The sequence below is a fragment of the Meleagris gallopavo genome, chromosome 1, assembly GCF_905368555.1.
Source record: "Meleagris gallopavo chromosome 1, MGAL_WU_HG_1.1, whole genome shotgun sequence".
Lineage (NCBI taxonomy): Eukaryota > Metazoa > Chordata > Aves > Galliformes > Phasianidae > Meleagris > Meleagris gallopavo.
Window position 1 is genome coordinate 109839582 of NC_139404.1, and position 563327 is coordinate 110402908.

General features: G+C 39.2%; 7 protein-coding genes, 5 long non-coding RNA genes, 1 other non-coding gene and 1 pseudogene across 23 annotated transcripts; 6 read left to right on the forward strand and 8 right to left on the reverse strand.

Moving 5' to 3' along the window:
• Positions 1–109318: 109318 nt before the first annotated feature.
• LOC116216228 (U1 spliceosomal RNA) lies at positions 109319–109480 on the reverse strand. Its single transcript, XR_004158683.1, has one exon. It is a non-coding gene; the product is annotated as a U1 spliceosomal RNA (small nuclear RNA).
• A 16867-nt stretch (positions 109481–126347) lies between these two features.
• Positions 126348–321010, forward strand: CASK (calcium/calmodulin dependent serine protein kinase). 6 transcript variants are annotated; one of them, XM_085209583.1, is made up of 26 exons: positions 126348–126481; positions 183108–183220; positions 205181–205286; positions 213740–213817; positions 216614–216686; positions 238430–238532; positions 248544–248719; positions 250306–250428; positions 252160–252243; positions 256347–256446; positions 268844–268965; positions 281222–281299; positions 282617–282697; positions 287400–287588; positions 288083–288161; positions 291031–291116; positions 292224–292292; positions 298142–298210; positions 299562–299597; positions 302565–302761; positions 303986–304101; positions 308455–308535; positions 308630–308710; positions 311953–312155; positions 314367–314450; positions 319563–321010. In XM_085209583.1, the coding sequence occupies exons 1-26, from the start codon at positions 126423–126425 to the stop codon at positions 319737–319739; spliced, it is 2763 nt and encodes a 920-aa protein (XP_085065709.1). In that variant the 5' UTR covers positions 126348–126422; the 3' UTR covers positions 319740–321010. The 6 variants fall into 6 exon arrangements, with proteins under 6 accessions (XP_085065709.1, XP_085065732.1, XP_085065717.1 ...); XM_085209606.1 differs by lacking the exon at positions 308455–308535; XM_085209591.1 differs by lacking the exon at positions 299562–299597.
• LOC146545562 (uncharacterized) lies at positions 137503–153859 on the forward strand (annotated as a pseudogene).
• Positions 196355–201315, reverse strand: LOC146545563 (uncharacterized). Its single transcript, XR_014879794.1, has 3 exons — positions 201139–201315; positions 200562–200757; positions 196355–199375 (listed from the first exon to the last, which is right to left on the reverse strand). It is a non-coding gene; the product is annotated as an uncharacterized LOC146545563 (long non-coding RNA).
• On the reverse strand, positions 220934–224210 carry GPR82 (G protein-coupled receptor 82). Its single transcript, XM_010724577.4, has 2 exons — positions 223862–224210; positions 220934–222614 (listed from the first exon to the last, which is right to left on the reverse strand). Exon 2 carries the CDS (start codon positions 222579–222581, stop codon positions 221547–221549), a length of 1035 nt encoding a protein of 344 aa, XP_010722879.1. The 5' UTR covers positions 222582–222614; positions 223862–224210; the 3' UTR covers positions 220934–221546.
• On the reverse strand, positions 232599–235723 carry GPR34 (G protein-coupled receptor 34). The gene is made up of 2 exons (XM_003202990.5): positions 235570–235723; positions 232599–234348 (listed from the first exon to the last, which is right to left on the reverse strand). The coding sequence occupies exon 2, from the start codon at positions 234323–234325 to the stop codon at positions 233180–233182; it is 1146 nt and encodes a 381-aa protein (XP_003203038.3). The 5' UTR covers positions 234326–234348; positions 235570–235723; the 3' UTR covers positions 232599–233179.
• Positions 321011–329672: 8662 nt separating the features above from the next.
• On the forward strand, positions 329673–333463 carry LOC116217490 (uncharacterized). Its single transcript, XR_004162093.2, has 3 exons — positions 329673–329897; positions 332677–332831; positions 333388–333463. It is a non-coding gene; the product is annotated as an uncharacterized LOC116217490 (long non-coding RNA).
• Positions 333464–333540: 77 nt separating this feature from the next.
• NYX (nyctalopin) lies at positions 333541–342189 on the reverse strand. Of its 2 annotated transcripts, XM_085209635.1 has the most exons (3): positions 339543–342189; positions 339105–339418; positions 333541–334983 (listed from the first exon to the last, which is right to left on the reverse strand). In XM_085209635.1, exons 2-3 carry the CDS (start codon positions 339124–339126, stop codon positions 333584–333586), a joined length of 1422 nt encoding a protein of 473 aa, XP_085065761.1. In that variant the 5' UTR covers positions 339127–339418; positions 339543–342189; the 3' UTR covers positions 333541–333583. The 2 variants fall into 2 exon arrangements, with proteins under 2 accessions (XP_085065761.1, XP_085065771.1); XM_085209645.1 differs by having other exon boundaries at positions 339105–342189.
• Positions 342190–360963: 18774 nt separating this feature from the next.
• On the reverse strand, positions 360964–376140 carry DDX3X (DEAD-box helicase 3 X-linked). 2 transcript variants are annotated; one of them, XM_019621452.3, is made up of 17 exons: positions 375962–376140; positions 373553–373610; positions 372487–372537; positions 368490–368613; positions 367243–367383; positions 367052–367151; positions 366354–366489; positions 365860–365945; positions 365198–365296; positions 364963–365123; positions 364628–364772; positions 364391–364535; positions 363888–364069; positions 363682–363799; positions 362584–362740; positions 361654–361781; positions 360964–361302 (listed from the first exon to the last, which is right to left on the reverse strand). In XM_019621452.3, the coding sequence occupies exons 1-17, from the start codon at positions 376004–376006 to the stop codon at positions 361220–361222; spliced, it is 1959 nt and encodes a 652-aa protein (XP_019476997.1). In that variant the 5' UTR covers positions 376007–376140; the 3' UTR covers positions 360964–361219. The 2 variants fall into 2 exon arrangements, with proteins under 2 accessions (XP_019476997.1, XP_010723017.1); XM_010724715.3 differs by having other exon boundaries at positions 361654–361778; positions 375962–376139.
• A 10699-nt stretch (positions 376141–386839) lies between these two features.
• On the forward strand, positions 386840–398341 carry LOC104914628 (uncharacterized). 2 transcript variants are annotated; one of them, XR_796084.4, is made up of 3 exons: positions 386840–387005; positions 390668–391219; positions 392628–398341. It is a non-coding gene; the product is annotated as an uncharacterized LOC104914628 (long non-coding RNA). The 2 variants fall into 2 exon arrangements; XR_014879798.1 differs by lacking the exon at positions 386840–387005 and adding an exon at positions 387035–388809.
• A 4330-nt stretch (positions 398342–402671) lies between these two features.
• Positions 402672–405897, forward strand: RPL8 (ribosomal protein L8). The gene is made up of 6 exons (XM_003203013.5): positions 402672–402812; positions 403003–403146; positions 403879–404020; positions 404454–404672; positions 405338–405453; positions 405698–405897. The coding sequence occupies exons 2-6, from the start codon at positions 403009–403011 to the stop codon at positions 405854–405856; spliced, it is 774 nt and encodes a 257-aa protein (XP_003203061.1). The 5' UTR covers positions 402672–402812; positions 403003–403008; the 3' UTR covers positions 405857–405897.
• Positions 405898–414289: 8392 nt separating this feature from the next.
• USP9X (ubiquitin specific peptidase 9 X-linked) lies at positions 414290–512651 on the reverse strand. 3 transcript variants are annotated; one of them, XM_085209735.1, is made up of 45 exons: positions 512513–512651; positions 487180–487433; positions 485739–485884; positions 485362–485441; positions 478949–479061; positions 477944–478162; positions 476724–476839; positions 476231–476482; positions 476016–476154; positions 474654–474806; positions 469385–469489; positions 468823–469029; positions 467813–467949; positions 464167–464300; positions 459550–459637; positions 457683–458025; positions 456026–456121; positions 454609–454820; positions 452895–453135; positions 452540–452689; positions 452298–452418; positions 451776–451906; positions 451280–451558; positions 448971–449096; positions 446651–446776; positions 443240–443406; positions 438531–438639; positions 438146–438292; positions 437868–438014; positions 436743–436950; positions 434644–434864; positions 434068–434258; positions 433442–433615; positions 432210–432351; positions 431284–432034; positions 430682–430805; positions 429250–429475; positions 428556–428685; positions 425336–425521; positions 423489–423709; positions 421508–421596; positions 418743–418899; positions 418141–418353; positions 417582–417677; positions 414290–416149 (listed from the first exon to the last, which is right to left on the reverse strand). In XM_085209735.1, exons 2-45 carry the CDS (start codon positions 487273–487275, stop codon positions 416015–416017), a joined length of 7644 nt encoding a protein of 2547 aa, XP_085065861.1. In that variant the 5' UTR covers positions 487276–487433; positions 512513–512651; the 3' UTR covers positions 414290–416014. The 3 variants fall into 3 exon arrangements, with proteins under 3 accessions (XP_085065861.1, XP_085065850.1, XP_085065866.1); XM_085209724.1 differs by having other exon boundaries at positions 436728–436950; XM_085209740.1 differs by lacking the exon at positions 418141–418353 and having other exon boundaries at positions 436728–436950.
• Positions 424838–428560, forward strand: LOC146545564 (uncharacterized). The gene is made up of 3 exons (XR_014879802.1): positions 424838–424960; positions 425801–425924; positions 428208–428560. It is a non-coding gene; the product is annotated as an uncharacterized LOC146545564 (long non-coding RNA).
• Positions 512652–528603: 15952 nt separating the features above from the next.
• LOC104914641 (uncharacterized) lies at positions 528604–534112 on the reverse strand. The gene is made up of 3 exons (XR_004162096.2): positions 533333–534112; positions 530522–530686; positions 528604–529969 (listed from the first exon to the last, which is right to left on the reverse strand). It is a non-coding gene; the product is annotated as an uncharacterized LOC104914641 (long non-coding RNA).
• Positions 534113–563327: the final 29215 nt, after the last annotated feature.

Here is a 563327-nt window from a genome sequence, read left to right on the forward strand (position 1 = left end):
AAAGATTTGGAACTCTACTTTCTCCTCTTTTGGGTTAGTTTTTAGTCAAGTTATTAAATGTGTAGACTTTGAAAAACGATCTTTGTTCACTTTGGGGTTTAAATAGGAACATTGTATAATATATATAAGGAAATATATACAAAATGTATGCAGAAATCTGTAATTTTATAAAAAGTATTCATCTTTAATGCAGTTCCGCATTATTTCTACTGTTTTTCAGAATGTCTGGTAATTTCTACAATGACATCTCTTTCAAAAGCGACTGATCCCTCCTCGCCCCTCTGTCGTTATTTTATTTGATTCTTGAGTCCAGTGTTCTCTTACTGCTTTTATTAGAGCCCTTGGGAGTTTTGCTATCTCCTTGTTTCTCATTTTAATGAGAAAAAATCAGGCTCATTTTGTTGAAAGCTAAACTAGAAGCTATTTCCAATGGGATATTTTTTGCCCAGTAGTTTCTATACCTGGGCACAGGAACAAGTAGGGAGTACTTCTCACTGGTGAGTACATGTGACAAAACCTATTAAAAACAACAGATATATCTAAAGCAGCACGTTTTTTTCATTGTTGCTTTCTCTGCAACAGTGAGGCCTATTGGTCAGACTGACAACTCAAGTGAACGTAAGACTTTATTGCCCTTCTAGCAACGAAGAAGGTCAGGGAAGGTGCAATTGGGGCCAGCAGTTCAGATGCAGATATCCTCTGCTCTACTTGAGAATTATTCAGAAGAGCAACACAGACAGAACTGGGGAAAAGCAGAACAACATGTACAAGACAACCACGAAGAACAGAGGAAGGTGCTATGTTAGTGAGGTGGAGGCAAGAGAGAGTCTTGCTTTCCCTGTGGAAGAAAGCACACTCAACTTGAAATATCTCAACTTCTTAAGAGTGGCATTCATCAAATCTTCAAAAGGACCTTAAAGATCATCTAGTTCCAACCTGTCTGCCATAGTCAAGGACACTGTCCAGTAGATCAGGTTGACCAAAGCCCCATCCAACCGGGCCTTGAATGCCTCTAGGGATGGTGTATCCACAACTATTCTTTGGCAACCTGTTACAGAGCCTTACCACACACACTCACATTCACACCAATTTCTTCGTTATACATAATTTAAATCTACTCTCTTCTAATTCAGTACTGTTACGTTTTGTCCTGTAACTATATGGTAAAGAATCCCTCTCCATCTTTCTTGTAGGCCTCCTTTGCACATTGGAAGACTGCTACAAGATTCCTCCATCTTTTCTCCAGGCTGAATAACCTCAGCTCAGTCATCACAAGAGAGGTGTTTCAGCCCTCTGATCATCCTTGTGGCCCTCCTCTGGACCCACTCCAGCAGGCCCATGTTCTTCTTGTGCTGGAGGCCCCAGAGATGGATGCAGCACTACAGGTCGGTTCTCATGGGAATAAAACAGAGGGAGACAAACACCTCTCCTGAATTGTTGGTCACATTCCTATTGATGCATCTCAGGATGTGTCTCAACCCATGTTGGCTTTCTGAGCTACAAGCACACATTACAGGATTGTGCTGAGATTCTCATCAACCAACACTCTCAAGTTCTTCGCCTCAGGACTGTTCTTAATCCGTTCTCTGCCCAGCCTTTATTTTTGCATGGGGTTGCCCCAATCTGTCTGCAGGACCTTTCTCCTCACCTTGCTGAATTTAATGAGGTTCATGTGGTCACACCTCTCAAGCTTCTCAAGGTCTCTCTGGATGGCATCGCTTACCTCTGAAGCGTCACTTGTACCACTCAGCTTGCTGTCATCTCCAGACTTCCTGAGGATATACTCAGTCTCACTATGTTGTTAATAAAGTTTTTAAACAGTACTGATCCTGATACAGATCCCTGGTGGATACCACTCCTCACTGGTCTTCAGCTGTACTTTTGAGTTGTTGATTGCAACTCTATGGATGGATATCCAGTCAATAGGTTATATGCAGCACAGTGCCAAATTAAACATTTGTGTTGCAGATATACTAAATCCATTGAACTATTACATGGAGGGGTTGTGAACTACTAATATCAAAAACAAAGTTATATGTTTGTAATGTTAGATAAATGCATATTTTGAATGTGGTTTTCATACGTCATAATGAAGGCCAAAAGTAAACAAGTTGGCCATTTCCATCTCTGTGGAAGACAATGAAGGGCAACAGTTATGTGCTCTGAGGTAGTCCTCGCATAAGGCTTTTCTCTTCACAGATGCTCAGAGAGTTCTTTTCTCCGCTTAAACAACAACAAAAAAATCTCAATGCATCCCTGTTCCATCAGGAACAACTTGCAGAGTTCCTGAGAGGCTGTTAGAGCTGGCCAGGAGTCCATGACTCCTCTAGCTCTCCTCACACAACAGCAGCTGCCACTCTGATAGTCCTGAGAGGTTTTCTGGGTAGGCCCTGCAATCCCAGAAGCAGATCCCTGAGAATCTAGATCTCATAGCAGAATCCCAAAACTGCTGTTCCTGCTCATTTGCTTTTTACTCTACTGATCAAAGTAAATTAGGCTTTATGATATGGCATTACTGTCTGTGTAGAGCAAGAGCTGTCTGCCTCAGTCATCCCTCTGAAGCTTGGAATTACTCTTCTCCAAACACAGAATAGATTTATGGCCTTTTGATGGAGACAAGTTCAGACTAAGCACAGAGCTTGCAGAAGGACAAAACAGGACAATCTGAAGTAACAAACCTACACGCTGCTTACAGTCTAGCCAGCAGGCGAAGGCAAAGGACAAAGCATAGTCTCCAATTTGTAGACTGCTGACTGTAAAAGAATTGAGCTGGCTGATCTGCGTAAAGGGCTCATAAAGGATAGGAAACCAGTGACGAACAGTTTGAAACAGCCAGCAAGAAACCTTTTTCATTTCTGTTGTTTGTGTGTTGTTTTTTCATAATACCAAAGACTGCCAATTTGACAGTCTTAAACTACACACATATGTTTAGACAATGTATTATACATATGGATGAATATTAAAGGCTACTGTGGGACTTATCTCTCTAGTTTCATCTCACAGTTGGCAGTTCTCTACTATTAAAAAAAAAAAAAAGCAAAAGCAAAAATTGTGGCTTACTAGTTGAGGGAGAGTAGTAGATATTGTAGATACTGAGACTTCAGCAGGGCTTCTAACACTGACTCCCATAAGATCCTCATAGAGAAGCTGCTAAAGTAGGGGCTCAGTGAGGAGATGGGGACTGAAAAACGGATGAACTACTCACACCAGAGGGTGATGATCAGTGGCACAAAGTTTAGTTGGCAGTCAGTAACAAGTGAGACACACCAGGGGACAACACAGGGTCCAGACCTGTTTGGTATCTTTAGTAATCATTTGTTTGAAGAAAGTATTCTAAGCAAGTTTGCAGATGACACAAAATTGGAAGGAGTGACTGATCAGCCAGAGGGTTGTGCTGCTATCCAGAGGCATTTGAACAGGCTGGAGAAAGAGTCTAAAAGGAATCTCTTGAAGTTGAACAAGGGGAAGTTGACAGTCCTGCAGGTGCAGGGAAACACCAGCAGGCACAAGGCTGAAGGCACCATTCTGGAAAGCAGCTTGGCAGAAAAGGACCTAGGAGTCTTGGTGAATACCAAGTTGAGTCAGCAATGTGCCCTGGTAGCAAAGAGAGCTCACAATATCTTGGACTGCATTAAGCAAAGCACTGCCATCAGGTGAGCGAAGGTGTTTCTCTCTATTCAGCCACGGTGAAGCCACCCCTAGAGTGCTGGTTCCAGTTCTGTGCTCCCCAGTACAAGAGAGACATGGACAGACATACTGGAGAGAGGCCCAGGGATTGGCTACAAAGGACCAGATGACCAGATGATATCCCTTTCAACATCAGCCATTTTTTGAAAATTTTCTGAGCCTAGATTTTGATTGAGAATGTTTTGATAAAACTCATTTTTCAATAGGTGATTTCCCTTTTGGTTTTTATGAAAAATAAATTAAAAAAATAAAATAAAATAAAAGATCTTCAGGAGTTTTCCCAATTTGCAAGACTAATTCCTATAAAAGCATACTTGAAAGTTAAATGATCCATAATTTTCAGATTGCCAGTCCTTGAAAAACTTTCATAATTTCAGTTTTCTTTCCCCATTCTGTGCAGAGGAAAAAAAATCTCAAAACCTCCTCTGGGATAAAACAAATAATTTCCTTCCCACTCCCTATCATCAAGTCCCCAAGTGAAATACTGGTACCAACAGAATCAACAGAAGATTACTACTCACAATTGCCTTAGGCAAGGAAATATCCTTACGGATTTTTTTATGTACTCCATTTTAAGTATAAAGAATTTATTTTACACTGATAGAATCTTTCAAAGCAGTGAGCTTTCTGAAGCTCAGTCTCTGTGAAGTTGCTAACCTTTTTAATTAATGCCATGAAGGCATTCAAATCTCTTTTGTACAATGCAGTGAATTTAAATAGGTTTTTTTTTTTTTTAAATCTCGTTCACTTGTTCCTATGAATTATTTGCAGATGGTCCTGCCAAAACTGTAAGTTTTTATATCCACAAAGCCTGCCTTTTGCACTTTCAGATGGGACAAAGTTTCTCCTATCTACGTTGTCAATGCGATAGGATGTGACTCTACATATTTTGAAACCTAGGAAAACCTAAGTCAAATTCAATACTGTATTGAAAGTATAATAGGTGATACATATTGGAGTGAATTTTCTGATGCTGAAAGATTCAAATTTGTTTCTGGCATGCAATACGTAATACGGATGTGTGAGATAATACAGCATTAGTTTTCTCGTCGTAAGACTTTGTAAGATCATAAAGCATTTTAGCAAAGTGGTGTTTAGCTCTGCACCTTTGATCACTAGGGAAGGATTGGTAAGACAGAAACAACTGCTTGTGACGGGTTCAGAGAGCATGACTCAGAAAGATTTGCCTAAGGTGGCTTTTGGCTTAGAGAATAAAGAGACTGTGTGAGGTAAAGAAGCCCTACAAGAAAGAGGGCAACAAACTGATGCAGTAGGCTGTTTATGATAGCATCTAATTTGTGAACAGACAAACTTGCAGACAGACTGCTTGTTAAAAAAAAAAAAAAAAAGGAGAGGTTATATTGCAAAACAAGTATTCAAAGGCAGGATGTGTTAAAAGAGTGCTTGCAGGATGGCTAGACACACTTTTCTAAGAGAAGAGGTCAGAAAGGTGATGTCACTAATGGGATTCTGAACAATGTCAAGGTGTCTTTACAGGAGCTTTACAGGAACAGGCTTTAGTGGACCATATGGTCTTCTCCTGCCCTCAAACACTCCTTTGTAATCTGAAATAAAGACATATTTTTAACCCTAATATGAGTAATTTCCCTTCTGAGTATGAAATTAGGCTTTTCTGTCAGTACATGTAACATCTTAGAATGAAGAAGTCTTGTGATAGTTAAGAAACAGAAAGTATCTGCCACAGCACAGAGTACAGAAAGTCTCCTGTACATCTGCAGTCTCATCTCAGAGCTTCACCCAGAAGCAGGACTTGTAAGGGTCCTGATATTCAGAACTGGCTGACAAAGAGACTTTTTACTACCCAGTTCAGCCTCTGGAGAACAAGGCGCCCGCCACCAGGAAACTTCCTGCCTTATCAAGTCTGGAGTTCTTAGTTTAAGCCCATGCATACACATTCCTTTAGAAGCCCAAGGCAGCACTAGAAACCATGTATCTCTCACAATTATAATGTGTAATCCACCCACGGGCTCAGCTAGCAATGACTTACAATCTCAGTGTGCTTTTGGTGTCTCAGTTCTTTGTACAGATTTGCAAGGACCCCAGTACAATTGTCAGCACTGTTATCAGAGGCAGTGTATTCACTTGCTTTGGCAATGTTGTCCTCATTTTTCATAATGAACATCCATCTGTTCCAGTGCAAGATTGACATTAATGTTCTTTATCTGCATCCTTCTGAAAGCTACCGATGATACTTTGTTGCCTCATACACAATGATCTGATGAAGAAACTCTTTAAGACCATGGACATAGTTGGAACTTTACAGTTCTGATGTGTCACATTCATGAAGCAATACCAATTGCAAAGATGTAACATCACGTTCTTTGTCTTGTTTAGTTATTGTCTCTCTCTTGCAGATCTCTGTTTCCTCAGTCTCTCATGTTAAAATCGTTGCAAGTTTTCACTTGAAAATGTTTCTCTTAGCAATAGATCATACTTCAGTGGTCTCATTATACCATTAAGCAGTGCTTTAGTAATTGTTTAGTGTTCAAATCTTTCACCATTTTCAGGAGACATTTTGTTATTTGAACAGCATTTCTACCAAGATGTTGGACCTGATTACCAGGAATTAGGATTTAAATGTCTAATTCTAAATTCTATCACAAATTCCTTAGTGGAGGAAGGATAGTCTGCTTTCAGAGGCTATGATATTAGCTTCCTTTAAAACACCCCAGGAGAAATAGGTTTGAAATACATCAACTCCAGGTTAGTTCTGTCAAAGAGATCAGAATCAATTCCTAAATAAGTAACAAATACAAGCTAATATATTCATTTGTTATATCAGAGTCACAGCCCAACATTCTTTGCCTTTCCGGAAAGCAGTCTCCCAAGGAAGAGATGAACTTCTGCTAGTCATGAGCATTAGAGAAGTGCTGATGCCTGTGAACTGCTCTGACAATAGCAGATGCAGATTCCACGTGAAAGGGAGGAGGAAGAAAAAGATCCAGCAGGATAGTGGAAAAGCTGCTTTTGTCTTCAGTATGCATCATGCCTTCTTGCAATCACTTTGTGGATAATTCTAGCATCTACCAACTGGAGAGTGTCCTACCTTGAACAATCAGTCACTCTGAAGAACATATTGGGACTGCTCTTTCAGTAGAAGATCCTCAGTTTATTCTGCATATGTATTCTTTGAGTCTATTTCTTTTTTCCTATATACTGCAGATACTGTAGAGATCAAGTACTGCTGATCACTTTAAAAGAGACAGCTGTGAGATCACCCTGACCTTTGTGTAAAACCATAGCAACCACAAAAACTTTCATGTCAATAAACTATAACAATAGCATATGTCATTTTAAGACCAGATCTCAGTAATTTTAAGAATGTAAGTCCAATAAGTCAATGTGAAATTGAAAATCTGGAGTGAACTAAAGGGAAAAGGGATCAGACCCTCAGGGAGCAGAGCCCTCCTTCAGGGAGCAAAGGAGCCATTTCTCAGTGTGACTGTTCTTATATAGAGAGGATGACAACAGGAAACAAACAGTATTAGATGTCATGATATCTTCCACAGTCTGCAGGCACTCTGAGTAGCACCTTTGAAATGAGAACTCCTCCATCTGCCACCTCGGAGTGTTAAAGCAAGGCTGACCTGTAACATCTCTCCTTTAACAATACCTTCACTATAGTTTCTTACCAGGAAAATAATCTGCAGGCTTCAACAATCTATCCAGATATACTATGTGACTACTAAATTATGGAAAGTAAGCCTGGCTCTTTTTCTCTACAGAGCATGTGGGAACCCTCAACATTTCAGAGGAAAAGATTCCTTCCCTAATCTGCAGCTAAATCAACAACAGCAGAACTCTATCAGATAAAAGATAGTAAACAGCATCCAGTGTCTTTCTAGCTTCCTCTAGAAAATACATCAGCAGCCTATCAGCCCCACAGCTCATACTTTTGACCTATATTCTACAGTTCTCATCCTTTGTCCAGGGAGCAAACAAAAACATTCACTTTTCCCTGTATTTGTCACATTAGACTAAAGAAAACCAGCTGCTGCCAAGTAGGATGCCCATTTCAATTCAATGAAAGTAGAATGAGGGAGGCTAATTAAAAAATGATTTGATCACCTTTTGATGATCTAACATCCATGATCCTGTCTAGATAGTTAATCAAGCTAAATATTAAATCTTTAGTCAGGATGCAAAACCTCCTTTAAAAATTTACAACTCCAGCAAGAGGTGATGTTGACTCATTTGATTGGGGTCAAAGTGCATTATCCTGTACCACGGAAGCCAAAGAAAGGAAGAGAGGAATGGATTCGTTCCATGTCCATTGCATAATAATTCATGGACTTCTGTAACTTCAATGATTTCCTTACACTATCTCAATGATCTTCAAATTGAAAGTCCTCTTGTCTCTGTTGCCTCTTGGGATATTTTATACTGTAGAAAAAAAGCAGAAATATGTTGCAGATGATAATGACAAACCTACATTCTCACCACACTCGGTGTGCCTCAACATAGACACCTTTCTGAATTTCTAAGCCTTCCAGACTTAGCTATCTAGAGTAAAAGAGAATTATCCTACTCTCCATAGTGTTGATGTGATCTTCTCTGATCTCAAAATCATAGAATCATAGAATGGCCCAGGTTGAAAAGGACCACAAAGATCATCCAGTTTCAACCCCCTGCTATGTGCAGGGTCACCAACCACCAGACCAGGCTGCCCAGAGCCACATCCAGCCTGGCCTTGAATGCCTCCAGGCATGGGGCATTCACAGCCTCCTTGGGTAACCCGTTCCTGTGCTTCAGCACCCTTTAAGTGAAGAACTTCCTCCTAATATCTAACCTAAACCTTCCCTGTCTCAGTTTAAAACCATTCCCTGTTGTCCTATCACTATCTACTCTCGTAAACAGCCATTACCTTACTCGCTTATATGCTCTCTTCAAATATTGGAATTCAAATATCTCCATCACATCACCTTCTAGTAAATCAGAGGAAACTCTGTGGGCATGCATCCCACTTTCCTGGATTCAGATGCAGATTCATAGGCTTGCTTACAAATGCACACATGCTAGTACCTGAACAGTACAGAAAGGTCAAATTAACCATTTTTGGCACTCCTGGTAAACATTATTTTAGAGTCTGGTAAACATGCACAGTCAGGAAATTCGTGTTCAGAACATACATACTAAAAAATGTATCATTCTTCAGTATTCAAGAGGATAAGTTTGTCTTTGTGGGGGAAAAAAAAAAAAAAAGTTTAAATCATTAGCATTTTCTCTAGTTCAGATTCAGAAGCTTATGTTCCACTTAGCTCTCTCTTTTTTTGTTCCCTGCTGGTGGTTCCAGGTTTTCAAAAACACCAAGAAACAGTTCAAGGCATTCAAGCTTTGGGCCTCTAACAGAAAGGTAATCGTTGTCCATACTGCCTGTTGTGCAGTGACAGGCCCAAGGAAAGGCATGGAGCTGCGTGAGGGGAGGGGCAGCTGGGGGTTAGGAGAAGGGTTTGCACCAGAGGGCGGTGGGTATGGAAGGGGCTGCCCAGGGCTGTGTGCTTCTGGAGTTTGAGAAACATTTGGATAAGTCCCTCAGAAATATGGTTTGGATTTTGCTTGCAGCCAAGAATTAGATTAGATGATCCTTGCAAGTCTCTTCCAACTCAGGATATTCTAAGATTTTATGAAATGTCAAATTTTTCTCTTTCTCCTCCTTGGCTTGTTAGGGACATCTTGTTCACCCTGACGCTCTATTGCAGTTGTTGGCACCACAGACACATACCTTTCAACCCGTGAACCCAAATCAGACCCATGCTGGTACTCAGAGCACCTCGATCCTTTCCTTTTCTCATATCCAGTTCTGTTGCATTCTGTTATGTGTCCCATATCCCTGTAGGAAGCAACTCCTTTATTCTGCAAGGTGCTGCAAAGAGTCCTTCTATTGACTCACTGGGTGGGCATCCTCCAGTCCATTGAGACAAGGTTTTCTGGCATAGCCTGGGAGGCTGTTATCAAATAGTGTTATTGTGCTCTTTTCTCTATTGTAGTTTCTATGGAAATAAATAGGAGGCATTACTTTTGGAGCAACCTGCTTATGTTAAGATCTACTTTATGTTTTTTAAACTACTCGAAAGACTCACACAGATCTCTACCTTTCAGAGCTCAGTTTTGTACCAGCCTTGGTGGAGTATCCATTCTCATACCTGGAGTTACTTGATGATAAGCTCAATAAACCAAGTAAAGATATTTGATGTTGCTCTTCAGACTCCTAGGACACCTTCTGGTCTGTCTGTAGATGTTTACTGCATCCTTTGATCCTAAGCTCTGTCCCACTAAAGTTTGCTTTTCTGTGATAGCCTGAAAATTACCATTTGCTGGAAACTGAACTCCTTTCTCGGTATCACAGAAGATGACAGGAACCTTCTTTAAAGTGGAAGGCAACACTTAATCTTCATAGTAAACATAAGGACATAATCAAAAGAGTTATATTGACTTTATCATCTTATTTGCTGAGTCTTGTCCTTTATCTAGTCAATATTTGTAGTGAGTAAGCCTGTCTTTCTCTAAGTTTATCTAAAGGTTTTCCAGACCAATTAAATTTTATGAGTCTTAAACATATGACACATTTTCTTCACAAGTTTTCCAGAATTTTCTGGAATGTTCTATAGTATACATTAACATCAGGCAAGAGAAAATAATCCCCTTTTAACACCAAGTCAGGCTCTGAATATTAAGGTGCTAATAGATTCATAAACCATTTAGCCATGAAAAAGTACATACCATGTAGAATCCACTATCTTGAAAAAAATCATTTTTCATGATGAAGATTTCTTCATAGCTTTCTAGTATCTCAATTTCAAAAACACAGCAATGAAAAAGGAAAAATTAAATCAAAAATGATGTTTTCGTGTAACTCATTGAAACTTTATTACTGATCGTGTTCCACATGGTGAGAACATCCTATATTGCACAGAACTCAGTCAACTATGTAGTTGTGTATACCATGTATACTATTGCACACACAAACATTATATAATTCATAATGAAGTATATATGTGATATGAATAATATTTAGATTTATTACTTTGATATGTACTTATTGCGCATTTAAAGTAATATTAGTTATTTGTTGTTTTGTACACATCTGAGATGTACAAAAAATACAGTAAGGTAGTAAATTGCTGATAATGAATGCCATAGAATAAAGACCCAGAGATCTTCTTAAAACAAACTTAATCATTTACATATCATAAGGGGAACCTTCACCAAAAGCAATGACAGATTTGATGCATTGGAAAATAAGTTATTCGCCACCTACAGATGAGAAAACCTATGGAAAACTAAGTAGCTCTAGAAGTCGTACTAGCAACATCATTGGGAGAAAATATTAAGGTCAAGAAACAGATTTTGAAGGAGATGTGTAACATGTTTTATTCAAACAGCTGCTGTTAGAAATTGTGTTCAAGCTTTTGAGCACACAAGCCATACCTCAAGAGCAGCCTAACAACAGGCATTACAGGCCGAATTACAATTTCTTGGAGAAATATTTGCTGTGAAGGAAGAAAGGAATATCACAAGTTCAGCCATTCATGGTAATGTAGCTGATGTAGGATCTTTGAAGTTTGTAAACAAGCCCCATATGGTTTTTTTCATTGATTACAGGAATTTCACATCATGCTGCTGTGACTCCCCTCCAGAATATATCTTTCCTAATTAGCTTGTGCATGCCTTTAAACTACATGTTATACGGGCTATTAAACAGAGGAAAGGCAAATTAACAATGAATCAATTTCTTCCACCAATCATTTCCCATGGCCAAGATAGTTACAGAGAGTACCTGCTAATGCAGGTGCACGTGATAGGATCTGTGATGGAGCAGGTACTTCTGGTCAGTGCTTCTTCACAGTCCTGCAACCCTAATCTTCTGCTGCCCCATATAAACTGTGTAAATTCTCCACCCCCATGTCTGAATGCATGCTCAGTAAAGTCAATTATCTGAACTGTTCTGTTTCCTTGCCTCCTGCTTATACCTACCAAAAGCAGTCCTTGGAGAGGCACATAATAGGTCTCAGTGAAGTTGGGGCAGAATTGGATGGAATTACGAAAGGAGTAGCTTCTCTCTCATACAGACACACATATTCCTCTTAGTCCCATGCGCTCTCTTGAAGAAGGCAAAATGGGATCCCCTTAACTCTCCCTGATTTTGATTGTTCACAACAAAAATTAAGTCAAAGGCACAAAATGTGTATGTTTCGAAACTGAAGCCCGCTGCATCATCTCAGTCCCAGCTAACTGTGTGTTGCCACCGAATACACAGCAGGCTATGTAGAAATCCTGGGGAAGAAAAGCATCTGAAACAATGTATTGTGTATCAAAAACATCCCTATTCGAAACAACCAGAAAACCTTCTTATTTCTGTTTGGTAATCAAAAAGCTTGCAGAGGCAAGGCTCCTTAAACTGATGTAAATCACCATGCAGTTTCCATAGCAAGAAGAGTATTTCCATGCACTTGCTCTGTTGTAAAGCACTTCTTACTGGTATTAGAAAGCAACAAAACTAATCAAGTCTCCTCATCCTAACACCTTGGGAAAAAAAATAGTTTAAAAAACTGAATAAATAAATATTCAGTTCCAGTATTTGCCATGCCTTTTCAAGGACGTTCATTCTCATGCGATCACTCATTTTCAACTCTTGTTCACAACTCCCTTACCCTTTCTCTCTCCTACTCTTGGAACAGGAGGGAACTCTTTATGCAGAAGGCCAATCCTTGTTTGCAGTGGCTCTTTCATGAAAGTTTTCATCCATCTGGGCGGGCATGGAGAGGCATATTTCCTGCAGTTGCTCATCCCTGTGACTCAGCTTGAAGACTGAATGCCCATACTCTGGAGTTTTGATCCTAGTCATCAGCCTCACAGAAGGAAGTTGGGTTCCTTATAATAGTTGGGTAACGTTTGTAATTTCTTAGCTCCAGTGCTCAGGTTTTGGTTTTCAGTGATGTGTTGCTTTTCCCACACTTTACTGGTCTCCTGGGTTTCACATAGGCAGTCACCAAGATGGCAAGTACAATAGCAGCCTCCTGAGTGTTCTCAGCCCATATGCCAAAAATATAATGGTTTTTCTTTTTGTTTTTTAATAAAATTGTCTGGATGGTGGCTGTAGGTATTTGATGGGCTTGATGTATGCTCCACATCTCCATATAGGAAGATTATGATGCTAATAAAATGATTATTTGAATAGCACTTTAGGATTTAAAAGGAGCAACTTCATACACATGTACATGAGTCCAGACCTGGAGCTATTAGATCCAATTAAAGCATTCTGCATTTAGGCATGCATTACAGCTAGCGCTCAGGAGAAATAGATGCATTTGTATTTTCAGTCTGATTATAAAATTGAATCACTGTTTGCCTCCAGCTTAACCCCCTTACAGCTGAGTGGCTGTAAAAAAAATAAAAACTACAGATAAATCTAATACACTAAATCTCTTCTTTGAAGAGGCTAACTAAATTAGATGGGGCAATTTTCTGTCTCTTGCATCTTTCTGCTTTGTAGTTCTATGCACTGCTGAGTGTTCCAGAGGAATCAGAGCTCTGGTACCCTCCACCTGCCCCATAAGACTGGAAACAAGAGCACTCATCCCTATCTAAGATCTAGGCAGCAAGGGACATCTCTGCAGCCCCAGTTGCCATCATGGACAGCACAGCAACAGTCAGATTGGATGGGGCCCTGGGCAGCCTAGTATTAAATGTGGAGATTGGTGGGCTGCCTGTGGCAGGAGGGTTGGAGATTCATGATCCTTGAGTCCCTTCCAACCCTGTGATTCTGTGATTCTATGATTCTGTGATCATTCTGTTAAGAAAGGAATACAGTATCATTAAAAAAGTGGCATTTGATATATGGCATTTTATATGCATTTTATATATCCAGAGTGTGTCAGGAGCAGTCACTGAGATGATCTCTTTCCACAGGAGTTGTCTATGATCTACCAGCAAATTGTTACAGTGTTGGAAGAGGTAGAAGGGAACAATTGAGGCATCACATCAATTGGGGAAATTAATAATTAATTACCACGAGAGACTTTACCTGGGCTTCCACTTACACTTACACCCTCTGTCATGGCCCATTTAAGCTGAGTTTTGAGTATTCACTCTGAGAGTTTACATAAGAACTTTGTTGAATAAGCGTACTCCAGCTCAGCCATACCTGTGTCTGCCTGGCTTCATCTAAGGCACTGATTTCACAAATTGATGTTGGGCCTCCCTTGTCTTTCTGGACCTGGATCTGACCTGTGGATTAACTTCCTGGTTTGATCTTGGACCTCATGCCTTACCACCATGAGCTTGCCTGGTGATCTACACACTTGTTTGAACCTGTCTGTGATCTCTGGTCCTGCACCTGATCCTACACTAGGGTTGGTTGGATGAGCTTCGTCTGTTGAGGTTTTGCTGACTCCACGCAAATCCCTGTGGCTTTTGGGAACCAGGGAGCTGCTGGCCTTTGCTGCACACTAACATCATCACTTCTTGAAGCAGAGTTTCAGTACTTCCTTGGCTAGTAAAAAAGGAATGGAATTGCTTTTGGGGCTGAATGAAGTCAAGCAGAAGCTTCAGCTAAGGAGAATTAAAAAATCACAGATCAGAACTAAAGAAGGGAATGCTGCCAAGTGTGGAAATCATCTACAAGCTTCCCAGGATCTTGACTGAATGACTTAACCCCTTTAACAATAAATATACAAGTCAGACTTCTTCAGCTTCATTCCTCAAAAATGGAAAGTATGTGTTGCTTGCTACCTATACGCTTTCAGAGGGTCTCTCCTTACTCTTAAACTGGCCAGCACTCAAATGAATAAGGCAGTGATATTAGACAGTTGGAGCCCCTTGGTGTATGTTAATCCTATTAGTCAGAATGATAAAATTTTTAGCTTTTGGCACTGACTGATACATTCAGTTTTATTTGTGGAAGGAGTGGATGTGCAAACGTAGGCACATAGTGTGATGATTTACCATTTAGCTGTTTGCCAGACTGATGGTACAGCTAACAGGACTTCTTTCTTGGTGCATCCTTGCTGCATTCTGGAAAGGCCAAGGACAGAGTGTGTAGCCTTTGCTTACTTAGTGCTCCTGGATCCTGTTCACCAGGTCTCTGAAGAGGAAAGAAATGCTTGTCTGGAGCACTTAGGGCACAATGTAACATGACAATAAATCTAGAGTTTTCTTGTACTTAAAGAGAAAGTGAAAACAGGAATTGCCAATGACACATGAGAAAGGAATGGAAGTTTAGGCCTGCATGAAGATAGCCTTGGGACCTTCCAAACACCCATCCAGGAAAAAAAAAAACAGCACAGAGCTATCTTCAAGCTTGTACCTCTGATTTCCCAGCTGTGGGGAGAAGGACCAAAGTTCATTTTGGGAAACTGTGGTGATACAGGATTGGGTTGGAACCAAGGAGCCTCCAAAACAGGATATTGTGATACTCAGGTACCCAGTTTAGAGGATATGAAGGTGCAGGCAGCATGCAGGCACTGCGAGAAGCTGACATCCAGGCATTAAATGGAAAAAGATTTGGAGGCCTTTTTAAACTAAGGAAGCTTTGCAGGATTATCAATCAAACACATTGCAATATAGCACAGACAGACTTATTGGGATATTTAAATATTGACTGGTCAGTTCTTGCACTTGTGCTAGGATTCTGTTTGCTGCTAATAATATGAAAGGTTACATGGAGAAATACACTGACTTTGAATTGCTTGGTAATCTGAAGATTTGCTGTTTTGTCAATGCATTGATTTGAATGTAAATTGCTCATAGCTTTGTGTCTTTACTAGAGGTGCAGTATTTAGAACAGAAATATCCATCTTTTCACTAAATATTGTCAGTTCATTTAAGGGGCATTGGGTTGGTTTTTATCCTTTCTTAATGTGTTGCATAAATTGTTCAGTACTTGGGGTTATTAAGTGGCCATTTTTAAGTATTTTTAAATCTATATTAAAGCATGGCTCAGGTTGATAATGCTTGATTTTTCAAAGGTACCAAGGTCACAAAAATCCCATTAACTTCAAAGGCATTTAAGAGTTCTCAGCACTTCTGAAAATCTGGTCATCCTGAGTGTCCATAACCATATTTTAATCAGCTATTTAAGCCTTTGTGGTCAGTGCGCACGTCGTCTTATCCTGCTCCCAGAGAGATCACTTACAGATGTTTCCATATTCTCTATTTCAGAGTCAAGAGGTGTATTATAACACGATAGCCCTCCCTCTTTCTCACTAATATATCAATGTTATGCAGAATAGGAAAAACATCTTCAATGTTGAGATTTCCTGAAGGCTCTGCTGCCACAGAAGATGCATTTTTTCTCTGGTGTGGATAAGCTTGTCTCTCTGGTTCCTCCCTTGTGTTCCCAGGCACACCGTAGACATCTGTCCAAAAACAGCACTACAGCAGCAAGCACTAGAATACAAATAGAAGATGCAGCAAAATCTCCCAGACAAGGGATGTTGTGGGATGCGTGGTAATGTTAAAGATTCCTGCAGGAGGATGCAGCATTCAAGTTCCCCAGTATGCCTCGTGGGACTTGTTCCATCCACACTCCACCTCAGATCAAGGCAAGTAACTCAGTTGTGCATACCTATTACATGCTCATCTCTATTCTGTTAAGCAAAACAGATGAGTGAATGAATCTCTCCCAGCATGTGCAGAGGAACGCTGTCCTCAGTTCTCACAGGCTTCTCAGCTCAAGAGCCTCAGTTCAAACTCTAGCTTAGTCAACAAGACAGTCCCTGTAGCATTTGACGTCCACAGATATGCAGTGGTATGGAACAAAGTAAGGGGTCGCTTTCCTTGACAGAGTCTACCACAATAATCAGTGCAATTGTTCTCCCTTATATTAGTGTGGGTGCAGAATCCCAGTGTTAATCTCTCATTATAAATAGGGGGTTTGATTTCCAGAAACCTGTCCCTTCTTAGCTTCCCCAGACTGAATCCCTGATAGGGTGCATTTCCTATATGTCAATATTGAATGCAAAGACATTACTCACAAGTTGAAAAAAGAATCGTGACAATATCTTTACCAACATCTTTTAGTAGACAGTGACATTGACATAGATCTAAGCTCAAATTACCTGAAGCAGTTTTCACCAGGAGACAATATGTATTTCTAAATTGCCTATAACATACTAAATAATGAAACAGCAACCTAAGGAAGGAGAGGAAAAAAAAGAGAGAGCGGGAGAGACACAGAGAGAGAGAAATCCAACAGTTTCTCTCTCATAAAGTGTAACCAACAAGTGCCAGACAGGGTTTTGGTCTGATATGGAGAAAGCTGATCTACAGGATTCCCAGACACTCCTCTGCAGAGGAGTGAAACTTCGCCTTTTTAACATTCCGTTAACAGGTAAGTTCAGCACTACACTGAAAATGTTCAAATGGTAGTTAAGCCACAGCTAATTTATAAAGTGGCTTTGTGCAGTCCTGCACTAAGATCAACTTTTTGAAAATATCAGCAGCGGTACTCTGGACTGTAGTTTCTCACCCAGGAGGGAAGGGCGTTTTCCCTGGAAAGCATCATGCTGCTTGGGCTGCAGACAGATGGCATACCCAGGAGCCTCCTGGGCACACAGATGTGAAGCTGTTAGAGAATCTGGGTGTGAAAGACTCCTTACAGAATGACCTAGAAAATTAGGCAAATAATGTAAAGCACTTGTTGGCCCAACTAAGTATCCTTTGACTTCCTTGCCATCAGCTAGGTCTGTGCAAGGTGTGTCTACGCTTATTCACTGAAGGAGGGAGAAAGAAAGCATTAATTAAAATTAACTCAGACTCACTTTAAATTCAACTCATAGAACTAGAGTGCAGTCCTAAGTTGGAAGCCCAGAATCAGCATTTGTGACACAAAATCAAGGAGATTTATTTACCATGAGGTGTAGAAACGATGCCATGCTCTTGCTTTTTACTTCTGTCTATCGATCTTGAATGGCTTGAGCCTCCTCAGTCCAGTAAACGATCAAGCAGTGGCTCATTTTCTGTAGGCCTGTAGCTATATATAGTAGCATTCTCAATATCACATGAGGGTTTTTTTTAAGCAGCATTTGAAGAAATTCATGAGTCACCAGATGATTCCTTTTGAACAATCAGAGTTTTTATTCACTAGTAATGTAAAGGTATGGTCAAAGCTCATAAAATACACTCAAAAGAAATTATCTGCAAAGAGAATAAAACACCTCTGCTATACGTTTCCTTGACTGTCTTTTTCTTTACATACTTCAAAACAAAGGGTTTTTTTCATACATGTTCTATTTTTTGTGTCTCTATGTCTGATGGGCTTCTTAACTGAGGTTTGCCTCTTTACAGAGAGAGATTGACAACATGGCTGATTTGGGCTTGAACTCCAAACTCCCACGATTCTTCATGGTGTGGTAGAGGCGAAGGCTTGATTCATGTCTATCCTCATAAGCACTTTCTAATGTTTGCTAGCACACTGCATTTTTAGCTGTTAATCATGTTGTTTTCATACTACATTCCTCTCCCCCAGAATTCCCAGCATTGGTCTCTTATTATATTTGCTTAAAAAATCAACTATATATATATATATAAATATATTTGTCTCCTAAGTCAAGAAGACCACAAGTGGGAGTAGTACTGCAACCATTAATGGAGTAATGGGGCAGTATTATCATTTATGCTTTCACTGTGCCAGGAAGAACAAGCTGTGGTTTACAGATTTCACAATCTTGCTTTGTCAGACAGACAGACTGCTATGTAAAATACTTCACAAAATCCTGAAAGGACCTTAAAGTCAGATCCAGTTTAAATTTCAGCTAGATGAGCCATCTGGAAAAATCAAAGATTAAAAAAAAGGAAGAGGAGGAAAAAACACTGCCAAACTATTTCTTCTTAAATTGTGTCAGTTTGATTTCTGGCAGACACAGGTTGAGTTTATTATTGCATTTTCTAATACCCCCAAGCTTTGGGACATTTCTTTTTGCAATTTTGCTGAATTTATCATCACATTATTAGCTCAGCCTGCTTAACAGCCTGTGTTTGGGAGGCAGCTGGTACTGCTTTTGAGAGATGCCCCCATCCCACATATTTACAAACATTCTCAAGCCACTGCAGCCTTCCATTTTCTTTTCCTTTTTCTTTTTTCTTTTCCTTTCCCTTTCTCCTTTTCTTTTTCTTTTTCACTGCAATCATAAATGCATAATATTTGTTGGTTTGAACAAACATCCTCTCCAAGATAAAAAGGGGTGGAGGACAATATCTGGCCCCTTCGAGGTCTGACAGACTGTTGCCATTGACCTCAGTGAGGCCAGAATTTTAGTCTGAGTTTTTCTACAAAACGAGCTTCTGTGCCAAATCTTTCATATGGACATTTCAGAGAATGATCAAAGAAGATGCTGTTTTCTCTGAAAAGATGATGCTTTCTCTGCCAAAACATAGATATGGTAGAGGAGGGGACCCCAATTCCAGAACTGACTGAAGCACAGATCAAAAAAGCAGAGTTATTAGTGCTGATCAGCAGTGGAGCCACCAGGCAATCAGAGCCTAGGGCAAGCACAGCATTGCAATCCTCCGCTAACCTGACAGCCTCCAGCCATCCCTACACACCACCCCTTTCTCCCTCTCTACCCAGGGAAGATCTGACCTGCTGCAGTTTTGATAGGATCACAGAAAGAGGGCCACAGCTAGCCATCATCTTGATGGCCTTGGCCATGAGGCACTGACCTTTTCTACACTTCAGTGGTTATTGACTTCAGTATAGCTACTGAACGACATTTAAAAAAAAAACCAACAAGAAATATTAAATACTAAGCACACACATATTAATCCAGAAAGTAACTCTGGAAAATTGCAAACTTTAACCACCCTCCAAAGACTAGGAGATTTTGAGTTAGCTTCATTCCATCTTCAGCTCTACTCCAATAAACCCTGATGATGTTTCTGCAAAGCACAGCCACAAGCCAGTGAACCAAACCAGTCAAGTACATTAAATGAGCAGCAATAACTACCATTAGAGAACACGTAGGTGTTAAACAACAAACACCACTGAACCCAGAAATAGCTTTTGTCCTATTTGCTGTATCTCATGCACACAAAGAAGTATCTGCTTATTTGTTGCGTGGCTTATCTGCTGCTTCATTTTGTCTTTATAGAGGATTATAAACAAACTCTCAGCTTTAGCTCAGTGAAAAGAATAAAATCTGATTATCTCCTTTAGTCACCATTTTCAGCCTTCACCATCACAGTCAGAAGACTCAGAAGTTTCACAACAGTGCACCTGCTTATGACAGTACATTTCAGATTAATAGTCTGGCGCTAAGAAAAATGTACCACAGATTAAATGTTCTTCTCAGTGTATGCAATATGTTGGATCTGGTATTCTGTGGTTTGTTAGATATTTAAAACTGCTGTTTTCATTTGTCATGTTTGGTTGTTAAACTATTTTCTGATCAATCTGACTCCACTTTACTAATTTAGTTAGGAAGGTTCCTCTTCACATTCCCCTGCCAGTGTCTTTGCAGTTTGAAGCTAACTCTTCCAAAGATCTCTTTTACAGCTCTAAAGTACCTCATGCAAAGTCTTCCGATCACCATGTAACACAGTGTCTGGCTCTAGCACCTCTCTGCAGTTAGAATTACAGATGGCCTTTCCCTAGTCACTCTTCGTAGAACATTCTTCCCATTAATCTTACAACAAAGGATGACCTCATGCAGTGCACTCAAAATGACCCGACTGCTCTTCTGCAAAGAATGGATTCTGGTGAATAGGCAGCAAGGAGGGATGTAAAAGAATGATTTCCACCGTCTCTTTTAACACTAGAGAGGGAGCCAAGTGAAATTTGCAGGTAGCAGGTTCAAGTAGAAAACCACATCTGGTAGCTCAAATAACTAAGTCTCTTTTCGTGGGACAATGAGAATGCTGAAAAATTACATGAAGAAGATATATTCATGAGGAAAATAAATCCATGAAGAAGTGTTAAGTTGTTCTGTCCAGCAAGTGAACTGCTACCCTGAGTATACCAATTTTAAGAAAAGGAACAGAAGCCCACACTAATAGTAAGTTGTCCTTCCAATTAATCTTGCTAGGTATTAGAGAAAAAAATACCCAGTTATATTCTTGATTTAACAGTATTTCTTGTAGTTCTGTGAAAGAGGTAAAAAAGCATGGAATTTGCATGATTATATATATCTGCTGTAGTAATAGCTTAGGAGACTGCTAGCATTAGTTTCTTGCATTTTTATAACCTCTCACTGATAATTTTAATTTCCTTTTTATTATATTTATTCAATAATTTTTACATTCACTTTTAATTGTATCTTTTATTGCACAAGACTGGGATCAAATTTAGATGAACTGCTTTAAAAGGGAAGGATGATAAATTCTGGTATATGGCTTGAACATAAATGTGAACAGCGTTCCTTTCATATAGAAAGTTCCTGCTTGAAAAGTCTATAAAATGCTGAGAGAGTCCCTTCTCAAGATGATCAGACTGGAAGTGCTTGTTAGAGTCAGCAATAAGGAGCAAGAGTGGGAGCTAATGAGAGAAGACCCATTAGACCATCCCACCACTCGTTTCAGCCAATTCACCTTGACTGCTCAGGCTCTTTACATTTGGCCCTGCTCTTCTGTGAGAAAAGCAAAACTCAGGACAAATTCCTTTTTTTTTTTTTTTTTTTTAACCAGATGGGTAGCAAGCACCTTCAAATATGACTATTTTTTTTCTGTGGTATGCTGATAAAGACATGCTGCCCATGTCCAGCAAAGTTAGCCTCCAGTCAAACTTCTTCACGGGCCAACATAGATGCTCTGTGTCCCCATGGCATGTTGGTCTTCTTCCACAAAGAAGGTTAAGAAGGTTCCCCCTCTTTGCACACAAGCTGTGAGCACTGAGCTCACCAGGACACACAAGTCAGCCTCATCCTTCACTGCATGGCAGCACAGTGGCATGTCTTTGCCTGTGCACAGTAATGTACCCAACATCACACATGGTCTATAGAGATTTGATGCTTGGTAGCATGCAGGATGTAAACTGCAATTTCACAGCCCCAGGAGCTCTTCCAAGTTTCATGACTGACTAGGAGTCTTATTAATTAAACATGCTTCATGTTATTACAGCTCTTGTATCAATTAGGCCCTGAATTGGTGCCCTGCTATACAGAGCGACAATGCCGTTGTCCTTTGAATCTTACAGTGGTGTTATGACTTATTAGTTTGGTTGTTTAATCCAGATTTTCAAACATGTGGTTAATAAAAACTGAAGGCTTCCATTATGTAGCTATAGCACCAGCCATATTTATAAATTTAATTACTTCTCATGGGCTTGTACTAATTATATAACTTCAGTTTTATTTAAATGCTTATGAAACCTTTTGATTCAGAAGAGGAAAAAAAAGGAAGAACTTTATATTCAGATCAGTAATGCATCAGACTCCCAATTTGACCAGCACTCTCACTTGCCCACTTTGAAATTAGCATCTTTTCACTTTCAGCTTTACCCAAATTCATCTGCTGGGCATTTCATGTTTCTTTCTCTCCAGGAGAAGTAATGTGTTGGAGTTACAATTTTTGATATCATTAATACAAAAATAGCATCAGTTTCAGCTGAATATAGGAATCTGAATAAAAAGAAAAATACATTTATTATTGTATAGACTTACACAATTAAAATTCCACAAGGCTCCTAGGCTCTATGTAAGAGTAGATCTGTAGACTTGATCTGCTACTTTCTCCCTGAATTTATGATGCTTTTTCTGTTTAGGAAGATTATAATTTATTTTCCGTTGAATTTCTTCTCAATATCTTTCTGTGCCACCACAGTCAAGTCAAGGCTTTTTCTGTGTGAGGTAGGAGAGGCATAGAAGGCAGTACTCATAAAAGCTGTAGTGGATTTGAAGGACCCTTGGGAGTCACACACCAACAAACTTTTCTGAGTGAACTGAGCAGGGAAGAGTCAAAGCCAAATAATTAACTCTGAAGCTCTTCCTCATCTGGAAGGTTACACAGTGCTAATGCAGGAGAGCACACTATGTGGTGACAGCATGCATCCAGGGACAATAAAGAAACATAAACAGACAAAGAATGTCTGAAAGGTGTTGCCATAGGGGCAGTCTGTGCTGTCTGCCAGCCAGCTAGAAGAGATGAGGGGGGAAGGTCTCTTCTTTGCCCTTCAAAACATTATACATTTGCGCCAGTAGGGAAAGAAATGGACAAAACATATCTCTTCAGTGACACTACTCCTGAAGTGGGGAGCACCTCAGTGTGGGAGAGGAGCTCTTCTTGGAGAGAGTAGCAGGGAGATACCCAGCAGGACACCTTCTTTCACTGCCAGGGGAGGCTGGAAGACTACACACAATCAGACTGGAATTGGGGTGCTTATTAATCATTTTAGGTAGCACACAAAATGTTGTCCTTTTAGGAGGCGCAGAAAATGCCACCCTTGTAATGGCCAGGATAATCATAGAATCAAAGAATTATAGAATTTGGAAGGTTTGGAAGGGACCTTTAAGATCATCTGGTTCCAACCCCACCTGCTGTAGGCAGGGACACCTCCCTCTAGACCAGGTTGCTCAAAGCCTCATCCAGCCTGGCCTTGAAGGCTTCCAGAGAGAGGCGTCCACAACCTCTCTGGGCAACCTGTTCCAGTGTCTCACCGCCCTCACAGTGAAGAATTTCTTCCTAACATCTAGTCTAAATCTACCCTCTTCCAGTTTAAAACCATTTCCCCTTGTCCTGTCACTATATGCCCTTCTAAAAAGTCCCTCCCCAGCTTTCCTGTAGGCCCCCTTCAGGTACTGGGAGGCTGCTATGGGGTTCCCCCAGGGCCTTCTCTTCTCTAGGCTGAAAAGTCCCAACTAACCTCTGCTCTTTCAGATGCCCATGCCCATAGGAGGTGACATACACAAAATCCCTTGCATAATGACTGTGGCAGCCTCAGAGGGACACGATGGAATCATGTGATCATCTATCTGGGATGAACACCAGGTCTAAGTAATAGAAAAGATCTTCAAGGCCTCAAGAGATAGGCAAGTCCAATGCTCATTCGCCACTGCAAATCCAGGGATCCTCTGAAAGCATTCAGCAGACCATCTTGCACAGGGCTGTTATAGCTCATCAATTTATAACAAGTAAAAATAATGTGAAAATCTGAGCATCCATTAATTACTTTTCCATCATCTGTTCATTTGGTGTGGGCCTGTGCACCTATTATTTGGCTGGTTTGCTTGCTTAGTTGTTGTTCCCATGAGGTGCAGGTGGAGAAATCCTGGTCCAGTCTGGCTGCCTATTGCCTCTTCAAGCTAGAGCCAGCTGTACCTATGCAATCCCCGACAGCTGTTTTTCAACAGAACCAAAAAATCCTGCTGGGAGGAACAGTGAGGGGTCTCACATTGGAGGACTCATTATTTTCCTGTTTATTAGATGAGTTTTGTTTGTTATTTTGGAAGGTGAGTGGAAGGATCCCATTGTTCAACAAAGTACTCCTGGTACAACAACCAGGAGATGTTAATTTAAAGAAATAAAAGGATGACATTTGCCTGCCACACAGAAATAAAAAAAGACAATTTCACATCTGGATGATTGACTCCAATTTACAACAATCTTGTAACAATAATCATTTCAATAATGTGGCTTGCCAAGGGTTTTAGGGCAGCTAACTGAATTATAGCAAATCTTTACAATTACAACATTTATAATGAATGCAGCTAGAGAAGCCTCAGCAGCCTTCCCTTTTCATTTACTGCTGATTACTCACTCAAGGAGGATCCCACCCTTCAGCAAAGAGCAGCAAAGCAACACACAGACCACTCTAGCCTCCTGCAGCCTCTAGAAGAAGAGGATGTGGAATGGGAGGGCACTGGTGATGCATATAGTCTCCCAGTGCTCATCCTAATCATTTTGCTGAGGACTGTTTGGATCTTCGTATTCCTGTGTCATCTTATTTTCTTTGCTAACTTTGAAGCTTCTCTATGCAGTCAGTGAAGAGGAAGCTGATTTGCGCAATGCTTAATGGTGAAGCAGCTCTTCTAGTGTCAGGAGACAAGGTTCAGATGGCCTGTAATTATGGGGAAGACATATTTGGGGTTGTTTTGTAGCATAAAAACACCGAATGGAATGGTCAGGCCTGCCATCTCCTATCATTCTGTGATAATGGGTTCCATTATGGAAATACACAACAGTTTCCATTCTACTTTCCATTCTACTTCCTACGCTCTTGCACAGCACTTTTCTAAAGGGCAGTTCCCTCCCTTGCAGGATCCAGACTTCATCCTCAGGACTGGAAAAGAGCAGCTGTTGCACGTTCATAGACACTGCATTTCAGAGAGCATGAGTCCACCCACAGTATTTGCATCACATGAGATTCAGACAGCTCATTCTTCCTATCTCCATCATGCTAACGAGCTGGATAGTCCATGTGCCTGTTGTGAGTTCAGTCCTTCACTGTGAAAGAGTGGCCAGCCCTGGCCTGCAATTCTCATCCAAGCTGCTCACCAAGGATCTTCTGAGCATGCAGACAAGATCCAATATGGAAATTACCAAACTAAGTATTTATGTCTACTGTGAAGAGTTAAACATTGTGAAACTCAGTACAGCATGCAAAGCAAGCTCCTCAGTAGGCACCTCAAAATCTGCTCAGACAATGTACCAGAAGGTACATTTTTCTTGGTACCTTGCAGCAGTCCTAGATATCTATTACAGGTACATGAACTAGCTTGGCTGAAAATGGGCAATATGGCATTACTTTAGCACTAAACCACACTTCTTGTATACATATGGAGGACAAATGTTAATGTGGACTTGTGCAAACAACTAGCAAGGACAAGAGTTTGTAGAGCTTCAGATTCACTACATAAAACCATACCCACTACATAAAACCATAATCTTTTTGCTTGGTTCAACATGTAACAGTTTCAGCAGCAGCCTGTAAGCAGACATATTCTCAACTGGTTTTCCTCATCAACATCATATCAATAGGAGGTTTTCATACCAATGACAGTGATGTGTGACTGAGTTTAAGACTTCTAAACTGTCAGTTGTCATCCCATATATAAATAAGCAGTAATCAAAGCAAGCTACAACCTAAGCAGCTTTTAGGGAAGTATTATTGTACTAGGTCATCTCTGCACATAAGTGTTTTAAAGCACAAGTTTCCTCCTTTTGAAGTCAACAGGGTTTTTGTAACATCAGTGGAGAACCATTTTTTTTCATCACTAACAACGGAAGTCAATGGTTCAAAAATTTCTGGTGTGCCAAGCCAAGCATTTATCCTGCTGATAAACAGTTTTCACTCTTTCTTTGTATTCCTTTATTTCCTGACTTCATCTGACAGCTGCCTCCCATTCAGACACCAAGCATTTCCCAGGTAAAGGGACATCTGAGTTTGGGAAGTACCCGGAGAAGTATTAATGGTAATGGTAAGGATTCATATATTTCCAAAGGAGATACAGAAGGACTTGGCAGATTTTAACAAAGTGAAGAAATTATTCTCAGGAGAAGAGCTAAAAGATATGAGTGCCCTTACCTCACTCTTCAGGACGTGCTTCATCATTTTGCAATATTGATCATTGTAAGTCTGGGCTATCTTCTCTGCTTCTCTGGTTTCTTTGCCAGCAGGAGTTATAACTAATTCAGTCAAGCAAACCAAAAGCCCACCTTAAAACTTCAATTTCTGCCCTCATGACTTAACTCTCATCATTCTTGGCAGACAGCTTTCCTCATAGTCTGCAGACAAAAGCTTGGTTTTCTTAATGCCAGTTCAATGAGCCAAGGTAGTTCTGTATTGTGCAGATGTACAGCACCTTTGACAGAGAGAACAAAAAGCTTCCTCACATTAGTGTGTGTTGTACAAACATAGGAAGAAACAGGAATACTTCTCCGACAAAATTAGCAGGTTTTTTTTTTTTTTTAATTATTATTATTCAAATATGAGTTTGCTTTTAAATCTCCAGCTCCAGGTATATTTCTTCCACAGCACGGCCCACATTCAGGATATTGAATGTATAGCCATACATATAACTGAATGTAACACTGTGCTGAACGAAGAGGAGAGTCAGCCAGGACGTGCTACTGAATCTCCTGGGTGGTGCTGTAATTGACTTCTGATCTTTGTTAAATGCAGCAGCACTCAGATCACTGCTTGTGCTCCTGAGCTTAGCAAACTACTAGTGGATTGTTTTCTTAGACCCATCACAGAAGCAATGAGGAAGCCATGTAAGCTTTGGCTGAAGCCCATCTCCCATTCTCCCCTGTGGTTCATGCACATTTTAAAAAGAACATAGACCCTACATGGGGCATGCTCTCAGAAGCAGAATTGATGTTAGGCACTGTGCTAGTCACAAAAATACTTTATTTTACTGCTTCGGTGTGGAGAACACCACAGCCACCACATAGATGATCTATATGTTTATGACACCATTAGGAAAAATCAAAACTTCAGTTCTAAAAGCATTGTTCTAAAAGTCTTGTTCTTTCCCCTCTCCTTATTAAGAAAAACTGTATCTTTTCAACATTTCTGTTAACAGAAATGAGACTTCATGTTCACATGGGCAGAAACCTCACCAGGTTTTGCATGCCAGCAAACTCTCAGCAAGTTGAAGAAAGCCAAACTCATTTGTTTCAAGAATTTAATATATGCATCCAAATCTGAAAGACACTTTTCACTGATGGGGACATCGGCTGTGAACAAGGCTGTGCTATAAATCCCTGATGAAGCATAAAGGGCTTGCAGTGTAGAGGCAGGGGTTGGCTCAACTCTCCTTACAATAGCAAATTGAGAGAGTAGAAAGTCAGAGTCCCTGATCTCTTTTTAAAAAACAGGGTATGTGAATATCATAGCTATATCATAGCATGGAGATTAAAGCAAGCCAGGAACCAACACCAGAGGATCCAGGGGATAAAAAACAAAGTTAGGGCAAGAACTTGTTAATGGTGTGCCTTGGTTGATGATTTTGATTTAGAAACCAGCAGCTAATGTTTTTTGTTGAACTGCTTTTTTATTTAATTACACATGGTTTTGTGATTGAGCTGTGACAATCTAGCAGGGAAAAGAGAGAAAAAATTATACTGCCCTATGGCTTTGGGTGTTGGCTCTTGTCAGCCCTCATGGATGCTCAGTCAAAGCAACTGCAACAGGCTGTATTTTTAGATCAGTGAGGCTTCGATCTCTGAAAAGCAAGACAGTTGTTTCCAACTAGCATCTGCTTTGTCCCAACCCATTACTCCAATACTTTGACTCACATTTATGTCAAAAAGACTTGAAATATTCCAGCGAATAATTGTCTTCATTCTTTTGATGGATTCTCCTTCTTTTCACTAGAAAAATGTGTCAGTTGACAGATAGGGTAGGAAAGAGACTCAAAGTCAATAAGAAAAAGAAGTATCAACTTTTAAATGATGCCATCAAGTTACAAGCCTTGTCACTTTGATCTCCTCTCCTGAATGCTTGCTTTGGCAGCACAATCCCTCACACAGCTGGCTAAGAAGTAGCTATGGTAGCTACACACAGATCACTTAAAGAATTTTTGCCTCCCAACATTGACAAAGTTACCTATTTGCTCAGTAAGCTCAGAAGAAAGGTCTAAATATGACCAAACTACATGCAAAAGGACCTTTGCACATGTCACAAAGGGCTTTTTACTCAGCAGGCTCTATTTTTCAATAGCAGGAGTATTTTAACACAAGAAACACATTCAAATCTCCTATAAATGAGTAAGAGCACTCCAGGATGGAAGCTAATTAAACACGTCAACTATCACTAACCTAGTATCCCAGCTTTTCTACATGCATTTTTCTGTCCAACACTGAAAAAAAACTTGGAGAAAATATAAAAGTATTGTTTGTTCTTCTGTCAGAGAAAATCATCATCTACAAATCATGATTTATTTTTAAATAGAATTCATCTACTAACTTGCATATTCAGCCAATTTTGAAAAATTTTATACCACTTGGTAATCTCTTTTTTTCTGTAAGAGCAATACTCAAGGAATCAGTCTCCCAGTATTCAGGTTCAAAATATTCTCCTGTCCGTTCTGTCCTCAAATTACAATATTTGCTTATGAACAAAACCACTGAAAACAGAGAAAAGCAGAGAGAAATTCCTGAAAAGTTTCTCATTTATCTAGTGCAATGGAAGGTACTAAAGTATTAGACTTTATCACATATTCCATTAAAAAAACAAACAAACAAACAAACAAAAAATAAACAGGTTCTACTGTAATGAAGCTGATTAGCTTTTCTCCCTTCTACTTCTTAAGAAGTCATATTCAAAGTCTTCCTGGAACATTTAGCTGTGCATGTCCCTGTTCATTGCAGGGGAGTTGGTCTAGGTGACCTTTAAAGACCCCTTCCAACTCTAAGGATTATCTGATTCTATGATTCTATGAACATGTTGGCAATTTGTTGTACTATTTTGGTTGACCCACCAGAAGTTTGTGTCTCCCAAGCTACTGATGCTGAGCTGCCCATTTGTGTACTCCTGCAGACATGGGCTCTCCAGCTTTCTAACTTGAGCCCTTCTCAAACCTCCAGGACCCTGATCTCTGTATCTTCAGGGATTGGAAATGAATAATTAAATTACATAACCAAATGCTATACAATCAGTGTAAAAAAAAATCAAATATATGTTATGGAGACTGAGAGACAGATATCCTAGCATGGCTGCTGAAACTCTGGGGATGAGAGTGCATTGGCATTCAGTACCAGTAGCTCCCTCTTTGAAGCTGTTGGTTAAGACTCTCATTGCAGATGTCAGTTGTGACAGACAGCAAAACAGTTGACCTCTACAGCTCTAAATTCTGTAGCTGATCACAGAGAAGTTGAATAGACGATGACTTTTGGACACAACAGCTTGGGCTGAATTTAAGGCCATAAGGCAGACTTGAGAATGTTTTCCATTACCAAAACCATGGGATTTGTTGAAAAATACATTGGCAATAAAAGGCAGACTAATAACAGCATTTTAGCTTTGTCTTTTTCATTTTGAAGCATTTAGAGTAATCTCTAATGCTATGCCAGAGGAGGATATGCTTGTAACAGTCTAGTGAAATGAAAAGTGTTGTTATGATTAACTCAAAATTTCTTTTACAGAGTTTACAAGATAAATGTGCTATTGTGACTTACAGTTCAGGAATATATTTCATACACTGGGGATCCAGGAGCTGTTTTAAAGGTAGTGTTGAAGGTGGTTTCCTGTAAGCCAAATAAATGCAACATAATAAAGTTGCTTTAAATAAAATAGCACAAACTAGCCAAATCAACATTAAGAATTGACTAATGATTTTATCCCATGTAGCTGACACCTCTGCCTAAGACTCCAAAAGACACAACACGGAGTCATACTTATGCCTTTTGTAAATTAGCCTTATGTTTATCCATGGAAGTAATTCTAATACCAGAGTAAGGAGGATGATTAAAAGAATAAATTTTTTAAATATCAAAGCAATTGGCAACCTTGTGAGATTTCCAGGAAGTCAGTTGAAACAGGCAGCAGCTATAAATAGGAATCTGTCAACAGGCATCTTTGGGAGATCATTTATCATATTCACAACTATCAGCAGGAGTGAAAATCTTGTTACTCTTCACTGTTTACAAAATGCAAGACAAAGGTTTAGGATGAAATCCAGCAGCTATAAGAATACTTTTCTTACACATGCTCATAAGTTATTCCCTCTGTATGTTTTAAGTGAGGCACAGGTGATGGTGTTTCATAGCTGGAGAGCACATAAAATTCTCCAAAATACAGCCATAAATCCTCAATGTCTTTGATAGATGGGCATCTGTCACAGGCTGGGGCCATAAAATAGTAAATACGGAAAATAAACACACCCTTAGAGGAAGATGCACATCATCTTCTCATGGAAGCCAATGGGATCAGCTTCCAGGAGAAGCAAACTCAACCAAGATCTGGGATACTTGGTAAGGTAACAGGAACAAAAGCCACAAGCTAAGTAGATTAGGTATCTTGACTGATTGCACAAGGAGCGATTGCTCTCAAATAGACATTCAGGTTAGCATAACCACATTTCAATTTCAGAAACTGGTGGCAAACAGACAAAGTTGCACATACCTTATCCAAAGAGAATATATTGTTTTAGACATGTTTTTAATAGAAAGTACTTGTACAAATCTGTGAGGAGTTTAAGGTTTTTAAATGTAAGAAAACGATTTAACAGACATTAAATTAAAAAAAAAAAATGCAGATTCCTGAAAATTAAGGGTTTTTTTTCTCTTACATACATGAAGGTTCACTGGATAAATGAGCAAGAATGAGAAGCTGATGGTGGCTTTAAGAAAACACATTTAATACATTAACATATATGAAAAATCAAGTAACAGTTGTCATTTTGCCAAAGCAAAGCACACGCTCTGTTGTCTGAGTAGAAAGGCAGTGGCTATGCAACAACATTCAACCCTCTGCTGCCAGCAATGTGCTGACTTCTTTGTGCTGTTCTTGCAGAGTCTGGGGGTGGCTTCACTTTTATTTCTGGGAGAAAAAAATAAAAGAGCACCTCACAGAAACAAGAAAGAATTTAGGATTTCTGCTAAACAATGCCAACTCTGCCCCTGAGGTGAGGAAAACTATGGCAATGGTAGGCAGGAGAAATTATATAGGTGACACTGTTAAAGGATGTTGCTCTTTAATTGTCTGCTGTAGGCAAATATTATCTTTTTTTTTTATATTCTTCATTCTGCTTCTCCCCCGCAAATCTGATGCTAGTATAAGGCTTCATTTTTCAACTATTAAGAAGCTGGTAATGTTATAAAAACCTTGCATCTGGTAGAGCAATGCCAAATTAACAGCCTAACAACTGATCAAATTTATTTCTATGTAAAGGGAGAAAATCTACTTTGATATCAGTGACACCGCATTAGGTTAAACTTGGAAAAGATCAGTCACACTCAGGCTTACTGTTGAGGATAAAGCCTTTTCCTTTCCTGTTCATTCATCTTCAGACTGAGGCTGTATTAATTTTTGAGAACCATAGAGCATGAAGACAAGAATACACGTGAAATTCCACCAGTTTGATTGAAAGGTGAATTTTAAGTCAATGCAGTCAAGCAACAGCAAGATATAAAAGACATTTCTAGAAACATATTTCTAAGTCGTTTAGATGGATTTAAGAGTGGTTGGCACTGATTTAGCTTACAAGGCAATCAGTTTGCACACCTGTTACAAAGGTTTGTCCTCAGCCAGAGGTTACTGTCATTCAGCTGGGATGCAAGAATTAAGTCAGCTGCCCACACACAGTCCTTTAAGCACAAAGGGGCAACAGCTTTGCAGAGAAGTTAGGTCAGTTGACATAGCTTGCAGTAATCCATTTTTCCTCTGAAATACAAATATCTATGCAGGTTTTGGGGCTGGTTGACCAAATCAAATATAAATTGAATTAAGTTTTGGCTGAGGGGAGGCCTGATGGTGGCTGCAGCTCCTCACAGGGAGCGGAGGGGTAGCACTGAGCTCTGCTCTGTGTGACAGTGATGGGGCCCTAGCAAATGGCATGGAGCTGTGTCAGGGGAGGGGCAGCTGGGGGTTAGGGAAAGGGTCTGCACCAGAGAGCGGTGGGCATGGAACGGGCTGCCCAGGGCACACTCTCGGACATATGGTCTGGTTGATGGGTGGTCCAGTGTGGAGCCTGGAGTTAGCCTCGATGATCCTTGTGGGTCTTTTCCAACACAGGAAATTCTACAGTTCCTATGTGAGAGCATTGGACAACTTGTAGACATGGTCTTTAGAGCCCTGAGTATGATGGACCCCCATGCTCCCCTTAATGTGCAGCCTGATACTTCTCCAGGCCTCAGAGGGAAGTCTTGGCAGGGTTGTACTTTTAGTGCGCACCTATAACTCCTTCTCTACAGCTACATTTTTCCCATTTTGTGCTTAACATTAGAGCTTCACTTACACACTGAGTTCCAGCATGTGGGAATATCTCATTCATCATATATCCCAGCATTTGGTTCCCTGATGTTTTTCTTCAAGCTCCTCCTTTTCAGCTTATAACTGCTGGAGATCAGCATTATTTCACATCCTCATTCTGGCCTCCAATTTTCTCGTCACAGCAACATTTTCAGTGCAGCACTGTCCAGGAACAGCTGCCAACATTCCTTCAGGAGCCTCTTTTCTCACAGTCTGGCTTCCAGGTGGCTGCAGGTGTGCTCCAGATTTTCAGTTTCTATGTATCAGTGCTGATAGATGGCCACAAACTTCCTGGGGGTTCCCAGCATTCAGGTGTGCTCCTCATGTGAGATTACCTGTCAGGCAGGGTTCTCTGTAGTTCACGCTAGCCATAAGAACATAGAAAATAAAGATAGTTTTAGATTAGGGATTCCAGGAAGCACAGTTCCCCTTTATTTAAATTTCAGGGAACTCAGTCCCAGCAATGGCACAGAGCTATAGCACTAAGTCAGTCTGGCTTTTCCTGCAAGACCTTCCCTGTTCCTATCTGTCAGATATTTGAGGAAACCCTCTGTAAAGCACACCCAGCCCTGCTACATCAGGAGGTATGCTGGCTAGATCTGATACCCATGCAGGGACCCCAGTCTTGTGCTTGCAGCTGGGTGCTTGCAGTTGGTCACCACGGGAGCAGACAGGCTTTTAGGATCATCATTTCCTTGTCAGTGGGATAGCTTGCTAGTCAGCCTGAAGTCCTGAAAACTAAAGCAGTGTCTGTTAAGTAAGAATGAGTTTAATAAAACTGTCTTGGAACAAATTTATAAAAATGAAAAGGAAACTATCTCTCTGTTAACTGCATCCTGGCTTGGCTCCAGTTGCTGTTCCCTTTATTTCATCCAGCTGTAAGTGCTGTCAGGACCTGTTGCAGCTCCAAGAGCTGCAGCCAGAGCCTTAAGAGTCTGAAGGTCCTGAGCTGTTATGTTGAACTCAAACACCATAATGGCTTGCCAGCTTCTCAAGCAAGGCACAAAATAGAATCCTGACTTGGGGATGCCCCCATTACTACAGACCCATTCTCACTTTGTGAGTTGTCCAAGCACAATCACTCCTTAAAGGGTTACTTGCAATTGGTAAGCTCAGTCTGTAATTTAGAGAGTAATTTAAAACAGGCAGCCTGTGGGATTGCTATCTCCTACACTCTGTCTTCATAAATGTTGATATCCCCTGGCCACAGATATCATTATTCATGTGGCTGGTGAACATCAGGCTTTCCTGAACTGGAACACATAGAAAAACAACCAGACTAGTCCTCATTTTGCCCAAAAGCAGCCCGTGTTCTTACTATGAATGAAAAGTTCATGGTATATGAGCAGCATGAGCAACCAGCTCAAGCTAAACATCTCCTCAGAGTATTTTTTCTATGAGCCAGCACAGCACAGTATCCAGTGCACAAGAGTGCAGGTGCAAAGGAGGCATCTTGTAGCACACAGTCTTCCTCCGGGGAGAGGGGGAAAGGGAGTGGGGCTGCTCTTTTTGGCAGCAGCCTACAGTTAGATCTGCTTAACCACCTACATTGTGCTTACAGTCTTACAAACTAAAAACTACTTATTTTCTATGTAAGTGCATATAAAATCTACTCCTTTATGCAAGCACATAAAATGAAAATCATATGCTGGGCAAACAAAGGATGTGACTAGCAAGAAACAAATAGTTGGGGTTGAGGGGCAAGATTCTAACCCACCTGCCCAAGTCCTAGAATCATAGAATCACCAAAGTTGGATAAAACCTCCAAGATCATCCGGTCCAACTGTCTACCTACCACCAATGTTTCTCCACTAAACATGTCCCTTAGTACCACATCTAAATATTTACTGAACACCTTCACAGATGGTGACGCCACCATCTCCCTGGGCAGCCTGTTCCAGTGCCTCACTACTCTTTTGGAGAATAAATTCTCCCTAATATTCAATCTGAACCTCCTCTAGTGCAACTTGAGTTTATTCCCTCTCATCCTAACACTGCAACATAGAGGCCAGCCCCACTCACTATAACCTCCTTTCAGGTGATTGTAGAGAGCAATAAGGTCTCCCCTGAGCCTCCTCTTTTTCAGATTGAACAATCTCAGTTCCTTCAGCTGCTTCCTATAAGACTTGTGCTCCAGACTCCTCATCATCTTTGTTGCCCTTCTCTGGTCATGCTCCAGGGCTTCACTGTCTTTCTTGTAGTGAGAGGCCTCAATGTCTTTCTTATGGTCCTGTTGTGCTGGGCCTGAACATCTTCACTGCTGAGTCCAGGGAGTTGTGGCATGTCATCACTAAGGGTCTGCAAATATTTAGCATGCATACAGGCTAGACATTCATTTATATTCTATACCAAATGTTGAGTAGGGCAATTTCATATCTCTTTTGAGGCTCATCCTCTCTCTGCCACACCAGGACATCACATCAATGTGCAACACATCAGAAACCTGCGTAACAACCATGGTCTCCCAAGGCCTGCTCCAAATGCAGCTAGAAGAAAGATTCAAATGCACTTTGTATGACAGGCTTGTAAACTCACTCATGGCAGTGGTTACAACATTTAATAAAGTATAGGCATGATCTCCTTTACCTGACTTCAATATTTTTGTTTGCTTTTGGTGAAGACAGTGAGAACTTTCTCATGGTGATGTTCCGTTATCTCCATTACAGGATTTGATAAGGAGCAAATGGTAAATGTCCCTTGCATCTTTATTTACCTACCAGCTGAAACTTAGCTTGATACTTTCGGACTTCTACTTTTAAAAGCATGTTGCTTGACTGTTTCATCAATTTAGATAAGCTGGAAAATGCAGCAAGGACACACACCAGCCTTCTGGTAATGAATTTGTTTCAAGATGCTTGATGATATATGGAAAGCAGCAGCTAAATCTAGCAATGACATATGCTGAAAGCTACTGCTAGTGATGAAGACCTGCACTCATGACTGTATATCAAGTTTAAAAGTAGGCCAGAGATGTGCTGGGGAGACAGTGAGTAAAACGTCAGCATTTTACTTTAAGAACCATGATTTGAGTGGAAGATGTTGTCTTAATAAAATATGCTTTGTACCTACTCTTAGTAAATCACAGAGCAATTGACAGTCTATATAGGCAAGGAAGGCTGGAGCTCAGCTTGCAAGGAATTACTTGTCACTACAGATTTGAGGTTATTGGCAGACAGCCCATGTTGCCATTTAGTCCTCATAGCAAACATGTTATAAAAAATATTTTCCATACAGACAGACACACTGTAGCCACTGAGACTCCAGAGAGCTGCCATAGAAGCCCTACTACCCTCTGGATGCTCTGGTTTGATTTCCAGGTAATATAAATCAAAACAGAAATTGCAGTTTCATCTTTGCCAAAAAATTATTAGGTGTCTACACAGCAAATAACAAAGAGCAGGGGAATAGTTCACAAGGAATGAGGTTAAGCACTTTGCTGTTTCTTCTCCCACGAGCTACAAACTTGCCCTCCTCTTGGCGGAACAGGAGCATTTCTGACAAAATGCCACACTTGGATCTCTCCAGGGCCTTATGCTTTTGTCACGGGCACAACCACAATACCTGCATCCCAGCTTAAGCACAGGGACTAGGCAAAAGTGTGGAATTACATAATTAAGATTTAGTACTGCCATCTTAAAGCCCATTAAATCTTTGTAATAACCAGTGACCTGTCCCATTCCCAGAATGGCATCTTTGTTCCTTATGGCTGCTTTTGCGTGTTCTGGTCTACATCTAAGAAATCATATGTTTAGAAAAAGTTGATGAATTGGGAATGTAAGTGCACTCTGACAAAACTCCTTTACCCACGGTAGGCCTGGAAGTAAAAAATAAGTAAACACAAATGCAATCTAAACACAGGAAAAACATAAACACTTAGGAGACCGAATAGCAGTGAGTGAACTCCATCTATCCTCAAATCCATCACTGCTTGTGAACTGCTAATTCTTCTTTTTTTTTTTTTTTTTTTTTTTTTTTTTTTTTTTTCCAAGCAATCTGTAGAGATGGCCTAAATCATTGGGCCAAACAGGCACAAGGATGGGGTGGGTGTTTGTGTGACTGGCAATTGATCTGTCAAAGTCAAGAAGCAAGACATCCAGGAGGGCACAACTCTGTTGCCTCTCACACTCCTAGAATTTACTGAGAATAGGAATTATGGAGTCTTTGTCAGAATAATATCTTCACTGTAATGGGGGAAATGGTAGTCAGAAATTTTTGATACCTATGACATTTGCTTATACATGATTGCATATACATATACATGATTGTCCTTCTCCCTCTTGGAATTTAGATAAGAATATCCTCATATTTAAATGCCTAAAATAAACAAAAAACTTCCCAGGGAAAAAAAAAAAAAAAAAAAAAAAAAAAAAAACGCATGAATTTACTCATTAATATATCTTCTTTACCTTTCTTCTCAGAGAGTGGGATTTTTCTACGACCTACACAGATATGCTCACCTACAAGATATTTTTAGCAATGTATTGTGACTGCATGTTAGTCTCACTTTAGAGAGTCCCTTAGGCTATTGCTTTTTTGCAGGATCAAAAAATAGAATTTCTGGGTGACTAATTGATGCAAATTATACTGAAGTAGCTGGTAATTTTCTTGCTTTAAATTAGCACCAATTTCAATGCAAAAGCAATTTTTTAGAAGGGAAGAACTAAGTAAAAAACCACTGTTTATTGTATTTTTGGCTAGACTGAGTCCACTAGTGCCTTAGCTTTTTCTTTTAAATTCAAAAATTTGAAGACCCTTGCTATACATTCACTGTGCCATTGTCTAGTTGGATCTAGTTTGAAACTGCAAGTGGACATTGCACAGCTGCAATGACTGTGGTGGTGTCTGTACTCAGGATGGGGGATATGAGGGGAGAAAGGAAGGAGACAAAGCGTTATATTACAGAAGGCAAACATTTCAGCATTCAGCTCTAAAACTAGTCTGAACTGCCTTCTCTACTTTTGTTTTTTCATGTGTCATCAGAAAAAGATCTAGAAAATGTTGTTTTATCTTGAAAAATTCTCTTCAATCTTTGCTTACCCAAAGACTTTTCCTTTGAAGTTTACACACTGCATGCCAATCTGTGAGTATCTTCTAATCTAATGTTAACAGGAGAAAAAAACTGATCTTAAAAAAATGGATAATCTCATAGCTGTAACTTCTTCTTCATCAAACCCTTATTGTCCTACTTACTCTATTAGTTCTTTAATCTCAGTAATAGACTCATGCCAAAGATAAAATTTTAAGAGCTTTGGAGCAGGGATCACAGTATTTTCCTGAAGCTAGAACATGATTACAACATTCAAAGTTGTGATACATTAATAAAAATAAATTAATCTTCTATAACACAAGAAATATCTTGAAACATCTCTATTAACTCCACTGGGATTATATGAACTGCTCAAATGCTCAAAAAAGTATTGTGCTATAATTTATGCTACTGTGCTAAGGAGACTAGACCTGGTAGCAGCCTGCTTATCTATCTGTGAATAGGTCAAGGATTAAATATTATCAGTGTATTAATAGACTTGCCTGGAGAGAACAAGAAGAGTAAATGCATCATCAGTAAAGGCAACTCTCTTAGAATAAAAAAATGTTGAATTTCTAAAGCCTATTGCAAAGTACGTTGAGTGCTCTCAGCTCTCAGCATTGCATAACTCTGGGAAAAAAGAAGCATAGATCTCCAGAGAATCCTCAGGTGAAATTATAGTGTGAGTTGTGAAAACAAGGAGTCCACGAAAAGCCCATTCTGCAGGTGAGTCTACAGGCAGTGGGCTGAAGCATCTTTGTTCTGTGAGAGGGTAGCAGTGAGTGCCCATGTGACTAGAAAGGCAAAAGGGAGGGTAAGATAGAAGTCATTTCTATAGTCTACTTGCTTCTAGAATGTTTCTGGGTTTTGGTGGTGATAAATTAAACAGGGAAGCTCAGAGAAGGCCCTGTGGGAGGATTTCCACCAAAGTTGCATGGCCATTGATATCTCTGTGGCTTAAGAAATGATTTATATTGTACTATTTAGCCTTCCATGCTTTGTCACCCAGGAATGAAGGCAGCTCCAGCAAGTCACTGCCTGGTATCTGTTGACTGCACAGCACAGCACAGGAGGTTAACACCTGCAACCACCTTTGTTTGCATTCCAGATCCTAGGGGATGACTATGGTCAAAGCTTACTAAAGTTGCTGCTTTGTTCACCCCCTTTTATGTGTGACAACAACCTGTGCTTTCTTTTACAACTATATCATAAATTGATTAATTGCTGCAATCAGCTAAACATGGAGAGTAGGGGGATGGGTTAAGATTCAGGCATGCTGATCAGACACATGGCATTATATCTACACAAATCCTCATGTCTTGCTCACCAGGTACAAATAGGTATTTAGAAGCTAAGCTTTATTCCACACAGAAAAAATACTTGTTTAATCTGAATAGTGTCGCTTAATGCTGACACCAGAAAGTCAGAAACCTGCACATCAGCAAGTTTCTTTTGTAATCTCTTGAGGTTCTACTTCAGCTGTTCTCTGCCCAGCTTGAATGTCTATTTGTCCCATCACAAATGATTGCTGATTTACTGTCAAGGGTAAAATTACCTACTCTAAATCTCTGGTAATTACCTAACTTACAAAAAATGATGATGAAAAAGGCTAGTTGGGTTGTTGGAGGTTTTTTTGTTCCTCCAGGATTTTACTGGGCTAATATCCCTCCATCCTAAATTGAGGCTAAGGCAAATTATATCAAGTAAAGCTGCATTAGTATAATGCTAAGAATTTGAACTGAGGTTGTGAAAGGAAGAAATTCACTGGTAAATCTGTAATTCCCACCTAGCAGCCTTTCCTTACCACATTCTGTAAGAATAGAGACTTTACACAATAAAAATGCACTGTCCATAGACTGAAGACCCATGAGCTATATCAATACAGAATATTGAAGTGTCATGGCCTATTCTTAAATCCTGAAATAATTCAGGTTCATCTCTGGTAGCACTCTGCCAGACAATGTTCACTTCTGCCAGACAATGTTCACTCCTGATCCAGAAGCAGCACAGAGCTGTGGCTGCTTCCATTCAGCAACATAGACATGGCCACTCAACCCATGGGAGAAGAAAATGCAGCAGCATGGGAGCAAGTGGTGCCACTTGACATCCCTCAGTGTGAAAGAACTTGCTCCTGTCTGCTTTACTTTCTAGAATAAACATATCTATTTAATATTGCCCAAGACAATACTTCATTTTTTGCACCAAATTTCACTTTCCTCCCTTCTGTTCTTTTCTACTTTGGATCGAGTCACATCTTCAGTGCACTCTTCTATTCTCCTTGTTAGGTCAAGAAACTTAACCGAGTCTAACTGTGCTCAGATCAAGCACAGTTCCTCAAGGGAAAAGTACAATCTTTTAAAATTAAATGTAGGATTATGATGAAGGATTTGATTAACACAATCAATTAACACAAGTCTTCCTGCATGGAGTGAGACCTACCGCACCCATGGAAAACTCTGATTAAGTTAGTCCTTTTATCGTGGATGAACATACAGATGACCTATAGCAGTTCCTTTTTGTATGTCAGCCCCTGCCTGTCAGCTGCTTTCTGTAGCACAACATTTCGGCTACATAAAAATACAGTGATAACACCTAAAATTGATGCCAGTCCCAGAGTAATTCACAGGGTTGGCCATATGTATCTCTGTGAACTATGAATTGTGAACTGACTGAATTAGGAAATACCATGAGTACACATGTTCATAGAGCAAGTCTGTTCAAAAGGATTAAAGGGAGGAGAAAGCCAGGTAAACACTCTTTTATGAAAACTTATAAAGGTATCAAAGGGGGATGCGGTTGTTTTTCTGCTCCTTTTGTTTGAACAAAATGTGTTTGGCATCTATATTGCATGCGTTGGTTTGTTTGACGGTTGTCTGCCATATGGCTCTCCTCTTTTTTTCCTGACTGCAGGATCCATGTTCTCTGAGCAGCATAAATCAGAATGACAGGTAAACTAACAAGACTTTTGTCAAAAATATATGCACTGATAGTGTTTTAAGATGTAGAGTGTGTACTTTGTGGTTTGAAGAAAGACAAATTTCCACCCTTTTCATTGCATTTCTGTGCTCCATCCCAGCGTGGCAAACACTATTCTGCACCCAGGTCCAGGTTTCAGGTTTTTTACTCCCTTTCCTTCCAAAATGTTGTTCTTTTAGACACATGTCCAAAACCTCAACATTCTACTCCACATGAAAAAAGACTGTGCGGTGTTCACCAAAATCATACTCCTTCCTTCCCAGGTGATGTTGGTTGTTTGTTTTTATCTGTGCCATTTCCCTCAAAATAAGCCAATTTTGCTATTGCAGCCATTCCTCCTTAAGACAACAGCTTAAAATATTTACCTTAATGAAATCTGAACACCTGCCTTCAAGAACCTCAGTGCTTTATCTGAAGGAGATGCCCTTCAGTCAGACCAATGGGAATTGTTCTGTTTCTAGTCATTTTTATCATCCAGATTCTCCCTTAAATAAAATGCTCTTCATCAGTATATCACCAGGTCTTGAGAAGGCTTACAAAAGGCCTCTGAAAAGAAACTAGAGCATAACATCTGGAGGCTGCAGGGTCTGTTGTGCCCAGTCTCCTCCCTGGGCTGGAGGCAGCTGTGCAATGTGCTGACTCAGACCTACCATGCTTTCAAACAAATAAAATATGACTAAAAAATGCTAAAGTCAGTGTTCATCTATAATTAAAATTTGCCAGCTATATCTAAATGAGTTCAAAATACTGTTTCCACAAAACTCTATTTCTATAAGCTGTGATTTTTTTTCCAGCCAAAGAATGGTTTTAATAAACCATTTAATAAAAGGATAAAATTATTTGTCACAGTACTTCTTACAAAAGAAAATGATTAAATTGCTTCAGTACCTGACATGATGCTTTTGACTTCTGAGAAGTTCTTCCTGCACGTCTGACATTGGATGATTTCCCTGCTGTATATAGACCATGGGGACCAATCTTCTAAGCCCAGCACAGCTCCATTACAATAAAAACTCTTCCCAACAGCCACTCTGCTCGTAGGGCTGCACAGTGACAGTGGCCACCCAGCACAGAAGGTTTGCTTCATGGGCTGTACATAGCATCAGTGCAGCAATCAAAAACCAGATTTCAAGCAGAAAAATATTTCTGGGGAGATTCCAAAGAGGCTGCTGGTTACTATGCAAGGCAACAAATAGGCCTCAACGGTGTGACTGTCCTAGCCAGATGGTTTGTTGGGCATGTTCTGTAAAACTATTGGACTTCCTATTGACCTCCAGCAATACAAATCATTTTCTCTGTTTCATCGTGTTTACCATGTGCTAAATAGCATCAGAAGCACCAAAATGATTACAGAGGGAATCTCTATACTATTGGTCTCACTTTATTGGATGAAAATCCCAATATAAACATTTTCTTATGTGTCCGTGAATCTGTGTTAAGAATATGGCTTTGGAGGAATAAAAATTATAATTCTGTTTTCTTTCAAGTGTGACAGACTTTTCTATAATTATTCTTACTGCTCAATACCGACCCAAAACTCAGGCCAGAGAAAAATATCAAGAGACTGGCCCATATGGTAAACATTTGCAGTTATGCTGGGCATTAAATGGATGGATGAGCAGATGAAAAAAGGATAGCTGCAGATCCTGACGCTGAAGAAGGCATAAAGCATGCCCTCTGAGTTGAGAGGAGGGAGAAACACTACAACATGGGTGACTTGGGAGTGGGAGGCAAGGGCTGAAGTGGTACTTTCTCATCTACTTTTTGTTGTTTTGATGAAGAAGAGGGATCTAAGGGAGTGTATGTGCAAGGAGGCAGGGCATCTGTGTGGAAGAGCCAGATCCTAGCTCTCTCTCCCCCATGGAGCAAGCCAGTAGGTTTTGAAGACACAAAAATGCTCCTGGGAGCCAAGTAGGCTTTCAGCTTCAGCTTCTCGACAACTAGCTACTCTAGTGGCCTTCCTAGCCTCCCCAGCTCCTGATTTGCTCCTTTATCCTCACACAGACTCCCTTTGCCAGTTGTGAGATACCCACCCATTCTTATGAAACCATCACCATATTTGCTTATATGATGGCTTGTAAAGATAACATAATGGAATAACAAATTCCCCTCTCCTATCATCTTTGTTTTTCTGATGTTAAATCATATGGTGAGTTGTAGCAGTGCACAATTTACCCTTTTAGGATGTGAATCACAATCAAAGTAATTCAGTCCCTGAGCTCTGGTTACAGTGGGACCATTGCAGTGCTTGGCACCCAGCCCATGAATGTTGATGCATCTGAATCTCCCACATGTGCTTCCTCTATAAAACTACGTATTTCTACACTCCGTCCAGAAGTCATATATTATTTACATCATCAGTATTGCAAACATACCAGAAGTGCACTAAAGTTTTCTCTGGAGTTCAGCTGTCTTTTCATGTTCCCCAAGCCTTAAAGTACATTAAACATCCCTGCTTTGTCTTCTATTTCCACTTTACCAATAACACAGCCTCTTTATACAGAACAGTTCTCTGCAAGCAGGTGAAGGTTTGTTTACTCACGTAATGCAGGACAGCTTGTAAGCTAATAATTATGATTTTTAAAAAGCAGCTGTAATGGCAGTGAAAAACAACAGAAGGGACTGTGTAACAGTATTTCCTTTTCTGAGCATTTGGATGGGCCCACCTAGAAGTGAAGAACTGATAAAAAGGTGTGACCACAGGGAAGGAAAGCTGAAACTGACTGTGCACTATGGCAGCTGGTAGGAGAAGTAGGGAGGAAGAAGAGGAGAGGAAGGAAGATCACCTCACAGTATTCCCACCTGCACATTTGGGCTGCAAACTGACCCTCCTGGAGCCACCTGGAGCCCTGGGAAATCACTTGCGTGTCTTTCTAAGTCTTTGCTCTCAATTGGGTCCTTTGTTGCTTCAGATATTGATCTGCTTTCAAGCTATGCTGGGCAAACATAAGTGGAAAAATATCATTTGGGAGAAGAGTGGAATATTGCAGAAAGTAACATTTCTAGAGAGCGCATTAGAAACAGATGTTCCACTCAAAAGTATTTGTGGTCAGGGACTATGCTGAGAAACTAACTGCTATAAAGGGAAAAGCACGGAATTGCAGCACAATGGATACAAGAAAAAGTTACGGCAAGAGGGGGAGCGGGAGGAGGTAGGGGAGGGAAAGGAAAAAAAAAAAAAAAGACTGAAGAAGGATATATTGGGTGTCTTGCAATGACAGCTGTATTTGCAAGTTAGTTTCCAAGTCAGAAAAGGGCTGTATCCAGCTCCCATCTTTTCCACAAATGTGCTGCTGGACTTTGACCAAACCATGCAGGCTTCTGCTTAGTGTTGACAAAGAACTTTAGGGTATTGCCACAGTGAGGGTTTTATTTTCCTCTCTCACTGTGCCTTAGTCATAGGGGTGGAGGTAGCCCAGGCATGGTCAGCTGTGGGGTGGCTGGCAGAGAGTTGGGCAGAGCCATCTCCACAGGGCGCTGTACAGGGCATGAGAAGGAGGAGGAATGCAGTTCTCAGTCCCTCAAGTTCCTTCCCAGACCATCAGACTCTTCCCAATTTGAGGACTCCTTGCAAATGGAGGTTGGGCTGCTTCTCTGCCATTCTGAGGAGATATAGGGGATGAATTCACTGATATGCTTAGGTCACCCGCATAGCATGGTGATATAAGAGATGGAAAAACACACGAATAGAAATGTACAAATACAGCAGCCAAAAATGGTAATGGCAGAAGAGCACAGTGAAATAACAGCCATACTGTCCTCATACAGATGTTCACCTGGCTCGATCCCCTGAGTGTGGTGAAATAAAGCCTATGAGAAATGATGCAGACACTGAGTAGTCCCTCCCTGCTTCCAACTTCTCTGGTCATCAGAGATAGAATGACTTCTGAGCAGGAGAGGACCTCATTCTGGACATCATTTTGAACAGAAGCCCCATCCTCTCTGAATTTACCCCCATTAGATTTTGTCTATTCATTATTTTGGTCTCTAATATCCAATGGCTGAGTTACACAACTTTGCCACATGCTGGGTGATGAAGTGCTCCTTTTTTAAACGCCCAACTGATTATTTCATTAGCCCTTATTCCTACGTTGTCAGGAATGATAATTAATCTCTTTCCTCAACTACTTATTACTCTTCATGCTGTTATCAGGCTTCATCTCTTCCTCAAGCTGAAAATACTTGGCATACTTCACCTTTGCTCACACAAAAGCCTTCCATTCAGTGAGCCTGCTTATTCCTTTATCTGGTCCACATCCAGTTCTCCAGCTGTGGTGATGAGGTCACTGCAATACTATTCTGGGTGCAGATACACCATGAATTTTTAGAGCTTTTTCTTGGCTGTTTTCTCCCTGTTCTTCTCATAGTACTTCCTAATAATCTTTTTGACCACCACTGAGCAGTGAACTGATTTTCACAGGGACTTATCAGTAATGACTCCCAAATCTCTTTCCTGAACACCAGAAACTAATTTAGAAACTGTCAGTCCATATGTACTGCGAGGGTGCTTTTTTCCCTTATGCATCACTTTGCATTTATTGATATTGAATTTCTTCTGCCATTTGATTGCCCAATCACTAAGCATTGTGAGATCCTTCTGCAAAGGTGAAAATGAAAAAATTGATGGTGAAATCTGTCCAATGTCATGTTAAGCATATTTGTAATTTCATGGGAAGAAAAGTCTATATCTGAAGCATACTACTCAGGGAAAAACATACCTCTGACTGCCAGAAAGTCATTGGAAGTTCGTCTTGTAGAGGATCTGATTTCTAGAAAAAAAATTCTTCATTTAAAGATGGCTCAGAGAGGTGTAGTTTTCCAGTTCAAACATCAGGTTTAAAAGATCTGTGATGTGAGAAAAGCTGGAGATTTTGCCATCAGGCGGTCAGCATCTGCTTGTTGTCTCAGAGGGACAAACTATGCCTCTGCAATTCAGGGTGTATTGGCATCCCCATCAGGACAGCTACATCCTGACAACACCAGGTCTGATAAGACTGAATTTGCACTTTTCAGTGTGCTAACAATCTGATGTAGGGAGCACCGTATGTTTCGTGGCTGGCATCCCCTCCTATGTAGGTGGCTGCTGCTCACATACAGCATTCCCCTGAAAATAGATGTTGGTGATTATTTTCATTAATAGCATTCTGTAATAGTATGTGAGCCAGCTGCACAGGCAGTCCACACCTTCAAGCAGTCAACTGTGTCACCAGAAGTCACTACCCACTTGCATAAGGAGGAAAATATTCTCTCTGTGCAGCAAGAGAACTAAAGAGAACTTGTTACCACTATAACAAGTGATTTTAAGAGGCAAAGCAAACCTGACACCTGTATGTGGGTACCAAGAAGTAACGTTTGGGCTATGGATCTCCCTTGGAAAAAGCTGGGATGGAAAAGATCTGTGAGAGATTTCATGCCATCTCCTGTCCATCTTGGGCAAAATCATAGAATCATTAATGCTGGAAAAGGCCCCTAAGATCATCTAATCTGACTGCCAGCCCACCCTTACCATGCCCACGTCCCTCAGTGCCACATCCACATGGTTCTTCAACACCTCCAGGAATGGTGACTCCACCAACCTCCCTGGGCAGCCTGTGCCACTGCCTCACCATTTTTTCTGAGAAGAAATGTTTCCTGATATACAAACTGAATCTCTCCTAGTGCAAAACAGACAAGTCCAGTTGCCTTGACTTCAGGAAATTTAATTAAGCAAATGCAGAGTTGTGCTTCGCACACACAGTCTTATATCCTTATAAAATGTGACTTTGCTGCAGCCAGTATCATCACAATTCTGAAATCCCATGTGGAGCACTTTCCATGGAACTACATGCAATTACTTATCCAGGTCTTCTTTTGCTGCTGCAGAATGCAAGAGCACTGCCTTCAGCAGGAACAGTAGCAGGCATATACCAGGGAAGAGAAAAAAATGTGAATTAAATGCCACTTAATCTCACATAATCATATTTCCATCCCTCCTTGCCCATTGGAAAAAAAAAAAAAAAAAAAAAAATTAGGAAAAAAATAAACTACCTGAAAAGGAAAACCATCAAGTTTCAAAGTCAAGCTAACTACTATTATCAATTTCACGACTTCCTGCCTTGCTTATCTCCTTTTAATTAACCTACTTCTGACCTGGACCGTGTGTTTGCCTGGCACACACAGTCCTGTTTTGCAGTTGCTATCAGTTAAATAAAAGAATTTGTAGTACTGTTTGTGATCGGTGCCACTGGTACTGCATGTTTCCTGCAGCTAAGCTGAGGGTGCACACGAGTGAGGAGAGGGAGCAGATGTGGAACCAGAGAAATGCAGTGGGGAGGGGGTGGTATTACCAAAAATACTATGGATTGAAGAGGTTGATGAAAACAAAGTGGCTGATCAGCTTTCTGTCTCCCTGTTTGTATAGCTCAGATGTCTGGACACAATCCTGAAGCCAAAGGGAGCACAATCAGCAGTACTTCTATTTGTTCTTATCTTCTAAAGCACAGATTTGAAATCCTCTTGTGCACAGCAACAAACAAGCCATTGCCGGGTAACAATAAACTTGCTTCCTAAACTTCGTCCATTCCTCGATTAAAAATCAGAAAATAAATCTGATAAAATTCTTGAACTCCAAGTAACACCTACTGGTCTCAAATGTTTGTTGTGCAAAATGCAGCATCCCACAGAAATATGTAGCTTGAACTGCCAAAGATTTTATCTCTGATGATTTTAGTAACAATTTGATGGTGGCCTGCACAACAAAAAGAGAGGAGTTAATCCACTTAGCCGACAAATCCCATCTTCCTGAAAGCACAGAGGATTGGGTTAAGGCAAAACTGAGCTTGAACAGTTCCCCTTCCAATGCAGTAAATTACAACAAAAATGCTGTATAAATAGAAGAGTTGAAAGGTGGAAGGAAAACTGGATTCTGATGCAAGAAACCAAACAGGAATGGGGAGGATGAAATGCCTAAATCTAGACAAGAGGTTTGCTTTAGAAATTCTTATAGAAGTAAAAACCTTGTTAACAGAGGAAGGTTTAGATAAACAAAAAGATAATTTCAAACCTGACTCCTCCCTAATTCTTTTCTTTTTTGTGTTCTAATAATTAATAAAAATGGTGGCTATTCAGTACAGGAACTCTATAGCAATATGAACTAAACACAGTCAACTATGAACAACTGCAGCAGTGATTCAGGAAGAGAAAAAAAAAAAAAGATTAAAAAAAGGCAATTTAGAAAAAAGACCTCCATGGAAGGTAACTCGACTGAAAGAAGCCTCCCGCTCTAGAAAAGAGTGATCCCAAGCAGCTTCTGAGGTGATGCTTTTGCACTGTTCCTCTTCTGTCATAGCTCTGTTGAAATACATTGTAGTCCCAAGCAGAGATTATCTGAGATTCTGTTGCCATCCTGTCACTTATTGTCAGATGACAAATGCTGGCAAGTCTTCATCTTTTCCCTTGTGGCTGCTAAAAATGTTTTCCAGAGTTTCTCTGCCAGGTTGTACAGTACATTGCCCCATCTCTCAGCCCACAGTGAGGCTGGGCACGTAGCCTTGCAGGCACTCTCACAGGCACCTATACAGTGCATCTACGAATGTATACATGTATACGCACATCTGGCCACATGGGACAGGCACACCAACCACTCACACAAATAAACACACAGTGATCCCATAATGTCTAATCCTAAAGGGATGTTTCCCTGCATCTCATTGTGTCCTACAACCCTAGGTATGCAAGATGCTTCAGAGATGGGTCAAGGGGGAAGAATTTAAAACTAAAAGAGGGGAGATTTAGGTTAGATATTAGGGGTAAATTCTTTTCTTAAAGAGCACTGATGCCCTGACCCAAACTGCCCAGAGAAGCTGTGGTGCCCCATCCCTGGAGGTGCTCAAGGCCAGGTTGGATGGGGCCCTGGGCAGCCTGAGTTGGTGGGGGGGCAGCCCTGCCCACAGCAGAGGTTGGGGTAGGTGGGCTGTGAGGTCCCTTCCAACCCCAGCCAGTTTTTCTCAGATCTGAAAGATAACAAATATAAGTTCCCAAGAGCAGACTTGGAAGACACCATACAGCACCACTAAAGATCTTTTAATCAAGCACTTCCCTCCAGCACTGGTCATTTGCTTCTCAGAGTACTCTTTTGTCTCTATCTCTTTTAGGAAGAAATTTCTGCTTATTGTCTTTTCCTGACCCACATTAGCCCCTGCCTGAAATGGGCAAAACATCTGTGAGAACTAATAAATTTGTTGCAAAAAAAAGAGCTTAAAAACTACTGGGAGTGTTACATCCAAACAGTGTGTTTAGAAACATTTCACTTCAGAAAATGACACTATTTCTCTCTCAATAAACAGACAAATAAACAAACAAACAAATAAATAAAATCTGATGCATGAAAGCTTAAAAGGATTAAACAGTCCCAAAATGATGTTGAAAAAACCTCTTTTTAGTACCAAAAAAAAAAAAAAAGTTGTTTCACAAAAGGATCCTTAGAAATACATTTTTTTTGTCTCAGCATTGTACAAGTGCTTTTCCGTTCTCTTATTCAATTGCTATTCTGAAAAAGCTAATATTCACCTCTCTCTTCCATAGCACAAATTCAAAGCAGGAGTACCTCTGCCTTCCCAGACAATACTGCACTCTTCCCTAAAAAGAATTTCTTTTAAAGCTGAATTGTCACGAGCATGAAATCTATAAATAGACAGTGAGGAAGGTGACTTGGGACAGCTGTGAGATGTATAAAGGGCGATTTCCCTACTCCATGAGAATAGCAAAATTGGTTTCAATTTATTTCAGTTGCAAACACTCACAGCCATGAATCCAGATGTCTGTAATTTTCCAGAAAAGGAGCTGGAAAACCTCCTTCAACAACAGGGAGACAGGACTTCTTGGAGATGGTTGTGCATCCCTGCCTGGGGCAGTCAACTGAGATCAGAATGGAGAAGGGTGGGGAGAAGACCAGCCAGGAGCACAGAACAGTACTCCTAGCCCTTGCTCAAATCATGAGAGTTGCAGCACAAACCCTCTGTCACAACCAGTGCCAGAATTAGCCATTTTAATAGATAACAAAGGTCAAGACATGCATCTTGATGGAATTACCTTCCTACAACCAGCACAAAAGGTACTTCAGGTCAAAATATAGAAAGCAGAAGGAAAGCATTGCTGCCACCGTGGTAGATATATCTTTATCACTGGGTTATTTGATAATTCTGTTTGAATACCCAGGTGTTCAAACCCAGGAAAGTGACAGATTTTGGGGGACCTGATAAACAAAAAGCTGGACATATGCCAGCAGTGTGTGCTTGTAGCCCAGAAGGCCAACAGTATTCTGAAATGCAGCAAAATAGGGGCAGCTACCAGGGAGAGGGAGGGGATTGTGATAGGACAAGGGGGGATGGTTTTAAACTAAAAGAAAGAAAATTTAGGTCAGATGTTAGGCAGAAATTCTTTCCCCAGAGGGTGGTGAGGCGCTGGCACAGCTGCCCAGAGAAGCTGTGATGCCCCATCCCTGGAGGCACTCAAGGCCAGATTGGATGGGGCCCTGGGCAGCCTGAGCTGGGCTTTGAGGTCCCTCCAACTCAAACCTGTGATTCTATATACCTCCACGATTCTAAATCAAACCCCCCCACTTACTGTCAGCTGCAAAAGGAGGTTTAATTTATATACATAAAGAGCTTCCACTCAGACATCATATCCTCACTGTAATTCCAAATAAACATCATTTAAAATTGCAGCTAACGAGACTTTATGTTAAAAGCCTGATGAGTAATCCATCACTTCACCTGTCTTCCCAAATTATGCATGTTTAGCCAAATAAAGTATTAACGTTCTACATTTTACATACAGCACTGCTGGATAAAATAATCCACTGTGACAAATGTTTCCAGAGGGAGGAAACAAAAAAAGACATGTAAACTGCTAAGAAAGCTGATGTAATGCACAAGAAGTTCTCGGAGATTTCCCAGGCAGAAGGCTGAGCTTTCTGAACACCTTGCTCATATTTTGTGAACGCATTCCTGAAGTGCATGAATTACTGAATTACATTACTGTTCATTTGTGGCAAAAAGTGGCAGTAAGGGCCTCTGAAGTGTCCTCTGCACCCTTTCCTATTATAGTGGTTTTCACACCACACTGAAAGAAGTGGCCAGAGAGGAGAGGAGAGGAACGTGGATAGAGCTGGAAACTGTGCTCCCACGAGAAGTATGGCGTGGAGCTGAAATAAGCTGCCTCATGTAACTGCAGCTTCTCACAAAAGCAGCCTGAGAATAAGCAGAACAACTGATTCAGAACAGACCAGCAGCGAGCACATTAAAAAGCAATGCCAGCTTGCGAAATACAACCAGAATAGCACTGAACGCTGTGACACAGTCAGGGAAACAGGCTCATTACCTAACGCATATGTTTGGAAACTGTTTCAGTAGATTTTCTGGTGATAGGTACAGTTTGTTCCTCCGACTCATTTAGCTAGGTATTTTCACTGATAAAGGAAACACATAAACCAGTTGGAGCAAAATGGTGACAAATTAGGCTGAAACTGTCACCAGACCTGTGAGGTCCTCCTGAAGTACTGAATTTGACAGTCTGCTTGCCCACTGAAGACCCAAAATGATCGTTGACTTGAGAAGTATTTTTCATATGCTTCAACAACACGTCTTGCACTTCTGTCACCTTATATTTACATATGAAATCTAAAAGCCTGTGAGAAACTATTTACAAGTGCCTGACAGCAAGGCACCAAGGGAAAAAGGGAGTTTGCTGAGGCTCCTTGGGCAGGCTGTGCTTTTGTAAGTCTGCCTTAGCCCTGGTTATGCCTTTTGCTTCCTGCCATGATTCAAGAGCCCATGCTCCATTGATTTTCCTCCAATGGTACCACCCATCCGTGTCCTTCAGTAATCTCTGTCACTGTCTTGCTAAGGTGTCTGCAGGCAGTGCCTCAGGGTCTGCCATGCTCTGACTGCTCCTCGCTTCAACCTGGTGGACATGATGGACATTAACTTCTTACAGGCAAACTCTTTAGCTGACCACTGGGAGCTCAGTGTTAAAAAGTCTGGTAAAACATCAATCTATGGAAAGTCAATGTACTCCGCATCCATTTTTCCAGTTTATTCCGACACTGGTTATTGTGCCAGGTCTAGTGATTTTGAAGTTCAACTTTTAGTTTCAAAGTCATCTAGAGCTTATGAATAAGCAGTTTCTCTTTTTGTATTTCAGTGCTTTTGATGAATTTTTCTCCATTCATTTATTCAAGCCCCAGATAGGATTTCAGCATCTTGCAGCAAGTAGTTCTGCTTTTCAGGTACAGGTTGGAAAGACTACTGCTTTTCATCTGTTGCTCCCCACCTTTTGCACTAAAGAAACAATGTCTTCTGGGAAGCTATGAGAGTCTCCATTCCACTTCTCCATACCACTTATAAATCTACACTTATCAAAACTCAGTTGGTCCCCTCCCTTCCAGGTCAGAGAGTCACCATTGGGCTCACATTGGACAGCCCCCCCCACCCCCCCATAAAGCAGAAGTGACAGCTGTCCCTGAGGAGCAGGGTCATGGAGCAAGGTGCTGTGCCCTGCTCTCCTCTGCCTTGTGCATCTGGAGCTAATCAGGCACTCTTTCAGACACCCAGAGGTCCCTGACGCATTGCCAGAAGAAGTCAGTAGGTGGTCACCGGGTCCTTGCCCAAGGTCTACACATTTCAGTGGACAGTGATGGTGGCAGCCATTTCCCAACCAGACCCTACCAAAACTTCAGTCTTCCTCAGACATGTTTGTTTTGACTGCTCCGAAGTTTCCTCTCCCTTTAATAGATGGCAAATACGTTAACCAACACAAACAGGGAGGCATACCATCAGGTGGAGGGACAAAACAGATGGCACATGAGTCACTCCCATTTGCGAAGTCAGTGATGAAAAGCATTCTTTCTTTAGCATCCCACTGGATTCTGACAACTGAAGAGCTTCACTTGGTTCCCGACAACATTCCAGGTGAGAAAAGCATACAGTCTCAAATCCTTTCTTTGTACATCAAAATTGGTTCAGGAGAGGGCTTGGGACTGTGGCAAGCCCCACATAAAAGTGCTGCTTAGCAATCACTAGCTCCCACGGAATGATAGGTTGGAGCTGAATGATGCCTCAAAGACTCCAATTGCCGTGCTCTTCCCCTTGGCCACGAGCTCTCAGTACTCCTTTTGTATATTAAGCTTCCTTGTCAGCTTTTTCCACCTGCTTTGCTATTTGCTTTTAATTCCCTGTGCCTTGCAGCACTAGGCATGTTCTCTGCTTTCTTTTTTCTTCTTTTTTTCCCCTCCCACCATCCTTCGTTAGGTAATGGATTTTTTATGCTAATCCACATCACTGAAATATCATGAATGGCACAAGTAGGAGTAGAAGGCATTGGTTATGTTCTTTCCAGGAAAGATCCTCGGCCTATTGAAAATAATGATTATTTACACTGTATAAATTGGATTTCTGCCATGAACAATATTAGAAAGAAAAGGCAGTGAGCAGTATTACTCTGCTGCTGAGTGTTCATTGCATTAAAACAAAAATAAACATAATATCAGATAGCTACCACCTGGAAACTACATTATGTATTTGGGTGACAATACAGTCCCAATCTGCAAACACATTTACACATGATTACTTTTACACATTGCAAGAAATGTCCTTGGAATTCAGTGAGTGTAGCATTAATAGCTTTTACTCATGTTTGCAGATGACAGTCTTGACTGATGAGAATTAGCAAAGGTAATGATTATGAAAAAATGAGCTCAATTAATTTTCCCATAATTTGAGGAGGGGGTTTAGTTGTAAGCAAAGACATTCAATCAATTACTATGTTATTATATTATGTCCAAATTTAGCATTCTCTAGATAACAAAAGAACTTTCAGTTCATACCTAGCAGGGATTTGCTATTTCAAAAAACAAACAAAAAAAAAAAAAATCAAAAAAACCATAGAACAGTCAAAAATTAAAATTTGGATTTCAAAGCAAAATTGCAGTTATTGTGAATAAACATATTTCACAGTGATTTTTAAATGTGATGCCTGCCAAAGTCCAGACATGTACAGAGAGACTTTCTGATTTTGTTCTTCTTTCCTTTCTGCACTGACACAGTAAAATAGATAATATCCAAACTGTTTTCATTGAATTGCCTTCAATGATGTTGAAATTCCCTCATCTTCAAGAAAGAAAAATGAAACAATCCCTCCTTTGTGTCACTTCTTAAGCAGTGGAAAAGTTTGTCAAAGTTTCAATAGCAACCAGCAGGAGAAACACTCAAAAAATGTGAAGAAAAAAAAAGAAAAAAAAAAGCTGCCTGTGTGGGCGGGGGTGCCTGCTCAGCTCTCCTTTTACAGTCCCCAGTTGCAAACCAATATTTGACACTGTTAAAATGTCAAAGCAGTCAGCAATTGCTGTTTTTTAAGTTTACAAAAATTTCTTTGGAGTAACTATGTAGTGTAAGGGCAACATTCAGGTAAATCCTGACTTCGGGGATTCCGATTCTTTGCATTGGAGCACTGATAATAATGAGGATCAGAAAACAAACAAACAAACAGTGCTTCCAGAATGTTCTAAGCAGCTTTAATAAAGAAAAATGCCTTTACCTGAATTTCATAAATGCAAATACTCATCAAATTGCACAAGCTCCACAGTTTGTCTTATAGTGACTGCAAATGAGAGAACATTACTGACTCAAGCAGCTCTCAGTGGAGGACGTTTGAGATGGAGAAATACTTTTTTTTTTTTTAAAGCGATCGCTAATTCTGTGTGCCCCCATCTTTCCCCATTTCATGTGTGGGATTTTGCAGGGATCTGATTTTCACACATTGTGCAAGCTTAGGCCGTTTGAATGTGTTTCATGTTCAGAGTCTTCCACCAGCATATTTCTTGGCATATGCAGTGTATGGAAACCACACTGTACGTTTGTCATGCATGCATGCAGATACTACATACCAACAGACAGAATGAAGGGAAAAAAAACCCACAAGAATTCAGTATGTTAATAAGAAATAGTATAAATGTAGTCTCGATAAATAAATAAATAAATAAATAACCCATGCCATTTCTTTATTTCTAGTGATGCAATCCAGCTCTTCATCTCCACAAAGCGGTATTTTCATGCCAACTTTGCTCTGGTAAATTGGCTTTGATCCTTGTCTGTGTTACCCTCTGGTGCACACAAATACAGTAGCTGGTTTCTATTGTGATCACAGTTCTCCACTGTGAGCGGAAGGGATTCATGGCCTCTGAGGCCTGGGCTGCTGCCAGGCCACGGATCTGTTGCCAGGAGCTTTGTGAGCTCTGTGTGGCCACCTTAGTGTCCTGCACTCACATCAGCAGGCTCAGGCTAGGCTCATCGCAGAACATCACTACAACTGCTGGATCTGAGGAAGGTTTTTCCATGTGAAAATCCATGGTGCAGGAATAGAATTTTACCTGGATGGCTTACACATAGGTAACTACCAGTGCAGCTCTACCCTAAGACCATCAGGAGTCTCTGCAGGACCCTGGCACAGACAGACAACTTTAATATACTTGTTCCAGTATTTGCAACTAAGGCATTAATCTGTGGTTAAGACTGAACATATTGATATCAGCTATATGATCTTTTCCCTAGACCACAAAAAAAAAGAAGTGTGACCACATGGTGAACATCTGCACTGCCTCTTTTGATGACTTTTCCTTCTAGATTCTTGAATGGGAAAAACTTGGTATTCATATCTTCATTTGCATTTCCTCCATATAACCTATGTATTAAGGAACCATGAGTTGCCACGTTACTCATTTTTTTCCATGGAGAATGATTTTAGACAATAAACCTTACCTCATCAGTAAGCATGAGAAGAATATTTGGACTTGGGCTGTTAGTAGATACACCCTGGGACAAAGATACAGCTCAGCATGATTGATTCATGAACACATCTCTGTGTTTTGCCTCCTCACTCTATCACATCCTAGCTGCCCTAAATCACCATAATTAGCCCGTGACTGGAACACTTCTTAGCCCACATCTGCATAGCATCCTTTGGTTTCCAAGTTCCTCCCATGGTTCTGAGACAGCATTTTCTTGAAAAGAAGCTCTGGTTATGGACACCACCCTACTTTCCAGCTGACATCCCCTCTTGGATGTGTTTCATGTGGCCCCATGGTAACAGCTAGGTTTGTCCATACACAAATCCCCTGATCGCCCTCAGCAGTGAGGTCAGAGAGGTTTAAAGTTCACATAAATTTCAGATGCAAAAGATTCATTTATTATTCAACAAACGCCTCTCATTGATAGGCTAATGCAGCATTCAGTTTACATATCCAATTCTTGTATTAGCTCTACAGTTCATTTTCAGTGTGGATCCATATCAAACATTTTAACTTGGAAAAAAAGTCTGTTATTATCAGGATTTATTTCATTCTCTTTAGCTATGCAACGTGATGCAATAGGGAACAGATCAAAGGATCGCTGAACTCAGGACAAGACTATTACTGATTTAAACCACCTGGTAAAAATATTTCCTTCAGTCCAAGGATTGCATCCCACAGATTGCTATAAAATAATAAAAATGTACAGCCTACAGGAACACAATGAAATGTAACAGCAAACTCAAGCTGTTGAATGAACAGTATAGCCAACAGCTCCCAGAATGCTTCGTTGATTAGTCAACACCAATGCAGAAAAGCTTCATGTGGATTATTTATGGTTCACATAAAGATCAGATTATTATAACATTTTCCTATTCAGTCAGAGATAATAAAACACATACTCCAAATCAATATTTATTATTTTAGTTTTCCTTCCTCCCTGCTGTTAAGCTTGACATCCTTCTCCTCCCCATTTATAGCCTGCCATTGTTAACTGAACCCCTTCACAACCTCTGAGATAAGTATCTGTAAGAGATCCATATATCACGATAGTAATAAACCAGTCCCTTGAGACACATTTAAACACAATTGAATATTGTCAAGCTCTGAAGACAAGTTGTTCCCTGAGGAGCAAAACTACTGAACCTTGATTTCCTGCTCTTCAACATGCCCCGCTTTCCTATTCCCCTCCAAACAATCCTTCTCTGCTTCCAATACTGTAAGTTCACCACATGTCCCCTAAGCCATTTTGTAGTATCCTTCATATCCTTCTGACATCTTGCCTTGCAGTAACTCCAGCAGCCTTCACATCTCCCAGGCTTTCTGTTGATCCCACTTGTTTCTCCTTAATGCCCATCTTGCCACTGGGGCAGGAGACAACCAACACAAGGTCAAGGATGGAAATACACATTGGAGAGTTTGTCAGTCAGAAGGTGCCTGCCACCTATACAATTAGGGGCTGCCAAAAATGACACAGAGCACAAAGTTGTCCAGACAAGTCATGAAGACAACCTCTGTCATTTGCTCACCCTGATGGGCTTTGTTCAAAACTTGAATGATAAATCAGGATTGCTAAAAACACTACTTTTACATATACAATTTCCTTGATCAAAAAGAAGGAAAAGAATACAGAAATTATTTGGAGTATAGGAAAAGTCTAAGAATTAGACATCTAAGCCAAACAAGGCTGCAGTATGCACAGTTTCTTGTACAGCTCCTATGAACAAAGTTTAGCTGCCTAAATCTTACTGATTTATACTCTTTAGGCAAATATTGAACTAATATCGTGATTCACGTCCCTAGTCATTCTCCAAATCAGCACTGTGTTCCTTCCACTGTGTTTTAGATTTGTGCAACAGAATGTTACTGCTTGATCCAAAACATGTTTTATGACTTGCTTCCTTTTCCTTTGGAGTAGTAGCAGAGGTTTTGGCAAGCCTGACTCCTTTTCAAAGGCTATCAGAACTAAAGCATCAGCTTCTAATTTTTCTTTTTTCTTGGAGGAAAGTTGGAGGGTGGGAGGAGAACTCATATTATATCTCTCTGTGAGTCAAAAGTAGTGTCCTATAGGCATACTCTGGCCCTGTCCTTTCTTTCACAACAGAATTTTCACCTTTGAGTTTTAGCATTCTGAAGGAAAAAGTGAGACGATAACCTTAAAGTGACTTTGGTACCTATTGATCATTTTCCCTAGTTAACTCCATAATTTATATGCTAACAGCATGTTCAAGACTGCCATTCAGATGCCTTCTAGCCTCCAGATGAGCACTGAAATTTTCTTGGGACACCTCTGCACATAGCAGTGCCTCAAATCAGCCAGGGTTCCGACTGCAGTCAGGGCTCCTGTGTCCTGAAATGCAGACTGGTCTCACCACCCAAATCCACGACAGCAACCCAGCCTGGAGAACGATGGCTTTCTGCCACCCCAGGAGGGCCACAGCCTCTGAATCGCATCATCTGATACACAAATAGATCTGCTTTAGCTTACTTTCTACTTCCATCTTGATCAGAAGAGGTGTTCTTTATGGGTCAGCATTCCCAGTGCACAGCCATTTACCTTCATGAGGAGGTTCTTCCATGCCTTCACACAGGATTATGTTTAAGGTTGCCCAGAGTTCATAATCCTGCACTGTCATCATTTCATTTTAGCTTTTGGGCTGGGGGATACATAGAGTGTGTGCATACTCATTAGCAAAATAAGGGATGGAGGAAGAAAAAAGACTGAACCAGATCAAAGCTTGCCTGCTCTGCAGCTTTCCTCAGTAAATCTCCATTATGCAGAAAGAGACAGTCCTTAGTCATCTGCATCTCCTATCATGGTATTAGTGTATGGCACATGTTTATCTATTTATTTATTTATTTAAAGAGCAAACTACAAGCTGCATGCATTTGTCTGTCACTTCCTCTTTGTTAAGAAAATACACTTACCTTACCAAGAAGAGAAAAAGAAGAAACTGCACTTTACTTGACAATGCATTTGAACAGTGAATGTCCCCCACTGCGCTACAAGGAGTTTTTAAGTAATTTTTCCAGTTACTGAAAATCCTATAAATTTCTTTCTTTACCTTTCAATACAAACAAATCCAAGCCTCATGCTCTGCAAGAACAAAATGTGAGAACACATATTGTGCAGACACATTGTACAATACTGCTAACATCTGTTGCTGTAATAAAAGAGAACAGCATTTTAAGCAATAATAGAAATTATAAAAAAATGTTGAAAATGTGATTCTTCATTGATTTTATTGTAACAGGCAACCTCCCGTAACACACCTGAGATGTAAAAGGCCATTCCTTATCTTTCAGTACTGGAGTTCTGGCATTCTGAGCTCAGCAACAATCCTTATCTTCATCTTCAGACTTTCACTATCCTTTATCTTTATGTGTTTTAGAAATAGATTAAATTACTATCATAGAAGTATGCCTTTTTTTTTTTTTTTTTTAGTGATAATACAGTACTGCCTCAAAGCTAGATAATACTTGTTGCTGATGCAGGCCAGTAGGCTTTTATTCTTTTATATCAGATTTGAGGAAAAAAACACATTTTTTTATCTATTGCATGAATAGGTTGACTAGGTTTGTCGGAATAAAACAACAGCACTTGGATTAACAACTAAAAGATGTAAAAAGTCCTCACAGGCATTTGTTAAGACTGATAGTGGATATTTTCCTGGATTGGGATCATATTAGAATTTTGCACTACTATTCCATTAGTTGTCACTCAAAATGCACGTCAATATGCCTAGAAAGCAAATTTGCATTCTCAATTTCTCATTCAATCTAAATTCAGAAATTGATATGTTCAGTCATTGTTCATGGAATATAATGTCCCATTGGTCTGAATTACAAATAACAGCTATAAAAATTTTTGTCCTGCAGAATTTGCAGTTTACCAAATGAGTACTCTTACAAATGATGAAATAATGCAAGCAACAATATTTTTTCCTGTTAATTGCATTTTACCAACAAAATATCACCATGTTTCTAATGAGAATTTTCTAAATTATCATCACTATCATTCAAAAATAATGAAAAGAAAACAAAAAAAAAAAAAACCCTCTGATAATCAAAGACCATCATTAGCCCAGAAAGGTGAACTTGGCAGTCAGTTAGCTCTGCCTGGATTTAAGCTGACTCATTTCAGATGCCCCATTTTTCAAATGGAATGAGCTCAGTTACCAAGGGATAATAGACTCTTCATTGAAAACATTCTCAAATTCTCCCACCTGGGAGTTCTAAATGAATTCATACACAGTTTGTACTTCATATATATATCAGCCAATGTGCATTATTCAACAAGAATGAAAAGCAATTTTCCAATGTCTGAGAGTTAAGAAGACTTAACGTGTCAATTTTTCTAACTCAGTACTTTACAATACAATCCCACTGCTGTATAAATCACTGATAAATAATAACCTCTTTGATAGTATCTTCACCTTCTATTAACCAAAATGTTCTTAACTTTAAATTGCAAAATTAGATAAAGAACTATTGCTCTGTTGTGTATTACATGCACTGTTCATCACTATTATTCAAAGAAAACAATAGGATTCAACCTGTAGGCTGACTGTTAGAGAATTTTCATCAACCTCTATACTGCACAATTTCAATGGGAAGCAGAAGCAGATGAAGGTCTACAGATAAAGTTTAATTTAAAAGAAAATCCAGATACAAGTACAACCTTATTAGGCTAATAATTTGGAAAATAAGTTACTATTTAGAAGCGTAAATCAGTGGTAAGTATCTTTTTATACTATTACTGTTTACATTTCTATTACTGTTAGTAAATCTACATTTATTTCACATATGCTAACTATATATAGTGTGGGTATATTTGCAACAAATTGTGCTAAAAATGCCATGTGCCAACCTAGCAAAAATAAGGCAAATAACACAACTTCAACAACTCAAGTGCACAGTGAGTCTCTCAAATAGGCCTCTCACAAAAAAGCAATGGATAAAGATAGTGTTTTCAGGTCTCCTCAAAGACCAGCAAATTCTTTGACTATAGAGGTGATAGAATATTTATTCACAACCTAGAGTGAGAATCATCAGCCATGGTCACTGTCTTGGAGGACAAATTACAACAATGCTTTCTAATGGTAATTTTCCCTATAGAGCTCATCTAAGTAATGGTTTGCTAATAGAGATAATATGCCAAATGGCAGCACTCTTTCATTTGGCAGTTTTGGGTTTCTTTTTCAATTTTAAAATGTAGAATTCTAAAGAAAATTTTAACATATGTAAGAAAGTATCACATAAAATTTGTTGCTTACTTATATACACCAAAAAAAATTCTTTTGATTCCTACTCATTATTTTTTCCTTTTTTACCAGTGAAATTATTCTGAGTTCAATCTTGCTCTTCATAATTCGTCTTTCAATTTGTGTCTCCAGCTTTGTAGCTGCTGTATTTTTTTCATCTTGGGTCACTATTAAGGCACACTGAGTCCCTGCTTTGGCAGAAAAGAGCACAACAGTATTTCATTTCATATTCATATTTCACGGCCACTGTGGATGTCTATACTTGTTGACTGTATTCTATTTGGCATAATTTATTCAGCCATTCAATGTTAAGATCAGGCACAGTAGCACACCCATTGCCAAGATTATTTCCAAACTCGTGTTTCAAAGAGTAATCTTGGAGTACTCCAGCAAAATCTTTGTATGGCAAAAGTTAACTAGAATCCATTTCATCCCATTTGTCACAACAAAGTTGCTAACAGTGGTAGTTGGTACCTGTTGCAAATTCAGGGACTGACTCAAGAATTCCTACAATTTTTGAAAGTTCAAATGGAAGCTACTATGTTTGCCCAAGCTCAGCAAAATTCTGCTAAAATTCTGCTACCTTTGCAAGGGTTTGAAGTTCCTAGAATTCCTCTGTCTTAAAAAATAGAAATATTATTATTCCCATAGAATACAGAAAATCCATGCTTTGTACATGGAAATTTCAAGGTAATATAAATATATACTCCATTATTCCAAGTGAATCTTTCCCTGGTTTAAATTCCAGTTTTCTAGTAAACTGGCAAGAACTCAGATGGACTCAGGAAAGATCACTGTTTTTCAGCAGTGATTATGACTGCTTTTAACCATTATTTGAGGACTGAAGGACAAGCAAAATAACATTTGCATCTGCCTTCTCATTATGCAATTTCAGAACCTGAGTTCCTTGCAGTGGTTGCAAGGTTGCAGCTTCAAGTAGAGATAAGTGCCCATGCTCTAGAGAATTATGTCATATAATTTATCCTCATAATACATCTTTGACTAAGAAGTGGAGGGGATACTCATTCAATTTTTCTCCACTGATGTGTCTTGCAAACAGTATCTACAAACTGTATACCTAAATGGATGTGCTACTGCATTTCTCACAAGCTTGAGTGCTTCTGGCATTACGCATTTTTAAGATGGTGCTAGCAGCCAGCTTTCTAGTTGGTAGATCTGTCTTGCACAACAATTTATCCTACAAAGTTCAGATAATTGTGATACTGGAGGAATTTAAACATCACAATCAGTTTTCTCTGTACCACTAATTCCAACATGAAGTCAGTGACAGAGATATAGGAATCACAAAATGCACTTTGTTTTCATTTTCAGCACCTTTTAGATGTCTGAGTTATACTTTAAATGAATATGTGACATAAAAAATGAGTAATTGTAAGGGACTTAATAAAAATTATCTTGGCAGATGTTATCAAAAACATTATTGATGCATTTAAGCATCTCATCCAAGTGGGCAACATCTTAAGTGCTTCATCTCTAACTTTATCAAGCTTGACAACACGGGTATTATGCTATCCCTTCATCAGTCATTGGATAGAGCCTCAAGTTATGGTGCCAAATTCTACACATATTCCTCAGAAACATGCCTCTTGGAAACATTTTCCAGCAGTAAACAGAAGATTGCAACTGTCTTTGAAGTCATCAACCTAGGAATGTTTCCATGTAGCTTGTGCAGTCATGTATGATGCATGTGTTGGATCAAAAACATTTACATTGGCAGCTCCCATATTTCCAGTTACTGAGACCTTGTCTATTGCAAGGGAAACAGCAGAGGGCAGGTAGTTTGCACAGCAGTGGCTTCCCAAAACATCTATCCAAACTGCTATGCCTTGTACAGCTGAATTGCTTTTGATTATGATAGCAAAAAAAGTGTACATGTCAAGTGATGTGTGTGTACTGCAGTGCACTGTATGAACTGCATCCCCAGTGTGCTCTGCCATGATGAAAGTTCAATTGCCACAAACATAAAGCAAGGGAGGCTGATGAGGGACAGATAGACAGTATAATGTGGAGAAACCTTGACTGCTCAACCATTGCAAAGGGAGTACCTAGACCTGGCTGCCACAAGGGCTATCAGCAGAGGATTTCCCTGGCACAGTCCAGGTGCTGGAAGAGTCTATGGGAGGTGCTATCACCAAATGTCCTTGCAGACAGAGCAAGGTGCAGGGATATTATCAAAATGTATGTGAGAATGAGTGCAGTAGCCGGAGTCAGACTGTGGGCAGAGGGCTTGTGTGTTTGGAATGGCAGCAGCTGAAGGTACCAATACATACATATATATATCATACTTGGATTGGATGTGCAAGTGCATGTCCATCTTGGGAATACCAATCCCAAGTCAGTGCATTTATGTTTAATTCACTAGCAAATGTCAAACAACATCTGTTGATAAGTAGAACATGGGGTCTGGGAAGCAGCTAGGATGGAGACCTAGATCAGGCAGAGGCTGGATGCCAGAGACAGAGCTTTGGGATCCAAGTACTGGAATGACCATGGGTCTGGATAAGCTCTCAGAGAGATCGATATATGTATGCATACCTAAGAGGAAGGCTGAGTGCCAGCAATTGGATTGGAGTAGCAGATACACCTCTACCACAGGAATGTCTTGCTCCCCAAGTTAGCAGTCAGAAAGAAATCAATGGCAGAGAGGCAGAGGCTGGACAGAGAACAGGATGCTGCAGTGAGCTCACATCTACCCATTCCCGGTCATCAGGCTGGAGCACAGCATCTAGCAGCGCAAGACCAAGGAGGCTGTAGGGAGGTGAGTCAGCAAGCCTGCATACACAGGGCTGTCCAGGTCCAGGTCACGAAGAGCACAACCTCAGCCTATGCAAACCTTCTTGTTCCAGTTACGCCACATTCACAGATTTGCATGTATGCATAGCCCAGAATCTGGTACTGATTTCTTAATAAAATAGACTTTCACAGGTGATGACAAAGATGCAGATAGCCTAAGTCTTTAAGAGCAGCTGATGTAAGAAGCTGACACAAGGAACCAGAAAACAATTCCCCTTACAATGCATTGAGTCAGGGTAGTTTCAGGCTGTGGCAAGCAGCCTTGCTGAAGGCATTGCCCCTCCGCACCTCTGCAGGTTGAGACACAGGACTCTCCCAGAAGCACCACAAGCTGCAAAATGGAACCAAGGGAGGAAGAATCACTTTATTTAATAATTGGCCTCCTTCCAAAACTACAATCTGATGGAAGGACTCTGCTTCTAACTCAAGAGAAAAGAATCATAGAATCATAGAATACCCTGAGTTACAAGGGACACACAAGGACCATCAAGTCCAACTTCAAACTGCACACATGACCACCAAAATCAAACCCTATGTCTGAGAGCACTGTCCAGATGCTCCCAGAACTCCGGCACTGGTGGCCGTGCCCATAGCCCTGGGCAGCCCGTTCCATGCCCACCGCCCTGTGGTGCAGCCCCTTTCCCTGACCCCCAGCTGCCCCTCCCCTGACACAGCTCCATGCCGTTCCCTCGGGCCCTGTCGCTGTCACACAGAGCAGAGCTCAGCGCTGCCCCTCCGCTCCCTGTGAGGAGCTGCAGCCGCCATCAGGCCTCCCCTCAGCTCCTCTGCTCTGCGCTGAGCACAGCGAGGGGCCTCAGGCACTCCTAAATCTTTCAGATTCTAACAGCTCTGACCTCTGTATTAGAGCACATTACAGTGTCCAACGCACATCTAAGCAACCTCAAGTCTAGGCATTAAAAAAAACCTTAAACTGTACAAATATAATGAAGGATGCTAGGCTTTGAACTTCCAATTACGAGGACTCAGGAGACAACAGGGCTGTGGAAGAAACATGCAATTTGTAATTGATTTGATTTATTAGCTTCTTTTTCTGTTCCACGAATATCTACAGACCTGCTGCAACTGTTCCATGCATTTTTTTTTATTCAAATGAGTTTGGTTAACACTGTTCCAAATTTTTGACAAAGTGAATTGATCATAAACAATCAAAATCTGAGTTGTGCCACTTAGCTGCAATTTGTTGGGGAATAATAAATCGTTTAACAGACCAGCAAAGCACTTACACGCAGAGGTTGATTTCTACATCTATTTGTCTTTTCAGCTTGGAAATTGACTCTCGCCCAATATTCACTCCAGTCTAACCATTGTTTGTATAGGCACAGCACGCAGAGTAGTACTGAAATTTTTAAGCATGTTCGCTCAGGCTGAATTCATTTGAAAACTCAGCGGCTGCTTGTGTACTTTTAATTGCATACTAAGAACTGGTAATGCAAGCAATAGAACAAAATCCAAAGAGAGAAGTCAGGCAGGCCATAAAAATTACTCTCCTTGTTCCAGCTCCAATAGACTAGATCAGGGCTGGCCCTGAGGGGATAAAAATTAAAAATAAAAAAGAATAGAAGAAGAAAAACAGAAAAACTGTTCTCATTTATCCAACTTTTGAAGTCTCACCCAGGGAGACTTCTTTGCTTCACTCCCACTTTGTGCAGACCACTACTGAGTAAGTAGAACCATTTTCTTCCTCCAGAAAATGAGAATACTCTACTTGAGGATGGCAGAGGGAAGTTCTGCAGCAGAGATTTCTCTGAAACTCACTGCAATGTGTGCCTTTTTATTCCTGGAGACCTGCTGCAGAGGAGAAGAGCAGTCAGGCTCCCTTACATATAATATTCCCCTTTCCTTCTGTCCTGTGTCAAATGGAGGTTGAAAGGGGAATTTTTTTCCCTCAGGGTTCCTTAGGGTACGTGCTTCTTGTTCTCAAGAGCACTGTGTTCTATGGAGTCAGGGTAGGCGGAGGATTTCTGTCCTAACATACCAGAAGCAAAGAGAAAGGGGTCCCCAGGTCTCCTCTCTACCTTAGGGTAGAGAGATAAATGGTGACTTACATCCAAATACAAAACTTCCTCTTTGAATTAGCTTTTTCTAATCCCAGCTTATCTCCCCAAAACGGTCTTCATTTTTAAAATCAATTTCTACCCGATCAGACAGCTAAAATAGCTTCTTACAGTAGGTGTCTCTAGTCAATGACTGATTTGCATTAAGAAAGATATGACAGCCAAGTGTGAGCAGGGAAGAATGATAGTTTAATTTTAGAAAAACTCCACATTCATCTGAGAAATGATTACTAAGCACTGTGTATATTCATACATAAATTATTTCTAAAAATGTGCACAGATATTGAAGTGCTAAATATTTTCTTGCAGTGGGAACAGGAAAACTCTGATCAGACACCCTACATGGCTTAGGAAATCCTGGGGCAGTGGCCTTGTGGGGGATGGAAGCAGTCATTGAGAGAAGGTTCCTTTGCTTAGGATGCACAGACATGGCCCCGTCCTCTCGTTTGGGAGCAGCAAGCAGAAATGATTATGGAAATAAATAGTCACACTCCCAAGCAGGCTGGCTGTAACTTTTGCAGTGCCAAGAGCAGCTTCAGGGAGCACGACATGGCCGTCACGGGGATGTGCCAGAGCGCCAGGTGCCAGCTCCTGAAATATGTCCCACAGCTTGTCAGCAGAGCTCTGTCATCTCTATCCAGAAAAAGACTAATTGTGGGCTGAGGTTGGCACTGACATATCACCATTTGCTGAAATAAAGATTTGGATTCGTTGCTGACGTTTGGCTTTATTTTCTATAGGTATCTGAACTTTCCTATGGAAAGCTCTTTTAACTGTCTTTTCATGGTCCAAGATGGGAAAAAGGAGTCTGAAATGTCCACACTCTGTCAGGGCCAGTATGCAAGCACAGGGCTTGTGTTCAGAGGTGCCAAGGACCTGGCTGCACACTAAATTGGAAGCTCAGAGCCATGAGTGAAGAGGGAGAACAAGTCCAGAGGTTAGCAAGGTGTGTGAAGAGGCAGAAAGATATTAAGGTCAAAGCAGGACAACTAGAGCATGTATTTTTTTATGTATCTCATTTTTCTGTGTCAAGAGGAGGATGTGTACATGCTGTTTATCCCACCATAACACACTCTGGATAATCAAACATCAGTCACTGGCTGTTACTTGTATTATATTAGCTAAATTTTACAGAAACTTTCCTCCAAGTAGGGAATAACTCCATACATCACTGCTCAGATTTGACAGAAACATTAAAGGCAATGTGTACTTGGATATATTGGTCCCAATTCATAGGAAGCAGAGGTCAGAAGATGTAACCAATTGTTAAGATTACTGCTTATGAAAAAGTTAATTTTATGGCCTTGTAATGAAGATCTTACTATCTTACGTAAAGATCTGTCTCAAACAATCTAAACCTGTGTTATCTGACATTTTAATTAGCTCATCTCATTGCCTTGGAAACATCCTGTCTTCATGCATTATAAGTCCTGGAGCATTTGACACTCTAATGAACAAGACCGTTTTAGAAAGACAGAAAACTTTCATCAGTGTTGACTTCATTGCTGTACATAGAACTCCACTATTTGACATATTCATTCTGCACACTGCCTAACTCCTCCTACATATAATAGGAAGATCCATCTTGACTTCATTCTGAAGAAGAAGGTTATTGTATAAGCGAACTACATTGCAAACAGGACCAGATCTTTTTAGGGACTTCGCTTCCTAGGAGACAATACAGAACACAAAATTGACTTTCCAGGGTGCTCCTATGAACACCAACTGAATGACCACAAGTACTCTCACGTGAGTTTCTCAATGGGCTTTGTACCCAACAGCAAAGCAATTTTTTTCATGTACAAACTGGTCCAAAGTCTGAAAGACAATGATAATCTCAGCAGACTTTAAAGAGAGGAGATATCTCCAGCTTTATAAGCACCTACTAATCTTCACCCTTCAGTAAAGTCTCCTTCACAGTCTCAGAAAGAATGTGGGAAAAGCAAAATGCCAAAAATCTGCCTTTTTTTTTTTTACATAATTGATGATATTTTCAATGACTACTCACTGTCACAGCAGAGATACCAACCCTTGTTGCCCACTGCTGATGTGTTATTAAAAAGTCAGTTGTTATTGTGTACTGACCTGGACCAAACTCCAGAGCAATGTGTTTCCATGATCTCAGTATGAGTCAAGTATGCCAATCATCCCTTTGCAAACATAGCACTGTCGGTGTTAGGGATTTCTTTGTCTGATGAAAGTAATCTAGCCCATTGGAAATTACACCATTGTTGTATGACACTGAACCATTTCAGTGCCCTCAAAAGTGCTTTGAAACTATGCAGAACTCAGGCATTTTCCACTCAGGAAAATAAAATAAGTTGTTTTATTCTGCCTCAGAGTAAGCAAATACTGTCAATTTTAAGGAATGTAATTTAAACAGCAGTTACACACAGATGTGCTTGTACATACACATACACAGCGGGGTCAAAATACTGTAACAACACATTTCAATAATGAAAGGATCATGTTGGCTTACACTGAAAGATGTATCTTTAATTTATAGTTACACATTCTGAATAGTAAAGAAAAAAGATTATTAGAAATTTTATTCCTCACCTGAGCATATAGAAACAAGCCAAAACTAGCTCAAGTCTAAGATCCACAATGAGTCTCACAATGAATCACAATGAAGTCTTGTCAGCAGAGGTAGACCAGTACTCCTTAGCAATTGATGGAAGTAGAGTCAGAGAGCATCTTCCTTACCCCTTGCAGGACTGCCTGCAGCCACAGAGAGGACATTTCTAACGTCCTTACTGGAAATATAACACATTCCCAGCTATAGTTCGAATTCTGATGGCCAGGAACAAGCAAGCCAAACACCCTCATATTGCATTACCAAGTCCCCAGCAGCATGGCAGTTTCACTTGGGCTACCCACTTACACAGTGCGTGGGCTACAAATCTAGTCCTGAACACTGTTTGTGAGCACCCCCTTAAATGATTGTCATTGTTGAACAAATCTTTCTTCTCTAGGCACATCTGAGCAAAGCTACGTATTTTTCCAGGGCATGGTGACATTCTGCTATTTGTATGTGACTCCTGGAGCCAGACCTGCAGGAGTCCCCACTGTGAGCATGAATGGCACCCGGTTGCATGGCAGCTGGGAAGAGAGCAGTGCTGCTCTCTCAATTACCCAGCTAAAACTCAAATATTTACTCCCAAGCTGAGCTGAGTTGCAGCTACTCTATACCAGCTGGTTATACCATTGTGCAAAGAAAGGAGGGAAATGGATTTCTTCCTGTTTTCCTTACTGGTCAAAAGATTAAAAGCAATATAGAGGTGTTGGTCCCTAGGTATCATCTGATTAATATCCTGTTAGCGAGCTGGCAAATCTCCAGATTCACTTCTTAAATGACAATGAGACTATTCCGTGAGCTTGAATGGACTTTATTAGCATAGCACAAATAATTCAGCACTTAGAACCCAAAGAGACTATAAGTAAATCTAGACATGTGCTGCTTATCACAGTTCCTTTTTGCTTTCCTTCTGGGTAGGCACATCATATATTTCACTGCTGCCGTCAGGTCAGAAGAGCCTAACTTTTATATGAAATGCATAGCAAGCCAAAAAGCCCAGAAACTCAAGAAATTCCTCTCTCCTCACAGCATCTAGAAATTTGTCCCTACTGCTTCTTGGTAAGGTAAGATGAGACACCAAGAAGTCTTTTCCGGAGAAGCTGTGGTGCCCCATTCCTGGAGGCACTCAAGGCCAGGTTGGATGGGGCTCTGGGCAGCCTGAGCTGGTGAGGGATAGCTCTGCTCATGGCAGGGGTTGGGGCTGGATCTTTAAGATCCTTTCCAATCCAAACCATTCTATGATATGATCCCCTCCTTATTAGCTGGGACTTCTTCAGCTGAAGGCTGCCAGCATACCTCCTCCCTTGCCTGACTCTTCCACCTCATTTTACGTTAGTAACCACTCTGAATTCTTCTCCTTTGCTCTTCCAGATGTTTATGGCCAAGTTCACTTTAGAAACCAGCAGTATGAGGCTGGAGTTAGCTGTCCTAAAGGTATGTGAGATCACTTCATTCATCCAAGGTTATTCATGTGTTTAGAAGCACAAGTATAACATGCATATCTTTTGCCTACTGTCTGTATCAGCTGCTGGTGTCAGCGGGGATTCTAAATGAGATAACTCCTCACTGTCACCTCAAGCAGCAGTTGGTCCCCAAATAGTGCTCCCTGAGGGACCAATATGTCATAGAAGAAGATAAACGTTCTGAGGACGCTCACTAAAAATACCATGTGTTAATTCCCCAATTAAAAGTCTCAGGAGGAGAATAATGAGTGATCTGTTAGTAATTCTGTATGTTCACAGTTGTCTGATATTCCACATCTGGGAGCTAACTGCCCTTAGGTAGGAGCTAATTAGCCCTGGTTACCATAGTGCCTCACGGTCCTTAATGTATGTACCCTCACTCCTGCTCTTTAAAGCAAATAAGGACAGATTTCAATTTGACAGAGTGGTAGCTGAGTCTTTGAGAAGGCAGAGAGCTTATTTTACAGCATTACATTCTGCGAATTACAGGTTGAGGAAGAAATCAGTTTCCAGCAAGATCTATCTTGTAAGGCCCTATCTGGAGTACTGTGTTCATTGACCCCTAGCGCAAGCAAGATGAGTCCACAGGAGACCATAAAAATGCTTAGGGCTGGAGCACCTCTCTTATGGAGACAGGTTGAGGGATCTGGGCTTGTGCAGCCTGGAGAAAAGAGGGCTCTGGGGACACCTCATTGCAGCCTTCTAGAATGTGAGGGGAGCTTACAAGCAGGACTTTTTGTGTGGGCAGATAGTGATATGACACGGGGAATGTATTTAAACTAAAAGAGGGGAGATTTAGGTCAGATGTTAGGAGGAAATTCTTTCCCCAGAAGGCAGTGATGCCCCAGGCTGCCCAGAGAAGCTGTGGTGCCCCATCCCTGGAGGTGCTCAAGGCCAGGTTGGATGGGGCCCTGGGCAGCCTGAGCTGGAGGGGGGCAGCTCTGCCCATGGCAGGGATTGGGGTGGATGGGCTTTGAGTCCCTTCCAGCCCAAATCATTCTGTGATTCTGTGCTTCAGTCTGCACAGAGGAGACTGGCCACAGAGAAAGGTACTTCTTTGGGTCACATCTGCTTATTTCCAAGGACAGTGAAAGTGCTGTCACAGCCCAACAACATGCAGATTCTCTGGCTGGACCCTTTCAGCCAGCTCTGTACCCAAAATGTCTGTTGTCAGAGCCTTTCCTAGAGTGACAATCCAGTGATTCTTCTGTCTGCTCAGCTTTGCATTACTGCAGGAGTCCTACCATCTCCAAGTACCCAGGCACTCAGGACTCATTACCTCTCCCTCCAGGGCTTTCTCTTTTACTCTCACAGCCCAGTGTAATATAGCTTTTGCAGGAGCATAAGAACTCATTCTTATGGCTTTGGAGGCTTGGTGCCACCAGGGAGCTCTATTACTTGTAAGGCTTATCTTCAACAAAGCGTTCACCACTCACCCCCTAAAATGTAGCCAGGCTGTAACAGCACTGAGAAACTTAAGGTTTGTGGGCTTTTCTTTTCATATGCTGTCCTAGCATTGATTTCAATGGGAGCTGGGTGCCTAATCTGCTTATGCATTTCTGAAAATCCTATTAAGTGCCTCTTAACTTTTTTAGGTGCCTAAATATACTCTTCTTAATTTGGCTGGAAAGGAGGTTTGCATTCATCGTCAAGGTCTCCAGCACACATGACTCAGGAGGAGCCACCTCATCTCCTCCAGGTGCCCAAATGGCAGCTAAGCTACCGTGGAGATGCTGCGACAGTGTGAATGTGTCAATTAAGTTGTGAATGCTGCTCATGCTGTTTTCTCCGGGTCTTGTTATGACCTAGAAAAGCCCACTTGGCCTTTGCTGCTTATTTCTGTCTGTGCTAATTCTGCCTGCTAATCACAGTGCTCACAACAACCCCACAGTGTGCAAGATCTGGCCTGTGAGCATCCGTCAGCAACTCCCGTGTTCTCAGGGCTTCCCCTGCAAAGTGTCAGCTTGAACTTGCCACACAGCACATCCATGCTTCAGTCCCCTGCCTGTAATGTGGTGGTAATGGCAGTGGCCCTGTGCAATCCTTACGGATTAATTAATTACCATTTGCACAGGATGTTGACAGTTAAATTGTACTACTGATAAATCACTGGTATGGAAGGGAGTGAATGAACTCCCATATGAAATTCTGAGCACGGTACAATTTGCTGATACATACGAGTAGGGAGACAACCCAAATCCAGAAAAAAAGGGTAAGGGTGAAGATTTTGCTCATTTTCCCATTGCTTCTGTCCCAACAGGATTACATTTGTTCCTGGCAGAAGTGATGAGAATATTCCCACCTTGGGTCTGACGGACTTGTAAGGAAGATCCCCAAGCTTAATGGCCTCAGGGAGCAAATATTAACTAACAAACAGAGAGCTGGATGGGGTCTCTTTCTTGGGAGAGGAGCAGAGATTCCCTCAACGCCACTTGGAAAAAAGAACTTGCATGAGGCCTAAAGCCAGAATATAACCTAATTAGGGCAGAAAGGGTGATTAGCTGTTTATTTTGAAGATGTTCAAGCCATGCATTCACATCGTGCACTGCCCTGAGAGAATAAGGATGCTGTTTATAGTCCCAGATCTAAGGGATCAGCAGAGTTTATTTTCTCTTACAAATGAAGGCCTGTTGTACTCACATTCTTTCAAATGAGATCGGGTCTGTTTATTGTCACTCATCTGCAGGAAATGGGAATTTTTAAGTCTATTATTCTAAATCATGGAAAGCAGTTTGTATTACTTAACCCCAGAGAAAGGCAAATTAGCCACAGCCTTCACACGCTACCTCAAAATATTTAATATTCATACCATTAAGTGGCAAATGAATTTACAAAAACCCAGAGTGTAAATTCTTCTTCTTGAGCCTTGCCCAGAAAGCATAAGAAACTTGGTCACACCTCCCAGATGACCAGTATGGGGTATCTCTGTGTGGGATATGGAGCTGGTCAAGTCTACCCTTTGACCAGCAGGCACCGCTTGGTACTGATGCTGAGCCAAAGGGTTTGACATAATATTTGAAAGCTCACTGCCTCTCAACTGTACTGAATTAGCTGCTGATTTTTGAGGCCATCTGGGAGTGTGGTACTGGAGAAGGAAAATGCTGGTTGAAGAGTAGTGCCATGAAAAACCCTACATGCAGTGTCCATTCTTATCAACGACAAGACGAAGATGTCTTCACAATACTCACTGCACACCCTGCCAAAACCTACAATGGGATCCTACTTCAGTGTTTTCAAATATTTGATCTAGTTGGCTTCATATTTAATTAAATAACAGTCCTCTTTTGCTGAAGGTTATTAACACGATTTGTTTGCACACTTTGATCTTTTATTTTTAATTCTCTCTCGAGTTCAGGAAGCCTTTGGTAAGATTTTTTGCTGATAAAAGTGTTCAAGTTATAGCAAATGGACTATGAAGTGACAATATGTCATAGAGAGGGTTTTAATTCCTTTGAAGTTAACATTTTTAATGGTCAATTAAGTTATATTAATTGCATCTTCCTTATTTTAAACTTAAATCCAGGCTGTTTTCCAACTACTTGAACTTAAAAACTCTACAGAACTGAGACAACTGCAATCACTGTGAATGTAAATTTTATATGTTGACTATTTCTGTACTGGTGCACGAATGCAACACACATCAAATACTGTGATGAAGACAGAAATTACTTGCAACCAATTATAAAGATATGGAGGAGCAGAAGGTACAGTGTGTTACATATGTTATGGAGCTGCCAGAAAAGGCTACTTAGGGATGTACAATAATAATTTAGTTTGTTGATCATCATAATCTCATGCTGGTCGTAACTGTCTGGCTGTTATTTTATGCTTCCCCAGCCTGTTTACTGAATCCATTCGCTGGTTTTCATATTTGCTTATCATTCACAAATTGTTTGAGGCAAAGTGAATTTTGCTGTTTGTCTTTAAAGAAGTGCTTCATGGTACATTTGGATCTGAGAGACAGGGTATCTGAGGAGCAGAGGCAAGCAAAGTGTGCTCTTAGAGCAGCACAGAGGGTTATGAGCTTTATTCAACATACACACACTCACACGGGAATCCATTTTAGATAATCCCAGTAAGTGGCAAACAGAAACTCCCTAAGCAAGTGCACTATTACTTACCGACCCTTGAGAGATGGTGAACAATCGGAAAGGAGAGAGAAGGAACGTGGTGGCGGTGGATTCAATAGGCAGTGCCAGCAGTGCATCCTCTGCTTCAAGGTGCTCTTTTCCTCTCTCACCCACCACAGCCTCTCTCCTGCTTTTATTCTCCCCAGGGTCTGCAGGTTTTTTTCCACTTGCACACCGTACTCATGTGACCGATGTGTGATAAAGAGCCCAAGTGGAACACCTGCTTGCAAAACAAGTCTTTGCAAAAACAAGATAAACTACCAAGGTCAGCCCTCTCTACAAAACAATTTGTGGCTGTAGCCACAAATACCAGTTAAAACTGTCAGAATACTTTGTTCCATCCCAGGATCATTCTTTAGTCAGAGGCCTTTAGGTCTCTGACACAAGAAGGGGATGGGAACCTCTGCTCACCAAAAATAATTTCCAAATCCCTCATGGATGCAGCAAAAATTCTTCTCCAGGAAAAACAAACTCAGTTGAACTCTAGCTAAATTAACTGATATCCCTCATGATCTGCCAATTTTCATGATGGATTATGTGGAAGCTTTATGAAGTTCAAAAATAGCACTGTGCTCCTCCCTCCTCCCTGTCTGAGGGTCTGCCTGCTATCAGAAGATTGATCAGCCACAGGCAGAACTTCCCCACTACAATGAACATAATCCTCCAGTTCACTGGTTTAAGTGAATCTTGAAGGATTACTTTTCAGTGTAATGAGGGGTTAGATGCTTCCCAAGATAGCTGGATGGCCTTCGTGAGTTTTTAATATAAGCCAGTACACAAGACGTTACAGCACTATAGTCTTGTCACTTAGATATTTTTCACTTTTCTCATAAAAAAAGACCTCCTCGTTCCTGGGAGCTGCTTTCTCAAACAGATCACAGAGAAAAGAGCTCTTAAGTAGTGGAAGTTTCTCTTGTTTGTTTGCTTTTTTCCAAATAACATCAATTGCTTTCTTCTTAAAAAAAAAAAAAAAAAAAAAAAGTGTTCCACAATCAAACATTCCCCATGATTGCTGGTGTGATTAAAGGTACCAAGGTATCATTTTCTCCGCAGGGTTTTCTTAGAGTGAAGAAGTGGCATTCTACAACTCATTTGCATGACATATCCATGCATCGTGATGGTACTCTCTTACCTTCTCTCCATGTTTGAACAGTAAGAGAATTCATTCCGTAGCAGGCATCAGAAGAATTTTCACTGTCCAAACTCACTTCAAGGTGAGTCCTACCTAGTTTCCTTGCTCTCAAGTTCTCCAGGGCCAGCCACCGCTTTGTGTGGCACCCATGCTAGCAAAAATGAACAGTCATGGAAATAGGAGAGCAACTACCCAAGTTCTTGATAGCTGCATCTTCTGACATGGGAATGCCCTAATCCTGTCCCCTGCAAGGCCTCAAACAGCCACTGCTTTTGGAAAAGCTGAGGACAAGCAGTCCCCCGTCACCAAAAGCAGCTCCCCCATCCCCACCAACCACGTTCTGGGAGAAGGCCACGATGGAATGGCATCAGCATTCTGATCTCCTCCTCAAGTGATAATCTGCCTTTCACCTAAAGGATGAAAACAGGTGTTGGTTTATTTTAACCTGTAAAATATTTTTCCTGTAAAATATTGGCTGCCTCTGGTGTCCCTTTTACATGTCATCAGGGAGTCCAACACAGTGTTCTAATCAGACACTTGATGTGAGCCTTTTTTTCATAGGAAAAAAAAAAAAAAAAAAAAAAAGGTAGCTGGTAGCTGATTAGCTGCTTTCTTCTCCTGCAAGACCTGACCCATGAGGATAAGCATCACAAGGATTCCTAATGTCTACCTGAGATTATTAATTTCTAGCCTCACTCAAATCAGATACATCTCTATGGAATTTTCCTGTAGGCTTTTTGTGACATTTTGGAAAAATCCATGGGAGTATAGATTATTTCCCTCAATGCCCATAGGAATCTATGTTAATTTGGCTAACAAAGCTGCTTGGATTTGAAAACAAATTAAACCATCCAGTCATTTATAAAATGCCCAAAAGAGATGGAAAAATAAAGCGCCTTTTTACCATTTATTTCTGTAAGAGAGAATGTAACATTCTTCACTCCAGAGATTTCCCAATCCCTACTTCCATCTTCTGTGTTTTATCTTCACTCCTCAGATTCACATCTTGAGGATCAAAATGAACCAATTTGATGGGAAGAGGTGACAATGGCAAGAGGGCACACTGTCAAGCAAGCACCAAGTCCTGCCATAGGCACATTCAGGATGAAATGCTTACCACCATCGGATGGCCTGTCCAGAGGCTGCTAGGGAAGAGTGCTCTGCATGCACATCCCCCCACAGCTCTGATATCGACAGCACGGCAGGAATCCCAAAGTCTCCTTATAACTGATGGCAGTCTAACTAAGATAGCATAGGAGTCTATGCTGCTGTTCATCCCAGCCAAAAATAAAGGCTTAAAAGCGGGCCTTTCTCTCCAGTGACTTAGACTTCTTGCTCACATGAAAGTACTCACACTTGAAAAAATGAATCCCCACCATTTCTCAAGGCTGCTTTCATTTTCCCGGTTATTCCTTCCTTTCTTTGCACTTCAGCTGCCAAAGAGGAGAGGTGATGCTCAATCTCTGGTTTGCAGGAGCAGTCCCTTCCATGACCACGGAAGCAAATTTTTATCACAGAATCATAGAATCATGGAATAATGAAGATTGGAAAGATCACTAAGATCATATAGTCCAACCAGCAGCCCATGACACCATGCCCACTGCCCATGTCCCTCAGTGCCACTTCCATACTGTTCTTTAACTCCTCCAGGGTCAGTGACTCCACCACCTCCCTGGGCAGCCTGTGCCACTGCCTCACTGTTCTTTCTGAGAAGAAATGTTTCCTAATACCCAACCTGAATTTCCCCTGGCACAGCTTCCCTGGATGACCACCTCCCTGGTCCTGCTGGGATGAAAGGAGGAAGAAGCCATGCCTGTTGGCATCAGGATGTGCTTTCAGAGTCCAATGGTCTTCTTACACAGAGGCTTAAGAAATTCACCTGAGGGGAAATACTTTGCTATATTTTATCTGCAAAGAAAATTCTCTAGCTCTGCGTCGTGGAAGTACCTGACAATGAAATCTGACCAGCAAAGTTGATCCAGACCTGCTAGCTTTTCAGAAAGGGGCAGAAGTATATTTGATGCAACATTCATCTATTTGCACTTTGAAAATCCAGTTCCTAGGGAGTTACTTTCTCATTCTGTTTTATTAGTTTTCGCTGTCTCCCAAGACCTATGCAGTTCAGCTCCATGGTAACTCAGGAACTTGCTCAGTTGCCTTACATATTGATGTATACAAGGAAAGTGCAGAACAAACACAGTGTTTGAGCATCCCTAAGATATATTTAAAATGTCTAAGAAGTATGGCAAAGCAAGATTTATAGAAGATATAGAATAGTGCTGCCTTGTCTTGAGATCTTATCAGTTGTTTCTTAGGAAGTTCTACAAAGCCACTCCCGGCTTTACAACAACTAGGGTTGTGCTAAACTTTTGCCCATATTATTAAGCATCATGCATTTTACAGCAGTACACAGCAGCCCAAAAGGAGATCCTAAGGTCCTCTGGCCGGTGAGTACTGTACAGAGAAAAGGAGGCATCACAGAATTGTAGTAGCTGGAATGGACCTCTAGAGATCACAGAGTCCACCGCCCCTGCAAAGCAGGTTCCCTACAGTCGGCTGCACAGGTAGGCATTCCTGGTCCTACAGAGGTCACAAAAGCCAAACAAAAACAAAACAAAACAATACAAAGATGGTTAAAGGGAAGAAGAAAACAGAGGAAAACGGACTTGCTCCACAGTGATGAGCTGAAGTCAGACCCCAAGCTCTCATCCTGGTGCCCAGACACTGGCAAGCACCGTACATAACATAAACTACTCAGTAACTCAGTGTATTTCTTTTTGGGATACATGATGGGATGTAGACAATATAGTGCTTAGCACAAGCTGTCATTATGGAAGTGTTGTGAGGATTCATCAGTTAATGCCACAAGGACATGGTGTAGAGCACCTAAAACCATGACAGACTTCCGCTGCTTCTCAGTGTTGTTAGCTCAAAATATCATTGGGATTAATTTACTTAATCCCTCAGCGAAAATGACAGGAAAAGTAGGAGAGACTATTAAAAAAGATATTCTCCCCTGTATTTTAGAACAGGAAATGAAGTGAAGCTGCACGTTACCCTTTTAATATCTGCTTAAGTATGGCATGCAAACTTCTGAAGAGTAGAAAAGGTATCAGCTTCTGCTCTTTAGGATGCACTGAGAGTCCTCCATGCTTTGAGAAGGGAGAGAGAAAAATCTCCCAGCGCAATAGCAGGAGGCTGAACTCTTGCAACAACATCTTCTGAGATCTTCTGACCTGGTTAATTTTCATACAACAGGCCTACTGTGAAAAGCCTACCTCTGAAAATTGCTAATGAGGAATCAACATTATCATGACACAGTAACTGTTGTGCCAGAAAGATTTCCACCTTCTGTCATTTGGATTTTAATGAACCCCTCATGTGTCTCAGTGCAAAGCAACTCATACCACAAACAAGTTTAACAGTTGTCTTTTAACTTATAGGATAAGCCCTCACAGAAGCACGTCTCCCTAAGGCAGCTGGCAAAACAGATGAGGTGAAGTACCTAACATCCAAACAGTGAGAATAAACACCAAAGAGCTTCTGAGGCCCATGAAAGCATTTTAATTGAAAATACCTACATCTGCCTCCAAGCGCAAAACCTCTTCCAGTAGTGCTAAAGGATCAGCAATTTGTCAGGAAATAAAAGACCATCGTGGCTGGCCATGCTACTGAACACAGTAAACACAGTGTCCCAGCTCCCACTGCTAGCAGAGGTCAGGCAAAAGGAGACGTCTGCCGCTGGTTTCAGGTGACCATCTTCATTTGGCAGTTTCAGAGATCCCAGGCAAGCTACATCTTTATCCTATTCTGACACTTCGGGGTTATTTAGGATCAGTTTTAACCCACAGTATGCAACTTCCTGGTATACATTTATGTATAATCCCAACGTAATTCCTGAAGTGGAAACAAAGTGAAAATGTTTGTCTCTTAATTGTGTTTTAAAGTCTGTATGGACCTCTAAGATGAAATTCTTTGGGTTTGCTGTTACTGTTCTGTATTGTGTTTGTTGTTGTTTTCATTTTTAAGTATCAGAAGACAGTAAAAAGAAACAGGATTTCACAATCAACAGGATTAAAAGAAGAGAAATTCACCCGAATGTGTATATTATATACTTACACAAAATGTATAACTATACCTACTAATACAGAAAATAAGTTTAGTCAGGGTCCAGACCCTGATGAAGGAAAAGGTACTTTACTTCAGGAGACATCTGTTTTCTTCTATTAAGTAGGAAACTAATTTTTAATTAGATATAGCTTACATAAAATGTTTGGCATTATTTAAAGCATTTTGAATTCTGCTTCTTGTTTTAGCTACCTGACTCATCAATATTTTGGTTTTGTAGCTAAAGAGAGCTACATTATGCAAAGGTGAAAATAAACAGTCATCTGATCTGTAAGTAAATAATTATATGGTAACGGTAGTGATCCATTATTTAAGGTTCCAAAACAATTTTCCCTTCAAACTCAATTTCATTAGAACACTTCAACACTTTCTCTGCACTACTCCACGGTTTGTTCCCAGTCAGAGGAAAATATTTGGAAGTGGTGGGTTTTTAGGAGGAGCTGCTTTTACAGAACATAAAATTAGCAATTTCTAGCACTTTGTACCAAAAGTTTTGGCTACGTGTAGTTCATAAAATAGGCAAAAACAAACAGTTTTCCCACTGGCCATGCTGGCAATGAAGACAGGCAATAATTTTTTTTGCCAAGAGGGAGGATTTGTTACTAAGGTGATTTCTGCCCTTGGTTTTACCATATGAGAATTTTGGGAAAGGATATATCTACTGTACTATTTCTAATTCCATCATACTTTGATGGCTAGAGATACATTATATATATCTGGGGACTTAAATGAATCAAATGTACATAGAAGTCTCCTATCTCTGTCCTTGTATCTCTCTAATGGAAAGTGAAGTCTTCAGCCTCCAACCATCACCCTGTAAACCGCCTCTAGCCTTTCCCATTCTATGAATATTCTTGGCAGATGTTGGCAATGAGTGCACTCAATCAGTCTTTCAAATTCTGCTCCTTTTTTGGGAAAGGAACTTGATATAAATTATATTTGGTACCCTCTACTAATTCATTCATTCTCCTTCAAATGATCTCCTGATCCCATGTGTGAATTCAGGTAAAAAAGCCTTCCCTTTAAACATTAAGAATCCAGGACTTGGTTTCATTTTGATTCAGAACAGAGCTAAAATACACAAACCTTTTCCTCCTCAAAACTCACAATCTCTTGCCTGATGCTCTTTGATTAAAATGGATGCATTAAGTCTACGTCATATGTTGTCATTAAAATGACATTTCTAACCCAGAAGTTGCGTTAATACAAAAGCTATAACTGTCTATCATGGTGAAAATATTTGAATTATATATTGTTTTGTTGTCTTTTATTTAAACTGAACAGCACAGTCTTGTGAAACATTTCTGTATCAATTAAATGACATACTTTCCTCTGGAAAAAAATCCATTAGGACATCAGTCTTTTTCCACACTATTTATGGAAGCATCAGATCATCTTGTTCCCGTATCTGCTTTTCCTGGGGTTTCTCTGCAGTTCAGACAAGAGCATTTCACAGATAGCACCAATCAGTTCTTTACTGTGCAAATAAATTTGAGGTTTCTCTACATCAAATCATAGGCATGAGAGATTCAAGATCAGGTCTTGGATTCCAACTGAGAGAGCATTTTAAGTGTGCTTAACTTTGTTGTTAATGTGTATTTAAATGCTTCTCTGGTCTGGAGTTGTTATCAGTTTAGACCACAAATTAAACTCATTGAACAGTAAATTTCTGTAAAAATACCATCATGCAAAAAGCAAATATACACACTCTGGAGTGTCATTTCTTATGACAGTTAATTAGGAACTTCAGCTGATGGATAGTGAGCACGTATGGACACGTGGGTAAAACGAAGGATGTTGTAGACTTTGCACTGCCTGCTTTCTGGATTTTCAATTCTAGTTTCACCATTATTAAGCAGTCTCATTGTTTTGAAGAGCAATAAATGTTCACAATTAAATCTGCTTTGCACTTATCTTGTTTGGGAAGTTCTTTATGGACCACAGTTTTTCTTCAGAAATCTCCTGTGCAAATAGTGTTACCTGCAAGGTGAAATTATGGTTAGTGAGTAAACCAAATATATGTGCAAATAAATACATGACCTTCACTGAATAACTTATTTCTGAATAGTTTTGGGCTTATCCATAGATTTGACCTTCTGCCGGCACAGAACCATAATTCATTACCTCAGTAACACAATGGCGAATGAATAAGAGCATAGTCTCCTTTTTTTTTTGCTGCAGATTGTAGAGTGACATTTAACTAGAAGGCCACAGCATGAGATCACAGTTCTGGCAAAGATCTAAAGATCCTATTCTTTGAAATCAGTGATTGCCAACTTTGAGGTTTGCTTTATAACAGCATTTTTCGGACTTCATTTCTCCTGTGCCAAGCAGAATATTAAGGAGATATTATTTCCACCTGTATTAACTCAAAGGATGAATGTTTCCTTCAAATTTCTACCTCTATATGTTATCCTGGGTTCATTTCAGCATACTCAAGATATCTAACTGAAACATCTCTTTCAGAAACTCACCTCCCAAGACATGTCCTTCAAAACTCACTGTAGTCACAAACTCTCCTCTCTGTCTGCAGACACCTGTTTTCAGCCTGTGACCTGCACCTGTGAACTAATTCTCAAGGAGTTTTTGAAAGATAAATGGGAAGAACAATTCCATAGCCAGTGGCTGAAATTCACTGTTGAAGTGTTCCACCTCGCATTGGCAAGTTGAATGGAAATGCCAGCCACAAAGGCCTGGGAAGACTTTACCTGATCACAGTCATTCTGATGGCTGAACACATGCATTTTGTTGTGGCTTTAATGAGTTATTAGCCAATTCTGGGCACTCTGAAGACCAGAATAGTTCAGCAGTCCTTAGTGAAATAGTGGCCTTTCTAGAGATACCTTCTAAGCAAAACTCTCATCACAATCAATTGCATCTAGTTACTCAGAAACATCCACATGGCTTGTGTCTTGTAAGTAGGGTAAATCAAATAATAAAAATCATGAATACTTACATTTTGCTTCTGCTGAATTCCTCAAATAACTGCAAAGCTATTTACAAAATGAAGATGGAGAAAGGTGAAGACATTTAGAAATAGCTCTCAAGCCAACGTGGGCAGAAACAAGCTGGCAGGTGGCAGATAAATTAAATTATGATTGTATATTGTAGTGTTGCATCATTAAAATACAAACAATTTTAAGCTTAAGGGTTATGCATTTGACCTTAATTTTTCTTTGACATCTAAAACTTCCAGAAAATGATGGCAGAAAATGAAATTAAAGACAACGTAGTAAAGAAGTTCTATTTTTATTACAGCATAATAAAAATTGAAATACACCTTAGGCTGAAAAGCAGAAGTGCAATCAGTCTTCTAGTATGCAGGTAAAAATAAATACTTGTTACTTTGTGCTTGAAAGGAAAAATAATTGTGTGAAGAAACACACATTACCTGTTATCTGATGAATTCAGATAGCTATATTTTCAGAGGTATCTATGTTTTTTATGTGAATCTTGTCATTAAGGGAAAATCCTTACTTCTAAGCAAAAGCTGGCCAAGAAGCAAGTGAAATCACTGGCCTTCTGATCATCCATACCAGTAAACTACTAGGTCATGCCTTGCAGGCTCTGTTGTGTATTGCTTCTATCTATTTCCAGCACAGATCCGCTGCTAAAGGACTAGCTCCAAACATTATAAATACAGGCTGTTCCACAGAACTACACTGGGTGCTTCTTTGGTTTTCATTTACTAAACAATACAGACACAACACAGGCAACTTGCCTTTACTTGCCTCAGTGATGTGCCCTCAATTCTCTACTATAGCATCACATTACACCTTTGCTGTAGTGTTTTTTTAAGGACACATCAAGGAGTTTTCTTTAAAAAGCATTCAGAACTTAAGCTTGCAGGCTTTGCTAACCCAGCTAACCCAGTAAAGATCACACAGTGTAAGAGTGCTGTTAGACTCAGTGTGGGTATGAATTCTGAAGGTGTGGTTAATTTTGTTTGGGAAAGAAGAGACTCAGAAAAGCTTAAAGTGGTTTTTGTTCTGTTTTGTTCTGTCCTATTTTGTTGTAAGCAAATGAAACTACAATAGCAACTAACTCCAACTAGCATCAAGAATGGAATGTCTTCAGCCCATTTCCTAGGCTGCACCATGCCACCCTTTAACTAACATGGTTTGAAAAGAGAAGATTTTTCTCTCTGGCATCTAGAAAGCTGGCTTCTTTCTCAATGAAATTCTGTACATCTGAATACAAAGATCATTTTAATATAGTTTCAGATATGAGGCTTCAGTATTAAACATTACCAAGGTATTTTATCTCTGCATCTGACAAACAAGGAATATTAGAAAAGATCAAGCGGAGTATCTGAGCAGCAGAAGGGACTAGAAAGTTCATTAAATAAAAAGTCAACAGAAATTTAACTCCTAGCCCCAAAAGGTAGTAGGAAATTACTTGCATTTGTATTCCAGAAGGATTTTTCTCCAAATTTCTCTCCAGGTTAAGAAAAACAGACTTGGAAACAGTGCCTTCTAAACCAAACTGAAAAAAAGATTTATATCCTTTTGCCGAAGTATTAGTTCTCAGTGGATATGTATGTATTCAATATTTTCTATAATATTACATAGTTTGCTGTTGCCAGAGTCTGTTCAGCTTCTCTAAATATTTTTTGCTTAAGGATATTTCCATTGATGTGAAAACCTGAGCCGTGCAGCTTTCCAGGCTACAAATTCATGAGTGACAGTCAGACATGACCGGAATTTCTCTCTCTCTTCAGCACACCTGGTAAGCAGAAATATGGGCACAGTGTCTTAAGTATAAGTAGGGCGTGTGGATGTTAAAGTGTCATTTCAAAGACTACCAGCAAGTAGTACTACAATGGAATTTGTAAGTAGTTAAAAAAAAAAAAAAAAACACAAAATTTGGATGAGAAAATGAATTAATTTATTTTCAGCCAGTGAATGTGACACATTAAGAGGCCAGCAAAGCCAAGTTCATGAAATAGGATTCCTCTAGATGGAACTCTTGAATTTGAGAGATGACAGTCGTGTAACAAATGCATGGAAACATTCAGTAAAGATGGAGTGCCACTTAGGAAATTATTCTCTTCCTCAGCCGATTATTTCTCCCACTGAAACACCTTCTCACAGGAAAATGGGCTTATCTCACCTACTCAGCCCATGGCACAATGAAACATGGCTCTTATGTGTAGAAGACTTGAATTTAAAGGACATGAATAATATAGTAAAATAAATAAAATGATGACTACAGTAGAGGTTTTGACAGGAGCAGAGTGTAGTCCCTTCTAGAATAGGATTAAAGTTCTAATCAAGAATTTTAGATTTTACTCAGCTCTTGTTACTAAACTTCCTACAACATTTGCAAACCTGCTGGATTAGAAATAGGGGTTTTTTAAAAACTTTTTACAATCTTTCAATCCTTCTGTAACCAAAACATCTCCATAAAAAAACTTGAGAAGTAAAAGGGCAACAGAAAAACAAGTTGACTTAAACATAATCTGTGCAAAATACTATCAACTACAGACACAACAATAGAAGAGACATAATATTACTCTGCAGTTTTATCAGCAGCATCAAAAACAAATATGATTCCTTCAAAAATAATTGCTAAAAATACGTGGAAGAAAAAGAAAACATATATTTCCACATTGCTAAGTGGTATTCTTCAGCTTCTGAAAAACACAGAGACACCAGCAGAAATACCTGGGCACCACCAATGTATTCAAAGAGAGCACAGAAGCAGATGCTAAGATGACAAAGAGCTTTGCAGGATAAGACACTGGAGTCAAAGAACTTGCATGGCAAAATATAATGTGGGCCAATGGCTCCTCGCTACTCGTACTGAAGAGCCAGGTATTGTCTAGGTCTCAGGCCCTAGAACCCTCCATCAGCACTGCAGCAAAACTAACCCTCATAACTGAGGTATCTACTGTTAAGCACAGCACATGGTATGGAAATAAGAGAGACACACTGGAAAGCAATGCGATACCAGGCATTAAATCTTGACTTCTACTGGTAATTGTGCAGTTCTTTCCATTGTTAGCTTCTTGTCTTGACTGCTTAAAAATGCTTTTCTTGGGGCTATCTTTGAAACATATTGAGAAATCTCAAGAAGGCAGAAAGCATAACATGCATGCCCTACCGTGGTACACACAAGCATGCACTGTACTCTCACAGCTATCTGCATTCTGCTGGCTGTTCTTAGAGGCACCGGTTACGCTCTTAAACTTGTACTGCATGTGTAACACTTCTATTTTCCAAACATCACTTTTCCCATTGAATCTCTCACAGCAAGAGTGATGCTTTGCTTTGTTGTTTCTCTGACTTTCCAGCACTGCACCTGCAGATGCCAGTAGCCAGACATCCTCTATGCATGGTCCCTGCTCCCTGAGCTGCTTTTCCCCCTCTTTGCGGGGAGGTAAAAAGGATCCCAACTCCTGCAGTCAGTGATGCTCAATGTAACTACTGGTACTGCTGCTGGTGAGCATGATCACAGACTCTGTCTTGCGTCTTGGCACAGCAATTGGTTTCAGTGCCAGCACAGCCTGCATCTGAACCACAATGTGGGGTGGGCCCTGGGTGAAACAGGTCTGGCCCTGGGTGCTCACTGGGTGCACCACGCCTGCAAGACCCACAAGCCCTCACTGCCATCCCACCAGCAGTACCAGATGACGGGAGTGGTGATAGTTTTCCTGAAGATGTTTTGTAATTGCAATGTGTGCCTCATATACAGCAGTCAGAGGCCACAGTTAGGGGGAAGAGCTATAAATCTATGAATAAGTAATGGAGGTTGGGCTATGAAATCCATAAATTAACACTGGAGCAATTCTCTTGGTGACAGCATTAACACCAGCACAGCATTCAGCTGTTTATCACTGTGAAATGGCTCCTGCTTCCTGCCACAAAGGCAATGCAGAGCTTGCTTGGACTCCTGTGTACTTTTCTTGCATTCACCTCTGGCTATAAATAATTCATCACAGAGATTGTACAGTTGGGATATTGGGCCTCACTAATGCTTGCTTAAATGATATGATACCTCCTCATCTAATACTGACCACTCTGGTCACTCAGTCGGCCTTCATCCTCACTACATATCTGTGAAGTGCTGGAGAATAAAAGGCACGAGGAGCCACCTCAAGTCCAACTCTGCTCTCACAGAGAGAGCCCACACTTGCACATCAGGGAGCCCAAGATTTGAGCAATATCATGTACACTTGAGACTATCCATGGAAGTGTTCAAGAAACATAGAGATGTGTGCATATTTTTTTGGGCAGTATTTGCGGTAGGTGAATGGTTGGACTAAATGATCTCAGAGGTCTTTTCTAACCTTAATGATTCTGTGATTCTGTTCTATATGTCTGTGAAGGGATTTATTGGTCTCAGAGAATGCCATGGGCCTCTCCTGGCTGTTAAACAAGGACTAATTCAAATCTACAGAAGCCCTTCCAAACATCCTTTTCAGGAACTAACTTAAACACTCTTAAACACAGAAGCGCTCAGCCACAATGCCCTAACCACACTGTGCAAGCTCAGAAGGTGCTGATACCAGACCTGTTGGGGAGTTTCCACCACATCCTGCCGGCACTGATGGAGTCACATCTAAAGTGGTAGTCACTATCTCACAGCCTCCCCTAGCTCACAGCCTCACAGCCAGAAGCTGCTCATTGTGGCAATGGCTCCAAGCCTGTTCCCAACCCCTCTCTCCCAGGGACAATACACATTTAATCTCACACAACTGCCCAGCTTGGCACAAGGGATTTCCGCAGGTTTTCCTGCCAAGGACAGGTCCAAGCACAGCATGGAGCAGAGGCCCTTGCACAGCTCTTGGATCATAGAATCATAGAATCATTAACATTGGAAAAGACCACTAAATCAACTAGTCCAACCATCCACCTACTGCCAATGAACCATGTCCCTCAGTGCCACGTGCACACGGTTCTTGAACACTTCCATGGATGGTGACTCTACCACCTCCCTGGGCAGCCTGTGCCACTGCCTCAATGCTATTTTGGAGAAGTTTTTCCTGATATCCAACCTGAACTTATTCCCCAGCACCTCCAAATTACAGCTTCTCTCCATCTATATTTATCTGTCCCTTGTGCATTTTATAGTACTTATCCTGATTATTGTGGAAATATCACACACTTTGCAGTTAGACACTTTGTTCCTGCGTCAAGGATGCTCTCAAGTTCATGTTGCTAGTAGCATTGGTTTCTCTTCATGGCATAGATCCTTAAGTGCAGTAGTTACACATTACTTGAGCAGCACATATTTCTTCCTAAAATAACACAGGTGTCTCTATAGACCTTCACTAGGCCTTTGATGCACTCCAGGCATCCTGCTTTTCAGTCTGTTATTCAGGAACACAACTAAAATAATTGGGCTTTCGTACTTTCTAAGTCTTCACTTTTTTTTTCCTGACTTCTAACAGGGTGAGTGGTCAGGTGAGATACAGAGCTCAGAGGAAGCTGAAAGAAAAGAGAATACATCAGTATGCTAGGAATTAAGCTAGCTCTTGTTGCTTGCCTCCAGAGAGGTGTGTGAAGCCTGCAGAGCAGTTGATCATAGATGATAGTACAATTCTGAAAATGAGAAGAAGGTGAATGAATGGAAAAAATAAGCCAAAGGACACAAAGAAGTATAGTGCTCCTGAAGCAGAATTTCATTCTCCTGAAAAAAACAGGCAAAATCCCTGGAGATTCCTACCTTGAGAATACTAGCAGGGAAATCCACATCTATGGCAGGTGTGAAACGAAGATCATTCCAGCTCCTTCACTGGATGCTGCCTGGGCTCAGACAGATGCATCCTGGAAGGATGCATAAGGTGCCCAGAGATGAGCCACTGAGACTTCAGTGGTGTCCAAGTGGAGCACTTCCTGTCTTCTTCCAAAATTCCTGTTGCTCACACTGCACAAGTTAATCTGCATCAAATCTTTGCTACAAAATTAATTAATTCTCTTGTCAGGGATATTTGAGTAAAAGTGAGAGGCTATAGGGCAGACCACTCAGAACACATGCATGCTCAGCGTGGTGCCTTTGGCCTGCTCCAGTCCTCCAAGGGTACACTAGCAAGGCCCTCATCCAGCCATAGCCTCCAGTATCCAGATACTGTGCTGCTGAAATATGGTGAGAGCAGGCTGCAAACCAACCTTCCTGTTTGCTTCCAGATTTTCTGCTTATACGTGGCACATGCACACTGTTTGAGGTCAAGGTCTAGGGAAGATGGGAACCTGCTCCTTTGATGGTACTACATTTATGCATGTGTATTTGTAGGTGGGAAAAGCTACTCTGGAAAATCACAGATATCCTGAACTTGTGGTATGACATTTGTTAGGGCCCAGGAATGTCCTCCATGTGGGCAATGGGGTCCCAGGATAGGAGGAAGAAATATATCTTGTGATACGGACATTCTCATCATGTTTTTTCACTGCGACCAGGGCTTAAGCATCTTGAGGTTAAATGTTTATTAACTAAATAGAATAAAATCATTATATATGCTTTTAAATGAGGTCAACATTTGAAGTATTATAACCTAAAGAGACAAATAAAAATATTAAAGAATAAAAACACAAAATATCCAGTAAACAATATCCGGGGTCTGAAATAGGATGTGCTGGTTGTAAGCAAATTGCATTGTGTAGCTGCACCAAACTCTCCATGCAAGTAGCCATGGGATATGCTCCCTACATAGTAAACTTCAGAAGAACATTTTTGCAGTATCTACACTTGCAAGCCAATGGTAAGGGCAGCAGCCTAGACTTACCCTGAAGTGACCTTGTATGCTACCCAAATGAAATTAGTAGGGTTGAACAGGTTTTTAAACCAGGAGAACAGAACGTCTGGTTCTAGCTGTCAAAATGGCAAACTAAATCTAATGATCCAGTTTTGCCCTTCTCTGTAAGATAATCGAAGTGAGGAACTCATTTTGCTAAAGTCAGATTCGTTGGGTCTGGGGACCTTGGTGAGGCGATAGAACGATTCCTTGAGCAAAGATCTGAAGTAGAAAATGCTCCGTCCTAAAAAAAATAAGAGATAATGACTCTAGAGACGGAGATTTGTTACATTAGGTGTAAATCAGATGTGATATTAAATCCATATGGTAAAGGTTAACGTGTAAGAAATATTGCATATTGATTGCAGCGCTTTAGAATTGGCCCATTTTTCATTAGCATTTTTTGGCTTTGCTATAGGCACCAGAAATGATACAGAATGCCTAAGAATTACCTGCAGCTATAATGATAGTGCAAGTTTGACAAAGATAATAATGCTTTCCTTATTCTTGTAGTAATAGTAAACAGCAGAGATCCCTAATAGCAGCATCAATTCCATCTCACAAGCAAAGAAAAATTAACACAAGTGAAAGAAACCGTGCAGATCTCCCAATAAAACCATGAAGTTGGTAGTAAAATGATCCAGCAGCAAAGGAAAAAGCAAAATCAATAGCAAAAAAAATGTGTTAATTAGTACCTTCTCCATTCTGCAGGATATATATCAGGCTTCAGTGCTTGCAAAAACAGGAAAGCTTACGGTATCAAGGCAGCAGTCACTGAAACTCATCTCTCTATGACTGAGCAATTGTCCCCGATGGCCACAAATTAAATAGTGGGAGACAGAGCTGATAACATTTTTTTTTCCCTGAGGACAGAAACAGATTGTGAAATCAGACATTTCCCTGGCACTGCTCTTGACAGAACTGTGACACCCCACTTCCCCCTTATCTCTGTACAGTAACATCCCAAACTCTGCAAAATACATCCCCGATGAGCAGCCCAGACCTGGCTGAGGCACCATACATTCCCAGGCCTGCGGTGGGACTGCTGCTGGCTGGGCTTCCAACTGCTCTCAGCTTTTTGACATCAATGCCTCTACAGCCAGGAGCAGTGGCCCCCAGCTCTGGGAATTATTGCACTGCATTGTCCTCAGGCTCATACAGAAATGTCTCTGCTGATTTATGTCTGATTTGTGTTTTGCAGGCATGCCTGTTCACATGCCTGGAAATAGGACTATGATGGCAAAGCACACATAGGAAGGAAACACAGCATGGCTCAGGCCAGAAGGCTCCATCTGGCTCAACCCCTGCTTCAGCAGGGACACCCAGAGCAGAGTGCCCAGGACCACATCCTGGTGGCTTTTGAAGATCTCCAAGGAGGAGACTGCACAGGCTCTCTGGGCAGCCTGTGTCAGCGCTCTGTGATCTGCACAGTGCAGAAGTGCTTCCTGCTATTTAGAAGTTACGAGTGAGAGAAACCATAACCTGCAGGTCCACCTGACCTGGACTTGTGCACAATGCTGTTAGCTGAATCCATGCACGAAACCAAAATCCAGTTGGCATTCAACAGGTAGTTCAAATGAGGATTTAAGCCACAGCACAACAGTGATCTTTGTTTTGTTCTTTATGTCTCTGCCAGCAACTCCAGTCAGACTTATTTTTACTTTATCCTGCTCCTGAACAATGCAGTTTTTATAAAACTGTTACATCCCAAGCTCTTTCCTTGGAGCTGGAAGAAAGTTTGCATCTGTGCTGCTGTCTGTCCATCAGCACTGAATTTTGCCCGTTGTTTTGTGTTTTTTTTTTTTAACATTTTGATCACTGTGTGTCCTGAAGCCCCTCCATATCTCCCTGGACACCTTTCATTTGTACCACACTCATAACACAGTGCCATCAGCCAGAGATGAAGTTATTTTGGCAAGTCATCCAAAATGTCTTCTCCTCACAAAAATCATTTTATCTAGCAGTCCCTCTTCTGTGAGCACACCACTCCAATTAATGGAGGTTAATTGTGTATGACAAACAACCATTCATTGTATTCATCAAACTAATGAGGTTTCCTTTTTAGAGAATTTATTACTTGAAAAATACAATTTTGTTCACTCGGCTTTTAAATGCAGCAATGACGTGCACTTGAATTTGGGGAACTCGTTCATTCCAAGAGAAAATTACAAACTGTTCTTCAAAGAAAATGAGTATTTATCCATTTGTTGAAATTTTAGATTTCTCTGAGCAAAAGAACAATGCAGCTACTTTCAAAGACATTAATTTACTAAGTGTTTTGTAGCGTGGAGGTGATACTGCTATTGCACCCACTTGTTACAATGATTACACCGTTTTTGTAAAAAGTATCCTAAGAAAGATCCCAAGAAAGCAATCTCTCTTCTCAAATCACCCTCAGTTTGCCATCATAGCACTAAAATTTAACTACTTTAAACAGCAAAGTGCTGTAAAACCAGTGGTGAGTACTTGTCAAGTTTCTTCTTAAAGTTTTCACAGTGAAAGTAAGTTGACTGATTAAACACTGTCCATTGAAATTAAGAGACTTACAGAACCACAAAATCGTTTGAGTTAGAAGGAACCTTTAAAGGCCATCTAGTCCAACTCTCTGCAATGAACAGGGACACCTACAGTTACATCAGGTTGCTCGGAGTCCCATCTATCCTGACCTTGAGTGTCTCCAGGGTCAAAACATCCACCTCCTCTTTGGGAAACCTGTGCCAGTGCCTCACCACTTCCAGCCAATCTAAATGCCCCCTCTTTCACTCTGAAACCATTTCCCCCTGTCCTATAGCAACAAACCCTGCTAAACAGTCTGTCGTCTTCTTTCTTACAGCCCCCTTTTAGATACTGACAGGCCATTCTCAGGTCTCCTTGGAGCCTTCTCTTCCTCAGCCTGAACAGCCCCAGCTCTTTCAGCTTGTCCTCACAGGATAGCTGTTCCATGCCTTGTGGTCCTCCTCTGCATGCTCTCCAACAGGTCCACTTCTCTCCTATACTAAGTGCTCCCCATCTGCTTGCACAAATGTTTGTGCTGATTGTTGTCTATTTATTGTCTGCCAATACTCCCATTACTCAGGCTCTGTCTACGCAGGTATTATGCAAAGGCCTATAAAGACATTTCATCCCAGCAAATCAGTAGTTAAAAAATAAAAAAGAAAATGAAAACACATTGGGAATAACTTTAACTCTTATGCACATGTTTTTATGGCATTTTCCTGTTTAGATTGCACTTGGTCTCACATCCAGGTCAAACTGTACATTGTAGGTAAAATGCTCTAAGAAGTGAGGTTGTCCACAAGCATGTGAATGGAGCCCTCTGACAGCAGTCATAATTTTCTAAAGATATGTTAAACTTACATGATGTCTTATGAGGGAATTACTGTATTACTTAGAGCAGTTTCAACCTGCTGATAAAAGGAGGTGTATACAGCATCATGAAGGGAGAGAAATGGGAAATATAATGAGAAGTTCCAGCAGAAGACAGATAAAAGGCCTCAGATCCTCCACTATGCCCACAAACATTTCGAATCACTTCTACAGGGCCAGAATCACTTTTCCAAATAGTATGTCTTCAGCTTTTCAAAGGGTTTGTCTTTAAGAGATTATAACAGAGAATAGAGGGGTAAAGAATGGTAAATGAACCTTTATAAGAGCATCTTTTTTAAAGTCAGCAGTCACTTTTATCTGCAGGTTAATTTCTCACTTCAGCTGTATGTGAAGAAAAGATCACCAATAGCACAGGCATAAGTTATGAAAATATTTTACTCCATCTAATAAATTGAATGAGAAGTATTCAGAAACACATTTTGACTGAAGAAAGCAAATACTATATTCAACTTAATCATTTTACTCCAGCAAAAACAACTATGGCCTTATTCATCCTCTTTAATGTCTTCATTTCTCACATTTAGCTCCTTACCTGTGAATAGACAGAAGAGCCAGAATGGGCAGATGCACTCTGTCAATTGAATGATACCATGGCACTTTTACCATGAAAGAAAAGTTCCAATGTGCTGTTCCAGACTATTCTGTTGCAGAATTAGCTCTTAATAGGATTCACTTCTCCCAGTTCCCTTCCTCAAAGACTGCCAAATAGTCACATATGCAGCCAGTCATTAACACACACATTACTCCATCAGAACTTGCATTAACAGATTACATCCTGAGGTACTACTTCCACACTGGGTAGTTTCTCAAAGCTGGCACTTCTGAACCAAACCTTTGTCAAGCACCTTGAATGTGAAGTACCTCCTGGGTGGGTGGGATTGTGAGCATTTTATTAAGGTAAATTAAACAGCAAGAGTAGGAGAGATGTAAAATGTTCCCCAAATAGAAATATTCAGTAGAAGCAAATAAAAAAAATGCTAAAAAGAAAAAAGGAGAACTCGCAATCTCACTTGATGAGGTGATACTGCTTTAATCAGTAAATTGCAATCTTATTTCAGTACTGAAGATTGTAGTTATGAAGAGCATGAGAACAAACTGAATCATCTAACACTTCTTTAAAATGCTGCAACACCGGCAGGCTTATTGTAATATAATAGAGTAGCAGAGCAATTATACTGAGATTAATATTTATAGAACATAATCAGGTTTTCCTTATTTAAAATATTATTCAATAATTTACAGTTCTGGAAAGCATCTTCAAAGCTGAGCTATAGTTTGATATCAGTCTATGTTGAGAAGCACCAAAATCCCGACAGCAACTGGAATGACACTCACTGCCTCTCAGAGACCATGTGTGGAGCAGTCTGCCCAAATCCCACACTTCAGCAGTGAGGATTCTCCTTTCTGCTCTTAAGGTATAAAGTTGTTTTGAAAGGAGTTTGTAATACTGTCTGGGCAAGAAGCACGTGTAATCAACAGAGGTCAGACGATAGAGAGATTCTCACCAAGAGAAGGCAGAGGGGGATATTTTTTCACAGACAGCCCAAGAAGTTGTGATACTGACATGCTGACAATCCCTCTAAGGAAAATTAAGTGTGAATCTTCAGGGTGACAGGTCAGTGACACAAGGACACAGAGACACAAGGCTCCAGGTTCATTTCATTTTGAATGGCAAACTCTCTCAAACGGGACCTATCCCTTACTGTGTGCTTTTACTGTACAAAGTCCAACAATGACATGTCTGGGCCAAGATTCTATGGGATACTCCCCCATGAATTCTGTGTAATAATGAATATTATTTCTGGAATGTAGTTAGTACTAGCTTCAGACTTTAAATGTGAGAAAGATATATGCCATGATTTCTTTACCTGAGTCAAAACAAGAACAAAATCTGTGTGACAGAAGAGACATGGAGTTACAAAGCAGTAAATCCCTTACACTCACATTATACTGGATCAATGTCTTCTTTCTATCCACAGGGATTTATAGTATTATAAGGTGTTATTTGTTTGTATTGGCAATTCTTTGTTCCAAATCTTCTGCTCTAATGAGCCCTGATTCAAATTTCAAAATATACGTATTTAATACTATAACCAAGGTATTATTTTGCCTTATAAACATGTGGGAGAGTTCTCTGGTCTCCCTGTCTTCAGGGTATGTCTTGCTTATAGGCACTGCAGACCTGCTACCTGAATCTGCAGCATTCAGCACCTAGTTTCTCTGGTATTAGTAGAATCACAGAATCATAGAATCATTTGAGTTGGAAGGGGCTCTTAAAGGTCATCTGGTCCAACTCCCCTGCAATGAACAGAGACATTTACAGCTATATCAGGTTCCTCAGAGCCCCATCAAGCCTGACCTTCAGTGTCCTTAGGGACAGAGCATCCATCACCTCTCTGGGCAACCTGTGCCAGTGCCTCACCACCCTTATTGTAAAAAACTTGTTCCTTTTGTCCGATCTCCCCTCTTTTAGTTTGAAGCCATTTCCCCTTGTCCTATCACCATAGACCCTGGTAAAGAGTCTGTCCCCTTCTTTCTTACAGCCTCCTTTAGATACTGAGAGACTGCTCTCAGGTCTCTCCAGAGCTTTCTCTTCTCCAGGCTGAACAGTCCCACTCTTTCAGCCTGTCCTCATAGGAGAGGTGTTCCATCCCTTGGATCATTTTTGAGGCCCTCCTTTGGACACACTCCAACAGGTCCACATCTCTTCTGTACTGAGTGCTCCCCATCTGGACACAGTGCTCCAAGTGAGTCCTCACCAGCACAGAGTAGAGGGACAGGTTCACCTCCTTCACCCTGCTGGCCACGCATCTCTGGATGAAGTCCAGAATATGTTTGGCTTTCTGGGCTGCGAGGTCACATTGCTGGCTCAGGTCCAGCTTCCCATCCACCAGGTAAAGATTCACAGACCATGCACCTGGGACAATTCATCCTCCCACAGCACCCAAAAGCCCATGGGAGCCCAGGTTCAGCAGCTCTGCCCTCTGACTAACCTGAGGAAAAACATCAAGCCTCTCCTCCCTGGGCATGGTCTGTGGCAGCAGCAGAGTAGAAAGTAGCCCAGCCTATTCATTGTGAATAACAACAGGCTGCAGCAAACACACAAATGGAAAAAAACAGAATATTTGATGTTGGATGAATTAAGCACTTTGCATATACATCCTCTGGTTGCAGGAAATGTGAGTTTTCACATCTCAACAAACACACAGCTTTCTGCATCCCTTTCTTGGTGTTCAAATTGTAATAAGGCCAAATTTCTTCCTTGTTCATTCATACCATCTGATGAGTTCTTGGCAGTAGCTACCAGCACTGGACTTGATGTCATTTCACTAATGGGGACAACTTGCTGTATTGGTTCAAAACAGAGCAAAAAAATACTCTAGATTTCATTTTAGAACAGAATACAGCATCTACCTTCTAATTCCCTTGTACAATCTCTGTCAACTGCTCAGTGGTTTTGTGAAATCCTTGAAATAAAAGAGCATTTCCCTCTGGTGACTTCACCCAGACACATTGCTCTGCCAAGCTGATTGGGGTTCTGCTGGAAAACATTTTTGCCGTCTGCCTTTCCAAAACCAGCAGCCAACTATGTCAATCCCATTTTGTGTATGGCACAAGTAGAACCTGAACACTCTCAATGTCATTTTTTTAAATTTCCTCCCGTCAAGCAGTACCTTATTTCTCTTTACATTCATGGCTTTGCTGATAATCTAGTAATTTGCAGAAGTACATTTTTCATACCTTTAGCAAAGAGATTCTCATAAAAGTATTACCATAAGTGAATAATGCTAAAGTATGCTTCTAAGCATAAGTCTGAATTGAAAATAAAGAGTTTATTTGATATTTGCAGGTTTTTTAGTCATATTTTTGGTAAATATTCATTCAAAATTGGGAGGTTTTGTTTGTTTGTTTATTGTTCCTCTACATGGTGCAACTAATGCATTAGTGGCCATGGTGGTGATGGGTTGATGGTTGGATCAGATGATCTTAATGGTCTGTTCCAACCTAATGATTCTATGATTCTATGAATTGTCAGTTCATGTGAAGGCACAGACATTTTTATAAAAGACAAGCACATAGTAATCTAATTACAGGTAAAAATAAATGGGATTCAAATGGTTATTTCAGCATCAGAAATAATAAAGAACAAATGGATGACAACATCATTTTTACCACATGCAAAGGAATAAAAATATAGCTTGCACTCACCTCTGCTGGCATAGTAACCCATATTTCACATATATTGTGAGTTTGGTTATTTAAACAAACTGCCGGATTTCTCCACTTTATGGCAGCTAGTTTGAAAAGAGAAAGTTCCTACTGTAATTTTCCTATGGGTGAAACTAGAGAAGAAATGGTAATTCTCTTGTCAGCAAAGGGACTGATCTGTGCCCAGATCAGTGATTCGGTAATAGACCTCAGCACTTACTCACATACATCGCTTGGCGCACTTTTTAATTTTTAGATTTAATTCTTTTCCTTCTTTATTGTTTTGTTGAGTTTTTTTTTTTCCTGTCTGAAAGGATTCACATTTTGCATGTGAAGCTGGAGGGTACCTCAGCTGAAGGATGTTTGTTTAGCAGCTCAGTTGGAAGATACATACAAACGTAGACCCATAACAAAAGATCAACTCTTTGTGCCTTGTTGGAAGTAGTGCAAACTTCCACACACCTCTGGTTTTTGACTTGCATCTTGAAGAGAAATTGCCTGCAGTGCCTGATGCTCTTTTGCACACATAATAAAGATGTATGAGGATGCAGAACCGAGAAAGGCCTGAACTTTATTTCTTCATATGAGGTATATGATGTAGGCAAGAAAAACAGCACTCCATGGAAATTCTGTGCAGAAGAAGTCTGTGTCTGCTCACAGTGGCTGTTTTCTTTCTTCCCTCCATTGTCACTGCTCAGTGATGAGTTTTCTTTAAAAGTGCAAGACAGGATGGATTTGCAAAATTCTTTTCCTGTGTATGACATACTTTATAGACAGTACTTTTGGCAGGGAGCAGCTCCTGTGTACTCCAAGGCTTCCTTTTCTCCTTTCTTTGGGAATTTTTAATTTTAACATGAGAATACTGGCTATTCCAAGCATGAGAAAATTACACGGTGTCAGTCCTGGATATGATACAGAACGAATTTTTATGGAAAAGATTGCAGGCAAGTTAATGCATGCTGTCAGTCTGAATTCACTGTTGCCAGGCATTCACACCCCTTATCTAAATTGTATTAATTTTTGACTGTCCACACTGCCACCTTGGCAGATGACTGGCTTCATATAATAAAGTTCTCTTCTCATTAAAAGCACTATGGAAGTATCTTTAAGTAAATATACAAGTCACATGACAAGAAGATGGTGTTTTTCCAGCAGCCTTCATTCTGCACATTGCTGGCAGGTTTGTTCACTATGTTCCACTTCAAGTAATGCAGCAGCAACCACAAGGCCATGCAGGCATTTAATCTGTGAGTGTTGAGGGCACACAGCTTCCAGCTGTGAGCTCTGCACACATTCTCAGTTATCTGCTTCCACTACAAAGAGCTGCCATCTGAGACTCCTCAAAATCTAAGCTAGATTCATTATCAAGAACAGTGCTTTTTGACACTAAATAAAACAAACTCTTCGCTTTATTGAATTACATGAAATACTGCGCAACAGAAAAAAGAAGAATGATAATGGCTTTAAAACATATTCTTGTCTCATCTGAAAACAACTACCAGGAGCAGACAAAAACTTCCAAACTATGGCATGTAAAAGTGCCCTCTGTCCAATGTATAATCTACAATAATAATGTATGTATCTACATACAATGTGTATATATATACATTATACTGTACTAGTATATATACTATACTAATGTATATATATCATCTCTCTTAGCACATGCAAGAGTGTCAAGGCCAGCAGGAGAGAAGGGGCAACAAGAACCAGTGTGAAGAAAGGAAACAGTGCTATGAAGTTAAGAGTCAAAGACAGACTGTATGTACTCTCACCCAATGAGAATTGAGAAATACCTTTTGCTATTTAGTATGTTTTAATGACGCACAATGACACATTCATAGAATCATAGAACAGCCCGGGTTGAAAAGGACCTCAAAGATCATCCAGTTTCAACCCCCCAGCTATGTGCAGGGTCACCAACCACCAGACCAGGCTGCCCAGAGCCACATCCAGCCTGGCCTTGAATGCCTCCAGAGATGGGGCATTCACAACCTCCTCAGGCAACCTGTTCCAGTGCGTTACCACCCTCTGTGTGAAAAACTTCCTCCTAATATCTAGCCTAAACCTCTCTTACCTTAGTTTTAAACCATTCACCCTTCTCCTATCACTATCAACCCATGTAAACAGCCGTTCCCCTTCCCCATCCCTTCAAGTATTGGAAGGCCACAATCAGGTCTCCCTGGGGCCTTCTCTTCTCCAAGCTAAACAAGCCCAATTCCCTCAGCCTTTCTTCATAAACATACATGAAAATGCAAACCATCTTCTCCAGTGGTGTCTTCCAGACAAAGACAAAGGTGCTTTCTTTGACTTTGCCATCAAAGTTGTGATTGTTCACCTCGTTAGGCTCACACATAAATATGGAAAGCAATCATTTTTGTGAAATGTGCTCAGTGAGGTGATGTAAGAAGAAGTAATTAAAAATAAAAACATAGTGAATAATAGAAATGCTCCTGACACCAAATCTTAGATAAATTTTGGTCCACAAAAGCACCCTACTGGAAGCATTGCTGTGCAGCTACAAGAAGAGAGCTACAGCCCTTGGTTTTGCTTCACAGTCCCGGGGGTATAGGTAAAAATAGACTTTTCAGAGGGAGCCAGGACAGGAAAGCTCTGAGGATAAGGAACGAAGCTACCTTCACCTCTTCCCTTTTGCAATGTTACAGTAATTTGTTCCTGCTGTTATCCTAAGGATGTGTCTATTGCCACTGTATGGTCCTTGACACAGCACAGTTTGAAAAAAGACACTGCAGTTACCAGAGGGAAAAGATAGCGAGTAATGAAGCAAAAGGATAGTCCTTGCAACCCATATACGTCCTTGTGCTTTATCTGCAGTATTTCTGGAACATCCAAGAACTTAGTGCTTTTATGTTACTTGAAAATAAAATAGAAATGTATATAAACACACAGGAAACGTTCCTGGAAAGATAGAGAGCTGCTAATAAATGGGCCTTGAATTAAGTGACAAAGCCACAGTAGGAGGAAGGCCTGTGGCAGTGCTGCAGCCGCTACTGTACAGCAGCACAGACCTTACTCTGTGCTAATTGCTTCTTGGGTGGGTTTTGGCAGCCTGGGCTGAACTTGGAGCTGCTACCACTGAGCTGCAGGCAGCTCTGAGATGTAATTTAAGACTTGCTGGAGCATCCTTCCAGTTCAGTGCTACAATGGCACTGACCTCAGTGCACTGTTTGGGCAAGGCTGAATAATTACAGGAAGCATGTAATATTCTGTATTCTATATATTCTATATTCCATATTCCATATCCTATTTTCGTAATTGCTTCTAACATCACTTTCTAAATGGTTAGGCACAGACTGCATCAGAAATCACCAGCACACTGGCATAGAGGAGTTCCTGATATGGGATGTGATACAGGGTGTGCTAATGATGCTGGGAAGCAAGAATTCCTCAGACACACAGCATGTCTGTAGGTACTGCCTGTGAACGCAGCTCTTCTTTTGTCCTGAGATGTTAAACAGTGATATACTCAACAGCTCACTTTTCCACTGTATTGTTTTTATGGTCCTTAAAGGTCTGAATATGCCTTTCCATCTTTCCGGCAGTGCTTTTTCTTTATTGCTTGCATGAGCTGTTCCATTTCATTATCCACTGGCATAGTAAATCTCGCTTGTTTTGACAGGGGCTGTTCTGTTACAATTACCTGCTGCCACTGTGGTTCAAGCAGAGGTGCTGCCAGCTGGACAGAGCTGTAAAGCAACACGAGCAAATTCTCTAATGTTCAAGTTTTTGAAAATACAGGAAGCAATTATCTTTTTCCATATTTAGAAGAGTGCTTGTATTGCAATGAGACACTGCTAGCCTGAGGTTGAGGGCAGATGGAGCCCTGAAGCTTCCAAAACTTCAGAGTTTGAATGTTTGACACTTTCCTTTTAAAACCACTTTTAAAACCCCTTTTAAAATCTCTTCATCTCATCTGGAAAATTCATAACATATAAGAATATGTGATGTTCAACCACAAAATAACATGGGGATAAACCGTACAAAACTTTTCAAGAGCAACATTCCACATCGCCAATACAAGGGGGGACTAAAAGTTCAAACACACATCACAGGCTGTAGAATTCACAGAATATCTGTGGTGCCTGATATGCTGAGCACCTCTTCATCTCAGTAGGAATCAGGAAGGAAGAGAAATCAGGACTTAGTCAAACTATGAGTCTCGATCCAAACACACAGAGAAGAAAGGGGAAGAACACAGGAGATGACAGTCATCTGCCAAACCACCAACAGGTGGACAAGGAGCTCCCTCACGTATTTGCACACTTGCTAGAGGAACACTCTGTGGCTGATGGTGGCTGCCCATCTGTCCTGCCAGAGGAAAGATTTAGGTCATATGGGCCATCTCGCATCTCCCTGGAGATTTGTTTGCACACTGTAATTATGGAAAAAAATTGATATAGCCTCATTTTAAGAAATTGACAAATACAGTGTAATATTTCAGAAAGCTATTTGGCTCATTTGGAAGCCCTCATAACTCCAAAACACACCGCCATTATGTGGCATTTCAGCCAGAAAAAAATATATATATGTGGGGCACTGCTCAAAATCAATAAAAGATCATCAAACAAACCAGAAAATGAATTTGAATTTCTTCACAGAAACTTGTCTATGTTCGGTCTGGTATTGAAAGAGGCTGCCCAGGGAGGTGGTGGAGTCACTGTTCCTGGAGGTGTTGAAGAACCGTGTGGATGTGGCACTGAGGGACATGGGCAGTGGGCATGGTGGGGATGAATTGGTGGTTGCACTCAGTGATCTTCATGTTTTTTTTCCAACCTTAATGATTCTATGGTTCTGTGATTATACCAGACTTCGTAACTAGACACACAGCTTCTACAATGGATAAGTACAGACAGACAGCCAAGGCCACGCAGGAGAGGCCACGCTCTTGCATGTGAGACAGTAGATTTGGAAAGGAAATTCAACTACAACACAATAACTAGAGCTGAAAAAAATTTAATATATTTGGCATAGCATTTTTTTGACAAACTTATCTTGTTTTCATAAATTATCTTGTTTTCATAAATTATCTTGTTTTCATAAATTATCCTTATCCAACTAAGCTCCTAGGGAGTAAGAATGTTTTTTGACTTTATTTGTAACTAGTTTCTAGTGAGTTAGTAGGTCTAGAAATAACCACTAGTGGTTGGAAAAAAAAAAAATCAAAGAAAATTAACTCTTAATAGCTTATTCCCTCTAAAAGGTTATTTGTGGATCATAACTGCAGCATCCTTTTTGCAGACACTACAATACAAATAGAAACATTTTCCTTCTCCAAAGACATTTCTGCTTCATAGAATCCTAGAGAAATTCCTGTAATTTTCCAATTATTACAGTTACAAAACACCTTGCTCTTGAAGATTATTATTAGATCCACCAGTTTTCTCTTCCATCTATATACTCCTAACAATAAAGCTGTTTTTGTATCCTCTCACAAACTTTCAAATTAAACTCCTACATGCTTTCCTGCTTCACAATTGGGTGCTTTGGGACACCACTACCGTTCGCTCATTTAAGAGCATAACCATTATTCACATAAGGGAGAAATGCTTTGTCTTCAAACAGTAAACTCCACCTTATAAAACAAATTTTTATTATGCTCAATATTTAGTTTAAGCATTCAGTGCCACACAATGCAATCTGAGACACATTCAATTTAATGAACGAAATGATTTCCAGAAAGGAAAAGTGAAATTTCCACGAGAAGTATGGGGTAATCTTGTGTTAATTAAAATGTTTTTGATGGTTCTTCTGTAGAAGATACATCACTAACTGCCCCTTGCATCACTGACAAGTGAATACGGCTAACTGTTCTCAGGAGTAGTATATAATTGCCACTTTAGACAGGACAAATAATTGCTCAGGCAGAAAAAAAATAGCAAACTGTTCATTCTACAGACTTTAAACTAAACTACCGCTTTTTTCAATCTAGAGAGATGTCTTTTAGCTTCTCACATATGGAATGTATGGAGCAATAATGAGAAATGAGACGTAAGCATGAAGAGGCAACTAAATCCATATCTCCTAAAGGCAATTAAAGTACCTATGGGTACTAATTGCCAGCATGCCTTTAGCAGTGTTCTAGTGACACTCCATAGTTAGCAGATTCAGTGATAACCAGTGCTACCTCTTTGAAAGGTACAGAGTATGTTCCAGCCCAAAGTTACCAACCCACTTAGGTGTCCTTACAGGGCAGCAAGATTGTACAGGGGCAGACCAAACCTTTCTGCTTCCCTAGCACCACGTGCTTGTTAACTGTAGTCAGTAATTGGCCTAAAATATTTAGACGGATTTTTTATCTAATACTTTCATGATGATAGTAATCTTCATAGAGCAGGCTACAATTTCCAAATGTATACATGCAATAACTGTCAACACTGCAGCAGCTGCTGCCCTTCCAGAGGGATTGATGCATGTGGTGGAGGGAAAGGTTTTAGAAAGAAGGCTCAGTCCTTTTCCTTCCACATCTCTTTCTTGGAGCTAAGAGACGTGCACCAAACAGGTCAGCATGGGTCTCCATGGTTCAGAGACTGAACTCAATTATCTGGTGGTAAGGATGAGAGATTAAGTTAAGGAGCCACATAGGTAATCCAATCACTATGCAGATTAGATCTGATCTGAATAAAGACTCCATTTATACAATAAAAACCACAACCAAAATCTTAGGCACTCCACTATGAACCTTTTCTTTTCAGTGTATACCTGTGATCCAGAAATCCAAGTCCCCAAGCTCGGGTCCTGTCTGAAGATCTTTGGAGAATAAATATTTCTGATGGCTGATGGACCTTGTCTGATTCCTAACGTGAGCAACATCCATAACCCCAAGTTCACAAAGGTCAGAGCAATGCTAGACTGCTAAAAGGAGTAGGGTAATGAAAGCAACAACAAAAAATCCACAAAATTGTAGCACTCAGCATACGCCAAAGATAAAAAATGGATCTTCTATTGTAAAAGAAGAGCTCTCATTAAAATTTTCCTCTTTTTGTTTCTAATACTTATTAGATGGAATATAGGAAGTTACACAAAGGTCTTTGTAAATCAAATGGTGCTGCGTTTATGAGAGCTTATGATGCAGTGATGTCATTTTAATAATAATAAAAATGATTATTGTTTTACTTTGGAAAATTTTATATCTCAGTGTAAATTTGTAACTCTATAAGTAAATCTCTTTCCAAGAATGCAATTTGGTTTTCAAAAGAAATTACCAATTATTTTAGAATTTGAATCAGTTGCAGCTGAAATATTTGCAGTTTTTAAGTGCATGACTGTACACAGGATTTAATTTCATATGAGTATGTATCATAGGGAAACAATGCTCTACAGCCTCTTTTGTCTCTTTGGACTGCACTTTTAGGTATGGCTCCCTGCACCCCCATCCAGGTAAAACCATGTAATCAAATCATTATACCAGGAGGGGTCTAGGTTCCCAACAAAGTTGACAATGTCATCCCAAAATTAATTTGCCATCAAAACAATTCTTTTTGCATGAAACATAGCATTATTAATTAATTTCCCTGAAAGATTAAACATATCTGGGAAAGTGCATTCACATTGGTGTCTAATAGACATACATCTCCTTGCCCTGGCTTAACGTCTATCACTTGAGCTCCAGGTGATCCTCCTTCCACTCACCTCTAAATTAACAATCCACAAGATGGATATTAGTTTCTGTTTCCTTATTGGTTTCTGTTTCTTCCTCCTGTGATGAAAATTTGTGATCTTTAAGTATTCTCTTTGATATTAGCCTTGGGAAGGATAAGCACTCCAAGCCTGAATGAAGTCTGGCATGTGGGATTCTTTCCTCAGTCTGATACCTTTCCCATTGTTTCATCTCTGGTGTGATTTTCCTTTACTGTTCTCTTCTGATTTAGCCCCTGAAATTAGGTAGGTTAATGGTAAATAAATAACTTGCAAGGCTTCCAATATTGTAAAGATACTGTAAATATTAATTGCACTTTCCTCACTCTCCTCATCATTATTTCTTCATACAATAGCATACACATAAAACGTCACCAAACACACTAGACAAGGAAATCTCCAAATTTTGCAGATAAATGAGAAAAATAAAAACACTACCAACTTCCATAATTTCTACAAGCTTTCAGTACTGCCAGGAATAGATTTGGAGATGATGTCACAATACATACATCACAAATATCCTAGTAAGCAAGGCTTGTAGCAATCTTCCTATCAAATAGCCAGACAGCATACAGATACGAATATCTTTTTGACAGTATTTGGGCTGGAGGAAGAAAACAACATTTTTTCTCATGCTTATCAAAAAGCAATTGGATTTTTAAGCACAAGGTTTCACCCACAAGGGTTTATTTGGGAGGTTTGATTCGTTCAGCTATTGCCACTGATACAAACAATTTATTCTGTGCATATTTCAGATTTTGTCTTTTCTCACTGTGAAATTAGATAGCCTAATATGAAATTTTAAATGATATGTTTTTATTTCTATTTAAACAGGGTCTCCCAATGAAGTAACCTGTAGTGCAGTTATGAAAAAAATTATTTCAGAAATGGCAATTCTCGGTTGAATTGATCTGCTCCCTGTATAGTCTGAGACATCAAGTGTTAGCCTTTACTACTTTTTGCTTTCGCAAGTACTGCGTACACCTTTGGGAGACTAAACTGGAGTGTCTTTATGAATCATTAGACTTTCAGAATTGCAAGAAAATATTAAGTGTATCCTAAATTCAAAATTCCTGCTGCTCATCATTCATAAGCTACAGGGAACACACTCCTAATTTGCAGGATGTGTTTGCTAAGCTGGCATCTGACAAAGCAATATGTTTGACATAAAAATGAAGAGGAGCCCTCTGGTCACAGATTTTACAGTCTTCTGTCAGTTCAGATCTGCAGTGTCCTAGCAGTCATTTTGACCAGAGATTTCTTAAATATACACCAAGTTGATAGTGTCCATCAGTTTGGATCACAAGAGCCAGACTAACAAATTACTAACCCACAAGTTGAATCATAGACTCTGCTAGTAGTGACTCCATCACCTCCCCTGGGCAGCCTGCTCCAGTGCCTTATTACTCTTCTGAGAAAAAATGCTTCCTAACATCCAACATGAACCTCCCCTGGCGTAACTTGAGGCCATTCCCTCTCATCCTATCTCCATTACATGGGAGAAGAGACCAACCCTCACCTCACCAAAAACTCCTTTCAAGTTGTAGAGGTAATTATAGAGAGTGATAAGGTCTCCTCTGAGCCTCTTCTCCAGTCTGAACAATCCCAGCACCCTTAGCTGCACTCCCTAAGACTAGACTTGTGCTCCAGGCCCTTCACTGCCTTTCTCTGGACACGCTCCGGGGCCTCAATGTCTTTCTTGTAGTGAAGGGCCCAAAACTGAATACAGCACTCAAGGTGCTGCCTCACCAGAGCTGAGTACAGGGAGACGATCACCTCCCTGATCCTGCTAGATGCACTATTTCTCATACAAGCCAGGATGCCACTGGCCTTCTTGGCCACCTGGGCACACTGCTGGCTCATGTTCAGTCAAGCGGCAACCAACACCCCCAGATCCTTTCCCTCCACGCAGAACTGTGAACTGAATCTCCCAAACCCCTCTTGAATCAACTGGACCTCTGGGAGGAGAAAGTCAGTATAGCCAAATAGAAAATCCTCCCTCCAGACTTGGAGATGATGCTGTGCTCCATAATGGACCTGGTTTAGTCAGAGCAGGTAAGTATCATTCTCTAATCACTGTAATGTAAATACTTTGTGGCATCACCTTAGAATCACTCCTGAGAGAAAGGTAAAGGATTCAGGAAAACAAACTGGACAGTTCTTCCTACACTCTCATGCCAGATGACTGTCTAATCACCTTGGCCTGTGACCTCTTGTAGCATTTATCTCTACTGCTAACTAGCTGAACTAGACCACAACTATCCAAGCTGAACTGCAGGTAGAAATGTAATTGCAAACACCCTGCTGCCACCTTGAAAAAATTCATAAACTGTATGTTGGTGCACTTCTAGGCCTCCAGCCAGTGCCTCACTAACAATGCTTCTTATGTTTAGAAACTACTCTCTTTTAATAGCCAAGTTAAGGTTGTATATATTACTCCTATAGCTTTCATTCTGTGACTTTTTAATGACTTGCCTGTTAAAATCTATAGACTTTAAATGCAACAAAGCCGTAGCTTACCAAAAAAAAAAAAAAAAAAGAATCCCAAAAGCCCTACTATTGTTACATTGTAATGGATGAGTCAAAAAGAGTGATATGTCTTCGAAAAGATTTCTCAAAAGGAAATGAGAAAACTCTGGAAACTTGAGCTGCCCATTAAATATAAGTCCCAGTATTGGAAGCCCAGTTTATCAGGAGAGACACTCACATAGTTTCATGCAGACTGCAAGGTAAACTGAACAGTAAAAGAAATGAGAACAAGTAGGTATTAGAAGAAAGTAAGAAATGAGTTAAAGGTCAGAATGTGACATGCAGAATAAGATGTGAACATTGTATAGAAAGGATTTTAAAGTTCAAAGTTGTACCTTTGGTCAGTGCTGACTGGGCTTTTGGCAGAGGTAGAGTGCACTTACCCAATGCAGCTCCATCATATAGAGTAGCAAATGGCTACAGATAATCATACTTGCGCTTTCTCTTCTTCCTAGCATGTCTTGCTTTACATTTTTCAGGGGAAAAGAAAATCCTGGATATAAAGTTGAACTGAAGAGTTAGAGCCACTTAAATGCAAGGTCTTAAAGTAATAGTTAATCTGTGTTTTAAACTCAGTATTGTTTCTCACTATTAGAAAAATATAAATGCCAGCACACAGCATGGTCCCTACAAATGGCTCTCCATGGATCAATATATGACCCTGTTATGCCAGAAACTAGCCCTCTTAACAGAGGCAACACAATTCCTTTTAACAGGGTGTTTAAATTATGTGGAGGGAAGGTTTCCATAACAACCAGATTAGGAAAGTTGTGTTATTTATACGTGGTTACACTGAGTTAGAGGCAGCCACTTCTGTGTGATGGCACAACCTGAGGTGCTGCTAGCTTGCACATTACTAAGAGTACACAAGTTGCCACATCAGTCCCCTTAGTTATGTACTTTACATGTCCAGCATTCCCAGCATGTGACTCTTTCTAATAGGAGTGTGTGCCAAAAAAGGTTTTCAAATTGAACCATATAATTGACTTCCTCTCATGGTCTGTACTGTTTAACCATCACTTTTGCTCAGATTACGTCACAAAAGTGAATGTTGTTTTCTAGGATACTTTTTTCCTTTATGTCACTTTGGACTGAGCCCATCAAAATATAAAATCAGCTGATGAGACACAGACCATGAGAGTTTTTAGTTTGTAAACATTCACACTATTAGGCAAATCGAAAGGACAAACTCAGCATCCTGAGAGGACTAGACCATGAGCTTCAAAGATCTCATGTGCTTTTGTTTGGGATGGGAAAGCTACTCATTTAAATAGAACACAGAATCACAGAATCATGGGGGTTGGAAGGGAACTCAAGACATCACCAAGTCCAACTCCCTGCTAAAGCAGGTACCCTACAATAGGTCACACAGGTAGGCATCTAGCTGAGTCTTGAATATCACCATGGAAGGAGACTCCATAACCTCTCTGAGCAACCTGTTCCAGTACTCAATCATCCTTACATAAAGAAGTTCTTCTGCATGTCAGTAAGGAACTTCCTACGTTCAAGTTTTAGGCTATTACTCTCTGTCCCATTGCTACACAACAGCGAGAAGAACCTGACCTTCCACGTCCCTTTAGATATTTATAAACATTTATCAGATCTCCTCTCAGTCTTCTTTTCCCCAAGCTGAACAGGTACAAGTTACTCAGTTTTTCCTCACATGAGAGATGCTTCAGGCCCTTAAATATCTTTATGGCCTTCTACTGGACTCCTTCTAGGAGATCCCTGACTTTTTTGAACAGAAAGACAGAGTATTCTAAATGTGGCCTCACCAGGGCAGAGTAGAGGGGAAGAATCACCTCTCTCAACCTACTGGCCATGCTCTTTTTCATGCACTCCAGGATACCATTGGCCTTCTTGGCCACAAGAGCACACTGCTGGCTCAAGGCCAACCTGTTGTCCACCAAGACATCCAGGTCCTTCTCTGCAGAGCTCCTCTCCAGCGGGTCAGCCCCTAACCTGTACTGACACGTGGTTATTCCTCCCCAGGTGCCAGACTCTACACTTGCTCCTGTTAAACCTCATCACGTTCCTGTCTGCCTAACTCTCCAGTCTGTCCAGGTCTTATTGAATGGCATCACAGTCTTCAGGTGTGTCAGCCACTCCTCTCAGCTTTGTATCATCAGCAAACTTTCTGAGAGTGGACTCTGTCCCTTCATCCAGGTCGCTGATGAAGATGTTTAACAAGACTGGACACAGCACCAATTCCTGGGGAACACCACTAGTTACAGGCCTAAAAATTCAATCACAGAATCATAGAATCATAGAATGATTTGGGTAGGAAGGGACCTTTAAGATCATTTAGTTGCAACCCCCTGCTGCAGGCAGGGACACCTCCCACAGACCAGGTTGCTCAAAGCCTCATCCAGCCTGGCCTTGAAGGCTTCCAGGGAGGAGCATCCACAACCTCCCTGGGCAACCTGTTCCAGTGTCTCACCACCTTCACAGTAAAGAACGTCTTCCTAATATCTAGTCTAAATCTACCCTCTTCCAGTTAAAAGCTATTTCCCCTCATCCTATCGCTACATGCCCTTATAAAAAGTCTCTCCCTAGCTTTCCTGTAGGTCCCCTTCACATACTGGAAGGCCATCTCACAAGGCACTATGGCTTGATTTATAAAAGCTCGTTGCCCCACCCCAGTGACTTTTATTATCATTTCAAAATCCAGAAAAACATAAATGCCTATAAATGCATATTAGACACTTGCTGAGTGAAGATGTAGGATCCCAAATAACTATAACATGTTAGCCAAATTACAGATTTGAGAACTATTCACATGTGTGGTTGTAGAAGAGAAGTGTGGATGGAGAAATTCAGAATGGAACACTACTGTGGAGACAGTAAAGAGTGCGAATGCAGTCCCTCACTACCACAAATTACACAGTCAAGTTTCCCACATTTAGAGAAATAACAGGGGTCAGCACACCCGGAGTGCAAGGGATGATCCTCGCCCTGGGAGAGCCACCTGCCTAATCATGGTGTCTACCTTGCCAGGTAAGAACACAGAGGAGTCTCTGTGTTCCTGTGCTACAAAACCTATCATTTTTTAAGTTATTAGTAAATGCAAATATTTCTGAGCTCTAGTTTGTTCAGACAGTCATGGTGTGAGTGCAACAGCAGAACCACATTGTTCTGATCCTTGTTCTGATGTTTAGATGACAACTGAGAATTTCTGGTTTTAATAAAACGGCCATAGCTGTGTTTCCTTTCATTTATAAATAACTTTACTAGGGTATATTTATCCTGGTGTGAAAAACAGGTCATGTGCTCTTCAACATGTATGAAGGAACCTCTCCATGCCTATATGTTTTCTGTTTCCTACTGATTAAGACTAAGACTAACTATAAAAGTATTCAATATAAACTGTGTTGAAATATCAACACATAAGGATAAGTATGTTGCCTAAACCAATGATTATGTTCTATTTTACACACTCCCTATGAAATAAACTTTCTGATTCAACAAAATGAAGGATCTGATTATCCAAATACATGGGTGACAATCTGTTGGGTTTGTTTCTATTGTCTATACCCTCATGATCTTGATTCCTCTAATTAGCACCTTCAACTTCCAAATGGGTAGACCATCTAATCTACCATCTAATCTATGATCATGTCAGCAGCTACTGTCCATCCCAGATGCTGTAGTCAAGGAAGACAAAATCCTCTTCCTTGTGCGAAGATGAAATACCTTGTCCCTCTCCTTATTTTAATGCTTCTTTTTTTTAAGTCTCTGAACTGTGTTCCTTTTTACTATATTCATCTTCATTCCTGTTCTTTTCAGAACATTCTTTTGGAATGTATGATTGCTTTTACAATATAATTACAAATATAAGAACCTTCTATTGTACACTTCTACAGTTGTCTATGCACTACTTTTCTAGCTACTCCTAGTTTCAAATTTATGGAGAAAATTTTCCATGTCACTCTTTCCATTGGTTTCTAAATTCTTTTCTGCTATTCGTTCTTTTTCATATAATAACCAGAGCTAAAATTTTCCAAATGAATTTACCACAGATTTATTTAGCATATAAATCCATACCTTCTTCCATGCCACTCCTAGATTTGCAATTAAGTATTCACTCAAAACTTCATTTTTACTGATTAACTTTGAGCTCTGACATCTGTATAAGCAGTTCAGGCAAATCTTCCAAAATGTGATATCCAGCATCCAGCACCATTTTCATCTGATGCTAGGTGATCTAGCTTAGTTGCCCCAGTAGAGCTCTTCAGTCTCTTCCTGTGTTAAGCACCCCAAATAATTTGGTCATATTTCAAATGTTCTCACCTTACTGCTCATTCTTTTACAGACTCTGAATTATTTTAATCACTGAATACCTGTACTCAGCCTCAGGACAATCCCAATGTTCTCTGCCCAGTAAAAACAGCCTCCTTGTGTAATATTTCCTTATCTGTCTCACTATGTTTCTGTAATAACTTTCTCTTTCTCCACGACAAATAGCTTTTTTCACAGGTTCTTACAGATAACTTCTTCAGAAACATTTTTTTATTCATCTTTGCGGAAAATCTTGCATTTTCTATAATGCAAAAAAACTGTTTTTTTTCTATCATAGTATGGCCACTTAGGTGTCTCACACCTATTCATAATTATTTAATCCAATTTACCCAGCAGTGAAGCAAAGCTCACAAGGGCTGTAATCTCAAGATTGTCCAGAGCACTTACAATCTGTTCAGCTGTCTAATACCTTTGCAGTGTCTCATTTCACATTTGCACCGTGCTCCCCTTGAATAAAAGACAGCCTAGTGATGCAAGCAGAAGACTTGGAGTCAGCACTGGATTCTTGCTCCGGCTCTTTCCACTACTGGCAGTATAATCTTAAGTAAGTTTTCCAGTCTTTCTGAATTTCCCTCCTTTCTTAAACGCAGATGGTACTTAGCAATGTCACAGGAGTAGAATCAACAGTTCTCTGTCTGAGTGCAGATTTCTAGGGGTTTGTTAGGTGTCTCAATCAGAGTATTAGAAGTCTGGGTACATAAGTACAGAGCGGGCAGGATGCCCTCCTCCCCTCTATGTTTCTGAATACCCCATCATCTTTCCAATGTTTTCCTTTCTGGACTGGACAGAGAACGCTCTGTGAGAAATGAGCAGAGACTGGTTCTGCAGGGATAGAAAGTCGGGTTTCAGACTGTCTGCATATGGGAGCAGACACATCTGGAAAAGCTACACATGAATTTTTATGAAGCTTGATTATTAACATTTTGTAAAATGCTTTGAGATCTTTGGAAGGAAAATTTTACCACCTGCTAAGTATTAGTCTTCTATAAATATTTCCAAGCAGGGCACAGTTGCCAAATGTTTTGGTTCGAGTTTAACCATTCTAGTGCTGGGCCAGGATAATTCAAATCTTGCTGAACAAATGTCTTATACTACCAATTTTTTTCTGATTTCTGTCTCAGTGTCCACCATTTCCTGCCCTAAGCTGTCTTTTAAATGGTCCTTGTAAACATAGGTATAAACACTTTTTTGTCAAAAGTGTATCTTCTTTCTCAAAGCCAGAACTATACAGTCATAATACTAACACACTGGTATGCTGCAGATATTAGTTTCAAGGTCTTTACATTCATAATAGTTGCACTGAGTGGCATGGTTTAGGGCAGTCACAGCTATGGTTGAACTAGATTATCTTACTGGTCTTTCCAACCTTACTGATGGACCTATGATCCCATGATTCTATGGTAACATAATTACTGAATCTGGATTTGTTCCTGTATTGTCAATTTAACACTATACTGTTTTTCAGCTTCATAAAATATTACATAGCAACCTAACTGCAGAAAATCAGAGACACATTACACAATTTGAATTTTGAATTTGTCTACTCAGTCAGTAGTTTGTAACAAAGCTCAGAGCAATAATTCTATTGGGTAAATTGTGGTTATAACTTTTTGACAGCTTCATTTAAAATATTAGTGGCTGGCACCAAAATTTGTGAAGCAATTTAGTCCCATTCAAATTGATGTAAGATCGATATGTAAATACAAGTGAAAGACAGAGCTGTAAAAATGTAGAACTATTACTATATGAATACACATGTATTTAAATTCATATTTAAATAAATACATTGCAAAGGCACCAGCCAATGCCAGTCAGTTGTCCTACAGTGTAGGATGGCTTTGATCTCCATGGTCCATATACATATTTCCTTATTTCAGTAAAACCCCTGACTTTCTTTCAGCCAAAGAAACATCTGAATGGCCGAGAACAAAGTTTTTCTCTCCTTTTCCACATGTTGGCACTTGAATCAAAAAATATTATTCTGATCTTGTGCTATATTTGCCTAGGACACATTTTTTCCTTCTTTCAATATGTCGTGTTAAGGAATGAATTTGTTTGAAAGACTAAAAATTTTTTGGTAATTCGTGCTAAATTCCTGGCAACAATCTGTCAAACTATAAAGATCTCGATGGGTCGCTTTTCCATAAGTGCACTAAGAAGAAAGGGGTAAAAGATACACAGAATTGGGTTAGGGAGCACTGCTATCTTCATGTTGCATGTCCCATCCATTTGATCTGTAGTTCTATTCCATAGGCTTGCCAATGTGAAACAAGAAACAGCAGCATAGAAGCAACTATTCAGAGCAAGCTATGAGTTGAATCTGGTAGGGCGCTCCCTCGCTAGTGACTTTCCTGTCAGCTTCTCCTTGGAGGAAGGTCTTTTTTTTTTTTTTTTTTTACTGAAGGAGTTGAAAATGAGCCAGGTACGCTTGCTGAGAGTACTCCTTTGGTATCACCATACAAAAGGCTGATTCAGTTAAATAGATGAAACAAAAGTTTTGTCAGATGCTTAAACATGTACGTAATCTTAAATTTGAGATATTCCAACCTCAGAAAATAAATTATTTTCTGATTATTGTGATCTTTCAGTGTATAGCACGATTGAATTTCGTGTGCTTAAGATTTTGTGGGAGCAAGGCTTTTTCTGTGCTATCTCTCCTGCTCAAAATGTTTTTCAAAATATTTTGTCTATCCATCAGTAGAAGAATGACAAAGATACTTAAAATTAACTGTCAGTCAAAGAAAGAGAAAGGAGAAGATTAAATTTTTAGTCAAGAATTAAGTTTAATCAATTTTTTTTTATAAGATAAATTTAAAGAGTGATCTTCATGAGCAATGTTCAGCTGTACTTATGGCTACTGTGCCATTCAGGCAACACAAAAAATCAAAGCATAATAGAGTAAAAGGTGAAATGAAAAATCAGAAAAGTGCATAACATAGTATCTAAGAAACAGAGCAAATGATGCTACCAGCTTCCTCTTGTTTGAAGTGAGATGTTGAAAGAAAACAAACAGCAGAAGTTCTTTTGAAAATCTTATGACTTTAAACATAATTCTAGTAAAACAAGGGTATGCTAAGTAACAGCATAAGTGTCTGCTGAGGCTAACAGGTCTGCTGAGACCTATTTCATTTTCACTTTTCCATTTAAGATGGAATTCCCTATAGTGCTGAAATGAATTTTATTACGATTTAATACAATTTTTTGCCTGCCCACAGAAAATTATTTCTGTAAACACTTTCAAAACTGGGGAACATGTTTCAGAGAAGAGTGATCATTACGAGTGCAATCCATAAACTTCAAAGTATGAGATATGAGAACACTTTCTGCTCGTTGCTGACAGTATCAGCTGTAGGGCTCTTCACTGTGGCGGATTGAAGCTTCCAGGTGCTCTGGAAAACAAGCAATAGCTGCTACAGAGAGCCAGGTTAAGCCATGGTGGTCAGCAAGAAATCAATCAGGGAATGAATCAGATTTCACTCAAAGTTCTTGGCTCTGTGTGCTTTCAGAACAAAGCCCAAGACCAAAATGAAATGAACTAAGGATATAACTGCATCAAAGACTGCAACAGATAGTACAAATATCTGAGCCAAATTTAATTTGGCAACCTTTAAGCATAGTAAATCAACCAGTGCGGAGCTTCAAGCCATCACATGCAACTAGTTTAGCACATGTGCACACTCTCTGAAATTTGGCCATAGCTGCTTTAGTTTATCAGGTGCAAATTAAGGCATATAATCTTGCAACTGGGACATGCTGGGTGCTTAGGGACAAACAGATATGCATTCTCATTCCATCAATCCTGGTGGAAGCTCGTGTATCCAGTTGAAGTTATCTGGGTGGCTTCAGCAATTGAAATAATTAGTCTTCATTAATCCACCTCATTTTCCATAATAGGTTAGGAAACGAGGGAGGTTGGTATTATCATATAGGCAAATTTGTGCCTGGCCTAGCTGCCAGAACCAGCTTTCTAAGACTGTCATCCTAGAAAAGAAAGGACACAACAAGGTGTTTGAGGAACTGGTGTCAACCCTACTGACAACACTTTCGAGAAAATGAAGGAGTCGAAGAGGCCTATGAAAGTAGTCACAAAACTTGAGCTGTCTGTCCCTGATTGAAGAAGGGCAGTGGCAGGAGTGCTCTGCAAAGGGGCAAGCTACTGCTGCACAGCTATCAGCAAAATGCTAGTGTGCTTTGAAAGAGAAAACATAGAGGCAGTGGACCCAGCAGATAGAAAATTTTAAATGAAACCTACATGTCAGCCACAGGGATCTGGGAAAGAGTACTTTAGTGTAAATGGGGACAGTTGGCTACAGATAAGGGATTTGCAAGGTAGGCATAAACCTAGAAAAGTTTTGGTGGTTTGAAGACATGCCTTCCAGAAGATTTAACAACAGAGTAATGGCTCAACATCCAGGTTTACGTTTTTCTATGAAACAGGAAGATAAAAACTGTTCTAACAAAAAAGTTGTTTAAAACTGTAATGACAACTATTTATATACTGCACCCAGTACATTATATTGCCTTTAATGATTATCACTGTAGAACTGGGGGAACCTGTTAGTATCAGATTGATACTTGAGACAGACATGAGAGCAGTGATTTTTAAGATGTTATTGAAAAATGATAAAATTGACAGAGTAAACTCATTTAGGGATTGAAATTCTAAGCAGGTGACTAGAGATTTGCCCTGATCCTAAATTATAATGATATTAAGGAAGTGGTTAGACTTGTCATGTGGTACAACAAACATTTATTCCCAATGCAAAGGAGAAACAAATCTGCATGTCTTGGCTGGAAACAAAAAATAGATAGTCAACAGTCTCTTAACCCTCGATATGCACTTATATTCTCATTTTCCTGAGATAGTGGTGCTCAAAAACACAACAGCTTAGAAAGATTACATCCCAAGCTTGATTTGATATGGTGGGCCAGGTATACCTGATGTAGTAGTAGCTGACATTTATCAGGATTGTTTTCAACTGTTGGTTCTGTCTGAAATACTAAATTTAGTCATATAACTGTGAACTCCCTTACCTTCAGACTCTGAAGGCTAGCAGAAAATATGATAACGAATATATAGAAATGGATGCCAATTCTGACCCATACTTAGCACTGTTAAATAGCAGAGCGGTAACACAGCTTGTCACCTGCTGGTGCTCTATTAAGAACTCTTGTCAAAGTCATGGCAACCAGCAGATACACTGCAAAATAGACAAAGGCAGGGAAATTAAAAGGAAAACAATCTAGAGACCTAGGATCTATCACCATTTCATAAAAACAAACAAACAACTGTGAAGAATATCTAGAACGAAAAGAAATGATTGCAAAAAGCAGTACTGTCACATGAATTATGGTGTGGTCAGATGAAGCTGACACACCAGGTGGACATATGACAGGACTAAGTGACACTTTCTCTAAAGGAGAACTACCAACATAACCTGTCTGAGAAATGCTGACAGCCAACAGCTGCAGCAGGTTGAGATGGATTGGTTTCAAGACAAGGTACAACTAGATCTAACAGACCTGCTGCTACCTGACAATGAAGATATTGATACTCTGGGAGAGATTTCCAATTCCACAAATCAATGTGGAGTATCTTGGAGGCTAACTGAACATGCGTTTGTTCATTATGTTAAATTAAGTTAGTATCTGAAGTTCCCTATTATGTTAATGTTCAATTTCAGAATGCAGAGTGAAATTGCAGAGAAGTACATCTTTAAGAGGTTCTGGATTGAACCTGTTTTTAAATACAAGCTTGGAAAGTGCAAAGCTCTTCTTAAAAGAACATTCCCTGAGTGAGGCAGATCCCTGTGAAATTCCTTGGTTCCTGCTCATCACAGAACAACCCAGACATGTGATAGAGAGATCTTTTTCACTTCTGAGAAAGATGGAAGCCAGATCACAAAATAAACAAAACAAAACAAAAAACCCTTTTCCATCACTTTTTAAAAAGCTACTCATTTTCTCTGTTCTAGTATATTTTACTACTCTAATGGAAAAGTTTCCAGTATCCTCTCTGAAAGATCATATGCAAACTAGCTGAACTTTTCAGAAGGGAAATCTAAGAACTTTCCTGGAGCTCACTGCTTCCCCAGTGCACCAGAGAGCACATAATACCTCCTGTCCCAAGCCCAGCTGACCATCCGATCTTGGCAGCAATAGTGTCAAACAGCCACTCCAACAGAGGTGTTTGATTTATTTGGCTGGCAAAGCACTGGCTGTAGCTACAGCAGAGACAACACTGTGTTTCCCTATATGTATTCCTTTGTTGATGTATGTGCCCCTCACATTTTTGAGTTGTTATTCTTCTGCCTGAAGACAAGTACTCCATGCCACATTTGCTCTGTGATTATCTTCACACCTCCAACCAAAGGCACAAAAGAACAAATAATACAACCACCATTCTACCCAGGAATATGAGTCAGAGCTTTTCCACTCATAGAATGACTTACCCATTGTTCTGTCATTTACTGTAAATAAGTACTGCAGAGTTAGTAGATATCAGTGCTTAGATAGAATTTGTTTTTAGATAGCATCTCCTTCCTTTGAAAGCAAGAAAATACACTTAATATTTTTGCTCTTATTTGAAAGAATCAGTTGTTATGACTGTACTCAACATTCCTGTCTAAAAACTGCCTTTTATTCAAGGCCAGAATACCTTAGCATGAGCATACCCAAGCCCTGTGGGTCCAGAGCACGTAATGAACAACATGTAATTTGTAAAGAGAACCTAAACAGTAAGGGAGACAAATAGTGACAGCATGGTAAGGACATCAGTGTGTTTTCCTGTTCTGTACTGGCCCTGAAGATGCTTCGCTGTTCCTGAGCCCCAGCCTCAAACAGCACAGACATGGATGTCACCAACAGTGATGGCCTTAATTAGCCTAAAAAAAATTCACTCTAAGTGAGTAATTCAGACTCTGAGTGACAGGCAACACAACTAGCTGTTCACGAGGCTGGGGAAGACAAGAGATGTTAACTTATATACCTCTTTACCCATCATCAGAGCTCTAATTTTCCTTAAGTTCCTTTTGAAGAGGTGAATACACCCATCTAGAGTCCCTCTCTATGGTGATCAAAGCATAAATTATACAGTTTTGTAAAAAAAAAGCATAACCCTTGGCTCTTTCCCTCACTGAAAACATAATGACTCCCAAAGCTTTGTATTCATTAATTTACAGTAAAAATACAAAATTGAGAATTTAGATCTCCTAGACACTGTTATTTCAGGTGTGCTAAAGACACCACCAGCATCAGACAGAACTTCTGATTAGAAGTCATCATATGTAAAACACATAATAAGAAGGAGTAGGTATTCATTGTGACAGCAGTTCTTTAGAAAGCATTTACACATTTCTATGATCCTCGTTTTTTCTCTGCTTCTATGACAACACATGGATCTTACACTGATGGAGGAGCAGAGATGTGTTTGATGTTGCTGTACATTTGAAGCTCAGAGGAAACTCGGGGCAAAGTCTTTTCTCCAGATGAGCACCGACAGCCAAAAAACCCGAAGCTGATCATACTGGACTCATGTATAAACGTGGATAAACAATGAGCAAAGCATCACCAGGGACAACATTTTACTATAAGGTAATAGCAATTTGTTCACCTGTATGTCAGGCTCCGAACATCAGGATCATTGTTCCATTTTTTCCCACCTTCTGTTACATTCTCTATTAACATTTCAGTAGTTGAATCAAACAGGAGAGCAGTTCTAATAATAATTTCACACACAGCACACGAATACCTTTTGACATAGAAAAAGCATTTTATCTTTGTGAAAGTACTTTCTCCTCCCAAACAAAAAGGCCCCAAACTACACATAAAAATCTCTGATGATACTTAAACCACATGTAGCAGATCATCAGGGGAGTATGGCTCAAATTTCTCTAAAATCGTGAAACTCTTCTGCCCGTAATGGAAGAGTTCAAAGAGATGCCATGTGCTGGATTTAGAGAGGTATCACAGAGCTTGGCTTGTTTTAGTTTCTTTGGTTTTGCTAAACATTTCACTATGAGCTTTAAGCTATAGCCCAGATGTTCTTGGTTCTCAGCACAATATTGTTGCAGTAGGTGCTTTCCCAGGTGAGAATGCTCAGGTTGGGTTTGCTCAGCAAGCTGCTGGAATTGTGCTGACAACTTGAGCCATAGGGAAATAGGGATACTTCTCCACTGTTTTTTTCCGTCTGTCAAACCTGAACAGAATTTCATGGGACACAGAAAGTGCACAGCTTTGCCCTCCAGGACTTTTCTCTGCTAAATTTCAAAGATCTGTTGTAAAATGATCTGTGAATTGTATTTCTACAGAGAAAGATTCGCAAGAAACTTTTTGAATTGCAACTTGGTCTGTCCAAATCAGGAAGTCGTCACTAACTCTTTTCATTACAGGTGGTTTTGTTCTTGAAAGAGCCTGTATGTTTGTGAGTGAATAATCACACAGTGTTGTAACATTTCAGCAAAAGAAAGCATAGGAAAAAGAGAAGCATGTGGGAAGTAGCTAAGTGACCAGGCAGAACAGTGATTGCTCTCTTCTGTGCAGCTGTACCCCACATAAAAAGAATGCAGGCAGAGAGAACCAGAAGAAAATGGAAAAAAAAAGATGGAAGATGAGGAAAATGGAACACTTGGCAAATAACTATTTACAGAATTAGTGTTCTTTTCTAAAGTATAAAATGTGGTAAGCTTGGCTTACCCTGAGGCTATAGGATAAGAAGTAAAGCTCTAACAATGTCTTAGAAGTCTTCAACTGTAAGACTTGTCAGCTGCTGGATTGTATTACGGCACATTAATAGAAATAGTGATTTGGGGAATGCAGTGAGAAAAAAAAATAGGCATCTCAAATCTAATAAATAGGGTTTGGAAAAGAAAATGCTGGCAGAATGAGGACAAAATAAAGGAGAAAGCTGGGAATGAAAAATGAAACACAGAGAAGAAACTAAAAGGCTGGGAATTTATATAAGAAATGCCCTAATGGGTTCATCCAGCTGTACTTACCCGGCAAGAGACAGACTGAGATCAATAACAAAGTCTTTCTTACTGGATAAGACTTATTCTTCGCATTCGAGGTATGCTGACTTGCATTTCCCCAAATGCTGAGAAGTTGACCGCAGAATTTGTAATGAATGACTGCATTTACACCTTTAAAACACAGGGCAAACAGGGCAGTGGTAGCTGGAGATACAGATTAGGAAACACATGAAAGCCTAATCACTGTTTGCACTCATTTCCCCTTCCACAGCCTCAGCACCTGTTTTGTGCTGTTTAGAGGCTGGAAGGGCTGGAACAGCTCAAACCTACACTCTGGGTGCATCAAAGTTTTGTATGGTGGCAAAATGACGCATCCTGCCTTGTTTTTTGCCTGTCCTGATGTTGTTGTCTAGTATTTCAGCGACTTTTACCAGCTGTCACTGCACCCTGCAGCAATGGCTTCAGAGAACTGTCAGGGTGACTCTGAGGGTTCTTCCTGGAGCTGTAACTGCCAGTTCCAAATTCAGCATCATGCACAGATGCCATACATTAGGATCTCCTTTAGATGCAGATTCCTTTCTTCTTACCAACACCAAGGATCCTATGGGCTCTCTCCTTCATGAGGCCCTTCTGGAGTTCTATTAGGAGGCATGTGTAAGCCTAAAGAGCTTAATATGTTGTACACAGTGTAGTAGGAGGGTGAGAAATGCAAGAGAGAAGAAAAGATGGTAGGAAAATATTAGGTTTTATTATTATTATTTATTTCCATGTTAGTATGTGGCATTCTGAGATTGTCTGCATGATGTGATTCGAACTCATTTATCAGTGAATAGGTGCACGACTCTAGCATATAGTCTCAAGTTACTGTTTGTTATAATAATGCAAAGATAGAAAGCATTTTGACTTGCTTCTATTACTTGTTTTTATCCCCTGTATACCCTGTAAGAACTTTTTAATTTCAAAAAGTTGCTGTAAAAGGATCAGGAGATTTCCTTCATAATTCATATTACTTAATCCACACCTGCCAATAAGAAAAGGCTGCAACTCTAGAGAAAAAAAAAAATAAGCGTGTGTCCTTAAGCTCTCCAGTAATCCAATCAAGATTGTTCACAGGTACACAGTATACAATGAATAGAAAAATGGAATGGCAAGGAACAGCTAAAAAAGAGACCCTCTTAAAGAAGGTTTTATGTCATTTCAAAGTTTTTCCCTCTCTTTTGATGTTGCCAGTTGCTCTTACATGCATCTGTTTCACCACTAGAAATTGATTTTGAAGGGTGACTATGAGCATCTATGGTAGTATCAGACATATTCACCTTTGACTATTGTACTATCATCAGTAGGACTACTGTCATTTATAGTCAATTATGAGTATAGTCTAATTATAGATAAGGAACATGACTTACCGTTCCTTGACTAAGATCTGCCTGATTACTTGATCTGGCATTTTCTCTCAGCTGGGTCAATAAAGGTGCAGTGTTCATCATGTCTGAAAGCCAGTGAAAAAGAATGCCCCATTCTAAAAAAAAAAATGTTAGTTCATAGCTAGTTGCCTGAGGAAATGATGTTTATGCTCTGCCATGTTCACATACAAGTACACACATTTGTATCTCTTCCAAGAAGTTTTGAACCTGGGGACCAATTTCAATTGGAACTAGATGAGGACAAGGTACAGTGGAAAGCTCGAACTGTTTCTTGAAGATCCGGGGCTGCTGAAAAGATAGCTCTGATTACATCTTCAGTACAGAAGGAAAGGAACGAAAATTCCCTTCTCCTTAAACAGTGAAGAGTTCACACTGTGGAGGAACTTTAAAAAAAAATGCAGTTGGAGATTGATCTTCATAGACAAACAAAATTCACCTACTTTCATGTGAAACCCACACTCTTTCATTCAGGTGTGCAAATGCTGTTCTGTGTGCTACACCTGAGTTTTGCAAATGCAGAGTGCTCTGGCACATGTGAGATTTCTAAGCTGATTTAATTATAGAGTGCTGTAAGAAGTTTTCCAGACTTCTTCAATGTTGGCTAATGACTTTACAGTCATTAGCACAGTACTTTTGGAAAATACTTTTTTACAGTGATTCAAACTGTACAAGTCTGTCTTGATCCAAACATCGCTTCTTTTTACTGCAACCAAAATACATTTTTATTGCCTCAAATACGGACTATTTTCAGATCATAGAATTCGCACACCTTAACAACACAGTACAGGTTGTCAGAAATCTGGTAGGCTTCTAACATTCTGTTTTATGACCTAAGAACAGTTCATACTCATCTTCTGCATCAGTATTATCCTCCAGTTCAGAATGTGACTGACAAGCAGCCCAAAATGCAGTGGACTGTGGAGGGCTACTGGGATGTGCAAAACATTTCCTTCCTTCACATAGGCAGTGTCACTTTTTCTTCTTACAAAGTCCTTTTCCTACCCCTGAAACAGCTGATGATCTAAACTGTTTTCCGACCAACAATAATCCTTACAAATGAATCATTCCAGGTCACAAGTGTAAATATTTCTCTGTTTGTATTTCGGATATTATTTTGTTATGAGATCTTAGACATGCCAATTTCAAAATTCAAACTATAACTTTTAAATTAAACCCAGAATTTACCAAGGAGATGTATTGAACATATGGGTGAAAATTAATAATGCCTGCCTGTGAAAGACTACTTCCAGACTTGTGGATGAAATTCATCCTCACAAACATATCTGCATATATATTGCTTGATGGTCATGCTGTTGGGAATTGGCTGCTGATAAACTTGGCAAACTAATGCTCATATTTTTTCAAGCTCATTCAATCTGAACATGAGATTAGTCACAGCATAGTTCTCAAAAGTTTTAGCAATTTCTGACTTATGGGTATTCTCTCTGCTTCTGTTTGTTCTGTGTACAACTTTTGATAATGCAGATCTGCATATAGATCCTAGTTCAGACAAATTCTTCTTGTGCAACATAAATGGATGGCAACATCCATTTCACTCCTCCTTGCACTGAATGTGGACAACAGACACATCTGTAAGCTTTGGTGTATGCTTCTTGCCAGCGTAAGCAATGAATGCTATAGCTGTTGAAAGAAGTGTCTGAACTTTATTCTAGTATGTGGGGAAAAAAAAGAAAAAAAGGAAGGGAAGGAAGGAAGGAAGGAAGGAAGGAAGGAAGGAAGGAAGGAAGGAAGGAAGGAAGGAAGGAAGGAAGGAAGGAAGGAAGGAAGGAAGGAAGGAAGGAAGGAAGGAAGGAAGGAAGGAAGGAAGGAAGGAAGGAATTGGAAGTTAGGCCCATCAGATAAAAAAAGAAACTACTATGCTCCATCCTGGAAGGTAGGAGGACCCTGTAAGCAGGCTTGATGCTAGAGAATGAAGCACTTCTCCTAAAGAAAGTTAATTTTTTGTTCATTGACTTCCAAGAAACTGTTTTCTCCTGATGGCAGCTTAAACTCATTCTCTTCTCCATGTTCACTAAGACTGATTGTTAGCAGAAAAATTGTTTACATGCAGGCATCCCCAAACCACAGCCAACTGCTTTCCGAATTTCTCAAAGTGTTTGTTCTATAAGAATATTTCAGTGCAAAGCTGCCCATGTATTATGCTCTGTATTCCTTGGTTTTGGTTTCATCTGCCACATCCAGGTCTGATGTCCAGCACCTGGGGAGTGAGGGAGGTGAGACACCTGTGAAGTGACGCTGCTAGAATGGGGAAATCATTTGCCTCAGTGATGGAATGGATCTGGTACAGTCATTTTTCTTCCTTGTGTGTTTTTGTATCAGTTTTTCCTGCTAGCTTCTAATGATGAATCTGCGTATTATCTGATGACAGTTAATTTTCCATACATAGGTGAGTACTCACCCACATTCGGAAACTTATTACTGAGAGGCCTGAGTGGTACTCAGCCTGCTCATCTCACAAAAGGAAAAAAAAATGGCTGCTCAGGTTACCCTGTGTGAAATTTATAGAACTGCAGAACCATAGAATATCCTGAGCTGGAAGGAAGCCACAAGAATCATCAAGTCCAACTACAAGCTCCACACAGGACCACCCAAAATCAAACCCTATGTCTGAGAGCACTGTCCAGATGCTCCCAGAACTCCGGCACTGGTGGCCGTGCCCACAGCCCTGGGCAGCCCGTTCCATGCCCACTGCCCTGTGGTGCAGCCCCTTTCCCTGACCCCCAGCTGCCCCTCCCCTGACACAGCTCCATGCCGTTCCCTCGGGCCCTGTCGCTGTCACACAGAGCAGAGCTCAGCGCTGCCCCTCCGCTCCCTGTGAGGAGCTGCAGCCGCCATCAGGCCTCCCCTCAGCTCCTCTGCTCTGGGCTGAGCACACTCATGGAACAGACAATCTAACCGTGTTGGCTTTTTATTGGCATTCCAAAGTGATGCTGTTTTAATGTTTTTAAACGCTTGTATGGCATAGAACATAACCTCATAGGAACATCTCTCACCTTACACGTTACCACTGTGCAGATTATAGGTTTAATTATTTTTGACAGTTTTCTTCATTTTATTCTTTTCAATTTGTATGGAGATAGGAACAGGACATTCTTGACAAAGTGTCCTCAGCTGCATTTTAAAGCAAACTTTTAAACTATTTCATCAGACAATTCTGTTTTGATAGGCTCTTCTTCTTTTTTTCCTGTGTGTAAGGAACAACTGTGTAACTTACCTTTATGTTGATGAGTTTTAAGAAGTTGCATGTGTGCGATACTACTACAGCAGAAATGAGGGTTGCTCCATAAGTAATGCCTCCTATTTTATTATGTTGGCACACGTCAGAGGCAGATGTTGGTGGTATGGCAGGAGATGTCAAACCCTCCCGCCAACATTCTGTTCCATGTTGTTGTCATATGACAGATAGCAGCAGAGGGGCAGTCCTGACACAGTGGCATCTGATGTGGAAGAGCATATGAAACAAAGGTGTGTCACTGAATTCCTCCTGCAGAAAAAATGGCACCTACTGACATTCATTGATGCTGAATGTTGATGGAGACCAAGCAGTGGATGTGAGCACAGTGAGGTGGTGGCTGGTGCGTTTCAGCAGTGGTGACAGCAACAGTGGGGCACCTCTGCAGATTGTTACAAGAGTGGCATGCAGGCTCATGTCCGTGGTTGTTGAAAATGCATAGCTAGTGGTGAGTGTTGAAAAACAGTGTTTTGTAGCTGAGAATTTGCTCTATAAAGTAGTGCCATTGTGCTCTTGGTATCTGTAGTAGTTTCCATGCAAATAAATAAGAGACATGACCTTTGCAGAAACCTACATACTTTGGAAACTGCAACAGTTCCCAGCTAATTCCTACAGGACACAACACTCTTCCACAAGGCTTCTAACTCAAAGCTCAAAAAGCACACCCATGCGACTCGCAGATATCTTCTGCGGGTACTTTTTTGTGAGTGTAATGTAAAAAGCACAGAATGGAACCTGGCAGGTTAAGCACTCCATGTTGTGACATTCATGGGATGTCTCAGACATTCCTTTGAGTGGTTTTACGATGAAACGACCAGTCACCTGCCCAAGTGGATGCGCATCAGAGCACTCTCGGAAGGCTCCTTTAATTGGCTGCGGGAGTGCTGTTTCACCAGCAACAAAGCTGTTTCAAAAACCGCTCCAGATACAACAGCCCCTCAAAGCCAACATCCTGCTAGGAGAAAATTCGCTCTACCCGTTCCCGGACAAAGCTGCGGAGCTTGGGCAGAGGGACCGTCACCGCAGGCAGGGCTGCAGGCACCAGACGGCAGCGTGCAGCTGACTGAGAAGAAAAACCCCTCCCGCGTCTGCCCACGCAACGCCCGGCGGAGCCGCGGGACGCTCCCAACACCTGCACTCGACTCAGCCCGCCCCGCCGCTGGCGCTCGCAGCCACCCCGCGGAGCCCCCTCCCCGCACCATGACGTCATCGCACGCCGCGCCTGCGCACCGCGCGCCGACCGACCCTCCCCGACCCCTCGGCGGGGGAGGGGGCGTGGCCCCGCGCGCGGCGCGGGCGGGGAGGAAGGGAGCGGAAACCAACGCGGGCCCCCCGCGTGCGTGCGTGTGTGTGTGTGTGCGTGCCGCGCCTGCTCGGCCGCGCGCGCGCACCCGGGGCGCCCGCCCCCGCCACGGCCTTTGCGTGACGGCCGCGGGGAGCGCGCGCGAGCGCCCCCGCCCTCCCGTGCGGCCAGCGCCTATCGCGGCCGCCGCCGCCGCCTCTCCTCCTCGCGGCTGGGAGCGGAACCGACGGCCGCGCCGGCGCCTCCCCGCCCCTCCCCCTCCTACTATTATCCTCCCGCACGGTGCGCGCTCCCCTAGCCACCCCTTTTCTCCCCCCCCACCTCCCCGGTGCCTCGGGAGCGCGCCCGCTCGGCGAGGGAGGGATCGAGCCGGCGCTGCCGCCCGCCGCTGCCGCCTATCCCCTCCATGGAGCTCGCGCCGCCCCATTGAGCCGGAGCCGCCCGCCGCTGCCGCCCGGGAGTAACCGGGGGAGGGAGGGGGGGTGGGGGGAGGAAGGTGGGGTCGCGGGGTGCGTGACACACGCGGCGGCCCAAGAAGCGGAGAGCCCCGGCGGTGGTTGCGGTTGTTGGCGCTGAGCGGCGGGGGAGCGCGCCGCGCGGCAGGGAGCGCGCCCGCGGCCCCCCCGCTTCCTTCTCCTCCTCCTCCTCCTTCTCCTCCTCCTCCCCCCGCAACCGGGGCCGCCGCCTGACGGGCGGACCATGGCCGACGACGACGTGCTGTTCGAGGACGTGTACGAGCTGTGCGAGGTGATCGGCAAGTGAGTCCCGCGGGGAGGGGGAGGGGGGGAGAAAAGGAGAAGGGAGGGGGAGAGCAGAGCCCCCCAACCCCAGCGCGGGGATGCTGTGCTCGGCACCCACCTGAGTCGCGGTGCGGGCGGCCCCGGCGCGCTGCCCGCCGCTCTGAGCTTGGGGATGGGGGGGTTGGGGGGAGGGGGGGAAAGCAGCCCCGGTGCTTCCTCAGCCACCATGATTGCCGCCCGCCCGGCCGCCGCGCAGCCTGGTGCTGCCCAGCCCTCCTGTTCTCCTCCCCGTCCCCGGCACACCCATCGGTGGTTGCCTACTGGGGAAGGATCGCTGTGGATCCACCTATCGCTCGGGTGGCCGCGCCAGAGGTGTTGGCTCTCCCCGAGCCTTGGCGCACAATGAGCGGCGTGCTGCTGGCGGTGCCCCTGGCACCCCGTGCTCGCGCGGATCTCTGCCTTCCCTCCGCTCTCCGGCGGTGCGTGAGGCTGGGGGAGAACTTGGCTTCTCCGGTCTCCTTATGCAACTGTTACTGCGTGCTCGTGTCAAACCTCGGAGGTCGCTCGGCGTTCCCCGTCTGCCTGTTTTGGGCCACGCTCCTGTAGGCTGCACGGAGATGACAGCTCTGTGCGTTACCACACCAAGAAAACGCAGAGCATCCCCCAAATCAGATGGCGCTGAACGGGAGCTGAACTCCCCGCTCTGTATTTTCGTGACTGCCCGGTTTCAAAATCCTTTTCTGTTTATTCGTTGTGTTCCACACGCCTCCTATGGTTGTGCTTGGGTTGCGTGAAAGATGTAGCAGTGTTGCTGCTTCCTAATTGTCTGTGTGTGTCTGACTGAGCAGCTGAGATTGCTGTGGGAGCCTTAGCGTGGCACTGCTCTGGGTGCCTGCAGCTCTTTCTTCCTGAGGATGAATTCTGCAAGAGCGGCGTTCCCTGTGTTTTGATTATAAACAAAGAGTTTATCCGCATGTATTTTCTCTCCCACCCCCCAGCAGCGTGCTTCTCAGTTTCTATCTGCTGCTGCCCGCTTTCAGAGCTCAGGCTAAAAATATTCTGGAATTAATCTTTCCTGAGGATTATACTAAAATGCTTGTCTTGGACTTAGCAGGTTATTTTGTTGTCAGCTGAAGTTTCAGCACTCTGCTCTGTCATTTCACATAGTATTACCACCTTTCCCTGGCCACAAACAACTTTTAAAAATAGGAAGCTTAGATGGCCTTGCTTGCTGTCATAAGCTGAAAGCTCTTGTCGGTTGTTCATGGGGAGCTTACGTAGCCGAGAAACAAAACTGTGATGAAACGTGTTTTGAAGGTGATTTTTGGCATGCTCCTTTCACAAGTGGTTTTATGCTAACCGCTGCAGTTCACACACTGCTTTCTCAGAGCTGGGTACCGTTAGAAAGAAGGTGAAGTGCTTCTGCTTGACAGGACTGCGCGTGCTTTTAGAGAATGGCTCATTCACAGCCACCCAGATGTTGGTGCAGCTCCGATGACTTTTGGTGTTGTGTTATGAGAATTTTGAAGGGAGCCAACATTCAAAACCTGTGAATTGTGAAGCTTCTTTAGCTGATAGCTGAGATTTAATTGTTCTGGATGTGTTATGATGTAACTTGATCTAACAGATAAATGTGGGGTTGTAGGAGCACGATGCTGCCAAGAGCACTGTAATAGAACAGGGTGGATCACTGAAGATAGCAGTGGTGGTGGGAAGGGGTTTGTATGCGGATGTTGTGTCTCTCCTCTAAACTGCACAGTTTTGTTCAGTTGTATAAGTAGCATTCCTGTTTCTTTGCAGTGCTACTCAGGTGAATTCTGAGGAATTGGGGATGCAGCATCTTTATTTAGCTTTCAGATTTTTGATAGCACCTCGCTCATCTTTAGGCAACCTGGGGAAAGCCTCTGTAAATCTGCTTTGAATTGCTATGTATGCATCTGGCTAAACGTCTTTCAGTGAACCATCAACTAAACGTCTGCACCTTCCTGTGATTTATTATTGATTGATTGAGTAATCTGGTTCTTGCAAATAGCACATCCGGCCCTGATTTGTGTTTTAGGTTCATGAAATATTAAAGTGTATGATTTATCTTGCCTAAATGGGTAGTTACCACTGTCATTTGAAATAGTAAAAGGTATTTCCAGAAAGGATGTGGGAAAGAGATTTTGAACTGTAAAATAACTGAATATTTTGTCTGACTTTGTAAGAGAAAATCTCAAAGTTCCCATACAGTCCTCTATGGGAGTTTACTTGCTGGCAGTATGTGGTCCTATTTGTTGAAGCTTATTCTGAACTTTTGAATAAACTTTAAACAATTTTAAATGCGATAAACTGATAAGACTTATTTTGTATAAACACAATGATAATAGCTTTTTGCTGGAGTGTGGAACAGTAGCTGTAGCAGTGTATGAAAGAATTGATCAGGATGACAGAGTGATGAATCGTTTATTATGTGCCATTTAATGTGTTTGAGTTCTGCAAGCATGCATTTTTCATTCTGAATAGATAGAGGATAAAAGAAAAGCCAGGAGGGATTGGGAGAATTTCTAATCCATGTTTCCTTTAGAAAAAAATTTGAGGGCAATTTTCATTTGCATATCCTTCCAGTATTCCAATTTCTTTGCTGAATGCTGTGGAGAGATAAAAATTGAGTAATAAATCCAATGTCTTGTTAAACTTTTTTAAAGTGGCATCTGTGACGCTAGTGTTAGTCATGTGGTTTTACTTTACCAAATGTGTGATCTTCTGGGTTGCTGTCTTATTTTCAGAGTTGGCTGGCACAAGCATGCTTCAGTGCAAGAAGTCACTGGGGGCTTCTAGCTTGGCCTTCAAAAACACAGTAGTATATCTGGGCATAAAAGACACAAGCCTGCCTTGTTTATTTTTTATTCAAACCTGCTTCCAGTTAGCTTTGAAGGGATTTTCCCTGTGTGTTGATGAGAAGTACATAAGCTAAAATATTTAAGGCTTCCATTGTGTTGATCAGAGCATGCATTTGATTAACAGGCTGCAGATAGTGGTGACAGGTGTACTTCTTTATTTTTCATTGAAATTTGCATTCAGAGTACATTGAGTGGTTCTCAAAACTCCGTGTTGCTGTAGGGCTGAAACAACTGTTTGGGTTTATAACAGGAGCTCTGTGTAAATGTAACAGAAGCCTTCATTACTCTGAAGAGAATGCCTGTCTTTAAGCTAGAACAGACAAAGTTGATATTGAACTTAGAAGTCCAAAACATGACTTTTATGACAGATACCTTCTTCTGCGAGGACTTTATCTCACATTAATGGTTTTGCTTTCTGCGCCTATTAAGACTCATGTTGATTAATGTTAGCTTTAGAGGGGTACTGTAAAAACTGTCTGATCTGCCTAATAGTAGGATTAGGATTGTGTGTTCCTCCAATACAGGTTCCTACCTTTATATGTATCTCCAAATTTTGAAGTTAGAAATACAATGTGATAATGTTGATAAGAGTTTCTGTTGAAGTGTGCATTGGTCACAGTTTAAATCCTTAGTCTTCATCTTGATAGTCACGTGAATTAGTTTTTTTGTCTAGCACAAGTGGGCTGTAAATTTGTACAGTTATTGTGTATAGTAGTGGTGCAGTTGCTGGCATTTTTAGTACCAAAAATAATGTGATAGTCGGTGCTGCTGTAGTTTCAGGATGTTCTCTGCAATATGACTAGGTTCAAGTTAGCTGTACTCTGCATTGCATGCTCAGGATTTCAGTTTTTCATCCCTCCCTCTTCTGTGCTGGGCTTCTCTGCTTGGGCTCTTCTCTCTGGTGAGGAGGAGTTTGAGTATCTACAGCCTGAAGGAGTTCCTCTCTTCTCCATAGTGACAGTGCCAGAATATGGATGATATAAGGGAAGGGAGGATGGGATGACGATGTATTGAGGCAAGTGGTGGGATTTTTATACAAGATTTTTATTTTTTTTTGCATTAAAGTATGGAGGCCTGTTTCCCATTCTAATAGGATGGAAGTAGGGTGGTTGTGGTTCCATCCTGAGCTGTTATCTTGAAACGGACATGCTTTAAACTTGTATCCCAGTCAGAATGATTAAGAGAGGAGAGATCTCATGTACTCCGTGTCCAAGAAATGGAAGTATGGTGACAGTAAAACTCTCTAGAATGATTCTCATTGCTTCAGTGATGTAGTACATCAGTATTGCCTCTGTTTTCTCTGCATGGCAGTGAGAACAATACTTTTGTCTCAAATGTGCTTTTTCTCTAGTGCACTGTTGAGGTTTTGCATCTTGTGTAAAACCAATGGATGTAACTGCTGAGTTTAATTTTGACAAAGCAAAGGAAAACATGAAACAATTGCAGTGTGTTCTCACTGTTCAGAAAGGAGGGAGAAAGAGGGGAACTTTTCAGGGATATGGAACGCTGTCTGATTTAGCTTTTTAATTCCTTAGTGCTGTTTGATGGAGTGGTGGCATTGATGGACAAGGGAAAGGCGACCGATGTCATTTACCTGGATTTGAGCAAGGCCTTTGACATGGCTCCCCAAATGGAGGGATGTGGATTTGATGGGTGGTCCACTTGATGGATAGGAAATTGGTTGAAAGGCCGCAGACAGAGGGTGGTCATCAATGGCTCTCTGTCCAGGTGGAGGCCGGTAACGAGCAGCGTCCCCCAGGGGTCTGTCTTGGGACTGGTGCTCTTTAACATCTTTATCAATGACATCGACAGCAGAATCAACTGCACCCTCAGCAAGTTTGCTGATGACACCAAGCTGAGTGGTGCAGTTGACAAGGTGGAAGGAAGGGATGCCATTCAGGGGGACCTCGACAGGATGGAAAGGTGGACCCGGGTGAACCTAATGAGGTTCAACACAGCGAAGTGCAGGGTTTTGCTCTTGGGCCGGAGGAATCCCAGGCATCCATGCAGACTGGAAGGAGCGGTCCTTGAGAGCAGCCCTGTGGAGAAGGACCTGGGGGTCCTGATGGATGAAAAACTTAACAAGAGCCAGCAGTGTGCTCTCGCAGCGTGGAAAGCAAATGGTATCCTGGGCTCCATCAGAAGAGGGGTGGCCAGCAGGGACAGGGAGGTGATTGTCTCTTTCTACTCTGCTCTTGTGAGGCCCCATCTGGAGTACTGTGTCCAGGTCTGGAGCCCCCAGTACAAGAAAGACAGAGAGCTGTCAAAGAGGGTCCAGAGGAGAGCCGCAAAGATGATCAGGGGACTGGAGCACCTCCCATATGAAGACAGGCTGAGGGAGCTGGGCTTGTTCAGCCTGGAGAAGAGAAGGCTGTGGGGAGACCTCATTGCAGCCTTTCAGTACCTAAAGGGAGCCTAAAAACAGGAGGGGAGTCAACCCTTTGGAAGGGTAGATAACAGCAGGACAAGGGGAAATGGTTTTAAGTTGAGGGAGGGAAGATTTAGGTTGGATGTCAGGGGGAAGTTCTTTACTATGAGTGGTGAGGTGCTGGAACAGGCTGCACAGAGAGGCTGTGGATGCCCCGTCCCTGGAGGTGTTCAAGGCCAGGTTGGATGGGGCCCTGGGCAGCCTGGTCTTGTATTAAATGGAGAGGTTGGTGGCCCTACATGTGGCAAGGGGGTTGGAGATTGATAATCCTTGAGATCTCTTTCAATCCTGGCCATTCTGTGTTTCTGTTTGATATACTGGTGTTCTAATATATGTCCAGCTGTTTTCTGTGTTAAAGTGTTGAAGATGAACAGGTTATAATGAATGTGTGGTTTAAGTGTGAAGTTATAATGTATATTGCTCTAGAAAACTAGCGTATACAGTTGCTGGACTATCTACTTACCTAAGTTATTGTGCTACAGATTTTAACTGTAATACTGACCTGGTTCTGCTTATGAAAGTCTATCCAACCGTAGCTGAACACAAGGTGGAATTAAAATATGTGGTTGTGGAGTTAAACATTTGAATTGATACTCTCTTGTCCATTTTTTGGTGTTGTTTTGATAAGCAGCTTCTTTCCTCACATGCATCCTTATGATGTAGACAAGACAGCTGTGATGACTGGGAAGTAGAGTTGTTTTTAGGAGGGGAATTTCATCTAGGAAAATACACTGAGATTGCGCAGGGCCTTTGCAGATGTTTTTGTGCTTTAACACCCAAGAGAGGGAATGTAGGAGCAGCGGAGCAACAGCATGCAGAATAGTCCTGAGTAATTTTAGGCAGTGAGTTAGTTGACGTAAGACTTGCTGGCTACCAAAATTCTGGAGAAGCTGTCTTGGAGAAGTTGTGGGACAAGAAACTGTATTGATTTGGAGATCTGCTCAGTTAATTGCTTGATCTTTTTATTAGCATAGCTCTGTTGCCTTCTAGAATGGGGCCTAGGCTTTAGGATCCTAGCAATCCTTGACTGTCATTTCATTAAAATGCAATGCTTCATTTTAATGAGTGATAGAGAAATACTACGAGTGGAAAAATCTGTATTTTATGTCAACAGCCACTTATGTACTTAGTCCTTTGTTTGATACACTGGCCTTTTTATGTAGATGTCATGACAATGAATGGCAATTGAGCAGTATTAACTGCTTATTATGTATTAACTGGTTATTACATTGTGGTGTATTCAAAGATCACTTTTCAGAAGGCTGTAGTCATATTAAATGTGTCATCTAAGGAATGGTGACTTCAGAATTGAAAGGGGTTAGTGTTAAAACTAGGTATTTCATGCCAAATTATGTAATTAATTTTAAAAAATAAATCTTAGGAATTCTCCTAAGAGGGAATCTCCTAATAAACAGTGTGAAGATGTGTATATATAGGACGTATAGTGTTGCATGGCTAAAGTTCATAGCCCTAGTAATTTCAGAAGTTGGACTGATCTCTTAAGATACTGTACCAGTCAGCTAATATAGCCACCTACAGAACCCCAAGTAACACTTTATTTTTCTTTGTGTTTATCAGGTAATATATAAGAAAATACTTCCGTAAGGACACCCTAAGCATGGGACAGGAAAGCCTTTCTTTCAAAGTAGTTGTAAACTGAAATGTGTTTCAGAGTGTCAGATCACTAACTTGTTGTAATAAGCTTCTGCTGTATTTGCTTGCAAAGCATTGTTTCCAGTGGTATCCCATTCTGTCTCCCCTGTCAAAAACAGGAATGCACAGCAGGTTTGTCGTGATAGTGTTACCACTGTTCAGGCCCCATTTTTATCCACAACTTCAGTTTTTATAATAAACATGGCTAAATGAGGTTTGAAATAATTGTTGGAGCTTGACAGTGAAGATGTTTGGATTATAATAAGGGTTTAGCTTTTTTTTTCCTTCAATTTATACAAGAAGCAGATGTATCCTTTCAGAGAAACAGCTAGAAAACCATTGCAGAATCAATGTAGGACTGAGAGAATCAAGGACTACTTCCTAATATAGTTTCAAATGACAGAGATGACCCCCAGTTTGTTAAGATATGCCTTGTTCTTTTGCTTTCACATCTTTGTGCTGGAGTAGGGTAGGAAGGTGTAGCTAGTGATTTACTACACACCTCCTGTCTTTTACTGCAGTGTTCAAGGTACAGTAGGACTGTACTTTTTTTTCCAGGCAGAGGACCTTCAGTATTTTTGTCATCAATGCTTTGTCAGTTTTGTATTTTGACTCAGTCTTTTCAGAAACTAGTAGTTGAAATTTCACTATGTGAAGACATTTGATACATGGTTCTTACAGACTCGGAACAGTCGCTGTATGCACCTTAAGTTCTAAAGAAATCAGAATTGTAAATAGCATTTGGTTAGTTTTTCACATGGCTCCTGCATCTGTTTCTTTGGCTTTTTGATGGCATGTTAACTGAAGGTAATCCAGTTTCCTTTTGACTACCATCCCTCTATTCTTTGAATAGTGTGCCTGTAGGCAATTGCTCCTCACTTTTAACGTTGAGAAAATTTCTAAGGCTATTTGAATTAATAAAACTCTAAAGAGTTTGCCTCCTAACAAAATGTTCAGAAGTGAAATATCAGGTACCTATTCTGGTTTAAAAGGTGTTCTGTGTTTCAGTTCAGTATTTTAGGAAGCACTTAGAGCTAAGCTGAAAAACTGCTTGTCTCGTCAGTTCTAATGTAGCTGAGATTGAGTAACTCTTGTCGTTTTAAAGTGTGTCTTCCAAGGGAACATGTGGTTCTTCATTGTTAATTCATGGTTAATGGTTCTTCATGTGGTTAATTCAGAACTTTGTTTAAACTCACTGTTGCCAGGATTTGGAAGGTAGTTCACATTTGGAAATTTTTGACCCAAAGAGCTCTAGAGGTAAAGAAAAAAACTGTGTTGTGAGGCTGAGGTTTCTCAAGTGCAGTGGCTTTTAAGATATTCATTGAGTACCTTCATATGTGAAATCTGGCTTTAGTCATGTATCTTCTTATGTGGATGTGTAAAGTATCCATTTTTATTTTGTGCCTTCAGGATTTAGGATGGGCTCTGTCAGTATTTAAGCTGTTGTAATGATGAGGGGAAAAAATGCTTTTACAAAGGTGGTGCCCAGTTGATAACATTCTGTCATCACATTTGGATGTTGTAGCTAAAAAGAATGTAGGTTATCCTATCATTTTCATCCTCCTCTAAGATAATTCTGCAAATTGAACTGTTAGCTGCCTTCTTATCTTGGGATGATTTTTTTTGTTTGTTTGTTTTGGCCTCAAATGTTGTTCCCTATTCTGAATGGAGGGGAATAGTTCTACACAGCAGAAAAGCACTTACTTGTTTCAGTGATCCTTGCAAGTGTATATGTGAAGAACCATTATCTCTCTCCCCCACAACATTGATAAGGGAAAGATGATACAGAAGGTGGGAGTGAGGATAGCTTAGGAAGAAGACAGAAATGTAGGGAGTGCTATCTTTCAGAGATAGAATCTCTCCTGAATTGGTACTGATCTGACCTAGTAACTTTTCTTGGAATGGAGGTTTGCCAGGGATAAATTCGAATCCAACAGAATCAGATAGGAAGAGTTTGGATGGCTTTATAGCAAACATCTTTGGGCCCCTGGGTGAGGCATTGTAGGAGTATGTGAGTGCAATTTCTCTGATGCGAGTTGGATTAAGTTTCTTGTTGCTGGAAGTCTTGCTCGTCTCATGTGCTTCCATTCCCTGCTGCATGATCCCCTCTTCCTCTGTGCCAGCTTTAGCACCCATCTGATCTGTATAAGCCAGGTGTACTATGAAGTTGGGTCACTTGTTGGGTGAGTTATTTTTCTGTTGGCTTTACTGGTTCAAACTGAGCCACAGTGCAGTAGCTCAAGGTAGAAGATGTAGGAACAGGTGTGCAGCATTCCTCCCTTCCCCCTACCCTTGACAACAGTGAACTATTAAGTTAGGCCATATCATTAAATACTTCACTGTACATCTGATATTTTTATGTTTTGAATACTTGCATTAACTCCTTGATGCATATTAGCTTATGGTATGGGTGGTTTTACAGATGCTCTTCAAGTGTTGTGTTTTGTTGTGTCCTTCAGGACTGCAGTATTAGCAGTTAAAGACATAACTTGCACTCTGAATCCTAAGTGTGCTTAGTGTTTGTAATTCCTTTTAATTTTATAAAAAACCAAACCTGTTGTTTCTGGTTCTGATGTGCTTATGTTTGAGAGTACTCATAACACGGGTAGGAAAAATCAAGGAATTTAAAACTAAGTTTTCTTGGCCTACCTTTTTTCAGATTTGCTTTTGCTGTAAAACTAAATTTAAAATATATTGTATTGAACAAAAACTTGGTCTGATTAAAATACTTGCCTGCAAGAGAGGGAATTCTGTGTTAGGACATCTAGATCAAATTTAGATTGAAAAGTATCAACTTCTGCTTACAGAAGACATTGTTTTCCCTTCTTTGTACCCCAAACTTTATTGTGTTCCTGCAAGCATCCTCATTCCAAAGCTTTGGTGCTTATAGAAATGAAAGCAACAAAAGGGGCTTTGAAAACTGAAGGTCAGGCAGAGTTGTTCTGCTCAGTTACAGCTATTAGATTGTTTTGCTTTTTCCTTCTTGGAAGGAATGGTTATCTTTTGGCTGGATTTCAGGGCTGTTCAGCTCTTAAGGTTCAACTGTCTTTAAAAGCATAAAGTAAACAGGGTGCTTAAAAATGTCAGGAGCCTTTTCTCTAATCTCAGATCTCAAGTGTGTCAGGTTTTTTATCAGTTGCAGGCACTTCTGATTGGAAAGTATTCAATACCTCCTAGCTGCCATTGAGACAGAGTACTTTCTGAACTCTTGCAGATATATTTTCTTTTTCAGTTTCTTAATTTCTTACTTGCTTGAAGTTTTCAGAGATGTTAATTGTTGCTCTGCCCATTAGGAATGTTTTGAAGTAGATTGTTGGCTGTAAAGTTGGCTTCCACGTGTTATGTTCAAAATACAGTTCTCTTAGAGTAGGAACTGGGAATCAGATTTCTTCCCTTTTTTGCCTAGTGAGCGTGATCATGATGGATGTTCCTTTTCCTTTCTCAGTGATCTGGTGAATTTAAAATTATTCCATGGTAAGTCATCTGGGAGTGCTGATAATGTCTTTGTCTCCCACATCTTCTAGCCTGGCGAATGCTTCTTCAGGCACTGTGTTCTAGGGAAGGATTTTTCAGTGGTGCAGTCTGGTTGGAGGCCCATAGCTGGCAGTGTTCCCCGGGGATCGGTACTGGGCCTGGTCTTGTTCAATATCTTCATCTATTACTTGAAATGAAGGGATAGAGTGCACCCTCAGCAAGTTTGCTGATGTTAGAAAGCTGTGGGCCAGGCTGGAGGGTTGGGCAGAGTGCAACCTTATGAGGAAAGGCTGAGAGAGCTGGGATTTTTCTGCTTGGAGAAGGCTGAGAGGGAATCTTATAAGTGCTTATAAGTACCTAAAGGGTGGGAGGCAAGCTGTTGGGGCCAGGCTCCCTTCAGTGGTGTTCAGTGATGGAGCAAAGGGCAATGGGCACAGACTGGAATGCAGGAAGTTCCACGTGAACTTGAGCAAGAAGCTGTTTACTGTGCGGATGGCAGAGCACTGGAACAGGCTGCCTTGTGGAGGCTCCTTCTCTGGGGATATTTAAAACCTGTCTGGACTCTTTCCTGTGTAACCTAGTAGGTAACCGAGTAGGGAACCTGCTTTAGCAGAAGGGTGGAGCAGGAGGGTCCAACCCCTAGGATTCTGTGATTCTTTGACTCAAATGTGTGCCTCTCAATTTCGAAGTAATTTTCTAACTGTTTTTGATATGCTTTTTAATATGCTTGGCTCCTTATGTCTTAGAATTAAATGGCAAACTCAGATGTGTGGAGTTCAGCAGAGAGGTGAGATCAGGAAACTTCTGTGATTCTTTTCCTGCATATTTGTTGTTTTTTAAGAATAGATCTTAATTTCCTATATTGCTTACATGATTTTCAGAAGCTTCAGATCTTGCAGAAAGCTTTGAGTTCAGAACTCTCTTCCTGATGCTGAACTTCCAGTCTGTCAGTAGTTGTTACTGTTGCAAAGCCAAGGAAAAACACAGTTATACCTCCCTGCACTGTGGTTCAGATACATTACATGGCTGGAGCATTCAGAAATCAGTGGTGACTTCTGGGATTATTGATGCGTTGTAGACTTAAGTGTGAATATTTTTGTCAAAGCTATTTAAAAATGCATTTTCTATTACTTGCTAAAAACTGCTCTATGATGTTTCGTTTAAGGAGAGAGAAGGAAATCCTTACTGTAGCATATAACTGTACTTTCTAATGGATTTTCCAATTTTTTGTCACTGGAAAAAAAAAAAAAAAAAGAGTAACCTAAAATATTTACTGTCTAAACAAGGCTGTAAGAATTATTCAGAACTTTTGTTTTTCATTTAACTTCTTCTCTTCCCCTCATTGGTAGCTTGAGACTTTGCTGCCATCTCTAGTTTCTTGAGGAAATTCATCTTGACTGCTCTTCACTCCTACATTTTGATCAGTACTTGTAAAGTAAGAAACTTAAGCCAGTTTTCATGAGTGACCACTGTTGGAAGAGATTTTTTTTTTTTTTCCTTTAGAAAATTTGAAGGAGTTTCTTTCTCTTAAGAGAAATATCTTGTGCTCTTCCTTGCCTTCTCTTTGTATACAGTAGTAGTTACTGAACAAAATTTTAGCTCTTTTTCTCTAATGATGCCTGCTAAAAATTCTTAAGTCTTAATCCTGTTCTATACCTTAACTTTTTAATTGTAATTTATTTTCTGTATTTTTACTTTGCTTTCGGACATGAACATACTATCTAGTGCTGCTTTTAAATGTAGTTTTATTTTAAAAGCCTGATTTGTTCTTCTTTCCTCTTCTCCTTTGAGTGCCTTCAGAATATTTGGGAGACAGAGACTGTGTGAAACAGAATTTTACTTCCAATTTGAGTGTCATTATACCTTAATGTTTTAACAGTGTCTCTGCCTGTTTTCATTTGTTCAGCAATTCATTTTTTTATTACAAAACTCCTTGTTAGCTGTTAAGGGTTCTTTCAGTTTGTTGGCTTGTTTGTTTTCCCTCTACTTTACCTTCTATCTCTTCACATCAACCCTTTTATGTTATTTCAATGTATGTGCTGGGAGACACTGAGATCCTGTTTAGTTTTTTTCAGACCTGCTGGCTTCCTAGCAGACTGTAGGATGTCTGCCAATCAGAATGTTGCTCCCATGGAAACGGCAGTTTGCTGCAAAACTGAACTGGAAACTTAGCTTCAATTTTAAATTTCTTGCCTCAAGACTAAAAAGAAATGTCCCTGGTCCTTGTGGTTAGAAGGAACACTGACAATTTGGAACAGATTTTAAAGAATTGCAAATACTTACTGGAATGCTGTAATAGAAGTACTACCTTAGCATGTAGCTAAATCACACTGGGGAAGTGAGCCTTCTGCTAAGAAAGCCAGAGGACACTTGAAAAGATGAAATTATACAGCTGAAGATACTCTGTAATGGTGTATTCTTCATTGCTGCTCTTCTTTTCCTTTACTGTCATCATTGTTTGTTCGTCATGTCTTTCTTCCTTTTATCTTGTCTTCAGTGTTTGCCCGTTGCAGCCTGTTCATGGTGTAGCTAGGCCAGTGAGGGTAAATATGAGCAAGGTATGAATTCCAGAACCTATCAACAACTTTTCATGCTGATTAGTCTAACATCTTTATTGCTTCCTACCCTTCCTGAAAGACTGATAGATTCCTTTCTGTGTGTTCATGCAGCAGCATCCTTTCTCATCCAGCCAGTTAATAGCAGTCATCTGCTCTTGTTATTCCATGCAATAAGTTAGTTGAATGCAATTCGTTGGTAATTACCTCAAGTGATCATTCTCTGCTAGCTGAAAACAAATTATTAAATGCAAAATCTAGAAAAACAAAACCCCAAAGCTGCCTATTTGTCTGTTAATCATTTCCTCTGTAAAAAGTAAAGGTGTCAGGAAGTGAATGAAAGAACTTCAGTTTTCAAAGCAAAATGAGTTTGATGGACTGCTTTCATGGCAGTCATCTTTTTATAAGTTTGCTTAACTGCACTTAGATATGTGGGTTATTGTCTGTTGTTTTCCCTTCCTCTTTATCTAGTGAGAATGTATCAAGCTGTAGCCCAATATGTAGTTTATGAGCATGTTGTATACAGTAAGTACAAACTTACTTCAGTCTTTCCTATAGACTGTGAATATCAATAGAAAAAAATAATCTTTTTCACATTATTCAACTTCATCTAATTGCTGTGGATTTGGGGATATATGGGGACATGAAAAAAAGAAAGTTTTTGTTTTTCCTTTCTGCTACTTTTACTAAGCTGCTGCTGTTCTGCAAATTAACTCTTGAGATCTCAGGAATGGAAACTTGCATGCCTACTGTCTGCGTTCAAGGTCCTCTTGCTTCCAGAAATGCAAACCTGCAAGGGGAAAGAAAGTTGTATCTCCAAAATCTGAAAAAGTAGCATGTTTTCTGTGGTGTTGTATGTGTTCAGAGGAAAAGCTTTACAATAAGCTCATTTGAAGGACTGTGATACTGCCCTGTTAGTAAATCAGCTTAAATGCTATTTGGAAATGTGTTGTTTATAAACTATAACAAAGTAGGCTGCTCTTTAAAGATGTGCAAAAATCTTTTAAACAGCATTCTTTGGAGCGCTTCAGAAGTGCTAAGTCAGAATTCGCATTTGGCCAAGTGCTAATTAAGTGTTTTTCTTCTTCGGCGTTAAGACCCTAAAAAGCATGCAGAAGTTTATGTTCTTGTCTGCTTTAATGGATATGAGCTAAAATGTTACGGTCATTTTATTGCTCAGGAGAGAACTGGCATACTTAATGCATACAATGGGAATGAGAAAATGGTTAGATATGATATAATTTGAAAGCCTTTTATTTTCTTTATGGGTATATATTGATTATTTCTTTTTACTTTTAAATATTTTTAATTGTTTCAGGTGTTTTTTTATGTTCTCCCTGGTCCTATTTTTCTCATTAAAGTATAATTTGTCAGAAAGGAGTGTGGCTTAGTATTAGCAGGCTAGTAATTAGTAATGTAGGCATGCCAATATTTATGGTGGTGTTTTTGACTGTTGGCTGATGTGGTTTTTGTGTGTTTTTTTTGTTTGTTTGTTTTTGTTTTTAATATGAATTTAGTGCCATTCAGAATGAACTGAAGAAATAATGCTCTGCTTCCTAATATTAAGTTGGGAATGAGTTGCTCATTCAAATTGAGTAGCACGTTCTCCTCCATCAGTTAAAATGGGTTTAAGATGTTTATTTCCAGTTTACTTCTTGTCACAGTCAGGGTTTTGGGTATTATGAACTTGGACATGCTTTTGAGAGATTGGATGTGTTGATGACAGATGGAATACAACTGACCAGAAGGGGCAAGAATCTTCTGGGAAGTAAGCTAGCTGGACTGATCACCAGACCTTTAAACTAGATTTGATGGGGGAAGGGAAGGATTTTTAAGTAACAGAGAATGTTTGAGGAATGCTGTCACTTTATGAAGCAGCAGGGATAAACCTCAGATTTTTACAAAGGATCTTAGAAGCACTCATTGACAAAGGTTATTTGGCCAGTGTTCCTGGAGGAACAGGAAATTATGGTGCAATTAGAAAACTCTGATTTAATTGCTATTACAGAAATGTAGTGGGACAGGTAGCATGGCTGGAGCATAATGATCAAGGACTATGAAGAGAAAATTTTCACTCTGGTGCTGGCATGGCACCAGAGAAGTGGTAGATGTTCCATCCCTTGACGTGCTCAAGGCCATCAGGCTGGATGGAGCCCTGGGCAACGTTATCTGGCACCTCATTTAGTAGTTGGTAACCCTGCCTGTGGCATGGGGCCTGGAAGTAGATGATCCTAAGGGTCCCTTCTAACTTCTTTGATGTTATGATTCTGTGACAGAGTCTAGAGTAGTAGAACATGCTAGCATTAAAACTTTGCAGTTGTCATAAAAGCAGTTTATTTAAATTACAGTCCATGTCAGTCACATAAATAGTTTATAATGTTTATAGAGCGTATGAAAATATTACATTGTGTGAAATGGCCGTTATTTCCTTATGAAGAAAGTTCACAGCAAATAGTGGAAGATGTTCAAAATTCATTAATGATGCAGATCAAATTGATTCAGCTTTTTCAGAAAAGTATTGCAAGTAATTATTTCTACAGATCTTTATAGTTTTAGTGACATACATTTATATATAATGAACTTTAAAAATGAAATTGTCAGCCAGTGTTCCTTCAGATGTCTTCCTTCTATCTTGTGGTTTATTTGTCACTTCTTGTCATCATTTAACTGTTTTGCACCTTTACTAGACCAAAAAGAATAGAATTAAAAATTGGGATTAAAAGGAGTTTCATCTCTCCTTCCTTCCCACCCTTCCCTCTTTTAAGTTTTCCACATTCTTCAGGGCTTCTGGCCAGTTTTGCAAGTACAGTGCAATTATTCCTAAAACCTTCATTTTAACTTGGATGGAAATCAGGGAGCACTGTGTGAACAGACATGTATCTTCATTTAAACGCTTAATCCAGAAAAACAGTTGATAACAAAGAAAATTGTGCTTTTCTTTTTTTAGAAGGAAAGAGCAGATGATAACTTTTTTTTTTTCTCCCCAACCTCTCAGAGATTCATTTTCTACTTCTCAGTAGAATATGTGGTTGTGATATGACATGCTTTGGAGCTGGAATATACTGATGTGGGAAGGGAGTCACAGCGTTGGCTCCTTTTCAGTGAGGCTACCTTATTGATGTGCAGAATGTGTGTGATGTATGGATTCTGGTTTGTCATAGAGGAGTGTCATATAGTAAATGAATTAATCTGCCCCTCGAGTGTCCCATGTGCAGAATTTCATGAGAATCAGGCAATTGTCTTCCCTGAGTGATCAAAAAAAAAAATCAAGAAAGAGATGGGGAAGGTAAAAAAAAAAAAAAAAAAAAAAAGTAGGAGTTCGCTAGCAAGTTTGGATATGCATATTTTTAAAAAACTTGTTTTAATTTGGCATAATCTTCCTTTGGTTTTACTTGAACCACATTCAGACTCTGCATAATGAAGCAATGTTTTAAAGCTTTATTACAGACAGATTCTTGCGGCAAGGACAAGTCTGTAAGTGTGGAGTTTTTCTAGCCAAATGAAGGGAATCCTTTTTTCTACAGCAGGCAACGAGCAGTCAAGATGGAAATAGAGAATTTTGGAAGTGTGTGTCAGCCATTTAAAAATAAAAATAAGAGAAGTAGGAGGAACATGTAACTACCTTAGACATACGGTTGAACTATGACATCCCTGACCTACAGAAAATTACTTCCATATATTAGAGCGCTTTCTTCATGGAGTATGTGATTTGATTTTGGCCATAATAGGAGCTGGTTTTGGCTGTAGCAGTTGGTGTTGAGTAAGATTTCCATAATAAATGGGGAGACTGTTTATTCTGGGGGGGTAGAAATGCCCTTGGCTGAGAGGAGGTAGTGTTTATTCTCCATTCACGGTCTTCAGAGAGCAGAAAATCAGCAAGATCTAAATCTGAGATACGCAGAGGACTATTTTATTTCTTTCAATTGCACGTAACTTAAAAGTAAGAGAGAGAGGAGATTTTGTTCGATTTGTAGTGTGCATTTGTGCTAAGAATAAGAAAATGAAATTTTCATTAGTTTCTTTTGCAGGGGCTACCTTGCGTTCTAGTTCTAGATCTACCAGCTGCTTTTTAAGAGAATGAAGAGAGAAAAAGAAGATGATAATATGACCATCTTTCTGCCCATTTCTTATGAGTATACCACTGCATATTCACGTAGCCGTAAATTAGACTTTTTTTTTTACAAGGTAGACTAGATTTAGAATGGATGCTTTGACTAAGTGACTGAAGAAAACTTTACTGAGCTGCAGCAAGATCCTTGTTCTTATCAGTACATTAAGTTCTAAAATATGGTCTAAGCTTACCCAAGAGTATTTTGCAGTAAGCTGATAGCTGTCTGAGGGGAAAAAGTGTTTTTTCATTTGTTTATTTTTAAAGCATGTACATAGCATAATTTTTGCATGTTGGGAGCGTTTTGTACAGGCTGCCTGCCATTAAATCCTGCCTTTCGGCATTCAACCTTACTCCAGCTGTGAATGTTCGTGTAGTGTAGCCTTTCAACTTTTTTGAATTTTTGCAGCTGTAATGAAGTTACATCTTTGCAAAAGGCAGTTTCAGATTTGTCATTCATTACCATGTCTGAAAAAGGTTTTTACCACTCATCAAGAACTCAAAGTCAAGACTGAGCCTGTCTGTTTTCAAACTTGAGACTGGTAGATGGATTTACTGCAGCATCTGCAAACCTTTTTTATTCAAAATGCAACAGGATTTTAAGTTTTCTATGAATTTAAGTCAATTTCTGGGACTTCTTTTTTTTTTTTCACTCAACCTTCTCCGAAAGTCTCAACAGAGATTAAAGACTGTCAGACACCTGATATCTTGATATCAAAAATGGTACCTATATTCAGAGAACATGCATGAAATATTCTAATGCTGTTGTTTGACTAAGGTATGTAACTTCCTTTTTTTCTTTTTTTTTTTTTTGTTATTAGTTACTACTCTCATTGTGCCGATGAGTTTTATCTTAATCAGTATTCTTCGTTGCTGCCTTAAAATGAAGAAAATGATTGTTTTCTCCAAAATAGCTTTAGTGTAGACTTCTTTTGAGAGAGAAACTTACATCTCTTATGCTATAAACAGGTTATATTGCGTTAAAAGCAAGTTAAAAGTTTGAACTTTTATTTTGTAACTTAGTGAAGGGATTGTTATGTGTGGTTTAATGACGTTGAGCCCATCACAGAACTTTTGTCCCAATTACAGTAGATATGCAGTTTATAAGGTTCAGCTTGGTGACGGGGGTGAGGATATCCAAATTAATATTTCTGAAATGCCATTTTATTTTATTTTATTTTTTACCCACAGAATTACCTTTAGTTATGCAATGTACTTCCTGAAATCATCGGTTAGTTCCAGTCACTGCTTGAATACAACTGTTGAGGAAAAATGTACATCTGTGCATTAAGCAGAATTGGTTTAGGGCTACATTTAGTTACATTCAGGCCAAGGATTTTATTCAAATTCTACTTGTAGATCCTCAGTTTTAGACTGTTGTTCACTTCTTTACCCAACAATGCAAAGGTACAGTGCTACAAGTAGTGGGAAATTTAGGTTATATTCTTTCCTCAGAAGGGAACTGCAGTGTAAGAGTTGGAGCTTCTAATACTACTTATACATCTTACAGCATTTTATGGGAAAGTATGAGAGCTGCCACCAGCATGTATAAGGTTAATACATTGGAAAAGTAAGATTTCTAAATTCTTTTAATAAATTTAAATTAATAACTGTTTTGTTCTTTGTGTGTATTTGGTAAGAGAAGTACTTCAAATCTTAGAAATTCTGTAAGAGACTGTGGAAACTTAGCTATTTTGTTTAAAAAAAAAATCCAAAAAAAAGCCAAAAACAAACAAAAAAAACCCCTAAATTCTAGTTTAAAAGAAATACATAACTTTTCAGGCTTACTTTTTTCTTTTTGTTTCTGGCAGGATGGAATCAGGAATTGCTGAAATCCTAGCCAAGTAGATTTTAGCATGTTGCAGCAAGTGTGTTTGCAGTTGCTGCAGGATGAGAAAGAGAAGAACAGAAGTTGGAATTGGAAGCTACTGAGAAAGATTCCGGCCAGGACTGAACGTGGTAGGAGGAGAAGAGGAAGAGAATGAGTAGGCTGATAGGAAGAAAGGAATATGGAATTGTGGTTGATGGATGAAATTGGATAGTCAACCAGATAAGGACAATTTGTGATTGCCAGCCTGCAAGGACAGAGAAAACAGGTTGAGAGGCAAAGAAAGGAGCAAGTGGAAATAACTTTATGGGTTAATGATGGTGTACTAAAAGTTGAAAGGAAGAACATCCCAGCTGAGCTGAAGGTTGTGGAAAAGAAACAGATGGTACCTGAAAAGGTCTGGGGGAGGAGGAATAGAAGTGAGATGAGAATCGTGAAAGGCACGGTTAGGATTAGCATGGGAATAGTTGAACATGAGAGAGACCATTTTTTCAGAGTTGATGTGGGCAGAAAGGTGTGTAGATTGGTTCCCAAGTGGGAATGAAACGCTGGCAAGGTTGCTGCTGTGAGTTCTTTATCCAGTATTCTGTTGCTGTTAAGTGGAATGCTTTTTAAGTGAATTTATTACAGAATCAGAGAATTGTAGAGGTTGAAAGGGACCTCTAGAGGTCATCAAGTCCAACCCTACTGCAAAGCAGGCTCCCTTCAGCAGGCTGCACAGCTAGGCGTCCAGGCAGATCTTGAATATCTCCACAGAAGGAGAATCCACAACCTCCCTGGGCAGCCTGTTCCAGTGCTCTGTCACCTCACTGTGAAGAAGTTCCTTCATATATTGGTGCGGAACTTCTTATGCTCACATTTATGGCTGTTTCTCTTTGTCCTGTCCCCGCAGACTGCTGAAAAGTGGTTGGCCGTGTCTCTTTGACTCTTTGACTTAATATATTTATAAACATTTCTTCACTTACATGTAGTTTAGCCACACATGGAGATTATATGTTGAACTAAATAATTAACAAAAACATTGAGTTCAGACACTGTACTGAGCTGAATGATAGCTGTGGGTGGTAACTTGGTGTTTTTCAGCCATCTCCAGTTATATTTTCTCCAGTTATATATTTCTTAATACTGTGTTTAAACTGATAAAATTACTCTTCCTACATCTCCATTCTCAGTTTTCCTTCCCCCTCGTTCCCAGTGCTTATGGCACAGCTCATTTCGTTTTAACTGATCTACTTTAATTTAAATGTTTCAGATACAATATCTTTGCTAACTCGCTCAGTCAGAGTAAAGCAGGTTAGGGAACAACTGAATGAAAAGCCAAGGTGGGGGATGAGAGTGTGCTGAAACTCTGACAGCTAACTCTGAACTCCTTCTATGATCTAATGACCTGTCTGGTAGATGAGAGAAAGGCTATTGATGTAGTCTACCTAGACTTCAGCAAGGTCTTTGACACTGTCTCCCATAATATTCTCCTGCAGAAGCCTGTGGCTTAGACGGGTATGCTCTTGGCTGGATAAGGAACTGGCTGGATGGTCGGGCCCAGAGTGGTAGTGAATGGAGCTAAATCCAGCTGGAGACTGGTCATGAGTGGTGTTCCCCAGGGTCGGTGCTGGAGCCTGTCCTCTTCAGTATCTTTATTGACAGCCTGGATGAGGGCACTGAGTGCACCCTCAGTAAGTTTGTGGATGACACCAAGTTGGCTGGAAGTGTCGATCTGCCTGGAAGTAGCGAGGCCCTACGGAGGGATCTGGACAGGCTGGATCACTGAGCTGTAGACAATGGGATGAGGTTCAACAAGGCCAAATGCCGGGTCCTGCACTTTGTCCACAACAACCCCAGGCAGCACCACAGGCTTGGGGCGGAGTGGCTGGAAGACTGCGTTGAGGAAATGGACCTGGGGGTATTGATTGATGCTCGGCTGAACATGAGCCAGCACTGTGCCGGGATGGCCAAGAAGGCCAATGGCATCCTGACTTGTATCGGAAACGGTGTTGCCAGCAGGAACAGGAAAGTGATTGTCCCCCTGTACTCAGCTCTGGTGAGACCGCACCTCCAGTACTGTGTCAGTTTTGGGCCCCTCACTTCAAGAAAGACATTGAGATACTGGAGCGGGTTCAAAGAAGGGCAACAAAGCTGGTGAGGGGTCTGGAACACAGGCCTTATGAGGAGGGTCTGAAGGAGCTGGAATTGTTCAGTCTGGAGAACAGGAGGCTCAGAGGAGACCTTATTGCTCTCTATAACTACCTGAAGGGAGGTTGTAGTGAGCTGGGGGTTGGCTTCTTCTCTCGTGTAACCGATGATAGGACTAGAGGGAATGGCTTCAAGCTGCACCAGGGGAGATTTAGGCTGGACGTTAGGAAATACTACTTTTCTGAAAGAGTCAGGCACTGGATTGGACTGACAGGGGGAGGTGGCAGAGTCACTGATCCTGGAGGTGTTCAAGGAACATTTGGACTTTGTGTTGAGGGACATGGTATAGTGAGAGCTACTGGTGATAGGTAGATGGTTGGACTGGATGATCTTTTAGGTCTTTTCCAACTTCGGTGATTCTGTGAAAAAGTTGTAACTAGATTTAATAACTCTGTACTAACTTGAATACTCTGATACTGCATATACATGTCTTACTACAATTGTATTGTGAATACATATAAATTCACTACTTGGTAAAGAAGTTATTGGTGCCCCATCCCTGGGGGATTTCAAGTCCAGGTTGTTTGGGACCCTGGACATCCTGATCTGATGGGTGGCTCATTGGTGGATCATTGTTACTATGCCTTCCAACCCAAGTCATTCTGTGATTTTATTTTTTATACAAACTCCATAATGCAATGCTAAGGTTGCACAGATTTTTGTCAGTAAATAGTATTAATATATTTATCTGATGGTATGGCCTAGCTTAAATATGCTTTCTGGGTGGATTTTGGTGACTTGCTCCCAGTTGACGGAAGTATTGTTTTCATATTGCAGAGAATAGAAACTTTTTAACTTCTGATAGGCTTTTTATATCTTGAAGACACGACAGACTGATTTTTAGGCCTCCTAAAGGTGAATGCTTCATATGCACTGTTAACATGATTCTGAGTCACGTGGATATCTTTCAGCTAGATTCTGTTATCTCTGGCTTTCTTCTGAAGAAGTTAGGCTTTCCTGAGATTCTTTGTATTTTGTTTTTTGTTAATGTTTCCATCTAATGCATATATGTTACTGGTTTAAACAAAACATACTGTTTTGCAGATTTAAAGTTAGCCAGGAAATGCAAGTGTGAATCTTTCCACCTTTCCAGTGATACACAGATACACTATCTAGACTTGAATGAGTTTTATAGAAATCAGCTTATGGTTGTGGAGTAAAAACCAATTATTTGCTGTATAACATTATATCCTTGAGAAAGGGTAGGATTGTACAAGGTTGACTGGAGGTAGAATTTGGCCTGCAGAGCTGCTGGTGTTGATGGCACATTGCTAACAAAGAGCACTGAGAATCATAGAGTATCCTGAGTTGGAGGGGTGGACAAGTATCATGAAGTCCAACTTACAGCTCCATGCAGGACTACCCAAAAGTCAAACCATGTTTCTGAAAGCACTGTCCTAGTATATTTACAAGTATTTACAAGTATAAGCCTGGAAATTGCCTACTACTTAAATGCTACTGGAGTTGCCATTCCCGCCAGTGTTTAAGAGGCGTCTGGATGAGGAGCTGTGAGATATGGTTTAGTAGCTTGTGGTAGCAGTGGTAATGAGAAGGCAGTTGGACTAGATGATCTTATAGGTTGTTTCCAACCTTGTGATTCTATGATTCTATGATTTTCTATAAAAATAACCTTCTGTATAAATATAAAAAATAAAAATAAAAAATTAGCCATCACACATTTTTTTTTTTTTATACCAGCTTAGAAGAAATCAAACATTGTGATTTTTACATGTCCTTCTTTAAAGATGCAAAAATACTGTAATACCACTCTGCTTTCCATATGTCTGCCGCATTCTGTAATGATCTTAATATCACTGAAAAAGAAGGTTCCAGTGTATGGATATAGTCAGAGGATGTTTTTTTATGTCAAGCAGGCAGTTGTTTATATTCAGCTAACAATTGGAACTAGTGCTCTGTTCCTCCTCCCCAGCAACTTTTTCTGTCTTTTACGCTGCTAGAAAGAAGCAGGTGGTTGTCAACTCTGTCTCAGACTAATAAGGCTGGCAGTGTTTAATGTATTATAGTATATAGTATTGCTGCATTAAAAATTTTCTTGCTGCTGACTTGTTTGAACGTCTGAACATTTATGTGTGAGAGAAATGAAGAATGTATCCCTTTGTTGCAGTGGTAGTTTTCTTTCCCACATGGTGACCCATCAGTCCATCAGTAGATGGACAAATAAAATCTATGTTCCGTTGTTCATTTGGCAAAACAAACAAAAACAACTCACTAAAGACTCAAGTCAGTGAGATTCGGGAATGAATGAGTTATTTATGCTGTGTATGCTCATTACATACGTTCTGTTAGTCTACTGCACATGAAGTAAAATGGATTTCATAGAATATTTTGGATTACAGGACTCTTGGGAAATCTTCCATCAGATCTGCTCAAAGCAGATTGCGTAGGGTTGTTCTTTCGAGTTGGATCCAGAGGAGAATAGAGAACCATAATCTCCCTAGGCAGTCTGTTCTAGTGCTTAATTATTTTCCTAGCCTAAAAATACTACGTTCATGTGAAACCTTGTTGTTTCTATTTATGATTACTATGGCATGTTCTTCCAGCAAAGACCCTGGCTCTATCTTCTCAATAAGCTACTAGGTGTTGAAAAATTACTGCTAGGCACTTCAGTAAGCATTCTCTTCTCTAAACTATGTGATCTCATTTTATCAACTTTCCTTGTAGGCCAAATATTTGAAATTTCATCTGATGCTAGATATTTGTCCATTACCTTCAACAAGCTTTGGTCGTTACTTGCAGTTGCCACATCTCCATCTTTTTTTCTATGAAAAATGTCTTTGTAGCTTTGGGGAGAGCACTAGATATTGTCCACTTACACTTCAGTAAAGCTTTTGACATGTCCTATAAAATTATCATAGACAAACTGATAAAGTATGGACTGGTGAGCAGACGGGGAGGTGGGCTTGAAAATTGGTTGAACGGTTTAGTCCAGAGTGGTGATTAGAAGTGCAGTCTAGCTGAGGGACAGTCTAGTGGTAAACTTGAGGGGTCAGTGCTGGCTGCAGTCCTGTATGGCATCCTCATTGATGAGCTAGGTGATGAGGCAGAGTGTGCCCTCAGCAAGTCTGCAGATAACGCAGAAGTGTGTGGAGTGGCTGATAGGCCAAAACATTGTGCTGCCATCCAGAGGGATCTGGACAAGCTGGAGAAATGGGAAGACGGGAACCTCATGAAGTTCAGCAAGGGGAATGCAAAATCCTGCATGTGGGGAGGAACACTGGGTGTCAACATGTGCTGGTGGCTGCTCAGCTGGAAAGCAGCTTAGCAGAGGAGGAAATTGAATGTGAGCCAGCAATATGCCATCGTGGCATAGAATACTGTCTTTGGCTACATCAGTCAAGGTGTTAGCAGGAGGTAGAGAGTAGTGATTCTTCCCATCTATTCAGTCCTAGCGATGCCATCCATGTAGTGCTGGGTCCACTTCTGTGCTCCGCAGTAGAAAAGAGACATGATGCTTCTAGAGAGAGGCTAGTGATGGGCCACAAAGATGAAGAAGGGTCTGGTGTGTCTCTCCTTTGAGAAAAGACTGTGGGAGCTGGGCCTGCAGGACTGAGGTTGGATCAGGCCCTGGGCTACCTGATGTAGCTATAGTTGTTCCTGTTCATTGCAGGGGAGTTGGACTAGATGATTTTTAAAGGTCCCTTCCAACTCTCAGAATTCTATGATTCTATGGCTGTTCAGCCTGGAGAAGAGAAAACTCTGAAAGATCTTGCTAATGAGTGCAAATATTTATAGGGAGGGTGTAAAGAAGATAGAGCTAGGGCTTTTTCAGTGGTGTCCAGCGGCAATGGGCACAAACTCAGACATAATAGACTCCATCTGGCCATCTGGAAGCACTTATTTACTTATGACAAAGCATAAGCAGAGGTTGTCCAGAGACATTGTGGTGTCTCTTCCTTGGAGGTCTTGAAAAGTTGCAAGGGATGGACCTGAGCAACCTGCTTTGGGTGTCCCTGCTGGAGCGGAGGCTGGAGCAGATGACCTCTATGAGTCCCTTCTAACCTCACCTATCTTATAGTTTTGTGAAGATGATTTTGAGAAATAATGTATGGTCTTTCTCATTTTCACTAGAAGCTCACTGCCAGTTTCTTCATCAGCAGGCCAAAGAATTGGATTTTCAGTTTGAGGCAAGCCACATTTTCCAAGTCACAGCTACTTTTAATGTAGCTGAGAGAGGAAATAGCCTACTTATAAAAATTCTAGAGATGAGTTTCACATCTTTACATTCTTAGTTTTACTGTGATTAAGTTTGGCTGTAACATACGTAGGTCGCTCTGAAAGTAATGCCTCCTATTTATTTCTATGGAAACAACATATGAAGAGTACGATAACATGGTCTGCTAGAGCAAATTCTCATCTAAAACTGTTTTTCAACTTAGTCACCACCATTAGCTATGCATCTTTGCCAGCAGTGAACAAGAGCTGCATGCTGTGCTCATAAAGATCTGCGTGGCCATCCAGAACGTGGCTCGTCTTTCACCTCGCTGTTGTAACTGCTGAAATGCACCACCCACAGCTTCAGTGTGCTCACTTCTACTGTTTGGTCTCCATAAACATTCAGCAAGCACTGATGAATGTCAGTTGGTGCTGTTTTTCTGCGTGGAGAAATTCATTGACACAGCTTCACTTCATACACACTTCCATGTCAGAATGTCCCTCTGCTGCCATCTTTCTCATGGCAACAAAATGTAACAAAATATTGGTAAGAAGGTTCAACTTCTGCTGCCCTACCACCACTGTCTGCCTCTGATGTTGTGGGTGAAGAGGCATTACTTTTGAAGCAGCCCTTGCTTCAAAAAACTTGCCTTTAAGTTTTGTCGTCTTAAACTGAATTTGTTTTCTGTTAAGTACTGAGGGTTATCAGACAGCATTCCAGGCCTCATATCCTTTTAGAAGTGAAAATAAATATTCCGAAACACTTTGGAAAAAATTGTGAATTACTCATTTATGCCTCGTTCCCCATATATTTATGAATATGCTTTCTCCCACAGTGTGGTGCTATTGCATTTAGTTCTGTAAAGCTAGTAACATAATGAATACAAAAAATTCTTTAAAAGGATGTAAGATAATAGTGCTGCATCTGGGACGGATGTATTTTTTCCCTACTGAATGCAACACTCAAATTTAGTTTGTTGTAATAGAAGCAGTCAGCACTGACAAGGCTTGAATGGCGTAATGTGCCTAATTATTGTTGTAAACCTAATTGTTGTTTCAGTGGCTTCACAACCTCTTGTCTTACTTTGTAAAGAAAAGCAAGAGGTGGAATGTTTTCTTCTGCATTTGTCACAGAGCAAATGAGCACGAGTGTTCCTGATATGGTTTCTACGTGAACTTCTATATAGGAAAGGGAATGTAAATAGGTAAAACACCTGGCTACTGTAGTTCTTTTTTTTTTTTCCATTTCAGACTCAGTTAAATTAATCTGGACAGTTGACTGTGTCATGAGATCATCTTTATTAACCCAGAAAGGGTTAGTATATATCCCGTAAAAGCTTAATTTAAAACTTTTATTTATTTTAATTGTGAAGTTGATTTTGCCTTTTTTCACTCACAAATGTTTGTGGAATTGAAGCAGAAGTCTTAAACCTCTGGGATGTTATATTGAGACAGGGTAAACACAAATCATCATTAATCCGGCTAAATGTGTCCAGTTGGTTCCAGCTCGTGAATGGGTATCAGCTCTGGTGCTTTTTCATTTTTTTTATTCAAGCTGTTGTGTTTCCTGGGAGGAAGTTGTTCCATAATTCTTTGATTTAAACTAATGTGGCCGTGAGTCATGCTACTAAGCCTGTCTTTCCTTTACAAATGGCATTCTCTCCAACTATCTTCCTTGTGCCTCCTTCCAACTGCATTCACCGAGTTCAGGTTCTTTTCTTTTTTTAATCTTTTCATTCCATTCTTATTTTCTTCCCCCCATGTTGTATCTTTTTGCCTGCAATGACACCTGTGCAGCAGTCATGTTTACTCTTCTCTTTTTTTAGCCACCTGTATCTGTGATTTTAAGTCTCTCTTCTGTTCTGGAGATCCAGTGCCAAAGACCAAAATTAGCTTATTTAAATCTAGTTACAAAAAGGTATTAGTTCTTGAATTTGTCTTACTGACTCAGGACTCATATACAGGGTTTTACTGAAGGTGATGTAATGAATTCCTTATTTGCTGTGATTGTTTGCTCTGTTTGAATTCATGGCATCCCTTAATGTAATGTGCTCTATACTTATTAAAGGTGTGAAGGGCTTCAAGGGTGGTGTTGGCAGCAAACTTAACAGGGTGTTGCTTAAGCTTTAAAAATGTTTTGAACAAACTGAGGCTCATGCAGTTATTTTAAGTTATTGATCTTAAATAAAGAAATCTTCAAGTAACTGTTAAATAGGCTAATAAGATTTATCTGGCCTTCACCATGTTTCTGCTATAAATAGATCTAAAGCCAGTTCTTGGCAGCAGGCTGCTTAACAGGCTTGTGTGTGACTTTACAGCTACAGCTGTGTGTGTCTGGGAGACCCACCTGGAGAATAAGCTCCATTTTTAAATGGGCCTTTTTTATTTTTTTCAATGGTGAAAGTAAGTAACAAGTAAAATTCAGGGTACAAATAAGATAACTGGAAAGAATGTCCTTAACGTTTGCTACAGTACAGCGGGAGATCAGATAAAATGTGTACGTATGGAGACAGAGAGTGAATTTCAAAATCAAGACGGTGTGACACTTTTCTCTCACTTAAATGTCTGGTAGGCATTTGGTGAATGATTAAGTCTTTAAGGAAATATGTATAGATTCATTTCTGAATCAGCTGAGAATTGAGTATACGTGTGTATACAAAAGAATTCTAGTGTATCAAAACTGTTCTGTATTATTCACTATTCAAAAAACATATATATATATGCATTTGAGATGACATACTGTACATGTTTATGCAAAGCAACATGTCTTGTTTTTCTGCACAGTACAGTGACAAATAGAGGGCGGAATTTCATGAGAGGCAGAGCAGCTTTTTGATGAACAGTGCCAAGATTTCTGCTTGTTTAACTACCAGCAGTATTGAAATCTACCAGTTACATACTGTCTGCAAGCTGTTTTTGCTTTGGTACCTGTTACTGGAATTAGTTGTAGTAGCCACTTGCTTACAAGTACTGATATATTAGAACATTATGCATGTTTCTCCTTTTCAACCCAATCATGGTTACTAATCACATAGTTTCAATTTCAAAATTACTGAAACTAACAGCTGGAAAACTAATGGCATCTAATGTTAGTGAGCTGAAAAATGACTAGTATGGCAGCATGTAATAACTTGAAAGAACTGTTTTTTATCTCTGTTGTGCGTATTTTCACTGAGCTTAAGGAGATGGCTATAGTCTATATGCCAGCCAATACGAAATTGAATGAAGAAATGAGTTTCAGTAATGTTTGGAGAGACCATTATTTGGGTGTTTTATTTTTCTTTTGGCCTTAGATAAGTGAATGTGATGATTTCACACTGACAGCTAGCTAATCTTCACTATGCTGTTCTCTTGCTCCAGCTCCTCAAAGGTAGAGGGGGAGAAAATGTGATGGAAAAAAGGTTCACAGGTTGAGATAAGGACAAGGGAGATCACTCACCAATTACTGTCAAAGGCAAAACAGACTGTACGTAAGGAGTTAATATAATTTCCTAGCTATTACTAGCAGCCTAGAGCAGTGAAAAACTAAAAGCAAACTAAGAATACCTCCTTTCTCATCTACCCTCTTCTACCTCTTTCCGGGGTGGTATGGGGGAATGGGGAGTCAGATCTGTGGCCAGTCCATACTGCTTTCTCTCTGCCTGTCCCCCACATGGGTCCTTCTCATGGGATACCATCCTTCCCTAACTGATCCATGTGGGCTCCTGAGAGGCTGCAGCTCTCCCAGCACTGCCCCAGCATGGCTCTGTACCACTGGGCCCTTCAAGCACTGCTCCACATGGTTCCCCGTGGGTGGCAGCTCCCCCAGCCTTCCTGCCCCCCCATAAGCTGCAGCTCTGGTCCAGGCTGCTCCTACAAGGTCTCTCCATGGGCTGTTCCTCCTTCAGGCCTCATCCATTGCTGCCCTGTGGACTCCCCCATGGTTGCATCTGGAGATCTGCATGGTGCTCATGGGCTGTACTGGGATGGCCTGCTCCTCCATGGACCTCTTCTGAAGTACAAGAGGCTTCTGCTGTGTTCCAGGAGCATCTCCTGCAGTGGCCTTGGTGCCTGCAGGGCTACTTCTCTCTCATTTCTCATTCCTCTCTCCCAGCTTCTGTTGCACAGCAGTTTCTCCCTTCCTTAAATCTACTCTCCCAGAGCACACCCAGCATCACTCATGTCTCAGCTCAGGCAGCGGTGGGTCCCTTTTGGAGCAGTTCTGCTCTGATATGGATTACTGCTGGGCTCTGCTCACAGAGGCCACCCCTGCTACCAAAACCTTGCCTCGTAAGCCCAGTACAGTGAGAAATAAAAATTCAAGTTTCTCAGACTTGGCTCTCCCTTGATAGCAGCATGCACAGTATTCTAGAGTTACATTATGTAGTATGTCCTCTATATGCACCTAAATATAATCAGTAGCGTATTTCATGCTGTTTTTTCTGGAAAATGTCTGATAAGAATTTGTTGGAAGACTTGTCTTAGGACATTAGAAAGGGAAAAAAAATGTTTATCACTGCTTCCTTGTACTGTCACAGAAATTGCATGTACCTGAAGTTGAACCTTGTTAGGTATTTCATTAGGCTTGAACTTTTCTAAGAAACAGAATTTTGTTGTTTGCTTTCTGGGTTTCCCCAAAACTGATGTATTTTTCTTATGCGTTTTGTATTGAGTAGCTGTATTCCTTGCTTGTGGAAGCTCTACAGTGTTTCCAGTAATGAAATAACACTGACTAAAATGGTGACTATAAGGAATATTTGTAGAATATAGTTGTATTTAGTTTTAAATAATAGGATCACCAAGGTTGGAAAAGACCTTTAAGATCATCCAGTCCAGCTGTCCACCTATCACCCATAGTTCTCACTGAACCACGTGCCTACACAATTCTTAACCACTTCCAGGGACTGTGACTCCACCACCTCCTTGGACAGCCCATTCCAGTGCCTTATTTATCTTAAACTACTGTGAATACTTCAAGGAGCTTCATTTTGTCATGGCCCGTAGGAGTAGCGTATTGTTTTCTGTTAAATATACAGACTGTGATTATCTAAATTCCTCTTCTAGAGCTGTGTGCAAATCATTTAACATGTCAGTGCCACTGACTGGTGACTAAAATTGGACCAGAGTAGAGTGCCCAATTTAGTTTCATTTGATGTAATCATTCCTGTCTATGAAATTGTGAGTGTTAATGTGAGGAATTTAATTTTGCTTTTGTTGGAAAGCTATTGGTTGCCCAGAATTTCTGCAAGTTGTAACAAGTGTTTTGGCCTACACATCATGTATGATTAGAGAATTTAATGTTTGAAAAACTGCTTCTTCATGCTAAAATATTGTGATATGTTCTAACAAAATTGGCATGCAATCAGTAAAATGCTTGTTGTTATGAGATTACATTTAACTCTGCTATCAGACCCAATAGAGCTTTTTTAAACCTGTGAAAGCAGGGCTATGTAACTTCTGCCTACAAACACTAATCTTTCATAGATGTTATCATCTAAGCATATTATAGTATTGTTACAAATATTTGTTCAGTTTCCTTAATATCAGTAACAATAGGGCTACCATTCAACTTAGATATACAGGCACTTAGTAGATTGTGCTACTTCAGGATCATAACTTGCTTTACTCCCACTGTTAAAATAATTTTAAGTAATTAGGTAATAATTTTGAGTAAATTGGTTTGCCCCCTGTTCAAATAGAATTCTGTATGGTCTTTTCTAAATACATAGGAACAAATAAAACATACGTAAAGCTTATTTACAGATAACTTGTATACTGGAAATATTAAACCTTCATTCTATGAGTTTCATCATTTTCACTAAAAACTATGCTGTGCTGGTGCTTGTGCTTATGCTTATGAGTAAGATGAGAAGTATTATGTCTAGCAAACTTGAAATACTGATTTTACTAAAACAAGGTCATGTTTAATATTTCCAGCATTTTAACGTTACTATGTTACTAGTATTGTCTGTAAATATCAGCATAAGGTTGATTACCTATTCAGTACATTACCCTGGTTCTTTTGTGAGAATTGGTAACAGTAGATTGCTGTTTGCTTTGGAGACAGGATTGAGCTTTATGCTGACTTTCTTGGTTTACTGGACTGTATTTGAGTCAAATCCCAGCTGAAACATCTGCTCTACTGGTAGATTCTTACAGGTCCTGATGCAGACAGGGAAAAAAAGCAGATTAATTCTATAACTCGAAAAGCTATCTCTAGGACCAAAACTTAGGCAAGCTTCTGTAGTATATAGCTAAACAAATCCCACTAACTTTCTCATGTCATTTTTTTTTGAAATTTCTTTTTGTACTGGTTGCCATTATAATGCCATTATTCACTAACAGTGAGAGTACAGTGAGCCAGTAAAAGAAAAAAGTAGAAATGATGTTATATCTACTTCTGATACAGTGGAGTATCTGGTACAGTGAATGCAAGTACATTTCATACAACTTGCATGCATTCTGCCCTCTAGATCGTCAAACTATACGTACTGTGTTTTAGGGCATCTATCTGTAATCTTTAATAAATACTTATCAGATACATTCAGATATGAAATCCAGTTGTTTCAATTGCATAATTGTTAACTTTGTCCATGACTCGGTTTCGGATTGTTCCCACTGCCTCTCAGAAGAGCACTTCTGTAGAGCCGGCTGGCTGTAAGCAGTGCAGATATGAGCCAGGTGCTATTGCTTAGCCTTGACTCCTGGAATTGGTCTTTGATTCTCTTACTTGACTGTGAAGATATTAGCTGCACAGTTCAAAGGTCTATTGCTGACTCCTTACCTCTGAATGTACCGAATTATAAGCTGTAAGAAATGTTCTAATTAGTGCTTGCAATTACAAATGTAGTGTTTCTAACTGTGTAGTAGAGCTGTAACAAGTAGGTATGGATATTTTAAACAGGTTTTTTTATTATTATTTTTTTCCATATAATCTGAACTACAGAATAGTGTGATTGCAGAGGGAGATGGTAGAAAGCCAGTCAGAATTAATTAAAAAAATTGTAACAAAAAAGAACATGTACAGAAGCTGGAGTAGAGGAAAGCAGGTATGATTTCTCGAGGTCTGGTAGCAGTGGAAGCATGAAAGAGTGCAACAGTACTACCAAATGCAGATTAAACGGTGCTTCTCTAGGTAGAGGAGCCTGGAAGACTTTTGCAAAAGCACTTAAATGTTACAGTGAACATAGTGTAGCCCCTATGAATTCTCTGGAAAAAAAGAGAAAACTGGGAAATGAACTAGGTGATGTAAATAAATATGAGGTAGTACACATTGACTTCTCCAATCATTTATTTAAATTAATTAATCAATGGAAACTGTTTAGTATTTGTGTTTTTATTACATATTACAATTTTTCATTTGTCTGATCTTTCTTTTCTTATTTTGGTGGCGGTAGTGGGGATTTTGTTGTGTTGTTGTTATTGTTATTTGTTTGTATTTTTGAGGGGGAATAAGGGAGTGTTTTGTTTTCCAAATGTCTGCCTCAAAGTAGTATAACTTAGTATTTTCAAGACACAGCGGTATGTAATGTACTTTAGCTTCTAATGTTTGAGAGAAGAGAATGACTCATACACATGTTTTTATTAGAAGTGTGTGAGCAATACAACTTCTTTGGACTTCCTCAAAACATTTTTTTTTAAGACTCCAAGATTTATCGGTCTAATGTATGAAAATCAGTATGCACTTCCTTGAAAACCAATGTGCAAGAAGCATACATCACTGTAGATCTTTCTATTTGTAGTGTAAGTTGTTTACATGATGATGTATTTTGCTGTATTTCCAATGTGATTTTTAGAGATGATTAGATTTTTTCCTTTTTTTTAATCAGAAGACTTAGAATGTGAGCGTCTGTGTCATTTTGAGTGCTCTTTTGATTTAAGTCTCCTAATCATCCAACTGTAATGTGTTTTAATGCATTTCACATGGTAGAGTGATCTTGAAATGTGAGAACTGATCTCTTCTTGAATGAAACTGAACTGAGAAGTGAGCTCTGAAGCTGTGTATAATGCCCTCCAGCAACTTGCTTAATGGATATTTAGTCCATGGGACCAAAGTAGAGCTATTTCAGAGCAAAACTTCTAAAGACACTTCAAACATGAAGATCTAGGTTCCCAATATTCTTTCACTCTACCATTCTATTCCAATTGCACTCTGCCTTTTGCTAATGTAGTCTTGGGTGCATAATTTGGAAGGATTTTTTGACAGTGGAAGTGTTGCAGAATGTTCAGCTTGTCCTATAATTTGACAAATGGTTTTATCCCTTGGGTTGTCCTTCTTTTCTGGTTGGATATCTGTGGGATGAAACTACCAATATTGATTTACTGAAACATTTTAGAGCACGTGATTGCAGTGGTAATAAAGTATGTGGGTTGTAGGGCTGGGTAGTAGTTTGATTGCTTTAGTTACCTGAATACTAACATTTAAAGATAAGCAGCTATTGCTGTTCTGAATAGAACAGGTGAGGGCAAGGATAGATAGCTTCTACCGCTATTACCCTTACTGTACCTCTGGTTTCCAAGTAGGAAAAATACATGGGTTGGACTTGGTTAGCTTGGACTGATTGAAAACTAACTCATCATATTTTGGTTGTATATCAAATTGTAAGAGGAAAGACAAATTTGTGTGTTATCTTGCGTTACTAGTTTGTTCTATAACTGAAGTGAAACTGCTGTGTGGAGCATGTTTGTTTAGGGCAGGGGGGAGAGTTCAACACGTAGCAATCTTACATGGAGGCAATGCGACTGCACTCCGGGTTCTTTGTATTACAGTGGGTTAGATTTATAGGCTGTGCTGGGCACTGTAGGTTAGCTGCTGCTAACTTCTGAAGCGTAGTGTGTTAATGAAAGCGAGGAATCTTCAGGCAGCTTTTAAAAATAAACCAATATATATAGCTAGTGTGCTGAAGGCCAGATCTGACAGTAAGGACAGGTTTCCTTTGGCCCTGGGAAATGCTGGCACAGATGGCCCATCCCAGGGATATTACAAGTGGTTCTAGTGATATTTTGGCTTAGCTGCAGTATCTTGTACTTTTTGTTCAACATTCTGGCACGTGTATCTGGGAATGAAAGTGCATGTGGTCACTTCTGCATAAACATATTGGTCCATTTTTACTAATCTTAAGCAAAAAATTTCAAATGGATTCTCATTTTCCTGGGATTTTAGAGTTGACATAGCTCAGTGCTCTGTCATGAGCTAGCCAAACTACACATTCAGAAAGAATTTTATTCTGCTTACTTTGAAGTTCATCTTGGCAAGCAGAAATGCAGCAACTTTTACCTGGGAAGTTAGCATCTGGAAAACTCGGTCAGGACAGTAGTTTACTGTGATTCTTCCAGGGAAGCTGTTCTGTGCTTCTTTGTGTGTGCACAGAACTGAATTGTGCCAGGATGACAGATAATGTTGAAGACACTCCAGAACATGAGAGAAGAGCTTTTGATTTGTGTTGTTCTAGCTGTTGGCTGAGATGTGTTGAGGTCTACATAAACCTGATTACAAACACAAATCATAGAATCACAGAATGGCCTGGGTTGAAAAGGACCACAATGATCATCTAGTTTCAACCCCACTGCTATGTACAGAGTCACCAACCACCAGACCAGGCTGCCCAGAGCCAGACCTTGAATGGGACATCTATAACCTCCTTGGGCAACCTGTTCCAATGCATCACGACCCTCTGTGTGGAAAAACTTCCCACCAGTATCCCATTACATGCTGTTGCCATGTGACAGATGGCAGCAGAGGGGCAGTCTGACACAATGGAGTCTGACACAATGGCATCTGACTTGGAAGTATGTATGAAGCAAAGATGGGTCACTGAATTCCTCCATGCAGAAAAAGCGGCATTCACTGTCATTCATTGATGCTTGCAGAGATGCTTCTGGAGACCAAGCAGTGGATGTGAGCACACTGAGGCAATGGGTGGTGCATTTCAGCAGTGATGACAGCGGCAGTGGGTCACCTCCGCTGGTGCAGATTTGCTATGTTCTTGAAGGCCATGCAGATTGTTATGAGCACTGCCTGCAGGCTTATGTTCATCACTGGCATAGCTAATGATAGTGATTATTTTTAAAAACTGTTTTGTAGCAGTGAATTTGCTCTGTCAGTGTTATTGTGTTCTTTATATTTGTTGTAGTTTCCATAGACTAAAAAGGAAGCATTGCTTTCAGAGTGGCCTGCTGTATGGGAATTGCTGAATCACAACCTGAACCTCTGATTGATCACCTGAGGTGAGCAATGAGTCAGCCACGGGAGCACAGATGAAGGCAATTCACCTGTGCTGCCGGAAGGGCCGGAATCTGGCTGCACCTCTCCTAGACCCATTTAAGAGTTGACTACCAGTAGGGAAGGATCTCTTCTGGAGATCCCCCCTCTGGAGTTTTGCAGCGAACCCAGGATGCGGGTAAGCTTTCTATCTATTCTCTTTTTGTTGTTATAATCTGCTTTGTCAAACTCTCTTTTTTTATTTCCTAATTATAACATCTTTATATTCGTTGACTATACACCTACATATATTGTAATGTTACTGGTCTCTTTTTCTACCAATTTCCTTTAATTTTTGATAATGAGACATTACATAAGTGATTGGAGATTGATCTGAATTAAATAAGAACTTGGAGTCAGTTTAACCCTCAGTATGTACAGAATGTTCAATTAGCTCAGACATTTTGGTACATAAATCCATATAATAAAGTATTTATGTTAAAATAGTTAAATATTCAGGTCAGGGAATACATAAAGAAACTGAACATACCGGTCCTGATGGGGCCCACCCGCAAGTGGTGTGGGAGGTGGCTGATGTCACCTCACAGGTGCAAGGCCACTCTTGTTGATCTTTGATTACAGCATTTATGGAATCTGTTTCCATGAATGCAGAGAAAATCAGGAGCAGACAGCATGGATTCACCAAGCAACCTTTGATACCTTGATAAAACTGTAAGATGAAATGACTAGCCTGATAGATAAAGGAGAGAGCGGTGGATGTTGTCTCTCCAGTAAAGCTTTTGATATCATCTCCCATAAGATCACTGTAGTCAAGCTGAGGAAGTACAAGCTGGCTGAGCAAACATGAGATGGACTGAAAACTGTCTAAACAGTTTGATCCAGAGTGTAATTGTGAGGGCATCCCTGGGCAGCACTCTTAATACAAGAGAGACATGCAGCTGCTAGAGAGAGTCCAGCAGAGGGCCACAAAGGTGATGGTGGGGAGCAGTGCATCTCTCCTTAAAGGAAAAGCTGTGAGAGCTGGGACTTTTCAGCCCAGAGAAGGTAGGATTTATGAGGAATCTCATCAGTGTCTGTCAGTGCTTGAAGGAACAGTACAAAAAGCATGGAGACACTTTTCAGTAATGCCCAGTGTCAGGACAAAAAGTAATGGTTGCAAACAGGAGGTTCCCTCTGAGTGAAAGGAAGTGATTTCTTTTCTTCTTTTTTATCTCCTCTGAGGGTGTCTGAACACTGACACAATGGAGGTCTCTCTTTGGAGATCTTTAAAAACCATCCTGATATGGTCCTGGGCAACCTCCCCTTGGTGTCTCTGCTTGAGCAGGGTTGGGTCTGATGACCTCCAGAGATCCCCTCTGACCTCAACCATTCTGTAACTGAAATACATGAAAAGCCAGACTTGTTTTGTAAATGTAATTATTCAGATGCTTTATTTAAACCAATTTTTGTTATGAGAATCTTTTGCCCTTTAATGTGGACAAGCAGTGAAGTTATGCTTTTTATATCTTTGTTTTAAATTTATTTAAGCAAGAACTGCTTCTGAATTAGTTAATCCTATCAGTAACTGGAAATGAATTGAAATTTAACTCTTACATTTAAGGACAGTTCTTTGTTACACATTTTTTTCACTAGATACATTTCTTATCCCTTTCACTGCTGAGACCATACACTGCCAGTGCTAATGTGAAGCACCTGAGAGCAATACGTGCAAAGTACAGAATTTTGTCATTTGATGAATAGCTGTATAATGGTTCAACTTAAAGAAACCAGCAAGCTGTAGTCTGGATGGCAGCTGTAAAAAATGAAAATTGGCACAATATATTTTTAGACTTGTTAAATATCACAGTATCAAATAATGCGTAAGTATTGCATTATCAGTTTTGCTAACAACATATTCAGAAATAACCTTTTTGTTGTAATTTCTGGATAGCTAATTGGCTAAATGTGCTCTGTCTGTTAATTGTTTTATTAATATTTAAGCTATGCTGACTAATTCTCAGCAGTGCTTGCAAAGAGCTACATGTTAGTAATGGAAGGGAGATAGTTGTAGAGGCAAGGAGGTGCTAAAAGCTGCAGATTCATGCTGAACCTGGAACTTATTTAAAAAGTCTTTTTACAAAAATCTCATGTATGAAAATAAACTTCTTGCTGGTAAACTGGTTCAGTTTTTCTGTCTTAAAACACCAGAAGCAACAGAGATGACTGACATCCTGCAGAGAGGAAATGGGTATTTTGTAAGTGTTAATCTTGTTTGAACTTGATGATAATTGTTTGAACTATGTAGATTTACAGCTTTGTCAGTTGTTTTGTTGTTTTGTGTTGTTTTTTTAACCTTGTTGCTTACAGAACTGTGAACAAAATGCACTAGTCAGAGACAGTTGGTGGAGAAGGAGAACAGTCATGTGCTAGATGACTATGCCCATGACTGTGGCCCATGGCCAGCCTTAATCTCCCAGCATGTTCGTACCTTGAGGAGATACTATTGTCCTTTTGCAGTACCACTGTATGAGAATAAGTTGAAGGGCTATCAGATCTAACGTATAGGCATCGATTTAGTATGGCCAGCAGTTGATTTTTAAATAGCCTATTCTGTGTTTGGAAGAACAGTCGTAGAAGAGGTCTAGAGGTTTCTGACAGCTACCAGTAGAATCACAGAATCTTGAGTTGGAAGGGACCTTTAAAGGGCACGTAGTCCAACTCCCACAGCAATGAACAGTGACACCTACAGCTACATCAGGTTGCTCAGAGCCCCATCCAGTCTGACCCTGAGTGTCTCCAGGTACGTGGCATTCACCACCTTTCTGAGCAACCTGTGCCAGTGCCTCACACCTGTATTGTAAAAAAAAAAAAAAGAACTTCTTCCTTGTATTCAGTCTAAAATCTCCCCTGTTCTACTTTACAGCCGTTTCTCCATGTCCTATCACCACAGACCCTGCTAAAGAATCTATGGCCTACAGCTCCCATTTAGGTATTGAAGGGCTGCTCTCAATCTCCCCAGAGTCTTTTCTTTTGGGCTGAACAGCCCCAGCTCTCTTAGCCTGAACTCGTAGGGGAGGTGTTCCATCCATTAGATCATTTTTGTGGCCCTCCTCTGGATGCGCTCCAACAGGTCCACATCTCTCCCGTATTAAGGACTTCCCATCTGGATGCTGTGCTCCAGGTGAGGTCTCAGCAGCACAGAGTAGAGAGGCAGAGGCAAGATCACCTTCCCCTCCCTGCTGGCCATGCTTCTTTTGATGCAGCCTAGGATTCAGTTGGTTTCTTGACTGTGAGGGCACACTGCTGGCTCATGTCCAGCTTGCCATCCATCTACCCCCAGGTCCTTTTTGCCAGATATATGTAACAGCTCCTGCTATATTCTGTACAATGTTCTGTCTAGTTGCTCTTGGGAAATAAAGTTACTGGGAAAGCAACCTGTCTTGAAAGACTTTTGTTTGGATAGTGTATGTTTTGGTTTTTTTTTTGTGCCTTGCACTGAATTTTGTAGACTATTTATCTTGGTTATCCAGTTGCAGTTGTAATGTTTAATGAAATGGTTTGGCCTATGTTGATCTTATGATACAGAGATAGATACCATGTTTAAGGTAAGCAGTCACTTGAAATCTGAAAATAGTGCATTTCCAGGAACTGTAGTCAATTGCCTGTGATACTTTTTTGAGTGTTAGTTATGAAGAACTTTTTAATGATGCCACAAGTATATAGAATATATTGGAAAAAATATACTAAAACTGCAGCTCTTGCCTATAGTAAGTGCCTCCTTAAATAGGGTAAAAATAGTCAGCTACTGAAGGAACTTTGTCTACAGCTTTCTAGAGAATATAGTAATTTTGTGTTCTATGAGGTGAATAACAGAACAGTTCGAGTTCTGTCAACCTTCAGGACATACAGAGGACAAGAATTTTAAGAGCTTGCTGTGAAGTTCTCCTAATACTGAGTAGGCTCGAGGAGATTGTAATGTGTTGCGGAATAGACAGCTCTGTTTGTTTTCAAAGCTTTCAACATGATGTGCAAAACATAATAAGAGTAGAAAGTTCTGAGACAAGGAGCATCATCCACTGGTATTTTGTGAAAAGCACAAGAACTAGCTTTTTCTCTGCTGGCAAATCTCATAGGGATGCTTAAATTCTGAAAGAGAAACTCCAGAAACTACTGTTCTCTCACCCTAGAGTTGTCTTATTTGGTCTCAGTAGAGCAATTGGGCACTTAAATCAGTCATATTATGGTATTGCTTTAAAATATTCTTTTTTAAGAGGTATACAACAAATTGTGTGAATTCTGCTGTGTAATTTTGTTAGATAACAAACTTAAATAGCTCTGTATTTCACTCTTGCTCCTTGTGAAGGATCAAGAGATAAAAGAGCAGTGTCCCCTTGCAGATTTCTTCCAAAGGTTTGCCTGGAAAGAGGGAACATGAAAACCAAGGTATCATTGCATACCTGTAGTGTTCTGGTGTGAATAAGCAGGGATATCAATATAAAAACTGGTTTTCAAGTATTTGACATATCTTTGCTGAAAGACTTTCAGAAATGAGAATTCTGTACTAAGGTAATTATTACTTTTTGAGTCTTGCTTATCGACTTAAATAACTGTCAGCTGTTGAAAATAGTCTGTGTTCTATATGTATTCTGCAGTTTCATTTCCAGTCTTTTTAGAGGAATGTGGTGGTGTTGTTGTTTTAACTTAGATTCAGTACATGGTATTCATAGATAAATATCTGATGCACAACAAAATATGAAAATGCTTGTATAGGTGCTTTGTAGTCAAGAGCACTTCTCTGTCTTTTAGCAAACTAAGATCTGTGACTCATAAATTTTGCTCAGGTACAAAGTGGATTAAATTGTGTGATCAGCAATTTCATTGCAGATGTATATACTTCTGATTATTTTCATATGCAGTGTCAGTTTTTAAATCAGTGGGGCTTGTTGTCTTGGTTTCAACTGGGACATCAGTTAATAGCACACCGATGTTTGGTTGTTGCTGAGAAATGGGAGTGTGCCCAGGGCCAGGCTTGATGGGGCAGAGCTGCCGCCAGTCATGGCATGGGGCAGGGGGATGGGTGGAACTGGAACAGATGCCTGGATTAGAGCAGGGGTTATTCCATACCACGTGGCACCATGGGGAAGTCAGCTTTACAGCTTTGGGGGTTGGGTGGGGGCAGACTGCTGCTCAGGGGTTGCTGGGGGTTGGTTGATGGGTGATGAGACCTTGCGCTGTCAAGATACATATTTTTCTGTTTTCATTTTCCTCCTCTGTCATAGTAAAGGGTTCTCATCTCACTTCATGAGTTCTACTTTGTTTCCAATTCTCTCTATCATTCCATCTGGGAGGGATGAGTGAATGGCTGTGTGGTGCTGAGCTGCTGAAGGGTTAAATCACAACAAACGGTTTCACCTCATTGTCAACCCAGTATGCCAGATGTTTTTGTTCTGGTGTGCTGCAATAATGAAAATATGTAATTTCAATGTCACAGCAACATACACCTTAGGCATCTGCATTTTATGAAAGAGTGTATACAGCTTATATCTTTCATATTATAATTTTTATATAAAATGATCATTTTATTAAGCTTAAACTTATTTCGTTCTGAAGATAATTTGGTAACTTTCTGTTGTGTTCTTGAGTTAATTTTGCATACTTGGACTATGCAGAAAAAGAAGTCCAGTAGAATTAACTGGAGAAGGATATCCTGAGAACTACTTAATGATGGTTCAGTAATTCAGTTTCAGATGCACTTAATTTTCAGAGAGGAAAATTAGGTTTCAAAAGTCTTTGCAGAAGATTTGACTTAAACGTATTATTTGAAATTGGTTTGGCATAGCGCATTTTTAACTGTGTGTGTATGCATGTATCTAGATAGATAGATCTATGTAAAATTGATAATGTACTTACGTATCTCAGCTGAATGGGAAGGGCTAGATTCAGCTTGATATCCTTGAAAGTGTTGTTGTTTTGAATAAGTATTTCAACTCATGTATCGTGTTTGCCTGGGTATTGGGAATAGCAATTCTTCATATTATGCAGTAATCACTGCCCTAAATATGTTCTCATGCACTGTGCATTGTTCATTTCAATGCAGAACTTAGTTTAGTATTATCAATTAATAAAGTTTCAATCTGCAATGATGTTTCTGAGCTTTAATGAATCTATAATTTTTTAATAAGAATTATTGTATATGGCGGAGACATGAACATAAGATGGAAGATAAAATATTCAGCTGAGAAATAAGCAAAACTCTTTCTGACATATATGAACAAGCGTATGTTGCATCTTGATGACTAAATAGAAAGCAACCTGATTAAAATTCTGGTCTAGTTAGTGCATTGTAAGATGTCAAAGCCACTTTCTGACATTAGTTTTTACTTCTTTGCTCTGCATTTGTCATCATTCTTTGACTTTTATACTTAGCCAGATGTGCTAGTAAGCTACAAAAAGTTTATCTCCTGCTGTCGGCTGTGCGAGGACTGTGATTCCACTTTTGGTCTAGCTCTGTCCTTTCAGGATACTGAGTTTCACCATCTTGTGGTTGCTGCGGCAAAAGATGCTCTCAATGTTAATGAGGTCTTCTTTGTTTGTAACCATAAGGCTTCAACAGACTATCTGTCCTCACTGATTCCTTGATTACCTGTGTTAGGAAGTTATAATCGCTATACTACTTCTGGACAGCACACACCCCGCTGTTTTGTCTCACCAGCAAATATTGGGGTATTTATTGTACACGGTGAGGACCAGGGTCTGCAAACATGATGCTTCTTCCAGTTGTCTGGAAGAATATTCTCTACTTTTTCCTGACCAGGCAGTATGTAACAGGCACCCACCAGAATGCTGCCCATCTTGGTTGCATGTTAATCCTGAGCTGTAAGGACTCACCTGTCTTTCATCTATCCCAAGGCAGAACTCCATACATAAAGGTCAACTCCCTTGGTCATGGCCTGACCTTCCTAATGAGCTTGTACCCATCCTTTGCAGCACTTTAGTTGAGTGAGCCAGCCTGCTGCACCTTTATGAACCAAGTGAGGCTCTGAAGTGTGGCAGACCTCTAACTCTTCATGTTTATTTACTGTGTGGTGTGAGTTGTTGTACAGACACTTCAGACAGGCACCTAGTTGTTGTGATTCCCTAGAAACAGCATGAGAACCATTAGTTGTACAACTCCTTACTCAATATGATTTAAAACTTGTAGACAAGTTTTTGAGGGGAATAAATATAAGCTTTCATTAAAACTTTGGCTGTTGTTTTATTTTTATTTTCACTTATACATGTTTCACACAAAGTATTGAGCATCAGGTATTTTCATACTTCAACATCTTTACAAGTAGGGCTTTTATTTGAAAACCCTGCTAAATTGAAGATGCTTTTTCGGGTTGAGCATACCTTATGTATTCTCTGTGATATACAGCACTTTCCTTATTTTTCTCTCTGAATTATTTTGACTAGAGAAGCATGAAGGAAAAAAATGAAGAAAAAAAAGTATGGTCATTTGGTTTTCTTTTTCCATTTTACTGAACAGTATAGTGCTCTGCTAGGATTCTGTAGCACATGGTCATGTCCAAAAACAATTGGTAGTTTTAAATACTAGTTTTGTTTAAATGTGTAACCGCACTGTTTGAATACTGTAGATGTTACAACTCTGTGAGTGTGTGTCATTCAAACCATAGTACTGGCTACATTCTCTGTTTTTGATTGCTTTTTGAAAAGACTGAAATAGGTGTGCATATACATTCCTCTTCCACATGTATATTGCCTAGAACAAAGCTGAAAGCTGCGTTTCTACTGCTGGGTCTCTTCTGGTGACAGCAATAGCTTGTGGCAGCCAGGCAAGCTAAACTTTGACTTGGGAATCCTTCAGAGAGGCAGCAGCAACTTTCTTACTGAACAGTCTCCTAATCCTTTCTTTATGGCTTCTGCCAGTGTCAGTGGATTTGTATTTTTTTTTTCTATTACTGTCAATTTTCTTAGGACCACCAATGCACAAGTGGTTTGATGCTTTGAGATAGCAATGTAAGAAATTACTTTTATCCTGCGATCCAAAGCATGGACCACTGCAGTTGAATTGACTTTTAGGTCAGTGTGAATTTAGAAGGGCATAATTTAATGAACCCTTAGACTTTTTGCTTGTTGGTGTGATGATAGGTAATAAACTGAGATGTACTCATGGACCCAAGCTGTTTCTCATCTACCCTGTTTCACTGTTCAGTCCTTGAAAAAATAAGTGAAGGGCAGCTGAAAACTGTTGAAATGCAAGACTCTCTTCCTGGAGTGAATAGTGAGTTCAATTTCTTATCCTTGGCAGTGTCCCAAAGGTCAAATAATCACTTGCAGGAGTGTGGGAATTTTCGTAATATATGTACTTTCAGTGATTATGTAGAATTGCACTCAGTGCTCTGATTCCTGCTAATTTCACAGTTCCGTGAATACTTTGTTTTTTAAAAGCAATACTAAAAATCTTGTCCTCTGACGATGGGTTGTTAGCATCCCTATGAAGATCATATCAGTGCTGGGTCTAAACATTAGTACAGCTGAGTCTCTGAACAAGCTTGGAAATTGATGCAGATGACTTTTCCTTTGTAATGAAAAAAAGAAGTAAATTAAATGTGATTTTAAATCATGTGTTTAGATTTGGCTTCCTCTGGAAGGTTGTGAACAGTTCTGTTAAGTGTTTATTAAATAGAAAAATAATCCTGTGACTTTTTTAAAAAAAGAAATTATGAAAGGATGATATATTACATTTTGTGGGCATATTAGTAATTGTTTTGTTAGTGATTATAGTTAATATAGAAATAATTGTGTTGTAGTTAATGAAATATTTTGTATAGTCTTTAAATGACAAGATTCTGCTAAGGATTAATATAGAAATTAGCATGTGAAGATAACTGAGTTTAGAATTCGTGGAATATATATATATATATAGGTTGCTCTGAAATATAGGTTGCCTCCTTTTTATTTCAACAACAACAGATACAAAGAGAACAATAACACACTTTTGATACAGAAAATTCTTAGGTGCAAGTGTGTCTCAGCAGTCACCACTATAAACTATGCATATTTGCCAGCAATGAACAAGAGTCTACATGCCACACTTGTCAAAATCTGCATGGCTTGTCTTTCATGTCACTGCCATGTCTCCCCTGCTGAAATGCGTCACCCGTTGCCTCACTGTGCTCACATTTACTTGGTTTGGTCTCCATAAATGTTCAGCAAGTGTCAGTGAATGTCAGTGCATGCAATTTTACCCCCATGCAGGAATTCATTGACACACCTGTGTTTCAGCTGCACTTACACATCAGATGCCACTGTGTCAGACTGTCCCTCTGCTGCCATCCGTCACATAGCAACTAAACGTGATGGGATATTGGCATATCCAGTTGGCATTGGATAAGGTTCAACCTCTTCTGCCAACATCCGCATTTGGCATTGAAGGCCAACATAATAAAATTGGGGGCATTACTTTTGGAGCAGCCCTTGTACTTTCATAGCTACGTCTAGGTTGGTGAAATATTCTAAGAAGAGAAAAAAGGATCTTCAAACAGTAGTTCATATGTGTGAAATATACAGAAACACATTTACTAAGAACTATTGTCCAGAAACCTAACAAATCCAGATGGAAGGGGAGAACTACATTTTCTCATCTGCTCTGTGTCGGATTTTTCATTCCAGTACATTGTTGAAAGCTTTGCATTTCAAGAGATGAGAGTTCATTTATTTCTCCCCTGAAGAGAGAAATCAACAACATTCTATAAATCTCATAACCAGGAAGTTTTTTCCCAATATTCAGGTGAATATTCTTAATAAATCCCGTTAATCCTTCTATAATTTAAAATGTTATGTATCACTCTGATTGGTGATTTTAGTCATAAATCAGATTTCTGAAATATTGGAAGTCTTCCAACATGTTTAAAAGAAAACCTCGAATATTTGTTTTCCTTCATTTCACATATAGTCTTGATGACAACTTATGAAATTTAAAGATAATCTGCATGCTTCTGAGACACACAAGACAGACTTTCTTTTCAGGGTGCTTTTTTGTACACATTTGTCCTAACAGATGAATGTGTTTGGCAATTCAAGGGCCAAACTAAAGTGGGAGGAGGGAATGGGAATTTGTATGTGGATCAAAATTCTTAGGATAATTTCCTGCCACTGATTAGTATCACGCGAAAGAACTTTCTCTCTTAGAAACCTGATTTCTCTCATTGACCTCAATAACTTCTATTTATTGGTTCCAAAGTGTCTTGTGAGTTGATATGCATACAGAAATAACTTTGAAGTCACCATTTTTAAGGGATGGCTTGCCTATACAGAGATAACTTCTTTTTAAGTAGTTTTGATTGAACTTACTTTCAAAGTACTGGTTAGATTCAGGAATTCTTCTGTAGGTTTCTAGTATCTGCGTGTTTAAAAACATGTTTTGTGTGCTGATTGTTTATAAACAACTGAAGAGAAGAATTCATATTTACTAAGTGGCCGTATGATTTAGGTGTGGGGAAAGAAGCAAGTGCAGGATATACCAAACAGTTTTTACAGCAGAGAAGGAAACATCATATGCCACATGCAAGCTTTTGCCAAGACCTCATTTGGAATATTAAGTTCTGATTGCTTCTGTTAAGAACAATTAGAACTGGAACAGATGCAGCAGGGAGCAGATTCTGAAATGAGAGGATGTATCATAAAAAAAAAAAAGTGCATCTTGTTGGGTGTGGCAGAGTTGATGAATGAAAGAGAAGAGGGGGTAGTATGTAAGCTCAGTTTTGTTATCACTAATATATGTATAGTGGCCCTCAAAAATCTAAGCATGGAAATTTAAAGTAGAACCTCAGTGCACAAGAGAGGTAAGCCTTTTTTCTCTTGGACACAGGAGCACGTGAGCTCACCTGAGGGCATTATTTTATGAAAGAATTTCTGGCAGCAGTGGTTGTTGATACAGTCCGATTCTTTCTCATCATTCTCCATGCTGTTTTCTCAAAAGCATTTGTATTGCAAGAAAAACCATGCATAATTGAGCCAATTATGTGCGTACATAGTATATGTATGTGTGTACATAGTTGGCTCAATTTGTATAAGACTTAGATGAATTCCTTTGGTTCATTGCACAATTGCACATGTGCTGTATCGGTACAGGTGGCCGGAAGAGTTTGGGAAGAAATCGTTACATCTGATACTAGATTCATTTTTAGTGGCAGCATGGCTTCAGCATCCTGTGTCCATTTGTTCCTATTTTTGACTGTCTCCAGCTCTTCATGTAACCATGACTTAAAGGTAAATCGAGGAACTACTGTGGATGGAAAGTAACACAGGAAGGAGGAGGAAAAAAAAAAAAAGTGGTGTGTGTGGAATATTTCAGTGTTTGTTTGTTTTTTTTTTTTCTTTGATCTGATTCTGTGTAACCACAGCAGAGCTCTTTCAGGACAGCATACACCTAGATGGGTTAGAAGTACATGACAACCTTCATCTGTTCGTTAGGAATCAAATCTAGTATTTTTAACATGCTCTTTTCATACTGTAAATGAAGTATTCCTTTTAACACTGTTGTTTTTTGTTCTTCTTCTTCTTCTTCTTATCATTCAATTATTTCATATTTAGTTTAGATTTCTTTCACTGCCTCCCGATCTTGTGGATGAGATCTTTCTTCACAGGGAAAAAAAGAAAGGGGAAAAAAGATTTGGTCAGGTATTAAAGGATTATATTAGAAGAATAACATTTAGATTTTTGTAACACTTTTAACAAGATGCTTGTGATCTATCTGCTGGTGTTTCTTATTTTCCTGTGAAGGTTTATAGAATCTAGAGCATAACAATAAAATTTGGGGAATTTTGTATTGCAGTCAGTATTTCTAGTGGGAAGTTAGTTACAGCGAGCAAAGTTCTCTTTATTCCCCTCACCTTCTATCCCTGCTGTTCAAGAAACAGACTTTGTGCTTAAAGTACTAGTCTTCACCTGTCCTAAGTCACATCTTCCTTGTGAAGTATGTTCTCGCTTATGTTAAAGTGAGCCATGGAGAGTGATGAGAATCATGTTTCTTGAATTCTTTACCAACACAAGACAAGATATTTTATCACAATTTAACAAACCAATTTTCATTCTTCTTCCTCATCAGTAGTTAAAAAAACAGCACTATTTTCTGAAACACTCATATCTCAGTTAAGAGAATATCTCATGCTTAGTTTGTGTGTGCTTCTACATACATGCCCTAGAAATAATTCTGACTTTTGTTCTTTCATGTAAACCATCAGCAGGACACTTTGTCAGTCTCTTTATTGAAGACTAAGGCTGCCAGCATAGCTTTTGAAACAATGCACTGATTTAGGAAAGTGCAAGTAGTGTTCAGTATCTTAATCTTGCAGGAAAAATAAATTACTAGTAAATCTTTGGAAACAGATTATCAAGGGAGAAATCTAATAGTAGAATCTGTAGAGCCAAGAACCTGAACTCATTAAGAAGGCTATTTAGGAATTACTTGAAGTCTTGACCTTTCTCTTGCTAATGACCTTTAATGAGTTAACAAATAGGATATATAGAAAGACCTGATCACAAGCTCTTACAGGAGCTGTTTTTACTATTGCTTCTGTTTGAAACATCATCGTACTTCTGTACTATTCATACACGGACTTGAAATTACGCTTTGCAGTTTTGCTCTAAAACCCCTTCCATCTTCTGTAGATACCATGTAGCTTCTCCTGTTCAGGCATGCCCGTCTCAAAGCTTTTCAGCAGCTGGTGTCTGATCATGTTCCAAAAAACTTCTAGGCCTTAACAAAATGCACTTGCTTTAAGTATTGTGACTAAAGCTACAGCTTTCAGAGCAACTCTTCTAAGACCATGAAAGTGATTTTGACGCACAAGAATTATTGAAAATAGAACTTATTCTTATATATGCTGGGTTGAGAAATTATTTGTAAAAGGTTGTTTTCAGGGAGTGAGGTAGGTTCTGCTGCTTAAAAAGAAGAAAAAGACAGGAAAATTGTAGCGTGGCTTCTGATAGCAGTAAGTAGGTGTTCAGACAAAACTTACTGAGCGTGTTCCTTCAGAGGTCCCCTCCGGCCTAAATTGTTCTGTGATTCTGTAAGTAAAATAAGGATGAATTTACAAGGATAATTCCACATTTACTGATAACTGTGGAATTCTGAAAATAAAGGTTGCTGTATTCTCTGTGAGCATAAAGTATTTTCTGAATTACTTGCACACAAACAACGTTATTTGTGTCTGGTGCTGAAACTTCCACTTCACACTGGTAGTTGTTCTACCAAGCATCTCACCTCTGTGTTCCTCCTTTTCGTTCCCCTCAGCATCCCAGTCAGTATAAAAAAAAGTTGAATACAAACTATACATACATTACATGTATTGTTACATATCAGCATCATTTTTATTGCTTTATATGGATGTCTGAGAGATTTTATAGACAGGAGGTACTTCAGATATCAAAATGTAGAATGACTGATATATTCTTTTTTTTTTTTTTCTTTCTCCTGTTAAGGAAGAAAATTTAGGCCACAAGCATTGTTTCTTGTGATACAGGCTACAGGTCTGTTAAGGATAGGTTATCCCCCTTTCAGGTTGGCAATAGAAAAAAGACATGATAGCAAAAGTAACAAAAACATGTAAATAAGCTTCTGAATTACACAAAGGAATCTTAAAATTGTAAGAAAATATTTTTTCACTATTTTACATATAAGTATGCCGTAAGGTGTTCCTGGGGATTGCTTCACCTGCACAAGCACTGGAGGTACTGGTTCTGTAGTTTCCTATGGAAGGAAATAAATGGTTAAGAAAAAGAGAGAGGAGATACCGGAGGCTGCTGCTGTCTGTCTATTACTTTCTTCTGTGGGGTGGCCATGCCAGCATTTTGGTGCTGAATGTAATTGTGTGGTAGTGTTTCTGAATTTGATTTTTATTTTCTCCATTTCCATGTCAGTTAAGACTTCAAGAGGGCTGAAAATGTGTGTTCTAATGGCCCTGTGGTGAAGCAAACGCTGCTGTTTAGATAGTAGGTTATCAGGAGAACCATGCCTGGGTTCCACACTAACAGCTACTTTTGGTGAGGAGTTGCACTGAGCTCCGCAGTAGAAAGAAAGAGTTAAGTTAGCTCTGCATATCTACTCAGCTCCTGTATTGTGCTGCACTGAGCCTGCTTCCTTTAGTGCGTACCCCGCTCCACAACCTCTACCTCAGCTGAGGTATTTCTATGTTGTGTAGCAGTGCTTCAAGTTACTAAAGTTTTCTTGACACTTGTATTCATTGAAGTTGTTATTCCTTATAAATTAGCTTAAGGCCTTTGAAATAAGTTGGAATGTTTTTAAGCTTTAATAATAATTTTTTTTAAATCATGGTTTATCATTCAGCTAATATTCTTGAAATTATTAGATATAATTATTTCAAAAATGCTTACAATTTCCAAATTATTAATTGACTTTAGTTCTGCTGTTTATAAAGACCTCTATTTCCAACCTTACTACTTCTCTCAGCAGACTTTCTCCGGGTTGTGATTTACAGAATCATTAGAGCGAGTCTGCATCATACTCAAATGTTATGTAAGCATCAAGATTCAATATTTTTGAAGGAGTTTAAAAGATTGTGTCTCATTAAAATGATTTTGTGGATGATGGAGACTACTTATTTGTTGTTTCTTTCTACATACTTTAGAACCACGTCTTTGGTACTCTTGTATATTCTTTTTTCTTTATAATTCTGTTGAATTAATAGAGAGCACCTTCTAGAAGCTGTATTCCTACTGAGCCAAGATTCAGTGAACTAATGTCTTGTGCTTTGTTCTTTTGCATGTTTTATTGCAAGTCTGAATTAAAACAGACTTGTTTTCTAAGATACCAGCTGGTCATGCAAACTCATGATAGAAATGTTGCCTTTTGGAAACTCAGTTTTGTGACTTGTACTAGGAAATCTATTTTTCTAACAAACTACTGGATCTTCAACCTGATTGATTGATTGTTCTCCACACCACTGTCAAAATAGTGAAATATTTGAACTTTTCCTTTCAGATTAAAACAAAAAATGTCTATGCAACGTGGCTGGTGATGACTTTCTAAAAGTGGTTGCTCTCTAAGCCAGTGTGCTCATTTACAGAGAGCATCGATCCCCATTTCATGCTGTAGTTCCATGTGTAAACGAGTTGATACAGTGGTACAGTGGCTAACTGCAGATTTAATTACTCTTGAAAATATTTACATTCAAAGTGAAAATTAAAGGAAAAATATATAACATAAATGGATAAGGATGAATGAAGTGAGGAAGAGATACTGTTGTTGTAATTTGCTTATTTCCCATACTTGCTAACTTGGGTACAGCTGTTTTTAAAGTTTTCACCACATTTGTTCAAATCAGTGTTGTCTTCTGGCTTAGGTAAGCAAGTGCTTAGCCCTTTAAATGAGGAAAAAAAGAGAAAAGAAAAATGTGAGGTGCATGTGTCTTTCCTTACATGATTTAATCTCTGTATGCTTACACTTAATACAGCAAGCTGACAAAGATCACTTCAGGAAAAATCAGTCTTCCATTTAGAATGTCGAATGAAGGTCAAATATAACTTGAAGACTTGTATTGCAGGTTTTAGGTTCTTAGTAGTTAAGCTTTCTTAAGAAGAGAAAAGCTTTAGATTCTTACATGGCAGCTCATTTTTTTTAAAGGAGTACTCTATTTACTCTATTCATTGGAAGATGTTTCATTTGCTATTGGTTTTACAGAAAAAAATTCTATTTATTTTTTTATTGCTATTGAAACTGAATTTGGGAGCCAAAATGCATTTCTTTATAAAAAAGCCCCTAAAAAAAAAAACATGATTTGCTTGGGAGACATGTTAAGTAAATTGTGGATGATCTGATATATAAATGACTTAATTTCAGAGTTTGGGGATTTGAATATAGATGCTCTTGAAGTGTCTTCATAGCATGGGAACCTGGTCATGGGTAGGGACCAGGCTGTAGTTACCAGTTGCAATTACTTTATATTTGTTAGGAATCAACATGCTATATTTTCTCATATATTCTCATTCTTGCACACTGATATGTATTTGGAGGAAAAGGGAAAGGAAGCAGAGCAGACAAACCAATAAGATTTCTTTATCAAAATCATAGTTTGAAAAACAGTGGCTTATGGTCTTTATCCTTGAAGACTTAATGGCATGCACCAAATATAAAAGTATTTAAAATGAATGAGATAGAAAGAAAGGCTTTGGTTTAAAATTTTTAGGACTTTAGTGTAATTCAAATGTTATACTCCTGAAGGAAAGAGTAATTAGTAGTTGTTTGTCTTCATGTATGTGCCTTGTTGTTACAAAAAGTAATTGTATAACACCAGATACAGTTCCACTGAATTTAAGGTTACATCAGAACGTGTCATGCTAACCTGAAATTTAGGAAACAAACCTGGTATAGGGTATTTTTTCAGCATTCCTATTTGCTTTCTTATGGCCTACATGTAATCAGTAATCTCCTTAGAAATATATTGTGATACTTTGATTTTCTTCTGCAGTAGAGAACAGAAGTCAGTATGCATGCCAGCTTTAATTTAAGAAAATATATTTTGGTTTTTGGTATACATTGCTGTGGAAAGTCAAAATATTTCAGGTGTTGCTGCCAATGTTGACAAAATATCAGAACAAGAAAACCATCTATCCTTACCGCTTGTGTATTTTAATGATTCTCAGACTTTGAACTGGTGTAGTCTGTTCTGCATGTGCTACCTGCAGTGAAAAGTTTTGGAAGTTATAGGAGGAAGTGGAAAGATGGCTCTTTGTCATTTGTGTACCTCAGTAGGTACACATGATAAGTTTAACAGAGAGAGGAATGAAATACAAGCACCTTACATCATACTTTGATTTTGTTGACTGCTAAAGGAGTAAGCTGTGTTATTCCACTTAACCCAGTTCCTCTCTTTTAATAAACATTCAGATATATCATCTGATCTACCTATAACAGTTTTGATGGTCTACATCTGGAGTTAAATTTTTTGCTTCTTTTCCTTTCCCTTTTTTACATCATTTCTGTGTTTGAAATCTGTATAATTTGAACTGCAGTAATAAACTGAGTTATAGAAATTACCCTTTAGCCAGAATGTGATATGTTTTCCCGTGGCAGACACAACTGATGAGTAGTTACTTTTATGATTTGAGATATCAAGTGTTTTAGTCCTTTCCTTGACTGAAGGAAAAGAACACGATTTTTAATGCTGAGAAAGTGTAGCCTGAAAGACATTTGTTACTTAGCTTCCAGGTTGGGAGCTACTATATTAGGAAGAATGGGTTTTTGTTTTCTTGCTCAAATTACACAGTTTCACTGTGGGCACTGTACCTTTATTTGTATAACTGTTTCATTGCAACTACAAGGAAGATCATTAGAATTGTAAAATGATATGGGTTGAAAGGGACCTTTAAGATAATCTAGTTCCAACCCCTTGCTGTATAGGCAGGGATACCTCCCTCTGGACCAGATTGCTCAAAGCCCCATCCAGCCTGGCCCTGAATGCCTCTAGGGTGGTGGCATCCACAACCTCTCTGGGCAACCTGTTCCAGTGTCTCGCCATCATCACAATAAAAAATTTCTTCCTAATATCTTGTCTAAAGCTACTCCCTTCCAGTTTAAATCCATTTCTTCTTGTGCTGTCACTACATGCCCTTCTAAAAAGTCCCTCCTCAGCTTTGCTATAGGTCCCCTTCAGGTACTGGGAGGCCACTGTAAGGTCCTCCCAGAGCCTTTTGTTCCTCAGTGAAGAGCCCCAGCTCTCTCGGCCTGTTCTCATAGGGCCCTTTGAACGTCTTCATGGCCTTCCTCTGCACCCACTCCAGCAGCTCAATGTCTTTCTTGTGGTTTGAGCTCCAGAACTGGATGCAGTACTCCAGGTGGGTCGCCTGAGGGCCGAGTAGAAGGACAGAATCACCTCACCTGACCAACTGGTCGTGCTTCTCTTGATGCAACCCAGGATGCGATTGGCATTCTAGGCTACAAGAGCACGATTCTGGCTCATGTTGAATCTTTCACAATCCTCCTTCTCAGGGCTGCTCTCTAGTCATTCTCTGCCCAACCTATGTATGTGCTTGGGATTGCCCTGACCCACTTGCAGGACCTTGTCCTTGGTCTTGTTGAACTTCATGAGGTTGGCATGGGTCCACCTCTCAAGCCTGTCCAGGTCCCTCTGAATGGCATCCCTTCCCTCTAGCATGTCAACTGCACCACTCAACTTAATGTCACCTGCAAACTTGCTGAGAGTGCACTGAATCACACTGTCCATATCACCTACAAAGATGTTAAATAACACTAGTCCCAGCACCAGTCCTTGAGGAAGGCCACTCGTCACTGATCTCCACTTGGACATTGAGAGTTGACTGCAACTCTCTGAGTGCAACCATCCAGCCAATTCTTTATCCAGCAGTTGGTCCATCTATCAAATCGTTTTTCTCCAATTTGGTAATTAGGATGTCATGCAGGACAGTGTCAAACGTTTTGCACAATTCCAAGTGGGTGATGTCAGTCGCTCTTCCTTTATCCACTGACACTGTAACTCCATCATAAGAGTCCACCAAGTTTGTTAGGTATGGCTTGCCCTCGATGAAGCCATACTGGTTACCACCAATCATCTCATCTTTATTTTCCATGTGCTAAGGGCCTTCAGGAAGATCTACTCCGTGATCTTGCCAGGCACAGAGGTGAGATTAACTGGCCTGTAGTTTCTTTCTTGAAAATGGGGGCTATGTTTTCCCTTTTCCAATCAGTGGGAGCTTCACCAGACTGCCATTACTTTTCAAATATGATGGATAGCGGCTTTGCAACTTCATCCACCAATGAATTTTTTCATACTAAGATGTGATAAAGCTAACTGCAACCGTAATTTATTTTTAAATTCCTTTATGTTTTCATGGGGAAACAATGGTGTCTGCTTAAATCATAAGGGTACCTATCATTAATGTATTAAATATCCAAGGGATAACAAATTATTTAAAATGTGAAACTTCAAGCCTTTATTGTTCTGCTTCTGTCATGGGATGTGTTCATCTAACGTAGTCATAATGTGTATGCTATTTTGGGGCTGTTTGTGACTTGAATATGAGAGAGACAGTTTTGAAAAAGGTGGAAATCTGAAGCTTGTAAATACATGGATCTTCAGACTGTGTTTAAAAATCTTTTGATTTCTAAGAGATTCTAAATTGCTGTGAGCACCATTGAGTTCTTGTCTTCTGTGCTTTGTAGCAGCTTTGATTTACTTATGACTCTGATATTTATCATACTAGGTAGAGAAGACTGTTTAAGAAGCATAGCTAAGTTTATACATGGCCATAATAGTTAAGACTGGAATGACGCCTTTTTCTTCTCTGTTACAGAATTGTATAAAATGTTTATTTTTTTTGTCCAAGACTCGATTTATAGAATGCATATTCAAGTGGATAGGCAAGTTCTCCAGCTCAGACTTGAGGAAACGAGGAAAACTAGAACTAAGTCAACAGGAAGGAAAATTTATATTCATAGTGTTTCTGTAGTTACATCAATGAACAGAAGTTGGGGTTTACCTGCAAGTAATGGTATGGTGCTCTTATGAGACTTTTCTCTACTCCAGTAATCTACCATACTGTATCATATTACAATAAACGCTACATTTAGTAGCTTCAGAAATTTTTTGTATGTAAAACTAATTATTATTTACAAGAAACTATACTTTGAGATTCTTAAAGAGTAGACACGATAACAAGGTAACACTGACGCATGGGAGGATTCAAGTCAATAACTTTATTCCTAAGATAGCAAATGAAATTAGTCGAGCCTTAGAGATGCAAATGGATTTCTGTGTGTTTAGAGTCTTAATTGAGTATCTTTTAAAAATACTTGTGGCAACCATTGGTTACTAAACACGGAATAGCAGTGGGTTATGGGTACAGAGAACAAGAAAACAGTCATCAGCTTTGGGGATTTCATTATACATTAGGAACTAGAAAAGGAGCAAGAAAACTAGATTTTTTTTTTTTTTTGTAGATGTAGGTGTCTAAGTGCATCAACATAATGCACACGCGTGTAATTGTAGTGAGAAATATCATCCTTAATTGTGAATTTTTACATTCTGGTTTAGTATGAGTATTCTGTGTCAGAAATCATCCTGTTTCAGGAAATGCTTGCAAATATGTTTTTTAAAGAGTGTGTAAAATGTACTTTAGCTATGGGAGTACAGGTTTTGTAAAGTGTAAAAAAAAAAAAAAGTGCATTCCTAGCATCATCTGGTATGTGAAGGACTACTAAAAGCTATTTATAAGTAAGTCTGCACTTAAGTACAATCCCTTCTTAGGGGTACCATTCCTCTAACCTGTGTTTTGGCAAAAGTCATGTCAGTTTTGAGCAGCTCTTCGTTAATTGAGTGCAATAATAACATCTGAACAAATTTTGATAAATCTTTGTGTAATTTCTATAGCTCTAAGGACGAGAGAAAATCATAAGCTTTTGTGGAATTGTGAAATATTGTAATGGAAGTTGTTCATATCTAGCAGTACCAAAGAAGCTTTAAAATAAGTAGTGTGTGTAAAGCAGAGAAATCAACCCAAGCAGCGTGACTTAGCAATATTGTTTGTTTTATCATTGTTATTAAAGAACCTGCTTTCAATTGTTTCAAACAATTGTGATTTCTAAACTCAAGCTTAGGACTGAAAGCTAGATACTGAGTCAAATTATGCAGTCATCCCTGTAGAATTTTCTTTTTGGAAATCAGCAAGATGAATACAGACTGCAAAATGTGATCCATTAGAGTATAAATCAAGCACAATACTCAAGTAAGAAATGGTTTAGAAAGCCTGCAATTCACGTTATAATCGTTTATGTCTTTCTCCATGTGAACTGTGCATCAAAATGAAGTCCCTTTAAAATGTAATAATAATGCCAGTACATTACACGCTGTTTCCAAGAGTTTTGCCTTTCTTGGTTGGATAAGAAAATATATTTGAGCTTCCTTTACTGTAGTAAACTTAAAGCTCATTTAGTGTTCTTTAGCCTGTAGTTAAAATTATGTTTTATGGTTAATGGGCAGCATGGATGAGAGGTACAAGATTCTGTTTAAATACCATATTCTAATATTATGGTGGAATTTAAATTTTGTTCAAAAGTAATGACATTATAGCTCAGTGCATTGAAGAGAATGGATTATTTATTGCTGCTTTTTTTGTGTGTGCGTTTGTTTCAGGGGTCCATTCAGTGTTGTGCGGCGATGCATCAACAGGGAAACAGGGCAACAGTTTGCTGTAAAGATTGTCGATGTAGCAAAATTCACTTCAAGTCCTGGATTAAGCACAGAAGGTAAGAACAAGAAATAGAGCAAATTGTAAGTAGGCTGCTTTTTGGTTTGCCAGTTTTATAGTAATTGTAACAAATTCGATGTCAAGCTTAATGGCTAGTTTGATTTGAAGTAATTCTCATGTCCTTCTTCAAATTTACCAGAGAATTTCATTTAAATTGAGATAATGTTACTGCTAGCATCTTTTTCCTAGCCCTCCTCTAACAGAACATAAGCTACATGTTCTGTAATACTGAGCTTACATATAGCCATGTTAAGGTTTTGGAAGATGACACCAAAGTTACCACATTTTACATTAGTGTATCTTTACTAAAATAAGTTGGTGCATTCTAGGGTATTCTGGTATAGATTTCTAATGCCAATAAATTGTCTCCTTCCTAGTCTTTGACCCACATTTTAACAACTGGTGAGTCTTAGGACACATTTCAGCCTTTACAGGAGAATATCTTTTCCTAACAAATTCAGCCTTTTGGTGCACCAAAAGAGAGAATTAGTACAAAAAGGCTCAAGGACTGATCATGAAGAAAGAATAAGCCAACAGTAATTATAGTTTCACTGAAGAAATGCAAGAAGCTGTTAATGTTTGCATTTTCTCCTTGGGATTATACTTAAATTTGTTTTTTTCCATTCCATGCATGTTATACTGATATAGTTATAATTCAAGCTGGCAAGTCATTGATTTAGTTGACCATAAACAGTTTCTGTGTTTAGTGGTGTGTTATTTGGGGTTTTTTTGTGGGTTTTTGTTAGCTTGATTTTAGGTGAGTTTTTGGGGGGCAGGTGGGTTGTTCCTAAGATTTTGAATTATCATATATTAGTTTCTTAATATTAAGATGCATAAGTTACATACGTGAACCTGGAACAAGTATTGTATCCTTCTGAAAAACAGATAAGAGGAATCTGCATTTCACAGACTCTTTCCATCATGTGTATTTTCTTCTATTTTCTTGTGGACCTGTCTTCAGTCCAGGTTTTAGGCTTGTATTTCAAAAGCATGTTATTTTTTCTTTTGAAAACGTTAGGCTTATTTCTGGTACGGCATTCCTCCTTGGGGAGAGCCATGACTTGCAGCCAGCATAATGATACTTAGATAAAATAAAAATTAGGTAACTTAGCAGGGGGAAGTAGTATTTGTAAACTACATTGAAGTGTATGCTGCAATTGAGTGGTAAGATTAATCATTTGGAACATACTGTAACTCAGAGTTGTGCTCTGCAAGATCATTTTGAGGGTTATCTCTTTACAACTTTGCCATGCACAGGAGTGGGAGAGTGGGACAACTCTCAATCATAAACCAAGGAAAATGCCTGAAGAAGATGACATGTAAAGTCAACTTCACTCAGTCTGCTATGCTCTGAAACTTCCTTGTCTTTAGGTTATATTTGATTTTGATCCTGCAAGTCCAGGGAACAACCCCTCAGAAAGATTCAGAACTTCTCTATTTTCATTACTGAGAAGTCTGAAGGGCTATTTCAACATTGATGGCTCCATTCAATAACTGTTTGTATTAGGCAGCAAATATGTTGATTTTGAGCTTGTGAAGAAGTGAACATGGTACATATTTTAAAAGAAAGACTATTTGTTGGTCTTACATTAGTGGAACCTGCCTTACCACAATAAAAAGAGCAATCAAACTTTGAAAAATCAGGTACTATAGACTAATCTGTGTTTATCAATCAGTGCTAACATGAGCATTTGTGGTATGGGATAGAGCAGTCTCTAGCTAACAAGGCAAACTTTTATCTAGTGTAACATTATTTCCATGAGGCTTCCATAAAACTTTTAACATGTAGGATGCATGTGGACACAAATCTTAAGTCTATGTGCATCTTTGCAATGGATTATTAATAGGAAAAAAAAAATAATTCCATGCAACAACTCCTGACAGCTAGCTAACAAATTTAATTTAGACTAAATTCTATTGAATTTAAGTATTAGTATTCATGGTCTTGAATACTGTGCATCTTCAACCTCTGTAGTGATGTAATTTAACCGTATTAATGAAGTCAGTTGACATTTAGTCGCTGTTCAAGTGGCTTGCATGATCTTTTGGGTTAATGTTGGCTATTTTACATGATGAAGGATTTTATTACAACTCACCATGCTTTCATAAAAATGAAAACACACAATAAAATGTGAAGTCTGAATATTTTTAGAAATAAATGAGAATGTCTTATACTATTCTATTTAGAGGATTCATATGGGAGAAGACCTGATGCTTAGTAAGCTACCTTAATCACTGAGGTATCATAAAAAACAGCGTAAACTTCTTTTCAAACGGAAGTCGTAGTTGATATACACAAAACCTAGAAATGTGTTTTTTTAAAAAAAAAAGCATTTTTCTTATATCTAAATTTGTTATAGCTGACATTAGTTACCTTTTGACTGTTCATTTATTCTACTGCTCCTTGTATCCCATGAATTTTCTTTTTATTTTTCTCTGCATGACTTGGATATCTTGCTTTTAATTAGGTGTTCTAAAGTCAAATTGGAGAAATAACTAGCAGTGTACTCCCAGAGTTAACATAAGGTCCAGTCTTGTTTAATGTCCATATTAATGGCATGGATGATGAGACAGCAAGTCTGCAGATGGCGCAAAAATGGGAGAAGTGGCTGATATATCATAGAGTAGTGCTGCCATCCAGAGGGAGCTAGACAGTTTGGAGAAAGAGGAAGACAGGAACCGCATGAAATCCAGCAAGGGGATGTGCAAAGTCCTGCAGGTGGGGTGAAACAAGACTGGCATCAGCTGAAAAGCAATGTGGCAGAAAAGGACCTGGGATTCCACATGGCCATGAACATAAACCAGTGATGTGTCCTTCCTATAAAGAGGACAGTACATTAGATAGAATTGACTGTTCAACTTTTTTTTCTTTCAGGTGTTAAATTATTTTTTCAATGCTTTGGTTTATATAGACTGCTTGATGAGTAGTTTAAGCATAAATTATAAACCTACAGCAGACTGTAGTTTTTTAAGTCTAGAAAACTCTTCATTGGTAAGTAGTCAAACTCATCAAAGTAATCTCCCCTCCAAAATAAACCGTAAGCTTAAATTTCATAGCATATCTGTTAAAAGAAAATATATCGTGCTGGGTCTAACATTCTGAGAGATGCTGCTGCAGCTCCACATCTCTAGGTCCATCCCACACTGAAATTGTTTTCCTAGCAGGCATGCATGTACACTGCATAATCAGCAAGAGAAAAAGCTTTCCCACAAGCACTGGTCTCATGTTCCTCTGCATAGTTGAGCAAAATATACCTCTATAGGGTTTCCCTCCTACCAGCTGGGCTCAGACATAGGTGCTTGTGCGTTCACACCTGGAGATGTCCCTTGGAGAGACAACAACCCTGTTGCTCTCAGACCCCTTCACCTACACATCAGCTTGTCTTACTTGGTCTCTGCTGGTGATCTTGTGCTCACTCGCACAATTGTGTTTGCTCCAGACGCTGGCACCAGAGATCCACATGTACATAGAGGAAAACAGTTGAAGATGTAGATTAATGACGAGACATGGCAGATTGCAATAATCGTGCACAGGGCTTTCTTACATGTGAATGGGCTCTTTTATTCTTATGTTCCTCTTTTATCACTCTTCTTTCTCCCTAAATCTCAATTTGACTACCTTTGATCTTCCCCTGAATAAATCAAAACATGTCATGTAATATCAGAGTGCTCTTCCCCTGCGTCTCATAATGTGTCTTAACACCCGTTGGCAGCAGCCTCCTTATTCTAAATGATGATCTGGAGGGCTGCTCTGGGTGAATTCTCATAATGGATTTCATGTTGGGCCAACAAGGCTGAAACTCTCCTGGGACAGCTCTGTGAGGAACTCTGCTATCCCGTCCTCTGTGACCTTAATAGAGGTTTCTGCCTGCTCTTGTGCCCCTGTGCTCCTCTGGTCTTGTGAGCAGGTGATTCTCCTGTGATGAGCCTAGGAAAAGCTGAGCAGGGCATTATTTGGGCTTCCTTCACCCCACGCACCATTGTATCTCTGCTTTCTGTGGGTGTGTAAACAAAGTTTTATCACATAAACTACAACATTCTTCTTGTTTGAGACCCTAGTTTAATTATAGTTTAGTTATGTTTGTCTTCTTGCTCAAAATGCAAGAAAAATCTAGACTGGAGTGGAAGAAAGGAAGATATGACTACTTTGGCATTCATATAGGAGTAAGTAATGCCTGGAGCTTTTTCAGGTATGATAAGACAAATGATAAAGGTGTATTTATTAACCCTCTTTGCATAACAAATTCAGAATTTAATTAATGTAAAGAATTCCGGAAATATGCTTTAAAAATATGCTCTCAAATCTTCATTCTTAAACAGTACTGTCTTTAATCTCTGTACAAAATTCATGAGGTATATCCAGTTTCTGTTCTGAAAAATGAAAATGCTTTCCAAATCACTTCTGTCTTTGTACACAGCCTGTACTTATCTAACTAATTGTGATGCTTGCCAATAGTTGTCCAGAAATAGGCTTCTAACTGTGCTTGCCATAATACAGGCTGCTTACAAGCATAGGGAAGCTAATAAGTATCAGCTGTATTTTCAAATATTTTCTGTTCGCATGCAAGTATGTGTTCTGTTCTGGTTTACACAGTCAACAGAATATAAGATTAATTGCAGCTGAGATGCAATTTCTATTAATTCATTGATCCAGTATGACCCTTCTTTGACTCTTAAGTTAGTTATTGTTATTTTCTGAAACTAAAAATGTGTCACAGAATCACCAAGGTTGGAAAAGACCTACAAGATTATCCAGTCTAATCGTCACCAATAGTTCTCACTAAACCGTGTCCCTCAACACAACTTCCAAACGTTCCTTGAACACCTCCAGAGTAGGTGACTCCACCACCTCCTTGGGCAGCCCATTCCAGTGCCTGAACACTCTTTCAAAGAAGAAATGTCACTGCAATATGGTAAATAATTATCCCTGTTCACCATCGCTATTCTAGAAATACGTTAATGTTAGAATGATAAACTTATGTTCTGCCAGTAGGGTAGGAAGCTCTGGCAAAAATTCAGTCTAAGTTTTGTGATTTTTGCCTGGGATAGTTTACATCCTGTGAAAATCTTGTCTAAAATCTTTTTTCAAAAAGAGCGATGTCGTGGCTTGTGATCCACAGTCTCCTATTCTTTTGTACTTTTCATAGGTCTTGCAAAAGTTTGGATGGGGACCTCATCATCTTGGTTAATTTTCCAACAAATGATCTACAGACATTCTATTTAGGGCTATTCTGCATGTACTGGTACTTTTCCTAGATCATGTATGAACAGTGTTTTGACTTACAGGTAGTGGAAATTTGCAGAAACAAAGAAGAATTAGCAAACACTGATGGACCTTCTAAGTAGTAGCTTACAAAATGGAGGTGTCTTTTTGATACGTAAGATAAGATGTGTACTTCTATTCCTGATAATATCCATACATGCCGTGCTGTGGTTGATATCAATTGCTGAAAGTTGTATCATTATTTGTAAATAAAAGCTCTTAATTTTGTACATCAGTTGGCTGAATCTGCGCTTGTGACTTACAGTAAGAGAAGTTCGCTAAAACTAAAGCATATAGCAGAATCTTTCTACCACCTATTTGGTCTTCTATCTGAAAAATTAAAGGAAAATAATGGTAACAGTAAAGACCAGTGACAGACTGTTTTGATCCATGCTGCAGTTACAAAAAGTGAGCACTGATTTTTGTGGAAACTTCCAGTCTAGCCATCTGTATCATAAAATATTTATAATTAATACATAAAGTATGTAGAAGTTGAAATCAATGTCATTGTATGGAAGAACAGAAAAAGTCTGAGAAGAAAGCTCAAAATTTCTGAAGCTTGGGGAATTTTCAGTATGCCAATTGTGAGAAATAATTTAGATAAAATTGAATTGCACGAATGTACAGGTATCCATTTTGTGTCATTCGGTGGCTTTAGCCCACTTGTAAAATTGCCAAGTCCACTTGTAAAATTGCCAATCAATAGCTGTATTTTCCAGGATAAGAGGTGCTTCATTGCTCTGCAAGAAAAATGTCTTATATTCTTTCTAGTATAGAAAATCTTTTCAATAGAAGGAAAGCAACATTTAAGAGGAACAATCAAGTTATCTTGATACAAAAGCAGATAGAAATATTTGTTGCTTAGAATCTACCTTGTAAGACAGTTTATGAAGAGTACTTGCTAACAGAGGAGAGTATCGATGATTTTTAGCTTCTCAATGAAGAGTTGAATTTCAGTTTTAAATTAATCAAAGACTTGAAGATTCTGAAGAGAATGATGAACTTAATTCTGTTTCTTAAAGACTTTCTACATTTTATCTGCCATTCTAATCATGTTATGCCAGAGTAAAATACTATCATGTCAGCTGTCTTCCAGTATATTAATAATTTTAATAGGAAGTGAGATACAAACATTAATATGCAGCAAAATTTAAGATTAAAAGTAAAATTTAATTAATGCACATTATATGAATTCAGTTTTATCTTGTATGCTGCATTGAACTTCAACATAATTCTTGATTTAAATACTGTTACATGTATAGTAAGTGACACTAGAAACTTAACTGGACAACTGTCATTCTCCCTTTGCAGTAGAGGAATAGAAAGTATATAGTTTTAAAACACTTTGTTCACTTAAGTACCTACAAGATAAAAGGATAAGAATATTAGATTTTATCTAACTAAGCATTGCAAGACACTTGCATTTTCATAGAGTTATGGAATAGCAATTTTTTTAATGCCAAAGGCTGTAGGAGATTTTCATTTTTACAGTTCAGTGTATTATTACAGTTTTAGCACTCTGAAACAGGACTTACTGGTGTGTCTTTTTCCAGCTGCAAGCCATTTATTTTAATGAAGACACTTATCAGGGACACCTGGATAGCTTACTTATATAGGTTGTATACTGTGTGCTTGATTTCCTAATATGAATCCAACCAAGAAATACACACAATGACAGTAAGTAAATTGGTACTGTAAATAAAAGTACTGTGATGTATAGTTGGTTTATTTAAAAATCTATGGCAGAGATTTTTCTTGGAGATGGAATTTTAAAATCACTTTGTACACAAATAAGATTCAAGGCATGCTTCTTGGTTGGGGAGAAGATTACTATGTATGTAGTTTGCTTAAAATATTCAGTAGTCAAAGTTTTTCTTTTTTGAAGTTGTTTTAGAAGAAAAATCCTGATTGCAAATGAGATTGATGCAAAAAGGTGATGTTTTGTTCATTCGCAACACTTTAAAATTTGTTAAATTGTATAATGAAGGATTTATTTTTAATACTTTGCACAACTGAGGAATTTAAGATATATTCCAAATTCCACAAAAGCTATTGGCAAATTCAGCAATATGAAATCTAAGCCTCTTTATTTCTTCTGTTTGCCAGGAAGACTGACAAAATAAAGTTGTTAAAAAATACATTGTTTGATCTACTGTGAGAGCACCAATTTTTCTTAGTATCTGTCCTCTTTAATGTTGCTTGTTGTATAGTGACAATTAACAGTTGCAGAAGCTGGTGTAAATATTGCTTTAGTTTGTAACGTCATAAATAGTGAAAATGGCTTATGAAGTGCTGTGTTGTTTAAATTGCCACAAATACATTGTCTTTTGCCAAACCAAGCATGCATTTGAGTCCAATGTTACCGCCACATGGAATTATATTAAAATATGTATGTATTTCACTTCCATGTTTCCAGATCTCTGCAGGTTGCCATCACTGTATTCTCTTTTGTCCTCTTAGTTCTTTTTGAAAAGGTGTGACAAACTGGAGCTTCTGTTTCCAGCACACAATTGGACAAGTGGGGTTGACGTATTTGGAGAGAAGCTTTTCATCTCTGCTGCTGTAGTTTTGCAAGAACGTCTATTCTTATAGTGCTGCGTATCAATAGAGCACCTACCATTTCTTTCTCTCAGAAGCTTATCTTTTAGAAAGGAAAACCGGGGAAGAAACTGTTATGCCCTGGAAATACAGCATGCTAACATCTAGGATTATTAGGTGCCAGTTACCGTCTATGCTCTGTGTGGGTGAGTCTCACTGCTTTGCGTCTCCTCCCTCACCACCTCAGAAAGACTGGCTGAGCTGATTTCACAGCTCCTTGCTGCTGAGGGGGGAGGGAAAGTCCTGTTTCTTCAACCCAGATTCCTTGCTGTACGTTCCTACTACTTTGTTTGCAATGGCTTTGGTACTTTTCTGACCTGAACAGAACCATTTTCATTCAAGATGGGAGAAAAATGTGAGAAGAGATCTTGTCCCCTAAGTCTCATCATCTTGAATTTCTTTTTAATTGGCTTGCTTCCTTGTTTAAAATGCTGTCACGTTTAAAGAATCACCTTGTTAAGGGAAAAGCATATGTGAGTGTTGTTTGAATATTCTTCTGGGAATTTTGACAGTGACTTCAGAGAAAAATATTTCTGTGTGTTATATGTCTAGAGTCTGAGATAATAAACCAGTCTAGGATACTTATAAATGAGAGAATCACTTCTAGTGATTGTCAGTGGCTCTTTGTTTAACACAAGAATGCAAACTGGGTTTGGAGTAGGAACTGTAGAAGCACTTGTAACTAGCAATGGTTGCTCCACAGTTCTTTCCTGAACAGCTCTTAAGCATTGTCTGGTTTTTATTTTTGTCTTAAGTAACAAGCAAAGAAAATAACTGGAGAAACAGCATGCAGAAGGTAGCATTAACAAGGAATTTCTCAGTTTGGCCACATTTTGTTTATGGATGTGAAGTTATCCATGTGATTGGCGTTTCTCAAGGACACTGCCTGGTTTTCTAAGGTCATTCATTCGGTTTAGGTTTACTGTTTTTGGATCATCAGTAACAACACATACAATCAGCTCCAGCTCTTGCTCTCTCCTCCTGTTCCTTTTTAATCATCTCCTTGCTTCGCTTGCTCTAGACTTGTTCCTTTTTGTGTTTTGTTTTGTTTTTTTTTTTGTTTTTTTGGGGGGGGGATTTTGGAGTCTTTACTGCCTTCTCTTGAATATTTTTCCTGGTCTCTGCCCTGGAGGCCATTGCTGCGGGACCCTGCCACCGGCACCTGGATACTTAGGCCTAGTGCACCCCAACGCATGCCCCACTACATTCTGAGGGATTTCACTCTTTTCAGTTGTTGCCAATCTTGCTTTTCACTGTCCTATTTTAAAACGTGGGCATGTGCTGCTGTCAGGTAATGCTGGAGTAAATTAATTAAAGGGAAATACAGCTGGAGTTCAGCCTAGAGTACTGCTGTATTCCTTTCACATTCCTTTACCGTTTACAGCATAGTAGAAATGTCTACCTTGAATCCGTTTTATTTAATAATTTCATTCTGTGGATCATAATTCATAACAACTTTTGATGAATTTTTGGCTGTTAAAACAGTCAGAGCTACTCACTGCTTCAGGGCATGATAATCAGGGTTGAAAATGGTCTGAAAACTGAGGGCACGCACATTCACATGCCAAGACGTGCAACAATGTGAGGAAAAAAATACTTACTATTCTATGACTTTTAATATAAAAATACCATGCATATTGAAAACTTCTACATTTTAGGTATTTCAAGTAGTGCCAACTAATGTTAAAATTGGTATCTTTAGTGATGAAATTGTTTATAAAATCAGGTATATTCTGTTTTAGTGTTTAGAAATGTTGTAGAAAAGAGCTTTAGAGCTGGTTTTGATACAGTGACAGCTTTTAGGAAGGCATATTCATTGTTTACAGTTACTAGTACATTGTGGCAATCATGAATGAATAAACCAGTGAAACTTAAATTAAAATGCTATCGGGGAAAAAAAAAACTGTTTTAGTGATGCTTTGAAGGTTTTTGTTTTTGTTTTGCAACCTGCAGAGCAAGCACACTGGTAGCACGGACCATCAGAAAGTTTAAGCTGGGTTATTGTCCCTAGACAATATCTAAATCAAAAAATCTAGAATGATCTTGCCTGCTTTCTGTTTGGTTTTGGACTTCTTTGTGGGCATTGAGAATTACATATTGCATTTTGATGTGGCTCCATAATGTGGCAGTTGTTGTAACATCACAGAAAACAAACAAACAAACAAAAAGACTGGCTTTGGTTGTATAGAATAACTTACATTGTTCATTATTAAAATACAAACTGTTGCTTTCATTTACTCTGTAGGTTGTTGCACAAAGGCTATATCAGAAGAATGATATGAGGCCAGGTGGCTTGTTTGAGTTGTTAAAGCAATGTAATGTATTCCATCTATCTGAACAGTTTCCAAAAAGGATGGCATAGTTCATGTAATCAAACTTCAAGAAAGCTTGTAAAAACAATCAAACTCTGTTCTAGGTCTTTTTTTCTTAAGCCTGATGACTCCACAGGTCCCTGCTGATTCTGGTTGCAACTCCCAGACTTGTTTAGATCTTCAAAGATTATAGAAAACTATTTTTTTCCCCCTTTTATCAGATACTATGCTGATAATTTATATTAATGTCCAAGACCATTGTTCAGCAGATTTTAATTACTTATTTCTCTTAGCCCAACTCAAAGATAAGTTTTTGTGAAGGTCTTGTAACTTAGTGCAATGACTGTACTGCAGATGTCTTAAAGTAATGAGCGATGTGTGTATACAAAAAGCAGAAGCAGATTTTTGAACTTTCTTGTAACAATATGTGCATGTAATAATTTGAATATTAAAGTCCATTTTCAGTCTAGAGATGGAACAGGTTTCATTCATATGGCATTTTTGTCAGATGAATATTATCTGTGTTACGAGAATTGGAAGAGGAATTTGCAGTTAAAAGTGAAACAAAGAAAATAGTCTATGGGAGAAATTGTTACATTTCTACAGTTCTTACATTCTCACCTATACAGAGTAAGTTAAAGCTTAGTGCTCACATTGAAATCCATGGGCCATTGTAACTGTCTTCAAAGTTTAATGTGGCATATAATTTTTTCAACACATATTTTTGCAAAACCTCTTGAAAATTAGTTCTTATGATAGGGACATTGTTGTCTGTTGCTACCATTCTTTGATTATAATATTCATTGCTAGCAGCACATTGTACTTTTGCCTATGATTGTACTTAAGACAGTAAAAGCATCACTTGACAAGTACTGCTTTTGATAAGAAAAGATTTAAATGGATTCCAGTTTCATTATTTTCTGTGGCACTTGGAAAAGTGAAGATGAATGATGATTTAATTTAATGAATCACATTTCAAGAAAATTGCAAGGTGGAAAGCTTTAGGTTCAGATTCAATGCTAATGGTTCAAAGGTTTAAAAAAATGTTGAGAGCTTCAATGTTTTTCTATACTAAGAATGTTACAATGCAGTTCTTGTATTATAAAATCATTTTACCTAGTAATTACAAACAGACTTTTGAAATTGATTGTACTGTGTGACAAAACGTAGGATATGTATGAGCTGGATGAATGTCTCTATACTCTGAGGCTTCATTTCCCTAATTAGTTGTTAATGGATGAAGATTTTTATAGCAGGATGATTGAAGCAGCCAAATACTGGTTTTCTTTGGTAAATGCACGCTGGGTACTGTAGCTAGTAAGTAAAAAGAAGTCCTGTAATAGGTACTAATCTAAACTATAGGTACAGTTGGATGTGTAAGAAGGGATGTGGATATGTAAAACATGCACAGTGACCTTGTATCTGTCAAGCTTTGTGAGTTCTGTCTTAGCATCATTCCAGAACTGACCCTTTTGTGAAGTATCAGCATCAGTTTCTTGCCACTCTGTTTCTGGGACTGTTTATTAGCATATCCACAGCTTGTGTTCAGCTGGGCTAATAAATCCTTTAGAATCCGGGTCACTGTGACTTTTAAGTGACTTTGCATGGAGCTAGCACAAGTCCATCACTGTTTATTAATTCAGGTATTGACTGGAAGATAGTGTACTGTATCATCATGTCCTGAAGCAGCATAGTCTGTTTTGCATGTAAGCTAATAAATTCTGCTGGACTTGAACTGGCTTTTAATATTGTTGCACATGCATATAAAACTTGAATAACAGCACGTGGATTTTCAAATTTGACTTATTTCTAATCATGGATAATCATCCCCTCTCTAGGGGTAGGGATAGGAGTAGTGAGAACTCCTATTGCTACCTCAGTGTCTCATGTTCCTCTGCCTACTGCAATGCTCTGGAAAATTCAAGTGGTTGTAAAGCATGAGACGAGAACAACTTGTTTCACCAGGAGAGATTAGTGAAGGAGGGAATGTCAGACTATGAACTGGTATTTGGTTCTCCTTTGGGGAAGGATAAGGAGTGCATTTTGTGCAACTATGCTTCAGATTATTTTCAGGACCTGGACAATACTATACTCAGTACTATACTCAGCCTGTGAGTCACGTGTTGACATGTTTAAACAGAGTTTTTATTTTGTTGTGTAGGCAGGAAAAGTGGTCTAAAGAACCTGTGGAGTGGGTCAGTGGTCTCTTAATTCAGGCAGTCTATGTGAGTGTTGTGTTTTACATTTCTAAGTACCTTGTCATGTCAATGAAGTTCTTTATCCTAGTGATATTTAATGGAGACAGATTTTTAAACTTTTTTTTTTCAGCCTGTAGGGAAATGAAATTTGGTTCTTTCTGTTTTAGTTCTTTCTTTTAACCCTAATAGCTGTTTCTTTAAGTCCTCTTACAGACCTCTGTTTTGCAGAGTATACAGATTATGATTAATTGCTCTACTTGGATAGTCTCTAGAAGATAAGAGTTGGTGTATCTTTTGACCACTTAATCTTGATAAAAGCTTGTGGTTGTTCTTGCACATAAGAGCAAAATAAGTGGACAGAATTTAAAATATCCTGTTCTAGTCTTAATTATCATCTCTGCCACTTGGGTACCAAAGAAAGAAAGCAGCTATCATGCTGAACATGCAGAAATGAGATAGGGCAGGTTAGTTGGAAGAAATTTGAGTCAGGCCTTTCCTTCACACATGAATAATGTTCATTCTGTTCTATGAGTGTGAGCACTTAAAATAACCTTTGCTCTGCCAAAAGGGAAGACTAATCTGTTATCCCCATCTAATTATTTCAAGGTGTTATTGATGTCATTCCCTCAAAATACCTTGTAACAGTGAAGGAAGCTGCTGTATATTATTACTTTGGGATTCTTGAGTTTCAGAGACGTTGGAAAATTCTCAGAAATTAGTCAAAAAGCAATGCAGGTGTGCTTCCAAGTCTGTATCTCTGCTTTCTGATAGAATTCCAAGTTGCACTGGTGGAATTAGCTGACTGAACTGTTTGTTGTTTTGTTTTGTTTTTAACTCATTTTGGCTAAGTAAGAATTCCTGCTTTTTTTTTTTTTTTATCTTCACTCATCACCAGAAAATAGAGGAAATGCAGTACAGTTTTCTTAATTCTTTGGTGAGATGAAGGTAATAAACTCTTTATATGTGGACTGATGAAGAATTGTCCCTTGAGTATCATTAGACTCATGTGAATGTTTTGAAAGAAAATACTTTTCAGCTGGCCTTTAATTGAAATAGCATTCTATTTACTTTACAAAATTGTCATCGGATAGATTCTTCATGCGGATGTGTTGCATCTGTCAGTTGTACAATCCAAGACAAGTTAAAACCTTATTCCTAGAGGTGTGACATGACAAAATTTGAGCTCGGTGGCATCAGTTTAAATACTAGTATTTAATTATTGTGGAATAAAAAGGAGAGAGATGTTTGAAGGGCACAGATTTCAGAGGCTTGAAAAGACTGTGGCAACTAACAAGCATCAAAGGGAAAGTGGGGATGGGGGAAGGGAAAAAGTACTATACTTAATAGGAAGTACATAGAAGTATTTAATGAACATGTGAAAGTAACAAGTCCAGATGACATTTTGTTATTTTCCTGGCATGAAATCCTGAAAAAGCTGGTAAATAATACATTCTATAGTGTTGTCTTTTTGATTACTGAACTGATACGCACACTTCTAAAAAAAAACTTGTTTTATAATGGGTCAGTTAATAAAAGAAAGAAAAAAAAACGTCCATAACTTTTGGTAATAATTGTAAAAGGAAGTGCATGCAGAAGCAGAGCAAAACAAAACTGGTTTTTTTTGATTTCACAGAATCACAGAATGTCAGGGTTTGGAAGGAACCTCGAAAGATCATCTAATCCAATCCCCCTGCCTCAGCAGGAATGCCTTGATTAGGTCACACAGGAATGTGTCCAAGCAGGCTTTCAATGTCTGCAGAGAAGGAGACCCGACAACCTCTCTGGGCAGCCCATTCCAGTGTTCTGTTGCCCTCACCATGAAGTTTTTTTCTCATATTTATGTGGAACCTCTTGTATTCCAGCTTGCACCCATTGCTCCTTGTTCTATCATTGGATGTCACTGGGAAGAGCCGGCTCCATCCTCCTGGCACTCACCCTTTACATATTTACAATTTAGATTACTGCTGCTTTGAAGGAGTTTACTGGTTTCTGACATTGGTGTGTTAATGAACCCAAGTAAAGTTTCTCTTACGGCATTTTTTCTTTAGAGCTAATACACCAGTCTAAAGGACCTCCTAGTTAGTGAGAATTTATATCATCCTAAAAAATTGACAGATAGTTATCTATCTCAACATATTTCTCCTCAGTGCATGGTAGATTCTGTTCATCAAAGAGTTTGACATGGAACAAGCTTTTGGTACTCAGCCTGGTACAGCAACATACAGTGCAATTTGCATTAAATTACCTGAGAAAAACTTCAAAGTAACCTGTCCTGCATGTTTTGCTACCACAACTAAAATGCTGTCATTATCTGAGCTACCTGGCATTGTAGAATCGATTCCATCAGAGCAGATTGATATTTTCAATTCAGCTTTTCCTCTGTTTTCTGGACTGTAATGCTATACACCAGTCCATTTCTGACATCAGTGAGCAACTGATTTAGTGTTGCTTATACAGAGCCCAGGAGTTCTAAGCCAAAGAAGCTTTAATCCGAACAAACAACTAATTTTTGTCTGTATGATAGGCATCCAGGACAACTGATTGTGTTTTCTGGGTGACCCTGACCTCTCTGTTTCTGGATGATAGTGTTCAGTAGCAGCAGTCTCCTGGCTTCTTTAACTTTTCCTAGAACAGGAGTTAGGAACAGTTTGTCTGGAGTAGCTCAATCTGGTAAGGATATTTTCCAGATTCCAGACTTCCTGTAAAATTGAGATTCTTTGTTTTAGGGTAAATTTCCATGTTACTGTGTTCAGGAAAAAATTAAGGTACAGAAGAAAACTCATTTCAAACTAAAGGAAAGCTGGCAGTATTAGGATTGTAAGCAAGTAACTTTTAATTATAAACAATTAACTAACATTCTTTTTGTAATAATGCTGTCTTTGAGGGCACTTATTTAATGTAAATGTTGTTCTCCCTTCTGAAAACTCATTTAAAGGACCACATAGTCTAACCTTTAGTTAACCTGAACTGCCTAGAAGAATTTTGGTCAAAATGTTGAAGAGCTGTCAAAGTTTGCTGTAAAAAGTTTCTACCAGTTTGAATTTAATTTTGATAATGATGCTTTTAGCAAAGTCTCAAATATTACTGGGAGTTGATCCTTGAGGTCCTGTCCAACCCAAGCCATTCTGTGATTCTATCATTCTATACCTATATTGCTATAGTCAAAGGCTGAAGAGAACACTTAAACACATCCATGCACATGCACACTCCTGAGGAAACAAAAAAATTTCTTGGAGTGGGAGTGAATGGGATGAGAACACATAATCTGGTGTAAACTTGAAACAGCAGAAATTCCAGTGATTTCAACAAACTATTTGCAAGCTCTAAATTTTTAGGTCTTTTTGCTGGACTTCAAAACAGTGAGTGCATGGCTGTTAAGTTCTGTGGATTACTGGGGAAACTTCTGGCTTACAGCAGCAGGCTGTGTTTAAATTTGTTACAGTTGTGTAATGCAGTTATCACAGTGTGCAGCACAAGAGGCAACCTGTGTAATCATCAGCTTGCAATGACTTGTTAAGCTTGCAGGAGAGAAAGTTCTGTTACATCTTGCTTAGCTCTGGCTGCATCTTAATTATTTAAAATGGAATACATTTGTTTTTATTCTTAGGTCTGAATTCATTGTTAACCAGATTAGCAGCATAAGACTGGGCAAACAGAAAGCTCTCTACAGCTAAATAAATGCAGATACATTCTGTGTTCAGTTGCTGTGTACGTACCAGATCAAAGTAAGAACTGTGTCGCCATCTAGTGAGCAATCTGTAAGCAGTCATGTTGACTTGAAGCTGTAAAATTTGCGAATCGCGGGGAAGAAAGAGAAATAGGACTTGATTATGAAATTATCAGCTCTTAAACAGGCTATCAAAAAAAATCTATCAGTAAAGAAGGCCATTGTAACTTCACGGTTGAGCATTTTGTCACTTCAAACATATAGCATTCTTTTACCAGATGTGTACCTTGTGTTTTAACTGTTTTTTTTCTCCTTTTAAGACATTTCAGAGCACATTCTGACCGAACAGCTGCTGCACACCCTTACTCTTAGCTCCGTTAAAAAATTCATTGTGTTTTCATGAAGTGTTTAAAATTGCTGTTTGTAATGTAACAGCGTGGTCTGTGGTAATTGGAAAGGTGTTGTGTTTCAGATCTTTATGCAGTGCTGCATACCTGGTAGCAACATGAGATTTAGTGTAATATAGTTATCAGCAGTGAATGCACTTTCGTTATGTGATTGATCATATCTTAGCAAGTGAATAATTTCCTTTCATTAATTATTGAAAGCAGAATAAAGATAGGAAAAAGAAAATGTTTTAGATGATTTTACTGAAGAGTTTTCTAACCATCTTCAGCAATCCTCTGTTTCTGTTTGAATGTCCAAACTCCTGACAGAGAGAACCCTCCTTCCTCTGTTTTAAATTAATTTATGGGTTTTATAAAATTAGTTCTGATTATCACAATCCTACCTACTTGGCTTTTGACGCACTGTTGAAACTGCTGCTGAGCAGCCAAGAGAACCACTAACACTGTTTTGGAATATAGACTGTTAACCTAAAAAACATACAAACAAAAGAGAAAAATTATTAAGGAAGTCTTGCTCTTCTTGTCTTCTTCCTCTGTTCTCCTACCTCATTAAACCTGCTGTTATAGAGTAAAACTTGAGGACGTAGAATGTATAAAATTTCAGATGAAAGATATGGGCTTATTCTTGCTTGAGAAAGATTATGGTGTGCTTTTTGTAAAAAGTTGCTAAGAATGATTATTTAATTAATTGAAACAAATGTTTTTAATTATCTGTAATAGGCAGCTGTTAATACTCTTTCATACATTCTTAAACACTTTCTTATTAGTTCAAGTTGATTCATTATTCAAATACATCATCTTCTACATGAAGCATTGCTTATTTGTATTCCAATAAAAATGAGGAAATGAATAAAAGAAGGGAAATTTTGTTTTCATGGACGCAAATCAACTTACCATGTCTGTTAGATATGTGATTCTAGACTTCCGGTACAGCTACCAGACTTGTCATGAGAGAGAAGTGGTTTTTGAGAACCAATTTTGTGTTCTTTATAGCTGATGGAGTGAACTGGAGGAGAACTGGCTTCTTAAGCTTCCGACGATATCCAGCTCAATGAAAGTCCATTATTACATTTATATTTACATCTAAACACTGAGAAAGAATAGAATAGAAAAAAAGTTATTCAGAATTTAACAAGCATTTGTAAAGTCTGATTCCATGAAATTGAGATTTTTAAAGGTTTCTGCATGGAAGAAATGCAATCTGGTTTCTAAGCATTAAATGTTAACTACATTTTCTTTTTGTCCCTTCTCCCGCCTCTTCCCCACCCCTTTTTTTTTTTTTTTTTTCATAGTAGCCTTAAAAGAAAATATACTGAAGACTGATTATCTACATTGTCATTGAAATTGTTGGTTGCCAGGTTTTTTGTATTAAGGGCTGTTTGTGAACTGTGTTCATTTATTTCTTATAAATTATAAAGTATAGGATTTTATGTTGATACAGCAAAAGGTGTGTTTGTATGCTTTTACTTACATTTTGCAACATCCTAAACAGTTCATAGTACTGGCTTTCATGGTCACGTTTGTTTCCTCCTTTCATATTCCTGTCCTTGATTTTATGCCAGCTTCTATATGATCATTTCACACACTAGGACACTGAGCCAGTGGGAACACACCAAAGTGGTTTAGTTTGTGGTATGACAAGCTCTAGGGTGCTGCAGAGGGCAAGAACATGCATGGGATAAAGAGAAACAGCAAACAGTTAGATTAGCTTGGCTACTGTGGAGCTTTAGCCACTCCAAAATGCATGGCAGGGGTGGCAGGGAAATTTTTACTGCTTGTTGAGACCAGGAGACATTACTTGGTGATACGTAAGCATTCAGTGAGATATCTGTTGTGTATCTGACACACGAAGACACTGCATTTTTGGTTAAGAGAAAGGGAAATATTCTCCCATGCAATAAGTAAATGAATAATCTATGGGGCAGAAACATCACTGGTTCTTCCTTGCTGGCTTGCTTGCAAAAAATCAATTTTGCCAAGTCATGTTATCTTTGTTGACTATAGTTATTGGTGAACAATATTTCCATCTTTATCTCAAGCCATGAGCTTTCTTGATCTCTTCCTGTTTAATCCCTTCATCTTGCTAGTAGGGGAAGGGAACAAGAGCATGGGTGAGAGTTTAGTTGCTAGCCAAGGCTAACCTACTACAAGACTAATGCCAATTTATTTGCAGAGTTGAAGCAGTTGGTACCAAGGTACTAGCATCTGTATCATACGTTCTTCAGAGAACTTACTTTGAGATATGACTAGTCTGACCTTGTGGCCTGAATGACTGGAGTGCATCAAGCACATTTCTGAAGTACGTAATTCAGTTTAGTTGGGTCTTGCTGGAGGGGACATCAACTTCTGTGGGATACATACCAAAGGATAGTAGGTGCAATGACTTGGAAATGTGCTTCAAGAATATGTTCCTGACCCAAAATAAAAATGGGATATGCTTATGGTTAACCAGCTCACAAACTGTGGTGTTGCTATCTGCAGTTTACAGCCATGAAAAGTTTTGAAATCTTCACTGAGTTACAGTGACATAAATTCATGGATTTTGATAGATGGTTAAAACAGGAATAAATTTTCTGATGCAAAAATAAATAAATAAATATATTTCCTTTTAAAACTTAGTACTGCAATATCTATTATAATTAGATATAATCACATTCTCACTGTATGAAATATATAGAAATGTTTTAAGCAAGCAGTTTACTCATAGTTAAACAAAGCACTGAAAATACATAAAAACGCATTTCGTCGTGTTAGCAGAGAAGTTTTTAAAGCTTGTGCTTTTCTCGCTGTAAGATATGTTTGTTTGGTTAAAATTAGTTTATTAGTGAAAGATAATGTTCAAAACATAAGGTATGCAATCATTAGTAAATGGTACGTGCCACCTCATGCCCCTTAAAGATGACTTAATCTGTTGGCAGATTCTTGACGTGTCCCGAAGCTCTTTTGGGTGTTAGGAGGAAGACATGTTTTGGCTCAGGATGAGCAGGAAAAATACCTAGTGGTTCAGAAAACTTCACAGGAAATAAACGGTATTCTATATTATGATCAGAATGCTAAGCTACCGATAATGAGGCAACTCACAAGATAATAGTGGGATTTTTCTGAGGACATCTTAGGTCACATATTTGCAGTTCAAATTTCTGGTTGGTTTTAGATTCTCTTCAGAACTGAACAAGTATCTGCAGTTGCTTGGGATTTCAGTTACCACTTGAGGAGCATGTGGAGTTGAAATTTAACTCAACGTTCGATAGAGGACTGAGCAAGTGATGTAGGTTAAATGAAAAGAATGAGATGTACTCACCATCTCTGACTTTCTTCCTCCTTTCCCTTCTTAACTATAGCATCTTTTGACATTTGGATCAGAGTCCAGATGGACCTCAGAATACATCACCCCTTTTCTGACTTGTGGCTTTTCTGAATCAATGTGGTGTGTGTTGGCCTGTCTCTATACCTAATTTTCTTCCTCTCTAATAGGTCCTTTGTTAAACAACTTCCTGCTGTTTTTAAAACAGGGCTTTGTTCTGCTTTTAGCCCCAAGCCCCTGTAGTCTTACCAAAGCCTTGTTCTGTGACCTCTGTTCATTTGCTTTCATGCTCAGAAACCGTATTTTCCACACTCTGCTTCCCCTTTCTCTGTTGCTGTTGCTCAGACAGTATCAGTTGTTTCACTGGTGGCGTATTACACAGATGAATGAGGTAAACTGCAGCATGTGTTATTTTCTTCCTCACAGTTCTCCTTCCCTTCTAAATATATATATAGGCAACACAATAAATTAATAGGGTAAGCAGTCAAAATAAACTATTTTGAACACAATTCTTAACTATAAATAAAGCAGCAGTTTCTGTGGTTTCCTGTTGGATTTTCACTTTCTGTATAAAAATAGGTATCAGATACCATGGTGAAGTGTGGTACTGCTAACATCCTTAGACACGAAGAGACAAAATAAAATTGCTATATTTTCTGGAGATTATAGTCATTCGCAGAATCGCTACTCTCTTAAAACATCCATCAGTATGTTTACCTGTGTTCCTGTTTAGGAAAGACTGGATATGTAATTCAGTGAAAGATGAGAAGAACCTCACTGTCTAGAAAAGGAGCTGGTAATCGTTTAGTGTTAGATGCCTAAGAGTGATGGAACAAAATGGTACAGAATGGTGTTAGCAGTTCCTCTGCATAATTGTGATGTAAAAACTGAGATAGGAGTATCTTCAGATAATGAAAGACATGAAGACTGCTGCTTTCTTAGATAATAGAATTTCACCTCTGTGTACATGAATTTCTTTCTTGAAATATCATTTGTATCACTGAAACAGTTTCTTATTAAGAAACTGTCTTTATATTTTTTAATAAATACATTTGTAGATGCTTCTACAATGAAAAATTACATGAAAAGTGAACAGAAAAGTAAAGTATCTGCTTCAGACTACAGACTGATCTTATCCTTTCTTCCACATAATCATGAAGACTTCATTTAAGATTTTGGTAATTTTCTAGAATACTGATGGTAAGTTAAAAAGAAGAAAAAAATGTTTCAGGAAGATTAAATAACACAGATATCAAATATTTTCATTAAAGAGGAAAGAAAATTAATTCTATGTAGTTTGTTGGGTTTTTTTCTTTCTACAATAGAAGAAGAATTTATTTGTGCTCAGAGGAAGTAAGGGTGTTGTTAGATCAGAAACAAAATCTCTCAAGCATAGAGAGATATTATAATGGTTTCTGCTCTTTATTCTCCATTGTTTTTGCTTTTCTACCTCTTATTTACAGCAGAGATGCAAGCTACTGAATGTTGATTAAAATTTATATCAGTGTAATTTCATACATTGTGATTTTCTTTTTTGATCATGAAAGGAGCGCAGGAAATTTAAATATAAGAAAACATATTTTTCGGTCTAACAGTAATCAGACTTCAGTACAAGTTGAGGCTGTAGAGACTGCGTTCTTGGAAGTGTTCAAAACTCAGCTGGACAAAGCATTGCCTTAAGCAAAGAGATTGGACTCGATTCCAAATTTTAATAGCTCTTACTGTAATGCGTTGAAAGAGCTTGTCTTATGTATTTGGAGATAATTTTGTAGTGATACAGGGTATTTAGGATGAAAACAGCATAAATACAGCATATATACAGTGTGTACATGCATATATGTGTCTATATACATATATGTGTTTATGTGTATTTAAAGTGAACTTTATTACAGTACAGTTCTTCAAATTATGATCTAGACTTTTAACTGGTCAAATCAGGAAAGATGATTAAGTTTTGTTTTTTTGTTGTTTAACCTTTTGAGATCTATGTGCGTTGTGTAACTCAAAACATTTTGAAGAGCAATTAAATATAATCTCAAATTATTTATAAATTTGTTATTTGTGTTATTTATAAAGATTAAAATATTATAAATTTCAGAGGTGTACATTTTTCCAAACATTATATTCTGATAGTTAAATTTTCATTTTTTTATTTAGTAACCAACAGCTTGAATATACAGCTAATGTACTAATTTATTATCTTCCACAGATCTGAAGAGGGAAGCCAGTATTTGTCACATGCTGAAGCATCCTCATATTGTTGAACTGCTGGAGACATACAGCTCAGATGGAATGCTTTATATGGTTTTCGAGTTGTAAGTTTCTCTCTTTGCTTCCTTTGTTGTCATTTACTAAATAGAGTCCTTAAAGTATGTCTGCTTCCACCTGCTTCTTTTGTAGCTCAGAAGTACTGAGTGCTGTGAAAATAGTCTTTTCAGACATATGCAAGTGGTCACAAACAAAACAAAACTGTCCTGATGTCTGAATGGCCAATACTAGTTTGCTTAGTGGCTTTGTAAAGACAGTCCTGCAGTTCATTTTTGGCTACAACATCCCTAGTATGGTACACAAGAAAATGAGTTAAAAATGATTGAATCTTTTGAAAGACAAAACCAAACATGCAGAATGCTAACTTGTGCATCTTCCATGTTCAGATTTCCTTCTCTTCTTTGTACCTGCCAACTCTTATTCTGCTGTTCCCCTTATATGTATTACCAGTCTGTGGGCATATGGGATGCTACCGCCTCAGTTTCTCTTCTTGCCTTCTGTTTTCTGATGCATTTGACCTTCATATGTTGGAGCAAACCATGTCATGCACCAAGTGTTAGGTTGAATTGGCACGTTCCCTAGATAAAGAATTTGATTTGAGATATGCACCTTAAGAATAATTTGCACATGTTAGCTTCCTCTGTACCTTAGCAGTAAAACTAGGCGGGAAGAGCAAACAATCAATGTAAAGCTAAAAGTTGTAGCTTGAACTCTTCTGCTATCTTTTCAGGTAAGTTTATAGGCATAGGATTTTTTGAAATAGTTGTTTTTTCTTTCCTCTCTATAAGTTCTGTTTCAGTACTGACTTTTTTGTTTTGTGTTTTGTGTTGTAAATCACAAAACATGGAGCAAGAGGCTTTCATTATCCTATTATGAAATAATGTATACCTTGAGGAGACATGCTCTGACAATTAACAGGATTTTAAAATGGAAAATAGGTTTTGCTTCTGTTTACCATACTAGGAGCTTAGAAATGTGAGATAAAAACTAATTATTTTTTAATGACGAACCTATTATAATTTATGTTTGTATACATAAAAAGCAGATCTGAACAATGAGAGTTACTATACCAATACTGTACCTGACTTCAGGCCACATAAGAGAAAGAAATATAAGTCAAAGTTATTTGAAGAATAATAATTTTTTTTGCATTTCATATGCGCTTGTCTTCCCTGAACACTACTAGGCATCAATCTTTTGTAACAAACAGTGATAGAAAATGAGATAGTAGGAACACCTGTTCTAAAAATGTAGGAAGGAATGGAAGAGTTGTGGGCACAATGTATTTTATGCTGGAGGGATTGCTTTGGTAATGTGATTTGGCAGAAGACTATGTTTTTAGTGAAGTAAGGCTGTATTATCCAAATTTGATAGACTGGCATACTCTGTAATTATGGTCATAATAAGCAACTTGTAGTTAGTAAAAAGCGTCTATGTATTTGTGCATGACTTACTTTCCCTCATATTGCTTCCTGTTCATTCTGCTGTTATTATAACAAGCTTAACTGCTTTGCAACTAAGTTCTGTCTGAAGTAAAAAGGTATATTTTATTGACGGCTAGTAATTCTGAAATGACAAAGAAGAGGATGATAACACTGTACTACAGATGAGACAGAAGCCCAGCCAATGACAGGTTGTTTGTGGACTGGCAGATTCTTTGCATGAAAATTATTTCAGGGCCAGTGCATGAACCAAATCCAATAATCAAACCTAAAACTTTGTCCCATCAGTTGCACATAAATGATAGGTCCACTACTGTTTCATAAACTGTGAGCTACATGGAGTAGCTGCTAAAATGACCCTGAACATTTGTGAAATCTATAGTTATAAAAAGTTAAATAAGCAGACACATTATGTAGCCAATGAAAGTGAGAAATGGTACTGCTTGGGCAAAAAAATACCGTCTGTGCCCAATTTTTAAAACTTTTGTTAAAATAAGTGTATTTTAAAAAGTCACAATTCATAGAAGAATTGTAGAATATGGGCAGTAGCAATAAAGTTTAACAGCAAAAAAGTAAGTTTTAACAGTATTTATAGACAAATTCAAGTGCTATTTAGAATGGAGCCATCACATGTCACCAGTAGGTCCCTATTAGCTGTTAGGTAAAACTGTAATAAATCATAAAGAAGCAGTTGACCATAATAGATGTGCAGAGTAAGAATCAGACACTATCCCAAAAAATCTTACTATTAAAGTAAAACTATTGAAGTATTTAATGTTATTGCACATTAAAAGAGGGAGAATGTGCCTCTGCCAGATGGTTTCCCAGACACCCATCTGTTGCTCCCCAGGACAGTGGACTCTCCCTTCTGATGAAGGAGATACCTTGCTTGCTCTAGAGAGGCCTTTCACCTAACACTTGGCCGGCTCTAGTCCTTCCCAAACAGTGCAATTTTCTTTCCCATTCTGTGGTGCTATTTACTGACAGTTCTGTAGCAAGTGATCCATGGTTAATCTCAAGTTAACTCTGATCTTTTACCTAATACAAGTGTGTAGTCAATGGAAATACATGAAACATTTTATAGCACCAAAAGCCGTGAAAGTAATCTTCAAGTTATGATTTATGAAATTGGGAAGATAGAAAATCTATTTTCTTTCATATTTTTTTCTAATAATGTAATATTTCAGGCAGTGCTGTCTCTGTCACATAATAATATTTGCTGTGTAGTTTGTGCACATGGCAATAAACATTATTTGTATTTGGAATATAACTGTTGCTTTGGCTTTTGTATTCTGTTGCTTATCAGTTTCTCTAATGACCATTGCTCTTTATCAACAAGAATACTTTGATAAGGGTCATCTGCCTTCAGTATTTCTAAAACAATGGAAATACTCCATTTGAAGTGTCTGAAAACCATGTGTTCTAGATTTACAAATACATTGTCTGTGGTTTATCTTCAATGTAATCAGTGTATGTGAACTGATAGTGCTGACCTTTCGTACTGAAAAGCTCAGATGTGATATTCCAGAGTGAATTCCAGATATTTAATATCTGGTCATTTAAGTGAGGCGCTGGCACGGGTTGCCCAGGTTTGGGTTGGAAGCCTCATCCCTGAAGACTTTCAAGGCCAGACTGGATGGGATTCTGAGCAAACTGATGGAGCTGTAGATGTCTCTGCTCATAGCAGGGAGGTTGGACTAGATGGCCTTTAAGTGTCTCCTCCAACTCTCATGATTCTGTGATTCTGTAATTTACATAATATTCTTCTACCAATATGCATAGGTGTTCTGCTTTTCATGGTGTATTCTAAGATTTGTCACTTGGGATGTTAATCTCATATAACTTTGCAGTTAGGCTGGCTATATAGTTACATATAACTGTGCAGTTTCATCTTGCTAACATACGTAAAAATGCTCGTTTTAAAATCTCAAGTTCATAAAAGGAGTGATTTTAAATGCTTACAGTTATGTGGGTTTGTGATAAGCGTATGCTAATGAGCATTTAAATTATGATTGCTAACATTGAATCATGCTGCTTTGTTGAAGCATTAAGAAAAAAAAAAAAGAATGCTATCTATTCCACTTTGTTACGGTACTGTGAAATAGAACAGCTCCTTAGCTTACAGAGTGAAAACTTGTTTTTATTATTTCAATTCACCTTGTTAGGATTGCTGTTCTAGTTTTATTTTTAAGTGTAGTCTCACCTGTAGTCCTTCATCTTTCATATGGCTTTATTGTAACTTTATTTTTCCTTACTTTCATAATACATGATCTAGGATAAAAACAAGGCTTGAATGTTAACTTTTAAAAGTAAAATAAAAATAAAGGAAGTTCTACGTTTTTTTTCATGTCAAAACTGGTTTCTGAGATTACAGAAAGAAAAATAAAGTTTCACAGAATCACAGAATGGTCCAGGTTGGAAGAGACCTCAAGGATCATGAATCTCCAACCCCCCTGCCACATGTAGGGCCACCAACCTCCCCATTAATACTAGACCAGGCTGCCCAGGGCCCCATCCAACCTGGCCTTGAACACCTCCAGAGATGGGGCATCCACAACCTCTCTGGGCAGCCTGTGCCAGCACCTCACCACTCTCATAGTAAAGAACTTCCCCCTGACATCCAACCTAAATCTTCCTTCCTTCAATTTAAAATCATTTCACCTTGTCCTGCTGTTATCTACCCTTTCAAAGAGTTGAAGGAGTTTCTCGTGCTTCTAAATCTAAAGTTCAGGGCAAATGCTCAAAATACCCAGTGAAATGAAATATTTTCAAATTCAGTGCACTTAGAGAAGTCATTAATTTAGAGATTCTCTCTGCCATAGCTTTAGTTGTTGAAACAAGTCTGAGGCATCTCTACACACTGCACATGCAGGTTTTCCCTGAAGGGAGAAAAGGAGCCCAAAGTGGCTAGCCATCATTTCAAATGCCTTAAGGCAATCAAATTGCACAAAGTATTCTGAGCATCTGGGCATTTGACCTAATGACAGATATTTTTGTCATTAAGTTTGTTCAGTAGGATTTTTTTTCACTTACTGATGTGGTGCACATTTTTAGGATATTGTATCTTGGTTTCTTGTGAACACAAAGTTTAGTCATTTACCTGGTCTGGGTATGCAATTTTGTTTTCATCACAGATGATCTTTGAAGTAGTTATTGATTGCAGTCAAAGAAGTGATAGTAGACTGTAAAAGTAGCTTAGGCTTAAGGAAAACTATATCAGTTTTTAATCTCACCTTTGCTTGATATTTGTTGATTTCATTCGTTTGATGGACTGAAGTTAACAGGAAACGAGAGTTCAACAGTTCTGATCCCAAAGCAATAGTCTGTGCAGGTTTTCCTGTTGTAAAGGCAAGCCTTAAAAGTCAGAGGATATTTATCTTGGATGGATTTTTGGTTCTTTTCTAGTAATTAACAAAATTTGGCAGAGAAACTGCATCAGTGTCTCAATGCACCAAATTTTCATTGAAATTTCATCATTTATTGTAACTTTAATTATTTCAGGCTATTTATTTTCAAGTTGCGTTATGTTAGCAAAACTTCAGAAGACTCACTTCTAAGCAAACTTAACTGATAGAAGCCATTATATAATTTTGAAGCATATACTTGTCTTTTTAAGAGTTTACATAAACCTGAAGTTATTCACACAATGTTGCTGTAAAGTATTTTTGTCTGGCCTGTGGTACTGTCTGACATGGAGATTTTCACATTAGATTAAAGTCTGGATTAAAAATTTCAAGTAAAGTAAATTCTTTTGTACTACCACCAACACAAAAACCAGTGTTTCTTTAAGGATGCATGTTCTTTCTTTTCTGCTGCTTAACCATCAAGTTTGATCATTACTATGAAAACACCAGTAGTAAATTGTTTCTCGGGATACCTATTTAAAATTACTTAATCCTCCTAAGATCACCTGCTACACTATGATATGAATTGAATGTTACTGAGGGAGTACTTTGTTATTTGTCCTTTATTTGTTATTCTTACTGGAATAACTATAAATATAGTTGTAGGCTGTATGTTATTAGGTCATCCGCAAATGCAAAGCTATCATACTTAAATATTAAGATACAGAATCCTGGAGTATTCTGTCTGTTCTTCAGAGTGCCTTTTAGCCTCAGAATAGATTTTGGCATTGAACATGACTCAGGAGTAAACTTGCTGGGCGGGCTGCAACTCTTCGTCGGTTTAGCACAGCATAGTAGGAAAGCACTGTAAGTGTATACTAGCACTGATCAAACCTATGAAAGAAACATTCATCCAAACCATGCCTGAACCTTGTTAAAACTATGGAATAATCAACAGCAAGGTATGGGAAATTGAGAGGCGTTGTTGGTACTGTTACTTGAAACAATTCAGATGTGTTATTCTGGGAAGATGTCTGTTAGCTCACTGTTCAGAGCTGCTGCAGCTTTCCCTTTCAGTGTGAATATCAGAGATTGTCCGAGTTGGTTTACATAGCTTCGTGAGTGCCCTCTACTGGTACTGACTGATTCTCTTTCACGTTGTGCGTGCTGTAGTTTCATCATGAACATTTTCAACATCTTCAGCTTCTGTCTTCAGCATATATATATATCGTTTTGTGTCTATTTTAATGGACTTTAATAGACACCAGTTTTTTATTTTCATAGTACTGCTACAGTTTTCACATGCCTAATACTGATCTGCATTATAATGCCTTAAGTTTTCCTGGATTTTCAGTTTATCAAATATCTCAGGAGCTTAATGCGTCACATATGTCCTTCAGTTTGTGCAGCAAAAATGTAGTTTTGATATTGCTGAGTTCTTAGTCTGTTAATTGACTGTATTTTCTGTGGTATTGTTTGTTTGTTGGTTTCATCACCGAGGCTGATTCCTGCTTTTGCAACCTCGTCTACGTATTTTCATAAGATTTTCAGATAAAGTTCAACAACATTGGGGTGATACAAGCTCTATCTTTATATGTAGAAACATTTATTCTGAAAACTAAGTCTGTCACTTTAAAACATTACCACTGATGGTCTGTAGTCATTTTGAGTATCACCTTAATTTAAACTAATTGAAAAAAAGTAGCGGGGGGTGGAAGAGAGGAAGGGGTGGAGAAACTGCAACCAACAATTAAAAGCTATAAATGAAACATTCTGGTGTATTCATAGGAGGCAGAAATATATAATAAAAGACCATTCTGATTGTAAGCACCTTGTTTAAAAGAAAAGTTAGTGTAAAGGAGCAACAGTCTTGACTCTGTCTGTCTCTGCAACTACTCATAGTGCTAACAGCCCTGTGTGCCACTGCATCTTTAATGATTAGTAGTTCCCAGCAGGTTGGAGTGACAGTAGTCTTCTGAAACGTTTTGCTGCTTCATAAAAATAACACCTCCTAATTGTGGTTAATCGTGCACTTGATATGCTTTGTAGCACAAGACGTTGCTCAGGTTTCAGTTTTATTTCCCATCTGGCTGGAATAAATTGTTGGAAGAGAGGGCTGACAAGGAGGCTGATGTGAGGTGTTTTTTTTTTTTTTTTTCTGTGAGTTAAATACAGTTTTACAATATCCTCATTGAACCTGACCCTGTTACTGCTACATGGTACTATGCATAACACTGCACAGTATGTTTATTATCTGAGTGATATTAAATAGCTATGTATACACACAAGCTTTATGAAATTCAGCAGGAAAGGAAAAACTACTAGAGAGGAATATATTGATGCAGCAATGTGCAATCATTGTTTGGTGATCAGTTTGTGGAGTTTGTTAGCTCTGAAGATGATATCACATGCTGGAATAACTGGCTAAGAAAATGCCTCTGCCTACTTTAAATGCCACCAGTCCGTATTGTAGTTAGTACTCTAGTCTAAGGACGATCTTGTGGATGTATTTGGGAAGGTAAGCTTCTGCATGCTACTTGTGTAGCATGAAACATTGCATTGCAGGTGTGCATCAGAGCAAAAATACTATTATGTTGGCATTCTGGCTAGCTTGCTGAAACAGCCTTGATAATATGGCTTTGTAGATGCCCTGTGAGTCCAGCTTCTTTTTTTTCCTCCTTGAGTCTTTGTTAGAGAGAAAAAAAGTAAAGGAGGAGTGAATTTTGAGTAGTGCTGTGCAGAGCTAGAAGCTGCAGTCAGTGATCCTTGTGGGTCCCTCTCCTTCAGAAACATATGATTCTATGACTGGAAATGACCATTGTTACATTTTACATTCCTGCAAGTACCATGTTCAGTGTAAACTGCAGTACGCAATTTGATTATTCATGTTAATTCTTGTTACTCTTCCTTTGCCCCATCAAGCAATGAACATTCCAAGATATGCGTCTGCTGTAAGTTACTTAGAAGTAAAAGAAAAGGAAGACTGTTATGCTATGTCAAGCTGCGTTGGTTTTAGAGGAACTGGTAGTCTGATTTTAGCCGAAGAACTGTAAAAATAATATACTTGAAACTATAATTGTTACACTTCTCAGTTTGGGAAGTTAGATTATCAGAAAGACTACAGGCAGTTGTCAGAGTTAGTAATACAGTATTTGTGGTGTCACAGTTTTCAAGTACCTTTACAGAGGTTGTGAGGTATAAAATATCTTGATTCTTAATTACCCTTACAAGAATGATAACTGGGAAGACTGTACCACGTTTTTGGATTATTTTTGATAGTCACCATTTAAAATGCAGTTTACTAAGAATTTGTGTAAATACAGTCTTTGTTTGGAGTAGCTCTCATGATGCTTTTAGGAATGGAATTAACGTACTGTAATGCTTTAATTGTTAACTTGCAGAACTGCCTTGTACAGAGCATCTCTCCTTTTATCTTCCCCACTTGTTCAGTGATCAGTTTAAGCAACAGGAGAAACTGTTTGATTTTGCTAATGAAGTTTTGAGTGACCTGAGGGAAATGAAAAAATTAACCTGTGGCAAGCAATACTGTATTAGATAACCTTTCAAATCCCATTTTATTTAGTATACATTGCACCTGTATCCAGAATTTTTAATGTAAGGTTTATGTAAGTGGAATCAATTGACTTTTAAGCATTTTTATGTAACCGATTGTAGTTATATGTCTTAAATACTTTTCCCTATTTCTACCTGCAGTATGGATGGAGCAGATCTGTGTTTTGAAATTGTGAAGAGAGCAGATGCTGGATTTGTGTACAGCGAGGCTGTAGCCAGGTATGTATTCTAATTTTAATTAATCCCACAGGAGGAGTGGAAGAAAATGGACTATATTGTTGCAAATCTAATAGTTAAAAGTAGGAATACTATAAATAATCCTGTTTCCAAATCTGAATGTTTATTACAATAATTAACATAATAAAAGAATTTCAGAACATTTTGTCTTTACTAATTTTATATTTGGGTGAGAATATTGAATAAAATAGTATTTTACATCCAATATCTAATTCTCTGTCTTTGTCTTTTTATGAATCTCTCCTATGTTGGCATTTGGTGACTTGGCCTGACAGGTGTGACTTTTGTTGGTTGTGCTAGTTGGACCCTATTCTTTTTTATATGTTTTCATGTATAGTCAGTTCAACTTTTCGCTTACCAGATGAGATAATATCAAAGTGAGTATAAAATTGTAGGACAGCAAAACCTCATGTCCTAATGACATGAAAATTGAACTCAAAGCACATGGGATTCTGTATTTGCTTTTCTAAACACTTCAAATTTTTAGCATCAAAGAAGGTGGAAAGTGATCTATTTAAACTTTCTGCTAGAGGCAGAGTCAGCTCTACATTTGGGTCATGAATTTTGTCCATTTGGTTCTAGAAAGTCTCCAAGGACAGGCATTCCACTCCATCCCTGGACAACTTGACCCAATATGAGTGTAATGGTGTCCCTGTAACCACCCAGAATCTATTGGTTCAGTTCAATGTAGTTCAGTATGGCAGTTCAATGTATGACTGCTGTGGCTTGGTTAAGGACTTGGCTCCATCTTCTCCATAACTCCTCTTAGGTATGGAAAGACTATTACAAGGTTCTCCCCTAAGTTTTGCCTTTTCCAGAGTAAACGTCTTGTTTTCTTCAGCCTCTTGTAGAGTGTGTGCTCCAACCTCCTGTGCATTTTGATATCTGCTGAACTTACTCAAATTTATCAGTCTAATGAAAATTTTCCTTGAAGTGTTTGTTATGCTTTTACTGAGTAAGCTCAACATAATGTGGGATTTGATAGGCTGACAGGGCACTACTGACTCAGTTGAATCCTCCTGTCATTCAAGACCCTTGACTCCCTTTCCAGCAAAGCTGCAACTCAGCCAGTACCACTGGAGCCTGTATCCAGCATGTACTTTTGAAGTGGTTACTCAGTCCCAGGTGCAGGATGTTGCATTCATCCTAGTTGAATTCTCTGAGCTTCCTTTTGGCCCTTTCCTCTTGCTTATGTCCTTCTAAGGGCAGCTCTGCCCTCTGTATTTGTTACACCTGCACTTTGGTGTTATTCACAAATGAGCATACATTCTCTTTTCTCAAGATCATTATGGAATCACAGAATTGTAGGGGTTGAAAGGGACCTCTGCAAGTCAAATCCAATCCACTTGCTAAAGCAGATTCCCTACAGCAAGTGGCACAGGCATCCAGACAAGTCTTGAATATCTCCAAAGAAGGAAACTCCACAACGTATCTGGGCAGCCTGTTCTAGCTCAACGTCACTCTGACAGTAAAGAGGTTCTTCCTTGCATTTGTATGGAACTTCCTGTGTTCCAATTTCTACCTGTTGCCCCTGGTCCTGTTGTTGCTCACCATCAAAAAGAGTCCACCCCTATCAATTTTGCTTCTGCACTTAAGATATTTATGAATAGTTATAAGATCCCCTCTCAGCCTTTATTTCCCCAGGCTGAACAATCTCTGCTCTCTCAGCTTTTCTTCATAACGGAAATACTCCAGCACCTGATCATCTTAGTTGCCCTCCACTGAACTCTTTCTAGAAGTTCCCTGTCTTTTTTGATTTGGAGAGCCTGGAACTGAATACAGCATTCCAGATGCGGCTACACCAGGGCAGAGCAGAGATGGAGGATCACTTCCCTTGACCTGCTGGCCATGCTCTCTTTAATGCACACTAGGATACCATTGGCCTTCTGGGCCACAAGGGCATGCTGCTGGCTCATGGCCAGCCTGTTGTCCACCTGGATGCCCGGGTCCTTTTTCACAGAGCTCCTCTCCAGCAAATGATGCTCTCTAACATGATGAGACACAATGTAATATATATGAGTAAAACAATTGAGAAAGTATCCTAGAAATTTAGTACATGCCAAAGGATATCTTACGTAATATGTACTTCTCAAATTACCATCAAGTCTAACGCATTTAACTTTTTCAGAGAGTTAAAGAGGAAAAATGATTTCTAGTTTTTTACACTGAACATATAAAGTACATTATTGAAATCTTCTAAATCTTAAAACTAACCAGATCACAAAATGTTTGAGGATGAAAGGGATTTCTGGGAGTTTTCCACTCCAGCCAACCTGCTAATATCAGGATCATGTTCATTTGGGTTTTTACTGTCTCCAAGGATGGAGGCTTGACAACCTCTTTCACTTTTCAATCTCTCTTATGGGACACAGACGAGAAATAAGTTAGTCTTCAATCTGCATCAGGCAAGTCAAGATCTTGGTTCTGTCCCATTGTACATAAATCAGGCACTGATACCACTTTTGTCCTTATTTTGTTTTGTTATGAAAAAATTGAAGACCCTTGCATCTTTCATCATGTGAAACAGAATTATTGAACGTTTGAAACATTTATGTAATGGAAAATGTAGATTTTTCTTTCCTAATTTTCCCATGTGTTCAATCAGAATAATCCTCAGACTTTAGATTTTATTATTCATTAGACATAAACTCTAGTCTACTGAACTTCTATACAGTTTAGTTGGTTGTTAAGTTTTATGTGGTTAGACTCTTTAAATGTAGTTATATCTGCATAATTTTTCCTGCAGGATTGTCATTTATCATGTCTTTGTTTTTACAGTCATTACATGAGACAGATATTGGAAGCTCTACGTTACTGTCATGATAATAATATAATTCACAGGGATGTGAAGGTAAGATATGTGATTTTTTTCCATTGCTGCATTAATACAAAGTACTAAATGTTGGTAGTTTCTCTACAGGAGAGGAACGGGGGAGCTCTGTAACAGAGAACTATTTAATGAGTCTGTGTTTACTTTTATTGTGTTGTATGAGATTAAAAGCTTATCACTAATTTTGTCAGTATAGAATGTTTGGGCAGTCTTTGTTCACAGATTACATGTGCATTTGATTGCAATTACTTTGGAAGTCATTTTGATTTCTGCTTCCTGAATATTCATATGAAATGTGTTTGCATTTATTTTCTTGTTAGGAAAACCTTTGTATAAATTCATTGCATAAATAAAACTAGAATTTGTAGATTAATTACATCATTTTGACAGCACAGTGAAACTATCGAATCATCTAGACCAAAATTCTATAGATAAGTGCATTCTTAAATGCTAGAATACTGGTAGTACTACCTGCTTTTTGCAAACAGTCTTGAATACTTGTTATTATGAGAACAAGTTTCAGAGGAGAAATGTAGGCTGTAGGGGTACTTTAAGATGCTTACAACGTTAGGAACATTTTAAGAACAGTATATATATTTTGTAACTTATGTGTGATTACTTGTGGAAGTAATTTATCCCAAAGCATTAATGGTGTAAGTAGTTGGGAGTTTAAACCTAAGAATTTTGTTTTGTCTCTCTTCAATTTGAATGCATGTTACTTGTTCATTTTGTTGTCTAAAATACCTTTTCCAATTTTGCTTTTAACCAAGCTGAGTCTAGCACTGTAAGAGTTAATGAAAATGGTAATGAACACTGATAGTGCAGTTTGAGAAGTGAGTTCTAGTGATGAATCAGACTGGGAGGTGGTGAGCTGTATTTCAGACATCTACAGGGTGGTTTGTTAGAGAAGAGAGTGTGGATACTGAACTGAAGGTTTTCTTTCCATCAGACTTTCGATCTTGTATATACAGACATTGCAGACCTTTCACCAGTCTCTTTATCCTTTCCAAGGGAAATTATTCCATTTAATAATTTTTTTGTAGTTGTTTTTTGCTTTTTGGTTTTTTTTATATTCTGAAAGTCATTTCTTACAGCAAATTCTCAAGATGTCCTCTAAATCGCTGATAGGTTTTCTGATCTTGTTCTACTGTGAAGGTTCTTAATTCTTTTTAGTTGTTTGGTTATAATACCATGTGGGAGTTCTAGAATGAACACCATAGTTATGTGGCTTTGTCTTCCTGAGAGCTGCATTTCATGTCATTGGACGGTATCCTTGAACAAAAGCATATTTCAGTTTCAATGGCCTTATCCCTCAGGAAAATGTAGATATATTTTTACAGCTTATCCAGTCTTTGAAAACTTTAAAACCACTGTTTTTATTAAATGCCATCCTTAGAAATAAAACTACTTAATTACATGAGTAAGAATTCCTTAGTATGTTGTCTGAAGTATGCTAAACCATGTTAAACAGTCTTTAATCTTGATAAAAGCTGAGCGGAAATATTTTAACTATAAAGCTCATGTGTAGATTATTAAGTTAACTGCAGCATCTCAGCTCTAGATGTCACTGTAGGCAGTGTTTTGAATGGAAGTAGGGTAAGTGAACGATTTCTGAATTATTAGAATGAATGAAAGTGAAGTAATAAAAATCTGTAAGGTTGATACAGTCATTCTATGATTCTATGATTCTGCATTTTTTCCTCTTTTCTGTGAGTGTTATTTTAAACTGCAGAATGTTTGATCTTCATCTGATTCACAGGAAAGAAATTAGTCCCTATTAGAATTGGGAATCTTGTAGGCATTTTTGTGCTCACTTGGCTCTCAACTGATAAGGAGAAGTCAGATTAGGAATAATTCAGTCTGCTGTTGTCTGATGCCAGAAACTTCATCTGTCGTCCTTAAGCAACAAGATGAACCAAAGCTGACTGCAGCCTATTATAAACTTACATCTCTCATGTCAGAATCAAAACATGAAAACTTTCACAAGATGGCCTCTGCTTGCTTTAATTTCCTTCTCTTACAAGACAAGACATTTCTTGAGTTTCTTTATCTTTTGTCCATAACATTACTTAAAAGTTTGGTTATCTCTGACCTTTGTCTTATCTTTTGGTTAATGTGATTCTTCTGCTGGGTGCTACATTTTCAGAAGCAGTTTTGCAGAGAAGTGCTGCTTGCTGAGAATTTAGACTGCGTGGCCTGCCACAGAGCTCAACTGCTACATAGTGGATACCTTCTGATCTGGAAGTTCGTATGTTCCAGTCACTTGCTCAGCCATTCAGAAAGCCTGCATCTTCTGATTGATGAGCTGGCCACTGCAGCATATTTTGAAGGGGTTAACAAGGGAGGAGGCAAACTCTTGTTGTCTTCTAAACTCTTTGTTGTGCATGTTTGCCCTAGTATTTTATGTTCCTGCTATAGAAATCAAGTATTTAATTTTTGATTGTATAATTCACAATTCACCTGAAAACTTCCAAGTTAATACCAGGTTGACTAAACAGCACAAGAAGTTTAGCACATGATCTGCATTTTCCTGAAGTGCTTATTTCTATATCTTTTCCTTACACCTCTCTGTTTTGAGAGATTTGTCCTCTGTGAACTATTCCATCAAATGCTGAACGAACTTATTACTTGATTTGCAGATTCTCAAATTGCTCATACTGCACAGAAGTTTTTCTGCTCTTTAATATAGAATAAACCAACTAATGCAATTCAGAAATGTAAAGGAGATGTCACCTTAAACAGGTTCTATAGGAAAATACTAAAAGTATGTATTATTTTGGGGTACTAAGAAGAATTGGTGAAATGGGATTTTACCACAAACTTATATTTAATCAGTAGTTCCCAAAATTTCATCCATTTTCTTGCCTTAGTAACTGCAACACTGGGGAACCAATTGGTCTAGAAAAGCAGAATAATAATTACTTAAGTCTATATTATCACCAAAAATTTGATGTTGAAGTTTACATCCTTAGACACCTTGCTATGATGAGGTTCCCTAAGTGTAAGGAAGGACAAAAGTTGTGGGTTCTTATTTTGAGCCTGTGCAAAAACAAAAGCACCCTGACGGTAAAGTTGTCATGCAAACGTCTATTACTGTTGATCTAAACACAGTACTCTGAGCAAATTTAAACTGCTTTGGTTTAGTCATGGTTTAGGTGTCTTGTCCTTGGTTTTTGCACAGCGTGATGCACACCCACACAAACCAGCCTTCATGCTCAGGAGCTCTTTCCCTCAGCATTTTGCAGAGTTAGACTCTGAAGCTGCCCACTTAAGGTTTTTCCGTTGATCATTTGCTAAACATCACAAGAGAATTCTGTAAAATAAGCAAATGATGGTTTCTGTTTTCACAAGTAGCACTGTATTTAATAAAATACTATGTTCCTATGATTTTTGTCTTTTTCACCTACCTCTTTATTGAACTTCTGCAAAATACAAAGCAGATGTCAAATGATATGAAGTCTTGGGGTGCCTCTTCCAGGAGGCGTAATATTTTGTATCTAACACCATATGTCACTTTTGGGTCAATGTTGTGTTCTTGTAATGGAGCTTAGTAGTAGGGTTGGAAAGACAGAATTGCTTACTACATTTTATTGTGCAGTTTGCAGCAAGTGATTGGACTTCTTAAAAAAAAAAAACTGGACTTCTAAAAAAAACAGCTAATATTCTATAACACTTTCTACATTCATTAGACAACTCCCCTTGATCTCACTTAGAAGAATAGGGAAAAGACCACACTACAAGAATAAGTTCAAAACCACTCCTGTTTTGTACTCCTTTCATACTGTTCATGGTCCTTAAATGTTTATTTTGAGTATAAGTTGTATACCAGTAAATAATAACCATTTATACCTACCTAAGTAAACTATGGAATTTGCCTCACAGAGTTAAACTAGGAATGTGGAAATTCTGTGATTTTTTTTTTTATTTTTAATATTTATGTTAAATAGTACCAGAAGTTAAAAATAAGTACATGTATGCATTTCATCCTTTTTTCCCTCACTTCATGTGCATTCAGATATCCTACAATTTTGTATGACTCATGTGTTTTACTCACTCTTCTGCAAGTGGTTCTGGGTTTAAACACTGATGTGAAGAAGGTGCCTTCTGGAGTAATATGTGTTAATTCAAATTTGATGTGGTATAATCGTGTAACACTTTTGGGTGATTACATGTTGAACTGCAGTGCTGGGCTGTCTGCCAGGTTAAACAACTATTTGCTCACAGTGGGATGGGAGAGAGAATTCAAAAAGGTGAAAGTGCAAGAAATGGTGGGTAGAGATATGGACAGTTTAATAAGAGAGAGGAATAATGATAATAAAAGAAGTTATGCACAGTGCAGTTGCTCACCACCAGCTAGCCAGTGCTTAGCCAGACCCAGAGCTGAGCTTCTGAACAAAAAACAAAAAAAAAAAAAAAAAGTTAAACTTGAGTTTATTTTGTAGTTTTCTGTGCCTTCTTCCTTAAGACTTTGACGCATGATCAATCTATTCTAGAGGAAAAAAATCAATGCTTCTCCTTTCTTTATTTTTTGTAAAGAAAGCTCAGAAAACCTGGGAATAACGGTAACAGATGAGAACTATGTCCTCTATTTCACACTAGTTTCTTCCCAGATCAGTTAGAAAGAAAACACTGTCCACCCATCAAACATAAATGTATTTTTCTTTACATGGGTAAAGTGGCAATGCACAGTTCTCTGTATGAATTACATGAATTCATTTATTATGGCTGCTGTTGATTTTAAAGCAAGACTGTGTTAAAAAAAAATACAAGTAATGTTACCATTTTATTTAAATATTTCCCATTTCATATAGAAGTCTCATTATAGCAAGTCAAAATGAGCTGACTGTTAGTAATATGTTCTTAACATCTTTCCATATTATTTCATATTGGTGGGGTGTCTTCAGTGAAAATATCAGCTCTACGTTGGTGTTTTTCAGGTGTGGATTTTTTAAACAGAGTGTATAGATTTTTCTTAAATGTTTTATCTAGCAGAAGGGTTATAACTGGATCTATACTACTCCTAGAAACACACAGACAGGTAAGGAAATTTTTAATTTCTACCAGATAGTTTATCCTTGAACAGTCTTCTTCTGGGAGCAATACGTAAAATATGGGCCTGAAAATATGATATGGAAGAAAGCAGACAGTTAAAATGATCTGGATGACAAGAATATTTCTTTTCACCGTTCTGTAAATCATTTGGTTTTGTCCAATGTGGGTGTTTTTTTGTATTTTACTCAGGTGTCTGGTGAGGGAATAGTATGATAACAAAACAGTCAGAAAAAATAGAAAAAAACAAGCAGTAGCAAAGGAAGCTGCAGTCTTCGCAGTAACTTCACCAATTTCTACCTTCATGTTGTAACACGTGCGAAATATTTGTCCCCTCCTTGCCCGAGCATCATATGTGATAGCTGTTACCGTTACGCACAACACAATAAGCCATATAGAGATACAAAAATATTTAGCGAACTTTGGCTGACGAAACTTCTGAAGTCCCCGTTTGTACAAGTTTTTTGTAACTGCTTGGGAGTGTCGTGCATCATTATTTTTCTTCAGCGTTGCATACTGACTTAAAGCGATTGTACATAAAATCGTGATTGTGACATACATGCAGACGTGCATGACGATAGTTCCGAGGTGATACGCTACTCTGCATACATCAGAGCCATATGTCCATTTGTGCCCTTTTGCAAAATAGCTAGCCAGAAAAGGCATGGTGCTACATACGAGTAAATTAGCAGTGATGAGATTTACCAGATAAATGCACTGTGTTCTTTTTGTGGATGCTTGTCTTGAAAACACCCAGGCAGCGAGAATATTCCCAAAACTGCCAGTAATAAATAGGAAACAGTAGATGACTGGTAGAGCTACAGTAGTAGCTATCGATGGATGAAGAAGACATGTTGAATTTTTCATTTATGCCAAATCTTCTTGAATAGATGGTGAGAGCTGAAACACAATTAAAGGAATTATTCTTCTCTAATGTGCATCTAATATCTCTTTTTCTTTCCTCTTATTTTAACTTTTTGACTTTTTCTCCACTGCTTTTCATTGTTACCAATTCGTAATTGTTTTCTGTGGTTATCATTTTCAGTTTGCACGAGGTTACTGTTCTTTTACTGAGAGATTTTTGGAAATAAAAAGAGCAAAGCTGACTTATGTTTAAAAAAAAAATTAATGTGCTTAGAATCTAATAAAATAAATGAGGAAACAGAAGGTTGAAGCTAGGGTCTGAAATTTACTTCTATGGTCTTAAGTTATTTCTCAATACTGAGAATACAAGAACACTTGTCACCTACTTTGGAAACCACTTTGGACTATTTCAAGTTAAATAAGCAAAATAAATACAAAGCATTTCAGTATTTGCAGAAATGCACAGGAGTATCTCTTACCTACATTTAAGTAAGAATTAAACTGTACATAATTCTGGAAGCTAGTTGGATGCTTTTTTTTTCTTTCTTTCTTTCTTTTTCCTTTTTTCTTCTTTTTTTGCTGATGATAGTATCTAATTTACTTACTTTGGGCTCTAATCTTAGGTATACATTATGCATAAATGATGTAGTCATGAGCATGTGAGATGATTGCTGAAAACTGTGATATATATCCAAGTTTAGTTTTCAGTTTATTCTGTACTTCTAGACTGAAAGCAAGAAATCAATTCTAGTTGGTGTTTAAAGCTCTGTAGAATGGCTGCATATAAAAATGAGTCTTTGACTTACTAACCTATGGTGAAGAGAGATTATCATGTTGTACAGGTGAAAGTTCAATAAAGTGCAACTTAGCTTTTACTGCATATAAAAGCACATGGAAAAAAAAATAACATTTCAAAGTCACAGATTCATAAAAAAAAATTTTAAACAGCCATAAGCAAATGAATTCAAATGCCTAAGAGGATTCTTTGTAACTATTATAAAATACACAGGCACCAAGTAGATTACATTATAAAAAAATGTAAAAGTTATATTTAAAAATATGCTATAAGCCATGATTGGCAATTTGTAAATTAAGCCCAATTTTTTTGTAGTTGTTGAATATTTACCTAAGTCCCATATATATCGCTGAACCAAAATATATTAAATTATTTTATTACTGTGAGTTACATTCACAAAATAATGTTTGAACTCGATCCTTTAGACATCTAATGATTATTTTTATGTGAATGTTTTGAAGAAAAGAAGTAGCACTTTTAAACTTACCTATGCAAACTGCAAGCGTCTTCCTTTGGAGAGGGAATTTTTGTCCAATGTCCTTTTTATCTTTACACCGATGCAGTGAAAAAGATGATATTTAAATCTGAAAAATACAGTTAAGAAAAATGCCTTTGTGGCATAAGTAGGTTTTCAGAATGTGCCTTTTTTTCTTTTACAGTGTCAAAAGGCAGGTAGACACTTAAAGTTCACACCAAAAGATGTTTTCTGTGCAAAAAGTTTTTGAAATTAGGCCAGGATGTGACTCCATTAGAGATTTTAAAAGAATGCAAGATAAATGTGGAAGAACGATTCTAACAGTCCTTTGGCCATGTAATTATTTCACAGAAATACTTAAAATACTTTTAGGGCGTGGAGTTCTTGTTACTATCACGCTCTTTGAGACTGCCCACTTCCCAGAATGGAAAAAAATGAAGTTCGTATTTTGTAGATGAGAACTTTCACTGCTGTGTAATTGTTCTTCAGATCACAGAAGATCTGCAATCTGCAATATGCAATAACGATAATGACGTATCCATGTCTGCCCTCCTGTCAGTGACCAAATGAACACATCATGTATGTCCAGTCAGATCATGCATTCCATGGAAGGAGTTTATAGCTGATGCATTCTAAGCTTGCTAACCATTCAGGGGAAACTGATTTGGCTTGTTTCCAAGAAATAGGGTGTTTAAATGTAAGTCATCCAAAAGGCTGTTAGCCAGGACAGTTTCCTTCCTCCAGAAGAAAAGTTTGATCACAGTTCAGTCAAATTCTGCTTAGGTCTGCAGAACATAAAACAACTGAATTTACCTCTGTGCGTGATACACCTGTGGTTGTCAGATATGGCTTTTCAGAAGCAGTAAGTTCCTCTATGAGAATGGAGGAGGTGCCATATTTTATGCACTTTTAGTATTGTTGTGTAAGTTTTGCTTTGCATTTAAGGACTTGCAGTGAGAATACACTTTAGGGGTCTTCAATGGGTTTAATTGTTCAGTCTCATTGATTTTATTTATGTTGCTGTAAAATGATAGACATGTATTCTGTCCACCTTTTTAGGTTAGACAATTCATGTCATTTAAAAGTAAGTTTAAGTGAAGGAAGCTTGCTTGGAATATTAGTAATTAGTTTGTAGTGCTGTGATTCCTTTGCATGCATTTTAATTTTTGTTCTCTGTTAAGCTTTACCTTCTTTTTCTTCTTTTTCTGTTTGAATAAATAGCTATATTAAAATCTGCCCTAATAGAAGGATTCTAATAGTAATTAAATGTCTAATAGTCTCTTACAGAGTCTTAGAAATCCATGTTTCTATATTGTTCCATCCAATTTTAGACACAAGAAAATTTGCTAAGTGGAGACCGTGGTTTTATGCTAAAAAATGTTGTGAGCAATTTCAGTTAGCAGTTACTTTTGTTGTTATTCAACTGGTTATTACCTGTAGCCTTTTGTATTTGTAGTTCAATTACCATAATTCTTTCTATGTGAGGAAATTATGCTACCTTTTTTCTGAGTTACTGTATAATGGATTAATATACTGAATTATAATCTATCAGACTTCATTTTGTAACTGATTAGTGAGATGGGCAACGAATGAATGGGACATTATGAGTAAACAAACAAACAAAAAAAGTAATTGGTTCCAAGCATCCTCACAATTCTTGTACACTATTTCCATTTGCCTGACCTACAAATGGCTTATTTTATCTAATGCATATTTGATGATATGCAAACAGTACACATGCATCTCTTAGGCAATTCACTAAGTTCTTCATAATGATCTTCATGTACTCTCTTCCCTTCACTTATTTATATTTCTAGCCCCCTTAAACCATGATTATTATACTTGTTTCTAGATTTTATATACTAACAAACAATGTGTGCTGCCTTTTTTTACTGTATGCAAACAACCTATTTTGTGGCTCAAAATCACAAAAAAAAAAAAAAAAAAAAAAAAAAAAGGAAATTCACAGTGGGTAAGCTATTTCAGTTAGCCATTTATAACTCGTACCTAACTGTATTATATAGTACAGCCACAGGCAAGTGATCCACACGAAAACCACCTGGCCACTGCCTCTCCCTTCCACCTGCTTGAGATGACAGAAGACAGCCCAGTTAACCTCATATCTCCTCTTGCCTTTCTCAACTTGTGTGAATATCTGGGCTGTTCCTGCCAGGCAACAGAGTGTATTGTGGATTGGCAGCAGCTGCTCCTTACAGGATGGAAGAGGGCAGCAGTCCATTTACCTGTGGCTCTTGTGGCTGTCCTGATTCTCTATCCCATGGAAGGCCCAGGAGATGCACTCAGCCTTGTTACTTGACGGAAGAAAGGCAACTTTTAGGATAGGGTGCATAAAAGTGGATGCACCTAGATAGGGCCACTATGGATGCTAAGGCTGAACTATACTAAATAAATGTGTAACATGTTAAATATGCATCAACCTTTAACGTGAGATTTAATTTCCAGTACTTGGAATTTGATCTATTACATAGGTGTCCAATGTGCTATTTTAATATTTTTGTAGCCCTCTTTTTAATGTTCAAATAAAAATACAAAAAGAACAAGCATAGTTTTGTTGATTATATATGTGAAGTATATTTCGTATTTTATATGCAGCCCTATATAATTCCTCTTCACTCAGTGCAGCCAGGCAAGCCAAAAAGTTAGAAACTCCTTACTGTATGGTATTTAATATCAGGATAAGTCTCTAAAATGCATCGACTACTGCAAACATGCAATTCATGTCTTCTTTCTAAAAAAGTTTACCATATAGCTTAGTTAGAACTTTGACTTCTGATTCCAGTTTTTTTTATTTGTTTAATCATCAGAATTGAAAGCTCATTGGCTGTATAAACTTCTAAGAGAGATGCAATTCATTTTCAGTTGATGTATAGATCTGGGAGAGTTGTTGCAGGCTGTCAGGTGAAGTCTCTGGTGACTGGAAAAAGGGAAACGTCACTCCCATTTTTACGAAGGGTAGAAAAGTCATCTAGTGAGCCTCAATGTCATCTACCTGGACTTCTACAAGACCGCTGTCAGGGTCCCACACCACATCCTTATCTCTAAACTGGAAAGGTAGAGATTTGAAGGGTGGACTACTCAGTGGTTAAATATTTGGTTGGATGGTTGCAGCAAGAGGATTGTGGTCAACAGATCTATGTCCAGGTAGAGGCCAGTGATGAATGGTGTCCCTCAGGGGTCCATCTTGGGACCTGTGCTCTTCAACGTCTTTATCAACAACCTAGACAGAGGGATTGAGTGCACCTTGAGCAAGTTTGCAGGTGACACCAAGCTGAGTGTGTAGTTCACAACAGAAGGGAGGGATGCTATCCAGAGAGACCTGGACAAGCTTGAAACGTGGGCCCACGTTGAACTGAATGAGGTTCAACTAGTCCAAGTGCAGGGTGCTGCACCTTAGTAGGGTAATCCCAGATACGTATACAATCTTGAAGAACTCGCTGAAAGCAGTCCTATGGAGAAGGACTCTGGGATCCTGGTGAACAAAAAGCTGGGCATGAGCCAGCAGTGTGTTCTTGCAGCCCACAAGGCCAACTGTGTCCTGGGCTGCATGGATGGCCAGCAGGAAGAGATGGGAAGTGATTGTCCCCCTCTGCTCTACTCTCATAAAGCCCCACCTCGAGTGCAGCATCAAGGCCTGGGGCCCTCAGCACAAGAAGGATGTGAAGCTGTTGGAGTGGGTACAGAGGAGGCCATGAAGATGATGGGAGGGCTGGAGCACTTAACCTGCAAAGAAAGACTGAGGAAGCTGGCCTTGTTCAGCCTGGAGAAGGCTCTGGGGAGACCTCATCATACGTATTTATATACCTCAATATATATATTTATGAGAGCAGCTCTGAAAATAATGCCTCTTATTGTGTTAGTTCACAAGGTCAAAGGCAGATGTTGGTCTTATAGCAGTAGGGGTTGAACCTTCCTGCCAGTATCCCATTCCATTTTGTTACCATGTGACAGATGGCAGCAAAGGGGCAGTGACTCAATGGCGTCTGACATGGAAGTGCAGATGAAGCAAAGGTGTGTCACTGAATTCCTCCATGCCGATAAAATTGTACCCATTGACATTCATTGATGCTTGCTGAATATTTATGGAGGCCTAACAGTAGATGTGAACAGAACGAGACAGTGGGTTGGTGCTTCTCAGCAGTAGTGACAGAGGTGTGAGAAATCCAGTCACGTTCTTGACAGCCATGCAGATTTTTTCAAGCACGATATTCAGGGTCTTGTTCATTGCTGGCAAAAAATGCATAGCTAATGGTGATAACTATTTTGAAAAATAGTGTTTTGTAGCTGAGAATTTTTCTCTATCAAGTAGTGTTACTGTGCTTTTTGTATCTCATAGTTTCCATGGAAATAAATAGGAGACATTACTTTTGGAACAGCGTATTTAATATTGTGAGAAATACTGACTAAATCAAAGTTCTCTAAATTCATGTTTAAATCTACTCAGCTTGAGCCAAGTACTATGCTGAATCAGTGAATATAAAATAGATGGCAGATTTAAATTTGGTCTTTGTTAGACGGTCTTTTTTGCTGTTCATTGATGATTTATTTTCAGCAGCTTTAGAATTGCCATTATAGTTCAGCAGAATAGGTCCAGAATTGTAGTTCTTATACTGTTTGATGAATTGTGAGAATATGCAATACAACTGGCATTTCTAGGATCCTTTGTGATACAGAAAAGGGATAATACTGCACCCATACCTTCAGCTATTTGGTTATCATTAAATAAGAACGTTTATGTGCTCTGAGTAGTTGTTTTGCATAGAAAATCACTAACTATACAGTACCTTTTAAACTGGAAAACATAGCTTACAGTTGACCAAAAAAATCATCCTTCCATATTCTTAGACTTCAGGACTTAAGCACTAAAAACTTCGAAATTTTTCCCTGATGAAATACTCTGTGCAGCCTCCAGAGGTCTCTTTTACTATTCTTGATTTTCAAAAATCGGTGACTGTTTATTGGTCATGATAATTTTTACTTTGATTTTCCAAAAACAGTTTTTAACATGAGAACTGTACTGATCGTTGTTGATAAAGAGGAAGCTTTCTCTGTGGTTTTCTTTCACTATGCTGTAACTCATGTATTTTCAAGTTAAATGTTTATATAAGAGCTTTTTAGCTTTCGTATGAGGCTCTTAAGCTTTTGAGAAAATGCAAAAGTACTAAAGCAAAAATAAAAATCTGAAGTATGGCGATAAAGGCAAAATTGATGCACAAAAGGTAGATTTTCTTGATTACAAATTGGAAAGCTTTGTCTCTAAAATGAATTTCTTGCTGATAAGGAACATTGTTAGGTCCCCTGTCAAGTATTTTCATCAGACTTTTAATGTTTTGTTGACAATACGCATGTAGAAATTTTTTTTGTGTAAGAAACAATGGGTATGTTTTCCTTTCAAAAGCACACAGTCATCTATATCTGTGGTTTGAAATATTCTGAAGTAGCTGACCTTGCTTTTTAATAGGTGCAAAGATGTACTAACCATCTCTGTATGCAAACTTAAAGGAACAAGTACTCATCATTTACAGCAAAAAGCAAGATAATCTCTGAGGGCAGCATGAAGCACGATGTACCTTTCTGGTGTACATTAAGTAATTGATTCAGCTTACAAAAATATAAGCTTAGAAGTAAACACTAGCACTTTTTTCGTCTTCATTTTTATCTCATTTTCAGTTGTTTGATACACAGCCATTCCTCTTCTATTCATATTCTTATATCTATGCTTAACACTCTTAACAATGGAGTCTGAATGTTAAGGCTTCTTTCATCTTCATCCTTTCCCCTCAACTATTCCCACCCTCATGAAGTCTGAACAACTTCTGTACATGGACTTTCCTATCTATTAATATTTACAAGCTGTGAGTGGTTACAGCTCTGTAGCACCTTCTCTGTTTTCTTGGATTCCCTTGGCAGGGTGCCCTCAGTAATAGGGAATATTTCTGAGATGGAAAAACGGCTGGCAGAAGATTCTCAGCCTTACAGAGAATATGTTTAAAATACATTTAAAACATTGGTTTATTTTTCCTTGTATGCTTTATTTATGCAGTGCAACTGAACTCCTTCTACCCACCCTGATTCTGCATGTGATTTCAGAGAGAGCATTAAATTAAGATGTTCACACACATATATATTTTCCAGTTCCAGAATAATGTGACACTTATTTATCAGTAATGTATGACTCAGTAACGTGAGTTAATTTCTCTCTTGTGGTTTCATTGACCGATATTGTGGAAGAGGTTGTTTAATTAAGGTTTTCAGATTTGGGCTATAATTTTCTTATCTAGTAGAAGATGCCAACTTGCAAGTCCCAAAGGTAAAAGAGTGAGTTTCAGTTTAGAAATAAAAATTGGTTATTCAAGTCAGATACAATTGAATATGCTAATAATTAAAGTTATTAGCTTGTTTCTGGCATGCAGTTTTGTTTCGTGGCTTATGCTATTCAGAGTCTTTAAAGTGTGTATGGTACAAATACAACATCACAATCAGATTTACTACTTGCCATGAGAAGGAAAATGAAGAGGATGGAGCCTGGATTATTTAGCAAGTCTCTTTTAGTATTTTATGTCAAAATTCAGTTGAAGTTTCAATACATTACTGTATTTGGCCCTCCTATCACTTAGGAAGCATTACTAAGATGAGAAGTAACAAACGTAGTAACACTACTGAAGTGACTAATGATAGGATCACCTGAAATGTCACATAGTAATTTTCAGCAGATCTCGCAGGAGTTTCAAGATTCTTTGCACTTCATTATAATGGCTTGCAGTGCTGTCCATGTACCCTCAGAAGCTGGTAAAATTGATTTCAGAAAAAAAGAAAAAGAAAAAAAAAAAAGATTAAATATTGAAACTTCACAGTAAAAGTGCCTGTGTTTGGAGTTTGTTCAGTCGTAATTCTTTCCTACATGACAACACTGTCTAGTTTCAGATCCTGTTCTGAGCCAGTTGATGCTTCAGGCCTTTGACGTCTTGAAGCACTGATTTGCACACTTGTGAAAATCTGTCATGAATTATTTTTGCTTATTTTGTTGGTGATTTTGTTGTTGTTGTTGTTGTTGTTGTTGTAACTGCTATTCCTTTATTATCAGACTCGGACAAAGAGCATACAGTTAGTTATTACTGTTTCCCCTTTTACACACCATACCTGGTGTTACGGACCTACTGTGTCCTCTTTCAGTTTCTGAGCTCAAGCATTTATTTCTTTTATGTATTCTGCATAGAAACTGTACCATATAAATTATGGAATATAGCAATGATGGCTTCTCAGGTTTTTTCTCCTAATTTTAACAGTGACTTCGCTCTTTTATTGCTGTTGAACAGAATTGGTATCATACCCCTTTTTTAGGGTTGACTACCTTGAATATTTGTGTATTGCTTAAAAACTTTGTCATCTCCTTAGTCTCATTCATTCCAGATAGTACTCAACATAATTGTAAATGAATCTATTTGGATATCCTTGGGTAATGTCCTGAAGGAAAAAAAAAAAATGTGTATTTTTAAAGTTTTATTTCCACTTCTTAACTAGTTCCAAAATAAGAAATAACATCTAACTTTCTGAGTTCTTTAGGATCTTTTGTAAATGATCTTGCTAGAGTCCGTGTACAACATTATCCCCTTTATCCTGATGCTTCTCAAGTCTACTGGAGAGCTCCTCTGCTGGCTCCTCTGTAACAGCACTGCTAGAGCTGATTTTATGGTAGATGTTTTTTCTCAAACAAATGTATTCACTTTTCCCTGGGCACCTTCTCTACCCAAGTTTGCCTAATTTTATATGTCTTTGTAGGTGCTGCAATTGCCTAATGTAAACACTAAACTGTAGCTTCTGAAATCTCATTCAAGTTTTGAATCACATATGCTTTTCATTCCTTATGCCAGAGGTTAATTAAAGTGAAGAAGTATGTAATGTAGTATGTGGTCCAGGGGACTGTGTTACTCTTTGATGTTACTTCTAAATTTTATTCATTTTTTTAAATCATCTGTTGATATTATACATGGCTTTTGGTGCTCCTTCTCTACAATATCTAAAGAATGTAAAGTTTATAACTAGCTTCTATAAAATCAGAATATTTTGCTGTATAAATAAAAATCTGCACATTTTGTGACAGATTAGGTATAAAGCCATATGACCTATTAGAGAAGTTAGTGGTAATCATATTAATATAAAAGTCTTTGAGTTAACCTGAGCAATATGCTTGTTATGTGTTAAGTGTAATAGAATCTTCTTTTGCAGAGATAGTGTCTAACATCTAGTATCTAATTAGTTCATCTTTCTGGTTTCTTGTGCTAGGCATGTAAATTACTCTCAGTATAAGTGTGTGTTTGCATGTCTTCTGGTCTTAACAAGCTCCACTTTCAGCTCTCCTGTTTTAAACAATCTTACTGTTCAAAATTTTACTTTGCGCCTGAATCCATAAACCTATAAGTAGACTAGATGACTGATCCTGACCAAAGAACAGAGCTGATGCTTCCAGTGTTCACAATAGCTAATTTTTCTGTTCTGCTGTGTATGCTCAGTTTTGTCCTTGTTGAAATACTTTGTGTAGCTGAAGTCACCAAATTTGTTGCTCAGAGTTTGAAGGAAATACTAGCTAGCTGAAAATACGCATGTCATCTCTCCTTCACAAATTTCTAACCAGTTTCTAACCAGTGCTTAACATTACTTCAAGTACTCAACCTTGACATTCATTAAAACATTGAAAATATAATAAAGGGCTTGAATAATAAAGGAGGCTTGATTATTTTGGTTTTTATATTTAATGAAGCAAATCTTCAGTAATTATAACTGAATCAATGGCAGCTGTGTTCTACACCTCATTTTTGAGCCAGATATGTTGCTAAATTCCCAAGTATTTCCTTGCAAAAAATAGTTCTGTAAATACAGTTCAATGCTGATCTCTTGGAAGCCTCTTAAAGCAGACAGTACATAAAGTCTTTAATGATTCATGTAGCTCTTTTGAATAGGACACATTACTTCTGCAAAATGCATCTGTTTACAAATTGCTCATACTAACATCTGTATACAAGACTCCTTACATAGGCTCAAACCACTTTGTGGACATCTCCCCAAAGACTTAGTGTTCTAGGTTAGTCCCACAGAAGGTGCCTGAGATAACTTGAAGGAAGTTTCCTGTTTTGTTTTCTTGGATAAACAAAAGTGAAGTACTTCTGAAAAGTTGCTTCTCATTTTCACAAACAGAAGTAAGACTTCTCATTTTGTAATGGGAAGAACAAAACGAGATTAATATCCATTCAGTATTGTATTCGGTGCATCTTAAGCTGATGTCCTAAAGTGACACTGAGAGAAGCTGTTATCTGTTTACTTGATTAAGTCAAACTTCTTCTTTACAGAACTTGAATGCGGAGTGGTAGTAGAAAATCTCTCTTGCATATATTGTCCAAATTTTATTTCTGAAGTACTTTCCAGAGTCACACTTGAATCTCTATGAATTCTTCTACAAATAAGTTGTAAGACAGTCTTACGGACGCTACTGGACATTAGGAAATACATAACTGGGTCTAAGCAGCTGTTAAAGGATGAAAATATGAGCATAACCTCATTGCATGTGTGAATTATTCCCTTCCAGTAACAAGATGGATTTTGTAACTGTGATGTAATGTAGACAAATCGAAACATGTGGTATGGAACAAAACATACGGTGAAAATAATGAGTACAATGAAGGAATTCCTTGCTGTCTGGTTGTATTTTACTGCATTGGGAAAATTAGCTCTTTTCCTTGAAATTTTCAGTAGATTCTTGGCAATTTTAACATAGGAAAGTATCAAAAGGAGAAAAACTGTCCAAAAAATGATGACAGTAATATAATTTAAAATTGCTTCTGTCATTGCGTTCTTTTTATGCCGATAATGAAAGCACGAGGTAGAATTGCTGACCTCACTCCTGAAGAGAGGTGGTACAACTACTAATGAAAATCCTGTTAGTGCAACTGCCCACACAATGCAACAAATATGTATACTTCGGGTAGTAGTTAACATCTTGGGTCGTTTCACAGATTTATTTATTTTTACGTGACGATCTAGGCTAATTAGTCCCAACAGTACTATGCTAATGTACATATTCATGTAAAATAGAGTTCCTACAATTTTGCATAAAATCCATCCAAACATCCATTTGTTGTTGGAAATGTGGTACAGTATTCGGAAGGGAAGACAGAAGATCAGCAAAAGGTCTGCGATGGCTACGTTTAGCAAGTAAACTTGGATGGAATTCCTTTTCTGGTGAATGCACAGGAATGCAAACAGGGCTATAATATTTCCAATCAATCCAAAGAAAAAAATAAGAAAGTAAAAAATTGTGATAGCAAGTGACAATGCATTGTCTTCTAAGTCACAGCTTGCATTATCTTGAATTTCTGATGCATTCGTGGGTTGATAAGTTTGGTTACCCCAAGAAGCTTTCTTGTATGGAAGAGTGGTCAGTAGATCAGCTGAAGGTGCAGCCATTTGTGAGGATTTTCTTAGCTGTTCTGTCAGGATGCGAAGAAAAATTGTAAATATTAAGTCACCACAGGAATACTGTTACACTTTATTGCCTACAGAGCTGAGTCAGCACTATTATATTAGTTTCTTTTTTATTATTTGTATCATTGTGTAAAGTAAGGTATTTTTTTCCTTTTGTGGAATGTTTGTAAATCAAGATTTACAAGGAAAACTGATATTAGCAAGGAAACTGATATTAGCTTGAAAATTACATTAATCCGGTAACAGATTGTTTTCAGGTTTTCCCTTGTTTTCATAAAGTTTTTAATGTCACTGAGTTTTTACTGTCACCAGTAAGGTATAATCTGGGAGATAAAAATCAGCTTTGACTAATGAAAGAAACCAAAAGCAAAGTCTTAATCAGCATAGCAGAACAGCAGTTAGCTGTTTAGAGAGGTAGTTAACAACCAACTATTAGCAATATGTTTTTCTCCTTAAGTTTATATGCCATAGTGTTAAAAGATTATGTAAATAAGTTTATTTCAATATTTTTTTTAGAGAGACAAGCTAATATTCCCCTAATCTGAAAAGAAAATCATTTTTGGTGTTCTAAATGTAGCTCTCCAGCAACAATAACAAGGAGAAAAAAAAAACATTCCAGGTCTTAAAAATGTCTGATATGGGTAAGGCGGTAAAAATTGCAAAGTTTTAGATAAGAGGCTTAGTAAAAAGTGATGTACATACAGAATCTGAATTATTGAGAGGATATTAATAATAAAGTATTATAACATCTCATGTTGGATGATCTTAAAGTTACATTAGATGTGGGCAGTATGTTCCAGTTTTACAAGTACAACTGTCTTTTCATTTTAGCCATTTATTATGGTATGGGCTAAAAGTAATTATAAAAACTTTATCTGATTAAAAAAATATGGTAACTCCAAATACGCATTGAAACCTCTCTACTATTTTAAATTTTATGTTTATGTTGCTTTTTTGTAAAAAATGTTTCACATCATGAATTGCATGATCAGTAACATTTAGGTGAATGAGGGCTGGAAAAAAATCAGTTACATTGCAGATACTTCAAAAACACAACTTTAAACTATCCTAAATTTTGTCATCTGAAAGTAGGAATGCATACTTAAACTGAGAAATATTTAATTACATGCCAATTAATTACAAAGGTCATTAGCACCTTTGTAACTAAAAGAAATTTTCATAAGAATTTGTTTTATCATATCTTAAGTATAAAAGAAGCCACTTACCATTTGTGTTTTAAGAACTTCTGCTGATTTTGAAAACCACTGCTGAAGAGAGGGAGGAGTAACGTATATGCATGTCCTCTTATTAGAAAGCTGGAGTGCCAGCTCCTCTATGAAAGCTTGAGAATCAGCTGACGCAGTGCAATTAGCTACAAGAGGAAGTTTTAACTAGTGTTGCAAGTATTTTTTAAAGATATTTTTAAGTAGCAAAACCCAACTTACTGGAAAGTTTGACTTTGGTGTTAGCTTGGACTTTGCTGGTTATATCGTAAACTTTTACTGAATAGGAGATTGGGATTTTTTTTTCATAGAAACTTTGTTTCTTGTGACCAACTTCAGCGTTTTCCTTTTTGGTAAACAATTGTCCTATGCTACATCTTGATACTGGCATGAAAGTAGTATCACTTCTTCAAGATTCGTGCATAGAGTGAAGCAAAATGAATACCACATTGAAGTGGCACATTTTTGTTACCCAGGTGCAGCTCTCATCCATCTTGTTCAAAGTGAGAAATCTGAGGTTGATTTTTTTTCACTTAAACTAGCGGTGGTGATACATAGGTCACTCTGAAAGTAATGCCTCCTGTTTATTTGCATGAAAATCACATCAAAGAAAACAATAACACTATTTGATAGAGAAAATTCTCAGCTACAAAACACTATTTTTCAACATACAACCATTAGCTATGCATTTTTTGTCAGCAATGAACAAGAGCCTGCATGCCACGCTTGGGAAAATCTACAGCTGTGGAGGTGACCTGCTGGTGGCTGTCACTACTGCTGACAGTGCTACTATCACTGTCTCACTGTGCTCACATCCACTGTTTGGTCTCCATAAAAGTCAATGGATGTCAATGGGTACAATCTTTTTTTGCATGCAGAAATTCACCTTTGCTTCATCTTCACTTCCATGTCAGATGTCGCTGTGTCAGACTCCCCCTCTGCTGCCATCTGTCACATGGCAACAAAATGGAGCTGAATGGAACTGAGAGGAGGTTCAGCCTTTACCATCATTCTTCCCATATCCAGCTCTGATGTCATGGGCCGACATAATAAAACAGGAGGCATTACTTTTGGAGCAGCTTAACAGTTTCAGTAAGGCAGAAATAAAATACTCAGAGATAATACCACCTGGTAATACTGTTTAAAGTAGGATATGGGAGATTTAAAATTACATTTTTAAAATGCAAATTTAAAAATTGGTTCTGGAAATCCCATTATGAGATAGCATAAATTTAATAACTGAGGAATATTATCCTGACGGTATTTTCCTTAGTATTTGAAATGAGAGTGTCCATGTTAACATTCTTAACTTATCATCTGTCTGAGAATCAAGCTTGTTTAGGACTCTGCAAATTTCTTTTGGACTTTTAAAAGGGATTGAAGTTGATGTCACTATGTTGTCATAATTTCATTCTGATATTTAATAGGACCAGAAGCATTGGGAAGATTTAGATTTGTTCATGCATTTTCTATCAGGTATTTACAGTCATGTCACAAAATCTGAGTGCTTAGCTATAACAACAAATGAATGTTAAGGAAGCATCAAAGGTAACAGTGAATACATAGCTTAGACTTTGGGTAAGATAAGGTTTCATAGACTTCTAATACATAATGATAATTACAAATTTCAAAAGTCTGAGTATTAGCTGTAGGTATTTTACAAAATGGTCATCAACCTAAATTAAAACCATAAAGTACAGGTAATGCAGAAAGAAATTGTTTATGGATTCCTCCACAGCTTAATTGGTTGATCATGCAGCGAGGTTGTAATTTTCCTGTTCCAGAGTTGAGCACTTTAGTTATGTTACTCCCCCCAAACCTTAGATCATCTCTGTAGTGAGCAGCTGAATTCTTTCAGGTTCTTTGTGGAAGGACGAGTATAAAAGAAAACTAAACTTAGGGCAGTACATACTTACCTTCTTAGAGAACAAAGACAAATCTGAAGATAGAGGGTAACCTATTTGAAGTTCCTTGTTTTGCAATGTTAGCAGTAACATTTTCTCAAGAAGTAGTGTACAGACAGATTTGACATCCTTTTAAATAACAGAGCTGACTGTGCAAATGGAGACTCTCTGTAAACGTAGGAAGTCATTCTACATTAATTGCTGCATTAAGTTCTGTATTTTATTTTTAAGTAGACTCTCACATCAGTCACCAGTCTTCCAAATAATGCTATTATTGTATTTTTATATGTTGCATCTTAATATAATTATTGGAAAAAATATGGATGACTTTGCATGGAATGCAGTTAGATACCTAAGCAGTTTATCCTGCAACCCACAGGAAATATCGCAGCAGTGTAGTTTCTATGCAGCTGGAAAGTGATCTCCTACTGTCGTTGGGGCTCAGAGTGTTAAGAATAAGATCACACGCACTGTGTCATAGGGCAGGATGTATCTACTGAAGAACTAGAACAGTGTAAAGCATAAGAGTGAAATAAAGAGTGAAAATAAAAACTAGTATCAAGAAAGAAAATTTCAACATTCATTATTTCCATGTTGTTGTGATTTTACTTTGTGTTCCCTATGAGTTCTGTTAAGTCCTGAAATGTTCTTGCTATACCTAGGACAAGTAAAAAGGAGGCCAGTGGAGAAAGAATCATAGAATCATAGAATCACAAGGTTGGAAAGGACCTGCAAGATCATCTAGTCCAACCATCCTTCCATTACCATTGCTACCACAAGCTACTCAACCATAATGAGGTTTAGTGAGAGGATCTCATTCCAAAAATATTACAAATTAAGAATTTATTAAAAAAAAAGTAATAATAACTTCTGTTAGCAAGTTTTTGAAAGTAAATCCTAAGGTGCCAATTGTACTATTCAAATAATATAATAATTTGCTTTTTTATTGTTGTTTTCAGCCACATTGTGTACTGCTTGCCTCAAAGGAGAATTCAGCCCCGGTAAAGCTTGGTGGCTTCGGGGTAGCAATTCAATTAGGAGAATCTGGACTAGTTGCTGGAGGTAAGAAATTGTCCTTCAAACGTATATAATATTACAGAAATTTTACTGCAGAGTTCTGTGCTTCCAACATAGCCTGGGCTGCAAAACAAGGACTCAAAAATACTTTGCTAACAATATATGTACATAAGTATCTAAACTGCAAGAACGTACTACACTGTGTGTACATATACTGAGTTGTAGAACTGTCTAAATGTTTCTCAGCAACAGTTTACACTGTTTTGATCAAAATGAAATTGAAAAATGCAAATTTTTTTTTCATTTTGATACAGTCCTTGGCAGAGTTAGTCCATGCTTGACAAAGCACACAACATAAAATGCCATCAAGATTGAAACGTGTGTCAAAGCAATTGACTGAAGATTTAGTACAGTATCCTTAATGCTCCCATATGTTTTTAGGCATTTTCTGTCAGAATACTATACTCTGATTGGTAGCAAAATCTTACGAGCTTTCACATGTGATTCTTTCTATGTTTTACTATTTCATTGTAATTATTGCATAAGACACCAATATCTTGATAATGTATATTTTTTGACTGTGTGTTTTGTTTTCTGTGAATTTTATTTCCTCTAGCTACCTTCCATATTGTTCCAGACAATAGGGTTGTGCTCTAATCAGCCTGCACAGATGAAGACCCAATCAGTTTTCTGGTGTTTTCATTGCCAGAGTAGGAGACCACAACAAAAGATTTCACTAACTTTGGGTGTTGGTTTTTTTTTTCTTCAAAAGGGAGTAACTTCCTCTCAGAATGTCTCAGTATCTTCTTCAAAAACTCACATTTTCTTACCTAAACACTTAAAAGATCTTTGACAATTTAGCTTTCTATGATTTTTTTTTTTTAATAAAGAGCAAATCCAGTTTAAGCATACCAACATCTTCCACACTCTTCCAATAATTACCAATACCTGGATATTTCTTATTACCTACAGTCCTAGATAAGTCTTTTTTGAAGAAAATACCTTTAGAGGCTGTTGTTTTTTTTTCCTAAGTGAGCTAATTTCTTTCTTTGCTCTTCCTGTTTCTCAGATGATACTTCAACCATTGCTTTTTTTCAATGATAGTTCCTACCATTTTGTTTATGATTCCCTCATTTTTCTTCTTCGTTCTCACTGAACAACTTTTTCATTTTTTTTAGTTTCAGCTACTCTTTTGGAGCTAATCAGTTACATTGAACTTACTTTCAGACTCCTAGCTGTCTTACCAGAAACCTGAAGTTCAATTTAGAAAAAAGTCCTGCATTTTGCCCGGAATTCATCATGTCCTTTCCTTCCTTTTCTGCAACCCCATTCATCATTCATGTACTCAACTGTCTTATAGTTGTCAGTGCTGGCCTGGTCCTTCCTTTCCCATGTAAATGTTTTCATTCCTTTATAGTTCAGTTTGCAGTACTTACAGAAGCTTTTTTTTTTTTTTTTTCCGTAAGCCTCATCAGTATGATATTTCTGTGTGCTTATCTTTTATGCCTGATTTGTCTCAATCTCTTCCTTATCAGTCTGCCTTCATATTATTTTTTCCTCTCTCTCAACTGTCATTTCCAGTTTGTAGTCTTTTCAGTTGTACTTGTTATCTTCACCTTCAAATTCATCTAACTTTCAGGGTTACCTAGAGAATTTGCACTTTATTTATATACCATACAATATTTTAATTCTACTACATGTTTCGAGTTCTCTCCTTAACAGACTCCTTATCTCTTTCTTCTGATCTTTCAATCGAGTCTTTGTACTTCAAACTACATTTGGCAGTTCTTTTCCTTTCCAGAGTATTAGAAACTTCCTATACAGCACTTGCAAGATTTTATTTCTGCAACTGCACAGTAATGTCCTATATGTATTATAGAAAGATTAATGGTACTGCCTTTATGGGGCTATAGGTTTCTTGTAACAGATTGTTTATCAGTGTAGTTGTTTAAGTTATTGCTATGCCCTACATACAAATTCTGTTTTATAGTAAGTATAATAAAAAAGTTAGATGCTACTCATTTGTTCATTTTCTCCTGAATGAAATAGAAACCTTCCTTATAGAGAGTCTTGTAAAAAGTATAATAACCAATCTATTTATGTTCACGTTCTTTTTCTTATTTTTAGTTTAAAAATAAAATTGCTTCTCCTTAACATATTCAATTATTTCCCCTCCAGCATGGCAATTCCCATATTCACTGGTTATTTTCAGCCGTATCACATCAAAAAATAAATTCTTACTTAAACAAAAGCTATTATGAGATTAAACTTCTCTTACTGTCCTTAAAAACCATGATACTCCTAAGCTGTTTTGGTTTTCATTGTACTGTAAAACTTTTATGGTACTGTCTTGTAGATGCTGGAAATGCAATGTTTGCTTACCTTTCTGTATCCACTATGTATTACTACAATATCTTAGCAGGATATGTTCCTTATTGGTATGAATTCCTAAGTAGATGATCTGATGTTCAAGAAGAGAAATGCTTGGAGTAGTTTATCTTTCAAGACAGAGTAAGATAGATTTCCTTTTAAAAAAGCAGATCCGCATTGAAAGTAGCATGGCTCTAGTGAAGTTCAACTTCCCTTACTCTTGCATACAAAACCCAGCCACTCTAAAAAGCTCTTCTATTTCAGTGGTGGTCACTCTGTTTTTTTGCTAGTATTTTTGCCTAAAATAGGAGCTGCTGTATCTAAAATATTCAGAGGTTACCAGTGCTTTAATTTTTTTGTTTCTTACTTCCATGCATTTGCATTTGTGCCATTTTTTTTTTTACTTACCTTTTTATATTGATGTACCTGTGCCTGACGAGATTGTGTGTAGCCCAGGACAGCACACAATAAGATGGAATTTGCTCCCTTGGTTTTTGCCAGGCATACCTTCTAGGGTCAGCTTTTGCTTTATTTATGAGTGTGGAATTTTTTGAACTTAACAAAACACAGCTTTTTCCAGTATATATAAATCTTGGGAAAAAAAAATAAGAAAAAGATTTGAGGATTTTTCTAATAAAGTAAGTTCTGGGAATTGAAAGTAGACTAGTCTCAATCTTTTAACCTATGTGGAAGATCAGGTTGTGCTGTTTAGAAGTATAATTACTGTGTTCTTTCAAGCAGAGGGTTATTTTACAGAAGCCTAAATTTAACTCCCAGTAACAAAATAAGACATCATATAGATGTCATTAATGAAAATGTCTAGAATAGATTTTAGGAACATTATAATTAAACAGCTAACAACCCAGTGGAGTTTATTTTTAAGAGACCTTAATTATTACTAAGCACGAAAAAATTGATGTAGCTGGAACTCATTTTCCATAAGACCAAAAGGAAAAATGTAAGGAAATACTTTACTGTTCCTCTGTGTATCCCCATAAGCTGCAGTGCGATGAACAGAAACTGTCATCTTCTGAGTACAGGAAATTGTTTTCATGAATTATCAGTTTCTGAAGGCCACTTTTTCTTGAAGTTCTTATGATCAGCTGTAGAAAAATTTGCTGAAGTTTATTCATTTGAAGCGTTCGAGTAGACACTTAAAAATGGAAGTCTGCCTGTATGCACAACAGTTAAAGATTTGTAAGTGTAAATGTAAGATTTGTAAGGAATTTGTAAGTGAAACTCTTCTAAATGACAGGTTGTTGACATTAAGCAGTCCATGTTTTCATAGCTATAATGCTTTTTGGATGCTAATTGGAGTATTGGAACCTGAGAGGTTAGTGTTTTAGTAGAGCAATCTCATAATTTCAGTCTTCTTCCTTGGACATTTTTTCTTTCAGAATATGACATAAATTATCACAATATTTTCTTAAGTAAATGTGATGGCGTCCAACTTAGCAAATATTATTATCTTAGTCTCAGAATTATTAGGTAGTATATGGTATAAAAGTCTGAAGAATCTTCAGTGGTGCCCATGCAAGGACAAAAGGCAATGAGCACTAACTTGAATACAGGAGGCTCCATCTCAACATCAGTACATCTGTGCTGTCCAGGTGGTGGGTTATTGGCACAGGTTGCTCAGTGAGGCTCTGGAGTTTCGTCTATGGAAATCTCCAAAAGCCACTTTTGGGGGTTATGAGCAACCTGCTCTGGGTGTCCCTGCTTGATTAGGAATTGGAGCAGATGGACACAAAAGGGCTTTTCCAGCCAGTGAATAAAAAGCTGTTGAATCCACAACTGCTATTTCCTTCACTTAGCACAAAATAACTGTATATAGACCTAAATGCTATGAGGTTCTGTGCTAGCTGTTAAGTTTTCTTTATCAATGAATAGTTGACCTATTTTATGTTTTCTCTTAGCAGCAAAATGTCACTGTTGATCCAGTCCAGTATTTATTTTTGGTTACTATTAGTTAGCTAAATTTCTTCAGAATTCTTAATTCTTAAGTTCAATTAATAACTTTAAAATTTATTAATAGAAGTACAGCACACAAATACCAAGTGTTCTTGGTTCTTTGTAAGCTGGCCTTCTACTCCAAAAGTTACTACTAAAATGGCAAAGAAAGGCATTACTGTAAATTCCCCTGCAAATAAGACCATGGAATTTGGGGAAATAATGTAAAGAAAATAATGTGAAATAATTTTCTCAGTGATTTTCTAAATACCAGTTTAAAATTGTATTTTTTTTATTTTTCTGATATTGTCCAGCCTTTTTTTTTTTTTTTTTTTCATCAGTGTCTGAATTATGCAGCAAATCTTTTTTCTAAGGACAAGTAAATGTTTCTAAACTGAGGTCGTATACTAGTATTCTTTCGCTCAAATGAAAGTATTTCATTCTTCTGCAAAGCAAGAACGCTATTTCACTATTTTTTTATTTTTAATGAAAACTATTGACCCTCTTCAAAGCTTTGCCTCTGATAGAATTTGTTTTATTTAAAAGCTACAATTGAAGTTTACTGCCTCAGAAATTCCTCTTCACATCTGGGTTGATTTGAGAGAGCTTAGAGGAGGCTAATGTGTTTAAAAGTCAGCTTAGATTTAATTCCCCCATGATAGTTTTATACCTGAAAAGGCCAGTGAATCTATTATTATAATTTTTCTGGATATCATGTGATCTTTGCTTGTCACTAATGTCCAGGTGCCCAATTGTCTGATAATACATCTTTTAAAATACATTTTCTTCTGACAGTCTTCTGTGCTGAGGCTGAATTGCCTTGTTTTTTAATTTTCCCCATCTTTTCCATGCACCTGCTTTAAACATCTCTATTGTCTGGAGTAATGTGGAAAGGAATTAAAAGTAATAAAGTATGATCTATCTAATGTTGTCTGTGATTCTTTGATTCCTTCCACATTATTCTGGACATCCCAGTCTTTTAGAAACTTCTTAATTTAAGAACATATTCTTATTACACTATTGTGAGAGGTCAGATGGTGATGTTTATTAGTACCTCACATTTTTTTCCTAAAAATTATTTGTTCCAGTTGTTTCCTTATACATCGTTCAGATACTACTGCTGTTGAAAGACTCTTCTTCTGATATCTTGGTCATCAATCCCCTGCCTTAGGGATGACAAAATCTGATTGGGTCTCTCTATATGCTCTTCTTCTTGTGGAAAGCATAGCCCTATTGTCTGGAATAATATGGAAAGAGTCATAGAAACTAAAATTATCAAAGGTAAGTCAAAATTTATCTTTAGTGCTTGTGAATAATATCACATTGACCACAACTGAAGACTGAAGCTCTTTATCCACAGGAAAAAAAAAATCAACTGAATTAGCAGTTTTACAAATTTCCACAATGCCAATATGCCTCAAAACTGGTAGACAAAAAAGACACTTGTGTGCAGAAGTAAGATATGTAATGGCTGTGCCTGTTCAGGCATTAAGCAAATAAGCTTTATGCAAATAAAGTTATTTTTCATGGGGAGTTTTTAGAATACATTCATGGGTTTTCTTACATCTAGAATAAAGGAAAGTATATTTAAATAAAGAGAAAATTACATTGCTTATTGTTCTGTCTCAGTTTATTTCCAAAAAGATGGAAAGCTACTGCAAAAACACACACAAAAAAAGCACAATTTTCTAAAATCTTACACTGGATTTTGTGTAAGATACAAACTTTCTACTTAATAACTATCAGCACAAGTGGTATGTGTTTTAAAGAGCATTTAGAAGCCATGATTTTTGCAAACTTTGTTGTCTCTAAATTTTGTTTATCCTGTTACTGTCCTGTAGTTGCAAAACAAGAAGGATCATATGTATTTGAGTTCATGTGTGCACTCAAATTTGCTGAGCAAAGTGCAATAATACTTGCCCAGATACTTTTCTAAAATAACTTCAAGATCACCATTTCCTCTTCTGATGAAACCAGCAGTAAGTCGTGAGGATAGCAGGTGCCCCAGAAATGATCTTAGCTTTTTTAATAGTTTCTAATGTATCTTCTCACATATATTTTTTCATTTTACAGGAGAATATTGAGGTTTAGTAGTACTGATTTTTCAGCATTCTGTGAAGTAGGTTCATTTAAATCTGGTTACAGCAAAGTCTGTTGGGTTCTTACAAAGATGTGTAAGATACTGCTTGTTACTTTACTAGTCTGGTGATTCTGCTTAACATCAAGCTGTGCGTTAAAATTAATTTGTATGATATAGTGGTTTTGCACCAGGGAAGCAAAGATCCTGTTCTGCTACCCAAGGTTCGAAATTCTTAACTTCCAAGGGAGGAAAAAGTAGATTTGGGATGATCTCTTATCTCTAACTTTTAAGTTTGTTGGACTTTGTAAGAGCTGTTCGGTATTAAGTAACGTGTAGCTTCACATTCTAGTGGCATACTCTGAATGGGCATCAGATAAAGATCAGAAAAAAATAGGAAACTTGGAATTCCAAAAGGTTGTGATTTGTCCAGTGTCGCATAGAAAATGGATCTCAAGAAGCTGTTGCACTTCTCTTGTTTTGTTAGAAAAATATATGGAAAAAATCATAATGTGGTGAATAATGAACAGTGCTGACAGTGGATGGGAACAGCATAAAAATGCTTGCATGTTACGTTTTGTCTGCAGTTTTGATATGTGTAAATTTGCAAGCTGTTTGCTTATGGTTGATATTCAGTAGTTCAGAAGTACTTTTGTATTTCTTAGCACTGTAGTCAGGAAGAGAAGTAAAGGAGAAAGGAAGTTTATCCGCTGTCAAGACACCACTTTCAAACTTTAGGGAAGGTGATTAATGCTCAATTTGAAATAAGTATCCTGCTCTACATATATTTATGAGTACATTTGAATAATGAAGGATTTTTCTTGCTAATGAATTTCTGCAAAGTAATTTTAACTTGAAACATTTTACTAAGGAGAAAAGTAAGCCAAAAACATGCACTTTTGACAGTATCTCGACAGTTTAAATTACTTATTTTGTGCAGCCCATGATTAATTCAGGCAAAACGATGCTTAATATTTGAGAACAGAAAATGAACAGATAAAAAGGAGCAGGCTGTATCTTTGACTCACATTAAGAGATTCAACTTATTTTTCCCCATTTCATCAGCATTCTGTGCATCAAAAATAGCATAACCCAGCATAGTGGGTTGGCCTCAGCTAAGGGCTAACCTCCTTGAGGTCCATCATTTCTGCCTCTCTTTCCTCTGCTCCCTTTTCCCCAGTTCAAGCGTGGGAACTTCCTACAGGCTGCAGTCTTCCCAAATGAGCCTGCTCCTGTGTGGGTTCTCCATGGGTTGCAGCATGGGTAGCTGCTCCACTGTGATCTTTTCCACAGGCTGAAAAGGAAACTTCTACCACAACACCTGGAGATCATCCTCCCCTTCTCCTCTGACCTTGGTGGCCGCAAGGCTATTTTTCACATGTTTTCCCTCATACATTACACTGTTGTGCAGCATATTTTCTTGAATGTGCTTTCCCAGAGGCTCTGCCAACTTGACTGACAACCTTGGCTTCATCCAGCAGAGTCTCCATTTGGAGCAGGCTGCAGGCAGCCACATCCAGCATGGGGGCAATTACTGCTGCTTCTCTCAGAAGCCATCCCTGCCATCCTCTGCTGCTAGAACCTCACACCAGCACCCAGTAATGTATTATATAGCTCATTAGCACGTGTTGCTGCAAAATAGGAAGCACGGGAGAAAATGTAGGGCCAGTAGCTGTTTGCCAAGGACACATTTCCTCGGAACAAGTTGTTCTGTTGTTAGGCCTTCTGTCAGTAGGCCTGTTGTACAAATGCCATCAGACAGAAACATTGGCTATATATTCAGGTTCAGGTTCACTTCTCTGATAGTACACAGTCATTTTTATAGACGTGTTCATCCCTGCAACTGTTGCTTCCTTATAACAGAAAAATGGTCCCATGCTGAGATTGCATACATGTTAAATCAACTTAGATATCACTTGGAATTTAGGCTTATTAGTTTCATTGGCTACTTGATCCAGACAGCTCTATGTCTGAAGATTAGATCTCTAGCTCTGAAGATCAATGCCTCTTTCAAATAGGTTTGTTTGTCCTTGTGATATCTTTCTGTTTTGTTTTGAATAATCACTTTTCTCTTGACCTCCTAGATTTCACGACAGCGATTAGAAAGCCTAATAGCTTCAGAGTATATATATATATATATATTCCCATTCTTAAAAAAAAAGATTTTAACAGCAGCTTTATTACCACTAGTGTTTGCTTTTTTGCAATGCATAAGAATGGTTACACCTGCTCCACAATTGCAGATGGATATATCTGAACCCAAATGCCAGGAAGTTTACTACTAAAATAAACAAGTCTTGGGTAAGCCAGGCTGCCTTGTGGTCTTGCATGATGCCTTTGATATACAAAATTTTCAGACTGTGGTATGCATACCACTAACGTCACATGAGTATCTACTATATGCAGATACTTTCAACAGGCAGCTGTTGCTTTCTTTGTACATAAGTTGCCTCATACAGAGGTTGAAATTCTGATACACCAATGATGGGAAAAGACTTAAGAAACTCTTGTAGCTAGAAAATTATAGGCTCGTGGAAAGAAAGAATATAGAGTTCTCAGCATATTTAAGCATCTTAAGCATACCGTTTTTCCTTTTCATTCCCTTCCCTGTCCTCAAGTATCCAAAAGAGAGAGGCTTTGGACCATCCAGGCAGATAATTTTTCTCCTTTATTTGTGAACTTCAAGAATTGTCTTTGAAGTTTATCAGTTAGGCTAGTACATTGCGTTATAACTAGTAAGAATTATTTTTTTTTCATTTCTGTTATTGAATGGTCAAATCACTAATTGTCCAAAGTCTGTCTTGTTCATCAGCATCAGTGATGACCTAATCATTCAAAATGTAATGCCTGCACTTTTGCAAATATTTTGCTGTGAAATTTCAGAATGGGAAATATTTATGAGGAGAGATAAAATGTTTATTGCTTTTCTTTGTTTTAATGTGTAATACAGCAATTGAATGAAGTCATTCTAATCACTTTATCCACTCAAAAGATTAGTTGATATTAAATATGTTTTTTTTTTTCCATGGGTGTACATTCTGTGCCAATCAAAAAGCAGAAGTGGCCAGGTATTTTTAGTGTGTGGCAATCATTGAAAGCACTAGTTGAAACACATTAGCATTATCTTTTTATCTGTAGGAAGATCCTGTCTGTTGCAAATAAATTAACAGCATCTTGCACTCATGTTGAAAATGTCAGTAGACTGGCTAAAGTCTGGGCAGATTAGCAGTGCTAAAGAAAGCATGGCCTTGCCTGGCAGAGGCAGCTTTTCCAAATAAACTGTGTAGGTTAGAATTATTCATTTTCTGTATATGTTCCCTCTGGATAAGTAATTCCTGTTCCAAGATTGTCCAACAGAAATTTTTACATTCATATGTCATGTTCCACTTGAGAATTTTAGTGCTTTGATGTAGATGTTGTTTCACATTTTCTGAGATAGGATAGACTATTATTCAATTTGTAAATGAGTAAACCAAGCGAAAGAAAACTTAGCAATGTATCTCAATGGGTAAATTCAGTAAATACTTAAGGGAAAAAGAATAAAATGTTAATCTCTGAAAAAAACTTAGTAAAACTGTTCTAGTTTAATGTTCTTTATTTCTATGTTCGGCACGTATTGCTTTCACTCTGGTTTTTTTTGTTTGTTTGTTTCCATTTAGGACGTGTAGGAACACCTCATTTTATGGCCCCAGAAGTGGTGAAAAGGGAACCTTATGGGAAGCCTGTAGATGTTTGGGGTTGTGGTGTCATCCTTTTTATCCTGCTAAGCGGTTGTTTGCCTTTTTATGGAACCAAGGAAAGATTGTTTGAAGGCATTATTAAAGGAAAATACAAGGTAAATGACAGTATGTCTGAATCCTTTTCCAGTGAGATGAATTCTGCTTGTAAAATTTGGGAAGTTGATTTTTGTGTTGAGCCTGGCTTAAATTTGAAGCTTGTAAAAAGCTGCCTGTTTTACACAGGGGGAGATGATTCTCTCTCTTCATTCTGTCTTGTTTGTACTCTGTTTTGTATCACTGCTAGGAATTAGAATACAGGAATATTTACGCATAAAAAATAGTAAGTGAGTTTGCCCTTAGTTGTACCTTGAACTCCGTAGCACTACATAAGGTTTAGTTGTGAAGTATAATATAGTATATGCTACCTTCATTTTACAGATCATTTACATTTTTAGCAACATAAAGGAACTACTGTAAAGGCTGACTATCATATTGCTTTGATTTAAAACAAGATGAATGTTATTATGAACACATAGTCATTTTTCTTTTTAGTACCGATAAAGTGGAACTGACTATTCAAAAGGAGCCACTTGCAGCTGAAAGCATATTAGCATCCATGCAAAAAAAGCATGCTTCACAATGTAGTCATCCTAGAGCCACTATGGAGAAAATATTAAAACTTCAACTTCACTGTTTTTGCTGCTTTGTATACGATCATGCAGTTCTGCTCTGCTTTGCACGCAAGGTCATACATGATCCGTGCATTAGCAGAGAAGGAGTGGAAATTCCTAAGGCTGTTACAATCTGTAATGGGTTGCAGGAAGTTGTGGATATTTTTAGTAGTCTGCTAACATATGACAACTGTGGCACCGCACTTGGTCTAAAACACAATCTTCATTCTTTAAATGTTTTATTCCTATTGATTTCTTAGTGATACTGGTTTTTGAATTTCATAGACATGCAGACATTCCAGTTTAACTCTGTAAAAGATTTCTTTATATAATCTGTCAAACAGCTAAAACTTTTTGGAAGCTTACAAGTGTTTTTTTTTCTTTATTAAAAAAAAGTCATGGCTGGAACATTCTGTCTTCTCAGTTCCTTTCCTGTTCCTGTTTCCACAGTTATATGCCTGTTCAGTGAAAACAGTGCAAGGATTTCAAAACCTCCTTGCTACAAATTTGCAGTTATCTTCATTTCATTAGAACTGAGAAAAGAAATTACAAATTACAATTATAAATGTGCGTTTCATAGCCAGATAATGTTTCAGAGCACTCCAACTTAAAGCAGTATCTTTTTGTTGCAGTCTGTTTTTAAATAAAGTTGACTTCTTTAAATGAGCAGAATAAATTATTGAAAAAAGGCTGGTTATTATGTTGAATTTTTGTTTCATAAAACAGCAGTGTTCTATCTAAATTAAACCTAACCTCTTCATAAATTAAAGAAATAGTTTAAAGATAGAATCCTTTAGCACAGAAAGAATTTTCCTACTTTAGTATGGTTTTATTGGGTTTCCATCTTGTCATGTCATAAATAGTTGGACACAAACCTCACAGTATGAATATATATTCTAAATTTTCCTTCACACTGTTTCATAATACCAACCACTGTTAAATCTCTATTATCTACTTTACACAAATAATCAATTCTGTTCTAAATTCTGATGACTAATTTAATTTCTTTTTTGTAAATCTTTTGTAATCAGATGAATCCTCGGCAGTGGAGCCATATTTCTGAAAGTGCCAAAGATCTGGTACGCCGCATGCTTATGCTGGATCCAGCAGAAAGGATAACAGTATATGAAGCACTGAATCATCCCTGGTTGAAGGTAGTAAAACCAATTGTTTACATATCAGTTCCTTCTTGAACGAATAAAAAGATTTGTTTGTTTAAACTTTTCAAAGTAGACGTGACATTGTATAAGATATAAGATTTAAATTCTTTGTGAGATTAGAGCCTGAGTTTTTTGTAATGTCTAACCTTGAACCCTTGTTTAGCCAGAAGAGCAAATTTTCTTAGGCATCATAGACAGCATAAGAGCATACACGGTAGGACTAGATGAAGCTTGAAGAAGGTAATTGTATGTCTTTCTGTGGCTCTCAAAGTCCAGAGGAGTGATTTCTGATCTCTTTACAGGTCCATTCCATCTAAATTTCTTCCCTACATTCCCAGCACGTAGCTGTGATGTGTAATACACTACTTAACTGCTTGCTTTCTTAAATAGATTCCTGAAATGTCCCACTGAGTAAAAAAAGTATGTAGTGGTAGGTTGCTGAAATCTGCTGTAACTACATAAAATTACATGGCATCTGGTAACCAAATTATTTTTCAGTGGTGGCAGAATTTACAACACAATTTGAAACAGAGCAATGTATTTTCTTTGGTAGAACCTGATTAATTCATTATTTATCTTTTTTATCCTTCATTTGTTTTCTGTAGTGTGGGCCCAAGATAAACATAATAGGGCATTCATTTCAAAAAGCTAGGATTCTGGTGTGACACTAGTAACACTCCTTTAATTGAGTCTGTAGTAAACATGGGTGATCTGTGTTTGCCTGCAGTTTGACTTTTTCTCATATGAGCTTACCTACATTTGGATGTCAAAGCAAGTGTTTTGTGCAAATGTGTGAATTCTGCTTATATTACAATTTTCATGTCTGTGGTCTTGTTGCTGATCTTGCCATTAACTGTTGAAAGACAGGAGCAAAAATTTAGTTTGAGACAGTCTTATTTCCAGGCTTAGGCTAGCATTCTGTCAGTCCATTCTCTTTTACTTTTGCCTAAGATAAACTGCCTTCCCTGTTAACTCAGACTTTTCTTCTAGCCCTTTTTATAGATAGAGCCAAATACAGCATGAAACAGCCATGTGACACCATATAGAGGTTGAATTACTTCTGCCATTGATTTCACTCTGATTCAGGACATCCGAATGATAAACATTTGCATTAAATTAGCAAGTATATGTGGCTTTTGTGATGTTTTGGGGAAAGTGAGTACTCAGCTGCTGCAAGTTCTCACCCTACTGTATACCATTTCCTTGTAAATTCTTAATCTGCATCTACAGTGGAGAATTCAGTGGAGTGTAAGTTAGCACCTGGTGTCACCAGCCATCGAGCTGTCACTTTCTGTTCTGTTATGCAGAAACCCCAACTCACAAGCTGTCTTCAGGTATCAGGAACCCTTTACAGAAGCATCTGCACATGTTGCTTCACTGGCATTGTACTCCAGGAAGCAGAGCTACTTCGTACTTGCCAGCTTCAAAGTTCAGTGCTAGCCACAAACTAACTTACAACATAAGAATAAAGCAGAAGTCTAGAATCTTACAGCAAAGTGAGAAACCAAATCACAAAACAAAAATATCCCCAGCCCCAAGTTAAGGATTATTTCAAAATTCTTTAATCCCTGTCAGTTTTTTGAAGTTATTTTTAACTTAGATTGCCTTGAGTCCTTATTCTCCTTATGATACTTAGTAGCTGATACATTTTTAGCCTAGTTTCTTTTGTTGAGGTAATATTAAGAACTTATATTTAATCTTTGTTTTCTTTTGTTGTGTTTTAAGGAGAGAGATCGCTATGCATACAAGATTCATCTTCCAGAGACAGTAGAACAATTGAGAAAATTCAATGCAAGACGAAAACTAAAGGTAAAATGAATGTCGTATTAACATAGTTACATAATTTGAATTTTAAGTAGTGTTAGTAATTTTAAAAGCACTAAGAGAAATCTATGCTCTGAAGTCAGCAAAAATACAGAAGTGAAACTGATCTTCACAATAGCCTATCACAAAGATGTCTTGTTAAAGGTGTTCATCCCTTCTATCTTTGTTCAAAGTTTTCAAACTGAACTCCAGCACAAATTGTCTGGTGTCATCCAAGTTGTGTATGAGGTCTTCCTTTTACATTGATATAGTAATTCAACATAATATGAATTATTACAAGGGAGGGAATAGTACAGTGGCTTGTGGTATTGCTGTTAAGTTTATGGTAAAAGGAATATAATAATGTTCACTACTTTTCTTTGAAGAGAGCAAAAATGTCTTCTTCAGTTCTATACACAAGATTATGTCTCATCCAAATTGAAAAGAATGTTAACATTTTATAGCCCAAAACAATATGATTTCCTGTCAAAACAATAATTATTCCTATCTTAGGAAGCTTAACAGAAATGTTTTTAAATCTACTGAAAGTCTGATATAACTTTAACAGAAGTAATATTATACAATATTGCTATTTGTGAGTTGTTTTTAAATTTGTAATAAACGCAGAATCAGGTGTATATTGAGTAGGTGCTTTGCATAAATTTAATCTAGCTACAAAGCAATTAATGATTAAGGTAACATAGTTGCTGTGGTTTCTGATAGACAGCACTTTGTCTTAGGTGGTTTGTGTATCCACATAATGCTTTAATTAGAATGTTAGCTCCTTTACATTTTAAAATATGACCAGTTTCCTTACTCCAGACACAGTTTCAGATCTTTTACTGATGTCTTTTTTGAGGAGCCACTATTTTTAGTCTCTAGCGCCTTGAAAGTGCTATTTGTATTCTACCATTTTCTCCAATCCACCACTGTTCTGCAGAGTGTGTTCTGAAATTGCTATCTAGTTTGCATAGTGCCACACCTGTAAGACATTAAAAATTGAGTGATTAAACTCTAGTTTTCTTAAATATATTAATATACTTCAGAGTAGATGACCATTTCTCTAGCTTTGTAACTTCCTATCTAATTACTCATTTTTGCTGTCCAAGATTATTACATTTTCATATAGATACATCATGGATGTCAAATAATGCTGAAGTGTCTGATTATGACAGTTTCTCAAATAGCAGTGTATTGCTTGGCTTTAAAGAGTAAATTTTTATACTTGCTAATCCATCCAATCTGGGAAAGACAAAGATGATAAAGTTTTTTCTCTGTTGGAAGAGAATGTTTTTTCTTGACAACTGAATCTTTTAGAAACTTCAGACAGCAATTCAGAAATTTTCTCCCATTATATGGACACAATATATATCCAGGGTTTTCTTGCTAGAGTTTCCATCCCACTTCTGTCACCCTTACTTTTTATTGTAGCCTCTGTGTGGCATTTTTTATCTCTATCAAATTAGATACTAATTAATTGATTGTCTATTTTTAATGTTATGTATTTGATTCTGAAATATGTTGATGTTTTTTACTTTTTTCATCTGTCCTAACTAGTGTCACTGGTTTTTTTATAAGCTTGTGTCCTTTTACCATTTTTCTACCAAATGTTCTGCTTCAGAGGTAAACTCAAAATTAAAAATTTTTAGTGACAGCTGATGCAAATTACATAGGTCACTCCAAAAGTAATGCCTCCTGTTTATTTCCATGGAAACTACAACAGATACAGAAAGTACAATAACACTGTTTGATAGAGAAAATTCTCACCTACACAACACTGATTATCAACACAGTCACCACCATTAACAGCATTTTTGCCAACAATGAACAAGAACATGCATGCCATGCTTATAAAAATCTGCACCAGCAGAAATGACACCCTGTTTCATTGCTGCTCTGAGGGTGTCATTGCTAGGAAAATATTGCCCACTCAGTCTATCTTTAATCGGCCTGAACAGATGGAAGTCAGAAAGTGCCAAATCTGGACTACACGATGGGTGTGGTTTTACAGTCCAGCCACGATGGACAATGTATTCCACAGTGTTCAAACTGGTATGCAGCCTGGCATTATCATGTTGCAAGATAAAGGTTGTCTTCTTCTCTGGCCTGACTCTCAGGGAAACTCGAGCCTTCAACTTAGTCATCAGTGTCATGATGTAGCAGAGTTGATGGTTTGTCCAGATTCCAGGAAATCCAGAAGTATTACCTCTTACCTATCCGATAAGACAATGCACACTGTTTTTACTCTGGCACATAGCAGTGACATCACGTCATCACTGGTAATGATGCTATCCAGGAAACAGTCATCTTCAGCCTCGAATTGGATCGATACGTCCTGACAGACTTGCATACAGTGTTCTTTCTGTTCCTGTGTGAGTGTTCATGGGACCCACCTGCTGCAAACTTTGCAATATTTCAGTGTTGCCACCACATCGTTTCCAATGCACTGAAGCTGATATTCAGCTCCATACACAGTTCCTGCTTGTTATCCACTGATTTGCACAGATGAGCTGATCGAGACACTTTTCATCTTGTGGTGAGACAGCTGTGCATGGCCACATGCAATGTAACCTGTCTTCCACGTCACTGTCACACTGCTGAAACACACCACCCACTGTCTCACTGTGCCCACAACCACTCTTTGGTCTCCATAATAAATGTTCAGCAAGTGTCAATGAATGTCTGTGGGTGCCATTTTTTCAGCATGCAGGAATTCAGTGACAAACCTTTGCTTCATTCTCATTTCCATGTCAGACACCATTGTGTCAGACTGTCCCTCTGCTGCCATCTGCCACATGGCAACAAAATGGAGTGGAATATTGGCAGGAAAGTTCAACACCTACTGCCAAACCAGCATCATCCACCTCTGGCATTATGGGCCAACTTAATAAAACTGGAGGCATTACTTTTGGAGCAGCCCTCATAGAAGTTACCAATAGAATTGAACATTAGCTCCATATAGTTAAATTACTTGCTGTCTAATATTTGGAGCTGAAACTGTAAAACATGTTGAGATTATATGTAAGCAGCCAGAGTTGTAACTTTTCTGGGCATTAAAGATTTCTCTGTTGTTCCTGACTTCTCTCTAATTGTTGGGCATATTTAAAATTTCTACAGTAGGTGCAGTTAATTTAGTGCATTTAATGGAAACCTGCACAGTACCTGTTGTTTCTAACAGAAATGTCCTGCCAATCACAGTGCTCAACAATACATTCTAAAAATATTTTTCCATGGCTGCAGCCCCATGAATAACAATGATAAATAAACTTCGAAGAATGTTATTATTTCAAAAGGTTTAATTATAAGAGGTGTCTATTTGGGGGAAGAAAATCCTATATTTCCTTGCTTACTCAAAGTAAGTTTTATACCTCAGACTATCCTGAATAGTGTTTTGTGTAGATTCACTAGGATTTCTGGAGATTTTAAGGACTTTTGCTGAATTCTTTTCTGTTTTCCATAGCTTAAAGGATTCTCCTTCATTATGTCCTCCCAGCATGAATATGATCCATTACATATTTATAAGGACATGGATCTAAAAAAATTTAAAAAGTAGTGCATGTTATAAACCAAGTATCATTTGCTGATGAATCTTAACCCATTGCATAGACATGTATATATTGTCATGGTTTAGAAGCTGTCTCATCAAATTAAATTTTTAATTATTTCAACTTGCAATTTTGAATTGTGCTGAAGAAACTAGCATGTGATCTAAGCAAAATTATTTTTTTCTTCAAGCTTTTTAGTTGGCTGTTTAGCAACATTGGAAACTAGTTTAACTTCAACCTTCCATAGTGGAAGACTATTCTTGCCTCTACTGAGAGCTTTGGCTCTGAGTTAGGGCTTATCAAAGTGTTTTCCAAAAAAGAACTGTTGTCATGAAATCCCTCACAAGGAATATAGTTACTGATGTCCATGAAAGTAGTGTACAACCAGTTCTTAAATATAGTTATTGATAATAGCAAATCAGATGAATACTATGAAATTTATTTACTCTTCACCAGGAAGGTCAACACACAAGAAAGCTTGGGAAGTTCAGTGACCAAGCATGTATGGAACTGTTTTATTAAACTACTTTGTGTAATTTAGATTTTGTGGGTATTTTTATTTAGGGGGCAGTACTAGCAGCTGTGTCAAGCCACAAATTCAACTCCTTCTATGGTGACCCCCCTGAAGAGTTGCCAGACTTCTCTGAAGATCCTACCTCCTCAGGTATTGTAACAGGAAGTGTATTTACTCCAGTCAATTTGTCCTGATTCTTTACTGACTAGAATACCAAGTATTGACCAATTTCTTACAATTTCGTAAAGTTTGATATTAAGTTAACCCTTAAATGTTAAAGCATGAGTAGTTGTCAGTTATAATCATAGGCTCATAGCATGGCTTGAGTTGGAAAGGACTTTAAAGATCATCTAGTTCCAACTCTGCCGCTGTTGGCAGGGTTTCCATCCACTAGATCATCAGGCTACCCAGGGTCCTGTCCACCGGGCTCTGGCATTATTTTTGGCGTTATGAGCCAGACCCCCCTGGTCTTCAATAGCAAAGGGAAGCAATAAATGTTATGAGCATGCAGCTGAGCGTTGGGCAGTACTGCTTCCACCAGTACTTTTGTCCTTGACCCGTACCCGTATATTTGAATTATCTCTCAATCCCTAAATTGGCAGCCCTGTCATAAATGTGTATCTTAATTTTGCCAAAACATTATGCGTAAAGTCTATAATCCAGAATTATGGATTTGTCTCTCCTCTAAAATTAGGATTTAGAATCAAGTTAAATGATCTTTTTAAGAAAATGTAAGGCAATATGACTCTCTTTTATTTTTCTAAACAGCTAAATAATACTGGCAGAATATTTAAGTTATTGATGCTTATAACTATAAAGCTTACTTTACCAGAAGGTATTTCAGGAACTTAATTACTTGTGCAAAACGTCTGTGTTACAGTGAGTTCTCTTTCCCAATATTTTCATAAGTGTCAAAATTACTGAGCGACTGCACATGTTATGTGATACTTTTCTGCTTTTTTATAGAAGCGTGTCATTTTTAGGAAATACTTTGATGTTATTAATACATAAATTCAGCAATATTTTTGTTGAAATTCTGAAATTTTATTTCTCACAATTCAAATTTGAGTACTTAAATACAGAGATTTGCTTAGAGTTGCTTACTGATGATAAGTTTCATCTCAGACTGTGGGTAATTAATGCCTCGTCACTTCAGGCAGTGAGCTTTTAAATACTTGGTGAACCCGTAGGTAAAGATGCATATATGGTTTTAAAGAAAATAAGTTCATTTGACTTCACCCAAAATTTCTTTCAGTGCTTTAATGTTAGTTTCCAGCTACTTCCTCCATTTCAATAGAACAACTACCAACATGTTTAGCAGTAGACTAAAAGCTGCAGTTCCTCTTCCCTGTTTCAGTCTCACATCAACAGGACATGTGTTTTCCTCATAGGGTGATGTAATTGCAGATACTGGTGTACGGCAGAGGCACACAGTCTATTTTTTCTGCTCACAGAACACATGAATCTAGTACATACATACATTCTGAAGAATATTTGTGCTCTATCAATTGTTACCTTGTGTTCACCTCTGAAATAACTGTAGCAGTAGATTGTATTCTTAGAAAAGTGTTACAATTCTTTAAAATACTGTTGATCTCACTGATGGGAGATCACAGTGATCAGGAAACTGTACTTAGTGAGTACTTTCAGTGATATTTTCCTGACTATATTAGCTGATAAAAATACATAGTATGAGGATAAACACTGAGCCTTCCAAGAAGAGATACTGCAACTCTGAACTTCTGAAATTGCTAGATATGGAAATCTATTTTGTTTCCTCTTCAGAATTGCAGTAGTGATGTTTTCAAATTTTTCTGGCACATGAAAATAGTAGGGTCTTGTGATCTTTCTAAGCTGAAATAGTTCATAGAAATTCGATATAAAACTCTCAACTTGTAGTAGAAACTTGGCTGTCTTCAGGTAATTGAAGTTTCCTTCCTAACATCCCATGTTATTTCAAATCATGAACTCTCATGAATAGCATTTAATATTTTAAATGTTGCTGTCTATTTAATACTCTCATAAAATTCCATGGAGCATACCATTCAAATTAAATGATTTGTCAGAAATGAACAAACTCCTACTAAGATAAAGATGCAGAAATGTAAATGCTTATTGTTATGCAAATTGTATATCCTATCTTGCAGAATTTTGAGAGACTATGATAAAGACACTAAAAGTGCTTTGAAAAATTAGGCAAATATGTAATAATTAAATAATTATAAATATTATTTTTAAAACTTAAGCTAAAATAATACTTGACTTCTGAAACTCTCTGTTCAGTAACTTCTTTAATAAAGCCTCTGAACAGCTCAAATGACAACACAAGTGTATTGCAAAATGTATTTTGTTAGAAGTTGAAACATTTGACTGTTGTTTGTCTTCAGAACATTGTAAAATGGCACTTTCCCAAGTGAGTAAAAGTTTTTATATTTTTAATATGCTACAATAAATATAAACCAGAAGTAAACAATTAGCAGTTCTAAAGGCTAAATACAACACATGGAAAAAATTGCCCCAGTAGAGGGTATTTAAAGTGGGCCATGAAATTAATTAGGGAATGGAGAAATTTGTAATCAATTTGCATTCTGCCAATCTTCCCCATCCTGCTCCCTTTCAACCCCCATCCTTTCAGGCCCTCCTATCACTCGATTGCACAGTAGATAAGGCAGAGAAGGCAAAGGTTGTCCTCTCAAATCATATGGTAACTGTTTGTTCTGTGATGGAAGAGACAGGATATATAATTTTTAAGTGTTTCTCAGGCTAGAGAATGAGCATCACCAGTACAAAAACTTGGGATTTTTCTGAATTTTACTTCATCAGTTGCCCATTTTGTGGCAGACCAAGGAAACCTGTGGAATTGTTTGAAGTTTTGAGTTGGGAATTTGAATTTAGGAAGGCCATTTAGTTCACTCTGGAGTCTTAGGTACATTCAGAATGTTAAGGTTTTTATGCATACAGTAAGTGAAGCCCATCAAATGAAGATTTTTCTTATAAGTTTGTTTTTCCAACAACCTTTTTATAGCCACATTTTCAGATCTGCTGAGTCACTGTAGGAGTTAAGCCAATGGATAGTCTTTGGAAAACTGCATAAGTGAATTCTAGATTAAAACAGATCTTGCCTTTTATTTAAAAAACTTTCCTCTATAATACATGCCTTAATTTCTTGGTTTGTGGTATTGGCATTCTGGTACGTGACTAACAGTTTCAAAGTAGCTTATGAAGTTCTCGTAAGTACTTTATATTGCTGTGTTTTGGTTTAACCACACATAAAGTAGAGCAGCGTATTAGATGCAAGACATACTGACCAAATCCTTAACTTAGTGGTTAGCTTAGGCTACCAAATAGCACTGTTGCAGTACATTTGAGCATTTATGCGCTCTCTGAGCTCTGCAGTAAATGTGTAATATGAAGAGCACAGAAGCAGTGCTTTATTATTGCATAGTAAGCAGGTATTTTAAGTCTCCATTAGTGTTTCTGGCATGTTTCTTCAAATTGCAAGGGAAACGTTTCATATGGCATTTCTTTATAAATACATTTTGATATATTATTGCTTTATATAAATAGTAAAGTTCATGCCTTTTTTCCTATTAGACTCTTTTGTTATATCAAAAAAAAAAAGCCCAATCTGACAGGCTTTCACAGTGGAATCAAACAACAAACATACAGCCACGTTGTCAGATCGGTTTTAAACATCCATGCAACTAGTTTAATCCACAAGTATTTTGTGGAATTTAGATACTGTAAAATATGAGCAGTGTAAACTCTTAGATTAAAAACTCTAAGTCTCAGCTATATGAGGAAGAAGGATACTACTATGCAAATAATACCACTCATTTTCTAAGTATTCGCAAAGAATCTTGTGCAGCGTTTTAAAGTATATTTAAAGGTAATAAATTGTATTCACCCTATAATTTACTTTACTATTGCTCAGCTAGTTGTGCAAGTATGATTGACTGTTGGTGCCCAGATCCTAAGTTAGAGTATTTCCAATACCTCATTATTGTCTTTGTTTTTTTAGCTATTTGTCTTTGTTGTGGTGTGTTTCAGTACAAAAATGAAGTATTAGTATAGCAAGTCAGCACTGATTAAAATCTGTAATAAAGTGTGTATATTTTCAAATGGTTCTTGTAATTAAATCACTGAAACTTTTGTTAAATTATTTCAGTATAACATTGTTAAATTCTAATTAGTAAATATAAGTGTGTTAAGTAATTAATAACAAGTTACACTTCACTGACAGTATAATAGTTTATCATTGCATTTGCTATGATCCTCTTACTTTAAACCATTTTTGTCTGGGAGTTTTTTAAAATAGTGTAACAGTGTTGGAAAAAAATCTGCTATTACAGATGCTTAACACTGAATATATGTGCTACTTTTCCAATGCCAAGTGCTTGTTTTCCTCCTATCCCACTCTACAAGTCCCTCTAGCTCCACTCATGGAAACCATGTTATTAAAAAATTTTAAAAAAAGAGATGGGGGAGGTATTGACAGTTTATTCATACTGTTTTGTGGCTAAAGTAGTATGCTAGGCTGCAGCTTTATAAATTGCTTGTTCTGAAATCTTCATGCTGTTTGTTGTTTGTCCAAATGCTGCCTTCCTACTAGGACTTCTAGCAGCAGAAAGTAGGTATCCCTTTGTTTTCCTTTAAAGCATAGCATTCAGCTATAGTGTGTGTCTTTGCATGTTTAAAAATCAGCGTTTTTTCTCTTCATTTTACTATCTTCAGTTTTAATACTGCCTGCTCAAGAAAAATAGCCTGTATATTGTGCTTAAATCTATCAGTAACTTTCAAAATGTAATTAACCTGAAATAATACCGTTTTCCAGGGAATTCTAAGTGCTGTAGGTTAGAGGCAGTATTAAAATTAACTGGGATTTTTGTCTAATTGTTTTTTATATTTGCAACACAATTGAAATAGAATTTAATTTCATTAAATTAATACAAAATGAAGTTGTTTGGTTTTGCATTTTAGTTCCCAAATTAATGTTTTCATGGGCTAACGACTTTTTTCTCTTGAACACTAAACATACACTGTAGCGTTAGTTCTATATTATTTTCTTGCTGTACCTTTGCATGAACTTTCTTGATCATTCTGTGTTGACAGTGGTATGTGACATATGCATACGCATCGTATATGTACGCATATACAGCCGATTTAAATAACTATACCATCTGTGACTCCTTAATGAAGAAATATTACAGAGGCGTAGGGCGGATGTTCTGCTGCAAGTTAGCTGCACACTTTGTGCAGACTGAAAGCACAAGCACTTCTAAACTTGCAGAACGTGCTAGACAGAAGAACAAGTGTGAAATGTTAGACCTTGTGATACAAACCACAAACATTTCAAAACCAACAAATGCGGCATCTGAAAAGATAAGCTATAAAAGTGTTCCATCTGACAGCCCCTACGTCGGGGCAGCAAGGCACATGTCTATGTCTCCATCTCTGATCAAAGTCAGGGATTGCTGTTTATTTGATTCTTTTGATCTTAGAGATCGTGGAGCTTGTTCCTTTACTTCCTACTGTCCTCTCTCAGAATCCCCATCCAATAATATAAGAACGAGAACTTGGTAGATTTTAATATTACATTTCTGAAACTATTATTTGTATATAGTTCTAATAAAAAAGAAGCTGTCATATAAAGCCTCAGCCAATGATTTTGTTTTGAAATGTGCCACCTTCAGTAAATTCAATGAATAAAAGGCTTTGCTGCCCTCTTACTGGTCAGAAGAGCATTTCCATACATTTTTGTAATGAGGAAGAAAGTACCTAAAGAAGTAGTAGTGAAGGGCACTCATTTGTTACAGTCGTTCTTTGTTCAGTTGCATGTAAGCATGCAGTTTGTGAGGTATGGGTCTGTTCTGACCCTAGGCTGTTTTCTGCCACACTTGTGGCTACTTTTTGGGAGAGATAAGCTGGGAAAGAGGATTGGCAATCTTTTGTAAAAGTCCCAAGTACAGAAGGAGAAGAAAGTCAGAGATACATGAACTCATAGTGCCCCTGTGTGTGCAGAATAAAACAAGGGTCTATTTCTTTTCATTTTCTCCAAAGTTTACTTGCCTTTCTTTCCTTCTGTGTATTCCTGAGATATTATTCCCCCCCCCTTTTTTTTTTTAATTATCCCGCTTTCTTAACCATATTTTTCCATCACACCAACTGCTTTTTTTTCTGTGGTTTCATTATAGTTTCCATACAGCCTCTTTCTAGTTCTCTCCCTTTACTTTTTCTGATTTTATGTATATATAAAACATATATGTGTATACATACATATATCATTACTCTCATAAAAGCTTCCCAGTAACTTTCATAGAATTGTGTGCATGTAGGAGTGTATTTGTAAATGTAAAGAGTACCTAAACTTGGCTCTTTGGTTTCAGCACAAGAAGCAACAAGTCACTGAACACTAGATAGCTGAAATCAGAGGAGGCCTTGTCTGCCTTTAGATTTCATTTAACTGTTGGCCATATATGTGAAACACCCATCTCCTACCTTACTTTAAACTACAGTAGGCATGTATCTGCATGCTTCAGCTGTCTTCCGTCCTTACAGAGATGGTTGTTCTGGAATGAGTGAGCAGCAAAGAGCAGCAACTTAACTATGTGAAGTTAGAGTCATCTGAGCTCCGGTGATTCATGCAGACGTGGTATAAAGTAATGAAGAGCATCTGATCTTCAGTTGGCTTTCCATTAATCTAAAGAGTTACATCTGTAGTGGATAGGTCCTGTCATTTGTAAAATATTCTTTTCTTGCCTTTAACGAAAACAGGATATGTTTAGCATTTGCTTTATCGGACCAAGAGGAAACAGAGGGGTTCTTTCTTGTACACTCTAACTTCTGTCCGATGCTACTGAGAGAAATGTGGGTTTTTATGTATAGCATAAGTATAGAATTTTATAAGTATGCTGCTGTTGAGCCTAAACATTCATGCATTGCTGAAATAGACAACCTTCCATGTGTGTCTGAGCATGATTTGAAAATCTCAGCCGAGAGGCACACCATCATTTCTGCAACATTTTGGTGTTCTTCTTGATACCTACTACGTTAAACATTTATGCCTTGCACTTTTAATTTATTCTAATCAGATGCCAACAGAACAAAGCTAATGGAGGCACAGATTTGTACTGTCATCACTAAATAGGTAGTATAAGTGTGTCTCACTGGAGTCTTAATGTTCATCATAATGTGAGAAAAGAATCTTTTAATGACTTGTTAATTTTTTTTAACACATGAAACTTGAATCTCACATTGCAGAGTTCATAAGCATGATGTCACTTCATCAGATGAGCTCTGTCAGAATCTCATATTTACAAGATAGTTGGTTTTTTTTTTTTAAATATCTGCACTTGATAATAATACACAATACAAAGATTATATTCTTGGTTTTTTTATGAGATAGTATCTTGTGTCTTCATTCAGTCTTCCTGAAACCTAAGAATTTCTAGGAAAAAAAGACATTTTTGTTGTCTTTACTGTATGTGCTAGCCTCAGATTTCTTCATAAACAAAGTGCCTTCTAAAATGTGTGTGCTTAGAGAGCCAGGATTGTTCTTTAATGTCATTTCCATTGGCTGCACACAAGAAGGCAGCCAAGAGATGAAGTAGAAGAAAGTCGCTCATGTTGACTGTAGAGTAAATGGCATTAGGACAGAATCATGATATATAGGGAAACTACAAATAACAGATGATCTTCGATTAGTCATTTAAAAGCCTCTGTAAAATCTCCAAAGCACATTTACCAATGTGTAACATATAAAGTAATTGAAAAGCTGTTCCAAATTAAGAGAAAGAGAATGAACTGAATTAAAATGAGTAGGTGATGTGGGGAACTTAAAATAGTACTATACAGTTCTACAGATCCAAGGGGATTGAATCTTGTCAGTGTGACTAATAAAAATGTACTATTATTATAGTGGATATTACAACATCTTCTGCAGAGTCATTTTCTGGAAGACTAGTTGCAGGAGGCTTGGAAAAAGGTCACAATTGTATAGTTCTGTATTTAGAGAAGGTCAGGCTTCCTCTCACAAGTTTACATTGCTCACAGGAGGGTTTATGACTAAGCAAGATTTAAATAAACATCCAATCATCAGTATTAAATAAAAATTAGATTTCTCTTTTTCAGCAAGATCTAAGTCTTTTTACCTAAACAATCTTTTAGTCACGGAATCAGGGTCACATAAAAAGAAGCTTGTAATCCACTGTGCTGTCTGTTGCATGAGACAGGAAGTCATTTCTACCCACCATGTATTCTGGGCCTCAGAAGAACAAACTTTCTGGGGGTGTTTTGTGGTGGAGACATATTTCTATTGCAGAATATAGAGACTGTTTCTTAGATTAGTATTTTTGAGGGGGTTTTTTTTAATTTTTTTAATGTTCAAGGGAAGGATTAAGGAACTGCTTTCCATCTCTAAAGATAGTTCCTCTAGCAAAATCACCTGTTCCAGGCTAGAATAGATCCAAGGATGCGGTAACAGCATTCTATTTTACCAAAGCTTCTTCTACTTGTAACTTGATGAACCATGATGATCTAGCCTCAGTGATGACCAGCTTTGCCCGAGAACTACAAATACTCTGCAGGCAGAATTCAGTTTAAGACAGATCTGTATCTGATTGATTACCTCCATAAATTAGAGAAGTACCTGTGATGATTGTGACCAGTGTGTACTGGACGAAAAAAATGATCCAAGTTATCGTCTTATAAAGCAAATAGTTCTGACAAATATTAGAACTGCCTCAGTGTGCAGAAAAGTACTTAATCTAAACTCCTGTCTTCTTTTAGGCAATTTAGTATTATGCTTAGGAAGTAATTCTGTTAACTAAAAAAAGTTTAGTGTACTACTAATGACTGCAGAAGACTACTTTAAACATTCTGGCTGTTTTGTTTCTTTGTTTGTCTTTTATGTGAGAACCCCATAGTTGTCAGTCTTTTGGAGGTGTCAACACAGAGGGAACTGTGAATAGACTCAGCTGTACTTTCTTACGTAGTCTTATGGGAGTACAGAAAAAGTGAAGTTGTATGCATGACCCAAGATACCATCTTTTGTGCACACTGAGAACACATCTCCAGTTACAGTAGATTTCACAACACAGTCTTCTCACAGAAACACATTTGGTGCAGGTACTCTACATCAGTAAGAGAAGAGTCTTCTACTTTTGTCACTGTCTTTACAAGCTTTTCTGCCCAATCATTTGTGTCTATATCTTTATAGTAACTTGTGCAGGGTGAGGCTCTTTTCACCTAATTAGCTTAGGCAAGTACAGTGGCAGTAATCAGCACTTTATAGCCAACTTTACAGAGTCTTTAAAAGAAAGTCAAGTTGATTAATTTCTTTTTTTTTTCTCAGTTTCCTAATATTTATAATTTTTTATAATTTTTGACATGTAGAGTCTGTAAATGGTATAGATCATTTCAAATCTAAGCTTTAGATTTTGTAAATGTGTAACAACTCACTTAAGTCTTTCATTGTCTATGCTGATGCTAAAATGGCTGCATTTTCAATATGAAAAGAGATGAAATGCTAATTCTGGAGGAAATAAGCTATAATCATGAATATTACATTGCATTTACAGGTTGGGGTTTTTTTTTTGAGTGCATTTACACTTTATTGATTGTTTTTTCCCAAGTGCTAGAAAGTAACTTAAATATAGTAGTATCTGAATCTTTTTCGGGATGAATGTTCCACAAAAAATGATGAGTTTTATTTTATTTAGTATCTTTTATCTGAATTTAAAGTTCTTCTGAATTGTTAGGCCTTTAACTAAGTGTTTATAACAGAGCTAGATGTTCAGAAAAATGCCTGTAGAAATATTCTGTCACTATTTTAAACAATAATACACTGTCAGTCCATTACTGCTATGCCATTATCTCAGGCAGATGCATACTGTGATTTGTAAATGTGTGACAGTGTTGAAAGATACAGTGGTAGATACAGTAGATACACCACAAGATTGTAGGAAACAAACAACAACAACAAAAAACTCTGAAACTGTGATTTTGAGAGATTAGCAAAGTTACTATCAGAACCTGACATCAAATTTGTTAAGGTTATTCTTGGAAACTTTCTATTACAGCCATCTAGTCAGTGCAATCAGTGGGCAGGAAAATACAAGAGCTCAATGTTTAGTGTTCTGGAATTTCCAGATATTCAAAAGGCTTTTCAGATGCAATATTAAAAAGTAACTTTTATTTCTTCCCGAAAGGCCACATTTGTGGAATGTGATTCCATAATATCACATTCTAGGTTAAATAATACTGTCATATAAACAATATGATGGTCCAGAATATTCAATCATTTGCAAGTGAAAAAGACAGCTTCTAGCATTCTTCTCATTGTTCTGGTTTTGACTGCACTTCTTGTGATTACGAGCACTTTCAAGAAGTATTATGAGACTCTGAAATATCTGAGCGTTTGAATTGTATCTTCTCTATGTTTTCCTTAAACATAGACACTCCAAATAGATGGAAAGGGCTTTGAGCCTGGAAAGCAAAATTTTGCTCGAAAATAGTTTACTAGAAAATCTGACCTTGGGAAGAATAGAAATAAAAAGAAATGGTTATAAATTGTTTTCTGCTAACCAGGTCCTAGAAACTCAAGTACTTTCCTTGAGGTGTACAAATCTCCTAAGTCCATCAACCTTTAATGGATATACTGCAAATGTTAAAAAGAACTAAGCACAATCCCATTTTGTCCTCAGGTAATAAGTTTCTTCCATATCATTGAGGCTTAGTTGTGAATATCTCTTTGCTCTTACCAGCACCAGATCCTTGTATTCCTTCAGGTTTCCTGCTGTGTCTCCCAGTGCATAAAGTGTGGTACAGACAGAGGAATATGGAAGATTCCTTTCATCTGAACATGATTTTTCACTGTCAAGGATTTTTCTCCTCTTTAGCACACCAGATCCAGTGTGCATCAGCTACAATGCCTTATTCCTTGCCATGAAGCCACCACTTTTTATAGAGGGACATAACTTGCATTGATAATCTGCTGCAAATAAGTAGTCAGACACATTTCATGACAGAGAACTAAGTCTTATTGCTCATGGCCCGTGACTTGTAAATGAGTGGAATACTGTAGTTTGTAAGTTTGCTGTTCAGCAACTGAGAGGAGAATCTTAGGTTGATTTTTTTTAGTAAATGGGACATCAATTTTTCAAGATTTGTAATTTGCTCATCCTTCTGAGAACTCAGATCACAAAGCTTGCATGGTTGTGTTTGTGTTTTTCATTAACTTCATTCCAGGTTTTTTCATTTTTCAGAGAAATAACTGATTTTAACTTGACTCTTTGTGTTTGGGAGAGAGTTGTTTTTTTGCTCTACTAAATTCTGAAAATGAAATAGATTACAAAAGGGCCTAAGATAAAGAGGGCTGGAAAGAATTGTACATATAGTAGAAGGTGGAATTTCAAGAACTACAGCATTTGTTTTTTAGAATTTCATTTATTATCCGACTCTCTTGGCAACAAGAGACTGGCAAATAAGTAAGTAAACAGAATAAACGCATTAATAAGAAATTACTGAAATACAGAGTGTATCCAGAATTAAGAATTTATTTTTTTACAATGCATTCAGCAGTTTACTGTCAGACACTGGCATTTTTGCAGGCTAGCACTAAATAAGATTACCATTTTTCCTGTTGCTTATACTACTGTGGAAAATCTGAAGACACGAACTCTAGGCGTTTAGACAAGCCAGGATTAGCATTCTAATAGTGCACACAAGTGGCAGCCACAATTGATACCTGATATTTAAAACAAGGTATTCCACAAATAATTGATATGGACTGTTTTTCTGTGGATTTATGTTGTGCTTCTTAATCCTTTCCAACAAGTTCAACTTTCCTCATGGATTTTCACCTTCCATACTGCTTCTTGGTTCTTTGTTATGTCCCTGTATACTTCATTTCTCCTTTTACCCTTACCCATTAAAATCTTCCTATGACTCAAAACAATCCACTGGTCTCAAAATATACCAATTGTTTTATCAGGGGCTAAGGTACTGAGGCAAATAGAACAAACAACGAAAAACTGAGCTAACGTTACAGCCTTTTTTTTTTCTACTCCAGAGGACACAACAGTCAGGTCTTTCTCTTCCTTCCTTTATACAGATGCTGATTTTAAAACAAATTTGTGAAAGCACTGTTATTGTGTTTTTTCTTTCAAATTTCTAACCAGTTTGGAATACGTATTTGAGTTGGGCCAATAGTCAAAAAACTGAAGAAAGGAAAGGCTGGAGTAAGAATGATTGGGCAGGCAGTTGCACAGAAAATCCAGGTGGCTTCATAAGACATTGTTGGAAGCAACCCTAAATAGAACCAAACAAAGCTTAATAAAAGATGGTTTTAACCTCTCTTCAGTTAAACTAATTCTTAAGAATAATTGCACTATGAGTGGGTACTGTTGTTATACTGAAGTTTATTTGGTGTGTTTTCCTATAAAACTCTGACTGTCAGATTATGTGAGTTTCCCTTTCAGAACTTCAGTTTACTGTGAGTCTTTGCTCTATTGATTTTTTTTTTCCCCTCCTGTTTATTTCCCCATAGGAGCAGTCTCACAGGTGTTGGATAGCCTGGAGGAAATTCATGCACTCACAGATTGCAGTGAAAAAGACTTAGATTTTCTTCACAGTGTTTTCCAGGATCAACATCTTCACACGCTACTAGATGTAAGTTTTCTTGGATAAGCAGTTTCTGTATCTGTTGTTCATTGGACAATATTTTGTTTGCTGTCACATGCAGAAATCCAATTTATATTTCATGTTTTTAACCAAGTAGACCTAAGAAGTGAACACATCATACTGCCGCTGAAAACATGTGAATTTGTGAAAACATAAAATTTTGACTTATGTTGAAGGACTTGTTTTCAGACAAAGCTAAACATTTTCTAAAGCAACCCACAAATTACACTGAGAAAACACTCAGATGAAGTAAACAAATCCATAGAGGCCTAGGCTATGTGTACATAAGCAAGTACTGCAGCACAAAATTAGCAAATCTGTAGAGCAAAAAATTTTACTCTTAGGACCCAATGTCAACAATTCTGTGTACTTGGAGGGTTTTCTTTCTAAATTGGTTGATTGCAGTTCATTGGTCTGCACCTACTGCTGGGTGGACAGCACTTTCTATTTTAATCATTTGGAAGTAAATATTCTCTACTAACAGTTGTGAAAGTTGAAGAATGGTAGGTTGGTGTAATTGGAGGATCCATTCAAAACGCATTCCTCAGTCAATGCAAAATGTTCATATAATGATATAGTTAATGACTGTTTTGTTACTTTGTCTTAAATTTTACAGCTTAGAAGCCCCAGTGAATATCACGAATTTGCTTTTTACACCATGAGAGACACAAATATAAGAGTCATTCCAGCTATTATAATAGGCAGGTAGATGATTATGATAGTAGAAACCGAAAAGGGTTTCTGAAAAACTGTTGAATGCTTTGGTTCCAATAAAAATTTTGCAGGGACATGATCCAAATATAAATGGTGCCTTATTTCTTTTGGTGTCCAAACACTTTGAATGTAGAAGGGGATTTGTATACTTGTTACGAATTGCTTAGTTGTTGGTGATTGCTGGACCATCTGTACTCAAAGCATCCTTAAAATTTACAGGATAAAAATCAGCACATGCTTCCATCTGAAAGAGTACCCAACCTGCATGAACTAATTTGTAGGAGAATATAAGACTTCTGATAAAGCTTTTTCAAAACACAGCTGCTCCTGTAAGACTTAAGGAACTGCAGATAACAAGTTCTTAAGTAATGACAGCATTGCTGTAGCACAAGAATACACAGTCTAATCTTTGCTCTAGATAACTGTTTATGCAGTTTATATTAAAAAATTGGTTAAAAATATATGAAACATGCAGTAATAATTGATTAGGAGCTCATGACTTCCCTGAATTGTGTCTCCAACAGTTTGTCTTACAATTTGCATTAAAATGTGAAAGTTTTTATCCCAGCATGAGTTTGTTTAGCTTGTGTTCCTGAAGCTTAAATTGTTACTTTTTTTATATTTCATGTTGCAGTATAGAAGGTTGATTAGTTAATATTAAGGAGAAAAAGCTAAAATCTGGGTAGAAGGAGAATAATTTCAGGGAATAACTTCAGTAAGAACCTAAATACTTTTATCACTCATTCAGGAAGGAACTTTGTTGTGGAGTGTACCAACTGGAACAAAGAGTAATGGTTTTAAACTAAAATAGGATTGATTTCTATTAGATATAAAAAAGAAATTCTCCTCTATAAGGACAGAAACAGTTTATTCCTTTCAAAATATTTGAGGTTAACGAGGCCACCAGAACAAGTCACCTGTGAAGCAGTATATTCCACTATGAAGGAATTTTGTATACTGTCATGAAGTTGTGGCTGTCATTTTGCATTAAAAACTGCTGTTTCTCTTTCTTGGCCTTTTACCACAGTTAGATTTGTTCTCATGTTCCTACTCTTTCTCAAGAGTTATTCTTATTTTTAGATTAGGGGCATGATGATAGATCACTCCTTCAGCTGAAATACGTTCTTTCGTTGCTGAACTTACTCTTTTTTTTCTGAGAAAAAATAATAATAATGATAATAATCTTTGTATTAAGAGCATAAGCTTGATTGTTTGTTTTTTTCCAGGTAATAATCCACAAGTAAATGATGTCATTAATTTATTAACTTAGGTGCATTTCTGAAAGCTGTAGAGAGCAGGACTGAAAGCCATAGAAAAGAGGATTCTTATCATCCCACTAATTGTTTTTAATTGATTAATTTTTATCTACTTTGATTAAAGTGATTAAAATGACATAAGACTCTTTCAACTTGGGTGCCAAAGCAGTTCAAAACAAAGGAGGAAAAGGTGGCATTTGCTTACAAAGTAATACATGTTCATTCTAGGCCCAGTCCTCCAATATAACAGCATATCCTCATGTGATCTTATTAAACATTTCCATTGCATGATTTTTACACAGTTCTGAGTAGAATGTTTTTGGGTTTGTTTGTTTTTGATTATTTTTTTACTGTACAAAAGTTAAACAGTTCATTATTAAAATCTTAATTATGTTCACGGGGAGAGTAAAAAAAAAAGAGACCTAGATATAAGTGTATTTATTAGCATATATATATCTATATAAATAGTTTAATACTTGTTACTTCTTATAAAGTAAAAGAATAGCTTTGGATTGGACAGGTATTTTTTCACACTCCTTTTAGAAATCTGATGATCATAACTGTGGTGAATGCTGTATGACATTCTTGTTTAGAACTCAGAAATTTCTGGTTTTAGGACCATATAAATCTATTTATTTTTTTATTTTGGTATCCAATTTAGGTCATAAAGGACATAATGAAGTGACGTATATAAATAACTTCATGAAGAAAAGAAATTAAATTGGAGTAGTGTAACAGCCTTTTATTACCATAGACAGATTTTTTAAAACTTACAAAATTATTTAAGTTTTTCTAATTGACTGTCACTTATAAAATCCGAGGGTGCTCTGCTGTCTTTTGTCAGCAGTTCTGGTCAAGAAATTAGAAATGAATGTGAGGAGATTACTGATTTTGGAGGCTTTTGTGTTTGACTATTTTTGTGTCATGACAAAAAAAAAAAAAATTATTAATGATCATTTGTTTTGAAAAGTATACTGGGCTTCAGGGCCAGTCTTCCCCAGTGGGGAAGGTCTTCACAAACGATGTTTTCTGTCTACTAATATATGAAAAGAAACCAGGTTTGCTAAAAAGCAAAACTAGAGGCTGCTATCTTTCTCTTGTTGAGTCAAGTAGTTTGGTCACCTCTCCAGGGACAGTTTCTGTGGGTGATTCTGAATGCAGATGTCGTTCGATTTACAAGTGAGATTTTTGCTCAGTGGGAGAACAATATCAGCTTTTGTGTGACTGGGGCCTCTGTGCTGCTAGCTTTGTCTGTGTCTCTCTGTCCTCAGTCAGATAGTGCTCTAGGCTGGTACATTTTGGCTGTTAATTTAAGAAGTTGCATTATTTTCATAGATGGAATATTTAAGGTAAGTGTTATTTCTGTAAATGTGTCTGTGATGAAAGCATGATGAGCTTTGAAGAAATTTTATTTTACCTTCTGCTGGTGTAATGTGTTACACACATACAGCTTTACTTAAACGTAATGATACTGCTGATTTTTGGAGTTGTTATATGAAACATACATTTATGTGTAGCCACTTCTTCCCCTTAGAGATGCATTTTTATTCACGGTGGATATATTTAAGGCATACTGATTTTTCAAGAGAATTTCTTTTTTTGTGTCTGTTATCCTTTGCTTCTAATGGTAATGTATCAAAGGAACATGCATACATGCACATTTCAGAATTCCCTTAGTATTTGTTTTGAACTCAGTCATCTGAACAGATTCAGCCCCGATGTCCAGACTTTTAAGGAAACATACTTTCGCTTCTGCTAAGAAGAATGCTGTTGGGTTCTCAGTTTAGCTTCTTACATAGTTGGCTAAAATTTCCAACTGTGTTTATTTTGTTTTGTTCTGTTTACCCTCATAATGTTGGATGTTGGCAGGATGTTTGAATGTCTCTTATTAAAGTGTATGAAAGTGCCTCACCATGATTGACACTCCAGTTCTCTATTTGAAAATGTTTGAAATTCTTCTTGTATTTGTCCCCCCTTTGCTATTTTCTGAGCAAAGTGTGTTAATTTGAAAATTGTTATGCACTTTATAAAAGCAAAGCAAAAGGCATTTTTATTTTCAGACTGAGTCTAGAAAGCTTAAATATTTTCGTTTATTGGCTCATTTTTCTGTGTTTTCATTTAAGTATGGCTTTCTACGTGAAGCATACAGTGTGGTTCAAAGTATTTGGAACATGATTTGTACTTACTCTCTTGAATACTGATTGTGCTAAAACTAACAAGTGGAACATGTTTTAGTGAAGTATGAACACATTTCTGTCCCAAATGTAAAGCAGAAAGTATATTTTTTCTAGATAACTTGCCAAACTCCTTCTATGCTTATGGAAAATAAACCTTTCTCATTCTTTAATCACCTTGATTTCCTATTTTTAATTATATTGTAATTGATATGTTTGTTAGACAAGAGCAAATGGAAAATATTTGATTAAAGAAAGAAAGAAAGAAACTTTTGGCAAGAGAACACCTTGCTATTTGGGGAACCAGATCTGGCTTTTATCCCAGTCCAGCAGAGGCAGCATGCTCAGCCCCAGGGAGTGGGAGGGGCTGTCTCTCACACTGCAATGGAAACTCATTTCCCAAGTAGAATAGCAGGAGCAGCAACCAAGCCTTAGGGAGAACTGTTGGAAGAATTCTCTCAGCAAGTGGACTGAATCCTCATCGCCAGCAGAGTATATTTTTTCTCTAAAAGGTAAATTGTCCAAAAAAATTGCCATATTTGAAAGAGAACTAGAAGCAGAGACAATTCTAGAATGTCTTCTGCATTGTTTTGTTCTCTAAAATATCTTCCATCTTCAGCTTCCTTCATATATTTGAATTTTACTTTGTGTTCCCAGGGTATGTAGATCATTCTTCTAGTCAACATCATCTCGTTGTTTTCTTGCTCTTCTTATAGGTAGTCTCTAGAGCAGAAACTAGTTCTGCTCTATCTTTGTTAATATATACAATACTGATGTGTGATGAGGTCTCTTCTTAAACACAAGACTAATGCAAATAAGAGCTAAAACTACCATTTATCTGGATTATGATTTTTTTTTTTTTTTTTAGAAATGTGTATAACTTTACTATTGCAAAATTCTGGGTTGGATAGCATGGCACTGCAGCAGTTGTTGTGTTGCACTTGACCTGTCTTCTTTCTAACTAAAGTTCTGTCACCTTTGAATATTTATAGGCATAGTACTGATATGGTGAATCACCAAGAGAAATACAGCTTAAAAAATGCACATGTAGAATGCAGATAGCACTTTTTAGCCCATTCCTCTTGACCTAATGTCATGTTCCCAGTGTTGAGCATGTCATTGTGTCTGCACACATGTGTGCGTGTGCAACCAGCGTTGTCTTATTCCAAAAGCATTCACTTGCAAATCTTTTTTAGTATATAGAATCTAAAAAATCCTGTGATTACAGTGTATTTTTATGGTGTTAGGCCCACATCTGTCAAAGAATACTGAAGGGCATTCCTAATGCTTGTGGAATATTTAGTTAACATCACTGATATTGTTTTAAGATATGGAGGATCACTGTCATATTTGACTTTGCACATTCTCTTCAATTCTTTTTTTGTTGGGTATAGTTCAGATTAGTTTCAATTTTTTTTTTTAAGCATAAGGGCTACCTTTCTGTTTTCCTGTAAAACTTAGTATTTCCAGACAATCTTACTTCTCTGATAGCTTGGGGCTTTGACAACTGTCAAAAATAAATAAATGCTACAGCATCTAGGATATGATCTGCAAATGTTTGGTAGCACCTCCAATTTCTTCAGACTTATATTTCAGTCTGCACTTCATCTGCAATAAGTCTAAGATACCCAAGAGCAATGCAGTAACATCCCAGTAAAATATGCTTCTGCCTTTGAAGTCTGTCAGGCCTCCTTGCATCCCGCTCCAATCATTCAAGTAGTTGGCTGGTACACGTTGACTGTTCTCTGCACAAATGAGCTCACTGCATTATATTTTTATTCTCATTGTGTCATGACAAAAGACTTACATGGGTAAGGAGAAACAAAAATGGCTGTACCTCAACAGTGAGACCTCCCACTGCAGAATACACTCACCCATTTAGGCTTATATGTATCTCTATGCTATAGATCTCTAGCCCATTTTGGAATATGGGGGTAAGATGAGGATAAAGATGAGAATATCAAAGTGTCTTCTAATAGCCCTTTCTGTGATGAGGGATTGGTTTTCCTTAGTGTTTATTTTTATTAGCTGCTTGGTATCATCTTTAAGATGTGTTTCGTCTTCTTTGTTCTTGAAATGAGCATCAATTTAAATACCTGATGCAGCAAAAAAAATTAAATGTCTATGTTACTGAAATATTGTGACCATGAAGTTGCAAATATGTTCAAGTACAATGTGAAATTATGCTCTCAAAAAAATAAAAATAAAATAAAAATAAAATAAAATAAAAATAAAAACAGGAAGCGATTTACAGTTACAGGATTTTTTTTTCTCTTTTTTTCCCCAGTGTTTTGGGGTTTCTTTTAGGAAAATAGGGACAACAGGTGAACACATGAAAATAAAATTGGAAGGAGTTTCCACTAGTGCTTTGCTATCATGTTGTTAAAAAATTCAGTAAAGGATATTCCTTCCTTCCTTACAGTAGCGCATTCCAATGCTTCATTGACTTTCTAAACATAATTTTTTTCTTGCATCCCTGGTACACATTAAGAATTTTTTTTCTTATTTTATTATCAGTGAAATTGAAGAACTGATCATTGACATTTCCTTGATTGGAAAACTGGCAGCGTGTTTTGATTGTTTTGCACTCCTCCTTCAGTGCTGTTAGATAAGACTTAGTTCATTGATTATATTCTCATAATCATGTTTTCTAAATTTTCATGGCTTTATTGCTCTCTATTCAGATCTTTTGCATTGTTTTATATCCACTTGGAAGAGCAATGCTCAAAAAAATAACAATGTAGGAGGGTATCATTTGATACTTTTTTAAACTACATAATAACCACCCATGTCTTTCACACCACTGCCATGGGTACATCCCAGAATTAAGTGTTTGGTGTTTTCTTTTTATTGGGACTACAGAATTTCATTGTGTTGATTTTCACATTGCTGTGCTCGTTCTGTTGGTACTAAGTGAAAGCAGAATCTTCGCCTCACCTTCAGTTAATTTTTTTCACTCTTTGGTGTAGTTAAATCTAAAGGTGATTGTAGGTTTTTGTTTATTTAATTGTTCATTTGGTTGGGGTTTTTTGCCAGTATGGTTTAAAAGTGTTACACGTGTTTATTTAAGATAATTCAATCCCTGGCTTTGCTAACACATTTTCCAATTCAAGAAAACATATACTTACCTACATAATATAATGTCAGATTTTGCAACCTATCCAATTGGTTGCAATCTATCCATGTAATGTCTGGCATAGCTTTTAGAAACTGCTGTCATTTCTTGAGAGCTGCTGCTTCCACAGTCAATGGAGTTTTTGTGATGATCATTAATGTAAATTTTCTTGAGGTCTGAGACAAATTACTAGACTGGAGTCCTACTTTACTTTGTCAGTGGATTAATCATCACGATAAAGCACAGAAATCTAATGCTGTTAGGTATTGGAGTCTAGATTCATTATGCATGATGATAGCTTAGGTAGTCAGTGGAGAAAAGGAGGCACTTTAGATTTTAGAGGCACTTGAAATTAAACGCAAGGAAATAGTGCGTGATTTTGAGGAGTAAGATAATTGATTACTATCAGTACTTCTATGACACTACTTAAAAAAGGAGAAAAACACAGTAATGTTAAGCAAATCAACAAGAACACATTTAAAGATGGCTGTGGGGGGGAAAAAAAATAATAAAAAGTCTGTTCCTAAATCTTTTACCTCTGAAATTGCATAATAATACATGCAAAAAGAAAGAAAACACGGTGGTTTCTGTTCAAGAGAAGTAAGTTCTGCTAGAGCTTTTTTCTTTTCATATAACTAATATATGCTGAATGTATATCCACTTTCACAGAAATAGGACATGCAAGTCAGATATTATTGAACATCTCTCTCTTCCCTTCAAAAGTTAAGATCTTGATTCAGAAAAATAATGCGCAAATGTGGAGTGGTCCCCAAAAAAAGAGAAGCAGCCTAGAATAGAAATCAAAATTGCATAGGGTTGATTGAGTTTGCATGCCACTGTTTTCTCTTACCTATTGAATAAGGAAATATAAGAAAATTTATATAAGAAAATTTGCTTTTTTGTTTTTTTGTTTTTTGTTTTTTTGCCTAGATAGCAGCAACTGTAGCTGTCTAAAAGTAACAGATTATGAATATGTGGTAACAGTAAATTTCAAAACAAGTGGAAGTTGGCCAACATTTTGCAGTTAAAAGTTCTTCAAAAAAAGAAAAGTTTCATAATGTGTATTTTAGTTTTATCATATAAACAATGAAAAATTAAGTGAAATTCAGTATTCTCTTTGCTACTATAAGAATTGTTGCATAAAAGATTATTTGTTGCATGAATATGTAGGGAGAAATTGAGTATTTCCAAATAGTATAAGCACTGTCAGGGTTAGTGGAAGAATGAGTGCCTGAAATTGCAAGCTGCAGTCATGGGAACTGTAAGTCTGTTCAAGTAGTTTTGGTCACTGTTTTGTAGCACTGCATTTCACTGTAAGGTTCTTGAATGTGAAGGTTGATTGTACTCCTATCCTGCAATAAGTGTGTAAATAAATGTATCACAGAGATACAATTCAAAGTGAACATTACTTCATTCAGTAGGTCACCGACTTCTTTCATCTTGTGGCCCGTTAAACCTCTGGGATAAATTAGCTACTACAGGCATTTGTGAAAGATAGCAGATGACAGCAGGGCTGCTTGTTAATAAATGTTGCTGTTCAAGGGGCAGCACCTCAAATGGACAATTCTTAGATGATACAAAAACCTAGATGTGATGAAAAGCATTCCTGTAATGTCACCAGGTGACATATGGCTTTATCATTCAGAAGTGAAAAGTCAAATACGTAAGGACATGTGTTCTAATAATTGTTTTTAGGTGTTTCTGTTCAGGGTTTTATATTTAAGGTTGGCAGCCCACTGTCTGTCTGTCTGAATTATAACCAACTCTTCACAAAATGTGTATTTCTCTTGAAAGATTGTGGGTTTTTTTAATATTCCGGCAGTTCAATAGGTCGTGTTTTAAGAAAAGTTTCTGCTTTACATCAAAGAAACTTCCAATTCTGGATAGATAAAATATTTACTGATTTTTCTATATGGTCAAACATTGATTGCATTTAAAATTAAAATTTACAATGGGATTAAATTTCCAGGCCCTCATTTCTGAGCGCAACATTAAATGGGGATTGTGTTTGGACAGTATTCTGACTTCTGTTACAAGAAAGGGTTAAAAAGAAATCTCTGCACATCTGAAAAAGTAGTCAGAAGAGAAGAATTTGTTGTTTTGTCTTCCCTTCCTGATTGCGGATTAGGCTTCTGCTCTGCCTGCTTTTTCATATCAGAAGAAACAGATTCCTGCTTTACAGACAGAAGACAAATGTCTTGACTCCTAAGAAGAAAGCTGGTAAACTAACAGTGACAGTACTTCTTGACTGGTTGTGGATATGCATAGCATTTGTTTTGTAGAATACAAAATTAAAAGTAAAGCTTGTCTTCTTAAGAAGCAGTTTTATTCTGTTAATTATAATGTCAGTTTATGTTTTCATATCAAGATTTGTGTTAGTTGTGCTTGTTAAACTTTAGAGCAGGCTCTTAATTTTGATAGTTTTCTGGGTAGCAAGTGCTGAAAACTCAGACTGAGGAGTGAGACTGAGATGCCAACTATTCAAAATCTTGGGAATTCTTAAGGTTACATTTGCTGTGGCGTTTTACAATTATTTTCTTTGATTTCTATTTCATACCATACAATATGTTCTATAAAAGAGTACTGCATGCTCACCAATATTAAAATAGTAAAGAGGAAGGGTACAACTTGCGTTAACTTTGCCTCTTTTTCCTTGTTTAATTTATTAGAGCAGATTAAGTGCTAATTTCAGGTTTTTTCTTGGAATTTTTCATTGTATTTTCTGTTATTTTTGGTATCAGAAGAATTGGAAGAAATGGAGTGTCGACAGTAAGATAATCAGAGCTGAAAACCAACTTTTAATGCAGTCTTCTCTATATAATTAATTAATGTTTTAACTGCCCTCTGGCAAGGCTTGTCACTTTCCTTTGACCATAGAGAAAAGATTAATTGTCTAAAGATGTGAAACCTCCTCCCCTTTGGCTGACACTAAATGATTTATTTCTCAGCCTTTCATCCTCCTTTTTCACAACATACAGTCTACAACAGAGTTTGTACCAGCAAGTGACAGTAAAACTATTAGAAGCAACAAAATAAATTCCTTTCTATCATAGGTTAGTTGTGAAGCAGGGTAAAACATTCTTTTGCCATTTTTGGACTTCTGGTGTTTTAAAAGATACATATCTTTATTGTATGTCCTCATTTTTACTGCAACTTAAGAGTTAATGTTAATTTTTTTCTTTTTGTACGATCTTGAGCATCCTATTTTAAATTCTTGTAAGTATATACAAGAAATGCATAAAGATATGAACCTGGTCAGGATGAATTGTTCATGGAATATTGACATATCTATGTATTTTCATGCTAACTTTTCTGTAATTTCATTTCTCTTAAGACGCGTGTGTGACTTAGAAAAGTCATACATTAAAGAAAAGTACCTAGTTAGAAAAGTTCATTGAATAATCGTGTTGCATGTCATGCATTTTCAGCAACTCATCCTGCTCTTCAGTCAGTACATAGCTGAAGGTTGATGCGTTTTCTTAACAGGTGTATAAATATGAAACCTAGTAATTTGGGATTGATGGAGTTTTGGTGGCTTTTATTTTCTTATTTAGGAAAAGCTGAATACAAATAATTGTTCTTACAACTGAATTTTCTCTTAAGCTATCAGATAACAGGCAGTTTTCCTTTTAAGAAATTCAGCAGTGGTCAAGATTACAGAGTATAGCAGTGTTTTGGCAGTAGAAGGTGAAGCTGTTTATGTGAAAGAAACTGATTTATCCTGACTTCACTCTTCTTTCCACAAGACAGAGGTATAACTGTCCTCTGAGCAATGTTTTTTGGAGGAAGTGACATCATTCACTGTTTCTGTATTTATTTATATATGTTCAACATTTGCGTTGGACCACAGGGAAGAGGATAATGTTAGTTGCTTTTGTATGCATTGCAATTTATCTGAGTTCTAAAACTTAATGGTGTTTTATGTGACAAAGGCACATGAAGGCATTTCTGTAGCTTGACAATTTTGGACATTGAAGGTCTGTCATCTGCCAGCCAATGGGGCTCTAAGGTCTGAGAGAAAAGCTGCACTTTTTGATCATCTTAACATTGAGCACTCAAGAACTCCTTGTTGAGCACTGTAAATGCTGGAGTTCTTACCAACTCTGTGTTATGAGTGTTTCCACAAACTATTTTCCATATTTGAGTACTGTCCTCTGAAGATATCTGTAGAATTCTGAGTAGATCTGTACAGTCACATTAATCAAGTTTTTAGTAGTTGAATTTTGATTATTTCTAAGAATGAAAGATTTCCCAGCTTTCCTAGGCAACCTGTCCCAGAATATCACCACCCTTACTGTGAAAGAAATGTCTCTAATATCCTGAAAATAGATGTATCTTATATCTCATCTAACAAAAACAATTGTAAATTGGTTAACCAAAAATGATTAAAGGTGTAACCATTTTTATTTTGTAGCAATTGTAAACCAAAAGTTTCTATTTGAAGAATAGTACTATTTTGAGAATATTTTTCTTGGAACAGTTGCTTTTTCTCTCTTTCAGAAACATAGGTTTTTGTAACTTTCTGTCTTCAAGAGTATTTTCCCATACTTTGAGCTTTATTTAAGATACTGTTTACAGTGTCTGATGCTTGATTTATTGAGAGAAGTAGAATATGTAGTTTAATTTGATTTTATAGTGGAATGCATGGTGTATTTATTCAGGATTCATAGATCTCTTGGTTGAAGAGTACATAGTTTTTGTAAATCTGCTCCAAAAGCATGGGAGGTTTGGAGAATCCCTTAACCTCCTGAACTTTCCCATGTCATCGTACAAACTCTGGGTGTATGGCACTGTTCAAATCAGGAAATGTTTAAAAATGAAAAGTCAAAACCCTAAGCTGTTGCATTTTATATACAGAACAGCTGTGGAACTTGCCGCTCAGCTATCATCTTTATCACGGTAACATAAACCGGATATTATTATGTCATCATTATTTTATATAAAGTAGGATATGATTTCAATAGTCTGTTTTCTTGTTCTTACAGCTTTATGACAAAATAAACACAAAATCTTCGCCACAGATCAGGAATCCTCCAAGTGATGCTGTACAGAGAGCCAAAGAGGTAATAGTTTGAATATATATATTTTACCCAGAAAGTTTTATTGTATTTAACATGGAATGGTCTTTATTAAGATATGTATTCTGCCTCATAATCTGAATTATTCTGGAATTCTACCACTGCTTGCGTAAGTTACATAATGTGTTGCATAAACTTGTAGTATTCCATTGAATCTATAAGGATTATATACATGTATTATTCAGTTTCATCATTTAACTTTTGCTGCAGTAAAAGTATTAAAGTATTAAAGATACTTTATATTAAAGATACAATATATATATGCAGTATTGAAGTGGAATACTCATTAGGTAAATGCAGTATCTTTTATGTTCAGTATAAATCTTTTCAGGAAAAGTCTGATATGACTTCTACACAAGAATTAGATATATTACTAGGCATCAGCTTCTTCATATTGGGAAAAAAGAAGAGTAGCATGATTAATTCCATGAAGTGCAAACCTAGAGGTGCAATAAAATTGGCCCTTTATTACAAAAGATACATAAACTACAGATTTTCTTACACCTGGCAAATAATATTTTGGCAACAAGTAAAAAAAAGAAATAGTTGTATTGTCAGTAGAAACAAGTGTAGCTGTGTGGGGTAATGCCATAGAAAAAAATGTTTACAGTGTTACTAAAATGGAATGGACAGAAAGACTTTAAAATGGTGAAATAACTGAAGTCACAGTGATGAAAACCACAAAGTTCTGTAGAATATTTCCCAGCGGTTAATCCTGGGAGCTGCTCCCATAGGCAGAAAGCTCTGCTTTTGTTGTTCAGCAGTTACATGTTGAACATCAAGGTGACAGTATGGATTTGCAGGCAAAGGAGTTATAACTTATTAACTCCCTCATTCTTCACCCTGTGATAAACTGAAGTATGGCCCAGATTGTATAAAAAACATGAGCTTGAAGCTGGGATAGCATACACTTCTTGTCTTTAGACATTTAACTTGTGGAAAGAACATTTTTATCCCTATGTTTAATTCTGCTTTTAAGGCAATTGTTTTAATAAGCTGAGATCATATGTGAAAGTAACAATTGGTGGTAGGTGATGTATGTGACCTGTAGTTTAGCGCTTTACTTCTGTCTCCATGGTTAGCTGTTATACTATCAGTTGAAAAGAAAAAAAAAAGAGCAGCTGTTTCTATCACATTTCTTTAACGTCTCAGAAAATAAGGAAATTGAAATTAGGTGTTTTGTTCCTTTGTGGTGGCAGTCTCAAATGCCCTTATCTGTCAAAAATATTTTTAATAATTTTTCAGAGAACTGACCAGCATGAGGGTCAGTTACTATGAGTGTCTTTTGTATGTATTTTGCAGGTATTGGAAGAAATTTCATGTTACCCAGAAAACAATGATGCAAAGGAGCTAAAGCGTATTTTAACACAACCTCATTTCATGGTAAGCAAATGCTACTCCTTGCCTTTACGTTTTTTAGAAAATATTTTTTTATTTAAAAACTTTAGTTCACTAAGTAAGTTCTCCCTAAAATTTGCAGGTGACAAAACTGTATACAATGCAGTATACCTATTAATAAATGATTCTAATCTGCTGACCTAGCAAAATAGCTACTACTACTAGCTACTAGTACTACTGTTGGTCTCCACTATTGTGGGACCACAACGTATTGAGACTATTATTTATAACTGTCACAAAGATAATCAGCAGATTTTAGGAATGCTTTTTCAGAAAGCAAGTTCTCATCAGAGCAGGCTGATTGAAATATTTTGCTCTCAATGCTTCTGTTTTAAGGAGAGTAAGCAACAAAAGAATCTCAAAGCCGTGCTGATAATATTAGTTACATATTAATGGTTTTAGATATTTTCACTATCTTTTTATAATGACAATACAGGAGGGATTTTTTTTTTTCTTCTACACAGCATCAGGCAGTTATTTGTCTAGTGTAAAATTATTTTACTAGTTAAGCTGCTAAACACTTACAGGTCGGTGAAAAGGCCTAAGGTCTGCAGTATGGAGTAGTCCTACTTCTGATGAAGTAGCATAGTCTATTTGGGGGGATCTGGGAGGTATGTTGAGGCAGGAGTGAATCTTTTTGGATATCCATAGGCAGAGCAGGGATTCTCCATTTTCTTTTTCCCAAATTCTTGCTGGGATAAAGATATGTTCTAACATGATAGGTTAAGTCATTGCAAAGTCAAAGTTCATTTAACATTATTTTACAGTAAACGAATAGCTTGTACAGTCTAGTAAATTGACATTACATATCAGCTCCTGTTGTGTCTGCCTGACTTGTGTGCAGCCATTGGCCTAAGTTCAGGGAATGTCCTTGCTTTATAGCAAGTTACTGAAGGTCAGTATTTTGAAAGCAGTTAAAGAATTTCTTTTGTTTATTCTGTGGATAAAATTCATGAACTCCGAACTCAGTGTTTTCTTCAACCTACAGTACACTGTTGTCCGTTTAAAACAATGAACTGTGACTTTCCCTAACACAAGGATTATATACAGGAAGCTTGTTGGAATTTGCTCACCTGAAAGCTGAAGTACTCTAAGTCTGAAGGATATACCTAATTTCCAAGAAAGAATGACCTGAAACCAACCTCATATTCAGGTAGAAGATGAAAACTGGAGAGCTGCATGTCCCAGTACCTTCTTTTGATGGCCAGAGTAGCTTTGGGTGCATTGATTTTATTATTTTAGCTTAGCTCAGGAGTATTTTTTTTAAATGAATCTCCTCATTATTCCCTTACAGTACTTTGCTTGTGTCATGAAAAGGGCTCAGAGCAAGCAAGCTAGACTCCTTGCAGGTAAAATTAAACCTGAGGAGATGTACATCAGAAACTAGACAGTATAATATAGCAGCTGATGGGCACGCAGGGCACAGGGCAAGGTGGAATGTGTTGGTCTCTGCAACATGCTGATATGTTGCTGCCTCAAGATGATACCTATCCTAAAGTCTATAGCAAATCTGCATCAATGTTTAATAGGAATACCTGCTTGAAACTGAAAATACAACAAGGTAGAACGGTGCTCGGCCATATTGACAGACAAATAAAAATTTTAAAACTACCACAAACTATACTGTCTGGTACTTAGCTTCTGTAAATGGAACATGACTGATGAAAGGAAATAACTGTGTATTGTGTATATATAACAGTATTGTCAGTTTATTTGTCAGTGTGTTTGCCAAGCATTGTAAAGAGCAGTACTCTGGTTAGTGAATTATTGAGCTCTGATGCACAGAAACAAGAGCAACAAGACAAGTAGGAACGTGTGTGTTAACATAGTAACAGTATTTTACAATTATTGTTATCTAATGTGTACATAATTATAAGATAACGAGATATAAGCAATCCCTTTTACTTGTAACTTAAATGTGTTTATAGTTTAGGTTATTTGTAGAGCCTTATAACTCTATGTAAATAGCCAGTAAAGTGTGGATTTTTCATACTCTTATTGGGATGGAGATGTTCATGTTCACAGAATCAGAGAGTCATCGAGGTTGGTAAAGACCTTCAAGATCATCCACTCCAACCATCCACCTATCACCAACAGTACTCACTAGACCATGTCCTTGAACACCTCCAGGGTCGGTGACTCCACCACCTCCCTGGGCAGCCCATTCCAGAACCTGACCACTCTTTCAGAAAAGCAGTATTTCCTAACGTCCAGCGTAAATCTCCCCTGGTGCAGCTTGAAGCCATTCCCTCTAGACCTATCACCAGTTGCACGAGAGAAGGGGCTGACCCCCAGCTCACTACAACCTCCCTTCAGGTAGCTGTAGAGAGCAGTAAGGTCTCCCCTGAGCCTCCTGTTCTCCAGACTGAACAATCCCAGCTCCCTCAGCCTCTCCCCATAAGGCCTGTGCTCCAGACCCCTCACCAGCTTTGTTGCCCTTCTTTGAACCCACTCCAGGACCTCAATGTCTTTCTTCCAGCGAGGGGCCCAAAACTGGACACAGTACTCAAGGTGCGGCCTCGAGTTCATAGATTTTTTTGGCTTTTCAGTTTTATTTTATTCTTATGTGCCTTATGCATAATTTAAGGTTGCCATATTTAAATATCTGGTGATTGTGAATTTGTTTAAATTTTTGTTGGAACATTCAGAAGTCATCTAGTATAATTCTGAACCTTAAAAAAGTTCAAATTACCATATTTTAGTTTCATGTTAAAGATATATCACTGCTAAAAATATAAAGCAAGGTAAATGAGGCAAATGTAAGGTCACGAATTACTAAGAAATGCAGTATTAAAGAATAGAAGTACAGGCAAGTGCATGAAGTTGTACAAGTAGTTTTCTCATCTTATTTGGGGCTACTGTGAACAGCTTCCAGATAATAGAATTTGGCTCCTATTTAGGAATGTTTACTTGTAAGTTAAATCAAATTCTGAATTGATTTTGCTAAAGTGGTTTGACTTAGATTTATAGTCCAGACCTCTTAACAGAAAATGTTATTAAACTAGTACAGATGGAAGCAGTAAGAGTTCTTGAGGAATTGTTACAAGTTTCAACTTAGTGGTAGACTAAATAAATTAATAATTCAAATGCTTGTACAGTTGAATATTTAAGTGAAATATTATTTAGGTAGATGGTCTTAAAACACTGGAAAAACAGGCAAGAATGTGGGCAGAGCATTACTAGTTAAGGAAATTCTGTTCCACAATTACAATGCTGAATTCCCAACTACAGTTTGATTTGAGGAAAGTTAACTTAAACTGTTAGTGAAGTTATCTTTTATGACAGGATGCGCATTTGAAGCACTATTTTTGGGAGCGCATTAAGAGTATAAAAGAGGCCATGAAAATTCCATTTATGCCTTGGGTTCCACTTAAGAAATACATCTCATGGGGATGTTTTTTTAATCACTATTTCAGTTTGTTTTGCTTAAACATTGTAATTGAAGATGAAGTTGTTGCAGAGTCAGATTTCCCTGCCAAAAAGAATTAAAGTCTTGCAAGACTGATTAGTTTTGCAAGAGCATTTAAATGACAGTTGGCAAGATGTTAGCTACAATACTATTCAACCTATCTGCAGTAGTGGCTAATATCTCTACAGTATATTGTGAGGCTTTATTTATCAGTCCTTCTCTGAGAAGCCCAGCCCTTCTGGTACAGAGCTGGGATCTTTCTCTGTTTGGTCCTTGATGAGTTAATACAGACATAGTACAAACATGTTCACATACAAATTGTGTTTATTTTTTGGATAGAAGCAATTTAGCTATAACGTACTCCTCATTAAGAGTTAAATGTAAGTGTGAAATGGAGATGTTCCAGGGGTCTTAAGGATACCCTGGAGAAAAGTAAAATGACATATCATAAAAAGCTTGGTGCTGTAGAATACTGTTTTCCAAAAGGTTATTATGCTTTGTTCAACTTCATCTTATATTAATATGTTATGCTTTTAACTGCCGTGCAGGGTTCTTGTCTTTGCCCTAAGTTAGTATGCTTACACAATCAGTTGTATCAAATAAATCTAATAACATGTAGTCAATTACGTGTTGTACCATTCTTTGTATTGGGAAAGAGAGTAAAACTAATGAGATCGTATTTGGCCATTTTGTTCTTTTATATTGTTATTTTCATCCAGTGTAGCTGTGCTGGGTCTGTGCTCTAACAGAAGGGGAGAGTATGGAAATGGTTATATAGTGGCTAATAAACCAAAAAAAAACAGTATTTCATTGTTTCATTCAGTAATTTTTCATAGACTGTCCTTATTATAATGAAGTACCATGGAAACTGAATACCTTTTTGTTTTTCTAAAGTAATTATTATGGAATAATTTGCTTAAATAGGTAGCTTCCTAATTCTGTGTCTGTGCACATAAATAAAGGTACTTAATTCTGATACCTTGCAGGAATTGGAAAGATAAGGGAAAAGGGAATAACCTCATTCTCACTGAGGCATCTACAGTAGGAAATTATGTTTACTCATGCAGATTTTGAAGGTTCGGTATGTGTATATGGATTTTCAGTCTGATTAACTTAGACTCACTTCATAGAAAAGTCACTGTATAGAAAATGAGGCATAAATACCTTGAGTTTTTCCTTCTTGTTCTGGAGAGTTTCCAAAGTATTTATAAGAAATGAGTGGGGAGCATCAGAGACGGTGGAAAATGATGCTATTATGTTTGCTGTAATCTCCTCTAGGCCTTACTTCAAACTCATGATGTAGTGGCACATGAAGTTTACAGTGATGAAGCGCTGAGAGTTACACCTCCTCCCACCTCTCCATACTTAAACGGAGATTCTCCAGAAAGCGCCAACGGCGACATGGATATGGAGAATGTAACGCGAGTTCGACTGGTGCAGTTCCAGAAGAACACAGATGAACCAATGGTATGGGGAGAACCTCAGTATTCTGCTTCGCTCTGTACTGATAAAGATCGACGTTACTGATTTCAGTAAAGTTTCTGCACTTTGCAGTTGGAAGTATAGTGGAAATAGTTCAGCACCATTGTGTATATTCACCTCCCTATCTATATCCTTCCGTTCAAATGCTGCAGCAGCACCCCTGTAGCTGTTTTTGTTTAAAAACAAACTTGTAGTTATAGTAGATTAGGCTCTACCATGTAAAACTGTTCACTTGAATACAGAATTACATTTTTAACAAAATATCAGAATCTTAGACAATTATTTATTAAATTATTGCATCTTCATCTTATAAATAGGATCTGTTTTTATTGCTCATATTTAAGGGAGAGGCAAAGTTTATTACCTTATAATATGCATCCTGTCTTCAAGCTTTTTAGGAACAGTGACTGTTCTTATCCACTCAAGAGTTAAGCTGCTGAATATTTTATGTTAGGAGTATAATAAACTTCTTCTCCTAGGGAATCACTTTAAAAATGAATGAGCTGAACCATTGCATTGTGGCAAGAATTATGCACGGAGGAATGATTCACCGGCAAGGTAATTATGTGTTATAGATAGTTATTTAGATCATTCTGTTTTAATTGTGTAACATCATATATTCCTCATTTTGATTGCTACTATTCCATGGTATTATGGACTTCTCTCTACATGGAACCCATTAACTGCCTTTATCTCCTTTTCTTTGTATATGTCAGCCCTTCATGTTTCACATAAGCTTTAATTAGGGGAATGTGATTATAGCTCAGTGGGAGATTGAAATGCCGCTGACTTCTCAAGCCATACTTACTTAATCGTCTTTAGAAAAATTCCTTAGACTATTTACAGTACTTTCCCTTGCAAAAATGGACAAACCTTGTTCTACTAAGAAATTAAACTTCTCCATGTATTTTCAAGCATTTCTTGATGATCTTTGTACTTTTGATATTGAAGCTCAAAAAAAAACAACAAATAGTGAAGCAAAAAAAAATCCTTAATTTAGAAAATTGGCTTCTAACTGTTCTTAGGTAGTAATGATCTTCTGCAAGGTATTGTTTCATATGACTGTTCCATAATGGGAGTAATAGAAGCCTTTTAAAACCTGTCAAAAAATCCAACTGTGCCCATTAGAACTCTGTTCATTTCTTAAAAATTATACAGTGTCTTTTACTTCTGAAACTTTGGGAAATTCAAACTATTTCATACATGCTTCGTTTAACAGAGGTAGCTCTTCTGCACATAGATTTAAGTGGAAATGAACCATATTTCAATGTTTCTGTAATATTCTCATGTTTTAGTGTTTTTAGTTTTGTTAGTGCTCTAGCTGCCTGTTAGTTTTACCACATCATTTAACTGCCTGTATATGGAACATTTTTACTGAATAGAACAACGCAAATTATGATAGTGATCTTGAGTACAACATGTGTTTGAATCCTACTGAAAAGGTCTGTTGCTTTCATTTGTTTCTAATTTTATTGTTTCTTCTGTCTCCATTTGCTATATGGAGAAATGCCAGGCGATTACTAGATAACAGATCTATGGAGAGTATTACAGGAGCTACATTATTCCAGGTCTAGCACTATTAAGCACAAATCACACAATTTCCAGTCACAAAATAGGAACTGCTGTGAAGTCTGCCTCCATCTGTATATCAGATGTATGTAACCCTGTCAATTATAGCTGTCCTTATTCAAAAGATGGGGAAGTTGAATTAGGAAGATAAGCTTGTAAAGATGCTATCGACTTTCACCTCCCAAGTGAATTCAGTTTGATGAAAGTGAACCACCAATTTCAGTTATTAAAAATTCTCTTTTAATTTACTTGTTTTGGTTTTCTCCATTGTATCTGTGCTTTGACTTACCTCAGTTGTCCATTCAATTTTACCTGTTGTTTCTCCTAAGACCCCTCGTGCTCTGAATACTGTTTTCAGGGGCAGTATCTTAACTCCTACATTTTTTTCCTGCTGACTGGTTTGGGCTCATACATGTTAAAAAGTGAATTAATTTTTAAAATACATTTAAGAAAAGATCTTAATATTGCATTAAAGATGTAGGATTTTCAAAGAAGAGAGACAACTTTATTGGCTGCCTGTTTAACCCCAATGGAAAAACAGCAGTTGTACACTGTCAGTGCTGCATTCTTGAAGTGATGTAATGTGAAATTCACCCAAGCAGGATTACGCTGACATGCCTGGCAAGGCTTATTGAATTCCAACAAAATGCAGGTGATGACTTGATGAAAACACAATGATTTGTTCACTGCCCTCCAAGCTCCAGTTTCCTTTTGACTACAAAATATTTCTGATTAGGGACTCCCAGAATTTGTTCTGTCTTCTCCCTAATAGGATGGGATCTCTTATACTTCTCTGCAGAGCAGAAGTACATACTTCCTGAAATTGGCTTCATTTTGGCTTACAAATTTTGGCTTTACAAATTTTGGCTTGACAATGACTTTTAATCCAGAAATACATCCATTCTATGTTATCACAAATGCATTATACATTTGGATAGCTTAGGTCCTGAGTAAACACAGCACAGAGAATAGAAAAGGTAATGAAATTAAGTAGATAAGCATAGCTACCATGGGAACTACTAATGGTATGGAATTATTAAAAAATGTCAAATATACTCCTTTCTAACAAGAATATATTTTAGAAGTAAGGCGTTTCTGCAAATACTGTAGAAGTTTTCCAGGAGAACTGCTAGAAAATCATGTAGGCTTGAACTACTCAAATCTAAAATTGTCATCCAAAAGAGCCTCCTACTTTGCTTCTAATCCTGAAGATAATCTGGTGCTGCCTCCCTGATTTATCTTTTGTGGTGTCTCAGAGCCTTGTGGTATGCCATTCCCATCTCATCTTCAGGAGGTTTGTGACCTGTCTTAGCTGAGTGGATGTTTGTTTCATCATCTTAGCTTGTAGGTAGTCATACGTACAAGGCATTCACATTCGAGTTATGGTGAAGAGTATCTGCAGAAAATGCATTCTGTAACTGTGGCAAATGTAAATCAGAGACGTGAAAAACAGCCTGACTGATAAAATTAAGACAGTGTCCAGAAGCCAGACTATACTAAACAGTAGTCTGATAAAATACTGATTGAATATCTCTGCTGGACTTTGCCAGCCAACTTTTTGCAGGGGAATTTCTGTTTCATGTGTGAGTTTTTTCAGTGTACCTGTAAGGAAACTGATGTTTTCTTTCTATATACTATATAAAGGCACCTGAGCACCTCATGCTGGCATTTGACTGCAATCTCATGGACAGATTCTAATGCATCATTACCAGCATTCTTTTATGAATCTAGCGGGAAAAAAAAAAAAAAAATATATATATATATATATATTGTTTCATATTTATGCCTTTGTATGAATTTTACAGTTCTTAGTTTGTGTAAGTAGTTGTGTTGATTGTGTGTTTTGATAATTCTGCAGGTACGTTACATGTAGGGGATGAAATCCGAGAAATAAACGGCATCAGTGTGGCAAATCAAACAGTAGAACAACTACAAAAAATGCTTGTAAGTGCCTGATATTTTTTCCCTGTTCTTTATAAAAGCATTTGTAATATTTTTACAAAACTGTATTGCGACATCCCCTTTTTCTTCTATGTGTAGTGCAAAATCTTTCTACATTTATCTGTTAGTAAGTTTTAAAGAGTTTCAACTTACAACTCTTGTAATACATAATTATTGGTGTTACAAATATATATACATACACCAAGCTCAAACAGTTTGGCTTTTTGGAGGGAAATGGCATCTTGTTTTAGTCAGTTTGATATTCTGATTTTTTGCTTGCAACCCTAACGTTGGGGTCTCGGATGGTAATTACTATTCCTTTTGTTGTTCTCAGGACCTAACAGACAAGTTTAAGCAAGTCCAGGGAAATAGTATGTTGTAAACTCACAAGAAGCCAGCCAGAGAGGAAGGGAGAAACTTCAGGAAGTGATCTCCTTACCTTTCTGCTCAGATCAAGTCCTGCGGTTGTCAGCCATATGGTGGCACTTAGATTTCAACTGTCCTTTCAGAAATTATATCTGTGCAAATATGATGCCACAGTGTACTGCTGTTCTACAGTTACTGCTTGTCATGAATATGTAGCAAATATAACTGTAGCAAATGCAAACCAACAGACCCCATCTTCTATTTTGACATAAGACTATTCATGTTTCTACCTTTATTGAAGTGACATGCAGCTTTTTCAGAAACAGTGAATATATTTTCGCTATTTAACATGTGTTATTAAAGAGAAGTAAATGTCACTTTTGTAGCAAGTATTGTGCAGATCACAAGCATGTATATACAAAGGAAGGCCTGATATGGAAGAAGCCTACACATCTGTGAATTTCTCAACTTAAAATATGGCTGTATGTAGAGATTCAAAAACTAGTCAGATGAACAATCTGATAATGCATGTTCATCCTTTAGATCAGTGAGAGATGATCTAAACATTCACTTGTAAGTGAAATTACAAATTTGCCATAGCATTTCAGCTTCCCTGAATATTTCCTTTAGGAGAGCATACAACTGCTCTTAGATTAACTATAGTGCTTTCCTATCAAATATTAGTGATTTGGAGATTCTATATTAGGCATCTTAGTCTTTAATTAAGTGCTTTTCTTTTTGCAGAGGGAAATGCGTGGAAGTATCACCTTTAAGATAGTGCCAAGTTATCGCACACAATCTTCATCCTGTGAGGTAATGAATTTAATGAACCATCCTATTTCTTCCTCAGTCCTGTAACTAACTGCCTGCTGATGGCTGAATGTTACTGCTTTCTGGGAAATTGTTTCTGCCTGTCCTGTTAGATCACGCACACCAATTTTACAACAAAGATAACGGAACATGAGTAGGTCTCAGCTACCTACTCAGCCTTGCCTTCATATTCATCTCATCAGCACCTTAAATAACTCTTTACAGCCTACTTAAATTTAAAAAAAAAAAAAAAAAAGGGCATCCTCAACTGATATATAGGAAGCCCCTTTGAGAATTATATTTTAAACACATTATCCAGGAAGTCTACTAAAGTTCCTAAGCTGAGGAGCTATCCTCCCTTTTCAAGCATGAAACATTAGTTTGCTACTTTCGGCTGTTAAGGGTTAATTGAATAATCTGTTTCCGTATTACCCTGTTGAGGTAAATTTGTGATGGATGTCTGTAACAGTTACATGTGGCTAAATATTATGTTTTCATGCAAAAATGGTATTTGTCATTACAGAAGAAAAACAGACTTGGAGTTCAGTTCCTTTTGAACTAGAAACTTGGTGTTATGGTTCTTGCATAGTAGCATTGTCAAATTCCCTTTCTTGCTCACAAAGTTATGTTCCAGTTTGCAAACATAGGGAATTAAATTCTAGAAATTGACTGCTTGAGAGGTACTGTTCTAATTTAAGTATGTAGATGGCATATGCACTGTGTAGATGTGCCAGTCTTTCTGTCCCACATGCTTAACTACACAACATTCCCAAATTAGAATTTCAGGAGTGAAAACACAAACCCTGTTGAAGTCAAACACCTTAACCTAATTGGAGCTGTGGTTTCACACTTACTGCTTTTGAGTTTCAGAAGATGCTAGAACACACAGAGGCTATTGTGATTGTCAGAACAATCTGTTTGGAAAAAAATGTATACTGCTTTTGGTTGCCTTCTGTGCTTTTAATGGAAGTCAACAAGAGTGAGAAGCTTTTGGAGACAGAAGGTCAAACAAATTTTCACGTCAGCTATAAATATGAAAACAAAAGTTTTTCATGAAACACAAAGGCTTTAAAAAAAAACTCAAAAGAAATTCTAGAGTGTGCTGATGCATTTATGTATTGAGTTCTGTACTGTAAGTAGTAGTTATAATAAAAGATAACCCTCTTCCTCTTATTTTAACACAAAAACTGGTGAAACTATGTATCTCCTTGGAAATACGATAATTTGGAGAAAATTAAATGCCACATACAACTTTAATAATATTAAGTGACATTTTAGTAGCAGTAGGTCATTTCTTTTTCTTAGCTTTCTGTTCTTAAGTTCTTCATGACTGTGTTTTTCGCAGAAGACTCTTACCTTTCTTTGCTTTCTTTGAACAAAACACTAGAACTGCAAATGTGTGATCAAAGACAGAAGAAAACCAAAAACAAAAACCCACAATGTATATTTATCACATTTCATGGCATTTTGTTTTCAATTAATCAGGTGCTAAGTCTATTCCACTTATTTGGTCATATCTATGACTTTGACTGGTGTTCCAGCTGTTACAAGTATTCATAAAAAGACAGCATTTCAAATTATGCTATTAAATCATCTTTAGTCCTTTGGTACAAAGAGAATTTCTTTCAGAGAATTTTTCAGAATTGTGATTCAAATGAGGAATCAAATTATTTGCCACTGATACAGGCTTAAAATGGATGCTCAATTATATTCTTAGGACATGGAATACTTGCTTCTAGCACTCAACCTTGTATACACTCTAGCAAGATAATTTGCTTCTATGCACTCTAGCAAGATAAATTCAGAACTAACTAAGCTATTTTTGGCTGTATTTCAAGTATTTCTAGAAATTTATGTTGGTTTTCTTTTCCTGCCCACCTTCATAAACAGACAGTTGCTGATGTAATGCAGTTTTACTAGAAGAGAAATGTAAAACAGAATCAGTAGCTGTTTTTGTTTTGTTTTTTTAAGGTAATTTTTATGATAATAACATCATTGGGGTAAAAAAACTCCTTGATAATCTTGAATAAACAGAATTAAATATTAGTACAATCAGACATAATCTGCCTACTTGCACTTATATGAAAGCTGTTTATATCCCTTTATAATATAAGGACATATAGGTGTTAGTTTTGAGGGAAGCTATTTTTTAAATGTTTCTTAAAATACCCCACTTCCATGTTTTTCTTCTTTTGTGAGAAGTGTTGCAGTATTTTCTAAATATTATGCCATTTTCCATATTTAGGGAAGTCTTGTCCCTGTAGTTTGTAAAGTATTTCAGTGTCCCTAGGCAATTTTCAAAATTTCAACTGACTAATTTCAAGTTGTTCAGGAGTAAACTTTGCTTGAAAATATAGCATTTATGAGTTTCATCTTTAGAAAATCTTGATCCAGTCATCCTACTTTGAAAACACCTGTTTAGTCATTGCTTTGGTACATGGAACACATGACTCAGATATTTAGATAACACAGTGGCCAGGATGTTGTTTTGTCTGCTTCCACTACAAACTTATTTTTACATAAGAACAAACTTCAGTAATAATTTAGAACAGTTGTGTATGCTGATTATTCATTTCAGCTAGTACTTTATCCCACTGAGAAGCCTTTAGCTCTAGCTACGGTTGAATTCTCACTTTGTACTGACAGAGTCTCCTAACTTCTTATGTTGTTGGATATCTAAGAATGGTGAGGGAAGTACTTTTTTTTTTCTTAAGAAAAAGCTTTCCTTGCAAGCAACACCCTTTGTTTCTTGTGAAACACTTTAACTGTTTCATTACAAAGAAAAGCCTTTATATACATGAGATTTTTAAAATCCACTGGTAATCATAGATTGACATACTTAGCCTTGGAATGTTGCCATTAAGGCTAAGATCATAAGACTTTTCGTGGTCTTGAACCTTTTTATAATCTCAAGCTTACAGAAAAATTGCTTGAGCAAAACTGGAGTTGAAATGCATTTGGAGATTTTTTGAAAAGGATCTGGCAATGGTGTTATTAGTGAGGCTATTCTTGTACATGTTCGTTGAACAGTCTGACCAGAGAGGTGGTGAGTCTCCTTTACTGAAGATAACTCAAACCCCATGATGTCCTGTGGAACCTGTTACAGGGAATCTGCTTTAGCAGGAAGATAGGACTAGAGGATCTCAAGACATTCCTTCCAATCCTGCTGATTTTTTGTGTCCAATTTGATTGGGCCACATCTAGTAGATGTAGTTGATTTCTTCTGTAGAACTGTGTCTCAGACATGTTGATGTGTCATTCAGAATCCATCCATTAGAACAAGGAGTCAATGCAAAAGTAATTTTGCCGCCATTCAGAAATGACTGCAGATGTTTTTTCTAAGACTTTAGCTGTGATGCATGAACTGAATACGATTGATATTGAAATCTACCATTTTATTACTTAGCTTGTGATTAGATAAGATTGGGAATTCTAGATGTTCAAGTAGTACTGAAATATTATATCATTTTCACACTACTCAGAATCATTTAATCTTCTGAGTGCGTTTCTGACTAGAGGATCTAGTCAGAAAAAGATTCTGACTAGGAGAACTAGTGATTTGTCTAGTTCAGTGGAGGAACAAACTCAGAATCAGAGATGAAGTATTCCAATCCAGCTCTAAGCAATCGTAACTTTCTACAAGGATCTCCCTACCCATTGCTTTTACAGTTTTTTGCTTAAATTTTGAGTTTTTTTGGAGAGAAAGTTTAGGTCCCTAGGAAATTAGGAACCTAAATGTATTTGAAAAGGTGTCTGAATTAGCTAAATATTTTAAAATTATGCATATGCTTCTTGACAAGCTTGATATAATTGCAGTTTCTTAGAACTGAAATCACCGATAGCACTGAAAATGTTTATTTTCCTCGATATGTTTTGACAAGCATTTGCTTTGAATAGTGTTCTGTCTTCTGTTGAGAATTGTTGGAGGAATAAAAACAAAATATTCTCAAACCAAGAAATTTCCTTTAAAGGGAGAAGCCTTCAAGAATGTCCAGAAATAGCGTCATTACTCTAAACATGTTTTTCTCCGAAAGACTTGGGTGCTTAAATCACTTTCCAAACCTTTCCCAGTCAAACCATTGCTGGACTAGTAGATGATAATGAAGTAGTTTTAAAAATAAAGCAGCAGTAACAACAACAACAAAAACAATAACAGACATAAATTTCATCCTTCCATCTCTCCTTGAAAATGAGAGAAATTGGTAGAGCTTGAATTGCTGAGCAAGCTGAAGATCTATTTATGAAAGAAGGAACTTGCTGCTTTTTTGCGAAGAAGTATCTCTTAGCTGCTGTTTGATAATAAAGGTGGTACCAATATGCAATTCCCTAAAAAATGAATAATGGTTCTTTTGAGCAAATATAATTGGTTATTGCAGTAATTAGTAGTTTATTTGGAACTTGTGCAGGAGTGATTTTTCTAAGTATAATTAGAACCGATTTCCTCCAGTTTATTATGTGTTGCAAACAACTTTCAGTGGCAAAAGAGTTTTTTGACCTTACATGTTTAGCAGAAGTACACAGACCTAAATGATTTTACAGTTAGATTACTTTCAGATAGCTGTATATGAACTTTATGAAATCACATGTAGTGAGTTCAAAAAAGTGCACATTCTAGACGAGTTTGTTGTACATCAAGAGTGCAGACAGCAAAACTGAAGTATTGCTTGCCATTTTAATTTTTTTGTCCGTGTGCTTTAAAATAGCTGAGTGCTATCACATAATTAGTAGAAGTTGGAGAATATGTTAGTGGACCTTCACCTGATTAATGCTATTGCATAAATAGTTCCGCTCCAATTCTGTTTTTTAATCTGTTCACAAAAGGCACTCACATTGATAAAATGTGGCAGGGTAACTTTGTGTTCTTTGAAAACTGTTTTGCCTCTTTTATCTGCTATCCTTGGTGTTACACGAAGTTACCAGTCATTCCTCAACTGAGCCTTGATATGGAATATTATATTCCAAAGTTCCTTTGGGGCTAAAGGAGTTTATAATTTTTGTCACAACGTTTTAGTGAATTATTTGATTTTCTGAAGATGTAGCTAGTTAAACTCAATTCTCTGATATTATGGAATTAAGGACTTTGTGATCAAAATGACATGTGAAGAAGATTGCGCAGCAATCTCTTCTCTCTGCAAGACCAAGAAAGTCCTGTCATTCCTTCTGTAGAATTTCTGCATCTGCTTTCTCCTCATTGAAGTGTAGAATCATAGTGGTAGTGTGAGTCAAGAAAAGTGGCTTTTTTAAATGATATATTTTTGCAAGGTTTAATGTTTTTAAACTCATAAGAATGTTGGAGGCAAAAAAAGAAAAAAAACTTAATATGCTGTAAAATGGATGAGAAGATAGGAGAGTGTGTCTAACTTCCTGCTCCTGTGTTAGCTGTAGTGTCTTTCAGACACTATAGAGAGTTATATCTAAAGGAGCAGAAGGTGATCAACGCTGACCTGCATATAGCTGAAAAAAAAAGATTTAGAAGCTTCTTTAAAATAAAATATGTGCCTTGTTGCAGTTTAAGTATGCAGCATATAACTTTAGGTAATTGCCTTTAGCAAAAGCAACTATATGAGTAATGGCCTTCAGCGTTGTCAGCCACAGAACATATAAGAGTGCCCTGATACTAAAAAGCTGCTGAGGCAGCATAAAAATAATTATTACATAAGACACATGAAAACATCAAACGTGAATCTCAAACTATGAACAAACTTAAGATTTACATAGTAGTATGGAAACTTTCAGAGACAAAGCAGCTAAACAAATGATTATAAGGCTGTGGATGTAACTGTTCTTTTAAAAATTTATCTGTGTTCCTGTGATAGTGTTGTGTTGTTAATGAACCTTGTGTCTTATTTCAGAGAGATTCCCCCTCTACATCCAGACAGTCCCCAGCTAATGGCCATAGCAGCACTAACAATTCTGTTTCGGTAAGATTTCCAGTTCCACACAGAGAGAGTGTGAAAGTTTTGTTGGTGCTCATCTGCCATTACTGTTATACTTATCATGTGGTCAGTGGAAAATTTTGTCCTTCTGATAGAACCAACGTTATTACTTATGTAACCCCCCATTTTCGTTTTCTGAGAGTTTCTTTTCCAACGTATTCTTCTCATTAAAGGCCATACAGTGAGTTAAATGTTAATAACTGTAATGTGACACTTTGGTTAGTCTTAAATCATAGTTGGCAATATCCTCAAAGCTAAGAAGAGGTTTCAAGTGGAAGTCATATTTCCATCCCAAACTTCAGAAGCAGTGTTTGAAGAAAAAGTAACTGTGCAGTTGATACATCAAGACCTGTTAGACTCCATAAGCTTTGTGTTTTGAGCGACCTCTGGAACGTGTACTGGTTTCCGCTATCTGAGTTAACGAATTGGTGTGCCCTCTGCTGTTGTGGTACGTGCACATACTTTGTGAAAGACAAGCCTTGGCTGGATCTGAAAAGCAAAAGGCTTTAAATTGCACTACAAACCAAGCTACCATCATCACATCTTTAACACAAAGTACTTCCTGTTTCATACATATTCAGGTAGAAGGGTGCTGTTATCTCCTGTTTTTCTAACGTATAGTAGTGTTGAAATTTGTGTTGTTTACCATTTGTCATTGTTCAGACCAATGTAGTAACTGTACCTGCAAGTTCCCTTAGTAAGAGTGCTGTCAATATTGTAAGTCATGGAACTAGCTAAAAAAAAAATTAAAAAATTGAGTAACTAGTCCTTTAATTATTAATAAAATTACAGCATTACACCTGAGAAACGATTTGCCACAAGGTAAAGTACTTATTAATTAAAATAATGAGAAATAATTGTGTGGATTAAAAAAATTTAGAAATTCTTGTGAATTAAATAAAAATATAACTACTAGTTATAATCTTACTCTTTGGTGCAATTTATTCTTAACCATAAAATTTATTTTAACCATTAATTTATTATAGTCATACTTTGTCTTTTAAAAACAAGATGAAATATTAAGTAGGAAAGGCATTCATATGAAGAGCCTCTTTCACTTGACAGTGCTTTTGTGTTGAAGATGCTGAATTGTATATTAAAAAGCACATTCTCTATCTGCTTAAACTATTTACCTGCTTTCTTCAGCTTGCTGCTAAACAGCCTGAGTTTGATTTTTCTTTAAGAAACAGGTTTTTCTAAAAATGAGTCAATGCTTTATACTTTTGTCTGACTTACCACTTTACCGTAATGTAGTATGAATCACTAACAAATGGTGTTGTATGCTCTTAACAAGTAAAATGAAAATTTCTTTTCCTGGGTTGGCTTTATTCTGCAGGACTTGCCATCGACAACACAACCAAAAGGACGACAGGTGAATAGCTATCCTCCATGGGAATGTATAAATTTAGTTGCTAGTGAACATCCCTTCTTATCTTTTTCCCCTCATATTCTGTATGTGCTGAACTAAAACATTTTAGCTTTGAAAATGTGTGTTGTTTTTTTTTGTTTGTATGTTTGTTTCATTTTTCTTTTTAACTAACTCATTTTAACTCACTAATTCAAAAAAGCATTTTTTTCATGTGTCTGTATATGCAAGAGTTATAAACTCATCTTAAATTTAATATGATATGTTGTGTAGGCAAATGTGACTTATGCAGATTTTCATCTTAGAAAAGGCTCGGTGTTGTGTTCTAGCTGAAATGAAGGGCAAGTGCATAATAATCTAAAACACAAAGTTTCTATGTCTTGAGTTGATTTATTATTAGATATTAACATTAACAAAGCTTTTCAAAGAAATACATGAAGGACAATTTGTATTAAGAGCTGGTAAGTCTGAAGATATTATATTTTCAGTCCTAAAGCGCAGATTCACAGACCAAAAAAAAAACTTCCATCCAGAGGATGTGGATTCAACCTCTTATTTATGTAATAGTTTTTATTGCAGTTCCATTCAGAAGAGTCAGTGGACCCCATAAGCTATTGTCTTTGAGAATCTTTTTGTGTGGTTTTCTAGTTATGTTGTCTGGAATACCTATTGCAAGAATATATTTTTCACATTTCATTTCCCATTTTTAAAGCTTACAGCTATATGGTTCTCTCAGCTTTCAGTTGTCTTCTGAAATTTCAGGCTGCCTGAATGTAGGGAAAGCTCCTTGGAGGACCTTTCAAGCCATTGTGTTAGGTTTTGTTTTTCTTCTCATTAGGTAATTTTCCCAGGAGAGGAGAGTTTGTTCAAAACAATATCAGAATAATGTTGTCCCTTATACTTGTACCATTCATAGTTACCCTTTTCTTCAAGTTTCTTTTCCCTCTGCACCAGTGTATTTCTCTGGTAGCTTGTCATTCCTGATACAGCAAGGGCTAGGATAACAGATAAACCAGTATAAATAAGGAAGTGTGTGATGTTTCATGAACAACCAGTCTTTGGATGGAAACTTAGTAGATAATGGCCCAAACTGCAGTAGGAACTTGAAAAGCAGGGAAAAGTTTCTACACAGTAAAAATGCTGGTCACTTTTCTAGACCTGTATTAGATTAGGTTGAGGTAAAACAGGGAAATAGTTCAATACTGATAACTTCATAGAAAGCCGGTAACTAAGAGAATTTTATTTTAAAATACCCATTTTTTTCTTGTGGAATCAAAGAGCTTGGGTTGCTGACCTAAAGTCACACACTCAATACGTAGTATAACGAAGGTCAGACTGGAAACATTAGAAGTGGAGTTTTATTTTAATGTTCCCATCCGTTGCTCTCTAAACAGATAAAAATTCATGCACACTGAAATTTACGACTGGTCATCGTAAATCGATGTATGTGGAGTGGCAGACTAAGTTACTATAGAAATTAACTTCTTTGAGTGCTGTGAGTAGTGCCATAGCTACAAATTTCTGAGCAAAGATTTAAAAGTCCTGCAGTTTAAATGAAGGATATTACATTGCAATATAAAACTATTTTCTTTTAATCTGGTCATTTTTTAGTAAGAAAATCAAAAAAGCAGTAGACTGCCAGAGTCCATGTAGGGTGATGTTTGTTCATGAACTCTAGAAATTATCCAATTACCTATTTTGGGCATGATATTAATTCTGATTTTAAGATCCTCAGACGCATTAGGGCTATAATTTTTCAGTGATTGAAACCTCACTAACACACAAAGCAGGGATTTGTACACTATTTTAAAACATGAAGTCCAAATTCCTTCTGTTAATATTCCTTGGAGAATAACTCCAGCCATTATTATTGTGACAGTACAGGAGAGATGTGGACTGTTGAAGCACATCCAGAGAAGGGCCACAAAAATGACCCAAAGGATGGAACAGCTCTGCTACAAAGACAGGCTGAGAGAGCTGGGGCTGTTCAGCCTGGAGAAAACAAGACTCCATGGAGAACTGAGAGTGACCTTCCAGTATCTAAAAGGGGGCTATAAGAAGGAAGGGGACAGACTCTTACACAGTGGTGGTAGGACAAGGGGAAATGGTTTCAAAATAAAGAAGAGGGACTTAGATTGGACACAAGGAAGAAATTTGTTTAAAGTAAGGGTGATGGGACACTGGCACAGGTTGCCCAGAGATGTGCTGGATGTTCCCACCCTGGAAACATCCAAGGCTGGACGGGGCTCTGAGCACCCTGATGTAGCTGCAGGTGTCCCTGTTCATTGCAGGGGAGTTGGACTAGATGGCCTTTAAGGATATCTTTAAACTCAAAAGATTCTATGATTCTGTGATTTGTATGGGACTAGACTTTTACTGAAATCCCCGTATGGAGAATTCCCAGATTCCGCCCAAGTGACTAAATACAATAGGCCCAACACTAGATTTCTATTTAATTTTTAAAAACGTGGTACTAATTTTTTCAATGTAAATTCTAATGATCAATAATGTAGCCTTAACCCTTTGTATTATCCAATAATATTTCTCATCATACACATTTTAAAACATATCTTGGAACTTCAGTTGGAAATTGAAGCACAGTTCAAATTATAAGCTGCTGGCTTTTAGTCTAAAATGATTTACGATAATTAATATTGAGTTGAAGGACCCTATCCATTTATTATAGGTCTGCATAAAGTCTTCAGAAGCATACTTTCATTTTTGCTGTTTGAATTTTACAGTGCATAGAAGACATGAGCTTGCAGAATAATATCATATGTCTCCAGTGTTGGCTGGTTTTTTTTGCTTCATTTTCAACTATCACTTATGCCTTTGCCCTTCTGTTTCTTCTTTTGCTTGTTGCAAACAATGTAATAGTGTACATGCACCAATTTTCACCTACTTCTCTTAATACTAGTAATACAGTAATACAGTAATAATATGGCAGCATCTTTTATAAACTCTCCTTTGTAGATATATGTAAGAGCACAGTTTGAATATGATCCAGCAAAGGATGACCTTATTCCTTGCAAAGAAGCTGGCATCAGATTCCGAGTTGGTGATATTATCCAAATAATTAGCAAAGACGATCACAACTGGTGGCAGGGTAAACTGGAGAACTCCAAAAACGGTACTGCAGGTCTTATTCCTTCTCCTGAACTTCAAGAATGGTATGACTTATGTTTTCTATTAAAAAGAATTTAGTTTTGCTTGTATTTTTGTCCTTCATGCTTGTCATTGTTACACAGCTAATTTTGGTGTAATCTTTCCTTTAAAAAAAAAGTCTATACTGCCTCTGTTCCTGTGATGTTGACTTTTTTTTTTCCTCACATCTGCATAACACTAAGAGTTGCATGTAATATCATATGTTTACACCTGTTTTATAAACATTACTTTTGCTTTCTCATACACTTTAGGAAACTAGAACTGAAGACTAAATACAAATCATTTATATAAGCCGGTCAGATCTGTTTCCCCTTCAGGTTCTAAACACTTCTCACTGGTACTGCTTAAGTGCAAGTGATGCTGGAATAAGGTGGTAGCTAACTGTCAGGAATTAAAGGAGTTTGACGTTTTTTCCCTCTTTCCCTTTTTCATGTGAAAACCAAATAGTAGAAAGAAACCACAGTGCAGAAACTTAAGAACAGATTAAATGAACAGCAATGGCATCCATTTCCACAAAACCAGTGCAGAGCATTTAAACAACCCCTTGCAGAACCTATTTAGCAAATGTTTTAAATTTATCAGCTCAAGCTCTGGCAAGTAAGTCCTGGAGCATGAATGTTAGGACCATAACTCAGGGAAATTTATTGGTGTGGAAAATCTACCTCAAAATGTTTCACACAAGATCTGCTGCATAAAGAATTAGTGTGCTCTAAAGGGTTTAACAGCACCTGTACCACCTCTGTTGTCTAAGGGAAATTTTACCACAATAAAAACAGAGGCAGGTAGCCATTTCGTTGCATCTCTTGCAAGCCCTAACATATGGAAGAGGCTGGTATACACTGGAATAGAAATATATGCAGTACTTCATCCTGAAAGTCAACCTCAAGACATTTCCTCAACACATTTGCGTTGACCTTTAGAACACAGCAGCCCCTCTAGACTTTGCTCTTCCAGTCTGGTCTACTGCACTAGTCTACAGTCATTTTAGTAGCTACCGTTCCTCTCATGCTCCAGTGTTATGTGAGCTTTTATGATCAACCATTAAGAATATTATTTATATCAAAATATATCAGTATATAAGTGCATTTAAGTCATTAAAAAAAAGTTTGGGAAAGTCTTACTGTTCTCCTGTGCTATTAAACAGCCTTATTTTTCTAATTCATCATGCACAACATTTTTGAAATACAGTTATTACAACTTTTTTTTTTTTTTTCTACTCCATATGCCAGGCGGGTTGCTTGTATTGCCATGGAGAAGACCAAACAGGAACAACAGGCCAGCTGTACATGGTTTGGAAAGAAAAAAAAGCAGTACAAAGATAAATATTTGGCAAAGCACAATGCAGGTAGGAAAAAAAAAAAAAAAAGCAAGTATATTTATAAAGAGGTTAAAATCTTTACAATCTAAACCTTGCCATTAGGTGTTCAGCTGGCACTATTAACCTAATCAGTGACTCGCAAAAATGGAAATTAAATTTTAATTATGCCAACAACACTCTGCTTGTACTTTGTTGTTTAAACTATATAGCTGAGGCAGTTAGAAGCATGCTGAAGCAGTTAGAAGCGTGCTACAAGAAAACAAATGCATCATCATATATCCTACAGTGATTTTACAGTTGTTTTTTTGTTGTTGTTGTTTTTATGTTTAAACAAGTACTAGAAACCAACAGCATGTGAATTTTACAATCAGATACACTACTGTGTACTACAGAACACTTCACTAGCATTCTTGTTTGTGTGTGTTTGTTAAAGATTATGTATGTTAGTTATAGATTATGTATGTGAAAACATCATGAAAGGACATTTTTCTTGAACTCTTATAGCTGTAAGCGTAAGAGTCATTGTGTAGTCAGGCTGTTATTTTACAGCTAACAAATCTGACAAGCTGGAAGTCTTGCAGTGATTTCTGCCTGAATCCTGATTTTTGAATTTCTGTCTAGACTGCTGAAAAATTGAGTTGTGAAAGAGATAGAAATTTATATTTTCGCTTTTTTCTTCATCTGTACAATCTGTGTGTAGAATCAGAGCTCATAGTATTTCTGTACTACGGAACTTACATTAAGAGTTACTTGAAATATAATCTATGAAAGTCAAAGATCAATAATTATCATATATACTCTTAATTCACAGTCACATTTAAGATATCCACAGTCAAATATAAAAGTACCTGTTATTATGAAACCTGTTTTGCATTGTCTCTAAATATTTAATTAATGAGGGAAGTAGAGATTGAAAGCTTAACTGGTTTACTTTTTTTTGCTGGCTTCCCATCGCGGTTGTTTTAATATTTCTGCTTCACTGAGTAACACTAAACCATGTTTTACTAATGATGAGCTTATTAGAAACTATTGCGGATGAACTGGATTTTATCACTTATACTCTTTGACAATGCTCACTTTAAATTCTTACCACTTGCTCCCATCATACATTTCCACAGCATGCTACTCTCTTCAGTTGCGCCAGTATAACTTTGCATGATCATGCTGTTATCTGGACTAGCTGAAGAACAACTTAACAAAAAACACTTTTTCTTTAGAACAGACAAGTTTCATAGTACAGTTCACAAATGCAACTATGTAGTTAATAATGTCAATGTGACTACACATGGCGTGCTGCAAAGGGATATGTCCGAGGTAGGAGCAGACAATACATTGAGCTAATTTTGTTCCTGAAGACTTGGTATCAATTAAATCCTCATCAAAGGAGGGTAATATATAGTCATCACTATTTTGATGGGGGGGGGGCATTTTGGAGAAGGTTGACAAACATTTGATTGCATGATTTGATGGCCTTAGTGCTTGCCCATGGTAGTGCTTTTGGAAACTTTTCAGAGTTTGGCAAAAATTAGAAACATAAACATTTGAAGAGGTCATAATTATTTAAAAACATTCTTGCCCTTCCCCCTGAGAAGTCAAAAAGTTAATCAAACTGGGATTAATATTTCAATTAGCAACTTTTATTGGTCGTTGTATCCTTCAGGTACTAAAATTGATGCTGGTAACATTCCAGGTATTTAAGAAGTATGTAGATATTAAGAGGATCGCTGAAACGATGTGATGCTTTTGTGAATTTATTAGGTTTAACGAACTTAGTACTGAATTTACCTTCTCTAAAACATCACATATGGTATTGTTAGTAAGAAATATTGCAACATTACTTTTTGCAGATTTTATGTGTGTGTGTTTCAGAATTAAAAACGTATCTTCAGAAAGTATATTCTCCTTCATAAGAAAAATAAGTCATCCAGTTTTTCTTTCCTCCATACTTGATAATAGAACAGCATGTCCTTCAAGAGATATCTTCTTGATCATACCTCTTATCATTGTAAAATCTGTTTGGAACCAAAAAAAAATCATTTTAAAATTCATTAGCATTTCTATAAATGCTCCAGAGAGTATCTCTAGGGATATACTGCAGTGATATTTACATTTTTTAAAAATTTTTCTGAAATGATATTGCAGGACTTCATAAAAGAACACTCTTCAGAACATACTAGAACTATGCGTCATATTATGCATAATGTAGAAAATTGCCAAGCTTTTATAAAATATGTTTATCATTTCTTAATGTGATTTATTTGCCTCGTGTTTAGACTACTGCATGGTAAAGTTTATTTTGTGCATATACTTTTTATTTTACTAATATATTACAAGCCATATCTCAATGACCCCTGTACATTTTTCATGCTGTCTTACTCCCAATGGCCTCTGTGCATGTAAGTAACCTGTCAAGTGACAATGCCTCTTTATTTGCTTCTTACTGTTTCCTTTCAAGAACTCCTTTTTTTTATTAGCTAGTAACACAGGAGCATTAAAAGTTCAGTCTTTAAGTGTATCCCGTATTCCTCGTATCTTGTGTATATTTTAAAAATATTCATTTTCTTTTGTGCTTGAAAACCCTACAATCATTAGGTAACTCCATGTAGACTGAGACGTATCTTCTTCATGCTACTAATTTTGTGATGAAGGCATTAATATGTACCATTTCTGTTGTTTGCTCTTGTTGTCTGTATCTAACATAACATGGTTTTGTTCAAGAAGAAAATAAAGGATTGACTTTTCTAATGGGAGAAGACACCTTTCCCAGTAGATAGTTAGAAGGGTAGTACTAGAATGGTTAGAACAATAAAACTGTTTAGCATGTTGTAGATCTTTATGTCTTTCTGATAGGAAATAAATTTAGTTAATTTAGACAGTGCAAAGTTGCAGAAATGAAGCATTCCATATTTGTAGTTTGTGGAAAGGAAGAAAAATATAACTAACTTCTTGCTTGTTTTATCTTGTAATATTTGGGGAAAGGTTGAAAGAGGTTTTTCTTCATCATGAAGTGCAAAATGCTTCAAAGGAACTTAGGAAGTTTTCAAACGCGTATCTTTTCAAGTCCTTAAAGAGTCAAGTATGTCAATTGACTAATTTGTGGTTTGACTACATTGAAGTAATTGTAATTTCTGGAGTAGAAACAGTGCCATTGAATTTAACATCTGCCCTATAAAAAGAAATATATTAAGTAAACACTTTGTTGCTTTGACTTTAGTACAAAACATGTGCTTTCTGGTAGACTACAGTCAGAATGTCTCCAGACCATTGAAGTTGGTGACAACTGGAGAAAGCAAAAACAGTCTCCTTCCCCTGCCTACTTACCATAGGGGTTTTGGACCATGAGGAGCAAGAGAAAAATGATGAATATATCCAGATTTTTGCTTGGACAGGTTGTAGTTCAAGTGAATACACCGCCTTGGGACTTGGAAAAACTCGAAACTGTCATACTTAAGATGCAATCTCTCCCTTCTATTTACAGTGCATTCAAGTACAGAACTGTAAACTCTTGCAAGTTACTCTGTTCCTAACTGCTGATTCCTTTAATCTTTAAAAATACAGTCAACTGCCTCCTGGCTTTTTGTTTTTTCTTTTAATCAAAATTCTGCAAAAACAACCACAGATCTTGTTGGACAGAGTAAGAAGTTGTTTTTATGAACAAAACTTGATTTGTCAATCATTACATATCTTGGCAATTCACAATAGATTGATAGGCATGATGGAATTAATTCACTGCAGTTGAAATAATACTTTTACTTATACTGAAATAATACTTTTACAATTTTTCCCTAAATATGGTGGAGGTTCTTTTATGTAATGTCATCACTTTTTGTTCTATCAAGAGTTTTAAAAGCATGTCAGTTTAACTAGCACGTGTATTGAAAGAGAACTCTAATTACAATTAATGTGGTAGTTGTTTTGAAGAAGAAATATCACAAAGAATTAATCCTCAAAAATCATGACTACTCAAAGATCTTGTTAAACATGAATATGAAAGTATTCCTATCTTCAGTGTAAATAGATGTTCTCATACTGTATTCGTGTTGGTCACTGTCTACAGATTTTCTTTAGTATTGCTACTTCTTAGGAATGCAAATGTGAATAGCATGCCATTTTAGCTGATTTTTGTGGTCTGCTGAATACTGCATGAAAGGACATGCAAATTTTCCTGAGCATTTCAGTAGCTGTGTTATTGCTTTTTAACAGTTTTCTTAATGGACACTTTTCTTAAAATTTCATAATGAAATGGTTTTATTTTCCATAACATATTGCTTTGTATTGTGAATCTAACACTTGCTAAAATGACAATTTGTAGCACAATTAATTATCATCCTTTATATGCCTTTTTTTCTTATCCCTCTGGGGGTTTCTTTTGTGTTTTAGTGTTTGATCAATTAGATCTCGTCACATATGAAGAAGTAGTAAAACTGCCAGCATTCAAAAGGAAAACACTAGTCTTACTAGGTAATTTTGAGTTATTATTCTGAATATAACAGCATATTTTTTAACCCCTTGTGGTGGAAAACTAATAAATGATTTTTTTTGTGTTGTGGATTAGGTGCACATGGTGTTGGAAGACGACACATAAAAAACACACTCATCACAAAACATCCGGACAGATTTGCTTACCCCATTCCTCGTAAGTACCAATGTTCAGTGCAGTGCAAAATTGTATGTAGCATCCTTGACAGCAGTCCCATTGTAGTACTACACATCTCCAGTTTTACTGAGATGAATCTTTTGTTAAGGAAGAGTGAATTGTGAAAGGGCTGGGAACATCTCTTGCTTTGTTTTTTCAGAGAAGAGTGTAGTAACACTGTTTCTATACTAAATGTTTCTCAGTATTCACAAAATTTATTAAGAAGGAAGACAAAAACATTGTTCATTTTCCTGTGTTAATTTAACATGTACAGTTGAGTTAAGAATGAAACAGCCATGAGGCTAAAATCTATAATTCCCATGAGAAGAAAAATCAACTAGATTTAGAGGAAAACTTTCAGGTGTACCTTATCTAAGTGTCTTAAATTAATTTTCACAGCCTATTATTGAGTACTGTTATTATATTTAAAATAACTCTCAAATTCCCAGAGATGACAATAAGAAAAAGAAAGCAGTTAACTTCACGGATCACTTACTGGGTTGTTACCAAGAGCACAGGGGCATTTTTCCTTCACAGCAGTCTCAGTCAGTCCCATGGCAGGAACTGTATATTCTACTACATTATTTGTTGGAGATGCAGCCTTTTCCCTTAAGCCTAGCATTCTAAAACATGCACATCCAACAGCTAAATCTGCCCACTCTTGTTTCAGGCTGATTTCAGAAAGTATAGGAAATCAGGAAATGTGTGTTCCATTACAAAGATTTAAAGCAAAAAGTAATAAATGTTTTAAACGTACCTTTCACCCAGGCTCTCTCAAGTACTATGTGTATTGTTCTGGGGAGGCAGAAGCTGAAAAATTTACTTTGTCTTCAAATTCATTTTTAAAATGGACTCACATATGCTATGAAGGCCATACCTTGGATTGCCTGCATTAGGTTCCTGCCCTGTGGAAGCATTTAAGTTGTTTCACTGATTATATAAGAAAACTGAAGAGACTAGCTCCAAATCAGCCTACAGTCCAGGTGCTTAAGCATCATTCTAATGTTTTGATAACTGTTCTAGACATCATTTAACCTTCAGCCCCGCTTCAGAAGAGCAGTGGTCTGCGTTAGCTCCTGTGTCATACCTGATGAGACTGCATGGATGCATCAGGTTTAAGGCACATTTAGGATATTTAACGTAGTACTTTATGCTCGTATTCAGGAACCTAAATTAATCCCTTATATTAGCTATCTGAAATAAATCATGTAAAATACATCACATACTTTAATTATGATGGGGACCTCACCTGTGTTTCAACTGATTGTGGGTAATTGAATTCATTCTCTTCAGCTCTCAGGGACAGATTCTTACTGCATTTTCTTCACTGTTTTGAAAAACTGTGGTAAGAGTAGGTAACTCCTGAGGTGGGCTGTATGTTGTATGTAGTATTTAGCAGCAAGCATTATGGAAAAACTATCTAGCTACTGAAAACTTGATCTTAAAGGTCAGAAAGTCATGTCACACTGGTGGTTTAAAGATTAGTAGGCTATATGTCACTTACTTATATAGGTTTGAAGAAGCAGTATATTTGAAAAGTAAGTCATTGTTAGCTAGCTTTTATCTGTCTTGACCACAAATAGTTAGGCCTTCATGCGCTTTTTATACTTTCAGACTCTGAAGGAAACCACATAAGAATACAAGTGTTAAAAAAAAAAAAAAAAGTTTTAACAAATGTAGACAATTAAAGAGGAAAGTTCTAGTAAACCTATGACAGCAGTGAGTAGAATAGTGATATTAAAGGTTTTATGTAGTCCATTGTTCTTGAATTCCTTAAAATAAAAACTGATCTATAATACTAATTTTCAACTTCAGAAAAAACTACCAGTACTGCTAGCAAAATACATTGCTAAGTAATCCTCAGAATAGTAATAGACATATTTAAAAGTGGAAAATGAGTTCAATCTTTTTAATACTTGAAAATTATGGTGATTGGATCATATGAGATTAGATTGCGAAGAAATGTGGTGTTTCATATGTAGTATTACCAACATAAACATGAGTGGAAATCTGAAAGTAAATCAGTTTGTCAGAGAATATTGGAAGTAGAGATAAGTGAATGTAACTGTGCCTGTGGGGAAAAGAGAAGCAGGTGGCCTACAGAATCACAGAATGGTTGAGGTCCATATATGTGGAGGTCATGTGTTCCAACCCCTGCTCCAGCAGGGACACCCAGAGCAGAGTGCCCAGGCCCACATCCAGATAGATCTCCAAGGAAGAGCATTCACAGACTTTCTGGGCAAGCCGTGCCAGTGCTCCATTACCTACACAATAATTGATTCCCAGTGTCCAGATTGAGCCTCCTGCGTTCCAGTTTGTTCCTTTTGTCCTGGCACTGGGCCAGTGGAAGAAAAAATGGCGGTGTGTTCTTTACACCTTCCCTTTGATATTTGTAGAGAGAAACCTCTGAGCCTTCTCTCTCATTCCAGCTCTCTAAGCCTTGAGATCTGCAGTGACCTTTTACTGAACTCCTTCCATGTCCATGCCTCTCTTGTCCTGGAGAAGCCCAGGGCTGAACTCAGCACTCATGTGGCCCCACCAATGCTCAGTTATAGGAGAGGGTTCACCTCCTTGTACTTGCTGTCAATATTTTGCCTAATGCAACCCAGGATACTGTTAGACTTTTTAGCAGCAGAAGCACATCCATGGTTCGTGTTCAACTTTTTCCAGCTTGTTGAGATCGCTCTGACTGGCAGCATGACTGACTGTCCTATCACCCGCTCCTCCTAATTTTGTATGATCTCTCACTTGGTGAAGGTGCACTCTGCCCCATCATCCAGACCATTAATGAAACAGGATTGGACCTAGTATTGCTTCTGGAGTAAAAAGGGGCCCTACAGCCTAGGGGATTTTAAGGGAATGGTTTAGAAACTAAGAGCAGTGAGATCAGGCCTATTAACCAAAGATGGAGAACAAACTGTAGAAGAATAGTCTTGAAAGCAACTAATAGAATCTTACCATCTTCTCCGAATAGAGGTTAATTATAACCTTCTGTTCTTCATTTTTTTTTTCTCTTTTCCACATCCCTTAGTCACCTGCTTTCCTCAACACATCCCTTAGCCTTCCACTTTTCCTACACCTTGTTAGTCTGACTCCCTTCAGCTCACACTTCATTGTTCTTCATTGTTCTACATATGAGTTAGCAGGCTATATCATTCAGTGAATAAATATTGATAAACCAATCGATATGCCACGTGTAAGCCTACTACTGCTTTTGTGTTAAAAATATGTTTTATTTTCAGACACAACCCGACCTCCAAAGAAAGATGAAGAAAATGGAAAAAATTACTACTTTGTATCACATGACCAAATGATGCAGGATATATCAAACAATGAATATTTGGAATATGGCAGCCATGAGGATGCAATGTATGGGACAAAACTGGAAACAATACGGAAGATCCATGAGCAGGGACTAATTGCAATACTTGATGTAGAACCTCAGGTAACTTATTATAAGTAGATGAAAATGGGACTTACCACAAATCCTTCCGTATTATTTTATTGAGATGTATTTATTTTCATCAGTGATTGTATACTAGATAAGACTAGATATGACCAGATCAGTGTCATTATTTTAAAAACTCCTTTCTGTGTTACAGTATTAGACTTTTCAAAAGAGAGAAGGACAGAAAATCAGGCTCTCAAGAAACAAAAATTTGTTCATTCATTATATAAAATCTTCAATGAAAAATTCTGGTATATTTCCTTTGTAGCATCTGTGTAATTGTGACTTTGTTAAGTGGAACTACATGAATATGGACAAAAGTGATGTTTATATTATACATGCTCGTCAAAGGAAATAGGATAAAAGAAATTAAAACTGTGACCAGTGCTAACTATTTATTTTTGCTTGCTACTTTCTTCTTTGATTCAAAAATTAATTTAAGAACAAAAACAACTGAATTATTTAGCATAGTTCATATAGTGTGCTGATGTAGTACCATTCTGAAAAATAAAATCCTGCATTGAACAGTTTTTGGAGAAAACATTTATCGCTAGCTTAAATGGAGCAGCTGTTAAAAGTGATATCTCTTGATAAACCTTTCCAACTTGGATTGTTCAGAAGCAGTACATACCTCAGAAGCCATTTTAATCTTGATTAGAATGAATTTACATTTGGTGACACCCTAACTAATTCACATTTGATAACAGCTGCTTTTCCCGCACTTCTGCCAGCAAAGGACAAGCCTCTTTCTTTACCAGCTTCCTCATGCATCTGTCTCAGCTCCTTTATGCCAACATGTCCATTGATAATAGATTAATAATAATTGATAATAGATAATAGATTAATAATAATAATTAATAACTGGCAATCTTAACACCACTTGCCTGTTTTCCTTTGTTATTCCTAGTTATGTGAGTTTCCAAGACATTCATATGTGGGGTTCATCTCTTTTGTTTTGAGGAGCTTGATGGACATACTGAAAGTAATGGCTCCTATTTATTTCCATGGACAATCCAACAGATACAAAGAGCACAATAACACTATTTGATGGAGCAAATTCTCAACTACAAAACACTTCTTTCAACATAGTCACCAGCATTAGCTCTGCATTTTCACCATTGATGAACAGAAGCCTCCATGCTGCATTTATAAAAATCTGCATGGCCATGTGGAACATGGCTTGTCTTTCTCATCACTGTTATCACTGCTGAAATGCACCACTCACCACTTCACTGTGCTCAGAACCACCATTTGGTATCCGTAAATGTCCAGCAAGCATCAGTGAGTGCCACTGGGTTTTGTCAGACCATCCCTCTGCTGCCATCTGTCTCACAGCAACAAAATCTAACAGAATATTGCTGAGAAGGTTCAGCTTCTACTGCCATCCCACCGAAATCTGCCTCTGATGTTGTGAGCCAAAATAATAAAGTAGGAGACATTGCTTTCAGAGCAGCCCTCATATATGGGTTTCAGGCACCAGAGATTAAAACCTCATTAGGCTGGGAAAAAGGAAGGATTGCTTTTTAAAAAGAAAGCTGATGACCTTTAGTGTTCTCTCTTGCTTGTCCATGTATTTGAGTTGAGCTAAGGTATGTTTAGTTGCTATCCTACACTTCAGTCTGTAGGTTGAAGCAAAATTTCACTTATAGCAGCAAAGTTACAACTAAGTCAAGGTTTTGATAAGAACACTCATCTTTTGCATAGTTTAGGTGCACAGTGCAATGTTTACTGCATTAATGCTATGCTCACTACTGCTCTTAACTTTTTAAAGACCTCTCATATTTTCATTTGCTTCAGAAAATAAGATAGATAAATAAATAAATTTTGAATACAGCTTGCTTTTCTTCCTTTATTTATGGCATCACTTTCTTTTTTCTTTTTTTTTTTTTCAAACATGGTATTAACCATTTCTTTTAAATGCAAACAGAGTTCTGCACTCTTTCAAGCTATGGGAAGAACCTCTCTGAACTTGCAGAAGTTTTCATTGTCTTGAAATTTACTTTAATTATAAATGTATTGCTTGAGTACCAAAAAATGTAAAATAACACAAGAAATTAAGTGTCTGGATTACTAAGGTTGTGACTCCAGATCAGTGAAAAACAAATAATTGCTAATATAAGTCATGATTTTCTATCTTCTGCTTATGTGACTATTTTGACACTGACTGTTGGGGGATTCTTCTCAAGATTTTTTTTTCTTCTACCCTAGGCATTGAAGGTCCTGAGAACTGCAGAGTTTGCTCCTTTTGTTGTTTTTATTGCTGCACCTACGATTACCCCAGGCATTAATGAGGTATGGCATCTTACAAATTAATGTCTTATCAGACACAAAATTAAGGATGGAATTCAAAGATGCAGATATGAGTTTCTTTGTCTGTAGCTGGAGAGGTAGAAGAACAGTTGAAGGGCAGCATTATTAAGTCAGTTGAGATATGTAGTCATTCTTTAACAACTGATATTTCTAATTCAGAATATGAATTTCAAGTTAAAGGACCACATAATGTATTCTAAATATATATATTATTTTCTTCATTCCCTGCTCTACCCCAAAGGTTCATTTCCAAATCCTTGACAAATCATTAGCACAAATTACTCAGTTAACAAAAGTTACTCAATTCTGAGTTGCAGTGCTAGCACTGGACTGCAGCTGGCATGAACTACAGAATGGATTTGCAGTGTCATCCCACCTTTATCTTGTAGTATTTTTTTCTGACCAGCAAATATATATCGGAAATAAGCTTCTTAATTTCAAAAATCATTCTCCTAAGAATTGGATATAAGCTTTTGCCAAAGGGTTACTTGCTTGTGGAATAATGTTAAGTATTTGTGCAAGTACACATCCTGAATTTCCTACTTAGTTTATGTGGAGTTTCACAGCTGCTACTGATTTCAAAGAGGTTATAATGCAATTCCGCTTTTAGCTCACAACAGGACAGACAATATTTGTACAAATTCTTGATCTTCTCAGCCTTTTTAAACTCCATTACTAAGGTATTTAATCAATTGGATTTAAGCATGAATCTGTTCCAAACCTCCTAAATGTTCCTTTACTACACAAAAATAAAATCAGAAGCTCTGTCTCTACAGCTATTTTTATAGAAATGTAATTACAGTATCACAAATACAAAACTACAGCAAAACTACAGCATCACTCTAGAAGCTTGCATGAAATAAGGAACAAAACAAAAATATTTAAATGCAAATAATCATCCTTTAGGGTAAGTGGAGAGTGATAAACATTGGCCTTAAGCTACAGTTTTACTGGCAGCTGAGGCATTTTCCTAGTTCACTGTTGCTGAAGGGAGTGGTTCTCTCTAGTTTGTTTCTGGACTGGTACTGACCATCTGCATTGGCTACAGCACATATCAGATCCTTTAGTGAGCAGCTGTTCACTGCTCTAAATTGGGGTTTTGTCAGTTTGCAAGCAGCTCAAATAGGCTCTGACAATCACCAATGCCAGAACAAACGGTGAAAGCATGTAGCCAAGAAAAGAGATGAGAGGGGGAAGAAGGATCTTTTCACTTCCACAGCAGTGAAATATATCATATGATGTCTTGTTACATTACCTGACGAATGTCACAACTGTATAAACCATCTCAGGACATGACAATTAACAATACTAGTGTAGTGGCAGTTTGTCTAACTGCTAATGTTGGCATATGCTATAGATCAGTGTGATTTTGCAAGAACACTACAAATTTGTATTCCACACAGAATGCCTTTGTGCAAGCAAACAGCATAGCATCACTTTAAAAATATATATATTCTTAGGATGTGTATGTAAATCATTGCACTTACAGTAGTGCTAGACCAGGTATAGAACTAGTAATTACCTCATTCTGTTACTCTGTATTTGGTCTATATATGGTCTTTTGCTGCCTCACTCACTTGCCAGCACTATTTACCTTTTAGTCTTCTAGCTGTAGGATACAATACAGAGAGATTCGAGGCAGTTAATGTCAAAGAAAATGTTCTCCATGACATACTGGGAAGAGCTTATAGTAGTGGTGGGGAAATATATTTCTTTGCCTTGGACAGATTAATAGAAGTAAGATACTGCATTCTAAATATTTGCGTTCGTGCCCTAAGAAGTGTCTTTTTTTTCAGTTCTTGTGAGTTCTTGTGACTGAAGTCACTGTGCACACAGAGATCCTCAGGCATATGAACTGCTGGACTGGGGCCACATTTAAATGGCATCCTAATTTATGAATCAGTTAAACTTAAGGAAAGGGAGGGGGGCAGGAAATGGTAGTAGCAAGAGACTTTACCAAAATATAGCGTCCTATTTTCCAAGATTTTCTCTGCTGCATGGAGAGAGAGATGCAAGTTCTGTCTGCACATTAACAGCCTGTGTGGCAGCAAACAAGATTTCTGAGTGTGTTTTGTATTTCCCATTCATTCTTACTTTTGGAAAGTTTCATGTGCGTATTGAGTATCCCTTTCTGCTTATCCTCTTATCCTGCTTTGTTTATTTTACATCCGCCTTTTGAGAACGCTTCTGTAAATGACTGTCCTTTTTTCCACTTATGCTTTCTTGAATTTCATCTTTGCTTTTTTTTTCATTTTCCTGCACTCGTACTAATTGTACATAGCTGCCAAAATGGTGCAGAAAATTGCCTGTAAGTACCAGCTAGGGGCTGACAAGGTTGTTCCGGTTATTTTAGTAGTTTTAGAATGTAGATTTGCTCGTTCACGTTCAACATTACTTTCTGCTATTGGGATAAAAATTTAATACAATAAAGGCTCTAGATACCTGTGCTGTAATAGCTGTAGTAAGAATTATTTGTTAAGAAGAAACAAGAAAGTAAAGTTTCTACAATTAGAGCTGTACATTTGAATATCATGGTAAAAATCAAAGCAAAGACCTGGTCTTAAAGGTAATTATCTTGAGATGCTTTAGTCTACTATAGAACACATAAAATACTTCAGTAATCACACAGTAGGAATTAATTAGGAAGTAAAATATTATGCTTGATTACTGAATGTGGGATTACATAATAAGCAGTTCTTCAAAGCACAAGACCTATTTGAATCATATAGGAAATCTCAGAGCGTACCCATCTATTTCATCACAAAGAAAATTTAAATTATGTCACTAGTTTGGTAAAAGAGAAAGAGCAGAGAGCATATCACGGAACAGCTGAGTAGTTCCTCTCTCCTTTAGTTGTTTTCTATCTTCCTGTTCAGCAGCAAAGAGGAATTATTAACAGGCTCCAGTCTTTTAATTCAGATATTCATTGATCAATATGTAACTTCTTTCTCCTTTCCAATAGCTAAAATATAAATTTTTCCGAAGAAAATTTTCTCAATTTCTATTGAAAATGAGGAATTTTCCTCTCTTTGGAGGAGATTGGCAAATTCTTTTTAAGTTGTTCAGAGCCTTACGAGGAAATACAAGTGATTTGTTAACCTGTGCTTTGACTCATAAAGTGGCAACTATTGTCCTCTTTACTTTTAAGTGGAAAAAAAAAAAAAACACAACCCTCAGAGAGAGAGGAGGCTGAAAACATCACTGGCAGCCATTACGCATGTGCGAGGGATGTCCTAGATGACAGTCATGTTTCACTCCTTTCTGTCCCTGGTTTGCTGGAAATTGAAATAGGATTATGAAAGCAGACTGAAGACTAGTAATAGGGAAGAAAAAACTCTTCCAGATAATGAACACACTGCAACTGGTCCCATATGTCATACTTGTTACATGAGAACTGACAGCAGAAGAAGAGGCAGACATTCTGCTCCCTTCTGTGAAATTAATGAAGTTGTAGCCATTTGTTCGTCTGTCTTCAGCTATCTAAACATTTTGGTAAATATCTTATTCCTTGGCACTATTGAGAGCACAGCGATTATTCTTCTTGAGAATATTCTGGGATCTTCACTGTCAAGACTTAATTAAGAAATTTTAAGGAAATTGACAAGAACAACACACTGCTTTTTTCTACGGAAGTGCCAAGCTTTGCTATAGGTGCACGGTGCTCCATAAAAGGAGCATACCCTATACAGAAGTGTGTGGGAGAAATATTTGGCTGACCTTGAATGAGGTCTTAAGTGATTATCAGATGGAGGCCACATTCACACCCCAACTGGGACTGCAGCTTCAGAAAGAAGCAGAACTGTAACTTGGCTCAGAAGGCATCCTCCGGAAGCGGTTGGTTTCATGGTGTCGGGGAAGGAGAACTGTCTCGATACAGGTTATTCCCAGAGGATCTGAAAGCCACCATTTCACAACAAAATGTTGCTATAGCTAGAAATGCTTGGGAAGTTCAAACAAAACACACACACACAAAAATAAGCAAGGTGTGGAAGGGGTATCTCATAGTAGGTGGATACAATTCCATTCCCAAAGTAATTTCTTGTGAAGCCGGCTATAGACACTGTTTCTACACTTCTTACAGCCAAGAACTGTTTCAGTAAACTGTATCCCAGTTGATTGAGCAAGTAGGGTGAGAATATAGGGTGACTAGTACAGAAGGAGTCTGTTCTGTTCATAGATGGCTTAATTCCATTTTGACTTCAAATGTGGGGAGGTAAGGAATTCATGTGGCCATTTCAGAGTTCCTAAAAGAAGGAAATTATTCTTTTAATTTAGTAGGGAATTTGCAGGAGGGGAATTCGAGTGTATAATGCAATCACTGGATCCTAGAGGAAAGCCTTCTGCAGTCTCTCAGAAATGCAGGCCTAGCAAGCACGCCCACTATGATAGCACTGCTAGCTACAGAGAATTAGGCATTGCACCTACCAAACTGGCAGAAGCTAATCCCTTAAGAAATGGACACAAAGCCAGGGGAAGTACTGACGCTGAGGTGGCTGACCCTTCTCAAGTGTGAACTGTGGGATTGGGTCTTCAGTACAACATGCTGAGAGATGCCAGAAGTGATATAGGAAATACTGAAATAGGAACTGCTGGGCAACATGGAGTGAGAACTTCCTCATCTGCAAATGGTGGTTAAAGAAAGTAAACCCAGAAGACTGATGTTGAACAGTGAATTGTTACCAAAACTGGGAACGGCTGATACTTGACAAAATACCCAATCTTGTTTCTTGTGCTCTTACCTGGACATAGGTCACGTAGCTTGAATTTGTGTACTTTGTTTGTTTAACTCACATATGGTCTTTTTAGCTCCATATCTGTGCTGCTTTTATTAGCTTTCATCCTTGCCTTTTTAGTTCTAGACTTGTCTTTTGTCTCAAGTAACGTCAGTAAATGACTTGTGTTTGAATGTCAGCTTCAAGATAGCGATTGTGTAATTTCTTACTTGTAATTTCCAGAGAATTAGGCAGGGTCTCTAGACCACTTACGCTTTTTTTGCCTGCTTTCTTCTCTGTAAGCAACAGCTAGAAAACTGTCATAAAGTAGAGGAAACGATCCAACTTACCTCTCCCATTTCCTTTTCTCATCATTGACTAGGATGAATCTCTTCAGCGCCTGCAAAAGGAGTCTGAAATCTTACAGAGAACATATGCACACTACTTTGACCTAACAATTATCAACAATGAAATTGATGAAACAATCAGGCACCTGGAGGAAGCCATTGAGCTCGTTTGTACAGCGTCGCAGTGGGTGCCGGTCTCCTGGGTCTATTAGGCCACTCATGAGATCATTGAAAAAGCCTGGCGTTACTGGGAACCACCTCATACATGGAAAACCTCTTCGTTATTGACCTTGTGTCAGCAGGTCTTGGCCCCTAGAGACTACCTAGATGTAGTGTGACCTAAATTTATAATTATTGTCATGTCCTAATAGATAGGAGGAGGGGAAAAAAAAAAAAAAAACAATTAAACACTAATTTAAAGAGACAGTATCTTTTTTTTTTAATCATTTCTCCTAAACTTTAATAAAGTGTATCTTTAAATGTATGTATTATTCAGTCCTTTGGAATGTTATATTTTTGGAAATCATAGCTTTTTATTTCAAGGGCCCCTAAAAACTGCACAAAATAGATGCTGCTTTCTATAATCTATTTTAATAGTAATAATAATATGATTCTGTTACCTTAACTTGGGGGTGGAACACTACATTCTTTTTAGAGTCTGATCTTATGGATCAGAATACTTTCCTTTATTTATTTGAAATAATTAGTCTAGTGGTTACGGAACAAATTCATAAGTTTTAAAGGCCTTTCTTCGCTTTTTTTTTTTTCTTTTTTTTTTTTTTTTTTTTAGGGTAGCGTTTTTAAGTACTTTTGTGTAACATCCAGATAATGTGATACTGTCTCTTTGAAGAACTCTGTAAAACTTCTTTTAGAAATTTGAAATTGGGTCTTGACTCTTAATGCATGTGGACAGTCGCAAGCGTTCATGCCGTTGGTGTATCTGTGTTGAAAAAAAAACTGTAATCTACAGCAAAGTACATTCCGTTCATGGGAAAATGTACCCAAGGGAATAAAGTGAAATATTATTCTGACTAAGTTGTAAACCTATGCACATCCCTTGCATTTTGGGCAACTTTATAAAAAAAAAAAGAAAAAAAAAGAAAACTGATTTTTATTAATAATAATCATGTAGTGAAATGTGTTTGTAATTTTGTCTCAATTTAATTTGTTGTAAGGTGGGAGGGGGCAATTACTGGTTTCACCATTTCAGATCTGTGTTGTCTGAGAGTATTAACGTTTTAATTAAGTTTAAGCAAAGAAATGCTGATTTTTAATATGTATGTAATTGTTTAAAAATGCACACATTTTAAAAGAAAATACTGTGCAATGAAGAAACCAGTTTAGGTATTGCGATAAACTTGACTATTCCAAAAGACTCATCTAAAACAGCCCTGTAAATTCCTTCAAAATGGTAATTGACGCTAAAGTCTGACCAAGTTTTTTTATTTTAAATATACTTCCTTTTATGTGTTCAACAACCAAATGCTTTTGGGTCCTTCATTTCATCGCAGGGAGTTCCAAAAACAAATCAGTGCCTCTTGCAGCGAGAAAAGGTTTCTTGAAGTCTGTTCAGTGAAGCCCTGGCGGAGGAGCACTGGGGCTCTGGTTAGCCTTTCCGAGCACAGCTTAGAGTCAGAGCAGAGCCATGGAAGAAAAAGTAATTAAATGTGCTGAGCTTATGTTTTGTTTCCCTTCTTCATGCCCTCACCAGCCCAGATGGTTTACATTTTTCCTGAAAATGCTTACCAGAAGCAAGCATTACAGCTTCTTTCTAGGTGTCAGAAATGTTCCTTACCACGGTTTGTGTTAAAAGCTCTGTTGGCTGCGCTGTTTTATAGTATGAAGTTCAGCATTTATGTTAAAATTACACAGTGTTCTCAAAGGATTTGTCCTTAAGTTGAACTATGATCCATATTTATCCGTAGGTTGTTTCAGTTGTGTGGGACCACATTTCCTGTAATTGGAATTTTTCTGTCATCAGAAAATATTCTCACTTTATCATCAGGGCAATAATCAGCAAGTGCAAAAGCTGCTCATTTTCTTCTGCCTACTCCTGCAGGTCAGGTGGCCAAATCTATTCTTCTTGTAAAGCTCCAGCCAAAACCAGGCAGCGTGTTTCCTTTGTGCAGCCCTCACAGCACAGCTGGCAGCATGCAAGGCAGCAGGGAACTCCATCCATAGCTTTACTCTGACGCAGAGCTCATTTATGCCATGACTGGAGCGCTAGTCCCAAAACGAGTACCATAACCACAACCCTTGAGTTGGAGGACTGGAAGCAAAACAATGAGAAATGGCCTGTGTAGGCCAGGCATAAGGAAGCCGGACAACAAGAGGGAACCAATCAGACTGATAGTAGCTGCTCACCTGTTCTGAATTTAGTCCCTCTAAAAGGGGATGGGTACAAGCTGTGTACTGTGTTGAGCATAAAAAGTAATTTTTCAAGTAGTCTTGTTGTGTCATTTTAGTTCTGAATGCATCCTAGCAGGTGTTCTTGTAGATCAGCTGTTGCAGTGCTCATCCAGGTGATGGCAACCACTTCTTATCCGAGTAAAGTACAAAGACAAGAAGACCTACTGAGAGCCATGCGGTGGAGAAATACAAACTTACCTGGTAAGCACTGGTATTTCACTTCAGTGACACATTCTTCATCTCGACTGTTCATGACACAGAACAAGTAAGGTAAATGTGATAATTGGAATTCAGCTCACCATAAATGTTTTGACTGCAAACTTTTGGCTCTGTTCATGTGAATTTCTTGAAGATTCTGTATATCCAGCCTGTAAGAAAAGAAAACTCATAAAGCCCCTGAAAGTGCTTCTGCCTTATGTAGATGATATGAGTAGTAAGTGAATAGAATTAATATACTTTTCTTCTCCTAAGTGGAGCTACTATTCAGTTAATAGTACACTGTAAAAAGACTATCTTGGAAATCTTTGTGTCTTCAATTCCCACTGTATAGCCTTTTATCAAGAGACAAAAACTAGAATCATAGAATCATAGAATGGACCGGGTTGGAAGGGACCTCAGGGATCATGAATCTCCAACCCCCCTGCCACATGCAGGGCCACCAACCTCCCCATTTAATACTAGACCAGGCTGCCCAGGGCCCCATCCAACCTGGCCTTGAACACCTCCAGAGATGGGGCATCCACAACCTCTCTGGGCAGCCTGTGCCAGCACTTCACCACTCTCCTAGTAAAGAACTTCCCCCTGACATCTAACCTAAATCTTCCCTCCTTCAACTTAAAACCATTTCCCCTTGACCTGCTGTTATCTACCCTTTCAAAGAGTTGACTCTCCTCCTATTGGTAGCTCCCTTTAGGTACTGAAAGGTTGCAGTGAAGTCAACCCCGCAGTCTTCTCTTCTCCAGGCTGAACAAGCCCAGCTCCCTCAGCCTGTCTTCATAGGGATGTGCTCCATCCCTCTGATTATCTGGACCCTTTGTAACAGTTCCTTGTCTTTCTGTATTGGGGCCCCCGGACCTGGACACAGTAAGGCACATCAGATAGCATCACTTCTTCATCAGAGACTGTTTTCCCTGTAGGAACATTAGACAGCAAGAGATTAACTTAGGATGCACCGGGGCAGCCCAGCCATACAACCCCTGAGCTCCTTGAAGCAGTTTCAGCACCGTTACAGACAGCATAGAGCAAGCCCACAGTGCCTCAGTTTGCCCCACCCACACCTCCCAGCCTCCTACCCAAACCCTGTTGGTGCATCTGGGTTATTTGTGTGGTAATTAGAAGACAAAAAGCTGCTATAAATTCAGCAGGAAGTTTTGCTCGCATAGGGAAGGCTCATGAAGGTGCAGAACTAATGTTAGAATCTCTTTTTTCCATTTCCCAACCGGAGAAGGGCCTCCTAGTGTTGTAAATATCACTGCATAATTTAGTGTGTTTCTTGGATTTCTCTGAATTTATGCTGCATGTGACCTCAGAAACAGCACTGGCATTGGAAAGAAAGAAGTATTTCTGTCTGCCCCTTTTATATTTTATTGTTGTACAGGAGCTCATGTCAAGAAAATTTGATCTTACCAGTATGCTTCCTCATTCTGACCGATGCCTATGATATCAGGGTCTTAAATTGGTCCAATGAATGTTTATTAACCTCTGCTTTCCCTCAACATAGTAAAAGTACACTAGGTTATTCAATGTCTCAGAGTGGTAAGATTATTGTATTGAAATGGTAACTTAATTTAGATGATCCTGGCCACTGCCATGCAGCCTCTAGCATGCAGCTGTTGAAAATCAGGGGGGCATTTTTGATCTCACCAATAAAACTTTATTCTTCCATCTTTTTATTTAATTTTGGTCAAGAAAGATGCAGCACTACCAGGTTCTGAGTGAAAAGATCTCTACTTACTTCAGAAACATCACTAACAAGGTTACCCACTTGATTTTGAAAGGACAAACAGAAGGTGAGACGTAAGAGCCTAAGCAGCATTCAAAGGGGTTGGATGTTTTGTAACTGGATACTGGAGCCACTAGGCTCACATACAAACTGAATTCAGTATTTCTTCCTTTCTTGTTCTTAGCTCTAAGGAAATTATTTCAGAATGTCATCATTTGGAAAAGTACATAAATAATTAGTTCTTATCTGGAGATAGAAGTGTTTCCTTTAACTGAGACCTCAGGTAATATTCTAGACAGTGGGGAAATTGATCACTTCTCATATTGTTTTACCCTTTCAAAGTAAAAATAAAATAATGTGTGTATATGCACATCCATGCATTCTGTTGTGTGGGAATATTAGATACAAGCAAACTAAATTTGGCCACATGTCTATGTTCTTATGATTAATACATGGCTTGAACCTGTACCTGTGTTGTGGAAGTTTACTGAGCTGGTAGCAGTTTGCTGTGAAGTATAATTCATCTAGAAGCTGAAACATGAGTGTTTTCCTCCACGTCCAACCATCCAGACAGAAATGTCTCTTTCACTTCTTCACAAAATGGCAGTGGTAGTGGAGCAAGCCTTGAGAAAAGCAGTATGTGGATTGTGCTGAATGTCACATGAAACAAGGTCAATGAAACAAGGAATGAGACAAATTTTAAAAGAGCAGAAACAACTCAACCCATGCCCAGATCTGCTATTGCACTAATCCACTGAACGCGTGGAGGAAGTTCATGTAGATGCAGGACAGCAGAATTGGGTTATTCTGGAGTTCATCTCTGGGTAAGTGAGAGGAGGGAGTGAGTGGCTTCACATTCACAAACAATGCATTTTCCTAACATTCTTCACCTCTGTAATACTTACTGTACTTATTACAAAAGGCATTTTGCTGATTAATCTCTATATTAACTAGAGGGAGGTGGGGAGAGCTTGATTAATAAATTTGTAGAATATTTTATATAAAAAAAATGGAGATGTTACAGTTTGCAGTAGTTTTGCAGCACATAAAACTGAATCCTAAACAATCCATCCTAGATAGGCAGAAATTAATGTGTTGTGTTTGTTGTTTTTTTTTTTTTTAATTCCATTTTAAACTCACTCCCTTTTCACTAAATTATATGTCTTAGATGTCTGATCATCTCCTCACTGCGCCTTACACCCATTTGTGTTTACTGGAATAACAAAACGTAGCAAAAACAACAGCTCTGTCAAAAAGATTTATATTGTCCAGTAAGCAAAAGAAGATAAATTCCACTGTGTTGTTCTCTGTTGAATATTTCCAAAACTTCTTCATTTGATATTAGAAAAAAAAGATGCATATACTACAATGCATAAAAAACATATTTGTCTCAAAAGCTCACAAGTTAGTCATGATGACTGTCCCAAACTATTTTTCACTTATCAAAACAAGTGTTTCAGTAAAGCCATTATGGTATTTTCCTGAATGTTGCAAGAGGAAAAGGAGAAAGATCCCAGGAAAATGCCTTGGTTTTTTGGAGTAGCTTCAACAACTACTTCTGCCCACATCTGCCTCCAAATGGTTTCATTGCTGGAGTCAGAGGGTTCTGCTCTGCCCATATTATCAGCTTGCAATCTGCGATTTTAAATCTGCAAGACCAGAAGCAGAGTGGAGAAAGCTTTTGATTTCTTCTGTGTGTTACACAGCTCGGTGTTTTTCCCCTGTCTGTAATTTAGAGTGCTCCATCAGTGGGATATTTATCCATCAAAGGCAATGGAGGGACTCCCAGTAATTTTAAGAAGCTTTGCTTTTCATTTCAGTCTTGTGTTTTTATTAGAATGGTTTCCACATCTTTATCTGGTTTTCGTCATTAAAACAATTAGTTTAGAAAAGGCAGATCACTGAGTGTGATCCAGACAGCAATCAGAGTCTGTCTACCTAGAGTTAACAAACTCTATTCTTGATTGCATATGGAAACCAGAAATGTGGAAAGGTTCTTATTGCTGCTCAGAATGGACTAAATAGGGCTAAACCCAATGGGCTCAGGCATCAGAGCTCAGTGACTGGTGTCTGTTGTCTCCTTAAGGAGGGCCTGGCCTTCTCCAGCGCACACAAATCTCAGTAGCTGCTGCACAGGGGAGTTTGAATTCTATGAGGAGGAATGCTTTGGGGAAATCCATGAGTCCCCTTGAGACCATGGTGGTTTTCACTGGTTGATTTTGACATAAACACCAGCATGTTGAAACTTTATATTGAAATCTTAGCTTCAATGTTTAAAATATATGTTGCATTTGTAAAGCTTCATATGCTTTAGCATAAAATCATGTGAAGTCACACAGATTAATGGTTTCACTGCTGTGTCTTACAAATGTAACATAACCTGATACATTTTGGAAATGTATCTAGTCCAGAGCATTTGGCCAATACAATTTATTTTGAAGGCCAGCCTGAGAAATCTCCATCCCCCTCTCTAAGCATAACTGTTAAATTCTGCTTGCTCTAGCTGTACCATGACCACCAGTACAATATGTCTATATTGAAGTATTGTAATAAGAATATATGATAAAGTTATCTTTCAATAGTTTAATTTTCAATATGGTTTGTATTTTTATAATTATACAACACGATGCAGGATGGTGCCTCTCCGTGCCTGCCAGAGCCTCCTGCAGCCTCTCCATCCGCCTCCCCAGTATTCCTGTGCCTGCGAATATGGAAAAACTTTGCCTGCCCTCGGTCCATATCCTTTCAGCTACAGGCATGTTCTGCAGAGTTCCCAGAACCCGTCCAGATCAAGCACTTGGAGCAAGCACTTGGCAGATCATAGAATGGTTTGGGCTGCAAAGGACCTCAAAGCCCACCCACCCCAACCCCTGCCGTGGGCAGGGCTGCCCCCCACCAGCTCAGGCTGCCCAGGGCCCCATCCAACCTGGCCTTGAGCGCCTCCAGGGATGGGGCACCACAGCTTCTCTGGGCAGCTGTGCCAGCGCCTCACTGCCTTCTGGGGAATGAATTTCCCCCTAGCAGCTAACCTAAATCTCCCCTCTTTTAGTTAAAACCATTCCCCCTTGTCCTATCACTGTCAGACTGTGTAAGAAGTGAGTCTCCCTGCTGCTTAGAAGCACCTTTAAAGGACCAGAAGGCAGCATTGAGGTCTCCCCAGATCCTTCTCCAGGCTGTACAACTTCAGCTCCCTCAGCCTTTCTTCGTAGAATTGCTCCAGCCCTCTGATCATCTTCATGGCCTCCTCTGGACCTGCTCCAACAGCTCTAAGTCTTCCTTATGCTGGGGGCCTTAGATTGGGATGAAGTACTACAATTGGGACCTCATGAGAGCAGAGCAGAGGTGGACATTCCCCACCCTCTTCCTGCTGGCCACCCCTCCTTTGATGCAGCCCAGGATGCAGCTGGTCTTCTGGTATCTCACCTCCTGTACCTCACCGCCTGGCTTCCTCTGTCTCTCAAGCCACCCAGCTCCTGCAGTGAGCACCCAGGAGAGGCATTAGGCATTAGGTTGTGAGAAGCAGCAGTTCCTGCCCAGTGTCACACAGCTGTGCAGTGCCTGCATTAACCCAGGAGATGCGTGAAAAAGAGCTCTTCTGAGACCTCTGCTGCCTCCGGGCTGCAGGGCAGGTCAGGGCTGTGTCAGGATGAACACCCCACGGGACCCCACACAACCACTGCTTCATGTCACGGTCTCACACAACCACAGCGCAATGTGCTGGGGAAGGACTGCCCTCCTAATTTTTATTAGACTGGGTATGGCTTAAAAGCTTGACCTGGTTCCAACTGAAGCCAGATATTCTTCATAGTCATTTTCATAGTACACAGTCAGATCTTAGCAGTGGCTGGATGCTCATTTCTTACTTATCCTTTCAATTAGGGCAGCCGAGTGCTTTAACCAACTCAGATACTGCTCATGTCCTGGTGCCAGGAAATTGTAGGATGAGCTGCAGAAATGTAATCTTCTAAACAACCTGTCTGCAGTAAATAGAACTAAAGATAGAAGCCCTTTTACAGTGTCTTTAACTATAGTGTGGGGCCTACTTACAGAAACACTGAAGTGTTTCTTATATGCAACTGTATATTTATTTGGATGCCACAGAGAAAAGAACAGCTCTTCCTGCCCTTTTCACCAGGCCCACAGGGGCATGAGTAAGTCACTCGATGCAAATCAGAAATTCATCTTCAAGCACAGCCCCATTGCAGCAGGTTAACACAGGTGCCAGCAAAAGCAGCTTGGAAGAGGAGCAAGCAATTGCAGGAGGGTAAGAGATGGTTTGTGGGGTGCAGAAGAAAGACAGCTTAAGCTGGTCTCCATCACAGATCAACTCAGCCCTCCCTGTCCTGCTCTTAGAAACTGAATGAGTGCTAAATGAAATTCTCTCTTAATCCAAAAACCAAATAAGTGGGGTGTCCACACAAAGTAAAGTGTGGGATGAGGAAGTACAGTAAAATGAATGGAAGTTTTTAGGTTGGTATTCTTTGTGGAGAATATAAGCTTTATGCCTTATATTAAAGCTTTAAATCAATCTTTAAAAGAGAGAGAAATTAAGAGGGAAGTATAATAAAAATCGAAGGATGTGGTGAAGGTCAAAGTGAGAAAAACTGCAGAAGTAATGAACTTTTCACATTCAAGACTAACCACAGAGTACAAAATCAGACAGGCTAACCACAGGGTCAACAAAATCAGGCTTTGGTTAAGATCCAGTGTGTTGAGAAGTGTCTGATATTTGCCATATTTGTACTCATTTTATTTTAGAGATTGCAGTTTAGAAGACCTGTTTTGTTCCAAAAGAAGGACCCACTGAGCAGGCCTTGTGTATACTGAGGTTCTTACCTATAGGTGATTCTTCACAATGAAAATCTAAAACTTATACAAGACTTTGTCCAATAGTTGGCTGCTCCATGGTGTCCCTTGATACGGTTTCTTTTACACCTGACTTTTACATATTGAGATTATTTTGTTATGCTTAAACACTAACAGTATGCTTTTCTTTAAAATACTACTTGTGATGCTTTTTTTTTTTTTTTTTTTTTTAATTCATTGTCTTTGTTCCATGGGTGATATTTTCTATAAAGCTCTTTTAAAATTCCTCTGGAGGTTTTGGCACTTACACTCACTAAGTCTCAGTTTGTCAAACTCCATGGGTCTCTATCAGATTTGGGCAGCAGGCAAGAAGAGAGGAGTTTTTAGTGTTAGCGTAACGAACTCATATCTTCACTCTAATAAAGTAGGCATTTAAAAAGCTGTGTTTAATGTGACTAGAAGTGTTTTTTTTTTCTTACCCAAGCCAGCCCTGTGCTATGAAGTTCTCACTAGGGCAGCAGTGACCATGGCAGGCTACTTTCTTGCAAGGCTTCATATACGGCAGCGGAGGAACAGCAGTTTTCTAGAGTAAGCCACTTTATCTCAGCTGATTTGGCTCCTCTTGAATTTATGATCACAACAATTATCAAGGAAAAACACCAATTTCAAGATCAAGATCTAATTGTTTTAAGAGTTAATAGCAAGATGTCATCAAGCCAAGAATTAACTGAATACTAAACACCCACTTCAAAACTGACAGTGAGGCTCCAGTGTCAGCTGGAGGGCATTTTCTGCCATTCTAGCAATAGTTATCATTACAGTGCCTGTATAGTTATGTTCTTGCCCTGGACTTCACATCTCTTGCCAAAGCAGAAAGACACGGTAAGACCTCCGCAAGATAAACAGAATAGCAAATACAACATTCTGAATAACCTTCCATCAAGAAATAGAAAAGACAAAGTATTCATTCAAAAGGCAGATCCCTACTTCATCTTGTTTTCTAATTGAGAATTGGAAAATAACTTAAAATCGGTTATGGGTTGGTATCCACCCATACAGAGAAACCAACTCTTTGCTATGACCTCAGAAACAAAGCTCATGGCACAATGAACCAGGCACTTGGAGTCCAACTCAAGCTTTCACGATGCTGGAAGTCCTCTCAGGATTTGAGTGGAAACACTTTGCTGTCCTACCTGGGAAGCTTCTGCTCCAGGTAAGTGCAGGCCAAAGGCAATGCTCAAGCTGAGCACAGAGAGCTATGGGGATGGAGCAAGATGAAGGAGAGGGAAGGAAGGGGAAGTGTCATGCACAGACTCACAGGCTTCTGTTGGTGGAGCCAAAGGGCTCACTTGCCACCTACTCCATACTGCTAGCAATGCACACTTCTGATCTTTCAAGGGCTCTGAGGCACAATCGGGATTTCAGAGCTGGAGGGAGCAAGGGCTGCTTCCATTACTACAGGGAAGCTGGAAGCCAGTATGTGTAGCTTGCACTTTCTCAGCAGCTGTAGTTGAATTGCAGACCCATAGGGAGATGCTTCCTGGGGCAAGCACTCTGGGATATACAATATGTCTACATTATTCATGCTTAAATTCACTGGGCCAGAACTGTACAGCTCCAGACCTGGTGTCTCCCGCAGTGTTCTCCTGGAGAAGTGGCAGCCCATGACCTGGACAAGTACACTCTTTGCTGGGTAAAGAACTGGCTGGATGGCCAGATCCAAAGAGTGCTGCTGAATGCAGTTAAATCCAGCTGGCAACTGGTTATGTGTGGTATTCTCCAAGGGTTGATATTGGGGCCTGTCCTGTTCAATATCTTTAATGATGACCTGGAAGAGGTGCACCCTCAGTAAGTTTGCAGATGGCACCAAGTTGGGAGAAAGTGTCAATCTGCCTGGGGGAAGGAAAGTTCTACAAAGGGACCTGGACAGGTTGGATAGCTGGGCTGAGGCCAATGGGATGAAGTTCAACAAGACCAAGTGCCAGGTCCTGCACTTTGGCCACAACCCCAAGCGGTGCTATAGACTTGGGGCAGAGTGACTGCAAGACTGAATGGAGTAAAAAAAGTCTGGGGGCGTTGGTAGACTCTCAGCTGAACGTGAGCTAAGAAGGCCAACAGCATCCTGCCTTGTATCAGAAATAGATGGCCAGCAGGAGCACCGAGATGATCACCTCTGTATTCAGCTCTGATGATGCCACACTTTGAGTGCTGTGTTCAGTTCTGGGCTCCTCAGTACAAGGAAGACATGGAGGCCCTGTAGCGTGTCCAGAGTCTGAAGGGCAACAAAGGTGGTGAGGCGTCTATAGCGCAGGTCTTATGAGGAGCAACTGAGGGAGTTGGGACTGTTCAGTCTGGAGAAGAGGAAGCTCGGGGGAGACCTTATTGTTCTCTACAACCGCCTGAAGGGAGGCTATGGCAAGGTGAGGGTCAGCCTCTTCTTCCAGGTATCAGAAATAGGATGAGAAGGAATGGCATCAAGTTTCACCAGGGGAGGTTCAGGTTGGATATTAGGAACAAATTATTCTCTGAAAGAGCGGTGAGACATCGGAACAGAGGTGGTTGAGTCATGGTCCCTATAAGTGTTCATAGCTATGTAAATGTTGTACTGAGGGACATGGTGAGTGGGGAATATTGGTGATTGATGAACGGTTGGACTAGATCTTGGAAGTCTTTTCCAAACTTGGTGATTCTATGATCCTCTGATTCTGTAATTCTGTGGTCACACTGCAGTGTATCACAGACACTCTCCTTGTCCTTTACTTCACAGAGGAATCTCTGCCATTTTCAGGCATTTCACGTTCAGCTCTAATCTATCTGTCTGCTATTCTTGCACATAAAAAAAGCATATCTGAAGCAATAATTAACTTGAAAGCCATACTCTTTCAATTACGTAGTAAGACAATCCTCAGCTCTAATGCATTTCAGTAGAGGAAATGAAAGCATGGGTAATAAAACAATTCACTCATCGAACATCCATCCTATAGGAAGTGAAACATGACTTTTTGTTCCCAGTGTGCCACCATCTGTGTCAAACCTATTGACAGACCTTTGCTGACAGGATGAAGCACTGCTCCTGTAGAAGCATCCTTAACATAATACGCCTCTACAGCATTTGCCTGGACTGGTTTTGAAAAACAGCCTTTCATAATACAGAGATGAATTTAGCATTTAAGAAGATTAATGGATTCATAAATAGCCTGGAAATCCAAACTCATTGCATTTAGTTCATGGAACAGGTCAGACAAGCATTTATCAAACATCTGCCATCTTTCTTCACTGAGGGAAAAAACTATGGTCTAACTACAGATAGCTGAAGGGCCATCCTGACAGGGATTGCCTGGTATGGGCTGCTCTTAGAAATTCCTAGTGCTAATTACAAAGCAGCAAGTCTTTTTGGACAGAGCTCTGCATACCAAATGAGGCAGCCCTGAGGAACATGTCCTGAAGCCTTTTTGGTGACAGAATGTATGGGCACACTCGGATGGGGGGAAAAAAAGGAGCTTCCATTTCAGGAAGTAGCTACTGTGGCAGATGAGGAGTGCACAGTTGCTTTGTGTGAGTTCGTGTCAGCTTTCACCAGGGCAGTTTGCTACAAAGTCTGTGGGACACTTTGTGGGTTGTTTCCCTGACATGCTCAGCTGAGAGCACTGTTTGAGGCCAAGGGGTAAGCTCCTGGTCACAGCTGCTCTGGCCTGTGGCAAGGACCTGGCCCAGGGTATCTGCTGATGCTCCTTATGGATTCAGTGATCCTTACATATCCTTTCCAACTCAGGATATTCTATGATGCTATGATTCTAAGCATTGAGCTCTTTTGGAAGAAGTTTCTTGCATGAAACTTCCATGTCACCCAATACTGTTCAAAGGCCAAAGTCTATCTCCAGTTGTCCTGTCTTTTGCTTCTGTTTTTGAGTGGCCATTGGAGTGATATGAGGAAGCAGCAGGGGATGGGGAACTAATGAATGTGCCACCTCACACCAGGCTCTTATCTACAGATCTTGGGTTCCATTATACCCACCGGATCCCTGTCCTACCGTACAGCAGCACTGACCCTCCTTGCTTCCTGCATCTGAACAAAACCAGTTGTGTATCAGAAATGGATGTGCCCAGGTCTGCCAGACCATGGATATCTTCAACATCTCAAGGCCAGGTTGGATGGGGCCCTGGGCAGGGGCTGAGGGTTGTTTGGGCTTTGAGGTCCCTTCCAGCCCAAACCATTCTGTGATTCTATGATCTCTGAAGTCCATGTTTGCACTGAATTGTGTGTGAAAAAGCAAGAGTGGAGAAAACAAAAGTTTAAGGAAATGTTAGAAAGGCTAATTTAAATGCATTTCCATTTTTATTCTGATTTTGTGACATTTTAGTACTAATAAGTGATTATATATGTCCTATCATTTTATATGGACAGGTATACCACAATATGATAAGTTATGTATGATAGTATTGTGTGATAAATATTAATGACTGATAGAAATACAAAACAGTACAGTACAGTCTGTCTACATTTGTCATTGCCGTATTCCACTCCTGCTATCAGGACATGAAATAACCTATAAATAAAAACAGCATATTCCTTGAAACAATATATTCATTGAAAAATGAATCGAGCATTTGAAACAGACATTGAGGAGTCAACTGTTGTGTTGAAAGCTTTTCCTTGGAGAAGACTGTTTTGACAAAAATGTGTGTCTCTGATTTTCCTGCAGATGTCTCAGGATAGCAGGGAGAAGAAGAACAAAATCCTTATCTAACATCACTCCCAAAATGCCATGCTCACCCCAGACCAGGTACCATCCTCCTCTTTAAAAGGGTCAGTGAAGTTTTGTAGCAACCCTGGGCAGTGCAAGGAAGAGACAAAGACTAAATGCTCCAGCAGGACGCATGCTTCAGGCAGCCTCTGCACTACTTGCTCTGGAAAATAACCACTGTAAGAAGTGCTGGGAGGTGGAAAGAAAAGGAGATGGCTTTGCTGCTGTCTTCCCTTGTGCCAGAAGTAACCCCATCAGTGAGTCCATCCAGTTGTGTAGTGTTACTGAAGACTTCAGTAGTGTTTGCCACCTCTTCGGGAAGGCCCATCTGAAGCAAGAGTTTAGAAATAAGGCTGTTGAACTTGCTCTCTGTGGTAGAGAAAGGCTCACTGCTAGGAGTCGGAATGTCAGATGTGACATTTAGTTCCACGGGGTCAAGACAGTAACCTTCTGGTGATCTATCGTAGAGCACGTCCATTAGATCAATCCCAGCTACAGAGGACGGGGAGGCACAGGGAATGTCCCTGACAAGTCTGTAGTTCTCCATCCACTCCTTCAGCCATTCAATGCGGCAGTCACACTCCCAGGGGTTGCGGAAGAGGTACAGCCGTCCCAGGAAGTACACAGGCTGGAAGACAGAGAAGGGTAGGGTCGTCAGGTTGTTGCTGTTCAAGTGCAAGGAGACAAGGCTGGTGAGGTTCTCAAAAGCTCCCTCCTCAATGTAGTTGATCCTGTTGCGGTCAAGATAGAGGACCTCCAGCTCCACCAGGTCCCTGAACCAAGTGTTGGAAACGTTCCTGAGGAAATTCCCCCCTAAGTTGAGCATTTTCAGGCACCTCAGGCCATCAAAGGAATTTTCTGGAAGCTCGCTGATCAAATTGTCATTCAGGTACAGGTACTCCATCTTTCGGCAGCCCTGAAAAGCTCGCTCGTGAACAACATTTATCCTGTTGTCTTGTAGATTCAGGTATTTTAGCTTGGTCAGCCCCTGCAGGGAGTTGTAGGCTACCGCTTCGATCCTGTTTCTCTCCAGGTAGACATGGGTCAGATTTTCCATGCCCCTAATGGCACCTGGAATCCTTCGGAAGTTGTTCTGGAAGCAGAAAAGCTCCTGCAGAGAGGGCAGCTCAATGAAGATCCTGTCTGGGATATTGAAGAGGTTGCAGTCCGCCAGGTCCAATTTGACCAGCCGCCGGAGAGCAGTGAATGTCCGTGTGTGCAGGTAGCGGATGTACTCGTTGTGAGCCATCTTCAGCTCTGTCAGGCTGGGCAGCCCTTTGAAAGCCCCCGGAGTGATGAAGGAGATATTGTTGTGGTTGAGGGACAGGGATTTAAGGGAAGGCAAAGTACCAAAGGCCCTCTCGGAGAGGAACTTGATGCTGTTTTTGTCCAGGTTAATAGAGGAAGCTTCACAGGGGAATTCACTGGGGATCTGTCCCAGGCCGGCACGGTCACAGAGGACAGAGCAGCTCCGTTCCTGGGTGCACACACAGTTGGCAGGGCAGGACCGCACACAGGCCCACACCGCGTGGACATGGGGCACCCAAAGGATCACTGACAGCAAGGAATGTGCCGACCCCATGAAGATGTGAGAAGAGAAAAATAAAAGACATCAGCAAACATATTAGTTATGATACAAGAAGAAATATTATGCTGCCTCTCCTCACTTCTAGGCAGGCTAATTGTCACACAGTATTTGTATGCCTTTGCTAAGAAGCCCTTGTGAACAACTCCTAGAAGTCTGCTGGTGTTTATAGACCCTCTGGGAAAGTGTTAATTTCTTACTGCATCTTTTCTGTGGAATTTCTTTCCCTAAGAGGGGAAATCATCCAGCCTGATTGGAGCAGCTTGCCCAGACAGGCTGTGGAGCCTCCACCATGGAGATCTTCAGAAGCCACATGGACGTCGTCCTGGCCACCCTGATCTAGATGTCACTGCTGAAGTGAGGGTTGGACCAGATGAATCCAGAGAGTTCCCTCCAACACCACTGATTTCTCAGCATTCCCATGATTGCAAGCTGGTGGGGACAAGGCTTGGCCACAGGAGCCTGCAGAGGTGTTTTGAAGGACTGTGGGGCTGCAGTATTTCTGGGTGGAGGACAGAGGAGGGCAATCAGTGTATGCTGTTGATCTGGACAGGCTGGATCACTGGACTGAGGCCAATGGGATGAAGTTCAACAAGGCCAAGTGCTGGGTCCTGCACTTTGGTCACAACAACCTCAGGCAACTCTACAGCTATGAGGCAGAGTGGATGGAAGACTATGTAGAGGAAACAGACCTGGGGGTATTGTTCAATGTTCAGCTAAGCCAGCAGTGTGCCCAGGTGGCCAAGAAGGCCAATGGCAGCCTGGCTTGTTGCAGAAATAGTGTTGCCAGCATGTGCAGGGAAGTGATCATCTTTCTGCACTCAGCTCTGGTGAGATCACATCTTGAATATTGTGTTCAGTTTTGGGCCCCTCATGGCAAGAAAGACATTGAAGCTCTGGCAATGAAGCTGTGAGGGGTCTGAAACACAAGTCTTATGGGGAGTGGCTGAGGGAACTGGGATTGTTCCATCTTCCATTGGAGAAGAGGAAGCTCAAAAGAGACCTTATCGCTCTCTACAACCACCTGAAAGGAGGTTGTGATGAGATGAAGGTCGACCTCTTCTCCCATGTAACTAGAGATAGGATGAGACAGAATGGCCTCAAGTTGCACCAGGGGAGATTCAGGTTGGACATTAGAAAGTACTACTTTTCCAAAAGAGTGGTAAGGTGCTGGAACAGGCTGCCCAGGGTGGTAATGGATTCACCAGCCCTGCAGGTGTTCAAGAAACATTTAGATGTTGTACTGAGAGACATGGTTTAGTGTGGAATATTGGTGATGGACAAATGAACAGTTGGATTGGATGACCTTGGAGGTCTTTTCCAACCTTTGTGATTCTAAGATTCTATTCCAAAAGTAGGCAGGGGAGATCAGTTAGCTGTCTGCAGCATGTCAGTGTTCATGCTTTTTGCATCTTTCAGTTTTATTCAGTCTTACACTTCTCCACCAAAGCTGTGAGCTGCTAAGGGTGCTCCTGTGTTCCATTAGACAGACACAAGGAAGGACAAATTCAGGAATATTGTTCAGATACTTTCTTAGTGCTCTCCCCACAAATGAGATACTCTGTACCATTCATGGGATCACAGATTCATAGAATCATTAATGTTGGAAAGACCACAAAGATCATCTAGTCCAACCATCAGCCCATGCCTGTGACAGCCCTAGACCATGTCACTCAGTGTGACATTACAGTTTTGCCAATTCTCAAGACCATCATCATAGTGTCATGAGTTTGGTGGGAGGAAGCACTTCCAGTCATTTTATCAGTCTGCCACCTGAGTGATGTGTGGTTTCTTGTCTAGTTAATCCCAAGCAGGTGGATGACCAACAAGGTGAAAGCTGTTGGGGACAAATCAGAGAAGAACGAAGGGAACAAGAGACATCAGCCAGCACACACTGGAACTTTTTGTGGAAAGAAACTCCTAGCAGCAAAATGAGTAAGCAATGAACTCGTTAGAGAGCAGGAACTGAATACTACAGATCTGACTTTGTAACCTCTTTCAAAGATACACCTGCTTCTCACCCAAATGGTGGTTTTTCTGCTGTTGTTCATTGCCCGTCACAAAAGCAAAATCCTTTCATACATTTTTTCACAGGAAATTATATCATCTTTTCCATCAATCACCTTTATTAACAGCATTGTAGGGACCACATGAGCGCTGCTGTGTGCCTGGTGAGTCCCAGGGGCCAAAGGGCAAGAAAGGGGCTTCTCCCCATGCTCTGTCTCACTGTCTGAGGGAGATTCCCAGCAGCTGAACCATCTCTCCCTGCTGCCATGCAGTACAGTGTAGGCCCACTACAGCTGTATTCCTCACTAAGCTTTGTTCCTTATTAAGCTGTGTTCCTTATTAAGAGAGACTTGTGAGGTGATGTGCAAGGAAGGATCACCTTCAGCAAGCATCCATTTGTTATTTTCACAGTACCCAAGGCTTTAGTGCACAGACCAAATGGCAGTGTGTGCAACAATTGCTCTGCCCTTCATCCTTTTGGAATGCAACACACATAGTATGGTATCTGGTAGTTTGCAGTGCCTGAAGTTTCTTCAACTAGGAGCAGGTGCCCATTGACACCAACCCAGCAGCCTCCTTACCCACATCAGCCCAAACTGTCCCTTGGTCACTGGGCTGAAAGGCAGAATGAGGTAAATGGAGGGCGCATCCCAGAAGGACTTTAGCTCTGGCTTCTGTTGGAATCAGGTCCCACCAAGCCCGGCCATCCTATGCTGACTGGAGAATTAGCAAAACAGGGACACTCAAGAAGAAACAGGAAAGGACTTGGAGAGGTGGGAAGAATTTTATGCAGTCTGACATTTCTTCATATTCTCTTCTCCTTTTTTCTAAACCCTTCTACTGACTCTTTAGCAGGGTACTGGGTAGGCAACGAATGATGATTCTAGAGACAAGAGGGGACACAAGGCACTGGCCTCAGTTGGCTCTGTCTTTGCACAGGGGCTGTGTCTTTTGCTTCCCTCTTCACCATTCCTCATCATTGTGTGCAAACAGGGACATATGTTGTTTTTTTGATGCTGTTACATAAACTGAGGTTCAGACAGATTAAGGATTTGCCTGTTCCCAAATGTTTGGCTGCAGGTGGCTGTCTGGAAACAGCTGATGGAAGTACTGTTGCTGAAACAAGAACCTCGCATGGGCTCACGATGACATCCAGGGAGACATATGTGCATAGGTTGCCCCATATGTGAGGCTGTCCCAAGCAAGCTCAGCATTCAGCAGCATCTACTCCAACCTTGGTCCCATCTATGGCCTTTGGAGCAAATCTCCCCCAGCAGCTGTGTGCACTGCATGCTGAGTAGAAATGAGCAAAATACTCTCCTTCCCCTCTCTGCCTGCTCTCTAATCTCTTGATAGAGGAAACGTCTGCCCCTAAGCCATTTTCCAGCATTTCTCCTTAGGAACAATTTTTTTGGAGCCAAGTCTCTTTCTTCTGCTAGTGGCATTTCACAGCACACATCTAAGATCTACAAGTGTAACTTGCTCTGTACAGTACATGGAAAGGAAATGTTTGAGGAGCGGCCAACTGGAAAACATCCCCCAGGCAACAGGAGTTCAGAGGAGCCCCCCAGCAGCTTTGTTGCATTCTCCCTTTTTCTCATGCAAAGGAGGTGTTCCCAAATCCCCCCTCCTGCAAGCACAGGAAAGTGGTCTCAACTGACAGTCAGATCTCCTCTGACCAACACAGCATGAAAATCCCACTTTGCCATCCTCAGTCCTTCCCCCTCCCCACAATGGATGCTATTTGCTTTTAACACTGTCAGACAGAGCAGCAGCTGATGATGCCTCCAACTCATTGACATAGTGTGCAGATAAGATGTGTTTTTTTTTTTTTAAAAGGATGGAATTCAGCATTAAGGTAACAAATATTAGTGAGATTAAGGAATAGAAAAATTCCACCCAGGGATGATCTCTTTCATTCTTTTAAATAACAACAAAATTTGAAAGAATGAGAGACCAAAAAACTGTTTGCCAGAGATTTTAGAAGGGTGAAGAGGCAGTGCTTGCAATAATTCCATATCTAACCTACAGAACAATCCATTCAACCCACTACTGGGTAATGCAGAATAAGAATGCTACTCACCATTTAAAATGATGACAAACATTACCTTGATTATTCGCTAGTGGCATTTCAGGTCTGGCAAGCAAACTTGGGGGATCTAAAAGCACACAGGAAGAGCAGAGATAGGTTTCACCCTCTTGTTTGCCTGCATCATTTTCCCATTGCCAGGTCTATATTTACAGAGAAGACTGAGGAAGAGGATACTCTTGCACACGGCTTCTGACGGTCCCCAGCACTCCACACATCCTGCCGGGTGCCTTCCTTCCACCATCCACCTTCTCAGCCAACCCTGCAGGTTTTCCTTCTCTCCAGCTATGCTGACAGTGTGCTCCTGGCTGAGGTGGGAAGAGATCACCAATGGTCAGGGACTGGCCACCTCCCCAGGCAACAGATGCTGGCAGCACACTGAGCAGCCAAAGCTATGATTCCCAACAGAAAGCACCTACAGATATGGCTTACCTGGCTGGGCAGTGGCTGTGCTCTCCCTCCTGCTCACAGAGATGCCATTAGCTGCATTCTGCCTCTGGGAAGTTGGCATTTTTTTTCTCACAAGCTATCATTTAATGGCAGGAAAATCCTCGATATCAGGGGGAGATTAGTGGAGATGGAAGAACATGTCCGTCCCCTAAAGCTCCAAAAGCAGAACAGGGATTGCAGGCAATCTAAACCAGTGCTTTCTCCCCCTGCCAACCCACCATAAAAAAATTAAGCCCAGAACTGAACTGCTGCCATTCAAACAGCATTATCAAAAGCCATTACTCCACTGTCCATTAGATAATGGCTGAGGAGGTGGGGGCAGAGGGTGCAGCCTAAACATGATTATATTTGGGGACAAGCACAGGCTTATGGCTGCAGTTAATTGAGCTTTCCAAATAGGATGCCAATAAGCTTTGCTCCTAAAGGACGAGGAGATGACAGCAGCTCCGGGAAGGGACTGCAAACACAGGGAGCTTGTGTGGTGAGTATGGCCCTCAAAATAATGAGCACTGCATTGTCTAAAAGACAGTTTTGCTCATGATGCTGCAGCTGCTGCGTGGAAATCACAAGGACGGGTCCAGCATGTGGAGACTCTGCATTTGGGATGTGAATTGCTTTTTAAAGCCTTTTCTGACAGAATGATGATGGTCTCTGTGGAGAGAGGGAGCTGAATGAGCGAGTTATCTCAGCCCTCCATGCCTCAGGTAATTGCACTCACCGTGTCAGAGGGAAAATGACTCTATGCTTTATTTCTAAGTGAATTATTCTGCTTTTTTTTTTTTTTTTTTTTTTTTTTCCCCTTCGGAAACGGAATACCTGATGAATTTATGCTCGATGCAGCAGGAAAGCTTCACTCTAGCAGCCACATTTGGGGGCGATGGAGGCAGGATGTGCCTGTTGCGATGTCAGCAGCCCCAACCCTGATGGCAGTGCTGCTGAAGCTGCCTCCAGCAGGGCTTAGCTCTGTGCTATCCACACACGAGCCCGCCTGTGGTCCCCTCTCAACCACAGCGCTGAGAAGGTGCCTCAGCAGAGGCGCAGTGGGGAAGCTGTCGGGGGGCACTGAGGTCACCTTTTCTGGGAAATACCCATCTGTGGGCAGCCAGCTTGCTGGGGAGCTTCGCTCTGCAGGCACCTCGGAGAGAAGGCTGCGGGAACACTGAGCTCTTCTGCCAGCCCCCGCAACTCCAGCTTTATGTTCTTATCACCCCTGGGGCCAAAATGAGATAGCAACGTGAGAAAGCGGTTCTGTGGGGAGAAGTTTCGGTCCTCTTATGTAGAAAAGCAGAAATTCTGAGTGGCAGATAAAAGAAACTTGTGTTTGGTTTTAACAACTTTTAAAGAAAAAAAAAACAACTCGGGCTTTAAACCATGCCTTGACATTTGTCAGTGTGACTCAGGGCTGATGAGCGCTCAAGGCTGGAAGTACAGCAGATGCTTAGCATTGGGTGTGCTTTCTGGCCCTGAATTCCCTCCAGCAGCCTCTGCTGATGTCCACGCTTCATGCTGGGTGCACACGGCACCTTTGAAGCCCTTGAATCTCCCTGGCAGAGCATTACAGACCAAAGCACTGCCTATTACAAGGCTTCACATTCACCATGGCTTCCACACTGCAAGTCCTTGCAGACCTGCTTGCATTCCCACATCAGCAGTGCACGCTGCCCAGGCATGGGCTGTCATAAAGAAACTGATCTAGGTGAGAAATAAGTTTTTTACTTCTGGGCTGGTCTTAACAGGGACGATCTCTTCATCTGCATATGAGGCTGCCTCCCACTGAAGTTAACAAGCTCTGAGAAACATCAGCCCAGCCATGTGCCAGCAGGTCCCAGAAAATCCTGGATGCTGCCAGAATAACAGATTTTCCTATCTTCCTGCTGCACCAGGAAGGACAAGAAGCAAAGCCTGTGAAAGAGCAAGGGGAGAGGGTGAGGGTGAGCACCAACTCTCAGACCTGGGTCTAAGAACCCAGGTCCTACATCATGGCCAAAACTTGCAGCTGGAGCAGAGACCTGAAAGTGCAGAGCCAGCATCTGAGAGGGAACAACACACTCTAGGTTTAACTTTGGGGACAAATGGCCGCTGGTGAAACCTGAACTGGGGCTGAGCCACCTCATCTTCCCCCTGCTCTCACTTCTGCCTTCAAGCAGCTGCTGTTCGTGTGTCCCACCAGCAGACATGGGGTCACTTCTGTCCATGTAACAAGCCCGGAGCTGCCTTGTCCTGCTCACCTCCTCGCACTGTGCTTTCCATGGGCTGCTGGCAATGGCTACTTTCAGTTCCTAGTTATCTGATGGAAATGCGGCACAGTTCCCTCACAGCTGATGAGTCAGTAAATAGAGTCGCTTCCACAGCCATGCAAATGTCTTTTGAAACAGCCTCTCTACAGCAAACCCATGGCACGTCATGTTCAAACCAACAGCCCTGCCAGACCTCACCAGACAGGTTATTTGCCTCCTGGTCGTTCACATCCCCCCACCAGCAGGACAGGAGTAGTGCCATCTTCTCCCCCTTGCACAGAATAGATACTTCAATAACATAAAGATCAGAAGGTTTAGAGCATTTTTTTCTTAGAGATGATCTGGAAGATTTGTTAAATGAACTTATTGTGCTTTCCCAAGCGCATAATCAAAATGGAAATGCATTCATTCACTGAATAATCAAGTCCACATCAACGACTTGGCTGAAAACACAGCAGGAGAGCCTATTAAAGGCTGTTTGTTGTGGCCGAACCCTCCCTCCAGCTAACAGGTTTCAACACAAGCAGCCATGCACATGCCTTCCATCCCTCCTAGCAAAGGGACCAGGCAGGAGGAAGAGCCTGCACAGAGGAAGCATCGGCCCTGTGCAAGGGACAAACAAACTCGGGCAACCCAAATGTGCCCAAATGTAAGAAGAAGCACAACGGCTTTTTCGGAGGCACCAAGCCAACAGTGACAAAGAAAGCAATGCTCACACAATGAGTGCTGCACTCTTGGATGAGATCAGTGCCAGGTCTCCAGCCTAGCAACTGGCAAAAAGACAGCCCAACTCCTACGAGCTCAACAGCTGCAAAGCTGCAGCTTGTCAATCGCTTCACCCTTTCTCGGTTGTACTGAGCTACCCACTGAGGCTATGCACATTGCATTGAGTTTGCTTGACCCTGATAAGAGTGGGGAGAAGCTGCGCTAGCAACAGCTGCACTTTAGCAACAAGTGTGTTGCAACAAGTTGCTTGAGATACCATGCCTGGTTTGAGTTATAACAGAACATATGTGGTGTGTATATGGTGGGAAGCAGAAAACAAATGAGGTAAACACCACACGTACAAGGCAGGGGAAGGTCGAGGTTGCTCTGCAACCTCAACTCAACAGTGCTCAAGCTGAGCTGTAGGAAAGGTGAAGGAGGGCTAAACATGCAGCAATAAAAATAAATCACACTCGGGCTCTGCAAGACACGTCAGCTCTCAAAAAAAAAAAAAAATTTTGGTTCTACCCAGAATTTCTTACTATGGCTCTTAGTTCCTTTTGATTTCAGCAGAATTTTCACACTTCTCCTCCAAGAAGCTGTGTTGGGAATGCATGTTCAGCATGGCAGGTGTGGCATGGGGAAGTGGCACTGTTTCCAACAACACAGGGCTGTGCCTACCTTCACTCTAATGCCCCACAGTGCCCAGAAAGAATGACTGATTGAAGGACCACCAAAGGCCACCAAAAGCCACTGTCTTCTTGTCTCAGCTTGTATGGCACAGATGGGTGGAGGAAACAGTAGGGGACAGACACGTTTGCAGGATCTGTTGTGACAGGACAAGGGGAAGTGGTTTCAAACTAAAAGAGGGGAGATTTAGATTGGAAATAAGGAAGAACATTTTTTCCAGATGAGGCACTGGCACAGGTTGCCCAGAGAGGTGGTGAATGCCCCATCCATGGAGACATCCAAGGTCAGGCTGGATGGGGCTCTGAGCAATCTGATGTAGCTGTAGGTGTCCCTGTTCATTGCAGGGGAGTTGAACTAGATGGCCTTTAAAGGTACCTTCCAATGCAAACGATTCTATGATTCTAGGGGGAACATGCTCCTTGTCCTGGCTCGTCACTTCGGACCACCTCACATCACACATCTAGGAAAGCCATTTAATCAATCTCTCATGTTCCCACACATCTCCTAAGCTCATGATTTGCCCCCCTGCCCACTTGGCAGGTGGCAGCACACCTTTCCTGCTCACCTCTGGCATGTCCGCAGTGCGCAGCTCCAGCCACACATTCCTCCACCCTGCAGGGCACCCAAAACACATTCTCACCCTTCTTGCTACCCAGCGAGCACTGCCAGCAGCTGCCTGGGTGCATCTGGGAACAACACTCTGCACACAGTGCTGTCAGAGCAAAGGGCTCATGGGTGTGGGATAGGAAAGTGGGGAAGGAAATCTACCCATGCTGCCTGCCGGCCTCCATCTGAAGGGCCGAGGCATCCCCTAGCTCCTGCCCACTGTGTAAGGCACAGCACGATCAGCCTATGCCTACAGAGCCTTGCCTGAGGCCCCAGCTGACAGCTCTTGGGGCCTACTTCAACCTAAGTGCCATCTGGGCATTACACCCCAAGTTACCCAGATCTCTGTGTTCCAGAGCAAACTGCAGGGCCAGGCTGCCCATCAGAGCTCGGGTTGCTTTCCTGGAAACAGTTGTAGGGGTTTGTGAGAGCTTGCCTGGGCAGCAGCAGATGTGATGTTTTGCTTTCTGCTGTGTGGGGGAGGCAAATACACACACAGTCCATGAAGGAGTGCCTGACGGCAGACGCTGCATGCGGGTGTGGATCAGAAGAGGACTGTCACCCCCTCCTGTCGAAACCATGACACTGTGCTGCACAGTTCACAAATGAGGCCAGGAGGCCTCCACGTGGCAGCAGCACACTGAGAAAGCAGTTTTGCAAAAACATCCGGGAGGAGAGGTGTGGAGGAAGCACTGCCTTCTGCTTCCTGTTCAGCTTCTGCATTTTGTACTGAATTATCCTATGGATAAAATGCAGAAGTCTTTGGAGCAGAGAGCAGATCACAAAAAAAGCTCCCCATGCACCAAGAGCCCTTGCAGACAGCCCTTGGCTGCATGCACATCCCCAGGGCCTCTGACAAACACACAAGCAGATTAAAAAAAAATCAAAGCCCACAGGCTTTGGGCACCAGAGGGGCAGAAGGTCAAAGCTGTACACTGTAAATGTTTTCCAGTTTGGGTTCTCACATCTCCCTTGGTCCGCTCCTGGGCAGGAGAAGAGCCCAGCAGTGATGGGAAGGGTCAGTGCCCTCAGGATTCCACGGCATCAGCAGGCACTGCCATCACGGTGGGGCTGCAGTCAGCCTGCATGTGGTGTAGGAGATAGCAAGGCCAGTAGGAATCCGGATCATAAGTGGCTGCTTCTGAGGAAATCCAGCATGACCAAGGAAGCTTAGCCAGAGCCTGGAAGAGCACTTACTATCACATTGAAAATTAACTGGTAATTAGTCTCTAATGTGAGCTAATCGCGTCTAGGGGAGGAATTAATTAAATGGGGGAATTAAATCACCAAGAATGTGCAGAGTGACCGGTTGTGATGGGATTTGGTTAATGAGCTGGTAATTGCATCGGCTGCATTTCCCTCTCCTCTGGACACAAGAGAGGCAGAGTGGGGGATTAATGCAGCTCCTGCCAGGATGCATCTGAGATGCCTGTGCCTTGGCAACTCCTGAGCAAGTGGAAAACAAAAGCCAAAATGGTGAGAGAGAAGAAAGTTTCCTTTATCTTATGAGGCACACAGGGCGATGACGCCCTCAAGCAATAAATGATGAACAAGAAGCAAAGTCCGGTGCCAGTCCACACGCTCTCCAGCAAAGAGATGGGATGAGGGGTTGAGTGTCACCCACACTCTCCATCTTGTACGAGGTGCTTGGTGCAAGAAAAGCCTCGTTTTGCTTGGGATTTCAGCTTCATCTGAGCCACTGCTTGCTCCCAAGCCATGGGTGGGAGATTGAGGCACTCCCATGGCCCTTAATGTAACCCCATCTGCAAGGTTCCAGGTCACGCCAGCTCATTTCTGTTAAATTAGCTGGCACAGTGTTTATGTCAACATCATACTTGTCTGACAGCTCTGTGCCAGCTGCAGGAAAAGAAACTCGATCCAGCCTTGCAGAAAAGCAGAGCCACGTGGATAGACACCACCTGACTGCCGTGCAGCCTGCCAGCATAAATATAACTTCTCAGAAACACTCGAACACGTCTGAACAAGCAGAGTGAGCCGGGGCTGGGTCAGCACTTTGCACCACGGGGCTGTAGTCCTTGCAAACCAGCCCGAAGAGCACTAAATTTGGATTTGCTGTACCTCCAAACCAATGCCTGAGCTCACCTTTCAGTTCTGACATCCCTTTCTTCCATGTGCCAAACCCCACAGCAACTTTCTTGGGTGGAAAAACCCCAAGCACTCCAGGGCAGTGACGAAGTTGTGGCACCTTATGATGAGATGACTTATAATGGGAGAGGCTCTGAAAGTGAAATAAGGCCGAATCCGGGTGGAACTGAGGAAAGCAGTTCAGTTACCTAACTAATGCAGTACTGTGTTTTTCCACATGTAAACAGACTCCAAGGGAGGCACACCAGAGGCTTATGGCTCTCAGTAAGAGAAATTCACTCTCGCTGAATCGCAAATGAATCTCCCAGTGCTAGGATTTTCCCTGATGCTGCATTTGCTTTCCTGTGATAACACAATCTGACGGCTCCGAGAAATTCTGCTGTTTGTGCCCGAGTGATAATAACAAGAAAGAAGCAAAACAAGAAAGCTGCCAGTCTGTGCTCGCCAATTCACGTTACAGAACAAAGTATTACCTCCTGGAACACACTGGATCTTATGCAGATTCGACTTCTTTGGGTGACGCAAATGCTGTAGAAACAACTGTGAGTCATAGAATAAAATCACATAATTCCCCCAAGTCAAGTGAGGACAAAACTCAGCCCACGCAGCTCTGAATTCCCACTTTCTTGGTAGGAATAACTTTGTTTATCCTCCCTTCCTAAACTATACCCCCACCCTTGCTCTCACGGCAAGTCTTGCACTTCCTATCATTCCAGCCTATAGCCTGTGTGTAAATATTGGTACTGATATTGTAAATTTCAAAGTCCTGCCCCAGTATCTGGGGGGGTGTAATGTAAAACCTGCTGTGCACTCATTAGAACTAGCTTTGCTAATTAAGTCTGTATGAGAAATCTGGAAGACATTCTCCCAGGCAGTCCGTGCTTTTATTTTTCAGTGGGAGCTCATTTATAGCCAATCAGAGACAGGCTTGGATATGTCATAAATGAAATGCAGCAGCACACAAGGAGTGCCTTAAGTCTTTAGAATGCCTCTTTATTTCCCAGTGCAACTGAATACATCATTGCACCACCAGATTTCCCATACACCAAACTGGGCACAGCCCTGCACAAACAGCCTAGCCATTCGTAAACAAAGCCTGCAGACTTGATGTGGAGGCAGTATAAATCATAATGGCTTTACTGCTGTCATTTTGCATTGGCAGCTGCTGAGCTTTCCACACTGAAACCTTCAGAGCACGTCATTAGCAGGGTGGGAGGAGCTGCATGTAATAAACAAGATGTGATGCAGCTGCAGCATGTGCGAGCATACTGTTTTATTTATTTTTGGTGTACTTGATTTTCCTTCTTCCCGACTTGACAGCATTATGCATGAGAGCTGAGTGACACTGCTGGAAATACAGGTTGTAACGTTTGCATAGTAATGCACCATAAGCTTGATTTAAACATAGAGCAAATATGAGCTATATGTGTCCTTTCTGAATACTAACTGCACCTTCTTAGGGTCGAGTTTGGGATATACAGTGATGTACCTCCAGCTTTAAATGCTGCAAAGCTTCTTCAAGTGGGTGCAAGGGTTGCAATCCATCTGTGCGTTGTCACTGCCTGCCAACTGACATATGTAGGACATAAAAGTGGTTAAGACACTCACACGCTACCACTCACTGAAGCCATTAACATCTCAAAGCAAAAGCATACCTGAGCATGGCATTCATAATTCAGAAAGAGCAAGCTGCGCCATGACCTACTCCAGCTTTAACCCATCCCTGCCCTGCGAGGCAGCAGCTTCAGCAGCCCCACTGCACCCACCTGATAGCCTTACATTGGACCAGCCCTCCTCCTCTTCTGCACACTTCAACATCTTCCCTGGTAACTGAATGCATTGGCCTAGTTTAGCTAAAGAGCCCTCATGCCCATTTTACATTTTTCTCTCTGACAGCAATATTTATGTACTTGAGGCATGTTTTCCACTTCTGTTGTTTAAACACAGTAAATTGAGTCTGCTTTTAGTAGTTGTTTCTTTTTTTCCTGAAAGACCTACCAGATCCCCGGCAGAGGACATATCATCTGCATGTCACTCAGTTAACACAGAATGATTTATTCAACCCCTTTAAAACTCCTCCATCATCAAATTAAATGTAGCACAAATTTTGAAACTGCTGGAAAGAAAATATGTCTCTATTAAAGCTCCAGGGCTCCTGTCTTTTTGATTAAGGAAAAGCAATTTTGTACTTTTGAGACCTCCCACGCCATATTCTTCAGAGAGATGAGAAAGATCTATCTGACGTTCTTCATTTGGGATAAAAAAGAAACACTTCAGTGCTCCCTTATATTTCATAAGCTAACCAAAAGAAATGACTGGTTTCTCTGCTTTCTTACCAGCTTGAATCCACTGCTAAGTCTGGAAAACAGTGCTGTCGCCTGGGACGTATGAGTCCTTGTGAAAGGATAAGTAAATATCCTTAAACAAGGGAAGGGGCATCGTTCCAGCCACCCCAGCATACTCACTGTAGTGCTGGATGTGAGCTTAAACTGGCAGCACAGCAGTGACTGCAACTTGCAGGAATCAATCCTCCAAATATCTTTATTCATCTAACTTAGACTGTCTCGAATGTGGAAGGGCTGGCCTTTCTTTTCCACTAAGAAAACAACCGAATGGAGATTTATACAGTTTTTTTTTTTTTGGCAAATTGCTTACACACCTTTGCAGCTCAAATATTTGGTTCCTTACCTGTAAATAGAAAAGACAATCAAATCTAAAGTTTACAGCTCTCGAAGATCACTGGACCACTTTGCCTCTGGTACCCTATTTTAGTCCTGCACATCAAAGGCTGCAGTGCAAACACCAGTGCATTCCAGGTCACCAATGGATTTTATGACCTCACATCTTCCGCCCTCCCTAACACACTGCCAAAGCCACAGTTTTGTGTCTCAGCTGCAGAGAAGAGGGGTGCTGGGCTAGCAAATCAGCAGGACAGGCACTGACGAGATTGACTCCAGTGTTGACCGCATTGCTCTGCAGAGGGCACTTGTTACTCCTCGGGTCAGTCACCAGACCATAGTGTGCACAGTGTCACAGCTGTCAGGCTGCATATTTTAAATGGCTGTATTTTTGCCAAGTCAGAGCACATTCACAAACTGAGAGATCATCTCAGGACAAAGCCTGACCAGGAAAAAGCCTGTTTCTATTTTGGCACAGCAGCTCAGAGGGAGAGGGTTCAGATTGCAGGGTTCTCACAGCTGGATTTTGTGGGTGGAGGAGGTTTAAAACACAGATAATCCTGGAATTTCCCACAGCAAAGCATGCAACACCACTTGCTTATATTTAATTCCCCCAGCCATTAATTTCACCAGCTGAGGTCTGGAGCATCCCCAACCACAGTTTGCCAATTGCCCTCTCAAAGCCTACAGGAGATACCTTCCAGGAGATCAGAGGAAAGGCAGAGCTAGCGGAGTTGTACACAGAGTACTCCCTAAGTAGCTCTATCATTAGCATCAATTTGTGTGAATTATGGAGTTAATCCCCATACTCTTATGAGCAATCCTATGTATTTGTACAGCACTTCCAATAAGACACTGCTCCACCGGATGCTATACAAACAAGGAACAAGAGGCTACAGAGCACCAGCATTTTCCTGCATGTCATGCAGATTTCCTGATGTCTCATAGCTCCTTGCTAGAGACACTATAACACCGCCAGGACTATAGGGGAGAGGAAATAAATGATGGAAACTAGGAATACCCATGGTAAGATGGAACGGGGAAAGATGGCCTGGAAGAGTTTAGGCAGGAGCCCTGTGGTTGTTAAAACTGGGAACAAGATAAGAGACAGTGAAGCAGATGAAGGAAGCTTGAAGGCTGGGACTTGTGCAGCTCTGTACATGCTGAAGCCTCGAATTTCCTGTGACCTTACTTCATTCTATCAAATACACAGGAACACAAGCAGCCCATAATACGCGACATATGATCATACACAAAAACACGAATGCTGGAACAGATGAAAGCTTATATTTGAACATATTAAAGCCTTATCCAAAGCAAACTGAATTATCCCCAGTAACAGACAAGGAAACTCCCTGACACTCTCCAAGGGCTTTGTTCCAAAACCAATAGCACATGTGCTGTACAAATCCTCTCCCATGTGCAAGCTGTAGAAGACCAAAAACTCAGCTGACAGAGCAGCAGTTGAACAAAACTCTGCAAGGCTGCCTGTGGCCCTGGGTGGGATGGGGGGTTTCTCTGCAAAGGAGCAGGTGCTGCCCAAGCCACGTGCCCAGAAGGAAAGTGATTCCTAGTCCTCCTCCACACACAGCTTGCCTTTAAATTTCTGCAAATACCTTTAACAGCAGGCCTGCCCATACAAGTAAGCACAGTTCTGTATCTAGGACTTACACTGAGTTGAACAGGATGGGGGTTTCTGACTCTTGAAGAACAGCATCTTCGATCAAAACAGCACAGTCACAAAACACCTGTCTTTTTGAACTGGATGAAGAGCTATTGAGTCAAATTAACAATCTCACTGTTCCCCTATTCCCTATCTGCTTCTCTTCCAGTTTGATATGTAAAAAAGGCAAGCTACCTGATATACTTGAAAATGCGCTCCCAAAGTCACTGGTGACACATTGTACAAAAACAGAAATCAAACCCACTGACATCTTCATTTTAGATGCTGTTGTTTTCCATACTCAGTGTTAGTCCAGATCAACACTTCAAAGACCTCTCTGTGATCTCAGCAGAACAGTGAGATGGCAGGAGCTTTCCACTGGGAGAAAAAAGGGGCAAAAAAAGAAAAAAAAAAGAACCTTGGAGGGCAGCAACAAAGGTTAAATGAAGCAGGATGGAAGATGTCATCTCATATCCAGAAGACTTATCTTCTCCTAATGTGATGGAAGACCAATCTGACCTTCAGGAGGGACAATAGGGATGATGGGTAACATCAGGCACCACAAATTAAATGGCTAAATCATTCCTGTGTCAGGAAGGAAACCCAGACATTTCTGAAGTGAGGAAGTGTCATATTCCTCCCCCGTCCTTAAAGCAGGAAGACTCAAAGCTTTAATCCTATTCCTGCTTTGCTATTGACAACAGGGAACAAGGTCTTGCTGCAGCAAGTTTGAGCTGCCCTGTTTTTCAGGACACAAGTTCCCCTCTCTGTGGCAGACTTAGTAGTAGCCTCACCTACAGTAGCAAATAACAGTGGTATTACCAATCATCTGCTCCCTTCAAGGCTTAAAAAAATGCTGTCCCTTACTTAACTCATAAGCAACAGTGGAAGGATTGGTCTTGGCTACCCCATGGCAACACAAAAGAAGAAACAATTCCAGAGGTGCTCTGCTCAGCTTTCTTCACAGGTGGCATCAGTAGGAAAACTTCCTTTCAAGAAAACAGCAGCAAATCATAGAATCACAAGGTTGGAAACAACCTGCAAGATCATCTAGTCCAACCATCCTCCCATCGCCATTGCTACCTCAAGCCACTAAACTATGTCTCATAGCTCCTCATCCAGATGCCTCTTGAACACTTCCAGGGACGGCGACTCCACGACCTCTCTGGGCAGGCCATTCCAATGCCTGACCACTCTCTGAGAGAAAAAGCTTTCCTTATGTCTAATCTAAATCTCCTCTGGTGCAAACTTGTGGCCCTTTCCTCGGGTCCTGTTTGTTGCCTGGGAGAAAAGGCCAAACCCCTCCTCATCACAGCCTCCCTTCAGGAAGTTGTAGAGTGCAATGAGGTCTCCCCTAAGCTTCCTCTTCTCCAGACTAAACAATCCCAGCTCACTCATAGGACTTCTGCTCCAAACCCCTCACCAGTTTCACTGCCCTTCTCTGGACACTTCCAGGGCCTCAATGTCTTTCTTTCTTGTAGTGAGGGGTGAAGGTATGCCAAGAGCTAGGATGCTTTGGAAAGATTGCCTGTCTCCTCCATGCTTGGAAAGTCATTTGCTAGAGGATTAACCAAGATAGTATATCACTAAAGGCCTGACCAGAATCAGCTCTGTATAGTACACAAAAACACAACATGAACTTGTAGTTTAAGTGGCTTCTTTTGTTCTCAAAAACCCAACAGAAGTTTTCTGATAGCAGCTCGAGGCTATAACCTAGTTGTCCTTTATAACACATACACTGAACACGTTGGCTGCTTAGGCCGTGCTTTCATATACTGGTGGCAACTTTACAAAATGAACACACAAAATCAAACGAAATGGTTATAGCTGGTCAGAAAGTCTTCAGCCAAACAGTTTTGTGACTGTCAAAAAGCTTTGGTTCTTGGAAAAAAAAAAAAAAAAAAAAAAACCACTACAACATTTGAAAGACATCATCATTGTGAAAAGTGGCTCTGAATTGCCAAAATGTCAACCAATAGCATTCTTTAAAAACAGTGTATTTTGAGAATTGGATTTAGAAAGGAAAGCCATTTTAATGTGATTTTTAATAAAGTAAGAAGTATGACAGAGAGCCTGAAGTTATCAAACAACTCAAACGTGCCACTTATTTAGATCATATGCTTTGTACTGACATGGAAGAAAAATGTTGAAGTTGAATGATACCACAAAAAAAAAAAAAAAAAGGAAAAATACATCCAACCCAGGTCTAATTTAAAAAATACAGCATGCTCTGATGAAGAAAATTAAACCTACCATCACAAACTACTTTTTTCCTCATTTTGGAGGTTATTCAGTTACTGCATTCTGGTATTTTGATAATACTAAAAATATTACACCTTCTCCTGAACTGCTAAGAAGTCATACGCTGAGTAGCTCATAAAGCTGCTTGTGAGGACTGTGTACAAATTTTATAGGCTTATCCATTACAGTTCTACCAGTTACTGCTCTGGGCTAAAAGATCTCAAGGGCTTTCAGGAGCTGTTTAAATAACCTGAAGTAATAATTTTGCAGAGAAAAACCTTCAGCAGCAATCGTCCTGTAACTCAGAACCTATTACTTACAAGGTCCTGCCCGAGCAGCCCTGCCAACTCCTCATTTGGAGACATGGATTAGTTACCCTGAAGAGCACAGCAGCTACAGTCTGTACCCAAAAGGAGCCCTTCACAACTTGAGCTCAAGCCCACTTGAGGCTGTATGATATACAGAAAAAATAGGCCTCTGGGATGAGGAACTTGAAGGAAAACAATGGTATAAAGTTTCCGACTTCTGAGGAAGTAGGTCTGAAAATATTCAAACCACACTGAGGTTGCAAATGGTGGCTAAGAGTTCAGGATAAAAAAGGCTTTTCATGGTTCAAAAGGATGAGGGCTGATCTTTGGCTCTCATAGGGAGGTGTAGGTTTTTGAGCTTATTAAGAAGACTGAAGGAAAACAGTGGATCTAAGACAGCAGGACAAATGGCACAAATATGCAGCAATAAATAGCTCCTAGTCCCCAACTACATGGTTAGAAACAAAACAGCCCATCTAAAGCTAGTGGAGATAAGACCTAGCACAGAATTAATCCTTCATCACAAAGCATCAGGTGATTGGTAGCAGAAAAAAAACACACAACCAGGGTAGCCAGAAGACTCTATGCCACACAGAAATACAGATCTCCAATTAAATCATCCACATGGGAACTCGTTCCTTATTTCTAAACACATTCTATGGTATCTATGTAATTATTAACAAATTTTGATCTACTCTCCTTTTAGAGGGTTCCTCTGATGTGTTTCACCTTCAGTTCAGTGCCAGTAGCTGGAGGAACTGAACATGAGGTTGGGGGTGAACCTGCATATGGTACCCACAGCCTCGTCCACAAGCGGTCACAATCCTGTAGCACAGCCCATGCCAGAAAATTTAGCAGTGCTGCAGAGTACAACTCGTTAAGTGCTACAAGTCATGGGAGTGCTGTCTTGTACTCCAGTATTTATTGTGAAATCTGCCTCCATATCACAAGTGGTACATCACAAGTACCCGCCAAGCACATCTCAAATTCATGATTGTCTCCTTTCAGAACCACTCAGAGTATAACAGCAAGGGACCTATCATCTCAAGTAAGGCTGCATCACCTTGACGCTAAACTGAAGACCAGACCAGCAGTAAGCACCTCCTAAAACCTCAAAGATCACATAAAAACTTAACTTGCATGGGGAACTTTGATTCCCAGGGAGCTTCTACTAAAGGAATGATACACTTTGAAGATCTATAGCTGCAGCCTGTTAGTTCCCATGCTAAAGCAGAGTGCCCATGCTGCTCCCAGTTCCCCAGGTTACTATGAAGGGAAGTTGCTATTTGCACAAGAGCACCAGAGGGTCATTCTCAGAAGAGAGCACTGACACTTGGGGCTTCTGGGTTCTATTTCTGACTGCAGCACTGGCCTCTTGCTTGGCTGCTTCGTGTCTGTTTCCTGGTAACAGTGACCTCCTTTTCTCAAAGCATGCTGAGACTTGTGAGAAGTAGCACAGAACACTAGCGGCTGGGTGGGGCTATCATTTATCTCTATGAAGTGGGCATGTAGTGGAGTTCCCTTTGGGAATTACTCCATTTCGTCCATAAAGTATGTTGCAATTCCACAGCAGTCTAATTAGCAGATTTCTCAGCTGTTGAAAGGGATAGGGAGGAAAGGATGCATCATTCTTTGGAAAGGAAGATGGAAGACTCAAGCAAGCTTTCAACTATGCGTTCCCATAATATTCTTAGACTTGTGCAACTGAAAGCCTAAGTATATAGTCATTTCTACCAGAGAATCCTTATCTTCTTTGTACACAGACAAAAATGAGAGACTTGGAAAAGATCAATAATTAAGTACTCTCTTTCCATAAGCTAGTCCTCCTTTCCTTAGAAGTGCTTTGCACTTCTTCAGAGAACATTTCTTATGACTTGAATCTCATCTCTCACTAAGCTTAGCACCCGGGTAGTACTTTGATAACTGTTTGTCCACACAGTTTCTGGCCATTCCTTCTTTGTAAATAGCTCTTTCTAAACGTCTGGTTCCCCTACTTCTTAAGAAATGCTTTCAACCACATGAACAACTGAGATTTCAAGTACCGTGAGAAGCACGGTATAAAGAGCAAGAAGAATTTACAATAAAAGGAGATAGAAAACAAAGTTAACAATAGTAATTGAACTAGAAATAAAAAGTAACTAAGAAATGCCATCAGAAACCAAGTTTTCTTATTATAGCATCACAAGGAATATACTGAAGACTCTCACACTCTCAGTAAGTTGAAATTAGAAGTCCCAGCTAAGATGGCAGATGAGATGGGATGGGCTGCTGCAGTCCATGCCTGAAAAAAGTTCACATCTTACACTGTTCAAATAAACAAGACAGAAGAACAGTTACAGCATGATGATGTGACTGATCCCAGATAACCATCAGCTGTGCAGCTCAGAAAAGTCGTCAGCTGTCTTGGGGCTTTAACCCTTATTCTCACTGCTCCCTCAAGTTTATCACTACTCTTCTTCCCCACTAAGACACCTACTCAAAGAAATTAGATGAGCCCCCTCACTACTGAAAAAGCTCTGATACTCACTTGCAGTTTCTATGCTGAGTATTACATAATTACATAATGCCAACAGATTTCTACCGGTACTCCAGATTGTACTTCAGCCTTCCCTGTGAAATTGGTATCCCTGGCCTACCAGATTTTACCCCTGGAAGAATGATAAACAGTTCCTCTGAAAAATCTAGCTTGTACAAAACAGCAACGAGAACAAAAGTTTTTATTCATACCACATATGTTGCCACTGTCACTGTACCGAAACTTGTATGAGTTATTAATAAGGTTCAGCAGGGTGTACTCTGTGCTCTGAACACGCTGTTTGAACACTTATTTGAACAATGTAATTCATTTTGCAGCAATATTTCTCTGCTAACAAATTCAGATGATACACATGGTAAATCTCCACTGAAATGGCAGGATTAATAGCAGATCTGTTCTTGGCAAAAATCTTAAGTTTAGAGCAAGATTTCAATTGCTTATTTACAGAGGAACAAGTGTCTTTTACAATTAAATGCACAATAGAATTTCCATCCAACCTTATCCTAAACAGACTTAGGGAGATCCATAGCACTGACAGTCTTTCCACACCTCCCCTAAATAATATCAAAGAAGAACCAACGTTCTCTCTTCAGAACCACCAGATTCTGGTAGGTGAAATAAACAAAATCAACAAAGACTAACATTGCTCAGACTTTTCCTAACCTCGACTCTGCTCCAGGTCTGCCTCGTTAACTGTCAGCAAGTTACTCCAGCTAGAATCACAGAACAGTTAGAAGAGACTCCACAACAATCAAAGCCAGCACTCAAAATTCAAACCCTACATTTGAGAGCACTGCTCAAACACTCCTTGAACTCCAGCACTTGAGGCTCTGCCTGCCACCGCCTGGTGAAAAACCTTTCCCTAACACCCTCTGACCCTCCTGATGCAGCTCCATGCCATTCCTTTGGTTTTATCATCAGAGATCAGCACCTGCCCCTCCACTCCATTAAAGTCACTCCTTATTTCACAACATTTCTGCAAACTAAGGATTTTTACATCAGTGACTTTTTGAGAACTACTTACATGAATGCTTACATATGAGCAGTGCTGCGTATGAAGGTGGCTTCACAACAGAAACAAGCAAACAACTTGGATTGAACCAGAATTCTGGAACATTTCCAGACAAGTGTTTTATGCATAACTTTGTCATCTTTATAGCCTTGGCAATCTTCCCCTCAGAAATAATTCAGTTACAATTGTCCAGTGAGTTGACTTGCGTGATCATACAACAGGTTCACTCAAGCAGACAGGCTCACAACAGAACAGCAGAACTACAGACTTCTCATTTGTTCTCCTCCTCCAAAAGGATGAGCTAACACTCAAGCTTTGTAATTCAAGACTGCAGTAAATAGCCACAGGTTATTTTTATGAACACACTGACCAATATGAGCAACAGTGAACACTGCACTTGATGGGAGGATTCACAAACTCAGCAGGCTACAGACACACAATTTTAATGAAGTATACAGTGCAACTTTTGCTGAGGATCTCATCGTGGCCAGCAATGTACTGCTTGTTCAAGTCTTTCCTGTACATAGTCATTGCCTAGATCTCACACTAGCACCTAATGAAACTAATCCTCTAGTCCTCAAAAAGTCCTCTACTAACCCCTCTGCTCTCCTAATCTATTATAAAGTTCCATGGTATGACATTACACTAAACCCACCCTCTATCCACTACCACAGCCACAGAAACCTCACTAAGGGGAAACAAGAATACTCAAATGAGTAACTCTCACCATTTGATTTCACAGCTCCTTCCCCATCAATCCTCTTTTCCAGTTATCACACAAAAGTGTCAAAACTACAGGGCCCACTACACCGAGAACCAATAAGGCACACTTTCCAACCTCTGTGGGAAGACGTTCCAAGCTTATCAGCATCCTAACACTCATACCTGCCATTTCCCAGATACCTGGTTTCAGCCTCATAGCACTAGAGGATAATTTCTCCACTTTCAGTCTTGAACTTTTCAAGTTTCCTATGTTTTGACAGAAATATTCAGTTGTCACATACCAGACTTCCCCCTATTTTACAGTAACCATTACCACTAATTTGTACACTCCTTGGTTCAGAGCATTGTTTATGTATGTCTGGCCTAAAGGCTGCTCCACTGTGCTCCTCAGTCATCCAAGTGAATTCTGCCATGCCTATACCACCTGCAGTAACGTTCACTTTGAACAAGCCTCAATCTCAAACAATTAACACAAACTTCCATGCTTGAGGCTCAGCTTGCACATCCTACACACCACCTCCAAATATAGTATGCTTCAGTTATGTCCTAACTACGGCATGGAATTCCTATGACTAACTAATAATAAACAAGGGGAGAAATAACTGCCAGGTTAGTTTTTGGAAGGCAAGTGCACGCTGCACATCCAGGGACATAGCATGACAACACAAAGCCCTGCAGGATGAAGTTGGTAATTAGTGCAAGTCTAAAGCAGGTAAATTTAGTGTGGTCCACACTCAGTGTGTTCAAAACAGCCACGAGCAAGCAGGTAAACAAAGCTGTCTCCTCCATGGTACTTCAATACTTCAAAGCACATGTGGTCTACTAAGCAGTGTTTCACGAGGCAAGGAAGACTTGCAGATAGGCATTTATGGATACAGGACTACAGGTACACATCACACCCCTACTAATTGAGACATCAGTCCTCAACCCTACCGTGGATCTGTAGATTTACTTTCTCGCTCTCTTAAATGGAATCCTGCTGAGAAAGAAGTCATTTCAGTATAGTATTTAGAATTGTTTCTACAACAGATGAATATGGACTTGAACAAGTGAATCTATTCCTTTCACTGCCTCCCCATGGTTATCCCAGAACACAAGCTCACTCTAGCCTATTCACAGCTCATAATCCCATTGCTTCAATTTTCTAAAGGCAACAAGCACAGGTCTGGTTCTGCTACCTTATGAAGGTACTGACTTTCTGAAGGAAAGATGGACAAGTTACCACTCTCCAACTGTGACCCAGTACATATTGCAGCTTTCCTACAACTGCACACTTCTTCTCAACAAGGCTACCAAGCAGCTAGCTTGTAAAGGGTATCACCCACTGATATCTCCACTAAGATGCAGCACAACCACAAGATGAGGTCTGAATATCTATGGCTGAAGAACTGAAGTCTGTGCATAAACTTCAATCAAGTTTCATTCATTGCAGTTGAACTTGTTATCCTAAAGGAAGGGAAAGGAAATCTGATCTGTCCTGCACCCACTTCAACTTCTTTATAAGACTTGAACAAGTATCCAACACTGCTAGGCATAGGTAATTCTATGCTTGCTACCATAGCAGTAACCCTGTGTTCAGCTCCCATTTGATAAGCACGCTGATATGTACCACACTATATTCACCTGCTTCCAGATTTGCATGGGGATGAGACTGCTCGAACTACAGCTCATAAACCAGAAGAGTGACGCTTCACAAATGAATAGACTATGCAGTTCAACTTTTTTATTTTAATAAAATCAAGAATATGCACAGCACATGCAGTGCTAGCATCTAAACTAATACAATAAGCAATTCTAAACCTACAGTGACTTGAAATTCAATTTTCACATTCAGCAAGTTTAAATCCATTCTTGCATATTGTTTTGAATCCTTGTAACTGAACTGAAAGTATTGCTGGCTGATAAAACTTGCTAAAATGCACAAGTCACTGATTACGCCAATACAACAAAGATAACCACATGTTTGAGGATTGCAATGTGCCAGACATTCACTGAAAAAAAAAAAAACACACAACTAAACAAAACTCACGCAACAAACATCTGAGAATCTGGACACTTCACATCAGTGTTTAGAAGTGTTTCATTAATATCTTAAGACAAGTGTATCAAAACCTTGGCATGTTTAATTTTAAGTTGCCAATTTTTGTTTTACTATCAGAAAGTTATGGCTATACTGCCAATGCCGGGTCTGCTTAATTTGACTTAAGAGTTTAATATGACTTAAACATTAAAAGCTCACACTACCCCGAAATATATAATTTCACGCATACGGTGACATTCAACATTCAAGTGCCAGTGTTTTTGTACTGTCTTTTGGTCAAGTTTCTTTAAACTTTCAAAGAATCACTTTTAGGCTTACAAAAATAAATATTTGTCAAAAATGTTCAATAAATATTACACAAAACTAGCAGCAAAAAGTATCTAGAAATCTGTCGTGTGCAAATAGTTTTCTTCCCAGCTATCATTCCCATGGTCCCAAATAAGTTTTAGAATCTATTTCCTTCTCCTTAAACAAGCTGCGTTCAATCTCCAAGAGACAAAATAAGATTGGAAGTTAAAGACACGCACACAAGACATATATAAAATTCTCTGAATGTGCAATAAAAGAAGTATTTTGTAAAAAGTTATGGGCAAAATGTACAAGGGCCTAAACCTAGACTTGAAATAGCACCATAACAAATGACCTCAATACTGTCAAGTGCACCTACTTAATAAAAGTTTTAGAACAAGGCACAATACACTTGAAAAAATCTATTGCACTTTAGGAGATTTTTGCCTTTTTCCTATGCCACTGTAGATTAGAGTTGTTAACCGCTCTGGCCACAAAGTTAGCACAGAAATTCCAAGTGGCTTAGGCATTTTTCTGGTGGACAATACTTATCTTTGGCCAGATTTAGCATAAACAGACTATAAATACAATGGAAACCTATGCAACTAAAACTGACTAAAACTGCACTTCAATAGCAGAATTGAAACCTTGTGCAGTTTATGTACATTTCCAACCTCTGTGATCTCAGGTTTGTTTGTTACTCTTCTGGAGCCATTTTACAAAGTCTACAGTAAGCCAGTTTAACATCTCCACGCAGCTTGAACAGAGTAATGTGAATCTGCATTAAAATAAAGCCTGCTGCATAATTCTTCCTGTTCATACCCTCTTGACCAAAAAACATCAACACTAGCATGCGTTATTAGACCAAAAATTCAGTCAGGCCCTTAAGGAGGACCAATCACTGCCATGGTCAGCCATTCTACCATTTCAATTTCATATGGCAGGCATTTTTAAAAAGTCTAAATAGATGAATTCTCCTAAAAACTATTTCAAGTTATCAGACCTTTAAACGTTCCCTGTAATATTCTGCCCACATTTGGCTAGCTCACATTAATGATCTGCCTAAATATTGAAAAAGGAATTGCTGTATTTACTTGCATTAACTTCAAAAACAGTGCTTTTAATGTATGCATGTATCCATACATCATCTCATCATGACTGGAATGGCTTATTAAAGGCTATCAGGTTCTAAGTACCTATCCAGGATAGAGTGAGCAAATCAGAACTTTAACTTAGTACAGTTTTGCCACATTAGAAACTAATTGCATTGATATGCTTCAAGATGTTTTTATTTTTCAAATCTGCAGATACCAAAAGCCCTAATGCAGGCTACCGCATAAGTTTTTCTTTGTAATATTATGGATGAATCAGTGATTCCTGTTTAAGTTGTATCACACCTGTGTGCCAAGGTTTGATTTTAGCCCAAGTTCAGTAATTTTTATTTTGTCTAAACAATTGATATCTTGAGCATTACTGAGCCAACAGGACATCAAAATAAAAGTTGTCTAAAGTTAAAGGCACAGTACATTAACAAACAAATGATCCTCAGTCACAAAATTATAAATGCAGTTTCTGGGTGGGGATGGGTGGGAGGGGAGTTAATCCTGACTACAGCAATAGAGTCTTCAAAACCACCTTCAAGATAGGGCTACTTGTTTCCTTTGTTTCCATCTTGTGACCTTGAGCTCCCTTAAAAAAAATTTCAGTGGAGAATCACAGCTGGTAATGTACTGCGAGTTCTTGAAGCTACACAAGGTATAGTCTGGCTAAGTTACATGTGGTTTCCATATTAGCTTGTTTGGTAGGTTATCTGCTGCAAGCAGATTCAGTTGCCCCACCAGTCAACACCCTGGGAGTTATAGTTTCCTCCATATCCATCACTGTTGTAGAAGCCTCCGTAACCACCACCTATGAAAGGCAAGAGAAAGTGATGCTTAATTAACCTGCTAAAGGTAACTTGCACCTTCACAACAGAAAACAGCCCAGGGCACAAACAAGACATCTACTGTCCATTAAAGAAACCCACCCCGGAAGCTTTGCTACATGTAAACAAACCCAAAGAGACAGGCTGCAAACAAACAGATACATATAACTTGCGCCAATACAGACCCAATAAGGATGCTGAACTTCACATACAACACTCCAGATGACCTCTAATATTTACTGCAATTACCTGCTAGCTTCCAGAAGTACTAGCATATCAACTATTCTAAAGTCTTGTTCTGTAGCTGCCAGTCACACCTGCCCTCTTTTTCTTACCTCCAAATCCTCTGCTGCCACTTCCTCCACTACGGCTGCTGGTTGATCGACTGCTGTTAAAGCTGCTGCTGCCAGCACCGCTACTTGTTCGGTAGTCTCTGGCACCAAATCCTCCACTAAATCTACTGCTTAAGAAAGGAATAAAAATGCTTTAGTCAGGGATATTTTAAGCACTGTAAACTCAAGCACAAGGTTTCTTCAACTCCAGTTATAGATGCCCAACAATCAGTGCAAATGATGATTCCCATGTTCTTTTTAATGAGTGCCCCAATGCTATCTAGAAAGGACATTTAATGTAGGAAAGGAAAATTTACCATCCGTGTTCAACTTGTGTTACACTATGAATTACTTTACCAGTAATGACTTAATTCAGTACAACCTCTGTCCCATAGGGTTTCTAAGTGATAGTTTCAGTGACTCATTTAAGCCCTTTTTTTTGTTGTTGTTGTAGAAGAGGACAACCACCTTCTAAGCATGATTCTGATGAAAAACAACTAAAATTTAACAAGGTCTAGTCACACTGGCTAAATTGAAAGAAAATGTGATGGTTCCCTGTCCTTATTTTAAAGCCCTTTGCGCCAATTTATAGGACACGTTTCAGCTTCCTGTAGCAAAACTATTTCACAATTGTTCTCAAATCTGCACATTATCTTGTACTTTTTTAAATGTTAATAAACAGGCATTACCATCTCCCTAGCCTCTCAGCAGCTGCTCAAGCACAACTGTGGCTCACACAGTTAGGAACTTCTCTCAAGTGTTTAAATGCTTTCAGTGAGTTGTAGAGCTATTTCTGCTAGCAGCTGTTAGCAGTATCTAGCCACTAGCTTGAAAGGAAAAAGTTACAGTACACAGCAGGCATTAAGCTGTAACAGAACTGCCCCTCCTCACAAGTCATTAAAATCCACCTTTAGCCAAAACTCTCAACATTACCTCTTAGATCGCCCACGGCTGCCACCTCCTTTGTGATGCTGTTCGTAAGCCATGTTTTCCAGCCAAGATGGAACTTCTTGCTTAGCCTCAACAAGAAGATCAAGTAAATCCTTGGTGATGTTTATATTTCTTTCATTGAAGAACGAGGTGGCGAGACCTGAGGTACAACATTAAACTTTAGCCCCACATGAAGTAGATACACTACAGCACTTAATTCCCATTCCATATTCCACTTGTGCTGTGATAAACTCACCACATTCTCAAACTCAATTAAGAGTATTAGAATTAAATCTCCTATTTACTGACAGACACTGAAGAAAGATTTATCTTACCTATGGTATCAAATCTTCATTTAATAGCAAAAAAAAAAAAATGCTGGCTGAAAAAAATTGATTTCTTTCTACAATGGCTAGACCACAGTTAAAGATTATATATTGCTGAAGCACTGCATGATTTGACAGATAAAGTATGATCAAAACACTCTAATTTAATGCCACCTGACTTCACAAGCATTAGTTTTCAGTGGCACTTACTTTGCGTTTTAACAGTAATAAAAGTGAAGAACACTAGAATTCTAAATATGCTGAGATCTCATGTAGTTATGTAAGCACAAGAAAGAGTACTGCAAGAAAACTGCTCAGAGACCATTCACCACATCCTTTCTCAGGAAAGCATAATACACGTGATCCCCTAGAAATATTCTTACAGAGCAGAAAGTTAGATTAGGCTTCAGACAAGGATAAGTAATCTACATCTTTATATTCCCTTTTGTAGGAATTTTTGAAACTCAGTAGAAATCTGGAGGAACAAAAATAGAACTCTCCAGAACCAAGCTAAGAACAGACTGCTAGTATACAGTTTAGGCTTCAGTTTCAGCTATTAAGTACTCTTTAATCATTTTTCCACTTGTAAGTAACAGCAAAACACCTCCAGAATTCCAGTGAAAAAAAGCTGCACTTGATACTGCACAGTTTCCTAGCAATACTGTCTGGGAACAGAAAGCACAAGGGCTCCTTTCAACTTCTGCACAGCTTCAATTTACTATATATCCAATACCACTACACCCTGAAAAATCAGGTACTACATGTCTATACTTACCAAGGTTTCCTACACGGCCTGTACGACCAATACGGTGCACATATTCTTCAATGTCACTTGGCAAATCAAAGTTTATGACGTGCTTTACATTTGATATATCCAGTCCTCTTGCTGCTACCTAGTAGTTAGAAGAGTAAAAAAAAATCTGTGAGCTGAGTTCAATGAGATAATATGCCTACTAACTCAAATTCAGAAACTGGACTTACAGCTGTGGCTACAAGAATTGGGCTCTTGCCCGAACGGAACTGATGGAGTGCTTCCTCTCGGTCTCTCTGAGAACGATCTCCATGTATACTTGTACAGGCATATCCTTCATGGTAGAGGAAGTCTTCAAGAGCATCTGCTCCCTTTTTAGTTTCCACAAACACCAGAGTCAAAGAATCCTTGCCTAAGAATAAACGAACCACAAGTTTACAAGAGAAAAGCTGTACAGGTGAATACATCGCAGTCTGGAAAAAGGCAGCTTTACTTCTCTGCTTCCAATTACTCTAAACTAAAGACCTGCTTTCGCATTTTGTACTGGAGGAGTTTTCATCAATAAAAAACCACCATTCAGCCAACGCAAGACATTCACTGCACACTGAAGAAATACAAAGAGGTACTACTTTCCTCAACCTACCTACTCAATCCAAGTTCTCATTATTTTGAGCTGTCAGATTTGCCTCAACTTAAATGGCATTATTCACTTTATCTAAAACTGGTAATTTACCTGTGGCATTTAGTAGGTCGAGCAGAAATGATCGTTTGTCCAACTCTTCCACCCAGACTACTTTCTGTGTGATATTCTCAGATGTAGAACCTACTCTGCCAACAGCTAGGAAGATATACTCATCAAGGAAGTCACGAGCAAGCATCTGAAGAAGGAAAGGCAAAAGATCAGCATTTTTCCCCCTTCCAGAGATAGGATTAGACTAAGTGTTAAGGCATTTGAACTTCCATGAAGTACCTGGATTTCCTTGGGGAAAGTAGCACTGAACATCATGGTATGACGAACCCCCTTTGGCGGCATTGTATCTTGTTCAACAATTCGTCTAATCTGAGGTTCGAAACCCATGTCGAGCATTCTATCAGCTTCATCAAGCACTAGGTATCTGAAGTAATAAAAAGAGGTTTTTTCAGGTGGTTTTAGAGCTGCAATTCACTACACACATTGGACTGCATTTCTCAATCAGACATTTGCAGTTTGAATGCTAGATCAAGAGTTATCATCTCTAGATTTCAAAAGGAATTCAGTTTCATGTCAGCAACTCATTAGGTTATGGACAGAATCACTTCACTTACTTGCAAAAATCCAGTCCAATCTTTCCCCTCTCCATCATATCAACCAGTCGACCTGGAGTTGCTACAAGCAAGTGACATCCACGTTCTAAGTCACGTATTTGTTGCCCAATGTCTGCACCTCCATACACAACGCAGGGACGAACTCTGGAACGGTATGCAAACTACAAAACAAGCAAGTTAGTGCTAAGAAGAACTATACATGAGCTATCCTATTCTAATAAACTCCTAGACATACCTTCCTGGCCTCCTCATAGATCTGCACAGCCAGTTCTCTAGTTGGAGCCAAGACCAGTGAGATTGGATATTGCTTACGGCGTCCATACCTTCCATTCTCCTAAAGCAGGAAGAAAAATCCCCAGATATAAGGCATATTAAAACACTGCCTGTTGTCACTGAGCTTCTCTTCACAAGAGAGCAAACAGTTGAGCATCAGCTTGTTTTACATACTGCATCTGACTGCCCTGCTGCAGTGCCTAAGATTAAACTTTTGGTTAATATGTTAACAGTGTAACTGCAGCACAAGCTTGTCCTCTAAAACCTGTATCAACATCTACAACTGAGACTAAGCCTGCCCGTGGAAAACAAGACACGTACTGCTACATCTTAAAACCTACAATGCAAACATGTCCCACTAAATTTTTTTAGTAGCAAGAAACTACTCATAAAAGTTCTTCAAAAAAAAAAAAATCTTGTTTCTCCCCTTCGGTTGAGAAAAAAGTAACAAGCTGCTCCATGCCCAAAAAAAGGCTTCAGAAAGGTGAGAAACTCCCTTCATCTACCCAAAATAATGACAATACACTTGAGCTCAACTACTGCATGCAGTAGCAGACATCAGCATATGAAGCAAATGCATATGTTGGACTCAACTTCTTCAGGACTAAGTAATAAAATACTTGCCTTCATAGCTCTCAAGGCATCACCAGGTCCATCTGCATAGATCTGGCTCAATATTGGTAGAAGAAACGCAGCAGTTTTCCCAGACCCTAATAGATACAATTTAGTATTATTAGTTATTTTTAAAGCTATCGTACTGTTATCTACTGGACATAGTCCTGTACCATAAAAATTCTTAATATCATCTCTGCTACGTATACAGATGCACAAGCCATTTGAGTGCATTTTTCAGCCAGAGAAGTTGTATACGGAAGACAATCAATGAGCACTGCTGAAGCTATTTAGGGCATTAACAGCTCTCTAAGAATACAGTAACACGTGTGCCTGGCAAGGTACATGCAAAACAATTCCAAGACCAAGCTTATAATTTCCAAGAGGTATTCCTATACATTCTAAGCAATAAGTTTATTGCCTTAAGGAAACCCTGCAGCTTCAAGAATGCAAGAACCTATTCTCATTGACAGAGACTAAGTAACAAGCAATAGTTACAAACTTACCTGTCTGAGCACAGGCCATCAAGTCTCTCTTCTCTTTAATAATAGGTATTGCATGTTTCTGGACTGGAGTAGGACGAGTGTAACGTGTGAGCTCAATGTTTCCCATAATAATTTCTCCCATATCAACATCACTGAACTGTAAAATATTGTAAAAGATTAAATCTGAGATCTTTCCCATTCATCTGTCTCTGAACAAGCCACTCAGTCCAAGCAGGTTTTTCCATAAAATACTTTTCGTTTTCTTTCTTCCCATGGAAGTTGCTTATAAGGTCAGATACTAAAGAATCAGTCAACTAGGAATATGGTACCAACTCAGTCCAGCCACATAAGTGATTCTTAAAAAGCCAACTGAGCCTCAAATGCAAAATACATTAGCTTAACACCTCACTTAGAGGCAACGTTTAAACAGCTGCTGCAAACTAGCACCTCCAAGCACTTCCACTACTTACTTACACATTTACTATTTAGAGATATATCATATAGTTAACTAAGCCAAAAGCATTAACTTTATACAACCTCTCCTATGTCTTAGTTCATTATATATAGTTCCTCTGCTAAAAAAAAAAAAAAAACATCTTTGCTGTAGGAGAGGACAGTGCTTCCTTTGCTCCCTAGATGTAACACAGCAAAACATCATTTCGCATGCAAAACTATCAAGATCAGACAAATCAGTCTGAGAAAAAAAAAAAACACCTTACACTTTCAATATGTGGAGGACAATTGCTGCCTGTTGCTTCAACAGGAATATCATCGTATTTCTCAAAGTTAATGCCAGTATTGCTTCCTGAAAAGAGCTCTCTGAAAGTAGAAAAAAACGTGTTTTATTTATTAGATGAATCAATTAGCACTATCACATTGTGTTATGTTATTATGTAGATCCATTACTTACTGTTCCAGGCGTTCACTTGGGGGAAGAGGCTTCGACCAGTCATCTTCATCAGATTTGTCACACCAACGGCTATTTCCACCACGGTCAAATCTACCGAAGCCACTCCTATCATAGTCGCTACCTCTTCCACGCTCTTCATACCTGAATACAGCACCAGTGTTAGGCCACCATCACAGGAACAAAACACCAAAGCAGTTATAATCTAGCTGAACATGGTCTGTATGTTAATACGTGACCGTAAGACAATAATCAGATATTCAAACTGACCTACGAAGTAAAATTACTTTAGTCCTACTTATAAGACTAGGTCAGGTTATTCTGCATTACAGACAGGAAAAGTTTGTTCCTATTGTTAGCTTAGTTGTAACTTAATTGAAACTTAAACCAGCACTCCGTATTTTAAGCGCAACTTGAATTGCTGCTGCCTTTTTTTCCACTTATGTTTCTCAGTCCTGTTTTTCTGTTTTGTTTTCATAGGAAGCTTCATATGAATCTCTCGTGAGATGCTCCTTGGTACTCCCCCCTTCCACAGTGCCTCATGTTTATATTCATCTTCCAAGCACAAACAGTTCCCCAAAGAACTTGAATTTGCTCCCCTACTCCTCCCCACCACATAAAACTACATCTCTCAATGAACATGTCACATTCCCATCTTTACCGAGAGTGAGCTCACCTGTGTTACTGACTTAGAAAGAAGGTGGAAAAAGTCCTTACCTCAACTGTTTAGATTTTGGCCTGGTAAATCATGTTTGAGAAAAGTCTGGATACAGGACTACCACCGTCAGCCTTACTAGTTGACAAAGGTCATTCACCACACTTGTGCATACAACGCATGATGTGTGTAAGACTGATCAAGTAAGGTAGAGAACCTGCAAGAGTCTCACCCAGGTTTATTAACTACACTTTTTCAACAAAAAAAATGAAAAAAAAGTCAGTTCTGATGTATTTTATGTGCTCCTAACAGCTCTTAATGAATTTCTGGTAGTAGTAGCCACCCACCTAAAACTTCATTGAGGACATGGAAAGTCAGGAAGTCATGAGAATTGCAGTAGTGGCTGGTGATGGGCTATAAGGCACATCTTCTACAACATGCAAGATTCCCATCATTTAATTCCTACAGCTATGAAGTAGAAAGATGGGAGGGGGAATCTCCACACCTAGAACTCCATTTTAAACAGCAACATTATACACGGCCATTAGAACTGCGACAGACTTGAAATTCAGCACCTATACAAATAAGCACTTGCCTTCCTCCTCTTGATCCATTTCCACGGTCAAAGAAGCTTGATTTTGCTCCACGGTCGGACCGTGCACCAAAGCTGCTGTATGCATCCTTGTCTCTGCTAGAACTCCAGCCACCGCTATCGAAACCTAGTAGAGAGATAGTATTTTAAGCCATATAGTACACAGTCCAGGCTTCTGTAAGAAAAATGTCTGTCCAGTAAATCTTCACTGGAAAATCCACATCATTTCAATACTGGCAGTCTTTAGAAAAAAAACAGACGAGACTTGCTCAAACAGGCAAGTCTCATTGCCACATATTTCTCATTGCCAATCAAACTTGCTGAAGCACCTTCATGAATGCAGAAACAGTACATTTAAAACAGTGCACATACATCACTGCTAGTATTTGTCTTCCTCTGGAAAGAGGGTCATAAAGGCAACAGAGGTCATGGTGTATTTGAGTAACTTCAAACTGAGGAATCCAATATCGCTGGAGGATTCTGAATTGCCTGAGGTTACACAAAGTTGGATGCCTTATTTATACTAAATATGTACAAACTGAACCCATTACATTAATGACTGCTTTTGGGATGACAGTAGTTTAAGTAACAGAAAGCAGGGAGCTCAACTATAACAGAATAAAAAAATTCAGAAACATCCAAATGTTTACAACCCTAATTTTCTCCACAGCTTCAATGTAAGTTCTTCACAGCACATTTCATTTTTGTGAATTTACCAGGCCTCTGGTGGTGTTCACTCAGGGGACAGAAAATGAACAAAAGCACTGGTACTAAACCAAAAAGTTTATGTCTAGAATACTGATTTAAAAGCTTAACTTTCAGAAGTTTAAAAATAAGATCCAACCAGAGTCTCAAATACTGGACTTAGAATGAATAAGTAATCCTACCAGTAAAAAAAAAAAACCTTTTACAGATTCTGCAGTAGAAAAAACAATGAAGACATGTACATCACACACAACAGAAGCAACTGGGACAGCAAAATTACCACAGAAAAAAAAATGTGTGCAGATTCTATCCAACACGTACTTCTCCCAGGGAGATAACACCTAATGAAATTCTGCAGCTTCTGCACCTATGTAGCAACTACTGCTTTTCATTTTTCAATCAGCATTTTAGGTCACACTTTGTAATATTTTAACAGCAATCATGGTTACATCACTTGAAAAGCTGTCATGCAAAGAAACAACCATTAGTTTTATGAAAGAAGTTCTAACATTTTTTCATTTAATCTGCTATAGATCAACTCAGACTTCGAATACCCAACCGTAGCTTTAAGAATGTTCAACAAGAATACCATCTGACAGAACATATCAGTATTATCAAGCAAAACTCAAAGCCAAATGTGTCAGTATTCAGGGCTACTGATTCTGAGCTCTACGTACAGTAGCTTGAACTGCTGAAAAGCAGAATTGCCACTAATCAGCCTAACTAATTTTGAAGGCATTATCTCCTGCAGTTGTGTTGTCCTGCTCTCAGATACAAAGCTGGCATTATCAGTGTCACAACCTCACAGTGACACATCCTCAGGTCTATGGAAAAATTATGCTGACACTTACCTAACAGACAAGGAATGCACCGTAAAGTTTTGGAACAGAAATACTCTGAATCTTTTAGCCTTCTTCCCCAGCCAATACCTCTTTAAATACAGAGGACACTCAGCTCTTCACATGAAAGAAAAAAACTGTTATGTTTAAATCACTGAGTCCACTGCCTTAAGCAATTTCTTACTTAGCCATGAGTATATTGTGCAACATTAATAGCCTCTCTGTATTACTGCACCGTAATCAGCTACAGAGGAAACTGAGAACCCCAAGCTAGAAACTACATACCAGTTGTTCCAAAAACACATCTTAAGGGAACAGCACACAGGATAAACTAACAATTCCTCTTCCTTCTGAATGCAGCATTACTTTAAAGCTTTCATGAAAGTTAAGGAGGCACGGCTTGTGTGAATTCTACTGGGACATCAAAATACAGCTGAACACTTCTAAGGCTGCATTCGAGACTTTCCTTATATGGTCAAATATTGCTATCCAAAGAATGATTTGCCTGTTGCTTGCTAGCATGTACAAACACCTTTCAGAAGCTGCAAAGGACTTTTAATCAACAGCCAATATACAGAAAAAGTCGTGTGTTTTTTTTTTTGTTAAAGTAGTTAACTTGCGTTTGTTGCATACAACTGAATACTGCGTTACAGGCCTGAAGCCATGCCATAGCTCTACTGTCAATCCCTTGGTGAGGATGATACGCGCTTTGCTACAATGCACGATCCCTGAACTGGTTTTCTCCTCTTCACTACTAAGAATTTCCCACCACAAGGAGTCAGGAGGAATCCAGTGATAAAGAGCTCTAAACAGTTTCAGGGAAGTTCCTAAACAACAGGGTACCAATGGAAGTTGATACCCTGTAATAACTAGGTTTACCACACTGCTTGTTCAAGTTGAGTTTCATGACTTCTTTACCATTCTGCAAGGTGACATTTTAGTGCCTACATTATCAAATGAATGGCATGAATGAGAAAATCCAGTTACACCATGAATACATCCTATGATCTTCTAGTTAGTCAGATACAAAGGGTAACATTCACACTTCTCTTACTTCAAAGGAGAACTCTACACTGTAAAGTTCAAATACCTAGTGAAACAAAATGGTCTCAGTTTCAAAGTAAGGGTTTTTTTGAGAGCAGCTCTTAATATGGACGCTTTTACATATCACGTTGCTCAAGGCAAGATGAAAATACCTCTGTATCCAGTGTTCCCTAGAATTTTTATTTCTCCTTTCTCGCAACCAAAGTTCCTCCTGGGTTGATACATGAGATTTCTTCCAAGGCTGCTCACATTTGAGACTTAGCTTACCAAGAATTTCAAGAGAACTGAGCTGCCAAAGCGTCCCTGTACTCTCCCCACCTAAGTCAGCTCATTACAGCCTGTTCACATCAATTAGTGCTTTAGGCCAATTTAATGCCTGTTCAATATTAAAAGTTCCTTTTTCCATCTTCACGTTTCTAATCTGTTTCTTCAAGTGGCAGAATATTTGTTTTAGTCATTAAGCAGCTCCAGAAGAACTTCAAAAGGTATCAGCATGTATTTCAATACTCTCCTACCCACACCTTCAAGGAAGAGACCTCCTGCATCATAAAAACAACCTTTCAAAAGTCCCGTTGTTTTAAAAGTACAAGGTTTAAAATTCAAGCTATGTGAAGTTTCTATGACTTCTTCAATTCGTAGCATAGTCCAACACTTCAGTTTATCTGAAGTCTATTTAAATAAAGAACATTTCCTTTAGCAACTGTTATCTACACAATGCATTATCATTGTATCTAATGACCACTACAAAGCTCTGAAATCTTTCTCCAAAATAGAGGTCATTATTTATTTCACTGAAGCACTTCATGAAAGAGTGCTCCTCTTTTATCCTAAAAGTAAAAGGTAAGCTTGATTTTTTCAGTGCAGTCCTTCTGTACAAAAACACTGCTCTAGCATTTCATGTTTCGTACTCCAGCATTCCATCTTGCTTTTTGTAACCACTTTTGTAGGCTTCCATTATAAGGCAGCATCTTAACTGTTTTGCTTCTCACACTCCCCATTCGAATGTGTGTGTGTAGAGCATCCATTTACAATGCAAAACTGTGCTATCTGCTCACAGTAATTAGTTACTCTTAAGTTTCAAATCACAGTCAATAGAATAAAAAACCTGGAGCTTCCAAATAAGTTTAGTATTTTATACTCATGGTTACACTCGTAGACAAATAGTCTTTAACTTGTTTCTGTCCCTTACATGCTTGATAAGATAATGAAGACATTTTGCCTACCAAACACCAAACTCAAGCTTAGAACATCACCTGGAAATGGAACCAACAGCAGCACACTGAAAATAGGAAGTACAGTGTTTTGTGCAGAACAGTCGAGCAGCCTGCAGAGTCACTTTTAACAATAGTGCCAAAAACCTTTAGGGCCTCAAACAATCAGTTACAAGCATCACCTCTATTTCTTGTACATACCCTGTTTGGAAGCTTCCCTGTTCCTTAAGTGAGGAGGAATGTATCTGCCTTCTGTAGGACAAAAGACAAACAATGTTAAAGATAACGGTATACACTGTTAGTAACTTCATAGATAACAGTCTTTTCAACAACTCCCTTTGCAAAGGAAAAAACAGTTTGCCTCATAAGCTTTTAGGCCTTTAAGGGCATTTTTGAACTAGTTTTCAAATACTTACATTGCTCACAGAGGACCCAAAGCAGCGAATGTAAAATCTGCATGTTTAATCAGCTTCACTTTCAAAAGATAATACAGACATAATACTGAACATACAGTATCCGTTAGTAAAGTTTGTCTTCCTAGAACTGACTAGGGCTTCACACAGTTCCAGGTTACTTGAGCAGCTTACGATGTTCACTATGCCATTCCAACATTGGTACTCACAGTACTACTGCCAGTATTTTTCCTTCCCTTTGAGTCTAACCATCCCACTCAGTTAGCTTAGATCTAACCAGAAGCCACGTGCAACTGCCTCTGACTAGCATTCTTCAATTACAATCCAGAAGCATCTGGATTGTTAAGCAGCATAAAACAGAATGTAGCAAGCATGTGCTTAATAGGAGTTCCCTGAAGATTCTCTCTTAACATACTGCAGTCTGTTTGGCATGACAGATAGCACTGTTTCTACCTAACAAATCTCAACTAGAGCATGTAACCACTAAAAATTTTTACCTCTGACACTGCAACACTAGCTGAATGTTTTCGTAAGCCAGGTCACCAAACTGTTACTACAGTTACTGGCCTCAGCTGTTTGACCAGAGGCCACAGAAAATTTGGGTATCTGGATTCTCACAAGTTGGTTCAGTACTTAAAAGCACTACCAAAACACTCAACTTACACAATCACTGCAATTAAGTGTTCCTGTCTGAAGTATGTAATTTTAAAGCGGGCAAGTAACTAGTAACTGCCTTTTATTTCCCCAAAGTCTGTACATCTTGATGAAAGGATTACTTTTGCAGGTACAAAAGCCTGCCTTGTTTTTAAAACTCCCTGCACATTAGAAAGCTTTAAGAACTTGCATGTACTTACTGCTTGTAGCGGTTCCTTCACTCTGGGAGTCTGAGGAATTCAAGTCTAGACCAGAAAACTGGAAAGAACAAAATAGCTGAGTAAATATCAACATGTTATATCATGAATTTATGCTAAGATGCAAAAAGCTCATTTGCAGATCAAAAGCAAATTACTCAGAAGTAAATGCTGCAAATGAACTTATTTTTGTTACGTTTCCTGTAATGAAGAACAACCAATACTATAATGTTCAATACCACAGTAACAGTAGAACTGAGTATCATCTTCGGGTGTCCTCAAAGAGACCAATAAACACCCACCAAAAAGCCAGCAAGGCCTGAAAACTACTGTATACCCACCAAATCAAGTACTCCTGACTTGTTTAATGCACTAACTGAGGGCTGAGCAGGACCTAAAGTGGTCTCCCATTCCATTGAAATGCATTCTAACTGAGGTCAGGTTTTTTGGGGCTCTTCCTGAAACATGAACAGAATCGTTCAAGTGCCCAACTGCTACTGCTTCATTTGTAGAATTCATTTTCTGATTGCATTAACATCGTTAAGACATCAGCATCTTCATGCCAGAAGCAGTTTCTGCTCCCAGGACAGTAAGCTATTTCTGGAGAAAAATACTCTCAACTCTTTGCAAATACAACTTCTCGTTTGCTTTCTGCAAGCTTTGTTTGCAGCCTTTGGCCTACCAAAGCGTGTTTCAGTTGAAGCGCATTCAGGTCAGCAGAAGGCAATCCACGGACATAAAGCAGCAGTTTACTGACGTTGTTTACATACACGGCACAACGCAGAACTTATTAGCAGAGCTGAAAACAGCTAAATTTTATGCGAGGCCGACTGCACTGCACATCTTCCAATGCAACCGGAATCAATCCAAATCAAACATCATCCTTCAAGACGTCCGGCACAGCAGTTACGGGTTGATGGTTGGACTAGATAATCTTAGAGGTCTTTTCCCACCTCAACGACTGTATGATTCTATTATGCGTGCTGCCATTCGGATTCTTGAAATAAATCCTCCGATGGGGAAGAGCCTTGGATCGCTCTCTCTAAAAGCTACTTCTGCTCTTTAGCTGATCCCAGCATCAAAACGAGATAAAAATATTACTGGGGTATTCACTAAGAAGCAAACGCCGTGTATAAGGAGGAAGAAGCGGGCAGGTGAAAGGACGGCCGGCACACACCCCCCGCAGCGCGGCGGCTCTGGGAGATGGCGCAGGGCCGGGGCCGCCATCTCAGTGCGGCGGTGCAGCCGGCACTGCGGGCTGGGATTTTCGGCGCAGCAGGGAGCAGCCGCAGCCCGCCCAACTAATCCGGCTGCCGGCACCCGTCACGTGCTGTATCTCCGGGGGGGAGGAGGGGGAAGAGAAGGGGGGGACCGGCTCCCTGACCTACTTCGCCCCAGAGTCGTAGCTGCCCGAAACCTTCAGGCTCCGAGGGCTATTTCTGCCGTTCCGTGCCCGTTCGGGGCCCCGCTACAGAGCTGCGGTCTCTTCCCCACCCCCTCCTTCCCTCAGGGTTAGGTAACCACCCGTCCCCCAGCTCCAGGCAGGAGCCTGACTCCGCCCCGCAGGTGCGGGGGGGAGGAAAGGAAGGGAGGATGGAAGGCGTAAGGAGAAAAAGAAAAAAAAGAACAACAACACCGCGGGGTCGAGAGCCGCCTGCGCAGCGCCGCCGATCCGAGCGCAACTGCGTCACCGGGGCCCACCGGGAGGAGCGGGCGAGGCGCCCGCCGCGGGGCCGCGCTGCCGCAGCCCGAACAAAGGCGGCCGCGAGCGCCCCCCTTCCCCCGCCCCCCTCCGCGGGGGCGCCAGCACAAAGCGCCCCCACCCCCCCGGCTCCGTCACACGCACAATGGCCGCCATTGAGCCAGCCTCCTCCCTGCCCCCTCCTCCCCCTCTCCTCGCTGCCGTTCCCCGCCGCCGCCGCCAGGGGTCCCGCAGCGTTACCATCGTCGCTTCCCCGGCACACAAAAGCCGGGAGCGGAGCGTGGCCAGGAGGAGGCCGTAGGGGCACGCGGGGATGTGACTCCTCCCGCCCGGTGGTGCTGCTGGTGGTGCTGCTGGCGGCCGCCCCCCCCCCCCCCAACCCGCCTCCCCCCGACTCTCCGCGGGGAAAAAGGGCCGCACGTCGGGAACTGCGCAACAACCGAACACGCCACAAACCCTCCACGCCGCGCGGGGGGGGGGCACCCGAGAAAACACCGGGGGGAGGGGGGGCGGGAGGTGGAAAGAGAGCAATAAAACAAAATCACGACACAGCCACCGCTGATCGCGCAGCCAGCCCCGCGCCGGCCGTATGGGCCGCCCCTCGCAACGCACGCTGCCGCCCCCCCCTTTCCCCTCCCCCCATATCCCGATTAACGGAGCGCCCCTCCCCCACCCACCCCCCGGCCCGTTCCCGGGGCCCGTCCCCTCACCTGCTGGTCTAGACTGAGGGCATTTTCCACCGCCACATGACTCATAACGAGAGATCGTCTCGGGGTGTCCCGCTCCGCCTCAAGAAATTCAGATTCGCCGGGCCGGGAACTCGCCGCCGCTGCCGCTCGTTCACCACGAATCCCTTTCCTGACTGACCACCCCCCGCCTCGGCCCCGGCCTTTATATAGTCCCCGCCCGCCCGGCGGCGCGCGCTGACCTCAGCGCGCACGCTACGCCCCGCCCCTCCCTTTCCCTGCTCCTGCGCGGCGCTGTTGCGAGAGAAACCGACCGCGCTGCGCCGGCGGCGAAAGGAGGGGGAGTTATCGCGAGATTTGCGTGCGTCTCTATAGCTTAGATCTGGATGAAGGGAGCTCCGGGGATGTCGCGAGATTTCTCGCGCCGGGCCGGCAGACTCTCTGGGATTCCGGTGGCGACACCGCGAGGTTTCCTGCTGGCGGCCCGCTCTTCCCCCCACGTCTTGCTCTCCCTGGAGGGGCGTTCTAGTTCTCGCGAGATCGCGGCGCCCCCCTGCCTCTAACCCCCACCTTTTGTTCGGCACGCTCGCGAGAGCGCCCGCTGCGCGCGCTCTGAGATGTCTCTAGAAGGAGTCGGATTCTAGGTCACGTGGTCGCTCCTGCCGGCGCCCGCCGCCATCTTGTGCGCTTGCCCCTGTGCAGTGGCGCAGGTCCTAATGGAGGCGCCGCAGGGCTGCCTTGCCGGGCCTGAGCGCGGCTTGGGAAGGAGGAAGGATCCAGTAATGGCACGCTGTGGTGTTTTCCCGGCTTGAGTATCACCTGGACCGGGAAGGGGGACAAAAGTCGGCGGGGGAGGGGCTGCTTCACTAGATACACTGGCCTCATATCTCTCCAACGCTAAACCCCTTTGGTGTGCCACACATGTACTTGTGGCTGCACCTGCTGGACTGCACAGTATTTCATCACACTGACTGCTTGGTAGCACATAACTGAGCTACTCACCCCAACGTGCCTAGGCTGGGGGTCAGCATTAGTTACTGTTGATATCACCTTTCTTCCCCATAAGCCTTGTTGAGCTATCCAATTCAGTGATACGCTAAGGTTATCAGTATGCAATAACTTTTATCAAGTTACCTCATTATAACCTCAGAAGGCTCCACCTTGCCCTCACCAAGGCAGAAGCCTGCTGTTAGCCCAGTCGAATAATAACCATCCAGACTCCGTTTCACTGTTTAAAAGGAAAAAAACACCTCTAGTGCTCTATCCATCACATTACAGCCTGGTGACACAATAACACTCAAGCTTTCCCTTGAATTTGGGTCAGTAAAGTACTGACTAGCGTGTTACATTATCAGGATACCTCAGGCTATAAGGTCACAGGGCAAAGGAAATGAGATTTGTTTGTCCCTTATACAAACATAGCAGTTACTCCATTTCTCTCCTCTTTGGCAGTCTGCCTTTTTCAACAACAAAAAAAAGTAGAAGGAAGATATCTGTTCTAAAAATCTCAGCTAGTTTCACTGTGGGATTTAAAAGCAAAATGAAACCTTTTTGCAGCACTCACACATGAAGACTGAAAAATAAAGTCACCTGTCTTTACTTAGTTTTTCCTGCTTACAAAGTTCATCCACGTAGCTGCCCCTGAAGTTTGGGCTTTAAAGTCTAAGTCATCTGTTCAAGTTAAACCCTACAAGGCTTAAGCATCTATGAACAATCCCTTAAAAGACCACGCATACTTCTCATTTAAAAAAACAAACAAAGCCAGTACTGTACAAGACAAACTCTATCTTTAGACAAAACAATTACCATTTTTTTTGCTTAGGTCTTCCCTAATGTCTCTGTAGTCAGCTACAGCTCCAGACTTAAAGGTTTAAGCCTGTGTTTGTCTCCAGATGCACCTATTTATATAATTTAAATGCTTGCAGGTGTGGTCAACAGGGCTGCCTGAGATCAGTTTAAAAAAATTAAAAAAAAAAAAAAAGACCACTACATTATAAAGAAAGCCACTACTGGCCTTAAGCCCAAATTTGTTTTGTTTTGTTTTTCCAAAGCAAATTTCAAGTAAGTCTTTTTTTTGTTTTGTTTTGTTTTTGTTTTTTCTTTCTTATAACTTTATGGGCAGTTCTAAGTTCTTAACAATTTGGTAATGCTCACATTTGCAAAGCTTTTGTAAACAACAGTATTGTTTGATATCATTCATACACTCTAGAAAATGGCATTAGTTAATTCTTCTTTACTGTACGAGTTTTAGAAGTGTCATATTAATTCCAGTCTTGGTCTTGCAGTCAGGAAAGCAAGTGGACCCACATTTACAAAATGTGAGGGAGTGAGGATAGCAGGGGGACCTGTGTGTGTGTGTGTGTCATACTGTGTTGTGCTGGAGGTGTGTTTTGATGTAGTCTATCCAAGGCAGAGCAAATTACAACCTTGGAGTCTTGTGCTGCAGGCATGCAAGCGCTTCCATTGCTTGGGGAAGTTAGTTTTTCCTTTGTATATAAGTTTTACAATCCTCATTAGACAGGACTATGTATTTTCTGTTTCACTTTTTATTCTTCTGCAGCTGACTCAGACAATTTGCTAGAGGAAGCTAACAAGCACCTGAGTCAAGCACTCAGCTAGCACTGGAGTCCTCACAAATCCTGTTCAGCATCTGTTAAACTGACTTGGGTTTTTCTTGGTGGATTTAAACTAAACTGCTCCAGACAGTACTGAGTGCTTGGACACTCAGATTTTAAGTCCCAGCAGGACTTCTAGATTTGCCATATCCTCACCTACAGAGCCTTCTCTATTATTCATTCTCAAAGGCAATGATGTTGTCCTCAGAACAGCTAGAGATACAACTTTCTGAGTACTCAGTAGATAGTTGCCATGCATTAGTTAAGTGGTATCCATGATTACCACCAATCAGTTTGGGTTATAAACTGAGCAAAGCTCATGAAGTTGTAGCTGCATTTTAGAATATTCTTCCTCAAAGCTGATGGACACTGAGTTTGCATACATGAGCTTCCTTATCTGTTTTGAAACTTATCAACTGATCACATGTAGATATTCTCTGCACTCCATCCCACTTCAGCTTCTTCTTCTGTCAGCCAGAAGTATCTGTTACACACTGTGTATCATAGTGTATGTTTCACTTTGGTCGGGATGATGGGATGCATCCTTTTCCTAGTCAAAGACATGATGGGACAGGGTGCTCCAGATAGGTGCTGTTGTTTTCTATTGATTTTTCCACCAGAGCTATTGGCTTTGCCACAAACTTCCATCTGTCTCGTTGCTAGAGAGTAAAAACATGCTTATCTGTTTCACTGGGCAGTTCTTTGCCATGTTATGGACGTTACATTCATCTTGCCAAGACTCCTCTGATCTCTGCAATGTTCTCTTTCTATCCCACGTTTTAAGAGCATGACCACCACCCCCTCCACATCCACAGTAGAACACGCTCCTTTTCTTTTTCTTTTATTTCTTCTTCCCAGTGTTCAGAACAAGTGTTTGGCCAGAGGCAACCCCAACCTGAAGTGCGCAAACGCAGCAGTGTCTTGAAGAGAAAGGAGAGGGACTGATAATGAGAATCCTTCAATAGAGAATAGGTAGAAAACTTTTTTTGACTTTACCTGATCTAATATAAATTCTGCTGCAGTGCATTTTTTGCTTCAAAAGGTTTTGAACAACTTTGGCCAGGTAGAGTGACATTTGAAAACTGGTGGAGTAATTAAAAAAAACAAAAACAAAAAAACAGAAACTGAATGTTGTTATGGTTTAACCTCGCAGGCAGCATCCAGGCTCACTCTCCCCTAGTGGAATAGGGAAAAGAATCAGGAAAAAAAAATAGAAAAAAAAAAAGTAATGCTTGTGGGTTGAGATAAAGGCAATTTAATGGGACAGAAAATGAAGGGAAAATAATACAAATACACACAAAATGAGTGACAGACAAAGCAATTGCTCACCACCCATTAACTGATATCCAGCCAGTCCCTGAACAGTGTCAGCCCCCACACAAGCTCCCCCAGTTTTGTAGTTCAGCACGACACCACCCGGTACAGGACATCCCTTTGGCCAGTCTGGGTCAGTTGGCCTGGCTGCATTCCCTCCTGGCTCCTTCCATCCCAGCTCCATGCTGGCAGGGCAGCGTCAGAAGCTGGAATATCCCTGGCTCTATGTAAGCCCCGCTCAGCAACAACTTATACATCGCTGTGCTATCGACGTTCTTCTCATCCCACGTTCAGAACACAGCACTGTACCAGCAGAGAGGAAGAAAATTAACTCTATTCCAGCCAAAATCAGGACTATTTTTAACAAAGTACTAAGAAACAGTCTTCTCTCAGTGGTGTATCTGTCTCAGAAATACATATCTCTCTTTAATAGCGCAATTTTTTAATGCTTATGATCACTTCTCAAATTTCTAGGGACATTTTTAGGCAACAAAAGTTAGTCTTAAACATTTAGAGCAATGCCGTGAAAAGAAAAAGTACCTGCAACTGTTAATAAGGTATTAATGAAGTCTTCACTACAAACTCTCAATTTATCTACAGCAGCAGCCAGAAAACTCCTTTGAACAATGGAGAAGTTTTAAATAATGCATGCAAAAGCAATTCTCAGGCAGAATGAAATTTAAAGCATTTTTTAAGGTGGTACCACTCCTCTAACTTCAAAACAAGCCCAGATCTACTGGATTAGGGAGCCTTCCCTGATTCCTCACATTTTGGAGGCTTGTTTTTCAGATTTTTCACACAGAGCAGTACCGGTGAAGGCAGTTCCCAGTTTGCCATTTGTTCCTGCCCTCAAGGTGTCCCCATGACTGCTGTCCCAGTGTAGCTGCTAGCGATGCTGACCAGTGCAGTGAATGAAGGAGCTGATCTGAGCTTAAAATAACTTTGTTTGTAGGAGCAGGAAAAAAAAAAAAAAAAAGAAGTCAACTCTGCTGCCCAGAGAAATGCCTGTGGGATATTGTTTCATAGTCGGTGACTTCCCTCAGTTTGGAGTGTATTTCCTGCCGTACGTGCCTTTACGCAGTACACAGGGCAATGCTGGTACACTTAATCCAAGCATTTCTTTCACTGACATTATCAGTTTAGGTAGTTCCTACCTCATTCTGCACCCCAGCTCAGTTTAGTCTCTAAAATAAACCAGCTGTTTGGAGTGGCTACACAAACGCCCATGCCAGTCCAACATGAGCAGAGCTAACTAACCCCAAGCAAGTTAGACAGAGACCTGGACCTGCTGCAGCTGGCACTGCTGCTGAAGGAGCCTGTGCAGAGCCACAGCACTGTTCCCTGGGCAGGCAGGGGCAGACAGGAGAGTGAAGGATGCTTACCCACACTTTCTCAGGGTAGGTATGCCCCAAAGTACACATTACACAAACCTAGAGGAGAAATTGGGAAATTTCAAGAAAATTTGTGTAGTCTTCTGTTGCCTGTAAAACTGCATCAGGTGTTTTAGCACTGTCTGTCTTTCCTCTCTCTGTTTTGATACAAAATCTTACTTCAACAAATAAAGGAAGTTGCTAGTAATAAAAAATATGATTATTAAGCTGGACAGCATTTGACAGCATATTTACCAAATCTGCAGCACTTTGTTCTGTCACTACCTATGCTGAGTACACCTCTAAACTTATTCTTAAGAAGAATTTAACTTACATGAATTTAACTTACATGAAGAATTAAAAGGTAATCTGATGAAGAGCTTCCCTGTTCTTTGGTTAGTGTATTGCCATCTAAGCCTTGCAGTCTCCCCTCATCTCCCTCCTTTCCTAGATAGGTAGAGGCTGATAGAATGTTGAGGCCAATAGTATGTACATAATGACTTGGGGAAGCCTTAATGAAGAGCAGGTTCAGATTGATCCCTGCAATGATGCCTGAAGCATGTTTGAAAACTTCAAAGGGGTTCACATCTTGCCACAAAAGACTGTTTACAGAAAGCAGAGATTGTTTACAGAAAGAATATACAGAATCAGTTAAGTTTTACAAGCTATTACCATAGAAATAGGGATATAAGGAGAGGACTTCACCAGTTCAAGCATATGCTAGTCCTTGTCTGAAGCAGCTTGTGATGCTTTTCTGGTTTTCTTTGGTGGAGTCTTCTTTTTTCTTTCCTGCAATAGTTTAGAGACACGATCAAGTAAGTAGTCACCGGTGTTGGTGGGAACTGAAGAAGTACAAGCATAGTTTTGTCCCTATTTCCTCTGTTACGCTCAGATCAGACACGAAGAAGAATGATCTCATGAACTTCACATGGCTTTTATCTCCATCCCCATGGTGAGTGCTTCCCTAGGACATCGCTCTAAGAGCTGCTTGCAGCTCAGGCCCACTGCAGATACTTCTTGAGCTGGGGTCAGGGCCCAGGAACTGGTGACCTGAGTGCTGCACAAGGCTGCCACTGAGAGGGAAGGAAGGGGGAATGAAAGTAAGGGCAAACAGTGGAAAGAACAAAAGTACTAGTTAGTTTTACATCTGTAGGCTCCCGACACGTCTGTTGGCTGGCTGAAAAAAGCTATACTCAACCCTTGCAATTGCTGCTGCTGCTGGCTAGTACCTAGACCAGAGCCTGGTGAAACATCCAGTCCCTCACTTCCAGCCTCAGGCCCATACCTCAGCTAAATGTTCACGCTGAACCAGTGAGTCTCTCAGTCTGCCACGTGCCTCTTGTGGCTGTGGAGGATTTGCCCTGGTCACGCTGCGTGTATGGGATGGGTCAGATCTTTTCTGGCATTTTAAGGAGGTGTCTTGCCAGTGTTCTCCCCTCTGGTGCAGGCAGGTGTGAACACCTGACAAGCTTTGACCTTTGAAGGTGGTGGTTGTGCAACATAATGCAGCCACCAAAAGTGTTCATGTTAAGCAGCCATGGCCTCAGCTATCTGAGGAATGCCCAATGTTGCTAGCACTCCTTATTAAGGGAGAGCTCTATTTTTAAATAGTTAATACTGAGAGGCAGCACTACCTATATGCTGCAGGCTTGGCATTTGCAGAACCCTGTCCGTTTCAAAACAAAAGGAAGATGGAAATTCTCAGAACATGGAAAAATTCAGGCTCAGGTTCTATTTTTCATATCCCTGCAATCCTTGCTAGTTTGGATTTTAAAAACCTTAATCACTTTTAACTTTCTGCATTCAGATCTTTCCATCAACCCCAGTGGACGCCACCTTATATAACCTCCCACTCTCATTCCCCAAATCTACACACAGTTTTGCCTTCTCAAATGCTGTTTTCCATGCTCCAATTAGATTAAGGGCTTGCCTGCACAGGAAAACTGCACGACTATTCGTTTGCAGTTTGTCTTAAAGGAATTATGTTAAGCCTGGGCAAAAGGCCATGTGGATAACCTGGTATTCCTTTGCAGGAATATAAATGGCTTGTTTCAAGTTAGATCAGGTCGATCAGGAAGAACTTGCAAAGCTACACCAGAACAAAGAGAGTCCAGCACTTTCTACTGTGGATTGTGCCCTCCAAATGGGAAGAAATGGCAGGTCAGGGTCTTCACCTCAGCAGAAGACACAATCCATGGGACAGAGGTTAAATACTTAAAAACACAGCCTTTTACAAAATCGATAAATAATATAGTCTTGCCCAATATGAAAAAAGTCATACGTATCCACTTATTGCCCCTCTTTGATCACTCTATGAATGCCTGGACTGTACTGGGTTATGAACAACTTGCAGTTTTCCAAGTCTATCTTTCTCCTGTAGGCAGGGTCAAAGTAACAGGAGATGAAGGAAGATGAAACGAGGCAGATTTCAGCGGCAGGGGGGAAAAAAAAATCAACGAGAGGCACATGAGTAAATCTTGGATGCTGTTCATTCTCATTTTGAACTGGTTTGAACTGGTAAGCTAGCAATTATCTAAATCCAAATAGGCACCCAGTCAAGATGGCTCCTATATTAAGCAGCATTAATATTATACTTTGAAGAAGGCACTAGTGCTCCTTCATATGGTTTCTGTAAACTTCTTTCTCTTCCAATTCCCTTTCTAAATGCCTCGAGGGCCCATGAGCCAAACACAGTGCTGGTCTTCAAGCGAAAGAGCGAAGGCTCCCTTCCTAGTTTCCTCACCGTTCCCGTCCCACATGTGTCCCTCACCCACTGAGGGGTTTCCAACAGCCGCGAAGGAGTGAAAGCGATACAGAGATTTATAACGATGACTGGAAAGGTTCATATTGGTGTGAGGAGTGGGGAGGCCTGGGGGTTGAGGCCCCAGTGGGAGCGCTCAGCAGAAAGGGCTCTGAATGCCTGTGTTAATGACACCTGATTAGCAGGTCATCGAGACCTCGGGGCATCTGCCCGCTGCTTCACAAAGACAGATTTGGAGACAAAGAAGAGTGATTAGTCCCGATGGCTCCCGGAGCCGTGCCTGCGTGGAGATACTGTCAACTCTGAAAAGACACAAAAAGATGTCCAAACCTTGTTCACGGCAACCAGCCTAAGAATTCACCCAGGAGCCAGGAGTCATGAGGGTTTTGATAGATGGCGTCCTTTCTCCTCCTTCGCAACAGATTTGGACACAATTTTAATGGTGGTGGGATTTGAGTGGATGGCTTGAGTACACCGGCTTGTGGCTGGACTTCTTGAGCACCGCACACTTAGCGTGAGTTTTGTTTCAGTTCTTATTTTAAATAAAGTCACTTTGCCTCTTCAAGTTTTCTTGCATCCCTGATATTTTCTGCATGTGTTCCAATAGTATTTCCTATTGAAGGAGCATTAAAAAGGAGCACTCAGCTTTTTCAGTCATCTCTCTTGTGATTGCTGCAGAGGAAAAAGTCATAATTCTTTTTATGTTAGGAGAAAACTGTCTTTTTTTAACTGTGTTTGGTTTTTTTTTTTTTTTTTTCTGCTCAGATGAGTTCTTCAAAGACCACCCTTCCTCCCTTTGCTCACTTTGGCCAGCTGTGCAGCTGATGTAGCTGATGTTCTGGTGCACTCCGTTGCAAGAGGTTATAACGCTTAGGCTTCAGTTTGACATCACACCCTTTGCAGCTAACACATCATGTAAGTTAGAGGGGAGGTGAGACACCTAGTCCATCACACTGCTTTAAGATTAGGAAATGTCCCTTTACTCCGCATGGATGCTCTCAAACTGGATCTCCAGAACAACTGCATTCCTAAACTGGGGGAGGGCTCCCAACCCCAGCAGGAACTGCTCTCTCCTAAGAGGCAGGGAAGCAGGAGCTGTTCTCTCTTCTTAGATCGACTTCCTGGCCATACAGCCCTTTGTCTAAGAGATGGCGTGGTGCTTCTGTTCAGTTCAAAGGAGTGGCTGCATAGCTTCTTGTTGTGTGGCACTTCTCTTTACGCTAACTTAATTTTCCTTGTACTATAAGCTCATTGCTTTTTAGACTACTCATAATAAACAGGAAGAGTTGCTTATTTCCTTCCTCTTTGCAGCTTTGTTTTATATATTTGTGTAATGGTATCTTGTCTCTTCTCAGACTTTTCAAGACTAAATTATTCTTCATAGGTCCTTACAGTCCACACCTTCTGAACTTCCAGCAGAGCAGTAGCTTTACATTTGCCTGGAAATAGTGTTTATGAACTGACCTGAGTAACAGGCGTGGATACTGAGACTTTTGTCTTCACAGGTTAGATGCTCCAGTGGTAGGTGTAGCGAGAAGTCCATACCTAACTTCTGATTTGGAACATCTCTAGAGGCACAAATATTATGTGGTGTTGAAATTTACCTAAGTGTTTGGGATTTTCTCTAAAGTCGTTAGCCTCTAGGCTGTTTCAGACTATTATGATTTGTCTGTGCCAGATGTGGTAGTGTTTTTGTGATACAGACAAAACATCTCAGTAGCAACAGTGGTAACCAACTCATTTTGCACAAATTACCAACTCTGTGGAGGCAGAACATTCGTTCAGGCAAGACTCATTTTATCAGCTGTAGATGGCTGTAGATAAAGGCTCTCTAGCCTAGCTAGAGCCCAGAACAAGGTTACAGCCACTGGAAAGAAAAATCACACTCTGAGGTGATGAATCATCTCATCCTAAGGTAGATATCTAAACCAGATCAGATAAGACATGCCTTAGTCAAGTGTCAGTGGTGCAGCAGATGTCGAGATAGATATCTAAAATTAGATGAGCTGAAAGTCACATGCTGAGTTCATTAAATTGATGACGCATAGGTCAAAAGCACCACTTCCTGTTAGGAATCCTCAGAGCACACCTTTTGCTTTTTTGAATTTACAGACACCTTGGAACAATAAGATACAATGGCTTCTGAGAGATGTATCAAGGTCTGATGGCTGAGACTTCTCAATGATTTTGAAAATGAAAAGTAATGTCTTCATTTTTAACTAAGTATTCTAATACTTACAAAACTTAATAATAAACATTTTTCAGAACAGGAATAGTTGCTTTTTAACTTTTGTTCATGCCAGCATGTGGAATTGAAAAAGCAAGCACTTGGATTAGGAAACACCATGGCTAAAATAATGACATTCTGCAGAGAGGAATTTTGGGGTTGTATTCATTTGATACAGTTGAACTCCAAAGATTTATCTTGCAGAGTCTTTGGAAAATGTGCACTTGAAAATATTCTTTTTACTACCATTGAATTGTCTTCATTTACTTCCTCTCATTTTTATTACTTAGTTAATAGTTTATAATTAAGAAAAAAACCTTCTTGTGAAAGCACATCTCCTGTCCCACTGCTGTACAAATGCATATATAACCACTTGTTTGTACATTTACAGGTGTTGGTTAGTTCTGTGCAGATATGGAATGTGGTTAAAGTTTTATAATGGAAAATCTGACAGGCAGTTAACTAATCCATGAGTCATATTTCGTAAGTGCCTAAAGGTCTGTGATGTTCGACCTTCATTTGATACCCTTGCCATCACGGAGTTATACATAACCCATCTGAAGAACATTCTTTATATAGATGACTGCATGCTGCCCTTTTATACCTGCAAGAATGAACATTGCACTTACTGAAACAGGGAAGTCTACTGCCTGCCTTTCCACCCCTCTCTCTCTGTGGCTGTTTGCAGAACTACAGAGGTACACTGCAGGAAACTGACTTAAATGACAGCAGTGGAAGACTTTCTGCTTAGTTTAAGTCCTCTGTAGGGCCTTGCTGAAAGGTAAGGAGAGGGGTGGGGAGCTGTTTTTGGATTCTACTTGTCTTTATTTTGAAGGATTTAATCATCAGTACAGCTCTAATAATGTACATAGCATTGGAGCTACCAATACTAACAGAACTCTGGTGTTTTTACCTGTCTGTAGCTCAGTTGGGCTTAAGGCAGGCCAGGCAGATACAGAATGAGACAACCTTTTGTCAGATGATCCCAAATGGGAAATGCACCTTTACTGACAACAGTGGAGGTTTGCCAGCATTAGCAATGTCAAGGTGTTTATAGAAAGTCTTGATGTATAAAGAGCCCTTCTGGAGAACCTACTACTTTATTCCTCAGCCAAAGGATAGAAAAGCACTATTTGCTTTTTTGAGTACCATAAAGCTGTTGTGGTTCAGAACTTCTTAAGTTGCCTAGTATGACAGTAAAGAATATTGGCACTGCTGTTATATTCAGAGCTAAAATAAGGCAGACACATGACTTTAGCAAGCGCATGTGAAGTTTGCACATCATAAGTCACTGCAATAAAGAAACCAAAACAAAATCCTGGTGTGTCGTTAAAGCTGGAATATGTTTTCCATAAAAAAAATTCCTTTAGGTTTGATTTGACTTCTTTTTCCACACCTATGGAACTGTAGAGTATCTCAGGAATATTAGCTAATTGCCTTTTCAAGACTGAAAGTTCCAATCTTCCTGAATGGATCCAGTATAAAGTATAACAGAAGGTTATCTTATTTTTTCAAACACTCTAGTAACAGCAGCTTTTAATGCACTGCCAAATACTAGGCAACAATTAGAACAGCTGGGAAGACAAATCAGAAAAAAAGTGGAGAAAAAGAGCAGTGTCCCAAGCTTTTATTTGGCTGCCATTTTAAGAAGCGCACCCTTTGCCAAATAACAATTTTGTAATTGTGTTTTAACATCACAGCAGACGTTAGGGGTGATGTATGTGCAGCATGCGAGTTCCTTGCTGTGTGCTGAGAACTGCCCAGTGAGGGTCTGGCACAGTGGCAGGGGAAAGATATACACAGCCTGCCTATAGGCACCAGCATGGAGGTTAGTCATCCTGCTGAGTCAATGGGAGACACCAGCACCTCCAAAGGGTGCTTCTGCCTACTTGTCATCTAAAGTTAGAGAGCTAAAGTTGTTTGCTAAAAAGGAGCTGAGATGAGGGAAAGGGTTTCACAGCAGATGTATCTGCCTGCTTGTGTGTTAGCAATTCTACCTCTTCACGCATCTCTATGCATTTGCATAGAGAATGATTCCTGGCTGGTATTTTCAAGAAGTGAATTCCCACCTACCAGAACATGATAATAGCTCGTGTTCCTTATTTACAGAGCTGTAGAAGTATTGACTTGTCAGTCACAAATTTCCAGGCATCTAGACTCTATTGCAACAATCAGGAAGAGTTAGGGATTTTCCAACCTTGCAAGAAACCTTTCCAAGAAAGTCATCAGATACAGTTGGATAAACACACAGTGAAACTTGTAAAACTCCAGGCAAACTGACAGCACGGTCAGAATTAGAAAGTCTGAGCTTTTTTCTGATGTGATGCTAGTCATGTAACTAGTGTTGAAATAAATCTGGTTGCATGGGAACTGTTGAATCACAGCCTGAACCTCTGATTGATCACCTGAGGTGAGCCCTGAGTCAGCCACGGGAGCACAGATGAAGGCAATTCACCTGTGCTGCCGGAAGGGGTGGAGCCTGGCTGCACCTCTCCTAGACCCCATTTAAGGGCTGACTGCCACTGAGGAAGGATCTCTCTCTGGAGATTGCTCTTTGTGGAGTTTCTTGTGAGCCTACAACACTGGTGAGCACTTTTCATTTAACTCTTCTTTTCCACCTTAATAATGTTACTAGCCTAACTTCTCTGCATGCTTATTGATCTTGCAATGCTATACAATGTCTATATACTTATTGATCTTACATGTAGTGCAAGCAGCATACCCTAAGCTCTAGGAGCCTTTAGTTTGGAGGGCTTTCCATCCTGTTCTACTGTCTCAGGCCACAGCTTTGTAGTGTCTGAAAGTGTGCTGAAAGACTTGTGTTGGTATCATTTGGGGCTCCTGCAGGAAGAAGAGCCCAGCTACGCAAATCCTATCAGCAAGGTAGGCCTGTTGAAACAAATGCAACGTAATAAAATGCACTACAACACTTGTCTGGTGGCCTGACGCACTGCTTTCCCCACTTGGCCTGCGGTATCCACTGAACTCAGTGTAATGATCTCCAGCAGTTTATCCTGGCTTTGGGTCATGGTATTCATAGCAAATGTTTGTTTCGGAGTGCCAAGAAGATAGAGGAGCTGTGTTTGTACAACTGTTCCACAACACATTGCACTCTTATTTTGGCTGACTTTTTTGTATTTTAAAAAAATGTTTGTCTCTATAACAAGTCACTTTCTTTCTTTAACCCCAGGAGAGAATTTTCCATTCTGTCCATCCTTCCTCTTTTTATTACAGCATTTGCTATAATTGTTAAATTGTAAGAACATTGTTACATGGTTCTCTCTTTCTCTTAACTATTCCTGGCACTGAGAATTAAAAGAAAATATACCTTTTTAGTTCTGTGTGTAGCTCCACTGGCTTATTTTCATCTTTTGGTAGACAGCTTTTCAGGCTGTTAACTTTCCCTTATCATCCTTGTTTCCTGATTCCCTAAGTTTGTGTAGAGACTGATGCTGCAGCAGGGCAAGGTAAAGTACTGAAAAATAAGTAAAGAACTGTGACAAAAGAATAGGCGTTGCCCCAGGGAATCATATACTAAAACATCTGGAAAAACTTCTGAAAAACAGACCAGTTTTGAGTTGACAGTGTCCGTTTAAGAACAGTTAATGTTGAAAGGTTCTATGACCAAATTTTGGCTAAGCACAAGTTTTCATGAGTTTTTTGAAATATAAAACACTTATACAGACTAAGATAGATAGTACTGAAATATCTCACAGTCATTATGTACAATTTCTGTGTGATCCCTTGTCCAGATTTGTGATGATCGCTTGCTATGCTGGCAGAACTTAAAACATTGTGGTTTTGTCTTAAATACTATAATTAAAAACAAGATGATTTTCATGGGACGAGAATAATCCGTAATTCTTTTGAGAGCTCAGTCTTTTAAGCAGCCTTATCTAAGATACAATCTTCATTGACCCAAGCATGCAGACACATTTTTTTACACTTACTGATGTCTTCACTGAGGAATTACACACTCTTAGGGTTATTTCAACCTGATATCTTTAGATATTTAATCTCTCACTAGTTCTTCACACTTTGTGGATGAATGGATGTTCCTTATCAACAGAGCAGACCATGCATTACAGCAGTACTCAGTGAGGAGTAATTACAGGGGACAGTAGAAAGTTAGCTCCTCGAATGGGAATTTCTTTGCATTGGAATACTTACCTATTTTGATGTCTAATGTTTAATTAGCACTGTTCCTCTACAAATAGATTTCTGCTGTGCAGAAGCTTTTAACTCGCTCTTAAAAGTTTTGTTCTGAAAATGATTCATGTAAGGTATTTGAATCTTGAACCTGGTTTGTCTAGTAGTATTAATAACCTGGGGCAGACAGTGTTTATATGGTACCAAGCACCATGACGGCACTTAGTAAATAATGAAATAAATCATGGATTTTGTTTCTGTTTAAACACTGTGCTTACTCTCTTTGTATACCAGTCTGGATCCTGCTCAACAGCCTCATTTGGGTGAAACTGCATACTGTGCCAGTTTTATTCCAGCTCCATTAACGTATGGCAACAATACAGACAATGCATTGGCTGACAAAGAACTCGATCCTCCTCCGGATTAATGTGGCAAGGTTTTTGCAGTGGGGTGGCCTGCAAGAAGCCCAGCAGCTGCCCCACGTCAGATCGTAGCCCTTGTAGGAGCGGCCCAGGCCTGAGCTGCAGCCCATGGAGAGCAGCCTGCAGAGGGGCAGGAGGGCAGAGGGGCTGCCCATGGGGAGCCGTGTGGAGCAGTGCCTGAAGAGTGGGCTCCATGGTACGGAGCTGTGTTGGAACAGTGCTGGGAGTGCTGTAGCATGTGGAAAGCCCATCTGGAATCAGACCAAAAGGATAACATCTCGTGGGAGAGACCCAAAAAGAGCAGAAGCAGAGAGCGACTATGGAGGAGCAGAAGAGATGAAGCTCTATGGATTGACCGTAGCTCCCTTTCCCTGTTCCCCTGCGCTCATTGAGGGAAGGAGGTAGAAGTTGAGCCTGAAAAAAGGTGGGTGGAGGAGAGATGTTCTCACTCTGTTTTTATTTCTCATTGCCCTATATACTAATAGGCCATAAATATAATTAATCTTCCCCAAGTAGCCTATTTTGCTTGTGACAGTAATCACTGAGTGTTGTCCCTGTCTTTCCCTCAACCCATGAGCTTTTCCATTGTATTTTCTCTTTCTGAAGAGAAGTCAGAAAGCAGCTTGGTGGGCACCTAGTGACCTGCCAATGTTATCCCACCACAAAACATTAAAATCCCAAGTCCTTGAGCCTGCGCTAAGAATATAGAATCATAGAATCACAAGATTGGGAAGGACCTACAAGATCATTTAGTCCAACCATCCTCCCATAACCATTGCTACCACAAGCTACTAAACCGTATCTCATAGCTCCTTATCCAGACGCCTCTTGAAAACTGCCAGGGATGGAGACTCCACACCTCCCTGGGCAGCCATTCCAGTGCCTGACCACTCTCTGAGAGGAAAAAGTTTTTCCTTATGTCAAATATCCACCAGACTCCTAGTTTGTGTACAAGTAGATGAGTAAGGTAGAAGAGGAAAGTGATGAATGCATTCAAAATAACAACTATAGTACACAGGAACCATTGTGTCCAAACTCACTGCCCTGCTCCGGACTGTGAGATGTATTCTGAAAATACAGTTGTTATACCAGTGATGGATGGGGTACCCAAGCACATGAGAGCCAACGTAGAATTGGTGGTGTGAAGAGAACTCATGTTAATTAACTGTTATAAAGTACAGAGTGGAGAGAAACTGGAAGGAGAAGCATTAAATGCACTCTACAATGTTGGCCTTTCAGACCCACGTGCAGGTGCAGAAGCGGAGGGTGGATGTGCTGTAGAGGGGAGCTGTGGGCTTCCCTCAGAACAGCTTGAGAGCATTTCAGTAACCCCAGCATTTAAGATATGTCCCAGGGAAATCATACTGCAGCTGACTGCCTAGGTCACATATGTTTTTAATAGAAACATTGGAAATTGTTTCAAGATTGAGGTGCGTACATGTTAAACATTGAGTATGAGCTGAGGAACACACAGAACAGTACTAAATTGGTTTCTTGTACAGGCTGACAAAACACTCAGGATGCATCCTAATTCCAAGTGCTCCCATAAAAGGCCGGGTATCCTTATACTCTCCAACCACCAAATCAATCTTAAACCTTTAGGTGAGGTTGCTTAACTTTCAGTCTGATTTAATCACTTTTTCCATCACGAATTGGCAAAACTGAGAAATAGTTTGTGTCTAACTTCAGCATATTTTATATGTTTGTGATATCTGTACTTTTTTATTTTCAATGTATAACTAATAAAAAAATAATCCCCATATGCATTTATTGTGGAATAATAGTACTTACAGGAATCAAAAGATTAGTACTACGTGTAGTCTTTATTGCAGAAGGAGTAACACTGAGGAGCCTGGAGGTGGCCCGGAGGACAGGAAAGGACAACATTCAAAACTCCAGCACCCAGTGAAAGAGGAATTAAGGAATTACTCACTGAAGCCTCTACAAACCAGACTAAATGCAGTTGAAAGCCTTTGCCAACTCTGGAACTCAAATGAAAGTCTGCTATGTCAGAAGCAATAGCAGCCAGAGGGAATTGGGAAGGGATCAAGGAAGAGTGGGGTGGGAGATAAAATCTCAAAGACCACTAGGATGAGAGGTTTTCACCACCTTAGACATCATCACGTGAAGGCAGCGTGCCCTGTGGAGCCTTCATTGCCCAGCAGAAGTTACTGTGTTGAGCAGAGGGTTTCTTGGCCAAGCTAGGCAATCTGAGTCTGAACTGTTTGCTCTGTGATAGTAGCTGTAGCTGTACTGAGTGGTAAATGAGTGAGTAACGGCAAGCTGGCAGAGCTGAGGCTGCAGTAAGAGACACACACATATCTCGATGGTTCAGGCATGCCCTGTGTCAGCCGTGAATTCTGCAGTTTGTGTTAATAAGTGGAGCATGCAAGTTGTCTGCCATAAGGCAGGCGGCAGCCAGGCAGCTTGTGAAAATGGATGTTGTGGGGGCACCAAAACAAGGAGCTGAACATACTATCTCAAAAGAAATCTCTACAGAAAGAAAAAAGGGAGATACCATCCTGCATGTCTGGGCTAGTGTGAATTCATCAGGCTTTGTGTTTGAATGGGATCCAGGTATAGTGTACAAGTAACTCCTGTTTGTTCTGCTTGACCTAAATCCAAGTTTTGCTTTGTCAGGTTTTGTCCGATGTGTGTTCTGTTTCCCTGCTGTGTAGTAACAGTGCTAGAGGCTGGGTGTTAGCATTGGCAATCCGATGATTCAGTCACTCAAGTATGAAGGCCATATTGTGGCAATAGGGAGGAAGTGAGGACATGTAACCTTACCATGTGTTTTGTGGTGGTCGAAGGTTTCAGTTCATGCTGAAAGAATTCTTACTTGTGAAGTTTCAAAAGGATTAAATGCAGACTGTCCTTGCATTCTAGACAGCAGTCAGGCACCACAAGCAACCTGCTTCTCTGCCAACAATGTGTTTGGGGATATAATGCCTTGTTCAGTTTGTTATAAGTAGTCATTTTCCAGGATCGACACCTACCAGAGGTCAGCCATCCACTTCCACTGCCTCCCATTCCTTGGCAGCCATTCCTGCAGCAGGAATGCATGGGTAGCGAGAGTCCTCCAGCTGCCCTTCAGCTGTCCTCATCTTCAGTCTCTCTAGTTCGGGGGTCTCGGGCTGGTAAGAGAAGCACCTGCTATTTGAGACCCTGTCTTAAACAACCACATTGCCATAAATGAGTAAGTGTCCAGTGCTAAGAGTCAGGAACTGTAGCAGATAAGAAGACTGCTGGGTCAGAAGAGGAAGTCACCCTGGTATGGTATCTGTGAAGACACCAAATCCCACTCACCTCTGATGTTCATAACAAGTTTGAACTAAGCAAAGAACTTTACCCATGGGTGATGCTGAGATGCTGGTCATCTAAGAAGAAGATGTGAGCTTGGTGTTGAAGGCAGAGTGTGATACAATTGGTTGTAAGATATGAAGAGATAAATCAGGCAATTGAAATTGTGGTTGGGTCCCAAACATGGGTTGTGAGATTTTTTCCAAGTGGAAAAAGAGAGATTGAGGTTTGAAACCTAACTAAACAAATAATGAAAATACTAAAAAAAAAAAAAAAAAAAAAAAAAAAAAAAAAAAAAAAAGGAATATTGTTGTTGTTTAACCCTGTTGGGCAGCTCAGCACCACACAGCTGCTCACTCCATCTTCCCAAGTAGGATGGCAGAGAGAATTGGAAAGGAGAGCAAAATAAGGAATTCACTTACAGTTTCCCATTGGCATGTGGGTGTTCAGCCACATCAGGAAAGCATGGATGTATAGGACATCCCTTTGGCTAATCTGGCTCGACTGTCCTGGCTACGTCCCCTCCTGACTCCTTGTGCCTCCCCAGCTCCTCACTGCAGGGCAGTGTAAGACGTGGAGATGTCCTTGGCTATGTGTAGCACAACTCAGCAACAACTAAAATGTCAGCATGTTATCACTGCTATTCATAGAATAATAAAATGGCCTGGGTTGAAAAGGACCACAAAGATCATCTAGTTTCAACCCCCCTGCTATGTGCAGGGTCGCCAACCACCAGACCAGGCTGCCTAGAGCCACATCCAGCCTGGCCTTAAATGCCTTCAGGGATGGGGCATCCACAACCTCTCTCTGTTTTCATTGCAAATCCAAACCACAGCATTATACAAGCCTCTACAAAGAAAATTACCTCTATCCCAGCCAAAACGTGACAAAATATAAAATCCACAAACCAAAGACAAAAGGTAGCAACACATAGCAGGGAAGGGATAAAAGCAACACTTTGGGTCTGATTAGGTGTAAAACACACGTTGTTCTCAAGAAGCAATGTTTTTGCTCTGTTCCAAGTCAAGAAGTATGGACAGCAAAATCCTAGTATATGCTCCCCTTTGTGAATTGCACCACATAGATATACAAAGGTAGCCAAGCTTATATATCATGCATTCAGGTGTCACTACAGCGTAGCAGTTAGAATTACTATCACTCCAAGAAGAACAAGGAAATATTCATAAGATGACCATGGAGAAAGGAGATGGGGGAAGAAGTGGCTGTATCTTGACAACCCCCTATCAAATATTAATTCTAAACAAAAGTTCATTCTATTGTAGATTGTTAGATGCCAAATAACAAGCCAAAAACAAATCTTGAAAGAAAGAAAATAATTGCCCATGATACCTGGATCAACATCTCAGTACACAGTGCTCCAGGCAGAGAGGGTGCACAAGATCTTTAGATGTTTAACCACTTGTATGTGTTTCTGTGGGGAGATTAGGCTTCCAGTGATGAGTATCATGTCACTGACTAGTCAGTATTTTTATCTTAGCAAGCCCAAGTTGTATTGTGGTTTAGGCCCCAGAAGTTAGCAACTCTACTGTGAGGGAAGTAAGAGAAAAAATTCGAGTGCATTAGGAAATGTGGAGAGATTTTCCAAGATCACTTATGAAGCATCCTCTTTGCTTGTTGGTTACTATTAAGCACATAATAAGTCAATTTCAGAAAAGTGGTGATTAAACTGGATTAAGTCGAAGTGATTATGCTGAATTATCTATGTCATGAAAAATTTCACTGAGAGGGAGGTGATGGCCACCCAGATCCCAGCAAGGTCTGCTGAAAGGTATGTGAGCTTGCTCCTCCCTTTGCAAAAGAGCTTAGTCCTACCCAGGATTCATCTGGATGCCTCAGAATCACTTTGAATTTTAGGATGAGAGTGCATGGCCTTAAGTTGCGCCAGGGGAGGTTCAGGTTGGATAGCAAAAAAAATTTCTTCTCGGAAGGAGCAGTGAGGCAGTGGCACAGGCTGCCCAGGGAGGTGGTGAAGTCATTGTTCCTGGAGGTGCTCATGAACTGTGTGGATGTGGCACTGAGGGACATGGGCGGTGGCCATGGTGTGATGGGTGGCAGTTGGACTGGATGATCTTAGTGGTCTTTTCCAACTGTAATGATTCCCTGATTCTATGAATTATCTTCTTGGAAATCAGTTGTCCCATCATTGCTCCCACTTGCATGGCTCACTCTGCGTCTACATTTGCTGGATTTTGGAAGCATCCCTGAAGACACTGAGGCAAGCAAGCTTCCCTAATGAAGTCTTCAGTGATTCACCCCATCAGAGTATCTGACTTACATGGGCAACTTCTATGTGATTTCTGCAGTGGTTGGATGCTCTGGAGTAGCACTTGGAGTGGATATATACCCAGGCCACCTGCTCCCAAGCGCAGCCCCAGTTTAAGGCCACCATCCACTTTGTAATCCTACCACAGAGAATTTGAAAGCATTTGGGAACTGTGGCAATCGCTAAGAAAGAAGTAGCATTTTACTGTGGGGACCAGAGCTGCCTGCTGGCCAGCAGCCAGGAGCTGGCTTCATCTCTGAGTGCTCCCTGTGCATTCTGCTCTGCTGCCCCACTCTATGGAGGCGATGCAGCAGACACCGTGCCAGAGAGCCCTCTGTGTACCTTTTGCCTCTCATCACTGCTATTAGAGAACCGCCCTGGGGAGCCTGGACTGAGACATGTGCTTGTGTGTGTGCGAGCACATGTGTGTGCGTGCGCCTGTGCACACACAGCTGTGTTTGTTTTGTGCTGTATATAGGAGAAAACAAGATTATTTATGTTCTAATAACTGTGTGTTCCCTGTGTGAACTATTTTCTGCTCTGATTTATTGTTCTCTCTAGGCTTGCCCTCAAGCATTGTTCTTATATTTGGAGCCAGTCACACTTTTTTCCATCTGCAAATGGAAATCTTAAATCAAATGGTGTATTAAATAACAATAAAAAAAACAAAAAACAACAAAGAAGGTTTGGAGGAAGGAGGAGTTTCACTCCTCTGTTTTCCCATTATTTTTTTCCTCTTGTCTTTCGTTTCCTTTTAAGCTTTCTCCCACCTACCCTTTTACCCATTTTTTCTCTGTAAGGAAGGAGCTTTTCTCCCTTATGCTTCTTAGGAGTTTTGACTCAATCTCAAACAAGTTTTCATGCAGTCTGGGTAAAAATTCTTTTAAAGTCTTGTCCTTAAATCTTTCCCCTTTACTCAGTGTTTTAAATTCTCCTCACTAGCTCAGAGTCTCATTCTTTTTTGAGGCGTGAAACCCCCCAGCTCTATTGCCTACACAGCAAAAAGAGCATGAGCAAGGCAAGACGCTGTAAAGAAAAAAACAAGAGAGAATAACAAAAATTTGGCTAAGAAAAATGAATCATCCAGCATTATGCCACAAGAAAACAAAGAAAATACAGAATGTATGTATTTTTTCCTTTCTTATGGGCCATATCTATCAAGCAAAATAAAATCTTGTGCTATTGTATTTGTTCTCTAAACTTGATGCACAAACTGCTTTGTATGTAGCCTCCAGGGATGTTGTCACCACACAAATGCTGTCATTAAAGTGTTGGTAGGAGGTCCATTAGGAAATGCCAGGAGAAAAACAGCTGAGGGCTGGAGGGTCTTTTTAGGAAAAGTAACTAATGCACGAGTCTGGAAGAACAGCTGGGTGCTCATAAATTAGGAGTCTTTAGGAGGTCTCCCACACATCACTGTAAAACTGCAAGCTTGCTAGAGTTTTTTGAGTTCATTGCTGTAGATATGCTTCATGCCCTCCAGCTTTTCTATCTGCTTCATGCTAAACCTTTCTGTGGCTGTTAACTGGCCCCTGCCAGTTAACTCCCCAATCTCTCCGTGCTTCTCTGTCTCTCCTTTCAATTCTCTTGGTTTCTTGGTACTGTTTCAATCCCATGTCTCAGCTGCTCAAGAGGAAAGAAAATTAGCTCAGAGGATTCCTCCCCTCTTCCATCAGCTGCCCCTATTATTTACCTCATTAAGAAAAAAGTGTACTCAGATGTGGAAGTGGAACCAAGCCTCCTGGAGTTCAAGGAGTATTTGGACACCACTCTCAGATACAGGATTTGGAATTTGGGTGGTGCTGTGTGGAGCCAGGAATTGGACTCAGTGATCATTATGGGACCCTTCCAACTTGGCATGTTCAGTGGTTTTGTGATTCTATGAAAAGAATAACTATAAATTATTAACTCTGCAATACCTTCAGTGTTAAGACTAAAAGAAAGACTAAAACTGAAATAATGTGAAAGTCTTGTCCTGCCCATTGTTCCAGAACAGTGATTTCCGATGTTTTCTGATCCTGAAAAATCAGGTGCTTTTGGGTAGAGGCCTCTAGAGGTCACCAGAACATAATTAATAAGGCAGAGCTAAGCCCAGATACGGAGTGTAAATTGCTTTGTTTTGATGGAGACTTTATACCTCTCTGTGTCCCCTATCACAAGGAATCCAAACATCATTAAATAGCAAATAACATCAGGTGCCAGAAGAACCATAACCTCCTGGACAAACTTCACTGTATGGAAGTCAGGTCCCTTTGGTCTAAGAAAGCAGTCACTACGTTGACATCTCTTGTCAGACTCTCACCTGCACACTTCTGTAACGAAACCTGCCCTGGAGTCTGGGCTCTCTCATGCCCTACATCTGTAAGCCCAGTAAATGCTGTGTCACCAAACCATGAAGTATGCCAGTTCTTTCCCTAGCACTGGTGCAGGAAAGCAGTAACTCAGAACAGAGCACAGGCTGCACATGCACATTAAATAATTGGTAAAGACTTTTCTACTTTCCTTTTTGCCCTGTGAGTTATTATCTGAAGAGGCAGAAATCCCCGTAAAGAGTAAAGTTGCCTTCCAGGTTACTTATTTCTACAGAGAAGGTTTAGAGAGAAGCTGCAATTTAATTATGATTAAAAGGTTGCCGTGAGGCCAGAGGCCTCATCTGCTTCATGTAAGAGCAGAAGGAAAAGCTCAAGCAATTTTCCTGAGCCCTCTCCAAGGTTTAGGAATGAAGCAGGCTGCGGAGGAGGGAGCTGGGACAGCTGAGGAGAATATTTATTACAAGACAGCAAATAGAACCTGGTCCTTTCCGGAGAAGCTCCTCTGGAAAGAGCAAAGCTATTTATCTTGGCGCAGCCACTGGAAGGGAGGCCTGTGGTGTTTCTTGCACAGGCTTTTTTTTTTTTTTTCTCCTCTGAAAAGCCAGAAGAGTTGAACATAGCCAAGTAACCTGTGTCTTGTGGGGTCACTAAAGGCAGTGTAGGGGCACAGAGCTCCTTTGCTGTCAGATACAGGGTACTGCTAGCCCAGGACAGGGAAATTTTTCTGAATATGCAGCAGGAAGCAAGAAGTTGCCCCTTCAATAGATTGTGCAGCCACTTCTGTCTTCCTCTGTGGTACTGCCTTAGCTTCAGTGGCAGCAGGTGCTTTGCACCCCTTGTGTCCTGCTCTGAGAGTAGTGCAGTAATAGGATCGCCCTGAGTGTGCTCAATGAGATTAGCACACGTTATTTTTGCAGGCTGGAACTGTGATGCTACAGCCTGTTTGGAGTCTATGTGTCGGTTCCTAATCCCAGGCAAAGCCCTACAGAGGTCAGGAAGGCCACAAACAGAGGAATGTGCCCACCTGAAAGAGATCAGGGTTATTTTCTTTGGGGCACATCAATCTCAGACAGGAAACGTTTCTAAGAGTCTTACAGCCATCCCTTATGTTCCTGCTTTTCACTTGAGAAAGATGCACAAATTAATTAGGAGCTTCTCTTCTTCTCAGTTCTCTCTTCAAAGTGGGGTCCCACAGAACATTTGCTTCTCCTTCCTCCTCTCCAAACAGCAGTCTCATCAGAATTTCTCCCTGGCTGCTATCTGTAACAAACGGAACACCACACCTTTTGCTATTTACAGTACAATTAACCTTTAGCAAATTAGCCTGTGACCATCATGAAAGGATAAAGGCAACACACCTTTGACTTGTTCCCACCGTGCAAGTGGTGCACTGCATTTGCAGGATCAGGGCTGTATTTTTTTGTTGTCTGTACTGGCAAACTGGCCAGGAACAGGGAGATACACATTGAGAGGCTCTGAGAGACACGATCCAATGGAGGCAGCCCTGGCCTTCCTCAATGTGTTTGTGTTTCCCCTCTGCTGCGTGGTAAAGAATGGTAGCAAGAATGTGGGGCCATGCCCCAGCCACCTCAGCTTCATCTTGTAGCTTATACAGCCAAGGAAGGAAGTGGCTGCCAAAATATCAGGCTGTGATGCACAGCAGCAGTGGTCAGGACACATAGCCTATCTTGCCTAGAACTATCAGATCAGACCCAGATTTCTGTGTGTGCATCTAGGAGGAATAATGCATGTGGCCAAGTCTTCTGGAAAGTCTTAGACTTCTGGCCCTTGTGTAGCCAAGTGGATCTGTGTAGATGCAGTGGACATGCCCGGGTTATCTGGACGGCTTCCTGTTTGCTGCCTGGCTTCTGGGAGCAATCAGGCAAATGAGCAAGTTCCTCAAATTCCAACACAGAGCTCTGATAGAAAAAGAAGCTTTCTCCAGGGGAGTCCTGCCTCTGCTCCTCTTCCCACACAGCTGTAACTCCTGGCAGAGAAGCAGGGCAAGTAGTAAAGACAGTAATGTCTTCAGCCAATGCAGCTGCAACTGCCAGAGTTCATGTCCCATAGTTGAAAACCTCAGGATTCTAAGCTGCAGCAGGGAATGACCACAGCACAGTGGCACTCAGACTGGCAGGTAATGTTTAGTTCACGTGACCGTGATAGTATAAGACCAGGTCTTATACTATCCTTCCAGCATCGGATTGTTCCACTTTACCTCTGCCACCTCCTCCTCATGCAGCAAAATCACCAACAATGAGACAATTTCAGCCCAGGGAATAGGATTTTGGGAAACAGCTTCTCTTCAAATCACAGCACCTCCACTTTGTCCATGTCCTAAAACTTCAGCAGAACAGTTGGTAGTGCCTAGCACTTCTGTTTCTTTAGCACCAAGATTCAGATGGTATCACAGAACAACACTCTTGAGACAAACCCTGGACAGTTCCTTTGCTTGCAATTTGGTGTAAACTACTTCCTTACGCTTCTCCAGACGAGTGAGCATTTGAAGTTAATACAAGTTAAACAACATATTTAACCTTATTGTGAGTTCAGCCCAAGCGTGGCTGGGTCAGGGAACACAATTCTGTCATTCCTTGATGATAAAATGTTTACCTAAGATGTCTTTTACAGCAGGAGAATGGTTTGGACTAGAGAGGGATGGCAACTTCGGGCATGTAGCATGCTCTGACCAGGCAGAAACACAGCCTGAGGTGCTGCAGTGAAACAAATGAGTAGCAACAGTTTATCACTGCTGGAAGGAAAGGCTCAAACAGCATCTTTTGAGGCAGTGAGCTCCCAACTCTTTACACTGTCACGGTACATTCTAACCATGTTCAAATAGCCAAATAGCTGTTGGGGAGGGACAAGGGACTGGTCTGATTTCAGACTCACCCTCCATGTTACAGCACTGCCTGAGTAGCGAGATGTCCGACCCAGCCCATGATATAATTGAAGGTTGCAATTTCCTGGTGATAGCACTGCAAGACTACACTATGAATTAAATAACAATAAAATGAATACAAAGTATAGTTGATACCTGACAATAAGATGAATGAGTGTAGTAAATAATTACACAGCCATGTATCTTCTTGTGTAATTGATGACCAACTCCTTACTTAATTTGCTGCACAGCACATGAAAGAGGAGTGACCAAGGTAACCTGCTGGTGATATGGGTATTATTTGGAAATTCAGGTTGTTCTTTAGGGCTCTGATTCTTGACCAGTTCAACAGCAAAAAGCTACTGAACAACACATCTAAAGCCAACAGGAACCATAAATCAAAGTCTCAAGTTGTGCACACTGTAAGAGTCAGTAAGTTTGTGGCAGTATGTCAAGTTGTGATACGTCAGACAAGGCTTCGGGGAGCAAGCACATCATCTGCTTGTGGGGGTGACTACCTCCCGCAGTGGCAGAGCATCCATAGCCACTGCAGCTAAGTCATAGACATAGAACCACACAATCACAGAATCATAAAGGTTGGAATGACCCCTAAGAGCACCCTGTCCAACCAGCAGCCCATCACACCATGCCCACTGCCCATGTCGCTCAGTTCCAAATCCACACGGTTCTTCAACACCTCAACGGACGGTGACTCCACCACCTCCCTGGGCAGCCTGTGCCACTGCCTCACCGCTCTTCCTGAGAAGAAATGTTCCCTAACACCACCCTGCTCCCACAGGAACGGTGGGTCGGAGCCCTCAGCACTCAGACGTTCCGCCCGTTAGGAGGGATGGCCATGCTGGTGGGAAGGCTTAGCTGCTACATTGGTGCTTAGAATCAGTTCAAAGCCAGGGGAGCCATCGCTTACTTAAGCCTACAGCAGTGAGCTTTTTATTATTTCACAAAGAGCCAACCAGTAGTAAAACAGACTCCTAAGCTGCACTATCACGAAGCAGAGTGCACAGCCGTGCAGCCACCACCCCGCCCGCGCCGCCGCCCGGATAACGTCACAGCCGGATTGGGGGGGAGGGGGCATGGCGCCTGAGCAGCTCCGCGCGCTCGGTTGCCAGGAAGTGACGTCACACCAGCGCGACCAGCAGCTGCCCTCGGCGCGCCGGAAGGGCCTTGGCGCCGCGGTGACGTCTGCGCTTCCTTCTTTCCCAGCGAGGCCGCAGCGCAGGTGGGTGCTGTTGCGCCGCGTTCCCCCATCCGCCGCCATCCGCGCTTTGGCCGCGGAGGAGCCACCGCTTCTGCCTGTCCATGCTCATCTCCGCCTATCATCTCTCTGCTCCGGGGAGGGGCGGGGGGAAGGGCCGCCTCGCTGTCGCTGGCGGTGACGGCCGGTGTGGCCCCGCTGTCTCTTCCCGCAGAGCGCCATGGGTCGCGTCATCCGGGGCCAGAGGAAGGGTGCGGGCTCCGTCTTCCGCGCCCACGTGAAGCACAGGAAGGGCCCGGCCAAGCTCCGCGCCGTCGACTTCGCCGAGAGACATGGCTACATCAAGGGCATCGTGAAGGTAAGGGGGGAGGAGGGGTCTGCGGGCATCCGCAGTGAGCAGCGGGCCCCGAAACCTGCGATCCCGAAACCTCACCTGTGTGAAGGGACTGAAGTGCCATCGGTTGCTTTCAGAACTGACTCCTGTAGGCTGCTGACGTCTTGTGGAATCAGTTCTGTCACTTAGGAGCTTTCTGTAATGCAAGAACCGTGAGTGAGGGGAGTTGTGCTGACAGTAGAATGCACTTAAAAGAAAGAACCTTCGTATGTACAGCCCAGTGAGACAAGGTGGTGCCTTTTGTTTGGGCTCTGATAATACTTTCAGGTGGAGTACTGCACGTATTGGTCAGTTGTCAGTGATGGAGGCTCTGATCAACGGCACGGTGCCCATGCCCAGTTGGGTGCCCCAAAAATGCAGCCACCTTCTCACCCCTTCAGAGCAAGGTCATCTTCAGAGTGCAGAAGGAGATGCTTTGATACTTAAATAATTGAGTTTGACAAGACAAAATTGGAAGTTTAGAAACACTTACAAACATGAGTCACTGTTCTGTGATAGAGATAGGTGAGGTGGTATTCTTACACATGAATTTATTTTTAGCTTACTTCTGGAAAAATCAAGATTCCCCTAAAAAGGGGAGCTCCAAGTGAAAATTACTTTAATAGTAATCATCTTTAGTTCTTGTAATCGTTGGATTTTTGCTGAATCTGTGACAAATTCTGTATCCTGTTCCAAACCACGTCTTTATTCCCACAGGATATAATTCATGATCCTGGCCGAGGTGCTCCCCTTGCCAAGATAGCATTCCGTGACCCATACAGGTTTAAGAAAAGGACTGAACTGTTTATTGCTGCTGAGGGTATCCATACCGGTCAGTTTGTTTACTGTGGCAAGAAAGGTGAGTGAAGACCAAACTTGGGTTGCCCGAGAGGTTTCAGGAGGCTTAAAGCAGCTATTGTCTGAATACACAGTATGGGATGCTGAGGTGCAGCTGGGAGCCTATACAAAGGCCATAGCTTCACTTACTGTAAGCAAACGTATTTCCTTCTGGGAGATGGAAGTCTCCTCATGCAGCCTGTTTCAGCAAGCCTGACTGCAGTGCTGTCAAGTGTTTGGATTGTTTTATCTATACAGGCAGCTCTTGCCTGCCTTTATGTTAGAGTGGATGTTGAAACTTGGGTTGCAACTCAAATAAGTGCCCGTCTATTGGTATGCATGCACGTATGCAATGCCCTTCTGTGCACGGGGAGCCTTGTTAAATAGAGTTGTGGCTGGAGTAGTGTCTGGGAGGCTGACTGAAGCAGCTGGTGCTCTATGATTGCTCTTTGCAGCTCAGCTGAACATCGGCAATGTCCTGCCTGTTGGCACCATGCCGGAAGGCACCATCGTGTGCTGCCTGGAGGAGAAACCTGGTGATCGTGGAAAGCTGGCCCGTGCTTCTGGCAACTATGCTACCGTTATCTCTCACAACCCCGAAACAAAGAAAACCAGAGTGAAGCTGCCCTCTGGCTCCAAGAAAGTGATTTCTTCTGCAAACAGAGCTGTTGTCGGTAAGCAGGGACAACTAGGAACTTGATATGCTGCTCAGCAAGCTGTCAAAACAGGGGCCCTGTTTCCAACGCTAGCTGGAGAGCAGTGTGATTTAGAGGTGCATTTGTCTAGATGCAGGATTGTGCTTAGATATGGTCTTTAGACAGATGTCTAACTTGTATGGTATACCTGGTTTACTTTTGGTAATGGAAATTATCAGATTTGGGGATGGTTTGAGCTAGTGGGAGAGCAGAAAAGTAAGTGCTGTTTGCCCTCAAGTGATTAAGGAATTGCTGAGCTTGTAAAATCTGCAGATGGGAAAAAGTTAGGGAAAAAAAAACAGTTAATTGAACCCTTAGGGTTTAGTGCTGAAGCTGCTATGAATGTCATCAGTTAAGAAAAATACTCTTGAAAGCCTAACAGTGAGCAGCAATACCATTATGGACAGCCTATGGTCTCTTCACTTACCAGACCTCTTAGTGTGCAGTTAGGTGGATAACTTGATCCTGTGTGTGGCGGCTGGAAAGCACTGGTTCGGACAGACAGTTTGGATTATTTGAGGGTGGTCTTTGTAAGCTTGTTCTTAAGATTGAATCTTTTTTAGGAGTTGGTTTTGTTTTCAAGCATTTTCTCCTGCATCTTCCCTGTTGTACTCGCACATCACTATTGCTGTGATATATTTCAGGAATTGTTGCTGGTGGAGGTCGTATTGACAAGCCCATCCTAAAGGCTGGCCGTGCCTACCATAAATACAAGGCGAAGAGAAACTGCTGGCCGCGTGTCCGTGGTGTGGCCATGAATGTGAGTCTTCACTTTACCTTTTTATGGCTTAAAAAGGAATTGCTTGGCATGGTGGGGGGGTTGGCATATCACAGAGCAGGCTACCAGATATGTTTTTAATTAGGGTAGCTACCAGCGCTTGGTAGTCACTGTGCTGTGTCACAAATGAAGCAGTTGAAGTTCTTTGTTCCCTCCAATCAGTTTATTGCTGCTAACTGATACCTTTGTTGTACGGATTACTTGACTTCTATTTCCTTTTCCACAGCCTGTAGAACATCCCTTTGGTGGTGGTAACCATCAGCACATTGGCAAGCCTTCAACCATCAGGAGAGATGCTCCTGCTGGGCGCAAAGTCGGTCTCATTGCTGCTCGTCGTACGGGTAGACTGCGTGGAACAAAGACTGTGCAGGAAAAGGAGAACTGAAGACCCAGTATGGAGCTTAAAGAATAAATTTTTAAAACTTAGCTTGTGTGACGTTCAAGTTATCTGTTGTTAAAGTGCTGCTGAAAATGAGGATACAGTTCAGAGGAAGGTTTGAATGGAGATAAGGTAGTTTTCTCTACACCACCAGCTCCCTAATCCCTAAAAAAGGCAGGTCAGGGATTCTTTCAGCCATTGCTTTCACTCTGTAAGCAGAGTTAGAGCCTGGAATGACACTCTGTGTAGATGCTTTCCTGTCCGTATGTTCAAGAGGATTGTCATTATTGACACTAGCCTAGTTACCTGGCTGTATATGCCTGACAAAGCTTTTCTAACCAATCAAGAAATCCTTTAAGCACTCAGTTCAATCTGTCCATCTTGCCAAAATCATTAAAAGGCACTGATTTTTCTGAGTTCAGTGGACTCCCAACATTGTTTTCTGTCTCGTAAGAAGAGCTGTTGTTTTATGGAAGGGCAGCTTTGCTTTTCTTATTGTGGGGGAGAGAGCGGTTCAGCAGCAAGAAATGAGGTAGATAGAAGTTGTTACTGTAAAATAGTTGAATCTCAAGGCTTTACTCATTCGGCCTTTGGAAAAGTAAAGCTGTCAACATACCTGAGACTGAGGTTCTCAAACAAATTTCCAGTCCTATTTTGCTATCTTGGCATTGTGTCCAGGATGATACGGACTTGCTTGCAGACTGCCACATTTTTTCTCTCTGCTGTCAATATCAGCTCTTCTATAGTGGTCCCAGAATAGGTGCCAGTTCCTCTAAGCCAGGTGCTCCTAGAATAAGGTGATGACGATCCTTTGAAAGACACGACAGTGAGACAATCAAAAAAACATTTCTTCAAGATTCTTTCCCTTGGAGGTGCAGAGCATTTCACATACAGCAGAGTTATTCCACTGGTCCTGAAATACCAGAGCCAGACCTCCACATAGAAATGGAGGTCTACCAAAAGGAATGAAAAGTGAGGAGTATTTTTGATTTCCACCAACAAATGCAGTCTCTGAAACAATCATGAGAAAAAAACCCACAATTTTCGATGTTCCAATGACTAACATGGCAAGATCCAAGTTCAGAAAAGTTTCAGAATCTTCAAGTACATTGAAAGCTTGCTTGCATGTGGGATTCTTATAAGGCTGTTGGTTCAAAGAACTGGTGGCACCATTTGCATTAAATACACCAAACGTGCCTCAGAATCCATGGTTTCCAGCCACATTTGGATTTGTTGGCCCCATGTTTTCTAGGGAAGGTTGGTTTTTCGCTTGGCTAGTCAGACGTTCACAGCCAACAGGTGGAAAAATGGGGCAAGAAAATGAGGTGCAAGAAAACTGTACGCATAAATACTGTTGCTGATGGCAGCTACAACTATGTTTAATGTTGACACACAGGATGCAATGCTAAATCTCACTTTAAATTGACACATTTGAGGAGTCTGTAGACTTGATTGCATTCTCTTAACGAACTGAGGAACAATTGCCCTTACTGCATGCAGTGAGGTTGGACTTATTTATGTCTCCAATTTGTAGCAAACTTCCTTAACATAGAGGCCTCAGCGTGTACACAACACATTCTAACTGCTGCTTTGGCAGGACGCCTGGAAACAAAAGCCAGGGTTGTGAAACATCCCCGAGTATTGATTTCAGACGTTACCCCGTGATGGTGTCAAACGGGGAGTTCACGCTGGGTGAGCGAGGCACCATTAGACTCGTCTGCTCCTGAAAGGTTTGCTCTGCACGTAACCGGAGGGCAGCGCACCCTTCTGCTCTCCAACAGCCAGGGCTTCCTGCAGCCCCGGCACCAACGCCCCCGGTGCTGAGGTGAAGGGCTGCCCGCGTGCTGCTGAAATGAGCCCCCTCTGTGCTCCTGCCTGCACTGAGGAAGCTTTAATACAAAACTCTTTGGAATGTAAATCAGCAAAATAAGCAAGAGCTTTGCTCAGTGGAAAAAAAACACAGCACCCTCGCACTGTCTTGTGCTTCTTCAATCCCCACAGCACGTGCTTTCATATTGGTTCCTAGTAATCGTGTTTTAAATGTACATCACACAGAGCAGCCTCTCGCTTGCACCAGCTGTTACAGTCTGTGATGGATCACAGAGTTATTTGCTCATATAACCACAATGCGCTGTCAAACAGCAAATGCTGCAGCCGTGCTCATAATGATTATCTATCATTCATCTGAAATCTTAAAGTGAAACAAATTGTTGGAAATGTTTTAGGTGTTTGCTGCAACCTGAAAGGAAGGAAGGCTCCATAACCTGCCACGCGAGGCAGAGAGGGAAAACAAGGAAATGCAAGAAAAACTGCAAGGCAGAAAAACATCAGAAAAACTGTTAGTTTTGGGAAAAAGAAGAGTCCCTTCTTGTGCTGCCTTGTCAATATGCTTTCTTCTCCCACTTGAGCATAAGCCCCCGGGCGGCAGTGAGCTGTTGAGATCCATACAAGGTTCATCCTGAATTCTTACTGCTACCAACATGCCGACAGTCAGAGGGTTCGTGTGTGCGCCCACTCAGGTGGATCACACGGAGGGCATGGAGAGCTGCAATCAGCTTGGGTGTTTTACTTGCTAACGTGGACGTATTAATTTTTCAAAAATCATTATTATTTAACATTAGTACTACAAATTCTCAGTAATTTCTCATTGTTTTGCACTTCCCTGTCTTCAAAGTGAGTGCCAATAGCAGGGGTTTCCACTGGTTTTCCATTATACCCATTTCTAATTCATTTTGCGTGAAGACTTTTGCTCCGAAAGCACAAAGCAACTGAGTAATTGGCACCTTAGGGAGGTGCTCAGTGCCTTCGTCAGCTCAAGAACCATGAATGTGGAGGGCACCTGTCCTAAGCCATGAAGATCTACCAACTCCTGGAGCGTTTCCATGCAGCAAACCTCTTCAATGAACATCAAGCAACCACACCAGTCTTAAGATGCCTGAACAGATTCTAAGGCCACAGGGAAGCTGGCTGCTTTTCTGAGACGCAAGCTTCATTCTCCTGTCTTCATTACAGTCTCTTCCATTGACAAGTTCACCGTATTATATTTTAATGAATTCAACACAAAACTTCTCCACTAGCCCATTCTTCAGTTAAGTCCACATTTTATTTACGGTTTGCTGTTGGTTCTTCAATCAGATTTATATACATAGTCTAAAACCTACATCAAAATAATTTTGACTGCTCTGAAGCCGAGAGAAGTGACACAACTGAAGTTTCCTTCTGCATCTCTATGATAAGACTACATTCCAATAGCAGCTTTTCGGTTCAGATTGCAGAAGAAAGCCAGCAGCGGGTGCCTCACAGACTCCAAGTGGAAGGGTTACACAGTTTTCTTGCAGCATTTCAGTCTTACACACAACCGGGGTAGCAAATGGTAACATTCCTTTCTAAACGAACAATCAGGCCAACACACAGAATAGTAGAATTTGTCATTATGAAACCCTCCCTTTCTGGCCCCTCAACATGTCAGAACAGCTGGAAACCAGTTCACCTCCCTATAATTGCACTATTTAACCAATATCCATTGTGAAGTACTTTATGCCGACACACAGGATGGGGACGGAGGTAGCGTGAGAGACTGAACGAAAGTGTTCCTGAGCCCATCACGGGGTACTCCTTTTAAAGGTGCGTTCCTTGGTTTTAATGTGAGCACTCTTGGGATCGGGTTCAAACGATCCCCGACAGGATCCTTGCTGCAGGAGGCAGGTATCACCCTTGGGTATCTCTGTGCTCCTGCCAGTCTGGCCCCGAGGAACCCGTTGTGCTGTTTGACCCACTTCAAGCAGCTCACAGGGGCTCTACAATGAATGTCAAGAGGTAGAAAGTATGGATAGAAAAAGCTCATGGGGCCTCTCAGCCAGCCTGCCGTTGGTCTGTATTTGCTGAGGGGATTCCTCTCATCAGATCTCAGAGGAGAAAAACAATAGGAAATGCTTTACATACCACCACTTCATCTCCTTCCTACACACTCATATCTCAGCGCTGGGGAAGCTGTAGCTTATGGGGGCTCAGGCTTTGCTATCAGGGGGGGATCAGGCCAATTACAGTGTTCCAGCCCCCCACGAGCATGAAGTAGCACAGCCTCTCCCTGCAGCAAAACGTTCCCATTTCTGCTCTTCCACCTCCTCCTCGTCATGAAGGTGAGATAGAATTTGTGATGCTCATGTTAAATCTTGAAGACTCAGTTTCTAAGTTTTCAGATTTACTTCCAGACTTTGAAGGATTCTAAAGCACTCATCAGACATTTAAATATCAAGTATACTGTGAAGTGCCCAAGCTTTCAAGCCAGCCCTCTTTTCCCAGTACAGACTCCAGGCAGCCCCTCTAGCACTATTCACCTGTAGGATCTTTACTGCTCAGGACAGAAAATGGAGCAGAACAAAAATACCCAATAAGCTAGAAGCTATTTGAAATCAAGACCACCATCAGCACCACAAAGCTTTCGTATCTCACTGAGTTTTCAGGAGATTTAAGAGATGACAAAACCCACCTGGCCCAGACTGGGGCTGCTGCCACAGCAGTCAGAAAGGCTCCAAGTCAGGGAGTGAGGTTGGCTCATAGAAAGTAAGAAAATATTAACTAGGAAGTGATCCCAGCAATCCAGAATGACAAACTTGGTGCGAAAACATTGTGAGAAGTTGGGAATTCAACAGGAATTTGAAGTTATGGATGAGAACGCAGCAGCCTTTCAATGATTAAAGCTACAAAAAAAGGCCAACACCTTTAAAAGCTCCATCCACAGAGGTGTCGTGACAGAAAAGGAAGATTAACTATTCTTAATGGCTCAGATGAAACCATATTCATAAAGCATTCATTCCGTCCTGGTCATTTTATGAAGTCAGAAACAGCACATCGTAGCAATGGGAACAGGAATGAGGTGTAGGGAATTATACTAGAGGAAAACCAATCGTTTGAAGATTTTGCTTCAGTAAGGGCTGTGCATGCATCAGGAAGCTGCAGACTGCAAGTGACACAGCTCAGTGCAATACAAACAGCTACTGAAATAGCAAGGGGGCAAGTTAAGAATAAAAAGTAATGTTATCCAACATCATAGCTTGTATACATAGGGAGGGAACTATCATGTTTTCCTGCACTAAGTGCTCACCCACGGTTGGATTTTGTAGGACTTCATGAAACCTGTTAACTTCATCCCATTTTCAAGATTCGCCTGTTATTAAAACCAGAAGACACTTGCACATTATTTCCAACATTAAAGAATGACACTTGTCACTTTAGAATTGTGCTGATCAATATAAGGCTATATTAAATTCATCAAAGGAAACAGCCTGTAGGTCTGATTCTACTCTCAAGAAGTGGCTTTAAGGAATTCTAAGGCTAAAAATATCTAGAACTGGTAATGAAAAGTTAGCCCTTGTGCAGGAGTGTTTTTCTCCTCCAGAAACTGGTTCTCCTGTGCTTGTTGGCAACTCAGTGTAAATAAAGCAAGTAAGATAGCATACTGCCATCTCACACCAGTTTATGTGGGGTGCGCTGATCCTCACAGTACATCAACAATCAAGTGCCAACATCAGCAGGACTCACACAAGTACCACTGAAATCCTTGGATCCTGAAGTCACTGCAGCCTGCATTGGAAAATGTGACTACAGGACAAGGATCTCTGAATTGGAGTGTTGGAAGCTGAGTCAGCGCACTTCTGAGAACAGCCTACTGTGCTTAAAGCTGTGAGGGCAGGACTGGATACTTTCTACTGTTTAACAATTAATAAAATAAGCAAGGCTATTTGGCATTTAAAAATGGCAAGTCCGAGTGAAGCCTTTATATCTTAGAAACAAAAGGACAGTTACAGTACAAGCCTTAAAAAGTTACAGAGTAAAAAGTGACAGCGCTCAGACCGGATTGAAGCCCTCCTGGTGCAGCAGGACTTCCTGGTCTGCACGTGAACACATTAACACAGCAATCCCTAAAGACCAAAAGAAGGAAGAGGCAATGAACACCCTTGAGCAGTTTTGAGGGCATACACAGAGTGTGTTGCTTGTGCTGCAAGGATCTTTACTGCACTGGTGTCCTGATTCTAGCCACAAGTCCAAGGAAACGTTTGCTGTTATCTTGCTCGAGGGATTACTTGCAAGAGGAACAGCAATCACGCACAAGGATACAGCTGGATTTCTTTCAACTTCTTGTTTATTACAGTACTGTTCCGCAGCATGCAGTGCTTACAAGATGTTTACTACTTGTCCCCCAGAAAACTTCTTTTGTTTTGCTCTAGAGAGATGGCCAGTTCAGACCTTATCCCCAAGACCTCATGGCTGTGAGAAGGGCACGACACAAATACGATGGAGAGCACAGGAGGTGAGAAGAAAGAGAACCAACATTACTGCTGTCCTGCTTCACAGAACTGCATCATTCTGGAGCGGGGCCACAAGTGACAGGAACTGCCACAGTGCTGTGAGAAGAGTGTCTCACCCTCCCAAAAATTAAGGTACGTGCCTTTTACCTTAGGAGCAACTTGGCTTGCAGTGTGGACAAAGAAATTTTAACTAAATATATTTAAAACCTGCAACTTCTCTGCAAATTTCCTAGCATGCCACTTTTTCCTGTAATTTACATAGCTGATCTTTAATTTCCCTTTGTTTCCACACAAACCACTGCTGTGAGCCTCACTGCAACGGCTACTAACTGAAACACACACCAACAAATGCACTGAGCCATTCTGCCATCACACAGCTGATCAGCCTAATCATTCCTTCCAAAAGACTCGGAGGTAGACAAATTTATTGAAACCCAAAGTCAAGTGAATTGCTACAGCAGCCAATTTTTGCCTGTTCAGCTTTGGCAGAATGGCTAATCTTGTTCTCCCCTGGAATTAAAATATATATATATATAAAAAGTTTTGGAACCTTGGATGTTTTTCATGGTACATATGCCAAAACACAAGCAAGGAACAACAAAATGGCTGAGAAAGCATGATTATAATCATCTTAACAAAATTTTCTCATGTTCTCTCAGAATAAAGTCTTTCCACTCTGAAAATTAATATGAAATGGTGCTGTGGAATTTCATTTCTTTCTGGCTCAATTTCAGCAAGATACACTAGTTTTAAGAAGAGAGGACTTGACTCTCCAGAGCTGGTAGTTAGGGAAAATTACAATTCTGCAGAATTCCAAACCAAGCTATGTCTGTTTCTGCTTGCATGCTGCCATACAGCAAGGCTCTATGCATCAAATGAGCTCTCGCTGAGTGCAATCTCATTTGTCAATGGGGTAACGTGGGTGAGGGTGACCAATCTCTCCAGCCAAAGCTTAGTACATTTACTGTTACACAGCAGCAACAAAGTTCCTTTCGTATAGGGCAGTACTGCTTTTTCAACACTCAAATTAAGAAGTGTTAAAAACTTAGTTACTAAACAACTACAATCCAATTGTACAGAAGGAGAAATTCTGCTTGGTAAGGTTACAGATTTCCCACTACATCAAGCTACACATTCACCACCATATAACATCACTTACGAACGTTCAGTTTCTATGCACTGGATGTTACATCGTCAGGAACATGAGCATTTGCTTTACTATTTATTGGCTTATTTGTGGAAGACCAAAGATTCCCTAAGAGCTGTCCTAAACAAACAGAAAACCGAAACTGGTGATGGGGGAATTCAATCTGTAGGCACTTTGAGGACTACTGCTTTAAAGTGTGCCGTTGACGATGAGGTACTGCGTGTCGCCAGAAAATGACCACTGCCAAAATGCTGCGACAGCCACGTGCATATGAAACTTTTTGCTTGTACAATATTTGTTAAATACAATTTAAAGTCGTTTTGCCCAGAGTGAGGGACAAAAAAGAAAAAAAAAAAAAAGCATTGCACCTTTTACGGTAGCTGTTTAAAAGCAGCAGCTGCAACAGACAACATCGGCTATCCTTCTTCCAAGTCACAAAGACGCACCAAGTCCTCAGTTTGCCACCTGAAAAATGATTGCTGCTGCAGTCACCTTCCGCTCAGGGGCAGGGGTGTAGATGATTGAAAAAGTCACAGCCTTAAAATGTCACAGGTTTTACACGTCTCTACAATCATTGCACTATTAAAAGTGAACACATTTGGCAAGGCTGAACTAGAATATTATATATTTTACCTATATAGTAAAAAATACGTAATAATAATCACCTCTGAGATAGCTCGTTTAACAATTACTGGTCCAAATAAATAGGAACTATTTCAACATCAGTATACTCAGGCCAGCAATTTTTGAGTTAAAAAAACTATGAAAAAATCTGAATTAACTTGAGCGCTGAGAAAACATGGAAGCATAAAAGTGATCATTGCTACATAAGCATATTCTAAAATCTTCTGTGTCCCTAAAAATGCCTAAGAATGCGCCTGCGACTGAATTTTCCTTGGTTCATTTCAAAACTACAGACCTTTAATTAGATAAGCAGCTTTGTTTCTATCAACTCATTTGTAAAAAACACCATCAAGCTTGTGCTCATTAAATATATATATGTATATATAAAAACATACAAAAAGTACAAGATAAATCACATTAAGAAACTTTTACAGTGTAATTGTCCTGATTATTTTATTCTGATGGGCCAATTTTTTATTTTCTTTTTTTTTTTTGTGCACAGAAATCTCAATGTGACTGTTGTTCCAGAACTCAGCATAGTGCCACTGCACAGAATTCACCTTTCTGTGTAGTCCATTAAAAAAAAAAAAAAGAACAACAAAAAAAAAAAATCAACACACACCACAGGACAAAACATTCTTCTTAAATCAAATTCTATTTGTGAATTCAGCAAAATAATTTCTATAAAATAAAACAGCAAAATATTTAAATAGTATAGGGTGGGCTGTATCTGTTTTGCAGGGGTATTTGGTTTTTAGACAGGTTCCAAAAAATTACACACATTCAAGTTACCAATTTGCATTTAAATACAGTATTTACTGATGCGTTTCTCGAAGTCTTTAAACAAATGTTTATTCTGGAATAGAGATACCTCAGAATTGTATTTGACTAACCAGTAGTTTCTCTTCTCATTAAACCCTGCTTCTAATGTTAAGATCTCCTGCATATGGATAAAGAGCTAAGACAATTCTCGCTTTCAAGTAGAACTGTGAACGAGCAGAAAACCAGCAAGTTAACTTGGTGCAGTGGCACTCACAAGTACTGTGTGATTTTGTTGACTTCCACTTCACTGGGATGCAGTAGAAGGAAAGTGTTAGAAGTTTATCTAATAAGCTCTACCAAAGAAACAAAACAAGCACACCAAATACAGTCTATTATGCTCCAGGCATCCTGGCATAGCAAATTTTTGCATATTTGTTTTAAATCTTTTAAATTCCTATTACTGAAAACTAAGTGTTCTTTATCCCACCCAGAGACAGAACTGTCAAACATCAGATGTGAGGAACATATGTGAAACTGAAAACCACTTGTTTGTTTGTCACATTTTCCCTCCCCATTTTATAGTCTAGGTGTAAGAAGAAAAAGTTCTGAGCGATGCAGTTGTCACATTGGGACAACTGCTGTCACTTTTTTCCCCCCTCGTTGGCTACACTAACTTGGTGTGAAGCCATGCTAAATGTTACAGCATAACTATAGCTTCAAAGTGATTAACCTAATACCAGAATGAAAAAGGCAATGAAAAAAGATCTAGAAACAATGTTACATCACCAATTTTCCACATCAACCAAATAATTAAAAGTTTACCAGCCATTACGTTGCTCATAGTAAAATCGACTCCAGTGGCAAAGAATTAACATGAAACTATTTTTGTGGTTGACATGGATAGGCTTTTTCATAAAGGAGTTGATCCAACTGCCGTGAGGCAGGCAACACTGGTCGCAGAGCGCAGCAGATATATCAAGAAATTATTTTTTGTTTTTGTAGATCTGTGAGTCTCATCAAGACAAAAAAAATGTTTCTTGCTTAAGAATTAACAGTCAAACATTAATATACTATATACACCTTTGCCATTTACACATTAGCATCAGGCCATTTATTACAAAACACTATACACTTTCCACTGCAGGCGGGTTATATATTGACAGCAATTTTCTGCAGATAAGACAGTGAATAGACTCTCCACTCCATGTTGATTAGGAATAGTTTTTCTAGTTTTAAATATTAGCCAGACACAGAGAAAGGTTGGACTGTAAGGCCTGGGTGCACAGTCTTGATGGAGCAAGTTAATTGATTATGTGCATTTCACTAATCTTTTGTCTGAGGCGGGGAAACTTCTTCACTGCCTTCATAGTTTTCTTGTGCTCGTTGGCCAGTTCGCTGAGGGTTGTTCATATGATGTGCTGCCGGGCCTGTATATGGCTGTCCATGCACATGGTTATTCTGGAACAAAGCATAAACATTTTAAAAGGACATTAAATCAAATCTGCGGACTGTTTACTGACCAGTTACTGGGCTTTCACCTCTAGCTTCAAACTACTGAGAAGCATCACTGAGCACACCCAACATCTGGCGTGGCGGGATTTGCAGGAACATACACGACAGCGTCGTCGTTCCTCTGAATCACATCCTTCACTTACCTTTTTAACTAACACAGTGTAATTAGATTTTCAACTTGTAGAGATACAATGATAAATTAACCAGTCATTGTAGCTTCTGACTAAAGAACATTTACATGCAAAGCAAAAGCAAGAAAAATGGGCTGCCTGTGTGCTCTGGATATTGAACTGTGCACATATTTTATGAGCAGACTCAGTTGGTGTGCATGTTTTCCCTACGACAATGGAAAAAGCAGACCTGTACTTATGTAACATACACTGATGTATGGGAAAACTTTAATGTTACAGAATTGAATGAAATCGAGATCAGTCGTTTTCTCCAGATGCTCTGTCCCAATTTAAAAAGCTGTACACACACCTGGCAAATGAGAATACCTCATCTACCTATTGTTTTGCAGAGTTTAACCAACTGTGGAGAAATCAGAAACATGAGTTAGGAATTGTGTGTGTTAGTGAAAAATGCTACCTACTGCACGGAAGTGAACACGTCACACGGGTAACGGTGGGGTTACAGTACGTGTCTGAACTCAGAAGCTCAGAAGGGAGTGGGAAAATCTGCACAACTTACCAACTGCTCTGCTGAGAACACCAAGTAAGGAAAGCAAGATGGAGGGAAAATGGGTTTGGGCAGGAGAGGAAATTAAATTAGCAGATTCAGAATAAATAAAATGAGTTGGAACAAGAAAAATGGAAACTAAGTAGGGGACCTACTAATTTAGTCAGTAAAAATATCTGGTAATGATTTCGTTTAGATCTGTCTGTCCACTAGAAGTTTAACTAAGTAGCCATTTAGCCTGAAACAAATTTCCACGTTGTATGTACTTAAAATTTGGAGCTCAGTGTTCATCGCATAAAGTTACACACAGCAAAGATATCCACTTTTATGAAAGCCCTATAATCAACTCTAACCAAAAATCAGGCCTTGAGCTTGATTTTAAAATTAAAAAATGAGAAAGCAACTCACAAAATATCAACACAAACAAATACCAGAATCTAATTTCGTATGCACAAGCCTGGGATGACATCTGTCCCCCTGCTGTTTCTATAGATGATTAATCTCTGATCTGGTAACATTAAAATTCTCTCATGAAAGTGATGGGGACACTGTTCCTGGCAAAATGGATCTGAATCTTTATTTCTTCAGTGGTGATATTTGATAGTAACATGCTTCTGGCTAAACACCTGTAAATGAGAGTTACCATGAATGCTAACGTTAAAAGCTAACCCAGGGCTCCGAGTAATTCTTAGGTTTTTACCTGTTGATACTGGGAACCAGGTGAATGGGGATACAGTGGTGCATCTTCAGGTGGAGAAGACTCATGTTCATCTGGAGCATCAGGATCATCTGGTTCCTGAAGATTTAAAAAACATTCATTTACTCAGGTAAAACACATTAAGATTATTCTATTCAGAACCAATGCTTCGTGCAAGCGATCCTTTCAGGCATGCCCTAAGAAAAAACATTCTCCCACCCCCCCTGTCACCTGTAGCTTGTACCTATACAAATGATAGAACATGTATATATAATATATAATAGTAATTTGTATGAGGGTTATTGTGTATTTGTATTAAAATCCCACCTATCAACATAGTACTGGAAAAATAGACTTTTTAATCATTCGTAATCTACTTTGAACAGTCAATTTCAATTCTAGACTAATTCTTTAACTGACGGATGCCTGTAAAACCGGTAATGCAAGTGGATAAAAACATGAGTACATAACTAAAGCTAACAAAAGAATAACTCCTTATTGATCACTTATTTATAGATATATTTACTCCAAGTTTTTAACCCATGCTGAAATAATTCTTTACCTCCTCTGGGCAGAGTTCACAAGCTTTTGCAAGAGTCATTCTAGCACTGTGTGATCTCTCTAGGAAGTAGCCATTTGATGTTTCATTGCTTTGTATAGGTGGAGACCAATTATTGTAGGTGTATTGAGGATTGCCAGTGTATGGTCTACGCTCAAGCTCATCTCCAAGCCATTCTACTGCCCAGGTCCATTTTCTCTTCAAATCTCCATTACTCTGCAGTTAGAAAGTTATCATTTAGAAATTATTTTCTCTGTACTTCGAGAGGAAGACTGCTTCCTTACAAGAGAACAGACCACCAAATTATATGCTGTTGTTCAAAAGACTCATTTTTTCCACACAGTATAAGCTTCAAAACTTATGAAATGATGCATAAGAAGATCTGCAGTTGCATCACATGAACACAAGTATAATCAAATAACTCTGAATTCAATATACTGACCATCCAATATCAGAAGGTTTATATGAGTTTTACTTGAAGGCCATCATTTTGTCAAGCCAGTGAAAACTGAACTTATATATAAAAATATATAAATATAAATATATATATATATTAAACAGACAACAGGAAAAAAGTAGCAACAAGAGACAACAAAATTTATTACCTGAAGGATCTGGTAGGCTACAGGGCAGTTGCTGAAGAGGGCTACCATGCATTTTATACACTGGTAAGCTCGTTTCTGATAATGGTTCTTGGAGCGTTGAATGGTGTCAAATAGTCCATCCCTGTCATCTGGGATTCCCTTAAGTGCATTGTGAATCCTACAAAAATATTCCAGTGTTAGAAATCTTCACTTACAGTGTAATTATAAAAGGGGTAAATTATATTATGAATATTCTAATTTTCGAAATTAGGAGACTAACTTGACAGGTTCCATACAGAATGTACAGTTTCAGCAAGTATTTGGTAATGTTTAAGCCAGTCAACAGTTTAAGCTCTTTGAACAAAATAAAACCAATCAAAGCAATGATTTTTTTTTGTATTGTTGATTTTTTTTTTTTTTAATATATAAACTGCATTTACAAAACAGTATTTTTAAATTCATTATGTTCCTACAGAGTCGGAACAGTTAAATCCTTGACAGAAGGACTATGTTACAGTTACAGACCTTCAAGATAGAGCCTTTTAGATGCAGTTTCTCTGAAGAGAAGTGAATGGTCCCTGCCAGTGCATAAGGGACTTAGGCAATCACTGAAACCAAACACACATTCTCTGCCTTCTACTCTTTAGGGAGCAGATAAAGGAATTAACAGACTCATTCAGCTCTTGCACTATCTCCCAATTCACTTATTTTTGGTTTTGAAAAAAAAAAAGCACTGGAGGAAAACACAGAACCTAGACTGTCAAAATCTCTAAAAGCTACATTCACTGTAGGACAAGCTATTGACCTCTTTCCCGTTCATTTCTGACAACAATCAGCAAAGTCTGACGACCTAGGCCTCACTCCATGAAGTGCATTGCGTTGCTCTAGCACGTGTAGTGATGTGCAATAAAGACAATGATGGGACTAGAAAACAAGTCTTATGTAGAGAGGCTGAGGGAACTGGGACTGCAGGAGGAAGCTGAAGGGAGACTTCACTGCTCTTCAACCAGACCACAGCAAGGAGAGTGGGGGCTTCTTTTCTGAGGTGACACGTGATCTTGAAGGTCTTTTCCAACCTAGATGATTTTCTCTATTCAGTTCTATGACTCATCAAGAAAGTAAAATGAGCTTCAGTTGATGTAATGTAATGGCACACAGTAATACTATTATCCCGAAACTGGGACATTAACTTGTCAAATCATGATGCCAAAGAATGGCAGCAGCCATCCCAATAAGAGAATACAAGAAGCACTGAAGGATGCACACTGTTAAAGAACACATGATTCTAATTTTCTGGAAGTTATATGAGATTACTATTTACTATGGACAGTTACACTATTCATTATTATTATTTTTTTTAACGACAGCAAGAAATCAGAAGATGACTGCAGTTGGACACTTTATATTCCTCTGCTGAAGCCTAGCATGAATCCAATGAATGCTGTTATTCTCGAGACTACAGTTCTTGAATACAAAGTGATATATATCTTCAATATAATGAAAGCCACACCACATTTAACCTCCTCCATATCTCCATTATTTCAAACATAGTACTATTCTAAACAAGCTTGCTTGTCACCTACATTTTCACCATAGTATGTTTTCTTTTACTTCACACTTCCTAAAATACGCCCACCCTCCAGTGCTCTGTGGACTTTGGACAGGACATCTGCTTAGAAGGAAGTACATCTAAACAAACTGCTTTATAGTTGCATTACATATATATGCAAACATGAGAAGCCCACATATGATGGGTACTCTCATCCTTACCTTAGGAGTAATTCCAATAGAGAAAATGAAGAAACACCTCCACCCTAGCCTTCGGGTTTTGGAGTGTGGTAAGCCAGATTACCACCTTCTCTGAATATCTTCTAGAGTAAGGCTAGGCAACTGTTGAAATCCTAAGAATAGTCTACATCTACAGGGATGTATTTATGAGTTCACTCCAGCATCATCACTGTGGCAGACAGTTTTAAAATCAAGAGTGCTCTTACTCAAAATATTTAAAATACACGTGGGACATGGTTGCAAATTATTTAGTAAATCCAGTATTGCCAATATTCATCGATTATGAAACAAAGAAATGAAACAGAAATTTTGAATATTTTGCGTAGAACGCTGATTACATTTATTTTGTGCTACCTCACCTATTACTGTGTAAAACTTCTGAGGAATTAACCTCTATGTATTCTCTCAGATGGTCAGTATTTGCAATAATTACATTTTCTTAATCTCACTTTTCGTAAGCCTCATTCCCTAAACATGAAAATTTGGTTTGAAACTGGGTGAATATTTAATATTTTAAAAGATAAAATTCTATTGAAATGATATCACACAAAATATTCACATCTATGAAATCTGCTCTTCTCCTAGGTTCACACTTCACCCATGCCTTAGTATCATTCCTATCATTACTACATGTATTAGTGTGGCCAGGATATCACTGACCCCTCTTAAAATGAGATGCTTGCAGGAATCACTCTAAGCAACACATAGTAAATACCAGTATGTTTAACCTAACTGGCACGTTAGTAAAATTCTCCTCTAAATGAAAAATCTTGAATTTATAGGACTGAGTAGCAAATTTCTCAATAGTAAGGAAGACAGGTTAAAAAATACAGATTCAAGTTGTCTTTAAATTTGCGATAAAAGGAAAAAAAATGCTTTATTTCCTGTATTTTGTTCTAAAACTAACTTCTTGAAAGGATTAGCAGCAGAATCACTGGGAGAAGTGGCCATACCAAACACAGTGGTAACAAATGTTGAAAAGATAGGTAACTACAAACCTGTGAGTTTGCCAAGAATCCTCAATTAATAGGATTTGCAGAAGCAGATCCAAGTAAGGTCGAAGTTCGTATGTGTATGAATATGCAACCTTAAAAAGTAAAAATGCAGAGAAAACAAGAAAGCATTCTTCAAAGTATGTAGAAATACATAGAGCAATACAAGAATACAATTCATTTGAAGTGAATTTTATGGTAACGTAAGGGATATTTCAAGATGCAAAGCATACTATTATTACTTTAAATGCTGGTAGCATCAGATTTTTTTCTAAATTCATGGTAGGTTTGGTAAAGGAGAAGTGTTTCATCATGAGTTTCTAACACAACTGAAGTGCCAGGCATGATATGCAGGTAAGTTATCTTGAAATGTACCTTCAGAAAAGTAAAATTACAAAATAGTATTTTCCACTGATATTGTTACTTCTAGTCAGTATGTTCAAGGTTATACTAAAATGGAAAATATGTGGCTAAGTAAAACATCAGTAAATTGACTTTCACTTTTTTTTTTCCAAGTGCCAAACAGAAGAATGCAGAAAAACTTGACGTTTACATAGAAAATGGCTAGCTAACTAAAGTTAAAACAAACTTTATTTGGATTAGAAAATTGTGATTAACCTTACAAAAATTACAAAGGAAAAACAAAGCAATTCCAAACAATGATTATTTCCTGAGCCTGAAGATAAGTATGTCTTGCAGACTTTAAAAAAAAAAAAAAAAAAGACCTTATATGCAGAGTCAAAATAAATAATAGGGAGGTTTTAGAAAATATCCCAAAGTTTGATGCTAATGAAACAAGCTGTTATATGGATTATGAATGGAAAATGAATAAAACGCTCTTAGAGATCAACCTTGTCTATTTCTTTCATAGAATGGCTTGGGTTAGGAGGCATCTTAAAGCCCATTCAGTTCCAACCTCCCTGCCACGGGCAGATCAGGCTGTCCAAAGCTCCATCCACAGAGTGGCTGAACAATTCCTGGTTAAGTCATTCACACCTACTGCCTCACCATCCTCACAGTGAAGCATTTCCTCTAAACATCTACTCTAAACCTACCCTCTTCTACATTAAAACCAATAGATCATGTCTATCACTGCACTCATAGATAAGCAATTCCTCCCCACTGTTCTCTTTGGCGCCCTTTAGGTACTGGAAGGCTACTCTAAGGTCTTCCCAGAGCCCTCTCTTCTCTAGGCGGAATAACCCCAACTCTCTTAGCCTGCCTTCACAAGAGAGGTGATCCAACACTGACTATCTCTGCGACCCTCCTCTGGACCCAATCCAATGGCTCCATACCATTCACCCTGCTGACCATTTGTCCTCTGATTCAGCCTAGGATATGTTTCGTCACCTGGGCTGCAAATACAAACTGCTGGCTCATGCTGAGCTTCTCATCCACCAGTACTCCCAAGCCCTTCTCCCACAGGGCTGCTCTCAGTTCATTCATTCTCTAGTCTACTTATATCTGAGATTGCCCTGACCCAAGTGCAGCATATTGCACTTGGCCTTATTAAACCATGTTACATTCCTGTGGGCGCATTTCTCAAATCCGTCTAGGTTCTTCTGGATGGCATCCATTCCCTATGAAGCGTCAACATGCACCATTCAGCTTGCTGTCATCTGCATGTTTGCTGAGCATGCTCTCAATCCCACTCTGTCCACGTCTCCAATTGCAATATTAAGTACTATCAGTCCTAATATAGACCCCCTAGGGGCAAACGCAGAAACCTGAGGTTCATCCTTAACCTTGTGCTCCTAACTCAAAAACATTTATTGCTTTCCTAAATTTATAAAAGTGCTTCTCATAATACTATGCTACGATGCATACATCCAAGAGTAAGAACACTGACAAGAGATACTACCTTAAGGAACATTTCTTTATCAAACACTTGTTCAGTATTCAGTAAGACAACAGTCCTATACATAAATACAGTATCTTGCATCATACACACTCGTATCCTCATCCTTATCCTAACATTTGTTTTTACCTGCCAGAGAAGTTCACTTAGGACAGTGGAAGAGAACTGAGGATTCTCCCAACAGCAGAAACGAAGCAATTTGATGGTCTCTTCAGAATTGCTGCAATCTTCAATAATTTTCTTCACATAACTGGTTCTCACAAACAAAATGTCTGCTACGTTCTGCTGAAGTGCCATTATTGGTTGAGATAAATTAGGATCACCGTAGGGGTTGGTAAGTGGAGGATTACCTGCAACAAGCAGTTATTCTAGATAAAAAGGTACCAGATCCCTTTCAGTGTGTAAAACAACAAAATCTAAGTCACTGTAACTAATCAATAAACAACAGAAAGTTAAAAAAAAACCCAAAAACACAAAAACACAACTATCAATTTGCTTTGAAACATGCAATGGTATGAAATAACTTTCTGATTGCAAAGCTGGACTCTTGCTGACCAAGATAAAGCTGCTACTCTCTGAGAAAGTTATACTGTGATAACCAAAGCAGAATAGCTGAAGACAGATTCATATGCAAGAGAAGGAATTGCTGGAAGTTTTCTCAGTGAAAATCTCTTACTCTAGACTGCTTCCATGCTTGTATAATACAGTCCAAATCCATCAAATTTAAGGACATGTTAAATCTACTATAGGAACAGCTGGTAAAAAACTCCAGTCTGAATCTCTAGAGTGTAGATAGAATAATATTCTCGAAAAATCAGAATTAACACAGCTTCTTCAGTACTGTTAATTTTGTACAAAGAAAGACTGTTGATTTGCTCCTGATGTTTCTTGATGTAGCAGTGTTACATTTTTAGTTACTGAAGATGATTAAAAGTTTGAAGAACTTTCCTAGCTTATTATGCTAAATCATAAAAATAAACTAACTCTACAAATAGTAATCACAGTTAATAGTCATAATAATGTTCACACAAAACACATTTTTAGTATATTATGTATACAGTGAATATATGATTCATTTTCAAAAGCAGAATATCTTCTTGCTGTTATCATCAAATAATGTACTGGAAATAAAACCAAATCAAAGTTGCCAAATGGTTCTGCAGATTATTATAGCACAGTAAAATGTTCAGTTCATTAATTCTTACTATGGCACATTCTAGCCTATTGACTTTACTGCCTGACACATTGAGCTATAATGAGTTTATCATTGAATAGCTTCTCTAGAGATTCCTAATTAGGTTTTCTAAAACATACTGAATATACAACACATACATATACAGGTTATAAGACAAGCTATAAAATTCACCTAGCCCAATATTCTGTCACCATTTCTCAAAAGTAACTGCGCAGTGTCTTCAACCGCTGAGGATATTAATGATTTATTCTATGAATAAGTGCTGGATTCTATTTGTCTTTCAGACTGCAAATGAGCACCAAGTGAACTTTCAAGAGCTATCCAAAGCAACGTCTCTTCTCCAATAACCACTCAGCTACTTCAGAGCCTAGTACAGTTTCTTCCGTGCCCAGATTACTCTGTCCTGGTAATGTGAAAGTCATTTATTATTTTATTTCCTACTCAGAACCAAAAGATCTTTATGCAAGTCTTTGTGATCAGTTTGAACTATTCTAAAATCTGTAATATTTTGCATCAACAAGTAACTACTTTACTATCTATTTTCTTCTATTTAATGAGCCACAAGTACAAACTCTAGAACTGATTTCTGTTTTACATGTTTTTAAGTATGTCAGTATCAAGTCAATTTTGCATACAAAAAACTTCAAATGAAAGGAGCTGCTAAACACAGAAGGCAGGCATTTTTTCGACTAATTCATTTTACATACAGTAACAAAAGGTGAACAAAATACATTTACTGATATATCCAATTAACCTAAGGAAAATGTAAAATTCACTATACCATTGATAGAAGACTGCATCCGCGATGATACATTGCAACATCGGATCAGTTGCGACACAACAGTGTACAGCTTCCCCAGTTCAGCATACTGGTACTTAATTGGTGGGCCTGGACCTTCATCCAGAGCCACAAGCATGAAGGTTGCAGGAACGTTTAGTTTCAGAAGTTGTGTCTTCTCTGCTACACCTACAGAGTGAAAATTTTTTTCTTATTTCTAGCACTGACAATACATTTTTCAGAAAAAAATACTACGTACTTCTCAGTTATTGGGTGTTATTGTAGTTATTACGTATTCTGGAAAAGAAAATCAGTAAAATGTACATGAAATTATCTTCAGTCTGATTTTTTTCACCTGAACAAGAGCTGTAAATGACAACAATTTTTTAACAGTACTCATTAGCACTTGAGTAACTAGCATTTGTGTTTATTTTGGAACAAAAAGTTTCTTTTTTTCCCCCCCGCCAGAGGTGATCATTACGTGGCCCAGGAGTAGATGAAGACCCCCGCAGTATATTTCATGATTTTTCCATTATGCCATAGATACGTCAGTTACCAATTTAAGACATTTCCAACTGCGTTATACTACACAGTAAGTGCAAATAAGCATGAAAAAATCAGTTTAAGACAAAACAAAAATGAAACAATCTGCAACACCAATCAATAACCCAACTAATCCAAACATCAGTTGGTTTTACTGCAAAGGTGCCTTGTACATACCTACCATTACACCTGCTGTATGTCCCTTCTGATCTTGTATACTGTTTCTCAGTTTGGCTATAAATCATGATTTCTCACACATTTGCAAAATTTTTTCTTATTCTAAAACAAGTGAATCTCACTTATCTCTGTAATAAGAGGAAAGAATCCAGAGAGCACCTTATTAGAGCTCTCTTATAGTACTTTTTTAGTTACGTTAGCTTTGTAGTTACATTCTTTATAGAATGGGCCTCTCTTGCTTGAATTACTTAATCTCTCAAAACAGGCAATCTTATTCACAGTACTTAAGAGTGTAGCAGGAAGGATGTACTGTAGCTTTGGGTGAGTGCACACTCTACATCCATACAGATGCCATCAGCTTGTACATAGTATGTATGAGCACAACTGGCTGACTCAAATGACTTAATATTTCCATGTTTATCTTTGTGGGGTTTCAAATGCACTGAATGACAAATTCAGAAAAAATAAGTCAAAGCAGAAGAATCCCATCTCTTTTCTATAACCACATTAAGTCCAGTCATGGTGGAATATCTGCCTAACAGAAAGATTTATCAAAATAACATACAGTACAGGTGAAACTGAAATGATTACCTAGAGTTATACTACAGACATAAAACTGAATTCCTTTTGTGAAGGTAGACAGTTTTAAAGAACTTCCAAAACTCTGTGTGTCATTTCTACATGGGAACATTAAAATAATTCAGTTTGGATTGATACACTTGTTTAACATTTTAGCCACAAAGGAATCCAACAAGAACTCAAACTTGTAGACATAACCAGCAACAGCTGAGCTGCTCAATATATATTGTAAAACGTTGTAGAATTCCCAAGGGAACATCTTCTGACTTCATACTGCTTCACAAAGGATGAGAATATTTTATATTAGAATACGAGGAAGAGTCCAACAGACTATTGCTATGGAATAGTACTGTATCTTCTGTAGAAAGATGCTTTGCTGCACAGGCTACCACATGAGAAATGGCCCCTGACAAAGAATCTAAGTAACTGGGAAAAGTAAAAACAGTTTGGTGAGAAATTTACGCAGTCAGAAACTGTGACTACTCTCATCAATCTGGGAGTGCAGAAGCAATCTTTTATTCATTCAATTTGCATTTTACTCCTCTTAATTGCTCTTCCTGAGAATGAAAGTATGAAGCACAATGTTTTAACCTACTTGAGAAACAGTTTATCTTTGATTTTCAGTGTGAGGGGAATGCTATGTGAAAGCACGATACAGATGTTCACATTAATGTGAATGGAGCTGATTCAGTTTAACAGTAAGAATTACATTCAGTTATAATTATTATTTCAGGTATTATTTTATCAAGTTATTAGCATACACACTAATAACTTTCTTCTGGGCAAAGAACAAACACAATCCAGAATTTAAGTGGCTTTTTTGTTTGTTTGTTTGTTTTCATACTTTTAAAATTGTCTCTATTACTGTTTCTGTAGTGCTGGATATAATCAAGACCCACAGCAAAAATGATTGATGCTGCAGAGGCCATAGCCAGTATTTCACATCTACTGCTCCAAAACTGATATTCATCTCATGTCAGTTGTATTACAGCATGTGTATGACGGATGAATCTTAAATACAGCACATGCAAATACAGAGAGGTCCTACCAGCCTTGCATTCAAAGAAGTTAAACTTAATGGGAGATCACACTCAATTTCTAATTTAATCTTTCATCAGTAAATTTAGGACATTAGTGTTTAGGAAAAGAATCACTTTTCCAAGCTTGGGAGAATTTCACTTAAGCCTTCCTATATTGCAAAAACACTCTTTTCTTGCCAATGTTTATCTTGGATGAACGACAATATTTGATAAACTTAAGAGTGGAATTTCCTGATTTTTGCATTCTTTTATCTCATATGATGCTTTGGTGAAAGCATTCTGGCAAGCAATGATGCCTTAAGAACAGACATAGAGCTATTTCCTCAGCCTCCAAAAGAGGTTTTGAAGGGAAGGAGTGTTGTAGAGCTAATGTTTCGTGTTTGTAGCTGTGAAGTTCCTACTTGAACTAAACTGAAATTAACACTGAAAGGGTACAACTGGAACACACAGACAAGTAGAGTAATGCAGCTGGTCATGTTTTAAGAAAAAAATCATCTCTTTGTTTTCTGAACTTCCATCTTTCTGAATTCCTTCAGACCAAAAACGTTAAGACTCCCACCTACTTCCTGGATCTCATGACCTCCCTGCAAAAGAGGTCTGCATGAAGAATAATTTATCTTCCTGTATTTTCATCCCCACAAGAACTCAAAGGACAGCTTCATAGCTCTAAGCTTCTTGTGTTATCCTTCTGAAGATTGCAGGAAGACAGAAGCCTCAAAACCCAAACAGGAGGAGCAAAGATTCTCTACAGAGCATTCAATGTGACTTAATCTTAACAATCTGCCTGAAACTGAAAAACTGGATCCTCATGCAATTACTTGGAAAACAAAAACATTAATAAAATATTTTATGCTGCATCAGTATAGCGCGTGTAATTGGCTTACCTAGATTGGCATACATCACAAACAGATTGAAATACTGCTGCAAATGCCGCCCGTGTTCAGATACTTCCCTTCGAAGAAGATTTAGTACCGCTCTCAGTAAGTGATCACTTAAACTTAAGTTATCATAAGCCTATAAAAGAAAGTTGTACTATTAATGGTTAAACCTGTAAGTTATTTAGTTTATACTTTCTATGATGACAAAAAATGTGAATCTACTAGTATCTTAGATACTAGTAGATACAGAGAATAATACTTGCTACACTGAATATCATACATGCCTGAGAAATAATGCACACACAAGTTTTTTAACTAAATTTTTTTCTCCCATGGCAGCCAGGTTTGAATACTCTGAAAAACTCCCACATGTCTTTTTTTAAATTCTAAATGGAAAACAACAGTTAATTTCCTTTCACACTATCTAATTACCTACTTTTATTTTGTAGTGTCATACTTCTAACTAAATTCTAAGTTCTCACTACTTAGTCTTGACAGAGATTTAAAAAATGAGGTGAACCTGAACCCCTCTGACAGCAACTCTCACACAAATTGGTCAAGTAATGTCAAGTAGTGTGAAACAGGCTTCTGTACAGGTTTTACAGTATTCTTGTAAACACCTATTTCGGAATGAGCTTTATATTAAATGCTATTAATGAAGATAAGAATACATTTTCCAAATATTTTCATTAGAAAATACCTGACTGGAAGGTCCAGGAGAGGCAAAAGGTGAAGGACATGGTCCATCTTGCAACGAAAAATGTGCAATAAATACGATAAGTTTTGCGAATGCACCCCTCACTTCAGCACTAGGGCATTCCAAAAGGTACTCAGAGAAGCGGTTTGAAACATTAAAAAGGACATTGTGTGCAAACCAAAAGCGTACATTCTTGCTGTGACGGAGAAGAATGCATAATGCATCATACCTGAAACAGAAGATGATACAGCTTAGAGACCATGACACTAATTAATTGACAGCCGTATTCTTTTTGTAGAACTTGAAAATATACAATAAAGGTGAGCAAAAATATGTGGGGATCACCAAGTGTTTACAGTCAGATGAACGAGTTACAATCACAGATGATTCTGAAAAACCAAAATACTTTGAATTAAGAAAAACCTCCAGTATTAAGCTGTTGTTATGGATGGTAGAAGTAAAACCACAACAAAAGAATTACATTCCCTGACCTACCATCTACTACTAAATGCAGTCCTAAATAGGTAGCTCTCATTTCCTTTGTATTCAGACTGGGGGAGAGGCTGAGCAGCAAAACATATGTAAGCTATGTATAAGACTACAAACTAAATACATAACATGTTAGGAATTCACGTCCTCATTTAGAGATAATTAAAAAAAACAGTAAAGTGCCTGTTTTGGAGAGGACTCGTGACTGCTGTCCACTCAGCAGCAATATTTCAATGCCTCTTGATCTCTTAAAGAAACAGGTATAACTTAGTTTTGAAAGTTGCTGTTAGAGAAAAAAGTGAGGCACATGTTTGCCATGCATCAAAGAACTACTTTATAGCTATTGGTAAACTACTCACAAATATGAGATTTTCTTCCTAGTTCTAACAGTATCCACATTCCTCTCCCCAGAACAAACTGACAGTTAAAAGAAAACTAAAATGCTGTAGGGTAAAACTGTATGGTTAGTTATACTATACACAGATTACACAGATTTGAATTACAGGCCTCATAGCAATGTATATAAGTGCTCTGCTAATGGAATCTAGTTTTAGAAACTGAAAGTAACAGTTTTAGAAACAGAAAGCAAATATAAGCTTCATAACTGGGTTGAAAATAGTTTAAAATTAACTGAACAAAATTCTGAATTCATATTAGAATGTATAACTTATTAGTTTTGCTCTAAAAATGTAGAATCTAATGACAAAGGCAGACAAGATGGCAGATTTAAACTCTGTTTAAAAATGAATTTTAAAACACTTTAGCTCAGTAGCTTATTTTAAGGCTCAGTTTCCTCTCAGTATTTTCTCTTTTTTTCCACATATTTGGGAGAGGGGCAGAAGACAGAATGGACCACTGACACTTCATTGTCATATTCACACAAACTAGGATCTTTCAAAAGACATTGAACTTCCAGAACTGTAGTTGTTGTTAAAAGACAAGATACCAATCGCTAGCTGGGCCACGGACTATTTTCTTTGTATGAAATCCTGTGGTGAAGAGAAATCTAGCAGCAAGTTGAATGCTAATCATAGTTATTTCTTCTGCTTCTGGCAACAGATGATCTTGTCCTAAGGAAAAAACAGAATACTCAAATGAAAACAAAGTAAAGGTAATTTAGTTTTGATATTTTAACTGATTCAGAATTGGTATTTTGTCCGACATCATGTTCAAATTTTAGAAGGAAACATCAAAATTTCCATTTTATTTGAAAATGTAAGCTTTAAGATCAGCAGATGTTAACCTACCAGTACAGGTTACAGATGCTACCAATCATTCAGCATCTCACTTGAGAATTATCTTCAGCAGAAACTCCCGTAGACATAAGCATTTTAACGTAACTTAGTACATAAACTAAGCAGTATTTACTAAATACTCTGGCATGTTATCACCGATGACCAACTCAACAACAGGTGTCTAACTGCAGAAGTCCAGAAACAGCCAAAGCAGAAAGTTCAAAGTTCTCCTCGGCTAAACAAATTCTTGACAACACAATCAAAATTATTCTCACAGGAAATTAATCCACTATTACCAAATTCTCATACTAACCTGGAGGAGGATTTAAGTAGACACTATTACAAGTAAGCAACTTCTTTATAAACTGGAAGTACTCCAGGCTGTACTGCATACGATTATGCATGAACTGCACGTTCTGTTTCCGTACGCTTCGCTCGATGGCTGATGGCATTTTAATTTGATGTGGTTTAGTGGTGATAGCAAGTTCTGAAATGTATTTTGTTAGTTCACTGTCTTTGTCTATTGTGTCCATACGTTCATAAAAAAGAATATAAGCATTCCACCACCTCTTCTGACGTCTGTAGGACATACGCTTCATCATATGATCAAATACTTCTCCCATGTACTCTCCACCAAAACACTGATTTTTCATTTCTTCATCATCATCCATTTTACACTCTGTCACATCTCCATCATCAAATTTATACCATCGATTTTTCTCACCATCTCCACCATTTCTCTGGATAATGTAAGAGTAATAATGTCCGCCACTGGCCTGGCCACTATGTACAAGCACACCAACGAGCCTGTATTTTGTGCTCCCAGAATGTTCATTTTCCGACTGTTCATTTTGTATTATTTGATTTTCAGGATTTACATCATCTCCTTCCAATTTAGCTACACCTGCTACTGTGTAAGGCTCCATGTCCAGCTCTCTTGGAAATTCAAAATAGTCATTGAACTTGATTGCACATTCCCGTTCCCAGTCATAATCAAATCGCTTCAACTGGATGGCAAGAACTGGAGGCAACTTCTTGATCAACAAGCGTTTCACTGTGTCAACCTAAGGAAAAAAAAAAAGACACGAGCAGTCATGAGTTTTGAAGCTCCTATTCATAACACTCTTACCAACAGCCAAATTCAGTAATTATAACTTTTTCCTAAACACAAACTAAGACTGAACTTGATACAGCTGTATCAACAGTGGTACACAAATTTTATATATAACGAACCATTACCTTTTTGTTGCATTTTTCACAATGATATGCATTTGCACCTTCCAATAGATCTCCCTTGACATACTGTTCCAAAGAATCAAGAAGGTTTTGGTGATTTCTTATATCTACATTCAGAGTTGTGAAGGATTCCTCACATTCGTACCTATAAATGAATAAAAATGAACAGCTATATGTAAGAGAAAGGTAAAACATGTTCAACTTACATTGATGAGTTCTTTTTTTAAATTCCAGTCTGCCTATAGCCACATTACAGTATCCATACTGAACAAACTGGTATCTGTTAAAGAGGTTTACCATCAACAATTACACTAATATGTACAAAAATTGTTTCATGCCTACACACAACAGTTCAAAACGTTTTAGAAAAGCCTTTTAATTTTTCTGACTGAATAGAACTAAAAGTTGTCTTCATAAAAATCTCTTTGCTTATCTGTGTAGATTTTTGCTCTGTTGTGATAAAACCTTCAGAGGAACTCCTAGAAATGAACCAGAAATGGCTGAGAGACAACTGGTTAAGACATCTTGGATACATTTTTCAACATATAAAGAAGTAATGAAGAATTAAAAAGGTTGCATCTATTCCAACATTACCCTACAGGGCCTGATTATCTGATACACATTGAAACATACAAAAGCTTTTATAACATTGAATACATTAGTATTTAGAAATGCTTGAAACAGTAATATTCAATTTATTGGTCACACATTTTAACCCATGAAACTAGAGAAGTTCTTTTAATTCACACGTAAACGTGAAGTTGAAAGATTATCACAACAAAATGGGTTTCTATCAGTCTTCTCTGGCTTTTATTTACTGATTGAAGCGTAAGGCTGAACAGTCACTTTCCACAGAGTATTTTCAATAGTAATGTGTAATAGTAATGTGGTAACCCTGCCCACGGCAGGGGGTTTGGGCTGGGTGGGCTTTAAGGTCCCATCCAACGAGCCATTCTACGATTCTATGATCAGAAAGATGTCAACTGTACGAAGATCAACTGCTTACAACATTACTAAATTTAAATATTTATTTAAATATTTAAAGACACTACATGACAATTACATGAGTGCTTTAGAAAAACAAGGTAGCAAATTTTATGAGCTTCAAAAAAGACTGACATACCAGTCTTGACTCTCCACTCACTTTTATAAGGTTGTCTGCTTTAGAGCATCTTAATTGTATCTTTCCCATAAAACATAGGTTATTTTTTCTGTAAGTAGACTCGAACACTTACCTATGAGGGCATCCTTGACAAATTTTCTGATCAGCAAAGGATCCTCCTAAAACTTTACTTAACATTGCTGGATGGCCCAAAGCTTTCAAAGCTTCATCTAAACTATCCACCAAGGAATTAAAGAATTCTAAAGCATCATGTTGTTCACGCAGATTTACAGGTTCACCCCAGAGTCTGAAATCAAAAGCACATTCTTGTCAAATACATTTTGTCCTGTTCCTCAATAATTCCTTAATAAAGATTTATTGAAGTTATTAATCCCTTCTCACTGGTAAGAATTTACAGGTAAAGCTACTGGTTTGTGATGTAATATATCAACTGCCACTCTGTCCTTGACACTTACTTATCAATAAGTAGAAAAGTAAGTGCCTTTTGTGTGTAACTTCAGACTTTGTTCAGAGATTAGAAAACAATCTCAAAAACTGCTGGAATTCCAAATCACCATCTTTTTGTGAATTCTGACTTATTAACGTAATTTCACAGAAGGATGAAAAGGTATTACAACAAATACAAATCTACACAGGTTTTCCTAATTGACAGTTCTTAATATAATTTCTTCTACTACAATTTGTTTTGTTGCATTTCAGTGTTTCAAATAGATACCAAGTAATAAATTTTCCATTTACCTAAATTGTTTCCAAAACCCTCTTGGTACGTAGTATTGTAGCCTGGAAGCTGCTAAATGACCAAAAATTACTTGGAGATGTCTCAGGACTCCAATATTGTACTCTTTTCTGTCTTCTGTTTTACTCAGTGCTGGTTTGTCCTCATACTGATGTGGGTAGCCAAACACATCATCTCGCGGGTCAACATTGCTCTGAAAAGCAGAAGAGAATTTGTGCAACTAGATTTGGTATTTAGTTATCTAATAATTGGTTGTATCCCTTACAGATCTATTCCTAGATTTTAACAATCAAAAGAAATAAACACTGCCTTTGTATGCACTGATTGAATTCTGGTGACAGAAGCAATGCATGGTACGTTCAGGCCTATATACTTTAGGAAGAATTCTGCAAACTCTGCTACTTGCATCTTTTCAGCTGTTTCTCTGTCAAGGAGCCTATTCACATAAGAATATTATGCGATTGACCCCCTGTTAGCAGTGGAAAGCAAAATGACTGGTCACTTAAATTTAATATAACCTCTGGATCAAAAAGAATGTTAATGATGATGATGATGAAGCTCTACCTAATTAAATTTACCTCATTGTCCTGCTTTTCATCCCCAGACATATCATCATCTACATCACTGCCTGTGCCTTCAATTGCAAGAATCCCATTCCTGATGGCTGGAATCATGTACAGCTGCTGAATAACAGAATTCATGTAACAAGTGGCACCAGCATTTTTTAATCCTACAAATCCCTTTGGTGGTCGAGGCCCAACAGGTGGTAGATATTCCCATTCTGTAAGCGCTTCACAAGCTAAGAAAAAAAAATAGCAGAATGCAATTAGAATAATTACTTTGCTATAAAATATTAGATTTTCAGTTGTAGTATAGAGGACAGTTGCATAAAATTAGTATTAGTCTGTATCATGCTGCAGTTTAACAAAAATACTTCACCAGAACTTCAATTGTTAAAATCAACACATTTTTATAAATCGTAATACTACCTATAACCTTAAGATTACACCACATTCTTCCATTTTGTAATTAAAACAATAGCTATATTTAAAAAAATAGCTAATTTATGGACAAAACTTAACTCTTCCCATCAGTACAAATTCTCTAGTTTAAGCATTCCAGATCTGTCAGTACTAAGTAACAAAGCTAGAATATATAACTAACTAATAAGACTTTCATAAATTTGTAGTATTTTTAGCATTACAATATTTACCTTACATCTCAATTCCCTTTGCCAGCCAGGAAAGCATTTTTTAATAGTGCTACCTATATACCTTGTGAAAGATTTTTCTTCAGTCTTCTCCTTTACACTTGTAACATTTCTTCAGAATACATTTACAATCACAGATTCCCTACACTAATCTGTTGTCCTGCGGTTTTTAACATAAATGACAACAGAGTACACAAACTTTCCTTGGCATACAGTTCTTACACGTGTACTACTTAGTGTAGCATTCTACAGTGACCTAGCACCCTTATCAAATATTTAAATAGATGGTAACGCCATAAAATCCTTCTTGTTGTGAGCAGACAAGGAATACACTATTTCACACGGGAAAAGGTGAAGACAAAAGGATGAGGCAAGGGGTAAAACCACAAATCTGCCCATTTCATTTGTTCATTTGAGATGGAACTGAACAGCAAAAGACTGAAAAACCTCATAAGTAACTACTCAAATGACTGTGACAGTACGACTGATATCACAAACCAGGCAAGCAGCACTGCTATTCCCACTATGGAACGCTATTTCTAGTTGCTTATAGTTTAGCTGAACTCTACACATTTAAGCAATGAAGTTTCCAATACCAGTCTGTTTTTTCTGCTCTTAATATTACAGTTGAAAAGCTTAGCTATACCATATAGGATTGCACAAAATACGATCTAGTTTGTTCATTTTAAAGAAAATCTTTTAAATGCTTTTTGATTGATGAAAAAAAAAATCTGTTACCTAAAAGATTTTTGCCATCCCTGTGAAAATGAGCTTCTATTTCATTTCACTATAAGCTTTTGACACACTAACTTGTCTGTATTTTTTTGTACGTACTGCAATTGCTATTATCTTTCTTCAATGAGAATGAAGTTCTTTAATTGTAGAGCAGTGCAGAGACAAGACCAAAATGGAAAGAAAAACTATAGAAAAAAGGCTGGGACACAAGCAGAGCACTAGTATGGTGCTAAAAACAGGACAGTGGAGCTGTGTCTGTGTATGGATAAGAATAACAGATCAAGTGAGCAACCAGGAGACAGGCACTAAAAGTAAGCAGAAGAAATTTGATGAGGTGCTGGGACTGCTTAGGCAAAGCCTGAAACAATGAGACAAACAAACAATAAAAAGGAACAGGATAAGGTTCTTGGGATCTAGTAGGGGCAAAGTGGAATAGGCACAGATTAGAGTACGGAGAGTCTGTCTGTGTGAGTGAATAGAACTTGGATGCAATCATGTAATCAAGTCAGTTTACTAACTGCCTGAAGAGCAAATGAAGGCTATAGCAACTTTTCTAAGGTCCAAAGGCCTAATTTTACAATAAAGCACATTCCACATTAAAACCACAGTGTAAAAAAAAAAATAAAAAAAAAATAGCTCAGTTGATATTACAAACAAAACCTATACATAATATATATATATATCAAAAAATAGGAAATAGTTAAAAAAATTACATACTAGTGATTGCTGTACCTATGTAATACATCTCAGTCAAGGTGTCTACTATCTGTTTGAGATTTCGGACACATCCAACTGCTAGTGCAACTAGTAGCTCAAAGCCAGCATTAATAGTAGCTGGTGAACTACAGACTGGTATGGCCTGCTCAGCAGGCAATTCTCCATTCCTCATGTATTGTAAATAAACATTGGATGCTGGAAAGATGAAATCATCTATCAATTCCTGAAAAAGATAAAAGAAAATAAATCACTTGTTATCATAAAAATAAACACTATTCTATAACAAGTCACGAGTTATTACATAAATGTATGTCTAATAATTGGAGACATACTTAAAAATAGAAGTTAAAATTTAGACCAATATCCTAATGAGCTTTTACATTTAGAGAAGAATAACTTTATTCTAAAGCAGTTCACAGCAAATTTCTTCCCCCAAATTAAAAATAAACCTACATTGTCCTTGATCAGTAATTTTAATTCTGCCCAATCAGTGTTATCTACAAAGCCATTTATCAGTTACTGCTGGAAAAAAAAAACCACACTGTTGCTGCATAATAAAAATCAGATATATAAAGAAACCATGTCTAATTAAAGAGATGCTCAGATGTCTTGCATTTATTCCAACTTGCCATAAACATTAACAGTAATAGTTAGAAACATGGAGGAAAGAAAAATACAGTATATACAATATAACGAAAGACAGTAGTCCATTACCACTGTGTTCAAAAAAACATTTAGATGCTGTACTGAGGGACATGGTTTAGTCTGGGAAATACTGGTGACAGGTGGATGGTTGGACAGGATAATCTTGGAGGCCTTTTCCATCCTTGGTGATTCTATGATTCTAAACAGGTCTATCCCTGTGTCTAGCTCACTATCTACGTGTGATGTTTGCTGAATCTTGGAAGAAGTTCACTATTTCATAGGAACTCTACACACAGTGGTTTATGAAGAATGAGAATGCCAAGTACTCTTATGAATTAAATGTGGTTTTTTTCTTCCTCTTTTTAACTCCAATAAGAAACTCTCTTCAAACAGTTGAATGGGAATTTCATGGCTACAAACTACAAGAAAAAAATCTCTTTTTACTTATTTATAAATGACACTCAAAATCCCACAATTCAAAAAACTTGAACTTACTTTAATGAGATTAGCACCTCCTTTTTCACAACCAATATGGTATTTCTTCTCAGGTGTCTGGAATGCTAGCAACTCTTTTGTTACTCCAAGGTGACCCTCTAAGATGGTTTCTTCAACACCTGTTTCCCCCGTCCTTTTTACTTCATCCTACCACGGAAGAGAAAGTTAGGATACTCTACTAAATAATATACATCACCATGTAGGAAGCTTAAAACTGTACTTCACAGCAAGGCACCAAAAATCTCATTATTAAAAATAAATCAATTCTACAAACTTACCCTGATCCTTTTCAGCCAGTCAATTTCGTTATTGAGAAGAACTTCAGCATTGGGCACATTAATATTACTGTTGTAGGCATAGTTAAGAAGATGTCTTAAGAGAGTGAAGTAGTCTCCAGAATGCTTAGCTCTCTCTCTAGCAGTACTCTATGCAAACAAAAAGTGAATTATTTGTAATTCATACATGCTATACATGCTTCTATTTATTTTGCAGCACCACTCACCAACTGAAATAGAAACTGATTGTGCTGCTTACTTCTAGGTCAAAAGCAATTTATACCTTACTGATTTGTTAACAGAAATTTGTGTTCATCTGCAAATATTTTGTCTTAGTACTTTGTTATAAATGTGAATCTTTGTAAAAGCCTGCAATTGGGCAACTTACCCCTAGAACTGTAAACAGCAGAGTAATGAAGAAAAGGAGAGGTCTCTGTCCCATGCAACACCTGGTAGCCATTAAGAAGAACTGCTCCTGTGCCATTTGACGAACAATTCTAAAACAACATTTAATAAAAAAGATTAAATACAATTCCCCTATCTAAACAGAACAACAAAATCTGTATTTGTGTGTCACACTCCTTAATGTCATTTTCCTAAAACTGCATGTAACGCAAGAAATGGGAATATTTTAATTATTCATTGGCTATTGACTAAGTTTCTCCTAGTGAAACTTTAGACAGGAGTTACTATTATGAAATCAGATCCACAAATCAAGTATATCAAAGTACAAGAAACTTAACAGCAACAAACCCCTAACCCTGCACAATACCAGCATATACCGGATAGCTAAACAAGCAATTTGCAGGCCTAAGAAGTCATCTGACTTTTTTTTTTTCTAATTATGGATAAGCTGTGCCTAAAAGACAAAATAAAACGATCCTAGTAAAAATACTCATATCACTGTAGTAGTTTGCTATTCATCTACAGTGCAATCAAAATTTATCATCAGAAAGATAAAAGAGGGCTTCCTGAAAATTAACATGGTTGGAATTAAATGGAGCTTTCTATCTAAAATTTCATCCAATCAGTTAAATTGAACTAGGGAATAGAGAAACATAAAATAGTTTTCTTTCTTTTCCTTTAAGTTTTAAATCTCTGAAGTTTGGCATGGTACCAAGTCCTGTAAAAACTGTTAGAAAAAGGACTCCACTTGGGTGGAGGGGGGGGGAAAAAAAAAGAAAAATCAATGTTGCATTCTATGGAGTGTCTCAACATGCAAGAAACTGAACTTCACAGTGTCTTTCTGGTGTGGCTGTAATTGTTTTCTGCTCACGAGATCACTGCGGAAAGCACACAGAAGAATCCTACTTTCTCCAGAGTTGTTCTGCATGCAGCTAACTGTGCTTCTAAGACATGTAAGAACGGCCATGAAGTCAAAGCAAAGAAGCCCCTAACCCAGCACCCTGTCTCTGGCGAACACCTAGGAAAGCACACGAGGGGAGAGAAGCATGCAGTGATACTCCTCCAGAATGTCTTCTCAGCTTCCAGCAATTTATGGTTCAGTAAGACTACCAAAAGCAGTATTTTATAGCCCCCACCAGCCAAACTCATGAAAGAATCCCCTCAAACCATTTCTCAACTGACGGTTTACATTACTTAAATATTATGCTCAAAAAGTTTTTACAAGTATGAAAGAGAAAGAAACACTGTTCCCTATTAATTTTTCCTTTGCTACTTCTGATTTTAAAGGTCTCTGTGGTATTCTCCTCCCACCATTTATATCTTCTCCAATAAAAAAATGCCTCAAGCTATTCAGCTGCTCCTCAGATGGAAGTAATTTCAGAGCTTTGATCTTCCTTGTCACCATTCTCTGATCTTCGCAAGTTTTATAGCAATGCTCTGAGTTGTAGAAGGACCATGGGAGGGAGAAGGTCTATTTTGTTTGTAACGACTTGTGACATTTATGGAACCAATTGCAGTGTTGCTGTTTTCCTAAAACTTCTCACAGGCGTCTTTTAGAATGCATACTTTCAATTGTCTACAGTACATCCCACAGACACTCCTCAGGTTCATACACTTAAAGGCAAAATGAAATAGGTAAATACGGTATTTTCCTACAGTGAGAAGTGTGACTGATGAAACACTGTCTCACACTGTTAGTCTGAGGAATATGCAGTATTTGAACACAAGTCTCACATTTTTGAGAGGCTACAATAAACTACTACTTTCCAGGAACATTCCTACATTCTTAAGGAACCAAGAGAGGAATTCAGTTCCCTCAGGAGACACCTAGTGCCACATTAAACAACATGAAAACGATGTAGAGCTGGCAGATATCACAAGTTGCACGATGAGCTCTCATTCACCTGGCGAAACAGCTGGAGACCAAATACCTCCATTAAAATGGGCAACCTATACCCTATCTTAGTCGCTCCAGGATACATATCTCTATTTAGTTATAAGTTAGCTTCTTCAATGGATCTTAAGTACCACAGCTTACCGTGGGCAGTAAGAATCTGGGGAATGGTCTACGTGTATGACCAAACATTTTACAGCCATCAGTGGCATACTTCTGGGTTCCAGGAGCAGTTAGGACTATTGTTCAACTACCATTTACTAAGTCAGTTTTGCACTCATGGTTCACTAGTATAAAATCACTTATATAGGAGAGAACAACTCCTTTGCTATTTAGTATTAAACATTTTGCATTTTATTGCTCAACTTATATATGTTGAGGTTATATTATGATGAAACAGCAAAAGTCCCATACAATCTCAAAAAATTAAGAACCAACAATTAAGACACAACAATCCATCTCACTGGCTCCAAGACAACAGTATCTGAGATGTGAACCTGACCATCTTCCCTGCTCTTTATAGTACAACAAAAATGTTTTCTCACATGCCTTATTTTGCTCATATTGTTCTGATAGAGGTTAGGAGATGAGAGAACGACGGTGAAAACTGAGAGGTAAAGAATTCTGAAAGACTGATATTTGCAGCTCTGCAAACACTAATTTGTCTGCAAACCAATTCAAGAACATTTCTTTAGTTCAACTTCACTGTCTTCATTTTCAAATTGGTTTCTGTTTCCACCAACATTCAGGCTACTCTAACCATTATCTAATAATGAATAGTACTGTTGCATTCCTAGTGAGATCGTTAGGTATATATCAGAAGTTTTACAAACATAGAGAAAATAAATGAAGCACAACTTCTTGTATTAGGAGTATGAATCATTTCTCCATACAAACTCAGCTCATTTCCCAGTCTGGTGGAAAAACAAAGCCGAGAGAAGTAACTGAGCAGCAGTCCACTTTGAAAAGGGGAGCCATTACAGAATTTCATCTTCTCTGACAACAAAAAAACAAGAACACAAAACACCACATAAGCAAAAGCTATTCCTTAATGCTACTAATGTTTTTGAAGGGTGAAAAGTCAATATATTTGCAGAATTAAGCCACCGCTGTTCAAACTGGCTCATACTCCAACAAAACATGTGCAAAGAGAAGTCCCAGCCTGAGGAATAATCTAGTTTATTCCAGTATCTTAGGAAGGAAAGTACAATGAACTATTCACTAGGCATAACAGTATGAAGTATTTGGGATTCAAATTTCAGACAAAGTTCAAATCAGCACGGATATTAACCACTGAAAGAGACAGGAAAAACTGTCATGGTTTTGCAAATCTGTAAATCAAGACTAAGTTCTACCAGAAGGACATTCTAGCTCAGTAATGTACTCTGTTAAAAGGAATCTGCACAAAAAAAAAGTGAAAACTAAACTGCTTGACATGTACAGATTCAGAGGGTCCCCCTCTGAACTAACAGTTCACTTACGTAAGGAAACAGAACCAGAATAAAAATATCTGCAAAGAACATCCACCATTTGCAAAGACTAAGAATGGTAACAAGTCATCTTTGGTTCAGGTTTATCACTGGCACTATTTTATTCATAAAAACAAAACATTGCTATTTTGTTGGTACCTATTTTAATACTTTATGTTGTGCTTTAAAGTAACTGAAGGTAATTTACTAGCATAAGCGATAATAACAAGCTTCAGGGAAGCTATTCAATGCAACATTCCATCCACCAGTTTGTAGATGAATAATAAAGCTTGTCGATCTTCACTGTAGCAATCCACAGTCTCACCAATAGGTACAAGAAGTTAACCGTAGTTCACATGCTGAAAGTCACAAGACATGCAACACGTCCCCCAGTGCTGATGGTTCAACCAGGATTCAGTCACTGCACCACATGACAACTCCAACATGACAGTTTTATACAAATGCTTGCAAAACACAAAGAGTCACAAGTGCTTCCACTCTCATGCAAGAAAACCAAAGGACTAAATCTTCCTCCCCTCTCCTCAAAGGGCTGTATCTTGCCCTTACTTACCAGAAAGAAAGCATTTATTTGAAAGTTCTCCTGTATCTAATTCACTTAAACTTCCTAATGTAGTTTTCAGAAATTACGTGAACAATATAAATCACCTAGCATCTTACTCTAAATAAATTAAGAATTCTAAAGTTACCTATTATCAGGCAATCACTTGGCTTGACAATATCCTCTTTAAGAGTAGACGGAAGGTAAGACTAATGGAATAGAATAGTTCAGTTTGAGGGGATCTGCAAAGATCATCAAGCCCAACTACCTGGCCAACTACCTACCAAAAGTTCAAGCATACTAATGAAGGCACTGACCAAGAGCTTCTTGAACACTGACACCTCTCTAGGAAGCCTGCTCCTGAATTTAACCACACTTGCAGTAAAGAAATTGTTCCTAATGTCCAGTCTTTGCTCCTTGACACATTCCAATGCAAGCAGTCATTGATGACCATGGCGCAGAGACTGGAACCTTCCTTTCTGCTTTCCCTCCTCTGGAAGCTGCCTCCCAGCTTCCTCCACACTGCATAAGTCAAGGGTCCTCAAAGTCTCCTCACAGGACACAACTTCCAGCTTACCATCTTAGTTATGTTTCTCTGGACACTATCACCTTATGACAGGTATCCAAATTACAGATTTATACATTGCAAAATAGTAAATCAAGACGACTGCTGAAAAAATGTTAAAATAAGTTACTTCTCTATGTGTAGGATATATATACACATGCCACACTGGAAAATAATGCACACACAAAAAAACAACAAAACTTACTTGCTGTGACAGTGCAATAGCAAATCAATGATAAACGTCTGCCATGCTTTTTCTTTACTTAGAGCATCCAGTGCTGTTGGAATCAAAGCAAAACATAGGGTCATCACCTCCAATGCTTCACAGCAAACTTGTTCATCTTCCATATCTGGTTCATTTCCTGCATTTGTCTGTGAAAATAAGCAAAAAGAGCACAAAGTAGGTATAGAAAAAAAATAATTCAGAGAAACCCCAGCAGGTTCCAGGTATATATTCTAACTACAAACTGAAAGCATGAGTTTGTTGACTGAAGTGATTACTAACACCACATAGTTAATGCACTTCACTCAGGTGCTATTCCAAAGCACCACATCAGATGCCTTGAACTTCCAGCTCTTAGATTTTTAAGCAAGGATCCAAATCACAAACTTACGGTGCCCAAAATTAAATAGAAAGTCCATAGGTAAAAGTTTCGTAAGTTAGTACTATTGTTTACTTACTAATTTTCAGAAACAGAAACTTGATTCTGCTGATTCATAACATAGCTGCTGTGGTGATTTTTGAATTATGAAAGGATATTTCTAATTAGTACATAGATATTATCTCCATTAAATGCTTAGTGAGTTGGCGTTGGTGCACTTATGCAAAATAACTACTTTAAGAATAAAAGTAAGCCCCCTTCTCCACCTAAGCCAAAATTAATTAGCTTGAAGAAGTTCTGAAGAAACTGAATGTGAGCAGGCTTCAATCTTAATTCATTGGTAATCTTGGCTGCAGGTTAGCAGTGTTAACCACAAGAACTGGGAGTGGGAAATAGATAATCCTTAAGGTCCCTTCCGACCTGAGCAAGTCTATAGTTCTATGAATTAAATACATATTTGTTTTATACAAGGAAAGACTAACTAGGCAGAAAGAATGGATTATAGTACTGAACAGATAACTAAAAACACTGATTTTATTTGTGTAAAGACAAAATAGGTGAGGTCATTACTACTGTAGTGGGAGGATGTGGAAATTCCGAGCTGTCTCAAGATATGAAAGTAACAGCAGAAGACTTAACAAGTTCAGGATTATGTCTACTTGGTTGGCACTGAAACCTCACTTAGAAAAAAAAATTATTTTTGCAAGCAGGCAGGGATCTAGAAAAAATGTAGGGTGCCTATCGTATTCAAAGTATTTCTCTACACTCAATCAACAGGAACTGGCTGGTCTGTATAAACACCGTACTTGCAGTACTTTAAGATTATGGGCCTTCTGTGAGGTAATAACAAGATGTCTGATACTGCAAAAAGCAGTGTAAAGTCTTCTCAATCCACCAACCAGAGGACAGCCATACCACATTTTCTGAGGCAGTATGCAAAAGAATTTCTGTAAAATCCACACTCTCAAAATAATTTACTCTGGTTTTTTAGTTTAATTGAATTCAGTGTAGTTCAGAATCTTCCTGAAGTGCTCACAAACATTATTTCAGAAGTCACAGTTGACATGACTATTCTGAAGAGCTGCTTAATCTTAATTTCACAAAATTTAGCCCACTTTTTCTCCCTTGAACTAACAGTTAATGTTAAATCTCTGCCCCATTGACTTAGCAAAATGTTCTTACAATTTAAGAATAAATAAATAAAATCAAGTTTAGTGGTCAACTTAGGAAACAAAGTTTTCCTTAAATCAATTTTTCTCTCAGTGTAAGTCAGAATTTTCTAGTCACTTGTATATTCAATCTCTATAAAAACTGCCACAGGAGTTATTTCCTCTGCCCTGACACTGAATGCAATGTCTAAGAAAAACAATGCATGTTTTCTTGCATCATACTAATCTGTTTCTGCGATAAGTTTTTCTACCAATGTTATTTAATTGTATCATATTCTCAGTTCCTATTACTTCTTTTAACCAGTTTTTCCCTTTGACTTTTATTTCCTTTTTCCTTAATATAAACCAAATGCAGCTGTCATTTATTAAAAATGTCCATATAAGAGTAACAAACAAATAAAAACAAACAGCTCTGAAGAATAACCATTAACAGTGTTATTATGAAATACTGAAAAGCTGTTCTTGAGATCTATGCAGTTTAAATTTCATGTATTTTAAGACTACAATCACTTCAAAATATTTTTACAGAATTCAACTGTAAAATTCTCACCCAGAAAAATGTCAGAAACAAAGCAAGATACTGAAATCAAATGAAAAATACTGCTTGTATAATGTGTCTTTACTTAATCCTAAAATCATAAATGCAGTAAATAAGGCATATCTGGCAGCAGAAGAATGCTTTATATGTTATCAACAACAGAGGTAAATGCCAGAACAATTCTGGTCAGTGAAGGAGAAACAGTCATGGCTTAACAGTATTTTTAAGCTGCAATAAAAGACAAAATCCTCCTGCATTACCCTTGAGCAACCTGATCACTGACCCAAATAGGAAATAAACAGTACCATGGTTAAGCCCACAACACAGGGCATGCTCTCAACTCAACCAAAATAAGTTACATTAGTCAGCACGTTAAGAAATGGAGAAACGCGCGCATAATTTTATTTAGTTCTGGGCAGGTGTATTTTCTCTTCTACACTTCTACTCTTAGTACTTACATCAAACGTACAGATGTAAGAGCACATCTTTGTATGCATTTAAATGCAAGTTATCAGCTCAAAAGCAAAAGGAGTGGGGAAAGGAAAATAACTTGTTTCATGAAGTCATTCTAGCAGCCATAGGAGCAGATGCTATCATATCCCCTACGTAAATGGAAAGATATTCCATTTTGCTCAAGTAAATAACAGAACATTTAAAGACAAGAGCTAATAATATATCCAGAATAAAAATCTATCTATACATTGCTTTCACTTTTACTTTCAGGAAAGTATTAATGAGTAATAAATTTAATGTTTTAAGACAAGTTTAGAGACCAGCAACAAAAAATATGAATTGCAGTCAAGACAAGAGTTTACTGTTTCACTTAACTATAACCATTTGTTAAATGCTGCGTGGTATCATAGTGAAGTACACCCAATGTGTGAAACCATGAAAAGGGTTAGCTCTTATTTCTTGTTGCAGACTGTGTATGTTTTAAATCAACTTCTGTAGAACAGATCTTTAAATCTGAAGACTAGGAGAAATGAGCATTGCAAGAAGCGCTTACTTCTTTTTTAGGTGTGGAATCTAAGTTTGCTGGAAACAAGTTATAGCGGCTTACAGAACAGATGCATTTTTTTAAAATCGACACTAGATTCAAGCTACAATGCAATAGTTACAGAGAAAAGGAATTCAGAATAGGAAATTAAAGAGTTGCAGGACACCTGACACACAATACTAGCCTCCAAAATACATAATCAAGACAACTACCTCAAACCTCATAATACTCCTAAACCTGAACTGGCTGGCCCTACTCTTTTTCTAAATGAAGGAATATGAAGGAATAGTCATAAGAAAGAAATTCTTACCTTTTCATAGATTTTACTGATTTCCTCATTAGAACTGAACACAAGTTGAACTGACCCACAACCAGACGCCCAGACAATTTTTTGCACTGCCCTAATAACACAGATATCAGGTATATATTTTGAAGCCTGGAAGGGGAGTAAGGGAAGACAGATTAAAAAATAAGCATGTACTTTATATGTATCACAGAATCTTAAATCATAACATTACAACCACCAAATGAAGTTTAAATTTTGAGAACAAGCCATTGGCTACTTCAGGGATGACGGAAACAAACGTTCTATCTTTTACTTATACTTAAATGCTAAAAATTCCTTGAGTTGAAACAAAAACAAGCACGCACCTAGAAAGCATACATCATAGAAAGTAACATAACAAATATAAGTTATTTGACAGTTCGCCCCCTGACTTATTACTCCCTATTCTAGCTAATAGCTAGACAAACTAAAGCTTATCAAGTACCTGATTAATACATAAAGGGATTCCCTTTTTCAAGTTTTCAAGTTACACAGGATTTTAAATGAGCAAGAATGCAATTTACATATCTTATGGATGCAGAATCACTCTTCAGTCCTTTAGACATAGTCTGAGTTCATATACAGTAGTTTCTATTGATGTACATTAATCATGACACAAACAATTTCTGCCTAAGTATTACTGTCATTACATACAGTTTGCATCGCTTGAGTCTATATTCAAACTCAAATTGTCAAAACATTTAACAATCTTTAATAACAGATAGAAAAGTAAAATTTGAAACCGAGAGCTGTCTAACAGTCTTATTTAATAATAAAATGAAACTCTAAAAGCTTAATGAATAAGCCAATCTTATCAAGAGACTTGAACATGCATTCTTGCTACTACACATTAGGAGTTGCTAGAAGTTGTATGCTATTTCATCCTTGTCACAAGCAAAGCAATCTTACCATAGTAGCATCACAAAGAAAAATTGTCACAGAAAAAAAAAAAAAAAAAACAAACACGTTTTCTGATTTAATCTCATTGCAGTTTTAAAATCACAAGCCAAAACTTTTTTTTTTTTTTTTTTTGTTAAACAGTGAAAGATTTTTTTTCTGTGCTGTCTGGCAGATACAGCAACAATGCTAATGTTTATTTTTCATTTTTAATTGTGAGATCAAGAGGGAAGTCTCTGACCACAAAAACAGAACATATATGAAATCTAGATCTATACCAGTTCCAATAATTTCAGAACATTAGCTGTTAATGTCAACAGTAATATTGTGTATCCACATGTAAAAGACATGCAGTGTTTGTTTGCTCTGATGTGCCTTATCCATACTTCACCTCAAAGGAGACTTCTGTGGAATGAAACTGGAGTTCAATTGGCTGATTTTTACACATAAAATAAACTATGGATGTAAAACCACCACTAATGGAAGACAGATGTCTCAGACAGTCTAGTACAGTGTATTTTAGACAGTATTCTTTCTTCACAAGAGTTGCCGTATGCTTTTCAGCATAAAGATGGTCATTTAAGATTGCTTTTATTTAGGTGTCTTATAAGTGTTCTGAAGATAGCTTTGCAGAGATTCTATACCATACTGAAAAACAATATTTGCTGTTTCCATATTGGAAACAGAAGCTTCTCAATTTATCTTGAAAACAGTTGTTGCAGATCTGATTTTAGCTTCTACTCAATTCAGCAAAGTTTACAGATGTATTCACTAATATAACCCAACTCCAAATGGGATTGGTGATATCATATAGTATCATACAGATGCTCTATTTTTAAAGGACATTGCTTAACATTACTCAGCAAACAATCAAATTTCTCACTTGCATCATTAAAGGATTTTCAGCATTTAAAGATACACCGGTAGAGATTTCACACTTATCTTCCAGCATTTCAATTCATATTTAAAATTTCCCCATTTTCTGTTTCTCCTCAAGAGAAGTAAATTACTTAGAAACGAAAGTGTAAAAAGATAAAAACAAGAAGAAGATATCACAAAAAAGCTCTTGGAAACAAGCAAAATACCTGCAACATAATTAACTTATTTAAAACCACTGCAATGTGTTCCTGAAGTTCTGTTGCAAGTGCAATAATATTCACAATCCATTAAAAAACTTGTGCAGAACCTATCTCACTTAAGCCTCTTCATGCCATTAGACTGTATTTCATAATTTCACATGGAACGTACTTTTAAACAGTTTACAGCTTATTAACCATGCAAATGGTACTTTTAAGTTTTTATGGCATTGCAGGAGGAAAATCTATTTATTACAAAGTTGTAAATTTAAGCATTAAAAAACTGATGGGGGGAGAAGGCAGAGGAAATATACATGAAGGAATTCACTAACCTCATCAGATATTTGCTGTGCAAGACGTATTGCTACATTTCTTAGCATGCATTCTGAAGTTGGATTAGGAATGTTTTGTAGGGCATTTTGTAGCACCACTGCCTGGTCATGTGTAGCCTGGTTTATCTGTAAGAAAGGATTTCTTATTTCTTACACGGAAAAAAAAGAAAGCAAAATGATATGAAAATATAAACTTACTTAACATAATTTATTAGTAGTAGGTATGATCATGGATAAATACAGAAATTATAGACAAAGAAAAAAACAGTTTTGAATGGAAACCATCACATACCAAGATTCACTGTACATATGCTATGGTGTAAAATCACCGTACTTAGGAGGACTTGAAACTATTTCTATTCAGGGGTTTGTCACTGGTCAGATTATTTCAAATTAACTGAACACTATCAATTACAATACCTCCTTCTCTTTCTGTTGATGTATGGAAAGGTTTGTTAAGAAATGGATCTCCCTTCAGATTATCTAATAGCATCTACGCTGAACACAGTTCACTATAATTAAGTACCATTTTAAGCATTTGAGTTAAAAAAGAATTCAACAATGCTCTTAACTTGCTGTCCTCTTTTTTACCATATTGTCACAGGACAAAGAGCAGCAAGAAAAGCTTTTATTCCTTCAGTATTGGTTTGAGCATGAAGCTTAGTCTGACTCTACAGTCTTGACCATTCAAACCTGAAAGAATTCTTTTTTAATGCAAATTTGTTTGAAAAGACTGCTGTGGATAGAAGCTAACATTTTTCGTACAAAAGGGTTTATCCATTTTTTAGTACAACTCATCCAAAAAACCTCTCTCAAATGCTGCTCAGAAGACATACTACAAAGCTGTTCTGTAACCCCTTGGCACTGGTCATTTCCTTTGCTGTGTCAGCTTCACTAAAGTACTTGACTCAGGGAACAAAATCACAGAACTCCCACTGAAGACAGTAACAGAGTTGACAATGAGCTGTCAGAAGTAGGCTATAAAAGGATTGTGTGTAACATGGGGCAATTCATGGATTTATGTACCAGAATACTATATTTAACTACCTTATTGATTCAACAACTTTCAGTAGAAGAATGAAAATACTGCAATTGCCTTTAACAGGCCCTAGTGATAGCAGCAAACTGATAACAAGATGACTGTAGATAGTCTTTGTTTCCTCACTCTCTTGAGTACTGCTGGAAAGTCAAAGCAGAAAGTTAAGCTATGCTACTTCTGATTTAGATACGATAGGTCATAAATATTTACAAATCCCACCTCCATCTCAAGGAGTAAGCTTACTGGTTCTGCAGCAGTTAGGAGCATCAAGATCCAAGCCCTTCAAAGAGGATAATGGTGAAAAGCTGCGAGAACTGCTTTTTACAGCAAATCAGTTAATAATACAGTTAGATGTTTGTAGCTCTATATAGTGAATGTCAGCTGTCACAGACAAAGGTTTCAATCACATAAGTGGTCAGTATAAATGTGTTTTAAGACACTAAACCGATGCTGTGCTCCACACTGAAAAAAGGCAGTAAATTTTATTCATTTTAGTAGATGAAGACTAGAATGGCAAACAAGCTTCTTCAAGATGTCTCTAGTACATTCTCATGAGACATAAAAACTTCTTAACCTCTTAACAGTCATCAAGACTTGATTTCTTTGAGAATGAATGAATCTGATATCCTCCAACAGACGCACATAACTGGAATAGGTATTTATTTTTCCAGATATAAGGGGAAATTAATTCTCTGCTTCAAAGAAGAAACTTGCTAAATATTCTGGTATAAACTGCTCTAAAGCTTTGAGGTCTTTGCCAAAGGCATATTCTAAGAGTGCAGAAATAAAATCTTGGCTTACAACATATTTGTTCAGATATAGAAAAATTTATGGACCATCCTGAACATGCACAAATTCTACTGCTTTAAATGTATCATTGAGGTGATATGTCACTTATGTCACTTGCCCTTTCCAATTCTAAGATGCCTTACTGTAGGATACCTTTCTCCTATAATCACTTAACTTTCCAACACACTTTAACAGCCCAAAAGAATCTGAGTTTATGTTAATGGTATAGACATATTTGAAAAGTGGAAGATGCCTGTACTGGGAATCATACAAACTGCTGAAGCATATAAAAGGCCAGTCAATCTCATGCCTGACTTTTCACAGATTGAAAGAAACAGGGCCTTGTCTCTCTTTAAGATTTGTGAGACAACATTATCCGAAAGTGTTGAAAGTTTTTTGTATACACATTATTCAAAGAGACTGCCAATGAAGCATAGATATACAAGGCATTGATATTTGCATCAAGGAAGATTTATATTACCGGTGAAATTGTACTTGTGCCTTCCACAACTGGTTGACAAGCTTCTGCCACAGCTCGAACATGGCCATATCCAATTGCTGTTAGCAATAACTTGGCTATTTTTAGAGCATTAAGGTAGGCACCCCTTCGAGTTTCCATATCTGCGTTTGGCAGGAAGTTATTTCGAGTCAGCATACTCAATACAAGAGGCAAACCACCACTTTTTAAGAAGTTGTACTGGAAGTCGCTGGCATCTTCTCCCAGAGGTGCACTGGCAGGCATTAACAAGGCATAAACTACCTGTAGAACAAGAGAGAGTTAATTAACAGAGATACACCTGTTTGAATGTAAATGGTTAAACACAGACTATGCTGGAATACATCTTAAGCTTTGATGGCAATGACTGTACACCAGTTTACTCCAGGCTTTCACAGTGTTACTGAAAAGATAGTAAAAAAAAAAAAAAAAAAAAGAGTTGAAGATCTTTATTTTTAAAGAACAGCAAAGTATCACAAACCTCTGTTAGATATAGCACTTGTGAGGCAGAGGGACCAAAAAATAGAGAGTCAAGGGATGGACTAAGGCTGCTTTCTCCAAGTTTTGCGTGATCTAAACAAATAGCTCTTAGTTTCTCAACTGTAGTGTTATCTGCAATACAAAGAAAACTTATAAACATCTTGTAATGTAGCTACTTCAGAACAAGTCAGTACTGTTCACAATTAGTAATATGAAAAAAATTCACTATGCCAGAAAAGTTGCAAAAACCGTGAATGACAGACAAGATCAGACTATGAAAGGTCGTGCAATGTTTATTTCTGTCACTAGAAGTGATCAAGCTAAATCAGTACATACAAACATACAATGCTTCTCTCCCTTTTCACTACACTCTGGGACATACACCTACAACCCCAATTAGCATAAAAGTAATGAATTAAAAAAACCAATAAATTAGTAGAAAATATAAAATATTTCAACCATAATTTTTATGTAACAGGCAAGAAATGAAGTCAATGAAGTAAAGGAAGAAATTAATTTTTACCTGGTGGCATGAGCTTCATAAGAACACGTGCTCCATCTCTAAGAGGTGGCATATTTAGGCTACTGCCCAAGTCTGCAACTTGCCAAAGAAAAGAAATGTATCGAGGATGCAGTGACATGATCTTAAAACAAGCAAATAAATAAATTAAAAAACAAATAAAAACACAACACATAAAAATCATTAGTTAAAGACAAGTTGAGAAGAAAAAACATTTTAAAACCATCACTTCAGTGTATGCTTACCACTCCGGGCAAACAGCTTTCAACTTCTGGGTTTGGACCATCGCTGTAGTGATTGCCGTGGTTGCCCGGAGAACCAGTTGAAGAGTCAGAAGAACTATCGGGACTTGAGGGCATATTAGAATTTATCTGTGTAAGCTTAGCTGTAATTAGCTGCAAAACATAATCAGAGTTTTAATGCTATGCAGAAATGGGAATTCTTTATTAAATAATCATCTAATATAACGCTAATGGCGTGTTACAAGAACGAACAGAACTACTTCACAAGAATAAATGATTCCGTCCACGGTACTTTTTAAGTATTTAGAAAAGGCAAGCAACATCTTAACTTGCATAAATATCAACTTGCAACACTTACCGTTTTATCTTTGAGATTCAATTGTCCTATTAATTTCCTATCATCTGCAGGATCCACCAGCTCACCACCAATGAACAGTTCTACTTTCGTGTGCGCACTGTTGGCTTTAATACGATTGAGAATACAACGCCGCACTTGGCCAATTGTGTCATTTGTGTGAGACCAAATATCCAAATCTTCCACCTGTCGGCCTTGGTTTGGAAAACGAACTACCAGTGTGATATGTTTTCCACGGAAAGCTCTAAAAATAAACAAACCAGATAAAGTTCTTTTGACCTCATAAAGTAAGTTAATTTTTTCCTTCTGCATTTTGTGCTTCAGATATTATGACAGCAAATCTGTACATACGATGGTATACTCCAGATAATTTTGTGAAGGCATCAGTAATTGTGCAAGCTTAAGAGATTTAAAAAGACCAAGATGAAAAAAAGCCATCAGGTCACCAAGTCTTAATATGCCTTCTGTCAAAAGCTTTTAAAAGTTCTATATTAGAAGTCTGCTTATAAAAACACCATGCTTTAAAATAGCAAAGGTCAAAAAAGGAATAAATATTTTCACAATACTAGTGACCACAGTTAGTATGATAGGGTATCTGCTATTAAGTGTGTGTACAGATAACTCCAAACTAATCCCATGCAAACAAAAAAAAAAAAGGCAAAAATTTCTCCTAAGAGCTTCTTGCTAGCAAGGCCTATGAAAAAATGAGTCTAATCACATTAGCAGCCCATATAGACAAGATGCATCTGCAATAAACAACAGTACACGGATCTTATCTAATCAATGCATACAACAAAAATGCTGTAGGATAAATACAATTTCTGTAACAGCAGGAAGAAGCGGGATCTCTTAATTTTCTTGTCAACAAATGTATTCAAAGTAAGAAGGGGGACAGCAAACCCTCACCATTACTAGAATTACATTAACCACATGATAAATCTAGGGCAATCTTAGTGTATTTCTTAAGATTTTTTGAGAATTTCTTCCCACATGCAGCATATACTAACAGTGGAACAATGAAGCATCCTCTATGCTGCTTTACTGTCCAATGAAATGAATTGTTTGTGAAAATATCTACACAGCATCAGATTAAATCACTTCCCTCGATTTCAGTTTTTTTACTCAAGGACTTACTTTACAAACAGAAGAGTGAAAATATACAGAAAATGTATATACTTTGCAAGTGCCATTCTGCTCTCCCCCATTTAATGGGAATATTTCATTTAGTGTCTCTAAATTTAAGCTTGCAAAGCAAAATCAGCATCTCTAAACAACTGTGGAAGTGTAAGATACATGTTCACAACGTATTTTTTGTATGAAAAGACTATGAAAACAATGAGGTTTCTTAAGAACTTAAAGAAAGGTACTGCTAACTTAAATAAAGGTACTGCTTTTGTGTTAACTATTTGAAAAATAAATACATTGTAAACAATTGAGCCACAAGGTATATACCGTGCCAGTTACAGAACAAAACACTAGAAACCACATTATTCTGAAGTCCCCTATTCCCTTAATGCATAGCAGAATGCCTATATTTGCATCATCCTTCAAGAACTCTTTTTTAAACTACAGATCAGAATTTAGTACAAAGATAACAGAATTTTGAAATTCTGTAAGTACACCACATGAACAGAAACACTTTAGAACATAAAGTCACAAAGATGTTCATAATATTTTAGTTAAGAGAAAACAAATAACAGTCCATTTTCACACGTACCTTGACATAGGTAGAATAGTTCTTTCTTCATGGTAATCACTGTCACATTCGTTTATGTATTCTCTTAAAACAGTCAACACCCTCACCATTCTTATTGCTTCTTGTCTTGCACAATTAATACTATCTTTATCTCCATCCAACACACATAATGTATCATAGGAGGCTTTGAGACGATCAAAACAGGATTGAATGAAGTCTTCATGAATCACTACCTAATGACATCAAAATTGTCATAATTACAAGAAATGCTAAAAAACCTGGATAATTAAATCATAAGTAAAAAAGCAGGTAAGTAACTCTATAAAGTTGTTTTATTCCGTGTTAGAATAAGCTCCCATTGATGATGAACTCTTAACTTCATATGCACTTCAAAATCTTGCACAGGTCATTGGTAGCTCTTAGTGTAGAGTGCAAATCTGCCCTTCAATAGAAAAAGTGGAAATCTGCACAGAGAAATAACTAAATTGGACTCCTTTCCTTCTGCTTGATTCCTAACACAGCATCAACTTGCATCTGCCCTAGACTGACACGCAACCTGTTGTATCATTAAAGAAGACCTGCAAAAAATTTCCAGGTGTGAGAAAAGCATTTCTACTGCAGACTACATTACATCATAGTCATGGCAGTAAACCCAATTCAGTATTCACTTTTCTTGGCAACAATTCAGGAGCAGAAGAGTTATCAGCACACTGAAGCACAGTACTTGCATGTACACTAAGTAAAACCAACATTTCCTAGAAATGTCTGATGTAATCACTGGCAGATGGACAGATCTATACATGCCTACCAAGTTTTTAGCCACTACAGCAAATACAGCTCGCATGGCTGTAAGCGCACCACCTACAGCAGCTGTATTCAATCAATCTATGAGACTGGCAGCACTGAAAACTATATAAGTAGTTGGGTTTTTTTTTTTTTTTTTTTTTTTTTTTTGAGGACAAATAATGAGATTTTTAAGAAATACAACTAGCAGGTTACCAACTGGAGACTGTCTAGACAATATTCCCCCACAAACTCATGAAATCCCAACACTGTACCTCCCCTGACCTTTCAGAAACTTATTATCTCTTCTCTCTATCCACTAAAATCTCTCCCAGCAAATACTAATAGAGGGAGGAAATATCTGATTTGTTAGAGTTCAGCTTGACAATTATGTGGGACACTGTGATCCCTTGAAAGGGACAAAACATAAAAATATTAGACTAGCTAGTGACAACACTCAACATATCTAGCTAACAAACATGTTGGTGCTCTTAATTCTGTATCTGACCAGAACCTGACAGCTGGACTCCTGAGTATACTTTTTAAAACATGGAAACTATTCTGTGATTTCAAACTTTCAAGTATAAAAATACTGCACTGAATTTTACTACTTTTTTTTTTTCCTATCATATTATAATGCATATTATAATCTTACCTGATTAACTTGTAACCGTGGACCAAGGTTAGTATAGATCTCTTTAAGAAGATCAATTGCTCTATTTGCAATGTCATCGTTTCCCTGAATCACAACCTAGCATAGTAAAAAAACCAACCAACCAACAAGTATTAGAACATGATACAACTTTCTGGTATAAAATTTAAAAGCAAAATGACGACATACAAGCATCTTCACACAACAGTAGTCTAACTTATAAGACTTACATATGGCTAAAATTCTTAGTTATATACAACCAATACAAATTATGAGTAACTGTGTAAGAGTCAAAATTAAGAAATTTTTAACAGAGTTCAGAACAAAAGCAGATGTTTCTATAAACAGAATGAAAGTAGACTTTAAATATTCATGTTCACGCACTTTCATTTTCACTTGTTTCAGAGAATAAAACAACTTGTTAAAATAATAGCATTCAAGTCTGTCTTCAAGTAACATACATTTGGCTCAATTTAAATGAGCTAGATTTGCAAACTCTGTTAGCGTTCCTTTAGGATACCTGGGCATTTAAACTACAATAATAAGAACAGCATTATAAAACAGAAGTTCTTGAGATGCTTAAACAAATTACATTAGAGATGAATAAAACACCAGAGTTTTAAAGTATCTTATATGGCTAGGGCTGGGTGGTTGGGATGTAGGGACCTGAATTGTTCTTTTTACCTGATAATTTAAGTTTTCATTACTATTCATCAGGTCAGAACAGATACTGAAAACAGACCCTACAGGGGGCCTCTGCAGGATATTGTTCTAAAGTGCCATGAGTTCTCATGCTGCCAAACAGTAGGGCAGAGCCAAGTAAGTTGATTTCCACAACTAATATATGCTATCATTATGTCTAGCATTATATATACATTATGTGCACAAGCACTGTGCACAAATTTACTTGTAAGAAATTCTTTATCTACTTTGGTTTCCACTGTTATAATGATGATTATGATGATTACAAAACCTAAATGTTCAACAAGCCACACAGTCAAAATTATTGAAGCCTCTTGCTTTATGAACAGCACGTTATTTGAAACACAGCCACGATAATCATACCACATGCCACTGTGGGTGCTATGCAGCTCTTCAACATTACAAAGACTGAAAACAACTAAGCACCAAATTTCCATTTTTCACTCCTAGATTTGGCAAGTTTCAGAAAGCTTTTACACAAAAATTACAATGCTTCTATTGAAAAGCTATAAGCATCTTTAGGTAAAAGGTTGTGGATACAAGAGAGAATCAAACCAGTCATCACTCAGACTAGTCTGGAATCACACCAGGTTACCATATTAGAAGGAACAATGAAGCACACAAAATGAAGTGAATTGTGGATTACAGAGGGAGAAAGAGAGACCTACAGAAAATTCACCAGGTATGGTCCTTCTTCCTAAACAGCATAGGCAAGTTTTTCATCTCATGTGCATACACAAACCCTCAAGTTCATTGAGCAGCCTGCAAAGCCACTGATTTACTTACCTGCTAGAAATACAGAAGGCAATGCCCAGGTATTTAATTTGAAAAATAAGTTTTCTGTAATTTAAGTCTGTAACTAATAAATTACACATTCTTGAAAATATACATTAAAGAAAACAAGACTGAAAAAGCCTTCAACTGGTAATCTTTCAGACGTTTCCTCCAATCAACTTACCCTCCAAAGGTAGTCTAATCCTATTAATTCCAGATCATCCATCATATAGGCTCGTCTCTTTGCTACTAGCTTTCCTTCTCGACAGTTCACAGCTTTGAAGAAACGTTCAAAACATTTCATTCCATTTTCTGTTAATAGGGAAGGATCCAGCTGAAGCACATTATTTTCAAAGAAGTCCTTATTAATGTCAGGGTCTAAGTCTGGTTCATCCCCCATTAGTTTGGAATACCATTTAAAACAGGCTTCGCGATCACAAAGATAAACAGCATTTTCAGCTAAACACTTCCATATTTGCTTCGCCTGAGGGGCACAGAGCCACAGCTGACCATCCTTCAATAAAAATCTTGAGCAAAACAAAGAGACAATTAACAGCACTGTCTAATCGGCATCTGGACTTACAATTCAATAAGAAATACAAGGAAAAAGTTGATTATGTATTTTATACACACACACAACAACAATCAGTCATGAAAATATGATACTGAAAACTTTATCTATATCATCAGCCCTTTCATAGTTAGTCCCATGATTTCTTAGCAAAAGTTTGCAGGCATCAAAACATTACATTCCAATTAAGAAATAAAATTAGACAAATATTTTACAGAAAAACCAGGTGTTTTATACATATTATATAAAAATGTGCATCTCGTAAGGTAAACAATTCAGTTTAAAAGTTAGGTCACATCATAAGAAACTAAATTATTTCTACAGTCATTAGCAAAATCACAAAAGGATGCATCAATTACATTGAGCAGAACTAGGAGCAGAAGTCAAAAATGAAAAAACTAGTTTTAAGTTTTTCCTTGTGCTAAATTATTCTTAAAGAACCATTAAAAACTTTGATTTAGGAAGGTTAATACTAAAAGCGTTACAGGAAAAACACAGGATAATCAATGTTCTTTAGAATCATTTTTTTTTTGATTCAACATCTTTTTTATTTTAAAGAAAACAGGGACTACATTATGACATCACTTTTCAGAAACTGCTACCTACATATTTTACATTTGAAATGTCATGGGACATTATTAATTCCTTTCAATCAAGAACTAAAAAATGAACAGTGAACTTAAAAGAAGATATAATTTTTTTTTTTTAACCAATTAAGAGTGATAAATCAAGTTTGCTATGCATATGCTACTGTATAACTTAAGTGGTTGTTTAGCACTTCATTTTAATTCACAAAAATTACTCTGTAAAGTTTTAAAATATTTTTTAAAGTGTCCTTAAAAATAAGTTTAGAACGTTGCACAACTTGACAGTTCATATAATTGTGCTTGTGTGAACATAAGAACAGAGTAAAAACAAGTTGCAAGAACGCCGGCAAAGCATCAACAGACTGCAGCTCTGTCACGAGCAGAGATCCTCTGCTTTTTTATTTCATTCAAACAGCTGCAATTAAAAAGTAATTCAAGTAATTTTTTTTGTCTATTCCTCCTAAGGCTAACAGCGTTGTATCAGCACATGTCAGTTTATTACTATGGCCTTAAATTTGGTGTGGTACAACAAATATGGACACATTATCTTTGGAGTATTTAAAATTTTCAGATACATTATCCTAATATGTGTGTAACTGCATATATTTACACACTGTTCTCAAGTCAGTAGGGTTCTGGACATAGAAATACCCCATAGAGATCTTACAGTACTATTAAAGTCTTGAATTACATAGATGCTAATAAATTTTAATTCTTATACTAGCACAGAAGTCCTCTGGAAAAAAACAAAACAAAACAAAAAAAACAAAACCACACTTAGTACATTACTGCATCTGAGTTTTGAAAGACAAGAGAAACAGCTACCATGCCTTTCTTTCAAGTATCTGAAATACTCCTAGAGAAGTCAAGAAAATGATCAAGTTAAAACTAACCGTAAGAAATTAAGTCTCTCCTGTACTTCTTGCACATGACTGTATCTGCTTCCTGGTCTTACCGTTTGTGGATCATATTCACCATGCTCTGCAAATATAAAAAGTTTTATCAGACAACACATGCTAAGAAGACACACAGACTCTGAAGGACAGAACATATTTGAAGACTTCATGGCCTGAACATAATCAAAACCTAATGTATTTTCAGGAAGGAGTAAGAAAGTCATTTTCAGAAACATGCTAGCAGTTAATATGCATTCTAAATGAAAATGGGTACAGGAAAAGATTGCTGAGGATTATCAACAAATACTTAAGGGCAGATGCATGCGCTCCTCATTCAGTATAATTAAAGTATTACAGAATAACTAAGAATCTGCATTCATGTTAAATTTTACCTTGCTTAAACACATTTTCTTCGGGAAATAAGTCAGTTAAAGTAAAAGCATACAATTCATATTATCCAGTTTTTTTTTTTTTTTTTTTTTTTTTTTTTTAATTTCCCCTAAAGATGCTCTAGTTTCACCATAGAACATCTTTTCCATAGCTTGTTTTACACTGTTAGGGGCTTTCCTTCCCAGAGATAACCACAACTCCAGCTCTTTAATTCTTTTCTAAGTAGCTATATACATGAGAACACACGAAAGAAGTAATTGTGTGACATGTTTACTTACTATAAAGCTTGCGAGGAAAAAATAAATCCCTGTGATACTGACAAGAATGAAAACGGAAGTTGCACAATGTGAAAACAATTCATAAAACTTTTTATCTGCAATTTGTCAAATCTCAGAGTAATGTTTAGCAAACAGCTGTTTGCTTCATACAAACAAGTTTGTGTTTTGATTTTTTCCTCGATAAGAGCTAAAGGCTAGGTATCTCTCAACTTGTTAACATAACCACCTTCTTTAATTCCTCATACAAGCTGAAGAGAACAGCTACATCAAGGAGCCAGTTCTATTTCCAGAGATGAGTACCCTGACCAAGATTTACTGTTAAAATACTACTGCAGACAGACATTACTTTCAGAAGCAGAACTTAGATACATTATATCAATTCAAATTCAGAAAAAAATATTCATTTTGTTCACCAGTTCAGATAATAGTTGCTAGTCATAAATTAGATATCAGTGGACTTCTGTTTTTTTTTAAATCCTCCAGAACAGGAAGCACTTCTTTGTTTTATATAAAAACAAAAAGATACCAAGTCTAACACCTGAAGTGCATCGTGTTTCAAAATAAACAGAAAATAACTGTCATAAATACAACACTACATACAACATACAAAAGGTGCATTAGTTTAAAAATGAAATAAAAGGGAAATCAGAAGATTTCCAGTACTTAAATGATAATGACTAGAAATGTGAAAACATTATGTCCACCTTCAAAACCCTAATGAAGCATAAATGACCAATTACAGAAACTGTGAAAGAAAATCCAAAATAAAGCATATAAAATTAGCAAATAAAAATATCCATTAGAAGAAATAAACAATTGAGGCAATTAAGAAATTAAAGAACAACTAAGGAAGTTGCAGAGAAACTTAAGTTACCTAAAGTGCTAGCTACACTATTCTTATCAGAGGGGAGAGCGAATGTCTGTTTTTTTTTTTTTTTTTTCTGATGAACATAGATGAATTCACAGAAAAGTCTAAAAGTGCCAGGGATTGAAGAATTCAAGTATTAAAGATTGCCCAAAGCCAAAGTGCAAGTGCTTAAGAATATTGAAAAATGCTGAACTACAAAAAAGAAACAATTCAGTCTCTACAACTATCCTCCATTCTCAGCTTGTCAATTTGCTTTCTACACCACACACCTCACACGGAGTCCAATCACAATCTCCTTACAAATTTTCTCTACATAGAAGAGCAAAGGAACAGTCAGTGAGACTACAGATCAAAAAAATGGTTAAAAATTTAAGTATGTTTAGGCACAAACACATATGGATGATCAGATAGCAGAATTTCTATAAATAACATTTCATTCATACAGTTGGATTTTGTGTTTTCAATTTTTTTTTTTTTAGAAAACAGAAGATGAAGAATTGGCCAGCAATTCATTCATCTTTTGAGAAGGTCTTTAATAAATAGTCAAGAAGATGGTACTGTGAGCTAAGATATAACTCATCACTGAGCAGAAGAAATTGAGAAAAAAACCGAGGTGGCAAGTTTCACATCTCAGGCTTCTGTTCAATGCTTAGAGTTCAACAGACTGAAACATGACCTAGAAAAAAAGGTGATCAGGAAAAGGACAATCAAGAAACTCAAGAGAAGTATAAATGGAGAAAATCTAACCTACTGAAATAAATTGAATTATGTCAAGTCTGGTGTTTGCAAAGTTTATGACAAACAAATTTCAAGTATTTAGAATTAAGATCTTCTACCATTTATATATCAACTCAGCATCTGAACAGCACTGTTTGTCTCCAAGACATTATTAACCAGGGCAAAAGAAGTACTGAAAGTATCTACATTAAGAAGAGACAGAATAAGCAGAGGCATATAAAATTAATGATATAACATATGGTTACTTAAAAAAAAAAAAAAACCAAACACAACAATGCCCTTTTTCGGGATGATGATAAAATAACAGTCACCTTATCTCACAGAGGACTGTCAACTTCTCCCCAACTCTTCAGAGTAGGGGGAAGGAGCAAGCTCAGTAGAAAGACAACAGAAGAAGAATCACAGAACAGCTTGAGCAGGAAGGGACCTTAAAGATAATCCAGTTCCAACCATCCTGTCACAGACAGGGACAGCTCTCATTAGATTAGGCTGCCCAAAGCCCAGTCCAGTCTGGCCTTTAACACCTCCCTCTGAGGATGAGGCATTCATAGCTTACAGGAGAAAAAAAAAAAAAAAAACAATTACTGTTCCTCTGTTTTTGCACTTTGTTGCAAATGGGAAGAAGTTCTGCAGCAGCTTCATCTCAAGAAAGCACAATTTAATTGCTTTGTGAGTACATCCCAGTTATACTCCACACATTTTTAATTCCTGCTGTGTCAAAGATAATTACATTACTACTTCATTAAGAGTCACAAATGTGTGCAAAGAGTGAGGTGGGTGGAGCAGGAAAATGGGATGTGCTTTTTGGCCAAAGAAAAAAAGACTGCAAGATACTAGCTTAAATTTTCTGCCGAAGTCGTTGACCATTTGATAGGTAAATGTTGTCAAAAATGACCTTTGCATTTCAGAGTTAGAAATTAAAATTAATGGATGACTGTTCATTTATGAATATGTGTGTAGGCTATTTTCGGACAAACACAAAATTGCACTGGAATATAGTTGTTGATTACGTTTCCTTCATAACACTAAGGTTGAACCCTAGATTTTCACTGCTAGCCAAAGTCAAAGAAAATGGAGTTATCCACATAGTTAAGAGACAAAAGGTCGTTATAAATGGAACTGTTTTTACATCACTTTTGCATAGCTTAACAGTTTACAGTAGTTACACAGAATAACATACATTCTATTCCACCTTCTCAGACAAGATTAAGCTTAAGACACTTGCTTGAGAAGAGAATAAAGCATTTCGTAACATTTTAATACTAACTAGAACAATGTTATCATTAACGAAGTAACTGGTTAGGGTAAACTCTTCCATGTATCACTGAACAGCAAAATACAGCAGTGGTACACAGATTTAGCTTAAATGTTTTCATCCACCTGTACCAAGCTGAAGCTATCTTCTTCACACTGCACCACTATTAAAACAACTCTTCAAAGACTTATCTTAGGTATTTATATTGAGTACTCCAAAACTAAATCAACTGCAGAACTAAAGGGGTATAGGCATAGGAAAAGATACCCACACACAAATACACATTGCAGTATAAACATACCCTGTCTTCTCTGAACAATCAGCACTAACTTCCTACAGAACATACTGTGTCACTTTTGAGATGCAACTAAAAGCCTGGCAGTATGCTGTTCCATAGTAGAATGGTCCCCAGTTTCAGTCAGTGAAAGAGTGAAATTTTCTTCTCTATTTCATTGGCTTTGTTTAATACATAGAGTACTGCAGTACAGTATCAAAGGGAAGGTCCATATCCAACATTCTCATTTCTCTACTTCAGTAGCTAGAAAGCTAGCTTCCTTCAAGGTTAAGAGGGTAAAATAGTTAGTGCAGGGTTGAGTCTACACTGAAATATAGAAATACTTGCACAATGTGCTGCCAAAGTATTGCTGCTAATGAATACAGGGAAAGCTAAACAGAAACTGAACTGCATGGTTTAAAAAAACAAACAAACAAACAACAGAAGTGATTAAAGAACTTCTTAAAGGATATTAAAAAAATGCAAAACAGATGTGGAAGAAAATCCAAGATTATTATTAGGACTTTCCACAAAAATAACCACTCTAGCCTAAGTAGGTCAAGATTATCAGCCCACATATAAACAAGAACAGTCACTCCGCCATACTTGGGATCATGAATAAGAACAGTTGCATTTTAAGTTTTTCTTGACCAGTCTGATAACACCCCAAAGGCTATCAAACTCACAAACGTTCTAAAATAAACAAATGAACAATAACAGTTACTTCACGATGAGAATCTGCTTTCAACTCCATCTTCAGCTGGAGCTCTCACACACTGTTTTATGAGGTTAATTTTTATTTAAAACTTACCTTTAGCGTACTGTCTCATGCTTTCCATATAGGCAGACAGATTTTCCGCAACTAATGTCACTAGGGCATGATTGTGCTGAAGTTGGTTGATTAAGTCATGTCGGTAAAACACATGGGGACTTCGCTGTGTTTGACTGAAATTAAAATACAAACGTTGTCAGAAAAGCACAAAGGACTTGGATGTAACAGTTCATAAGTGTATTTAGGAAATCCATGCCTTTAATGCAAGTTTCAAGTTCTGATAAAGTATCTACAACATGCAGAGTATTAATTCTCTGACAGTATTCTTTTTTCTCTTTGAAAACAACAGTAGTTTTACCAGTTATTAACAGTAGTTACTTAACAAGGATGGCACAGCAGCAGTACGTATGAAAAATATCAAAGCATCTGGGCAGCTAAATATGCTGCAGTTTTAGAGTCCAAAACCACATGCCATGAACACTATCAAATTCTAGACCATGGGACTAATCACCCCTGCAGAATAACTTTAGAATGCCTCAGCTCCTCCAGATCAGGGCACTCAGCATCATCTGCATGACTAACACCAATTTGCACAGCTCTTCCAAGAGAGAGAGAGGGAAAAAAATCAGCTATTTGTTGTACTGCTTTTCTGCTAATCCCATAGACTGACTAAGAAGAAGTTAAACAAGGTTTCAGAACTGTTCTCCTTTCCTTCAGCATTTAAAGTAGACTCCAGAATTAGCTGACTAGATTACTGGTAGGAACTCTTACCCTTCCTTGGAAACTTAAGTCTACATACCACATGACCTACAACACTCTACAATTACCACAACATCTTTTGAGAACAGTAGGGAAGGCAAGAGATTCCAGTCCCAGCTGTTACTGATTATGCATCTGATAAACACATTTCACTGTAGATGCAACAACAGCTAAATTGATTCATCAGATCAAAGAGCACTGTAAACCTGGGTTTAAAAGACAGAAGCCAATATAGCTGGATATCTGTTAATATCTGCTACCAAGAGAATTTGGCACGCGAAGCAGAGAAATCATCAAAAGATTAAGTTGCATAACATGCAGAGTTTTCCAGAATACTTTGAAAAAGGCAACACTTAAAATAGACATAGTGTTAAAAAGCTTAAGTGAAATGAAAACACAAAGGCAGAAAACATAAAAAACTTCATATATACAGAAAGAATATCCTTTGTTTTCTCTGTGAGAAGCTTCCAGCTATACTTCATTCCAGCTCTCTTTGCTCAGCATAAACTAGCAGTAAAACTAGCAGAAAACTGGATGTCTGTTTCAGTGGCTACCTGGAAGGTCAGCTCTAGACAGAAAGATGCATTTACAAAAGGCAACATTAAAAAAAGAACTCCGATACTCTGGGAAATACACATGATGAAATCAAAGGAACAAGCACAAACAAGAGTGAATATTTTGCTGAATCAAGCTACTGGCATATATACTCATGTACTCAAAATAATATGCATTTGTACCAATTTTATTAAACACAGCCAAAGGAAAGCAGAAGATAAGTAGATCTCCCAAGATGTATTTTCCACTTCTCCCCGCTCCCCTCAATCACAAGCACAAATAGTAAATTTGGACACATGGATTCACTTTGCTTAGCAACCAGTTCAAAAAGTTTAATTATAATAACTAGAGTCATGAGCTACGAGTTGTTGCACAGTATTTGTGAGGAACACATATACTGCTAGTTTAGCCATCTGCTAGGATGGAGTCCAAGGCAACGTGATTGTCTCTATGCACAGGAAAAAAAGCTGATCTGACAAGATTTTTCAAGCTTGCATTCTACAATTAAAACAAACTTCACATGAAACTACAGAATTATTCCTTAAGCATCTAAGGTTGGGCTAATTGATGATGCTTCTGTGTGACATACCACTTTACTATTAAGTTGATGAGCATGAAAAATTGATGTTAACAGCAAAACTATCATCTTCTCACTGCTGTTCTCTTAAGTGGATATAAAAAGAGAATGTATGGCAAGAAAAAATACTTTGAAATGGATGCCAAAATACTTTGGAAATGCTAATAAGAACATACAATAACTAAACTGCATCTTTATTTGCTAGAAAACTATTCACAGAGTGACAAAGTCCCAAATACTTAATTTAAATGGATTTATTTCAAAACAATAAGATTATTTGTCTGCACATATAACTTGCTTAATATAACACTGCACATAACTCAGTTTTCAAAGTTGATGGATCTTCTATTAGACCAATACATGCGACCAAACATTAAAAACAGATATTAGAAGAAATAACAGGCTGAAACCAGCAAATTCTACTTTTGGGTTGGAAAAAAAAAAAAACAAAACAAAACACAAAACTTGAGACCAAATTAACTGTTGCCCTAATGCAGCCACAAAGCTCCTTAACTCTTCCACAAGGTCCTACCAATATTCAGTTTATTCTTCTCAACGAGAAATTTTGGAGACTAATCTCATATTGCTAGGGTAGATCCAGGTCAAACTAACACTGGTTTACAGGAGACTCTCCCCCTTCATCCAACACAGAAAAATATGACATTTTTTTAAATTGTTTACACACTAAAAATCAGTCTGCTGAGTAACGAAGTTGACTATTTCTTAATACTAACAGGTATCCTACCACCAATGCAATAATTACTTTCTAATGTTACAGCAATTCTACTTAAGCTAAACTCCACAAAGAAATGCTGTGTGTTTTTGGAATTTAAATGTTGCCAATGCAACTGTGTAACCAGTTTGTCACTCTGCTCGACTTCAAAATTTACTAGCAGCACTTCAACGTTCCCTAAAAGAATCTCTACAATACCAATGGCATAAGGTAATTTATACTTGTGTATGCAAACCATCTGCAGCTTTAGTTGTTTTGGAGTGAATTTCTAATAGTCAATAAATTGAAGAGTAGTACATGGATAACAGAATGAACATTGCATGCAGAAAGCTCAGTGAAATGATTCTGAGACAGACTGAAACATGTTTGTGACAATTATTTTCAACCCAAATTCTAAAAGGATGATAGAAATTAAAGATATTACCAAGACCAAACATACTTTTTTTCTTTTTAAACTTACACACAAAATAATGTTTATTCTTTATATGTCATGTGCTAATTTCATTGTTAGGCACAGAAGTCCATAAACAACACACCTACCATTCTAAAAATGAATAAAAGCGTGTTTGAGAAAAAAATGCTACCTTTCTTACTGAATACTATGTGTTTGAATGCTGTCTATATACACTAAAATAAACCCAAGAGCACCTTCAAATACAAATGATTTAGCTCAAGTTTTCCCTGCCTCCATAAAGAAAAAAAAAAGCCTGCAAAGAATTGATCATTCTTACCTTTTCAACTTATAAGGGACACAGAACTACAGAATTGTAGGGGCTGGAAGAGACGACTAGAGATCATGTAGCCCAACTCCCCCTGCCAAAGCAGGTTCCCTAGAACAGGTTGCACAAGTAGGCATCCAGGTAGGTCCTGAATATCTCCAGAGAAGGAGACTCCTCAACTTCTTTGGGCAGCCTGTTCCACTGCTCCATCACCCTTACTGTGAAGAAGTTCTTACACACATTTAGGTGGAACTTCCTATGCTTCAATTTGTGGATGTTTCCCCTTGTCCTGTCACCATGCACTGCTAAAGAGACAGTTCTGTACTTGCATTCCATTCTTACCTCAAGTTTTGTGGTGCTTCACCAAATAAACTGCAAATTTCTCTAATCTGTTTCAGTGCAGGAATGACCCATTTGTCATTTGTGCGAAGCTCTTCTATAAAACGATCTATCCACTGGATCTTTTGTGTATCTCGATCCTTAAAGAACAAGTGTTTGCAATTAAGTGCATTTCAAAAACCATAATCAACCCCCTACTTACCTGCTTCTAAGACAAAATATATACAGCTATGCAAATACTACATTCAAATGAGTTCTGAATCATACATTTGTAAGATAAACCAAACAGGACTGCATGCTAGGAAGATACTAACATGATACAGTATCTCTGCCTGCTATATCCACTCAAGCACTTATATTTAAAAAGAACTATATCCAGATAGGATCAATAGTCTTAAATTAATTTGCATTTTTCATATTCTTTCACTTATTTCTACTCATTGGTCAGACTAAATTGCTAAAAAATACCAAGAAACAATAAGGAGCTTTTTCTTAACTAAGAAAAAAACAAGTCACTGGCTGTAAAAAAAAAACAAAAAAAAAACAAAACAAAAACAAAAAACAGAGTAGTAGTTTTCAGTGTCTGTTGCTAGGCCTTCTCTGGTATTGCCTAAGGCATGTAAGAATTTATTGAAAAGACAAGTTAGCATAAAGAGTTTGGGGAATAGCAAAGATAGAAAACATCTACCTCTCTAATTAAGAAGGTGAGTGGAGAGAAGCTTCTCCTACTTACTTTGATTGGGTTCTTGGCAATTCACATATGGTTATTATAGTATATTGCCAATTGCTTTAGTAGTTGCACATAAGACAGGAAAATCTCTATTTCACTCTCCAATTAAAGCCCCAACTGTGTTACTTAAAATACACTGTCACATTTTATGAAATGCCTGAATATTCATTCTTTCATTTCATAATGAAGAACACTTTTGTTAAATTATCAAATACCACACACTTTCCACAGGGAGTAAAATGAAACTGTTACAGATTTCACGAAATCATACCAGATTACCCACCTGTGAACAGCTGTAATCTAAGATTTTAATATGGGCACTAAGAGCCTGGTCCATGATATCAACTGGTACGTCATCACTGTGAGCCAAATTCCACAAAAGGTTCAGCACTTTGTGTGCCATCACACCATCCTTGTCATCTTCTGCGAGACGACGGATTAACTCGAGTAGCTTCTCACGCTGTTTTTTGCTTGCATTTGTCCAACTTGCCTAAAGAAAGATTTTACTCAATATGAAAACTACACTTTTTAATTTCACACGTTATAATCTGAACTGTAAATATGAAGCAGAAAATAAAAAGATGCATCTATATAAACAGCTTTCATATTTCTTTAATTAAAAATAATTGCAATGTGTAAGTCAAAATTAAGCAGTTCTAGCATTTACAGATAAGATGTATTCATCTTTGAGACTTTAAGGATCTTTAAATAAACATCACAGATATGCTTGTAAAACTTAACAGTACACCACTAACTAGTTCACTAGTAGTCAAAACAGACTGGACTTAGCTACTTCTTGGAAGTGCAATCCATTTCCTGAATATAAGCAAAATATGCATAGTTACCTTAAAACAATCGAACAAGTGATCAAGCTGTTCAGGAGAGAAATCCCAAGCTAATTTTGCAAGGAGGTCATGTACATTCTTTACAATGGCTTCATGTTTTCCTGCCTGTTAAGACAACAAAATCAATCAACATCTGTAACAATCAGTATTAAGTACTAAGATATCCTCTACTGTTCTTATAAGAAGGCCATCTGAAGTGGCTAGCAAGAATGTCCAATGTTGTGGGCAAACTGGTATTGATTTCACTGGAAGTCACAGTATTTGGATTTATCTTGTATGTAAGTATTCAAGTGCATGCACCGCAAATGCGTATTTACTTTGTAACAGGAATACAGCATCACTGCAATATTCATTTTAAAATCATGACAGAATAGTAAAAGAAAGTTTGTAAGTGTATTTTAATTTAAAATTAACATTTTAACACAGTTTTTTCTTAAGTATTCAAAACCGGCTTTAATGAATTTCACTGAATTTAAGCTGTAAAACAATTTTTAGTATTTTTGAAATATTTCCTTTGTGCTAGCAGTTTCATTAACAACTTGTTAGCAGATAGCATTTTGAAATCAAGCAGAACCTTATAACCTTATAAAATATAGCAACTGAACTACTAGTGTCAAGGTGTTGAGTTATATACTAGGCAGCACTTTTAATCAGTTTGATGTTTACCATCATTTTGACATTTAAGGAGGAAGAAAAAAAATGGCTGACTTTGAACACTGTGTGAGCTTTCCTACAATTCCCAGTAGGATAAATGCATTCCGTTCTTTAGATCTGCACTCATGAACAACAACTTCAGACTACGTGAATCAATAGCTGACTTAAAGTAGAAAAAAATCCTCTAAGTGGAGAATAAAAATGAAAAACGTACATAGAAAAAAAAACAACCCTTTGATATAATTAATCCTGCACAATATTAAAAATGCATGTATAAGCAGTTTTGAAAGTCATTTAAAGCTTGCATCAGTGGTTCACTTAAAAACAGCAGAAAATAAACTAGTAAGCTGTGTCTTAGAAATCTTAATTGTGTGCCCTAAATTTACCAAAAAAAGTTGTAACATTTATTTCTGTGTCAGATTAGGAGAAAGGGAATTACTAAACCAGTTGCAGCACTCAATTTTGCAAACATCTACTTTTTTTTTTTTTCCTCTTTCATCAGGCTACTTTGTGGATAGAAAGAAAAATGAACAGCATACAAAACTGGAAGAGCATCTCTAGACTGACATATGAAAGAAGTACACAGCACTGAGCTGTATAACACAGGAGGAGATAAGGAATGCAGAGTATGACCCTGTGAACTTGCTGTATGGAAACAGGGAAGCCTGAAGTTCTAGTTAAATACTTTGGAGTATCAGTAATGAAACTTGTATTCCTTGTCCACCTGGATGGATTCTTGCAGCTCAAGAGGCTGTAACTTCATGCTTGCCTTTAGATACATCAACATTATTCCTCAAATCAAATATACTTAGATTTTTGAGTGCTGATTTTGTAAGACAACGGAAAACATCAGTAAAACTTATGCTGCCTTCTAAAGCCAAAAGTAGCATGCTTTTATTACATCTCATGAACTTATTTTTTTTTTTAATTCTCATTGTATGCTGAGATTCTCAGAGCACTTCTGTATCATTAACTGTATATTTGTACATACTCAACCTCTAAACCTAGGCAAAAACATAATGGCTCCAATCTGAAAGCAAAGCCACATCAGTACTGCACTGACTCAGAGTTAAAATAGCCTGCCTGTTATATAAAGCTACCAAATAAATCAACTCCTCACTACTGACTTTCATGCTCCACCTGCTCTGAGAACCACTTATTTAATAAGAACTTATAAACATGTACAGTAATGATGATGGAAAAAAAATTGTTCCATATTAGCAGACTTATTCTTACTCTCTTATCTGATTTAATTCCATGGGCAAAGCCACGGTGAAAACATCTACCTGAATAAAGCCTACTGAATCCAAATTTCAATGGAAAAAAAAAAAAAAAGCTAGACAAGCCTGCAAGTGCACCGTGGCAACTATCTAACAGAAAGCAAAAAAGGAATGAGCAGAGCAAGCCAAGTGTTTGAGGGCATGAAAGATTTATTCCTGAACTTATTTTGCAACTGCTGGAGTGGACTTCCCCTATCTTTCAAGGGTTGCAAAACATGCTCGCACTCTTCTGGAACAGCATAAACATGGCTTAAACTAGCTTATCCATACATCCCAAATTTCAGGGGCTCTAAGCAATAATATTTAACTGCTTGGAAAATTTTTTTCCAAATTTCAGTTACTTTTTCCTATAGCGGGTGAGGCTCTAATAAAGCTAATACAAGCCTACTAGTAGTATAATTACTTTCCTAAGTTTTTTTCTTTTGCCAAGATAGTCTGGAAACTTTTAAAGACCACAAGAAAAAGCAAATACTATGGTCACAGACCTTAATTCAAGTGATCCACACACTACTCTAAGTTACATTTTTTAATTTCCTGAATGACATTTGGGGATAACTAGGGGGGGAAGAAAAGAAAAAAAAAAAAGATCTCCTTGCCTGTGCAGTTACTATAGAATCACAGAATCACTAAGGTTGGTTGGAAAAGACCCACAGGATCACCTAGTCCAACCATCCACCTATCACCAGTAGTACTCACTAAACCATGTCCCTCAACACAAAATCCAAACATTCCTTGAACACCTCCAGGATCAGCGACTCCACCACCACCCTGAGCAGCCCATTCCAGTGTCTGACCACTCTTTCAGAAAAGTGGTATTTCCTAACGTCCAGCCTAAATCTCCCCTGGCGCAGCTTGAAGCCATTCCCTCTAGTCCCATCATCGGTTACACAAGACAAGAGGCCAACCCCCAGCTCACTACAACCTCCCTTCAGGAAGTTATAGAGAGCAATGAGCCCTGAGCCTCCTCTCCTCCAGACTGAACAATCCCAGCTCCTTCAGCCTTTCCTCACAAGACCTGTGCTCCAGACTCCAACCAGTTCTGTTGCCCTTCTCTGGACACGCTCCAGGACCTCAATGTCTTTCTCGCAGCGAGGGGCCCAGAACGGGACACAGTATTGGAGGTGTGGTCTCACCAGGGCTGAGTACAGGGGGACAATCACTTCCCTGTTCCTGCTGGCAACACTGTTTCTGATGCAAGCCAGGATGCCATTGGCCTTCTTGGCCACCCTGGCACACTGCTGGCTCATGTTCAGATGAGCATCAATCAATACCCCGAGGTCCATTTCTTCAATGCAGTCTTCCAGCCACTCTACCCCAAACCTGTAGTGCTGCCTGGGGTTGTTGTGACCAAAGTGCACGACCCGGCATTTGGCCTTGTTGAACCTCATCCCATTGGCTTCAGCCCAGCTCTCCAGCCTGAGACACCAGAAATCCAAAGTCAACTCTTTACTATGCTACCTGGAGTACCAAGTAGTTTAAAAGTAACCTGAAAACAATACGTCTGAAAACAGGGACACCTGGGTAAATTCATTTAAGTCAAAGAGTTTCAGAAGAGTGTGAAGACAAGGAAAGAAGGGATACACTATCACTCAATTCCTGTATTAGCCCTCTGTCTTCAAACTAGGATGTAGCCCTCCTACAGCAGAATTGATATTAGGTCTTACGCAATTATGGTAAGAGCTTTACTATGAATATATCCTTGTTCATAAATAAATTCACTGATGCTTATTTCTACCCTAAAACTACCCTTTACTTTCTGACTACTCAACATTTAATTATCATTTTGTCCTTTTAACTGCCCTTTATGTAAACTAAGTTCATGCAGTACACACAACTAGGAAGTCCAGCCTCAATGATCATTTAAGTAAACAAGTAAATACTCCAAAGTTTACAAGTTTTGAAAACGAAACAAAACAAACAGAACAACCCAATCATTAGAACACAGATCAAAGAACTTGCTGTTAAACAAGATCTAGAACAATTGTTACTATAAGCCTTATTAAATAGTTCCCGTCACAGGAAAAAAAACTATACAACTGCGGTGAAATTTACAGAATAACACACATTCTTGATTTATTTTAAAATATTAAATCCTCATCTATCTATCTATCTATATATATATACACACACACACACATTATATGTATTATACATATATCATATTATATATATACATTATATACATTATACATATATTATATATATACATATATTTTTTTCTTTAACTTAGACTTTGCTCAAGCTTGAGGGTTTCTAAATACTTAATAACAAAAAAAAAAAAAACCAAAAACAAAAAGGACACCATTAAAACATATCATTTAGGGCATTATCCAAATGCCTCAATGAGAGGCACAGGGCATTAGCTACAACTCCAGCAAGCCTGTTCCAGTGTTTTACCACCTCCATGGAAAAGAAATTGCTCCTAACATCCAGTCTGATGCAGCCTTGAGTCACTCTCAGGCATCTTGTCACTAGATAACATGAGGGAAAGATGAGTACCTCTCTCCCCACTTGCTCGGCTCAGAAAAGTAGGAGAGAATAGTGAAGTTAGCTCTCAGCCTTTACAAATCCAGTGCCCTTAGCTTCTCCTCATAACACGTGCCTTCCAGCTGTTTTATCAGCTTTGTTGCCCTCCTCTGGACACAGTTTTTATCTTATTTTTTTTTAATCGTTGAGCTCAGAATTGCAAAAAACACTCTAAGTGGGGCTGCAGAAATGCAGGAGACCAGCATTGTTAAGTAACGAACCATCATTTTCCTCAAACCTCCTCATGCTATTAACACACTTTAAAAAGCTTTTCTTGCTATCTAGAACATCACCAGCCAGACTTAACTCTGGTTGAGCTTTGGCCTTTGTGTTTTCTTCCTTTAAATATAAACTGCAGCTCTGTAATCTTCCTGTGCGGCCTGACCTTGACTAGAGAGATCATACATTTTCTTTAACTGCTTGAATTCCAAGTAGAGCCCCGTTTGCCAAGATGGTCTTCTGTCCCACTTACTTGACTTATGGCATGTGGGACTGCCTGATCCTGTGCTTCTAAAAGGTAGCTCTTAAGAAGTAACCAGCACTTGTGGACCTGAGCCATAAAAGCTGATTTCTAGAGGACACAGCAGCTCTTTGAAGACTTTACATACATGTGCAGTTGATCTCCTTTACCAAACACATTTGAGAAGATAGAATCTGAGACAGAAAATCCCAAAAACAAACACTACTTGATTGCAGATTTTTCTTAAGTTTTGTCTAATACCAACCATAAGCAGCACAAGTCATCTCAGTTCATGCCACAGAACAAATTTCCTCCTGCTCCGTAGCAGACTAACAGCTTAATACTTTACCTGTGCAGCCCAAATGTTGTCAAGATCCTGCAAAGTGAGGGCTTTTTCTTTGATGACAAAACGAAGAATCTTCTCTAACTTCTCTACATATTGAGGTTGATGAAGACTGTCTCTCAACACAATTGATAAAATATTATTCTGCTGGATCCATTCCTGATTATAAAAAGAAAGTAGTGTCATCTCAAATTACTCAAGTGCTATTAATAATATTTAGGCTAAAAAGAAAAAGTTCAATCTGTTACATATTAATGTTTTTATACACGATATTCCAATTGGGAAAAGCTATGAAGATGCAGTACAAGAAGGTGTTTATATCTAATTTCCTCTTAAAAAAAGAATCAGTGTTAATAAATAATTGAATTAGAGGTAAATATTCAAGCAATATTTAAGTAGATGCATTTTTCCCAGTGGTATAATTGCCTGAAAATAGCTTCATACACCAACTGAAGCAAAGCAGCATTCTGAATGTCAGAAAAGAAAACAAGTGTTGTATCAAATACAGTATCCTTGACTACAGAAGGAAAGCATTCAATCTAGTCTCATAAAATACTGAAATCTAGATGTTTTTACTTAAAAACAGAGGCCTTGTCTGAGATGACTAACTACAAGGAATGTGTGAAAAAAGCATTTCCTCCTATTTATTGAAAAGGTCAAATTTTGCAATAATTTCTTTCTTCCAGCAGTTCTTCTGCAGATTATAGGCCAGTAACTAGCTACGACGTTGACCAATGGTGCAAAAATAACTTCAAGTTCTACAAAGTTTAAGAGAAGAGCTCAATTCTTAACTTTACACATGCTCATTTTATTAGTTAGCCACATACACACACAAGCACAGAAGGATATCTAAAGTATTTGAATATTAAACAATCATAAAACGAGATGTCTAGTTTCCTTTACCAAAGAATATGGATCAAAATTTTATTTTTTACACATTTCAACTTCTGAAAAATGAAATGCAGAATGATTACTCAGAATTCTGACTAGAAAAAATTATTTGATGCACAACAGGACTAGATTCTTATTTAAATGAACATCCATTTTTAGGTCTGGCATCACTAAAGTTTCAAAAGACGAAATTGGTGTGATTCAGTCTTTTCATTTTCTGTTTTAAACACTATATAGAAACCATGCTATTCAAGGATCTCTTTTTAATGCAAGATTTTTGTAGCACAGAAAATATTTAACACAAGTTTCGGAACAAATGCAGCAATTTTTAACAGAAAGGTTACTATTTAATTGACTTATTACCACGATGTTTAGAATATTACATAGCAAAATTAGCAGTGTGCAGGACCCATTCTACAGTTAAAGCAATAAGGAGGAAGAAAATATCTTCAATAGTTTATGGTGAAAAGCACTTACTGCCATTCTTTCAGCTGTAAGCCATTCTTCCTCTTCAGGATTACCATGCCGGTGAGTATAATACGATACACTGGATATTACTTTGTTAACTTCATTTAGTGCATTCATTTTACCATTGAAAGAAGAAATTTGTAACAACCTGTAACAGAAATTAAATGTAGTTAGTGTGAAACAAATATCAACAGTAGCATATCATATTAGGAGTACCATCTTACCTAAGAATCATTTTTAACCTAAATATTTCTAAGTTTTTTACAGTTTCTTCTTGTCCTGGAACTCTTGAAGCTAAGTTCTTTAGAGATTTGATTATCATTGATAGAGCATCATTTTTGGCTTCATTCTTTGCTTCTTTTTTCAGTTCATCATCTGTTAGATTTTCTAAAAATTGTGGAACCATTTCTATAATTGGAAGGAAGTATTTCTTCACTGTATGCAATGTTAGAAATTCGTAACATTGTCCAAATGGCCTAAAAGAAAAAAAGCAATCAAAGTGCCACAATTAATAGTTGTGTAATATTAAAACAGTAAGGAGCAATTAATTCTAGAAATTCCAGTCTACTTACTAACATGAAATTAAAGGGATCTATTTAAAAAAAGACGTGGCAAGGGGAGTGCTTCAGCATAAAAATTAGTGTTTTGTTAACTTCATATTTTTATTTAACATAGTTTAACTTTCCCAAATATGTAAAACATTCTTTAAAAACTTACTTGATGAGAGCTGCAATTATCTGAACATTCAATGCTGATCCACTCATGAAGCGATCATGCAAGATCTGAAATCCATTTAATGTGCCAAACTTGTTGATAAGATCTACTAGCCAACCCTGTAATATAATAACCAATGATTATCTGACATTTATAAATAACTACGTAGGATTACTTTCAAGTGTCTATTGGAATCAAGTTACTTTAAAAAATGTCTTTCCACACTAAGTTGTTAGAAGGTAACAGAATTGACAAGGAACTAGTAATACAATTTAAATATTCAGTTTGAAGGAAATACTTAGGAATACTATCTTTTCCATTATCACAGAAAAGTACAAATGCTGTATATTAGTTACTCAAGGTAACTTATCAAATATCCAAGAATAAACATGTCTGTATTTCAGGTCTGGCTGCTAAATTTCTACAGAAAATATGTCAATTTTGGTATTCTTTTCCCATCCTAGATGTCATAATGCTGCATAAAAACACAGCAAATACACAAAATAACATTCTTATAAATAAGACCAGCAATGCAAGGAAGACCAAAGACCATGGACACAGAGTTATCTTCTGTTCTCACATATCAAATAGCTAGCAGTACTTAAAAAAAAAAAAAAAAGAAAGAAAGAAAGAAAGAAAGAAAGCAACAAAATATAATTCAGTTAGCTCCTGAGTTTGTACCAATGCCACTTAGAACACAATTCTGAAAAATCCAGACCCAGGGCCTGAAACAGATTACTAATCTGAATCATCAGTTGAGCAAAACAAACAAAACAACAAAAAACACAACAAAACTATACTTGGGATCTATTAAAAAAAAGAATCCTACGTTATTATTACATAACTCCCTTCTTAAAATATGGCATCTAAAAAAAAATATCACAGGGAATGAGAAGTTACATCCATCACCCAGCAAATAGAAACAAGCCTAACAACACAGAAGGAATGGCACTGCAAAAGTTATGCCAGTTTATCACGAAAACACAATACAGTTCAATGGTGGACCAACAACTGAAAGTTACAAGGGCAAGTGTACATTAAATAATGACTGATTAGGGGTCAAAACCAGCAAAGGTTTTTTGGTGATACACAAAAAAAAATCCCCAAAAACGTACTTCCCACCATGCCTCCCCCAGAAACACTTCTCTATGGCTACTGGATAGGTAGGTAACACTAGGTAAATAAATATATTCAGTTTAACAGTTCTGAAAAAGCTGTCATACCTTTGGTGAGCGTGGGTCAGGAGGACGTGCATAAAGTTCATCTTCAGCAAGCTGGACTCCTGCAGGAACTGTTTCAGAGGGACGTGTACCATTATATAGATGGAATTTGCAGTGAGGATTTAAGGCCATGGCAAGAAGTTCAAGAAGGGGAAACCAATCTTGGGACAGCTTGGCCACACAGAGTTCTACTAGTCGATGAGTGTTGTTAATAATACATCTCTATTAAGAAAAAACAACACACCAATATGGCGAGTGACTATCCCAGTACAGCCTACAAACTCTGTAAGCTAGTTGCAAATGGTTCAGAGTTGCCTAAGAGTTTTGCAACACTGTACTTAAAACTTTGTACCTCTTCCAATAAAGTCTTTGAACAAACTTAATCTGCATCCAGATAAAAATTAATTTAGAAAAAAGACTAAAATATTTTTGGTTATTTAAGACACTTAGGAATCACCAACAAACCAGCAACTTTTCCTTCTTTCAACCATTTATCTCACAGATTTTAACTTGCTTATCAAGATCTTTGCAGTTTCTCATAGAGCACATGACCAGCTGTCCAAGAGATAGCTTTGAATATTAAAATAGCTGCCACAAACATCCAGAATTTAGTAGGCAGCTAAAAGCTTTTACTAAAAGAAGCAAGCCTTCTCTTCTCATCCTAATGTGGACACAAAAATAAGTAGGTATTAGACATCCATCTAAAGACAGTGCATTGAACAGGAGTTGCTCTACTGAACAAAGTCCAGTTTCTGCCAGCATCATCCCTTGTGTTTTATTTCCTTCCAAAAACACCAGAGGCAATAAGAAAATACGGTGATGGAAAGACCATTTTTCCTCCCAAAAGCCACATGTGAGAACTCTCTCATTTCTTTGTAGTGCTCATTTCTGAAAATGACATTCAGTCTCTGCTGTCGCCTCAACGTCACAAGTGCAGCCTCCATTCTTGTTTTAAAATCACTTGCTTTTCAAAACCAACCAACAAACAAACAAAAAAAATTGACTCACATGGATTTCAAACTTCCAGCCACTCACTGCCTCATCAGTAAGGATTTTTGTGAAAGATATTGTCAACCCATCTCGAAAAAATCGCTGGCACGCTTCGCTTTTGACATCAAGGCCTATTTTAAAATAAAAAAGAAACAAACAATTACGACATACGTAATTTCATTAGCTGTCGCATGCACTTACAAATGCCGAAAGTAGTGATTTAGACAAAGGTTTGGTGATCAAAGTTTCAGAATTATTTTTAAAAGGGACGCCTTGTATGAAGCTAAACTTACACAAGCTTAAACATACAAAATATATGATAAATTAATATTCTAGTAAAGACGCTTCAACAACTGCACTCCTCCAGTTAGTTTTTCAGTTATTTTAAAAACAGTAGTTTTTGTTGTGCTTGTAGCACCAGAGTTATAATAGCAAAAGTAAGAACAGTCTTTACTTTTTACACCTCCATAATACATGCATTTCACAGAATCACAGCATGGCTGGGGTTGGTAGGAAGTTCTGGAGGTCACAGGGCCCAACCCCTGCTCCAGCAGGGACACCCAGAGAACGGTGTCCAGGATCATGTTCAGGAAGCTTTTGAAGACCTCCAGTGAGGAGACCCCATAGCTTTTCTGGGCACCCTGTGCCAGTGCTCTGTCATCTGCACAGAAGTGCAGCCCGGTGTTCAGATGGAGCGTTCTGTGTTCCACAGTCAGTGGTGCCTCTTGTCCAGGCACTATGGAAAAGCAGCTGGCTCAAGCTTCTTTGTACCTTCCCTTCAGCTACAAATACACATTGAAAAGATTTCTCCAAGCCTTCTTCCCTTCAGCCTAAAAAGTCCAAACTCTCTCAGTCTCTCCTCGCAGGAGAGGTGCTCAATCCCTTTATCATCTTGGTAGCCATCCACTAAGGTCTTTCCAGTATGTTTAGGTCTTTCTTGTACTGAGGGGCCCAGTACTCCAGGTGTGACTTCTGTGTTCTTGATGTATCAGTAAAATTCAGTGAGCAAAGAGGAGAAAGGGTAAGATCTGTTCAACTTCCCAGATGCAACTGATTTGCAGAATTAAACATGAATCCTTTCTTCTGCCACTGTCACTTAAAGTAGTTTCCTGTAGTTCTGCTGCCAGAATCTAATATAACTAGATGCCAACACTGCCATAAACCTTTTCAATCCAACATGCACGAAATTTAAAATTAAGTACAAGTCCTCCATACTTTTCTTTTGGTTATTTAAAAGTTATTTAGAACCCAGTATAAAATTGTATCTCCCTTTTAAAGGTTTAATTACAAAAACCAAAATAGGACTAACAGTCAACAGGAAAATATCTCCAATATGCATGAATACACACTGCAATCAAGAAAAGCCTCTGGGCACAATAAAGAAAACTGTGACGTGCACACAATTTCTCTACAGAGCCAGTTTAATGTTCAATCAGGTAATTTTAGCGTTCAATAAACCCACAGCACCCACATTCACAAGAATTGCTGTCTTCTTTTTCTCCTCCTCCACCCTTAAATTCTTAATGATACTTCCTGACAATAAAGTTCTACTAGTTTCAAAGGACTGATTTGGCTTATCAAATCAGAAGTTCTTCATAGTCACAAATAACTGTACAACAGATGTTTTTGAGAAGAACTTCTGTCCTGCATGTTATTACATCCCACAAAGACTTTCCAAACTCTTGTAACAGTGTTTGTCAGCCTATACGTCTATGGTGGGTGCAGATCTCAAGCAGCTTGAGTAAAGCAAGAATCTTTGGAGAGCCATGTTGAGACCTATGCCAGCACTCTCTTTTATCACTACCAGAGGTACATGACACACACTGTGTAGCCAAGTATCAAAAATTCCACTTCCTATGCAGCTTGTAGTTTGGATGGCTGATATCCCTGCACTATGAAGTATTAAGAGCAACAATAAAAGGCCATAAACCACAACAACAAAATGACAAAAAGAGAACGCAAGAGATGGATGCTGCCTAAAACTTTGGCATTTGCAGTAAACAAAGAACTTGACAAACTCAAGGGTGTAAATACTACAAATTCACCCTACACAAAGAAGAGGACAAGAGAAGCCATCCAACTCATTCAGTGTGACCTAGAGGAAATGTTCCATTCAAATCCAACAATGAACTTAATTCTTGAACACAAATTTAAAGCATGCCCTCCAGTCATTTTAATATTCCCTTGAGTACCAGTACAGCACTAACATCTCTCCCTAAATCTTTCAAGCACTATCTCCTCCCACAGTGGTGGGCCAGCTTCAATCAGCAAGACTTTTCAAATCAGGTTCAAAGAACACTAAAATAGATTATGTTTCAAAAATGTATTGTCCTTTCTGTGCTTCAATGAACTTGGAGAACAAGGGAAGATAGAGAATCTCAGATCTTGTATGACTCCTAGATACACAGTCACCTTCTACCTCCTCTTACAGTGCTCCATGCTCTTGAAATAACATATGGTACTCATGGAAGGAACCAAAGCTGGATATCTACAAGGCCAGGAGTATCAGGGTAACAGGAGTCCTAGAAGACAGAGTAGAGTGGAAGAGGAAGCATTCAGCAATTCAAAGATATCAAGAAAAGAACCATTAGTAACTAGGCATCTACTGCTTGAATCAGATTCCGTATTATCTGTAACTCTGGGGTAAGACCACAAGCAGCCTTTTTTGCCCCTTCTCCAAATTCCGGGGGCAGAGAAGGATAAGGAAGAAAATGGCTAAGAAGTGCACGCATGTAGCACCAAGCTAAATATTTAGAGAAAGGTGGTGGAAATAGACTATGCAGCGAGAAAAAAGCGAGTATGAAATAAGGTGGTGTGCAACATACAGTATATGGAAACTGTAATTAGAGGGACTGGAGGAGAAAAAGCTGGAGCATCAAAACCCCACACACAGTCACCCAGCTCCTCTCCAGGACTCTGAATTTAACAACTCTGTAGCTGGAACCTCAGACCAAAGCTGGCTCCGTGCATTGCCATAGTAACCTGAAGCTCCCTCTAGACCTGGAGCCTCAGGCAATGCAGCACACAAACCTTTCAGTGGCTTGACAAGGATACAGTTAGACCTTGCAGAACAGTGACCTGGAGCTAGTGAGCTCTGAGGAAAAAACACTTGTTCACAGATGCAGTGGATCCATATCACACCCAGATTCTTGCAGAATTTCAAGAACTCTTAATCAGCAGGAACACTTGAGTCCTTTTACACCAGAGAATCACACTGAATCTGCTGATCATTTTGCCCAATTGGTTCTAGCCCAACAAAACTGGCTAAGTTTCGGAACACGAGAGTACTCTAAGAAAATGCAGAATATAGTTTCAGTAACGAACTCAAGGGCGGTCCCACAGAAATGCAGATGTTCATCCAGATAAAACTTTATTTTTATTTTTTTAACGTACTTTTAAGGACCTGCCTCTCTACAAGCCTTTGTGATCCATCAGAAACAAAGATTTGGGATTGAAATTGAAGGTTTAATCTGTGCGGTGACATCTTAATTCAGTTTGAACAAGCTCTGAGTTGTAAAGTTGCCTTGTATCTTATTTCTATGCTTGGCACAGCAAAGTTTTAGCAGCATGTTAAAAACTGAACATAAACATTACAAAGAACAAAGCAATACAGAGCTACTGAGGAAATTTTAGAAGAAAGAGCAGAGAATATTTCAGCCATTAAAAAACAACAGAACTGAGAACATTTTTTTTCCCCTTATAAATTTCTAGCATCCAAATAACCATGACATTTATTTCTGGAGCAAATTTCATCCAAAACAGTTAACAAGTGTTCCAGAATTATGCGAAGATAAACATCATTCTTGTTCAGTGCTATTTTTCAATAAGTTATTCCAGACTATCACTTTAATAGTCTTATGGCTTGCTTAATGAATAATAATCCACTGATGCCAAGACACAAAAAGATAATTTTCCACAAACAAACATCTGTCAGGAATAATGCAAGTCACAGTGTAGGCAGGATTTGTACTACTCTGTCTAATATGTTCACTACCCTTGAATATGGTAATGACAAAATTGTGTTTTTATGAATACTTTCAATTCTGTTAAGTTCCTTTTAATTTCAGTTCCTGAAACTATTTCAAGAGAATGCAGCCATTTTCTTTTAAAGATAAGGTCACAAGGAAAGGAATTACCCCAAAGTCCCTCCAGAAAGCCAATGCCAATGGCCACTGACAACATGAGGAATAAAAAGCCACTTGAGAGCTCCAACCACTAGAAAAAGGTGCTTAATCAAAACAAATACAATAAATGAAGTAGTGAGATATAATGAATTACAGACTGCAATAGAAAAAAATTACGTAGTTCAAACAGCCGGTTACTTTTCAATTTCTCCTGTCATTTCTCTCCTGAAAACGTGCCCAGGTTAGGAAGAACGCTCACAGATGGGTGGCCATTTCAGATCTTACTGAAGTAACAATACATTTTCAAGTACATCTAAGTGTATATACTTATATCATTATTTGTATTACTTATTGAAACAGCGTCAGTCTAGTTTTGAACTAGAAAAGCAGGGTCTGCTACAGCAAATGAGCACCTTACCACATACATCGAACACTGGAAAGTACATTAAAAAACAAACAGAAAAGGACTGTGTTAGCCACTGCATAATTTCAAATCGCAGGTAAAAATAGAATCTAGGATTTAACTATGAAAATAATGGTTAAAGAGCAACTATTTCTAACAGCTTTCCCTTATTTTCCCAGTTTTATCCTTAGCCAATAATCCTTTTGTATGTCAACACAAAGAAATTCATCCAGAGGGCAAGAGGAACAATTAAATAGCAAAGCAGAAACTCTTTTCAGAAGAGTATGCGTAGATTCCCACTGTTTTTCATAGCTTTAAGAGGAAAAAAAGAAAAAGACTTTGTTTCAGAACTTTCGGCTATGTCTGATGCTTTTGAGAAGAACAGTGATGTTAAGAGTAGCCAAAAATCTCATTCTACTCATATTACTTCATTGCATTGCACTGACATGTTTTTGTGTGCGTTTTATTTTTTTAATATGACTTAACAGCTGGCAGTACATACATCTCCTCTCTTGTAAATCATAAGCAGAAAATCTCAGTGCACTGCTTCAACAGCCTACACACACAGAAGGGTGAATTTTTTAGTTCCTGAACAGGTGCGATCTCTTAAAAAAAGTCTACAGTCTCCTTAAAATTCCTGCTACATGCAAAGAAAGCCAATTTAAAATGCAACTCCAGCTGATAAATCAGTGTTAGCAACAGTGCATCACTATCTTGTTTTGGACCACACTTTTGCAGTCCAACTTTTGTTTCTCCAGAGAAAGAAGAGACAGAAAACAAACTGGGGTAATTCCAAATTTCCTGACCATAGCCAGCTTTTTATTCTTGACACTGCCTAAGTATAACCTTTATCATCACAGAAGTGAAGTCATCTTGGTCTTGGTCTAGCTATGTCACAGAAGGAACAGGCATTTTGTATGTCACTATATTTAAAACACAACTGGCAAGTATAGGTACACTAGAAAAGTATCTAACTTTAGGCATCACTCACCTACTGGGGTAAGAATAAGATTACAGATACATGACAAATCTACCAATTTAGTGAACACGTGCACAATCTTGACAGGGAACTGTCCTAGTTCCAAGCAAGTCAGACACAGCAAAAAGTATGGTAGGACCATTATTATGCTACTTACTATTCTAACTTTCCTCTAATATTCTCAAAAGCATGCATATGCCAAAGTTGAATTTTAAAATGTACGGCAAAACAATTGAAAATCTAGATTAGCAACTCGGTTAAGATAAAACAAAAACAACCAAAAAACCCACATAAAAACTAAAATTTTTTGAGTTTTAGTTCTGTTATCAAGACCAAACCTCCTAGGTCTGATATCAAAGCAAACAGAGTAAACAGGTAGGACAGGAATGACAAGATTTTTTTTTATTGCTGTGAGCTTCTTCAACCTTTCTACTTATACCATATAAGGCACCTAATTTCTACATATATGGATAATTTCTTCAAGTTATTGATTTATGAAGGTTTTGCATACTGCTCAGTGATACTGAATCTTTAGGACCAGGGCTGTAACAGAAATAACTGAGAACTTCTAAGCCTCCAATGGAGGCTTAAAATCCTCACAATCAAAAAGCTTACACAGCAAATTGTAGAATCATCTATGTTGGAAAAGACCTTCAAGATCATCAACTCCAACTATCTACTTGACTCATCAAGTTCTATCACTGAATCACATCCCTGTGCCACATAGTGCCACACAGACCTTAAACACCTCCAGAGACAGAGACTCGACCACTTCCCTCTGTGAAGAAATTCTTCCATATAACTAATCTAAATTTCCTCTGGCACAACCTAAGACCATTTGTCACCTGGTCCAACACAGAACATTTCCTCATGTCCTGTCACTCGTCACCTAGTTCAATGATCATTGATTCCCTTTTCAGCTTACCTTTTTTACTCAGGTCAATAGCAGCTTCTAGAAGAACTTCTAATTCCCCCTTCGGCAACACAGGAACAACCCATCGAGGCCTATATTCAAAAACAAAACCAAACCATGCATCTCAACTGTGCTTCTTAAAAATGAGGAATCTTTGTTCCTTTTTAATGAAAGTTAAAAAATACGCATTTTTAAAGGCCCTGAAAGGCTCCACTTTTAAAAGAAAAGCCACAAAACTTGATATGAGCATTTCTTTCAGACTCTTACCCAATAAGAAGTATTTCAAGAAAACCAGAGAATTGGAGAAGCACAAATCCTGCTACCACTATCAAGATATTTTCACAAATAATCTACACACGCTGGAAAAAATGCGTTAAGTGTGAAAATACCTGTTGATCATGTCATCCAACTTTGCCAGGTCTGTGTGTGGAAATGCAGGCTCCTCATCTTCAAGCTGAGGTGGAGCATCTCCTTGGCCCTGCTCATCAGGCGGGGTAGCTGGAGAGTTCTCATTTGAAGAATCAGGTGAAGATGTCTAAAATTGGTATGGAAAATACTTGAAATACTGTCTACACTTGTGTGCCACTTATTTTGGCTTTTTCATTCAGATTATATTTCAAATTATCACTTGAACTGTACATCTATCACTACAAATAATATTTAATAATTTCATTTTAGATCAATTCAAAAAATAATAAGACATTAAATGTGCTATATGTTTTCTATTTGAACAGTTTAAGCATTAACGTACTTTCCTGGAGAGGAAATTGTTGTAGGTTTTTTTTTTTTAATTATTATTATTATTTATTTTATTTTGTAAGAGATTGATTTTCAGCAGACCACCTATCTAGAAGATGAAAATAAAAACTATATGGATACTCTATTTTTACCTATCTTTTGAAGATTAATACTATATGCAGAAAAACTTCAGCAACAGCAAAGCAAAACGATCATGATAACATTTTCTGAAAGTTTACAACAAGTAGAACAGAACTGTATTTGATTACTAGCCAACTACAAGCACACAATTACTTAAGCCCATTCCACAGAGATGGAGTGAGCAAGTGACAGGGCGGCTCATCTGCCACTCGAGGTTACCCACCACACATGTACCAAAGAGCAATTGATTCTCAAGAACAATAAATATTAAAACCTATGATATTTAATAAACATCATCTAAATATTGTATAAAAGAAAAGGTGTGTTTTTTCTATTAACTGGTTTGGGCTACAGTCTTTAAATGCATCTTTTCTATTTTCCTGATAAAGAAGAGCCATCGCATTATAACGTTGTATGTTTGAAGGTTTTTACTCTGCTCCGAAAGCAGGATACTGTGTTCAAAAGAAACATGCCATGTCATTCAGGCAGTCTAGTACAATGAACAGGGACTCAGCAGAAGACGATGTAAAAGAGAAGATAACCACTTCCATAAGCTCCTTTACCCACAAAGTGCACTTACAGAATTGAGCATAAACTGAAGTCACAGTGTACTTACACCAATGTGTGGCAGACTCAACAACACAGTTGTGAGGAAGTTTCTGCTATCATTCCAAGATGACTTCATATTGCAAATAAATATGCTTTACAGAACTATGTCACTGCCTGAAAAGGGAGCATTTTTTGCAACATGGTGTTCCGTAACATTATCTACTTCGCCAACAGCACTGTCTTTATCCCTTAAATTCCTTTTGCACTCCCAAAAACAAGGAATGAGTTAACTTAATTAGACATCTCTAGCACTACATAAACTCACAGTTCAGATAAATCAGAAACAATGTTCTAAAGAACCAAGCTCTGTACTTTTTGATAACTTGATTGCTAGTATCATACCTGATTCTGCTGGAGGGGAGGCTGGGACTGTCCATCAGGAGCCTGGCCCTGGCTATCATTGCCTCCTACCGGAGAGCCACGAGTCGTGGCTGTCATACTCGACACAGGGCAGATCTTTGCAATTTTGTCTGCTTAAGTAGTTGTTGTGAGAGAAGAAATTATAGTCCACTTAGTAAAGTTGAAGTACCAGCATATGCTTGCTTTAAAAAGCTCCAACTCAAGAACATGCCATCTTGCAGAGACCATTGCATAACCTGGGGGAAAAAAAAAAGACAATATGCTTTAGTGATACATGCACGTAAAAGAAAAGTCACTTGAATCTTGAAAAGAGCACTACAAAAACAAACATACTCCCATTAAAAAAATCTTTTATTTTAGACTTACTATTTCTTTTTACTAAGTACATTTGACATCAAAAGAAGATAGCATTTGAAATACTTCACACGGTTTTAAGCTCCAAGTGAGAATTCCACCTTTATACCTCTGGGAACAGACAAGTCCAAATGCAACTGCTTAATATGACCTGATTAAGAGCACAAAAAAAAAAAACAACAACCCACCACACTTATCACATTGCCGAATATTCTACTCCTGACTGTCCAAACTGCAGCTGTATGTGTGGGAGTTGAGGAAGACTATTTCCACCTCAGCTAAGACTAACAGAGCCTGCAGCCAAACTTCTATGAGTACACCAGTATTCATCTTGGATGTCTGACCTGCATTCCTTTTTCTTTCAGCACTTGCGTATGGAAACCTGGACCAGTTGAATTTTCAAGCCCAGTACAAAGTCCACCTCAATCCTACCAAGTACTTTAGCCAATAAAATGGGGACATCAGATTTACTTTCCGATGTTGTAACTGTGACAAAGCAACAGATTCATAAATGTTACATATTTAACTTCATTATGTTGCTTTAGACTAATGACGCCCCTAGCAGTGCTCAAGAGGCATTTGAGCAATGCCCTCTAAAATGTGCTTTCACTTTTGGTTAACAATGAAGAGATCACACTTCAAAGCAAAGATCTTTGCAGGCTCCTACAACTGAACTATTCTATCCACATTAACAAGTTAAAATTTCTGCTGCAACAGTATGTATGTTAATAACTGCTTTATTACAACATCTTACACCAATTCATTTTATAGACTCTTGCTGTCTTTCCCTAAGACCCTTCAAAATCCTTTCCTGAACTGTGTAAATTTGCAAAGCCAGCTTCAAATACAATACCAATTTTGACCAAATATGCTATTTCTTCTCAACTCAGTCTCCAACATTAATATCACCAACAAATTTAGAGAACTCATACTAACATTGCTATTAAAATGATGCTTGCTTCCTGAACACAGCTGTGTACTTGGTACACATTCAGTTGCAATCCATCACCATCTTTTAGAACTAATATTAAAATCTAAGAGTGCAGTGAGCCTGATTAAGCAAAGGCATTACCAAGTCAAGCCTTCTTTAGCATGCTACCTACTTTTAAAAATGCAATTTTACAGGGCAACTTGCTTTCATTGGTGCTTTTTTTTTTTTTTTTTTTTTTCAATTGCACTCCTTTAAGTATTTGTTTTCTATTAAGTTTAGAAAGACTGGTAGGTAGAAAATATTAATAAAACTAGATTTCTGGCTATGAGAACATACACTGTGCTCTACTGCAGTTCAGTGCACTCACTTGCACTGCATTACCTGCGTGAAGCTTCTAGGTATTTGCTTATACCAATGAAATCTAACTTCTCCGAACCTACACTGTACTTTTCAACAGCCTTAAGCCAACTCTATGACCACAAGAAACATCTCTCTCCTTCCTCAGTAGGTCTGGTCTATAATTTTACCACACTGAGTGAGGCAGCAAAGAGACAGGGAAAGGGTGTAATAGCTGCTTTCAGCAGCAGTCCTGATTCCCTGCAGTTCCCTGAACTGCAAACTGCAACCTCGGATAGCTGTGAGTCCCCAGCAATTCACAGTGAAGGGGAGTTGCTTCAGTCCTGCCCCTTTTCGTTCCTTTGCTTAGCTCATCCTTGAGTGATCCCATTCGGTCTATGAAAAACAAGAAAACTTTGCCAGCTGCATGTCCACCCCCCACTCCCCCACCCAGAAAAAAAGTGAACAAATCAAACACCCCACAACAAAAACCTTAAAGAGACAGTGATTGTTTCTCAGTTTCTGTAATTACCTGAACTACAAAACCACAGCATACTCATCCTAGTGCAAGCCACAGAGCCAGTACAACCCTGCAGCTCTCCTGTTACCTTATTATACTAGCTTGAATTTACATTCAGATTTTGCCTCTGTGCTTACCTCAAAATTTTGGGCAAAATATTTTTGTAAATTCCTTTCAAGATGAGTGACAATGCAGCTAAGAGATACAAGAGAACTACTACTGAAATGATCGTGTTATCCAGGATCTTGCAGATTCACAGATTAAAACAAGATCTGTGTAGGAAAAACATCCAGAATTCTGTAGATTTTAGTAAACAGAACATTTACAAAGTAACTTTCAGATCATGTCTAATTGCAACAGTCTCCATGTACTACCTTCCTGTTCTTCATTAAAGTCAGGACTTCCAGAGAAGTTCATTGTTTGCTTTGGCCATGCTGGGGTTGGACTTGATCTCTAGAGGTCTCTTCCAACCCCTACAATTCTGTGATTCTGTGACTGCTTAAGACAAGGACAACTACATGAGTGAGATGCTCTCTTTCCTATACTTTCCCCTTCCACCCCAATATTTGGGAGGGGTGGGGTGAAGGTGTTTATGTATCTTCAGAGATACAGAAGTAACACCAAGTTATGCTGCAGCCAAGTAAGAACACTCCACTTCCAAGAAATGACCTGACTGCTTCTTACAGTATTCACATATTCTAAATTGCAAAGACATCCTTGTTGAGGTTTTCCTTCTAATTAGAGAAGGAAACACATTTGTGTAAGCACAAATCACGGTCAATTTATATATTTTAAACAGTATTACAAGGGAGTCATTTAGCAGCCCCAATTTAACCGTTTGTTTTACAGAACACAGCAAATGATACACACCTATAGAATACCCTGTTTTAACTTCTAGAGGATTTTTTAACCAGGAAATTATGAATTCCAATCACTTAATTCAGACTACTCAATTTCAATTTTTAAGAATTAGAACCCCTTAAGGCACATAGCATGGCTCAGCTCCAAATTAACCTTTGCACCTACTCATAATTAACCAGTTTATAAGCAAATGTAAACTGAAGCAGTGCCACCTCATTTTGCAGCTGTAGACAGCCCAACATCTCTAACTGCCAGTATTCAACTGAAGCATGTGGAGCCTTTGTATTCTTATTATTGAATCTATGGCTAATTTCTACTATATTCAAATCTGGTTTCAACATACTAAGCAGTGTTTAAAAAAAAAAATCACCATCCTTATCAAAAGGCTTTCAATGGATGTTTTGATACAGTGTCAGAATGAAGACATACACCTGTTAACTGTCACACTAACTACTCCACTGTTCATCAAGCAATGTACAAGGCTATGAAAACTGAGTCATATGCATCCCGCTGACATTCAGTTTTGATTGCCAACTGAGCAAATCTTGATGTGCCATGCCATCTTCCATTTCTTCACATCATGTCAACCCACTGATAAAAGACAGGTAAATTCCAGTTTTTGCTTCACCTGTCTCTTTGCCATTTTAATGACACTGGGAAAAGGTGACTACAGAATACACCAGCTGCTGGCAGGGTTCCACTGGGACAGTAGCATGCTTAAACCTGACCTCAGCTTTGACTTCCAGCACGGAGCGATGAAGAAATATATGTAATTTTCTAATACAGTTCACTTCTTCTTCTGAGTTTCTCGAAGTCACTTCTGAAATACCTGAAATATCTCAGTATGTGCAGTCTTCCAAATGAGCTACCTGTAATGCCAAATCTCAGAAAAAAAGCAAATACAAGGAGACAGATGATCATAGCAGACCTCAAAATACAACTCATCATTCACATGCACTACCTAAAGCCCTATCTAGAAACATGGACCTATTTTCCTTCTATAGAAAAGATTCTGGTTACACACACCACAAAACCAAACCTCCTCTGCGATGTTAACAACACACACCAGAATTCTAACATACTCAACATATTAAGAATGGAGCTCCCTAAAATCACACAAGTATGCTAAGAAACAACACGAGCTTTTTCCAAGATTATTTGTAGACATTTTCCTACCTTACCAGCATCTCAAAAAAGATAAGTTTTTTTATTCCTTAGCACTGTATTGCAAAACCCATGACTGCAGCAATACAAATACAGGGTTCAAAGGTATTGCAGCTTCACTTCATATAGGATACTGGGAACTGCCTTCTTAAAGTGCTAATAAAACACTAACTCATCACAAGGGATGTGATGTGATTCTCATCTTAAAAGTTCTAGACTTGGAATTTGACCTTCTGCCCTATTCCTTTCTTGCCATCAAAACGCCTTCTAAGCTAGAAACACCTTTCCAGAAGTGTAACACGGACCTGATTCAGCAGTTACATTCTACATACATCCCAGTAGATTCTTCATTAGCCTTCTCTGTGTATTTTGTCTTTCAGGAAGGAGAAAATGATTTACAGATCATCATAATATTTTAAATTTCAAAATAATGTTGAGACAGGTTAAGGTTAAACTACACCTACTTAATGGCACGCAACTTCATTTCTACCCAGAAGCTCCTACTCCCACCATTCACATGAATGCAAAAGCACAAGAGAGTAAACTACCACAACGAAGTGTCACCTGTTACTACCACCTCAAGGGCAAAGTAAAAGGACCGCAGCTCTCAACTGCTTCAGGATGGTCTCAAAGAAGGATCTGTCTAAACACATTTGAATCATCCTGCACCAACTACGTAGCATTCTGTGATGAAGAGGCTGCACAAGAAAGCTGCAAAATAAATAAATCAATAAAATGCTAGTTTTAAGCAATAGTGTTTCATACTGCTTGAGTAACAAATATGAACACAATCTGGATTACAGATTTAGAGAAGTGAGAGCCTGATCTGTCGTCTCCTGTATTTTAGAGAATTGTGGAATGCAGAAGTCTGGTGGAAAAACTAAAATTCAGAAGACATTCAACGACTGAAGTCTTCATGTGAATCAAGGTACGTGGAAAACAAAGTTCAGCAACACCAAAGCAATTAAACTGTCACATCTACACACCCTGCATTAGAACAACTGTAATACAGATACATGTAGCACAACTCAAGAACAGAGACAAAGAACTCCAGGGCTAGAAGTATCAGTGATGGAAAGAGCAATGTTTTTTTGATTGTTCTATTACTGCAAAAACAATTATTTCACCTTTTAAGAAGTTTTTCTGAATCAAAAGTGGAACTGGCTTCTCACATAAATGAGACTTGAGACGTACTGGTGAAGAGCAGAATCTGGCTACATTTAGCTGTTCCAGATCTAACAGTCAGCCAGCCTAAGCTTATGGCTCAAATAGAAACCTTATCAGGTCATCAGAAGTAAAGCCTCTTCTCAGGCTTCCATGGCTAATGCTGTCCAATTTCCACTCAATTTTTTCAGTCTTGATCTCATCTAAGAAGTCTTAAACAAGGCAAGCTACATTCAAGCTAATGCTGAGAAACCAAAGTTTGGTCCTGCACATAAGACAGCAAAACTGACATAATCGAAGCATTATCTTCTTGTTTCCACCTGGAATAACTTCCCAAAAAACTTAAAAGAAAACAAAGAAAGAAAAAACACTAACAGCACCAAAACAAACAAAACCAACAAGGATATCCTTTAGAACACAGGAAGGATCGTCTTGCTTGAAGTCAAGAATCAATGAAGTTCAATCTCTCAAAAGGGAACTGGACAGCGGCGCAACCACCTAAGCTTAGAGTGCACACACTTACCAAGGACTCTGAACTGTTAAACATAACCAGTGGATACCCAACTTACAGGATACTTGTTCCCCACATAACGTAACAGAGAGAGGTCAAGTCTTCAGATCTTACACACAGTTCCTCCGGCCACCAAACTGAAAAATCAATTTCAGTTCTTATTCTGAGCAAGAAAAAGTGCTTTGCTCACACGATTGTGTGTGGAGTAGAATGTCATATATACAGCACCAAGAAAGAAAACAGTCAATGCCTTACAGACAAAACCAGCAAATATTAAGGCAATTAACTGTGCTCCCTCCGGCAAGCCACAGCCTTGCTATATTTTTCCATAGGCACAAATTCAGGCTGCTGCCCTAGACAAAACATGGACAGAATGAGTATGATCATTCTTTCATTCCCAAGAGCTCTCAGACAGAACTAACTTGGTTCAACTGGTATGAAACCGTGTGTCCCAGTAAGGTTTAATACGTTTGAATGAAGGGGGAATATGGGATTTACAGATCCTGCAATATCACTTCAATTCTTAAACACTTCCAGGCAATCAAGAAATTATATTGAAGCCACTGGTAAGCAAGTATGCAAAGCACCCCTTATGCTGGGAGAAGACAATTCTAATCACTGTTGTAAAACAAGTCAGACTCTGCAACATTATCAGGACAGGTAAATAAACAAAGCTCTGGTAAATGCACACACTGTAACCTAAGTAACTTAGAGTTACTCCTATATGAAAAATGCTAACATCTATTTTAAAAGTGTTTAAATGTCTCAAGGTACGCCTTCTGTGCCATTGCATATGCCTATGCAAATCTTTTCCTGAATTCACAATGAATATGCAAAAAAAGTGGGTAAGATTTCCTTCCACTTTACATTGAAATGACAAGTTACAACAGGTTCGAGACTAGAAAAAAAAAAAATCAGATCAAAGAATTTCATTATGTGCATTTGTTTCAGAGTTAGATTAAATCTCACGCAGCTAAGCAACGCAATGCTATACTTCTTCCAGTTATGCTACTGTTTATTTACTCAGGAGACTACATTTCTGCATTCCAAACATGTATTCCTGGCAATGCCACCAACAAGGATCGAGTTGATATTGTGGGTTTGAGTGCAATCTTGGTACTTCTCAGGCAGCACTACAACACTATAAGCAAGGACAAATCATGGCTTCATGCTTATATTTATATTGTGTTCCTTTTCCTAAACCTAGAAGACCCATATTTGCAACTGATACTCTACTAGCTATGGAAATACTATGTCTACTGATTGCTAGTGCAGGAAAGTAATGAATATGCCTAATGTCTGCAACAAAGACTGATGGAATGCTCCTAGTTCCTTATTTTTCTTACATCTGTAGTTGACAGTTTATCCACTTCTAAAATGGATACGTAGGTTGCTCTGAAAGTAATACCTCCTATTTGTTTCCATGGCAACTACAACAGATACAAAGAGCACAATAACACTATTTGATAAAGGCAAAGTTTCAGCTACATAACATTATTTTTCAGCATAGCCACCACCACGAACTAACTATTTTCATCAGCAATGAACAAGAGCCTGAACGCTGCACTTGTAGTAATCTGCTCCAGCAGAGATGAGCCACTGCCACCATCACTGAAACACACCACCCACCGTCTCACTGTGCTCACATCCACTGCTTGTCTCCATAAACATTCTGCAGGTGTTGATGAATGTCACTGGGTGCCATGTTATCTGCATGGAGGATTTCAGTTCCACCCACACTTCTGCTTCATCTGCATTTCCATGTCAGATGCCATTGTGTCAGAGTGCTCCTCTGCTGCCATCTGTCAGGCAGCAAAATGGAATGGGATACTGGTGAGATGGCTCAACCTCTACTGCCATACCACCAGCATCTGCCTCTGATGCTGTGGGCCAACATACAAAATAGGAGGCATGACTTTCAAAGTAGCCCTCATAATAATTACACCTCTCAAAGCTGCATAGCAAAGTTTACAGTCTGCAGTACTTCAAGAATGCTGTTTGTTCCTTAAGCATTAATTCAAATGCTAATAATTACACGATGTTATACTTAGGCTTTTGGAAAGATTTAATCTCACTTGATTTATAAAAAAGGTATAATTAACTTCTAATATTATTTCATATTCAACTTGACTGCTTTGCCTTTTTCCTACCAAAAAAAAAAAAAAAGCATTGTTATTGGATGCTCAAAAGTCAATGGGAAAAACCAAAATACATTCCTACAATTATCAGTAGCAAAAAATATAGGCTTAACTCCACTTAAAAAATGAAAGCCTTCTCAGTAAGATATGAATTCCTACAGCAAAGCACTAGGGGAACAGAGGAAATGTGAATACTTCTGAACACTGACATATCACTGACCTCCTGTGAGTTGCCCAAGCACACCACAAAAGGAAAATGAAGAGTTTTCAGAATGTATGAAGTAGGATGTTATTGAAGTTTGAAAGAGCCAGCAGACCAGAAGCGTACATTTACACAACAGTACTCATCTCCTCATTCTCTCTGCATGAAGATATGCACAATATAGTCTCCCATTCTAGCCAATTAGTATTCTTCTTAGCATTCAATATGTAGCAATGGTTCAGGAAACAATAAATGGACAGCCATAGCAAATTTTTTTTGGTGAAACGAGTCTTTAAAATTTTCAGCAGAAAATATGGCTTAGTATACCAATGCAGGCAGAAAACACCTCATTTTTCCTGCACTTTGAAACAGAACTAATTTAAGTAAGCACATTGCAATATACTAACAAAACAATAACGTGTTTCTAATATTTTTTCTGCACACAGTTCATTTAATATACAGTCTAAAAAACTATTCTAATTGATTATTCTTATTTAGTACATATTTCCCAGCACAGACGTGATCACCATCCACAGTTTAGAAAGACATTCAAAACATCCTAGCAATCATCGTATGAATCATTAGATAAATACTAAACCTCTCTACTTTTTCTGCTGTGATAATAATATTCCTGCTTTGGATCTGATGCATTGCTGGTCTAGCGTTCAATGTCATAACAAAAACTGTTTCCAATATATATCATTTACCACATGATAACAACTTATACTAAATATTTTAGAATCTAAAAACTACGGTAAGCTGCATAAAATTACTTTACGAGTTAAAGAATCCAAAGAAATCTATAGATACAACTTCTAGTAGATCTTTGAAAACAGGATATAGTCCACAATAGCACAGAAAGGAAAAGGGGGAGAAGTAGGGGGAATAGAGAGAGGAAATCAAACTACCATTTCTGTACATGGACCTGTCTCATAAAACATGCAGCCTCTAATGCAGGATACAAGAGTTCCTACGCTCTTGTAAGTTAGAGCAATTTAACACTTAATGCAAAAGATGCTGGAGATTTTTCACATTTTTACATGCTTTTTTGATTAAGCTTACAGTAAACAAAACAGGCAATGTCAAATAATTTTTAAAAGATATTTAAATGTATAAATCATAAAAGCATAGAATCACCAAGGTTGGAAAAGACCTACAAGATCATCCAGTGCAACCATGCACCTATCACCAATATTCCCTGCTAAACCATGTCCCTCAACACAATGTCTAAATGTTCCTTGAACACCTCCAGGGTTGGTGACTCCATCATTTCCCTGGGCAGCCCATTCCAGCACCTGACCACTCTTGGAAAAGCAGTACTTCCCAATGTCCAGCCTGAATCTCTCCTGGTACAATCTGAGACCATTCCCTCTCATCCTATCACTGTTACACAAGGGAAGAGGCTGACACTCAGCTCACTACAACCTTCCTTCAGGTAGTTTCAAGATCACAGCGAGGTCTTCCCCGAGCCTCCTCTCCTCCAGACTGAACAATCGCAGTTCCATCAGCTGCTCCTCATAAGACCTGTGCTCCAGACTCCAACCAGTTCTGTTGCCCTTCTCTGGATATGCTCCAGGGCCTCAGCGTCTTTCTCGCAGCGAGGGGCCCAAAACCAAGCAACGTACTCAAGGCATAACCTCACCAGAGCTGAGTATGGGGGACAATCACTTCCCTGTTCCTGCTAGCAACACTGTTTCTGATGCAAGCCAAGATGCCACTGACCTTCTTGACCCCGGGCACACTGCTGGCTCATGTTAAGATGAGCATCAATCAATACCCCGAGGTCCATTTCCTCTACGCAGTCTTCCAGCCACTCCACCCCAAGTCTGTGGTGCTGCCTGGGGTTGTTGTGGCCAAAGTGCAGGACCCGGCATTTGGCCTTGTTGAACCTCATCCCATTGGCTACAGCTCAGTGATCCAGCCTGTCCAGATCCCTCCATAGGGCCTCGCTACCTCCAGGCAGATCGACACTTCCAGCCAACTTGGTGTCATCTGCAAACTTACTGAGGGTGCCCGACCCGTTGGGAATACCACTCATGACTGATCACCAGCTGGATTTAGCTCCATTCACCACCACTCTCTGGATCTGGCCATCCAGCCACCTCCTTACCCAGCAAAGAGTGAACTGTGGGAGACAGAGTCAGAGGCTTTACTGAAATCAAGGTAGACCACACGAACAGCCTTTCCCTCATCCAACAGATGGGTCACTAGATCACAGAATAAACTACTAAGAGCGTTTCAATGGAAATGGGCCAACACTTCTAGCAAAACCCCACAGATATCAATTCTCTATTCCATCAATATTACTGATGACTTAAATACAACTATAAAATCTAATACATTTTTGCACATGGCACACAAGTAAATGGGATAATAAACAATTAGAACCATAATAGAATAATCTCTATCATCTGATAAGCCTGACACAATAGAACGTGCACTAACATAGCCAAGTATCAGGTCATTCAACTACAAAAACAGGGTGCACAGAAAATTTTCTGTGTATTTGGAAACAGAACTGGAAGAATGCTTATACTGGAAAAGCAACCAAACGCAAACAACACCACAGCTGCATGCTTTTAGCAAAAACAAATCTCAGGGTCATCATCTTCTTACAAGAAGTGTATCATTTTCCAACCCAAGCCATTCTACAATTCTATGATGTTATCTGCAGAACTGGTAAGAAATTCATGAATTACAGCCTTTTACATCTAGGAAAAAATTAAGTAGCAACAAAAATACCACCCATATGAATTAGTCTCCTGGAGAGTGCTACGTGCTGTATTAAATATCTGAACCAATTATAAGACTGGCCACAGCATAGGGCACCAGAGACCATGTACTTCTCAGACAGTCTACTTGTTCCAGGGTCTTCAACTGCTGCTTATCCTTACAGTAAAGGAATAAAGATATCCTTTTCAGACTGCTATTTCTACTCTTATTCTTCAGCTTCTGAGCCGCCCAGAAGAGACAAAAACCCTGAGAAGTCAACAGGCAAGTACTGTACAAACTGTATTTATAACTGACAAACTGACATTTTCAAAGAAGCAATCATTGCCAACGAGGCACACAAACAAAATCATAAAAAGCAGACAGGACCTGCCATAGCCCTGCAACTTTTGAGGAGAGGTGTTGTTTTCCAAACATGACATAATAAATCCTTTTCAGTTTTGAAGCACAAAGTTATAAAAATACTAAGATATTATTTCATGCTAAGAGATTTTAAGCTGCAGACCTCAAGAACAGAACCAATACATCTGAAATGTGTGTTTTGCTAAATTTTGGCTAGTATGAACAAAAACGTTTCTTGGCTGTTTGAAACAGCACATAAAGCTAAGACGACCAGCTGATGTCCCTCCCAACTATACAGAGCTACATTTTCAATTAAAAACTAATGCCCAGAAACCATCTTTGAACATAACTTTGAAAATGCAGATGGAAAAGAGTAAGTTCAGTAACACTGTTCTTCATACCAGGTGAAAAAGGAGGATATCGAACGTGTACCCAAAACATCAGGTGGTATTTCCATCTGTTGCAATAGACCCAGGAACAACCTGCTGAAAGGGGTTGGAAATTTTATCTTCCAACACACAAGAAACAAAATTAGGCACTGGTATGACTTTGCACTGGAAATTCAAGCAGAGAGCAGGCAAAAATATAGACAAAGTTCAAAGCTAGACGGAGATGAAATTCTAGATTCAATATGTTTGAAACAAAATGAGAAATAACAGGGTAAAAACCACCTACTACCAGCATTGTACAGGAAAGAATACTGGCAAGCTCTCATCATTGAGAAACAAAGCCAAAAGAAGTACTAACAGCAAAAAGCTGTTTTAAGATTCAAATCATGCCAGAGAAAGAGCATTAAATACAGCTCATCTCTTACTCAGGTTGCTTTCATTTAAAGCATTCAAATAAACAAATGTTGATGCATCTACACAGTCTTCCTCCAAAATGCAAACTCTACTTTCTTTGTTAATTTTAGAATCTCCTTCAACTCTGCCTTTACAAAGCAATATTCCTTTCTTTTTTCATGATCCAATCCTTGCACTTTCACATTTGTTTTCTGCCTCCGATGACGTAAGAGTAGCGGGGAAACCAATGACACATATTACATACAACTTATGTAAGCAGTTTTAATTGTGATTTTAGGTTGCATTAGGTTCTGTGGTTTCCCTCTACATCTACAGTCAACCAGACAAGAACATGAGGTTTGTAAATTCCAAGGAGCTCCTACAAAATATCTCACTTTTTTTTTTTTTTAATTTGCTCAAACCTTGAAGGACTGCTAAGAACCTTTATGCTTTAACTCTAGTGACCTTTGGAACTTCCTTGAAAACTGTGCTCTTCCTTTATTGCAGGGCTCACAAAAATCTCTAGGATTTTTAGCACGTTTTTGTAGGCAGAGGGGATGAAGCTGAAACCAAGAAGTATATATCTCCTTCTCCAACACAAGAGTTAGAGATAACAATTCACCTATCTACAACAGCAGAGAAAAATTGAAAAACTTAATGAAAAAAGTTTAAACAAAATGCTTCTTTTGATCTCCTACACTAGAGTAATTTAATACATTTCACATCTTCAATTCTTGCTGGGGGATAAAATGAAAAAGGCAGTAACACTTGGAACATCCCGCTTAACACAGAACTGTACAAATGTTCAAATTATGATTTCTCATTCCCTGTGCCATTTCTATGCTTGTTTTCTGCCAGACACACACAAATACCTCCGGCTTCTGTCATTTACAAGGTTTAAACTTTCCACCAGGCTGCTGGTAGATGCCAAATAGGCTTTGCTACCTTCTTTAGTAAATACTCAAAAGGGAAGCAAATGGGATCTCCTGTATTCATTCCACTTATGACTTTAAAATACGAAAGTATTTATAGTATAGCAAACTTCAGACTTCAAGCAACTCAAGAGTATAATACTGTAAGACTTCTGTTAGAAAAGTACAGTTAAAAATTAGCTAGCTCCTTCTGACTCCCTTTATGCTTTTATGTTCTATGCAGAACAGTAAAGAGAATATTCAGAGTGTGTATTTCTAACCGTTATCAATACCCTATAGAAGTTCTCCCTCAAAGAATAAAACTCAGAAAACTTACTGCTTGATTTAATGCAGGTTAAAGCACACTACAGCATCTAAGCCAGATATTAAGCTGAAAGCATTTTTGTCCTGGTTTCAGCTGGGATAGAGTTTATTTTCTCCATCAAGTCTGGTATGATGCTATGTTTTGGCTTTAGGAGAAAAACAACGTTGATAACACAGCAGTGTTTTAATTGTTGTTGACCAGTGCTGCAAAGAGCCGAGGATGTTTGAGCTTCTCACATTGCCCTGCCAGTGAAGGGGCTGGAGGGCACAGAACCAGGATCTAAACTGCCCAGAGGGATATTCCACACTATATGGCATCATGTAGAAAAACTATAAAACTTAAGGGAGTTTCATATAATACTCCATTAGAAAGCACAACTAAACACATGAATTCAGACACTACGACTACCATCAAACATAACTTAAAACACCTCAAACACAGACAAAAGTCTTACCACCATCAAAATTTACCTTTCAATTATAAGCTATTTCTTCATAATTGCTTATGAAGCTTAGCCAAACTTAGAACTAGTTTTCAATGAACCAACTGCCTACTGCAACCAGGAGGTTTTGTAGAGAGAGAACCTTCACAAAGACTGCCTGCCTGAAACACGCTCCATTCCAATTCAACTCACACAAGCCATTTGCACATTCAAACAAGCACTAAGAATTATCTATCTGCTCCAGAGGGCTTGTTTAACAAATCCTCTTAAAAATCCTGGCCTCTTTGAAGGAAAATAAGTGGCAACAGGAACATCATCTTAATGCTCCTTCTGCCAACACAACAAAAGCGGTAGATTGATTTAAAAGCAAAAAGGTAGTAGCAGAGGAAGTTGGGTAGGAACAAGGAAGCCCCAAGAAAACATATGAATAAACAAGCAGGGCTGGAAACAGGAGAGTGATTTGCATACTCACTTCCTCACAAAACCAAAAAGCATCTCTGAAACACAGCACTCTCATGTACCTGTAAAACCTATCAGAAAGTTTGTCACAACCTTCCTTTCTGGGAAATGCAGGTGATAACTACCTACTATACTATTACATCCTAAAGATTGAGGATGGGTTGTAAAATTAAAAATTGTAAATTGAAGTTACAACTAAAAAACAAACAAGAAAAAACATTAAAAAAAAACAACAGAAGAAAAAACCCACAAAACAAAAAAAGCCAACAAACAACAGCAACAACAACAAAAAAACCAACACAGTAAAATGGTTCTTGGACTTGCATGATTTAACATTTAACCATCAAGGCACCATCTCCCTCCTGTGCACAAACAGACTAATTAATAAGCTGGTTTTCAGCTGAACCCATGAATGGCCAGGAGAGAACAAGATTGTTCAACCATTCATTTAACAGCCAGTGCCTATACTGGCACAATGCAAAAGTGACAGAACTCTCCTAACGCAGCTTTACCATCACAGTGCTTAAATTCTTCTGCTCTCCTTGTATTGCTGGAATCTCAATGAGAAAAGGTGATCTTATTCCTCCATAATAGCATTATATCTTGGTACATTTTAGAACAGACTTTCACTGCACTTCTGCAGGTGCACAAGCTTCAACTGAAGGTACGGTTTCACAGTCTGTTTGAAATCAGGTAAGTAAGCCTATGTTGTCACAAGCAGAGGAAGATGATCTGGCTTGCTTTCATCCTAACCTGCTCCTCATCACATCACACAGTGAGCCACATCAAGAAATCACTCTGGCTGAAAAGTAACTAGGGGAAAGGAATGAAAATTATTTTCATTTTTATCTGGATCACACGCCATATGAACACTAACAATGGCACAAGAGGCAGGTAGAATACATATATCCTTGGACACAAGCAACTCTAGGCATCAGAGCAAATCTATAATGAAATAGACCTGAAATGTAAGGAAGAAGAAAGAACAGTGTATGGATAATTACAGCTAGCATTTATTTACCTATGAGAGCAATGAAGATTCACATATATAAAACCAGAGATGAGTCTTAACAATGCAGAAATGTCACGAAGACTGAAGCACTCCTTAAGTACAATGGCTAACAGGAAATAGCACACAGAGAAAGCTGATTAGTATACAATAAATGCCAGGAATGTCAACTCATAAACAGTACAAGTTCAGTCATGAAAGAAATATTAACTAGCCAGAGCAAATATGGGCTAAGTGTGAGAAGTTTAAGAAGATAAAGGCAAAAAACTGCATTTGTCCCAGACATTATGATAAAACCACTGCAAGGAGCAACAGAAAATGGCACTCAGATCACAGTGAGTCAGGAAAATTGATTTAGCAGTAAAGCTTAGAATAATTGGACCGCAACTACATATAACAGTGAGAGAGTTGCAGTGGGTAAGGTAGAAGATGTGTGCAACACACAGAAGCAAGCAAAACTTATTTCTGTTGACCAAGAAAATGGGCAGTTATGAAATTGTAAACAGCTCCGCACAATGCATATTAAAAATATGCATTATCTGCATATTATCTGCACATGCATATTAAAAAAATGGACTTGACAGAGCTATGTCCACCATACAGTCAAGTCTCACTATCTGTTAGCAAAAGAAATTTCCATATAACAATTTTGAGAGAGAAAGACACGTGCTCTCTAAACTGGTCAAAGACTCCATTTGTCATTTTTCTCCTGAACAATTTGGGATTTTCAGAGTAAACTAGATTCCACTCTAATTTAACTTGCATCAAGCTAAAGTTTGCTTCCATCAAACTAAGTCATCTGCATGGACAGCAGTCACCTGAGGCACCAGGAAGAAAAATTGCCTTTACCTTTTTTTTTTGAAGAAATTCAATGACGTTTCACAAGAAAAGAAGTCAAGGGGAAGTTTCAGGGTTTGGAAGCAGATAAACAGAAGCACTGAGAACCGAATTCTGTCTGCGTGCCGATCACACATGTTGCTGAAGAAAACTGTTTGTTTGGGTTTTTTTCCCCACATTAACCTCTTGATTAAGAGATTTCTCTGGCTACTGAAATATGTGGGTAAAACAGAGAAGACTGAAGAAGCACAAGAGCACAACATATGTTGACTTGTGCTGTGTCTGTAACAGCTGAACATCTAACACAAACCTGTAGAAATGCAACCAGAGAAGTTCCTTCTGAAAGAACTGTATCTGTGTCTTAATTTTTCATCATTAAAACAGAAGACAACACAGGCCTTTTAATTTTAAGTGAGGTGAGAAGTAATACACTAATGTTTGGGAAATGCACAGGTTGAGAACAAAAAAGCATCTATAAATGTTATTAATGGATTAATAAATCTAATCAGTATGGGAGTTAGACTGATGCATTTGCAGAATTAAGCCCAAAGATAAAATATTGAACAGCAATCCAATTCAGTCAGCCTTCACAATTGATGGAGTCAAGGATGGAGTTGGGGAAGAACAGTTCATAATTAAGTGGAAGCAGCAGTGGTTGATGTAAAGTAATGCACACGTTCCCAAATTTTCCATCTTTCCATCTAGAAAAGGAATCTTCTAAAATCAGCTCAAGTGAGAACTTCCCCATTGCACTGTAAAATGCATAAATCATTCACAACCTCTGCACTTTTTCAAGTCCCATTGCATCATTTGCTTTCCACACCACCCAATTCTCAAGCAACCTCCCTGAGCTACCTGATAATTCAAACAAAAAATAAACGAGCATTTTTAAGAATCATGCTTCAAGATTTACTTAAGTACTACAGACCACAAGCCCAGATGAACTAATACATACTATAGATGGGGGGTGTAAATTCTATTTACATCTTAATTTGGGGGCAGGCAGCAGGAGAAATTAACCTTTTTACTTGCATTTATCAAGAGGCTGAGTAAAAATAAAAAACCTTATATTTACAAGTTCAGCAATGGAAAAAACAACCACAAATTACAGACACCCAGTGACAAGTTGTTGTCTGTAAATAACACACTTCCAAACAAGGATGTCAGTTCAAACTGCATATTGAACCTCAGTGGTTTTGGGAACCAAACATCAGCCACCCAGCAGTGTGACAGAGAGAAAGGGGAAAAAAAAAAGTCCAAAGAAAAGACTCACTTGAAAACACTCAGGCACTATGAATTTATTGAAGTAACACTGCCAAGGAAAAGTGACGTGAGAAACACAGAACAGATTAAACAGAAGATAAAATCTCACCATGAAGAAGGTAACAGCAGACCACGCAGGCAAATAAGATCAAACTACAAAAATTCTTCTATCTTAGTAAGAGAAAACACTCTCATTGCATTTAAGATCTCTTAATAGAAAACAAACATTTCCAAGGGTTATAAAAGAAGCACAGAAAGTCTTTTTCATACCCACTGCACCAGCCCCAGAAATATACCCTCAAAAACAATTTCTTCATCATTGCTACAGATGGAAAACCTTGCAACTGAACTGTTCAAACTTCAATATGCTTGTTAAAGATTTTTCTTCTTGTTTTTGGCGCAAAACTCCTGAGAAGAATTAAAGATAAGAAAAAATCCTTGTAATTTAGTAGTTAATTTAGTAAATACTATACAAAGATAAAAGTGTATTTGAAGCAAAATTTTGACCATAGAATAATGGAAAGAACTAAAGAGTTTTACTTAACTGTTGGTGTGAACGACTATTTTGTACCACTTTCAGACTCATGGGGAACCACATGGGCTCATCAACATTAAAACTCTCAAGCTGTGTTTTGGGCGTAGTACAGTGTGAGAATATTCTGTGTGCTTAAAAGCACGATGCAGCTTTCACAGCAGAGGCTTTGCTTCTCTGCTCTCAACTGTCAGTTACCTGCTGCTGCACTACATAATGCACACAACTTGCACAACTCTCCCGTCTTCATGTGTGATACACACATCTAAGCAAATATATTGCATTTAAACAAACAGCACATCAGGCACTGAGCTCAATTTCAACTCTAAAAATGTATAATTTCACCTTCTACCACCCTCCTTTGTGCCCAGAAAGCCTTCAGAGACCTGAAGCCATTGGCTTTGTAAATACTCTAACTGTAAATACAGTAGCACAGTTTCAAAGACAACTTCCAGAAGTAGAAAAAAATCTCTATGTCAAAGCGATTTTGACTACTGCTTGTGGCCAACAATAACACAAAACAAACACGTTGGTTGTTTGCTGTTGTTACCCAGCCGCCCCAAGACACTATGTTCAGAAGTTGTTGCTGGCTCTAAATACTTGTTGCATTACCAAAAAAGTGATGAGGAAAAAGGAAAATTCATGACAGGATTCTGCATTCATTTGGTCAAAAATCTCAGGGTAGAACAAGTAAAAGTTCAGTTATATTCCTGCTAACCAGAGCCTGAAACCGAGTACCTTTCATTGTCCCCCACGGCTGAAAACACACCACAAGCTTACGGCAAGGCTTCACTACCACTTTACTGACCTTGCTGCATCCATTGCCACTGAGGAAAATGGAGCTTTTCATTTTACTTCTCATCTTTTAATCTTATTTTAAAAATCTCACAATTTTCCCAATCTTAAGAAATGAAGGAATTAATGATTTCTCCACTTCCGTAAGGGGAATTTACATTTCAAGTTACTTCTTCACTAAACACGTTACAAACTGTCAATCACAGCTCCAAGGGAGCTCCAAAACACCAAAGCAATCTGACACTGCTACCTTACCTGTACATCTCCTTGAAAACACCTCATTGTATACACACACGTGCACAAAAGCAGCAAGAAAAAGCACTCGGGATTTTGAGGTCTCATTGTGATTAATAAAGCATAGACTGGAAGACAGGCCAAGGCATATGGAGGGCTGTCCAAAACTGGAACCTGAAGTAGCAGAACACGACACTGGAGTTTTCACCTCCGAGCTCCTGAGAGTTCATGTCATCACTTGTAAATAATACTGGAAATAATCGTTGCTAAAGGATTCAGGAAAATGCACAAGAAGGCTGAAATCAATAACCAATTAACATTCTATTTCAAAAATAAGACACATACAATGTCTTCTAGCAAAGAAAACTACAGTTTAAGCTTTTCGCCGATTAAAATTGTGGTCTCACATCCCCTATTCATCTTAAAATAGAGTATGCAGATCCCCTTTCCTTACTAAAGATTCAAATTCACAGATTTGTGTTGAACCTTATTATAAATAAAACACACTGAAGTACTTTGTTGCTTCACAGAAGAAAAAAAATAAACCCCAAAACATGAAAGGCTCGTTCACTGAGATGCCGGCATACTTCGACAAGGATGCTCGTTCTCATCTTAAGTTTGAAAAACAAAGACTTACTCCCCTCTGTCAATGGCCATTTCTGGCAAAAGATGACCAAAACCTGGAGTTCCACCCCCAGCCAACACAAACCTGCTGACACTCTCCTAACCATAGTGCTAGCAAAAACATTGCCCTCCACCTAAAAAAGCCAGCCTGGTAGCAGAGGGATCCTACTTGGCTTGCACCCCCAGCCTGCTCACTGTGAGACACATTTCTTAACAATCTTTTCCATTTCGGAGTGCTAGAACTAAGACCACCCTATCCCACAGTAACACCTTTGTCTCTTCCTTTATCTACTCCCAGTGAAGCAAGGCAAAAAGTCAAGTAGCATTCAAGTGTCTCAAGGATTGAGACCTATGGAATCCATAATGTACACTTCTGTATCATTTCATATTGCCCTTTAGCTGTTTCTCGACTAGAATAAAACCTTTTCCTGGGAAAGTTTTCTACTATTTAAATTCGGGTTATTTTATATGGAAACTCAATAAAAAGCCCTGAAATGCCCTCTAGGAATTTTTCGTTATCTTGAAGTGTTCATCTGAACAATGCTTCTGTTTAAAAAGAAAAACAAACACAGAACTTCTATCATTCATAGCAGATTTTATATCTAGGAAATCTTCTATAGTTTGTAGCAGAGGAGGAGAAGATACGAGTCAGCACTAAGGAGCTGCATGTTTGTGCCTTGCCTTCAACATATTCATAGGTTTCAGCTTTAAAAAAGTCCAGAAAAAGAGTTCTTTGAGAACTCTCTACTCACAGATGTACATCTTTAAGAAATGATGCAATGTGGAATTCCCCTACTATGAGTAAATTCGTGGCTAAATGTTAACTGCCAGACAGTATTATTTGCTAAATGTCCAAGAAGGTTAAGCTTAACAGAAAAAAATAAATTAATTAAACATATAAGGAAGTGACATTTCTGTGTTGGCACTTTCATGCATTAGGAAAATGAAATCACAAAAGGGGATTACATACTGTTTTGTAAATAGATCAAGGATGCTACAAATAAAAGTATCCCACAGTAACATTCCTGGTATCGATGTATCACTCCTAAAGCAGTCTACATTTTAACTTCATGAAAAAAAAGTTGGAAATGCCAGCATTCAAAACATGACTACATTTTAAATCAAAAGGGATTCCTGGAATCCGTTTTAGAGATGTAGTAACAAAGTTAAGCAGAAGACTTTAACAAGTCTCACAGTTAACAGCAACTTACATCTTAAGAAAACCATAGAGCAGCATGATATGTGCATTCTTATATTTTTAAATCATAATTCCTAGCATTCTAATTTTTATTTGGAAACACATCCACAGCTGGCAACCAAAAAGCTTTGGTAACTGGCAGGCTGACTTCAACTCTCAAATAAGATGAAATGAATGTATTCATATAGGAAGAAAATACCAGAAAGATCAGAACAGAAAATATAAAAGGAACTGTTTGTGCTGGTAAGCTTCCCAAACAGTGAAGAAGAAGAAGAAGAAGAAAAAAAGAAAAGAGGAAGGAAAGAAAATATTTTACAGTAAGTCACAAATGCCCACTCTAAGATTATATTCACATTTCTCCTCTCACCTATTGTAGGCAAAGCTATCAAGGATTTGCCCATAACCTCACTAGTACTTCTGTTTTTATCAATTTTCCCAAACCAGATGCCCTGCACAGAAAGCGTTCAACACACAAGGGGTCTGAAACAACACAGGAATGCCTAGGAAATGCAACAACTGATATTCTGAGCGAGCAAAGCCACCATCACCACTGTAGGATTGCGGCCATTATCTGTATTCAAGGCTCTGAACAAGAAGATCCAAGTCAAAACATGGTTTTGTCAGGAAGTGCAGAAGGAATCTTCGCTAACCACATTCCCAAGTCACGCTACAGCCTTAAGCACAGCAGAACTTTGTTACAGTCAATATAACTGAACTGTTTTTAAGAAAACAGCTCAACTCATTATGAGACTGTAAATCATTAGAACAGCGTAAGAACTTTCAGATGGCCCTCCAGTAATAAGAGAACAAAAACTGGATTTAATACATGAAAGAAGCTGCTGCATTTTTATAAAGTGTGAATTCAAAGTTCTCAAACTTTCCAGGTCATTTGTACAAAAATGTGAGCGTTGTTGCAGGCAAACATACACTTCCAAAGATGTTCTTCTCATCTCTTGACACTGGAAAAAACAAAAACACAAAACATTTCTTTTACCTACCATTCCACAACGCCAAGGTTTACCAAACCGCTCTAAACTCAACCAGCTATCTGGCTATCCCACTAACCAAAAGACACTGGCCACTACTGAATGTTGCAGAAGAACCCCCTGTCAAGTGTTGAAAAGAGGAGCAGAATGAAGACTGCGATGAATGTTCCACACTGTTGACAGATGGCAGGCACAACAGTAAAATTTTGTTTCTGTATCTTTTTTCATTAGTTTGTGTCAGGATGAAAGCGTACATAACTTGTGGTTGGTGACCCTGCACAGGGCAGGGGGGTTGAAACTCGATGATCACTGTGGTCCTTTTCAACCCAGGCCATTCTATGTTCTATGATTCTAGGATAAGAAAGGTTAGGTAGTTATAAAGGAGGAAAAACGGTACTTATTACAAATATGTAGAAAATAAGGGAAGTCTATAGCAACGTACACAGCACTGCTCGTTTTGCAAAAGGCAAGGAACTACAACAAAAGATAGGTACATATCCTGATGTACAGCTTTACATTCTCGACTGTTCCTAAATGAGGCTGATATGGATAATGAAACCTACAGAGAGTTTCAAGAGGCACATCCACAGCATTAAGAAAAACATGGTTTTTCCTGAGCAAGACAAACCACATGCACACATCCCAACTAATACTACTGCGAGCATCTAGGAAATAATTTCCTAAAGGACTCAAAAGCCTTCACACACAGCTTCCCAAGCCCTGCAAAGTTTCTTGCATCCTGAGATGAACACTGAACACAGGTCTTTGGCAAACCCTGAGTAAGCAAGACTACTGGTTTGATTAAGCAATGTTCATGCTTACAAGAAAAATTAATTGCAGATAATTGTGTGTGTTAGGGGATTATGGGGGTTTATTACGTTTTGTTTTAATGGTGCTTTAAGGAAAAAAAAACAGTAATGCACAACTTTAGTTATTTACAGATGAGGCTAATCTGCTCAGGATGTTATCAAAATATACCCATAGTTGTTATATCTGTTAGGATATATAAAACAGCATCTCTCTGAAAAGGAATAACACCACTAGTGATAGACAAAGCACTGCCTAACACAACAGTACTTATTTCAAATACCTAAAATAAGTTCAGAACAAATTTCTAAACCAGAGAGGGAAGGGCAGAAATATTTCCACTGGAACTTCAGTAAGTAAGTGAGTATTATCAATACATAGCTGAAAGAAACATAACTTCATCACCATTTAAAAAAAAGTTGTTCACACAAACAAGTAATGGAGGAACTTCTCCTTACATAACTTCATTCATATTGAAAAGTTCTATACTAATTTCTATTTTAAATTTAGGATGCCTTGGAACAAAGGCACTATCTTTATCTTTATCTTTATTTTCCTACATGCCTAGGTACTAATTCACCATTTTTGTTTGTTCTGAGTCTCATCTGCAATAATTCCAGCATACGAAGTAAAACAGATAAAGCTAGAGGCATGCATTTAGAATACAGAAGTAGACCAATGCAACTACTCTGAATATAAATGCATCACAAAGTGAGAGAGAAAATGTATACATTAAAGCAATTGTGTTCCTCAGATAGAAAAAACAGTAAACAGCTTTGCTACCACTGTCCTTATTGATTACCACCTCCAGATGTAGTCTTCCTGCCAATTAATTCAATGGGCAGAAGTATAGTCACAAGGGCAAATTCAGCATGACATGAAACAGCACCCCGGAAAGATGAAGACAGAGACTACCCAGAAGAAGTATCGTTAAGAAAATCTACACAAAAAGCAAGCAGAAAAGTACAGAAGATACTGAAGAGGGGAAAAGTTACTATGATACAGCCTTGCTTGTTTATTTTTAGCTGTATTTCCCCCTCCAAAAAAAAATCATGCTGATGCATGAGTTTCTTACACTGCAGCTTTATGATTATGTTTATGGGTTTTTTGTTGTTGTTCAAATCTATTATTAAGATCAGTGTAGTCCAGGGGATTGCAACAGTGCAATGAATGCATGCACTTTACATTCTTCCCCCAAAATCTTGAAATTCACTGTTGCACTCTGTTGGTTCAGGGAGTAAATGTTACTTCAACTCAGAATCAAAACCATTACATTAAAAAACAAAACAAAAACAACCAAAATTCACATGACTGAGATTTTATTGAAACAAAACTGTTACTTGCTCTGGAACACTTATGGAGGGGAGCCCAGCCAATGTCTCAAAACAGAACCTTAAGAGACCAAGAACAAAGTTAGCTGCCTAGAGATTTCAGCCGCCCCTAACATTCCTTACTAGAGATACCATTTGAATTCTATCATCAGTACAGGCCAATCCTCCAGAAACCCATCACTAAGCCCTATAACAGCTTTAACATCCATCTGCTGGGCATTTGAGAAACCTGGTGGAAAACACACGTTACCTAGCCTGTCTGTCATAACAAGTGTTGCAACAGTGTACTTAATATCCAATTCAACAGCTTTCCAAAAAATACAGGCCCCCGTTCTGCAAGTAGGTCAGCAAACGTGGGCCTTGTGCTGGCCCTGAGCCTGTGACTTCAGAGAGCCTCTGTGCTGACAGCAATGTCCAGCGATACGAATATAACTGTGAAGCTGTGAGTATAAATCCAATCGTACAGAAAACACGCGAATAGCTAGGCCTAGGAATCCCTTGAGTAATTAGAATATTTCCTTTTTTCTTCTTCCTTCACAACTCCCTTTTTATACAGTTGTTGTACACTGGAGAAATACTTGACCTCCGAAGGAGCAACCTGAAAATTAAATACAGCACCCTAAAGCCCACCTCAACGCTTCTGCATGTCTCCATGAGAGCAGACTCGCTTATGGATGAAAGGAATCATTTCCCAAGGCCATACATATAGTACACAAACAATGCCCACACTAAGTGGGCCGGCACACATTAACGGGGCCACGGCACAAAAACCCAACAACTCATCTTCCTGGAGAAACGCTGGGTTTGTCTTGAGGACAATAAGAAAGACTGCGGCCAACCTGCACCTCGGACAGGGGAGAGGGTGGTATTTCCTAAAATAAACCGCAGCACCGAGCCCTGAGCTGTAAGTTCGAGGAGGAGCAGCGGAACAAATTGGAGGAAGACGACACAAAAAGCCACCACCGCTTTTCGCGCATCCGAATCGGCTGGCTGGAAGCCGGGCCTAGAGGAGTGGCCTACGCGTTAATCATGTTTACAGCGGGCGTGAATGAGCCGGGGCTGGCGTTTTTCATTGAGGCTGTCGGAAAAGCGCCTCGCCGGGGCCTGACTGCCAGGCGTCGCCCGGGCCTACGCGGCTCCAATCACTCCACCTCAGTAATGGCGTTCGGTGCGGAGGGAAACGAGCGGCAGGGGTGCAGCGCCGCGGGGAGCCGCCGGGCCCCGCTCGCCCGGGGGAGGCCGGGAGGGGCCCCCGAGGGCGGCGGGGCGGGGAGCGCTTCCCCCCGCCGGCAGCCGGCGAGAGAGAGGATGAGGAGCCGTCAGCCATTTTCCCTCGCCCTCCAAAACGCCGCCCGCCGCCCGTTATCTTTCCCCCCGCGCCGCTCGCCCCCCGCCGAGCCCCGTCCCCGGAGGAAGGGAGATCGGGTCGGGCTCGAGCGCCCCGTCCGCTCCCGCAGCCCTCCGCCTCGGCCTCGCCGCCTCGGCCTCCTCCTCAGCCCCGCCCGGGCCCGGCGTTCCGCCACTCACCCCCGCACGGCGTTCCCTGGTCCCGCGGCCCGGAGCGCTGCCGGCTGCTGCCGAAGGAGCGCGGCCGGGGGCTGCCTCATGCCCGGCACGATCTCATGGCAGGGCCCCGCGCTCCGGGCGTGCGGCCGGCCGGCTGAGGGGGCGGCTCCGCTTCCCCGCTCCCCGGGCGCCGCGACGGGCGGAAGGGAAGGAGGAAGGACGAAGAGCGAAGCCTCCGCCGCCGCCCGCGCTTCGGATCCCGGCACCCGGCCGCTCCGCTCTCCGCACCGCCGAGGCGTTTTTCCTGCGTCACCAGCTCCTGCCCGGCGGCGGCCCTGCGCTCCGGCTCCGGCTGGGGCTTGGCTGGGGCCTGCGCGCTCCGCCCCGTCCGGGCAGCGGGCGCTCGAGGGGGAGGGGGTGCACACGCAGCCGGGGCCTGCGGCCTGCGGGGCTGGGCTGCGCGCGGGGGCAGGGAGGGAGGAAGGCAGGAGGAAGGAAGGCGGCGGCGGTGGAGGGGCCGGGCCGGGCGGCGGAGCGCTGCGCGCTGACGGCTCCGTACGCGGGGGAGGGGATGAGGGGGGAGGGCGCGAGGCGAGACGCGGCGGCGGCACCCGAGTCTCGCGGGGATCTGGCCAAGATGGCGGAGCTGGGCCCGGCCTAGCGCGGCTCCGAGGGCTCCGCCGTACCGCTCCCGCCCCCGAGCCCCGCGCCTGTCAGTCACACCGCCCGCCCCCAGCCCTGCGCGTGGGGGTTGGGGGGGGAGCTGCGCGCTGGCGGTTTCACGGCCGTTGGGCTCGAGCGGTCTCCATTGTGACCGGCGGGCGGACCGCGCGAGACCCGGATGATGACGTCACGCGGCCGCTCGCTCGCTCTCAGTTCCCTTCCTCGCCGCTGCTGCCGCCCGGCGGGGGCGGCGTCTCCCTCGGGCCCGGCGGAGCGGCCGCAGGATGGCGGCACAAAGCGCGGGGGCTGTCCGATGGACGTTAGCCTCGGTAGGACGCGGGGCCGGCACCTGGATATGGGGGTGCGAGCGCTGTGAGAAGGCCGAGCTATGCGTGCACGGCGGGCCGTTAGGAGCACAGTGCTTTATGTAGCCTTTAGGGAGACAAAACCTTTAAGTGTAAGGAATGACGCCTTGGTGACAGGTCAGAAGTTCGGCAGATGCGGGGAACATACTCTCCAAGTACCTGGAGCCGTGCTTGGTTTTATCTGACGTTTTTTATCATCCGTATTGCAAGGTCAAAGTCTCGTTTTAACAACATCATTCAAGAATTTCAGAGCAGGAAGTGGAAGATCCAGTCTCCAGCTGAAAACGCAGGAGGAATTTAGGTCGCCGGGTTGGAATTTGCTCAGAGGCTTGGTAACAGCCTTCGCTCTGTGCACAGCGTTTATCTGCTGGACTTCACTGTGATAAAGACTGAAATACGGCTTGTCATGGTCGTAGAATCATATCATAGAATCATAGAATGGCCTGGGTTGAAAAGGACCACAATGATCACCTAGTTTCACACCCCCCCCTGTTATGTGCAGGGTCGCCAACCATCAGACCAGGCTGCCCAGTGCTACATCCAGCCTGGCCTTGAATGCTTCCAGGGATGGGGAGGGAGTGTCTGCTGTAAAAAGCCAGAGCTCAAAGCTAGCAGTGATACGTCCTGTTATTTCCTCTTTTAACAAAGTTAGGGTAAGCTAGGTTTTGCTAATTGCTGGGATTACTTGGGAAGGAAATCTGAAGTAGGTCCTTGCATTAACCTCAGACAAAATGATGCAGCAGCTTCACTGCTGTCCAAATGTAACACTTTGCATTCTGAAAGAGGGGTTGCGTTTGCATTTTACTCACCAGCAATAAAGACAAGCCACGACTGGTGAAAATCTGTGTCAGTGTAAGCCTATTGTGTTCAGTTTAGAAATATGTGTAATCACAGAAATAGCAGCCCTTTCATCTCGGTGATTTTCATGCCTATGAGCGTATTATTGTGGCCTCCTTGCTCCTTTTCTTTGGGCCTTGCTAATTACTTTGGGCTTTCCTTCCTATTTCCATTTTATCCATTCTGCTCTCCCGGGAAATGCTTAAAATTATTGCACCCGTAATACATGTAACATTCTTTGCCTCAGTGCTCTCCCTGGAGCTTCTGACTGAAGACTGACAGAAGCATAGCTGCACCTCCAGTGGTTTCAGTTGTATGTTGTTTGACGAGTCTCAATCCTTAAAAAATAAATTGCTGTGGTTACTGATGCTCCTTTCTTTTTACTGTGTTAAGTAGCTCCCTTTTAGTGACACACCAAATACTATGAGCCTTCTCACTTATGGCTTTTTTGGCAGAGCCAAATAATGACACATCAGTGGAGTTTTATAACGTGGGCAATTGTCCACCAAGAAGTTGACTGTCGGTTCACATGAAACTCAACAAAAAGAACAGAAGCAATACTGGTGCAACTTGTAGCAAGTACTCCCTCTCAAAGGGTTCTTTCAGCCAAGAGAAGGAGTGGAAGCTTTGTTTAATTGAAACCTTAGGTTTGGAACAAACTGAGAACTAATTGCTCCTCAGTTTCCCGGGACCTTGGTGGTATTTTTCTTCTTTTAGATTCCACTTTTTGTACAATTTGCAGAAAGCACAACACTTCATATAATGAGATAGAAATGTTCTGTTTGGTGGAGGGAACAAAACTACGCATGACTGTTACTTCATGTTTATTCTCTTACTTTTATATTTGACCTCCATTTTGTTGTAAAATTATATTCTGAAGTATGTTGACAGAGCAGTATTTGCTTGTAGCTGTGCTAATCAAAGGTCACGGATAGGCTAAAGTAGGCAGCTATTTATGGCACCAAATAAAAGAAGATATTGGGACGGCAATGGCACTTTGTGGCTGCTAAATGAGCACACAGTGCTCCTGGCCTCTGCCTCGCAAACCAAAATGCCCACCCAGCACTGCTTGCACCACTCCAAAGGGATCACCTCGGCTCAGCTTGTCTGACTCTGTTTGCTCTCTGGAAAGCATTCTCACTTTTTTTTTTCTTTTTTTTTTTTCCCTCCTGGTGCTGCAAATGTATGTTACCACTTTATCTCTGTGGAGCAACTATGGAAACAAAAAGATATGCGTGAGAGGAAACTGCTGATTAAAGAGTATCCATGGCATGAAGGCAGAAGTCAGTAGGCACACGCTAAACTCCCAATTGTTCTCAGATAGGTGTCCACGCAGAGAACTATGACAGAAAAATGTATTCTTTGGTAGTCATTCTGTTTGCTTTCCCTTTGTGCACAACCTTTGCTATGGTTAGAAATGCTTTCACAACATTCTTAGGGAAAATGTGGGGAACTGAAATGTTTCCCTGCGGGCTTTTCAGCTCTGCCATTGCAGCCAGCCTTATCAAATAAAAAGTGAAACTAGTCACAAGCAAGCTGATGGTGTTAATCATTAGCTGACCCAAAGAAATTAAAAAGAAAGCAGAGAAAAACTGAGTCAGAATTTAGAATAGTTGCATTTGTTCCCAGTTCTTAAACTCTAACTGATGCTGTGCTGCTTCAAAAGAAAAACACAGAATTGCTCAAGCATATCTTATGCTAGGAGCATAAAAGAACAATAACAAGTAAAAGAAAGCAGATTTTTACCACAGAACAATAAAATATCTTTTATTTCTTCTGATTCAGCCCCCCTAAGCACTGCACTATGTAATATCTACTGAACTTCAGAAAACAACATAGGCAGTGCAGTAGACAAGGAAGTAAAATGTTGCTTGAAAGCCAAAGAACTACTGCTCGTATGTTAAGATTTGTTTAAAGGATCACATCAAGGATCAATCTTGCAATATTTTCAGTATTTTTTGTCCCATCCTAACAAATTACTTATGCAGAGGAGTAGGACTGTTGGTTACATAATTTTTCATTGACTTAAAGTCTGCATGCAAGTACAGGTAAGGAAAATAATGACTCACTCCTGCCCAAGACTTTGCTTTAGGCAGCATGTATATTGTACAGAGTTGTGGAAATAATGTTGTCCAAATATATGCCTTGCATATACAAATTAACATTCAAAATTAGAAAGAAAAAGAAAATTCTTATAGAAGTAATGTAACAAGAGGCTGTAAAAACTGTTCTGGAGTTACACTATATCTCTTTTCTTTCACAGATAAATGTCAAAGTTAGGTATTTCCTCTTAGTTTCTACTGCTGCAATTACTGTTTCTAATATTAATATACAACTTCTCTTCATGTTCATAACTTTTTGTCTTTCTACTTTTGATTTCTGATTGCATGAGATGTTAACAGCCATGTTGCAATGAGATTTATGTCACATTCTAGGGAGTTAAATGCAGTTTCTGTTCCATACTTATGATTATAAAAGAATGCATACTTGCGTAAAAATCATAGATATTCGGTAACAAAAAGATTTGGTAAGGAGCCTTGGACTCTTAAGCTGAAGGAAGAATGGTCCTTACAATAAGAGAAATATGGTGTGATAATTTCTTCTCCAAGAGTGGCCAAGCACTGGCACAGGCTGCCCAGGGAGGTGGTGGAGTCACCGTCCCTGGAGGTGTTCAAGAACCGTGTGGATGTGGCACTGAGGGACGTGGGCAGTGGGCATGGTGGGATGGGCTGACAGTTGGACAAGGTGATCTTAAAGATATTTTCCAGCCTCAATGATTCTATGATTTATCATTTTCTATTTGTATGTTATCCATTTAGTTGTTAAAATGAGAGTTAAATGAATGGCATAGACAGAAACTCTGTGTATCTATGAAATGCTGAGAAGATATCACAGAGACGAGTTGTGAAAATTTCTGTTTGCAGATCCCAAAATGTGTCTTGCCCATCTTTTGGAAAGGGAGCAGCAATTCAGCATGCTTCATTTTTCCTGCTGAGTTGGTTCCTAGCCGAATTGACCTTGGATAAACCATGTGGTGTCCATGTGAAAAGTATCAGTCTTAGAGGATTTGGATAGAGTTCAGCAAACTGATTTGACAACCATATGGTCCTCTTCATCCACATGAACCTTGAAGAAGTCTGACTTCCTTCCAGCCTGTTGAGTAGAGTAAGGGAAGTTGGGAACCATTCTTAAAATTTGCCAATGTTATCCTAAATTTGCTGGATGAGAACACTGTTAACAAACCGCCAAGAATTTTGTAGATTCACAGAGTACTGCAATTTCCTCACTTTTTTGGAATGTATCTCTATACACTGAGTGTTTGTCATTGCATCAGTATGAACTTTAGGGGGGCTGCTGTTCACAAAATGACATCTCTGGCATATTATATCACGTTCATTTTCTGTTACATAGGGTTTCTGAGAACAAGGGCTGCCACGTGAGCAGTAGAACTAAAGAAGCTTGTTTTCCTACATTAGCATCTTACAACCTTCTGGCCCTGAACTCCTTCCAGCTTTTAGTTACATTCTTACCATGCTAAAGTGCCTGCTTTAGGTTTAAATATGCTGGGCTGGCCAGGACCTTCATTGTCTCATAGCAAGCGGGGATGTAATACCCAGATCCTACTTGCTTTCTTTTGTGTTTCTCTCTTCCCTTGCTAACAGTCTTTCAAAAAATTGTAGGAATTAACTTCTCTTCAAAAGATCTTGTCCCGCATTTAGAGTTTATTGAAGTTGTCTGAAAGGCTCAAGGGAAACTGAGAGGCAGGAGAACAGAGAAACAATAGGAACATGTGAAACCAATGTCATTAAGAAATCATTAAAAGTCTCAAAACAGGCCAATCTGATAGGAGGAAGACTACTAACCCAGGTTTGGAGGGAAAAAAAAAAAAAACAAGGCAGAGATGTATAAGAGACAAACAACTGAAAAAGATTATTAAAGTGTGATCCACAACATTTGAAACAAACACGCAAACGTTATTTGAACCAAAATACAGCTCCATTTCATATCTTGTATCAATAGCTTTAACTAAGTTTTATAAAACAGCTTGTCAGCAAAGCTTACATCTGAAAATATGTACATGCAGGAAGTCTGTAATTTTATAAAGTCAGTTATCTTTTCCTTTCTTGGAATTAAAGGATTAAAGGGTTTCTTGTTGGGTGGTTTTTTTGTTTGTTTGTTTGTTTGTTTCAGTTCAAAGAGGAATTTAACAGTGCAGCATGCAGAGCAGTAGGAGTTTGGATCCTTCACTTACATGTTTGTTCCTCCAGTCCTTTCTTCTTTATCAGAAGTTTTTCTTGGCTATCTATATCTTATGGTCAGCTATCTACAAAAATAATTGCCATTGGAAAAAAAAACCAAAACTCTAAAACATACTTATTTGTCTTTTCACAAAACAGTAACAGTAAGGAAATTTCAGTTTTACACTGATGATTTGTAAAGACTGCAATTGTTTGGGTATTCTATTATTTCACTGTGCAAGTCATTTCATAACATAACGCAGATCAGCTTTATGCCATATTGTATTTCTGTAGCTCAATAGCATTTCTGAGAGATTACATGCCTTTAAAATGTGTGTTAAATATGAAGTGGCTCCTCCTAGAACGTCTGTACTTACAGTGCTTTTAACCTGGGAGTTGAATGGCAGCAACAATGTTCTTTGAGCAATATCACTGTCCTTGTAGCCAGAACAGTATCAGGCTGTAAGCAAGCCAAAAGTTGTAAGGAGAGGTAGTATCTTTTATTAGATCTGAAAATGGACTTGTATGCATCAAAGCTCGTCTGTTTTTACTAGAGATATCACTTGGTCTGTTGAAACAAAACGTAAGTAGATCCTTTGTCATCCATGGGCAGTCTGCTTTTTCTCAGGGCACTAATCCTTTTCCATTTAGTTTTTAACATTTTAGTTTGAGAAAGTAAATGTAATACAAGATCTCTATATATTGAAATAACCTCAGGGGAGACCCAAAGTTCATGCTGTAAACAAGAATTTATCTCTGTATGTTGCCTTTTTGAATGTCAAGTATAACACTTTGTGAAATTCCAACTGGTTCATCACTACTTCTATCTTTTGCACTGCCCTCAATTTCAAATTGAGACCAAGTGGACAAATTTGATCCCAACAAGTTACAATTCTGTTGGAAATCTTAGCTACTGGAGTTCTTCTTTAAACTTACTACTGGTTACTTCATAAGTTAAAATGAGGGTTGGATTTCTGACTCTTTTTACTTTTTTGCCTTTTCCTGTGTTTGCACTTTAACTGCAAGTGCAATACTACACCTTTAAGGGTCACAGATTAAAATCCCTAAGAACTGAAGGCTCTTTATGGTTCATCTTTAATAGAATAACCAAAACCAAACAAACAACGAGCAACAAAAACAACAAAGTATTTTTAGCTTCTTGGAGACAAAGTAGTTAATTGTTTGTTTTCTGAAATGACAGAAAAACTGTTACTCATTCAAGTTGTTGTGTTTGGTTTTTTCCCCTGCTAACAAACATTTCTAGTAGATGAACCATAAAAAGCCCTCAGCTCTTAGAGATTTAAGTTTGTGACTATAAAGCATTGCAAAAGACCAATTCCTTGCTATTCTCAGGTGAAAATTCTGACTGACGTGGTTAATGCCACTCACCAAGCAATGGCAGACTTCAAAGTTTTTCTTGAACCTTACTTCAAGGAATGTTAGTAGTATCAAAAACATGTGGCCGAAAGACTGCAGCTGATTGCTGTTTAATACAGATCTAAACCCTACGTGATAGTCTAAACCATTCATAAGCCTCTCTCCACTTTAAAGGAAAAATTAGGCTCTTAACTTGTTGACCAATAGTTTACACATGGACATCCCCTGAGCATGACCCACCTCACTCCATTATCCTCCACTACTGTGGCAAGAGTATAAACATAGCTTTCAGGATGAAATCATTCGGTGGTATGAAATTTGGGTCCTCAGAAAGTAGGATATGTAGACAGAATTGAGTTTTGTAGTAGTAAGCAAGCTGAACAAGGAGCATGCTAGCAAGCCAGCGCCTGTGGTCAGGGCTGGAGGAAGCCTGGAATTCACATTTCCCTTAGTCAGCAAGCAGACAGCAAGTGTATTACAAATTGCTCAGTCCAGGGAAAGAGAAACACACTGTCCTGAGCTTCTGAAGTATTCTGAGAGCAGATATGAGTAATTCATATTGTGGGGTTGATGACAACCACTTATCTGTTGTACCAGACATAAATGAGGTGCCACTGTAGCTATTGGGAGAGAAAGATAGGGTGAGAAAATAGACATGATACTGGGAGTCTGAGCAGAAACAATTATTTCCAGAGTACGGTCTCTTTAGCTTATCCTAAACAATACGGCACGCCGTCCAAGTATTACCTACGCAGTACTTAAGAACGCTCATCCTAATAGCAAACAGCTGTTTTATACAGACAGGTTTATGCCCTTCATTTAGTGCTCGTGGGCATGATTTGAAGATTGGTCTGCTTCTGGAAATGGCTGATCTTCCCACTGAGTACCTGTCCTGCACCTGAAGATGCTACTCTTTGACTTCAATCAAGCATTATTCCCTACTTTACTGCTTCAAAAGCTTAATTCTTTCCACCAGAGAGTAGAAATTACAAAATGATTCTTGTTTATGTGTACTTTGAACATTTGGGGTCCAAGTTGTTATTGGAGCTACATATAAATTTATTCTTTAGTATTTTTTTTTTTTAGGTTTTTTTTTTTTTTTTAATAAATGTATGAAATGTAGACTGGACCCAGGGAACATAGGGCTTGTTGTGATAAAACATTTTCAGGTGTAACATCTTGGATTTGCCTCAAGGCTGCTAAATTTGTATGCTGATAGAGCATACAATTAGAATGTAAGACACAACTCAATCTCATATATGTGAAAAAATCATCAAGATTTTACTTCCCACCACCAACATGTGTTGATACTTTTTTATTCACTTACTTTTAATGGTGGGTCAAAGGCCATCCTTCAAAACTGTTTGTTCTCATTGGTAAAACTCAGAATCAAGTATTTTAATTCACGTTAAATCTTATTATCTGGGAGAAGTACCTAATTAACTCAAATCCATTGCAAATTGGGGGGAAAAAAGTTCTCTTAAACTCTATTTCTGGAAGGAATATTGTTTTCTAAGCATATAATCTCCAACTTAATAACGAAAATTGTAGCTCAGAAATTGAGGATTTCTGCTGTAACTCTCTTGAAAACAGATTGGAACACATTTGGAGACTGTATATTATACACATTATATTAAACAACCGTAGCAGAGAAGAGGAAATATGTTGTTGACTTTTTCATCCTTTTTACATGCATTCATGGAAGGCCATCTAAATTTCTGATTGCTAATATTCACTCTCATATTTTGTCTGGTGTAAAAAGGGGGGAGGTTAACTGTGATGAAGAGAGATTATAAAATGTTAGAAATATCTCCCTTCTAAGTCTCTGTACTGCAGTATGGGAAGCTTGTGGTTCCCAGGCTCATCTTCAGATTTCTTCTGAGGATCAGGACAGAAGGATTAAGATGGAAGGACTGGCATATAGATGTTTCCCCGTGTTATTTTCCGTGAATTCTTTCTGGGACCCAAGGGTTATTTTGTTTTCTTTAACTACTATCATGCACTGAGTGAAGTATATTACATTCCTGGATATGTGTGGATGAGATCCAGGCTCACCAGTGATTCCTTTGGAGATGGCATTTCCTCTGCAGTTGTGATGGATGAGAGCTGTGGAGTTTTACATTCTTTGATTAGATGCTGCCTAGATTGGTATAATGTAGGCTATAAGGAGCTTGCTTCCATCCCATACTTGGTGGGACTGGTTTGAAGACTGGGATGGACATCTCTGTGAAGACTTCTTTCAGAGTAAAATCTTCTCCTGTACAGGAGTCTTTATTAATTTTTTTTTTCTTCTCCATAGAATGCAAGGCAGAATGGTACACGACAGTCAGACATAATCAGACATGTATAATCAAAAGGAAATCCTCACGTAGTGCTTGAGAGCCTTTTCAAAATAGCGCCTATTATTTTCATGTGCTTTTTCTGTGTAAGGGTGAAAGGAAAAAGTGATTTAAAAATCCTGAACGTGGCTCCAAGATAGTAGAATTTCACCAGCTGCACTCCTGAGGTAATTTTGCCAGTATCTAACATTTAAAGCGTGCATTTCTAGTAAGAAATGAGATGACAGAGGAAAAAGTTTTTAATAAATGACAAATGCAAAAGGTAAATGCTGCTAATGCAACCAGCAAGAAGGCTTTCTATCCTTGAGGATTCACTCCAAAAACATACAAGGAAATGCATCAGGGTTTGCCTTTTTATTAATGGAAGCATAATGTGATGAATTTACAGATGATAAAACTACATTCTAAGGTTTTAAAATTTAAAATCCCAAAATAAAAGGTATTAGAAAGGAACTGAACAATAAACAATCACACAGAAAAGGAATAACTTGTCCGAAACTTCGGAAAATTGTCCTCAACTCTCATTAACGTAGGAAATGTTAAAATTAAGGAAATCCTCAGTCATTAAAATTATCATTTAGATGTTTTACTTTGTGAGAAAGGGCACTTGCAGACAGCTGGGCTCTCAATTTTTCATGGCTAGTTCTCTCTGAAGTTGGACTCGCTGATCTTAATGGGTACCTTACAATTCTGGATATTTGGTGATTCTATGATAGGTTCTCTTTTTGGATTGAACCAATGAGCTCCTTCCAAGCCAAAACCTGTGAGTGGCTCAGGCACAGCTTCTTTCAGGAGCAGGTTCTTACAGCTGCTTCCCTGTAGCCCTGCTTAGCCTTCCAGTTCCATCCAAGCCAGACTCACCCAGAATATATTCAACATGTAGCTTTACAAAAACGTTGCTCTGGATTTTCAAGGCAAGCTCTTCCAATTCTGTGCATTTTGAACTGAAACATGGGCACACATGAAGGAGCCTACAGATGTGATGGCTGATTGAGGCATGATAGGGACGTGGGCACGCTGGAGAGGATCTTCCCTTAGGGCAGGTCAGTGGAACGTGCGACCTCCAGGCATTCTGCCCTGCTGGCACTCCTGGGAGTGCCCATAGAAGGGGACAAGTAGCCAAGAGAACTAAGTGTCCGAGGTCATCTTAGCAGGAGCAAGGATCTCAAGGACACAGACCAACAGGAAATCAAATTCCATGAGGTCCCCTTCTTATGCCACAAACTGCTCACTAAAGCATGGAGACAGATGCACATTGCCTCTATGTGCTGAGATAGGACAAATCTTGATGGTTGTGAGTGGGAACTGGATTTGCATTGGAAAGATCTAAGGAGCTGTCTTACCAGATGGGGTCTGGTTGAAAGGAGACTCATAGTATTTAGGAAAATAAGAACATTGATGATGTTTTATGCCACATTAGGAATACCTTTCAATATAAACAATAATCTAAACTATCCTAAAAGAATGAATGTATGTAGAAGAGACTGTGAAAATAAAATTCAAGCAATAGTTAAAATAAGGAAAATCACACGCTGGATTCATTAATTGCACCCCCAGTTGTCTGCTGTGTGTGCTGCTGTTTCTCATCCTTAAAATGTAGGAAGTAAAGGAAAGGAAAGGAAAAGGAAAAGGAAAAAAAAGGAAAAGGAAAAAAGGAAAAAGGAAAATGGAAAGGAAAAGGAAAAGGGATAATAAGGGGTTCACATGTTGACAAGGAAGATACTTTCTCATGATCTAAGAATTCAGATATAAGTTTCTGAGAGTCTCACGACTAAGATATCCGTGCTGTATAGCCTGTGGGAAGATTACTCAGGCTATGAACACATTGTGTCACTGGGATGGTCATATTTCTCTATCTTATCTGTGAGGAGCTGGCTTGGCATACAAGCTCTTGCAGAAACTGGAATGCAGTACAGAGATGCTAGAGTGACTCTTTGGTCCGCAGAAGCACTGCTACTGGGTTCTCAATCCACTGTGTATTTCAGGCCCAGCTTGTCCTATTTAAGGGATAGCTGATGGTGTAAGGAATATATCTTGTGGATACTGTTGGTGGTTTTTTCCTCTTTTTTATTATTATATTACATGACAAGTGTTGAATGATTTCTACACTGTTTTAATCTAACGTGATTTAACGGAGTGATCAAAATAAGGTGAGGGCTCTGCTTTACAGGAGCTCATTTATGATAATGACCTTTGTCCAATGTGTGTAAATAAGGGTGGACAACTTCAGGGTTGTATTTCTTGCATCCCAATTCTTAGAATTTACGTCTATTAAAATAAAATATTAACATATAGATCTAGAGATATGTCTTATTTAGAGCTGTACTGAATCATTGCAGTAAATATTGATTTATGTGACCGTGTCCTAAGATAAAATTAGGAAACACAGTCTGGCTAAAAAAAACAACATCAGACGTATTTAAAAGAGAAATCTAAAAGCTTAATAGTGCTTGCATTAATGGTTAAGAATGATTGTTTCCTAGTGCTTTACTAATATATACATTTTGTAATTCTGCAAGTAGGTTGGATGTTTGGAAGTCCTTAGGAAGCAGAGTGCTGAAGCACTGACCGAGTTAAGCCACAGGCTCCTCAGGTGGCCTTTCCAATTCTTCTGTTCTGTCATTGCCTGTGGCTGTGACTTCTCTTTGGCTAAAATCTTGGGGAGGAAGGTTTGGATTCTAAGTTAAAATCACACTGCCCATTACATTTACTATCCAAAACCAGAGCCCAGCTGGGAACACTGCACAAAAGCAGGAAAAGACCTCTGTAGATTTAGTTTTAGAGGAATTACTTTTCATCCACTGATGCATAAAATGAATGAGTATTTTAAATTTTGGTAGATGAGCACTTGAATACACTATTTGGTTTTGTTGCAATAGTTTTATCAGTGATATTTTATGTTCTCTATAATAACTAGTACAAATGTGATGTTTTTTGCTGAGGAAGAGGCTATTTCCTTCAAGAATAACAGCCTTTAACATATGTGAGAAATTGGGTGACAAATTAAGAACCAACTATTCTTAATTCCTGTATTCAGTGAAGTAAACTCCAACAAGTGTATTTATTTTTAATCTTCTTTTGTCTGTTTACAAAGGACTTGTCAAAAATTCTAGGTAACTGCTCTTCAAGTGGAAAGAATATCTGCCCTCTGGTCTCCCATGGGGAGGGTGAAGAAGTAAAAAGAACCTCAGAATTGGCTTAGCTCCTTCAGCAGCTGAGTGAGGATTTGTAACAGAAATGTGAACGCATACTACAGCTCTCAGTGGAAAGCTGCTCTGATACCAAGTGTTTGCGATCTAAAACCTAGCTTTTCCAGGCAGCCCCCTGCACTTTATGAAGGCTTTTGATGTATTAAAAAAAATCTTCCGTATCTCTGGATAACGCTTCACAAATATTTTAAAATTATAATCTCTTGTAAATGGAAATTAAATGAGTGCACTGGAAGCTTTCTTTTCAATCTGTAACACAGAGTATGGGCAGAGGCTGTCCGAAGTGAGCTACAGACTGCTAGCCATGCCCATGACATGTTGCAGGCAGCTGTGCACCTCGCTGCCCTGATTCTGTCAACTTCCTTGTGTGCTCAGGTACTGCTGGTGATGGGGACCATTGTAAAAGCACACGATAACAATTACTGCCAGTGCCAAATTCTTCAGTGTGAGCAATAACAACTTCTGAATTTCTTTATTACCCAGAAGAGGTAGTCAGTCACTACCCGGGAGAACTTGGAAGATGAGGTTTGTACTTCTAAGCAGGTTTCAACCACTGGATTCAGGTTCAAGCCATGGAACTGGAGATCAGCCTTGCCCGCATGTAATGCTGTGAACCCCAGCATCACTTTCCATTGTAAAGTTTTCCATAACAGTTCTCCTTGCATGTTCTCCCCCACCAGTTCTCCACTTCTGCTGGCTTCCTTTTGCTCTTGTACTTTTATTCTCTGTGACCTTTAATGACACAATTACATCTCCTGTGCCATTCATTATAACTTTATCTCCCCTTCTCTCCCCTGCCCCATGCCTTGTGCGTCCACCACATGTAGTTCACTGGGCAGGAGGATCTCTTTTCTCTCCAGTTTCCCTTTCTTCACTCCAGCTGCTCTGCACCTTTAGTTTTTCTTGTCCTCTTGGCCCCTGTTGCTGAGAGAGGGACTCTGCTGAAAAGATCTGCCTGTTTGAATGGACAGAGACTAATGACTGCTCTGACTCCCGCGTTAGAGCATGCTTTAGGAATGCTACATTGTTAGGAATAAGCATTTAAAACACACTTATGGTATATAGTCAGGAGTGCATCTAACCACATCATCTGCCCATATCTTGTTTTCTGTCCCAACAGTTTGAACTGAGCGAAATCCCCATTTATCCATGTTTTGTGGTCCCGTGTGTCCTCTGCCTGTTCTAGCTGCAGTCTCCCCTGGGCATATGCATGTGCAGCAAGAAGTTGTGGAAGCATAACTCAGCTTCCTGCTGTCCACCCTAGGGAGAAGAAGGGCAAAGCTGTGACAATTTGGGAGATTCTCTGAGTTCCCAGCCTAGCTCCTCCCTGCTTCTCTGCTCCAGAGACTGTCTGGCTGTCTCCTTGTTTCCTTCTCCTTGCCTTGTTGCATCTCCTCAAAGTCTCTGTTCCTCTTTTGCGTGCTAAGGAGCATGTCATCTGTGGCACTCTCACTTTCTCTTCTGTTGCACTGAGCACATATAAGTCCCTTCAAAGCTCTTGTCCTACCAAGGCAGTGCATTAATTGCTTCCTCTCTTTCATGCAGTTCTTAACATAACAGCAAAACTCTCACCATCCTTGTGTAGTTTCCAGTTTTCAGTATACCCATTCTTGTTTCTGAGATCAGCTATGCAAAAACTATGGGTGTAAATTTAGTAAGAAGACATCTGTAAACATTATGCACTCTATACCATGATTTCTTTTAAAGTATACAGTAAAGTTAGCTGCCCATATCACAGTTTGGATGGTATTCAGAAAGGCTTTAATTTTAAGCAATGGATCATTTCCTGGATCTAAAGAAAAAATTCTGAGAAGGCTCTGCAAGAACAGGAAGAAACATCACAGACTGCTGTGCAGTGCCGCTCTGATACCCCAGAGGGATTTCTTCCAGAGCCAGAAGAAAGCATGACAAATCAGTGAGGGGAAGGGTCAGTCGGTTGCAGGGGAGAAAATGCTGAGTTTGCCCTACTGGCTACCTTCACAGACTGACTGACATTCTTGCTGCATGACAAACGTGTGTCATCCTCCCAGACTGGGAGGGGAAAAAGCAGGAATGCTGGAGAAATAAGATGAAGTCAAGAGGACAATGGAGGGGCACAGGGGATAAATCCTCCTTAATGGAAGGGTCTGGGCTACTGGGAGGCATCTGTAAGGGAAGTGGTGGCAAGGATGTCACGGATTTTATATGAGGCGAGGAAGACATGCCAGGATGTCAGTCTTACTGCGAAAAGACAGGGCAGCAAGACATAGGATGCAGAGTCCATAAAAAATACTTGTGTGGGAGAGATGATGCCTTTGTCTAAAAGGTCACACGGCCTTTTACAAACTTTCCACGTAAACACTATTGAATCCTCATTGATCGCATCTCCACACTGTTGGTTTTGTTCTTTTTATGCTTTTTCTGGGTTGTCTGTGATACTTCAGTGTTAGAGAAGGAAGGCAGCCCAGTTAATGGCTTCCACCTTACATATTTGCTGGTTGATGTGTTTGGTCTGCTCCCAGCACTGACAGTTAGTCCTGTTAATAGCCACGGATGAAAGAAATGGCACGATAATGGTGAAGATTATGATTTTGTGACAAAAAAGAGATTCCTGGAGTGTTTTTTCTGTACACTCTTGAGAACCTTGCATGCTCTTCTGACCATCTATTCCCATGTCAGGAGACTTCCTTGGCTTACAGAGCACAGGTGAGCCATGGGGAACAGCAGAAGAGCCACCAACAGACCACAGATGATAAAATAAAGTATCTCAGCTCCCAAGAGTTATAGACTTAGGGGAAGCATGTCTACGCTGCAAGCTGAGCTTCAGCAATGTTTGGGTTGCAAATTCAGATACTCAAGGGTTTGGAAATGTCAGAATGGCTGCACTTGCCCACACAAGCCTGGAAAAGTGTCATAAATATCATATCCCAAGTTGGATGGAACCCACAAGGATCAAGTCTAACTCCAGGCTCCATACAGGACCACCTAAAACTCAGATCATATGTCTGAGAGCATTGTCCAGATGCTCCCTGAACTCTGGCACTTGGGGCCATGCCCACCGCCCTGTGGTGCAGCCCCTTTCCCTGACCCCCAGCTGCCCCTCCCCTGACACAGCTCCATGCCGTTCCCTCGGGCCCTGTCGCTGTCACACAGAGCAGAGCTCAGCGCTGCCCCTCCGCTCCCTGTGAGGAGCTGCAGCCGCCATCAGGCCTCCCCTCAGCTCCTCTGCTCTGCGCTGAGCACACCTCAGCCTCAGGGACCTCAGCTGCTCCTCATACATCTTCTCTTCTAGATCCCTCCCCATCTTTGTTACCCTCCTTTGGACACTCTCAGATAGCTTTATGTCCTTGTTATTCTGTGGTGATCAAACCTGCAACTGGTGTTCCAGGTGAAGCTGAGCATCCATCCAACCTGAGAGTCTCAGCTCTTTGTGACAGGTCCAGCATGCTATGTTCTGTGTGGCTCTGAGTCAGGCTGGGCTGTTTGGGTGGGTTTTTTGTCCATGAAAATGGATTTCTACTTTCAATCTGACATAAAAACAGGCAAATGTTTGCCTACCCCATAGACAATTGAAAATTAGGTTATAATGGACAATTTTAGGCAATCGTAATATAAATGTTTATACTAGTTGGCATAGAGCTACACGTCTTTTACCTTGTGTGCTAAATGAATCAAAATGCCTGCTGCAGTAAAGCCTGTAATCGTGCAAGTAGCCTTTGAGATCTGCAGTGTGCTGGAGCAGCCGAGCAGCAGCAGGTTTTCTTAAACTTGTTGGGAATTGGCTCCAAAATAATAAACTACAGTCAATATATTTTAACAGTTTACATATCCTGACAGAAAAATAAACAAAGCTTTGTGTGGTTGTGTGCTCAATTTCCTTGTTTACCATAAGGCTGTGTCTCAAACAGTCCCATTCCAGCTCTATTTTTAGGCAAGAAAAGAAGGACTGATGCCCAAAGTTGTAATGCACTGTGTGTTCCTGGGGAGATGGCAGGGAGAGACCGAAGTTGTGCTTACTTCTCCAAGACTGTAGTGCCGAGCCCCGTGCCACGTCCTTCTGAGCAGCGAGGAGGCAGAAGTGTCTCACTTGCATACTCTGGAACGTGCACAGGCGTCCTTGCAGACCTGCAGCTCAGCCAGCAATGGTGCCACAATGCAGAGCTGCTGGGTGAAGCAGAAATGCATTTTGCAAAATAAGCCCAAAGTTTAATCATTCTTGAGGTAGTGTACATCAGAAGGAAGTGAAAGTCCTCTCCAAGCAAGTGGAGTGATGTATTTGCTTGTTGTCTGAGGAACTAAGTCTCATGAGAAGGAAACCAGGCTGTATAGGATGTTGTATCAGTTTGTTATGCAGCTCAGGGGTAACCTTGTCTCTTACTGGCTATAAACACAGCGACAGAAACCATCTTCTGTTGCAAGATTTGAAATTGACTTTAAAATGAAGGGTTTGACGGCATAAAATTCAGCAATCCTGAAAATGAAAGCAAAAGTCAGCAGTGACATTCACATGAATCCTCCAAGTTACATAAACTAACCCCATAAAATATCTGCATTTCTGTTTGCCTGCAAGCATTTCCCAAGTGCTGGGACTGAATACTGGGGAAGCACACAGCCTGTTGACACTTGCCCTCTGCCAGCTGTTTGTGCTCTTGGAACTTCCCCACTTTTCCTCAGGGACTCCCAGATTAAGTCTGTGATTTGGGTTCAGCACTGCAGGGGATGGAGGCTCTCACCGTGGCATGAAGAGCAGTAATCTCTGACTGCCAGCACTTTCATACGGAATAGCTAACACAGATAGATCAATTTAACAAGCACCTTTTTTCCCTTTTTTACTAAATGTGTTCATGAATGCCTGTAGCAGCACTTACATGAGAGGTCAGACTGAGCAGCTGTTGCCATTGTAACTTCTTATTTAGTCACACTTGACAAAGCCGTGGTTTTCTATCTTTTGGAAAGATCAGTGTTTGATCTCTGCTCAAATTGACTAAGCAAATAAAACACCGGGTGATGTCCTTTTGGATACCTGGGAGTGAAAAACGTGGAGAAGTAAGTTCATCTGGTCTGCTGTAGGCTGAGAGGAATGACTTCCATGACACCCATCTCTACACTGCTTCAGCCAAAGGGCCTGGTTCTGCAATAGGATGGACGCTTCCACCAGCATATGGACGCATGCTTCTCGCTCCAGCTCCTTCAAAGACAGAAAAAGGTATGATTAGTATATATTATATGTTATATATCACATTCATAGTTTTAGTAATATCATACTCTATTGGATGTTAGGCAGAAATTCTTTCCCAAGTGGGTGGTGAGGCGCTGGCACAGCTGCCCAGAGAAGCTGTGGTGCCCCATCCCTGGAGACTCAAGGCCAGGTTGGATGGGGCACTGAGCAGCCTGAGCTGGTCGGGGGCAGCCCAGCACACGGCAGGGGTTGGGGCAGCGTGGGCTGTGAGGTCCCCTCCAACCCAAACCATAACTCCATGATTCTGTGCTTCGATCAGGTTATTTGCTTGTTCTTCTCTTTGAAACAGTAATAAATTTCTGCTTCTGTCTCTTACCTGTATGCTGAGTACACATAATACAGATGTCCATGAAATCTTAGGAATTATGTAATAGTCAGAATTAAATGACTACATAGTTGCACTTGTTAAATTCTTTTTGCATTGTGGTAAATCATTTAATGTGAACTCTTGACACTATTGATAGTAAAACAAAATAATTACTTTGCTACCATAAAATTGCCATCAGCTACAACTAAATTTAGTACAATGCATGTGCAGGTAATTTCTGCAAAAAATATGGGCAGCTCATGGCTATTTTTATGCCTATTTTGTTGTAACTATGTTTTATAGCTTGTATAGTCACAGCTACAGTTTCCTTTTCTTGGTGGTAGTGCAGATCAAACACTCTCTTTGTACCTGACAAGCCCAAGGCATGTGGATTCTAATCTGTCCAAAAAGAAGATTGTGCCAATTTATTTCAATCTTTTCTAAATTGAACTAGTTAAATTGATAACTCTGTGTGTGTGTGTGTGTGCACAGCTACTGGTGTTCATTTATACTTCTCTTTCAATTAATCTCTTCTGGCAGTTGCAGCACATCCTGCCTACAAACCAGTCCTTAAATTGAGCACTGTGTGTGCTTGTGGCAAGTTCAAAGTCTAGAAAATGACTGGGCTGCAAGACAAAGCAGAACTGAAACTAAGGTCTCAATGTGTTTTGCTTATTGCTCAGACCTCCTTTGCTGTATGACATCCCAGCCTGCCCCAAATTAGGAGGCTTGCCAACTGGGGTGGTTTGAAGCTGGTAGATAGACCATGTTCTCAAATGCTGTTTAAATGCATTGCCCTTCTCTGGAGCTACAGTGCAGAAATAATTAACATTTACCATTTTTTTCTTCGTAGGACACGCACTTAATAACGACCTCTAAACTTCTGCTGGCATTCATTCTCACCTTTCTCCTTAGAATTCACTTTGCTCAGCATTTAAGCAGACAAATGTGTCACTGCTATCACATAGAGGGGAGGGAAGGGGAAGGGGAAAGGGAAGGAGAAGGGGAAAAGGAAGGAGATGGGGAAGGGGAAGAGAAGGGGAACGGGAACGGGAAGGTTGCTTTCAACCATGTCGGTCTCTTGATTCTGTCTTGCCATGTTAATCCAGAAGTGACGGTGCTGGCAAAGACAGCAAGGCTGGGTATGATGGACAAGGGGGAGCAGGACAACATCTTGCAGCATCTATCCTGACTTGGAGTGTTTGTCAAACAGTACCCCCTTCAGCTCAATTGTTTGTTTCAAGTAGCACCTCCTCCTCAAGAATTCTTTGCATCGCTGATATGTGTCACGTGGACTGAGTGTGGCTGGTGACATCTCACCCTGGAACTGTGTGTGTCCAAGGCTGACTCACACTGCCTGGGATGCCACGTAGAAGTCCTAGCCACTGGAGTTTGACCCACAGTTAGGATCAAATACTCAGCGATAACGAATGAGAAAACCTTGCTGTCACCTGTCTGAAAGGCAGGAGTAAAGCAAAAGCTTATTTATGATTACAAGTTCTGTAATTAAACTGGTAGCACAATGAAAGTCTTAATCCAATCGAAAGTTCTTTGATTACAGTGTTTAAAAATGTGCCTTCATTAAAAACTCAGCAGGTCAACTTCATTTGTAATTGTAAACATTAATAAGTAGCACAGGAAAATCAGAGCAGCCTGGAGGATCTGGGGATGATGGCTGCTTCTGGGGTGAGGGGCAGTATCCATCTAATCCATTTTCCTTCCAGAGAGGAGGTAGCCTTTTGAGGCTCTGCTGTGGGACCAGCATTCTCTGCTCTGAGCACAGACAGAGAAAGCCCCCAGGAAGCGGCATGGGGCAATGTGCTCTTTTCCTAAGGGCTGCCAGAGAACCAAGTGTTGGCAAATGACTTCTCTGACAACTTTGGTTAGAAGTTTCAGACTGATTTTATTACATAGCTACAAGAGAAACTGGGCTATCCAAGTAATTTAAAAAAAAAAAAAGATCCCAGTTTCTGGCTTTGTGGCAATGCTCTCTCTGGAGTTTCAGCCCCTTCCCTGCCCTCTGATCTCAGCAATGCCTTCACTCCCTCCCGTCTGTGCACCTGTGGCAGTGAGGTGAGCCAGACCAGGAAGCCAATGTGCCAGAAAATGCATCCCTTCTCATGCTGGTTAAGCTTCAAATAGCTGCCAGCAGTGCTGGAGGAGCCCCAGTGACAGGGAGTACGAGGCAGAGAGATAGGACTGGGAGTGGGGCATGGTGGAGGGGAACGGGGCTGTGTCTGCAGCAGCACCAAGCTGATCAACAGGATCCACTGTCATGTCAGACACACCTTGAGTTACACCATGCCACCACTATGGCTGGCTGTGCAGTGAGGGTTGGTTACCAGCAGTTATCTGACGTGTGGGCGGCAACATGGCTTTCTCATGCAGTTGTCTTCTTGTCCAAGGGCAGCACTACCTGCAGCCTTACAGGAAGCGTTCACTACAGAGAGAGTCCCATCAGCTTCAGAGGAGGGCCTGAAGGGCTTGAACTTCTGCATGTAGGCCAACCTGCGGGGGGGTTCCTGTCAGGTGCAGTTAGGGATGCTCAACTGGAATGATAGAAGCATAAACCATGAGCTAAATGTGCATACCTGTGCAGCAATGTTACAGAAGGAGCTGAGGTAGTAGGACATTTTGGAGTGAGACTGGTCTCTTCTTAGATAGAATCATAGAATTACAAAATAATTAAGCTTGGAAAAGACCTCTAATACCATCTAGTCCAACCAGCAGCCCATCACACAATGCCCACCGCCCATGTCCCTCAGTGCCACATCCACATGGTTCTTGAACACCTCCAGGGACGGTGACTCCACCACTTCCATGGGCAGCCTGTGCCAGTGATTCATCACTCTTTCAGAGAAGAAATTGTTCCTTATACCTAAACTGAAACTTTCCCAGTGCAACTTTCCCTCTCATTCTATCACAGAGGCCAATCCCCACACTGCTACAGAGAGGTGTAAAGAGCCACACCTGATGGAGCTGGAAAGTCAAGTCCCTTTGAAGTCAACTGGAGGGAAACAGGCTTTTTCAGGATACAATTCGCCCCATCCTGATGTAGATACATACGAGTAAAGGTTATAAATACCCTAAAATTTTGAAGGGCCTTTATCCCCATAGGCGCCTATTTTGAAATGAGAGAATAGCGCCTGTTTCTTTCCAGCTGACACTCTAGAGAGCCTTCGATGGCTAATGGGAGCACACACTTGGCCAGATGAATCCCATCATTTCTCTCCTGGGACATGAGAGTTGAGGAAATGTGAGGAAATATTTCTGCATGTTTGCAGAATCATAAACACATTCTCATCATAAAGCAGTCGCTAAAAATTGCATCAGACTTGAAGGGAAAGGTAGTGATGAAAGAAGGAACTGCATTCCATTCTCTGAAGGACAAAGAACAAAAAGCTTTTGAAAGAAGAAGAACTGCCACAAATTCAGCTTTGTTTTGGACTGATGGAGATTTTTTCTATGCAGCGTGATGCTGACCGCACAGCTGCCTCTTTAGAACTTAGCTTTAACACCTGTACTGCAGTTTATTTTGGTTTGTTTTGACATTAGAGTCTCACAATCCTTTTTTTTTTTTTTTTTTTTTTTTTTTTTGTAGTTATTGTTTAGAAAAGTGTTATTTGGCTCACTTCAATGCCAAAGATAGAAATTACTCAATTTTCATTCTGAAGAGTAATCTACTTATGGCTGTGTAAACGCCCAAGGCAGTAATTGCTCAGCAATAGTCCTGCTCTGTTCAGACCTCTGACAGAGACCTTCTAGGTCTCTGTCACAATGTTTTGCCAGCAATGGGAAATTGCCAACACACCTATGTCTCCTGGGGGTATGAAGAAGCAAAATCCTCACTGCTGCCAGAAGAAACTCCTTGTACAAACACAGTGATATTTGCAATATAGCACTTCCATCAACAGCACTTATTTCCTTCAAGAGGTGGAGGCTCTGCTACAGCAGTAGTACAGGAAAGTTTATCAGTTTAGCTGTACCACAGGAGGGATATTTTGTCAACAGAGAGCACCAGTTCTGCACCTCTTGCACATCTGGTACAAGAAATGGCACCTATTGTACTTGACCTTGATGTCTGCACATTTTATTTCTTCTAGCAAAACTTTTGACTGCTGATTTAAAGAGCCACACTTCATCACAGCCTGCTAAACTTCCCTTTTTATGAAATAGAACTTAATACATCCAAGATTCTTACAAATGTGTAAAACATGTGCTTGAGAATATGTTATTATTCTTTAACATTCCTCCTTAGCTTTGGGATTAAGCTGGAATTAAGTTTAGATGAGGGGCACAGTTGGCCGTAGCATAATGATGCTTAGCTAGTTTCAGGCAAAAACACGCACTTGTTCTGGAATACTTTTGAAAAATACACTCAGAGAGGTTGTTTCTCCTCGAGAAGAGTGTGTATTCCCTTGCCTCAGCTTCTGCTTGGGAAGATAAAGCATGCAAAACAATGCTGTTATTTAAGTTGGGCTGCTAATATTTGATCCTCTGAGGGTTAAATAGTGTCACTGAACAGATTCATTTCCTCTCTGTCAGAGACAGAACTACACTGTATGAAATAATCTGTTTATATTCCTTTCCCATTCCACATGGACTTACAGAGCACATTAACATGTCTGTGTCAAGCATTCCCACATTCCTTTAGTAAAGAGCAATTGAAAATTAATTTTTTGAGAGGGCTGTGGGTTTTTGAATGGAAGTGATCCTCTGAAAATTTTGCATTAGAGAAGTAATTGGTCTGGATAGAAGCCTCTGTCCTCTAGAAGCACATTCAAGTGTTTGGAGTGATATTCCATGTCCCTGGAAACCAGCGATTCAGCAGATTTCTCTGAGTCTATTTAGGACAAATGAGATAGATGCTTAAGTTGGGGTATACAATTCATGGGAGAAAATTTAGGATACCATTAAATAATCAGTTTGGATAATGTAAAGGCAAATGCTTTTGTAGAAGTTTTATGAAGTATGTATGCCTGTTGGACAATTGCTGGGAAAAAACCCACTGACAGCTCTTATAATCAATGTGGAGATGTGGCACTGAGGGACATGGTCAGTGGGCATGGTGGTGGTGGGCTTATGGTTAGAGTAAATGGTCTAAATGGTCTTTTCCAATATTAATGATTCTATGATTCTACGTAGGAGCATATCATGGAATTATTTGGTCCATGTTGAACTGAAGCTGGCTGGGGGTAGGGTAAGGAGAATCAGGGCTGTGAAAGACTCATTTCAGATGGTCTTTGATCATGCTGCAAGATGCTCAGTGTTTCTGCCCAGGCTGTGCTCTCTACTCAGTTGCACAGGAAATAGGTTGGTGATAAGCTATAAAAGCTATTTTGAAGTCACAGGAGTGGAAGCAGGACACAGAAGTCGGGGGGGAAATAGGAAAAAAGAGGGAAGGGAAAACAAACACTGGGGAAAGAGAGCAGAAAGAAGAATTTCTACCTGCCTAAACTCCCTTTCCTCTGTGGTCTTTGTGCAGCTTTACTTTGCTCTGAGAACAGCTGCACAAGCCATAATTTGAGGCAGGTCCTTTCCCTGACCCCTTTGTATTCTCTGCTACCTAATTTCCTCGAGCTGAAACAAACAGGAAACATGCCTGGAAGATCTATGTGTATTTATATGGTGCAGGTGATGAGCTGGTGGAGAGAACAGCTTCACTTCGTGACTCCACTGCTCTGTGTTTGTGTTGCAGTAGATCATTTCCATGTTGTTATTTCAATGCTGCTCAATGTAAGTTGTCTTCCTCCTGCTAGCCCTGCAGTGAAGGCAAGCACCTTCCCAGCCCAGGAGTGCAGGCTGCCTACTGGGTTTGGCAAGCAGTAATTTCAGAGGAAGGTTGGCAATGCACTGTGCGGAAGGACTGCAGAAGGCTCCTTGGCTAGAACAGAGGGATTGCAGTGAAAAGTTCCCAAAGGGAATATAGGCCATGATATTTGCTTAGCAGGAGAGCGCTAGCATGTGTCAGTGACTTCTTGCATCCATCCCTAACATCCATCTATAGTAACATTTCCATATACTGTAAGAAGAAAGATCCCTCAAATTAACTTCTCTTAAAGATGACGACTCGAAGCTTTCTCCTGTAGCTTCCTTCCAACAACTGATGCTGTTGTTTACCCCCTTACTCACAGATGTTTACCCAACCATTTGTGCTGCAATCTGTCTTCACGTGCATGATCTCAGCCTCTGAGTGGTGCAGGTGGACAAGGAGCTCCATCTCTAGGCTCCAAGCATGGTTCCAAAGCCCATGAGCATTTCTCCAGCTCAGGCCTTGCTCAGCAGGCACAGAATCAAGCTGCCAAAGGAAAGGAAAGCTTGTCTAATGCTGAATGGAGAGTAAACTATAACATCTGTACTGCATGGTGATTCAAAGGAAAATGGAAGCATGAAAGAGTGATGATTGACACTCAGTGCTTGAAAGACATACAAAGAAATTCTAGTTAAGTCTCTCTTCTAGGGAATCATTGCCACCAGATGTCAAAAGATACAAACATTCAAAATGATTGCTGAGATGGCAGTTCTCTTCTAAATCTATATCTTACCTTTGGCAGTGACAATTCTCTGTTGGCCTTGACTTGGAAGTGAGAAACTGGGGACTTCAGAGACACCATTTTAAACAATGCTCCCCAGCACAAAATAGACTCTGCTGTTCTTCCAAAAAAATGTGTGCCTGCCTGACATTTTCTAGCAAAGCTGCTAGAACTATAATTTCCAGTCTTATGATTTTAGCAAGCTGGGGAAAATATGGAAGGAGAAATACTATATAGATAGCAGGACTGAAGAAAATTGCCTTGTATTTAACAAAAATTTCATTTCAAGTTCTTTATTCAGAAAAAAAAAAAAAAAGGAAAGAAAGAGAAATTACTAACACAGATACTCTATTTATATACACTTTTGAAATGACTCCTTCATTAACAAACAATTACCTGATGTTATTATAAGGGCTTATTTGGAAACATCATACAGATCATATAGATGATAATACAAATCTATTCTATGTGAGTGCTGTTTGGGTATGCTTACTGTGAAGCACAAAGCCCATCTCAACTGTAAACTTGTTACCTGTGCTTGCGTTTGTAGCACTAAAGCTGGAGTAAAAGTAAACACTCGTGGGGTTGCAGACACAAGAGTGGGATGTGAGCAGAATAAATCACAAGAGTTGTGGTGACCCAGGCTTCAAAGAGCATGCTTGCAATGGCCAGAATAAGTTGGAAGTTTAAAAAACAAGGATTTTTAAGATGAGTGAATGTTTGGATGGGAGTGCAAATGCTCTGCTTCTATGCTTCTGCAGTGGCAACGGCAGAACGATGACACATAGATTGGATTTTTTGCCTTGGAAACACAGTTGTGGATCAGTCACTGAGTTGCTATTAACAGAAAGACAGAAAATTTGTACAAAACGGGTACCCCATGGCTGGAGCTGTGGTCACGAGCCATCACTCCCTGTTGCTCAGAATCCTGTTAAAGTATTCTCAGTGAACAGAGTGATCATAATGGGGCAGCTGTGAGGGCTGACAGTGGTACACTCATTTAGAGAGTCGACGAATCACTGCTCTCACAGCAGAGGTGCGTCCTCTAATGAGGATTTAAATGAATCCCTTTTATAAACAGTTCAGGGCATGCTGTTAGATGGCAATTCTCCACCTAGCCAGTAACCTCTCTTCTGGCTTCATTTCAGCCAAGTACTTAAGCACATGCTTAACGTTAACCACCTGAACTGTCCCATAGGATCCACTGCGATGACTCATGAACTAAAGTTAGGTTCCTGCTTGCATATCTTGCTGACTGTGGGTTTCTGCAGCATCTACCGCCAGATGTTTCAGGGGGGAAATGAAAGAAACTCTGTAGTGAACAGTTAAGGGAATAATTTACCAACAGGAGAAACTTTGTATTGCTTCCAAATATCCGAAGTGTGATCTGATGTAACTATGTATATTTTGGTAGTCCAAACATAGGTTTAAACCACTTCTAGTCCAAATCAGGTGTTGATCTTCTACATTCATCCTCCCGTTTCTTTTGTAGTGCTCCAGACTGTCTATATTAATCTTCATCAACTTTGGGTTTTTGTCCTGGTTTGTTTATGCCCCAGTATTTTCAAGCACGTACCAATAAATACAGTATTGCTGATTATGGATGTATGACAGAAGAAATAAAAACGCTGTGCTCAGGGGATGTAATGCTGTATTGTGAAAAAGGCTAAAAGGTGGTGTGAGATCTCTGGTATACCTCCACTTCTGCAATTCATGCACAGCTTTTCTTTTTTCCTCTCCAGCATACTCGTCTTTCATTTGGGTTGTCTTCCAACAGCTCCTTATGGAACATAGCACAATCTATGCACAAACAGGACAGTGCTGGGATAGTGCTAACACGAGGCTTCAGCCTGCAAATCTCACAATAATTTTCTATGCCATAAGAGGCGCACATTACAATAAGGCCTTTCATTGTGGTTATACAACACCGCACAATGCCCCACAATCATCTGCTAATTTTGCTGGAGCATTATTTTAAACACAACCCAAATGACACCAAGCTGAGTGGTTCGGCTGACACAGTGGAAGGAAGGGATGCCATTCAGAGGGACCTCAGTGGGCTTGAAAGGTGGGCCTGGGTGAACCTAAAGAGGTTCAATACAGCAAAGTGCAAAATTTTGCACTTGGGCCAGAGGAATCCCATACATCCATACAGACTGGAAGGAGCGGTCCTTGAGAGCAGCCCTGCGGAGAAGGACCTGGGGGTCCTGATGGATGAAAAACTTAACAAGAGCCAGCAGTGTCCCCTTGCAGCTCAGAAAGCAAATGGTATCCTGGGCTCCATCAGAAGACGGGTGGCCAGCAGGGACAGGGAGGTGATTGTCCTTCTCTACTCTTGTGAGGCCCCATGTGAAATTCTGTGTCCAGGTCTCGAGCCCCCAGTACAAGAAAGAGAGCTGTTGGAGAGGGTCCAGAGGAGATGATCGGGGACTGGAGCACCTCCCCTACGAAGACAGGCTGAGGGAGCTGGGCTTGTTCAGCCTGGAGAAGAGAAGGCTGCGGGGTGACCTCATTGCAGCCTTTCAGTACCTAAAGGGAGCCTACAAACAAGAGGGGAGTCAACTCTTTGAAAGGGTAGGTAACTGCAGGACAAGGGGAAATGGTTTTAAATTGAGGGAGAGAAGATTTAGGTTGGATGTCAGGGGGAAGTTCTTTACTATGAGAGTGGTGAGGTGCTGGCACAGGCTGCCCAGAGAGGTTGTGGATGCCCTGTCCCTGAATGTGTTAAAAGGCCAGGCTTGGTGGGACCTTGGGCAGTGTAATCTAGTATTAAATGGGGAGATTGGTGGAGCTGCATGTGACAGGGGGGTTGGAGATTCATGATCCTTGAGGTTCCTTCCAACTCTGGCCATTCTGTGATTCTGTGATTCTGTAACCCATCTGCAAATCAACACACAGCACACACATGCAGGACAACTCCAATATGTGCTCTATGGGTTGAACAAAGCAAGCCTTGCTTGCCAGAATCTCCTGCCTGTTGTAGAAGTACTATTTATTTGCCTGGCTTCTGTTATGTGGAGTTTCAGAGAAAAGCACTTTCCAGTCATGTGAAAGCTTCTGTCGTAAGCAGACTTGTGGCAGGCTAACACAACCTTAGAGACAGAAAGTGAAAAGTTATTATGGGAATCCCCTTCTTTCCAAACACAGCTTTCTCTGAAGGCTGTGGCTTTGTTTTTCTCTGGTGCCACCTCCAAGGGCTTTAATTTCCCAAGTGATGGTGACAGGATAAAATGGGCCACCTCCCACCTTCGTCATCAATGGGAATTTAGTAACTAGTTAAGAGTAAGGTACATGAATTCTGGCCTTCCGTATCATCTGCAGGGACTCAGAAACTGCCCATGCACTACAATCTCTCTTCTCTAGCAAAGCCTATCTCCACATTAACCCATGAGATAGTACAGCACTGATTTCTGAACTGAAAGAGCAAGTAGCTATTGTGAATATGTACATTACTCTTGACTAGATAATTTCATCCCATACAACAGACCTCTCTTCCTTGCTAGCAGGGAAGGAAAACAAAGGCTTGCTGTTACTGTGAAATACCATAGTTTTTTGCTAGTTTCCATCTAGAAAAACCCTTCCTTCCATTTACTCTGTCCAGAGAAAGATCACGGTAGCTGAGGATGAAACACTGAATGAGATTTTGGAAAATTCCTCTGCTGCTATAAGAGCAGAGGAGCCAGGAAAGGAATAAATATACATCGTTCTTCAGTCCAGCCAGATTGCCCTAATCACCTAAAAAGTCCTTAGAATGCATATTATTTTTATTTGTTACTCAGTTTGCAGTCTGTTTACATGACTAAATGACACACCATGATACTAGAGACCATGGCTATGGGGAATTTACACCCTACTCTGGGCTGCTGCGGCTGGGGTTGGCAGCTCTTGCACAACAGCACGGTGACCTGGACCAGCAGTGGTTGAGCAATTGCCCTGCTGGGATCTTTATGACCTGGGCTCACTCTCCTGCACAGGTAAGTCAATAGCATCAAGAATCAAGAAAAAGTCCTAGGTTCACCAACATAAAACTGTAGCAGGGCACAATTTAAAATGTACTTTCTTGTGTTTGGGACTGCCCTAGCTTCCAGTGTGCTTAAGTGCCTGCATAAGGTGCATAGCCACCTTCAGCGTCACCTTTCTTAACCAGCAACCTCTCATCCTGCCATGAATGAGGAAGAAAGAAACAGAAGCTCGTGGCTTCCGTGTGCAAAGAGCATTTGCATCTTTCTCTTGGTACTAAGGACTGGGTCTGTGGGTCTGCCCTGATTGGACTCCTATCCATTAGGATTTTCTGCATATTACAACAAGGAGATTCCTTACTCTGTGGACCTGTCTTACTGCTTTAGGCAAGAATGTCTTAACATGGAAATGTTGCAGCTTTCTAAATTATGTCACAGTTCCTATTCTGGACTGCCTCATAAACATTACCTCTGTCCCATATCACGTTCTGATGCCTAAGCATGGAGGTCTTCAGTCACTTCCCCATCTCCAGTAGCTCCATGAATTGGGATCTACTCAGCAAACATGAAAAATGCAAATAGCCTTGTACCTCCAGGGAGTTTAGCTAACATTTGCCTATTGCAGTTTGACTGACAAACCAAAATGTTTCCAGTGGACCTCCACCTGTAGGAAGGGTTGGGAGATTTTGGGCTACATTCAGCCCCTTAAGACTTACTCAGTGAGTGCGGCTGTTCTGCACTCTTTTCAAATGTATTGTGTATATGGGTTTGGATAGCAAATACTTGACTTGCCTAATTATTGGTAGGCTTAAGCACAATAGCCTCCAGTTTTTCCTGTAGGCATTGGATTTGCCTTTGCTACTACTTTCAGGCTCACTCTGTTATGTCTTTTTTTAGTGTTATCATGTACAATTATGGGTGAATTTTTCCATGTTTTTCTGAGAAATTTGTTATATGCACAGATGCATATAGTAAATTAAACTGGTATATTAAAAATAGGAACATTAGGAGAGCTCTTATCCACATAAAGAGTCTACACTACAAAATGGTTTTATTGAAAATGTGTCCTATAATTCTCAGTTCATTCTCATAAACAATTACTGCTTCAAACGTAGACAGCAAAAATTACGCATGATATTTCAGCTCAAGAATCTGCTGCTTTTCTGAATCACTGTTGTTAATATAGGGACCGTGGGCGTCTAAAAAGGATTCTATATATAATTCTTGAAGAGCCATCTCATTCAGCTGCTGCAACTTTACCAGTTTCTCCTGATTCATTTTTTTTTCCATAAATGCAGAGCATTTTAAGAATACAGACTGAGCAAAAATGTTCTGTATAGACCATTATAGTTTGCAGCTCCTTCACTTCCCAGGTGATTATTCTATCTCAGGCACTGAGAAACAACTCTGACTGAGCAAGAAGTTATTCCATTGTGCGGTATTATTCAAGCAATTAGAAATCATACTGTGTACCAAATACCAGATCTCTAGGTAGCCATTTCTGGTGTCGTATTATGCCTACTTGAGTGTGTAGCTACAGCAAAAGAAGTACTACACCAACAATACAACTGTTTTTAAACCAACAGACTAATATACTTGTAAAAACAACATATTGTAAGTACAGTGCACCTCTCCATTGGCTTTAATCATCTCAGTTCCCCTATTCAGAATGTTCTGCCTTAATTTCTCCATTATTCATAAACTTTCCAAGGTCAAAGACAGTGGGGTGTACTTCTTTGAAATCCATCACAGCAATACATGGAGAAGTCCCCAGGAAGAAAGAGGTAACATCCTCTTTGCTTTGCTTGTGCAGAGACTCTAGCTGTTTCAAAATGCCCAAAACCTGGTCCTGGATTTTTCTTGGCTAGTGCAACAGACTATCATAAAGCTAAGCACAGTGTTTCTACATATTTCATTCTGCAGACTGGTAGTCAGCCTTTCTCTTTAGAAATTAACTAGTATCAACATATTAATTTGAAGCATTGAGTTAAACCCAGCTTTGCAAGCTATGTAGACAGAGTTTAAGAAAGCCAAGGCTCAACAATTATCCAGCTCTTAAGGTAAGCCTTTTTTTTTAATAGGCAGAATCATAGAATCATTAATGTTGGAAAAGACCTCTAAGATCAACCAGTCCAAACACCAGCCCATTCTCACCATGCCTACTAACCACATCCCCCAGTGCCACATCCACACGGTTCTTGAATACTTCCATGGACAGTGACTTCACCCCCTTCCTGGGCAGCCTGTCCCACTGCCTCACCACTCTTTTGGAGAAGAAATATTTCGCCACACCCAATCTGAACCTCCACTGGCACAACTTGAGGCCATTCCCTCTCATCCTATCGCTGTTACCTGGGAGAAGAGGCTGACCCTCACCTCACCACATCCTCCTTTCAGGTGGTTGTAGAGAGTGATAAGGTCTCCCCTGAGCATCCTGTTCACCATACTGAACAATCCCAGCTCCCTCAGCTGCTCTCTGTAGACCCTTCACCAGCTCCACTTTGTCCAAACAGACATAGACTAGTTTCCTTGTAAAGTAACTGGGATACATTTACTGATATTGGATTAATTCAACAGCCTTTGCAGGTACTTTACAGAGGTATCAATGGATGGGGTCTCATGACGTGCCTGTGAGGACCAGAGGTAAAAAAGCATGATTATTCCCTTTCTAAAATGTACATAGCCAGTGTCAGACATGAAGACATAAATGTGAATGATTCTGGGCTGCATCTACTCAGTGAGAAAATGTTTTCTATAAGGAAGTAGGAAATTCATGACAGTGCAGGCACATGCACACCTCACTTTGCACCCTGGTAACACACAGAGTAGCAGTGTTGCAGCAATGTTTTCTCACAGAGCAGGAGTGAGGACATGGTTCCTTACTCATAACTGCACAGTATACCTGCTAGGCCATCCATCACAGCCATCTGACTGCTACCTGCCCATGGCTGCTGTGGCCTCAGGGAGGCCAGAGACCTGCTGTGAGTTAGGCTTCAGTTGTCTTTCCTCTCAGGTCTGCCCTACAGATACTGCTGAGGGATGGGAAATCCCTTGCTGCACTTGAGGGTCTCAGGACAGCTGGCAGCAGTGACTGAGGGAGTGGAAGACACAGCTGGAAATTGGAAGTCTTGGAATCATGGCAAGTCATGCTCTGGCCCTGTGCCTCCTTGCTGCACAAGCATCCATAGAAGCCCCTATGGTGGGGAGGAAGGAGCGAGTGAGCATGAGAAGCAGAAAAGCACAAGCTTTCTGTATGGAATATCTACATTTCATAAGGTTTTCTGTTACCATAGCAATGAGCACGGTATAAATACCTCGACACATCTCCCCTGTGGCAGTGTGCTGCAGGGCCGGCCTGCGTGCAGACATTTTGATGGGCTTGTTCAGCCCCCCTGTATAAAACTGCCAATGATTTTGTCCAACAGCAAACCGATAGCACAGGGGGCAAAAATGTTTTTTACACCCCATCCCACATGACTTACTCTTTGCCCCTTCAAATAACCAACTGATTTTTTTTTTTTAAGTGTAAAGATGGAGGATGACATCCTTATTAATTTGTATTCTGGCTAAACAATCAGTAGGAAGAGCTGCATGCTAGTGGCTTTATCTTTGTGTGAAGTCAGACTCAGCCCAAGCATTTCCAATTGCAATGCAGTGCAATCAGAACTGCTAATGCTGCTGAATTCTGAGTGGTAAAGGAATTTTAACAGATTCAGGTTAACTAGCCATGGAGAAGAATAGCCTTAAGCTAAGTACAATCACTTTAAAGAGTGTCTGTGTTTTATAAAACAAAAACCCTCTGCCTGATTTCTCCATGATGTATGCACTCTTGCACGATGCAGACAAAAATTGGTGGATATTTTTTTAAAGCATCAAATATGATCGAGTTTTTTGGAACTAAATATCTTGTTTAGAAAGGCTCACTGCCTCCTTCCATATTCTTGTGGCAGATGTGTTATCAGCAGTAGTCAGACTTTATCAGGGTACCTCATTTCCATTCTCTTCTTGGGTTTTGAGTGTAGAACTGAAAAGAGGAAAATGACACAACAGAAAAATATTTATGTTCTCTTTCATTACACCTGTGCAGAAAGACGAACTATTTCAGAAGAAGGAAAAAAGCGCGTTGAAACAAGGTTTGCTCACACACTTGAGGTAGCTAATTCAAGCTACAATCCAAGAGAGGGCAATGGATTTGGTATTTTTTTTCCACATAATTAGGTGGGAAAATCACATACGAAGATCCCACATAAGTTGACCCAACCTGTTATAGGAAAAAAATGATAAAATTATCAAGCTTCCTGATTTTATCTTATGATAAAATCTTATCTTATGATAATCTTTATCTTATGATAAAATCTTATGATAGTTGACAGAAGATGAAGATAAAATTGGCATTTGAGAAATATGCCTTGAAATAAATGTATACTAAGATGAATTTTCTTCCTGGGCTATTCCAGACTCTGGTAACAGGAGCGTAATATGGAAATAGAAGGGGCTGGGAGCAGTGGTGGGGTCACAGAAAACCCAAGCAATACAATAAAAATCCCATCCTGGTACCAATGCAGCATTGCATTTGACAAGTTGAAATTTTCCCTTAACTTCCAAATGATACAGGAAGAGGTCAGTACAGCCCAAATGTCAACAAGGGGCAAAAAAAAGCAATTGCCCTTCCTGGCCTAATTGGGATGAGTTTGCAGCTGATATCATGAAGAGTAATCTTTTATTAATCCCAGTTTCTTCGCTCACTTAAAATGATTCTGAACTTTTTCCTCTGGCAAAAAAAAAAAAAGTTGTTTCCTCTATCTCACCATTCCTCATTCTAATACAAACAATTAAAAGTGACAAGGCAGTGCAAGAGAGAAAACCATGTGAGCCTGTAAAAGATGAAAATCTGTGTGTGCAGTCAGATGTATGTTCATCATACCGACCACATTTGAAATACAGTTCTAGCAGAACTGTACTGTAGCCACATGCTAAAACACAGCAGCAGCTTGTACAACTCTTCACACTAAGTAATGTTCTGATCCTGCAATACTTTTTAACTGAAAGCTCATCTGAGAACTAAGAAATTGAAGTGAGCTTTCCTTGGACAGAGTGCTCTACTTGAAAGAAAGGTGATTCATACAGTGACAGGAGAGGGAAGAGTATATTGCATTAGTCACCTCTGTTTGCTGTATGACAATTACCTTCTCATAATTGGTAGCTAAAACAACTTTCGCTTCCATCTGCTGTCGCTTAACCACAACAGAGAACATAATCCATAAGTATGGGGCTTAACTGTGAAATAGATTATGGAAAGTAATCAGTGGGGTCAACATCTTGGAAGAAGAACAGAAAATGCTTGTGCTGATGAAACATTTCTCAGCTGTCAGTTTGATTTGGATCTGAGACAGATCACCTCAGATGAAGCCAATGGAGATACAAAAATACATTTTAAAAAATGGCTTCCTGATCACCTGGTTCCTTCAGGCATTAACCACTGCATATCTAATGACAGATATCTCACAGAGTTAGACCTCTACTCCATCCAGCCCAGCACCTCCTTTGCCAATAATGGTCAAAACTGGGCGCCTAGAAAAGTTTGTGAAAAGTAGACAAGCACATTCCCAACATTTCCCTATCTCTAGCACTTCACAGCTCATTCAATTTGCGCATAACCCACCAGAACAAATTCACAAATTGGGAAACCAAAGACATGGAAAAAAAAATCTAAAATCATAGAATCATTAAAGTCAGAAAGGACCTCTGTTATCATTTAGTCCAACTATCCACCTACCACCAATATTGCCCACTAGACCACATCCCTAAGTAGAACATCTACTCTGTCATTAAACATCTCCAGGAATGGTGACTCCACCACCTCCCTGGCAGCCTGTTCCAATAACTCACCACTTCTTCTGAGGAGGAACGTTTGTTAATGTCCAACCTGAACTTCCCCGGTGCAACTTGAAGCCATTCACTTTCATCCTATCGCTGTTATGTGAGAGAAGAGGCTCACCTTGTCATATCCTCCTTTCAGGTGGTTGTAGAGAGAGAAAAGGTCTCCTCTGAGCCTCCTCTTCTCCAGGCTGAGCAATCTCAGTTCCCTCAGTTGCTCTCCATAAGACTTGTATTACAGACCCCTTACCAGCTTCACAGCTTCACTGCCCTTCTCTGGACACACTCTAGTGCTACAATATCTTTCTTGCAGTGAGGAGCCCAACACTGAACACAACATAATTTAAAAATCATACACTTGTTGAATGACAGAAGTACTGAGAGAGTTGAAATTTTTTTAGGAACTTGGTATAGATGGGATGTTCTCCAGAGTCACATGCTCTGATATGTCAAAATCATGGGCATACTGACACAGGATGTCCTGGGTGAGCTCTTGCATTATCATGGGAGCTGGACAAAGCTAGGCTTTTCAGGTTTGTGCACATTTATCAGACATGCAGTATGGACACTGTAGTGTGTTAAAGAGGGTTTAAGAAGAGCAGAGAAAGAAATGCAAGTCCTTCCTCTTCTTCACTTGATTTCAGGACTGGGCATACCATGCCACAGTCTCTACAGTGAGTAAAGGCATTTTTTCCTTCACTATTATTAGTTTATGCATCCAAGAACTGATATCCATGTGACTGCTTCGCATTCACCAGGCAACTTTGACAATCTTGCCTGCACTCTGTCCACTAGCGCTTGAGAGTGGCCTGTAGCCTCAGATTAGACAGATGACAGCTAGCTGCTGCCATCTTGCCCATGGGAAGGTCATGGTAGCTTAGGGTCATTCTCCTGCAGGTAGATAGGCACAGTCCGAATAAGTGTTTGTGATGATCTAGGGAAAAGCTGGGACACCTGGCAGCAAACCTTCTGCAAACTGGGACTATACCCACAGGTATTAATACAGAAACTCTGTGCTTAATGCCATAGGAGATTTCAAAATGAACAGAGAAAGAAGAATAAATATTTTTGCAAGATACTAAAACATAAAGAAAATACAAAAGACCCTCTGTAGCAGGATCCATGAAAATATACCCATAACCCAGGCAAATTTGGAATGGTTCTCTGCTTACTCTGCTGCTATATCCCAGGGTATTCATTATAAAGGCAGCTGCACGTGTGAGTATACAGGGAAGTGTGTGAGAATGGAGTTTCTTTCATTCCAATTGGCCTTCAGTGAATGAAAAATGAAACTTCAAAGACTTGCTGTATGGTACTGATCTCAGTGCTTGGCACTTGGGATTGACTCTGTAGGTCTGATAGGTATAGACTGCCCTTGACTCCTTTGCACAACCTGCACGCAGAGGGAGTGCAGCATCCAGCCCCTGGTGCTTCTGAGCTCTTGCTTCCTGGAGATATTATCTCTGAATAGCCAGAGAGAGAAACAAACCAAAAATCCAAACGGGAGGCTGAAGAACTAATTTATCAAGTTAAAATCCAACAATGCCCAACTACCAAACTATTGCATTTTCTAAACATTTACGCAGATAATGCATATAATTGCAGCTGAAAACAGCTCTTTCAGAGAAAAGACTATGGAGTAGAGCAGCAGTACAGGATACTGTTTGGCCTACATTGTGCATATTAACCGAATTTTAACTGGTGTTTATAAGTCTTTCAGTTCACAAAAGGAGAAAGAATTGCTTTAAAGAAAATAAACATAGCAGGAAAAAGAAAATCTGCATGCAGGATGTTACTCTGGGCAGTGGATTGCAGTGTTGATGGAAAGAGTGGAGTGAAAGGGGAAGCACATACTATTCAGCATTGCTGTTCTGATTATCAGGCAAGGTGGCTGAGGCAGTGTGAACTATTTAAATAAAATAAGTGTGCAAGTAAACGTTATCCCTGCTTTTTAATTTTTGTTTGTTTTGTTTTTCTTTATTTTTTGAGTTTCAAGAACATGCAAGGAAGTTAAAAATGATATATCAGGAAAACAATGCTGAGTAGTGGCTCTGTTATTTCCCACTGATGCTGTATTCAGCACAATGAAATAAAGATAATCCTTACCCAAAGGAGAAGAGAGCACTGACGGAGTGGGTTGATAATTTGTTTTGTCCTAGCTGGAAAAGGTAGCGTTTTTAAGGTATCCAAGTGCAGACACCTAATTGCAGCTCTGGTTGAGGAACTTTGTATCTGAGTTGTGCCACTCACTGCTGAAACATGTCATGCCACGTTAGCACAACAGGCTTCCAGACTGGAGCTGGACGGCAAGCCTTGTTTTCAGACTAAGTACCCTACTAGGCAGAAACAGTGAGAGACATCTACACATACAAATGCATACTTGATAGGTTTGTAAAAAGTGCACGTGTGCTTAGCACCTACTCTTAAAACACTGTGAGCCTTAAGTAATTATGAGTACGTCCTTCTAGAAATTCTGATACACGTGGTGCCTGGTCTTCCATCTAAATATTCTGTAAGATCTGGCCCACTGACTGTCAATGACTGTCAATGAGGCCCACTGACTGGGCCTTAAGTACTTGCATGGCCCAGTTCTTTCTGAAATGTTATGTGAGGTTCTGTGTCACATTGATATTTTATTAGCCCTACTGTTAGCCACCTGAAAGAGAGTTCACATAGAAGATAACACACACAATCCCTAAGAAGGCAGCATTTTTACTGCTGTCCATTTCAGCCTACGGCCAAGACTCACTTCCTCTTCTATTGTTACCAGACATTATGCTGAGAGGACAAACAGAAAATGCCCAAGACAAGGAAGGATATATTGCAGTCTGTAAGTGGTGTTGCGCAACTGGTCAACTGACAACATAAGGCAATATTTTCTGCAGGGCGATGGCCTCTCACCTGGCAGTGGTGTTCATTCATTATTCTGGGGATTCCCAGATTCACGTTAATGAGATTTCTGGTGCCACTGCCAAAATTTTAATTCTCTCTTTCTTCTTCTTCAGTAATACAGATAACCTTGGGCTTACAAACAGATCTGCAATGAACTTGAGGCTCAGTCACTACTAGACTGCTGTCAACAGCAGACAGATGAGAGCCAGGCCTACTTGATATGTTAACGGTGTCTCGTGGCTGAATAAAGGGTTGATTAAGAACAATCACTGTAGAGCAATCTGTAGAGACTGTGCTACCTGTGAATAAAGGCAGACCGTGCCCCTTTCTTACCATTGGAGGGATTTTGATTTGACTAGAGTTATAAGCATATTTATGAATTCCAGGCTTTATTATTCTAATTCTCTGCTCCTGTACATGGAATTGTGAAGTTTCAAGTGAAAGTGGATTCAGAACATCACATCTTTTCAAAAGCACAGCCTGCAGCAAATAACTCCTCGTCCTTTACATCCTATTCTCTTCTCTGCTGCTACTCTGATTCCTTTGAGAAGCTGAAAAAGCCTGTTTTCTTTTCCGGTGCTTCCCAGGAGAGTGGATAATCTACTCAAAGGTTGGCTGCACACTCTGCCATTGGGTTCCCCCACAACAGCTCCTTCCCAAGAGGCCGGCGTGTGTTGCTCCACAGCACAGCAAAATGGGCACATTTTATCTGTGGGGAAAGAAGTGGCACTTATCAAGGGAGAAATACATTCCTCTGCACTGCAGAGTTCACTTTGTGACTGAGCATATCCTAGTGGTGAGTGGTGTGGCAAGTGGCCAGTGGTTTAGCCATCTGATGAATGTAATGGCTAGTGTCTCACATAGAGAAGAGACTGTATTTGAGAGGATATTGAATGATACCATCTATGGTATTGAATGATACCATCTCTGAAGTGACACTTCTAGACTTGCTCTTGCAAGGAAGTTTTACCTGAGTTGTTTTGCTGCTTTATCTGAAAGGCTACAATTCAGTTGCCCAAGCCTCTCAGGGTCCACTGATTATTTTAAGAGTCTCCATGAAAAGTAATTACAAGAAGTGAGCCTGTGTCAGTCAATTGAGATTCATTACAGGAGGAAAATCCTTAGGGATCTGCAAACTGAAAAAAAAGCTGAAAACCAGAGGTTTAGGCTGCTGCCCTCTTCTTCCTTCCTTGAAGCCTCTACTGACAAGGTATGGAAAAGCTTTCAATTACTACCAGAAATGACAGAAGATGAAGGCACACAGACCTTGCACGATCAGGAACTTAATGACCTTACTCTTCCCAGGCTCTGCTGCTGACAGCAAAGGAACTGATAGTTCCTGCTGCTCCCACCAGCCTGGTTCTCTGTGTCATCCACCTACACACACTCACACATTCATTCTCTCCCTCATAACTTATTCATTCAATTTATTTATTTATGTAGGTCACTTTCAATAGTGATTTTTACAAATAATGGTGGAAGTGGAAAGAGCAAGAGAGAAACAGAGTTGGAGAGGGAGTTGGTGGCATGAAGGGAATGGCAGGGGAAGCTCTGCTGCTGAAAACAAGCTGTACACCAGAAGATTGTTTTCAGTTTTCTCCTCTGTCAGAAACTAATCAAATTCCAAGTAGCATCAGCTTGACAAACTTTCTTGCTTGAGACAAGAAGGCTGGCTGATTTACTTGGTGTTTCTGTAGTTGCTCATGCTCTGTGTGGATTTACATGGTTTTTCTAATTGTAGTTGTAAGGGCATTAGGGACTGCCTTTTAGAGATCTCAGAAGACTGTTTCTTCATCTACAGACCATTATTTTGGTTTTCTGGGCATGGAGTCATTTAGTCATTAATTGCATTTTAAATCTTTCATCCACAGTGATCTTTGCAATAAAGAACAGGCGCATTTACATTGCTTAACAGATGTGTATAAATTAGACTATTCCCTTTCACTTACTTTTTAATCACTCCCTAAAGAAGATCCCTTTTCTGTATTGACACCACAGGAAATCTAGGGAAATTAGCTTCCTAAAGATGCAATTAAACAAGGTGAGTTCAACTGATCTTAAGGCTTTCCGTCATAGAAAGAAGCAATCCTGTTCTTTCATCTTCTTTCCTTTTTCCTGTTCTTTTCCTCCATCCTTCCCCTAATTCCACTCCTTTGTTCCTTGTGCATGCTTCCTTGTAGCATATTTGAAACCCACCTATCCCATCACTGAGCTAATTCAGCTCAATGAATTGGCAGAAAATAAATATAGAGAAGTTAAAAAGGCACAGTTTTCAGCCGGGTTAATAATCAGCCCAGTGAATATGAAAATCAGCACAAGGGTATCAGGATCACATAGGAATCAGTGTGAAGAGCAAGGAAAATGGACCCTTTTCACAATAGAAAGTGATCCTAATAGCTCAATTTGTCACCACTAATGATGTCCTTAGTTGAGAATAAAATATACACACCTAGGAATGGAGGAAATTTATCCTCACTGTTTTAGCTACGCAGTAATGCATTTAGATTTCATTTTCTTTCCCTTCTATACTCAGCTGGCATGTTCTACCACAGATCAGGGCAAGAAAGTGTTATGGGGACCCCCTTCAAAGCACAACACCACTAGACCTCTAAGATCATCTGTCTCTAGGAGTGTTAGGGCAATTATGTGAAGCACTGAAAAGCAGTAATTATCAAATATGATCTGCCCTGTTGTGGCGTCTAGTGGAAAAGTGCAAAAGCAGAGCCAGCAGCAGGACAGTATTTAAAATGTGAACATAATTCCCTTCTGAAACAAAACTGTAGGTAAAATTTTGGCTGCTCCACCTTTTGATATCTTCAGACCAAGGCAGGACACTTTCTTCAAGAGACATCATATCAAAAATGAGGTATACTCCACTGAATGTTTTATGCTCAGTAACACGTTTGGTTCAGTGAAACTACAGGGGCTGCAATACACAGGAAGTCAGAATAGACATACTCTCTAAATATGCAAAGAACAGACTACACAAAGAGATAAAAAGAAAATAAAACAAGACCTTTTTAGTAACGAGCACAATTCCCAATGTTCTTTCAAAACAAAAGAGGACTTCTCCCTACTCCATCTCAGATAAGTAGTTTGTTCCTACTGGATGTATCATCCTCCCTTACCTAATACGAGGACACCTCCCTTTTTTTTTGATCAATGGATATAGACATAGAACCAGCAATCACAGAAACTACAGGCTCTCCCTTTGATCAGAATAATTTCTGAATGTACATACATGCTCCTAGCAACCTACTGGAAATGCTTTTGTCATTTCTGCCTCTTATATTATGTGGAGATACTATGTGTTCTGCCCCAGCCTCTCATGATCAGGCTGTGATGGAAGCACACATGGCATGCACACGTCCAGAGGATGTACATCTCTTCATGAGTGAAGCAGAAATACATTTATTTCCCCTTTTCACTATAGCTTTTTACATTCAGAATGCATGCAGAGATACAGTCTGAACTGTAAAGTGGCATTTGTCCTAACAATAGATTCAATACAAAGCATTTGTACTGTGAGAGTCCTTAAACCATAGTTCTCCAGTGGCCTCATTAGTACCCTAGTTAGTTTTCATTCCCATCAATCATGATGAGTTACAGAACATGTTTCTGCCACCTCAATTTAAAATCAGTCCACCTTCATCTGGTTTCCCACTGTTTCTTAGTTTCTCCAACTTTCTCCCTTTTTTCTATGACAAACCACTTTTTTTTTTTTTTTCTGAGCCAAAATTTCTTTGTCAGGAGTTTCTGCCCATGGTTCACTACAGTCATAAACAGAGCCCAGTTCTGTAGCAAGTTGGTTTCCTGTTGCAGCATCATGCATGCAGCACTGTGTTAATTTGCCTTTTTTGTGCGTAGCAGATTATCAGTCTTCAACAGAAAGGGCTCAGATGACTCCTCAAAAAATGAGGAGCGTAGGGAGAGTTTTCTAATGCACTGAGACTTTGGAGTCAGGTGTCAGAAAGTCCAAGTGGCAGCTGCTCTGCTTTGGAAAATCAGTTGCTTTGACATAGTTTGTGAGCTCTGTATTTGAAAAAGAAACTGCACCCCAAAAAGAGGGACAAAGCAGACTATCGAATAGAGTATTTGGACTAGAAGACAGGCCTTCCTCCTTTTCTTGGGAAGAAGGGATATGACAACTTCCCTCTACATTGCTCTTTGCTACTTCCGAACTTCCTGCATACTGTGATTTCTAACTCTTATCATAAGAGAATATAATGGCCCTGGTCACATTCAGCACATCCTGCTGCTACATACTGTGTACATACACACCTCCACCACCTTCTGTGCAGGTGTAAACATCAGCTCATCTGAGCATCAAAATCAGACAGAATTCAGAGCATGCAAAGACTCTAAACTCTCCCATACACAAGCAGTCATGTCAAATATTTACAACTGAAAATAATAATGATAATAATTATCATTTTCCTGCAGAAACCATTCAGTTGGACATTCTTGTACCTTGTTCTAAATACCTAACTCATGTACAGTGGTCTTTTACATACTGCATCTCTGTTATCTAATTAGTATTAGAGGGACGTTTTTTACTACATGTTTTTAAGCGTAGATGCAGAAAGAAAAGTCATCAAAAAAGGATCCCTGTAGGTTTCTTTCTGCTCTTGAGCAGACTTTAAATAAACTGTCTGATAAGTCTAGTTAATACGCTTGTGCAGAGAGTAAGTTTCCAAAGGCCTGTTCAAGAGAACCCTGATTAGATAATACGTAACAACAAGGAGAAACCACGGCTTAGAGGACTTTGTTTTCTTTTGCTGCTCATTAGAGGCAGCCCAAAGCTAAATAAGTCTACTGGCTGGGAGATAGTAGATCAAAATAAAACTATGTGCAGACAAAATAGGACTGTTTATACTCGATATGAGCACGCCTCAAGTTTTCATGTGGTCAAAAATGATAAGCTACTCTGTATCAAAGGAAGAAGCACTATCTTCAAAAGACTCAAAGCCGATCTTTTCAAATTATGTGATTGAGTACTTGCACTGCCAATCTGATGAAGGGAGGCAACCCTTTGGCAATGAGCCCTGGATCTGTGAAGGTGACTTTAGCCTCCCATAGTTTCAGATTGCGAGAGGTTCAAGTAGTCAAAACTCTCATCACACTGCAGAGGATCAGACGTAGGCAAGTGGGGAAGGTAGGCCGTGATTTCTTCAGCCTAGATTGCAACAAAGACATTCAGCCCACTTAAAAATGCCTCGTTAAGGTGAGAGGAAGGGAAAGCAAGCATTTTCAATGCCATTTCCAAATTAATTTAGTTAAATCAATTGTCAAAGCCAATTCTAAATTAAAACGAGAAATAGAGTGTTGCCTTCCACTGCAAGGAAGATATGGGCTGAAAGTACTGCTGAATTACATGATGACTTCTAAAAATACCAGAATGCAATGGATTAAGTACAAGTGAGATAATAAGGTGTTACACTGCATTCTGAAGGCTGCTTAAAATTAGCTGTGAATGTTCCTTTGCTTGTCCTAAATACATTGCACAAAGACACCATTTTTTCACCTCTTTTAGTCTTATTTTGAGCTGTCACATTGAGAAGTCTAGCTCTGGAGGCATTAAAGAGAGAGAGAGAGCTTGCTGTTGCTCATCTTTCCAGTCATACTCTCAAGCCTGACGGAAACAATTCTAATATGTGACATATAGAGCTCGGTCATTTCCCCAAATTATTTATTCAGTGTGTAGTACAGTGCCATTGTACAAGTGCTTCTATTTTCTTTTGAGAACTCTAAACAGCTACCAAGATAGGTGCTGCCCGATGTCACATAATATGATTCATATCCCTCTGGCAGATCAGCCAATCGTTAGTTTGATATAAGTCTGTGTTTCCTGGAGAACTGGGATTCTTACACTGAGGTAACTGTACCCTCAACCTACATTATCTTCCCAAACTGACACTGGTTGGAATTGCTGTCTGTGTGCTCTTACAGCTGCAGAGAGCAACCTGCTCCTCTCACTCATATATACTATATATATATACTATATATATACTATAATCTTCCACCAGATCAGTATTTCTGCAGTGCTCCAAATGTAATCTGCATTTTCACTTTTCTTTCAATTTTTCAATTTTAACAGATCTCTCATTGAAGAGTATCCAGAATTCACTGACAGTCCGCCAAGTTTGCAACTAAACATGTAATCAGCTCTTCGGTTTCTGGAGTCAAATGCATTCTCACATTCCTTTTGTCAAAGCTGACATCTTGGATAGAGATAGGAGTTCAGAAGTTCAGATAACTTTCTGCTAACTTCTATAAAAGTGTTAATTTATACTTTCAGGAAGGAGGAAAAAATAAAAAGAGACAATTCTAGAAACTGCTGCCTTGAAGCCTGGTCCCTGTGCTAGCGCATCCTCCCTGCAGAGAGGGTTTGGGGTTGTCTTTAACATCCCCCACAAAGCGCTGAGCTGGAGTCTAAGTGATGGAAGGAAATGGCTTTAAACTGAGATGGGGGAGGTTTAGGTTAGATATTAGGAGGAAGTTCTTCACACAGAAGGTGGTGACACACTGGAACAGGTTGCCCAAGGAGGTTGTGGATGCCCCATCCCTGGAGGCATTCAAGGCCAGGCTGGATGTGGCTCTGGGCAGCCTGGACTGGTGGTTGGTGACCCTGCACATAGCAGGAGGGTTGAAACTAGATGATCATTGTGGTCCCTTTCAACCCAGGCCATTCTATGATTCTATGATTCTTCTACACCATCTTACCCTAGAAATCACAGAGTCATAGAATTGTAGGGGTTGGAAGGGACCTCTAGAGATCATTGAGTCCAACCCCTCTGCCAAAGCAGGCTCTCTACAGCAGGCTGCACAGGTAGGCGTCCAGGCGAGTCTTGAACGTCTCCAAAGAAGGAGAATCCACAACTTCTCTGGGCAGCCCGTTCCTTCACATTCCAAACTCTGAGTGGAGAATGGCTCCTGCATATTCTCAGTGTACGTCTTTGCTTTTGAGTGAGTGTAAGGGCCAGCATTTAAACACTATTTGACCGCAGCTGCAGATCTACATAGCAATTAAGCATGTTCTGATACTCACCCTTGTCTCAGAAGAGCATGAGTGTTTGCACTGTCTGAATGCAGTAGCCAGCAGCAGTTAAATAAAATTGAGCGATTTCTAAGTTTAGGACAGAATACCTCACAGCTGCAGTCCTTCTCCCACTGGGTATGACTAATCAGATCAACTTCCCTGCTAGTGTCTCCATCTCCTTAGGTGTCTGTGCAAACAAATCCTTCTTGCCCAAAGTTTCATGTTGAAATAAGCACTCACTTTGCATTTTTTCTGCGTATGTGTAGTTTTTCAAAATCTGTGAATAACACTCAGGAAGTGTTAAACAGGGAGAAATCACAGTTTACGGATGACATTGTCAACTTTTTCAAGGCAATGACTGAGCTGTGCAATTCATCACCTCTCTGTCATGAGCTAGATCAGGGGTTCTTTCTCCTTTGTTAGCTTTTCAGAGACGTGGGGTCTAGAATGGATGTTACAGTTTTGCTCCTATTTCAGTTACTTGTGAACAAAGCATTTTTTACCCACAGAAAAATGCAGTTTGTATGGCTGAAGTAGTAAATTGTGCTGTAATTAACTGAGTAACAATAATAATTAAAATACACTCTTTTAGAGATAATGAGACCTTTAGCTACATTTAGTTCCAGCCTGACAGAGACAAACCAATTTAAAATTTACAGTGAATATCAATACTGTTAATAAAGAAGCCCAGAAATCTCAAACTAATACGGCTATGTTCAGCGTTTAAAAAACAACCCATGTTTGGGTTATTATAAGAAAAGGGACTTTTGTAAATTCAAATCAAATCAATGATTCTATTTTTTGATTTGGAGAATGTTTCTTTTCTTGGATTGTTCAAAGCATATAATTAGAACTGTAGGGTACTTTACTACACCCCGTACAAGAGATGCTCTATCTCACAGTGGCACACTGTTTCACAAAGCCTAAGCGACTGCCAGAAAACTTTCAATCTGCTACTATATATTTGCTACTGTTCCAAAAACAGTTGACAACCTAAATTATATGAGCAAAATAAATCAGAATAGAGAAATAACTTATCTAAAACTTTTTTTTTCAAAGATTTGTTCCCTCTGTACCTGTTTAATTAAGTGAAAAAAGCACTTGTGCAGTAACGAGCCATGAGCCTCTTCTTCTAAAACACACACATAGATATACTTCTGCAAAGAACGCTTTACTGTAAGTCCAATAGCCCTGCACAGTCACAAACCACTGATTTACGTCATGGAGTACTGAATTATCAAAGAATAATGTAATCACTGATACAAATATAAGCCATGAAAACATTCGTTTGTTCTTCCTTATTTTGTGATTACAAGGTCATCAGTATTTTTCAACTGGATTTTTATCATAACCAAAAAAATCATATGTTCATGCAAATGCCGTAACAGAAAAGACCACACTTTTTTGGCTACTGGAATGTGCTTAATGTATAGCGATGCATGTTTTCTTATTTGAATTTAAATACGTACCTCAACTTGTATTGAACACAAAGCAGAGGCACTGTAAGTTCACAATATGCAGCACTACAACAACCAGTGTTATATTTGGAAACTCATCTACACCATATCCGATTCATTGATGCCTTCTGAAAAGAATGTTTTCTAAAAAGTCTTCTGAAAAGGATAGAAGTGATGAAAATTTTATTATTCATAGAACGGTTTAGGTTGGAAGGGACTTGTAAGATCATCTAGTTCCAACCCCCTATGATAGGCAGGGACACCTCCCACTAGATCAGGTTGCTCAAAACCTTATCCAGCCTTCATAATGCATTTTGATACAATATTGCTAAATGTCAGACAGTATTTTATAAATTAACAAGAAATTTTTGCACTACATGATATTTGTGCGCAATTATTTTTTTACTATTAAAAGAATGCTTAAATGTCAAGTCCCTGGAGACTTTCAAGGTGAGGCTGGATCGGGCCCTGATCTAGCTGTGGTGTCCCTATTCACTGCGGAGGGATTGGGCTAGATGGCCTTCAGAGGTCCCTTCCAAATGTAAGGATTCTGTGATCCTATGAAGTCCAGGAGGTGCCTGTGTGATAATTCTCTGATTAAAAAGATTGTCAGAGAAACAGAACATCCAACTCCAAAACATACAAACACAGAATGGCTGGGAGACTGTCTGGTAGAGTGCAATATGGTCTGCCTACCTCCCATTCAATATTTATTATACAGCTACAAAGAACAGTAAATATCTAACTTCCCTAGAAATCCGAACTCACCAGCAGTCTTTCGCTCTATCACAGTTAGCTCCATGACTAAATAGCAACAAGCTTTGTGTGACCAACAAATCCCCATCTGAAACTGGGATTCTAGGCTCACCATGATGGCAACAGTATGGAGCCAATAGAGAATGTTTACCTGTACGCTTGAGTAAATATTATTTGCAATCATTATTGTCATTGTTTCATAAATGAGGAAGCTGAGACACAGAGAGAAAATCATTTGCCTGGAGTCACAAAGAATATTAATAATAATGTTAGAAGGAGAATGTGACATTCTGATTCCTTGGTGTTGTCTGCACTGGAAAAAAAAATGTCAGTACTTAAGGGAGAATTGGGTATTTCTGTTCCAGAAGCAGAAACCTCCTTTAAGTCAGACTAATCAGTGACTTACAACAGCTATGCTGGGGATAGTAGGAGGACAAATGTGCCTAGCCAAGGAGGACTTTCCCTCCACTGGGAAATGCTTCCTCATGCCTTTCAGGCACTTTCTCTGTGGGGTATGAGATCACAGTGGTTGTTTCTGGCCTGTTCTGCTGCACGAGGGGACAGGTTGCAATGTTTTGCACAGCATAGCTTCACTTGCCCTGTGTGTCCCCACAGGCTTTCCTGCCAAGGACTCCCCTTGGTTCCCCTGCACCACTAAGACCTTTCCTGTGCTCCATGGCCAGGAGAGCCAAACAAGGCTGAGAAACAAGCTCAGTGCAGCAGCAGGCTGTGCCATGCACGCCAGGTGGCTGTGATGGACACAGGTCCCAAAGGTACATAGCTGAGTGTGTGAGGTTTGTCTGGTCTGCAAGAAAGGTGAGAGACAACTGCGTACATAAGACCTACAAGGTCTCATTTTGTACCATTACTACTAGAAAATGTGTTGTTGGCTTTACATGGAGAAAGATTGAAAACTGCTCAATTACGAGAATGAATACGAACGGCAATACAGAAATCTGTCTTTAATTGAAAAATCCACATGAGCACAGCCAATCTTTTCCTCTCCATAAATGGGCATGGACACTTTCTTAGCAAAGAGTCAGTAGGAAAGTGCAATAGCAGTCTGGGATTGTTAAAATTTCACTCGTTTTAAAAAGTGTTCAACAGCAGATTCAGAAGCTTCAGTAAATGACTGTAATCACAGTAACAAGGCACCATAGAAAGAGATCAACTATTCTCAATCAACTACAAACAGAAAAATAAGCCACACCTGACAGATAAAATCAGGTTATATTTTATGCTGAATTATCTTCTTACTGTAGCAAAGTGCAAAATTCTGTAATTCCCAATCAGTGTCTCCCAAAACACACGCAACTGTACCAACGACTACAATTTGGATTAATTTTTCATTGCTTTTGCTTTACTGTTCTGCTTAAACGCACCATTATCTTGTATCAGGAGTCCATTTTGTTATTTGGAGAATTATATCTAGAGTGCTGCTTATCTTGAAACATTAATTTAAAACATTTTCTTGTCTACATGCAACAAACTCACCTATATAATGACTGCAGGTCCAACTCAGAGTCCATAGCCACAGCCCACAACTCAATATACCATTTTTCACTCACACTCTTAAACGTTAAGAAACTGAGTTCCTGTAAGATTGCAGGAACCAATAGCCCCAGTCTGAACTGAAGCTTTATTGCCCTTTTTTTCCAACTCGATAAATCCAAACTCAGTCTGTCAAGCTTATGGAGAACTGTAAATTATACAGTTTATCTATTGTCTCCATAACAGCTATATAATTCACCAGGTCTACATCAGAGCACTACACAGTGTTCTCTCCCTCAAATGTCCTGCTAGTCTTCCCAGTAATCTTCACAGGCTTTGCCTTCTTCCTCCCAGGTGGTGTGCCTTTGCCACCACAATAAGCTTCTGAAACCTGTTTCCAATTTCTTTAAGCCAGGCTTTCGAATTTAGATACAATGCTTATCCGTCTTAGAAGTACTTACACAAAAAGAGACAGTGCTGCCAGCCTCAGAAGGGCAACAAGAAGCAAAACCACATATATATGTATTTCGTTTTTTGTAAGTAATATTTAGGCCAGTCTCTTGTTTATCAAACTCTTTATACTCGTCTCCAGCTTACTGTTGAAACAACAAATCTTGCAGTCTCTCAACATCAGAATTGTCTGCACACAATGCATAAGCCTTGACCTTCTGAACATTCTGCGTGGCTGCTCTTCCTTTCCTTGAAAGCAGTATCAAGACCTTCCTTGTTTCTTAAGCAGCCATGTGAGGACAGCTCAGCATGATCCCTGCAGCAGTTCTGATTAATTTCTTCAAGCAAAACAGGCAAAGGCAGCTTCCTTCAGCCTCTCCCCAGGCTGAAGAATTCACCAAGACTAGAGCAGAGTACTGCAGGAACCGCCCTCGAAGGGGCAAAGTCAAATTGTATCACAGCAAAATTGCACCCCAGCAATTTCCACCTGCCTTTTCAAAAGCAAAGTCTCAAAATCAACAGAAATTTTATTCTGGACTAAACTGCAAGAGAAAAGATGGAAAGGGAAAAAAAAAAAAAGAACAAAAAGCCTGTATTTCTAAGATACAGTTCTCATAATACATACCTGAATTTCATTCCAGTTCATGTACACTGGGATTATCTTCAGCAGTGCAACTAGATGGCCATAAAATGGGTACACATTTACCCGTGCATACAGGAGGGGAAAAAAAGGCTTTCACACATTTAGAAAAATGCATATGAGCAAGACCTTACATTGAGCAAGCAACAATCATCTGCATCACAGAACTGTAGGAGTTGCAAGGGATCTCTGGAGATTATCTAGTCCAACCCTCTACTAAAGTAGGTTCCCTACAGCAGGTTCACAATACAGTCCAGATGGTAGTAATTGTTCCATCCTTCATAATTTATTCACTTTTTTTAACAGCATGGAGTAGACATTTCTCTCACATTACAGGAGGAGGAAGAAAAGAGTAAAACTTAGTTCTAAACACATTTTTCAGATTTTATGAGTAAAAAATCCCCATCCAACCAGCAGCGTCTACCTGCAGGTTTCATCTCACTTCCAACTCAAGCAGCTGGCAAACTTCTCTTTGGCAGAGCAGAGCACCAAGCTAGCGGGGCTGGCACAACTCCCCACTGGAGCAATGCAGTTGCCTCGCAAGCAGCCCTCTGCTGCAGCGGTGACACAGCCGGTGCAAGCTCCAGCAGCAGCAGTCCGTACATTGCTCTGAGCTCCACAGAGTTACAGGGAGTGAAGCTGCTCGCTGTCAGCTGGCTCACAACCCGGTGCAATAAACGCTCCCTGTAGGATTAGAATTGACTCTTCCTGCCACCAGCATAGGCGCCTATTCATTTTTTAATGGTTGAGTACACATTTCTCACACTGAAAAAGCGTTTCCTTTCGTTGCTTTCTTTCCTCCTGGAATGAGATCAGTAAGAGATTTTTAAGTTTTACAAAACTAGCGTCACTTATTTTTTTTAACTTTGTGAACTTGTACTGTATGCGTTTTGGGGATTTGCTCGTAGTCACACGGCAGGAATGTATGATTTAATAGTGGTGTGAGCTGTAGCACAGAACGCAAGGGATTTACACTTCCTTTCCTTATGCCGTGTCCTTTGGCAACCTGTACACAAAACCCCCACCTCGGCTGTTTCCAGACTTTCCCCGTCCCCGTTTAGGAACGTCAGTTACTTCGGATGAGAGAAATATGCAAAAGTTCGCCTCCAACTCCCCTTTCCCTTTGTTCTTTAGGAACGCCTCGCATTTCCCAGGTTATTAGCCAGAGATGAACCAGCCCCGACCCTAA

What these genes read in the sequence shown, in the direction of transcription:
- USP9X (XM_085209724.1), bottom strand. Translation starts at nt 487,275, where the DNA reads ATGACAGCCACGACTCGTGGCTCTCCGGTAGGAGGCAATGATAGCCAG. An exon ending in CATAGGTACAGCAATCACTA is followed by an intron (nt 434,865 to 436,727) that starts GTATGTAATTTT and finishes TTTTTTTCTTAG; the next exon opens with CTTGTGAAGCGCTTACAGAA. An exon ending in GGGTTTTGGAAACAATTTAG is followed by an intron (nt 433,616 to 434,067) that starts GTAAATGGAAAA and finishes TTTTGATTTCAG; the next exon opens with ACTCTGGGGTGAACCTGTAA.
- RPL8 (XM_003203013.5), top strand. Translation starts at nt 403,009, where the DNA reads ATGGGTCGCGTCATCCGGGGCCAGAGGAAGGGTGCGGGCTCCGTCTTC. An exon ending in ACATCAAGGGCATCGTGAAG is followed by an intron (nt 403,147 to 403,878) that starts GTAAGGGGGGAG and finishes TTATTCCCACAG; the next exon opens with GATATAATTCATGATCCTGG. An exon ending in TGCAAACAGAGCTGTTGTCG is followed by an intron (nt 404,673 to 405,337) that starts GTAAGCAGGGAC and finishes GATATATTTCAG; the next exon opens with GAATTGTTGCTGGTGGAGGT.
- GPR82 (XM_010724577.4), bottom strand. Translation starts at nt 222,581, where the DNA reads ATGAAAAATTCAACATGTCTTCTTCATCCATCGATAGCTACTACTGTA.
- DDX3X (XM_019621452.3), bottom strand. Translation starts at nt 376,006, where the DNA reads ATGAGTCATGTGGCGGTGGAAAATGCCCTCAGTCTAGACCAGCAG. An exon ending in TCTATGAGGAGGCCAGGAAG is followed by an intron (nt 365,124 to 365,197) that starts GTATGTCTAGGA and finishes CTTGTTTTGTAG; the next exon opens with TTTGCATACCGTTCCAGAGT. An exon ending in CTTTCCCCAAGGAAATCCAG is followed by an intron (nt 364,536 to 364,627) that starts GTACTTCATGGA and finishes TTCCTTCTTCAG; the next exon opens with ATGCTTGCTCGTGACTTCCT.
- CASK (XM_085209583.1), top strand. Translation starts at nt 126,423, where the DNA reads ATGGCCGACGACGACGTGCTGTTCGAGGACGTGTACGAGCTGTGCGAG. An exon ending in TTATTAAAGGAAAATACAAG is followed by an intron (nt 248,720 to 250,305) that starts GTAAATGACAGT and finishes TTTTGTAATCAG; the next exon opens with ATGAATCCTCGGCAGTGGAG. An exon ending in TACTTGATGTAGAACCTCAG is followed by an intron (nt 312,156 to 314,366) that starts GTAACTTATTAT and finishes CTTCTACCCTAG; the next exon opens with GCATTGAAGGTCCTGAGAAC.
- NYX (XM_085209635.1), bottom strand. Translation starts at nt 339,126, where the DNA reads ATGTTTGTCATCATTTTAAATG. An exon ending in GTTTGTCATCATTTTAAATG is followed by an intron (nt 334,984 to 339,104) that starts GTGAGTAGCATT and finishes CCTTGCTGTCAG; the next exon opens with TGATCCTTTGGGTGCCCCAT.
- GPR34 (XM_003202990.5), bottom strand. Translation starts at nt 234,325, where the DNA reads ATGGCTGCACCTTCAGCTGATCTACTGACCACTCTTCCATACAAGAAA.